General features: G+C 47.1%; 4 protein-coding genes and 1 long non-coding RNA gene across 6 annotated transcripts in view; 1 reads left to right on the top strand and 4 right to left on the bottom strand.

Moving 5' to 3' along the window:
• Positions 1-75,527: 75,527 nt before the first annotated feature.
• On the bottom strand, positions 75,528-477,982 carry LOC126522689 (metabotropic glutamate receptor 5-like). Its single transcript, XM_050171464.3, has 14 exons — positions 476,646-477,982; positions 351,761-351,845; positions 213,764-213,983; positions 210,939-211,131; positions 208,363-208,671; positions 194,442-194,631; positions 131,025-131,271; positions 120,246-120,478; positions 117,917-118,160; positions 111,273-111,447; positions 105,263-105,389; positions 101,540-101,861; positions 99,955-100,587; positions 75,528-88,179 (listed from the first exon to the last, which is right to left on the bottom strand). The coding sequence occupies exons 3-14, from the start codon at positions 213,820-213,822 to the stop codon at positions 87,171-87,173; spliced, it is 3,741 nt and encodes a 1,246-aa protein (XP_050027421.2). The 5' UTR covers positions 213,823-213,983; positions 351,761-351,845; positions 476,646-477,982; the 3' UTR covers positions 75,528-87,170.
• Positions 477,983-509,226: 31,244 nt separating this feature from the next.
• Positions 509,227-510,326, bottom strand: LOC126522692 (putative acid phosphatase 5). The gene has a single exon (XM_050171467.2). The coding sequence runs from the start codon at positions 510,287-510,289 to the stop codon at positions 509,324-509,326; it is 966 nt and encodes a 321-aa protein (XP_050027424.1). The 5' UTR covers positions 510,290-510,326; the 3' UTR covers positions 509,227-509,323.
• Positions 510,327-517,858: 7,532 nt separating this feature from the next.
• LOC126522694 (uncharacterized) lies at positions 517,859-542,472 on the bottom strand. 2 transcript variants are annotated; one of them, XM_050171469.3, is made up of 8 exons: positions 541,315-542,472; positions 539,644-539,775; positions 537,829-538,067; positions 534,647-534,765; positions 533,951-534,095; positions 527,045-527,212; positions 519,377-519,493; positions 517,859-518,408 (listed from the first exon to the last, which is right to left on the bottom strand). In XM_050171469.3, exons 1-8 carry the CDS (start codon positions 541,475-541,477, stop codon positions 518,217-518,219), a joined length of 1,275 nt encoding a protein of 424 aa, XP_050027426.2. In that variant the 5' UTR covers positions 541,478-542,472; the 3' UTR covers positions 517,859-518,216. The 2 variants fall into 2 exon arrangements, with proteins under 2 accessions (XP_050027426.2, XP_054922509.1); XM_055066534.2 differs by having other exon boundaries at positions 539,640-539,775; positions 541,315-541,400.
• Positions 522,597-524,394, top strand: LOC126522691 (uncharacterized). Its single transcript, XM_050171466.3, has one exon. It carries the CDS (start codon positions 522,845-522,847, stop codon positions 524,021-524,023), a length of 1,179 nt encoding a protein of 392 aa, XP_050027423.1. The 5' UTR covers positions 522,597-522,844; the 3' UTR covers positions 524,024-524,394.
• Positions 542,473-572,804: 30,332 nt separating the features above from the next.
• Positions 572,805-576,716, bottom strand: part of LOC126522693 (uncharacterized) — a 4,306-nt gene continuing 394 nt past the window's right edge. The window contains exons 1-2 of the long non-coding RNA XR_011895249.1: positions 575,061-576,716; positions 572,805-573,025 (exon numbers count right to left, since the gene is read on the bottom strand). The exon at positions 575,061-576,716 is cut by the window's right edge and continues 394 nt beyond it. This is a non-coding gene — a long non-coding RNA (uncharacterized lncRNA). The remainder of the gene's footprint in view (positions 573,026-575,060) is intronic.

The following is a 576,716-nucleotide window of genomic DNA, read 5'->3' on the forward strand; positions in this document are numbered from 1 at the left end:
CGACTCCCATAAAGTGAATATATGTAGGAGGGGCTCTGCTACACCAGGTCTTAAGAACGTTCTCGTCTCGACGCCGCGATTCGTCCGTTGAGCGCGATTAAAGTGTAAGCCCGGCGCATGCCTCACATTTCAATCTCTCTCCTCAATTTCGTGCTCCACCGCTCCGGATTGCTCCGCTCGTCGGGCTCGATCTTTGGACGATGAAATTTAACCCTCTAAAGGAGCGAGAAAATGAAACGGGAATATTGCGCCTGAGCGTCTCACATCAAACAAGACGGTCTGGATAACTACAAAGAAAAAAAAAACAATAACAAAATCTGTATCATTTGTGCGCTTCTGTCTTTTGCGTGCTCCTCGCAAAGCGGAGGGCACGACGTGAATCCGCGAGCCTGGCACTCGAAGGGATGACAGAAAGGAAACCGGAAGCTCTTAGTGTTCACGTAAATCAGCACACCGACTCGTGCATGCTGCTTAGCTGAGGAGACAGTTGTGTTTCGGATATGCAGTTACAGTTTCGAGTGCATTCTCGTATTAAAAATAAGGGCGACAGTGGGTGGGTCTATACAGCGCTCCGATGCGAAACGCGGTAGCATGATGGTAAACGATCGCTGGCTCCTTCTAGTTTCTTATCTTGCACGCGAGGCTACAAACAACTTAGCTGCGTGGTGGTTAGCGAGTGCTTCTACATTGAGGTAGAAGCGTGCCGAAGGCAACATGGAGGTCCTGACGCGTGGCATTCGCGTGTTTTGCGTGATTCGTGTTATTTTTTGTTGTTGATTTTGTCATTTAGAAACAGAGAAATATGATTCTGAAACGCAAATAAGAGTCTAGAAGTCGATTTAAAGCAAAGAACATGAGCATTAGTCTGACTACAACAGATTAGTAATTACAACAGTAATTAGGATTACAGCAGTAAAGGACAACAGGAACAAAGGTATTATCTATATTGTCGTTTCTCTTGTGCGTAAACGAATAGGCCTTAACCGTTATGCTGAGGCTACATCTATTCCTTTTATTTTCATTACAGTAGAAAGAAATAAAAAATTGACGAACTATCGCCCTCATAATAAGTTCATATGCAATACAGAAGCGCTATTTTTTCGAAGTATTTGTATATTTTCCCACTTATCCTATATTTACATTTGCCTCTGCGCTTGGAGGCTTACTACAGCAGTGTTTGTAGTTCATTCGGTAAAGATTCCCGCTTTTTATATTTTCTTTTTTTAAGCTTGACAAACATAAGCGATAATATATATAAATTCAAGTCGGTTTCGGCGATATGCATTATTAGGTCTCGAGGGTCGGGCCCATGGAGCTCCGAAACTGGTGGCCTCGTGGGATGAAAGCCTATACTGTTTGCATGTAGCGTTGCAAACGGTGGGCCTATTGAGGACATATGTAGCGCTATAGTGCCTTATTTCGTCTCTAAGGAAGTTCTTAATGCGTAACAAATTCCAACTTGTCAAATTAAAGTTCCCAAAAGAGCGACGAGGGGAAGATGGCGGACGGCTGCCAGAGGCAGAAGCTCATATCTAGCCGAACAGCTATAGTATATGAGCAGGCGTTAGCGAAAGCGAGAATTGACGCTACCATGAAGCATACAAGAAAAAAAAAGCGAAAACATCGTATCAATGCACATACAGTAAGCGTTAGTAAAATCATTTCCCCGCACAGAGAGAAGCCGCGTGAGTAGCTGGCATGAAAAACGGACAAGCGCACTCGTCTCGGTCCGGCTGTCGCCCCCGGGAGACATGTTCGAGCCGGGGGTGCCGTCCTTATCAGCGCCGTCCATGCCCATTATATTTGAGCGAGGGAACGACGAAATGAACAGAAGAAGCGCACACTCTTCACGTGCAATCTTACTGTCCCTGAACATTGGCTATAACGGGACGTCGACCACAAAGAACAGCGCTTGATGTGGTCATGGCAGCGTATTAAGGTGGCTGTTATTTCCGTACACGGACGGCTCCGTTCACACAGGTCTGACAGTCGTCCACCCGACCATATCCCCGTCCTCTCATGGCCAGCAGGCTTGGTCGGTCAGTAGAGGTCAGGACCAGGCCTGTCCTCTGCTAGTTCCAAGACACCTTACAATAGGTAGGTTCCTGAGGCTGAATTCACTGAAGCTTTTTGTTACTACCAAGTGCTCTTTGTGACTTGCTGGCCGTCTTCTAATAGTATGCCCAGAACCATGACTAGCTTGGAGTTTGCTCTTGCGGAAAATTATTCTAGCGTAAGACTATTTTCGTACGTGTGTGTGCGTGAAAACGGGCTCCGCTTCGTACGGTGCACCATGGTAGTTTGTTTTGCTTCTCTTTGCCATGCTCTTTTCGAAAGCCTTGCTTCAAAAGCTGCCTTTTAATTACTAACTATTTCGCTGCAGCTCACTTAAAAATTGCACTAAGCACGTGGCAACCATGGATACCTTCGTCAGTGGTCGAACAAGCAATGTCGCTGGAGCCAATATTTCAACAAGGGCACTTGCCTTCTTGAAGGCAGTCCCCTTGTCCCATAGAGTTTCATATCAGTTTACCTAGAGGGAAATCTGGCGCTGCGATCGTTCAACCATCATGGGAATGATGGCAAGTACAGGCTTCGGATTGGCATTCTGTTGACTGGCGAACTAGTCTACAAGTATTTTTTGGGCAGTTTTGGCTTCGCTCCAAGCGCAAGTGCTCTAACCGCAATTGCTATAACCTATCGCAATTGCTATACCCTATAATTGCGAATCTCTCCTCTTGTACTTTGTGTTTTTTTACTCGTGTTTTCTTTCAACTATGTACAAACTGACCCGGATTTCAATCCTTCTGCTATAACCTGCAGTGGGACAGTGCAACGCAAAGATCTCTGCCTTTGTTATGTTGCTCGAAGTGTCGATAGCGCGCTGGGCCAGCGACTGGGATGATGTTTGTGTCGCGGTGTCGTGTCGAAGCCCTGACGAGAAAGCGACGGCATCGTAAACGTTGAGAAAACATGTTTTGAGCGTTTGGACCTTGGTTTTTTAAGTGTGTTAGGTTGGCGCTGTAGCGTTACGTGCTTTATGAAACTTCAGAATAGGAAAAAGAAGGCACTACTGATACAAGACATATACAGTTGTACTTCTATTGGCTTGACAATCAAATTTTATTGAGCACTTCATTATGCATTGCTCGTGTATGTGCTCATTGAAATACGTGTTTTAGGACTTTGAGAACACAAACTTACTTGTGGTAGGAAAGGTTGCTGCTTCCTGGCTGTAGTCTAGTGTCGCGAAATAGGTAAGTGCAAAGCCGCGCCCTAGCGCTTCGGAAGCGGTAGATAATATAAAATATAATGAAGCGCAGGAGGCCACAAGCGTCCTAGCTAGCACTGCCGCTGATGTGCTTAAAAGTACTTGAAGACATTCAGCAATCGTGACAGTCGACGCAGCCTTTCGAAAGAGCGAGAGAGTTCGCAAGTGCCTGTCGTCTGCGAGAAAAGTCTCGCGTTTGCAGCAAGCAGGCGTCGTAGCACACGATACTTGTAGCATTCCGCTCAAGGGCGCAACACTTTCTCACAATACAACATTTTTATTTCCATAAATACTTGATGAGTATTGTTATATAAGTATATGCACGGTTGTTATTGCTGTTGCAAAAATAAATAAATAATTATTCTCTGGCGTTAAATCGGGAACAGAATCGCAGAAGAATGAATACCCTGGTGTGTCCTGGTGATAAACCATAGTAAACCATTGCTTTCATGTCAAAGTCATACAAAGTTTATGTAGCGTGTTGTACATTATATAACATACTTCAGAAATAAAATTAGATTTTACGCGATGTTTGAGTATAGCTTTGTTTACTGCGCCACAAGCAAACGCCCCTAGTCTAACGATCGAAGTCGATCCGAAGCCTGTACTTCCCATCATTCCCATATAGGTTGAGGCAACCTTCATGAGAGCCCCCGTAGACACTAGCGCCACATTCCCCTCTAGGGTATTTATTTAGAAACTCTACGCCTTGTCCTTATCGTTTTGACAAGTCCCCTTATATGAACGTCGGCTCGCAAATACATTCCTTGTTCAACCGATGATGACCACTTCAAGCCTCCATTTTCCTGTGAACGTCTGACTTGCTTGAACCTGGATGACAGGTCGACTGGTGGACCTGCGAACTCTTAGATCTCACTGAACCACGGCTGTCATACTTGAAAGATTATATCAATATTAGATGAGACAAGAGTCCGCGAATTTCTTCTAGCCATACAAATGTAATCTTAAGTAAGGATGACGTGATCGTGTAAATAAGAGGCTAAACTCACTCGTGAAAATCTCCTGAAATGTTCGAGGGCTAGCAGTACTGCAGGTAAGGTCAGAATATGGCCCATCTCAGTTTGCATAAGAAAGCATTTGGTGCGCAAAGCCAGAAGACTGCAGACATGACAATATTTTAACCGGCTAATTCGCAAACGAGGAAGAAACTCCTTCCAGAGGAAGAGAAGAAAAAAAGCCTCGCAGCTGTTGCAAACACAGGGGTCTTCACTACAGCACAAATGACTTCATATGTAAAGCTTCAGGTGGCTTTCGTTTCTCTTCTTGAAATTCAACAAGTTGAAGGATGTTGCTCGCCAACAAGTAGGAACGAGACGAGCGACGAACAAGAAGACAATGCATGCTGCCTCTTCGTGCTACCATTGCACTTCAGAGTACCAAGAAAGCTGCCAGACAGACGTACACTTTAACCACGCCTAATTGTTCGTGTGCACTCTTGTACGCGAGAGTCCTTCAAAAATTACGAGACCTGCATGCCACTAGCACTGCTGCATCAATTGTACATTCGTTTGTGGCGCGGCATGGTTCCTTTAATATTTATTTCGAATTCGAAACACGAAGGCAAGGAGACCATTAACACTGTGTTGCCGTCTAGTTCTGTTCCCACATAATGCCTCGTTGAATTATACTCAGCCATTCTGGGGCACGATTTCTACTATTTATCATGTCAGTTTTCTATTATGTATTCCTCTGCCAGACATCATTACGTTGTTTTATTCCCGAAGCACCATCTCTCGAGAAGAGATCGGACAAAAAGCGACATATCTAGCGTAACTAGCACGCCGGCCGCGTCGTGAGAGGCCCAGAGCTTTCAGAATTATTTGGAACCGGTGACGACAAAAAACATAGGCTGTGCAGCGCAAAAGGAGAAAGAAATTTCGTTTCGCGCTATGAAAATAAAAGACAAAGAAAAACGTAAAAAGAAAATGTTGAACATCAACAAGCGACCATTAACAGGAACGTGAAGATTCGATGGAATCCGGGCCAAACCCGCCGTTGCGGGAATGGGTCGTTATCAATTTCGGTAATGACTGTCTCGGGCGGCAGCGAAAATGCGCCGCCACGGGGCGCTGACGAACGCGGAGAATCCCCGCCGTTATCCCCTCGCAAATCTGCTCCCTAGAAAGCGCGCTCTCCCCAACTTCCTCCCCAACTCTTCGCCCCCTCCCGTACCAGCTATTTCTTTCCAAGAGCGGCCATGGTAACATGCCGAACTCGCAGAACCTCGAAAATCTCTCGCTAACAATGCGTCGCGGTGCTTGTTTCGACGGGGCGCCCGAACTAATCATTTCGACTGATGCGGCCGAGGAAAGCAATCCGAGGTGCAGTGGAGGTCCGCGGGGAGGAACTGGTGCGGTCGTGAAAAAGGAGATTATTTCGCCACACGTGTCAACTGTAAGTTTCTGGGATGATTGCATGATCGTGCGAGAGGGCGCCATTTGTCGCCTGCAACGCCGACAGGCAGGATTGAGAGCAACCGTTGGCGTTTTGTGCTTCTGCACTTTGTGCCCCTAGGGACGGCTCGTTAACTGCTTTTTTTTCAATCCTCCACGCATGCTTGGTTTTCCGAACAGCGTCGTCTGTATTCAGTGTGCTGCCTGCTGCTTAGTGCAGTTGTGCCGCAGTGTATCTTCCTTTTTTGTAACAGCTTTCTGAGCGACATAACCCGAGTGTTGCTTGAGGGAACAATTTAGTAAAACTTGATTGCACGTTCCCGGAGCTCTGAGTGCACAGTATCGTTCCTGTGTTTTTTTTTTTTTTTTTTTTTGAGACCGCTTGGGGACGACTACAAAGTGTCTGCTTGGCAGAACGTGGTTTGAGTATCTTGCGGTTCGTATGAGTTCCAGGCCATCGTGATGTATCCTTAAATGAAACGGCAGACGCACTTGCGCGGATGTCTCTTGGTGGACCAGCCATGTCCGTTATGGCTACTTCGGTTTCTGTCACTGCGGCTAGGTTTATGAAATTTTCTCTCTTCCAAGGTTCTACAAAACTGTATATTCAAACTTCGGAATTTCATCATTTGTACTTTTCATAAGGGCAATAAATGCTGTCTCACATGTAAATTAGAAATCTCCCTCACAGAATTGCGATGCCGCACCCCCCCCCCCCCCCCCCCATTAAATCTTTATCTATACAGGTGTGGTCTGGCACCGTCCCCTCTGTGTCCTACTTGCCAGGAACCCGAAAACATCGATCACTTTCTAATAGCATGCTGTCGATTTAGAAATCAGAGGAAGAAATTAGAATTTTCATTCCAGAAATTGGGTATTTCTTTAACTACTCAAAATGTCCTCTCCTTCGGGGCTTCTTCATTGTGCTTTAGCCACAGGAACATCTGGGTGGCCATTTGGGACTATCTTTGTGACACAAGAAGACTACCATGTGAATTCTCGAAATCAATAATTGGATTTCGAAATTATTCTAATACCACCCAAAAGAAACACAAAATTGAGTGTTTATATATAATTACAAACAATTTTATGTCTGTATCTGCCACGTAAATCCATTTCTTAATTAACATGAACCTTATACTTTTCCCTGATTTACTTTTCCGCTTAGGCTTTTCTCACTCCCCTTCCCTTTAACCTTTACCCGTCGGCTTCTTGGCCAATCCCCCGTAGTGGGCAAGCGCCACAATTGAGGAGCAAGCAAGCAAGCAAGCAAGCAAGCATCTTTTACCTTGTTAGACTGATCATCCGCCCTCTATACTATAGTTTACTATTTATTTATTTATCTATTTAATTATTTATTTATTTATTTATTTATTTATTTATTTATTTATTTATTTATTCATTTATTCATTCATTCATTCATTCATTCATTCATTTAGTTATCTATTTATCTCTTATAGTATTTTTACTCATGGTTCTCTTGTGACTGCTTTTGCCCCTCGCAAAAAAAAAAATAATAATTTCTAGGCTCCAACGTTTAAATTGTCAATTCCCTTGTTTTTGTATACCTAATTTAACCACCCGATACATGGCCAATCCGCCACTGTGGGTAATCGCCAGAACCACTCATGAGAACAACATCACCTGCCTTTTTTCTTTTGTGTGGAATTGTACTTCTACCTCTGAGCTGTTGCTTCTTTGGCCGTCGGCGATGGATGTGGACCACCTCGGAAGTGTGCCAAATTTGGCTACGTCAGCGGTGGCCACGTCAGGAAAACGGACCGGCCCTGACATCGACTCTGACAGCGAGAACACCCGTATCTACTCACGGAGCAGCGAGGAGCCCCCTGACGACCACTTCGTACTTGTTGTGAGCCGGAAGGCTAAGACACTAACACCAGGACCTCTTCGTACTCGAGCACAGTGAACGAAAGGCCGCAACGGGGGCATGTGACCAACACCACCCTTTTCGTTCCTGTTGTGCCCAAAGGGGACGTGAGACGCGCTTAATAGGCAAACTGTTTCGATGCTACTGGAGGGATTGGCGCCCAATGAAGCACACTTAAGAACGTCCTGGCGATTTGCGTCGCCATTGTGGCCGTGCTTATAACCCTGCGGAACGTCACCGACCTGTACGGAATGAAGGTCCGTTCCCACATCCCGCTAGGCTTTGACGTCGTCACCGGTGTCATTCACCATGTAGACGCTGTCATTCCCAGCACCGACTTAGAAGTTATTGTCAATCCAGTCAGTGAAGCCGCTGTCATCGCGAGTGTTACCCACTTAGGCAACTCACGTTGTTTGAAGATAGTGGACAAGGACGACTCTCTACCTTCGTATGTAAAGGTGGGCCACTTTCGACATCCTGTGCGACATTTCATACCAAAGCCGCTACAAGGCTTCAACTGCACGAAGCTGGGTCACGTGAGAAGCGTGCGCGAGGATGCAGCAGTGTGTTTTCATTGCGTTGAAACCCACACCGCGGATGATTGTAGGGCCACTATTACTGACTGTTCGAATTGTCATGAATCCAACGAAGCTTTGTCAAAGGGCTGCCAAAACATTATAAAGGAGCTGGCTGTTTTAAAACAAATAGGCGAGAGGTCATTCGTTTCATCGGGAGGCTCTGAAAACAATCAGAAAGCGACGATATCGCCGCCCATGTTCTTTAAAGAAAGTCAATGCCTCTATGGCTTCCGTCGCATGCTCTGCTACTTTACCTCACTTGCCGCCCTGACCGGACGCGGCTGATATGAATTAGAATGCTGAGAAAAGCACGGCTGCGACGGATGCAGCTTCGCCAATGTTGTCAAGGCTACAGCCACCTGCAAACTCGCAGTGCGCGTCGGCAACCTTGAACTCAACCTCCTGCCGATAAACTGCCTGACGAGGAAAAACACGTGACCGTAATGCTCCGTTCACTGATAAACGCCATTTGCGTGCCCCTCGGCATGCTGAAAACACCGTCAGCTAAGAGTGCTCTACAGAGATTGGACGCTCTAAATCCTGTGCTTGCAAGTCTTGAGTAGACACCATGGCTCGCCCAATGCTGCCATTTCGCACCGAGGTCAGACAAGCTTCGATTTTACAGTGGGATGCCAGAGGCTTGAGGCCGCGAATCTTATCCTTCCGTCAATATACTTTCACAAATCTGATCCCCATAATCAATATTTTCGCGCCTAACGCACTTACTTCGATCAAACGGTGAGGGCGCGAACCATTTCTTTCTTCGACGTGCGGGGAGGGCAACAAAGTTGTCGTTTACACCCGCACGAGTTTTACGCATGCCCCCCACGCAGTACAACCACACGATAACAATCAATATGTTTGTCTACGTGTAAGAAAGAACCAAACGTCAGTCGCACTCATTGGTGTCAACATATCCCCGTCAGGACGATTTGAACGCGATAGACTGCTGGACATATCATTACAGGCCAGTCGTGCTTGCGAGATAACGGGAGATTTCAACACGTATTGCTTACTGTGGGGCAGCTCAGCAATCAATTCTAGAGGCAGGTTGACCTCGCTACCTTTCCTTCTTTCCTTTTTCTCCTCTCTTTTGCAAACGCCTATAACAATCAAAATAAATACCGTTGAGTTTGGCTTGTGTTCGTGCCTTTAGCAAGATACATCAACTGACTTAATTCAAGTAAGGGCCTCGTTGTGCGGTACGCCAGTGAAAATGAGTTTTCTAGGAGAAAATGAACAATTCCGACGATAGTGCGTTTTGTGTTGCTGACTTTTATGTACTCTGGATGAGATTCCTGTGCTCGTCGAAACCATTGTGTGCTTTTTTTGGTTCAGAAGCTGGTCGATTAAGTTGGGCAACCATTGATTAGAGTGCTCCAATTTGTTTTTGTTTTTTGCAACTAAAGCAACAATCAATTAAACAAAATATTATATAACTTCATGCAACGTCGACCACCACAGTTTTGTATTCGTACTTGCAATGTATAGTCTTCTATGTTTTGCGGAGCATTCATGCTCAATAAAGCTTGCTTGAAGTATCATGCTCGAAGAGCGCTTTCGTTTTCCAATGAATCAGTAGGCCATAGCGCACACGCACACGCACACACGAACGCGCGCGCATGCATTTTTTGGAGTATCGCAACGGCTGCGGGATACTCCTGACTAGTCAGCTTCTCCGATATATTAACTTTGCATGCAATTACCATAACCGCTAAAAGCGAATAGAAAAAGCGCACAGGGAGATCACGAAACTTAAATAGCCCCGAGGAATAGTCGATTTTAAGAGACTAAACAAATGTGCGTCATACCATCCCCTCTTCGTTTATTCATGTGTTTTGCTGCTTGTACAATGCTTTGCGTTACTTGCATGTAACAAGCTGCTGTGGTAGTTTGTTACGTCGATCGACGTAATAGACATACACTTGCTCTTAAAGAGGGTTCCTAACTGTTCCCACTTCATAAAGCGCAACATACTCACTCCTTGAACTGCGGTAGATTTACTCGCCATGTAAATATTTTGCAGAGCAAAGCGGACATACTTATTGAGACCCCCAGCCTTTGGAAATGAGTGCAGGTTAAGACTTCATGGGCCCGGTAAGAATGGGTGCTCAGCGCAAACACTTGCCATGGGTAAGAAGTGCGTCGGTGCTATCAAGTATCCGCTCGCCAGTTATCGAAGTGCCGCAACATCATGGGTGTATTTTTTGCATTCGTCAATTCGTCCTCGAGCTCTTGATGTGTTTACTGCCATTCAATAGTTCCACAAAAGACTCCTCTGCCCCATCGTGCAATGCTTTCGAACTGCTCGATACTATTCCGATCGGTGTAATCGATCCCAATTAAGGAAATGCACGACTAATGTAGCATCCCTTTTTCTGTGTTGACAGTGGCCGCGCGTTTACTTAATTGAAAAAGATGAAGCAGCCCGCCAAGTAGCGTGTTGGGATTAATTCCTTTGATCTGCTTAATGAAGGTAATTTCTTCCGCTTTGTCCAAACCAGCTTTAGCGATACTCTAAACAGTCTTCTATTAATATACTTTAGTAATCCCGTATACTTTTTTTCTTTTCCTGGCGCTATCGCTTCACTTGCGACACTTCCCTCTTTACTTCCGCCTTCTTCATTAAAAGCAATCGGGTTGAATGCCCTGTTCTTTCGTAATATCGCTTTTTGTTTGTTTGTAAGCTTTTGCTATTCGCTATCCCAAGGCCCTTTCTACCGTGACCGTCTTCATTCTAAAATAATCTTCAAAAGGCTGTTGTTGTTGGTTTGTTTTCAATTAATAACGCGTGCACGAGATTGCATTTTCGCTTCGCAGCGTTTTATTGCTCGAGCTCCTGCTTGAATTTCTTTATCGTATCGTCAGCTTATTTTAAGTTTCCTCCAGCTGTTTCCTTCACTGTGCCTCTAACAACTTCTATACACAGTATATTCCAGCTATTATTTCACATCTGCCACAATAGTATTTATTGTGCTCACGACGAGCATTGTTAATGTCTTCCAAATTTAATCATATTGAGTTACTACAAACATAACTCTCTTTGATACTTCTTTTTTGTTTCTTTTTTGTTACGGAGCAGGAGCCATTTTTTGATTCTGGGGTTTGAAACGCGGAGTATCAAAAAAGAAAAAAAAAAGATAAATGCACAAACACCATCAACGGTGATTGTCAATGTAAGGGAATAGCAGAAACAAACAAATGAATAAATGAACGGAAGAATGAATAAATGAACGGACGAACGAATGAATGAACGGACGAACGAATGAATGACCGGACGAATGAACGAATGAATTATTGAATCAATTAATGAACAAACGAATGAACGAACAAACGAAAGCTCACGTGCAGAAGGCTCGCGCTAGACAGTCCCTGCGGCTGCAGCGCACTACAGACGAGGACACAAGGACGTGTAAACTCGCACCACGACTAATAACCAACAGGTCTTGACTTGATAGCACCCATTAGCTGATGCCGAAATCAGCCAACGAACCAATTCATCAAACAACCTAATTAAATTCTGGGGGTTTACGTGCTAAAATAACGATCTGATTAGGAGACGCGCAGTTTAGTGCAAAGCTCCGGATACTTTTTGACGGCCTTGGGGTCGTACACCCAAATCTAAGTACACGAGCGTGTTAGCATTTTTCCCTTGTCGAAATGCACCCACCGCCACCAAGATCAAACTCCTGATGCGGCGCTACACAGCGTAATGCCAGAGCAGCTAAGCCACCGCGCCGGGCCAAACAGCTCGTGATGAAACAGAAGATGAGAAAGTTGGAAATACAACAAGATCAGACAGACAGACAGACAGACAGACAGACAGACAGACAGACAGACAGACAGACAGACAGACAGACAGACAGACAGACAGACAGACAGACAGACAGACAGACGGAATGTGTGTGTGTGTGTGTGTGTGTGTGTGTGTGTGTGTGTGTGTGTGTGTGTGTGTGTGTGTGTGTGTGTGTGTGTGTGTGTGTGTGTGTGTGTGTGCGTGTGTGTGTGTGTGTGTGTGTGTGTGTGCGCGCGTGTGTGTGTTTGTGTGTTTGTGTGTTTGTGTGTGTGCGCGTGTGTGCGTGTGTGTGTGTGTGCGTGCGTGCGTGCGTGTGTGTGTGTGTGTGTGTGTGTGTACTTTCCGCATGACCTAAAGGATAACATTCCCCACTTGAAATCAGATTTACAACATAAACAAACATATATTTCGTAGCCGAATCTCACTTTAACAAAAAAAGACTATAAAAGTTCGAGATACGAGGAACCTATCCCAACAATCTTCCCCTCCTTTTAATTCCTTATTGACACGACATAAGGAAATGCTGGCGCACGAACACGGTGCCGGCTGCTCCTTGCTGCCCTCTTGCTATAGGCCACAATGGAACCACTTCCTAAAGCTATAGCCTCGCCTCATGTTCGCAGAGTAATATTCACCTTAGCATCATCATCGATCTGATAATCAGCAGAACAGTTAAGTGAAGGTGAATGGGAATAAAGGTGAACGAAGCGTGGGCGGCGGATGCACTTTGATGCTTCCGCTTCCCCTGCATCTCCGATCAAAGCAGCATATTCGAGGTTCGGGCTGCCAGTACTACGTCCTTGCGCATATTTGTATCCATGACTCGTCAATCACACAAGAAAATCCTTCACTTCAGTAGAGATTCTTTGCTTCGGCTGCATGGATATCCAAATTCTCATCCTACTCTACACATAAGGCCGCGAGAAACGCGATCGAAGTCAAGCAAACCAAAAAAACCTACAGAGTAACCATTACGGCCTACCAGTACCGCCGCTAAAGCAGAAAGCCATCGCACATATTTTAACGACGACGCAAAGCTCTGCGCTCTTACGAGAGAGCCGGCCGTGAAAAGCGCATCACACTGGCGGCGTCGGTGCTCGCTCACATTGATGCATCGTGGGAGAGCTGCTGGCACCGAATAAAATCGGTTTGAGACACACAGGGTGCTCCCACGTAGAGTTTCGTGCCCGTAAAGGCATAGAGCACTCGGCTCGTAAAATAATAAACATGAAGTTGCGGCATTCTGTCGGTGCGCTCATTTGCCATGCCGCCCTTACAACGTTTCTTTTTCTGTGTGCCGCATAGAAACACATTAACTAGTGTGCCCGTTAGTATGTGACCTCTCAGCCGTGAGCCCGGAAGCTTCGTCGTTCTAAGCTAACCTATACTGCAAGTTACCCCGCATCAAACAAACATCTTTTGCTGTTTGATTCAGGGCGGTAGAGCGTGAAAGATTGTGTGAGGCAGCAACTAAGCTTTACTACGAGGCTAAGCCGGCACTTATAAGCATGATGGCACATTATCATCACCGCTACAGCCTTATTATTCTGAAACATCTTCAGTGTCATGTCGTACGTAGTTTCAGCGCTGCCAGGATCCTCTGGAACGACCACTGTAAGATGGCACAAGTGATTACGTATGCTTATTATTCAGACAGCGCTGCTTGCGTCTTGTCACCTAACGCAAGGATCACCTGCGTGCAGCGTTGTAACGTACCGAGTAAGTTCCAAGCTTAAAACGAAGCTGCGAGCTCAGCTAAGCTGGTTGCGACAGTTTTCTGCGGAGTAACTGAGAGGGACATAGTCTGGCCGTCATCCCCATCGCGTTTTCCGTGAAATGGCAAGGGTCTCAAGAATGTGACCTTTAAAATATAAGATGCTGTCTCACTTCGATATGTCATCTCAGAAAGAAAATAGAACTTGCCAGCAATCAGACGCACCGCCGCCCTGAATGCAAGACGATTTACGGCTGAATATCTGTTCGGGAGAGAGAAAGCAAGGAGAGAAGAAAGAGAGAGATCAACCGGACGACATTTTCCCCCCAAATCTTCATTTCAGCAGCTCGAAAGGGCGCACAATGCCTGGAGCTGATGACTCATGACACATTAGCATCACGCACGGCCAATGGATACAAGATTTTTGGTAGCGCACGTTCCTATAGTCTCGACGATAGTATCGATGTTTACCAGCAGAAAGTGGGGGCGCGGATGGTACTGTTGGCCATGCGCTCGGATGTGTTGCACAAGCGTCAGCTTCGTGTATGCTAGCAGTGCTGCTTATCATCAGCCACTGCGAAGTGTGTGAGCTTGGTAATTATTTGCCTGTATTGTCACAAACTCGTACATCCGTATTTCATTTAGTGTTGCGAATGTAAAGGACGCGTTGGTACCTGTAGATGGTGCCGGCTAATCCTCGTCGCAGGGCAAGAAATGAATAAATAGGAGCACAAAATTAACTTAAAGCACTTGGACAATGTTAATTCCGTCCCCTCCCCTCCCCCTCCTCCACCACCATGAAATTCCCCACCGGGTTCTTAGGGCATTCCAAATAAAATGTTGAAAAGGAGTTTAAGCTTTGTACGTGCTGCAGTATTTTATGAAAATGCTTTCGCCCACCGAGGAAATCTCGGCTAAAAATATTAGATAAGATAAAATACAAACAGTATAGCGTACAGTTGCGCTATTGCTGCAGACTTCGAAAGTATACGAAAGGCTGTTTAGCTCCTGTAAGCTACTGAACGTCACCCTCTCCTCCTCGACTTCTCGGTCAAACTATGAACAGGGACAGTTTCATCTCGGTGCATGACACCGGCAGCTGTTGCAAGCTTGAGTGGTTTTCTGACGTTCGGGCACCAGCGCACTGAAGCGTGAACAACTTCAGAGTGACAGGGTCAGCCACGGCCAGAGTTTGCGTCACTGTGTAAAACTCTACAAGAAGAACTTCTGTGAAACTTTATTTATGTTCAGGCAACACATTCACGAATGCCACCTGCGCGGAGGCAAGCGCATAGCAGTGGCTTTCGACACGGTGACGTAGACCGGGAGACTTGCAGCTCCTAACGTTTCAAAGGCTTTGCTTGCTATGCACGATATCCACGTCCGACCGAGCGAGGGAAGTGTGTAGAAACCACAGAAGCACTGCGTAATTAAATCAGCCTCTCGTTCCAATAAGCTTCGGTATCTTGCGGCGTTTTACGACTTTCGTGCTTTACAGCAGTCACTAGGAGAGTCAGATTGCAGCGAAACACAAGTAAAACGCGAGCAAATGTTAAATGGAACAGTCAGCCAGTTAGCCAAGCATTTAGAGCAAGCATTTCCCAACGAGTTGTGCGATGCGCCGGATTTCCGTGAAAATGAGGCGCCTTGCGTACTGCCTTCAATTTCGCGCTCCCAAAGGTGTACAAAATAAAATCTTTGCATCTAGTTTTTGTTACTTAATCACTGCATCAGCGATTGTCACGTGGCTATACTGCCTTCCACCACCGGAAGAGGTAATTTGTGTGTGCGCGTTTTCTTTTTTTTCTTTGGTTATTTCTTGTTTTCTTTTTCATTTATTTATTTATTGTACCTTTTCATTATTACCTGTTTCTTCGTCTCTGTTCGTCGGAGGAAATCAAAGCAAATCTTGACTTCGTTTCCGTAATGTTTAGCTATTTTGTTAATTATTTCATTTTCCTTAGGGTATGCAAATATTTGAAACTTTCGAATAACGAATCGAATAGTGTCCTTTTTGATTCGAAAATCGAATCACATGGTCAATATCCGTAAGTACGAAAATTTTTCGAATAATTATTGAATAGTTCTAAACGTCAGCTGAGTCTAAATAAATACAAAATGGGAGCGAAAGTACGGTAAATTTCATGCCTGTGGGCATAGTGTAGACAGAAGAAAACATGGGAGCTCATCTAGTAAAGCAGCCTAAGTTGCTCAGGGAGCCATACTTTGCCGACTGTATGCAGCAATCATTCTCACTCTCTGAAATGTTTTGTGCATGCGAAGGTGCTTGTTAGTTCCCGATCCTCCGTTTTTACTTTTAATAAACCACGCTTCATAACGTGCTATCTAATGACAGAAAGTTGTTAATGTTAAGAGTATTAGGATAAGAACATAGTTATATATTAATTGTGAAAGGCATTCCATTCGATTCTGGAAATATCCAGTTCATATTCAAGTTCTTATCAAAAATCACTGTCCTCCAACCTCTCGTTTTTCTTGTTCTTTTTGTCCACTAATATTATGGTATAGCTGGCCGCTCAGGTGGACAAACTGCACTTCTTTGAAGGTCGGCAATTACAGAAGCCAGTGAAGTTCTGACTGACCCAATATTCACTGAATATATGATGCCCTGTGATCAATAATCACTCGAAATCGAACAGCAGTCCCCCAAATCATAAATCCAAGTGCGGAGTAATGGGAGGCACTGCTGGCTAGCGACCACTGCGAGTAACAAATTGGTCTCGTGCATCGAGCACGCAGGGCAGCTGAGGCAGTTGGAGCCTTGGACGAAAGGCGCCGCCCATGCTAAAGATCCTGCTGAGACCAATAAACGTCTTTGATGATAATGATGATGACGACGATGATGATGATGATGATGATGACGACGACGACGACGACGACGACGATGATGATGATGATCCCCGGGATAAAGAAAGAACCAAGGAAGAAAGGCATGTGTGCTCGAGAGATAAGTTGCTATTTGGCTACCGTGGACTGAGGTCGAAAGCCGTCGCATTAGAGATGTAAGAGTGAGAGCGGAAGGAACGACGCTGTGAATGTAAGTACGGTCACAAACAGCACCACCCTAAGCATGAATCAATCACCTTTTTCTGCTTTATGTTTAGTTCAATAAAAAATATTGTGATTTGTAAGAAGGTGCTTGCCAATATGTTCCAAAGGTGAGTGCCTGTTCAGGAGCCAACTTGGCAGTGAAAAAAAACAAACAGCAACGACAATGGCGGAGCCGGTTCGCGATAGATTTGTGCTCCTGCTTAGGGCGTATGTTCTGATAGAGACACGCGGAACATCATAATGTGTTGAACGAAGGACATTCTCCACCGCCCTGGTTTCCTGCTACAACTACAAAAATGAAATAAAGGCAAGACGCAGCATTCGCTCTGCCACAATGCTCTTTAATTTCCGCACACAAATTCCAGGACGCGAGTCACCATATGCACATATCCAAACAAAGAGAGGAAGAAAGAGCAAGGACCCATCGAAGAGGAAACTTTGTACATAAAAAAAAGGAAAGGCGGGTGGAAGCAATGATGTCTTCTCCGGTCGCAAATATATAGGCGAGAGGAGAGTAAGAGTAGGATTAGATAGCCACGCGCACGCCGGCAAAGGCGTCGCAAGCATCGTTTGCGCTCCATAATCAGCCACCGGATCAGGTCACAGAGGCAGCCGCCGGTGGCCAGGCGACCACTGGGGGTGGGACGGTAGAAGGCGATGTTATCGAACGTACAACGCTACCCACCCGCCATACACCTCCTCGACATCCATCGTCGGCTGTGTCTGTGCTCCACGATTGGCTCCGTGTAGCTGGCTCGCAAAGAACAACTCATCAAAGAAGAACTCGCCAAAGAGTCCCAGTGAGGAGGCTGAGAAGGACTAAGAGGAAGTCTTTCTATAATAGCCAAGTAATCTAGACCGAGCTTCCTCGGGCGTAAACAGTGACGTGGAGAGGACCGACAGGCCAGCCATCGGATACTCCCAACTTCTGCCCACGGCCAATACACGATGCACGCCAACGCGCAAACAGCGTGAATATGGAGCAGGGAGGAGGATGGAGATAGGTAATTTATAACTGCTGATACGGAATGTCGGTATGTGTGCACGAAGAGTACCTATTCTGCGGTGAAAGTGCTGATTGGATGCGATCACCTTTCACAGCGTCGACTATATGGATTTCAGCACACTCAACGCGTGACGACCGCGAAACGGGCGAAACGTGCGAAACGTGCGAGGGCAATTGGAAATAGTGCGAGCTGCTCCTAGGAGTTTGAACGTTTCAACGATATTCAATAATAGTACGAGTGATATAGGCGTTAGTTTACATAGAGCAGCCCTATAGTCTACACGTGTGGTGATGTTCAATTAGGATTGACATTACAAACTGGAATCTATTCGACAAAATTCTGTCAAGAAATGTCATAGTCAACATTGCATAACGTTATGGGCCTGTAGCACTCAGCATGGTGTGATTTTTCTTCGTCAGTACTTTTTGTAATCAAAATCGTGTGACTTCTTGTGAACGACTGGGAAAGGCTTTCGCTCTCGAAGCCCTCGGTGAAAATTCTCATTAGAATGGGGCAAAGATGATACTTAAATGCTTTATAAAATTCTCCTGAAGTTCTGTCTGGACTGATCTTTGAGTAAAGGCACTTGAACTGTGGCAAATTGAACCTCTTGCACAGTAAGAGGTCTGCTTTAAGCAGAGAATTCTTCGTCTCTTAATTTGATAAGAGAGACGAAATCGTTTCGAAGCTCAGCTTCGCCGGTATGTTGATTAGCGCTAAACTGTGCTCTGTAGTAATTCTCTAATTGTAGCATAACATCATCCGTAGTTGTTACCAATGTGCCATTAAAGTATATTTCCGAAATTTTTTTTCGACTGTGTGGCGATGCTCATCAAACAACGCCTGACAGGTTGGTTTTGCTCAATTTAATTAACAGCCGTTGCGCGAGCGAATACGGGCACCTCTGTAGCTTTCTGCGTCGCGTTTTGGGGCTGACCCATAACGCTGTCAATTTCTTCAATTTATGAACCGGGCGCATCGCACTTCAGCTCATAAAGGCCTTTGAGACTATTCACCGACATCTTTTCTTCGTTCTTTCTCAAAAATGGCCTTACAGAGCCTAGTGATGTAGCGGCAAGGGGTGCGACTGTGCTCACTTCTTGCTTAAATAGCTCCCACGCTGCAAATAAAAGCAAACAAGAAGCAAAACGAGTCGTCAAAGCAATGCGCACGCTGATACAGAGTTCCTTATCACTGATGAGTGTGGAGTTGAGCTTCGAAAGTGCCCAATTCGGCCGGAATTTAACATGGCGATTTTCACCGAGTCAGGCTATAACTCTACAATGGTCTGAAAATGATGCTGGTTGGGTAGAACAAGATATTGCACGGGATAGAAGTGTTAAAGAAACATCACTATATCGAGACATGCATGAGAGTTTGTTTGAACGTGAGTGTACGAACAATTTGCCTAGTCTGAGGCGCGAATATGAACGAGTCCAGTCATTTCAGTTCCGAAATAACACGTCACCGCTCCTGCCCTGTAACTTCTGGGCGTTTCACGCTCGTTGAATTTACAAACGCAATTAGTCTCCCAGCAGCACAGTGTTTCTATCACGTTTCAACGAGGAAGCGCTACTTTCAAAGAAATGAACTCTATTAGTTACGTCATTAAAGACATTAACGTTTACCAAACGTAATGGAACACCATACAACAAAACATCAAAGCGTCTAAACCACCCTTCGGTGTCAACATGATATGATAAGGCGAATTATGGAAGGTCACTTTTAAAATATAACAAACAACCCGCCGAGAGACCAACGGAATGTGACACAAAGATGTTATAGTCAGACTCAGAAAGCTACATAACTCTTTCAATCCCTTGATCACTCTCGATCTTTGTCTCCTGAACGACGACAAAGTCGAAACGTCTGTTGGAAAGCAGTCGGCCAAGTAGTACCTGTTTCCACCGGGAATTAACCCCTCGTAAATTTAAGGTCGCAAATGTCAGTTTCTTAGGCGCCATGACTACTACACGCCACTTTATATCACTATTACATGGAGTCTGTTGCAACGCAATTGTATCTCTATTGAAACATTCTACCGGAGGAATTATTAAAATACTTGGCCAGTCATGAGCTCTTGAATATCAAGGGTATGGCTGCTCATACGAGTGTGTGGCATTGCAAGAACACGTGCAGATATTGTTTTCATGCCACAACACGCTTGAAAGTGCAAAGCAACGCAGCGATGTGAAGGGAAGCAGGATTGAACAGAACTAGTGAATCTAGTGAATCTAGATTATCTTGCAAAAAACAAGGAAGAAGAGAGAAAGAACACGTGAAGCTATATACATACGACTATTACCTTGACCTATACATGTGCCGCACTTCAAGAGTATATACACAGAAAGGAGAAAACCAAATTAACTTCTTGCGTGGAGAATAAGATTACTGAGAGATGTTAGTTAACTGCACTTTCCCTCTCCCTAATCTGCAGTATAGTCAGACCTTGCTGAGTTGCCTTATCATGCCGCGTAATAACTTCGTCCTGTGTTCATTTTTCTGTACAAGAAATCACTCTGGCACTGGGTAATACTTGCCTTTCCAGAATTAGCGAAAAAGAGCCGCGAGGGAAAGTGTTCAAGAGCATACACACACACACATACGCGCTTGCGCAGTACCCAAGCTTACTTCTTTACCTCTCGCTCGGCCTCGTTCAACCGAGGGCTCTCTCTCCGTTATCACGCTTCTGAGCTCGCGAAGTGGTACGCGTGCGGCTGCATATCAAATTATAACTGGTACAGCTTGCACGCTACACCATTTTTTCCTTGTCTTGTTTTTTAGTCACGCTCCTCTTCCTTGAAGAAAAATGTACATGTTTCCTCCGGGAGTGAGCAGCAAGTTTTCAAAACAAGCCTCCATCAGTTCCTAATTTTATACCGCTATTCCGGGTGAGTGGACTTGAAGGCTTGAGAAACAACTCTTGCATGCGATTACATCGCTTGCACTTTCTGCCGTGCGGTAATCTTTCCTTTCTTCTTTTCTTTTCTTTAGAAGGCCCGCCTTAAAGATATCGTTATGCGTTGTCTCAAAACAAAGCAAGTTTCTTGTAGAAACTGGAGTTGGTAACCTTCATATCAAGAGTGCTGTTCATGCAGAGCCACGAATTAGTAATTCGCAGTAACTCGTGTTACGTACGGTTGAAAAGAAAATTTCTTTGCTGGTGGAAGACCAGCGGAGCTGTTTAGCACACGAGACAGAAGCGACACAGAATTTTGAACAAAGGTACGAACTCATGTACCGTGATTTTTATATACATTATATAAACATACATATTATATGTACATAATTTGCAAGGGGGCGGTGGAAGAGGGGGTTGCCCTGGTTTTGTGCAAGGCTGAGATTTTCAACTGTACTTAAGCTACCCTAACGTATATACACAAACCCCGTAAGGAAAGTTGGTGTAAAGACTTTATTGCATCACTAACTGTCACTTAGTATCAACTGTCAGAATGACTTCGTGGTCGCTATATACACTGATTAATATACTCGCAGATGCAAGCACAGTCTTTGATAATGTCGAATCGATGCACGTACGCCGATGGCTGGTCGGTTGGGCCGGATTGGTGTAGCATTGCAAGCGATATGTCTGCAACACGAAATGCATAAACCACTACACCTTTTCGGTCCTGACACAACCACATTGAAATTGCCCACAACAACCACAGGGGTAGCCTCATCGCAACTAGCCCATGCAAAGTGAGTGGCCATGAACCTTACGGGGTTATGAGTCATTGCAATTTTTGCTTGCCTAGGGGGGTATGAGCCATTGATGATGATAGTTTTTGTTGACGGAGAACAAAAGGGCACGGAACCCTAGTCATATACAGCTTCGTTGTAATAATACCTTGATTACGATACGTGCCAAAGGTACAGTCGTAACGTTCCATCAGCGAAACCGGTACGAAGGCGTTTAGGCTACACAGTTATTGACCTCATTAACTCACTTATCAACCTTATTAACATAATTAACATAAAATTAACATAAACAAATTAACATAACGACAAATTAACATAAAAAGCGCTGCTGCGATATTTGAAAGCGACCGGATTGAGTCAGCGTCTGTGATCCGGACTGAGTGACCGACTGATATCTCCAGTGGACTTTCTCTTCTTTTAATCTTTCCGTCCCCCTTTCCCTTTCCCCAGTGTAGGGTAGCCAACCGGGCTCAGTCCTGGTTAACCTCCCTACCTTTGATTTATCATTTTTTCTCTCTCTTATTAACATAATTCATTCCCAGACCGGAATAGACCACAATAGATACATTTCACAGCCATATCACATATCAAACGAACATATTCGAACAGATTATCACATTATTATTGAGAATATTATGAAACAGTTCAGAGAATATAATTGCGGAACAAACCCTTTCAAAAGTACTACCTTTCCCAAGACCATTTCTGAACGGAATCGACTGCCTGCCACAGTCAACATAATTGATAATGAAGCTTTTGCAGCTGCTCTTTAAATTAAGTTTTCAGAGTTCTGACTTCGACTGCGGCTGATGTTTTTCTTGAAATGTGTGTAGGGATAACTATGTACATTTGTATAGTGTCTTTGTATAGTTCTATGATGCCATTTTTGCGGTGTCAAATGACTTAGGCGCATCTTTGATTTGTTATATTGGGAATGTGCATTACTAATGTGATGTATTGTATTTGTTCCTCTCTTTTTTGTACAAAGTGTTTATTACGTAGTGCTCTAGTTTGTTTCACTTTGATTTATGTGACACCCCCTCCCCTTTAATGTCGAAATGGTGCTTTGGGTAAGAGACTAAATGAATAAATAAATACAAATTATCGCTTTGCCTGCATGGTGCAACATGTCGATACCTCATGGAAGTTATTATTTCGCGCTTTCTTGCGTCCTGCGAACGAGATGACTGAGAAAACAAATGTTCGGAGACAGGCTTCACATCTGAGCAGCTTCACGCACTCTCCGGACCGCAATTAAACCGGCTGGAAACAAGGAAAATGTTGCAAATCGTAGAGTAATTACCCTACGGTAGGGTATTTTTGGCACTTTCACAGCTTAATTGGGCCTTCTTCGTTTATCGCCTCTCATCGTTCACAAAAAAGTGCTGAAAATCGGTAAGATGAAAATTGGGGCACAAAGTTTCCGAATTCATAACTCTGCACTTGAATAGATATAGTTCTGCAAACTATATCTGCTAGAGCATCCGAAGAGGGCAAACGTGATGTATCAATTTTCAGCTTACGTGAGTTTATTACACTGTTTACGAGGGTATTGCAAAAGTCTTCCTCGCACAGCAGTTGCCAGAGTAGTTCCGAGAGGTGTACAGACGTATAATGTGTTCCCTTTAGATGAGTGAATAGGCACTGTTTAGATGTATTGATAGTCAGTTACAGAGCTGTAAACTTGATGCTTCGTTTATTTTTTCTAGCGAAACTTCTACTGCCTCACTCGCGTCGGCGTCGCTGTTGGTGTTGCCGTACGAAAAAAACCTCAGCCCAGCGAAAATAATTGCTTGTCGGACTGCGGATGCGAACCACCAATCTTTGGGTGGCGAGATCACCGTGCTAGCCGATTCAGCAACTGTCGGGGTTTTTTTCTTCTTTATTGCCTCCCTTTGACAAAGCACAGCAATACACAAAACGAAATTACAGGACAATGATCACATGTTATTGACATAATTAGCTTGGCAGGGGCTGGCTATACGTCACATTAATTTATTTTATATTCATCAAAGACTCCACGCTTGACAGCCAGTCGGGAGTATCGCCGGCGGCTTTCACAATTTCATCAGACGCGCCCTTTAAAGCGGGGTTTGCATGCAGAAGTAGACGCCGCGCAAGGCGCGAGCCAATCACAGGCGTCCCCTCCTTCCGGAGGAGGGAAAGAGTGAGATCGCGTGTTCGCTGGCCTCGCGCCCGCCGTTTCCCACCAGTTCAGGTCTGGCAGTCAGATGGGGAGGTCACGTTTGGTTCAATCTGCCGAAAAGCAGGCTGCGTTGAAGAAACGGCCGCGCGTCGTCCGCTTGGCCGAAGAACAGGCTGCGTTTGATGAACGCCGCCGGGAACACGCTCGAGAAAGGGTTCGTCGTCCACGTGCCGACCTCGCCGTCAGGGAGCGCGAAGCCGAGGCATTATGACAGCGAAGAGCCACGGATCCCGAGCTTCGCTTGCACCCCTCTTCACAGTAGTGGAAGAGCGGTCACTTTTTTTTATTTTATTTTTATTTTGAAACTCAAAAATATTTGGGAAAAAACTGGTGGGACTAATAAAGAAACCGTTCTATAGTCGGTAGATATTAACTTTTCTAAATGCAACAAATCTTAAAGAATTATTTGCAGTGGGTCGTTAGCATACTGGTTACTTCGTTCTCATGTATATACATAGGAGCTTTCAGGTAAAACCTTCTCTTGACCTACTATGGAAGCCGCCTCACAAGCTCAAAAGAAGCCAAACAAGCATGTTGCATCGGATTTGCCTTGATGTCATATTCACCAACCGTTATAGACATTTGATAGGTTGCAGTGATACTAGCCCAAACTGTAAATACTGGAAGGTACCGGAAACACTTGATCATATATTTTACGTGTGTCCCGCGTACGCGCAAGAACGACAGCAAGGGGTCTCTTCCATTGCAAACGTCGATAAGAGGCCGCTCTCAGACGATTTCTTTAGGTCCTTGGCCTAATGCAAACTGTGCAGCCCTGATAACAAGTGCCGCTATAGCTTTTCTCTAAGCCACTGGTCTGGACGCACGGCTTTAGAGATGCCTCAACGCTGTGAACTTGGATATACGCATCTCTTCCTCATATCATCATTGATCAGCCATTTTCCCCCCGTACCTTTTCCCCAGAGTAGCAGGACAGAGCAAGTTATAGCTTAGGCCGACCTCTGTGCGTTTCTGTAAATAAATCTACCTTTCTATCATGGAAACTGAAGTGCAAGACCTCCGGGTTAGATCGCTACAAGTACCTTTATCAGACAGCTGTCATTGAGCTTCACAAAGGACTGCCGTTCTCTGAACAGCTTTTTTAAATGCAGCACCTGTTTGGTTAGTACAGTGACCATAACGAAACTGCCCATATTTCTAAAGCATAATGCTCTAGTGTTGCATAATCTAGGGAGAACTGAACAAGAGTGGAAAACTCTAGCTTCCTAAGTACTAGGGCGACGAGAAAGCTGAAGCTAACCACATCATCTTGGGCGAAAATCGGACACAAAAAGACGAAATTATTGAAGAAGAAAGTTGTCAAATCTGTCCACGTTCACCCAACTTGTAGTAATACATTTACCGGACTTCCAACGCTTCCAGGCAAGAACCCTCGCCAGCATGAGTGATGTCAGAACACGAAAACCGGGATAAACTGAAGCTAAAGACGGGATCGTCATCCTTTTATATCAGCTTTCGCGGTGATTGGTTGTAACTCTCATTATGATCGCTGATCGAATATAAAAGAACATTATAGGCCTTCGAAAGAAAATGTTAAACTTTTTTGCTTGAGTTTTAGGAATTAGTTACCGGGCAATTAGGATTTCGTGGTATATTCGTTACGGTCATGCAAGAAAGTGAACAATTTTCAAAATAGACACTTATCAGGCCACTATCAATCCACTTCGTTACCATATTCAAAAAGTGATTACGTGTATTATTGCAATTCCCAGAAGATTAACTCAGAAAGTTTTCAAGATTTTACGACTCTAGTCTCCTTGCTGGTGGAAGTAAAAGCCAATGCACATTCTGAAATGTGATTTATAGGCATAAAACACTTGGCAAGCGTTGTGCCCCTTCCGGCAGCAGTTGCCAGCCTGCTCCTCGCTTTCCTTTTCCTGTTAATTGTATATATGTGTTCAAAGCAAATAATAATAATGATGAATATGCATGTGACGTAATTCAAAAAAGTTTTAGTTGTTAAAAGTTGGATTTTCAACAGTTTAACGGTTGCAGTTATTTGTTCCAACAAAGTGTGAATTATCATTATCAGTCCTGTTGTTTTGTACTATGTAGTTAAGTGATTGAGTGAGAAGTTGGGGCGTAGGGTAAAACGTAGACTCAAGGGGAAGGCCCCGTAGGGTAACTTATAGAGCATTTTTCAGCCGCTGCGTAGGGTTGTTTAAAAACAAAGGTTGGCAACACTGCTCAAGACGTTTTCAGAAGCCAAGATCTTTGGACTATGACCATGTGCATCGCTTGAGCAGGACGTAGTTGCACTTGACAGATCTCTGTGACCGTTTGTAGACATTAACAGGGCTGAAAGTTGGGCAAGTTGGCTTGCGCTCATTTTGAAAACGACCGCGACTTGAACGCTTACGGATGAAAGGGACACAAGGACTAGCGTTATTACTGCTGCTGTGCCCCTTCAAGTGCACGCACAACTATGTTTTCTCTCTACCCTTCTCTTTTTCTACTATTTATTACCATACCCCCGTGCAGGGTAGCAAGCTGAACGAGTGTCTGATTACTCTCCTTGCTTAATTCCTTGCTTCTCGCTCTCTCTCTTCAAATCGTTTACAGGGAACAACCATGATGCTCCATACTGCATTGATTAGTGCATCGAAACGTACTAAGTACATCGCGAGTTTGCACTAAAATCCTTGAATTATGCAAGTGGAGATTCACAGGTCCCACGCAACATAGTCCTTTCTTTTTCGCTACAGCCGCCGCCTATGCTGTTCCTCTTTTGCTTCTCATGCTACTTTATCAATCGTTTAAGACCGTTTTTGCAGTGCGCCGAAAAACAGAGATGGTGCCCGGGAGCCACTATTGGTTTTGGCCGACCACGGTTCGCTGTTGTAGCGTAGTTGGCTAGAGCGTGAAGTTCTTAGTCCAGGAATCCCACGTATGATATCCTTACGCCGCGCCTTCTTCGAACATTATATTTCAGTTTGTCATCATCATGGCGTGATAGGCATTTCTGGTTGCAGGCAACTAACTGTTGGACAGATTTGTTGCGTTAATAGCCATTTCCAAGGTAGCTATTCAAAGCAACTTCATATACGTATATACGATATGAAAATGTAAGCTTAAATCTGTAGTTGGCCCTGAACGAAGAGAACAGAGCAGATTCTTCTGCAGAAGTGTCCTGCAGATAAGAAAAAAAAGTAATGTGGAAATGCATATATTTCCAGTGCTCGCTCCTTGAATGTCAACAGCGCGTTTGCCGTGGTATAGAAGTTACATAAACAGGGATAAAGTGCCTCAGAAAGGCTCGCCTACGTTCCGATACCTACCGCAACGTAGGCCAGCATTTCTGAGGAACTTTATCCCTGTTTATTTAACTTGTACACAACGGTGCGCTTCTCCATCTGTCGGCCCCTTCTTCACTTTGAATGGTATGTTCCTTATCATATTGGCAAAGCACTACCCAGGATCTTCAATAGAACTTTACCGTTGACTGCCCTATTGCGCGATGTTGACAGTCTCTCGTAGACACACTTTGCATAACGCCTATCATTGTCGTCATTAAGAGAGGCTCTTGAATATCTCGTTCTTCTCTTTTCCCTAACGTGAGTAAGGCCCCCTTGGAACAAACGGCCAAGTGAATTTAGCACATGACAGACTAACAGCGAAGAAAAAAAAAGGTCATCAGAAAAAAAAAATGTCAGTACGCTCACGCGGCCCCTTTAATCAGGCATGAACGTTGAGTCTGTACCACTCTATCATCGCGTCTTCCTGACATCGCCGCTCGAGCATTTTCGTCTATCTTCAAAGTATCTCCACTCACTTCATGCGTCCGTCCCGCTATGATCCTGCTCGCTACTGACACTCTGAGTACCCGTCACGCCCCGTCACAAATGCCAAGCCCCAACATCCGCTAAAACAACAAACTACCCACTCACTCCTTACCCCTCTTGGGGATGCTTCAGCGACGACAGGAGTTTGCTCGCATCGACAACTTTGAACAGCGGGTCCTCGTGCAGAGGCTCTCTAATTAACAGGCTACGCGGTGCTCTGGTAACGCTGCTCGCTATAGAGCGTGTGTGATGGCCAGTCGAGTTATGGCCATTAATTAGCGAGTTTAAGCCGGCGTAACTGCTTTCAATCAATTAATCTTTTAGCGAACCTTGGTGTATAGTGACAGCAGCTGCAGCATGCTTCGCGCTTTCGCGACCCTGCCCTCCGCTCGAAAACAGCGGCCTCGCGAAAGCTTGAATCGCCAGCGCCTCCTGAAAGGTCGGCACCGAGTAGCTTTAACTTTTTTTTCTTTTGCTTACTGAAACATTCCATTTATATCACTGGCACATTTGATTATCTAGTGTGCCTGTGTATAGTGTCCCTCCCACACGCACTCAGTGTTAACTCTCTCCCTTTTTTCCTCTTTCTATTCCTCTTTCCCCCACCCCCAGTGTAGGGTAGCAAACCGGGTGCTCTTCTTGTTGACCTCCCTACCTTTCCTGCCCTTGCTTTCTCTCTCTCTCACACAAGCTCAGCAGCGTCGTCTTTAGTATCTTCTCCTTTCATCAAAATACAGACTTTCCTCAACAAATGCATGTTCAAGTGTGCGCAGTCTGGTTCTCTTTATTAATATGAAAATTAGCCATCAAGAACCCGCGGTCTTTCGTCACAAGCACGTAGGAGCCGCACATGCAGAAGCAACTAAACGATTAAACCTTTCATAGGCAGTTAAAAAAAAATATTTCTCCAATTGGCGTTGTTCAGATTATCGTCGTCCTGTCTTGCGCCTAGTTACATTTCTACTTACGAATAAAAACTCCCACAACATGGTGTTTTATTATTGTACATATGATGTTGTGAGCTTTGCCAGTTTGTCAAGAACAGTTCGAATGTTCGAAGTCTGTCAGCGCCAACAGCTGAAGCTCTACCCTTGCGCACGGGTGACAGCCGGAGGCAGTCCGTCTAACACTTAATCGTCTTCTTTACTAGACTTTGCTTTTCTGTATCTTCTTGCATAAGGTAAAATTTTAATCTTGGTTGATTTCAGTGATTCAATCATTCATTGATTAATCAATTGATTAATTAATTCATTGATTCATTGATTCAATATTTCATTGATTCATTGATTCATTATTTCATTTAGTCATTGATTCATTATTTCATTTAGTCATTGATTCATTATTTGATTCGCTGATTGATTGATTGATTGATTGATTGATTGATTGATTGATTGATTGATTGATTGATTGATTGATTGATTGATTGATTGATTGATTGATTGATTGATTGATTGATTGATTGATTGATTGATTGATTGATTGATTGATTGATTGAGCATTCGTTGACTTGTCAATCCGGTTATCGAAAATATTGACAACGCTCTGACTAGAGACATGCTAATATTTCGTTAAATTGGTCAACATTTGTAACACACCACTGCTACTTGCGTAAGCACCTACTCTGACAGTACTGACTCAGGAATTTTTTTTTCTTTTTTTTGTGAAAGCAGCTAATGAGTCATAGTACAACGGCCGGGCGTTGTCGTCAAAACCGCCTTACATGCTTCCCTCTACAGCAATACGTTGTTTAGAAACAACCACGCATTGAACGTGGCCGCGGTCAGCCGTGTGTTGTATTGAATCTGCGAAAAATCGAAGAGGCCGATCGAAAATAATGTATGGTGGGAACCCGCAGGTTCTCCCTGTCAGGCAGTGTGTGTGTATGCGCGTTTCGTAAAATTTATGTCAGGCTCCAGAATCAAGCATCGCAATATTGTCCTTGTAAGGGGAATGAATCAAATATACGATAGAGGACAAAGAGAATCAAACAGGGTCCATGAACAATCTTTTTTTTCTCTGTTTCTTATACACTTAAGTTAGCACTCGCATGGATTCGACAAATCTAGCCAAGTACTGCAAGAATATTCAGCAATAAAAATGAAGGGACCAAGGGCAAAGATCGTTTTGAAAACATGCCGAACGAGTCCATCGTTTTCCTTATTTCTTTTCTTGTTTCTTGTGAATTTTCTGATTTATCTTTCACCACCTTCTTCCCCCTCTGTCTGCTTCATTTTTTGCAGTTAATGAAGACACCCTGTCGATGTCGGAAGAACAATCAGCCAACAGCAGCAGCAGGCGCAGACAAAGGTGTGCACCTCCTCTGCTTCTCGACAGCCCGAAACACGAAAATGCAAGGCAGTTACTGAGGCCAGACTTACTGTTATTAGAGGTGGATCCTCGATCCATTTACTATGAAAATACACAAAAAATAAAAATAAAATGCATTGGCATTCTATTTACTTTCTTTAAGGAAACGCTGCTTTTTTTCTTTTAATTTTTGCACTGAAGTACAAGAGTTACTGCAACACCAGCGCACTTCGTCGGGAAAATTTGAAAAGTAATATCTGGAAAGTGGCGCAGTCCTGACAATTCGTTCGAAGTGGATATGCCTTGCAAAGTCGCTAGATACAATTCGTAGAGGAAATTAGGTGCCGTTAGTTAATTAGGAAGTCGATTAATGTAATTACGTTAATTATTTATTTAAACATTTTGATTTCTCATGGAAGCAATGGCGGCTTCACCAAGTAGATTAGATCAAGCGTTAGAATTGTGATATCTGCCGCAGGAAATTTTTTAAAATTTGGTGCAGCTGAAAAAACACCCTGTATATTGTTAAGTAGTGATGTGCTATGTTATGTAATAATGGGTACCTGCGTTTGTTTACTCACCTATATAGCTTTGAGCTTCCGTGCATATTCAGGGAAGATTACAGGTGCTTTATTTATTGAACTCGGCATGTTTATAGAAATTTGTGCGTGTTTATGTACCATATTATGTGGCTTCCTTCCTGGACTTACGGGTAGGACTTTGTATGTGTTCCTGCATTTCGCTGTATTACGTTTTTCTCGTTACTTGTAGCAATTTTAGTTGCCGTGTGACGGGGATCAGCCGGTGCCACGCCAGAAAGCCAATCTATCCTTCCAAAAAATTAAATCAATAAAGAAAAAAGCAAAAGAAAAGAAAACATAGAGGTTGTATATTGTAGCGATAAAACTAACTACGCTTTGAAGCACTTCGATACACGTACACTTGTCACACAAAATCAATAATATGGCGGGTGACTGCACTTTCGATTTAACTTTTCACCGCGAGATGAGCGATTCCAACAGCATTGCGGTAAAAAGTGTCCAAATTGCGAGTTCACCTGTTCAACGCACCGCTTGCAAAACTGGGAACATATACATCATTAGCATGTACCTTGTTTAAGTATGTTCCAAGGGGGTGCGAGTTGCATCATATGACACCGGCTTTCCGTCCACCCACATAGTCCACAGTGGAGTTCCATAAATGCATAAGTAATGGCTCAAATCAATCTGCACGTACACATATCTGTGCCTAAGCAACATGGTTAGAAAAGCGCGGAAGGATGACTTCACCAAGCCACCGCTGGAATTTCTGCATAAGGAGGAGCATCCACGTTTTCATTTAAATAAAAAGCTTCGCCGCATGGCAAGCTTCAAACAAAAAAGCACAGGAAATAAAACTAAGAGGATGTGTCGTCGTCGTCTCTTCACGCTTTCCTGACGATGAAGCTATACTAACTCTCACAGTTCGGCACTTCGTTTGAGCAACACGTCACATATTCAAAGAGCACTATATTTCCATTAGCATTGACAAAAGTCACAAGGTTCAGGCACAGACGCATAGAGAAAGGTAGCTTCAAAGGAGCAGACTCGCACTAACGAGATATCTCATTGGGCCACATAATCGTAGATAGACGACTAATATGATAGGGCAGGCATGTTATCGGTCACGGATGCACGGGTGTATTAGACAGACATGTAATGACAGAAAGAGACAGAAATGTCGAATTTGGCTTTCATCGCTTTCAAAGCAACCAAATTTAGTGAAAGTCACATGCTCGCCGAGAAAGCGAAAAACCAGCCTAGCGGCGTCATTTGCTGCGATGCGAGTAATAAAGGACGAAGTATACTTCACTAATGGGGAGCTTTAGAAATGGCGTACCTAAGCAGCTCTGCGCACCCAAACACCCAAACTTTTTTGTACGCCTTTCGCGTTCTCTTGAAAGAGAAAAAAAAAGCATTATTGATTTAATGCCGGGGTTCTACAGGCGAAAACTTGTGGTCTGATTATGAAGCACATACCAGGGCCGGTATTTTGTAGCGATGCCTTTTCCGGTTCTATGCTTTTTCAGGCTTTTAGCGCTTGGCCAGTGGTCAGAGCGACGGTCTGCCCACATTATCAACGGGATCAGGCGGCCGTGTGTGGTGGATGATAAGAATAGCATAGAATAAGGCATAAGGCATCGCTACAAAATAGCGGCCCAGAGGACACATCCGATTAATTTGGCCCGCATTGAAATGCAGCCGCGGCCGCGATCGAGCTCATGACTTCAAATTTAGCCGCACGACGCAGTCACTTGGATACCACGGCAATATCTTTCAAAAAAAGAGAGAAACCGTTTCTTTCCTGTTTTTATTAGAGAAAAGTGAGGTAACGCTAAAGAGCGTTAAGCCTGACGTGGCTTAATGCACGTTTCTACTTTGTACGTTCTTTTGTATGCCTGGCCGATAGGGTCCCCTTACTTTGGCTCGCGTATTTATAAAGCTTTCTGATGAGCAAGGCATCAGGGGGCGACCAGCTGAGCTCACATGCCTATGGTGAATAAGCGCTGAAGTCACTGAGGTTACAAATAACTTAAGGTAGGGCACAACAGCCCCCTAATATAGTTAACACAAATGGAACGGGAGGATTTTGGGCACGAGAATGTGAAGTTGCGGCTCTTATTCCATGCACCTGTGCACTCGACTGTACCGGCAAGTGGTAAAAGCAAACGGCGAATTGATTTTACTTAGATCATCTTGCAGTTTATTCGGGTTGGATGTCGCTTTATACAATATGCATGAAACCGGCACTGTTTATAAGACATCGAAGCTGGGCTTTCAGTATCAATTTCTTCAGGTGCTATGTCACCTCCATCGCTTACTTTAAGTACGAATAAGCCTCTAAGTGCCCATAATTTGTTATATTAACCAAAGAGAAAAGAAAAAAAAAAACGCTAAAGAAAGGCGTACACAAAGTCTACTACTGGTCTGCCCACATGTCTCGCAATCAAAATAAGCTCATAAAATAAGCTTATATATTTAACCTAACCTAACCTGGAAGCTGCTTAAGCGAAGGTTCTATTCTGCAATAAATCGTCAGATATCTGGCGGCTTCAAGACATGTGGCACAGCTGCGAGCGCACTTAACAGCGTTCACGCACCGTCCCCAGATGGTGACACTATCTGAGGCCGGTCAACAGCTCCTCTCTTTCTTTTTTTTTCTTGAGCACCAGCAAACGAAAAGTAGAGCCTTAGCCTTGGTTGTTGTTGTTTCTCTCTCTCTCTCTCTCTCTCTCTCTTTCTCTCAGGACGAGAAGCGGCGAACGGAAGAGGTTGACCGCTGCGCTTCACACCTCGCCTAGCCGATAGCCCGCAGGCGCTGGACGTTTTTCAGCTTGATATATCGCATATGGAGGGCGCCCACCACAGGCGTTTCCTGCACGCACAGCTAAGAATCAGAGCGTCCCTTCACGGCGAAGCAGACAGAAAAAAAAAGTGTACTTGCAATGTCTGCGTATTGCCGAGGTGTCTGCTTTGCTTACAATTCGATTCGCACGACGCACGTCACAGAGCTGCTATTCTTGCCGAAGTACGAAACGGTAAGTAAAGGGTTACGTCCTAGGTGATAAAAAACGTGAACGCGAAAGAACATCCGGAAGACAAGACCAGACGGCGCCGGGAAAGAGAGGCTTATTTACTGGTTTTTGCGACAGCAGGGATCGAGCGCAATTTAAGCAGACGACGAACAGAACCACGGAAGCAGGAAAAGAAACGGACCGCGTAATAAAAGAGTATTCTTGAAAAGAAAGTTTTTTTTTAAGTAAAGGAAGAGCCGCAAGAAATCTACAGCGACGCTCGTGAGAATTGCAAAACCAGTCGCTCATCGTTCCGTGTTTACGAGCTTCGATTCCCCCCTTCAGCTTCACGCTTTTTTGTGTGCTTCGTTTTACGTAGCATATATTTGGTTGTTTCCTACTTTTGCCTCATTACTGAGACCTATCGACGTGGCGACCGTATCGGCTGCTGTCGCTTTTCAGGGTTATTCCAGCCGCAAACAAGGAAGGAATTCGCACATCTGCATGAGCGATTGCGAGAAGCATGCGACGAACAGGACGGTCTTGATTTCCCTCGACGACCCGCCCTGTATAGCTAAACAACTTTCAACCTGCGCCACAAGAAGAGGCACAGGAGTGTTGCTTGTTGCAGGCGGATCTAGCCTTGTAAAAGTTGCTGCCAGTTGCTTCGAATGAGCGCGACCTATCGAGCGCGGTATGATCTGAAGCCCGCCACAGTACTTCTGATAACAACACCCGGTAAAACTAATCCTCTTCACTGCACGGTGTTTTCTTTTTAGAGACAAAAAAAAATTTACATGTAGCTACCACTGCAAATATACGGAGGCCTACACACAGGCGCCTCATGGCTGAAAATCTCACTTTTTTTGCCGTTTCCTTCAAGGTTCGATTGGAAAGCCTCGCCTTACTATCATATATATATTCAGCTTTTTGTTTTCTTGCGCACGGTCTCTTGTGCACTTCACCTTTACACTCGGCCACGCTGCAAGTTTCCGGTGCTGCTTGTAACATGGTACGCACTAAATGGGTATATCGATTTGATTACGTTGGCTCTGATGGTTTTAGGGGTGCTCGGGTGATGAACACCAGTCACCAAGGCTGGACACGTCTTCGTCGTTGAGGCTATGAGGAAGTGAGTCGTTGTCGTTGAGCCGTTCAAGGCACAAATAGCCTCTCTAGGAGGGTGGCATTGGCTGCTGCGCTCCGGCAGAGGCGTTTGGAGCCGCCTACTTGCCCAAACAGCGGATGGAATAGCTGACATCACACAGGACACTAAGGGCGCTAGGCCATGTCCTTGTGCTACCGCAAGAGAATGCTTCTTCACGTGTCTGATTCCTTGTTCCCTGATCGAGAACGCTTTGAGTATCGAACGTCGATGCACACGGCAGGAGCATCGGTGGCTCCTAGCCTCGCATAACGCTACTACAGAAAGCCCCAAAACGTTGCTGCGATTTTGGAACGCTACCGGATTGAGTCACCGTCTGTGATCCGGACTGAGTGACCGAATGATATCCCCAGTAGACTTTCTCATCTTCTTTTCTTTCCATCCTCTTTTTCCTTTCCCCAATGTAGGGTAGCCAACCGGGCTCAGTCCTGGTTAACCTCCCTACCTTTCATTTATCATTTGCTCTCTCTCTCCCTAGTGAGCACTGAAAAATGTCGAGCGCAAGTTTGTTGGGTTAGATTCAATCCGACGGCCCTTCAGCAGACGCGTGAAGCACTGGCTTCGCGGGCCTAGCGCCGTCGACACTGCCCGCTGGCATTGTCGGCACTGCCTTCCACTGGCGAGAGAAAGAAAACGTGGAGACTCACATGCCACTGAGTCGTCTGTCAGAAAGTGGACGAAAAAACGATTCTACGGGCAGGCCTTCGATAAATGTAACCTCATTCGCGTTGTTCGCCTTGGCTTCTTCCAGGGAGACTTCCCTCAATGTGTGGCTGCGCCTTTGACCAACAACTGCGCAGACATGCGAGAATAGAGAATAGTTAGGGAAGCTTATCATTGCTATAGGGTCTACGGAGAGGTCGGGTTTTTCGCTAAGAGAGGAGCCGACGCCTCAGTGCGGCCAAGCGATGGTAAAACTAGGGGCCGCATCACTAGTTACCGTGGTTAGGAAGCGGTCTCGCTCTCTGGCAGTGAAGGTGAGGTGTCAGATAACGATGCAAAGTACAGGATCCACAGCGGAAACAAGAGCCCGCTGATGATGTCGATGGCGGGGCTGTCTTCGAACCTGTCTGTCCTGTTGCTGCAGGGCACAGCTGCAGCGTTTGGACGATGATCCTCACGAGTTCCATCCGAGGAACAGTACTGGTCGGACTGGCCGCAGACAGAGGAGAGCCGGCCGAAAGCAGCTATCAGAGATGCACATCATTCAAGCCGGCACCGCTGCTTGACACCTTCGTACTTATCCCATGCCTCGGCTGCACCGCGAAGTCGGTTTGCTGCAACCAGCCATCTTTTGCTGCCTGGTTAAACGTGGCGATCACCCAATACATTTATCGCCCGTATCCAAAGGTCAGCATTATCCGCGAAACCGCGAAACTCGAGTAGGTCCATGACAACGGACTGCGGGAAGCCGTCAATTGACTGCGGGAACCACATGGCCTCTTCCAGGCTGACTGCCCAGCCACCCAAACCGCCACAGGCGGTGTCCACGGACACTACAGTGCTCGTGGTACTTACGGCTGCTGGGTCTACCACGAAGGAAGCGTGGACAGCATCCCTTGGTGGCTTGGAAGTCTAAGTGGTGTCTGGTGGGACATCCGTACCAAGGGAAGCGCGTACAGCGTTCCCAGGCATGATGGGCCCAAGACGGAGGGGCCGAAGTGCTGCCTCGGAGGGGTATGAAAGCGCGGCGCAACCGATGGCCGATGTGAAGGTGCATGTCATGTCATTGAGCTGTTTTCTTACCATGACGATGGCCCGAGCAAGATCACCGATGTTGTCCCGCCTGGAGTCGTCGTGGAGGTCTACACGCGGTACCCGGTACTTGCGGTAATCATAGGGTAGCGGGGTCGATGACCAAGGAAGGTGGATGGCGTTCCTTGGCAGGACTGCCGCAACGACGAGGACCCACGACGACTCACGGCTGCCGCCCTACGGTTGTGCCTTCGACGACTGCGTCATTGCAATGGTGAGGAGCACACGAGAGGGCGACGCTCCGGTGGCGGTGGTGTTTCGCTGCACAAATGGCACATACCCATCGTGGGGGATTCCTTTCTCCAAGCATTGGGCAGTTTGGAGAAAATGTATGACAAATGTTTAGAAAAAGAATACTAGGGAAAGACGAATTCTACTCGGTGTTCGAAGAGGCACAGTCATCATGCTAAAGTGAACCGGAGAACAGGTAAATAATTATTATAATTTACCGCTTTAAGAAGGCAGCCGATTAGTTCCCAAGAATGAAGTCTTTCGTCGCTGTGCAAACATTCTGTTGGCTGTACCCTGACGTGAAAGATCCGAACGAAAGCAAAACAGGGACGTTCATGCTGAGGCCAAGTTTCTTTATGGGGACCTCGAGCAGCCATATTACTGCGGAAGATCGTAGGCGTGCATGGAAAAACTGGTCAATTGATTGCGTTTATCAGCACTGTATACACAAAGGAGATGCCGCCAAATCAGCTCTGTGTGTATAGAAATTTAGTGGCGGGAAGCAACTTGGCAGCCTAGTTAGTGTAATCCCTAATCTGCATGTTGGGCAGAATTTACAGCTCCAGGGGAATAGTAGGTGGTGGTAGCCAGAATCCGAGGTCATGTTAGATTTATATTACTGGTTCATCGTTATTAATCTCTTAAGCCTAGCAGCAGTGGCATAGGGGGTTGTGGGTGCGGCAGAAACTAAAGGGCCACCGAAGGAGCCTTTGTTAAAGAGTCGGCATATTCTTTCAAAGGCAAACCTTTGTGCCCAGGCACCGAAATTAAATGAACGAAGCGCAAATCAGAACGAACCAAGAGATATAATGCTTGCAAAAGTATGGAGTCACTACATGTTGTAAGCGATGAACATAGGTAGTGAGTCGGTGACAGTATAGCTACTGATGAATGAGAGGGGTTCAATCTGCACAGTGCTAAAACTACAGCTAAGAATTGTGCCAGATAGATAGCAGTAAAGTAAGTGTCTAATCGAATAGCACCAGCCTATCGAACGAGAAAAAATTGCTATTCATGCCTTTTATTGCTCTGTGAGGCATCTATCGCTAATATAGAGTTGGTTTGAATATGACTCAAATGATCCTCTAGGAAGTCATTAAGAATTCGTGAATATAAAAATTTTGCACTATTTGGGTAGATGTTATGGCAAATAATTTTTAGAGAGACGTTAGTAAAATTTGCTGGAGTTATCTTACAGAGCTTAGCATTCAAAGGTTCGAGTAGGACCTGCGCAAGAATCACCTGTGGAGTATGGAAACAGGGCCAATGGACATTAAAAAATAAAGTGGATGATGATAAAGGGGGTGAGATAATGTTGCAATTTCCCGTAATGAGGCAATGTCATCTGCAGAATCAAAGAACGCAATGTCATCTGCGTAAACATGTGTGCTTACGTCAGGATGACAAAGGATATCACTAAGTAATACACTGAAAAACAGTGGAGAAAAAATGGCACCCTTGAGGCACACCCCGCGTCTGTCTAAACCTTCTAGAGGCGACACCATTCCTAACGCAAAAGAAGTCTCTCCTCCGCCTTCTTTACTTCTCCCGCGTCTTCCTTTGTCCCTCCGTTCCATTTCCTTTCGCATGCTGCCTTGTGCACTTGACCTTTAGAAATATATATATATATATTCAATGAAATATTTACTCTGTGCTGTAGAGATTTTCTTAGTTCAAAGACAATAGAAATCACAGTTTTCAACGAACGTCACCGAGCTTCCCATCTCGTTCAAATGCAAATTGGCTCAGCCTACAAAAAGGCAAGAATTCAGACAAAGACAGGAATTTATCTGGCTTTTCTCGGTTTCAGTATCACTTTCGGGTAAAACCACCTTGACACTCGCTGTGACCATAATGAATTTAAATAAGACATGGGCCGATGGAATTCCTATGTTGGATAAGTGTCTTATACAAATTAGATTATGGCTCGTGGCGGGAGACGCAGCTGGGTATTCAGACGAAACTGTTTCGGGCTATGTACAAAGTAAATTAGGCATGACTCACTACGTCGTTTTTCCGTGCTGTTGTTCGGTTCAGTTTTTAATATTTCCTACATCACTTCTCCCTGACTTGCGAACATAATGCTGAACCGGTGAACGTATGCAATATTGCTTAGAAAACGTTTATTCACACTATGTACGAAAAAAAAAAAAAGAACGTAAGTAGGGAGCTAGTTCTACTTCAAATCTGCGACGGTATGACTTCATTTCCTTTGTTGGATTCAACTTCATTGCCTAATGCCAAAACGCCATTAAAATACATGCTCCTTTTTATTAAAATAAATGCTGAAATTACACATTGCCTACGCGTTGCAACAAGAAGGAAGATAACTATTTGTAGTCTTTCTTGAAAGGAAAAAGGAAGGAATGCGATATCCATCTTGACCGAGCTGGCCCATCAGCTTACTATTTATATCGTGCTACGATTTGCACTGATAATCACTGTCTTTTATTTTGTGAAATACTTAATTGGAGTTTCTTATTCTACTGAAATGTGAGTCAAAAATAAATGTTCAATTATGTTTCCCGAGTTCGGTTGCAAAAGCGTATCTACAGCAAGTTCTTCGCGATATTTTCTGGAATTTGATATGTTTTATTTTGTATTGTCTGATATTTATCTCAAACTTTCTTTTTTACATTCCTTGCATTTCAAGTATCTTCTACTTGATGCGAGACAACGTATTCATTCATCTGTCTTTCTATTCATTTACCTGTCAATCAAATCTACCCATCCGTCTATCTTTATTCCTATCAAGCTGCTTGCCCTTGCATTTGTCGAGCTATTCGTTTTGTCTACCTCCACCTTGTCTATCAATCTTCTTATCTGTCTGCTCATCCGTCAGTCTGTCTATTCATCATTCATAGTCACTCAGTGGCACCTAACGCGTTGCCCCTAGGCTGCCCTGACTTGGTTGAATACGAGATTGCGTGTTCCCGCTCCTAAATTTCAGAACTGTAGAATAAACCAACAAGCAATGCACGGACCAAAAACAAGCCATCAGGATAGAGAGTGCTGTGCAACATCGGGAAAGCTCAAAGAAAGATCCTGAAGAGGTTCGTTGCCTTTCCGCTTTTGCAGTAGGCTAAAGCTCTCGCTGCCTCGATTATTTATTTATTATTTTTTACTGGCCTGCTTAAGCTTCTCCCCTCACGTCGTCAGTCAAGGATCACAGTTCATGGCACACTGTGGTCCTTTCTCAGAGGCAACCTTTCAGCAGCGAAGGGAAGGAAGGGATAAAAGCCAGACGCAACTTCATCACTATTAACGTGCAAAGCGCCGCTGTCACGCGTATATGCGCGCGACTCTGGTGGTCTATACGTAGTCCTACGATCAGGCACCTGCTGAGCGACTTCCCAGGGCTCGCGACATCACATGAAGAAGCATGGGCGACGTGCGATTATACTTTACTGGACGCCTGGGCTACGTCAAATCCTCCCTCAGTTCTGTAGGATTTCGTGCACGCATGACCGGGCATGCACAGGGTGTTTTTTTTTTCTTTGATAATTTCGACCCTCATCGCTTAACCCCCTTTCCTGCGTAGGCCGCTGAGCCATCATCATTATTAAACTATTTCCTTTCTCTCTCTCTCTCCCGGAGATTTCTAGAATTCCTAGACATATTACTTGGATCAGTGTTCCGTGAGACATAGAAAAAAAACGCGAGTTGCGCTGCGCCTGTCGTCCACCGAAGCATTCACGGTTTGCGCACGCAGTTCTAGAGTGTTATTAGCGTGGACAAAGGAAAAAGAGAGAAAAACAATACCTGGAGTTTCTATCCACGGCTTGCGAAAGAATGTACAGGCGACAGCCTTGCGCGTGTGTGAGCCTTTTATTCATCAGGGCTGCAAAACTCATTAAAATTGTATCATTGTTTGACGTTAATGGCCGACCCCACTTTGCTATTTTTCACAGGCGTGTCTTCTATAGCATCCATTTACTAGCTTATGCTCTTTACACTTTTCTTTAGGTTTCCTCCCATTTGACGATTCGACACTGCGTTCTACTAAACTTCGCTGACACGTTACCTACGCCATCAAGACTTTTTTTTCTTGCTGATGTTGTTGTTTTTGTTGCTTTTTCTTGCAAGACGACCAAGTCCCGCCTCGGCGTGCCAGTGTGTAGCCCGCTCTGCGGTGGTCTCGGGAGGAAGAATGTGCAGCCGAGACTTGCAAAAAGTGCAAGGTGTCGTTGTGTGTGCTAATACTCAACCCTCGCATTTCCTCCAAGCCCGCTCCAGTCCGCGAATCGTGCCCGACATGTACGTATATTGCTGCTGACTTGCAGGTGCCTGCAGAGTAGCCGGTTTCGGAGACTGCCTGCGGGCACTACACACCTGCGGCAAGTTTTCTTTGTTTTGTCCACTTCCTTTCACCTTGAACTTACTATTTCTACAGTTAGATGAAGCCTGACTATTTCACCTGTGCTTTCTCTGACTTCAACTCTTATTTCATCGTATGGTTGTGATCGCCAAAAAAAAAAAAAAAAAAAAACTTACAGATGGCTTGACACCGCCAACCATGGAGTATCGTGCGAAAGCACATTTTCTTAGACCAAGTGAGACATTTTCTTGCACCAAGTTAGGCATTGCTACGCCGTTGTTTGACCGGTGGCTAATCAAATCCTCTGCAGCGCCGATGTCTTTGTTCAAAGGTTCCTTTGCTGCACACATCATACGCATAGTCATACACACTGGATTGTATATGGCCTACATGGTTACTCGGTGGACACAAGAGGAGGAACATTGCATAACTTGCACAAAGACCGTTTTGTGGTGTCATGGCGTACTGGCCAGTGTTTTATAGCATCCTTCTCACTTGCACGAATGGTATGCGAGGGGAAATTATGCGCTGCTCTATACAGTAGACCGCAGGGAGGTGGGCAGGCTTGGACAGATATTTATACGTGTTGCTCACAGAGCACAAAGGCACCTTAATTTGGGCCGAGCTGAGAATTACACGCTCTACACACCTTAAGCGAATTCTTCAACGTCGCGAAAGGACAAAGCCAAAGTCGCGTACGGGGGCGCCGTCACGCAGTCCAAGTGCTCCTTGTGCAACAGTTGTGTCACGCACAGAACACGCAAAGCTCAACGGCTTGTCGATGAAGTTCCGTTTGACGATGGCCGCCGCAGCCGTTGCCAATGGGAGACGTTCTTCGGCCGCAGCTTCTTGGACTTGTCGCTTTTCATCTGTTTCGGTAGCGCGCTTGGCACGCTTGTGCAATCTGTCGTTCTCCAATCGCTTCGGTCGTTCTTAGGCAGTTTCGTTGGCACGTTTCAACGCCGCGAATCGCGTTCATGTTGTTGCCTCAAGAAATGAATTTGTTGCTGCAGTCGCAGTCGCTTGCATTTACCTTCTTCGTCGTTCGGCTCCCGCAGCCTCTGCCGCTGAGCTCGTCGTTGTTCGCTGCACATTGTGCGATGAATCTCTTTTTTAGACATTTTCGACGACCATTTGAATTCACTTTCCATATTTATTTCACATATTCGCCCGAATGCGTAGTGTGAAAATAAGAAGAACGAGAGGCTGTGCACGCGAAACGCACGTGAAGAAACTCGCGTAAGAAGAGGCTTTACACTAGAGATGTAAAATTTCATGAAATTTTGAGGGCCGTGAAGAAAACTGGTTTCTTTCACGTTTTTTTTTTTTTTTCAGGAGAATATGAAGAATTGAAGAAAGACGATTACGCACATAGCTATTAAAAACTCGACGTATTTACGTCTCTAACACTGAAAAGAATATAATTGTTACATTATTGCATCACAAAAGTCCCAGCAGAGCTTCCGGGTTCAACATCTAGGCAGGATTTCAAGTCGAGGCATTGATTTCACGTCAAAGCTTCAAGACCGACATTAGTGTCAATCTGAGTGATTCATTTCCGGTTGACGCGTCAGCGCTTCGCTGTGCAGTGGACAAAGGCTTGCGGACATTAAGGTTAGAGTACACGCACACAAATTTTTGCACATGATCCCACGTGCTAACTCGGACCAGTTTCTTTCACATGTCGCAGAAGAAGGGGGAATCTGCAGTACGCGACAGGCGTGGGGCCTCAAGGGTTAGTTGATGCAACATCCTTGCCCCCACGTGGATGTATCCAGCTGATTCGCAGACTCCCAAACTCCTTCTTTTGACCAAACATTTAGAAACGTAGAAAGGAGTCGCAACACAAAAGAGGAATTCTGCGGGGAAGCTCTCCTTTCCTTTTTTTTATATTATTCTGGTTAACAAAAAAGGAAAAAAAAGACCTGGTTACAATTTCTTTTTCCAACCGCTTACATCTCTACTTCACACAGAGAGACGCACAATCGAGGTTGGTAGGCGAGTAGTGCTTTCGAGCCGCCGTGGTTGCTCAGTGGCTATGTTGTTGGGCTGCTGAGCACGAGGTCGGGGAATCGAATCCCGGCCACGGCGGCCGCATTTCGATGGGGGCGAAATGCGAAAACACCCGTGTACTTAGATTTGGTGCACGTTAAAGAACCCCAGGTGCTCGAAATTTCCGGAGTCGTCCACTACGGCGTGCCTCATAATCAGAAAGTGGTTTTGGCACGTAAAACCCCATAATTTAAGAAAAATGTAGCGCTTTCGCACTAAATAAACACACAGATGCAACCAGCACTGAGCAAAGATACTCTTCAATTGTATCATGATAAGATACGTGGTACACAGGCAACAAACGTTTGAAATGCAGATAAGATACTGCCGCTATAATTGCATCCGTTTCGATACTTTTCATTTGTATCTTAAGTTACCGCGATGTATTCTCAATTTCTTTTATTATAGATCTATGTAATGTAGCAGCAAACGGGTATGCAGAAAAATGTTTGCTTGGATCTTCCTTAAGTCAGACCAACTTCGTTTCGTCTGAATGAAATGTCTGTTAGTATCGCAACAATTTTGTCTTTCTTTCTAAGGTAAAATAGTTTCATTCCAAAACAATGTGTGAAAGCCACTAGACACAAGGCAATCCCATTCTCGCATGCTTCAGACATTATAACAAAGCACCACGAAAAAGAAACTTCGATAACGACAATATAGCGGCATCAGAATTTGCGCGAAAGACGTCGCACGCATTGGGGTATGCAGCACAATACGGTGGCTACGAACAAGTGTCACAGCACCGACGCAACTAAAAACAAGAAATCAAGAAAACGAAAGGTTGGTTGAACGCAGACGTTCGCGCACTTGTTGTCAAGATGGCGCGACCACCGTCACGTGACTCTGCTTACCCAATAGGGACGCGCGGACTTCATCACCTGGTCTCGCTGGAGAGCTGTGGCGGAAAGATCGAAGAATGTCGCTGCGTTTAATTTTATTAAGGTGGCTTAGCGACAGCAGTCTCAGCTGGAGAAGCGGAGTTTAGCCAGACGTTTGTAGTTTCGCACAGTCATGTTACGATAGCCCCCCCCCCCCCCCCCCACTCTCCCCCCACACGCTATCTTGTATCTTGAGATACACGATACGTCCTTTCATGTATCGGAAATAGAGATACTTATACACGTCTTGCCAGATGTACCATGATACAGACGCAAGATGGACAAAGAGTATCTAAGATGGTGGCTAAGATACGTCTATCTTTGAGGCTGTTTCAGCACTGGATGCAACACAATGTTGGAATTGCAATGAAGCGAAACTTGTTTGAGTTAACGAGGTACAAGCAGTATCGGACGACAGTAGTTTACCCTCGTCGCTTGTAGCTGTTAGCTGTCTGCGTCGGAAGGAAGTAGACGATGAGTAATGCTTGTCGAGACAATACTGTTGATCAGAGGCGTACGCATATATAAGTGTGGCACAATCTAGGGGGGATGCACCTTAGGGGTTCCTTTTCGCTAATATGAAAGCAAATTGGATGGAATTTATGCACAATATATAGTTTGTTCTCGTATTTTCCAATATAATTTTAGTTTTTCAACAAAACAGTCATCCGCACCACATAACTGACAAGAAGGCGCTACTGATAACAATGCAGTAATGATAACAACGATAACAATGGAGATCACAGGGAGAGCCCTTCGTCCTGCAGTGGACATAGAACAGGTTGATGATGATGAGGATGGTGATGATGACGACGACGACGGCGACGACGATGATGATGATGATGATAACAATGCGAAGTAGGTAGCGCTTCCTGCATGCGGTTAAGGCTCCATAACAGACCTAGGAGTGTTATACCATAAACTGTGTTGACCCGTATAAATCACAAACGAATCATTACAAATGAGCAAAAAAAATTTTTTACAGCGAAACTGTTAGCCACTGGTTGGTCCGCATTTTTCGTGAGCGCGTACGTCAGTAATAATGTGGGCCGATCCCGGAGGCAGTGCAGGGCCAGGAGCAGTGGCTCGTACCCCCGTGAGGCGGAGGCTTCAAGCACTCAGCAAAGTGAAGTGTACAGTCCACACGTTATTTGGAATCACCCATACAACACACAGAAGCAGCATGCGTTTCAATAAATAACAAGCACAAAACAATCATCCGAACCACATAATTGATGGCAAGACGCTACTGATAACAGTGCGAAGCAGATAGCGCTTCCCGCATGCGTTTCCCGGTAAAGATAACTGTTGCTCAACCTGCCGCGCCGACGTCGCAAAAGCTTTACCCGTTCGCGGGAAGACAGTTACAAGATTCATAAGAACCATTTTCTGCAAAACCACTAATGCTTTGCATTACGTAGATGACAAGTGCAGCTGAGCCCCTTACTTTTTTTCTCTGACAGAATAAAATGTGCAGTTTCACCCCAAAGCGAAGCACTGAAAACAAGCGCAAGATTTATCATTGCGCTGGAGGCGTCTGAGAAAAAGTCATAACAAATCTTATAACTGCACTGACGCTTTCCAGAGAGAGAGAGAGAGAGAGAGAGAGAGAGGGGGGGATTTGTTGAGAAAACGCGGAGCTGGCATAAGGTGTTATATCAGCCTCCTAGCCTGCTGTTCTCTGTTTAGAGGAAAGGTGAGAAAATTTGGAGGACGCTTAAGCTTCGCTTTTAAGAACGGAACGCGAAAGCGTTCAAAGACCTCTTACAGCTTTCCTTGCTTCCCGGCAGCTGTAGTGATGTACCGTAACGTTAACCGCGAAACGCTGGCTGCGAACTCTATGCACGAAGGCAAGCTTTCTCGTAGAAACGCGGCCTCTTGCATCGGTCTATCTCCTGTTATTGTTCCCACTTTTAATATTTCAGTCTGAGAAGAGCTAACATAAAGGATATGAGCTGCCGGTGTTTTTTCTTCCATCGCTTTTGTTTGTGGGCTGCCGTTCTCGAAATTCCAAGGAATATCTTTGTAAAGAATGAAAGACAAAGTGTGAGCCACATTGGTGGTAGAGGAATGGTGGGGTATGCGTAGTTCGAAATTTGGTTTGAATTTCGCTGTACAGCATAGTTAACATTAGCTAGTACAAACTGAAGTGTTGGGTAACAAGTCTTAAGCGCTCCTACATTTACTGTACGGCCGTGTCATTTTATCGCCACATAAAACAGGTATATACTGATGTAGACGTTGTCGAAAACCGTGTTGTAGATACTACGTCAGCCTTACTGTTTGCTCCAGTTCCCCCGGCGCACGTTCCAATAATGTGTCGTGGGATGTGATAACGGCGTTATTTCTGCCTGGCCACCTACGTGACTTCATGTTGCGTCTAGGGTGGCAAGTGCTTCCAACTCGTGACCGGCGTGAATGAGGAGGAGAGACACGAGGAACCCTGCGAGGCTTATTATGAAATAGCCCATCGGTATCGCTTGAGGCGTCGTGCGCTCCCACCACCAGCCAAGCAACTCGACAAAACGCAAGCCGTCGCGTTTCGGCGACTTCAGACAAATACATACCCACACCCAAAATACATTAACAAAATCACAGGGAGCAGGGAAAGCGACAAATGTAGGCTCTGTTCAGAAACAGGAACACTCACACACATAATGTGGGAATGCACCTCGCTCCCGTTCTCTCATCCCCCCGTCAGCAGCGAGACTGACTGGACAGCCTGGCTCAGTTCCGGGGACGTCGACCGGCAACTTGAACTGGTGGACTGGGCGGAAAAGGCCAAGCAGGCCCAGGGCCTTACTTGAGCCCTAACCCTCAGCCACGTCCCTCTTTACCCTTCCCCCTTTCAATAAAGTTTATCACCACCAAAGCGGTGCGGCGTTGCCCCCTTAACGAATCCAATAAACATGCGCTGCTTCAATGCGTCGCTGTCAGGATATTTTGGAGGGCCGTGCATGCTGGTTTCCACGGCCTTGGAGTTAACCACTTCATTACATCTGGTCGCAGCTCACGTGGCCACTTCGCGCGAATTTTAATTGCTGCGGGGGCGATTTGTCTGTGGCGTAACCGGTGCGAGGCAGTTGCCGTGGGGCATCGTCGCCGCGCTCTGTTTCCACTTCTGGCGAGGCTCTACATTGAGCTACACTTGTTTCTGTCAGAGGAGTTGTTTTTCCTTGAAGAAGAAGAGTTCCTTCGACAGTGGTCATATGCTGTTTCCTGTCGGTGGCTGATGAACGCGTATGGCTTAATTTTCGACCAGCCTGGTTCTTGTAGCCAGGCCATCAGAAGTATTCATTTAATGCACATAGAATGTAGGTGCCCGTGATTTCTCTGTGTTTGCTCTCGTGTATATACAAAAAGGATCATGTATACATCTTATGCACGCCACTTCAAAATTGCGTAAGGTGTCTCTGTCACATCATCATCGTACATAACCATTGTGTGCACTGTATATATGGAACATCATTCTATACACGTGACATTTAGTTTATGTGTAACTGTGCCTTTCCGTGGGTCTATGTGATTATATGTTGGTGAGTGAGGACTCGGACACTACTTTGAAAACGAGCCGTGTATACAATACTTCGTTTTTTTATATGTTATCGTCCTGGTGGAATTGTGCCGTGATTGTGACTCGGTGTTCGTATCGTCTCTTGTCGAAATAAACTTTTTCTAAACACACGGTATACCAGTACACAGCCCAAAGCTGTGTAAGATGTTGGCTGGTTATTCGTCGTGGACCTGCCCGGCTATTTCAAAGAGCATACATCGCCACAGTGTCCAAGAGAATGGTGGCATACAAAATGGAAACAGCCTACCGACATGGCTGAAATGGCTCTGATTGCGTGGTACTCATCTGCGTGCGTTAGGTTGGTTCGCGTTGGATTTTTGCGGATGGCATGTATAGAATTTGATGTTAGGTTCAGGTAATAATACTCATTTCAGCTGGTATCTATATACATTCATTCGATAATTGATTCGTATTTCGCAAGACGGTCGTTAACCCTATGGTAGGCAGAAGCTTAGAGAAAGGCGAAAGAAAAGCGAGAGGCGGGGAAGTTAACCAGAAGAAAGAATCGGGCTTGATTGAGTATGCTAGGACATGAAAAACAGGGAGGTCGCAAGATGAGAATGTACAGGGATGGTCAAAAGTTCCCAGGCCACAGCGTGTTCGATAACGTTCACTCTCTAGCAAGTTGCGGATCTCCTGGAGTAATTTTAGCACTCGGAAGCTGTGGGTAGTGAGCAACAGTGTCCCTTACGCTCTTCACAAAAACCTTGGGGCTTTTGTAATCCGATACATGACACGCCACATGGGCACGAAGTCAACGTATTCGCGCAAGCGGTGGCTTGGAAACTTCTGACCACTCCTGTACATAGAGCAGAACAATCGTAGATAATATATCATCTTTTGGTTTCTTGATAACTAATTAGGTTGTCCGCGTAAAAAGGGTGTAACATTGCAATTAAAATATGATAATGACGAAAGCACACTCAAGCGCACACGAGAAATTCGTATCTACCGTAATAGTGTTGCAGTAGCACCAAACCAAGCCGAGTGTCCTTTCTTTCTTTTTATCAAATTTATATCACCACTAACCCGAAAAAAAATTCTCATGTAGCATAATGTTGGTGAGGCTAAATGAAATCAGCGTTTTCATGCTGCAGTTAAGATAGGTGTTACGCCTTCTAGTTGCTGGGTATCTTTAAAGCCTGCATGGAAGAGTGTTAACATCTACTCGACAGCCAGGATTCGTGCAATGTCCCACGCTCACGGACCGTGAGTACTGCCGAGGTCATTAATCTGACTGATTATTCGATGATGACCGAAGTCTCGTACTTCAAGGGACGCTCCGTTTCGTCCGCACAATGTAGGTGCAGATTTTACGAAGTATACGCTCTCACATTACGAAGGCGTAACATTTCAGCATCAGACTCATTTCGTTGCGCGCAATATACGCTGCATCCACATAATGTATACATAATTATGCCCCATAGTCAGAGACTGAAGAGAGCGCCTTCTATGACATCTCCCAGAAAGATTTATTCGACTGGGTGTCACTGGATCGTAAAGCAAAGAATAACAAAGCTTGAGTGCTAAGTAACAAACCAGGAATTGCTATTCGCCTCGTGTTCTTTTAGATTTATTTAATTACTATGATTCGAAAATATCACGTTTTACTTTTGTGTCCACGCGTGCCTGCTTGACGCTCGCGATTCTATTACTTTTTAACGGGAATTGGATGAGACCGTCCACTCAAGACATCGAGCTACAAGCTGTAGCTCATGTTCGATTTTCACTTTACAGATATTGTGCTGATATGGCCACGTCTTATCTTTAAAAGATAATTTGGAGTTGTGATATATGGAAAACTTTCTTTTAAGCAAAGAAATTTTGTAGGCGCTTACACTTCTTTACGAAGAAACGAACGCTTCACCTTCGAGAAGCAAGTAAACAAGACAAGACAGAAGAAGAACGACAGATACGGGGGAAGCGTGAAAACAAAGTTATATAATAAAGAACAGCGACACGCGTTTGCGGCATCAAATGATTTACCTCTCGAAGTCTCTCTCTTCACGCCGTAATGCCCATCATCAAGGGAAACGTTTTCCACCAAGAAAAAAGAAAAGAAAACTCTGCGTTACACCGAAAAGCACTCAGGGATGCTTATCTGACGTTCGAGCAGCTCGCTTCGTTAGCTCCTAGCCCCACTTGCTTCAGACAGAAACAGGCGCAATACGTGAAAAAAAGAAAAGGAAAAGAAGAAGAAAGAAATGAAGCACTCAGTGAACACACCCACTGCCTTGGAAACAATAGCCGTGCCAGTTGAGCGTTCTCTAGCAAATCCGAAGCCCACGAATTAGGAAAACAAAGCAAAAGTCAATGAAGGTTGGTCTGTATAAAGTCTAAGAAAGTGTGTGTTGGCGAAAGAGGGAACTGAAAGGAAACAAAAATGAAAGATGCCGGAGCCAAGCGTAAAGCTACATCCTGTAGGAAAAGAAGTCTTCGGGGCAGCGACAATGTCACGAGCAACGGGACGTGCAAGAACACGCAGCCTCTTGTCTTCCCCTCTCTCTCTCTCTCTCTCTCTCTCGCAAGGGCGAGGCTGCTCAGCAACAAGTCTTGCCGCGTCTTAAGCTAGCGCACAGAGATGTCGAAAGCTCCCGTGAATGGGTTCGTGTTCCAGGGACCTTTTCCACTCTGCGAAGCTCGTTATTTACAGTAACTCGTAACTCACCAACCCCCTTTCAAAGAAGATAACTTAAAGGAAAAAAAAAACGCAGTCGCTTTTTTTATCACGTTCATCGTGTATAGGAGATAAATAGTACTAACTTGTAGTTGTGAGTGCTAGACAACAGCACTATAGAAATATTATGTTCAAGGAATTGCCAAGAAATATAGGCAGCAGAAAATAAAAACTAACGTGGGAAGAAAAGAGAGAGAGCAAATGATAAATGAAAGGTAGGGAGGTTAACCAGGACTGAGCCCGGTTGGCTACCCTACACTGGGGAAAGGGAAACGGGGACGGAAAGATTAAAGAAAGAAGAGAAAGTCCACCGGGGATATCGTTCAGTCACTCAGTCCGGATCACAGACGCTGACTCAACCCTGTATCTTTCAAATATCGCAGCAGCGCTTTTGTGGCATTTTGTATCTGCGATATGCGAGGCCATGGTCCCAAGATCTTGTTCAAGGTGAACGGTTTTCTATCTAACTGGTTGAGAGCTGTGCAGAGTTCTTGTCTTTCATTTTCAAATGATGGGCAGTAGCACAGTAGATGGTCTATAGTTTCTTCGACACCGCAGGCATTGCACTCGGCGCTATCAGGCATTCCAATTAAAAACGTATATGCATTCGTGAATGCGACGCCCAAGCGTAAGCGGCACAGCATTGTTTCCTCATTACGCGGAAGCCCTGGTAACAGCCGCAGTTGCATAGATGGATCGAGGGAATGCAATCGATGTTGAGTGAAATCAGGTGTGTGCCACTTCTCCAATGTCATACGGTGCGCTAGCTTGCCTAAGTGTTGGGCTGCGTCAGTCCGCGATAAAGGTATAGAAACAAGGGTTGCTCCTTCATGTGCTTTCTTAGCAGCTTCGTCAGCGACGTCGTTGCCGGAGATACCGCAATGGCCAGGCAGCCACTGAAACACGACGTCGTGTCCTTTCGCTATGATACCATGGTGCATTTCTCGTATCTCCGACACTAGTTGTTCACAGGACCCGCGACGAAGAGATGACAGAAGACATTGTAAGGCCGCCTTTGAATCACAGAATATTGCCCACCGATTAGCCGGTTGGTTGTTAATATAATCTACGGCACCTCGGAGGGCAACAAGCTCCGAACCGGTCGATGTTGTCAAGTGAGAAATCTTGTATCGGATGCTTAGTGATCGTGATGGTATAACCACTGCCCCGGTGGAGCTGGTCTGGGTGGAAGAGCCATCCGTATATATGTGGACGCGGTCAAAGTAGAAAGTGTGCAAACAATCCAGAGCTGCTTGCTTCAAGGCCAAGGTAGGCAGGTCGGTCTTCTTTCTTATCCCTGGAACCGTAAGACGCACTTGAGGTTGTTTTAAACACCACAAAGCTGAGGTTGAACGTGCTGATGGTGTGAAGCCCGATGGTAGGGAGGCACGATGCTTGCTGACCTCGTTGGAGAAGGATGCCTGTGGTCGTCGTTCTGGCAGACAGGCAAGAAAGCTTGATTGAATCCGTGAAATATGACGAACATGGGCCCTAAGCGAGTCGGTGCTGATGTAAGTCGTGATTGGATGGTCTTGAGCCATTATAATGGTTCCTGCTGTTGAGGTGCTCCGCGGAAGGCCTAGGCAAACACGTAGTGCCTGTGCTTGCACGCTCTGAAGTTCTCGAAGATTTGACTTGCATGTTTTAGCAAGCACGGGAGAACTATAGCGTAGAAATCCGATAAAGAGTGCTCGATATAACTGTAGCATGGAGCCCACTGACGATCCCCATGTTTTGCCGGCGATGAACTTGAAGATGTGAACAATAGATGTGAGCCTCTTCTTCAAGTGGGCAACCTGAGGGCTCCAGGAGAGGTCCCGGTCAACAATGACACCCAAAAACCGATGATTTTTCTTGTAGCAGATAGGCTGGCCATTGATGTACACTGGATAACCAGACATCGCTTTTCGCGTAAAAGCGACTAACGCACATTTTTCTGTTGAGATGGTAAGCCCTTGTGTCCGAAGATAGTCAGATGCCTGTGTTGCTACTTGCTGTAGCCTTGCGCGAACCTGCAGGCGAGTGACCGCTGATGTCCAGATGCAGATGTCGTCGGCGTATATTGAAACACTCACTGTTTCCGGTAGGGATTCAGCCAGCCCAAGAAGTGCGAGGTTGAAAAGAACAGGGCTTAGAACACCGCCTTGGGGAACGCCTCGGCATGTGTAGTGGTCGGTAGTCGGACCATCTTCCGTACGCACGAACAAGGACCTTTGTGTCAAGTAGTTTCTGATCCATCGATATACTCGCCCTCCTAGTTCAACTGTCAGAAGTGCGTCTAGAATGGTTTGATGGGAAACATTGTCGTAGGCGCCTTTCACGTCAAGAAAGAGTGCTGCTGATAATCGCTTCCGAGATTTTTGTTGTTCTACAGATGATACCAGATCGATGACACTATCAATCGATGAACGGCCTCGTCGAAATCCCGCCAGTGAGTCAGGGTAAATTTTGTTGTGTTCAAGGTACCATTCGAGACGCATGAGGACCATACGTTCCATGAGTTTCCCGACGCAGCTGGCAAGTGCTATCGGCCGATACGATGCCAGTTCGAGCGGTGACTTTCCAGTTTTTAGTAGCGGTACCAGGCGGCTTCGTTTCCATTCCTGTGGGACGACACCATCTCGCCATGAGCTGTTAAAAAGGCTGAGGAGTTCTCTTCGTGCTTCTTGACCTAGGTGGCGCAAAGCACTATATGTTATCCCATCGGGCCCTGGTGAAGATGAACACCTACAGAGCGCCATAGCAGCTTCTAACTCTTCCATAGAGAATGGAACGTCCATACTTTTATCTCGTGGACCGGGGATGTCACCTAAAGTCATGTCAAAGACTAAATTTGTGCCGCCGGCGACTTTCGCACAAAAATCCTCCGCAACTTCTATCTCGCGGCGGTTTTCATAGAGAGCAAGGGCGTTGAAAGGGCGTCGTTGCTGGGGGCTTGAGCTAAGACCCCGTAGGGTACGCCACACACGGGATAATGGCTTGCGGGGGTCCAGTGACTCGCAAAAGCATTTCCATCTTTGATCCGCTAGCTTATCCATTCGCCGCTTTATCTTCTTTTGCATGCGCCGAGCTTCTCTGAGGTCAAGAATTGACTTCGTGCGCCTGTACCTCCTTTCAGCTCGGCGACGTAGTGCACGAAGCCTTTCCAACTCAATGTCATTCTCTGTACGCTTTGATGAATGTGTGAAGCAACGCGTGCAATCTTGCATTGCGTCAGCAATTATTTCTTCTAATTTGCGTGCAATACGTTTCTTGCATGTGTCTTCTACACGAGCTTGAAAGACTGACCAGTCGATTTGGCGAGATACAACCGGTAATGCGGCGTCTAATCCATCGATTCTCACATAGGTCGGAATGTGATCACTTCCATGGGTTTCAATATCGGTGAACCACTGCACGCTCGAAGTCAGGCAACGTGACACAAAAGTCAAGTCAAGGCAGCTGCTGTACGTTGTTCCTCGCAGAAATGTCGGGCTTCCGTCGTTTAGAAGACATAGGTTGTTGCCAGATGCAAAAGATATTAGTGACCTGCCCCTCGAGTTTATCCTGGAGCTTCCCCATATATGGTGGTGAGCGTTGAAATCCCCTGTTATTATCCAAGGACCGGGAGTAGCAGTCATGATATCTTCTAGTCTTTTGCTATCAAACTGACTGGTTGGGGATAGGTAGACGCCAATAAGAGTAAAAGACAGCCTCTTCTTTTTCACAGTAACACAGACATATTGGTTACCGTCGTGTGGCGCTACGGGTTGGGAAAAATACGTAAGGTCTTTGCGGATGTAAACCAAAACCTTACTACTTCGGACACACGTGGTTGAAACAAAAGGTTCATACCCTGATAGTCTTATGGAGGCTGATAAGTTCGGTTCACAGATAACCAGTATAGGGGAGTGGTTGTCAAACACGAACTGCCGCAACTCCGAAATACGTGACCTCAAGCCTCTCGCATTCCATTGGAATATGGAGGCACTTCTGACATAATCCCGGAACGATCGCTGTTGTTGTCGATGAGCCGTGGTTCCGCTGTAGAAGCCCTCAAGCACTGGACTTCTGAAGGCTCTCAAGAACCGGATTGATGGCATCCAGCACTTGCAACGCACTTCGAGCTGTTGGTGTCTGTAGCTTGTCCAGGAGAACACGAATAGCACTCATCAGACAGCTTATCATGACAACAACTTGTTGATCCTGGTCTGACAATTTATCAGGCACAGATGAGGTATCCCTTGCTGTAGAGCTCTGATTTCGCTCAGTAGGGGCATGTAGCCGCGGGAGTGCAGGCCAAGCGCCAGCAGCCGTGCTGTTCGATGCACCTGTGTCCTTTGAGCTGACTGCGTTTGGCCGGGGCGGAAGAGCGGGTGGTAATGTCCGCGGCTGGCGTTCTGCAGAGGCTTTGGAGGTTCTTGATCGACGTCGGCGACGTGATCGTCGTCGCTTAATAGATGCTGCTGCTTCTCGGTGAGACGAGTGGTCTCTAACCATTTTTTTCAATATTGCCATTTCCTTTCGTATCAAAGGGCATTCCTTCGAGGATGCATCGTGAGGGCCGCTACAGTTTGTGCACTTCAGCACATTGGCCTTGCACGTGTTAGTGGTGTGGGGCCCAGTGCAGCGAGAACAGACGGTAGTGTTCTTGCACACACTACTCACGTGTCCAAACTTCATGCATTTCCAACACTGCAGCGGTTTTGGTATAAATGGGCGAACTGCGTGTCGAAAGTGGCCCACTTTTACATGCGATGGGAGGGATTCGCCCTTAAATATGATCTTCACACACCGTGACGTGCCGAGGCGAAACGCGTTTGTGATGACGGTGTTTTCGGTAGCCGGCTTGATTAAGATCGACAGATCGGAGTCGACAATGGTCTCGTCAACATCGTAAATTACGCCAGTACTGACTTGTTTGCCCAGCGGAATATGAGGGCGGACTTTCATCCCGTCAAGTTCCGTGACATTGCGCAAAGAATCCAACGCAGCTGCGTGTTCTACGTCAATCGCAAGGACGTTCTTACGGGTGTTCACTCTGATGTCTTTGATTTCATTCGGAACTAGCGCCTCTAGATGTGAAGACACGGCTTGCCTGTTGAGGCGTCTCAGGTTGTCAGTGGCGAGAACTGGCGCGAACAGGATGGTGAGCTCCTCGGTATTGCGCGAAGATCTCACGGTGGACTCACTCGAATTCGATGATGCGCTGAGAAATCTTCGCTTTGCTTTACGACTCCGCACCAGCTCGAAGGTGTCGTCACAAGAATCTTCACCGCTGACATAGTACTGCATCGTGTCGTCGCTGTCAGTGTCGCTCTCGGTGCCGTTGCGCTTCCTGGAGGCAGCCGTCGCGGACACTGCCGAGTCCGGCGGACGCGCGTGAGAAGAAAGTACTGAAAGCACGTAAGACAGAAAAATGTGTTTTTCAAGTAGGCTAGAACAAAAAAGTGAAAGGAAACGCCTAGAACGGAGAAGAAAATGGGGGGGGGGGGGGGGGTGTAACACGGACTGTGGGAATGGATGTTATGCGAAGCAATTTACCGATAGCCGGCTACTGAGCATCGTTTTGGATTACGCAAAGCGTTACTAAGTGGACCAACGTGTTTGTGTAAATCGAACAGCCAGTATGCGTCTGACGCGAGTGTGTGCGTTACGACAGCAGCAATACTATGGACGATGACGCCAATGCCACGCTTTCTTCTCCGGCCTTTCGATGGGTTCTTACGGCATGTCGATTGTTGGGTTCTACGTAGGTACCGGGCGAACGTAAGCGAAATAAATGTGGATTGTACGTGACGTCATCAGCAACTACGCGTTATAAAACATTTACAGTGATCGCTCCGCACACCGCGCACTACGCCATTGAACCATTGAACGGCTTCTGAATTGACAGCAAGGAGACTTCAGCCACCGCGCACTGCTACAGCAACGTTCCGCCGAAAGCCCGGTAATCGTTTAGTACTATTTCTTTTAAACGTGGAACAGCAGAGGCAAAGACTTGCGCTTTCGTGAACTGCGACAGAGACTTGAAGGTGTTGACTGAGACTGCGTGCAAGCTTCATCCGCCTCAGCTACACACAAGCAGTGCCGGTCTATGCGACCATTCGCCATGCACACTTTTCCGCAATGTGAGCACAAGCTCAGCCCCACCAGCGCTGGACAGCCGACTGCCGGCAATGACCGGCAACCGACTCCAGACAATCATTGCGAAAACAACACCGCCTGCAGCAACAAGACAGGGCAGCCACCTGACGGGATGGCAGCGGGTCATAAAACACTGTGCGCTTGCCACTGTGATCCCCACTACGGGGAGGTCAGCGGGCAGCCCCATTAGCACAGATTTTTGGCAGGATCCGGGCCCTTACTGGCGCGCTCTCTCGGTGTGTACCCACAAGACGGGGCCTGACGGGACCACATGCAGGCCTCGAAAGGTGTGTTTGTGTTTCTATCGGCCGGCAGCGGCTCCTTTGTCCACCGCAGGCCGACGGTTACCTCAGCTAATCGGGATCTCGGTCTCGGCGGTTACACGCATTCATCAGTCGTCTCGATGTCGTGAGACAGCGCCGTGTGATCGTGAGCCCATCCATGCCTCGCCTCGTTTCTCTATTTTCTCTGCTGCACGGGGTGCGTGATGGCAGGCGTTGGCCGAAGGATAGGCAGCCGATATAGACTGGTTTCTTTGTTCTGTGTTTGTCTCTACTGTGGTACGCCGTTAGTGGCCAGCGGCGATCACGTGACCATGTTGTATAGCAATTAGATTCCGATTCGACTGGATTATTAAACTTGTGTTGTATCGGGACCCAGCCTAATAAATGTCCTGTTTTCTGTCCCGAGAGCTTCGCCCAGGGTCTCCCTTGCTCTGTGCGCGGTCTCGCCTTCTCCTAGCTGGGACCGGCTGGCCGCGCCGGCCCAGTGCGCATCGGCACGCGAAGCAGCCGGATCAGGCACGGACGTCGCAAGCTGTGTGCATGGAGGCTCCTAGCGCTCGAATTCGCGGTGGTCGTTCGGCGCGTGCCGTGAGCGGGGTATGAGACACAAGCTTTGGACAAGGTCTCGCGTGTTATCTATCCACTCACTGCTCACCGTTGTAGCTGAAATAGCAGCTGTCTTAACAGTGACCACAGCCACCGTGGCCATTAAACAGGTGAGCAAGCGCAAACCTCACACGCTCAATGACGGGCGCTGGCACGTGAGCAAATACCGAGGTGCCCACGGGCTCTGTGGTGCTTTAAAAGTTATATACAATCGTACGTACACATGACATGGCTATGTCATGAGGTCTCAAAGATGGTCTCGAAGACGGCCTTTGGCAAGAGAGGAGTATGCGCGCGATCGTTGTCCAGAAGTTGTAGCATTGGGCTGTTGAGTGGGAGTGAAAATCTTTGTTATAAGAGCGGGCGCACGGGCCAACGTAGGTAAATGGATCAATATGTGACCTGGTGGTCCGCAGCTTTCACGAATTCCCGGTGAGAGCTGATAACAGCCCGGGCGTTCAGGTGTGCTGGGTGGTAGATCGAGACGTTAAGAGAATGGTCATGCGCAAGTTCATGTATCCGACACAGTACCACAATCCCCGGACATTCGCATATCAGCTGCTGTGCTCGAAGACGGAGTTTCAATTCCACAGTCGTTCATGCTTCTCTTTGTATTACAGAGGTCTGAAGCGGAGCGAAACCGCAAATACCATACTTACCTACCCAACTACTTCAACGTGCCTGAAATGAGGCAACGAATGCTTCGCATTAAAACGGAGAAAGGAGGCAGCACAAACGAAGTACCAGATAACGAAATGGCAAATTTCGCCGACAACAAGACTATACGGCGCAAACTAAATATATCGGTCGTTCCGGAATGCAGTCCACCCCGTGAATTGCTGTAATCTAACGTGTGTTCTGCTGGGACGGCACGAAAGATTACAGAAAGGAAGCCACGTCGTACTCCTCACGTGATTCGATTATGCTAATTTCGACGGCCCTGTAAAGAGGCGCTGTGCTTGGTGGGAACCTAATACGACCAAGGCACGCGCGTCCCAGCGACCTGCGAGTATGTTAACGTTTGTTGACGCAGCGGGATTAATTTACTTTCGCTTTTGCCGAACTTACTTTGTCTCCCCACACATGCGGGCGTGCTCTACGCACCACACACGCACGCACAGAAGGTGCACTCACGCAATACACACACACATAAACAAGCACACAGACTACACACACTCACGCATGAGCACGCACGCACACTTCACCGAACAACGTTTTCCCTGTGTACGATCTTTCTGTGTACTCTGTTCACCCTTCTCCCTCTTTTCCTCTCAGCTAAACTCAAAAGAAACATGTATTTGATTTGGAACTGCGTGTGGTATTAACGAAGTTCCTATCAACTTCTGCATCCCTCCCTTCTTACCCACAACGTGTATGAATAGATTATGTTACGCTAGGATAAATAGAAGCGTTTCAAATAAGTAAAGCGCACTGAGCTCAAACTTTCTGGAGGTGTTTTGTAATAATGTCCTGTGGAAGTGCAATACTGCCCCTTCAGGAAAACTGGTTACATGGAACAACACAACTTATACGGCAACTCACAATGTACCTAATAAAGTAATAATTGTCGCCACAAATCGCACCTTATAAAAAAAATATTTCCATTTTTATTTTATATAAAATCTTTAGGACGCGTGTTTTAAATAACACGAATGTAGATACGAGTAATGAGGCTATATGTCAGCTAAGCAGCCGTCCACAAAAGCTACTCCAAAACACATTGGAGTCTATTTGTACCCATTTGTACGGGCATGAGACAGCTGTAGAAAAAGACATGGTACCTGGATGGTTAAGGTATTTCGTGGAAAACTTCGTGCAAAGCTTCACAGAAGTTGCCTCACGCTTTTTGCCTAATGAATATGACCTCCACATTGACATCTTCCAGTTATACTATTATAATATGGGCCTTAAAATACCGAATAAAAAATTATGCGTGGTTCCGCTATCGCAAACACCAGAGATCAGTGGAGCTGGGGGAAGGCCAGCAAAGTAGTGCCAAACAGCACACTTCGTTAACTTATGCTGGGCTTCCCTCAGCTCCGCTGGTGCCTGGTTTTTGCGATAGCAGAGTCTTGCATAATTTTCGCGATAGCAGAGCCTTGCATAAGAAAGGGGCTACATTAATAGTGTTCAGAAACTTGGACATTTAGAGTGCATGTCCTTTTGTCAGGGCGATGCCAGATGTCCGGTTCTTCCAAATGAGAAACTGTAATTTACATTTACCTCCAGACAGTAAATTGGTGCGTAGCACGACCCCTACTTGGCTGCGTGGCCTGTTGTCTAGACGGTGTGCCACCACGACTTACATGTGCGACGCGTATGGAACTAGCGCAGCCTTTGTGTACACGCTACCCTCGAAACACTGTGGAGTCTGCCACGCATTCACTCAACTTCACTTCGGGAATAATGGCAACGGGTGGCATTTGCGGTACAAGTGCTGGTTGCTGTGATTGCTGCGGCAGCAATAAGGTTTTATCCTGTTTACGCCGCGCGTCATAAAAAGCCATTCTTAGCTCGCCTCTGTTTACAAGCCATCTCTTTCGCCTCCAGCTCTCTCTTATCTTTGCCGCATTAGAGCAAATTGTTCTGCGCAAACAAATCTAATAGTTACCGCCCCCACTCCCGCCTATCTTGTTATGTATACGTCATCGTGCCATCACCGTAAAAAGAAATATTGCATTCATTTGTTCATTCACGTGCTTTGCGGGAAGTTCTTCGGCCGCGCCGGCAAATGCACACCTAAAAAGCACCATTGGTTTGCGTGCTCGAGCAATAAAAGCAGAGATCGCGAGGACAGAGCAAAAACGAGCAAACTAACATGAAAGCAATTTAACGATCCCCGTACACCCCCGGGGTGCATTAACGTGAGCATCTTCACATGGCCGTGGTAGGAAGTGCAGGAAAGGGCACGAGGAGAGGAAGAGATATGTACAGAACTAAGGCGTCCGAAGCAGTGTTCGGAAGCAAATCCACAGGGTCAGACACCGCGAATGCTAGAGGCTGTAGCCATCAAGCTAAGTTCCCTGGTGGCGTATTGATGGGAATTCTTCCCTTTGCGCTGGGGGTCATAAAATGCGAATTCCTGGTCGGTGAGACTGGAATAAAGAAGCCCCATTTATTGCATGTGTGCACTTGATTCTTGATCTTTATTCGTGCTCTCCACTTCGAGCTCTTGCTTTATTCTTTTTTAATCATTTTTGTAACCGTTTACTTGCAGTCTCCCGTGCGCTGAGAAAGTATTTCGCGAGCTTGGGGTCCATCAAGAAGGTTCATGGTAGTAATATCGAACCTTTGACGCTTCAGCCCAATTTCTCCCGCTTTCCTTTCAGTTTTTCTTTTCTTTTCATTCTTGCTTTTTCTTCTCATTGGCAATTTCGAACTTACCAAGTTTTTTAGATAGTTACTTTCGTTCTGCAACTCGACGCTTGCTTCCTGAGAACCTCTGCTACCATGGAACTTCTTCTCTTGAAAACTGTCTTTGTGTGCGCACTCAGGAGACTTACGTTTTATGCGAGCACATGGTATTAAGATTGTACAAGAGCTCCGCACTTGAGTCTATCAGCAGTATTTATTCGGCACTTGGCCACTTTAATCGACTGACGCATTAAATATAAGACGGGCGCAAATAGATTTGTTGTGCTTCTAAATGAACGAAGCTTACGGTTAGTATATTCCGCAATAGCCCTTTATTCGGAAACCTACATTTGCATATATTGAAGGTGGTAGCTTTGCACTATAATGTGGGACTGAGAAAATTTTGGGCGGTGGGCCTTCTTGCATCGCTAAAAAAATCAGTCTCTTGTGCCATGCATCTGAAATTACACTTTATTCATCACGCTCACTGTGTCTCCTATGCAAGCTTATAAGGTTGTGAAACTTTGTATTGGTCTCGTTTTCGTGATGTTTTTTATGCAACTTATTTCATAGTTATTTAGCGTATGGTTTCCCTGTAGCAGCATACATCTCTTTATGGTACGTGTGTTATCTATACATTTAAATTTGTTTAGCAAAATTAAGTACTCTTCTTCTGGCCAAAATTCTGTTATGTTCTGTGATACATGAACTGCTGTGGAGATATTGATAGAGTGTATAAGCGCGACTGAACGAGGACGTAGAAAGAAACAGATATTGAGGGGAGGAGTACCTCGGCTGCCCCATGTCTTTATATTATGCAACAAAAATAAAGAAAATGCTAATGCTATGATATATAGATCAATAAGAATTGAATGGAAGAAAGATAATAGAATCGCAAGGGAGAGTTCACTGACGTTTATCCATGCCACTTTCTGAGTAATATATACGCTTTGAACGCCTTATACATAAATGCAAGGGTCCTTCACACTAAATGGATGGTAGGTTGAAACACAAGCCTCATTTACAGTTCCGTCCGCAGTACAGAGCTCGATGCGTTACTTCGAGTATATTTTACAAGCACCACTTATCGTAAAGGCGTTTCTAACTATGTGTCCACTAAAAGAATATTGTAAAAATATATTTGCCTTTTGCTGTGCATGAGTTGCTGGCCATGGTCCCAGTAAATTTTACAGTTGTAAAGGGGCGCCCGTCCAAACTAATGTCGAAACTCCAAGTTGTCATCTGCCTTTGTTCAAATGACATATGGGGCTAGAGTCATAGTCAGATCACTCAGGTCGTCCCCTTTCACATCAGTACCATGACGGTCATAAAGCCTGCTGGAAATAAATTTTAAACTAAATTTTAGTCATGTTATAGTGGGAGAACTCCGGAATAATTTTGACCACCTGGGATTCTTTAACGAGTACCTAAATCTAGCGTACACTGGCGTTTCTGCGTTTCGCCCCATCGGAACGCGGCCACCGCGGCCCAAGTCCAACCCACGACCTCGATATCAGCAGAGCTGCGCCAGAACTACTGGACTACTGAGGCGCATATACTAACGCATTTTAATATCATCATCATCATCATCATCATCATAATCATGGTTTCGCCCACTGCAGGGCAAAGACCTCTCCCATACTTCTCCTACTACCCCGGTCATGTACTAATTGTGGCCATGTTGTCCCTGCAAACTTCTTAATCTCATCCGCCCCCCTAACTTTCTGCCGCCCCCTGCTACGCTTCCCTTCCCTTGGAATCCAGTCCGTAACCCTTAATGACCATCGGTTATCGTCCCTTCTCATTACATGTCCTGCCCATGCCCATTTCTTTTTCTTGATTTTAACTATAAGATGTCATTAACTCGCGTTTGTTCCGTTTGTTCCCTCACCCAATCTGCTCTTTTCTTATCCGTTAACGTTACACCCATCATTCTTCTTTCCATAGCTCGTTGCGTCGTCCTCAATTTGAGTAGAACCCTTTTCGTAAGCCTCCAGGTTTCTGCCCCGTACGAGAGTACGGGTAAGACACAGCTGTTATAACTTTCCTCTTGAGGGATAATGGCAACCTGCTGTTCATGATCTGAGAATGCCTGCCAAACGCACCCCAGCCCGTTCTTATTCTTCTGATTATTTCAGTCTGATGATCCGGATTCTAATATAGAGGTAGAGAAAGAGAGAGAAAGCAAGGAAAGGCAGGGAGGTGAGCCATGACGAGCGTCCGGATTGCTACCTTACAGCGGGGGTAAGGGAAAGGGGAAATAGGAATGCGCACGAGCACTATAAGCGGTCTCTCCAAACCGGTACACTTCCAGTGCTGTACTAGTGCCCGAATGGCCTTTTGTGTGCCAGTGACGAATGTAGACCCGGTCGGAGTCTCCTTGACTCAGAGAACGGTCTCGGAATGCTGCCGCCGTAGATGTAGTCATGTGTCACTTTGAATTTAACTGTAACCTGCTTAGCTGGAACGACGAAAGCGGCAGTTGTGCTGCGAGGTCAAACCATCGGTATAGCATACAGGGTGTCCTAGCTAACGTTAGCTAGTGTTGAAAAATATGTCAATGCCACGTAGCTGGACAGAACCAAGGTAATGATGTTTGCGGTCGCTTGGAAATACTCAGGGTTCTTTTTTTTCATTCCGCGTAATTGGATAATTAGTCTAATTTATCATAGCCTCAAATATTATAACTAGATGGAAAGTGTAAATAAAAAATTGTAGAGCAACATGAAAAACTCCCGATACAGATTTCTGCTGCACAATACGTTCTACGTAAAAGTGTTTTTCCGAGCGTGAAAGAAGCCGGCAAATGCACGCAAAATTGCCGCGCGGCTGGCCGCTCGAGGCACTTTGCGTGTACTCACGGCGAGCGGCATTCACGAGCGAAAGCGCTTGAGAAGACGACCCACTATAGTGTTCCAATTCTTCTCTACACACTTTGTATATATATGCGGTCATAATATGTCTGGTACAGAAATAGCAGCGTCAGTTGCTTCAGAGCTGGCGACGGATGACTGGCCTTTGTGATTCCGGGAAAAGCAAGTTTCAATTGACGCTGTCGCAGGCACCACAGATGCGAGGAAGGCTTCGCCGCCGGTCTATAACATGACGGTATGCACTCTTGATTAGCTCCAATCACTCGAGAAATCACTCGAGAAACGTAATGAGATATGCAGATGCAAGAGAGCGAGAGAGAGAGAGAGAGAAGTCAAAAAAGGAAAAACAGGGAGGTTAACCAGGCTGCAGATGCAACACACCTGTTGGGATCTATGTGAAGTAAAGCTTTAGTGGCGCGGTTATTTTAATGCTTTACAACAGCGATGCATAGTTTTTGTTTACTTCCATCCTATGTAATGTGTATTTTCATGCAAATATCCTGTTTACTATATCAGTATTATGAAATTATTGTATTATTTTAGGTCACCTCTTCTAAAAGAACCCACTGTTTGGCGTCTCGGCAATCCATACTTGAAGTTACAGCGCGGAAACTACGCCAGACGTAAAAGAATACGCGAGGGACAGCGCTTAACTGTCAGCAGAGAACTACGTCACTTCCTTTGTCATAGTTGCGCATATGTATACCCAACCTAGAGGGTTGGTTTAGAAAAGGCGCACGTGCACGAGCGCATACAAATGGGCTAAATAATAAAAATCAAAGTCCGTGAAAAATACTGAGATATTCCATTACCAGAGGCTTCTTCGCTTTAGATATCTCTCTGAGATAACATTTTAGAGCGCAGCTCTTATTCGCCCGTTCCTGCGTTGTGCGTCGGTGTGCCTTGGCGCGCCTCGTAACCCTGCGAACGAGCACAGCGAAGGATGAAAGAGCGAACGCGGAGAGCAGCGGGTGATGAAAGGCGGCGATAGTGAAGAGAGCGCTAGGAGGAAAACGGAGCAGGAGGGTGCAGCGGAGCCATGATGCGGAAAGCGGAGGAGGGTATGACGAAAGCGTGAGAAGAAAAGCGTAGGGCCGCGCAAGACCGGCTCTGCGGTCTAAGCCTAAAAATGTGATGACATACCAACTCGCCCAAACTGCCACACTTTTTACAGCTCTGCTGCGCCAGAGTAGCTCGCGTCCGACATAAAAAGAAAGCGCTGCATGAGCGGAGGTCTGTGTGCGGCGGCTGCTGTGAAACGCACCCATGCGTCACCCACGCGCTTCCTCTCGCCATTTCCCGAATAGCGAAGCATTCGCGCCACTCTTCGGTCTTGTTTGCAACGTGTCGCACGAGACAGATTGTCCGCACCAGCCAATATATTGCGAAATGAAAACAGGTATAGAGCTGCGCTCAAATTTTGTATCTGGGAGTATCGTAATCGTCGGTGAATCTTTTTACATACAGGTTTTATGCAGAAACTTAGGTTTCTTCCCTTCATCTCCTTTCTTTTCTTCCCTTAAACCCCTTCCCCTTTGTAGGGTAGCAGAGCTTAGGTTAGGTTAGGTTAGGTTAGGTTAGGTTAGGTTAGGTTAGGTTAGGTTAGGTTAGGTTAGGCGTGTGGTTGACCTCCCTATTCGTGCTTCCTTATTTCGCTCTCCCTCCTTCGGTTTATGTTACGGAAACTAAAGTGCGCTTTGTTGCATTACTATGTCGTTCAGTCATGAAAGGGTTATATATCCTCGTTCGCACACACATATAACCTTTGTGTATACATCCGTAAATATATCCGCCGAGATACTTATACTGACAAAGCAGCATACAACAGCCTCGCCGAAGCCGGCAGAATAAGGAAAGCAGGCTTCACATTAATTAAGAAAGTTGTCTTTACTCAGCAGCATGGACAGATGATGTCCGGCGCTTGTTGTGTCTGTCCATCTTGTCTCTCCTGCCGTCGTGCTGAATCCACTATTCACTCTCAAGGAGCTTCCTTTGATGTTGCCCTAGAACTTTTTGGGCAATGATGGCAAAATGTTCCTAAATCTTCAGTTAGATCACCACAGATTTATCTTAGCGTGCAAGCTTCGTATAAGTTACGTTGCTGTTGATAGTGTACGAGACATCGTACATTTCGTTTATTCAACTGTCTTTGTCTTTGCTAAGCTATTAGAGCAAGCATCCGATTGATCTTTAGCAGAAGCTTCTCGCGTGAATGTTCACATGCAACATTTCCCCCTGCATGTTTCTCTCTTTTTAGTGACAATGTAATAGTCCGAAATAAAAACTTCATAAATCTGCAATAAACAATTTCTAACTTAATCAGCGACTCTTTTCGAGGCCCCTCAGGTGAGTGCGGCTGGCTGAAGCCCATCACTGCCCCAGTGATGTTCAATAGGGCACGTTTTTCTTTTTGTGCCTTGGCAATTGCTCCTATCTACAACGGGCGATTAATATGTTCTTTCTCCTGCAAAACTACGCATGTAACTGTACCAATCGTTCAAGAAATAAGGAGTATCTCGCCCCATATTTGTCCTACTGCATCTCCATCAGGTAAATAAAGAAAAATAATAATTAAAAAGACGCGGGCGACTGGCTCAGCAGCAGGGTTTCGAACATGATTTTAATAATACGTGAAATCTTAGATTAAAATATACAATTTCATTGAGATAGCTAGCAACGGTGCGCACAGTTGCCAGTGGCGCTTTCAAAAAAGCCTTACAGAGATTAGAACAATCTTAATCAGGTGTAAGAAGTTAATTTGGGCAATGCCTAAGTAGTTTTTGCAGTGATCGCTTTCCAAGTTCGCGTCGTGCATTGTAAACTTAAAAACTATGTTTAGTCTTTCTTGCGGGTACAGCCCTCATATTAAAAAAAAAAAGAACAACGCACGATGACCGAACAAAGGAAGGAGAGAGGTGCTCACTCACAACCAGTCGGTGTTACCGCGCACTTAGTCGCGTAAAAGGTATAATCGCAAGTGAAAAAACAGCAGAGACCACCCTATAATAAGGCACACAGATCGTTTCAATACGTCAATACCGCAGCCACCGAGTCTCGTCTTTGTCATCAATGTATTCGCGAAGCTGAAATCACCGTCGATGTTAGTCGCCATGGTAAGGACTCTAGGTTTGCTTAGCGCCTACACAGCAGCGGTCGTCCGCATGGCGGTGCGACAGAGGGCGCATCGATCAGTGAACGACGAACGCGTCCGCCTAATCGCTGTCCTAATGCACTCTGGTGGATCAGCCGGCCCTACAATACGCAACAGAAGAGGCGGCGCCTGGCAACAGTAAGCGCCGCAAAGCAAGCGCTGCGATGTGCGCGTGCCCGTAATAAGCCCTTTCTAGAATTAGCGGGAAAATGAAATAAAAGAGAGAGAGAGAGAGAGACAGAGAGAGAGAGGAAATGTGTCAGGGCTATGGCAACGCCAGCGCTCCTGCTCTCCCCAGCAGCAGGCGGCTAGTAGCGGTAGCAAGGAAAATGCAGAAGCAGGGAAAATTGGGTGAGTGTAGACATAGTGCTCAGCGATTGTAACGGCGATACTGGGAGCACGGGTGACTGGTGACGCAAGCTGATGCAATCTGTTATATACGATGAAAGCGAGGACCTTTTGTTACGATAGACTGTGACCGAATTTGACGCCACGGCGCTCAACCAGAGCACATCGGTAGCTCAAAAGGCACCTGCCACCACACGCAGTCCGGTATCGCGTGTCAATCGCCGATCACTGCACATCGATAGTGAAGCAACATCGGGGCCTATTATTATTATTATTATTATTATTATTATTATTATTATTATTATTTGTTTTCAACACACATACACATATACACAGTTTACGGGAAAGGGAAAGCGACGAGCGGGCTGGCAACTGCCACCGGAAGGGGCACAACGCCTGCCTACTCTTCTGAAGGGAGGTGAGAAAGCACCCAGGAAAAGATACACGTGAGCGCCGGCTTGCAAAGGCGCCAGCGAGTGTGCGTTTGAACAATTTCTGCTTTCCCTGCGCTGTCACGACAGAACTTTCGCAAGCTTTCCTAATCCACCTGTTCCCTTCGCCCCCTGTTACCGGTTGCCTCGGGAAATGCCCCTGTAACAGCGCTCTTCGCCTTTGTAGGCATCCTGGTTCACACACGAGCACTGTTGAAGGTGAAAGCACCAATTATTCATTTAATTAATTATTCATCAATCTGAATCTTGTAAAGCAACAATGGGTCTTTGAGGCATGGCGTTGTAGACGCGGCTCCGCGTCAGTTCTGACCACTTGAGGTTCCTTAACGCGCACCTTAATCTAAATACATGAGCGTTTTTTGTTGTTGTTTTTTTGCATTTTGCACCCACTGGAACGCTCCGCCGCGGCAAAGAATAGAATGGAGGAATATGTGCTCATCAGTAAAACTCAGTTGACTCGTACAGCAGCATTGCCTTTCTTTTGTATATATTCGGCCTCCTTTAATTCCTATGCGGAGTTACTGGCGCACACGGATCATTTTAGCTCGGAAAACAACCAACGCGTGTTATTGCAACGATATTGGCTACATAAAGTCACTCAGTTGTTATAGAAAGCATTCTAATTACGACAAATACAAAAGAAAAACGAGGTAAACGTGTCCGCTGCGTTTAGAGGCGTGATCTGCTCGAACTGTGTGTGCGTGTGTGTTTTTGCAAGCATGCATGCAGATCCGTCATGAACATGCACACGTATTCCTTTTTATCAACCTTCTCAAACAATTCCGAACGCTGTCAAACTTTGTTGGGCAACTTTGTCGCGCCCCGACACTTACTTCACCAGAGGCGTATAACCATAGATTTCATTGCGATTAGTAATGTTAGCCTAATGTTAGCATATATATATATAAACGAGAAGAAAGGGGGTTAGCAGAGGGGCCCAATTTTTATTAGTCATATCGTAAGAAGCCAACAAACACTGACACCAAGGTCAACATATGGGAAATTACTTGTGCTTAGTAAATGAAATAATGAAACGATAAATTAATGGAAATTAAGTGGATGAACAAACAACTTGCCGCAGGTGGGAACCGAACCCACAACCTTCGCATTTCGCATGCGATGCTCTACCAATTGAGCTACCGCGGCGCTGTTTCCCCATCCACTTTCTTGGGTATTTATGTGTCCTAGTAGAACCCTGGGAGTACTAGCCAGCGCCACCACTCACAGACCTTGGCGGCGGACGTGGAACGTCCTCTTTGCTGCAGGCGTCACAAGAACGTAATCTTTTTGGGTGAAGGCAACTGGTCAGTAAACTCACATATGCTACCTGAAGGCAACAATATAGCCGGATTCGAGACCCTCGTAATGTAATAAACGAGAAGAAAGGGGGTTAGCAGAGGGGCCCGATTCTTATTAGTCATATCATAAGAAGCCAACCAACATTGACACCAAGGACAACATAGGGGAAATTACTTGTGCTTAGTAAATGAAATAAAGAAACGATAGATTAATGGAAATTAAAGTGGACGAAAAAACAACTCCGTTGTTTGGGTTCGGTTCCCACCTACGGCAAGTTGTTCTTTCATCCACTGTAATTTCCATTAATTTATCGTTTCTGTATTTCAGTTACGAAGCACAAGTAATTTCCCCAATGGTGTCCTTGGTGTCAGTGTTTGTTGGCTTTTTATGATATGACTATATATATATATATATATATATATATATATATATATATATATATATATATATATATATATATATATATATATATATATATGCACATCCAACGCATATCTTGAAATCTATGTGACGCGAAGTTTTGGTGAAGTGGTAAATCAGATGGCATAAATTTGTCTATTTCATTACTGCGTCTTTGGCATGAAGGAAAATGGCACTCGCCCATGGGGTCTCGCACACCCATGCCACTGACCCTTTTCGCGGCGATCCCGCGGGTGCTGCCACGTTTAATCACGTCGTGACACGCCCATTGCTTGCCTCAACTGCTTCCGTTACCTCCATGTTTACAATGAATGTTTATAAGTGCTGTGCCGCTTACGTTTGGGCGTCGCATTCACCAATGCGTATGCATTGTTGATTGGAATGGCTGATAGCGCCGAGTGCAATGCCTGCGGTGTCGAGGAAACCATAGAACACCTACTGTGCTACTGCCCATCTTATGAAAAAGAAAGGCAAGACCTCTGCACAGCTCTCAATCAGCTAGATGGAAAGCCGTTCACCTTGAACAAGATCTTGGGACCATGGCCTCGCATGTCACAGCTACAAAAGGCCACAAAAGCGCTGCTGCGATATTTGAAAGCGACCGGATTCAGTCAGCGTCTGTGATCCGGACTGAGTGACCGACTGATATCTCCAGTGGACTTTCTCTTTTTTTTTAATCTTTCCGTCCCCCTTTCCCTTTCCCCAGTGTAGGGTAGCCAACCGGGCTCAGTCCTGGTTAACCTCCCTACCTTTCATTTATCATTTTCTCTCTCTCTCTCTCTACAACACCCGTGCGGCTCAGGAAATCTCTGTTTCGGGAGATATCATAGACGGTGACCGGGTGGACGACACGAAGCTTTGGCCACAGCTTCAGAAATCATGCAAAAGCGCTTTCGGAGTTGATTAAGCTATGTCCGAACGGTGCGACCACCGCGTATATATGGTGCTTGTTCTAAAAGTGGGGCTAAATATGTATTCCAAGCTATCCAAACTTTCCGGTCAGGAACTGAATCAACATCAGTGTTGTTCTGCTCTTCGTTGTTTGTCAGATATTTTGAAGCAGCGGCTTGTCACGTATCTGACTCAGGAAAGTTTCTCGGCGCGGTCACTATCTGATTATTTTCTGTCTAATAGCGCGCGGGGCTGTGTGCAGTTCCGATAGATTTGTTTCTGTTGCGCACAAGGCTTGAAACGTAGCTGTTTTGCGCATTGCAATATTTTGTAGAGAATATGTATTATCGCTAGTGACTCGCCTACTCTTGTGGACCGTCACGAAACATTCAGCTTCGACCATTCGTGCGATATCGGTGTAGTCCGTCATTTACTGTGCGTATACAATGCGCACATTGTCAAGTGTGCGCCCATTCACTTATCCTTGACGCTTTGGCGATAGAGTGGGCGTAAGTTCCCGTGACAGTTGGAGTACATATGTGTACATACTGTGCGCGAAACTTACTAGGGCAGGAACCGACGCTACTCCTTCTGTCATTGTTTAACGAGCGGTACTCGTGCACTCTTGCCGACGTTCCGGGACTGAAGCCCTTTCTTGAAGGTTGGCACTACAACATCGGCGGTTGGGCAAATTTCTGTATCCTCGAGGAAACTCGTACATCTCGAAATGCACGTAACACGTACGAATGCCTGCAGCAGCAGTCCGCGAACTTGGCCACACGAATTCATTCCATTCCTTAATGTGTAGTCATCGTTTTCGCAGTAATCTACTGCACACGTCTTCAATCCACAAAATTCAAACCAGTACAACTGTAGCACAGCGACTGCGCCTCAGCACAGTCGCTGATGCCACGTGTGGCGCGCCGCCGAAAGCGCCATCTCGTTTCTCAAGAACAAACCGCTCCACGAAAAGGGTCAATACGTAACGTGATAAACACGCATGTCGTCTCACAAAACCACTTGGCACGTTGGAACAACACGCGCGATTGTGGCCTAATTCTGAGAGGATCGGGCTACTGTGCTGGGGGACCAAGGTTCGATGCCACTATCGAACATTGGCGTGCTGGGGACAGTTAGGATATGCCGCCTAAGATAATCGTAACAGCTGCCGTGCTTGATGAACGGACGCCCCCCTTCCCCCCTATATGTGCAATTGGTAACGAAGCACGAAAATTTTCAGAATGACCACAACAAATTGTAAATAAAGGCAGCTTCAGTAATGCGATGTGTTTCTACACTGCTCGAACGCTGATCGCATTAACGGCAACAGTCGTCGTGAGACTCCGCCTGCTGGAATGATGCCCAATCTGAATGAGCTCCAGTCCCATTTCTTCAAAACTTCACGCAACAAATCCCGTCACAGCGTATTTGCTTTCCTCAGAAAACTAACCAGGAAACCTATCAGGCCTGAGCGTCTTTGTTGTCACATCTGCGTCAGTGGCTTCCTTCAATAGCTGATTAGCTAACGTCATCTAAAAGAACTTAAGGCAACGCGTAGCATTCGGTATTCTTTAATACCGAAGTAATCTTCTTTAGCGTAGCAATAGATACGTTTAGTTCAAACGTGATGTGGTGCCGGTGTATTGTAGCAAGAGGCGGGTTTATCCTAGGGATGGACACAAAACATGGAGTGCATAATATTCGAATTGAAGTGGCTGATAATCAAGCGCCATGCACGTTGACTGCTGATTGTTGAGTGCCCAGACTGCTGGCTTCAGTCCTAATTCGGTCGTGTTACTTGCTAAATGGTAAAATCAGCCATCGCTTAGTCTCATAACACGCGAGGAGAAAGTATAAGCGATTTTCTGTCGTTATTATGAGATCAATTGTTCGTTATTACGCTGCTAGGCCTAGAGGTTTGACATTGAGGCGAGAAAGTATCGATTTCCACGTAACAGATGGTGCCACAGCACTGAACAGTGTTGATCAACGTAAACACAAGACAGGCACCTTGCACAGGACATGTGTCCTGTTTCATTGTTCTCGTGCTTATTTTTTTTTCTTTTCGCTACGATTTGGCAGCTTCGTTTGAGCTAACTCCCACAAGAAAACGTTTTGTTATATTTTAGAACTGCTACAGCGCAACATACAAAGGAAGACACAAGCCGAGCCGGCTTGATAAAGGAACAGAGGCAATACCAACTCGCCCAATCCTCAACCCTAGCGTTATATTTAAGTCAGACCTACAGTATAAAAGACATCACCCTTCACAACATTAGATCTGTACGCAGGACTGAGACATTGTGCTATTACACACTACGCGTGCTTTTCATTGCCTGATTTATATTCTGGTTCAGAGATACGGGAATTGCCTTGTTTGCCAATAATTTGTTGAGTATGTGTTCGTAAGTCAGAATTTTAAGAGAACCTTGAACCTGAAATACGTCATTGTCACAAAAAACAAAAGTGAGAAAACGCACAAGAACTTGAAGTTCGTTGGGAGCATTGTACGAGACAGAGTTGTACCCTAATAGTGGTGAAACTGCATCTAGCAGACCACAAACGGACAGTGCGAGGATCAGGGCTCAGAAACAAATGCTTTGATTGGCGGAGTGTCCTCCTTACCTTGCTATCTTCTGATGTTTCCGCTGACGCCTTCTTTCGATGATGGCCACATTTTGTGAACGAAAGCCGTCTGCCGCTGTCCGTGAACTCAGAATCCGTGCAAGATGAGGAGAGTCCTCATTACCGCATTCACCAACACTCACGACGTCGACCTGATCGCTGAGAGCCGAACTAGGTGATGCATTGTAAAGCGAAGCAAGTCAGTCTACCATTGAAGACACAACACCGTGCTTACAAAGACAATGTGTTGCGCGTGACTTTTGGGCAAAGCAGTTAAAAAATTCAAACTTGGTACGACTAAACGAACTTGTTCAGTTGTTTCAGAGCCATTAAACCTGACCTCACTTGTTTTTGACGATCGCCGAATGGAGGGCGAGCACTCACACGTTCCCCTGCCTTTCTCAGCATGTAAACGTTGTCGAGTTCGCCGTGGACGTTGCACATATGCAGTAACACCTCACGTAGCCAGCAAAGAGTAAAAATATAATCGCTGTTTGCCGCAGATGTGAGAACAAGCAGGAAACACAAAGTTGCCGCTATGCAGCACCTTTCGTGAATGCTGGATCGTTCCCATTCTGGGGTGGGTGGATCATGAAATCGTAATAGCAGCCGAGCGCTCAATCTTGCGTCTGCCCTCGAGTGGTCAAGCGCTGAAGCTTAGAAAAGCGCACTTCTTCCCTACAACGCTATCGGGGGTTCCTAAAGATGAGAAGGAAATTTTTGAACGGGCGGAGCTTTACGATTGGAAGACAGCGCATTTATCACACTTGAAGCGCGAGGTTCGTTCTGGCTTTGTTTTCGATACATCGTTACCGTTGGAGCTGCGTGCGACAGTAAATAAAAAAAAAAGTTAGGAACTACGTGCAAGCAACCAACATTTTTGCAGCTTCTGGCGTGAATGCGATACGCCAAACTTCAAGGCAATTATTCGTAGTGACGCTCTACAGTAGCACGTCCATTGCATTCCGGAGCGCCGACTCAGAGCCCTTGTGCAAAAGAGGCTTCGTTTGTAAAAGAAAGCGAGTCGCACTTTTGCTTCCTATTGTTTGCAATGTATGCACATGGTTAAAAAATTAACTGAGCTCAACATTCTTCGTTCCAAGCAAGAGCGTGGCTTTCAGAGACGCCCTAGATGAGACTCCCGGTTAATTTTGATGATGTTTGGTAAAAATAAAACAAGGTACATATCGCATGCGATTATTTCATTTCTTCTTGATTAGCCCGCACACTTGTTTTGTTCTTCCTTACCTTGTTTTTATTTTATTTTCTTAACAATTAGTACAGGGCAGCCGGCCTCTCTGTGGCCTAACTTTCAATATTTCGGAGCTAGTAAACAGAACCTCAGGTTCTTCAAAATGCTCGGTCCACGGAAATGAGAAACTTCTTTTCATCCGGAGCTTCCGTTCTCAAACAGAATACGCATGGCCATCATAACGTTCAGACGAACTTGAGGCTGTGGGGGGCAAAGTCGCAAGAAAATTAAATTCAATGCTCCGAACATTTTTGCGGGTCGGCTGTAGCATAGGTCGGCCGTCTTGTGACGTGGCCGTGAAAAGAGGCAGACAGACACGAGGTGGTTTTCGGTCGTACAAACAAACGTTCCCGTTTCCGCCTTTATTGTGGTCTGTAAGATGCGCACAGAAACGACAATCACATTTCGAAGGACATCGGGGGCAAAATGTGGGTGGGGTGGGTCGGGGGGCGGGGGTGGGGAGACGGGAGACAAGAGAGATTTCAAACTTTTGTTCCACGGGGGGTACCGACGACAACAGCCAACAGTCTTCTTCCTTTTCGACTACATGTGTATGTACACGCCAAGCACAACGGGGATTTTAACACCTAGGTCGAGTATATTGCAGCTCGGAGACAAACACTTGGTGAAGCGCGGCCCCGTTAAACGAAAGGGGCCGCTCGAATAAATGTCGAGCGCTCCGGTTGTCAGGAGCCTCGAACTGCCGAAAAAAAAAAAACACACACTCATGCGCGCGACAGGTACAACGTCGTTACGACTTTCCCTTTTACCAAGAGACTGCGAGTGGTTACGAAGAGATGAGATGAACGGTTGTGACAATGATGCCGCAAAGTGCGCACTGAAGAGAATGACCAAACCAATCCAGACTGGTAGGCCACTGTTTCAAAAATCCTGTCCGCATTTTTGCCACCGCCGAAAGTACGTTGTTTACAAACTCGTGGGGACGAAGTCAACACCAATCTTCACTTTGGATTTCGCTCCCAAATCACAACAATCATATCGTCTCGTTGATATCGCTGTTTTAACAATTTTATTGTATGAGTCTTCTCGTTTTGCATTTCTTTTTCTTTTGTTTTTTAGAAAAAGCAAAGTGTTCCTGCTTGAGATTTTGTTTATGTTAGAAGAGAATCCCAGCTTTTTCAATAAATATTATAATTGAGCGGTTGACTTATATTTAACAGACAGGCGGCAGGGTACCAAAACCTGTAACGTAACGGGTAGCTACTACCGGAAATTCGCACTGGTATCTCTAGCAATTGTATTGTTTCATGCACTTTCGGGCATACCAAGCTTAGGTTTACGGTTATGATAACCTATATGTAGTATAAGTAAGCACCGTCTACCAGTCCGTATTGAATACTTCTCTTCAGTGCCCACCTAAAGTGACAAAAGTTTGCGATTCAGGCTTGTCACGGATTAGGTTTTCTAGAGCGACGACCCCGCAGTACAGGACGTGCACGTGCAGTACAGCACCAAATCTCAAAGTTATTCTACGCAGTGCAAACATTTAAATACAAAAAAACACAGCTTTTTAAAAGCTCAAGTATTCGCTGAGCAAAGCATTGCACCGAGGAGGGAAAAATCTCCAAGCATGAAAACGCTCGTTGCTACGAAAAAAAAAGGAAGGGATCATTTCGTCCTGCGTTGCATTCGTACCACGATAACATTCACTAGCGCGCACTGCTACTGAGCTCCCTAAAACCAAATAACAACGCGCTCACGAGGGCGATGCTCAATTACGCCTAGATTTTATTGGGTGCAAGGTTTCCGGTAGCCGCTTATTTCGCCGCTTTAATCGCGTTGTTCTTCCCGTAAATCGGAGGTATCATCAGTACGTCTGTTTTCCGTCTATACCTCTAGCAGAAACAACGTATTCATGCTCAGATTTCTTTTTTTTTTTTGGCTGAAGGTGTATTTGCTGTGTGGTCATCATGACGTGGTTAGCGTCGGATCTGCTGCGGACGAGACTAACTGCCCAGCGCCGTGTCTGACACGTTTCGAAACATGGATTTGATCCTATTCCTTCACAGCACTAAATGTGACAACCAGTTCGCAGTGTTCACAGACAAAGCCGCCAGCTCCAACGAAAGTGATTTCTCACCCGTTAGTAAAAGGGGTAATGTCGCTATAGAGTATATGTAAAGCGTGGTTTACTGCTCTTGCACATATCTATGCAATACATCTGGAATATTTGGCGCTTAGTTTGAAAATTTCTTGTGAAACCCTCACACAGTTTTCGAAGTACAGAGGCGGGCGCGTACGTCAAACTTTCATTACTGGGAAGATGGGCAGATCACAAAGGCACACTAGGGGCCTATAACATGCAGCAATCGGAATGGCGTTGTAAGCTCAGCCCTGAACTGATGTAACGCTTCGAGTTGGTTCCAGTCCACACGCTACACAAAAGTCACTAGGGAATCGTCATTTAAGGGACACAGGTTACATACACATACATTTTGTGCTACGGAAAAGAAGCAAGTAAATGCAATCCGCAGATAACTAATGCGAGTGTGTTACCGGTTAGCTCTAAGAGCAACGTACTGTGAAAGTAGCCTGTTCATAAGAGCGAGGCATGTTTAGTGCTCGTTCGCAAAACGGGCCACACTTGGCCAGCACCCATGCGAGCAGGCAAATTGTGCGCATTTCGTATATTGTTTTTCTCATCTGTCTGTCATCTGAGGCAGTAATGCACCTCTAAACTCGCCTTGAAGTAGAGTACCCTGGGTAGAGGGCATAACGCGTGAATGTTGCACACGGTTCGTCTAGGCATCGTGTGTTAATATAATGCGCAAGATTTCGAGTGGAGGCGTTCGCCGATGTAACATAGTGGTAAGCTTCTAAGCCCTGCTTGTCGGCGGCAGCTCGTACATTGTATTGCGTGTTGCGTGAGGGCGGTGTCTGGCACAAAAAATCCGCCCACTATACTGCCGGTGCATCCATGTTCAAAATATTCCATAAAGGCAAAATTTCGTGGTTTATTTTCTTCACTGCCGTGTTCATGGAGCATAAATTGCAGGTTTCTACCAGCACATATCAACTGAGCGTTGTATTTGGCAATGCGGGACCAAAGAAAAAAGACACTTACAATTATCTTGATTCAAAACGCAGTGGCACAGCGTAAAACATGGCAGGGCCCTGTGTTCTGCTCAGACTGTGGTGGCCGGTGCCACTGCTCAGAGCATCTACATTATTCATCCGCAATCGGCGCGGGCTAATGAAACGTCTGCATTCTGATTTTAATCCTCCCAATTTATTCTGAACGAAACAAGGAAATACCGAACCGAAACAGCATTAAACAAAATGAACACAAATCGCTACATCTGAGCGAGATATCGGCACCAGCGAGTCAGTGTTTTATGCCGTGGAAGAACCATTTATGCGTGGTTCCGTGATTTAGGCAACGTTCGGTATTAAATCGCATCGTTTACGCAACATTTACTCAAACTACCACGGAAATTTTGAAATGCATTGCTCGACTTGGTTCCTCCTTCTGTAGACCTCCTTGCGGACTCGACTTTGTACCCTTTCCAGGTGCGTCTTTGGACTGCGGTATATGTGTCGGGTTTGCTTGGCGGGAAAGAGCGCGCGCATGCGATACGGGAACAATACACGAACTCTCTTCCATCTGCCACCCAAAGCAAGATAGAAAGCGAAAAAGGAAGCACGACTAGCTCGAGATCGACACGCGATGTGAAAGATACCAGAGTTCTTCTGCAACTTGACAATTTCGGGAAGTTGTCTGCCGTGATGTTGGTTCTTTCCGCTCTTTTATTATTATTTTCTTCCTACAGCGTACGATTACTGGCGCTTGCTTACCTGACGTTGACAGTCGCGGCTACGTGCTGCGAATCTTGGCAACAAGCGTCTCTAACGGCAGCCCCTTATCTACACTTTTTTTTCGCCATCAACTTCTGCGCGAGATTAGCGGCAGAAACAACAGCAGCTATATCGTTTATGGGAATGAAATAAGGCTTGGAAAAGCGCGACGAACTGAGAAACATTGACAACACCGAACACGCTTCCCTAACTTCTAAAAACGTTCACATCATAGACAAGAGTGTTTGTGCGGCTACCGATTGCCTCATAACCGAGACCCGAGGTAAGGTTCCGAATGAAATGCCCAATCGCAACTGCTAGGCGAGAATTTATGGTTGACCAGGTGCGTTCACGGAGTAATAAGCGCCAATTATGAAATCAAAATCGGCAGAGGCCTACGGAACTCGCGCCGTTCTAAATGTCAAACGTGTGCGAAATGTTTCAAACACGCGGTTGTGTTTTGCACCCACCAGGAACAAAAAATATTTTTTTTTAAATGCCGGGAATTCATGAGCACCTGCGATTTGAGAAGGACGCAATCGAAGCCAATAAAATCGAATATAAAAGAATAGGCGTAACATGCCAACAATATCGTAGCAATCATTATTTCATAGTAGACGACACAATTTGTGGCGGAAGCTTTATCGGAGAAAATCGTTTTCGTTAGGCGTGCTTGTTCATATCCACCACTGTCGATGCCTCAAATCACTGTGTACTTCAGTTGCCGCTCAATTTTCTCCGAACTCCGTGCATTCGCAATCCGTAGAACCTATTGCCAATGCACAGATTTGTGTGGCCTCAGCGCAAGGAAGCGCGCCGACATAAAAGAAAAATTATGATTTCGGGGGATGAAGGGGGAGGGGGGGGGTGTAAGGCAGGGTAGAAGAGACGATTAGCGAGCTGTAGAATGTGGTTGCGCCCGTTTGTGCTTTCTTCTTTGCCTTCGTTTTCGTCCGACATGCGAGACGAAATGCACCTATATAGATAGACCTACAGACCCTAAACCCCAGAAACATAAGAGTAGAAACACTAAGGCGTGCGATTACATACGGATGATGTCGATGACGTGCAAGTAAGAAAAGGATGGCGTGCACACGCGTGGGAGCGAGTTACCATTCCGCGCATGTTTCGTGATGAGTTGGGCTTAGTGTCGCCATTTTTTTTCCATTTTTTTGCACACCCTGCAGCACCACAAGAAGCAATCGTATACGTTACGAATCGCCTCGCGCTTGCTGGGGCATACCACGTTTCCGAGAGTGGGATCGGGTCTTGGAAACTACGCGCACTACACAGTATGACGAGACATTGCGTACGATGACTGCCTTTTTTTAATGTTTGTTTCTTTCGCACACATACACATATAAGATGGTAAAAGCATCTGCGAAGCAAACTCGGGGAGCTCAACGCGTGACGCAAGCAGCCACGTATATTTACATGTGAGGCATCGGGCAGAGGAGGGTACCATTCGTGTTTTCTGCGGTAAGTCCACTGTACACTATATAGCATATGCGTATAGACGTCATCGGGGAACTGTGAAAACAGTTGCCAGTGAACTTTCGCCAGTTGTATATCACTCGGAGCTACCCAGATGTTGACTGTACAGTCGCAGCAGTCGGTGCGGAATTGAGAATAAGCAGTGAATCGGGGCATTTCTCGAAAAAGAAGTCGGCACAGATACAGGCAAAGTACACACAGCACCGATAGTTTACGACGTACCGAAAAGTGCTTATGTGTTGGCAGTACCGTGGATCTGATCTAAGATACTGCAAAGTTAGGATTGATGCGACTATAGATAGCGCAAAATGTGCAGTTAACAAAAAGAAAATGGGAACTGAAGCCAATTTACAAGAAACCAAGTAGTTGCGCGCTAACGCAGGTAGGTTGGGAACTAGCTGCAAACAAGCCAGCGAAGGCTAAAAGTTATTATGGTATTACAAAACCACTTGCGAATTCAATTGCTGAAAGTTTTTTCAAAACAATGCTAGTTCTACTCGGCCGTCAAAGTTACTCGTTTGTCATTGCTTCACTACTGTAGTCTCATCCACGATACAGAAGAAAAACAAGTTTGTAGAAAGAAACACTGCCGTTCTCCTCGAAGGAAAGATTTCAGTATGGGCTCTACTAGATTCGCGCATAACGAAGTGGTTGTAACTCACACTTCATAGTACGATTTCCATTTAGATGGGGTATGTACGTACGTGAATAGCTACCGTTGTATAGGATTGCAGAAAATAACTGCTATTAAACTCAACTGCAAATAGAAAACGTTAGAAGTTAGATTTGTCATCACCGCCGAATCTCAGTGACATGATCACGAAACCTGGATGAGCAAACAGCTGAAGACCGCAATACCAAACATCCCTAATGTTACTACACGAAATTACGCGGTTTCGTGCTAAATTCACAATGCAAGCCCTTCCTAGCAATATCTACATTCTTGCTATTTTCTACAGTTGATTTCGCTGGCGTTTGAAGCAAGAAAAATAAATCATTACTGTCTTGGTAATACCCTCTCACGCACACACAGACACACGCGCATTCGAAAAGGATGACACTGTTTCACGATGAGTGGACAGATGGAGACAGCTACGACTAAGGCTCTGCGGAAAGAATACGGAGAGCTTATTTCCGCGGATAGCTTACGGAAGCGCCAGACTTGGCATGCCAGCAACGGTCTGTTGGCAGCATTTGGAATCAGTTCGGTACGCCCGAAAAGTGCTAAGCCTTACAACTATAAGAGCAATGGCTGAAATTTTCATATAATGCGACGAGGACAGGTAACAACACCAGCAAATACTCGCGAGCCGTACTCTTTGTGTGAGGGATCAGCAAAAAACAATATTGTATTCGGCAACATGGCCCAGTCATCACATAGGCCGGAAATGTAAACACTAACGTGACAAAAGTCTGCCATCGGCGCCATAACTTTGTTGAACACAGAAGGGTGCAAAAGACGGATACCTTGGTGGTTTTTAACATACAGCCTCGAATTGCAACAGCGCGGTAAACAGGAATAGTTTGTGCGGTGACCTTTTTTTTTTTTTAATTAGTGATACAGGCACGCCAGATAGAGTATAGAGAACACACTTCACGACAGTTTAACCGCTGAAAACAACTGGTTATTTATTTAACTTTTCATTTTTTTATTTTTTTGACGGGAAGCAATAGAGGACTTAGACGCACGCGAATCCGAACGACGGCTTCTAACGACGTCTAACGTAGTAGCCGAACTTGTAAACGCGCATACGTCTCAGAGAAGAGGGCCGGCGATTCTACCACTCTCATATTTCAGGGCAAGGATTTAAGTGAAATGCGGGATTGGAGCCGTGCGACGAGAAATTTCCTCATAATCTCACACATGAGTGCACTAATAATTGAGATTTATTTAATCAAAATTTGAGATTGAGGGCCCGCAAAATTTCCGCCGTCCTTCTATCTCCGGAAATTCCTGAGAATACGCCTTCTGCTCCGTTCGTGTTGGTTCCGCTGGTTGAAGAAACGCCTCGAATTGAAAAGACCGGTGCATTGAAGCCACGGCCAGCTGAAGCTGTGTTAAACTACGCAGATGTTGACCTCTTATTTAAACCTGTACAGTTCAAGCCTCGAACATTCAATTTATAGAAATGTGCAGTCCGCAGAAAATGCACGACGGCTGCGAAAAATGTCCATGTGTCCCGGCACATTCTGACAATCGCGTATAACAATAGCCAGTGATGTCAACTTAGAGCCAGCATCAACTTCAGCTTGATGTGATTTCCGCAGGCTAGCATAGAAATCCGCCTACCGCTGAGTGGCTAAGGAGTTACTTGGACAAAAAAATTGGATCCCAGTGCTTGCCTGAGTTGTAAATGTAATGGTTTGTCCAGCATGGACATAACGGGAAATAGAAGCATCCTGATTGCCTTGAATTATAAATTATTCCGAAGTTCCACTGCGCAAGTGCCACAGTCGGCAACAGAACTGCAGCAATGTACCACCGGAATATCCGACATTATGGTTCCGGCGCGGTATTTAACAGAAGCATCGCTTACGACGGAAGTTGTACCAGGCAACTGCAAGACTGCTACCGCGTTCACTCGTAAGCTCCGCCTGTCTGTCGACACCCGAGTGGTGACCACTGATAGCAGCACCTGCACACTGCTATCTGCTTTATTTTTATTTATTTGGTTTTAATGCGAAGGTTAATGCCTCAGGGTATACAGGGGTATGGGATGCGGGCTAATAAGGATGAATAAATGAATGAAAAGAGATTTGCGGATTTAATAAAGCCCAGGAGGGATCGATAACGTGGTCCCTGCATCCAAGCCATGTAGTGGCTAGGATTATGCGTCGAAAGTCCTGCTGCTGCGAGGTGCCGGAGCCTCGTCGCTTTCAACGCAGGGCAAACCCACTGCGGGTGGTGGATGTCGGCTTCAGATCTGTTTCATCAGATGTCTGCTGGGTAGGACTAGTTACAAGATTTTGATCGACGTTCACTCAGCGGCGTAATATGCTGTCAAATTATTAAAATATGGGAAACTCGTAGAGAAGTAGCAAACCTATCACAGTCATCGGTTAAACGAAACACTTCGTCCCTTTGTTGGAAAATTTCAAGGAATGCAAAGCATCTGATTCTGATTCATCGCCTGGTCTGCAAGTTTGAAGAGGATCCACAGACATTGGAATATCCCGCAGGCTTCCTCCAGTAAACGATAGCACAACCGCATTTATTTACATTGTCGTACAGAGAACTATGTCTTCCTCTGTTCGTGCATATAGTGCTATTTAATGAGATGCCACTTAAAGGCAGTAGTTTCGCCGTTTTGTGCATCGGGAAAATAAATTCAGTTCTGCATTGCTCAATCGTGAGTTTCTTTAGTACACTGTGGTGCAGAGAACCGATTGATTTTGATTTGTTATTTCAAATCATATTAATAAGCATTGGTGGGGACAGTAACCTACACTGTTTCACGTAAGGATTTTTCCCTAGTGTTCCTTCAACCAGCAGCTGCGGCTGCTTCAACGGAAAACAGAACATTCGTGGCACTTTTGCTGGGCTTTCGCACTTTTCTGTGTAGATATATGGAGCTGGCGGCTGGTGCACATTTGTTGTGACGCCTTTAAAAAAGCTATCCGGTTGACCAGAAATTTTTCTGAACCTTGTAATCCCGAGCAGTCAAAAGCAAGATTTCAGACTTACGGTACTTCTCATTTGTCAGGTACGACGATGGTTGCCATGTAATAGCAATCACTGTAAAGAACATAGTTGGTTATAACATTCCAATAGCAACGCCAACACCAAACGACAGAATATCATGATGAAGACTGCGGCATTCGGCAATTCTGACAACTCCAGCCACGTGAAGAAATACCATTGTGAGTGAATTATCCGGCGGATGAAGATTTCTCCCCGTAACAATGTATTTGATTAGTTGTCTCTGGAAACGTATGGAGAAACCATTACTGACTTAACGTACGTTAAATCAACAATACATTTAATCCTTTCTTTGGGGTCGTCGCTCATGAGGTTGGTTAAAAATGACTTGATAGTTCGTATTATGCCGAAGTAAGCTGCTGAATACATGGAAATCGACATGAGGGAACGTGTAATTAAACGAAGTGCACAAAATGAGCCATGTAATAGAAAATAAACTGAATGAATAGCACAGCCTAGATTTCCCAGGCTTAAGAATGTTATTCAATGATCATTTTACGCAGTCCTCTTCTGTGTATCACGGACTCGACACATCATTTGGTAACTGGCACACCATGACGGTTAATTCTTTAACATCGCGTGTAGACGAACACGTAATAGGTAGTTCACCATTTCTATCCTTAAACACCTGAAAACTTAACACAAGCAAGACCTCTAACACAAGTTCAAAACAGCGCAACGAAACATTTGGCACAAGATCCAGCACATTGTTGAGTCACGTTTCAGGGTGTGATCTGAAAACGAATACGACACCAAATGATTTCTCGCCAGGATGTCGTGAAACACGTAACCATCTACTATATACAGATAGTGGTGACCGTTTCTTTTTTTAAATAGCTATGTACAAAACATATATACAATCCTTCTCTCAGCCAACACTTTGACATCAACTTCACAAGTTTGCACATATCTTTTTTGGCATTCAGTGTCCATGCAAAACGAAAGCCCTTGCCGGCCGTTAAGACATACTTTTTTTATATAAATGCATTAAGGGTAGCTCGTCATTAGTACAAGTGCTACGGGTAACGTTTCATTGGGTGTATTCCTCACTTACGGCAAGCAAAAAAAGAGAAAAGCGGGAAAAGCCGCTGCCTGCGAACTGTGACTAGGTTTTCATCAATTGCCACAATATGTATGTCATGAGCAGTTTAATTTATTTGTGGTATTTGCCCAAAGAAATTCTTCGCTCTGCCTACAAGTGACTTGCGTGTACTTTCCCAACAGGCGCATCTTGCAACAGAGTTAGACTAGAGGAATTTTCTTGAGGAAAATATTCAAACTCATAGTTGCACGGTTTCCTCCGATTCTAGGGCAGTTTCACCACAGGTCTTCCTTCCACCACTGTCCATCTGAGCCTTAATTGCTGAGCTTCATTACCGTGATGGACTAAGAATGTCATAATTTTGCACTCGTCACAATCATATCAGAGATTTCTAGAGTCACACATAGATAAGACACAGATGACCTTAATGGTTCTACTGAGCCTAGACAATAAAAGCCTTCTAATAGTCTACCTCCGGTCGGCGGCTGTCGGACGATGATGCTTTTAATTTATCTTTAATTTACTCTTAGTGTTTTTATGCATTTTTAATAATTCACTATCCAAGACATCAAGTACACAAAGTAGTGCCCGCTTGTAAGTTTAATGTATATTACGCAGTTTCCGAATTCCTTGCCCTACGTAATCTCCGTATGAGCATCGGTATATACTTAAGTCATAGCTACATTACTGAAGGACATTTGCAGCATGTGTCTGAACGAATAGTGACACTTCAGGAACACTCTTCAACGATCTCTGTCTGAGGATAATAACCACCAGTAAAACAGTGTCATTAACACTGCAAATAGTGTTCACGCATGAAATATGCCCTTGAAAACGTCACAACAACAACAGCAGCATCAGCCGCTTCAGTAAGAACACTCCACCGCACAGCAATACGGCGGGCACACAGGACGAGTACCTGTTCCGCCCATGTGCTGCCTCACTGACGAACGATCATGCACACGAACACACATTGCTTGGCCCAAAAAAGAACTTGAGCTGTGTAACGAACACGCCACTTGGTGAACACTGGGATCAAAAGATTAAACACACCCCGCAAAGATGCTCTCAAAAAAACTGCTTGTCCAACGAACTCGTGATGACTTGCCAGCAACGAAATTAACTTTCCGTGACCGGGCACACTAAGCTCTCAACAAATCAGTATAGAAGATCCTGACGGCGTCCTCTTGTACTATTACAATCAACTGACCGCAAACGAGAGCTGTATTACAGCTTTTGTGGAACTAGACTAGGGTCTACGAGCCGCGACCACCAGTGCAAACTAGAGCGAAGCGCCAAAGAACAGATCGCTTCATACCTCATAGTATACAACCCTTGCTCATTTAACTGGTACCCGAAAAAGAAGGCGCCAAGGAGCCGTACGTTCACTCTCATTCGTTGGTATAACAACACAAAGAAAAGGAACATGAAAACGACTAGCACTACGGAAGGTGTATTTATCTTCGCCAAGCGACGGACATTTAGGCCTCGTCATTTGGCATACTGTATTACTGACATATTGAGCACCACTCGAGTCGCTTCTAACGGCGACAGGGGTGTTTTGGTTTAAATATACATATACGTATAGCAACAGGGAAAGAAAACATGTAGGCAAGCACGGTAACACGGAACGGAAGATATTGTCAAAGAAGGTTGCTTCGATTTGCGTACATACAAGTGTCAACACTCACAAACACACACAAATAACAGATACACAAACATGTAATTTGAACATTGAAGGGTAGAAAATATTCAATAGCCGGCTATGAAGCAAAAACACTACAGAAAGCGTACTCTTCTGCTGCGAGAGATATGAATAGGTATCTTTTTGCAATGCCAGTATGTAATGCCTAACTTTTTTGTTTGATCTTTATATTTGTCCCTAGTCATGTTGGAGTCAAACCTTAAATTCAAGCATGGACAGCCAATCTATAGAAATTTTCGAACAATCCTCTAATTATAACACTAATGCCCACAGTAATGACTAATGTCGTATATAGCTAACTTACAGACGAGGAAAACAAACCTTCATTACCGCTTTATGTAGACTATACGGCCTAGCAGCAGCTTCTTTGTGGACAACAGCTACTCCTTTATTGAGCACCTTAATCGGGATAGACTGGAAAGGTACCGTAAACGTGGGCGCTTATTTGAAGGCTTGAAGCTCGCAATAAGAAAAACGTAAAGGTACTGATATCTCGAGTAAATTATTTTTATACTGTTATTTTGATTTTGAACTATTCTGTTACAATTCTGGACAGCATACTCAGAAATAAATACGGAAGTTTGAATAAACGACAATAAATAAGCATGATAGGTGAAAGTCTAGCTGTAAAAAATTAAGAGCAGTGGAACATCAAGCAATATAAAGCGCAGTTTTTGCCGCTTCCGTCCCTTGCAGGCAATGATGTATTCTATGTCATGCCAACTACGTATCAACAAATGTCAAGCAACTTTGGGAATGTCTTAAATACTGAGAAGCTGCTTTGTCGCTGGTATTATTCCTATTGACAGAAATAAAAACAAGTGATGCACATTGTTTCTTCGCGTATGAGGACACGGTAGAAGGAATGTATGGTAAAATGAAGGAAAACGCTCAGAACGACAAAAAAAAAGGGTAGACCTCCCGTGTCGACTCTGGAAGGAGCGAACATCACTGGCGTTACAAGGAGTGCGCTAAACAAAAGAAGTTGAAACCGCTCGAGTTTCACAGCTCGTCTGTGCATGATGGGTTTGTATCGGGGTTATGAGAACTCCGCATACTAGACTACGTGATAAAACAGGATGGCTAAATGGTGGCATCTTCTCGGTCAGAGACGACGTTGAGTAAATAAAGAAAAAACGATGCAAACATTTTGCACCACACACGGACAAGGCTCCCTATGCGCCGTTCACGGCTGCTCGCCTATACTAATGCGCGAACCCACGGATGACCTCGATAGGCTGTGTGGTTGACGCTGCCAGAGGCCACATCTGTGAGAGTGCGGGGAAAGGTTCTAGGATGTCACCAGGGCTTTCACAAGGAACAGGAAGACAGGCGTGGGAGCCGTGGAAAAACGACTCTGTGACCGGCTCAACTATCACGCGGTTCCCTTTGGCTGGAACGCTCCTGCTGCGCCACACACACACACACACACACACATGAACACACACACACAAAGAATACCAACATAAGGGCAGTGGTAGCAGAGCCACCTGTCGTCCGCTGCCGTAGCGATTCGCACGTTTGCCAGGAGAGGTGCAGCTCCGAAACTGCGGACTTCGCGGGGAAAAACTCCGGATCGAGGCCCCGCACGCTGCTTGAGAAAGCTGGCCACGAGAGAGTAGAAAGTTTCGCCACAGGACGAAGGAGCCCGGGCCACGTTGACAGAAACGAAGTAGAAAGCAAAACACACCGACCTCGGCACAGCACTCGACACTGCCTTGAGATGGCTACCGTAGCGACAGCAGTAAGGGCATTGAACGGGACGAGGGGCTCACTTGCCGAAGCGTTCTTGGTCTGAGCATCCTGACGATGGGCCGGCCCAGTACACGGGCTGCTGACCGGTCCCTTGAGCATTGCCGTTGTACGACCTGAGCAGTAGTTGGGCCGACACCTCGGCCCACGGGGACGACGAAGTGGACTCGACGGCAGTCACGTCTTCGCCGTTACTTGCGCTTCTGCCCCCGCTGCTCCCGCGGCGGGGCGTTATCACTGGAGACGCGGGAGTCTGGCGCACGCGCACCGCGTCAGGGCTGCCGAGGCTGATGATGATGTTCTTGTAGACGGCGGCGTCCTCGCTGCCACTGCTGGCACTCTCCTCTACGATGGAGGAAGCACCTTCCAGCAGAGACTCGTCGCTCTTGAACGCCGAAGCCGCCGACGAAGCGCCACCGCCGGAACCACTGCGGCCGTACCTGACCGAACCGCCGGGCAGGTGTTGAAGGTGGTGGTGATACTCCTGCTGCTGCTGCGAGCTGCCGCCGCGAAACACGACGTCCAGCACCTCGTCGTCGCTGACGGAGGGCACGTGGCGGCACAGTTTCCGGTGCCGCAGACCGGGGGCCACGTCGTCCTCGTCGTCGGGCGACAGCGTCGACATGAGCGTCTCGGAGCGCGCGATGCGCCTGCGGAGGCAAGGCATCCACATCTCGACCAGGTCGTCGGTCGTCTGGCAGGAGATCTCCCGCTTGGAGGCCGAGGCGGCGCCGAACGCGGCGGCCGCCTGCTGCTGCTGCACCAGCCTCCGGCGCTCGTGCGCGCCGGGAGGCGAGTCGGAGGAGGTGCGCTGCGCGGGCACCTTGGGCGACGTCCCGAAGAGCGGCTCGACCGAGTGGCGCAGGTGGGTGCGCCGGTCGAGCGCCTCGGCGGCGCGCACCGCGCGGATGTGCTGCGCGACGCTGGCCGCGATGCGGTCTTGCTTGCTGGCCCGGAACCGTTCCAGCAGGTTGAGGCTCTTGGAGCGCGTCGGCGGCGGCTTGATCACGGTCTCAGCGGTGTGGTTCCTGCATTCCGAGAGAGACACGCCAGAATCGGGGAGTGTCACCTGGCTAGAAGTAGCGGGCGCAGTTGGTCGGAAGTAATGACTACGTTGTTTGCCACTGCCAGGCTGACTACAAGCTGTTTAAGGGAGTTTCTGTGGTACGCCGTGAGTTTCAAGACCTTGGAGAATGAGAACTTTGAGTACTCACAATTTAGAGACGTGAACTGTCACGAGTGTCACAGGAGCTGCATCAAACAGCCGAAATACATATATGGTGAAGGAGCGGAGGAGCAGGTATACCTTTGAGAAAGGCTATACATGGTGATTGTAAAGGTACGACGGGGTACAAGGGGACATCTCCTGCAGCGAACAGTGCAAATGACTCGCTCACGGCGGACGCGGCAGAACGAGAGGCTATTAGCAGTTGGCGTTTCTGAGATGGTTTCTCGCATACCTGGCACGCAATATGGCATTTTGTGCCATTACTAAAATTTGGAAGCGCAGTGGCAGAAATGGGCAAGAGCGCGCGCTACACCTTGAAACGCTAAAGGATTCCCAATAAACTCCTAATAACAACAAGTTAGCTCGCTAAAAAAATATTTGTGCGCTGTTGTTACGTACACGATTCGCCCCATCAGCGTTGCCGGCGATATATATCAAGTGTCACACCTATCAATGCTTGTGCATATTTGACGCAATGTCCTCTCAGCTGACTTCAGGCGCATTTGACGTATCTCTAATCTGGATATCTTGTAACCAGGGTCCTCACCGACCGTTATTTCACAGAAGTGGTTTAAGAAAAGTTTTATAGAAGTGGACATGGAAATGCTACTAAATGATACCTATCCATGCCCAGAACACGTACCCACAGCCGGCAAGTAAGAATATAATCAAATTAGCCGTAAAGCAGGTGGAATGTGAGTGCCTGTCACGCGTTTGCCCTCTGCCTTGCCGCCCCCAAGTGCCATCAACTCCACTTGGCGCGAAGTGCCCGAGATCGGGACGAAGGTAACTTGGGTCAGAGAATCGGGGAGAGCGGAGAGCCTCCGGCCTCGCGAGTGCACGTCCCGAGCCCTTGACGTGTGTTTTGAAGAAGCCGCAAGTAATCGGGCCTAATAGGCCCTGTGCCTTGCGGTAGCGTGAAAGAGCAACAAAAAAACAGAGGTGAGGGCGGCATTCCAGAGTGCCAAACACTCAAGAAAGAAAAGGTCAACCAAGTGTGCGCGCTAAACAAGACAAGGTCGAGGTGATTGTGCGTGAAATACGATGCGAATAAGACATGAAAATGACACAGAATAATGAGATAAGACCAACATTTAACAATGAAATCATTTCAACGACCATGTATGTCGACCTTGGTTTCCTTAGCGTCGACGACAGCTTAGTTTATATATATATATATATATATGTCGAACTCGGACAAGAAATCCCGGCGCACGATAATGGGCCAAGCTGCGACACTGAGGCACACGACGGCAACCGGCAAACGAGACCATTAATTATGTGCAACTTTTTCTCATACACAAAGAAACTCAAAGCACGTGACACGAAAAGGGCCACGCAAATCCGGTTGTTTCGCAACGGACCATTAAGCTTCGGCCCGGATCGATGCCATCCAGCAAGCTAGAAGAGGGACGAGAGAAAAAGGAGATGCACGAGGTACACGAGAGGGGACGTCCGTGTTTGGGGCGTGAACACAAGTCGGGGACGTGTTGCAGACGCACGAAGTTGTGAAGGCGAAGCTGCAACCATCGCGTGCCGGGGCCGAATGCAGTGTGGAGAGAGAGAGAGAGAGAGAGGGCGAAAAAAAAGAGTAGAAACAGTGCGGTAAAGCTATCGATACTGTTGCCCCTCGCCACTGGAGCCCAGAAGTAAGTTCAACGCGGGTGAAATGGTTCATTATGGAAGACAAGGACGAAGGATGACGTCAAGGACACAGTGTGTGTTCGGCGTCGGGCGCATCTGTGTCTCGGCTGAGCTACGAAAAATTCCACTGTAGTATACGCTGTCTGACAAATTTTGGATGTACCGTTTTTGTTTCGCTGATCATTGTTCCCGGGTTTCGGCTCGCCGTTTATTCTTACCCTCTCGCGCTCACCTGCGCGAGGTTTCTGATTGGATCAGCTGGCAGGGCGAACTGGCGCTTAGTTCAATCTTTGGATCAGGTCGAATTCTTCTGCAGCTACGAAGCTGTTCTTGCTCGTGTAACCGGCATCAGTTTATTTCGGTTGCTTCGTGGCTATATCCTGGTAATAAAACCGCCCTTGATCTTTTGCAGCCAAACAAAGTGCTCTATATGTTCTTGACATAACAATTGTTACAGCGCAAACACATGCAACTCAGAAAGAAGTTTTAATGAAGTACCTATATGTTCTACTTCAGCGTGCTGCAGTATTCGCGAATTTTATGTAAATAAATAAAAACCAAGATGTTATGTGCACAGCAATCATGCAAACGTTGTACAAATCAAACCGCAGTTTCCTTTCAAGACTCGTCGGTAATATTTCTCCGCGTATACTGGCGGCTGAATTCGTAAGCCCTAAGAAAAAGGAAAATGGGCGCCTGCGTTAGCGCCACTTTTCTAGCGTCGGCAGAAGCATGTACTATTGTGGACATCAGAAACGATATAGCTTTAATGGGAGAGTTCGAACTGGGGTGCCTTACAATCCGAAAATTTAACTTATTGATTTCACATCAGGCTGCAAATACTTTTTTTTTTTTTTGCGGTAAAGAAGATGAAGTGCCTGTAGACAGCGCCGGCTACACCGGCGCTGTCTACAGGTCAACAAATTTGTCTCACAAATTTGCCACGTGACTGGGCACTCGAGGCACTTTGCGTGTATTCGCGGGCTTTTTTCGCGCTCTCAAAAACACTTTTAACGTGATAGCGCTAAGGGTCCCGCGTTGCAGAAAATTCTGCGTCGGCGTCCCGCGTCCAGCGTCGACCTTCCTTATACAAAAAATCGTTCTAAAACCACGCATACCCAACCACGCAGACTCTCCGTGTAGCGCGGAGACGTTACTGAACTAAGTGAATTCCTTAAAGTAAGAGGCGTCAGAAAAATCGCAAAAAACAACCTAAGCACAACGTACCAACATGAGAGCGTGGGATTGTAATTTCCATATACGAGAAAACATAATTCTGTTAAGCGGAAACTCAAACACCCAAACCCCTTTCCAGCGTTTCTACTTTTCATAGAGAGGCGCGACCGGTTCCTCGCAACACCTCCAGATGGCGCGCGCCTCCGCACGTCCGCGATCTACGCAAGAGGGGACGTTTCTACCAGAAAGCTCGCCTTCGTACCCAGCGCTCGCCGACAGCGTTTCCCAGTAAAGATTAAGGTTACATAAGCTGCAGTTGTCGGGAAGCGTGAGAAGACGTCAAAAATATTCGAATGCTGCCGCGTTCCACTCTTAAAGGCGAAGCTTAAGCGTCCTCCAAATTTTTATGTAGCACATATTGAGCAACACCTATCGCATCCTTCTGCCCCTCCCCCAGCACAGGGTAGCCAACCGGAGATAATCTCTGATTAACCTTTCTTTCTCTTTGCCTTTCTCTCTCTCTCTCTCTCTGTGTCTCTCTTTATCGGGAGTCTTTCATGTTGCCCTACAATTTTCTCGTTTACACTTTTGATGTAATTATAATATTTGAGAAGTTGATTAATTATGAATGCGCTTTGGAGAGCATGCAAGGTCAAGCCCTACGCACGTGTTTAGGGTTGCCTCGGTGCACATCAACAGCCGCAACAATTGCTGTCGCTGGGAACCATATGATCCAGACACACGTAGCTGTCGACTCTCTCAGAGCGCACATTCGCCATCTGTCAAGGATCCCCGACCATCATTTGGCTTCCCTACCAGCCGAGAGACCTCAAGCGACCTTTTCACGAGTGATTAACGCTCATAAAGAGTGCATACCGTCATATTTTACACTGGCGACGAAGCCTTCAACTCCCCTGTGGTGCCTACGACAGCCTCAAGTGAATTTTGCTATTCCTGGAGTTACAAAAAAGTCCGATCATCCATCGCCAGCTCTGAAGCAACTTACGCTCCTATTACTCCACCAGACGTATCAGGACCACATACATATATATACCGATGGTTCGACCTCCCGTACCAGCTCAACTGCCGCATTCGTCGTTCTAGCCAAGAAGGTTACAGCTAAATTCAAATTGTCGCATACAACTACATCTACATCGGCAGAGCTTGCAGCTCCCCATGCCGCTATGATGTACGTCAGCGAAGAGCCAACAGAGAAATGGGTCGTATTTTGTGACTAAGGCAGCCCTTCACAGCATCAAGTCTGCATTACGTCACAGAACTTACGAGCACATGACATCTGACATCAGGGAAGCGCACCACCATGCTCTGGAAAGAGGGCACACCATCATATTTCAATGGATTCCTGCTCACTGTGGCATCGTCGGCAACAACCTAGCTGACAAGGCTGCCCTGTCTGCCCACGAAGATACCCAGACGCGTTCAAAATACCTTTGGCGAGGTCGCACGCTGCCAGGGAACTTCGCCTACATGCACGCAAAAAGTCGCAAGATCTCTGGAGTTCAAGTTCCTACAATTGCCGATTATATAAACTGGACCCCACGCTACAGCTACAACTGCCATCTAGCCTTTCCCGCGGTGAAGGAACCTTGCTGTACCGCTTGTGGCTGGGAGTAGCGTTCACGAACTCATACTTTTATCGTTTGGGAATGGCCGAGAGCCCGATGTGCGATTCCTGTGGGTGCGAGGAGACCATCGAGCACTTATTGTGTACCTGCCCCCGCTACGACGTACAATGCCTCTCTCTGCGGGAAACTTTACATCGACTGGACTTAAGACCGTTCAATGAGTCAAAGATACTCGGACCGTGGCCCCACCCGTCACTGGCACGAAAAGCGAATCGTGCATTAGTGCAGTACTTGAAGTGCACCGGCTTACGAGGCCGTTTATAGTGTCCCTGTGCATAGTGTCCCGCCCACACGCACTCAGTGCTCACTTTCTACCCTTTTCCCCTTTCTATTCCCCTTTTCCCCACCCCCAGTGTAGGGTAGCAAACCGGATGCTCTTCTGGTTGACCTCCCTGCCTTTCCTATCCTTGCTTTTTTTCTCTCTTTTTTGATTAATTAAGCTTAATTATGTAATTGGGTGGAATGCAAAAAATAATGTTAGTATCTCCAAGCGACGGCAAACAATATTACATCGGTTCTGTCCAGTTAAGTGGTATTTCCATATTACTAAATTTCTGTGCAAGATAGTTGGGACATCCTGTATATAGGCGTACCTTTGATAAAAAGAAATTAGGGGGAAGGGGAGGAGGGGGAGAGGCAGAACCATGGTACGCGAAAAAAGAAATAACATCAATGAATTGCGGGTCACTGCATATAAGACGCCCAAGCGGTATCAATATACATAATAGGTGCTCAAGCAAAAAAAAAAAGTGTATATCTGACATGTTAGTGTTACACTGACGGAACTAATGGACGAACATAAGGAACAAAACGCGGACGTATGTGGCGGAAACTACCAACTTGTTTAATACAGTTAAATAACATGTAGTGATATTTAGTAAATAATGATTGTTCCGCTATATTCTTACACACAGCCTGACGTCTGTACAACTAACGCTTCCTCAACGAAGGATCCCATACGTCCTGGTCGACTTCGTATATACTGCATTTACTGCGAACGCCTCTACAGGGAAAACCACTTCAAATAAGCTACCTCTACAACGAATAAATTTGCGGTTTTATAAAGACGGGGTGGTTGCTTTACAATGAACGCACGTACAGCGGCGCCACGGCTGTCCTCCGCAGCTGTGAAATCTATCAATGAAGTCTAGAATGCTTCCTTTAGTGATTTTTCTGTACGCGTGTTCCGTCTCTCTCTCGGGCGAGTTTAACAGTAACAAAAGAATAAAAGAAAAGAAAACTGAACCGCTCATTGAAGCAAAGAAGATACTACTTTTCATGCTTGCCAATTTTGTCAGATTGGTTCCGCCGAAAGTTCCCGACACAAGTAAGCCATAATGTAAATGCGCGAGTTAGGAGTAAATCAGCAGCTTTGCAGGGAGGGAAAGCACGTAACTTCGTAGTGAGAACCACGGTAGCAATCGGTGCCAATTTTGTCAACGTGCTGTTACCAGAGAAAACTCACCTAAAGAAATACAGCCTGATAATTTTGTATAAACATATCGACAATGATCAGACACGCTTCGAAACACTAGTCTGACTTGTTCCCTCCTTTTCGGCGGGCCTTGAACGGACGCTAAACAAAAAATTAAGTTGCGCTGTGGTAGCAAATTCGCAGTTCATAAAATTTAAACAAAAGATGTCGCTGTTAGCATTGGAGGATACTTTATAAGTCAGTAAAGACGCAAGATCTAAAGACTGGTGGCGACGCCACTTCGAAGTTGCCGCACCAGTTCGTCGTGATGTCAATGACTTCGACGACGCCTGCTCGGGTCTCGTTCATTGATTATCGGTAAGGATGGACTACATTGTGTTCTGAAAGATCGAAAGGTTGAACGTGGCCGCTCTCCGAAACGTTTACTCAATTACAATCGCCTAAAATACGCGTCGATACTTTAAAATTCGTGGCGCCACGTTGAAGTACCAACGCTGGGATTTCGGCATGAAATTAAATAAAGAAACAATCCCTAACCTTCGTTTCTCTCTTCTAATAACAAATCCATGCGCGGGCTTGAGTGAGCGTCTATAATGCTGCTGAGCAGCCTTTGCTGAGCGTGTAGTGTTTGCCCTTTCCCCTCTTCCTCTTTCAATCGTCTTTCCCAATCGCGATGAAGCCCTAACTAACGACTCTGCATCCCGTGTCGGATAGCAAACCGAACGCTGGTTTGTGTGACCTCCAGAATACTCTTCGTTTTTTTTTTTTTTCTGTTTATCTAAACACATACACACGCACGCACACATACAACCGTATGCCTTGTCCACTATTATTATAGAGAGAGAGAGCAAATGATAAAGGAAAGGTAGGGAGGTTAACCAGGACTGAGCCCGGTTGGCTACCCTACACTGGGGAAAGGGGAAAGGGGACGGAAAGATTAAAAGAAGAAAAGAAAGTCTACTGGGTATATCGTTCGGTCACTCAGTTCGGATCACAGACGCTGACTCAATCCAGTTGCCTTCAAATATCGCAGCAGAGCTTTTGTGGCCTTTTGTGGCCTTTTGTGGCTGCGATATGCGAGGCCATGGTCCCAAGATCTTCTTCAAGGTGAACGGTGTTCTATCTAGCTGAATGAGAGCTGTGCAGAGGTCATGCCTTTCGTTTTGAAAAGATGGGCAGTAGCACAGTAGATGCTCTATAGTTTCCTCGGCACCGCAGGCATTACAGTCGGCGCTATCAGTCATTCCAATCAAAAACGTATATGCATTGGTGAATGCGACGCCCAAGCGTAAGCGGCACAGCACTGTTTCTTCATTTCGTAGAAGCCCTGGTAACAGCCGCAGTTGCATAGAGGGGTCGAGGGAACGCAATCGTTCTTGGGTGAATTCAGGTGTGTGCCACTTCTCTAATGTCATACGGTGTGCTACCTTGCTTAGGTGTTGGGCTGCGTCGGTCCGCGATAAAGGTACAGAAAGAAAGGTTGCTCCTTCGTGTGCTTTCCTAGCAGCTTCGTCAGCGAGGTCGTTGCCGGAGATACCGCAATGGCCAGGCAGCCACTGAAACACGACGTCGTGTCCTTTCGCTATCATACGATGGTGCATTTCTCGTATCTCCGACACTAGTTGTTCACACGACCCGGGACGAAGAGATGACAGAAGACATTGTAAGGCCGCCTTCGAATCGCAGAATATTGCCCACCGATTAGCGGGTTGGTTGTTAATGTAATCAACGGCACCTCGGAGGGCAACAAGCTCCGATCCGGTCGATGTTGTCATATGAGAAATCTTGTATTGGATGCTTAGTGAACGGGATGGTATAACCACTGCGCTGGTGGAGCTGGTCTGAGTGGAAGAGCCATCCGTATATATATGTACTCGATCAAAGTAGAAAGTGTGCAAACAATCCAGAGCTGCCTGCTTCAAGGCCAAGGTAGGCAGGTCGGTCTTCTTTCTTATCCCTGGAATCGTAAGACGCACTTGAGGTTGTTTTAAACACCACAAAGCTGAGGTTGAACGTGCAGAGGGTGTGAAACCCGATGGTAAGGAGGCACGATGGATGCTGACCTTGTTGGAGAAGGACGCCTGTGGTCGTCGTTCTGGCAGGCAGGCAAGAGAGCTTGATTGCATGCGTGAAACATGACGAACATGGGCCCAAAGCGTGTCGATGCTGATGTAAGTCGCGATCGGATGGTCTCGAGCCATTATGATGGTTCCTGCTGTTGAGGCGCTCCGCGGAAGTCCTAGGCAAACACGTAGTGCCTTTGCTTGCACGCTCTGTAGTTCTCGAAGATTTGACTTGCATGTTTTAGCAAGCACGGGAGAACTGTAACGTAGCAATCCGATGAAAAGTGCTCGATATAACTGTAGCATGGAGCCCACTGAGGCTCCCCATGTTTTCCCGGCGATAAACTTGAAGACATGAACAATAGATGTGAACTTCTTCTTCAAGTGGGCAACATGAGGGCTCCAAGAGAGGTCCCGGTCCACAATGACACCCAAAAACCGATGATTTCTCTTGTAGAAGATAGGCTGGCCATTAATGCACACTGGATAATGAGACATTGGTTTTCGTGTGAAAGCGACTAACGCACATTTTTCTGTTGAGATGGTAAGGCCCTGTGTGTGAAGATAGTGAGATGCCTGTGTTGCTGCTTTCTGCAGCCTTGCGCGAACCTGCAGACGAGTGACCGCTAATGACCAGATGCAGATGTCGTCGGCGTAGATTGAGACACTCACTGTTTCCGGTAGGGATTCGGCCAGCCCAAGAAGTGCGAGGTTGAAAAGAATAGGGCTTAGAACCCCACCTTGGGGAACTCCTCGGCATGTGTAGTGGTCGGTAGTCGGACCATCTTCCGTACGTACGAACATGGACCTTTGTGTCAAGTAGTTTCTGATCCATCGATATACTCGCCCTCCTAGTTCAATTGTCAAAAGTGCGTCTAGAATGGGTTGATGGGAAACGTTGTCGTAAGCACTACCGTATTATGTTCACCCGCCGTGGTTGCTCAGTGGCTATGGTGTTGGGCTGCTGAGCACGAGGTCGCGGGATCGAATCCCGGCCACGGCGGCCGCATTTCGATGGGGGCGAAATGCGAAAACACCCGTGTGCTTAGATTTAGGTGCACGTTAAAGAACCCCAGGTGGTCAAAATTTCCGGAGTCCTCCACTACGGCGTGCCTCATAATCAGAAAGTGGTTTTGGCACGTAAAACCCAAAATATTATTATTACCGTATTATGTTCCAGCATGTGTTAGCCTACGAGCCCAAACATCTACGAGCGCAAAGTCATCTCTCACCAAAACTTCGCCATGCCCTCTATGACCCTTCGTTTGTACTGTCCCCTCTTACCTCCGCCCCCTCCTTCTTTTTTTTTTGTAATCTTGATTATTCATTTTGAACTCTTCTGCGTCCCTGCTGCTTCGACGGCATCTTCGTGCGGGTCGTGGCGAAGGAACTAGAAATGCGGTGAAGCGAACGCTGAGAACGCGGGACAATCTTTTTCTTTTTTTCGCTCGGAAGGAAGGTAGATGGAAAAGATGGTAAAACAGCTTCTATGCCTCGCTCCTCGCGCAGCTTGTTGCATGCGCGACTGCATTTGAAAGGCAAGCACAGAAGCATAGATATGAGGCACGCATGCATACTTCAGCAGCATCGCAGTGACAGCTGCAGGTGACGTTGTTCCGGGAGATAGAGAAAAAATATATACACATATATGTTCCCCTCAAAAACCGAGACGATGCGGCGGCGTATTAGGACTTGCTGTTGGCTGCTGCCTTCCCATCTCATTTTTTTCCCCTCGTATTTACAACCTCATTCCCCGTGTTCCGCTGCAAGCGCCCTGTAGGCATACACGAATGTGGCCGCACCAGCGGGCTTATGAAGAGCGGCTTAGAAAACCCTAAACAAACCAGCTTCGGGTCAAAAAGCAGCATAGTGAGCTTATCATGCATGCGTATTGGACGTCGTACCCGAGTTGTTTGCCGCCGACATGCACGCTTAAGGCACCCCTCCCCACCCACCCACCCCCTTTCTCCCTCACTCCCTCCTTTCCTCTTTTCCTCCTTTGCCTCTGTGCTGATAGTTGTGCATGATTTCGTATACGTGGAGCACGAAAAAAAAGAAACTAAAAGAAAGACAGAGAGACGAAGACACTGTCTCTCTCTCTCTCTTTTCTTTCATTTAGGCTTTTTGATGCGCTACGTATACGTAGTGAAGATGTACCAACTCGCCCCCAAAACGCCGCACTTATGTTTTGCTGTTTGCTATCCTGCGTTTTGTTTTGCAAACTGCGTGGTAACTAAAGGCTCAGCGCCCGGTAAGACCTTCTGTTGTAGTAAACGGGAGCATTTTGTCTATCTTTCACAATTTCCTTCTTTGTATTTTGGTCAGAGTTCAGGAAGTTTACTCGCAGGATTCCAACGAAAGACCCGCTCCTGTGCACACGCGTCTTAAGAGACTCTTTTATGTTGCTTCGTAGGAAAAAAATAATCACTCTACAACAAGGGAATCATTCGACCTCCCACTTCTATAGAACCTATAAAATGCGAAAATTAGTGTATTAGTGCTTCGCACGATCTCGGTGTCAGTTACAAATGCAATCGCCCACAAAATTCTTTGATAGGACTCGGATTTGTCACGACGGCCAGGCATATCCATAGTACACATGATAATCGCCGTATGAAGTCGGCGAACCTAAGTGCCCGGATGGGAAACAAATATTTTAGGAAGACTTTTGGCTCTAAGGCCACCAGCAATATCTCCACAGCTTTCTGAAGGGTAATTAGCACAGATATTTTTTTTAATCTATCGTCTCTAAAGGTTTAACAAAGCTGGTTACTGTTCTTCACATTTCGGTAAAACATCGTATTTCTGGATGTATCGCCGAAATAGTGTCTATGCGGCGCGCGCACGCGTATCTTTTTGTATTCCGTATCTGCACAGATATGTCTACGATTACCTGCATTTGGATATCTGTGTTACTCAAAAGTTAAAGCATATGTTTGTGCTTTAGAGATGGTCCGACTCGCGACTTGTTTCATGTGGGATTCATAAGAACCCCCGTTTGCATTTTCCAAGAGCTTTCCAGGGATACTTTATCTTGTGCAGTGCTTTGATGCACAATGAAGAATAACCATGGACAAATGCTCTACAGGTACCAGTATGTGCTTAAACAGAGGTTATAAAAATGGCAGCAAGAGCGCATATGCCACGACGCATGTGCACAACACACGTTCAGGACAATTAAGTGGGTACTTATTTACGGTCAGTCACTCCGCTGTGGTACCTCACTTTCAGTGTGTCTTAATTGGCTAAGCTGGTGGCAACAGATGTTTTGAAAGAACTGCGCGGCACATATGCCCTGTGAGAGTTGTCTTCCTTGACAGGAAGGCCGCTGCAGTGAGCCGCAGTTCGGTAGGTTGTGAACGTTACGTCACACAAACGTGGATGCATATCCGACAGTGGTTACTATGGAGCACTGCCGCTGTCAGCTCACGCGCTTCTCTCCGCTCTTCTGGCCGCGCCGTGCACATCAACGACGCAGCCTGCTCCGTCTACATAAAGGGCTCTTGGCTTTTCGACTATCCAGCTGAGCTAAGGAGCACATTCTTCTCAGTGCACACCAAAACTCCGTGACCAACCAAGCACATTAAATGGACTAAACTGGCGGTGCTTACCTGGGAGACTCCATGGAGAACTCTGACGTCGAATGCGACGAGTTCCTGGACACGGCCGAGGCACCGGCGGCCGTGGCCGCGGCCATGTTCGAGTTCATGTATCCGATGTGGCAGCGCACGTCCTTGGACGTGGTGAAGGCGCTGCGGTTGTTCTTGTCCGGCCGGAACAGGATGATGTAGACGCGCGGCATGAATAGAAGCACCAGGGCCACCTCGGCCGAGAAGCTGATGCAGAGGCAGAGCGTGATCACCTTGTGCTTGCTGCCGAAGTAGATGGGCACGAACGCGGCCCAGATCACCAGAGTCGTGTACATTGTGAAGCCAATGAACTTGGCCTCGTTGAAGTTCTCCGGCACGTTGCGCGTCTTCACGGCGTACACCGTGCACATCGCGATGAGGAAGAAGTCGAAGCCCAGAGGCGCGATGATGCCCAGCGTGGTGGTGTTGCAGATGAGCTTGACGCGGTCCAGCGCCGGGTACGCGAACATGCTGTCGGGGGGCTCGAGCACCACCATGGCGCCGATGATGGCCGCCTCGACGGAGATGAGCAGCCACGTGATCACCACTTGGGCGGTGGCGCTCATGAATCGAGGCTTCTTGGTGATGATCTTCTTCTTGGAACCGGCCAGGATCCTGCAAATCGGCAGTAGCGCTGTACTTTGGGGGTCGTAGCACTATGCGCTCACGCTAGCATTCACAGACGCAATGTCGCGCGGCCAAAATATTAAGTGCGCTGACCCTGCTTCGAAAAGAAACGTGAACGTTTACGTTCCGCGACCTTGTTAAGATGGTCAAAGTTTTCGACAATATCAGTGATTGGTGAGCGTAAATATCTTGCCTCGGGAGAGTAAATATCTCGCAAGACGTCAATGCAATGATAAAGTTAAGGAGTATAGATATTATCGTTAACTCACATAAGATCGCGGCCGTTGGCCTTTACAAGCCAGCTTTTCTTGACACATAATAAAGCTTACCAGGCATTTCAGTGTGGTGCGCGCTAAGAAAGCAGAACAAAACCTGTTCGGCTATTTGGAATCACAGAGCTTAAGCTTGGAGAAACGAAGCTTGGCTTTTTGTAGTTTTAGCTTTTGTGCAGCCACAATGTGTTTTCGTGTCAGCGACAGCTAGCGCTGATCCCGTGACCAGGCTTGTGACCTTTTATAATGTGCTATTTAGAACAAAAGTTTGGGCACGACGTCTGCTACGAAAAACAATTAGGCAGCCTCGCAACCTAGCTCCACAGCTCAGAGCTTAGAGATAGAGCGTGTGCTTTCGTGCAGGTTGAATTTGGTCTTTCTTTCATTTTATAGTATTTCTTTTGATTCGGTGGACTTACCGCAAGGCAACTGCCGTGCCACGTTCCGACCGACACGACTGCAATATTTAATTCCTAATCACGGCATCAGTTATTCACAAAATTCTGTCTCCAACGGTACTTACTCCATTCGTCGCCAGCAGGAATGCGTATAGATAATTGCTCTTGCGCGGGCCTCTAATCCAGAAATCCAGAGTCGGACGTTCAAAGTTGACGAACTCGAGACACGAAGGCACCGAAAGAACAGCAAGGAGTCGCGAGACAACGTACCTGGCGATCCGGTTCGTCTTGGTGACGAGCGCCGCGTAGATCATGGCAAAGCTGAGGCCGGGCAGCACGCGCGTGATGAAGCAGGTGAGCGCGCTGGGCTTGGCCAGCAGAGCGAACGTGGTCCCGTGGCACAGGAACATGCCGACCAGTATGATGTAGGACAGCTCGCGCGTGGAGCTCTTCACCACGGGCGTGTCGTTGTGGCGGATGAAGATGATCATGGCGGCCAGCGTGGCCATCAGGCCCAGGCAGGCTATGCTCATGGCTGCCAGTGATTGGCTGTCAGTCCAGTGGATGTACTCCTCCGGGATGCGCACGCAACCTTAACAACAACGACAAAAAATTAAACGACTAAGATAGTTAAAAGAGAGAAAGAAAGTTTTGTATTCCCTATATATGTATGACATTATGCAGCTAAGTGCAATGCTATAACATGTGTATACAAATCTCTGAAAGTAAATTGCGATGCTATACATGTAATATTATTCTGTTCTGCAGAACAGAATAATATGCGGATAATGAATACCTTTTTCCGCAAGCGGGTTAGTCGAAAGTGGACGTGGAGGAGCCCGAATGGTGAGACTAGAAATGAAATCGACTTCATACTCTGCGCGAACCCTGGCATCATTCAAGATGTAGACGTGCTCGGCAAGGTACGCTGCAGTGACCACAGGATGGTAAGAACTCGAATTAGCCTAGACTTGAGGAGGGAACGAAAGAAACTGGTACACAAGAAGCCAATCAATGAGTTAGCGGTAAGAGGGAAACTAGAGGAATTCCGGATCAAACTACAGAACAGGTATTCGGCTTTAACTCAGGAAGAGGACCTTAGTGTTGAAGCAATGAACGACAATCTCATGGGCATCATTAAGGAGTGCGCAATAGAAGTCGGTGGTAACGCCGTTAGACAGAAAACCAGTAAGCTATCGCAGGAGACGAAAGATCTGATCAAGAAACGCCAATGTATGAAAGCCTCTAATCCTACAGCTAGAATAGAACTGGCAGAACTTTCTAAGTTAATCAACAAGCGTAAGACAGCGGACATCAGGAACTATAATATGGATAGAATTGAACAGGCTCTCAGGAACGGAGGAAGCCTAAAAACAGTGAAGAAGAAACTAGGAATAGGCAAGAATCAGATGTGTGTGTTAAGAGACAAAGCCGGCAATATCGTTACTAATATGGATGAGATAGTTCAAGTGGCTGAGGAGTTCTATAGAGATTTATACAGTACCAGTGGCACCCACGACGATAGTGGAAGAGAGAATAGCCTAGAGGAATTCGAAATCCCACAGGTAACGCCAGAAGAAGTAAAGAAAGCCTTAGGAGCTATGCAAAGGGGGAAGGCAGCCGGGGAGGATCAGGTAACAGCAGATGTGTTGAAGGATGGTGGTCAGATTGTTCTAGAGAAACTGGCCACCCTGTATACGCAATGCCTCATAACCTCGAGCGTACCGGAATCTTGGAAGAACGCTAACATAATCCTAATCCATAAGAAAGGGGACGCCAAAGACTTGAAAAATTATAGACCGATCAGCTTACTGTCCGTTGCCTACAAAGTATTTACTAAGATAATCGCAAATAGAATCAGGAACACCTTAGACTTCTGTCAACCAAAGGACCAGGCAGGATTCCGTAAAGGCTACTCAACAATAGACCATATTCACACCATCAATCAAGTGATAGAGAAATGTGCAGAATATAACCAACCCTTATATATAGCTTTCATTGATTACGAGAAAGCGTTTGATTCAGTCGAAAGCTCAGCAGTCATGGAGGCATTACGGAATCAGGGTGTAGATAAGCCATATGTAAAAATACTGGAAGATATCTATAGCGGCTCCACAGCCACCGTAGTCCTCCACAAAGAAAGCAACAAAATCCCTATAAAGAAAGGCGTCAGACAGGGAGATGCGATATCTCCAATGCTATTCACAGCATGTTTACAGGAGGTATTCAGAGGCCTGGAGTGGGAAGAATTGGGGATAAAAGTTGATGGAGAATACCTTAGCAACTTGCGATTCGCTGATGATATTGCCTTGCTTAGTAACTCAGGAGACCAATTGCAATGCATGCTCACTGACCTGGAGAGGCAAAGCAGAAGGGTGGGTCTGAAAATTAATCTGCAGAAAACTAAAGTATTGTTTAACAGTCTCGGAAGAGAACAGCAGTTTACGATAGGTAGCGAAGCACTGGAAGTGGTAAGGGAATACATCTACTTAGGGCAGGTAGTGACCACGGATCCGGATCATGAGACTGAAATAACCAGAAGAATAAGAATGGGTTGGGGTGCGTTTGGCAGGCATTCTCAAATCATGAACAGCAGGTTGCCACTATCCCTCAAAAGGAAAGTGTACAACAGCTGTGTGTTACCAGTACTCACATATGGGGCAGAAACCTGGAGGCTTACGAAAAGGGTTCTGCTGAAATTGAGGACGACGCAACGAGCCATGGAAAGAAGAATGATAGGTGTAACGTTAAGGGATAAGAAAAGAGCAGATTGGGTGAGGCAACAAACGCGGGTAAACGACATCTTAGTTGAAATCAAGAAAAAGAAATGGGCATGGGCCGGACATGTAATGAGGAGGGAAGATAACCGATGGTCACTAAGAGTTACGGACTGGATTCCAAGGGAAGGGAAGCGTAGCAGGGGGCGGCAGAAAGTTAGGTGGGCGGATGACATTAAGACGTTTGCAGGGACAACATGGCCACAATTAGTACATGACCGGGGTAGTTAGAGAAGTATGGGAGAGGCCTTTGCCCTGCAGTGGGCGTAACTAGGCTGATGATGATGATGATGATGACATGTAATGCCTCGTAAAGAATGACACAAAGCTTCACAATTCGCGGTGCGAGATGAGCACCCTGCTACGCTCGAGTCACGTTCGAGACAATGAAGAAAACGGGAAAAAATGGCAAATAGAAACGTTCGTGAGGATATGCCGCCTCAAAGCTGAATGGCAGTTTCTCGTGTCAACGCTAACAACGCAACCATTACTCCTATCGTTTGTCGTGTAGTACGGAAACATGGTGAAGTCGATACTTTGAAATTGCAAACATTTTGGTTCGCCAGTACTTGAGGCCGGCTTTCAACAGATGCAGTTTAATGCTGTTTGGAAGGAGCCGAAACAAGGGTGCTGCTCCGAACAAAATTGTGCAATTTCAACGCTTATGCTGGAATCTATGTGAAGCGAAACATTAAGAAGTGGTTAATTAAATGCAACACAACCAACCGTGATGCGTACAATTGCGTTTATCTTTTACCTATTCAACGTATAATCTCATGTAATGTTTATGCCGAAGAAAGACCAAAGGGTAACGCTCGAACATGCAGATCTAACGCACGACAACGAAGAAAGGTAGCTGTCTGTGTTTTTGCCAGCGCTTCTCAACGCTCACAGATGATGCCGAGACTGCTCTTTATTTAATTTTTTAAACGTGTAACATAGTAACATCTTGGCTTCTTCCTTGAAATCTGTTCTTTACAAATGTTCTCATTCCTCAAACCTTGATAAATGTCGGAACAACTGCGTCAAGAGCCACCTAAACAATGTATTTTTATTATATTTTGACAGAGCGACTATAGATACACCTCTCTCATTGCTCTGAGTGCTAAACATTAAAAAAATTAAAACAATGTGTTCTTCGCCTGTCAAACTTCTCTGTTCTGTTCCGATCTGCACATATTACGTAGTTCTTATGGAAGTTGCAACGAAGCCTCACCCGTGAGGTTCTCATTGGGCCACCAACCCCTCTCGCAGTCCAAGCAGGTGTAATCGTCTTTGACGTACTGATTCTCTTTGCAGGCCACGCAGTTCCAACAACACTTCATCGTTTCCGAGTGGATGCTCTGAAAGAGTAAAGCGAGGAGGTCATACTGTATTTACGCGTACGCCTCTCGAGGGCAACATAGTTCTACTTTTAATTTGCCTTCCGGCTCAACACTTACGTCGCAATAATTCCCTGACCACCTTCAACTCAACTCAGTTGAAGTTTACCTGCGTTTCGAGGATCATATAGGGTTATAAACATACCTTGAGGGCCCGTTCATGAAGCATAGTTGTGGAAAGCACTTTCATTGTTACTAAAGAAAACAAAACAATGTACCTCATTGGAAGTACAATATCAAGAAGGCATCGCACATTACGCGACAAGAACTGCAGCATCAAAACAATGTTGCGCAAAAGACGCATTAAAAGTATAAATCCAAAACACTTTGTAACTAGAGCACAATATAGGGAAACAACTTCCGAGACCCAACGGAATAAAAACAATAATAAGATTTGCCATGTCATTTAAAACAAGCCTATGTGGCGATTTTTATTATTATTTTATTATTATTCTTGCACGATATTCTTACACACAGCCTGACGTCTGTAGAACGAATTCTTCTACAACGAAATTGCTCGCAGAACGACGGATCCCGTATGTCCTGGCCGACTTCGTATGTTTCGCATTTATTGTGAACGCCTCTGCAGCCAAAATCACCGCAACGAAAGTGCCTGTACAACGAAGAAATTCGCGGTTCCATAAATACTGGGTCGTTGCTTTACAATGAACGCACGTACAGCGATGCTACAGCAGTCCTCCGCAGCTGCCACTCAGCTGCACTGCGCACTATCGACGCGCTCGACGAGCGTAGCGAGAGCGAGTGTTCTAGTACTGCTGCGCGCGTCTCTACGAATCGCTCAACTCGTACGCCATTTGCTGCAACAAAGCAGCCGGGCTTCCCGGCAGACGAATACGTCGCAATTGATAACGACATGACGATCTGTTCGAAACTGACGACGACAACGTCTTCGAAGCCAAGAATTACGGGAAAGAGGGGAAGGTTCATCAAGGCAACAGTGTTGAACAGGCTGCAGAAGATCCGAGAACTTTGACGGCAATGGAGGCATTCGACGCTCTGCAGCTGTACCTGCGTCGTTCCCAAGTTTGTAGCCTGAGGGTGACAAGAAATTCTGTGACATAAGGTTGGCACCATTCACACGGTCCGTCAGATAATGTGTGCAGAAGACAATTAGCTACGTCTTTCGCTACGTACTCTTGCATTTACGGTAAGTAAACGTTTTATTTTGTTAAACGTGCTTAGCTAGCTCTACTGCGAGTGGTACGGTGCGCAATACTTACAAAGAATTTACTTGTATAACGAAGAATTTTGAAGTTTCTAAGCGCTTTGTTATAAAGGCGTTTGACTCTACCAGCGTATAAACTGCGACTTCAGGGGCAATAAACTTACTGTGGTTACGTGGTTAAAAAAAAAAAAGGTAAGCTGAAATTTTCACAGGCAATATTTCTAGCTTGAAAGTGGCACGGTGAACTAGTGCGAACGAGCATCAGTTATACAGAAGCAGCGAACTTAGGGAGTGGTAAACGCGTTATTTCATATTGGAATTAATTAAAAGGTCAGAAATGTTTATTACGCATATAGATCGTAGAGAAGAGACGCGTGACGTCTAGTGTGAAGTCACGTGACTCCCGTCACTTCCTAGACGGCGCTCGTCAGCCGCCACGTTCTCGTCTGATGTGCATCGTCTTGTCGTGTAGTTTGTTGTATTTCCTGTTAGCGTTCTTCTGCCGCCAGTTGCAAACCAGCACGTACCACTTTACGGTGGTAAATTCCAGGACAAGTGATACAGCATTAACAAAGTACAATTCTCGCATTTTCGAAGTGCATTGAGTGCATATTAAAAAAAAAAACCAGCTGGTCAAAATCCGGAGTCCTCCATTACGGCTTGACCCATAATCATGTCGTGGTTTGGGCACGTAAAACCCCAGAATTTAGTTATACTTTATTCTTGCACTTTCGGAGCGCGCTGGTCTTCCTCGACTACCTCCTTAGTGATACTCTTGCTAACAGTCGTCTCCGAATGTGTACTTATTAGCGAGTGATCTGTAACGTTATACCCGATGTCCTACGCCAGCCAGTTTGAGCTAAGCTGCTTATCCAAGCGACAAGGTGCGCTGTACAAGTCTCTGTGAGCCGGGTGCACTTTTTAAAAACATCTGTATTCTATTTTGAGACTTGTAAAACTCGAAATACTTACCCCCGTTGTTAGCAAAACGCGTTAAGTTGAAGCTACGATTTGACTTTAATAAGTCCGGCACAAGGTAACGCCTGACGCGAACGTCCCGAGGGAAACGCAATGAGCATATTGGGCACGATCCCGTCTGGCTTGATAATGTGCCTGACTTGGCCAAGTCAAGTCGAGGCTTCAAGTTAAGGCGCATCTTTCAATACAGGAAACATGTAGCAGGAAAATGAAAACACTCTCGGTATCTTTAAGCAACGGGAAAATGACCTTCATCAAAAAGAACAACACGCGTTGTTGTATTATCTTTTAGATTAGACTTTGCCAGGAACTATTCTATACTTGGTTAGAAAAGGTGTGCTTTATTTTCGTTCCTGTTGCAGTCTCTACGGAAAAAAAATCTATTCTCTTTTTATTATTAAAAGTATGTATTTTTCTTTTCATTTACTTGCCTGTTTCAAGAATGTACCGTTTTTCTTGCCAAGCTGGAACGTGTTCACTGTGTGCGGCTACTATTATTTTATCAAAGAAAGGCTGAAATTTTTTTTTTTTTTATAAGCCCGCCGTCTTCGGTTGACCACACTCGAGTCAACGTCCAGAAAATCTCTAAATCCGGACTTCCCATCTCTTAGCCACTCACAGGAAACGAGCGAAGCAGTCAGACGTCGGTAATTCTAAAAAAAAATATTAAGAAAAAGACAAAGCTTCCGTCAAAAACTGGCGCCACAGTACGGGTAGCACAGGACGAGGTCATTCGGCAGATTTGACCCGACTTCTTTCTTATCTATAATTACTTCTTGAAGCGATTACTTTTTTTACAGAGACGCGTTCAGCAGACAAGAGTGGGCATCGAAAAAAGAAAGAAAGAAAAAGAAATAGACGAAAAATATCTTCCAAAAGTCGCCTCCTTCCACATCATTAACGAACCGACCCACACGTGGCAGGATTTTCATCTCGAGCACGGAATAAAGCCCGAGGGGTCCTCGCCATGATGCGAGTGTTAGCTAGCCTGGCCTGTCTCTTTTGCATGTTTTTAGTACGACGTTGATCCAAAAGAAAAGAAGCAACAAAGAAAGAAAGACCTCTGTGGCGTAGAGCGTGCGTGTTAGAATAACTGCACACACAAAGTAAGGCGAGGTGAGCTTCTCAAAAGCTCCAGGCGTATTTAGGCGTGAGGCGGTAGCGCTGCCGTGACGCGCTCCGGTATTTTTAGGAGCACGCCCACCGGACATAAGTACAAGCTTGTGCCGCCTAAGTTGTAGGACGGTGCAAAACGCGGTAATCTTAGCGTACTGGTGTGGATGTATCAGTGCAGTGTATCAGTTATAGAGCAGGCAAGTTAGCTGTAAGCGTTTGCATAGAGTGTGTCAAATAACGTGAACGAAGCTCTCACAACGCCCAGGATTTCCTCTGCAACGCATATAGGAACACAGTACGGCTCACAAAGCACTGAACTCTCCCTGTTATGGCATGTGTTTCAGCCTGTCTCCGTATACGTGCGCGCGTGTGTCTGCACGTGTGTTCCCGATGGCTGCAGCAGCGCCATCCTGTGTAATGTAGACGCGTTTCAACGCGGTAAAGTTAAGGCCGCCCGTGTAGCAGGCATTCCGGCGTCGGCGTCCCGCATCGGCGTCTAGCATCGAACGACACCTCGACAAAATAATTTCCGACCAAATTCCGAACGACGCATACCCAACCACTTCTCTACCACCAAAGTTGCTCATACCTTGTTTTTCACTCTTTACAAAGCTATTTCTCGGAATTATGAGAACGGCAGACCAAAAGCAAATCTAATGAAACAAAAACAAAAAAAAACACCGACAGCGCACGTTCTTTATGTTAGCTCTTCTCAGACTGAAATATTAAAAGTGCGAAACACTAATAGGAGATCGACCCACGCAAGAGGCCGTGTTTCTACCAGACAGCTCGCCTTTGTGCATAGCGTTCGCAGCCAGCGTTTCCCGGTAAACGTTACGGTTGCATAAGCTGCATTTGCCTGGAATCATGAAAAGCAGTAAGGGGTCTTTGAACGCTATTGCGTTCCTCTCTGAAAGACGAAGCTTAAGTGTCGCCCAAATTTTTTATCGAAAGCGCTGCCTTTGTAGAGCCGTTGCGTAAATCACAGCAGCTCACACTCCGAGAAAAAATAAATACGAAGTAAGGGTTAAGGCGGCGTTTCATGCACATTAATGCAAGTATAACATAAGGTCATGAAAAAAAAAACGGTAGCGTGAACTTAAAAGTATGGACCGAAGCTTTGCACACAGGAAAGTTTCACTTCTACTAAGAGTAAAACAAACTTCTTTTGAAGATGCTGAAAAGTGGGTGTGCAAAAGGATTGGTGCGATCAGCTGGGTTGCTTTGTGTTAGCTGAATTGAGAGACTAGCAAATAGAAAAAAAAAGAAAAAGGCGAAGAAGCAAATCTTGTACGAGAAAGCAAAAGAAAAAAAGCATATAATTAGCAGCAGTCTTGCGCTGACGACACACCATGGCCCCGAGGCCCGTCTGCCATTTGTGCACCATCTTTGAAACGCAGCTTAAGAAATGGTTTAACGAGGTCGTTAATAGCGAATTCCCGCGCACAAGAGCGGTCATCGACAAACACTTCACGCTGGAGATGAACAAAAACAAATTACAAACAGTGCCTGACGAAAGTGCCCTGAAGTAAGTGCCACTTTTGAAAATGACCCGTTCTGGTATGCTGTTCAGAAAAGATCGTTAAGAGCACCTGTCCGAAAGCACGCGATTTACGCGGTTCCGTGTCCCTGCTGATCGGTACGCAGTTGGAGAGATTAGCATCTTCTCAGGGTCATTTGAAAACGGTATGCATAGGGACATCTTGAAGGGGCATAGCAACGTTCTGACCAAATTCGTTCGCCCTTATTGCGTCTCGAAATAATGCGAGCCTCGTGATGTCGCTGTGTCTGAATGAAAGCTGACTGCTCGTGCGGAACACTCTAAAGCTCAACTGTCGAGGGGGGGAAATGGGGTGTCTGCAATGGCTACAGGGGGGTATACACAGAGGTGACATGGCAGACACTGCAGCTATTTTGCGAACAAAAGCAACATCGAAATGAGAACGCGGTGTCTCTCAATGTGCAGATTTCTGGAGAAGCTGACAGAATAAAAACGGCCACCATCGCAGGGATCGAACCCGCGACCTCGAGATCCGCAGCGCAACGTCGCAGACACTAGGTTACCGCGGTTCGTAGAAAGAAGTGTTAGGTATTCACGTTGTTTTCCCAAGACACAGCGGCTATTTCGACGTTTGGTGATACGCCTGAGTGACATGGCAAGAAACGCACAGACGAGCGTTATAAAGATTCTCAGGCTCAGATTAAGCCTGAACCTGAGCAGGCTCAGGTTTAACTAACACCATCACTACCACCATCACATCGAGGAACATGAAAGGGGCGTTTAGGTCACCTTCGCTCGGCGCCAAGGTTTCGGTAACCAGACCCGTATTCGTCAGAGAACGTGATTCCTTTGTCAGATGTTCCCTCTATCAGGAAAAAAAAAAGTTAACAGACGCCGTCAACCTCAAGTACCATCGCTGCAGAAGGCCTGTGGCTGAGAGCGAGGCCATTATACGAATATGAATAGCCGTCGGTCATATGAGGTGACGAGGTGGGCTTGTCTTACCGTCCTTTCGACTAAAGAAAAAGAAAAGCAGCGCCGGGTTCGTGACAGATTGACGTACCTTGACCTTTCCCTTCTCGCAGGGTAGCGAGCATATGGAGACTGGCGGCGTCTTTCGCTGTGCTTGGTGCCACTGCACCTCGCCAGTCATGGTGAGCTCACCGTTGACCCACGAACCAACCTGCACGTAGTCGTAGTGGTGCTCACCCAGCTGCTGGTAGTTCATTAGGTCGTACCTGCATAAACGAACGCGGAACGGGAACCAGTTGCATGCGCTGAAACGACAGCCCAAAGGAAGGATCGTTTTATCGCATATCCATAATTAGCATGCTACTTGCACCTTGCACTGTCCGCGTAGATGCATGTACAAGCATGGGTACAGTTTGAAAACGTGTGCAGATTATTACCTAGGTAAGATCTCGATGTAAAAAATCAGGCAGAGCCCATCTCAAGAGCACTGTCGACGCTAATGCGATTAGCATTGACGCAATGTAGCGACACTCCGTATTGCTGAATACGTGTACCTTTATTCAGAATCTGTGGTGGTCATTCTGAGCGATGGCTAACTCTAATACAGAAGCAAGAAGAGGTTCTGGATTAGCTTTGTTTGCATTCGTCTGCAGTACTGCGTAATTATTACGCGTAGCGTAAGGACAACCCTCATTGATAAAAAAAGAAAAAGGAAAATCAAGTTACTACAGTTCCCTTATAGACAAGGTTGCTGTAACAGGAGATTGCTAGAAAAAGAAATTCCTACAAAAAAAATAGAAACAGAAAAACTATGAAAAGGAAAGCGAACGCGACGCGGAAGGCAAGGACGAAAACACAAAGTTAATCATGAATTAAAGACTGACAACATTTGCGGTGGTGAAAGCATCAAAAGCGGTGTTTAGCCTTCATGAAAACGTCCACAGCAGCCGGCACTAACTGCGCCGCGAAAGAGACGCGGGAAGCCGAAGAGTTAAACGGTTTGAAATCAGCGCTATTCTCCAGCTGGCGGTAGCAACCGAAAAGCTTGAAACAGCTCCGAAGTCGTTCGAAGGACGCGCGTAAAACCGCCGCCGGCTGTGGTTCTGTCTCTGACTCCACACTTGGCGTCGACGATTGAGGCAAAAATATTTCTGAAGCGGGCGAGTTTACTTCTGCCTTGGGGAAAGCATCTTCAGTGCAGATTATTTTTTTCTTTCTTTTTCTTTTTTTTTTTTTTGCGAACCATCCGTGACGATTATGCCGCCGGCGTTTCATTACCAGCAAGCGGCAGCCGGGCGAAATTTTTGCGGAAGCCGAATCGACTCACGCCCGCTCCAGTGAGCGTGCTTTCGAGGAAGCGAATGCGCGACATTTGGTTCCTCCGTGCTGTCGCGTTCACTTTCGGTAAAAGAAAAGTACACCGCTTCCTCGGAAACTTTCTTCTTTCGCTAGCAGCATAACGGCTGGTTAGTGATAAACTACAGCGTCCTTGCTGCCCGAATAACTTCGTATTCGCCGGTGATAAACAATGAAACAAGAGGCGTGCAGAATGACTTAGGTTTCGTTATAGCTAGGATAGAGGAGCACATGAAGTGCCAAATACTGATGTGCCCAGAAATTGCTTAACCATAGAAAGTAAAAACGGTACGTTGGTTTCTGTACTTGAAATTCATGAGCTATAAGCGGAGGGCTAGATTCGATACTGCATTCTCAGATATCTCGCGCACCATTTAACGATCCTCATGGTAGCACTGGTACAAAAGTGGAGGCTTTCTTCCTTTATAATAGCCTGAGGTTCGACTAGTCTCTGCTTCCCTTTATTGCTTGGCGAACGTTGATATTGAAGGAAAGCTTGCGTAACACGACCTGTCGTGGTAATGAAGTGGTGGTAGCATAGTGCTAGCATACTGAGGTCGCAGGTTCGACTCCCTGAAGCGGCTGCTGCATTTCTATGAGGGCCCCGGTGCGAAGTGAAAACCCTCGTGCACCGCGCTTTTGGTGCATGGTAAACGACACGCGAATCGAACGAAATGGTTCAAAGACATCCGTGCATTAAGCGTTCTCCTGCAGCCCAAGTGATGCTTTGGGACGGTAAACTCTTTGAATCAGTGACCTTCTCAATAGCTCGCCAGATGCCCGTAGTTGTACTCATAGGCACAACATGGTATGTTTCGAAAGAAAGAGCTGTGCACAAACCGCAAAGAATTCAGAGTTTTCTATCGCAAATGCTTTCGATTCATCCGAGCGTGTCTCAGTTGCATCGAAAGGGATACGATCGAACGCCTAAAATTTTGTGCCGCTCACAACTTGTGCATTCCACACTGGATTCCTCAGCACTAATAAGTGATTCTTGCAGTGTGAAAATTTCAAAGAATGACAGCTTTTGCCAACCTTCTTATTCTTTTCAACGAATATCGTCATTAACTGCGGCAATGGACGAAAACTAAGATGTTGTATTAGGAACAACGATAACGCGAGCGCCCGTTCAGAGATCTTCTCGCGCTCTTTCTGTTTCCGGCATGCGCTTTCGTGACCCAACGCGAGCAGAGGAGTTAACACTCTAGCAATTACATTGAGAACGCCACCGACTGTTGCGAACTGGTGAGGCAGACAGAACAAAAGAATGCAGCAGTTGCCGAAGCGTTGTTCAAGATAACGGTCAGCGAATATCCGATTGCATCGAAGTGGACAAGAAAAGAACAGATCTTCTTTTTTCATCCGCGCTTCTCGACGCATTTGCTCGCCACAAGTGCTTGAAGTTGAAGTCTGCGCTCGTATTGTGTACTTCCTCTCGTCCTTCGTCCGCGTTGCGCTGCCCACCCATAGGAACATGTTGCAACGAAAAGAGGTCAACATTGTTACCTGTATAGAGACTCTCGACCTTTGGCTTCGCCTCTGGTTTCTTTATAACGGAAGAAGTCAACTTACGGGCTAGCAGGGACACAGACCGAGTGAAGACACTGAAGAAAGACTACACTTGTAGAAAAAAGTCAGGCGACTCTGCGGTTTTCACTTTCGTTTTCTCTTGAGCAACAAGCGTGCCGTTAGATACCCGGACAAAATAGCACACGGTGCAAAAGAAACAAGGTTCGAGAAACCGACTGCCACAAAGACACATCAAGGACAGGTGCACGAAGCGTAAATAGGTAGCGAGAAGCCAGCGAAAAACAATAGGCGGGCGCACAATGCTGGTATATGCGTTTGTGTGTGCTCTCGGCTCAGGAAATGGCGCGTCTGGAGGTAACGACACGGTGCCGTAATTAGTCACGGACGGCGGACAAGCACAGAATGGGTTTGACGTGCGGCAAAGTGGCCACCATTCTGGCTTACTCCTCGAGAACTTTCTCTTACTGCGTCTGAGACAGAGTTTCGGATTCGCTTCTTTGTTTCCGCCATCTTGCTGACATTCCTGGCTCAGCGAGCCACCTTTGGCGCGTCGTTACACTGCACTTGAGATAACCGCGAAGGCTGGACTGCCTTGTAGCTAGACACTAAAGCTAGGTATGATGTCGGGCGTGGCACTTTCCTTTTCTTGTCCTTTTTTTTCTTGAACCTTCCTGGCAGTATTTTAATGACATGAACATTTTGTTAGCAGAATAAAAATTAGATTTCGTAACCCAGGTTCCCTTTATTTCTTACTCTTACGCCCGAAGCACTGAAGTCGCGCCGTCAGCGCGTGGCGTACCAGATATCGCTAATTAGGGATCTTTTTTTTATTATTATTACCATATGATATTTACAAGATGTAGTCGCTTTTAATTGTCGCCGGCTACTCCTTTTCACATAGGGATTTTAAAAAAGAATAAATCGTAATAAATGTAATGAAATCATAACAACCCAAATTCCAGTCACATAAGTACACGAATGCCACACTACAACCTAAAGCTTAAAGTCAACTCCAAGTTATTATTATTATTATTATTATTATTATTATTATTATTATTGTTGTTATTGTTGTTGTTGTTGTTGTTGTTGTTGTTGTTGTTGTTGTTGTTGTTGTTGTTGTTGTTGTTGTTGTTGTTGTTGTTGTTGTTGTTGTTGTTGTTGTTGTTGTTGTTGTTGTTAGTTAGTTAGTTACGCATACATACAAGTATACAAAGGAAACAGGGAGGGAGCAAGCTGACAACTGCCACCGAGAGGGGCACAAACCCTGCCTACTCTTTTCGGAGTAGGGAATGGAAAGAGGACAAGAAGATAGGAAACAAAGAAATGGGAAAGAAAATAAGAAATAAACAAGTGGTATGAAAACACAAACTCAAGTCAGGTAAGTAAACTAATGCCACACTAAAACTGAAAGTCAACTAAGGTACAGAGCAACAGCAAGTAAACTATGCATAACTTACCCGAAATAATGTTTTTTTTTTGTTATATAATGCGTCATTTTATATTTCCAATGACTAGCTTCGCTCTATAAAAGGTAACACAGTATGAGCAGACAAAGCAATTCAGTGGAACCACCTTTCCGCTGACATAGCACATGCTGGTGACAAAAAACGTTTTTTGCCCGATGCACCAGCCAGCATTGTATACTAACGTGTTACTTGAACGTCATCATTTTTATTATTACTACCTTGATTTTGTTGTGCTTGTTGTTGTTTGCATTTTGTACACATTGTCCTCTATAATGCATCTGGCCCTTAGCGTGAAATAAATAAATTAATTAAAGCAAATTATAACGTATGACGTCAGAGAGAACTTGAAGGTTACCGTCCGTGTTGGTCATTTTTTTTTTCTTTTCCGCCTTTATGTCTAGTATATATTCAAGCACTCCATGCCGTACATTCTAAAATGTTTCAAGCATAAACAAGGTGTAACAGCAAACTTTCAGATCTACTGCCACGTCAGGAGAAGTGACAGAAAGAAATAGGAACTTTGCCCTGTTTCCGCTCTTTCAAACTTATTGACTCCACGCTAATCGCATCATCTCAGCGGTTTTCTTAGTACATTGGCGTGTTTGCTTTGACACGCGCCTATTTTGCACAGCGTTTTAAACCACGAATCCTTTCGGTGCATCGGAAAAACATCTGAATTTTTTCACGAAGGAGATTTGCATGTGCTTTACGCTAGATTAACATTTCCGGTGGCTAGAATGCGCACAACAATGGAACACACTTTTGTAAGCAACAACTTCACATCTCTATCCCGATGCTGATACATTGATCGAGCATGTTTTAGTTGCTTCACAATGCGCACTTACCTAGTAGGGCTCCCAACAAGTGGTCTGCCAGCAAAATCAATTTGGTGCCACGTTGAATGAATGAAAGTTACTTGACTGGATAGTTATGCGCCTTGTGCTCAACGCGCTGTTGTTGTTGTTGTTGTTGTTGTTGTTGTTGTTGTTGTTGTTGTTGTTGTTGTTGTTGTTGCTGTTGTTGTTGTTGTTGTTGTTGTTGTTGTTGTTGTTGTTGTTGTTGTTGTTGTTGTTGTTGTTGTCTCTTTGTGTTTCTTTTTTCAAGCTCTGCTGTTGTGCATCAAGTTTTATTCACCGTTAAGATGATGTCTCTATATGTCCACCTAAATTCGGTTCCTCAATTGTATACTATTATACGTGACACACGTTCTATGTACTCACGTTGCGGAGAAGTGATTCTTACCTCATTTGAATACACCCAGGAAAAGATCCAATAACAACGAAACATGGCAAAACAACATTTTAGATTAATACGCCACTACCTATTTTCCTTGCAGAAGTTACATAAAGACAAAAGATATTCGTTGAATAATTGAATATTCGACTCTCTTTAGCGAAGCCCTGTGCTTGCTTCTCCACGTTAAGGCTTAGCTAGACACACCGCTACACTTTCACGTGGTGCCTGTAGCTTCTTTACGCATGTGCATTTCTTCAATGAAAGTTTCAGTTCAACTACTAAATCCGTGTTTGTTTGTTTGTTTGTTTGCTTGCTTGCTTGCTTGTTTGTTTGTATTCTTGTTTCTTTTTTTTTACTTTTTTTCGCCAGTCCCGTCCGCTGGCACTGCCTTTACAAGATGTTGAACGCCGTCTCACCCAATGAATTACCTTGTTGTCTTTCAAGTTTGCTACTCAACTGGCATGTCTGTGTTGTAAGAAAGCACGCTTTATATATATATATATATATATATATATATATATATATATATATATATATATATATATATATATATATATATATATATATATATATATAAAGGTATTACTGAAATCATGACTTTGATGGAAAGCCGTCTGGTCAGGAGGAGACATTGTAAGTAGTTAAAAGTTGGACGCCGACCAGACAACAAAAGAAGAAATAAAACACGCTTCGAATGCAGCACAGAAACTTTCGTTCAAAATCTTATTCACAATCAGGTAGTGAACAAGGCTCCCGTACGGGAGCCGAAACGTTTTTATTTCTCTATTTTCAACGATCGGGAGGTCCAACTTTCAACTACATAGTACTGAATATTATAAGTACTTGTTTATTTAGATATAGAAGAATATTATTGCAGATGAGAATATTTGTTCTTATTCACCGATTCCTATGTATCATATCCAATCACAGATGTGGGATTTGTGAGATTAGAGTTGTTTACGTAGACAGTTCTTTATTTAGAAAAAGAAAGTACTTGGTATTGGTGTTTCCAAGTTTTAAACTTCAAGATTAACTGTTTTCTACAGCGCGAGGCCCACTTGATCTCCCATAAGTACTTTTAATATAGCATATGTTCTTTTTTTTTTTTTTTGAAAGCATCGAGATGATATTTCACAGCTTCGCTCACCGCCCTGGCGGGTCTCCGTTCTCGTGGAAGAAGACTGTCTCGTTGTTCCAAGCGAACGTGGCGTTCATGAGGTACTGCAAAAAGACGGAGCCATTGACGGGCACCATGGCTGGACACACGCCGGAGGTGTTGGGACAGAGGTCGCGATGCATGTTGTGAAGGCCGTATGCCATGGTGTAGATGGATTTCTTGACGAACTCCACTTTCGTGTCCTGTTTGTGACCTTCCCGGAGGTCTTCCTTGCCTGGAACGTGGGACAAAGCGAGGATTACAATGTCGAGGTGGGGCGAAATAAACAAATCAGTCCACTGAGGTGAAACTTTGAACGAGTAGGTTGGCGTTTAATATGAAAGCAGCGCAAGGGAGAACACGACGCAATCATAAACATAATGAAAAGTGGTTGCTGGTTAAAAAAAAGAAAACGCACGTGGAAACGGCTACGTCTTTCTCACTTTCCTAACGTGCGAGTCACTAATAAAAGCCGACTTGAAAAGCGATTATGTGCATGTGAATTGAAAGCTACTTGACCGATCGACACCAAAGTGTGTCCATAAAGAAACGACTGTCGGCGCTATAAAAAAATTAGATAAGGTTTACCTCAGGGCAGCATACGCGGTCCACTTCTGTTTATTATTTTCATAAATCATATCGTAAGAATACATACCTCAGCACAATACGTAATTTATGCAGACGATAGGAATTTATATTTTTTTTTTCAGAAACGAATGCTGATAACATCATAGCATCTGCAAATGACACATTAAACAGACTACACGCTTGGACAGTAAATAACACACTATTTATCAATTGTGACAAAAAAAAAAGCTGTTCGTTTCAGGGTCAAATCTACATCATGCAAAATACTTAATTCCCTAAGTTTAAATAATGTCAGAATAGAATTTTCCTCGCCTGCAAAGATAATGGGTGTTGTGTTTCACTAGTACATGTGCTGGGAAAACCGCACATATTACATAAGAAATAAACTTACCAAAACGGTAGGTATCCTGCGAAATGTCAGAGCATACTGCCAGAACAGCAAAAGATTGTTATATAACGCTCTATTCTCTCCTCGTCTGCGTTACTGTCATCTAGTCTGGGTTACCGGTACCAATAAATTGTTGCACAACTTAATCATATTGCAAAAAAATGCAATGCGTTGCATTGCAGGTTTGTTGTACAATGTGCACACGTCCGAATCATTTCCCAAATTTAACGTTTTAAAAATCAGAACCATATACAAATATCACCTTCTGACAGCTTTTAGGACCAAATTAAGTCCAAACGGCCACCACGCTCGCACTTTAGCAAATTTAACTCTTAATCACTCCTCACGCTTAACAAGGCATACCAATTATTGGTATATCCCCCGGCAGCGAACTAATTATAGACTGCAAGTATTACGGTATTGACTTAAGTAGGTTTGAACAAACAGATGAAACTTTACGCGCGTTATAAGAAAATTCTATTTTAGCCATGATATCATTATTGTTTTTGTACTTTGTGACGGGAAAATTATTTTGAATTGTTCTGTGTGAGCGTGGTTCCGTAGCTGCTTTTGTAAGCAGTGGGTGGCGGAGCTAGTCAAGCTTCTATAATGCAGTTTTTTTTTCGCTATCCTCACCATTTAGGTACATTTCTGATATGTACTGATGTGTAAATATATTGCAGTAAAGCAATCTCAATCCAAATCTCCATGTCTCCAGCTCGCAGAAGGCTGTTCTCGGTTATCTGCCGAGATAAAGATTTCAGCGTGTTCGTGATAATTCTGCGTGCATGCAACGCATCACTGGAAAACACCAAATACTGAGTCATGTCTGCTCCTAATGCATTTTTTAAATGCGGAACACAGTTACTGACAGTTAGAAATGCTCCGTTATTAATGTCTGTCCAGGCATTTCAGCAGACAAGCCGTCTGTCGAGTGTTCGCCGCTGTGTGCAAGCAGCTGGTTATGTCTACTGTTTCAATGGCCGGCTACTGATACAACATACAACACTGAGAACCAGAAATCGCGTTTGCATTAGGTTGCGCATTCGGATCCCGCCGCTAGCTACCCCGTGGTGAGGTCACCGGAGCTGTCATCTCGCGCCGTAACGTCTGTGCCGAGAGGAGAGGGGGTTACGCCGTGATTAACTCAGCGCCATGTTTATCCCCGCACTTCAAAAATATGAGAACACTCGGGCGTAGCAATTGCCGACACGCATCCGAAAAGACAAGCCCGCCTGTAGCTACGGTCATCGTTTTCTTCCTCCTCCTCCTCCTCCTCCTCCTCCTCATCGTCACAGCTATACAGAGAAAAGCGTCTCCCAGAGGATAGGGACAAGCACTAACCGGTGCAGGTGCGGTTGTAGCGAGCCGAGCCCGGACCGACGCCTAGGGAGCAGTTGAAGCGCACTTCCCAGAATTCCTTAAACCACGGGTTCCGCACGTTGCTGAACGGGTTCAGGCCGAAGTAGTAGCGGTCGAAGTCGTGATCGTAGTTGGCGTGGAAGCGGATGGACAGGCTCCCGACGGACGCCTTCTCTTGGTTCTTCACCACGTCCTGGCGGTCGGACCAGCCATCGCTGCGGAATGGCAAGCCAAGATAAGGGTGACCAGCAAAAACCATGCACGCACATTCTCGCATCGTCAGAAAAAGAGAGAGAGAAGGAAGGAAGTCCTTTTTTTTTTCTCTCCTAATAAATGAAGTACACTTTCGCAGAAAGCGCAGAATTATGCATAGTTTTACAGACTTACACCTTACAACAACGTCCAAAATTCTCAACTTGGAAAAAAAGGAACTGTGAACACTTTAATAGTGCAAGTATGCCCACAGCACACAAGAAAAATGATTGCTTACTTCTGCTCAGGCAAACAGTCATTGAAAAGCGACACTTTTGCTAGCCTATTTATGTGCTTAACTGCTAAGGATGTTCAGTATTAAGTATCTTGAGCACTACCATGATTTCCAGGTGGGCTTGCACAAATGCCTACATACTGAACCTGAATGACTCAGGTATCTACACAGAAACTGACAATGTACAAGCAACCGTTTACCCACCCTAAGTTGTGCAATTACTCTGTGATATAGGAAAAGCTCGAACATCATACCCGTGATTTATTATTTTTTTTCGCGACACATTTTTATCTCCAGGAGGTTTATTGCATCGTATACTTTTTTTTAGCAGCTTTAGGCGACAAACAGCATTGGCGAACTTTGCTTGCTCGTACAAAGCCAACGTCTTGCTACTAATGAAGCAATCTTTCGCGCGTCGTATTTCGTGTATTATCTGAGAACCGATGACTGGCCTCGTTAATAGACCTTGAAAGAGTCAGGAGAGCACGTTGTTGGGCGAGTCGGTCGTACATACTTAAGGAAGGGAACTGCGCTAAAAAAGACACGGACGAGTAATGCGCCCGTCCATGTCATTACTCGACCGTGTCTTTTTTAGCGCAGTTCCCTTCCTTAAGCTTGAAAGAGTCAAGCGATTCAAACCCTTTCAGTCTTAAATGATGGCTGAAATCTATATATATATATATATATATATATATATATATATCGAACTCGGACAAGATATATATTAACATGGCGCAAAATTTGCAGTAAGAATTGGGGGCATGTGGCAGGAATAGTAAAGTCGCATCTTGCCACCTTCAACAATTACAATAATTAATTGATTACATACTGATATATTGATATATCGGTGTTGTGCTTTATTATGAAAAAAGTTTAAATATTTAAATATTTGTTACAAGTACACGCGCCAACTATTATCGGGTTGAAGGCCTTCTGACGCAAGAAAGAACACGGGTTTCTCTCGTCAGACTTCTCGTTCGTCAGACCTTGGCGTATTCTGTAAGAGTCCACCTAGTGGACACGTCCATTTCGTCTGCTGCTGAAGTGCTAAATGGCTGAGCCACCTGGTTGCTGCGGACGCGAAGCCCAGCCCAGCCAATCAGAACTTCAACAGCAGACGAAATGGACGTGTCCACGAGGTGGACTCTTACAGAATACGGACTCTTACACCATACAAATACACACTGTCACCAAATTCCTACAAGTGCATCAGTTTCAGCGAATGGCTTTTGCTGAAAATGCCGGTGCACAGAATGTAGTCGAGGCGTTATAAGAGATGTGCAAGACCCAACTGTCTGAAAAACATTCTTAAAAAAGTAAAAGAAACGCTTACTCATAGACAACAGTATGCTAACTTAGGCTGTATAGTACACGATGAAATTAAGTGAAATAATAGTGCCAGAGACAGGGCAGACAGAAGGAAACGGACGAAGCGCTGAAGCGCTAGTCGTATAGCCCTGCACGAGTGCAAACCTCCAAACACAAAAACTCGTCGCAAATCCCCCTCAATTCGCGGACAATACCAACCAAACCAGACGTGCACAAGTATAGAGAAAACATGAAAGCATGGCGACAGGAATGGCGAACCAGCTCGACATAAGATACATACAAAAGCGAATAGCCGTCGGCTCCTCTCATCATTTATGGCCGTCGACACGTGTCCAGTAGTGGCTCTGTTAGCGTTGTGAATTATTTTGGGGAAACTAGTCTTCCAGCGTTACGTTTGTTTCGTATTAGACGGCGCTTCTGCAAACGTTCCCAGCTATCAAATACGCGACAGGTACAGGAGACATTTCCTGTACAGCTGCCGCCAGGCGCGTTAAAATGAAAGGTTTTGGCATCGTGACTACTGTGATGACAACGCACATGCATGTAGTACATTCGAAGCACGTAATAGAAAGCCCCGGAAGCGGCACGATTGTGAGGCAAAGCAATCGAAAACAACAGCACGCGATTGGACGTCACGTGATACCTAGCTGCACAACTGTAGTGGAGCACGCATGTTGAAGCATGGCAGAGAAAGACGAGTGATCTCGGAAGTTATGAATGGTCAAAAGAGTGGCTGTTCCTCCGGTGATTGTTAGCAAGGGCGCTGAACGCCCTGTGTGTGCATGTGCGTGTGTGCGTGTGTGTGCATGTGCATGTTACGACTGAAAGCCAACGTAAGAACGAAATCTGACAAACTAGCGCGTGACTTTGTTTGTCGGCGTGCTTACTTGCTTGCTTCTCCCAAGGCGGCTGCATTTCGATGGGGGCGAAGTGCAAAAACGTTCGTGGTACTTAGATTTAAGAGCACGCTATATTGAATATGCACCTAAATCTAAGTAGATGAGCGTGACAAATAGCACCTCAGAAGGTAAAATTTATTCCCTGGTCTCTCAATACGGCGTCTTAATAATATCGCGGTTTTGGCCCGTGAGACCCTAGAATCTAATCTCTAATCTTTGCTTGCTTGCTTGCTTGTTTGCTTATTCGTTTACCGTCACTTCTTTGTGTGGTGCTCTTTGCCCGGAAATTCCGAGCCAGGCCGAAGACCTTCGGACCCCTTATGACATCTGCCCACACATGCTCACGCGGAAAATAATGCGCGCACGCACGCACGCACGCACGCACGCACGCACGCACACACACACACACACACACACACACACACACACACACACACGCACGCACGCACGCACGCACGCACACACGCACACACGCACAAATTATCGCGACATAGAAAAGGAAACGGACGAATAGGGAGGAAACAGAAGCTCAAAAGAAAGAAAGGAACAAAGAAAGAGAGTAGGACGCCATTTTGTGGAGGCGGTATGAAGGCAAAGAGGGAAAGGGAAACGTTCTATCAAATCTACCACGTAAGAACCACGGAACACAGAGGAGGAGGAGGAGGAGGAGGAGGAGGAGGAGGAGGAGGAGGAGGAGGAGGAGGAGGAGGAGACGAGTTATTGGAAATCTCGGCTATCTGGCACATATTGAAAATCTAGACCTGATCCGCGCGCACATCTCACCCTTCGGAAAAAACACGCGCTCTCCTTGGCGCACGCGAGGTGCGCAGAGTTCGCAAGGAGCGCTATGCCGCCGACCAACCTGTACGACTGCACAGAGGAGGCCCGTCGATTTATTTGCGTTTCGTTGGCTTGGCACCTTGACGCCGAAGAGAAAAATCCCTCTCGACAGATGTGCGGGTTGCGAGGGAGAGGACTTTTTTCAGTTTCGAGAAAGATCAGACGATCACAGAGCGCAGACGCAACCAGCATACGCCAGGGCGAAAGCAATCAAAGAGGAGTACAGTAAAAAACAAGGACATAAAATAGGAAGCCCAAAAAGAAACAAAAAGTGGTTTCAGTAGAAGCAAGACTAGGTATCCCCCAGCTAGATCCCCTAATTTATCGTTGTGCCTCGAAAAAGAACAATGGAATAAATGTGACTCCCTGAAAGTCCGCATACTTCTCTATATTCGACGCACGGAATAAATGTATGGCTATATAGAGTAGTCCATACCGGCTGCCTGTGTTGCACGATAGCTTTCGTTTTTTTTTTCGTTTTTTTTAGGTTATTTCATTTCGGCTTTGGTATGCCTCTGTTGTTTGTTTGGGAAATAAATATCGAATGGCTTGGTTCGATAAATGTCAATAAATATTAAATTAGATGCAATTAAATGCGTGAGAGGGTACCAATGACAACATCCCCGTTGACGTCTTTTTCTGTATGTAAGCCCAGGCGTTCTCTATAACGAAAAAAAAAAACGGCCGTGGCTTAGCTTGGTTAAGCCTGGTGATTGCGAAGCAATGGTGTGGTATTCTCGGATCAGCTGGTAGTATGGCTGGTGGTAGTCTTGGGTTATGCTAGTGTTACGGCTTACAGTGAATCATCTAAGAGGAAGTCATCCGTCGAATCCGTGTATGCCATAACTCATAATTTCTTCCTTTGCTTCTGCTGTTTCCACAGAGGAGGTTGCACGTTTTCGCCGAGCTGCATACTGGGCACGCCGCTTAGAAAGTCGTTCTTCTCGTTCTTCTTCCGTCTCCGTAGCTCGCTGATGCTTCCTCTTTGCATTCTGCCGAGCTGCCTTGTTCGTAGGCACCATCGTAACATCTGGCTGTATGACTGCCTTGGCGAGAGGAGCGGAGCTGTTTTATACAGCTGGTGTGGCGTCACTCTGACCGTAGCGCCCCTGGTGAGAGGAGCGGGAGTTAGGCCGCCGTTGGTGGCTACCGCCTCGTCTCGCAATGGCGTGAGATGGGGCCCCGTTTTTACACAGCTGGTGTGACGTCACACCGACCGTAGCGCCCCTGGTGAGAGGAGCGGGAGTTAGGCCGCCGTTGGTGGCTACCGCCTCGCCTCGCGACGGCGTGAGATGGGGCCCCGTTTTTACACAGCTGGTGTGACGTCACTTTAGGTCACGTGGTGTGACGTCACGCAGCGAGGTCACGCTAAAGTTCAATGGTGCCTACCACCGCCTCGCCACGGAACGGGCTGAAGTGCGACCTAAAGTAGTATTGCTTCGCAATAAAAAATACCGCACGTTCGTGTATGGCGCGTGACTTACTGTGTCAGGTTACGCTAACTCCCAAGGCTAATTGATGGTCACTTATGAAGTTTGTGAATTGAGTTACTCTCAATTGCCTGACCGCAAATGTTCAGAATAGGAGCTATGGTGACCGTACTTGTCGATTGCAACGAGAATGGTTCTAATAAAACAGTCCGATTCTTGTTCTTCTACAACTGGACGAAAGTGAATGCTCGTTACAAACCAACCCAGCTTGTCGAAGTTATGCGTTGCCTGGCACCACGTAGGCCCTCGTAAGAAAGCTTCACCATGTGGAGGTCAAAGCCAATCAATATCAATTATTTGTTCTCGAACAGCCCAAACTGCGAATGCTGCCACGTGCCTGAGACACTGCGGGATATATATCACTTGCGACTCGTCTATAACTACTTGCGAAAGCCGCAGACGCCGACACTAGCAAGTGTTGGAAGGCAAACGCTATAAGAAGTTGCTTTTCCGGGCCCCTTGCATAACACCACAGCAGACTTTGCAGAACACTGGAACAAACTCAAGACTTTAGAGAAACCACGGCGTTACGCGGTTTATCGTATATACGCATCCCTCCTTTCTGTCTTCATGGTCATCTTTAATCATTCGTTTTTGTCTCCTTTACTCCTTCCCTGTGCAGAGTAGCTGGTCAGAACATGCTAGCTCAGGTCGACCTCTCTTTGTTTACTATATCAAGTTTTCTCTCTCTCTCTCTCCCTCTCTCTCTCTCTCTTATTAGACAAGTGCTCTTTTCGCGAGCATAAGTAATTTTGGCTCGTCCGCACGTAATCAGCTGCAAGATAACTTTCGCTGCGCACTTTACTCGAGTGGTTGTCATCCTCGCCTCTGAGTGCAAGCACTCCAACCCTGCTTAATTGAAGAGAACCTACCCTGCGAAGTTTGGATTATTAAAAAATGAAACCGTTACTGTACCAAGAACTCCCATTTCATTCTTTCATTTTGTTGTCTTCGACGCCAACGCTAACCTTAACCATCGCGCGCAAGATACATTTTATATATCTTTCCTTCTGCTTTTTGTTTTCAGGACTGTCTGCAATTTTGATAGGTCCATGAAACTTTTAGTACAGATTTAATACAGGTAATACAGTAATACAGATACTGGAATATTGATCCACACTGGCTTTTAGGTCGTACTGCATTGATACTGCACCGAAGCAAGCATAGAGCGGGATAAACACGCTGCCATGCCTATGAGCAGGTTGCAACTTTCCACGCTACAAGGATGATGTGCTTCTTTTATCGGTCATTTTTCGTCGTGCTTATTTTCTTATCAATTTTAATCTGTCTCCTCGCTACAATTTACAGAGACGATCACACGGAAGCGTGATAGCGCACGTTGATCAAAGACCTTTAATAGATAAAATAATTTTATAATGCCGACATCACAAGCCATCGCAGCGGAGGGCGACGAGGGCACTGTTGCAGTGTTTCAGGACAACAAACTTGGACAAGCGGCTGTATCCTGAAGTGATCTTTATAGTGCTACAAGTGCTACTGTGCCGAGCGGTGTTAGTGACCGACTGTGATTGTGTATCTGTGCTTCCTTTATTTCTCCCTACCTACTTTCCTATCCCCAGCGTAGGGTTGCAAGCCAGATATTCGCCTCTGATTAACCTCCCTGCCTTTCCCCTTTCTTCTATCTTTTTAATCTGTCACCGAACAAGCGACGCTTTGTTCCTTCATCCAGTACGTTTATATAACAATTTCACGCATAAGAATGACAAGCCCAAAGTCGCGTTTCGTGCGTTGGTATAGCAACGCACGAAACGCGCCTGCCATTCCCGGATGTTGAACGTATATTAGCGAAGGCAGCCAGCCGGTCAATAGGAGACAATGCTTACGAACGAAAAAAACAGTCTCAGTAGCTCCGAGTCAGTGACTGCGTTGACATTTCTGACTATGGCAGTAACAGTAAATGTGCCAAGTTGCTTGCCATATGTTCATCTTTCTTCTATCGTCATCGTTACCCATCATGCGCCTCTTTCTTCCCTCTTTCTTTCCCTCTTCCCCTTCCCCCAATGCCGAGTAGCTGGCTAGAGGAATATACCTCAGGCCGACCTCCCCCATTTCGTATCATTAAACTTCTCTCTCTCTCTCTCTCTCTACCAGAGCTAGCAGCTCGTCAGAGCGGTTAGTAAACTCTAGTTTATTAATGAGGCATTTCCAGTGCCCCACTAGAGGAAAAAGAAAACATATCTTAGCACAAGGGCGTTGTGAGTTCACTCGACAACGCCGTAACCACCGATGAATTTTACTGAACAGTGAATCAACTTGGCTGTGAAGGTTGAGCACCGGTGCGGTGCCCCATTGGTGGATATTAGGGTGACTCGCGAGTGGGGACACATTCCTACATAGGTGGGGGCGAGAACCCAGTAAAGCTTTCGCCTCTTGCTTTACCTAGCGGCACAGAAACGTCTCCTTGTTATCTGAGCATTCGTAGTGGTCGAGGCTCACAGAGTGATGCAAATATATTGTATTATATCTGAAAGAGGAGGAAAGACAACTTGCGAACTTGCTCACAATCGTGCACCAACAATATTTTTTTTGCTTTATTTGGTTACGCAAACTACATGATCTGAAAATACGTAATAACGCATTTAATACCATTGTCTGTGGAATTGTACAGAAGCAGGACGTCGGTTACCTAACACATAGATAAACAATCGAATCGTCTATCGTTGGAGAGCCTACTTCTATTTGCACACCAAGGCAAGGTTGTGCCCGGAAACATAAAAATACGACGTTTTCTACGGTTTTAGCGATCGCGAGAATACCCCGACATGGTAACTGCTATCGAGTTGTCTTCATGCGAGATTTCTCCAAGAGCGGCGACGCACTGCCACGTTGCAAGCTCGCTCATTCATTCATTCATTCATTCATTCATTCATTCATTCATTCATTCATTCATTCATTCATTCATTCATTCATTCATTCATTCATTCATTCATCTCAGAACTAAGGTAATGGAATCATGGTGTCAACGTCCTGCGCTTGGTTTACCTTCCTAACAAAATAAATAAATAAATAAACAGGGCAGAAGTCATCGCAGGACGGTTGTCAAAATCAATCCATAGATTCCCAGCAGACCTGCTCAGATACAGTGACTGTGTGCCAATACTCGCCGTAGACGGCAAATGGAAACAGCAGCGATCTTAAGACTAGTTCCAGTTCTCTCTAAGACGCCAAAGTAGACAGCTTCGCGACGATAGCATCGTCATCAAAAACGATGCAGGCTACTTTAGCGTCAAAACAAAATGGTGGCTGAGCCGGACACTTCGAAACTCGACGGGAAGGTCGTCTGCGCACAAGGAAACGTAGACACTGTTTCCTAAGCCCTTTATGTAAGTCACATCGTGTTTTCCATAGGTTCGCAGGCGCAAATACTTAAAATACAAAAATAATGAGTGCTTTTCTCAACTTTTTCTTGTCGCCACGATGTGGCGCCACGTGACACAAGCGTCTTCCATGCGTCTTCCAGACGGAACGAAACGCGCTCCATTGCATGACCTCGAAGCTGTCTGGGCTGTCTGATTAGCTGTCTTAAGTAGGCTGCCTCCCATGCTGGCCAGAATTGGAACTCACCTAGTATGCGCTGCTGAGGGCACTTTTCCGTTAGCCGTCGCGTTAGCCGTCGCGTTAGCCGTCGCGTTAGCCGTCGCGTTAGCCGTCGCGCAGCTTCGCTGCGATCTAGGAGGCCGCGGGTTACTTCTATTGGTTAAGCGGAAGCTTTAGTTCGGGCCAAACTCCGACGCCGCCTATTCAAATACGTGTAAAACGCAGAAATGTTTTTCGGAGATAACTCCGGAGCCAAGTTTAATGAAATTTGCAGCATTTGAGAGAAAAAGTTAAATTCTAGTCACAGTTGAAAGGTTTTCGATTAATGGGCTGAACTTTTCTTTCCCAAAACTGGAAATTCGTAAGTGCGAAAAAAACATAGAACGACAAAGTTTACAAAGCCGCAACTCTGCACGAAGAACACATATCACAGTTCTGTTAATTGCATCCGTCGGGACATCCAATGTGGAAAATCTTGATATAATAATTTAGATCTTACTTGAATTTCTTATAACGGTTACAAAAATTTTGCAAAAGGGCTACTCACATATTTATGGTATACTTGAAAGCCGTGTACAATACATCAAATTGGTCCGCTTTCGAAGTACTATTGACAGAATTGACAGAATTACGATATTATTTCTCATTATTTTTCAGAAATTTCATAGTTTCTTTTTCTGAAAGTTTGCGATATTCAGCAATTTTTATAAAAAAAGGTCGAACGGCCTAAATAAAAAAATTCGCTACTAACACTCACTAGATTTTAACCTTTTCTTTTAAATGCCGCAGACCTCATCAAATTTGGTGCGGCGGTTGCCGAGAAAAACAGTTTCTCCATTCCCATGTATTTAGATAGCAGCCACCGAGCTAATGCTTTCTCTTAATGCTATTAAACGTGTGGGTTCTGCGCTGTTGCACAGCTCCAGAGATCGGCCCGCGTTACAAGCCACATTAATATCTTTGCGAGGACGCACATAGCCAAGTGGCAACAGGATCAGCTGACAGGGTCAGGTGATCCTGTTGCCGGTGGCCGTCACCGTTTACACCGTTTCCCGAATATTCCCAGCTTTGATTACATTGTATCCGGGATCGTGCCAGTCTACTCGGCCATACAGCCGACCGCGCAAAGTGCGGTGACGACCGAGGGAAGAGCGATTGCCCAGTGGCAGTGCGTGGAAAAATCAGAAAGTCTCCACGCGAAAGGTCACGTTGAGAGGCTGAAGCTATTGCATAAAGTGAACAGCGAAAGCTCGGACAAAAATAAAAAGAAGAAATGGCCGCGCATACCACGGCCGTGCTCGGAGCTCCGAATATAAACGACAACACCGAGAGTGATTCGTGACGTCACCGTCGGACGCGGTTTTCAAGGCGATGTTGTCACAAATAATTGATGACCTGCAGCAAGTGCTGTTTCGGGCAAACGCGTCTGTGGCGAGAACAGATGCACAGATCGTATATGCTACAGACGGTCTCTTGGCTACGCTCTTTGTAGCTTTGGTCCTTCTCGGCCAAGGCGGATATGCCGTGAAGCGTGCACGTGCGCGTTACGCAAAAACAGCAAACTGTGCAGCAGCTATCATCATCATCATCATCATCATCATTTCTAAAGTATCTTCATCTTAGTGCCCTGGCTCTGTCGTTCTCCCAGACCCTTTCAACAACATGGAATGAGCAGGCCGAGTCACACCACTCAGGCCATTAAAGTTTCTCCTCTCTGAATTTACCTGTAATCGGCTTCGCTGGAGCGACGAAAGTGTGCCGGTTCGGGAGAGACCGCTTGTAGTGCTTTTGTGCATCCTCCCGCGTGCGCTCAGCACACACTCTATTCCTCTTTCCCTCCTTCTATTCCCCATTTCCCTTACCCGTAGTGTAAGGTAGCAAACCGGATGCTCGTCTGTAGCATAACTGCGAGTCGGCCTAGTTGGAACAGATTCATCTTAAAAGTTTTTGCGCGCAACCAAACAGGGACGAAGAAGAGCAGCAACACAAGGACGAGCGCTTTCTAACAACTGGTTTTATTTTTGAGGAACCACCTGCTTAAATACCCACAGGTCTGCACGTCTCTAGTTGTCCTCCCTGACTTTCTCGCGTTCTCTCTCTTTCTATCTCTCTCTCTCTGAAGCCGGGCACGTGAGCACGGGAGTGGTTCTGTACTCACCTGCCGAAGAAGATGTACTTCCCGGCGACCCTCAGCCTGGCGGTGGCGTTGATGAGCGCCTGCACGGTGAATCCTTCGCAGAAGCAGACCACCACGCGGGCAGTGCCGAACTTGTCGATACTGCGCACTACTGAATCGTAGTCCTCGTCGTCCGCATCCGTCGGTATGGCGTGCGAGTTGGCCACGCAAATTCCGGCGTCCTTGGCACGACTGGTGAACTCGTCGATGCCGTTGTAGCCGTAGTTGCCTGCGCGAAACCAAAGGGAACAGAGAAAAAATATTAAATTATGGGGTTTTACGTGCCAAAAGCACCTTCTGATTATGAGACACGCCGTAGTGGAGGACTCCGGAAATTTCGACCACCTGGGGTTCTTTAACGTGCACCTAAATCTAAGCACACGGGTGTTTTCGCATTTCGCCCCCATCGAAATGCGGCCGCCGTGGCCGGGATTCGATCCCGCGAACAGCCCAACAGCAGCTCAGCAGCCCAACACCATAGCCACTGAGCAACCGCGGCGGGTAAAGGGAACAGAGAGTCACGGTCGGTGCCCAGGCATACTTCGGTCACGAATTTATGACTGTGTGTTCCTAAGTATTCGACGTTTCCATATTTTTCTTTTCTGAAAACACGGCGCAACCTTCGCAGGCAAGAAAAATGTTCAACTTGTGGCACGAATATTTCGGTTCACGTCGTCATAATTAAAAAAAATTGAATTGATTACGGATACTGACCTCTTGTAGACTATGCGTTACATCATGGAAAGAAGTGAAATACTTGTTACAAGTAAGGGTGCTGGTTACTGTTATGTTGAGGGCTTCTGATATAAAAAACAACACAAATTAAAAGCAGCGATAATGAGCAACTTGTCCAACTTGTCAAACATGGTAGTGCACCTCTTAAAATAGCGTTGCTTTGCATTACACCACTTAGGGAAACGTATATAGCATTGACTGCGGACAGTCGAATGGTCCCTTTACTTTCGGCGCTGCGTTAAAGATCTTTATCTTGTCAACAGTAATCAGATTACTTAAAGGTAAGTTACGTCTCCATATGGAGACACAGGGACTGAAACGACCATAAGTACCGTGGGTGGTTGTAAAAGAGCGCAAAAGAATGAATAAACCTGTAAAAAATTATGCACAACGAACGCAACGTTGCCATCTAACGTCTAACCGAAGTGAAGATTTTGTGCTTTGCTTAGGTGTCTTTTTTTTCTGAAGGTAACGAAAGGTAACACTGAAGGTCGTTGAGGCCGCGTCCATTGAAGACGCAAATAACTGAGCTCGATTGAATCGCAGAAACCATGAGCTGGTCCATTCATTCATTCATTCATTCATTCATTCATTCATTCATTCATTCATTCATTCATTCATTCATTCGTTCGTTCGTTCCGCGATCAAGAACAACGTTTCAAGGTCTAGATATCAGACAGCAGCAGCACGCCAAATGGGTGATTTATAGGCTAATATGCAGCTAAAAGCAGAAGTATTCGGCACGGAGCGCCGTTAGAAACACGGCTACATCGACACACGCAGTTTCTGCATATTTCAGCACCCCTATCGCTGTACTGAAGCTGCAAGACTGGAAAATCAAGAAAAAAGATATTCAGTAGGAACGCTGCTCACCGCCAATTACATTTTCTTACAATACAGATAAAACACAAGTGGTAATATTTTCTTAGCCTCCCTTGCCCATTTTGGAGTGCTGTTGCTGACTGCTATGTCCTCGCTGAGAATTAAAATAAAATTTCACGCCTTAACAAGGACGCATATGCAATCGTGTCTTAGTTCATTCGAAGTGAGTTATGCTGAACCAAAATTCTACAGCTCCAGCGGGACGAAGCCGGCTGCGGTTGGGAGGCCACATTTAGTGACGCTTCCTTCGTGGTGTCCGAAGCTTTGTGCTGACGCTGTGGCGTGGGAGTGTATTAATGCGATTAGCCATTCTTACCCTACTTCTGTCAAGGCGTCTTCAGCAATACGGTGCATCGCTACGTTGTTTGAATGTCAATCGCATTGATATCGACAGTCATAGTAAGAAGGTCCTTGGCGAAAGTTTTATACGATTAGAATTTTTTTTTAGCTTATTTCGCCCGCTTTCGCGTTCTATTGCAGTCTTCTGTCTAGCCCTTGCCACGACGCTCTCGCTCGTGAAAAAAAAAAAAAAAAATACACGCCCGTCTGATAAAAGTGAGAACGCGCGCTCTTCTAGCTGACGATCAAAATTAAAGCTTTTACCTGCCAGTCCTCTCAAGAGTGCGTGTGCAACGATTCCTGTCCAGCGAATAAGGAGCGAGTATTTCTGTCCAGCGATAGGTTTCTCTTGTATTGATGATCCGCTTCGGGCAGGAGAAAGGCAAAACTATTAATGTGCTGTCATCCGGCCAGATAGATCGCACGGAGCCCCAGTAATACGTTATCGCAAGCACGATGACACGCGGTGACGTTCATGCATATGAGAGGAGCGCAGGACATAGGACGTTTTTGTAGGCTGCTTAATTAAACAATAAACTTGTGTTTTAAGCTCGGCGATAGCTTTTAATGAATTTCTTTTCTTATAGGAAGCCTTTTTATAGAATTTTAGGCGCTACTTCGACCACGAAGTGGTCGATGTAGCGTCTCTTAATACGGGACAGATGCCGAATACCACACCTAATACAAAGTGTTGTTCTGGATGTTGGCACATGAAGTATGCTTCTCGTAATATATCCCGCTATGAACAATTTTGAGACTGCACGTTCTTGTTGATTTATGTGGTGACGAAGAGCCACGTAAATTTTTAGTTGTATTACGAGGATGAGGCATTTTAGTTATTCACATAATTTCGACAATTTCCAATTTCGCTTCCGTATACTCATTGGGTTCGTATATTAAGCGAATTCTTAAAATAAACGAAAAGCAAAGAAAAAGAAATTCATGAGCCATTCCACACTGTAAAGGTGGATGACCAACGAAGCTGTTTAGCACACGACAAAGAGGTGACAAAGAATTTTGAACAAAGGTGCGAACACATTTATTGTCTTGGTCGGGGCTCGTCGTGACGAAAGGTACGCACACGTATTTGTTTATATACATTCGCGTGGACTACTATACAGGGTGTCCCAGCTAATTTTGCCAAAGTTTAAAAATATGCGAATTCCACGTAGCTGGACAGAACCAAGGTAATGTTGTTTGTCGTCGCTTGGAGATACTCAAATTATTGTTAATTCTGCCTAATTAGTCTTAATTATTTAATCAACTTCTCAAGTATTATAATTAGTTGAAAAGTGACAATTATTAAATTGTGGGGTTTTACGTGTCAAAACCACTACCTGATTATGAGGCACGCCGTAGTGGAGGACTCCGGTAATTTCGACCACCTGGGGTTCTTTAACGTGCACCTAAATTTAAGTACACCAATGTTTTCGCATTTCGCCCCCATCGAGATGAGACCGCCGGGGCCTTGATTCGATCCCGCGACCTTGTTCTGAGCAGCCCAACACCGCAGCCACTGAGTGAGCAACCACGGCGGGTGAAAAGTGACAATGAGAAAATTGTAGAGCGACGTGAAAAACTCCCGATACAGCTTTCTGTATCGGGAGTATGCCTCTATCTCATCTTTATATTCCGTCTTTCCCACCCCTAAGAGTAGGGTAGCCAACCAGACGCATTTCTGGTTAACATCCCTACCTTCTCTCTTTCTTTCCCCCGCTTCCTCCTCCTCCTCCTCCTTCAGTCGAACGTGTTGTTACTTCCTATTGTCTTTTCCCAACGAAGGTCATGGGTTCGGGTGCCTTAATTAACTATATCTTAATCACTCTGCCTTAATCCAAACCAAAGGCAGTGGTTTCGACTCTCGACCTTCACGATGTCGATTGGAATCCAACTTGGAGATATCGCCGGTTCGCCCATATCTCCATGTTGGGTCGTGGGTTCGGCTCCCACTAAAGGTCGAGTGTTCGACTCCCACCAATGGTCGTGGGTACGACTCTCGACCTTTACGATGTCAATTAGAACCCAACTTGGAGGCATGTCGGGTTCGCCCATATCACCAAATGCTCCTACCAAACGTCGATGGCTCGACTTTCATAAATCGTCGTGGGTTCAAGTGCCTTAACTAACTATATCGTAATTAACTGTGCCTGAATTAACATTGTCCTTGTTCGCCTCTGCTTCACGCTTACTCATAAAGAACTTGATGGCCTAATTCACCCTAATTAACACCAAAGGTCGTGGGTTGGACTCCCACCAAAGGTCAAGTGTTCGACTGCCTGTGAATTTTGGTACCATGAATTCTGGTGCCACAACGCCGGACACTGGATTTTTCGGCCCACGAGCCATCTATAGACTTTCGCCTTAATAAAGCCCACAAGCGCCAGCCGCACAGAGAGTCGCGCAACAGCGAAACCCCATCGCTCGGTATATCGTGTACGTATGTAGTACAGCTCACCGCTGCGCATCTTGCGGAGGCGCTCGATGACACACACGGCTGTGATTTGTGGGCCGACCGGCGAGGAGGAAGATGTGGAAGCGACAGTCGCGGTCGCTAAAGTGGAACGAAGGGAAAAGCGTTCGGCCACGGTTTATCTCTGCGCACTATACCCACTTTCGCTTTTTTTTTTTTTTTTCGTCGAGTTTATACGGCGAGGGGCCCGGGCTGTCGACGACGCTCGGTTTTCGTAGCTTCGCGCGTCGCTAACCCAACCCTCGCACTCTTCACTTCCATCAGTAACGGCGGTTGGCTCCGGGCCAGAAAAGACAGCCACCGTCGGTCCATTAAACGATCCCCTTCTTTTCTTTCTGATATTATTTAGCAGCTTTTCGGCGGAGGTGTGTGCGTGTGTGTGTGTGTGCGTGTGTGTGTTGTCTTGGTAGTGATGTGGTCATCGCTTTGTTATTTCTTTGTTGGTACTCGCGTCGCCGCGCCTTTTGCAGTCTGCTACCATCGTGGCAGGCTTGATAGTTCGCTTGCTTTCCGCCAACCCACGAGGCAGCCGTTCAGTGAGCCAGCGTTGGAGGACACGTACTAACGGTATCACGACGACAAAAAAAATCAATAAATAATAAATAAATAAATGAAAAACGTAGAGAGTGTGTTAAGCCTTTTGGGAACGGACACGTTTAGAGGCACAAGGATGCGCTTTGCGAGACGTGACACAGCCATTCTTCTAGTTGGCTGTCTTGACGGAAGTTCCTACACATAAAGCAGAGGACTTTCGTTTCAGAAGTGCAGCGTGGTGGGATGAACGTGGTATGCGCCACCTATAAGTATAGATATCTCGCGAAATGGAGAATATCCTTACCTGGGCCCTTGCCCCGACGAGTTGTTCGAGCCTTCATTTATAAAAGCGGCGCCTGAGCGCATCTGGGGACGCCGCTTTTAGGGTAGACACGTAGGCTCGTGGGTAAAACCCCTTAAACTTCGTGATGTAGCGACACTCTCCTCCTCCGCCTTCACTTCTCCTCGTTTCTCCTCTCCTTCATGCTCCCTCCTCGACCGTGGCGCCGCCTACACTGCTCGAGCGCAGCAACGGCGCTAACATGCGCTCCTCGCCACTCCGTAGACGCTTCTCGGGCAAAAATGGCGCTGATGCACGGCGCGAGGGCCCACGTGATGCTATTAGGCCAATAGCGACGCGGCGTCGGCCTCCACCAGAGCGCGCGAGTAGAGGCGGCATTCTTCGAAGCGTGGCACTACTTTACGAAGTTTAAGGGGCTTTACTCGTGGGCAACAAACAGCGCCATCTGTTTTGCCCTCTGCCTTCTTCCTGTCATTTCTGTGCTGTAGAGTGAGTTACGGTCGCTCTAGATATTCGTGCTCTGCTCCGATATCGTTGTCGTCCACCCACTGTTTTTGTTTGAAGCATCCTTAACTTTTGCCCAGAACGGCTATTTCTATAGTACTTTGCGCTAACCATACGTGTTTGTGTTAGCGTGCATGTGTCTGACAATGGCAGCTGCCACGTCTGTGTTTTAAACTGCTTAGTATAAGAGGTTGGAGCTCGTTTTGTTTTCGTTATTTTGTTTTTGTCCAATCCGTCGCGCAGCTTATGGACGCAAATTCTTTCCAACTCGCTCACCTGTCAACGTTCTTAATGAAAATAAAGAAAAGGAAATTCACAGAGACACATAAGACTGCTTAGGTGTGTGAATTCGAAAGCATTATACCATTTGCAGACCTCGTAACCTCATGAACGCGCTCATTTTATACCCCCGTGACGCGGCGCCACCTCCTCCCCGTGGGCTGTGCTGTCACGTGCCCAGTCACACGTTTAGTCAGCCTGATAGCTGCGACGTGACGTGTGCAATGACGCACCCACTAGGCACACCTTTAGTGAGGCAGAACCGTGAGCCCGCCGTGGAAATGGTTGTGAAGGTACGTGACGTGTACAAGACTGTGATGAAGCTGTGGTGTGTCAATGCTTGATACTTTAACCCATACAAAACGAGTGTGAGCTATGATCACAAACTCTTCTGAGGCTTGTAGACAAGCTGGAAATAAAGAAAAAGAAACCCGCCGTGGCGTGAGGGCAGCAAGCTCGTCTTGCACCCCGTATCGAGGCCTGGGTTCGATTCCCACCCAGACCAAGAATGTACCAAGTTTTCTTTTCAAAGCCAGCAATTTATTTTATTTTCAGGAAGTTCCCTCAAAAATTCGCTCGTAGTATTATTACTCTTTGCGCCGTCGGTCATTTTTGGTACAATCTTTCGGTCACGCCGACCAGGACACTTTCGCTCAATGGGGCGTATAATGCTCTCGCATTTAAAAAAAATTCACTAATAACGTACGCACAACGCCGGAAGCACAAGTATCATTCTATGCTAAGGATATACTGGACTGTTCAACTGATATGTGATCAAGTTCGTCTACGTGAACTTCGCGGCAATTTCAAAGTACAGGCGATTGGTTAATCAGATCAAAGATTAGAAAAGAGGACCTGTAATGAGCTTACTTTCTTAATAAAGCACTTGAGCGTTCAACGAAATCCAAATGAAATTCAAATGAAAGGCAAGACCTCTGCACAGCTCTCAATCAGCTAGATAGAAAGCCGTTCACCTTGAACAAGATCTTGGGACCATGGCCTCGCATATCGCAGCAACAAAAGGCCACAAAAGCACTGCTGCGATATTTGGAAGCTACCGGATTGTGTCAGCATCTGTGATCCGGACTGAGTGACCGACTGATATCCCCAGTGGACTTTCTCTTCTTATAATCTCTCCGTCCCCCTTTCCCATTCCCAGTGTAGGGTAGCCAACCGGGCTCAGTCCTGGTTAACCTCCCTACCTTTCGTTTATCATTTTCTCTCTCTTGAGCATTCAAGCAGATGCAAAAAAAAAAGAAAGAAAGAAAGTGCACTAGAAGAAGAAACGCCAAAGGAGAGGAGGCAACAAGCTAACCCCAATTACCGCATTTTCTTCCCCTGGATAAAAAATTCGAAGGTTCGAGAAAAGTGAAGGAGCCTGGATGAGTAAACGACTAGCCTGGGGCAGAGAACGAAAGGAAAGATTGTAAAATACAGAGCGAGGGCGGCCACCATTTCCGAAAAGAATGCAGCCCAGCTGTCCCGGAGCAACAAAAGGACTTGGCGAGTCCGACTGGACCTCTTTACTTTGGACACGCCCAATAGCAGAGTCGGTGGTAGTGGCGGCGTCGCTGAAGTCCTTCTTCTACAGACCCGCAGCACACAGGGATAATGGAGTTCGGAAGAGAAGGGCTTCAAGAATGGCACGTCGGGAAAAAGAAGAGGAATGATTGTAAGCACGGCGCACAGAAAGAATGAGGCGAGACAAGGAGGCAGGCCATAGAAAAGCCGGGCCACAAAGTTGAAGTTCGCGACGACGACAATGACTGCGTATGACACTCGCCAAGCAACAAGATCAAAATGAAGCGGTAGAAAGGAAAAATAAAAACGAGAGTGTGGAGAATCTCGAAGGCGTTAGGGGCGCACGTCTAACGTTCGTCACACCACAGTGGCCTCTTTTTTTTTTCGTGTGTGTGTGAGTCAGCATTTTCCATCTTAAACGAGAATCGGTTGCCGAAAAAGAGTGCCGGACGGCTGTTAGATTCTCTCTCTCTCTCTCTCGTTTCTTAATAACAAATATAGAACAGAATGCCAACCCACTGAAACACAACAAGCCGCACTTCCGTTTTTGGTTGGTCCAAGGCTTCTTCCGCATCGGCAAAACGAAGCGAACGCGTCAGCGCCGTTAACGGAAATGCGCATACTGCGAATTCGGTCGCCGCTGCCATCTAGCGGCTTTATCCCGCGCACGACAAATGAGCTCCGGGAATCCCGCGCATTTTTCTTTTTCTTCGCGCGAATAGAAATGTCGCCGGAAGAAAGGCCGCCTTGTTGACATAGCGGAAATAAAGACCGCGGGGAATCGCCGCGTCCTTGCACTACGTATATGCGGCGTCTTGTGTTTGTTCTGTGCGCCCGAATCTTCACGCAATATCGCCCATAAAGAAGGGAGAGACAGTGCCGCCGTCGCCGCGCTTGCGTCCCTTGCAGGATCAAGGACGGCAGCGCGCTCGAACGGCGCCTTCGCGAAAATACCGGCCCCGTCCTACGCCGCCAATAAAGGTTTTATTACGAGACCAATCCGACGACAGCCTCGAGCTCGAAGAACCATAAGTCCATGTAGAGCTAAGTGCGCGTTGGAGAAACGAGTGATAAGCCGTATTCTTACTCCTGGCGTCCAAAAAGAAGAAACGAAATAAGAAAAAAGAAAACTTTATATACAGCTTTATAGCTTCGCGCTGCTAAAGAGATGAGGCGGTTGACGGAGGAGAATGCGCTGCGTAAACAATCAGCCGCATCGAGCATGGTGTTGATGTGTTACGGCTATCGATCGAGCTCGTGAATGCTGCAATGTGGAAGTAAGTGATACGCATGGAGCTAGCTAGTGGGCGCGTTCGGGGAGGTGATTACGTGGCGGACGTGATAGCTCGCGTAAAACGAGCTTGCCGATTCATTCGCCGTCCTTGCCGTCATTGAAAGGGGAAATGCTGGGCGTGCATGTTTTTCTTCACTGTCTGTAGCCAGTGCATACAGGATACGCACGAGGCAAGGCTAAGACGTCGCCATCTCGCACGTTTTCGAATGCTCGAAAAGATGCACACGCATCCATGTAAGAGTTAACGCTGAGGGAAAGGCATTGCTGGGCAAGGGTACACGTTGTTCGCATGTTTCAGGAAAGTTCAGGAAATGATAGTTTTCAAGGAATTCCCGTGGGAAATATCTTTAGTCGAACAGTGGCTGGCTCAAACCCACAATAACTTGCTTTGGAAACATGAGTTTAACGTATTTTTATGACCATCAACGACTAGATCACCTAGTTACAGCATGATTAGCGCGTCGAGATCGACGTTTCACGAGTGACCATGATTTGTTGAATAGGGCATTGGCCGCAGCTCCTCAGTGTCGTCGACGTGTTATCCTTAAAATCTGGAAATCTGAAACTATAGCATAGGGAGAGGGGTGTGGGTGGTGCGAGAGCAGGCACGCTCACAAAACATTTCGTACCGTTCTCTCTTTCGTAAGAACAAGCATCAGCCATCTGTGATCGAAAACACAGTGCTAACGAAAGCGGCGGGACAGTGACAAACGGTTCTTACGAACATTAGGCTTCCTAACTTCGTTCCCTGCCTTCTCCATTTTCAGTGTTCTGTTGATGTGGTAGCCTGTGTTTAATCACTAACCTTGGGTAGCCAGTGACACTGGTTATAGTGCGGCATGAATGCCACCCCGACAACTACAGCATCATTGCAATAACGGTCTTCACTGTGTCGTGCCTGCCAACATATCTGTAAGGTAAAGACTTCACTGCGATTACTTCGTGGTTTCGAATTGGTTACATAGAAATCCAGCCCCTTTAGCTCATGGGAAGGTTACAGCAGTTAACAGCAGTTATGTGCTCCCTCTCTCTCTCCTCCCATCTTTCATCCCCCCCCCCATCCCGCTCCCATGTGTAGGGTAGCAAACCGGTTAGGCTAAACTGGTTAACCTCCCTGCCTTCCTTCTCCACTCTTTCCTTCCTTCCTTACAGCAGTTAACATGACAGACTCTTTCAGACAACGTTTCAGACAAGGCGTATAGCCGCAGAATACTAGGTCCCAAAAAGCCCTATGACAAGAGAATGTATCTTTAGATGGTCATGGATTGTGCACCTACAGTTGTCTAGGGCGAAAATGCTTGCAATCCTTGTATTGGCCATGTTTTATCCCATGCAACTATTCATCGTCTTTTACGATATTTATCAATGCTCAGCGTAAAGTGCTCTGCAATGAGCAAACTCGCTAATGTGGAGGACCTGTACGAATCATAGCACGTTATAAACAAGAAAAAAGCACGTGTTCCAAAAAGACCACTTTTTTTTTCATTCTCTTTTTTAAACACACTACTACATTGAAGCAGATATCTTAACGAGTCTTAATGAACGATCGAAGAGCTTGTCCAGCTAAACTGAAAAAAAGAAAAAAAGGAGTTATCATAGCCTTAAGCCCTACCCCGGGACCCGTTATTTCATTGTAGCAAAAAGTACAACAAAATAATTCAAATCGATGATGCACTTCTTACGTTGCACCACGCACACTGGGGTTTGGTGACGGCGCATCACGGCCAAATAATCACCTGCCCGGCCGTCTTCACAAGCAGGCAAAGAAAAGTAATAAAAAGAAATAAAGCGAAACAGAATACAAAAGCTGTTGCGAGTGCCAAATAACGTGTTTGCAAAGTAATTCGCGACAAACCAAGAAACGCGCGAAGAAGAGCGAGCCCCACCCGACATGTGTCGAGTGCCAAGCACACGTCGCGAAGAGGTCGGCAGGAGACAAAGAAAAAACAGTAACGCCGAATGCGAGATAAACATCGTGCCAACACACTCCGAGTAGCTTTCTTTCGCGAACAGTTTTCATTGCAGTCAGAGTGTGAAGAAGGGGAAAAAAAGGGGCGGCAGCATCTTGTGGGAACCGGAGGATTTCGACGCCTCTGGTCGTGACCCGAGTACAAAGCGGGTGCGAAAACAGAATCTGCCGAGATGACGGAGACGACGTCCCCGCCGCCAGCCAAACAGAAACGGCAGCACTTGGTGTGCGTTTCGATGTGAGTGCTTCGGCGGCTGCGGGGGTGGGAAGATGTGCAGACGCGCCGTGTCAGGCTGAGAAGCCCTTGCTTCTTGCGGTGAAGCGGGCAAAGGTATGTGCTACAAGCAAGGAATAACGTGATAAGAAAAAAAAAAGAAGAGAAAATGAATGGGGTAGGAACGAAATGGAACGTTAAGAGACGGCGCCTGCGATGCGCAGCCAAGAGAAAACGCGCGAAGGAGTAAGATCGCTGCCGAAGAATCAGCTTTGGAGAATGAGAAAAGGCGTCGTACGGCCATACGGAACTATTTTCTGACGCGCACACTGGTAAACCGAGGAGCGTAGTGGCTTTTTGCGGCAGAAGGAGGGCGCGATGGGAGAGAAAAAGGAAACCGGGAAAAACGAGACATAAGAAGGAAAGGTGAACCGAATGTCGACGTCGCACCGACATCTCGAACGCTGTTCCTCGGAAAAAGCACAGGAAGAGCAGAAGAGGCGAAAAAAAAAATGCCTAATGGGCGTCGCAACAAAAGGGCTGAGGCAGAAAGTGAGGGGGAAAAGGGGGCGGTGGGGAGGGGACAAAGGATGTATCGCATTTCATTTGCTCGAATCGAAATCGGAATCGCAGGAGGTCTTGCACTTGGCCCTGAAGCGAGGCAGAAATAACCGATCAGGCGATGCGGAGACACGTGTTTCGAACACTTCTCTTTCGATGTACATCAGAACGAATCGAGACTGGCAACAGATATCGCTTTCGGTCCCAGGAATGTGAAAGAGAAGAGAGCTTAACTGCACGTCATCTGCTTGACGGGAACAGCACTTGCATGTGGGGCGCTTTAACACGTGGCTTTGGTATAAGGTTACGACTGTTTGGGATTGCTCACACACAGAACGGATACGCACTGTTTGAAGCACCTGGTTGCAGATGCATTTAACACACAATTCCGCGTCGCTAGCACAAAAGGCCCCGCCGCCCTTTCTGGTAGTGACACTCCAGTGGCGTGAACCCAAAGCTAACTCGGGCTTACGGTCGCGACTTTTATAGCGTCAATATTTATTGCTTTCCTGTAAGAGACGCTTCTAGAACTCTGAAACACTCATATAACAAGTGTGTGCCCTGGCCTTACTTTTTGTTATCTAGTATCCATGTATATCGGCTTATACCGGCTTAACCAGTCAAAGCACCGACACGACGATCGTCACTTAAAACTTTTCACTTTGTAAGCGATGAGAGAAAATATCGCCTTTCTAGGTGATACGAAGTTTTGTCGACGAGTTTTACCGACAGCCTGGTTGCCGCTTACCTGCGTGCGCAGAGTAGGAGTGGAAAGCGGATGGGAAAGGCTTTACCCGGTAGCGCGTATATTGCTGTCAGAAACACTTCACCGCGCCGCCCCGTAACGCGACGTTTGCGCCTCGTGGCAAGCACAGGTGGCCACAGTAACGCAGCAATTCCGAAAAGGCAGCCCAGCTTATAGCGAACTAAACCGGCTCAGGAAGTAAGCACCGGCCTCTGTCGCAGAAAGTGGCCTGGCATTGTTCAAATTGAAGCCGCGGCCTGGCTCGCACGCCGAGCTTTCCGAAACCTGCCCGCGGTTGCTTCACCGAATAAAGCGCCCCGCGGAAACTCGAAGTAACGGTCGAAAAAACAGCGAAAGCTTGTTTTAACAGATTCCTGCGCGTGAACGCGGGACACAAAGAAAGAGGGAAGAAAAGAAGTATACAGCCAGAAAGACAATATTTTGTTTTGATTTACAATAAGCCGTTACCGTGGAGCGGTCGGATAAACTGAGTGAGCGCTACAGGTGTGTAAAATTCTAGGAGAGTAAAACGAATTGTATTTCACGTATATACTTCACGATAACCGCACATATATATATATATATATATATATATATATATTGTGAACGAGAGAAGAAAGGAAACTGAGGAGCTCGATTTTTCAATCATGGCGATATAATGCCGAGAGACAATGAAGCCAAGGAAAGCATCTGGGAAATTAGCTGTGGTTGAAATGGAAATGTATAAAGTAATAAAGAAAAGGGAAGCGACAATAGACGAAAAGATAACTTGTCGCCGGTGGGAGCCAAAACTACAACTACCGCATCACGTGGGCGTTGCACTAACAATTGTGCTACGGCAACGGCTATCAAACCGTCCACTAAGCTGGGTGTTTATGTTTACTTGCCCTGGGAGTGTTAGTCAATGACACTCAGGGCCATGGTGGACGCATGCGGAACAAGGCAATAAAAACACCAAGGACAATATAGCGGAAAACACTTCTAATTACTGATTGTATTAAGGGAATCATAAGTAATGGAAATGCAAATGGATGAAGAAAGAATTCATTTTCTTGTGACCAGTTGTTTTTAAAGAAAGAACAGCTGGCCACAGGTGGGGAACGATCCCACGTCCTCGCAATACGCGTGCGCTGCTCTTACCAATGAGCCATCGTGGCTCCGTTTTCCCATCCACTTTCCGGGACATTTATGTTTTACTACTAGAACTAGCCCTGGGAGCACTATATATATATATATATATATATATATATATATATATATATATATATATATATATATATATATGATTCATTGCACTCGATAAACCCTCCCCAATTTCATCGCGCCGATACAAGCACGCTCAAAAGTTTACTAGAGTTTAGTTCCGCGATAAAGTCGAATATCGACGCAGTTCTAGTTTGCAGCCATGAAAATTGCACAACAATGTGTTATCGCGTACGGTATAGTACACGTAGCACATTTGTAATTCAGGCTACATGTTCACGCTTATTATATATTCTACTTTTTCTCGTATCCCGTAAGCTTTCGACCCCGCCTGTATACGGATCTCTTGTCTTTGTGATGATGTGACAGATAAACTGTAGTCTTGTTTCGTTGCGCTATCATTTGCGTCGGGAACGTTGTGCCTCGTTGCATTTTTGCGTTGCCTATGATGGCTTCTCGGAATTGACTCCCATCACAGCTGCGGAGAGTTGGTGATGCGGGAACAGGTTACGTCTGATTAGATGAATGTTGTCGCAGAAAAAGAAAGAAAGCAATAGAGAGAGAAAGAAAGAGAGCAAGAAGGAAACCATGAACTTGGCTGCTAAAGTCGTAAGTGCTTACGGCAACGCCCTTAGGCCTAACGGACTTTTACGTATATGTTGTGAGCTGAGGGGTCGTGGAGTAATGTTACGATAAATTTGCAAGTGCAGAGGGCGAAAACACGCACACAAAAAAAAACAGGAAAAGTACCAGCATAAGAAAACTGCATTGCAATACACCGCGGTATTCTCTAAGCTTCGTGCGAAATGCACCGTTTGTGGGGACATGTTAGCATGCCTTTTCAGCAACGCAACGACGTTCGCTAACGGGCGTCATAAGCGGGGAGCTTCGTTCAACTGCAAATCAGACATGTCTAAATCAAACCAAACACAATCAAATCACCTTACTAGCAGGAAAGAGACGAGAAAGTTTCGTAAGACGCTGCTAAGAGCATACAATGATCATTCTCCTTCGAAGATTATACCCTGTCGCATCCGTCACGTGGTGGCCAAATAGACTGCACGAAAAAACAAACTGAAAACGCGTTTATGCTGGGGGCGGGGTGGCAACTCAGGAACACTTGCAGGCACGAAAAGGAGTGCGGAATACTCGGTATCACGCGAGAACTCAATCGGCCAACCGTATTTTATGCCGCAGATAAAGTTGTGGGCAAAGTGAGAGGACATTCATTTTCCTTGTCATGCTCTGGAGTTCGTAATAAAACTTAAATGAAAAGTAAAAATAAGAAGATTTAAAAAATAAAGAAAGGAACTCCCCAGGATGTTCGAGTGTTCCAATCTTGCCGCGAGTATTCAAGGCTCAGGCGGAAGATCATTTGCTCTCACATAATACAGGTAAACAAGTATTGGCATTGGACAGATATACGTTGTTTCTACCCAGCAAGGGAAAAATGAAAAAAAAAACATACACGCACAGAAAATGCCCACCTCCCAGCAATGCTCACACATCGTCAACCCTCCTGAACTTCACCCGAGAACGATACAGCTGATTCCGCAAAGCGTGCGAAAATCTCAGTGCGAGGCAGGCAGGCAGGTAGGCAGGCAAGCACGATTGCGTGACCATCGCCGCTTCGCCGCCTCCGTCTCATCTTGCCCTTAGGCAAGAGAGAGAGAGAGAGAAACTCCGGCAGCTCGGTGCTTGTAACTTTGGGCTGCAGTGTTCCGACACGCCGGCGAGGTAGGAGCGTCGAAAAGAAGCTAGCGCGCCAGAAGGCGAGCGCGAAAACAAATCACGGTGCGAGAACAGCGAGTGGCGAGAACAAAAGAGCACTGCGGGAACGGTGTTCTCTCAGCGGCACGCAGTATAGTCTTCACTCTCCGGAACAAGAGCGGACCCCCGGAGGGCACAGCACTGAATCAGCAACAGCAGTATAGTAGCATGGGACAAAAGAAGAGGGCGAAATCGCGGGCAGCGGCCAAGCGCAGAACCAGGCGCCGCAAACAAAGAGAAATGGAAATGTGCTTCATGGGAGAGTGGCGACGGTGGCGGCCGTAGTGCGAAAGAAACTAAAGGTAAAGAAGGGGAAGTACAAAGAAAAAAAGAGCAGCGAGGAGAAGAGAGCCACCGCTGTTTGGTCCGGGGTCATTTCGGCCGGGGGCGTGCTTTTCGGGACGGTATAGGAGACGCGAATCGCTTGCTGTTCCTATAGCCGAGCGGCACGTGAGACGGTAGCTGCCCTGCTTCCCTTCCTTTTCATCGGGAATGACCCGTGCACGGTTTATGACCCTGTATCTAGTGCCGTAGCGTATCTTTTTGCTTGTGTGTGTGTGTTCCTTTCCAGGTGCACGGAGGTGTTGGGGGAATCGTAGCCCAAAGGTAGTAGGCCAGCGGAAACGCTGCAGGTGTGTTCTTTGGGTGACAAATGCGTTACTGAGGCAGTCAAAGAACAATGGAAGCAACGATTCGAGCTCAGAATGCGTAGAACGTCGTTTATCTTGGGAGCAAATATGTCGCAGGCATCGACGATTCCTTGATCGCTCGGCACAAGAGAAGTTTGCTGCAAATGTTGAAACTTTTGGGAAGAATAAAAAGAGGAGTTGGGGAGCACGTAGGCCTTCGACATGGAGTTCGAGCAGTTTGGTACTCAGTGCCTGGTTTTATGGACTTAGGCGTCTTCTTTGTTTACGACCCACTCGTGGTGAATTCTGCTTCTCGAAACGCTTCAGCTTTCACTGCTTCCTATCCTTTGTGGTTCTCTATGCAAAGGCGCAAATAACGAAACTTTTAAGAAGTCCTAAAATTGTGGGCCAGAGAGACGTGTCGTATGCAGACAGCGCGCCACTGATATAACGACAACGAGTCACGCGATTTCCTTTTGATACGAACGAATTTGAAAAAGTTGAGTGTTCCTGAAGTAAACTAAGAAGATATCGTTAAACGTTTTGTAACATATGTCTAGGCATTTTGCGAAAATCTTTCTGAAGAACTAAGCAAGTTCTGTAGAAATTTTCAAGGTGTGGGTTTCAGTCATGCTGTCACGTTTTCGCGAAACGAGATGCAGTTTATGAGAGAGAGCGAGAGAGAGAGAGGGGGGGGGGACGAATAAAATAAAGGCAGGGAGGTTAGCTAAGACTAAGCCCAGTTGGCCACCCTGCGCTAGGCAAAAGATAAACGGGAGGATAACATGAATAGAAGTCAAGTGCTCATGTCGCCGACGCAGTGGAAATTCCGAGCGCTGCATCACAGACAGTCGCTCAGTGCGCTTGCTTTCAGCAATCGCAGCAGTGCTTTTGTGGCCTTTGACAGCTGTGATATGCGAGGCCATACTCCTAAGGTATTGTCTAACGAGAAAACTCCTCCGTTTAGTTGGTTCAGAGCGATGCCGAGGGCAAGCCTCTCGCTATATGAAGGATGGGCAGGGGTACAGAATGTGTTCTACAGTTACTTCGCCACCGCGGTGTATGTGTCATCCTATATAGAAGATCACTGGATGAACTGGCCAGCTTTGCCTGGGCACAAATTGCAATTTCTTCAATAATTGTATACGTATGCGGTATCTGAGATTCAGTAAAGAGTACAGGACCGAGGAGAACTAACGTGGTTGTCTTTCTGTCCGACGTCTATAGGCAGCCTTTCCAATTTTTTATTCGCTTGTGTTGGTTTAGCTCATACCAGCCGAATAGAAAAGTTGGTCGATTGAAGCGCAGAATTGCAGCCAAACATTTTGTTATCCAGGTGGCATCTAACAAATAAAATAAAATAAAAACAACGTCGCTCAGAACATAGAGCTGCGCTCTCAAGTGTACCTAATTTCAGTTTCAGAGCAGCCAAATGCCAACGTTCCATGTCTTGTCGTAAGAAAGACGCTACTTCTCGCATCTGGTGCTCCCAAGGTGATCAACCGCACTGACTACACGGTGTCTGGTGAAGCAGCGCATACGTCTAGTGCAGGCGCCTGGCCTGCACTCTCGGAATTAAATCCTCCAGCAGAACAAAGACCGACGGTGGAATTGAAGACACACGCACGCACACGAACCTAATAATTACGTCAAACTCTTGCCTTTGCTTCGTGTTGTTGATAAGTTTAACTTCGCCCTGCCATCTGCTAGCCGCCTGGTTGGCTCAGATGGTAGAGCGGATTCCCCGGAAAGGCAGTAGTCCCGGGTTCGAGTCCCGGACCAGGACGCATTTTCCTTCAACTGCGAGGCCTTTTCTTTCGAGGAACCCGTTTGGTTTCCCTTTGTAGCAATTGCTACGATTGGGTGGATGTCTCATGTTCCCTTTATTAAATTACAAAGTAGCGCACGAACCAATCCACTTTATACGAACCCGATTGGATAAACGAATCAACGACTACGCCCAAGCATTAAGGCATCTCTTATCCCCACGGCGTTTGCATTTCTGTTCAAACGGTGACTAGTGGAGTAAGACTGGCCAATCGAATTATGTCGGCAAATGTTAGCTATACCATGTTAGCGCGAAGGAACGCGTTTCCAACATAGTTCTTGTACGTCAATTGAACTAACTCAGAGCACGCATGCGTGCTAGCTCGTCTTGAGGTCTCCATGGCACAGTCCGGCGTTTCTAACAAGCACACGTACCCTTAAAAGAGATGAAGATTTTCTCTGTAGGCTCGTGCCGCATCGTCGCTCACCGAAAAGCGTAAATGTGCGGATATTACGACACCGTCGTCAGGCTCCTCGCTTATTTTAATATCGCGCACAATGAGTTCTGAAGGCGGTACATACGAGAGACATGCACTTCAAAAGAACCATTTTTTCTTTAGTACCCGCCCACCGTATTTCAGTGGGGACGAACTGCAAAAGGATTCGGTTACCGCGGATCGCATTCAGCAGGTTAAAGAAATGTATTTAGTGTATCTTTGTAGAGTGTCTTTAGGTTCTGCTGTGTTTTACGTGGTCTCTGTTGTAAACTGTCTTTAGTCACATACAACATTCAAATAAAACACACTATAATGTAAACTCGGCATGCATAGGTACCTATGTGAGCCGACTTTACATTAGTGTGCTTTTCATGACTTCTCTTGCGAGTGGGGCTCTCTCTCTCTGTCTTTCTTTTTTTTTTTGCATTTACGCGAGATGAGTTTAAATTCTAGTGTGTTTTCGTTGTCTCTGTTCTGAGCTGAGTTGCCGGTCTGAACTTTGATTAAGGCCGACTTCTCAGTTTTTCTATCATAATAAATCTCTCTCTTTCTTTCTCTCTCTTGTTCTGAGCTGTCTTTAGTACATTTATGTCACTTGACTTTAAATCTGTATTCATTCGGTTCTTGTTGCCTTTCTTTTGTTCAGTGCTGGTTTGTTATATCATATTTAGTACATATTCCTTCTATGCTGAAGAGGAATAACGGGTGCTGCTAAAAGGGGCCAATACCTCCTAAATAGTATGAGATAAACGAAACCCGAAATTAATTTCTATGCTTCCCCTGTACGCATCTCGCTGTCTGTTTGTTCCTTTGAAACATTTAGCCCATGAATCGATAACTTTTAAAACGTTTTTGGCATATATATACTTAGGTAACTTTGTTCACTAGCGACATCTGTCCTGAAAACACTTCTCTGCGCTCCCGTTTCTTCCACCCACTCTGTGAGTGCGTCAAAAAAAAAGTACCGAACGATTTAGCGAACTCGTTTTCCGCAATATAATTCATGACGCGGGCAACTCCAAAGTGTTGCAGCTCGCACCTAACTCCTCCCGTTTTCTTTGTGCGAATAAACCAGCTCGCGGACAGAGCGTAATTTCACGAATCGATCTCTCCGAAAACTATTCTGCCCCGACGCGATGCGCCACGCCGCAAGATTTGAAAGTTCCAGAAAACGTGCGACGGGGAACGAATTGTTACGTTACTTGCCGTTCTTTCCGGCAAACTGAGAATATTGAGCTCGCACAATAGCGCGTTGAGAGAGAGAGAGAGAGAGAGAGAATTATGAGAGAACTAGTAAATTGCGGCAAAGTTGTTACGAAGTCGCTGCGCCACCAGCCAGGCGCTTGGAACTGAGAATCCCTTTCTTTTTCTTTTTTTTTTCCCCGCGTAGCGATATATTCTGGAACCCGTCGCAATTACGCGTCTCCGCATTCGACGGCGCTCTTGTCTCCTCCGTATCTCTCCACTATACGCGTCGCTGCGCGTCCGCAAAGCTTACGAATCTTCTTTCCGTGGAGTCGAGGCAACGCAGCACGACGAATTCGGCCCACGCCGTGCGACCCAAGAGGTTGCGCGAGGAAAGAAACAAACAATTTATACATATGTGCACGAAGACTCCAAGCACGGCGAGAAGGAAACGCTAGCTCGAGGACGTGTTTACGCAAGAGGACCCGCGAACTTTTTTTTGTTGTACTTAGAAGAGAAAACGAAAAGGCGTCGTAAAAGGAATTCTCCATTAAATTTTCACGCGAGACTTGATTCGAAGTCGCCTCGGCCGAGACGCGTTAGAGATGCCTGGCGGCGGCGGCAGCGGCAGCTCACTGCATGCTCCCGAACTTTGGGAGATTAAAGCCGTCCGTATTCGAGAAACGTGATGTATATAGCACAGCTCGCCGGGCGTGCTTCGATTTGGCGCTCACGCGTTTCAGCTTGGTTTCGAAGGCGCGCAATGCGGCGGCGGAATGGGACGAACCGATCAAGTCGAATTGTAAAGAGATACAAAGAGGTACAGTTGGCGATCACTATCGCGCTCCTCGCTCTCTTGTTTCTTGTTCACGAGTTCCCGTCTTCCCTGCCACGGGGTCGGTTCGCGCTAGTCGCACACGAAATTACTCGGGCGGGGTCGTAAAGTTTGGCCGATGCAATCTCGAACTCCTCCCTTCTTTCGCCGCTTCTTCTTCTTCTTCAACCCACTTTCTCCGCATCTAGCTCTGTTCTATGAACTTCGTTTTAGTTCGTCCTTATAGCACGGACTGCTGCAATGAGAACGCTGGCTGATTCCGCGCCAATAACATTAAAATTCGACCATTTGTTCGCTAATTGTTAGCGCGGAACGAAATGAAGCTGCAGAATTGCCGACGCTGAAAGGGGAGTGAGAAGAACTCGACTTTTTTTTTTTTTTTTTTTTTTGGTAGCAGGGAAATTGTCATCTATCCGAACTTAGTTTCATGCTAAATTCGAGTGGATTCACCTTCACGAATCTTCCTCCACCGCGCGAGTTTCCGCAACACAACTTTGCCTTTATATTTTTCTTATTTCTTTTATTTTTCTTTTATGAGTCCGCAGCCTGCGTGTCCTCAATTTACAAATAGATTGCGTCGACGTTGACGCGTAAGCACTTGCAATAGACGGGCTTGCAAAACCTGCAAGACAGCTTCCCTGCAATCCGAACATTTCATCCAAAGTGGCGGTGCGAGCCGCCCTCGCTGCGAATGTTGGGTGCAGTGTAGCGCCTGCAAAGCCCGCGTTTCGCTTCGAGAGACGCATGCATACTGGGGCTCGATCCTTTCCTATCCCTCCCTCCGTTGATGCTTTCGCGCCCTTTGGAATCCATTATTGCTGCTTGAATGGTGCTGCCGCGAGCTGCCGCGACCCGTATGCATGGGCGATCCGAAATTGCTGGTAGCTTTAAGCGTGCTGTCTTCCCACAAGCCTAAGTTTTCGAGGCCGCGTAAGAGCTTCGGAAACGTGGTGCAGCTGGAATGGTAAAGTGAGTGGCAGGGCGAGGTGTTCGCTAAGCTTTGCCGAAACTCCTTATCACACCAGCATTGTGACAACGAGTGCTCGCGGTGATTGAGTGAGGTCTGTTCATTTTTGTCTTAGCGCGCGTGATATCACGCTTCTTTAGGTAGTATTGAAATGTTTATGCAATTTTATACCGTCCGTAAATATACGAACCTTGTTTCGTGTAGTTGTCTAATACTTTCCTATCGCTATCAATGCATGGTATTTCGTGCAAAACTATGACTTCTCTCTCCGCTTAAGCTCCTTCCCTTTGCGTACGATAGCCAACAAGACGCCCGTCTAGACTACGGCCATCCTCTCTCTATTTAACGTAATGTTGCCTTTAGGAGGGAGATCACGAATAAACAGGCCAGAGGAATAGTTATTAAAGCAAAGCTGTATATGGCTAGCCGATTCGTCCGTCCGTTCGGTCGGTCGCCTGTACGCCGGAAACTCCTCCGGCGCAACTTCATGTGCAAGCGCGAAAATAAAGAAAAGAGGCGCGCCATTAACCAACACCTAGTTAGAACAAGGCCAGTTGACTTCGATCCATGACGTCACGCTACCTGGCCCGAAATTTCCATTGACGAGGCTAGCGTGACAAAAGTGGTGACGTCAAAATCCCTGTTGCCTACTCGGGAGCATCCTCATTAGATTCTATGGCAATCGGGTCAGATAACATGACGTCCTGGATCGGAGCGAAAAGGCTTTGCGCTATCTAGGTGGTGTTGGATTAGCTGCGCCAGTAGTGACGTTGACGTTCTCTGTAGCAGCCGAGTGCGCGCGTAGCAGCTTCTCTCCGGCTCCAAAATAGGTAGGGGACGTGTCAAACCTACACCTTAGGAGCAGGCAGCTTTCGATCAGCAACGCCGCGAGCAGATCCGGGAACGAACTCGTCTAGGCCGTGCCGATGCTGCAGCCCGAGCACAAGAACAGGCTCGTGTAGCCGAGCGCAAGCAGAAACTGCGTACCGAGGACCCGGCAACTTACAAAGACGTCCTTTAACGAACCGTCGAGATTAACCCAGTGATAAAAAACGGGACCGCACGTTCCAGCTTCGCTGGTTAACCATCTGTGCGGAGTGCTTGGGCTGTGATTTTTTGCTAAGTTATCTGACAAAATGACAAGTCTTCCACTGCTAACTTTGTACCGCCATGTAAGATTTGGTTCTAATTCTTATAATGACTTTCTGAAACGAGTGACAGCCTACAGCCTTCACTCGCACGGTTTCCTATGATCATACGGTGACTCTTGACTTCACTTTTCTTTAATAATGTTTTTAGCTAGATAATGAGCATGCGCTCCGAGCATCCGTTGAAAGGCCGCGCTGTGTTCGCTTATGTTCTTCATTTCTCGCCTGGCGAACGTTCTTTAAAGGCTTTTTATCGTCAACGAAGTCAAAGTCATTCTGTAGGTCAAATGCAGCGCTCTCTGGCAGCGTAGAAGCGCCACAGCGGAGTGCAGACGGAACCAGAGTCGGCGTATTCTGACATGAACGTGACAGCTTTCAATGCAACGAAACTTGAACCTGGTAAACGCTTTAATCAGGGCATAAACAAAAGAAATGACATGGTGAAATCTTCGTTTGCTAAGAAAGAAAGAAAGAAAGAAAGAAAGAAAGAAAAAGAAATTTGAGAGGTTGGCATTCCTTCGAGGGAGACGCCGTGCGCTCCATTTCAAAGAAAAAAAAAATAGAGAACGTTCAACCGGCAGGAAATAGGCATTCAGTACAAGGAACATACAGAAAACTAACTCCCTAGGGACTAAAAGCATGCTTATTTGCACACAGTTGTATGCACATATACGTATACTACATGAAAACGAAATGTCTATATCTACGTATGCACAAATAATAACAAAGAAATTGGCAATACTGGGGCGGCGTATGATTTGGAGTCGTGAGGGGAGTGTGCGAGGCGGCAGGTGGGTGGGCGGGAGTGGGGAGCAAGCGAGTATCTACCGGAATAAATTTTGTGTCCATCCAAAACCGCGGAGCCGTACCGCGGCGTATGCCATACTACTGGGGAGCGGAGAAGTCGAAAAGCGTAGAGGCAGCATTTTTTTACTCTCCCCCCCACCCCCCTTTTCTGTCCCTCGCTTCCACCATGGCTCATCCTTTAGCGTCCGCATCGCGCGCTTTCCTTTCTCATGTTATTCAAACTTCGGTAAGTTTATTTATTTTATGTTTCACGAACACAGAACTCTTTTTGCTTGCTTTCGAGAAAGGACAGCCGCGGTCGACCGGCAATCTAAAAGCAAGTTCGGGCACAGCTGCCATGACGCCGTTCGCCCTCTCCCTACAACCGCGTCACCGACGAAGGCTTGCGTAGGCTGCGTGGAACTGCCTTTCAGATCGAGAGCGAGTAAGTCCCGCGGCGAGCTCGGCTCCCAGGTTTTCCCTGAAAGATGCTTTCCGTAGTGGTAGAAGAGAGCGATCCTTGCCTACAGGGACCGCCGCTTACTAGTAAATGTGTCCGTTGGCAGAACGCAATCGTTAGAAAACGACGCTGATCCTCTACAGAGAACATAAACTAATCTTATATACAAACTAGACTCAGAATGAAAAAGAAGAAAACTGACAGCAGCCACGATGAGCATGTATCTCAGCTACCACACTTTTGATTGATTAGAAGTCAGCATTGCGGCATTAAGTCGTTATGCGCTGGTTTTGCATTTCTTCGCTCCTCTGCAGTCATGCTTATATTGGGCAGCGTGTGCAATTGGCCCACTTGTAAGTACTGGTGCATGCGCAAAGATTAGTGATTGCCAGTGTGTTGACTTATGACGAAATACACATCCGCCACGGGCCGTGACCGCCGCTCATACGGATGCACGGACTGCACGGATGTCGAAACATCAGAATGCCCCCTCATCTATCTAGTCTTCGTTACGCAGCAACGAATTGCACGGCGGCTTGACGCAAACGAAATACATTTACCCGGGCGCATCTCGCTGTGCGTGTCCTGCCCTCGAATGCGAATTTCGCCCTTTGATCGTAGCTGAGTGTCTCGGGAAATGCGTGCCACAAAGTTAAAGGCAAAAGTGCGACTGCTGCGCACAGAACACAGTATTCCGCGACAGCTGATATTTCACAAACTGCAAAGTGGTTTCGCCATAGTCTCCATGATAATTCGGAGAGAAAGGTAGAAACCATACTCGGTAATGAAAAACTGCCCGCAATTGGAATTGCGGCTTTCTTGGTAGTTTTGTCCCTAGTAGAGAGAGAGAGAGAGGGAGGGAGGGAGGGAGGGAGGGAGGGAGGGAGCAAATGATAAATGAAAGGTAGGGAGGTGAACCAGGACTGAGCCCGGTTGGCTACCCTACACTGTGATAAGGTAAAAAGGGGAGGGAAAGATTAAAAGAAGAAGAGAAAGTCTCCCGGGGATATCGATCGGTCACTCAGGACGGTGCGCAGACGGCGACTCAATCCGTAACTCTCAAATATTTCAGCAACGCTTTCGTGGCCTTTTGTAGCTGCGATATGCGACCCCATGGTCCCAAGATCTTCCTCAAGGTGAACGGTTTTCCATCTAACTGATTTAGAGCTATGCAGAGGTCATGTGTTTCACCTTCAAAAGCTGGACAGTAACGCAGTAGATGTTCTATAGTCTCCTCGACACCGCAGGCATTGCACTCGGCGCTATCAGCCATTCCATTGTCCCTTGTAGAAAAGCTCGTTGTAGAAAGACGCTGCAGAGAACGATGTAGTATATTAGCTAGAAGTGGCACGGAGTCCGTGGTAGGTTTGAAGGGACGCAAAGGATGTGCTAGACGGCCGAAATATAAGAAAAAGATATTGTGCCAGAATTAAAAAATGAAAGAAAAAGAAAAGGACTGGATGCGGATGGCATTCTGGAGCTGCGTGGCGCGACCTCTTCTTTCCCTCCGCAAGAACTCACGAGAATGAGACGGGAGAAATTCAATAGCGGCCCGCTCGGAATGATTCATGGCAAGCCGCCGAGAAAATTACGGTAATTCATCTTTGCGACCTCACGTCTTCTTCTGCCCAGACGACTGGCTCTTCGTTGCTTTCCTTTTTTCTTCTTTTTTGTATTTTTGTTCTTTCCTTCTCCTCCTGCAAGGGCACTGTCCCTTGCAGCTCGCCACACTGGCACCATGCCGAAGGTACAATCATCTCTTGCCTCGTTTTCTTTTTTTCCTGCGCCTCCCTATTACATTCTCTTTCCACGTAATGTTCGCTCCTTTCTTTCCCAATTCCTTCCTTTATGGACATTGCCCCGACGTGTACTCTAGAGATCTCAATGCTAAACTCGTTCCCTTTTCCCGAACGCTCTCTTGTTGCTCTCAGCACTGTTCACTTCAACTATCATTCCACATTCCTCATCTTCCCGTACAATTCTTTTTTTTTCGCCTTCATATCCCTTATTTCCTCGGAGAATAACTTTTCCCTGGACGTTCTCACTACTACTTGACCACACTTAAGTTTGGCCTCTCTTCACGCGCAATCTTATGCCGATATTTTCCGCTTTCCTTCCTACTATGGTGCTCCTTTCTCGTCCCTTTTCTTCCCTATCTTTCGTTCGGATCTTGCCTCCGCCCTCTCTTTTTCCTAGCATGGTTAAGCGTGATCGGGGAAGTTCACAGTCTCTACTACTACACGGTGACTCGTGGCGGAGGGTTTTCTTCGTATAACGTATTTTCCACGCGAAGCTTTCTCTCTGTAACAGTTTCAACTAGGACACGGTTAATCAAATCGAAAATGGCGATGTGGCCCAGCAGCAGTGTCCCAGTCTTCAGAGACAACGACGGGCTGTATGCTCGCCGAGAACGTGGCCTTCAGCCGTGCCGCGATGCCTCCCCTTGCGTTTTAGTCGGAGCCACCACCGCCACTATCGTTGGTGGTCCACATTGTCATATGCGTCCTGCTTCCTTCTCCCATTCTTCCTTCCCGTCGCGTTAAGTACCTGCTAGTGCCTGGCGGCACGACTATCTCCGCGTCCGCTACCGTCTCTTTCGTTGACTGATTATTTGTTTGTTGCTCGGTGACTGGCAAATTCGAAATCTCCGTGGCACCTTCATCACAGTTTTGAACGACTGAACCTTGAGGTAGGGAGTCGTGATGCCGAAGGGAAAGCGTGCAAAATATGATAGCAAGTAGAACGGATTAGATTGCCACAAGTCGTGTCGTCATTTTCGTTCTACTTATGTCCGAGTTTGCACGCTTGCCTTTTCGTGCCATTAATTCACCAGATCATGACATCTGTACATGACGAAGGTAAACCGCAGGAAAATGAATGAATGAGTTGATTAATTAATCACTCTTGCAAAGGATAGCATATATTGTCTACTTGTGCAGTAGAATCCCACAAGAAGGCTGAGCGCTAAACCAAAAGGTCCAAGAGCTTCTGGAATAGGCAGAGTAATTTGCTGCGCAACAGCGTTCTAATTCTGAACGGGCTCAGTCCCATCTCTATACACTTGCGGGCTGGTTCCGCTGATCCCGCACTGGCATTGGCAGTGATCACTGGCGCCGATTCTGCAGTCCATCTCGTACCTATCAGGGAATGTCGTCTTCTCAAGGAAGTTGTGTCAAGAAGTAAGTAAGCGTGTTCAAGAGAAGCGACTCTCTTCGATGCACCGGTTATAAATGATATAATATGTGCAAGGTTTAACGAAGCTGTTCTAGTAAAGCTGCCTCTCAATAAAAAAAACGGGAGTCACAAAGAGAGAAATCTGTGGCGCCTGGGAAACCGTACAACCACATCATGCCTCACTCGACCAACCGCTGCTGTTATTTGTTGCACCGTTTGCAAATACTGTAAGCACATGGCTGCACTCATTCGGTTTGCGGTGTTCTGTTGCCGCTCCTTCAATACATTACTCTTCTTGCACCTTTAAAATCATTGTGAAATTTCAATTAATACGCCAATATACGAAGCGTCAACTTAACTATGCACAAGTTACAACCGTAAAGCTTGGAAGCTGTGAAGTGTTCGCCATAAGGAGGAAAATTGAACACATTGAGCAGATATTTACCCGCGGAAGTAAGTTAAAATTCCAATTCTGCTGTTTCGCGCACTAACACCACGATCTGATGACGAGGCACGCCGTAGTGAGGTACTCAGGATTAATCTTGACCACCTGGGGTTCTTTAATATGCACACAATGCACGGTACACCGGCGTTTTTGCATTTCTCCCCCATCGAACACACGGAGATAAGGACCTAAAGAACAACAAAGAGCAACAGGACACAGTGCAGTAATTTGCAAGTACGCCTCGGTCCTTACTTTTGTCGAGGCAACTCTGTTTTTTCTATTTTTTTCTCAGAATAGGGTTAGGGACAGAGAATCGATACAGCCATGCTCGAATATGTGACCGCGGAAGCTCTGTCAAAATAACTCTTGTGGCACGTTTCCAGATAATGCAAAACACCTAATTCAGTGGTGTGTGTGTGTGTGTGTGTGTGTGTTTCTTGTCTTCAACTTTGCTCAATTAGACGGTGCAATCCAACTTAGGCCAATATACCGCTCGATGACGGAATACCCCTCATTTTCAAACTGAAGAAGCTTGAACACCTGTAAGAAAATCAACAAGTAAAGTTGAGGCGCATCATCAATCTCCACCTGTTTAACCATGAAATACGTACCGCTCTCGCGCCTGCCTCAAGGCGGACATACCGTACTCTCTTCCAGAAGCCTGCAGCCTTCTAAACGAGCCCACTTCAAGCTTGTACCGATGGAACGAACAAGGAGGTTTCAGCGAGTGCGTCGCCTAGACTGTCTACGAATAAACTCCTATATCATCTTCGAGCAACTCCGGCGTCTCACCGAGACAGTGTGCTTTCAGCCAATTTAAATCCATGGCATATTCATGAGTATATACGGACGCGTAAGTAAAGAGGGACCTGAACGCGGGAACCATGCAGCTTAACGTGCTCGTTTCATGGAGCAGCTCGCTTCATCGCCAATAAGACGCTTCTCTCGTACGGTTGGAGGATGCGCACCGCAGAATCCTTGAGACCAGCTTCAAACCATATCGGTTTTGTAGAGAGCTCCTATATGAGCCGTCTATGTTGCGTTTGGTGCGTTTTCACCGCATCGCAGCAAGCAGGAAGCGTCTCATATAGGCATTACACTATGGAGAGAGAATCCACATCTTTCCTGCCGTACTCACAGTAGCTTTTAAGGAAGCGCAAACGCAAAGTGCGCCAAGATGCGGAAATTAAAAAAAAAAAAAAAAACGCCGTCACCACAACTTCGAACTCCGCGAGCGAGCTTGCTTCGGAACCGAAATACCGGGAGAGAAATAACGTTTCCTACGGTGACGGCACGTACAATTTTCGCCAAAAGCTCGGTTCGCGACGGAGCAGGTGTGGAGCAATGGAGCTTACTGAGCTCTCGGCAGAAGGTGCAAAGACAACAAACTCGACGAGAAATCGTTCGCTCGAAGGCAAAGCTCTGTGGAACGCGTGGCGGACTATACACCTTCCGAAACTTCTTCGAAGTGCGCCGGCAACACCGTAGCATCCAGCTGTGTTTTCTTACGCCCTTCCCTCACCTTGTTCGCATTTGTCGCGCAGCCCATAAAGAAAGGAAAGGACCCGGGAATTATACAGTCAAGTAGGGAGTGAGTTTTGACATACAGGAAACGAAACTTTCACACAATGTCGAGCTCAGAAAATGATACTTCTGGAACGAACCTGCCAAGCAAGCATCAGTGACTCCGTTCAACGTTCTTTTCGAAGAGATGCGTGTTAAATGTCAGAGAGAAGCCTGCGAAAAAAAAATCTTTCAAGCGAAACGCGACCTCTCCTCAGGTATCGCCGTCATCGCCCCACATTTCACGCCCCACCTCACTACTCCTGAGTATGTGAAACGGGAGGGAGGTAATAAAGCGATGGGCACGAACAGACTTGATCTTCTTGTGTGTCTGTAGGTACGTCGAACGCGTACGTAGGTGATGTGTCAAAGCCACCGTCGCCCTTGGCCGCGTTCTCGAGCGAACACTGAAGGCTCAAGGGCTCCCGTGAAACTCTTGGTGTCGTGTGTGCGAACCCGCACCGCGAAATGTGTACACACTTGCTCCCCCCCCCCCGTCCCCCCGTCCTCATTTCACCGAGTTTCGCCGCCAGCTTGGGTCTCCTACAAAAAGTGGAGAAAAATGAAGAAGCGAAAGGCACTATAGGAAAAGAATCGAACGCCGGTGAATGTCGGCGTTGAGGAAGGGCTTATCTCTTCTTCCAGCTTCCTGAAGTTTCATCTGGCAGAGATCTGCTTGCCCGGAGGGCATCCCCAGCGCCGGCATCTGTTGTCAGTCGAAGTTTGCGCGTCAAAATTGAGCGCGGAAGAAGAAAATGAAAGCATGGTAGAAATTTGTGCATGGTACAAAGATCAAAGTCCCCGAGCCAATCGAAACGTGGCGTCGTTGAACGTCTACGGCTAAAGCAGGAATTTGAACATAAAATAAAGGTGGAAAAGAAGTTTAGGTGTAGTATAGCCAACGTAAGCTATAGATATTCTTGTTTGTAAACAACAGCGCCGCGCCGTCTCAAGTGGGCGGCTGCATGGGTTGAAGCAGACTACAATTCGCTCCTTCCGCTGAATTCACTTAGTTATTGGTGGCAATATTTTGCTGTTTAGAGCTTCCTTGGTTCATGAAGAAGGCTTTCTGTATTCTTAGGGGACTCATTTATAGGAAGAACGCGAGAGAAACACTAGGTAGCAAGAAACCGCGCACCACGGATTTCCCCGGCAGATGCCGGCGGAACTTCGGCATTTTGATGGCAATGCGGTGGCGTAAAGTACATTTCCCACCTATTTATCTGTTTTCTTCTTCCTCTCTTTATTGCCACCGCAATGTTCTTTCTCTCACATGCTGGCAAATTCTCTTTTATCACCTGTCTTCCATCCTGCGTACCGCTCTTCCGACCTTCTTCTCCTCCCGTTCTAAAATTGGGGCGTCGCGGGCTACAGTCTTTTCAGTGTCTTAGGTCACTAATATCCACTTGGTTTGCAGCAAGCTTCGTTTCGTATTATTCTAAATCAGATTAAACCGGAGATTGTTCCAGCGCTAAGCCTAAAGCTGTCAAATAATTCGAAGTCATCACGGACATGTTACACGTGAGTATAGTGATCTTTGACGAGAACAGCAGTGCGGGTTTGTTGTTTTGTGTCTGTGCTTTTGCTTGCGTTACTTGAATACCTTGGTGTTCCTTGCGTGGCGCACGCTTAAACAAAAGTTGTCATAACGTGAGAAAAGGAACGCACTGGGTATGTGCCAATGACTAAAGCTTGCGCATCTTGAAGACGTGTTCGGCATTTGCGAAAAGTACAGCTGTTGCGCCGCTGTTTAACAGTTCAGGGTTTATTCGACACGTTATCGTTCACTGTCTGGGTAACCGAAAACAGTGCCTCAATGTTTACCGAGACAACGCGTTTCCTTCCATCCCGTCACCCGCCTCTCTCCAGGTTGCAGCAGGCATTGCGGCCATACGTGCTGGCCGGTGTCGTCGACACTGGTCTCCGACTCTCCCCGTACGCTATACGCGCGAGCGCGCTAGTCCATCGATCCGCCGTGCACGTGTCGTAGCGGAAGGAGCTCGCCACCTGCGCTTCGCGCGCTTTAATAAAGGAGCGGGGGCCTTCGCACCCCGCCCTATCGCACGGCTGCTGTCTTCACCCGCTTATCCCGTTACTGCAGGCGCTAGAAGAGAAGGCGGCGTTTTCGTTACCTCTTTTGCCTTCGACGTGCCTCGCCCGCAGTGAATAAGCGGGTGTGAAAACAGACTTCGCGATTGACAAGGCGGGAAACCGTGCGCGACTGCGTAGGTTTCGGTAAGGATTACATCGAAGTGAAAAACCGAGCGACAACCGTTATTTGGCTATGCATTAAACAGCTGTCGCGTTCACTGCTTGCCGGTTGCAGTTCATTCAATTTGGTTTAGCTGATAGGAACATTTGTTGCCACATTATTGGACGGCGACGTGGGGGCTTTCGAACTGAAGTAAGCAGTCGTTCATTGGGATATACGCCAGTAAGACGCTGGTGCATACGACTACGACTAGACTGATCCAAATGTGGAAGAGAAAGAAACGCGCGCCCGTACACAGGGCACGAACAGGAATACTCGGGGAATTTAAAAGGCTTTTATTTTTTGGCAATTACGAACGCGCATATAGGGCGGCCAGATGCCTAGCGTCATCCTATTGTAAATTATGAACTATTTCCGCCAGTGGTTAAACGTGCGATCGCCAATTTTATTCAGGTGAGGTGAACTTACTAGTCCGCGAACTGCCAGTACCTGCGCTATTGAACTTTTCGCATCATTGTGGGTTCTAGGGCGCGCTATAATGCGTGCACAATTTGATAACTAACCAATGCTACTGGAAGTTCTTACTGAATTCGTGTCTCGGCTCATTCGTCCGAATATGGCAAGCCCGCAGAGCGTTTCGGGGCAGTGGTAGATTTCAAGGCTGGCTTCGTAGCATACTTGAATTTCGCGTCTTACGAGCTTTTACCGGGGACGAGGCTTTTCTCTGAAATCTCGTATTTCTGGAAGCACTGCTTGAGGAGCATCAGTTACACCGTGCAAGAAAGGGATGGCTCGAGGACCGCCTCCTACCACATCCCAAGCTGTTTGATCCCGCCGCCGACGACTTTGAGACGCCACAACGCGTACGATACGAAACCTGAAAACTAGCTTCTTTTTTTTTTTCGTGGAAGAGATCTCATCATCTCAAGGCTTAAAGGAATGGCTGTCTTCCGATATGGCAGGTTGCGAAGGTGGCGAGAAGAGAGGACACTAACTGGAACATTGGATGTTCACTGCGAATCCAAACAGTTAGTGCGACGCGACAAGCTTTTCCACTTAAGAAATGAGTAAACTGGGGACAGGCGGAGAAAGAACTTTCAAGACGCACTTCCAGCGTTGTGTTGCTTGAACATAGCAGAGTGCGAGGATGATTTTCATTTCTTGCCGAGGTGCGTGCGGCCGTTCAGAAAAAGCGTGCCACCTAATCATACCGAGCTCCACTACATTAGTGCTTCTAACTTTCTTCGCTGGTTTAAGCCACCCACATCATATACTATTGCGCGTGTCTACGCGTATGTACTTTTTTTTTATTATTTCCAATACCCTATTCTTTTCAAAAGTAGTTCAATAACTCCACTACTCATATTTACCAACTACTAGTTAGTGACGTTCGCTCTGCTGGTTGCCCGCAAGTCAAGGGCGGCGTACTTTCCGTCTTACTTCTAGGATTCTTATTTAGTGTGTGCAGTGAAGCGCCCCACCAGCTATACCGCATCACGGCCTACACACGTGGGATCCCTTCGGCGACGATGACCGTGCCGGGCAAACAGCGCACGCTTCTGACAAGCCCTGAGGAACGGGGACACTGCGTTGACACGTGTGCCGAGCAAACAGACTCGCTCTGCTTGAGCAGAGATACACCGCGGTCGCCGTCACAGCCAGACTTAATGTGACAGGCCTCAAGCAAAGGATCATCGCCTCTTGGCTACGAGCCTCTCTGCGGAAGCATCGATAACGGATGGCCGGCTTTACAAGTGATCCCGTGCCAGACGTCGCTGGACTGGCTCGGTCAGCTAATGGAGTGCGGAGAATCGAATGACTTTTTGATCAAATGGAGAGAGAGAAATAAAGGAAGGAAAGGCAGGGACGTCCACCAAATGCCCGGTCTGTTTGCTACTCTAGCCGCGGGAAAGAAGGTTAAGAGATGAAAAAAATGATGAAAAGTAGAAAATACACCGAAGGTGACCTTTTGTTCGGAGGTGCAAATGGAATCTACGGCCGCTCACTGAAGTAACTAGGTCCTGAAGTCGACGTAAGCTATAGACCGTTTTTTCGTAGGCGCCGCCATATTGTGAACGCAGTGGCGCCGCCTATGAGCAGCGCCATACTGGCTTGGGTGAAAGCGCTCTTTTGCATGGCAGGTATACGCTCGGCGGTAGGTTCCGGCGTTTGTTTTCGCGGTCGTGCGGTCTGTTTAGTATGACGTGCGTCTTCTACGTGGTAAACGGTTCTGTGAAACGTGCTGAAGTGGTTTAAGGCGTCATGACCGGAATTTCTGCTGGCGTTGAGGTGGACGGAACACGCAGCGCGATGTGTGCGCGCATATTTGAGCCTACAATCAGCCTCGGAGATCAATTGTGTATTTCTGAATGTTCCAATCACTAATGGGACCTTGTTGCGGTATTATCCTCTATTTCTAAGCTGCGGTTTATGAGCCATGAAACATACGCGACGATCGTAGCAGCGTGGGTACCGTTCTGGTACGATAGGAGCTGTGCTGTTATACTTTGACAAGCGTTCAAACTGTTCGCTGCAGGTTACATTGCGTGACTACTTGGTTACATGGATGAGGTTTCCACCATGAATAAAATAGTTTTGGCTAGTAATAGCAGCATACCTCAGTCTGAATTAAGCTTGTCCAGCAAAGCGACTATTTACGAACTGCGCGAGCGTCCTAAGCAGTAGTAGGTGCTGGATTACAGATATCTTTGTTCTATATAGCGCATGGTTCAAGCATACGGCATCAGCGGCTATATATTTATAAACGTTGTGCGGCATTAGCCAGTTTTCTCTTGCTTTTTAGAGAAAGAGGATGATAACCGATTTTTTTTTTTTCGGTTGTGTTCGTTCAGTTCTCTACTACGCACTCACACGTATTACGGAAAATTTTCGCTCAAAAATAGCCATCGCATATTTTTTATGCGAACTCTCTCATACATTATGGCTGTATACAGGCCAAAAAAGGCAATGCCGAAGCCCACAGCTTATATATATATATATATATATATATATATATATATATATATATATATATATATATATATATATATATATATATATATATATATCGTGCTGGCTCACCAACCGCAGTGATCGCTGTGTTGAGCAGCGCCATGGGCCTCATGCAGCAAGGCTAGCGTAGACATATAGTAATTTCAAGCATACTAGACGTGAAATGCGTGAGAACGATGCCAGTGTATCACAAATATTTGATAAAGCCTGCCGCTCAGATGGTTTGTGGTTTCCTTAGGTTGGCCGTGCACGAGCGTGCGCCCTTATGTTTTATGTTTTACTCCCTACGCCAATCGATCAGACAGTGAGCTGATTTACCATTTAATGCTGGTAATACAGAGGCGCCGGTTTTCTTTGTTGAATTAAAATCGATATAAGCAAAATAGTAAACAAACACGCACCGCGACTGATTATGCGCGTACACCGCGGCTGATTATGCGCGTCACATTTTTGCGCCCCCAAGACATATTTCTGCCTACAGTATGGTTGCTGACGCACCGAAAGGCTTCCTTGACGACCTTATATGAACGAACACGGCGTAAAGTTCACAAAGTAAGATCTAAAACATCTCGAAATCGTTCCGCAGCACGCGACAGCAATACTTTCAAGCAGCGCCGCGCCGGACCGCCCAAGCCAGAGAGGAGGAAAAACTCTCCGCCCGCCCTATCCTCCTCGCCCGATGAAACGGTCTATATAGCTCTCACCTGATTCCTTGGTAGGCGGCTGGTGGTCGGTGGGGGTTGAACTTTCTCCACAAATACAAAGGCATCGACGCAACGAGCGCGCGGCCTCTCGCAGCCGAGTTGCTTTGTGCGTTTGTCGCTGAACTAAGAGTGTTATAGCTTTCAGAAGCACGGTGCCGTTGAGCGAGGGCTCTGGAGTGCCTAAAGGTTATATGAGTAATCGACTTACGTATATGTGTAGCCACCCATACTTCCACTACATATGCGTTGGTTAACGCCTCTGTTCTCTGCGGAGTCACGCGCAACGAAACAGTAAATGCTGCCCTGAACAGCCTCGCTGCAACTAATGTACGCCTTCAAAAGCCTCATTATACCACGAATAGCTATCCGCGAGCGTTCGGCAGTTCACTTGAATTGACAATCAAAATCAATGATTTCTGCCCATTATTTAATGCGTTAGCTTAAGATTGTGAAATTGGCGTCCTTGTGTGTGTGTGCGTGTTTTCTAGGGTTTAATTATGATATATATATATATATATATATATATATATATATATATATATGTGAATTGCAATGGAATGACTCGCATGTTTTATGTACCTAGCTGCACTGCCTTTGCGGCCCCAGGCTTGTTTGAGCAGCACCGCGTACATGAACCTTAGAACAGTACTGGTAGTGATTTGTGCGCGACGAGCATTCCTCAGGGTCTACCTCAGGAACACTGACCTTGGCTAAACACTATAGTTAATTGACGCTCTATGAGCTTGCGTGTGTTGTGCGCATGTGTTCTAATACAGGAATACTGCACCATTTGCCGCACCACCCGCGTTACCTGCTTGAAGTAGCATGCTGGGCAAGCACCTTCAGTATCCACCAACAATTTCTCTCTTTCTCTCCCTCCCTCTCTATTTACGTGCGCGCCGCAATATAGCTCCAATCTTTCTTTTTTTTTTTGCGCTGGCTGTTAACCATCTTAATTGTATTTGTGGTACGCGCTGTGCGCCTGGCTTGGCTTTCAATTTGTCATGTAAACAGCACCCGACTCATTCACCGTGCAACACCTTTCTATTTTCAGTTCTTTGCGTCCAATTCACCTGTCGAGCTACTGCTACCTGATGTATGCGTTCCTGCGTGTGGACATTGTCAGACATTGTCGTGACACATTGTCATGAGGTGGCGCTTTGCGTGCCACCTCATGCCCGCAAGGGTAGTCGCGCGACGTCGCGTTCACATGCGGACAAAGTCAAACTCAAATTAAAAATTAATTGATATTCTACATTACACGCGCACTATCCAACCAAATAGATGTGGAAACTGCACAAACATGGCTTATCTTGCGAGCCAGGTAGCACCACCGCGAACTACAGTCTTGTGTTTCGGACACGCTGTTCAGCTGTCCTCAAGTTCAGGCGTGCGAAGAATACGACACGAGAAGGTGAGACAGAGTGCGTTGAAATTCCTTGAGTTATACATTGTCATCAGTGCATTCTCACATATTAGGCGCCTTAATTGTATACTGTCCAGATAAACCTATAACATTAGTGTTTCGGACAAAGCTGAACTCGAGGCATCGAAAGAAACGTATTCCGTGAAATGAAGGTATCGATTATATACCATCCACTAAAAATAAACAAGAAATGGACACTGTAAACATTCACGCATCGACGTCGCATCTTTCCTTCCATCCCAGAAAATAAAGCACCGGCCTATGTTTACAGTACGTGACAGGACTCCTTCCTTCCTGGACGCGCGAAATGTAGTCTCGTCGCTCCGATGAACGCAACGGGCACAAACAAATCGAACGGGCGCCCAGACGACCTCGCGGGCATAATGACGAGACGTGACCAATGGAAGGTGCCGCTTGCATATGAGACCATCTACGGATACACAGCGACGAAATTTGGTCAAGGTGCTGTTATCTCAGGGTTCACTGGGGAACAGATCTTAGGTTCACCACTGTGGAACGGAGACGCTGGGACGACGATGTTTTCCAAGTAAACACATGTACAAAGAACGAGTTCGTCCAAATGAAGCAGTCTATCGCACGCGAGCGAATGAAACCGAAAGAAAGAAAGCAATGCGTGCGGTGAACAAAACGAAACAACGAAGCAGGGCTGTTCAGGGTACCTCATTTTGCAAACAATTTCGAACGGCGACACCATGCGACGGCTAGCCGCATGTGCCCGGGCACGGCCATAATTCGGCATTCTCCGCACGCGCCACGCTGGGACGGAAGCGAGGCACACGCAATCCCAGGGGATGCTACTACTCAGACCGGGCCACCGCTTCCGCTGCCGCCGTCGCCTATGGTGTCGTCTTTTCTTTTCGCGCGCTGTAGTGCAATACGCGATGTTCCCGAAAATGTGTTCCAGCCGGTTCGGCGGGATGCCTTTCCCAGAGACACGCTCAGTAGCGTAGATACGCGCTTCATACCATGCCATCCCGCGACACGATGCGATTTTCGAACGCTGGGACGAGCCCTCGCACGCCCGTCTTCCATGCACGCATTTCCAACACTCGCTATAACAGAGCGAAGTCCTGTGTTTTAACGCGATAGCGTTAAGGGCCCCCGCGTCGCATAAAAATCCTGTGTCGGCGTCTTGCGTCGGGCGTCGATTGGCGAAAGACCATTCCGATCCACAGTCACGCAAGCCCTCCACGTGGCGCAGAGGAGTTACTTGTCTAATCGAATTCCTCAAAGTAAGCTGCGTCAGAAAAATCGTAAAGTACAACCTAAACAGAACCTATAGACATGATAGCATAGGAGTGTTTTTTTTTTTTTTTTAGTATACCAGAAAACATAATTCTGTTACGCGGAAACTCAAACTCAAACTCCGGCGTTTCTACTAAACCACAATAGAGATCAGTGGTCTCTATCATTCATAGAGCGGCACGCCGCGCTCGGTTAGTGGCAACAACGCCATCCAGATGGCGCTCACGTCCGCGAATCCGCGGCCGCCACAAGAGGCCACGTTTCTACCAGAAAGCTTGCCCGCTCGCCTTCGTGCATAGCGTTCGTCGCCAGTGTCTGCCGGTAAACAATACGGTTGCATAAGCTACACTTTCGGGGAAGCGTGAGAAGCAGTCAGGAGTCTTTGAATGCTATCGCGTTCCACTCTCAATGGCTAAGCTTAAGCGTCCTCCAAATTTTTGTTAATGTAGCGTAAACTAGTTGGCATTATGAAAGGTGCATACCGAACGCATGTTGTTTGTAGGACTGAAAATTGTAGAGAGAAATAGAGACAGGGAGAGAGAGGATCTATAGAAAGGCAGGGAAGCTTCCTCTTTTGAGGGGACAACACGGCACTGCCGGCTACACTACTATTGCAGCTTTCAAAGTTCATTAAACGCGTAGGTGCTGCACTTCCGACGGTCAAAGAAAGTCAAAGAAAGATGACAAGACAGCTTGGCGGCGCTACTGTCACTGCGACGGCTTCCCGTATGTCACAGTCACATCGCCATTGATCGACGCTTCCCGCGACAATATGTGGTTACGCAAAGTCTGTCAAATCATTTGAAGCCTAAAGCATTTGTCAGATGAAGGCACCGAATTGCGAGTTAAACGTACTCCAAACTCAGTGTATTCCTTTGCCTCTAAAGCGTGCTTTGGTGCATAATTTGTGTGGTTGCAAAGAAGCAAACTTTACAGACGAACGGTTGAACGTTATTGGTGCGAAGGGATCGGAGTATCTTAAAATTGGGAATGCTTTTAGGCGAAAAAAAATTAGTACAACGTCATATGAAAGCTATACAGCAAAATATTCACGGCCAAAGAATCACCATCTCGCATGTTTTCTACATTTCGCGTGCAGGAAAAACAACACATATGAAAGGTATATAATGCACCAAGATTTAAAACTGCAAATGCCACTTAGTTGGACAGGACCAAGATAATGTTGTTTGCCGTCGCTTGCAGATACGCAGATTACTTTCTTACATACCGCCTAAATACATAATTGGTTTAAATTAATTAATGAACTTCTCGGATATCATAATTAGATTAAATGTGCCAATGAGAAAATTGTAAAGCAACATGAAAAACTCCCGATAAATCTCTCTCTTGCCCAGTACGTGCTACATAAAAGTGTTTTTTTTTTCAAGCGTGAAATAAACCCACGAAAAAGCACGTATTGGGCAACAGAAAGCTGTATCGGGATTTTTTCATGCTGCTCTATAATTCTCTCATTTACAATTTTCATCTAATTATATATTTCTTTCATTATATTAGTTAGGACTAAATATGTAATTAGATGGAATGCAAAAGATATTCTGTGTATCTCCAAGTGACGGCAAACAACATTACCTTGGTTCTGTCCAGCTACGTAGCATGCGCATATGTTTAAATCGTGGTGCATGATATTTGGGACACCCTGTATATCACTTGGAAATTGCGCATGTAATTTGTATCCAAGGATGTTGCTTGTACTCCAATTAAACTCCATGGTTTTATATTTTACCAGCGTAGAGTGCTAAGAGCACACCTTCGTGTAAGCGCTAACTGCAGAAAGACTTCAATATTCAACAAAAACCTACTGCCGCCTCTAATTTGGAAATGTTTACAATGGAGGAACACACCAACGGAGAAGGCAAGAGAGATTCGCCAACGGTCCATAAATGATCAGACTTTTCTCTACCAGTAAATTTTTATGTCATTCTCAACCTAGAGAAATGAAGCATTCATCAAGCATGCCAGGAAGCAAACAGATATTAAATCGTTCATCCTCACAACATATTCCCCGGTACACTTAGCGTAAAACAACACGAAGTTTATGGCTGCCCAAGTCTGACGTTGATTTCTTATTGTTATTGTAATGTTACTTCAACCAGGGAAGTTGGAATGCCTTTAAATTCATTTAGCTACGCTCCTTCTTTAAAGTAGGAAGAAAATATAACTTCTAAAAAGAAGTTAAGTGACCTCAAGTTTAATAACTTGTGCTGTAACGCGAAAAAAGAGAAAGAAATTAGCTGGCATTCAATTCAATATAAGAAATAAGGAATAAGGAATTCAAGTAAGAAATTAAACCTTTATCTACGACACAAGCAAATCTTTTCTCAATTTACTACAAAATGCGCTGCTATTGCAATGCTATATTTGAGGGAACGCCGACGGACACGTAAACAAAAAACCCCAATCGCATGCTATTCCCTTCCTACTTCTAATAATCTTGCCATTACATTTTCTTACTGTATCAATAACAGCAAATTTTGTTCTTCGATATCATGGCATCTAATCTCTGCGAAACCATTCCTGGCCTTTGTTTTTTTTTTCTACAACCGTACCGAACATAACCTAAGCCTAAGCACAGACAGTGACAGTCTTGTGAGACGGGACGACGGTGGTTAGAGCGGCCGCTGACTTAACGCGCAAAGTCGGAGACCTAGAGTCAAGAGAAGCGGGCCTGAGCGAAAACCTTGTTAGGTCGGTGCTGCATCCGCGGCACACCGTTTCTTGTTGCGATTGTCTAGTCTTTTCTTTTGCCGTTGTTGTTGTTCAAGTAGTCTCTGTATGGATCATTCAGTGCTCGCTAAAGGAGAGGGACCTATTTCCATGTAAACTGTAGCTCAAGCACGCCACCGTGGCCCATCCCGCGTGATGCGAGTTCACCTCGTGTACCAACTCCGGCGTCCCGCACCACCTGTCTTCCTTTGGTTCTCTCGCCCCTTTGCCTCTTTCACACAACTTCCCTCGGCCGGGCGAGACAAGTGCGAATGGAGAGCAGCGTGCATAGTTCTAGCGCATAGCCTCCATTCCTGTTCCGAAAAGGGGGGGGGGGGACCTCTATCTTCTACACACTGATCTATATTCCATCTACTCCCATTTCCTACGCGCAATCCTCTGCACTGTATTTATTCACCTCCATTCCTTTCATCGCCCTCACTACATTGCGATTGCTCCACCCACTCTCTCCCTTGTCATCCAATTTTATTTTTTCGTAAACTAAAATTTACTTCCCTCGTTCTTTTTTTTTTTCTCTGCCCCTCTCTCTATCTCGTGCTCTCCTACTGTCACCAGTCGAGCCGCTGTGCTTGCCGCATTCCGCGTTGAACCGGAAGCCCGAACACGCGCTTCCGCTCAGGGGCCCGGAAACCGCCGCTCGGAAAACTAATTTCCCCATGGTAATGGCCGCCGGCTCCGCCGCGACGACTACGACTATACGAGAGCGCCTCGGCCCCACTCCGCCGCGTCACGCGCCCGTCGCGTAGTTCGTCGCATCGACCCTTCCCTTTCCTTGAGCTGCGCGCAGCCTGCCATAGCACCATCTCTTTGTCCCCGGCCCAACTCCTCCCTTAGCACTTCCAAGTCAGGCTTCACCCACGTGATGGTGTCGAAAGCTGGCTCAGCCTCAAATTTTTTTTGTCGCTTGTATAGTCTGCCTTGCGCAACGCATTATGCTTCTATTCTGCGCTCTCGCACTTCGTCTTGCTCAAGACCATCCACATGCTTAGCTGATCCATTTGAGGACAGATGAGATTGAGAATAAACGCATAATTAAAATTACAACTCGCACTTGGATCCTTATCAGTTCTTGCCCCGTGTCTAAGCATAAACGGCACAAATCTCTGACGGGCGGCTGCGTTGCTATAGAGCTGTGCACAGCGATAGCAGGGTAGTCCGGACATGCTTTCCGAGCATGCTACTGTGTGAATAAATATACCAAAACAAGAAGCACCGTCGAGTTAGGTTACTAGTGAAGAAGTAGTGTGACTGTACTACAAACGAGTTGTGCTTGCACCCGTCTTGGTAGGAATAATATTGCCGTAGGTATGCGTTTCGTGTTACACCATGGATACAGCGGGCTTACTACCTTGCACGACTGCCAGAAAGCGCTGCTTCTGAAAAGACAGTGTTTTAAGAACGGTACAGGCGAATTAGTAGCCCGCGCAGGGCACTACCAGCAGCTTTAGTACGGGTAGCTTCATTCCGTGAATGCTCAAACTGACCGCATAAATGAACAGGTCACATCATTCATAACCTGTCGAAGATGTCTCGGTCGCATCGTTCCATTCCCATGTTCCTCAAAACGGGAAGCGTAAAACTTAAAGGCAACTGCACTAACAAGAAATCGCCCGCTTTTATTCCGATAGCAATTATATGGACGTTGGAAGAGGATTCGTGCCGTCGGCGCCGCCTCCGTTGTCGTGCTGTGCTGCTATCGACGGCGGGTGCGCGTCCCGCTCGCGGATAGGGTCAGCAGAGACGCGGAGAGTGTTTGGCTCCTGATGATGATGACAAAATGTATTTATTAAGGGATGGCCCGCCTAAAAAAACATGAAGCGAAGTCGACGCACAACCAATGCTACTGCGCTCAATCGCCTCGGCGGCATAGCCAGCGCAGCGTTCCGCCTTTCGCCGCCGGCATGAGCTTTGTGCGTAGGCGCACTATAAGCCCACTGTCGTTCCTGCCGAGATGCTGTGTGCATGCACTCGTCTGAGCCAAACGGGCACTAAAACGCCGAGCTAACGCTGTCTAACGTTTTGCTGGCCGCTGAATAACGCCAACGGTTCACCCTCGGTCTCATCTCGCGCGCCATTACGGTGCGGCAACTGCAAAGCCACTGGCGGTACTCCTCATCATGCCAGCGTTGTGAGGCGCCTGGTAGCTTCCAGGGCGCTGTTTCTTCTGACCATGTGGAGTTGCCTGCCTTGCATGCTTCGTCGCGCCAGCCTGGCGCACCCATGCAAGTTCGAACACTGTGAGTAGACTTTTAGGTGCAATGCTAGACCTGGCTATAGATGTCAATGCTTGGCCCTTCAGGCAAAACTGCCAAATTGTTCATTAATTTAGGTAATTTCTGGGGTTTTGCGTGCCAAACCAACGATCGGATTATGAGACACGCCGTAGTGAAGGACTCCGGAATAAGTTTGGCCACTTGGGGATCTGCCAAATTGTTTCTGTGAAGAAGGGACACACAAGTCTTGAGTAGAATTTAATGCACTTGTCCAGAGAAGCAAGTGCGAGAAATTCATTTTACAGGGCAAGCGGTGTGTAGAGGCGAAGGGACCTTAGGGAATGTTGAGGAGAGCACTAAGCATCTGGCACATCATTATTTCAGCAATACACTCGTGGTTCGCGTGTTTAGGTTGGCTATCTTGTGATGAAACTCAGTGCCTAATCAAGCACATTCCATGTGTAAAATCTACATGCGGCCCGATACCTGCATCAAGGCTTTTTTCCGCTCATAATGAAGTTGCGCTGGTAGTGTTTGTATATTCATTCACCAGATGTAGCACGGTATAAAAATAACAGCTCGCCCAACAACAACTTTTCTTAGGCTGACGTTTAGTAAACTGGGCGTGGGCCAGAGGAAACAGTGTCGTGTGCCGAAGAAAACATAATCCACATGATGAGATCGGTGATGAGATCGCATGAGTAATGGTCGTAAGGTTGCAAGTAAGGCATTGAACAGCCTCGATACATGCAGTGACAAAGTATACTTGAAGGCTGCCCGTAAGCACAGCTGAAGCAACCTTGTTGCGTCGGTTAACCCATGGGCCAATATAACATCTATATTACCAATAATGTAACATTTATATTGCGGCAATGAAATAAAAATAATTATATTGTCATAATCGTTACGTGGAGGAGATGGAATCGGTACCTTCGGCCAGTTTCAATGAAAAGCCACAAAAACAACCAACCTCTTCTTCTTACCTTCGATCAAAAAGAAAATAGAGTTGTAGGCGAGATCAACACCTCTAGCCTGAGCCGAATAGAAAACACAGAGCTGGATAAACAGCAAAGTATAACATACCGACGTCCAAATGGCAGCAGAAATAAAGGCATGCAAAGCAACGGGTTGGCAGTCGTTTCTCGGGTAAAGCAATTAGAAGAGCGGAGCCTCATGGCGTCTGATTCTCAAGGGGGTGTTTAATTCAAGTAGTTGTGTCACTCGAAGCGGCATCGGAACCCTGGAGCTAATTAAAACTGTTCTCCGTTAGCCTGCAGGCGTCTGGGCGTAGCAGTAGGAGCAGCAAGAAGACAGATATAAAGAAGAAGCAAAAGGGCTCAGTTCCGCTGACGAGGACGACGACTTTGCGTTCTTGACGTCGATAGCGGCTGGGTGAGAGGAGGACGCTACTGCACCGAGACAGTTAGGAGAAAGCAAAGAAAGAAAGCAAAGAAAGCAAGCTTTGCGGAGACAGAAATCGTCTATACAGAGGCAAACTTTGCACTTTCGTCAGCAGAGACGGCCAAGCTTTAGAACCAATATCAAACTTTGTGGATGAGAAAACGATTGAAAATGAAGACAAAAATCCAGACTGGTGAGACGTAAAGAACGTCGGCGACAACCATGGCTGACGTCGTTGAGAGTAACCAAACCAAAGAAATCACGCGGGAAAAAAAAGTCAATGCCAACAGATGAGTTATACGAGGCCGTTTCATTTACGCCAACTTTTTTTTGTAACACACATGACATTACAATACTTCGGGATGCCCGCACAAATCCTGGTTGCTGCTGCATCATATTCATCGCGGCCCTTCCCTGTCAGTTACGTTTCAGATTGTAACTGTATATTCGTTAATTAATATTTATATAGGTAAAAAAATAGATCAATATCAAGAAATCCGGCAACAGATCGATGCGTCAGTCCACCATCAGTGGCTTTACATAATAAGGGGTTCACGCTTTTGAGCCATGCCAACTTTATATCCTTGTCTGGCTTTTACTGCTGGTTTATTATGCGCCTTATGACCGAAGATCGTGAATAAATTGGTTACTAGACATAACTTTTTCTGGAATATGTTCCTGGTATGATATATATATATATACATACATATATATATATATATATATATATATATATATATATATATATATATATATATATATATATATATATATATATATATATATATATAGTAGATAGATAGATAGATAGATAGATAGATAGATAGATAGATAGATAGATAGATAGATAGATAGATAGATAGATAGATAGATAGATAGATAGATAGATAGATAGATAGATAGATAGATAGATAGATAGATATTCCATCCCTTAAGCTAGTTTATTTTCCAAAAAGAATTTCAGGCGATAAAACAAGGGAAAAACAAGAGATAGAGAGAGAAAATGATAAACGAAAGGCAGGGAGGTTAAGCAGGACTGAGGGCGGTTATCTCTAACACTGATGGTCACTGAATCCGGATCACAAACGGTTGCTCGATCCGGCAGCTTTCAAAAATCGCAGCAGCGCTTTTGTGGCCTTTTCTACAAACAAAATCTCCGTGCGGTAAGTGATGGGCAAAATAAGCGATTAATAAAAAAAGCACTGCGCATGTGGATCAAAATGAAACATAGCCGAGATCGTCATAATGAGGACTGTAATTAACGCGGCAGAACAAAAACAGGCATCCAATGGTGGACATGAAAAATGAAATGAAGGGATTGCAGGATATTTGCCAAGAGAGATAGGAAATATACGAGAGAAAGAGCTTTCAGTTAATTTCTCAAGTACAGAGCCATACGAAAAGAACACACGCGGGAAACGATCATGAAGATTGCGCAAGAATGGAGAATGCCATTAAATCTGAGTGAACTAAACAGTTCGCTAAGGCTGAGGAAATGTTTCCTTCTTGAGCAAATAGAAGTTTTGGCAATTACGCGCAACTACAACGATGTTTCTTAAGAAATAAGAGGGCGTGTAATGAAAAATGGCCTCACAATCACCGCGACTCGTAAGAGCAAGTGGTCGTTTTGAAGAATCCGAGACGAGCAATTAAGCTGTACTCCCACTTGCACGAAGATATATGTATATACGTATATAGAGCGAAAGGTGCATTCAATATTAGCGGCATGAAATATAGTGTCATGTAAGCGCTTTCTTCTACACCCTTGCTGTATTTGAGGTAATTGATTTCAGTCTGGAAGCCAGCCGGAATCATTCCGCCGATACCCTTTGAAGGTGTCCAGCTTCAAACTTTCACCGCCAGCGAAGCACGACCAATCTTACTTAGTGACAGAGCGTCAAAATGTTTCGAAATAAAGAATGTAAAAAGACGATATGGAACTAAGATATGACTCCATGTATTACGTCCGTCGTTGTCTCTATATGAAGAATCCCCGCATTTGAAAATCGTACTTTGTGGGGCTTCAAAAATGAAGCGAATGAGATGGTTTCCATATAGGAAAGTGAGTTACAAATAAAAAAAGAGCGAAATCAGCAGAAGGCTTTTTTTTTAAATACTGCGACGTAAATAAAAAAATATACTTCGCTTCGTTTCTTTTTTTATGGCGTCCCTGCAAATGTTTGACTGCCTAACAAGAGCGGAGAAAACCCTTTCGACAAATTTAGCCACAGGTGTTAACGTGACGTAAGAAGTGGCGTAAGATACGCATAGGACGAACATCCATTGTCGCCTGTGACGATACTTCGAGAATGACTAGCGTGTTCATGAGCAAATGGACTTAAAGATACATTTCATTGCCCTGAGATACTCCTTTATTACCAAGGACATGTGCTGCAAATACAACTAGGCATGTTTTTGCGCACATTGAGTCATGTTTATTGGGTTGTTTTAAGGTTTCAATCATGATGAAAAGCGGGCTATTCTCGAAGACAGTGTATAAGCAGCCGTCGTGTAGTTCACGTGGGTCGCGTTGTGGGGAGTTCCGTGTCTTTCCGAGTCTCGCTGTGCTTATGTGCCGAAAAACGCGTCGGAGACGAACTGTTTTATAGCATTAAATTAAACGCTTCACATAGATTTCAAAACGTGGGTCTGGATTACCTTAATTTTTAATAGTATCATTTCATGTTGTTTCATTCATTTCTTGAATGAATTTGATGTTGTTGTTTTAAGTTAGGGGTTTTACGTGCCAAAACCACTTTCTGATTATGAGGCACGCCGTAGTGGAGGACTCCGGGAATTTCGACCACCTGGGGTTCTTTAACGTACACCTAAATCTAAGTACACGGGTGTTTTCGCATTTCGCCCTCATCAAAATGCGGCCGCCGTGGGCGGTATTCGATCCCGCAACCTCGTGCTCAGCAGCCCAACACCACAGCCACTGAGCAACCACGGCGGCGGTTAATGTTGTTGTTTTCCTGTAAGTTAAACAGGGCTGCCAGAAGCGTATTGTTTCAGACATCTCTAGATGGGCCCCATTTAAGCCTTCCGGCTTACGTAAAGGTTTCGTCCACAGCTACTCACGAAGAATTATCCGCTCGCAAAACACCATTCGACTGAGGTGAGCGCATTTAACGTGCGGGAGCAAGATAACAAAGGCGTTATTGGGCACAATTAATAAAAAGTTGACAGTCACTGTAGCATACGCTAGACGATGAAGGCAAAAACCTGGACGCTCACGAGACATTAATTAAATTACTTGACATTCTCATTCGAACGCATTATTACTTCCTATCACTTGTTTTCTCGCACCAAAGGTCGTGGGTTCGAGTGCCTTAAAGCTATATGATAATTAACTGTACATTAAATTTCTTCGCCCTAATTAACACGAAAAGGTACTGCGTTCAACTCCCGCCAGGGGTCATTCGTTCGACCATCAATGGTGGCACCATAAATTTTGGTGCCATTTAATTTTGGTCCCACCATAAGCCGTGGGTTCGATTGCCATGTTTAACTCTGCCTTAATTAATGCGAAAGGTCGAGGGTTCGACTCACACCAAAAGTGAGGGGTCCGACTCCCTATGAATTTCGGTGCCATGGATTTTGGTGCCGTTATCGGACTTTTTGGTGCCATAATCAGATTTTTTTACCAATGAGCCGTCTAATGGCTTTCGCCTTTATGAAGTGTCCAGAACGTTGCGTGTCATGAACGCTACGTGCCACGAACGGTACGTGCCACGAAAGTTATGTGTCACGAACGTTATGTGTCACGAACGCTATGTGTCACGAACGCTACGTGTCACGAACGCTACGTGTCACGAACGCTGCGTGTCACGAACGCTACGTGGCAGAGGCCGATGGTGCATTCCCTTGAAGTGTTCATTAATGCGTAAATTATTATCCGATTGCACTTAACTTTAGTGGCAGGTGAATATACGGAACTTCCCAATAACGGATCGAATAGGGTCCTATTCGATTCGGCCTTCGAATGAAATAGTCACTATTAGTAAATTCGAATGTTTTTCGAATACTTCTCGAATATTTCAAAACGTCCACTGCGCCCAATTAAACATAAAGCTGGGGCAAAACTACGGTCATTTTTCAACCCCGTAGGCATAGTACGGACATAAAACATGATAGCGTGCGTAGTGGAGCAGGCTACGTTGCTTACGTAGCCATACCTTACAGGCTGCACAGCGATGCTTCGCACACTCTGAAAAGACCTGTGCAGGAACTATACGTGCTTGTTCCTAATGCTTCGATTTTTTTTTTTTTTTGCTTTTAATAAACGACGCTTCATAACGTACTATGTACTGTCAGAAACCTAACTTTATAAATACTAGGATGTGAACATCGATTGATATTACGACCGCGTTCATCTGCGCTTCTTTTCAATTTCTCTTTTACCCATAACAATATTATTTGTTATAACGGCTGTTCGTTATTCGAAAGCTATTCGACAAATATTCGATATTCGATTCATATTCGATTCGGTCTCGAAAATCCCTATTCGCACTTCCCTAATTACCTTTCGAGAAGGTTACCCAGTGAAGTGCAATGAAATCAGGAGGGATGCCACACATGATGCCTCCCTCTACCTAAAAGCCAGCAGCCGCGAAGAACGACATCATGGACAACTTGATGGAAATCAAACTATGCTTCGAATCATCTCTATGGATGGATGGATGTAAAACTTTAATGAAGGTCCTGAGGTACGTGACTCAGCGCGCTGCGGGCCGCTCGCACGTTGGGACAGTCAAGTCATGCCCGACCGGGGGCCCTCTGGACAGCCCATAGTGGCGCCCCGGCATCGGGGCTCATCTGTATCAGTTTTTTCTTTTTTCCTTCTTAATTTTTAGTTAAACAGACCGTCTTCCTCCAGTGAACCCTTGACAGTCTGAGCGTGTGTGGAATCGTACAGAAACAAAAGAAAGAAACGAGACGCTTCCTTCGTGAACGATGCCAAATGGCTGAACATGAATTGTGGAAAACGCACAGAGGACACAAAGCAGGTAATCACAGAAATGCGTTGAACGCCGATTGAAACAGTTCTGACTCAACGAGAAGGACGTCACACTGACGGTGAAGGACACGATGCGCTCCAACGGGTTCACCGGTGAATGGAACACGCCCGTTCGGAAGGACAAGATTAGGAGCTTGCGGACACAAAGTTTCAAAAAACTACGGAACGAGTGTCGAATTAACTTTAATGCACGCCGCCGGAAGTACGGAGCTCCAAGCGCTGCAGCTTCGTAAAAGGAAGCAAAAGGCATACGCGACCTGTCGCGTCACCACGGTCGACGCAGGCCCCGGCATCAAAGACCCTCGGGGATCGACGTCCATCACCTGAAAGCCGGTGCGCCAGTGTGCGCGCGGTCATTGAAGCAACGACGTCCGCGCATCGTCGCAAACCCAGAATTACCCTGGGGATACCACCGCGAACTCGCGCTCGGTGGAGGACGAGAAAGATTCCCCCAGGTGGAACGAAGGCAGCGGGAACACAGAAAGAGGAAGTGGAGGGAGAGCTTTACAGGGATGCTCGAACGAAAGATAAGAGCAACGAGGAGACGAAGGGAGAGGGTGTGAAAGCTAGGTTTCTTTTGTTTTTGGGGGGTGGGGAGTGGGGTGAGAGTGCAAGAGAGGAGAAGGACAGTTATGGGTAAGGCTCGCACAGAAAGAAGACGAAAAGCAGGTGCGTACTACTCACGCACTACCTGCGTAAGTACAACGTACGCATTATCTCTATTTTCACTGCGTCGTATTATGGGGAACAACGAATCAAATCCTCTCCTCTCCCTAGTTCCCTTTCCTGCTAAGGCCTGCTCGGTGGCAGCGGTGATGCACGCTCTGCGAGAGCTGCTGTCATGGCTAGGGAGATTATTATCCCCGTTTCCTCGGATAAAATGTGCGCTCGGACCACCGAGCACGTGTGGGCGTGTAATGCGGCGAGCAATATTATAGAAAGAAAGAAAAAACAAAAGAAGGACGCGTCTCAAGGGGATGTGAAAGTCGCAAGAATAAAAGTGAGCGAAAAATAATAAGCGTGAGTGCGTTGATTATGAATAGAAATGAACCTCCTCTCGTCGAAGCACTTTTTAAGACATTGCTGGCGCGAAAAAGAAAGAAAAAGAAAGGTGCAGTCTGAGAGATGAAAGAGAGAAGAGGCGGTGCGATGGGTTGAATGAGGAAGAACCGATTAGAATACCGAACTACGAGAAATGCCGCCAAGAAAACGAGAGAGGAGCGACAATCATATTCAGGAATTATGACAAATTTGGGCCACGCATACATAAAAGGTGGTAATCAGAACCCGCGTTCCACGACTTGGCTTAATTTTCTCGCCGGCAGTCCCCGCGAAGTGCTAATTGAATTTTTTTTCTCTCGAGATCTTATTAGTCGCGGTTTGCGCTTACTAGAGGGAACGTCTTCGTCGCCCTGTACGCCTTAGTCCATCGTATATGGGCCTAGGCCTGGTGACGATGAGCGTGAATTTTCAACATGGGCATGCGGCGTCAAGATTCCACGCGAAGTAAGAGAGCTAGAATGAATTCTGTCTCACAGCTCGCAATATAGCGCTCACGCCTCTGGAATGACGTTCGACGTGTTTATCCTGTGATTTTAATCGTGTACATTAGAGCGCTACAGGGTCTCCTGTCAGTGCTTCGTAAGCTGTCTTGCCCTGAACTGAACAACTAAACACGCGGCAAATAACAGGAAGGCGTCAGTTAGGCGTCATTCATTTATCGCACTCGTCAAGATCAAGTACTCAGCAGTCAGAACTCAGCGGTCATCCAACTTCAGCAAGATAAAAGTACAGTAAAGCTTTGTTATCGGGCTTTATTTCGTTAGACGTGGTTTTTCGATAAAATCGAAGACCTTCTGAAACAGTCATACTCAGGCGGAACGCGCACTCCAAACGCACGGGAGCCTTTTAGAACGTATACTGAAACGCATTCGCACGTGATAGTGTAGACATGTAAGCGGAGAAATTCTGATGACATCCATGAGCAGCTACTTAGCCTGTAGGCTATCGTACAATTGTCCCGAACAGGCAGTCGCCGCGTGATGGAGCTGCCAGCACTGAGCCCTCAGAATTCCTGAAATCCATAGAAAGAAACGCAACGCGCCCAATGTTGCCCCATGCGCTCCTGTGCGGATTTGCCGCTGCAAACTTCGTACTAAGCCGAGTCTGGCACCACTGCACTTCGAATTATCAGGTCTAAAATAGATGCAAGTTTTTTAACGGAGGGGAGAAATATATTCAGGCAAAACTCCAGAGAGAGAGAGAGAGGGAGTAATATAGGAAGGCAGGGATGTCAACCAGTCGATAGTCTGGTTGGCTACCCTACGCTGGGCGAAGGGAGAAGGGGAAGCGAGAGAAGGGAGAGAGAAGGTGTAGATACGTGTATGGACAGCCCTTGAGTTAAAGCCGCTCGCGTAAACCAGAAGTTCTGAGAAAGGACAAAAGTGCCTTCATTGCCTTCTGAGCCGATGGTCTGTCGGGACGGTGCTTTAGTAATGTCTGTTCACTTAGAGGACGATCATCTAATTTCCCCCAATGTGTTGGACAAAGATTGTCTTTGTGCTTGAAATTGAGGACAATGGCACAATAAGTGTTCAATGTGCTGCGTGCTTCTTTAACGTTGGCATGCGGCGTGCAGATTCCGTGCAAGATAAGAGAGCTAGAATGAATTCTGTCGCACAGCTCGCTATCTAGCACTCACGCCTCTCGAATGACGTTCGACGTGTTTATCCTGTGATTTTAATCGTGTACATCAGAGCGCTACAGGGTCTGCTGTCAGCGTTTCGTAAGCTGTCTTGCCCTGAACTTCCCTGAAAGCAATTAAGTTTGTGCGTAAGCTGGCGTGCCGAGTAAATCGAACGTTCCGATCGTTGTTAGAAAATATTCTGTCTGGGAGTTTTTACACACCTTGAATATACCAAGAAACTGGTAATATTGATTACTGTCAATTCAAGTGGCGCTGTATAAGTGAGTATTATTGTACAAGGTTATTATTGTTCGATTTGAAAACATAGTACAATTGTCAAACAGGAACAGAGGAAAGAAGCAGGCTAGCAACTGCCACTTGAAGGGGCACAATGCCTTCAGGAACGATTGATTGATTGATTGATTGATTGATTGATTGATTGATTGATTGATTGATTGATTGATTGATTGATTGACTGATTTATTTATTTATTTATTTATTTATTTATTTATTTATTTATTTGTATTATTTATTGCCGCAAGCCTTCAGGAAGGAGATGATAGATACATATAAATTGAAGTTTAAGAAAAACAGAAGAAAGAAGGAAAGAGGAAGATGACAACTCACAAAGACAAAAGTAAAGCAATTCCCAAGAAGACACTGCGGCAGCTTGAACAGGAGCAAATATCTGCAAATCGCATTATTTACAAGAGTATATATAGAAAACAATAGGTACATCGTAAGGTTTCAGACAACAACTCGACGTAGGGGGCACGCAATGCCGCAACGTCGGCTACCTAAACCAAACCAAAACCGCCGTCTTCTGTCGCATACGCACATGGCCAGCGCGAACAGCAGCGGGATGGTGCCTAGACAGGGCTTAGCGCGTCATCGTCGTGTGCGCACCGTCAAACTCCAGGTGACATCGACCATCACTTGTTATACAGCCCTGAATTGGACGAAGAACGCAACACGCGACACTACAATAGCTCGGTGCGCAAGCGCTAGCGACATTTTGTTCCCGCGAGTACACTGAGCATTTAGGAGGAAAGTGTTCAGGCTCCCCCTCATGTTCTTCCTCAATAGGGAGCTCGAGCGCGAATGACGAGCCGTGTGTGCGAGCTACCAAAGCGAAGTGGAAGGGGCGGCGCGCGGCATGTCACGTCCCGGTTCAACTCCGTCCCCTCCGTTAGCCTTGCCTGCATGTGTCGCGACGGGTCTTCAGACTCTTCCGCATTTGGTAACTCAGGCAGAGCAATGGCGGCCCTTAGCCCTTGCAAATGGCATTTGCAAGGGCTAAGTTCACCTACAGTTAGGTACGAGAGTAGTCGCAAGAAAGTTGTTATTACTATTACTAATTAAGAATTTGAATTTGTTTCGAAAAATTTACCCCTTCTTCAGAAATACTTCGAGAGCTAAATGAAAGAAATTGCCTTCCCTTGTTTTAATTATCTGTTGGCTTTATAAGTTCGATATTAAAAAAGATCGAGCCACTCGATTCCTCTTATCCTTCTCGCCCATTCTTCCTATGAGTGGCACTTGCCGAAGGGCGCTTCCCGTCAACCGCAGACGCCGAAGGGGATAGGAGAGGGTAGGCAGGGGGGCAGGGGGGGGGGGGGGGGGCAGGGGAGGCTGCATCCTTGCCATAGCTGGAAGACATACGGGGCCGGCAGACCCGACCGCCGCCGTCTTGTATCAGGCAGGTCGCGTCACACTGGCCGCCGAGGCAAGCACAATGCCAACACACGCACCAACGCGAAAGGCCCGGCCATAGCAGCGCACAGCCCGGCATGTGGTGCCGAGACCCGGAAGGCACCCGATTCCCCCCGAAGGAGTGTGTTAATGCCTCCGCGGTTCGACCCGACGACTGCTGTTGCTTTGTCCCCCGGAACCCTGTCCCTTTCACGCCACCATTGCTCCTTCTTTTCTTTTTTTTTTTTCTTTCCGATTCGTGTTTCTTTTCGCGTTTTGTTGCGACTGCTCCGATGGAGTCGGTGAAGCGAGTGAGCACGTCGGCCAGGCGTAACAGGCCACCGCGCCGAAGAAAAGCAAACAGCTATGATGTAGGACGGAGACACATCCTCGTAGAAGGAAACAAAAGAGAGCGAAGAAGAGCGGGAGAAGAAAAGGAAAGAAACGAAGGGGCGTGGGCGTGATTTCGGATGCATTAGCCTTCGATCTCTGCCCACTGCTCCGCCCCCTCTGGTATGTTCGGCCCTCCGGTGCGTGCTTTTCAGACTTTGCCTCTCTAAAAATTTCTCTCGGCACATGAGTTAGAAAAAAAAATACTTCTAACAGGAAATAAGAACTGCATCGAGCACGTGGCAGGAAAATCAGGGCTGTAAATAATTTACTCAGGCTCAAAAATTATATAGAAGGAGCCAAATGAAAGAAAGCATGGCACTTACACAGAAAGAAGCATCCCGCATGCTTCCCTGAGTTACAGGAAGATGGAAAACCTTTGATCACATAGCTAAATAAGAAAATGACTAAATTAGCCGGACACGCTTGTAGATAAACATGTTGCACTCTCAGAACTGCAAGCGAAGGACAGCCGAAATGAGGAAACACGCAGACATTCAAGCTCGGCCATTGTATGATTTGGTGTGGTCAGGTGCAATCATCATTGGTAGCAGTATAATCACCATCCCAACATTCATCATCATATTTAGGTTCACTGCATGAGAGATGCCTTTAACCGACATGTCTAGTCAGCCCTGACTCGCAAAAACAAATTTCATCATTTTCTTGAAGATATTAGAAGTTGGATAACTATGCTAGAATTATAATATCGTCTCTACACCCAACTTTAAGTTATCCTTACATATCACCTATTCTGATAGTTGAATATCACACCAAACTATTAAAGTACCCATTTTAAGGCAAAGGCTAGTCTTCCAGCAGTACAAGTGCAATGGAAAGCAATCGTAACAAACTACTACAAGCAGTTACGGTGGTTTACCTACGTACCAAAAATAACGGGGAGTAAAATCTCCCGCAGCCGTCGTAAGCTAAACTCCACCGAGCAATTCTGCGGAGGAAGAGGGGCGCGTGACCGTCTTAGCACTAACAAGAAGAAATTTCCTTCGCAAGGCAAGTTGCTCGGCGGCACGGAAGGCGACTGCACGTTGGCAATACTGAACGATGGTGGCAATGCCACTCGGAGCAAAAGAACCGACACGACGCTGCTACAGCGACACAAAAGAATGCGCTGTCACGTGTGTCTGAAAGAAGAAGAACGAAGCACGTTGGGGAATAGCCTCCCCTCGTTCTCGTTAAAAAAGGGAAAAAGGCTACGCCTGGACCACCCCATTGTCCCGAGGCCCAGCACGGCCGCTCTGGGAAGAAAACGGGAGACTAACGTGAGTGCAGGTTTACGTTACGTATCGCCTGCCCGCTCCAGGACCTAGTTGTGCTTCTATAGTGTTCGTTTCCAAGCGGGACTGCTGTCCAAATAGGGAGAATCGGGAAGCAATGCGGACACCAGTCGTGGCAAAGCAAGAAGCGTCCGTAAACGTACGGGGAATCGACCCCGACAATCGAAGTACGAAAGACAACGGCCAAGCACTTCGCGCATTTAAGACTACAGAGGAAATCGAAACTAGGAAAGACAAAGCGCAAGCGCTTAGTGGACGAAATGAGTAAGCACAAAGGAAGCTGAAACGAAACAATAGCGCGATGCAGCGATAGATGCGCAAAGAACGTGCTTCCTTCTAACAACTAAGTGCCAAAGAAAAGTTGGTTCCACCCTGTCTATACAGTAAGAAGAGGGCCGCCAAAGCCCGCCTGAGGGACGTTAATTACTGAAGTTACTGTTTCATTCTTCTTTTTTTGTTCAGTATAGAAGCAATCTACGATACCATTGCAATGAATGGTTTGCAGTAAAGGAATGCTAGAGGAGGAGATACTTTCTTTGAACGCTATTTGAGTTTCAAACGCACTTGAACCCATCGCTTAGGACAATGGCCGCCACTGTCGAATGGAATAGTTAACGAGCTGGACCGAATAAATGGGAACAGCTCTTGAGAAACGAGCTTTCCCTGCCCAAATCCTCCGTCACCATTAAAGCATTTCAATTATCAATTCACTTGCATGGTTCTGTCAAGGACGCTAGAAACGCCTACCTATACTTCAAATCACCGAGAAAAAAGAAATAATTTCTTACTTTTGTATATGGCTTTGAAATTTTCTTCGTTTGCCCGCATAATTATTACAATGAAAAGCTACATGTACATGATTTTGTTGCTAACTCTTTTCTGTTGTTTTTTCCACTGCTTACATTTGACACCCTACAACCGCAAACACACTCAACAACGCTTTGCACTGTATAAACGGCGGACAAAAAGTTTTTACTAATAGTAAGAAACTAGGAACATCAATTTTATATGGCGCCATACAAAAACGTCTCATAAATTGCCCGATTATTTATTTGAAACCTTGAAACGTGCAGAACGGCTACCCGACAGCTCGAATAAGTCAGACGTCTCACTAAAGTTATACTGCTCATCGTCATATCGATGTGGATAACCTAGCGAGAAAGTCACTATAGTTAACAAGATTTAAGTAACCGTAAAGCTAAGTTCACCTTTATTTTTTTTATTTATTTTCTGGGGGAGGGGGGTTCCAGCAGAACGTTCTGTTGGAAACCAATTCCGCTCTAAAGACATGTCGAACAGATCATTAGTGAACTATCTAATTGCACCGAAGCTGCTTTTCTAGTCTACGCGCAATGTTTAGATCTGTAACTGTATTAGAAAATTAGAAAAGTACTGTATTAGAAAAGGTTTTCCTTTTCACATTAAGACTGTTAACTGGACATTGCAGGAGATAACTGATAGTCATAGTTGAAATAATAAGGAAAACTTCCAGGAACAATTAAACCATAAAGAACAATAAATTCTGACCAAGTCACCATCATCATCGTTATTATTATTATCACCATTATCATCAGTCAGCGGCCTTTCGCGAAAAAGAAATGGACTGGTCTGGGCTGCAGCATGGCGACTTTGTCCAAGAAAACGTTGCTGCCCACGCTGCTTCACATACATAGGTAATGATTGAGCACCGGATAGGCCAAACGTGAATGGCTCGGAAAAAGAAAAAACGTGTGGCGAGAGTTACAGCAGGGAGCAGCACGCGACAGAGTCGAATCCCTGCTTTGCGAAGCTCGCGAGGACTGCAACATGTAAGCCATGTTCGCAGATCCATCACATCTAAAGAGACGAGAAAGGATGAAATTGATTAGAAAAAAAAAAGTTTACTAGTGAATTAATCTTACTTTTTCCTTTATGTGAATGCTACCCACGCGAACACTAGCGTTAAAGCAGGTCAGTATATACGTTACGACATCCTTTAGTACCTGGTTCCCAATAACCTCAGGGAGCTCACAAAGCGCGTCCAACTTTGATAACCGCATCCACGACTTCGCTATGCTTAGGTACCGGCATCCTTAGAAGTATTGTAACATTAGTTGCCCATTTATTCCCTGAAAGCGGCCTTCACGGCGTCTTGGCGTGCAACGTCTTTCATTTCGGTCAACTTGGGGGGGGGGGGGGGGGGGGAGGCGGTCGCTTGTTAAGACCACATGTAACGTTACAGCGCTCTGTCCTGCGCTTCCCTCCTTGAGATCCTGCATCGCCCTATTAAAAAATTTGCTGTGTGAAAAGATGTACAGTCGAACGCTCCTACACCGAAGTACTTAGGACCTCCGAAATCATTCCTTATACAGGAAATTTCGTTGTAAAGGTCGCACACCATAGAGTTCACAATAAAACCCGGACTGAATAATTCCTACGTTATACAGGGAATTTCGTTATAAAGGCGTCGGTGTCATAAGTAGCGCGACTGAACCAACCAGCCGAAATGAACACGCTGCTAACGTTACGTGTATGTAACGAAATGTAGCGTAAACATGTGATACTAATATCGTTTATATCTTTCAAATCGTACGTACTACCCACGCGCCTTGCTTTGGTATCGTTGTACAGAGGAAAGAAGCCATTACTCCATCGTGCACAGATTGTATCGTTGTCACGCTATGCGTAAAACTAACGAAGCCAAATTTAGCGTCTGGCTCGGCGTTCAGAGAGGCGTGGTTCGGCAGTATGTCTGCCGACCTGAGAGGGAGTGGTCGCATTTAAGAGAGCTCGCTCTCGCATAGAAAGTGTAATCCATCAAAGTCAAACCTGTGCTCATCAAGAGTTATAAGGCCTACAAGTGTGCAGTTTGTTGGAGTAATTTGACGGCTACAACGGCTATGGTGCCCCCACGTTCGACTGCTATAGTGTCCGGAAATGACGTGAAGACAATCGGGCAGCGAGACAGTGGGACAGCCGGCTCTCTACGAAGACGGCAGGCGTACCACGAATATGAAGCAATCACGATTGTTAGATTATACCGTAACGACCTCCACTAGCTGTATCATAAGTTAAGAATGAATATTTTGTATAATACGCAAATAAATCCCACTTGTCTACTTGGTTACGTCATTTCTGTACCTTAGTGTCTGTACGCTCTAGGCAGCATGTACTAAAAGACGTCTCACGTATCCCACTACGGCTGCGTCTCCGACACAGCCCACCCGATTTTTTATTTATTTTTTTGCCAAGAAGGATATAAAGGGTTAAGGCAGCTACGCAAGCTTCTGTCAGCGCCTACAATGATGACGATGATGATTTATTGGCACCCCCTTTGAAACGGGCGGTGACAAATATCCGCCTAGCCTGTTTGAGTTAATCAGACATGCTATAGATGCTTTTTGTATACATATCCTTCATCTTTTTTTCCCTCCCTCAGAACCTCCCTATCTACATTGTACCGCTATACCTATGGCTGTAACGGATGCTCTCGTATTGATCTCTTCCTCTTTTGCGCCGGTGCTCTAAACGTCTCTCGCTTATTTCAGCTGCTGACGTTTGATGCTACCGTTCACTTTAAATTCAAGTACTTCTGAAAAGTCCGCGTTATCTATGGGTATCACTGCAGGGTGAAAACCTTCGTATTCCATTAGCATGTGCTGAGTAGTCTCTGGATTTTCGCTGCTGTAGACGCGTGCCTCATATTGTTGCCCCGGTTTACGTTACCAGTTTACGTTGCCGCGGCATAGCTGACATGACTTCTCGCGGCGCCTAATCAAACTAGACTTTTCTTTTTCTTTTCCTTGTTCTCTTTTTTTTTTTTGTCGTAATGTGGGATTGGTGTGCTCGTTTACGTTTCTAGAAATTTCTAAAGCCGACGCAGCCTCGGCGGGGTACGTCCGCGACCCTGCATAACTAAAGAAGAAGTTCGCGATGATTGATTGCTATGTTTGTTTCCACAGTGCCGACCAAGCGCATCTCAGTGGCGGTAAGTACGCAGCTCTTGGTTAATCGCGTCTGGTCGACTTTGAGGAGGAAGTCTTTAATCACTCAACGCTTGCCGGCCAACTTTGCGCTGTTGATTGCCCTCTTGTCAAGCGGCTGAATGATCGATGTTCTGTTTAATAAAAGAAAAAAAACGTGCATTACATCAGCGTTTCCCAACTCGACACCGGCTGTGTGACATCGGCAGTAGTTTCTACCATGCTTTTATAGCTTCCTGTTTTTGGTGGCGTGATTCCTGATGAAAGACAAACAGACGCCTGAAGGTTCGCTGCGTATAGCAAGAACAGTTTTCTTTCTTTATTTGGTTTATTTAGTTTGAAAGAATATGCATAGCTGGCTTTTGTCGATGGCCAGTCCTTTTGTCGAGACGCTAGTCCTTTCGGCTCGAATTTAGTAACACGTACCGGCAGCGGTTAGTCCCTTTTTTCTCCGCCAGACCGGAACGGCTTAAAGCCGAACGAATTTCGCAGGGAGGATGTTTGTACGTCCGATAAGACTACTATCCTTACTTCGTATAGCTGTCCGCTAATTTGCTATTGCAATCCATGCTTCGGTCTTCGGGCGAAACTGCGACTTTCTTTCTTTTTTCCTGGGAGCAAGTGGCAGGATATTCCAGTAGCGTGCCTTACGCAGTGCTGGCACGTATTTAGGGCACAATCAGTCGATGGCATTTTCTATCACGCAGGGAGACCACAGAACTCGGAATATTCATTCGCAAACTCGCACGCGTACAAAAACCCTCACCTGCGCTGCCATGCAGTGTGGGGCACCACAGTTCTGCCAGTCTACTCGTTGCCGCGAAGGTAGCGTCGCTGCTAAACGTGAACATTACTTAGATAGTAATAAGTATAGAATAAACTGCAAACGCCCAGATAAAATAAAGACTGGGATGTTAATCAGTAAGTAGGGTGAACGCAATAACAGCCGATTTACTTACAGTAATCTGCGGGCAAGTACTGAGCATCCAGCCTTGGTACTATGGCCTGGCCTTAAAGCATCGTGACGTACGGTTTCCCACTAGCTTCTGTGCCAATTTAAAATTACAATCTCTTCAGGGAAGGCGGAGGTGGCGGAGGAGGCTGCCTTAGCGCTGGCAATAGCCTCCACGGAAGCTAACATCGTAGTAAGCGACTCCAAGACAGCCATCAAGAACTATGCAAAAGGAAGAATCTCGCCGGAAGCGCTGAGAATCTTAAACTGCTTTCGTAAAGATCGCGACATTCACATTATATGGGCACCCGCACACTCCTCCCTTCCGGGGAACGACACAGCGCACATCCTGGCTCGAGAACTGACGGGCCGAGCAGGCGACACGCAACAAATACTGGGAACGGAGAGAGACCGGATGACCAGCTTTAACAAGATCACCAAACACTATAAATGGGGAAGGGCCCATTTCCCCCCGGCCCACTCCTCGCTGAGTAGACGGCAAGTGACGGCATAGCGCCTCTTACAAACAAATACATATCCGAACCCGGTGGCCTACCACCGCTACTACCCGGATCTTTACACAGATAGATGTAGATTCTGTCAAGAAAGGGCAGACCTACAACATATGGTTTGGGATTGTCCTCGAGCAACCACACAGAATAAGATAAAGAAGACCAGAGAGCAATTGGAGACCACGTTGCTCAGCTGTGCACCGGAAGACCAACTCAAGGCAATCCAACAGGTCGAAGATGCCGCCAGGGCCCAAGTGCTCGAGGCCCTCATCTAGGCAGAGAGGCCTAGGTCTCAAATCTCCTGTGCACAAATAAAGTTTATTCCTCCTCCTTATCCTCCTCTACTTAAACAGCGTATAGAATTTTCGGCTCGATCACTATAAATCATGGTCTTTTCACATGCATCAAAATCTTATGACACGCTCTGGGCGGTTGTCGGTCTCTTTGTAACATTTAGTGCCCTTGTATACAGTGGTTGGTGTCACATTAAGTGTGAGGCAAAGTAACGACGGACATCGTTTAATGCAGGCAACACAATCTTCACATAACTTTAGGTAAAACAAAAAAAAAACTTAATGTTGAGATAATTCTCGAATAAGAAGAAGCTGAAAACACCCTTTTGCTTCATGTGGCTCTGAAGCAATTACCAAGGGAAGTTACTACACAGCGGGTTCGGCAGTCTTTTGATTTTACAGACGCCATCAGAGCGCGTTTCATTAAAGAGCTTAGAGAAAATGGCTTGTTTTGCATATTCACATTTTGGACGTTGTCAAAACGCCTGGAGCCAAGAGAGTTCGGAGATAAATTGTGAGGGGGAGTAAAAAAAAAAAGAAACTTCGCGCCATGTTTACGTTAAGACGCAGAGGACTGCGTGAGCAAAGAACATTATTTGTGCCCTGGGGTTGCGAATACAAATCGCGAAAAGGAAGATAAAATTAAAGCGCACACTCTTAAAAACATTAGCGCAAAAATGGTAAGAGATAGCTGGATTCGTTACGACAGACTGAGCCAGCTCGATGTGAAATTTCCAAGCCGTGCGAAACGCGAAGATTAAAATGAAAAAAAAAACTTAATAATCTACAGCGTTTTGTGTTACGTGATATATCATGTCAACTGTTATCCACTGGGAACCAACTTCAACGAATTGTTCTCCTTCGTGGAGCTTTTTCGGCTGTGTAATTGAAACAAAACACGAGCTGCGCCAGGAGTAGAACTTTGTTGCCGGTTCTCTATGCGAATGGGATAGCGCAACCTTGAGAAATGACTGCAGGCAAAGAAGGAATAGCCGCATACCACTGAGGCCATATCTTTAGTGTATGTTGGTATTTTGTCTTTGTGTGAATGCTCAGCACAGCGCTCGCTCTATTTATTTTCATTTTTTTCAAGCCAGAAGCAATTTCTATGGTTTAGATAGGTGGTATGAAATGGAGCTCTTATACATGTCAAGCTCACAAAACCAGAAATTGCATTTGCCGCACAAGTGCACACGCAATGCACGTAACTACGCAGGGACGATAACTCCAGTTAGCCCGCTACTGCGGCAACCGAATCGTAGTACCTTTATTAAAGGACGCAGGCCAAGTCCATCCTATGCCTGGAAATATCTCTATCTAATAACCCCATCATATATACCGCCATCCTCTACTGCGTCATTCTTTCTTCCATGGTACATATTTTGTTAATATGATCAATCCACCATTATTTGCTAGAGGCATTACGCCACATGTGCGACTCTACTTCTTGCTGTTAATACAGATTAAAATATGTGTTGTGCTCAAGCTTTCCTCGCCCGTCTTTGTATCTCTAAACATTACCCTGGCCGTACACCCTTCGGTGGTTTGTTGCAGGATTCTTAGCTTCCTTTAAAAAAAGAGGGGGCGATATTGTTTTTCCTTAAAGGCAGAGAAGTCGGCCTAAGCTACGAGCAGCTTTATCTAGCATGCTACTTTGAACTGGAGAAGGGGCAAGGTAAAGAAAAGGAAAGATGAGTGGTGATGGGAGGAGGGGGGGGGGGGGCGAAGTGGAGAAACAATCTACAGTCGAGAGCGAAAGTCTAGAGACCGCGGCATCAGCAAGAAAAAAAAAGCATTTCGCTCGAAAGGCGAAGCATCGATTGCGATAGCAAATTAGTGGACAGTTATATGAAGTAAGGATAGTAGTTTCGCCGTCCGTATAAACTTGTAAACATAAGCATACTAACTAAATAGCATGGTGTCACGCGTGCACAAGAAAACAGGAACACACCGCACTCGATGACCGCGGAAACTCGTTGCCAAAACACTGCGGTGAGGAAACGCAGCAGTAGCAGTGAGCGAATTGATCTTCGTACTGCCACCCGCATCAACGCGAACGAAGTCGCGAGAACACAGCGTAGCGCGGATTCTGTACCCGCCGCAGATGGCTTTCAATATACAGCGGCCCGCACGGGAGCGCGCAGCCGCCTGGGCCGCCCGTAGTAAAGCTCGCCCCCCTCCCTACCCGCCCCCCGAAGCCCAGCGCGCGATGGAAGGCGGCGCGCTTCCTCCCCGCTTTCGTCCGTTGCGTGCGCGAGATCGAGTCGCGATCGCCGCCTCACCCTCGCATACTTTCGCTCGCACACACAGCATACGACGAGCGGCGACGATTTTATCGTCCTTCGACTTTGTGCGGAACTTCACGGCGGCGCTGACGCAGAAATTAGCCTGGGATCTCGTATAATTGCTATTGCAATAAAATTTAACGGCACCTATGGTCCCCAGAATTTTGCTCTCGATTGTACATGCATACGTTTCAGCATCGACGAAGCCGCGTACCTAGTACAGTGTCCCGTAAAAAAACCTAGAGCTGCCCTCATGATTACGGTTGATCTGTCTGCGTCAGGCAGGTGCCCAAGCAAAGTCATCAAACATTGGCCCGCTGTCGACGTGCACGATCGAAGAGACCAGCGTCAGCCATTCTCGCACGTTGGCAGAATCAGCGCAACGCAAGTGTGCATTGCTTTCCAGGTTGTACCGTTTCTTTCCATGCGTCGAGGTTACTAGTGGAATCTAGTAGGAATCGCGCATTTGCTTCGTTATACAGTGTATGTAGGACAAGAAATGCGCGTTTCTTTCATGAGTCCAGGGCTCGAAGAGAGAAATTCGGCGAAAACTGACCTTCTGTGTTGACGGTCGAGATGTACGTCCAATTGTACATGAGCAGCGTGTCGACCATCATCTGCGACTGGTACTGGTCGGAAGGCACCACGCGCAGGAAGTACTTGAAGAATTGCTTGCTGCTCAGCTGCCGCGACGTGGCCGAGTAGCCGATCTGCGGGATGTTGAACAGCTGCAGCAGGTTCTGAACCTGCAACGAGAGAAAAGAGTCATTTCTAATGTTGTTTTTTTCGTTTTAGAATGGCGTACAAGATGGGTTAATGTTAAGAATGTATTGTTGGTTCGCATCATCATGTGGAAATGTGTGGAGTCAAGAGCGTCGTCCTTTAAATCTAGCTGCCATAGCTACCACAATGAAACAAATGCTGTTGTTGAGAAGTTATCTTGAAAGCCTTCTGTATGCGTGCCGGCAACACTTCGTGTTTCTAGAACTCATTATAACCCAGCAGGGAAGGTTCACGTTTTCTTGCATTTTTTCTAGTACTGGCTTGCGACAAGTGTGGTAAAGTAACCCAGATACGAAAGATCCAGTCTAAACCCAACAATAGCCGCAATCCAGTACTACCACCAAATGCTCAGTGACAATATGATCCACATTAAAACAGGCGACAAGCTAAATCCGTAAAAAAAAGGGAGACACGCAGAAATCAGAAGGGTGCAGATAGTGGTGTGTCAATGAAACACAGAGAGCACATCAATCTAAATGTACCATGGTCATGCAAAAGCTTAAGGTGCAGTGTACTAGGGCCGAGATGTTGTAGCGACGCTTTCTTCCGATGCCTTTTTCGAGCTATTCTTGAGGGCGACGCTCCGCCCGCGTTATCAATGGGATAAGCATTTTATGAACTGTGGACGATAAAAGTGGCATAGAATCGAGCGGAAGGCATCGCCACAATATCGTTGCCCAAATCTTTTAACCTGTCTCACAGGCGTAATGAACTCCTGGCGAGAGAAGTTCCATCATTAGGAGAGAAAGGAAAACGGTGCTAAAGTTAGCGGCCTTCACACGTCACCAATGCGTAGAGCACCCAGGACAGAGGGTGGAGAATCAGGCATCCAGACTGGCATCTTCATTATCAAGCTCGCCAGAGTGTATGGTGACAAAGACGCTTTGACAACTTCCTCTCTCCCCTCCTCGATATTTCAATATATAATATCAGCGTAACACCTTATCAATTTTGTTTACAAATGAAATATATAAATAACAATATACAGTGAACTCTCAGTTGTACGAACGTCGGTTTATCGAATATTTCAGAATAACGAACTTTTTAAAAATCCCCGGCAGTTTTCTTATAGATTCTATGCAAAAATGTTTCACTTGAACGAATTTCGGAAGTCAATATTTCAGTTTAACGAACTCGCTCAGAGGACCAAGGCTTATTTTTACGATCAGTTACTTACTCAGTTACCTGATCGTAACTTATCAGTTACGATCAGATACTTCGTTTGAAGATTATGCACAGTGTGACAGTGCACTGATTACCTGTGCTGGACAGACGGATCTGGAGATTGTTTCCAGTGTTCATCCTGAAGAAGAAGAAGAGCGCGACGAAGAAGAGGCAACTGCCGAGCCAGTTTCAAGCCCTATAACTCTAGCTGAGGTTGTAGGGTACATTGGAAAGTTGAAAGACTTTGTGTCTCAACAGCAAGCTGTGCCAGAAGAAGTGTACAAGAACATTGACTCTTTGGGCAGTTTGTTACTTCCTGTGCTTTAAAAGTACAAGTGCAGAAGAAGATTACAGATTTTTTTTCTGAGTGAGAAAGGCAGCATTATAACTGTTATGAACCTTGTACTTGTTGATATGTACAAATTCCATTTCACACATTTCTAACACTATGTATGCCATTTCTTTTGCTCCATGAATTGCACTTCAAATTTTTGACTCTGTATGCCATGTCTTATGTTGGTCTAGTGAAAATTCAGTTTAGTGAACTTTCAGTTAAGTGAACTATTTCCTTCGGTCCCTTGAAGTTCACTCAAGTGAGAGTTCACTGTATATATATATATAACGACGATGAAGTTGGTCGGTGAGCTTCGCTTGTTCAAGGCGATGACATTCTTTGATGATGGCGTCGATAGTGGAGACGTTCCCGAAAACAAGCAAATTGAGAGCGTCGGCGGCGATGCCTTTTAAGACATGTGACACTTTATCTGCTTCGGACATAGCATCGTCAGCTTTGCGGCATAGAACCAAGACGTCGAGGATGTAAGAAACGTACGGCTCCGTAGATGACTGAACACGAGACGCAAGAGCCTTTCTCGCGGCAGCCTTGCGCCCAATGGGGCCGCCGAACAGTTCCCGTAGCTTCTCTATGAAACTGTCCCAACTGGTTCTCTCGTCGTTATGCGTTTGGTGCCACACGCGTGGGGTGCCGCCGAGATAAAAGATGACATTGGCGAGCATAATCGTTGGGTCCCACCTGTTGTTAGCACTGGCGTGTTCATAGAGCTTGATCCAGTCGTCAAAATCCTGTCCCTCCAGGCCAGAGAACACACTTGGGTCGCGATGTGGGGCGAGCGTGACGATTGGAGCAGTGGGACAAGCCGAAGCCGTTGCAGAGGTGGGCACGTCACCGGGAGGCATGATGACAAGCTCGGTGTGCCGAGCACTTCGGAGTTCCGTAGTGAGGACGGGGATGGCGGACCTCCACCAGAATGTTGCGTGTGGAAAGACACAGACAGAAGAGGCTATTTACATGCTATTTACACTGGAGCCAAACAGCCAGGCCGACACTCGCTCGCGCCAAGCGCACCGACCAACTTTATCGTCGTTCTCGCGGCGGCTCGTCTCTTGAGCATCGCTCGATGATGTCGTAATAACATATATATATATATATATATATATATATATATATATATATATATATATATATATATATATATATATATATATATATATATATATATATATATATATATATATATATATATATATATATATATGTTTCCCTCTTTCTCTGAAGAAAAAAAGAAACAATACAAAAATGTTGCCGTGTCCTTCCCAGCGCTGTCCGGGTGTGAGCCACCCACTCAGAAAATACTTCCGGAGCCATTGCATACAATGGCTGCGCACCAGCGCTTCCTTCTCCGCTCGTTTACTCAACAGAGGCCAGACAGTCCTCAGACGATTCCCTATTTAAGGTTGAAGACTGGGCATGTTGGTATAGCATATTAGAGGTTCGATTGCGCTACATTCTGACGGGACACGCAGAAGAGAAACACACATCACAAAGCGCTGCGGTGTGTGTTTCTCTTCTGTGTGTCCCGTCAAAATGTTGCGTAAACTAACCTATAGTTCCCTATTTAAGGTCACGCAGATCCCACAAACTTTAAAACAATCGGTCTAAGCGACGCTGTGGTGGGCCTGCGTGAAGAAACGGCGTCTCTTCACAGGACACGCGCAATGGAATGCTACGACGAAAACTCCCCGCAACCGTCAGCTTAGGTGGCGGGAAAATGCGACACAGAGCCACCACAGACCGCAGCATGCCAGGCATCTTAAACCTTCAAGGAACAACAAAGGTCTCGCGTGACAGTCCGTGCGCCTACGGCTGGTCTTGCGTTTAAAACGCGAGACTCGCGCTCCTGAGACTCGCGCTCCTGAGTCTGATACTCTATCTGTGTAGTTCCTCGCAGCGCACGGAAGTGGCAGGATTCCTCAGCCAAATGAAGGGCGAAAGCTACTCGAGATGTGCACCTCCTCGACGCGTTGTCCATTCGGCGATTAGCTGACGTTTTCTCGCCACCTGGCCTCTCTGCTACGTTTGCAAACCTGTCGGCACGGTGTTTTACGTTCGCGGGCCTCTGGGAGGAGCGTGGTTCTCGTGACAAGTTCGTTCGTACAAGCGTTCTTCCGGCGTTCTTTTCAGATCGCATCAAACACAATGAGCGCTAGGAACCTCGCCTGTTTCGAAAAAACGCTCTATCTTTCATTTGTAGCGCTCGGGATATTTAGTCGTCACCATTTTAACGCGACAGCGTTAAGAACCCGGTGTCGCAGAAAATCCGGCAACGGTGTCGGCGGCGGTGGTACGCCGTTGTCCGTATGAGAAAATTCATCCCTAACCTCGCATCTTGATCTACGCCAGCCCTCAGCGTGGTGCATAAGCGTTACTGAACTAATTGACTTTCTGGGAGGGAAATGCGAGAAAAAATTCGTAAGATACGACTTACACACAACCTACAGATGTGATAGCGCCGGGTTGTGATTTGAATATACGATGAAATATAATTCTGTCACGCGCAAACTCTTAACACAAACTCCTTTTCTAGCTGCCATTTAAAGACTGTCTTAGTAGAAGCGGCGCGCCCCTCTCGGTTCCTTGCAAACAAAAAAAAAATGAACCAGAAAGTTCACCTTCCTACATAGCATTCGCCGTCATCGTTTCCAGGAAGACATTACAGTTACATACGCTGCAGTTGCCGGAAAACGTGAGAAGCAGTCAGTGATCTCTGAATGCTTCTTGAGCGTCTTCCAAATGTTTCCCAAACGGTGGTGCGCTAACCCACTTCATCACTGATACCATGATATACCCGATACCTAAACCCACAGCGATTGCCCTACCTCTCCGTTTTACCATGGTAGACATGCCGAGAGATCAACTTCTTTAGCATACCGTCATCGTATGCCGTACTAGAGTGCAGTGTTGTATCAACGAAACTGTGAAGAACCTTCCATTTAGAGCTTTCGGCATCGCCAGCGCATCACGTGTACTAATGCTGTGGCGCCATCTGCTAGGTGGAAATAACACTTTTTTTTTTTCGCTCGGCGACTTCTTTGTAGGCGTGAGTGACACTAGGCTACGGCTCATTTTATCATTCATTCCTTGTTCTCTTCGCAATGAATAAGTGAGACGCACTAGTCTAGATCAAAGTGGGTGGGCGCAGCCATCTTGTTGCGCAGTCATGGTTAGCGGTGGTAGCCGGCTAGCCGCCGCAATAATTCGCGGTGTACGAGGCGATTCGTAGAGAATCTAACGTATCGCGGTAACACGCCACGCAAAGCTAAAACGAAGGACCCTGCTAAAGCTCTCCGCCACGGAAAAAGGAAAAAAAAAAACTTGGAGGACGCTTAAGCTTCGCCTTCAAAAGTGGAAATAGCGTTATCGACCCCCGTTCGCACCGCCCACTCATTCGCTCAGCATGCCCTTGAGTCCCACAAAGACGAAACGTGCGCCTGAGCAAGCGGAACGAACCGACGAACTCAGTGTCTCGGAGGGAGAAACGATCTACGCGAGCCAAACATCGTGATCGGCACGGACAGCCGGGCCGCGACGCGCCATGAAGGCGGACACGATCATGGGGCTGACGTCTCGATGGGATCATCCTCTATCTCGCTTGGGAGCACCACGCAGACGCATGACTCCTCGCCAGCAGCACGGCACACATCGCAGGGGACGCTTTCCCACCAGACGTGCTACGGCGCAGCGGTCACGTCAGAGGCGTCCCGCATCGGACGCCGCACCTAGGAATCGCGGTATGAGCGGAAAGAGGAGCCGCGTCACCTAAACACGAGGGTTCAAGTGACGCACGCTGGAAGTTGGAAGGGGAGAGAGCGAGAAAACGTATTAAACGCAAGGGTATTGGGGCATCCTTGAACCGGTCCCCACACGGCCCAATGCGGTCCAACGAGACGAAGGGGAGAAGCGGGCGAGTGGCGCGCCACCTGTCGGGGCAGTGCCGTACATTGCGAGGAGGGGTCTTCTGTGTTTGCCGCAAGATAGCTCTGCGTGTGCGCCAAGCGCAGAAGAAATGTAGCTGAAACGTACATCACTACGCGTTTAACTGCGACTTCTGTAATTTACATGCTCATAATTACCGATATACACCGCAGTATAACTTTCTACGGCTCGTTTCTAAGGCAACATCGCATTCACTAGAGGCGCTTTTGTCCCGCTTTGAAGTATCGAACTCATGGCTTAGTGGTAGCGTCTCCGTCTCACACTCCGGAGATTCCGGTTCGATTCCCACCCAGCCCATCATGCAAGTTGTTTTTATTTATGAATTGCCTTCCGTCATTTTTCGCTCATGGCCAACGCTCACGGCTTTTCTGCGACACGAGCTCTTTAACGCTGTCGCGTTAAAAGTGCCGAAAAGGTCTACATGCTTTAAAGCTCAAAGTCAACGGCGTCTACGCTACCGGCGCGCGACTAGGTATAGAATTGATCAAAAGTTCTGCTTGATCGCTTTCTCGTTGCGTACTTTTGTAAGCATACCATGTGAGATAACTACTGTGCTTGTGCTAGCTCAATGTGACACTTCTATCTCAACAGACTCTCGCACTCAGCATAAAAAGGCATCGCAAACGAATTTTAAGAAGAAAACTGTCAAGAGCGCGCGGCGTTTATAGCAGCAGAACTGGTAACACATTCTGAGCACAGCGCAATTCGTATTTGAGGGCTCTCTGAATGGTACCGACGAGGTAATGGTACCTTCAAGGCCCGCCGGAGCACAGGTACGTTAGGCTCACGCCGAGATATATGCATGGTTGGGCTTGAAATCATGCAGAAAAAAATCGATTACAGCGAAAGCTTTACTGGCCGCAAACTTGCGATATCGCCGTGGCCGTGCTCCGAGAATGCACATGACGTCACATCGCGTTCCTCGTCGTTGCGTTCGCTTTCGCTCGCTTCGCCAGCTGCGTCGCATGCCTGATAACATGCCAGAGGATTGAAAAGGAGCGCTCGCGTGCGCCGCAACCACAGTTGTGGCGGCAGTATGAACGCCGACAATTCTGATAAGCGGGAGGAGGCCTGGAATCGACATCAGAACGAGATGAAGAGGAAACGAATCGCCCAGGAAACAGACGAACAGCGCGCCGAACGACTGCTATGTCTAGCTATGCTTGTCTGCTATCTAGCTATGCTTGTCTAGCTATGTTGCGGCGTTACGCCGCAACATAGCTAGACAACCAGACTAACCTGGACTTGCAATCAAGATTAACCAAGGCTAACTAGCCATGCTATGCTTTGCTAGGCTAACCGGCTTTCCCTACGTATATCCTGGCATAGCGGAGCTAAGCCACTGCCAAATTTTTTTCTAATTGGGCTTCTGCGCCACCTGCCCGAAATACGACCAATGCTAAAGAAGTTTGGTTGCTGATGAAAACGGGGGCAGGAAATAATTATCTGCTCGATTGACAGTGCTTTAGAAAAGGGAATTCAGGATGCTGTGAGATATAGTACACGCTATGTGAACCAAACAGAACCCAATGGGAATTAGACAGACGAGAACATGAACGGGCATCGGTACCAATAAGAATCTAGATCCAAGTCGCTTCTTACACGTACATCAAAACAAGAAAAAATAATCCCGTAAAAATCATTCCTGATGATTATGGAACTCAGCGACAGCGTTTACTGGAATCCCGCTGTAGTAGCATGGTATTTTGTTTTTGTTTTTGTGTATAATGTCAAAGCGAGACACTGCAGTTCCAGAAGGCCATCTCTGACTTCTATTATCATCGCCAAATTATTTCTGTCATAGTTTTCTTCCCTCATCAGTGCTTTCATATCGCGATAACGCTCACGGCTACGCCGCAGAAGACCTTGCTTTTCTTCCCTCACGGACACTGTATTTCTTTCTTGTCAGGATTCATGCACTCCTGTAGGTGCGAGGAGACCATCGAACACCTGTGTGCGTATCTGTCTTCGCTACGAGGTGCTCTCCGCCCGGACAACCTTGAACCGGCTGCGCACGATACCATATTCCGAAACAAAGATACTCGAACCGTGGTCCCATTCGTCACTGGCGCAAAAAGGCTATCCGTACACTAGTGCAGTTCTTGGAGTGCAACGGCCTGCTGAGAGGCCGTTTATAGTCCTGCTGCGCCTCCAAATTTGCCCATGTCGGGTTCATTCTCTCTCTCTCGGTTTCTATTTTTTTACCCCCAGTGAAGGGTAGCAAACCGGATGCTCGTCTGGTTTGCCTCCCTGCTTTTCCAATCCTTGCTTTCCCTCTCTTTCTCTCTCTCCTTCACCCACAACACTTGGTACTGCCACTCCCTTGCTTTGTCAAGAAAGAAACTGCGGAGTTGCCCTCCTCTGCGCCTCTCTTGATGCCCACACTATACTCCGCCCCTCCCGCCCCCCGAACGATATATAGAAACTAATCTCGAAAGCCAAGCTTTACCGTAATGTGACGGCAGAAGTGACAAGGCAACGTCATAGTCGCCATGTCTGACAATAACTCACCGCGAAATGCGGAAACGAAGGCCCAACTTCGCATAATTTTTTCACCACGCACATACCAGTGCCGCATGTTACCCAGAAAGATGTGGGGGACGAAATTTTATCTTGATGCTAGATTTGAAAAAAAAAATTAAATTATGGGGTTTAACGTGCCAAAACCACTTTCTGATTATGAGGCACGCCGTAGTGGAGGACTCCGGAAATTTCGACCACCTGGGGATCTTTAACGTGCACCTAAATCTAAGTACACGGGTGTTTTCGCATTTCGCCCCCATCGAAATGCGGCCGCCGTGGCCGGGATTCGATCCCGCGACCTCGTGCTCAGCAGCCCAACACCATAGCCACTGAGCAACCACGGCGGGTTGCTAGATTTGAGTAGGAACATAGTAGCGGTAAGACGTTTACTTATTTGTTTTTTTATGGTGTGCAAGAAAGACGCACAGGTCTCCGTAGTGGAGACAGGAAGAGCAAACAACTGTTATCGTGACAAGTTGTAGGCTCAGTGGAGCCCTGGAATAGGGGCCTACCCTTGCCGGAAGAGACTCCAAGTCGCCGGCGCCCAAGAAGACGACGGAGACCTCGAGACGCTAAATCCTTGAAGGAACCAAATAAAGTTTCTTTCTCTCTCTCTCTCTCTCTCTCTCTTATTCGCCGTTCACCGCTTGGAAAGTTAATGGAAAGTTAATGTATGCTGCACAAATTAGGGAAAACAGATGCTGAAATTTCGCTTACCGTCAATCCTAGCGAACTGTACGAAGAACATACGCCAGATGCGATACATAAATCATTCAGAGATTTACGTAGATTATTTCTGTAAACCGAACAAAAGTGTACGTAGCAATATGGCTGGTTTTCCTGTTCTGTGTCATGTGTATAGACACCAGTGTTTTCCTATCACGCATAGTTAGTTTTGGTGTAATGCGCATTGTCCTAGCGTTTCTTCCTTCCTTTCTTTTTTCTTTCCTTTCTTTTCTCTTTTTTTTGTTTTTTTTTATATTTTCTCTGTCTCACGCATATTTGTGTACGCCAGGTAATTCAGGTTTCCCAGCCTTATATTGTTTGCCTTCGTTATTTATGTGACACTTTTTTTTATGTGCCCATTTCTGTCCGTGAGCAGCTGCGTCCTGCAAATTCACTGTGTGTATTTTTACATGCCGCGCTTTCCACTGTATGCCTTGTAGTGGGCACGGCAGCGCGTCAAGCCTTTCCAGGCCTTTCTGTCCGTGTCCCTAAGCATCTCAGTATGTTTGAACAAACTGATTTGATTTGTAAGACCAATGCTTGCAAGCTTACTTTTGCAAACATGGCCACGTCCATTGATTCTACCTTCCAAGAACTTGGAGCAGATAGAGTTCCTGTTTCCTTTGCTGTTTCTATTTCTCTTTTTTTCTTTCCTTTTTACGCATCCTAAGTGTGACGACAGTGCCTCCGCTTCATCATGGCATCACGCGCAATTTGTGCCCCAGCTAACACGGACCGTGTTTAAAGACAAAGAAAACTCGATGCCTTCTGTTTGGATGGAACCAAACGTACCAGTGTGTTGTTAACAATATCCGGGAGAAGCCATCGCAGCGCTTCCTGCTCTTAATAACAGCGCAATTAACAGCAATTATTAACGAAAGCGTTTGTTATAATTTTGCCGCCACAGGGTCCACGCATGGTTTTTAGGGCACATTTTGAAAGCATATCCCTTTCTGTTGTTTGCGAAGCACTACCGTTTGCTCTGCCCTTTTCTCCGCGCCTAATTGAAAGTCGCTGGGGCGTGCAAGAGGCGGGCCGCGGCACATTTCTGATGGTTTCGCAGGCTTTGTTTTTTTAAGCAAGGAAAAAGGAGTTACGCAGACAGTAACGCGTCGGGAACAACTGAAAGTGAGGTTTGCAAATGTGCCCTGAAAGCCTTGCATTGTCATCGTGGCCGTATAATTAACAACTGATGCGTGTGGGCTAAATAATCAGCACTAACTACTACTCCGTTAATAAACACAATGAAGCGCACAAAAGATAACGTACAGTGGTTTTAGAGTTACACAGCGTCGAACTTACAGCGCCTTTATTTATGTATTTCACGGTCCCTCGCTACGCTGGGCTTCATCCTTTGCGCACTCTTACTAAGTTCCCAAAGTGTACAACCTTCCCCAGGGCCGGAATAACTCAACAATTTTATTCCAATGATATTTTACCTCGCTCTTCGCCAGCATTAACAGCGACGCTTCGCGCCCGCGTCACCGCAGGATCGGTAGGTCTTGAAGGTTTCGCGATAAGGAGGAAATAGACTCGAGCGAAATGAATCCGCACATGACACTGACCCTGGAGCGCTATAACGTAAGGCTATTCGCAACGTTTCTATTTCATTTCTGCAATTAGCCCTCCACGAGTGGTCAAAATTTTTTCAGGCCAACCCCACTTCGCTTTTCTGTCACGTCAGGAAAACCGCCAAAATTCCTCATCTGATACGACGCCCACACACTGATTATGCGTGATTAGACCAAACAAAAGAAAAATAATTATGACCGATTCTACGCCTTTTTTTTTTTTTTTGCCATCACTGCAGCCTTCAACTGGGGGTCAATACTTCTGGGGCTCCGCGGACTTCGCCTGTCTGTCACGCGACGTCAGAAAAACGCGAAAACTCACCACGTGAAAGTGGCCTCTACGCATTAAAGATGCGTTAATAAGCCGAACAAAACCGGCGTTTCTTCTCTTCTTTTTTCTTCACTATAGCCAGAGACTGCTTCGTTCCGAAAGTAATACAAAATGGCTGCCCACCGATCGTTCTGACACTAGCTACTCGCAGCTGCCGGAGTACGTTTACCTAGGTACGTACTCCCTCAAAGACACAAGACGCTGATTGTAGATCCTGAACACTTGTTCCCTCGCCAGGCTAGTGAACATTATCTTTGTCTTTAGTATATCAATCTTTAACCTCACTCTTACACTTTCTTTTTAAAGGTCCTCAATCATTTGTTGTAATTCGTCCCCAGTTTCTGAACAGGACAATATCTTCTGTAAACCGAAGGTTGCCTAGATATTCGTCGTCGATCCTCACTTCTAAGCCTTCTCAGTCTAATAGCTCGAACTTTTTTTCTAAGGACGCACTGAATAGCATTGGAAGATTGTGTCTCCTTTCCTGACGCCTTTTTTGATAAGTAATTTTTAACTTTCCTTGTTGAGAACCAAGGTAGCTGTGAAATCCTTGTAGATTTTCCCAAGATATTCACGTATGCTGCCCGTACTCCTTGATTACGCAATGCCTCTATGACTGCTGGTATCTCGACTCAGTGAAATGACTTTTTATAATCTATGAAAGCCATATATAAAGGTTGATTGTACTCCGCAGACTTCTCAATTACCTGATTGAACACATGGATGTGATTCATTGTAGAATATTCGTTCCTGAAACCAGCCTGTCCTCTCGGTTGACTGAAGTCAACCCTTTCTCTATTGCAAATTATCTTGGTGAATATGTTATACAATATTGAAAGCAAGAAAATGGAACAATAAGTCTTCAAGTGTACCAGAGAGCTGGAAGAATGCCAACATTATACTAATCCATAAGAGGGGAAAAGTTAAAGAATTAAAGTCATGAGGCATCGCGTATAAAGGGCCGCAAGCTTTTCAAGCATGATATATCTTCCATGTTTGATTAACTCGACTGTTAATCCATGTTCTTCTGCCGCTTTTCCACGGGTCATGTCTTTAAGGCCCTTCACATTTCATCGCTAGTTATCGAAGGAAAGCTTCTGTATCCCTTTCATCACTACTTCGAATGAAGGTAGTCTGCCTGCTCTGGTTATTGCACAGGTCAGTATAAAATTCTGCTGCTTTTACTATATCATTGAAATTGCTGATGACCTTACCCTGCTTATCTTTCAGTGCGTACATATTGCCTTATCCTATGCCAAGTTTTCTCTTCACTGATTGCATGCTGCGGACATCTTTTACTACTTCCCCAATCTTTCCCAAGTTATAATTTCGAATACCCCTTACTTCCTGCTTGCAGATCAGTTTTGACAGTTCAGCGATTTCTATCTGATCTCTTGAGTTCGACACTTCTATATTTATCGTTTCTTTATTCGGTCCTTTGTTACTTGGGATGGCTTACCTACTGGTTGCCTTGGTGCCTTTACCTCCCATTTCAATTTCTGCTTCTGAAATCAGCCTTGTTACGGTTTCATTCATTACAGCTATGTCATTTTCATCTTCCTGTTCTAAAGCTGCATATTCGTTTGCAAACAGCAGCCTGAATCCGTCTGCTTTTGCCCTTACTGCGCCTAGGTTGGCCTCTTTCTTCTTCACTAGTTTTCCTCTTTCTCTCTTCAAATTGAGAGAAATCCTAGACCTCACTAACCTATGGTCACTGCCCTTTACCCCGTAGCTAACACTTCTACTTCCTGCACTATGCTCGGATCGGCAGAGAGTGTGAAATTTATTTCATTTCTAGTTTCTCCGCTAGGGCTTTCTCAGGTCAACTTCCTGTTATTCCATTTTCTAAAGAAGGTGTTCATTATTCGGAGTCTGTTTATTTGCGCGTATTCTACCAACATTTCTTGTCTAGTGTTCCTAGAATCGATGCCGCAGTTGCCAACTGCTTGCTCCCCAGCCTGCTTTTTCACCGCTTTCGCATTGAAATCGCTCATGACTACAGTATACTGAGTTTGCACATTTCTCATTGCTAATTCAACATATTCATGCACCTGTCCTATTTATTAATCGTCATGAGTGGAAGTTGGAGCGTAGGCTTGTGCTACCTTTATTCTATATCTTAGCTTTATTACGACTCCTACCCTTTCAGTATTGCAGTGGAATTCATCATTGTTGCCCGCTGTGTCCTTATGAAGTAGAAATCCTACCCCGTATTATCTCTTCTTTAGAATATCTCTGTAGCAGAGGACGTGGCCGTTAGTCAGCACTGCAAAAACTTTATCAGTTCTCCTAATCTCACTAAGGCCAATAATACCCGAGGGAATCCCTGATAATTCCCCAAAAAGCCCTGCTAAGCTAGTCGCAATCGAGAGGGTTCGCGTGTTGAACGTTTGTACTTTCAGTTTCCAGCAGCGGTATGTCCGAATCAAAGATTCTTAGCACCCTCTGCCACGTCGCAGGTCTGACTGCCGCCTTGGTAAGGCGCTCCGCAGCCACTGGTGACAGAGGGCCCTACGTTAGTAGCAAAAGTCACGAGGGGGGTAGTGGCTGAATACTGCACCAGGGAGGCCAATTCCTGTTCTGGTGAGCGGGCGTCTTTTGTTGAAGCTTAATGGGCCTTCCTAATTTGGTCGCACGCGGACTAGTATTGCCCCACTGGCTCTCGACAACTTTTTTGCCGTTGATAGGCGTCACTCCAAGCCTCAAAATCTAGTGAGCTTGAGGATGATTCAAACTTACGACCTTCAGATAAGAAGCCCGGTGTTCTACCTCTGCTTTGCACCCCCGCCTACTACACTGTAATAGGTGGTGGCGCACTCGGACACAGGCGACTACGCACTCACTCACACGCAAACATCCAAGAAAGGACCCCTCTTTCACACAAGCGCTCGCGTGAAACAGGAGTCCTTTCTTGGGCGTTGCTTTGTGTGTTAGTGCGTGCACGTATGGGAATGCGTTTTCTTGCGTTCTGGAGTTGTTGCCGAAATGGATTACCGACTAGCCCAGATACAAGTTCTTCCGGGTCTACCACTTCAATGGCCCAGAACGGGCCTCGTTCTTGTGATCATCCGTGCTTGAAACCCACCTGTATGGTGACGGCCGACGACCCGGGCCCAATGACGCCCACCAGGTTCTTGACGCGTCTCGCCGGTCCCTTGGGACAGGCGGGGGGCAACTCGGTGAGGTTCTGCCCGCTGACTCCGCTCGTCTCCTGGGCGCTGATAGCGTCCCGGATGAACTCGATGCTCTGCTCGAGGGCCGTGGGTGAATACCAGCACGAGTCCCTGATCTCGATGCCCAGTGTCACGTTGGGCAGCAGCGCATCATTGCGGTTGATGTCGTCGATAGTGTGCAGAGAGGCTTCCACGCGCTGGATGCCGTAGTGCTCGCGGACCTGTGCGAATGATGAGCGCGTTGCCATCGCAACGAGTGAGGCAGAGACTCATGGTCCGTAACCACACCATGCCCGCTACGAGCTCAAGCGCTAAATACGAGTATATGTGACTTTAGGGTGTGCAAAAGCGTAAGAAAGTTCAGTTTACATCAATGGGCCGTAGCTTCGCAACCTACAGCTCGTTGACCATCAGCTCTACACCATTCACCTTATATATATATATATATATATATATATATATTCAGCGAACAGCTAACAGTGGTATTGCGAAAATGAGTTACTTGTGGATTGATAAACAGACATCCCACGTTCATGATAACTCTTCATGTCTGAGCACGCTATTGCAATCATTTAAGTACAACAGGTCATACACAATATATTTGTATATAAACTTGAGTTGATTCTATGAAGTCGTCTCGTTATCTGTCGTGTTATGTGGTTATACGCGGCGACGTTAGGCTTCTACAGCCTGCGAAACTGTCGACTTCAGTGCGTGTTTTCGTGGTCTTTTGTGTACTTTCGCGTATTTACGGTAGTGTGTCTGTCTTCAGAATGTCATTGTACTCTCTTCTGTGCCTACCATTGCTTGTGTGCAGAACTTGACGAACGTTCATGCTCTAAGGCTGTATTCAGCGTTTTTAAATGATTTCTGGATTCTTACTTTTTCTTTGCCCCGCAACGAGGAGCCTGCCCGACTAAAAGCGCCAACATCTCTTTTAATTTCGAAACAATATTCAAAACTACCAAGTTTCTAAGCTTAGTGCGCTCTACAGTACATTCAGCTTGCCACTGACACGTTTAGGCTAAGCGAAGCTTTGCGTATGTCAACAGTTGCGGAAAACTCGAGGGCTAAGCGTTACAGCCATGATATCGTATTGACTGACGCGCTCCATGCATTGTAAGAGAACGAACACGATAATCAATTTGCGCTACGTATGCCTAAATACTAGGTGTCTGCTACGTAGCATTGCTAGTTGTAATTTGGCTCGTAAATAAGGCGTAACTACTTAAAGATCCAGATTGACCCGCATCATCAACTTCATTTTTTTTTTACACAGACTGCAGTTGTGTGTAGTTTGAAAACACTACTGCTGAAGATGGATGACACGCTTATTTGTCTTTTATCAAGACCAAATCACGCATTGCATCAGAAAGGTGATGCTATAAAAGTGAGAGCAAAAATGGGTTTTGCTATAACGACTTTCTCGCTCCTCTTGTTGTCTTCACTGTTAAACCATAACCAGGCAGTATCTCGCACTGAATCCTAACAGCAATTCTGTAGTTAAGAGTTTGCTGAGAGACTTAATCTTTAGAACGAGTCGCGAAGAACGTACATTGGGTTGTGCAGGACGCGCAACAGAACTGCGCTGATGTTCCTTGGATTTCTAAACATTATTCACGTTTACTATCCCTAATATTTAACGTAACCTTAGTGGAACTCAAGGATTTGAACACTGCCGGTCACAGGGATAATGTCATTCATACCTATACGAAACAACTTACTCTTTCCTGTTTTTAACCAGCAGTGCAACGTGCAAGGAGGCTTACCCCCTTTTTAATGTTTCGGTCGCACCAATGGAAGAAGCATGTTCGGATGTAATACTCCAAGAAATTACTGTTTTCCCAATGCATACAGGACACAACGATAGGTTCGTGTGAAACTTTGAATGTCTGATAGGTTGCGACAGCCAACTGTAGCAACCGCATTTACTTACAATGCGCAACACGCCCACAGAACTTCTCCCAAGGTCTTACTCAGTAAAGTCAGTGCCCAGAACTTGGTTCCTATCAATGCATTCGAGGTATCCTTTTTTTCCTGATGTGATCCATTCTGCAGATTAAGTTACAGCATAAAAAAGAATGAGGATATAAGTAGTTGAAACAACGGGGTATTCTTGCGCCAACCAAGGGGCTAAAGCCACAACCACCGCGTCCTTTCCTTGGCACCCCGTATATTTGCGCGTCACCACGCGACACAGCACTGCACGACGGGAAGCAACGGTGTAAATTGAGAAACTGAAAGGAGCTCAATTCCTGACACACATCAAGTTACACTTCGCCATTATCTTCTATTATAACCTCTCTCCTCTGTCCGCATTTGCCTTGTTCGACACAACAGGCCCTCCTTCCTAAAGCTAGGCAGGCTTCGTGCCCCTTTCGACGGCAGTTGCCAGCCCTCTCCTGCCCTGTTACCCACTACGTGCATTGAGAGCGCGTTTTCGTATCAAATAACAATAAAAACAAGAGGCCGATAGACAGGCAGGTACCTCTCCGCAGGTGCGCGTCTGCGCGTTCTTGGCGTCCGGTGACTGGTGCACGGGGAAGAGGGCGCCAATGATGAAGTCTCCCGGGATGCTGCCGGTCTGCCGCTGGGAGCTGAGCGGTACGGCGCCCTGTGCCCCGTACCGCTCGGCCGCCATCTCCAGAAGCAGCAGCAGCACGCAGACCTGCAGCAGCCACCTGCGAGTGCATGCAAATGGCAATCGATCAGCGCTCCGGCTATCAGTGCTGCTCGGGCAGGAATGAGAACGCATTTCTTAATTCACAAACAGTTCCCATAGCACGCCAGATCTGAGGGCATATCCTGGAGGTCAATGTACAGTTTGTTAGTTGGCTCTCAGTAGAGTAGAGACCTGCGCTTGTTGGTGCATTCTTTAGCGAAAGAACAACACATGGCGCACCAGGAGAACGGGGACGTGTAGAGACAGTGGCGACATCCACAGCACTTACGAGGTTAGTTAGCTGACCGACGCGCCACCAAGTTAGTTACAGAACGAAAATCTGTTTCCGTGCGTCGTCGTTAGTCGTTACCAAATAATTGCCCATACCCTGCTAAAAGGTGCTTGAAATGGCAAATACATCTGAAAGAATCGTACCGAATAGCAAAACTCCTTACTTAATTTTGCTGTGCGTTTCAAGAAACGCTTCCGCTTCCTTCTTACAAGGCTCGGCGAGTTGGGGCACAGCTTTGGTGACTTGTGCGAGGAAGGAGAGATAAGACAGAAACGATGTTGCGTCGAATGACACTGTCTCCAATTGCGCCCTGAACCTTACTTAGCCTGATTGTCTTTTTTTCTTTTTTAACTCTTTTCCACCACAACCTCAAAGACGGTAGTAGAAGAACTAGCCGAAAAGATCTGCGTAAGCTTCCTTAAATAACGTAAAAAAAAACACAGAATCACGCGTCTCTGACATGAAACCATGCCAAAACTTCTTAAGATGCACATCGAGTCACTATGCCTTCAGGAAAGATGAGAACAGCGCGACATCGTCCATGGTACCTCATGCGCCGCGTAGCAACGTGGCCTCGCGGTCCTTTCAGCTTCACACACTCGCATACGCGCGATGTTTGCAAATTCCACTCACGGTCAAAGTGACCGCACATCCGACGCGCTCGACATATCCGATATGAAAAGTTGCCAGCACCAGGTGGACCTCGTTATAGAGGGCAGAGTGTTTAAGCGCCCCCACCCCGCACGTGACCTTCAGCCAGCTGACGTTGCTGGTACCATGAAGGTCACAGCGGTCGGCCTGCGTGTCTAATGGATCCCGCGATGTATCAACGCATTTCAATGGCGCGTTGGCTGGCATCCCTTTGTTGTTTTCTCTTTTGTTTTTTGTCCAAAGCTGAGCACTCTTGTGCCGAGCGAGTGGCTTTATTTGTTCAATGGCCAGGCTAGCACTAGTCAGAATGGCCTAAGAAAACGGAAACGAGGAAGTCAAGGCTGGCGTTTCCACGCTCGTCTAAGTGCGTATTACACTAAAGTAGTCCAGCCTATAAGAACAAGAATTACCGGCTCAGTGTTTTCAGGTATTTCTCGTTAGGATAGATAGTGAAACACTGCTGCATGGATTACAGGTACGAACAGACGCACGTATACGACAACAAGGAGACAGACAGGACGAGCACCTTCTGTTTGTCCTCTCTCGTACTGTGCTGTCCGCTCGGTCTGCCTCTCATTGCCTGACGCTCTTTGGCCTTCCCTGGAACTTGCGTCATAAAACCCTATTAATCATCATCATCGGTCTGCCTGTCGTTATATCTCTACGTGCGAGCCCGCACGTGTCGTTCGTCTGAGAGCTCACGGCTAACTGCAATAGAACCGTACAGCGTAAAATGTTATTTACAGGATGTGACGATCCAAAGCTCACGCACCGACCAGCATGTACGACGCCACTCGGAGACGCCACGATAGTACGAAGCTTCCTGCACAAGCCGGCCTCGTGCCTTTGGCGCACTTCCGGTTTCCTGGGTTGTGGCGCTAAGATTAGCGTCGCCAGAGGCAATGTTACGGTAGTACTTCCTGACGGTGGTTTACACGTGCGTGTGGGAAGAATCCGCGATGTTACACATCATTAACTGAGCTTCTGAATTTGATTCATGTGAACATCACGTCCCAATGGCTGATGATTCTGGCCGATGAATTCTGGCCGATTATAAGATAGCGTTTGACGTTATGAAGAAACAGTTGCCGTGACGATGGCCAAACGCGGACGACACTTACGAAAGAGACGTTCTGGGACGAAAACAAAGTTCTTACGGTTCAGCTCTTCAGGTGCCAACGAATCGTAGTGTTGGACGTGTGATTAGAGACGCCAATGGCGAACAGCTCTTCCGAACGAAAAGCTGTGTGAATTCGGCCCGAGGTGCCAGTTGACACTTTTTGCCGCCGTATACCTAATCCTTTTATTCATGCTATCGTAAAGCTCTCAATTCTCGGGGTGCTGCCTGTCGCTTCTTTTCACTTTTGCTGGACTCTGTTCTCTACATATTGGCTGGCTGTTCTCCGTTAAGCTCAGATCGCTCGCCCCTCGTTGGTATACATCCGGTGACAGGCATCGGACTACCCCACTATCCCGGAAAAGAAACGTGTACATTCAGTCAACTAACCTGCCATACTGTTTCAACGCACACAACTTACGAGGAATGCCATGACACGTAGGTAATCGAGCGAGTGCGCAAAAGTATATGGGCGCCTTACTATAAACTAACCTTACTAAACGAACGAAACAATCGTGCAGTACAGTACGGGGCCGAGCGAGCGAGGGAGCGCGGGGCTCCGTGCGCGCATGCGCGCGCGCGCGTGCGCACCTAGCCGGCGTCGTGCGCCGGAGCGTTGCCGGTGCTCGGCGGCTAGTGCACGGGCACATGTGTTCGGCGGCGGCAGTTCCCGGCGGCCTGGGTCAGGGCGCCCCGCGTAGTCGCCGGCGTCGGCGCTCGCGCGCCGGGCCGCCGCACCGGCTCGAGCCGGCGGTCCCTCCACCGCCAGAGGGCATCGGGGTGGTGGTGATGGAGCCACGAACACCGCCGCCTGCAATGACAATGACAACGACGCTTATTTTCGCACCAGTACAGTGTAATGACACGAAGGAGCGTGCGGAAAAAGCTGTCACTTCGACAGCTTGACAAAGCCGCAGGCCCCCGCATTGGCGATTACAGCAACAGCAAACAATCAGTTTATAACTTATGAAAAATCGTACAGAAAGATAAGCATAGACAAAACAAAATTGCGTAGCAGAATGCAATCGTACAGGCATACATGAAGTATAAACATGTGTTCCTACACAGACAAATGCAATCTTCTATAGAGATGCAAAAGAGAAAAAAAAGGAAAGAAAAACAAGGAAAAGAAAGCCTGGGTGTACATTACTATGCAAACATTCTTCTTCTAGATGCAGATCAAGAACGAACAGAGCAAACATACTGTTCATGTCACGCAGAATGCAAGAAAAGCGTTACGTGTATGCCACAGAAAAACCTAAAGAAAACCGGAAGCCGACAAGGAGACGGAGGTCTGAAGTGATCACCATGGTAATCGAACAAGAAATGTCGCGGGAGCCAACGTTTCGACGACGGGGCTCACGGTCGTCAAGGGAGTAAATCTCCTCGCCGAAACGTTGGCTTCGGCGCCATTCACTGTTCGACCACTTGTGGTAACCGAAGAACCTGGCCACAGATGTCAAAAGCCCACTCAACGCCGGGCGCCTCAGAATCATTAATCAAAAGACTAGCGCAAATAACAGGGACACAGACAGAGAAGACGACAGGACAAGCGCTAAACATCAACTGAGGTTTTACTGCGAGAGAAGGTACATATACACATTTCGGTGGTGCATGCGCACACAGGGTTACAACAGTACAGGCACAATCTAATCAAAATGTGGCAAACTATTATGTAAGTACATTTTTTTTTTCATTTCTGGACAAGGCAAGTGATGTCGTGCTGACACAGTTATCACCCTCCCTGTCAATGTGATATGCCTCACAAATTTCATGCCCCCACCTGGCAAGGGGTCGCCCCAGAATCGGCGACCCCTTGCCAAAGATCATGTTTCTCAAAAATATTGGGTCACACAATTTCAAAGTTTTCAATTTCAAATTTCAATTTATAAACCTTCAAAGTTAAACTAACGCTTATTTTAAGGGGCCCTGAACCACCTCTCGGGCTTGGCGATTCACACCTGCTCAAACTCGGCTCCCTCGACTTACTGACAGCCTCACTCAAACTTACTCAAACCCACGGCCACTCGGACTCACTTGACTACCCCATGCTCAAACCCCTTATAGACTAGTCCGGGCTCACTCACACACCAACTCACGGGACGATCTCGGTCTGAGTAAGTCGACCCATCAGTCAGTTCGCCGACCTACGGCATGCAGTAAGGCTAACGAGCCACAGTAAAGCAATTTGTATTTGTAAAGTACTGTTTTAGGATGCTATTTTCATTGATGCGGCAGTAAAGGAATGACTATACTAGCGAAGAAAACAATGGCCATACTTCCATTTCTCGAATTTCGCGCGGACACCTCAACGCCGGTGGTGACGTAACGGGTTTCAGATCAGTTTGTCGCATTTGGGCTGTTTCGGCGCAACAAATGTTTTTAGAATTCGTTAAGTCGAGTAAGAGTAAACGCGGTCAGAATCCGTGACGTCATGGCGGTGAGTTGTGGGAGCCTCAGTAGAGCGTAGCCACGCGTCTTCCCTACGGCTGTGAGCTCCCTCTGGCTTACTAAGCCTACTGTTCAGGTATGAGCGGTAGCTTCGCTATTTGAAAGCATAATTCACTAACGCGGCCTAATATGACGCTCTAGTGCCACTCTACGTACGCTGGGCCCATGATCGCGGATATATTGTCACTGCGACATCCGGCCAGCATCCCGTATACCACGTTTCACACTTGCGCCACCGTGGAAGCTTCGTTACAAGGCGCTGCTGCTCTGGCCCCACGATATTGCGCTCGTACGCTGCTCCGAATTGGTGTAGGCGACTCTGGGATGCTATGGAGCGTGCGATACAGGGACACGTGTATTCGCACGCTGTCGCTTCCGATGATATGCCGACGCCGCCTCCATATAGCTTCCTCTCGAGCGCCCGACAGATTACTCCGAGACAAAGCGTATAGAAATGTTCAAGCACCCCTCCCGCCCTTGAGGTCTGTACAAATTAGGTAAATAAATTATTAATGAATGAACTTTATAAAATATTTATTTAGTCGTTTCGATATATTACCCCATAAATGAGGAATGACGCGATCTAGAAGGCTGGCAGTCTGTAAGTTGTAAACGAGACCCAGGTGACCCTTATAGCGCTCGTCGATCGCTTTAACACTAAAGGCATTTTGCAACAGAACTGCCACCAACGTCCTGTACAAGCCTGTCAGGGAAGATGCGTAATCGATGATGTATCGACATATTACCGTACAATAAACATCCCCTTATAGTAACGGTTAGCGTAACCTATTTCCAGCAGAATATAAGCGTGTTATATGCAAACGATCTTAGGCAACGATAAGCGCAAACAGGCTTCCTTTCACGCCGCTGCTAGTGTTCCATCATAAACTGTAGACAACAACTTTTACATATCTGGCCAGAAACGCCAATAAGTAGAACCAAAATGACTACGCGTGTTCTGCTCTTGTACTTTTCTTCCTTTCCTTCTTGTTTTTTTTTCTATCTTTTCTTTCTATCTTTCTATCTTATCTTTCTTTCTTTTTCCACTTTTTTTTTTCTTTGTTTTCTGGCTGCAACCGTTCGCTCAATAGTTGGCTGCAACCAATGGCTGCAACCGTTCGCTGCAATAGTTCGCTCCGGCGACACAAAAGAGAACTTGATGAAAAGTTTTGTGCCTCTTAGGAGTAGCGTTTTTAGTCGAACAGTAACATCGTCGCGCGATGAAACAATAAACATTTCAAAAAATCAAATAAAATATACGCAGAGGCATAAAGAAACGGGTGAGTAACGACGTTTTCGTATAGGCTTCACTGCACCCGACGAGGTTAAGCAAGCGACACGCATTTTGTGCGCGAATGAAAATGCCAGCCAGCCGGGCGAGCCTTTGTCCTTCGAGCTTTCCCGTTCCTGTAAAACGGGACAACAATGCGGCTAGAACATTTAGGAAACGCAGCCATGCTCGCATAGTTTTCGATTCGTCGTTAGCCACCAAAAAAACCGAAGCCTTCGTTCGCCCTTCGCCTCTCCGCCCTCGCCACGAGAACTGCCTTTGAGCGGCCATTCGGATGCATCGGATCGCCATTCAGGACGGGCTCAAACGAAACGTTTTCTCTTTCAACGATTCTTCGATCCTCCATTTATGAAAGCCTCCCGCTTGATCGTTCTTTGCTGTTGCGTCGATTTCGATCATGCGAGCAGAGTCTGTGGAAACACGCAGCGTCGTGGCCAACAATGCGCCTAGCGCACACGCACACACGCGCACACAATCGCACGCACAGATACACAAGGTCACATACACGCCAATGTATTATGGAATCTAACAGATACGAACACACACGCAAGCGAGCAGTGAATTACGCGTTCACATACCCAAACCCGCATCATACAGTCGGCCCACTCTGTGGGGCTGGTGCATCGTGTATTATGTCGTTATTTACCGGCACTCAGCGCAAAAAACCCAAAGGGAACCACGTCGCCGTCGATTCATTGCGCAAGGCCGCCGCAAACACGATGACATTTCTCGTTCGTCCGATTGTTTTTATCGATGGCGCAAGTGGGCCTTAAGCCTCTGTCGCGATAGCAATCGGCTAAAAGCATACGCCTCCACCCCCACCCCCCCCCCCCAACCATACAAACCCGCAAACGCACTAACGTACCCCCGCCTCCGTAACCTAACCCCCCCTCCCCTCCCGCCCCCCGAACCGAGAAACATGGCGTATGTTTGTGCTGCTGTTCGTGAGTTTGTTCGGAAAGGATTGAGCTTGCACAAGGATTTGCCCCCACCCATACCAAGTTTCAGGTCGACTGAAGCCAGTTGTCGCTTGATTTGCTTGCCGATTGCCGTTAGGCAGCATGCGCTGACGTTTTTTTTTTTTTTCGAGGTAATAAGAGAATAGAACGGACAGTATGTCCGGTACATAGTGGCAATGTTTTAACAAGAAGCACGAAGCAAGCCTGCACCCTTTCGCTGAACTCCATCATTTTAGTATGTTATCCGGAAGCGCTAGAGAATTTACACAAGCACGGCGAAATGACTGCCTTTTTTTTTCCTTTTTCTTTTTGTAATTCAGTCATGTTGACAGAAACGTGGTGAAATAGAATAGAACTCGCCAAATGCGTAAAATTATAGTAAAATAACAAAAACAATGTTTCAGGGCTACGTAAAGGTTCCTTGATACCAATTGCAATGGCCCTTGTTTTGCCCGAAACACATGGAGTAGTACAAAGCACGTAGTCATGCTAGTCCAATGCAGTCCAAGTCTCTATATATATCGCTACTTCAGTGTTCTATAAGCTTGTGCTCGAAACGGTAAACTTCATGGCAACGTGAGGTAATGGAGGCACATTATAATCTAGCAACTTGCGTAGACACTGAACATCCCATTCAACATCGAAACACTGAACATCAATTCTTGATTGTATGTTAGGCTAAGCATGCATTCTGGCAATTTTGTTTCCACTGATATTTGGTCTGGTTTCCGTGCGCAAATGTATTTGCGGACGCTGACACTTTCCTTTAAAAAGGTGAACCAGTCCGGTATGAATAACCTTCGTTGGCGAGTGACGCTCTTTTTGTCCTGTCATCTCTTCACACCGTCTCACATTCTATATACAGTATAACGAGAATTCAGCAAGGCGAGAAAGATTTGCAAAGCGCGGTTGCTCACCAGTGTTCAATCATAGGCGCGCGTAGTTAAGGAGAAAGCTTTGGCGAAACACTCGATGTAAGCCACCTTCCATCGCTCGTATTACTTGAATATCTCTCCTACATGTATTTGACCTCCGTGTAGCCTTTCGATGGAGGTACTGGATGTAACCGGGACAATTTAAAGAATTTAGCGTCCGATGATCATTCTTAAAAGCCACACGGCTTTCGCTCATTACGAGGTGAATAGCTGAAAGTGATTATTCACCACTTGACGCTGGTCGTTCTTTGTTTTTTTTTTCTTTACTCAAAAATTTATGGTATGAAGAGGCAAGCCTAAAGTCAGGATTCAAGCTGGTTGGTAAGACAGAGAACTGAAAGAGCACCGTAATAACCGGGATATACGAGTGCGAAACGAACAGCGCTCTACGCCTGTTTGCCTCCCACCTGTCCCCGTCTTTTGCGCTGTACCCTTAAAAGGCAAGCCTAAATGACGAAGGTCACAAAAGCCGCATGCCAAAAACACCTGCGACTCGACTGCAGGCTTGCGATTTTGTAGAACTACCTACTGCTGTGGCCTGCATTATAAAAATGCATGGGCGTAAAAATTCAGTGCGACCAGCACCTTCCGACGCATACATCCCACGAGATGCGACGAGGCAGCGAGTCCACGTGCACATTAATAAACCCGGTCGATCGGCTTTAATCGGTCCCTTGAGAGTCTCGCGCAGGAAATGAACACATTAGGAAAGGCTATCCGAACGTGTTATCTATTCGAGAACGCAAGTGTTACGAGACGGAGGTTTATTGCTGTTCTGTTCTTGTAGAAGTTTACTTTCGAGACATTGACTAAGAGAACTTGTACAGTACAAGACCCTGGCACTCAACGATGCGGTTTCAGTGCTAACATTTAAAATATGCACGCAAGAACCAAACTGTATAGTACACGCTACCAACATGTACAACACTGTAGAAGCCAATCTTCTGTAATGTTTTGACCAATCGTAACACGCTCGCTCAGCTTTATGCGTCATCACGCTTATAAGTACCGAGGTTTCTTTCTCTTCGAAGATGTCAGAACTGTTCTCCACGGTAGCCTATAAGCCAGGTTAACGGACAGCTAATCACGGAAAGAAGATTTTGGTACGTCTGTGTACAAGTGCGTGATAATGTCCATTGCACCTGTGAGTGCCTGTATTTGAGCTTTCCTTTTTTAGAGCAAAGCTGTTAATGGCTAGGGTTCCGTCCATTTTTTTTCGTTTCCGTCAACAAATGTATGTGAGCAAAAAACTATCACCATCAGCGATGGCTCGTTTCACTGTTCGAGCGTTCGTCGTCGTCGTCTTCTTCCACATAGGCTCCATTGCCGCTCATCATGCCAGCGTTCCCATACTGCCCCTACCTCAGCGAAGGCGCTGACGGAACTGGCCCACTGCCAGTCGGAGCGGTGATTTCGGTCTCAAATTCTTTGCCTCAATATATCGCAAAATAAAAACGCGAATGTATATAACGAACGTATAACACGAATGAACGCGGATGAATAAAAATAAATGCGTGAGCGTACCTTTCGTCACAATGACCCCCGACCAAGACAATAAATGCGTTCGTACCTTTCTTCCATATTCTGTGTCTCCCCTTTGTCGTGTGCTGCACAGCTTCGCTGGTCATCCATCTTCACAGAGTGTAATGGCTCGTGATTGACTTTTTATTGTCCTGCTATGTTTCCTAGTATTTGTCCATTTTTTTCGTCTTACATCAAAGCGCCATATCATTCACCTCCATACCTCCCTTTCTTAACTTTCTCCCTTCCTTCCTTCAGTCTATCATCACAGTTGTAGTGTGGTAGGCATCATCGCGCATATAAGGTCAATATTTCCTTGCTTAAAAGCCAGTTGCAACGGAATGCCACTTTCCCTAAATTAGTAATACATAAGCAGTACAGTATACCACTGAAGCACTCTTGACAAGAACTGCACGGCTAGTAATTGCTTCATTTTCTTATTAGAAGAAGTTTAGTAGCACCTATGCAGACGACGCGCGCATTTGTTGGTTAGCGGATATGACCTATGTGTTAGCACGTCGCCTCTGAGATTAGTTCTCTTTTTTTTTTTTTCCGGTGCGTCGTTAGCAGCTGCGGGCACCACCGAATCTCGGAGGTCATGCCGAAGAGCCGCGCGTTGTGTCACGCGCACGCGCCGCTTTGGGCGAGTTGTAATGACGGCGCTTCTTTTCTTTTCCCTGTTTTTTTTTCCTTTTTCAGTTTCCGTATGAAAGCCGTCTATATTTTCGAGCTTTTTGTGACACATCCACTTGTATTTGATACGTAAGGTATTGCACGGAGACTGTTTTATACTTACACTATCTGAAACTAAGATTCTAACGCGGTCCAAATTATCGCTGTAGTTGTCCTTTAACTTGAACTCAGTCCTTCTCTCGTTTTAGTGTAGACCAACACAACGCTCTTCACAGTCAACACGGGAGAGAGCGCTTTACTCGATGACGGCACGGCAGTAGCGACGACAGAACAGATATGACAGCGACAAACGGCACGACGAGTGCACGATGACGGCGACGATGACGACACGATGACAACAGAATGACGAAACAGTGACGGCACGATTGCGGCGCAATTGGTCCACGTGTCGTGGACCTGGAAAAGCTCATGGGTGTGTAGAGAGATGTACATAAATTTTCAGTTTCCTTCTTATAAGCATAGGTCCAAATTCATAAAGCTTTTCGTTCGTAACTGTTGTTTGCCATTGGCCAGCCGCCTTCGCAAATAATATGTTCGGCATCGGGTTTGTCTGGAATTTTCTCTTACGAAAAATTCTATTGCAAGAGCTTTTTATCAATACAGGTCACGGGCCCGTATTCCCAAAGCATTTTCTTGTTCGTAAATGCTGTTTACTATTGGGCGGCCGCTTTTGTTGTTAGTTTTATGTCCGACGTCGCGAATGACTCGAGTCTGCTCTTTTCCTTTAAATGCGGGTAATGACGATCATATCGGCGACAGATGTGATAAAATCTAGATAAAGCGCCTTTACTAGCTACTATAGTGCTGCAATTATGTGTGGCGGTGAATGCTGTTTACGGTCATTAGTGCTATCGCGCTCAATATGAGCTACAACGCGAGAGCGCGTTGAAAAGCGCTCGCACGTTGTAGCTCATACTGAGCTCGACAGCACTTGTGATGAAACGTGCGCAGGCCAAATAAAATTGTAAAACGCAGAGGGCGTATTCATATTACCCCAGAACTGTTCGTAAAAGCAGATGCCGCCCATTCACGATGTCAGACATATCATTACGGAGGGCGGTCGGCCAATGGTAAATAACACTTAAGAAGGAAAAACTTTGTGAATTCCGCCTCAGATTCCCACATTTCGGGGCCCACAGGGATCGGTTGCTCACAGTGACGGCACATATTGAAATCATGGTTCCCAATCGGCAGCCTTATGGGTATAGAAACGTCTTACTCTGTATCTCAATATATGAAGTGGTGATTACACGGTTCATTTCCAATCACGTTCCCTTCCTCCCAAGCGGGTTTGGGAGGAAGGAACCACACAATCATTTGCCCGCCTTAAGCTGTACCCAACGCCCGCATCAGTAAACTCTGAATAAATTCTTATTGTGCAAACCGAGCTGCGCTCTTTATGGCACGAATCTAAAAGTTTCTTTATAGTTTCCACTGGCCCATCTGAATTGCAAGTATTCCGAATTAGAAGTACGCCGAATTACAAGTACTCCGAATTACAAGTACGCCGAATTATAGGCGCATCAACACGGAACAGCCGCCGCAGTGCTGCTGCTGTTCGGGTCGCCATCTTGGCCACCGTTGGCCTACGTGTAAATATATTGTAAATAGCCTTGTGCATCAGCTACGCTTAACAATATTATCAGGCGTACATTGTCCCTACAACGTGACAATATTTTTATAGCTATATCAGTGGACGCTGCATTATGGCGCCAGAATTTTTGTGTCGATAAACGGTGATGCGGTGTCAAGACTGTTCCTTTTTTTTTTTTGCTTTTTCTTCCATTCCCATCTGGTATTCATGTACCTGGGGCCCTATAACGTAAAACTATTCCACTATGTTTTTAGTCCAATCTCCTGACGTCAAATTTGCATAATCAACGACGCAAGCATCGGGCTGTGACCTGCAGGGTTGTCTGAACAAACCAATCAAATGCTCTCCTTGTTTATAGGAGGTCCCTTTGGTTTGCTTTAAAAACGAATAACATTTCCTATAGTGAGCGGCCTGCCTTATCTAATTGGCTGACAAGAGGTGAGGATCACGCTCAAGTGGAGCAGGATATCGTGGGGCCGAGCCAGTGCACTGAAAATCGATAACCAGATGGGGAGGGTGGTGCCGGCGTCTGCGATTGGTCCGTTTTCCTTTGCTTAGCTTGCGGTGGCTGGTCAAAAATCGCGGTGGCATGCAACCGAAGGTTAAGAATGCCGCTGAGACGGATCCTCAGCAAAGAATAGCCGGCAGATCGAGGTCGCAAACGTGCCGAAGGTGCTTGAAAACGTTACACGGCCACGCAAAAAGGTTTATTGTACGCAAATAAATACATGCTCTCCGGCAGGTGCGAGTAGCCAGTGTCTGAGCGAACGACGGCAGCCATCTTTTACTGCTTTCGGAACGGGGCAGCCTGCAACTATTCTGAAAAAAATTCCGTTTTGTTCGGTATATTAATGCATATTTAACGCGTACACGTCACTTTGACGCGGTGAACTTTCGCAGTTTTGTGACGTCGTGTGACAGGCAGGTGAAGTGGGTGCAGCCCGAAAACTTTTGACCAATAGCCGTGGGCTAATGGCTAAAAGGCGTCGAATCAGAAAAAAAAATATATATTTTTTTGTTTTTGTTCAGTCCAACGATGCATAATCAGTGCGTACGCGTCCTATCAGATTGGGAGCTAACGCGGTTTTCGTGACGTCGTGTGACGGACAGGCGAAGGGGGCGTGGTTCAAAAAAGTTCTTGACCAATCATGGAGGGCTGATAGGAGCATCGGAATAGAAAAGTATGGAACAGCTTTACGTTATAGCGCCTTGTTTTTACTGTAGACATTCAGATCCACCATCACGCCGCAGCCATTAGTCGAGAATTTTCGTGTAGCCCCATTGTATACATAAACAGCGACTGGGCACCAAGCAAGGCGTGAAAGTATAACTTAGCGCTCAAACAGCATTTAGAGTTATAAATTAACGATCGCCACTTGCACCTCAAGAACCGCTTCAAGCCTGTAACGTCCAGTCTTAATCATTCGCAGCATGCCGTCAAAGCGTGCTGAAAGCGAGCTCTAATCTTTACCGTTCATAACGAACAGTTCGAGCTAATAACGCCTGGCACAGTGCGTGGGCATGCGTTCCTTATCTCTTACCCGTCGCCCACGCGGTAAATGGAGGCCGTGGAAATCGCGCGGAAATTGCACGACAAACCGGAGCTTTACGACGGCGAACCGCATAAACTCGGCCGTTCTCCGCGTTACACACTAACGTGCGCGACCAGTGAAGAAGCAAACGAAACAGCCGCCCCCTCTGGGGAGGATCGACGGCGAGCGTTGTACGAAAGATCGTTTCGGAGGTAATGTTTCCGCAAGTATAAAACGTGCATTCAGCGCCAGAAGCAGTGCTCGCTATACGTTGCAGTATGCCATTTGCTGGATTAGTACGTATATATAACTACGGGCATCACTGCAGGCACGGTGCGCATTGAAAACGCTGTTACGAGGCCGTGGAGCAGCAGCCCTACACACGTACAGCTTCGCGTTGGCTTCGTGCCTCCATCGCGTGTGGGGAAATGAAAGCACGCGCGCAGCAATCGTTCGGGAAAGCCGCAACGATGTAGCGAGGGTGGAGGGGGGGGGGGGGGGGGGCGCTCTATACGCGAACGTGAGGGCCCCGCACGGGGAGAGACGTGCGGCAACCCTAATGCCGGAGGACGCGTAATCGGTGGCTGCCGCTTCGACTCGTGGGTGCCCGCTGCCGGAATGAGCCTTTGCTCTCTCGGACGTAAAGCAATGATTGTTTTAGCGGGCATGCAACGCGAAAGACCAACACCACGTGGAAAGACAGAGAGAGAAAGAGAAGCGCTAAAGGTGGCGCCATGTCCCACAGAGCGATGTGCAAGGTCCTCTGGTGAATTTAGGAGCAACGCAGGTTGGCAGTTTTGTGGTGTTCCCTTGACCCCTCTTCCCCCCCCCCCCCCCCCCCCCCGCACACACACATATTTCATGTACCCGCGTGTGTGTGTGTTTTATGTGTACCTTAACTCCATTCACTTATCCTCGGTTCCGCGCCGTTTATGCATTCGTACAGAAGCCTGCTCATTCCGAGTACCAACTTCATCGGTATTATAATGCGAGCCTTGCCTATATATAGGACTTGAATTGGCTTTAATTTGTCTTGCGTGTAATAAACGGAATTCATTACGCAGTATAAGCAAAAGAAGTAAAGAGCGCAGATTAAGCTTCAGATTCAAAGGACGGCCATAATTCGTTAAAAGTAATGGGATCGTATTGCATACTAAGCTGCAGATTCAAAGGACGGCCATACTTCGTTCAAAGTAGCGTGATCGTATTACGCACCTCAAGAAAAAAACAGCTCATGGTATTAGGGCGCTCATTAAAGCTAGATCCTTCTTCCCACAAGTCACTTTCATCACGCCTTTTTTTCCATCCATACGTAGTCATATAACATACGGCATTGCTGCGTGGACAAATACGTATGAAACTAACCTCTCGTCAGTTAAACACATCCAGAATCAAGCCTTTCACATCATTCATGGTCAATATTATATTTCTAACGTCAGTTCACGTCTACGCACTAGTAGCACTTTACTTATTCGCAAATGAATCAGATTCTTGCTATTTTGTTCCTCAAGCTACCACGAGAGGGTTTACATCATGAGTTTATTAATGTCGATATGCTTGAGAATAATGCTTGCACCAGATTTGCGCATAATAACAATGTTCTTCTACCCAAACTGAGCAGTAATATGGGAAAAATGACATCTGCCTTTTCAACCGTCAGTTTTCGGAATGCATTTCCAGTAACATTGAGAATGGTGCCCATTATTTTATGTATTCAAAAGTGCGCTTAAATATCTTTTTCTAGATAGCTAACATTTCATTGCCTTTTAACCTTATTTTTGTTGTTGTTTCAGTTATCTCTCCTAAGAGATTGTGTCTTTATTTTATTGAAATGAAAATAAAAGAAAGAGACGTGGTCACCTTATAATGGTGTGTATTAATTTATTTGACTTTGTCTCCTAACAAATCTTTCCTGTTTGCGCGTTTTTATTCCTGAGAATACTTATATGCACCTTTGTCTATACATATTAATGAGTTGTATAATTATTTACGCTCCCCACCCCCTATTCTTGCCGTATTTCATTTCCCCTTACCCTTCCCCCCGTGCAGGGCTCAAAACGAGAATCTTCTCCGGTCAACTTCCCTGCCGTTTTCACACGGTTTATCTCTCTCTCTCTCTCTCTCTCTCTCTCTCTCTCTCTATATATATATATATATATATATATATATATATATATATATATATATATATATATATATATATATATTATTCTTTTCAGTGATACATTTTCTTTTTACCATTTTATTGTTTGATTATGCCTTGTAAAGTTATATTGTCTAGATCGCTCTTTTAATTGTGTATTTACGCATTAGTCTGCGCTTTCTTTATTGTTTTTGTTGTTTTATTTGCTGCTTGTATATTTTTTTCGATACATTACTAGACAACCAAGAGCCCCGTCCCAGTTGTTGACTATGGGACCCTTCTCTATGTGATTTTTATCATTCCTTGTTACCTTTATGTGAACATAATAAATATTCTTCTTCTTCACGCGCCGTGCCTAAGGTTGCCGCCGCCGAGCTGCTGCTGCTGCTGCTGCTGCTGCTGCTGCTGCTGCTGCTGCTGCTGCTGCTGCTGCTGCTGCTGCTGCTGCTGCTGCTGCTGCTGCTGCTGCTCCTACTGCGGTCGTCCGATTTGTTGCAGCTTCGTTACCTCACGCTCTTCCATGGAATTCACTCCATCGTGTAAAGACCCAAGCGTAACTTCCTGCATTTGCACAATGCTGCCAAACGCTTTCTTTAAGCTTCTCTTGTAGGGACGCTGAAGAGAGAAACAGCAAATAAGTTTGGATCGACTAAGTACGTTGTTGTTGTTGTTGTTTTACTCTTTTTTTCCTTATTACCGCGATAAGCAGTTAATTGCGAGAATAACGAAGAATAGCCAAACTTCCCCGTCTTGAATTTCTCACCGATACCACATTGCTGGTTCGTCATGAATGTGGCTGTTTGCGCACAAGACGAGGACAAAGTTTGGGCACGTCCTGCCGACATGCCCGAACTGTCGCCTTATACTGGTACGTCATTCTGACGTCAGCAATGTTGAACCTAGTTTCTCGTATTGGAGGCCGTCGGGGCGCAATAAACATTCTCAAAACTCGCTAAGTTCCGTCTTTGGCTTTTGCTTGGACACAATGTAGCCCGTCTTTACCGATAAAATTACCGACCTCACGTGGTTATAGCTACAACGTCAGGGCCAGTTCACGCGAAAGCTGCACCACGACGTCGCCAACCGTGCTCTGCTTTAGCGTGTCTTCTTGCTTATCTAACCTCCTCTGACGCTAAGACTGGCTTCTTTTCTTTCTTTTTCTTGGCATACTGCAGAGCGCAATTTACCAACCGCTCAAACCCACTTTTCTCTCTAGTGTCTTTTTAGAGCCTCACCGTCTGTATAGTCTATGAGGCCTGAGCTGCAAGGGCAGAGTTTCGTCCCCACTCTGTAGTCACAGCTGCCGGCTGTTACCCGAGCCAGAGCAGTCACTAGACGAGCCCCGGAGAAGAGCGGCACGCAAGCGGCGGGGGGAAGGGGGGGGGACAGAAGTTCCCCCAACGAAGCAGCCGAATGCTGCAGCTGCCGAGATGCGCTGCTGCGGCGTGGGAATGACAGCACGTGCGCGGCCGGCAAGTCGGCGCGCCGCAAAGCGCCTCGGAACGCGAGAAATCATCTTACAGCACGGAGCCACTCCGTTCAGAAATCAGCTTCCTCGCTCGAGCTCCCAGGCGCGAGTCGCATACCGTTAGCGCACGTTCACGGCGGCGTAGGCGCCCTCTGTAGCTGAAGTACGTGCGCGTATTGACGCTAACTCCCCCCCCACCCCCCCCCCACAAAAAAAAAGAGGAAGCGACTGGCAATGTGCCACTGCCGCGGCGATGCTGAAAATGTTAAGCTCTGAATTCATAGAGCTTTCGTTCGTAAAAGCTGTTGCCTTTGACCGGCTGTCTTTGTTAAGAATATGTCCCACACCGCGGTTGCTTGGGAGCTACTTGTACGACTTTTTCAAGCGCAAGAACCTTTCCTTGTGTGTGTCTTTGGGAACGCAGGTGCAGAACGGCTCGGTACGGAACTGTTTCATGAAGGACTATACATGTTTCCGAAATATAACAGACTATATGCTTCCGACGTGTTTCCAGCTCCGTTTCTGAAACGCACACGTGCGCATGCGTAAGTTTAGATGGAAGAGCTGTCCAAGACAGACGACGCACCAACAGGACCATTGAACTACACTGATACTCTACCACATTACAGAGGTAGCAGGAGACGCTTTCCGCCAGCACACCATTGCCTTAACCGAGCAGATGCGGTCGCGTGGCGACGGCTACGACCTGACTCATTCCCGTGTCTCTTTTACCTTCACCTCTTCCGCTCCACACCATATCCCTCATACTCTCCTATAGTGTGGGGCAAGAGAGAGAGAGCAAATGATAAAGGAAAGGTAGGGAGGTTAACAAGGACTGAGCCAGGATGGCTACCCTACACTGGGGAAAGGGAAAAGGGGACGGAAACATTAAAAGAAGAAGCGGAAGTCTACTGGGGATATCGTTCGGTCACTCAGTCCGGATCACAGACGCTGTCTCAATCCAGCTGCTTTCAAATATCGTAGCAGTGCTATTGTGGCGTTTTGTAGCTGCGATATGCGAGGCTATGGTCCCAAGATCTTGTTCAAGGTGAACAGTGTTCTACCTAGCTGACTGAGAGCTGTGCAGAGGTCATGTCTTCCATTTTCAAAAGATAGGCAGTAGCACAGTAGATGTTCTTTAGTTTCCTCGACACTGGAGACATTGCCGTCGGAGCTATCAGCCATTCCAATCAAAAACGCATACGCAATGGTGAATGCGACGCCCAAGCGTAAGCGGCACAGCATTGTTTCCTCATTTCGCGGAAGCCCTGTGGGGCAAAGCCCACAATATATAACAGTGCACCTGGGAATGCCCACACCCTCCTGGTTACTCACCAATTCATTCGCATTAACCTTCATCCTGGGAGACTGCGCTGACCAGCTTAGACCCGCAAGAGCAGCGACGGCTGATCAAGCGGGCCCACGGAGTGGCGCGAGCCAATGGGGCTCTGAACTAAGGGCTCTACTCTACGAGGAAGTCGTCCCACCTCATTAACAATAAACGTCTCTCTCTCTCTCCCTCTCTCTCTCTCTGTCTCTCTAGATGCTAGTTTGCACAACCAAGTTCATTATAAAGATCGCACCAGTGTCAAAATACGGAGGCGGTATTCTCGAGCGACCACTGTCGGGTGTGCGGTCGCTTGCGCGAGATCTTGCGCGACTCGCCGCTGGACACGTCAAAGCATAAAGCCGACAGCATTCCTGGCACTGTGCGAGAATAGCAGGGGAAGACAGCACGGGAAATCTCGCGAACGTGATCGCACATCCGAGTTCATCGTAAAGACCATAGCAGTGTCAGGACACCGGCGCAGTGTTCTTGGGCGATCACTTCCAGGGATGCGGTCACTTTCGTGAGCTTCCGCCCAATTCGGTACCGGACACGGCCGACAGTAACTTTAACACTGTGCAAACCCTGCTATTTTCACACTGTACCAGGAATACTGTCGGCCCTATACTTCGACTCGTCCTGTTCCTAGTGAAGCGAAATCTCACCAGTGATCATACCCCCGCAAGTAATCACTCAAGAATGCAGCCTCATATTCCACCCGTAAGCCACAGAAAGTTGCGCCTCACTTTCACGGCAGCACGCCTAATAATTACGGAAAAGCGTCCTGCCAGAGCCACTACACATGGCGTGCCTACTATACAGAACTTATCGGGCTGGATACGAAAGCGCACCAAATCACTGCAGCTCGCTGAGCGCACACGGGGAAGTAAAAAAGCCGGTTGCAGCAGCCAGTGGGTTTAAACCACCATTTAGGGAGGTGACCATCGTCAGTGAGGCGGCCTCCATAAATCAAGACGACGACCAACCCCGCGGGATGCAACAGCCGTCGCAGAGATCTGGCTATGCGAACGCCGCAATGCTTAGATCAAAACGAGGCACTACAAATCCTCGTGGTTGTTCTCGTCGGTCGCAGCGCAGCAACGTGACGCACGTGGTATTATGTCCGCACGCGCACGTGTTAGGTCGGAGAGCCATGGGGCGCAGCGTAAAACCGTGCATTCACGTAAACGCAGTGTCCGGGCAGAAAATGCACATGCCGCGCGGAATCCATCCCACGCCTGCGCAAGGGTGCGTACGGGCTGCGAAAAGTCGTCATGCCAACGACTCCGATGAAGCATACATGTAGCTGCATGCGGTTGGTACGCATGTAGCGCGAAAAACTCTATGAGCGGTCGCATAGCTTGAAGGCCTGTGTTTGCCAGTGCAAGAGCCTCACAGCGTAATGCTATTACATACTCCATTCTGTATGCTTAAAGGTTTCGCTGCGCATCTATTATATGCCTTTTCTGTGCCATTAATTTCTAAGCAGTTACACCCCACGCGCTAAAGCATCAACCACGGCGATAAAGAGCGGCATATCTCCGAAACAAGCTCTCCCATCCTATACGACCTCTCTCTCTCTCTCTCTCTCTCTCTCTCTCTCTCTCTCTCTCTCTCTCTGTGTGTGTGTGTGTGTGTGTGTGTGTGTGTGCGTGTGCGTGTGCGTGCGTGTGCGTGCGTGTGCGTGCGTGTGCGTGCGCGTGCGTGCGCGTGCGTGCGTGTGTGTGTGTGTGTGTGTTTTCATACTTGTGACGCATCTGCATTAGCATCTTTTGTAGTAACTGCACGCTTTCATGATATGAACGTAGAACAAAGTTCGCAAGACATGAACAGCCAGTGAATGCATCGCAAATGAATGCGGCAAAGCCAACTTGCATCTTACATGTTTCATTCATTACGTACAGCCCACCGTGCCCGTTAACCACGATTTGTACCGCGCTGGCTTCCGCCTCAAAACTCCTGCCACAGCCGGACAGTTCAAACTCCCATTGCATGCGCGCAAAAACCTGTTAAAATCTAACAATATACTTCTGTCCTCGACGCTTAATGACCACGCAACACCTCAACTGAAAGTTGTACCGAACTTTGGCAACCCCGACGCCTGTTTAACTGCACCAAAGTTCAGCTCCCCGTTTACGCCTCGTCTGCAAAGCACCTGCTCCCTCGGCACGCTCGGAAGGCGCACGGAATAACTGGCGGCGGATGCGGAGGTCGTATTCTAGCCACACTTCACGCTTCAAAGTGCGCGCATGAAGGCGCGCTCGGGCGTCCGCACAACCACGCTGCTCACGTCGGCTGCCTGCCTTCATTAGCATCATTTGCAAGACAACGCGGAGTCGGATCACTTTGCATGGAACGGCCGTCTACCCAGCAACCTATATACGGATGCCGAATTCATAAAGCTTTCCGATCGCAACAACTCTTTGTCGATTGGCCGGTAACGCTCGCTCATAGTACGTTCGATGCTGCCAATGGCATGGCGCCAAATTGTCCTCTGAGAATATTGGCCCAGACGCGGGGGCAAGCCAGAATGTTCAATTAAGAGCGTCCGGCGAAGGCACCGAGTTAAACAGGCTGAGTTTCTCCAGAAAAAAAAAAAAACTGCCATTCACCTAAATCTAGCTACACATTCTACCAGAGGCGCCATTTCGGCAACCTCTGAAAGGATAATTCGTAGTTCGTGATACGCGCCTCAGCGATTGCTCTACGGCATCCGCATGCGCCAAAATTCCCAACTGACGAAAAATGCCGTCCTGGCACCGCACTTTCTAAGAAGGATGTTTCTGTAGCTCTGATAATTTATTATCATCCGCGTGAACGTCAAGCACTCGATACCGACATTAGCCGAGACGCGGTTTCGGACGAGCCAGTGACAAAAAAAGTGCAAGAGAAACGGAAAAACTGAGAAGAAAATTAAATTGTCGGGTTTTACGTGCCAAAACCCCTTTCTGGTGATGAGGCACGCCGTAGTGGGGAACTCCGGAAATTTCGATCACCTGGAGTTCTTTAACGTGCACCCAAACAAGCACACGGGTGTTTCCGCATTTTGCCCCCACCGAAGTGCGGCCGCCGTGGCCGGGATTCGATCCCGCGACCTCGTGCTCAGCAGCCCAACACCATAGCCACTGAGCAACCATGGCGGGTGGAAAAACTAAAAGAATTGTTACAATCTAATGCCACTGGTCAAGTAATTTACCGCAGCCAACACGCATGTTTGAGTTGTATTCGACCTCTAAAAGTCCAATAAGCGCACGTGTCCTACTCTCTTCATAATTCTGTGCAGAGGCTTGCGACGACGTTGTCCCGTATATACACACAACGCTTCTTCGCTTACAAGAGAGAAATAACGCGGCATTTCATGTCGCCTACATTGAGCTGCACGGAATTTGGAATTTAGGTTCTGCGACGGTGGATGGATCGCCTTTATACGCAGGCATTACATCATCTGGCGCGGCGCGGCCCAGGATAACCGCCACACCCGCCAAACTGCTGGCTTACACTTGTACGCCGCGGAACCATCTCTCCGCCTCCAATAAATACTCGCGCTATTTCGCCAGTCTGCCTTCAGTACGGCAACTTCTTCAATCACCATTAGCGCTCCGTTGCGCGCGTTCGTGAAAGGACGGTGCACGTGAGCTGCGAATTAACCAATCAGCGATGCTGAAACGGAAGAAAAAAAAAAAAAAAAAAGCGCAGGAAAATGCGCTTTTTCTTTATTTTATTCTTTTCACGTTTCGTACCGTTTCTTCGCTATCCACGGCAGCGGGAATTTCATGGCACCACCGCAAGGTGAGAATTTAATTTTTAACCCGAAACTGTGCTCGGCCGGGCTCCAGCGAAAACCTGCCCCCTCTAGGTACGTGACGCAATCATCATCACGCAAATCAGCTAGACCGTGATACTTTGCCGTTTCGCATGTGCCTACCTATTGGTTAGGAAATAGGCATAGAAAGGTTAGACAGGTTTGCCTTCTTTAAATAAATTGCCCTCTTGATGACGTATACTTATTGCAATTAGGATATTTAGGTATCGGTTGTTTTCTGACTGAGCAATTCCGTATAAAACAAGGCCGGCATCCTGTACACCTATAAGGGTGCTAAAGATGGTAGCGCTTGGAAGTGTCTTTGGCTGCCTAACTGACTCGGCGTCTACAAGTGACGGCGTCCCTGGCGCTTTTCCGACGCCGATGTGAAAATGGCAGCCAGGCCATCAAAAGTATTTATTGAATGCATAGAATGTAGGTGCCCGTGATTTCTGTGTATGCGTGCTCTCGTATACATGATCATTTTTGTATATACACATCTCATAGCATGACTTCAAAATTATGTAAAGTGTCTCTATCACATAATCATTGTACACAACCATCGTGTACACTGTATATATTGAACATCATTTTATACATGTGTCAATTAGCTTATGTGTAACTGTACCTTTACGTGGATCTATGTGGCTCTATGTTAGTGAGTGAGGACTCGGGCACTACATTGAAAACATGCCGTGGGTACAATGCTTCTATTTTGTATATGTTATCGTCCTGGTGGAATTGTGCCGTGATTGTGACTCGGTGTTCGTATCGTCTCTCGTTGAAATAAACATTTTCTAAACAAAATGGCGGCTCACGTCTTTCTCGCGCCTCTACTCACCTTTGAAGACGTGTAAGAACGCGCGCGCGATACCGCCGGAGCTTTTGACTTTTGACTTCTGACTTTTGACTTTTGACTTTTGACTTGTGACTTTTGCGATGCATCAAGCCTTAAACATAAACAGCTAGTGCGTGGGATTACATGTTCTATAGCATGAAAGTAATGCCATTTGTACGCATTGCGGTTAGTTTATTATATAGCGTTTTATTATTCCCTTCGCTGAGGCTTCGTTTCAAATCAATTTCAAAATGTGCGTTGGATATGCAAATTTTTACATTTTATTTTATCAACTAGCTGTGATTGCACTAGACTAGACTAAATTAGACGCTGCACCACATTTGTCGAAATTGCTTGCGCATGTGTCTAAAACAGGCGCTACTGCTGACGCCAGTTCAAGTTTCGCCTATATCCTGCCTATCCCCTAGAGCTTGCATTCAGAGGTAGACGCAGGTTATCCGCAGCGCCGCCTCTTGGTTCAATGGCGCACAATAGATGCAAGGCAAGCCGTGTCAGCGAGTCCTTAGCAAGTTGACGCATATGCATGCTACAACTCCAAAGTAGAAGCCATTCGGAAATCCCTAAGGTACACGGCACGGGCGGGCAGGACATCCTATTAATATCATTGACAACTACAGATCTACAACTGTCATTTGCAATGGCAACTAACGTTAATTTGGCATGAAGCAAAAAAGGAATGGAAGACATCGCCGACCTTCTTTTATCTTGCTGTTTGTTGTTAATAACTACCTAAGTGACGTCAAAGAACACATAAAAAAATGCAGTTCCCCAGCGTGCTCCAAGCGGCCAAGGAATGCTTGTGACAGCGCACACCTAACGTCCGAGCTTCCTGTGAGGCTTCCCTGTGAGGTCATGTCTCGTGGAAATAAAGTGAAAGAGAGAGAAATATGAACTTCCCACCGAAGAATCAACCTCACTCCGCCATACAAACGATATCTGTTTCCTTTGACTTTAACAGAGCCTACACAGCAGTTTATTTTTCTGGAATTTCTTCACGCGGTCAGGGAACAGCAACAACATTATAGTCACTAAAAAAGGGGCATACATTCTCCGGGCTTTAGCTGTAGCAAATGCGGGACGCGGGTAAAAACGAAACAATGCTATCAAGATGCGAATAAATTTACAAAAAAAAGCGACAGCGGCATAGTTTATTCTCTTAAGTGACCAATCGGCGCTTAGTACTGCGGCAGCACTCCCGTTGATGAAGAACCAAACGGAAGAAGCAAGGATATTAACAGAGCGGCGCTGGGGGCGAATTCCCTCCGGGTACCCGAACTAAGCACCCTGACAGCCGAGACGGATGGAAGTGGCTGCTGCCTTTTCCTTTTCAGATGAAGGGAAAGAATGGGGGGGGGGGTAGAGAGAGAAAGGGAACGCCAGTCAGTGAAGGAGATCCTAAACAAAGAAGTATCAGGGAACAGGAACAAAGCACTTTCCGGCTGAGACAAAATCCTGGCCAAATGTACGACCTAGGAAGATAGCAAGAAGGGTGGCTCAGCTAAACCTACGTTTCCCTAGCGACTACACTTCCGCTCCTTTTCAGGTTCTCTGCGAGTGCAGAATAACCGAAAAGACAGCGCACCAAACGATGGAACGAGAAATATTACGCATAGCAAGGCAGCAGTGTTGGTCAGAAAGTAAGCGAGGGTGGCCGATGTTCTAGCTGACATTAAGACGGAAAAAATAGGGGTTGCGGAAGCTCGTGCGTAGGGCAGATAACAGGTGACCTGCTAGATTCGCACAATGGGCGCCAAAGGAAGGGAAGCACAGTCGAGAACGGCAGAGAACTCAAGGGAGTGGGATGAAATTACGAAATTTGCAAGCACAGCTGGCAAATTCAGCTGGCACAAGACGGGAGTAACTGGAGATCTGTGGAAGAGGCCTTTGTCCTGCGGTGGCCACAGAATAGGCTCATAATGACACAAGCGGTTGAGTACGAGCGAGGTGTTTTCCCTAACAAAAAACAAACCTGCACACGCATATTTGTAGCATCGTCCTGAAAGTTTTAATCCGCGCCACTTGCGGCCAGTGCTGGCAGGTGCGTAAAACCATATCCTGAATGTGAACGGGAAAATATAGAACGGGTCTGCGGCCATCGCCGTAGGTCTTGTGGTAGAGCATCGTGAACGTGATGTAGAGGTTGTAGCTTCAACTGCTGCCGGTGGAAAGGTTGCCTTTTATTCACTTCCGTTTTATTCATTCAGAATAATAAAGTGACTCCTCAAGTTTCGCCCTCATCCTTGGTCATTTCGGTAGCCTAATATTTTTTACTAGTTGTCCACTTCATCAATGCATTCCTTGGTTCCATGGCCTGCTAGTTGCTGTCATTATCAATCTCCGCAGGGTTAGACTGCTTCAACAAGGGTCCCAAAAAAGAAAAAGAAAAGTTACAGTTTCCCTCGAAAGTTGAAGCATCGATTGCGATAGCCAATTAGTGGACAGCTAGCTATACGAAGCAAGGATAGTAGATTTATCGGTCGAATAAACTTCAGAACATAGGCATACTAAATAAATTAAAAACATGGTGTCCGGCGCACGCGCAAGCTAACATGAACACATCTCGCTGGATGACCACGGAAGCTCGCTGTCAAAACGCTGGAGTGAGGAAGCGCGGCAGCAGCAGCGAGTGAATTGGCCTTCGTGCTGCGTCTCGCATCAACGTGAACTAAGCCGCAAGAACACAGCGCGCAGCGGACTCTGTCCCCATCGCAGACGGCTTTCAACATGTATACACAGCGGTCCGGGCGAGCGCGCGCGGCCGCCCGGAGTAGAACGCTCCTACACTCCTCTCGGATCCTTGTGCGCGACGTAATACGGCGCGCCTCTTCCCCGCTTTCCTCGTTTGCGTGCGCGAGATTCAGCCGCGATCGCCGGCTCACCCTCGCAAGCTTTCACTCGCGAATACAGCATACGGCGCGCGGCGACGATTTTATCACCCTTAGACATTCTACGGAACCTCGAGGCGACGGTGACGACATAAAAGCGTCTGGAGTGCGCATATAACTGCTATCCAAATGATACATGGCTTGATAGTAGCATGCCTTCAGTTTACAGGACCGCAATAATGCTGTACTTCTATTGGGATGTTGTTCCTTTTGGCGCTTCGTCAATGCGCGAGTGGCGTTCTGCCCACGTTATCAGCGGAATCCGCCGGTCGTGAACGCTGCATGATAATAAAGAAATAGAATACAGTGAAAGGAATCGTTACATGGTGCCGTCCCAGGGTGTTCCCAGCATGCTCCAGCTCAGTTACCGGGAAGAAATAGGAATGTGCGTTATAAGCGTAAATAAAGATATTAATAAAATGGACATATTTAATGTCGCAATCAAGAAGCACTCGCAAGCGGGAATAAAAGCACAAATTGCTAAAGAAAAACACGAAACAACAAAATTTCTAGGACGCTTAAGCTTCGCCTTTTAGAGTGGAACGCGATAGCATTCAAATATCCCTGACTGTGTGTTACGCTTCTCGGCAACCGCAGATTTCTTACGGATGCGCGGAGACGAGTGACATTTGGATGGTGTTGTTGCAAGGAACTGAGCGGACCACGCCCCTCTATGAATGGTGGAAACGTTGCAAAAAAGGTTTTGTGTTTGAGTTTCCGCGTAACAGAATTATATTTTCTAGTATATTCAAATTACAATCCGACGCTATCGCGTCAGTAGGTTGTGTTTAGGTCGTACTTTACGATTTTTCGGCCGCATTTTACTTTGAGGAATTATATTAGCGCAGTAACGCCTCTGTGCCACGCGGAGGCCCTGCGTGATTGTGGTTCGGAATGATTTTTCGTGAAACGACGTCAGACGCAAGAGGCCGACACCGAATTTCTTTACGACACGGAGCCCTTAACGCTCCCGCGTTAAAACCTGTGCTGCGACAATATATTTTTTTCCCTTCGTATTTAGGTGTGAACATGCGAGCAAATGCAAACTCCGACGGAGCTGTGGTGTCAGCCACGCAAAGAACGAGTTGCTTAGTAGAACGTCAACAGCATAGACGCGGAAGTTCGTGCGCCTACAAATATTGCTCTACGCTGAATTCCCTTCCTTGCAATATTTATGAAAAAGGAAACTAATCGGGATGCAAATGAAACAGCTCGATGCATCCCGCCATCAGGTTAAACGAGAGATACGTTTAAAGCGTCATTACATGCCGGGAACACGCACCCTCCAAGTATACAGTAAGGATGTTGATCGCTAACCGGCGGGTGTTAGTTATGCAGGCGACACAACCATACGACTGCGGTTTTTGTGCGCCACCTTTAGTTCCGTAGCCGTTCCCCCTAGGCGTCACGTCTAAAGTAATAACATGCGCCATCGACCGCCCTCAGCGTGCCCTAACAACATCGCACTCTACAGCGCGCAACAGCCAGATTAGTACTCTATAGTTAATTTCCCGATTCCCCTCTACACCTTCTTTCAGTTTGACAAAATAACGGACACAGGTCCAGCACAGAGGTAGTCTCGTTGGCTGAGCTAAGGATTCTAAATCAACGTCGCTCATAATGACGCCTCCGATAGCGCAAACACTGTGCTAGGCCGAGAGATGTTTTTTTTTTTTTCCATAACGAAGTTATGCGCCACATTCCCTCCGCTTTCCGAGAAATCATCGACCGGCGCCCACCGTGCCGGTCGGCTTTACCTCCTGCGCGGCTGGCTTTTCCGAAGTCGCTTCCCACGCCACCAGCGGCGCACGCAATCTGATTTGTCTGCCGCAATCACGCATTAGCGCGACCAGCGGTAACGCGATTTCTCGCTCGCTCGAGCGCTGCACCACGCCACTAATGGTATGATGCTCGCACGGTAGAGCGGAGCCGTTGAATTTGCGAGCCAGTTACGTGCTCTAATACGAGGCACGTTTCTCTATACGCTCGCTGCGAAGCGATACGTGGATGAGACTTTTGCCTGCTACTACGTCCGCACCACGGCGAGTGGAAAAGCCCCAGACATCGATAATAACAGGAACAGAGTTCTTAAAATGAAGCGTTCTTTGCCTACTTCCCCCTGGCTTGGCGCGTTGTGTGTCTCGCCGAGTAAAGGTGTAATTGTAAACTGTGTCTATCTCTGAGATGGTGTACTCAAAACACGGTCTTATCTTGTCCTGTCTCCCAAACACTCGCGCATAACTGCTGTTGGCCAGGGAGCAGACGGTTTCCTGGATGTTTAGAATTAAAACAAAACTATATTTGAATAGTATAGCATGGGACTAAAAAAATGTGACTTAGAAGTTTAATAATGATAGTGTTAAAAAATTTGATAAAATAAATTGACATAAAGAAATGAAATAATAGAAATAATTGATAATTTTCGAAAACTGAGCCTATCTCGGTGACTGTGTCCTCGTCGTCGTCGTCATCGTCGTCATCATTGTCGTCGTTGTCGTCGTTGTTATTGTAATGGTGGTGGTGGTGGTGGTGGTGGTGGTGGTTACACCTTCCTATATCTAATATAGGAAGGGCCTGTCGGCCTAGACAACTGGAAAACGGGGTTAATCTAAGGCCTGTAAGCCAGTGGCTCTGGAATCAGAGGCAATGACTTGGCGGGTCAATCCTGACACAAGTTCGCGATATGTATCCTCGCAAGGGTCCCAGCGTGGCTTGTAACGCGAGTCGATACTGGCGGCCGCGTAATCAGAGGCGTGGGTGCCGCTATCCTGTTAACGTCGTCACATTACAGTCGCTGAGGTATAGCGTGTGGACTTCGCTTTCTCTCTCTCTCTCTCTCTCTCTCTCTCTCTCTCTCCGGAGTTTGGCATCGGTGTATTGCCGAGCAGGCCTAGCGATGGGTTTACACAGCGTGCGCGCGGAGAAGGAGAGCACGAAGGACAGCTGCGATATCAGCGCAGAGTAGCTTAAACAGGAAGCAGTAGCTTGCATAGCGATGATGGTTTATGTCCCACAAATGGTGTTCAGTGTGACCCCAAAAGTGCTATCGCCAACATCTCTATTAGGAGGAGTAATCGGCCGTGTCTTTGCAAGGTCTTTAATAGCGTTAAACGTCAATGGCTGTTACGTTTGGTGTTCCTCAGTACATTACACCCCTATATTCAATTCTACCGGCACCGCGACACCAACTGCGTCTCAATGTCGAGAATGTAATGACAGCCGTCGATGTGCTTGCCGTCCACCTATTCTAACAGCTCGTGTGAGCCGCATTACTTCATCTCTTGGGTAAAATATGCTTAGGTAACGCTCAAGGTAACGTTACCTAAGGTAACGTTCAAGGAACGTTAGGTAACGTTTAAATTCACTTGTTGTGCGTCTTAGTTGATCGTAGAAGGGTACAAGGAACCATAAAGGTTGAATCGAACCACAAGGTAGAAGTATGCAGAACCATCGTTAAAATATTTCTGTTGTTCACTTCTTCAGCTTTGATGTCGTTTATCTTTGCCGCGTCCCTCTTACCCCGAACTTTCAAGACGTCCAAATCTTCATATCATTTCAATTTGTGATGTCAAGATCGTGCATAAGTTGTAACTAATAGTCACGCTGTCAATTCACAGACGAAGAAATTAGCGGGCGTGAGTTATTCCGAGGTTGTTCTTGTTTAACTTCACAACCATAGACTCTTGAGAATTGAGGAACGTCGACAGTAGTGTAAACAATATCATGAACTGGCGGATCCTCGGACTAATAATTAGCATCTTGTCCGCTGTCAATTCCCACTGCTCACCCGCTACACTGGTCACAGACAGAGTAAATTTAAGTTAATGTAAGCACACATCTCAATGCGTTATCCGCAATGTAACCAGTGCCTACGCCTATGTTAGCATCCGCTTTGAAGCCTTTAAAATAACTAGACGTCGAGTTCACAGAGTTCTCAGTTTGTAAGTGCTGCTTGCCATTATCCCATCGGCTTCGCTAATATGCCTAACATCACGATTGGGTAACACTGACATTTACGAACAGTTCCGGCGCAAGAACTTTTCTTGTGTGTGTGTGAACACCGGCCGAGGTTTGCTTCTCCCTCCCGTTAACAAAACTAAGGTCCGGAGGTCGCCCCCCCTTTGCCACCCCACGGTAGTTCACCGTATAGAAACGTTCCGCCCGGAGTTCAAAATTTACACACCTTTTGCACCATACTAAGGAAATACGCTGGAATTGATACAGAAATGTCATTTCCGATACAGGGGCTCGAAAGAAATATGGGGAGTCATTGAAATATGTAGAAGAACATTCTAACACCGCAGCACTTACACTTAGTGTACTTCGCTACAACGCAAAGCCCCCGCGGGGAGTCAGAGAGCCTCAGTACTGCGTGTGAAGCAACGGAGGATGGCACTGTGCACAGCCGATCGGTGATACCGTGTACCTTTACATCGAGTGGTCTTGGTATCGCATGCGCGCGTTCCAACTATATTTTGTTATCGTATAGGACTGGGGATATGGGGGCTAAAAAGTTCCGAGCCTCTGGTAATTGGCCTAGGAATGTGTCGGCCCAAGGCTGATAAATTCATTACAGCCTCTTTCCTTTGTGACCACCGCTGGCGTCCAAGAAAGCGAAAACGCGCTATATCGACATTCATGTCGCCATGCGCTGTGTGCCGAACTTGTGCTATGTTGAATTTAGCCGAACGCATTGCACCGCCGCACCGAAGGGCAACCGAATATGCATGTGGCAGCACTCTAGCACGTTCAGTACTACATAAATGTTGTCGGCCGGGGGCGTCATTGGACACTTACATCACTACCATAAGTTTTCTTCTTCTTTTTTTTTTTTTTTTAACATTGGCACGTCACTGCAGTGACGGTACTATATAACACCGCTCTTCCGTACACGTGACTGCTGGCTATCAGGAAAAGCCCGTGCTTCGCTGCCACGTTCAGGCCCAGAAGGTTACATTTGCGTTGCTGAAGTGCTTATATGTCTACATGCCTACGTAATGGTTTTGTCAGTTTTCTGACTCATGGGCAACGGCGTGCAATGGTAGAGTCCTTCAGTGTATGCACCGTCCTACAATGAGGTGACAGAATTGACCGCGTGAAAGGTGCATGAGGGTGACAGAGTAGAACTAAAGTTTGTCGCTGCTTTTCATTAAAGGGTTCTCTCTCTCTCTTCTCTCTCTCTCTCTAATGGTTTTGTGAACGCTTCCTGGCGGCAGGATGCCGTGCGCGGTTTCCTTCGTTTCGTGCTCTCACATTCTCAGTCTATCTCCTTCCCCTTCCCCCCGTGCAACGTAGCCAGCCGTAACTATACCTCCACTTAACCGTCCTGCCTTTCCAAAAACATTCTTTTTCTTTTTCTCTACGTCAAATGTAAGCAATTAGAACATGTAGACATTGATTTGGTCATTGCCTTTTCTTTTTCATTACATGCATACTACAGGGCCAAGTTGCGCTCACTCCGGATAATGTAGCTAGAGAACGTGATAATAATGGTAATATTGGCATTAAAAATGCGTTCAGAGAAGTAAATAACGATCGCTAACATAAGCTCTGCCATAGCAATGTCGTTGTGAAGCTCCTCTTTTCTTGTTACGTGTTTGACGCATTACACAGAAGGGCTGGCTGCGACAAATCAGCGTGCTCGATCAATGGCCCCTTACCTTGCCTTTTCGCGGTCCTCATATACATCACTTTTCGGGCATCGAACGAACCGAACAAAAATGAGAGCAAACGGTCGCCCGACGTTGCGTATAAGATGGATTTCCCGCTCAGATTCCAACACTGAGCGATTGCCTGGCCTGACGCGCATTACACTGAAAGGAAACCTGATGGCCTTCTCACCGTCGTTTACTTTTGTCGTTTGGAATCCATTTCTTTTTCATATTCTTTCTGGACCGCATTCAGCGACGCTTATACTTCATGTTCGCCGTGACAAGCCATTAAATTTCATCGCCACAGTAGAAACCAAAAACAATAGAAATGTCAACGCGTTCGTCGGGATCATGAATGGGAATAGCATGCTCAGAGACGTGATATATGGAGCGTTTCACGCAACTTGAACCAAGGGTTTTAAAAAAAAAAATTGATTAGCGACAGCTGGGTGAAACGAACGACATACGGTTTGCCGTCGTGTGGTGCTCTCCAAAATATTCTATTATATTCCGCTTAATTAGTTAATTACCTTAGATCAATTATTCCATTTTTCTTAATAGTCACTTTAGGGCCAATTAAGTACGTTTCGTTACGTTGTAGAGGCGATACGGCAACGACCGATCTAATTTTTTGTGGCAACGTACATGCCGCGTGGTCATTCCTTTCGGTGTTTATAAAGACATCCCGCGAAATAAGAAATAAAGCCGTGTGACTGCACTGATTCGCTATCGTATTGCAACGCTCTCAACCAGGCTTCGAGCGAAAGAACGACAGCTGCTACGCTTGAGACACGTTAATGATAATGAAAAGTTATTATTAGTACTTGCCGTACTTGCCGTACTGCCGTATTAGTACTTGCCAATTTATTTGTATTTTTCGTAATGCTATGTGACGTTCTGGAGGTGGCTTCTTTCGGCATCGCTCAATCGAGAGCTGAATTTCCAGAATCTCTGATATGTAAGAGCAGTTTGTTCTTCTCTATTTTTCTCTGTCTATCTCCCTGGTCCCATCCCTCCGTGCCCGGTAGCCAACCAAAACTATACATTTAGTTGCCCACTCTGCTTTTTATATGCACCCTTTCCCTCTCCTCTGTCTGTCTCTCTATTTCTTTCTCTGGTCGCCAAACGTTCACCTACACGGTACAAACAGCCTATTCAGCCCGCACTTGAATACACATGCGACATATCGATGCGCCCCCCCCCCCCCCCCCCCCCTAGATACACCTGGTAAAAACGCACTGTTCCGTACGGAATCGAGTCATCAGCATTCTGTTCTCGACATACACGTAGTGTATGTTAGTGTATCTTATCGAAAGTAAGATTTCACTACTCGTTCTCGTCGCCATTTTATCACTGCTTACCATTATTGCACAAATTCTCACAGCGTGTTCCAAACCAAGCGCCATAGATTATACCACCATCACGTACATACACAGCTTCGCGCCAGTCTATCATTAAAAGTACTGGCGCATCCAAATACCTGTATTGTGACATACTTGCGTTCCTTATTTTTCATTCGCAGAGGTTTACACTGAAACGGGCTTCCCTATGATATTATTGCCTCATCTCACCTACAGAAGTAACTACAAGCCATATCAATGTTTCAAACAAATGGACGTGTTAATCTGCAGGATAACAACGTGACAGTGTGCTCGAGCCGATATTTGGCAGTGTGTTGTACATGTGACGCGTCAAGGAAGCTATCCATCACATCCACGACACTGAATAAGCCGTTGTCTCTGAAGACAGTCGTCCACGCGACACACGATCCACTCGTACGTTACGGTCGACTTAGCGTACTTATGCCGTTCAAGTCGTTTTCTTTTCTTTTTCGCGCGTCTTCAGTGATCATGCTAGCCCTCCACACATATTATCACCAGATTCGACTCTTAGCAAGCTGTGAATGATGAGAAGGGAAGAAAATATGGCGATAAGAATTCTCTCTCTCACACACATACACAAACACAAACACTATATATATATATATAATCACGAACCGACCACGAACAGTCATTCGGATGATAAACAAGCCTTTGGCTCACTCCGACAGACATTGAGACACTTGCCAATCATAACAGCCGATCAAGCTAACTACACGGCAGTTATCAAGCATACAAGCCGTCGGGCAATCACGAAAGCCGTTCATATCTTACGGAAGCCGCTGATCTATTGCGGCTGTCACCTGTCTGTTTATAAGACACTGTCCATTCACGAGAGTCATTGTCACGATAGATAAACCACTGGCCAATACCGGGAGCTCTTCAAGTGATATGCAACCAGCTGCATAATGACTCACGCTGTTTATGAGTTACGAACTATTACTAAAAACAGCAGCTACGCATGTGAGAGCTACAGTTTGATCACAATCCCTTTCTGGACAAGTCAATCCTGCTCCTGATTCACTATCGCAAACTCAAGCGTCTGCATAGTTTACAGTGCTGCATGCAGATGAGCCACAATTACATTCAGTGGCCCATCGCGGTGCATTTCTAGCACACCGCACACATTTACATGTGGCGTAGTACCGCGAGCTTCACCTATAAAAAACTGTAATTTCCAAAGGTTGCTCCATCTTTTCTAAGGCGTTTACTGAAGAACGAACATGCATTACGAGCTTGTGCTTGTTTCACTTAGTCATACGGGAAATACGCCTACCCTTTAAAATTTGTTAGGAAGCATGCGAAAAGAGCACACAAAACAACAAGAAATAAACAACATGCTGAACGTACAAAAAGAAGAACAGAAAAAGGCGGCTCACAAAAACTTATGTGCTCAGAATCACTTCTTTCAGGCTCTTGTGCGCCATTTCACAGCTGTCGCTTCGAACGGGATATTTTTTTCCCTCCATAAACATGCTCCATAAGCCGAGCCATCCGATCTCACCGCATTTCGTCTTTTGAACTTTTATTCTCGGGTGAACATATTTGCTTTGTTCGTATGTTTGTTTTTGAAAACGCTTTTTCCATTTGTCATTGCATTTCACTTAAATCTCGCTTGATTTTTTTTTTTTTATTTTAGCGACGGGCGCAAGAGAACTGAGCCCCACTTTTTTTTAAAGTCATTTCCCCTCTCCTCCGCGAATACCATTTCTCATGTAGATGCTTGCATCTCCTGTTACAAATAGTGTCAGTTGGAACAGCAGCTGTTTCAGTGAAAACTAGCTAAGATCGAATTCTGTCAGACAAAATTCTTGGAAAACCTTGCGAAATATCACTGCGACGCATTTCACCTACTGCTGCAGGCAGGCTCACCACATCTCGCTCAAAGGAAGAAATAGCAGCCTCGCTTATACTTTCTTTTTCTTTTTTCAGTCGAGCCGGAAATGACAGCAAGAAAATCCCCAGGCTTCAGCGATTCATCTGGCTCTGAATTGATTCACAGCGACAGCCGCAGCAAGCTCTCATAGCGCCACACTCTGCATCTGCTCAAGTAAAACTTCACGAGGCGGCGCAACGTCGTTGTCTTCGCCCACTGCACAGACAGTTCATTGTACAGTATCGCCATGTTGTGGTCTCCGAAATACACGCACAAACGACGACGCTCTCGAGAGTCCTGCGTGGCAGTCCCTGCACGAATTACCGAACGCTATAGCATGTCGCAATTGATACTCTTTGGTCCACGCGTACGGCTTCAAACCACACACTGTCGCTAGGGGAGGGGGGGGGGGGGGGAGGGCAGGAATTCCGGGACCCGGAAGTGGTGGGTCATACATAAGTAAGGATGAAGCTGGCGGTGGCGACGTGACCTGACGTCACGACAAGGACGATGACGCAGCGGTGACCGCGTAGCGGAAAGTACGAACGAACGTGTCAAAGAATGAACTCGACAAACCTGATTCCGACCATCCGACTGATGTCGTAGTAAAACAACGTTCGACAAAGGAGGCACATTACGGTAGTAATAGTAGAAGAAAGGCAGCGGGAGGGACGGAAAGGAGACAACCCCGAAATAACTAAGGCGGGAAACGACGTAATATCAAACTAATACCCGCACTACAAAGGAACGGACCAGCAGAGTGTACGTTGGCGCAGAGAGATGTGCCGAGAGAGCAAATTTACAGCAAAACAAAACAAAATTAAATTTACAAAAATAAAATAAAGAAGTAGGCCGACCCAACCCGCCGACGTCGAGCGAGGAGTCCCAGGGGAAAGGGCTCGAGCTGGAAGCGCGACCCTTATCAGTTGTGCCCATACGCCGTATATTTGAACGAGCGGACGATGAAGCGAGTAGAGGGAAGTACGAGAGGAAGTATAGAAAAAGAAAAGGCGGAGCTACGAGGGTGAAACAGCACACTTCCGTTTACCGCTCGCAGCCTGCGGGCACTCGAACGTTCGGCAATCACTCGACATCGACCACGGCGTCCACGCACAAGCGGTGGGCGTAACGTCACGGCTACGGTCTCATTCATGCTGCCGCATCGTCAGCGCACGCCTCTATACAAGAGCGTTGACGCTGGCTCAAAAGAATGAAGGAGGCATTCTCTCTGCACCACAACTGTATCGCAGGTGTGCTGTTGCCCGTTCTTTGACAAACAGGGTCGGTCGCCCGGTCGGCCTGTTTCCAAGCGACCAGTGCCACGGAGTGCGTGCAAGAAGGACAGAACAAAGCGCAACACTCCATCGATACACGATCGTGTGCCCCAACCGGCCGCGGATGGGCCGAGCACCCCGACCCATGCGCCGACGCGCACCGCTGCCCCGGGCACGCACACACCGACAGCGATCGTCGTCCGCATTGATTTCGCTTCGCTCCTTCCTCCACGCGCAAACCGAGTGGGGACACCTTCGGAGCCGGCGAATCGCATCGGTGCGCCGGAAAAGCGGACTGCACGTGGTGGCGTCGGTGGCTTGCTGCAAGGGGGTGGCGTGGATGCGAGCGAGGGCGTCGGAAGGGTTCGATCACTGGCGGGCACGTGCATTACGCTTTGCCTCTCCCTCCTCTGCCATCTTCATCTCTCGTTATGTCACTTTCTCGAACGGCCTAGCTTAAAGAACTACTCCTGTTCTCTGTTTTACTTTCACCGCAGTTGCGAGCCCGACCTGAAATGAACTGCGATGTTCGATCTAGCAGTGTGTGCATACGGGGCGACGTGTGTTTTGTCACCCTAGAACTCAGTGGCATCATCTCTGATCCGATATTCCAACCGGTAGGCGTATGGAAACACGTGATCTGCGCGTGGAGCCACAGCTTAACAGATCGCACTCCACAAAGGCATATCGCGCGAAATTAGTAACTACTTCCCGAAGTGCAGCAATAATAAGCCAGTGTCAAAAAGTAGCTGAGCTATAGGTTTCCTTTCGGGCTAAAGCTTTGCAAGCTCGACTCGCAAGCAAGTGCAGAAAGAGGCTGATGCTGTATTAAGAGCATTGCTTTTTTCCCGCTGAGGTGCTTTTACAGGCAGTTTTACAGGTGGGGCGGAATGCGATGAACGGCGCCCGCGCTATTTATCGCGTGCGCACCGCCACGGTGCTCCTGTTCTTATCTCTGTACATGCGTGTTGCCCTTCCCTGCATTCACGGAGCTTTATATATACAGGAACAGCGACTCGCCTGGCTTACAATGTATTTGGAGCGGCCAAATAATGTCTCAGCGCTAGAACGCGCCCTATATTCCATCGTGTTCCTTGCCTCCGTTCAACTCCTCTCTTCTTCGTGGCTTTCCAGGGCAACTTGGACTGCCACGTCGGTGTTTGCATTGAGTCTGCAATAACGCTTTCATCGCTTAGAAGGTGTTGGTTTCATTCTTTCTCGTTTAATGAGCGCTCTCAACATAAATAGTGATGAGATACCCCGACGTAGCAATAACACTTTACTGGAACACTAATCTGTGACTAATCTGTGAACTAATAGTGACTTCGCCAATTTGTGTACGTGCACAAATTCGCGTAGTCATCCCGCACGCATACATTAAGCGGCACACTACAGTCGTACGTCGTTTTGCCGTTCGTCTTTGGTGTATTATACATACCTGCTCGTATTTACCATGTATGTACCTGTATCTACTTGATATTGTCACGTGGTGGTGACGTTCAAGAACACAGTAGCAATGCTGTGAAGAACAAAACTAACTTTTATTGGGCGAACCTGTGCCCACAAAAACAGGCTACACTTATAGCACAACGATAGCGGCGAACACTGTCGGCGATCGTCGAAAATCTGATCAGCGGGTCAAGCGCGTCGGCTTTTATACAGCAGTCATCGAATGTTCCAGACTAATCGTTGGGACCCGCATGCCTTCTACAAAGTTCTACACAATTCGCGTCAAGCGATGAAATCAGATAACGCGAGGTTCGGCGACAACAGACAGCCGGGTAGAAGCATCGATAACTTTCCAGAAACGTCGGATACATGCAGGGGCGTCCCGCGCTGTGCGATTACAGATTGTTAAGCGGCGAAACGCGGTCGCCCGATAAAGATAAGTACACGTGTCAATACCCCCCTCTTAAAAAGCATCGACCCGATGCTGCAAACAAACGAAAGTATTAAACAAAAGCACTCGTAGCAAAGAAAAGAACAAAAATGAAGTTCGTCAGCGTCCGTAAAAGGGTTTAAGGCGCACCACGTGGACCACTTCAGATCGTGCGCGGCGCCGCTGTGAATGCGAAATGCCGTCTGGCACGACCTCATAGTCCAGAGCGCCAATACGACGGATGACCTTGTAGGGTCCGAAATAGCGTCGGAGTAGCTTCTCACTGAGTCCTCGTCGGCGTATGTTAGTATCAATATGTGTCAATATGTTAGTATGCCCTTCTTTGGCATGGTAGACCATGTGGTGAGGGCGTACTTTCATTTTTCTTTGCAGCACTGAGTCCCGCCTTCCCCCTTCCCGCACCCCCGCTGACGCCTAGCCTCTTCATTTTCATCTTCCCAATTCGTCTTTTCGCGAAAATCCCATCCCAAACACGCGCCTATACACTACACACGCACACACGGACGGACGCCTTCAAATACATGAGAACGCTTGCGCTCACACACACACAAACACGTACACAGACACGCAAGCACAAACGCACGCGCGCGAGCGGTTCCTTTGGTTGTCACCGATAGATGACCTACTAGGAGAGGGGGGACCTCGATGAAAAGAGAAGTAATATTAGAAAGGCACGGAGGTTAACCACAATGTAGTTATGGCTGGGTCACCACGCACTTGGGCAGGAAGTAATTGAACAGAAAGAGCAACGAGAGAAGCACAACAGACGAAAGAGCACGCGCAATCCGGAACAGACGTAGCCTTCTCGAAGTCCTACAGTGCAGCGCAGTATACCTCAACAACTGGTACAACGCACGCGCAGCATTCCGTGCGCACTTCCGTTGGAAGCTCTGACTCAAAGCCCTTTGACCCGTCACTGTACGGCATGTCGAGTTTGTCAACGTTGCACCGCACTATAGGTTGCCCGTCTCCACCATAGCGTGGCTTGGCAAATCAGCTCGTCAACGCGGCAGCGAACGCTTGCTGTGCCCGCTTTCCTGATACGACAACAGGACAGGACCCTCCTATACCTATATCCCAATTTCACATTCACCTTCGCTCGCTGCAACACGCTTATGACTCTTCCGCTACACAGGCGCCGACCCGTGCGTCGTAAACAATGCCAGCGAAGAAAAGAGGAAGGAAACCAAGGAGTCTGTCGCGAAAGGGAAGTGACTCGGAGCGGGCGGGGGGGGGGGGGGGGGGGGGGGGGTCAAAGTCATTACGAAGAGGTGTACCGGATCATCGAAATAGAGAACGGTGCAAGAAACCGTTTGCGACACGAATGTGTGGGGTTGGCGTGCCTCGGGGATAGGCGCGATAGGGTGTATTGGATATGATATGCCGCGGTGCAACATCGGAGTTGCCAAACGACTTTCTTTGTGGTGGCTTCCGCTATAAACGTTGAAGCCACGACCGTTACAAAGATGGGCGTCAAAGGCGACGGTAATAATCACTTATTTCTGACGTAAGCGCGAACGGAGGGCCTTCTCGTTGTGGCGCCCACCGGGACCTTTCCTCTCGCTCCCCTCTCTCTCTCTCGCTCTCTCTCTCTCTGTCTCGCTCACTTTTATTCACGCGTTTCTATTATTTTTTTTTCTTTCCGTTCTGAAAGCATTCTCGGTAGTTTCCTTAGTGCTCGTTACACGTACAACCATCCGGAGACACCTGCGAAGGCAGGAAACGCATATGTATTGTTAAGAGAGAATATTATTATCACCCAACTTTGGTGTAAAGAAATTGCAATAGCTCGAAAACAGCGGAATCAAACTTCCACGCTGGATATGAAAGAGTAAAACGTCGACATATACGTTGTCCTCGGGCAAAGCTTAAAAATAAAATTATGAGCAACGGTAAAAGGCCTCAAGCGATGTTCAATTTAACCATTTGAAAAGCGTAAGACTACACAAAACATAAAAGCGCTAGTGGTAGCGGTACAAAGCCATGCTGGACGAACAAGAACGATTTTACGAAAAGTGGGACACTACTTCTGATGCTAAAATTCAAATAGGTTCATCGAATAAAAACAAGACACAGCGCGCCTTTGTAACGAATTTCCTCGCTAATACGACCATTATAATAAGTTCGGACTATATAGTGCCTTAGCACAGTTCCTAACAGATACCGTTCTGTACAATGTACGGCATTCTAGAACAAAGCACAGCGTTCGCAACCGCCACGAATGTACCTTTGCAAAAGCCCAAATTTACCTGAGACATTCTGTAAGATGTTTTACCGCACAGGCACTTCCTCGCATATCCGTTAATCGATAACGCGAAAACTTCGTCACGTCTTACTTTACCTTGCATCATTAGAGTTCCTCATAATCAGGAAGTACCATCTCTACTGACGAGCTCGCAGAAAACAAACTGGAAAGTAAAACACGTAAGCTCTGAAGACACCGATCGTTACCGCACGATATATAGGACAGAGTTTTCAGAATACCTGGAACGTGCAAAGGACCATAACGCGAGATCTACACGTACAGAGCGGTCCATTACGGCCAACCAAGATAAAATAAGGAAGACAATAACGCACCGTTATCAACGCGATTTCAACGATCCAGACTCCGGCGCCGCACCGGCGTTGTAAGCTCGGGTCATTATCAATTTCGGTAATGACTCTTTCGGGTGGATGCGATGACGCGTGGCAACCGGGGGCAGCCAACGAAACAGATCTGGGCCGTTATCCCCTCTCGAGAAGTTCCATAATCACTCCCTAACTACGGAACCTCCTTCTGCGTATAATGATTTAGGATTAGCCTTTACAGTTTGAAGTAAAGTTATTACGGGGCCGACTTATATATGTGTATATACATACTGCCGGCCGCGTTATGTCTAATACCACAATAGGCGAGCATCTGCTCTTACGAAGAGTTCTAGCGTAAGAACGCTTTTGTGAATGCGGACTTTGAATCTAATGTGTTCCCGGAAAGCGTCGCGAACACGGATGTCGCAATTCCGGTAAGCTTGAATTTCTCGGATTTCGAAACCTCGTACTATGGCTATGAATTACGGAGCCGGTCTCACAGTACTGCGAGGGCCGATCGTTCCAAATCGCGAGTAGAGAGCCAGTCTGGCTTTCACGGAAGTGATTATTTCGCACGCAATGCGGGCATTTCGTTCCCGGTTTGATTAAACGTCGGGAGAATGCTATTTTGCCGCATCTTAATTAAAGAGACAGAATTAAGAAAGCGCGACTTGGGCGAATACAACTCATGAAATTAACGCTATATACGGAAAAAAATATAACTTCGCAGCGCCTGTGCTGTCCAGTTGTTGCGATGTGCTTTCTTGGAACTTCCCGGCTTGAATCGCATATATCATTTCTGGCATATGATAAATAAGTGGCGCTTACAAACAAATGGTGCTCGGAATGTCGTAGTATAGGCTGTCAGGGCGATAGGCGGGTGCCGACATCACCATGATTTTATCGCGCTTGTTCTTTATGACGTCGCACACTACGAAAAAGTCAGCTTTAGGATAGCTAATTTGTTGTTATAGGAATTAACTTTTTGCGGCGTAATCTAATACTATATGGCAAGCAATTTGGCAGTATTATAATAATTATATTAATGACAGTAACTACAACAGTGCATGCAGACTGCATGCACTGTGGTAATCGGTATGCGCGAAGCTTCTCTAAATCCTTCCATCACACTCCCAATACCGAGACGCTGTTGGTGTCCCGGTGCAGCTAGGATTGGAAGTACAGGTGTGCCACTGCGTAATGGGCTAACGATTGACGTTCAACGCATCTACAAGCCTCGCATGCAAAGCCATGATCAATCGCAGCTTTTAATATAGACGTTGGTATACCAATGTACTTTGGGATCGAACAGAACTATACGACCACTCTTCGTGGCATACGCACAAGCCTAGCGCAACTACGCAAGCGCTTCTTGTTCAAACCCATCCACGCTAACGTCACTGCTGCTGTTCGTGCTACACCCTTCTCCGCGCCCCAGCAAAGCGAGAGACCCCCTCGCTACGTCTACTCGCCTTACTGAAGAAAGAAGCAAGGAAGCTAGGTCCACAGACTGCACCTGAGTGACTAATGCGATAACGTTAACGGGGTTGGGGCAATGCTCGCCTTTGATTGCGCAGCCTCCGGATCTATGCGCGTTACGAAGAGCGTTAAAACTCTTACGAGGACAAATATCGCGCACTCGGCCCATCAAGGCGCCGCCTTTGGTTAGACTGTTTCCAGGATCAGGCCTGCTTACACCGTCTACGGCGGGATTGGCCCATCTTCACGGTAACGCTGGCTATGGGTTAGGCTCACTGCACTCTGCAAGGCACACGAAACGCCTGCCCGAGGGAAGGTCTAGACCAAAGCGAGTTACGGTTTAAAAGACATACTGCAAGATTTTTTTGACACGATGCTAACCTAATCAGCACCATGATTTGGACGCGACACTTCGAAACTTGGGTTTCGCTCTTCAAATGGTCCCTCGAGTAAGCAGGCTTTTTCGCAGTTTTAAATGGAAAATGCGATCATTGTAATCACTGCTTATACGTCGTGACGCTGTCAGTCACTCCTTAATGAGCGACGGGACAGGGCAAGGTACTTCCCCTCGACAAAGAGAGTAAATCTTATCACGTTCTCAAATTACGAAGTTAATGAAGAAAAAAAAAAGGTTCGTTACGTGATTAAGGGAAAGTCTCGGGACTGATTTTTATCGTTTCTTGAAACTGACAAAAGAAAACTGATGAAAAATAACTTCGTAACGTACGCGGCGTATAGTCCGGCGCAGGAACGGGTCACCTGTTGCACACGGTGCCGTTTTCTTTTTTTTTTTTTTTTACGCTTTGCTATAATCTTATTAGCGCCCATTAGTGGGCAGTGCGGAAGAGAGAGCTTCTTTTAAAAAAGAAACAATCTCGCTGGGCGATCCGCAAGGTTCCGGCTGCGTCGGCGCAGTTTCGTGTTTCGACGCTAAGAAAACGGTGCGGCCCCATACAGCCTCGAGCAACTGCTTCAACGCGCTTTCGGATGCTGCAACGGGAAACTACTGTTTTTCAAGCTCGCCGTGTACTCGTGTTATGAAAAGCGCTTTCCGCGTATATGAATGAAAGGAGGTTGGGGCGCGGTTGTTTACTTTGAGGTTTCTGAAGCGAGCTGGATTAACGCCTTCTAATGGATATTTGAGCAAACACACGAGTTAAGAGTCACTAGCTTTTTCTTTTTTCCATTTTTTTTTCGTCGGAGACACCATGTACGCCGTGTCAGTGATGATAAGCTCACTCGGCGGGCTCATACGGTGGTTGCAATGTGGGCTTGTTGGTAATGCATCTTCAAGGGGAGTACGGTAGGGCGATTCAAAGACGGGACAAAAGAAGACACAAAGGGACACACACAGCGCTGTGTGCGTCCCTTTGTGTCTTCTTTTTTCCCGTCTTTGAATCGCGCTACCGAACTCCCCTTGATCATACGGTGGCTTTAGGCGCTTATAAGGAAGCGGGTTCGGTTTCTCTGTGCATTCGGTCAATGGCGGTAGCTTTCCAATGGGGGTATACATTGCAAAACCGCTAGTGTATTTCTATTTACGTGCAGTTTGATGAACCCAACGAGAGTATATTTAACCCACAACCTTCCACAATGATATCTGCCACGTGCAATTTCTTTTGGCCCGCTAAACGCCCTCACTCAATACTAAGCAGATTCCTCGGTGCACTGTCTGGCGATCGAGCACATGTGAAGCCGATTATGAAAGGTACATTTCAAAAACTTTGCTTAGAGTCTATTATACAGCGGGTCACTAGGTTGTATAGAATGTATGGAGAAAGAGGAAAGGGAAAGAAAGTAGGGAAGTCAAACAGACGCACGACCGTTTTCCTACTACCCTCCGCAGGGGAAGGAGGTTAACAGACGAACCGCCTTCCATGTAAGGTGTATAATGCATAAGATTTAGTTGCTTAACCTCATGTGTCATATAAAAATGGCTTAGGTTACTGTTAACAAGCAAAGTACGCTCGAGGCGCATCGGGAGCTTTCAGTGAAAAGCCTCCCAAATATACTTTGACATGCTATGTGCTTGCCGAACTCTGTTAGAACCGACGGTGAGCATCACTCTGTACCACTGGGGTCGTTTGCAGAGCGCGGCGGTAATAAAAAAATCACCAGTATTTAGACAAATTCTTCGCTCCGGAAGTGCTGCCAAAATGTCTTCCCCGATCAAATATGCAATATACCTCCCACCCGCTCTGAACATTAGCAGCTACTTTCTAGCCGAAAATTCGAGCTCCTCGTAACTTTGGTGAGCCTCGCGACTTACACATGAAAGAAGCTCGCAGAAAGAAGATCAAGCCTTGAAGCGAATAACGCGGCTCGAACAAGTCATTTCGTTGGAGCGAAAGTTTCGGCAAAAGCACTTTGTCTATGGTCCCCTTGTCGAAACGGTCGCTCCGGCGACTTCCTTTGTTGCACCACTGCCGTTCGCCAACGCGCGAGGGCTTCACAAGCCCCGCCAATCAACACTTCATTTATCCTACCGTGTTATCTTGTTCCCTCTCATGTTTCCGTCTCCGCGGGTGCACATTGCCTCTTATCACGTCTCCGTTAATCATTGCGTCAGAATGCTCAAGACGAGCGTGCACCAACTACTAGGCAAGCCAATGATGTTCGTGAGCACTTCAAGAAATGACCGAGCGCCTAAAACACGACCAGGTGTGGTTTCAGAAGCTGATAAGCTTAGAAACGACCTCAGTCGTTGCCCTTTCAGATAGTGCAACGCTATTTAGGGCAAGTGGAAAGGCTCGGCTTTGACACGAGAAAGTTCGGAATCGCACGCGCACAGGCAAGTGGTATCGCAGCCAAGCGGGTTTGCGCTTAACGGTATTAACTAAATTGAGAGCGCTCCCTTCAGACTTCGGGAAAGTTATGTTGCGAGTCTGCGTGCACTTCCATTGGCCATCTGTACCGGAAAATTGCGAGCCCAAAAATTAAGGCTGTCACGGTTTGCTTCTTGCACGAGAGTCTTGTTGCAGGGAGCGCCCGTGCGTGTAAGCGCGCGACCTCGCGTGCGTTCATGCGTGAAGTAGTGCACGACTTTGCTGGTTGTTGTTTTTTTTTTGCCTCTATAGCGATATATTTTTTTTTCGTGCAGTCTGCCGCTTGCTGTCGGTTGACGTCTCTCGTGCGGTATTGCTTTAGCTTGTGTCAAGCGCTAGCTGAGTCAGCTACTCTCCCACAGGTCGAGTGGAATACCAAAGTAGGTAAGTGTGTAAACAATGCCAACACTTCGCCGAAGACTGGAAGTGTGCTGCCGTTATTACGCAATATGCGGATTGCACTGGCACACCTTTGTTGCCGAGGGCTCTCGCTTCCCATTCTTCTCCGTTCTTATGATGTGCGACTACGCTGTGCATCTTCGTATGTGCGTCTATCTGCCCACGTTGCGAAGATTGTGGAATCGTTCCCCACTTGCGGCAAGTTTCTTTTTTCATCCACTTTCATTTCCATTAATTTAACGTTTCTTTATTTCATTTATTAAGCACAAGTAGTTTCCCCTATGTTCTCCTTGGTATCAGTGTTTGTTGGCTTCTTATGATATATATGCCCACGTTATAGTACCTGTAGGTGTACTATGGCTATAGACAGGTAGCAGTCACTACCTGTCTTAGGGCAGGTAGTGACTGCTGATCCGGATCATGAGGGTGAAATAATTAGAAGAATAAGAATGGGCTGGGGTGCGTTTGGCAGGCATTCTGAGATCATGAACAGCAGGTTGCCATTATCCCTCAAGAGAAAAGTGTATAACAGCTGTGTCTTACCAGTACTCACGTACGGGGCAGAAACCTGGAGGCTTACGAAAAGGGCTCTACTTAAATTGAGGACCACGCAACGAGCTATGAAAAGAAGAATGATAGGTGTAACATTAAGGGATAAGAAAAGAGCAGATTGGGTGAGGGAACAAACGCGCGTTAATGACATCTTAGTTGAAATCAAGAAAAAGAAATGGGCATGGGCAGGACATGTAATGAGGAGGGAAGATAACCGATGGTCATTAAGGGTTACGGACTGGATTCCGAGGGAAGGGAAGCGCAGCAGGGGGCGACAGAAAGTTAGGTGGGCAGATGAGATTAGGAAGTTTGGAGGGTCAACATGGCCACAATTAGTACATGACCGGGGCAGTTGGAAAAGTATGGGAGAGGCCTTTGCCCTGCAGTGGGCGTAACCAGGCTGATGATGATGATGATGATGATGATGATGATGATGATGATTATGATGATGATGATGATGATGTATACTATCTTCGTACCGAGCTACCAGACATTGGATAGCCAGCCACTCCCACAACCAAAAACATCAGGACAGTGTTCGTAACGAACACGTGCGCTAAACGCGACCGAAAGGCTAGCTCGCTTCCTGCTGTCTACAGGCCTGGGAGAGAGACTCTGACATGTGCCACCTCAGAACTTTGGGCGTCGATTTTCGTTTCGGAATACTACGTACATATCTATCTCCGCTCCCATCTCTTTAAATGTCTTCTAACTTTCTCTCCTCTGTGAGGGTAGCAAACCAAACTTTTTTTCTCGTTAACATCTATACTTCTATCTCTCTCTATCTCCCTCACTTTGTTTTCCTTTCCAAGACTTTCTCTATCTCGTCCTCCTTATCACTTGTTCATTTGTGTATTCAAACTACAATAAGATGATATTTAGCCACCTTAAAATAGCACCGGCTATTGTATTCAGGAAGCAGTAAGTGGTTTAAAAGATTATCTAGCACAAAAAGTGTCACAAATGTTAAACGAACTAGCAGAAAAGGGGTGCTCCAGAGGCAGTTTCCAGCTTTCCTTCGACAATTTTAATAACACTTCATTTCTTACTTAATTTGAATAATAAGAACAGTGCGTAGAAATTGCGTTAGGTTATTGCGACTTTCTTTATATATTAATAAAATAATCGGTGTCATTTGTATATTTCTTTCAGCAGGCCTAACATCACCACGTATGGTATATATCTAAGAAAAACCAATACCCGGCGCCACTCATGGCGCCGACTTCTCCTACCCGCTCATGCAATAAAAAAAAAGCCCATTAAAGCCGAACCGAATTGAGTTCTTTCCATTCTCAGCACACATACACAGACAGATGACGGGCACACGAACACTGCAATAGTTGCTACAAGAAGAGACAGCAGCAGCACCTCAACATTCGTCACTTTCGAGGGCGGAACCAAATGTACCACGGCAACAGCCAAGGACAGCCAAGACGTTGGAGTTCCCGCTTCGCAAGCAGCCTGGGCGGCACACTTGAGCTGGTGGTCTGTCTAACTTCGCCACTCCAAAGTTTGCCTCACTCACTCGTGAATACTGCACGAATGTGCTATATAGCCTCCAGTAAACATTCCACAGCGCGGTTCCCTTATATAGGGACGCGACTAGGGCGAAGTCACCGTGATGTACGGGCACATAAAGCAGCGAGGAACACGAGGAGTCGGAGCGGACCGGACGAGGGTGGGAAGGAAGACGCCACTCGGACTCGTGACGGCCGCCTCCTCCGCCGTGAAATAAATTCATCGCGCACACTTCAACGAAAGAGCGAGGCAACCCGTTCCTCCCGGGATATTCGCGACGCACGGACGCGAGCAACGGACCCGACGGCGGCGGCGCCCGCTCAGATTGATGCGTCCGCCGAGAGATGCCGGCGCCGAGCGGAATCGGTCAAAGACACGCGAAGTGGCCCGCACCCACGCCAACAAGCACGCCTTGTTTCCAACGGCGAGAGAGCCCTCTTGTGAAATATTGAGCAGCGCGAAAGTCGTGGTTGCGCGCGCTATAGCCCCTAGTGTCATTGGCAATTCTTCTCAGGGAAGCACCTCCACTTCCTAATGCCTCCGCTCCTATGTACGACACGCACAAGGATACGCAACCCCGCACGCACGCATGTACGCACGCACGCACATGCACACGCGCCCTGACACACACACACACACACACACACACACACACACACACACACACACACACACACACACACACACACACACACACACACACACACACACACACACACACACACACACACACACACACACACACACACACACACACACACACACACACACACACACACACACACACACACACACACACACACACACACACACACACACACACACACACACACACACACACACACACACACACACACACACACACACACACACACACACACACACACACACACACACACACACACACACACACACACACACACACACACACACACACACACACACACACACACACACACACACACACACACACACACACACACACACACACACACACACACACACACACACACACACACACACACACACACACACACACACACACACACACACACACACACACACACACACACACACACACACACACACACACACACACACACACACACACACACACACACACACACACACACACACACACACACACACACACACACACACACACACACACACACACACACACGCACACGCACACGCACACACACACACACACACACACACGCGCGCGCGCATGAGCAAAGGCCACGGGGCCAACAACAAGTTCTTTAACATGGCAGGTGGTTGTACTGGAATATATGCGGCAGCTTAGATGCATATGAGAGTAACTGCACGAAAGACCACTGCAGTATAACACGAGTGTCTAGTGGAATGCGTCTTCGTTCATTTCTCGCTGTCTACTTTAGCATTTGCAATTCGCGCGAAAGCAACGCGTTCAGTAATTTACTCCCTTAGTGATAATGGCCTGTTCACTACACTGAAGCCCAATGCTTCGTAAGAGGCAACCAGAAAGTTAACAGGATAAAAAGGAATCCGAAAGAACCAGCTTGATGTTTTCACCAGCGCAGTTTAACGGCCATGGCATTTGTTGTGGGGTATAAGAAGCTTAAAAATTTAGAGCTCCACTGGGTTTACATGTCACCGTAAATGGCAATAACCGCGAACACGGTAAATACCGTTTACTATATATATATCCCGCCTCAACAACTCAATGCAGCAAAACGAACTCTATGTCAGAACCGTGTCAACCAATCAGCAACGAGCGCCGGCGACGTGTCTCTGAGAAATGAGGGCTGTTCGTCCATTGTGCGCCGCTGATCGTTCCGTACATCGTCCAATCACTTCGCGCCACCCACAAGGTAATGAACGCCGGATAATATAGGAGGAGCCCTTCATTTTTTTGTTTCTCTCTTCCATTTGGCTGACGTGACCCACAACTTCCGCTGAACAACACAGAGCTGGGAAAATAGGGTACACGAAGAAGCAACGTGTCGGTTAGTTGAGATATATCTGGACCTTTCACAACCAGTTATCCCGTCTATGCTACCATCACCACTAAAAGCAACGCAAGTGCTTTCGCCTGCTTCCCCACGAAGAGATTAAAATATATTTTGCACTTTGATGGGAGACCATTATCAGAGCAAAGTATTTTGGAATGCCGACCTCATAAGAAATCGTACCACAGGACCCCGAAGGCACTCGTACATGTTTTGAAGGACAACTGACCTGCAAAAACGGCTGTAACCTAAGCTGGTGTTCATTGTGCTGCACGTGATGCTATAATGTGATTGTGTGCGGTGATCATTACTTCCTCTGATCGGGTGCATTTGCTATCTCTTTGTCTTTCTCTATGTTTCTCTGTTTCTACTCCTTCTTCCCACAGTGTAGGGTAGTAAACCGGATCTTCCGTTTTGGTCAACCTCCCTGCCTCTCTCTTTTGTTTCGTTCTTCTGTCTCCATTTGTGCTAGTGTCACAATCATGTTGACGCTGGCACGACGAAAACTTATTTGCTCCCGCGCGTGCCAACCTATCTGAAGTCATGTATTCCGAAAGAGAAGGCCTCATAAATGTGTTTGCTTGACGCTTGCTGTGCACAGTGTACGCGTTAATGGCTAGGCGCGAGTCATCGGGCAGACATGATAAAACAAAGGCATGGAAAAAAAAAGCGATGCCACGTCAGCCCAGTAACAAAAGAGACGATTCCGTTAATGTACAGATCAAACCATGGAGACGACCGACGGTGCAGACCCCGACCGCAAATACGGACGGAGATGGAGAACACGAGAAACATTAGAAGACCAATACACTACACTACAGTAGCAAGGGACATCATTTGGGCGCCATAATCGACCATAAGATCAGAGCGGCTGCCTCCAGTTTCCAATGGCCTGTTAGTGATGAAGGGGGAAGGGGAAAAAGGAGACAGGAACTATCGCAATAGCCCTTCCATCTCCCTCCTCCTCCCCCTCCCGAACATATCTGGCCGGCAACATCGGCTGCACGCTGTTGCAGGCTGCAAGCACCCTGCCCGCCAGCAACCCAACGCTGGGCCAACGCCGGCGCCGCAACAGGAAGCAGAGCCAAAACAAACGAGAATCGCATTCCCGACGCGCAGGCGCAGCTAGGGCACGAGGCAGCGCAAGAGGAAAGAAGAGCCCGCTCTATAACGGACAAGTAATCTGGACCGACGGGCCTGCGCCGCAAACATTGACGAAGACGGGGAGGGCCCGCAGCCCGAGCGCTCCCGGCCTTGCCCCTGCGGTGCGCAGCCATGGGCAGGCTGGCCGACGTGCAATCGGTGAGCAAGGAAGGCAGGCGGGGTCCTCAATAACTGCTATTACATGACCGCTTCTCTGTACGCGGAGCCTGCGGCACAGACTCCGACGAGGGGGCCAGTGTAGAGGGCGGCTGGAAACACTCGGTTTCTTTCTTCTTTTCTTGTCCCCGTTAGTCTTGTTTTTTTTTTATTCGCTTGCAGTCAGCATCGGCATTGGCTTGGTTGTACGCCCGTCCTTACTTTCCCTTGTTGACTGGCGTACGCAATCTGTGCGATACGCAATATTCGTTCGCATGTCAGTCATTCAGTTTGGGGATGGGCAGACCAACCCTGCGAAATTTCGCTATTAGATAGAAGATCAACATCCTAAACTTGCACGCCTAGTGACGCAGAAAATCTGGTGGCGGCGTCGGCGTCGGCGGAGTTGCCCGTGAGCGAAAATTTCCGTGTATATTTAGGTATATGTATATGTCACGCACTGCTATATGACATGCCGTATATGCAGGTTATATTGCCACGCCATTCTATCACGGAAGTTGCTGATACCTTGTCATACATTCTTGACAAAGTCATTACTCGGAATTTTGAGAATGACAGCACACAAACAAACATAACGAAACAAAACACCGGCAGCGCATGTCTTTTATGTTAAATCTTCTAAGACTTAAAAATTAAAAGTGCAAAATAACAACAGAAACCAGAAAATTACGTAATTTTTATGGCGAAGCTGTGCACAACCTTCAGGATCGGCCCACGCAGGAGGCCGCGTTTCTACCAAAAAGCTCGCCTTCGTGCATAGCCTTCGCCGCCAGCGTTTCCCGGTAAACATGAGGGTTACATAAGCTGCAGCTACTGGGATGCGTGAGAAGCAGTCAGGGATATTTGAATGCTATCACGTTCCACTCCTAAAGGCAAAGCTTAAACGCCTTCGTTTTTGTTCTTCGCTAGTCCTGACATTGTTCTGCGTGCGCTGATGTGCTTATAATTTTTGTGTGTTGTTGTGCCACCCTGCGTGCCTTCATCGAGGCAACGGGCGCTTCCCCACTTTACCCACCCCCCCCCCCCTCGTTCTTCTGAAATGGTTGCCCTTGTAACAGCCTGTAAAGTTCGTCGAAACTGCCATCTCCTTTCCGTGGGTCGAACTAAGGAGTTCAGGGGCACAGAGCACCTCGACGAATCCCCTGACAGCCTTCAAAATTCCACAGAACAGTTGTCTCCTTGCCGTGGAGACCGGTGGTATGCAGCCTGGACTTCTTCCGTGATGAAAAAGGAAGGCGACGTGGTAGACGTCAACGCCCGTCTCGCCTCGTTCTTGCCAAAGGGACTTAAGGCAGAACCGGCCCCCATTGGTCACCACCAGAGGCCCCGGCGGTCTGGTGCGCTCTTCGGCACCAGACTTCTATGCTATTACCTTCTATCTGTACATATTGCATAAAGCTTTTCGTTTCCGTTTCATCTTCTCCAAGGGTCCGTTTCTCGTCCTCCACCCCGAAGTCACAACAGTATGCAAGGTTAGACTTCCTTGTGCTGCGCCTGTTTCATGCGCACGAGCTGTGCTTAGGCTGTAGAACCCAGTTTTCACTTGAAGTAACACGCTACTCATGAACTGCTCGAGTTTTTTTGTGTTTTTTAAAGCAAAGCTTTCTTTGACCATCTTTGTGTTTGTGCAGAGAAAACGCGCTTTTACCACATCAAACATGAGGAAGTGGTGACATTTGTCCATGTAGAACACGTAGTTGATTCTTGGCATGTAACAGTGTCATTTGAACATAAAACGGTTCTTTTTTGCTTTCGTAACATAACAGGACAATGAAAAAGAGCCGACATGAAAAGCGATTATATCACTGCCTTGACTTCAGGTCTCGAGAGGCAAGTAGTATGTCGGGCAAACAGCCAGGCTAACATCTCCACCATATCAATGAAGCTTGTATCTCTCGCGAGAGAGAGAGAGAGATAAGCAATAACAAACAGAAACACTGTCAATCAAGCGCCATCTCGGAAGCGTCCGAAATGTAGGAGGGCTATAACTAAAGTCTGCTCAGCTTCAGTCCCACAAGCCTGCAAGCAAAATTCTCGGCCTTAAGAAAACTCTGAAATATCAGAAAGAATCGGTTAAGACTTGTCAGAGTAAATACGGTAAAGAAACCACGCCTGCTGCCGCGCATCTCCGGATTCACACCTGCCACGTGGACTTCGCCATGGTTCTTTTTCTTTTTTTTTGCAGCGTTCGCTCACAGTTTCTTAATCTGAGAAAGGTGCCACCGCCGCCGCATCCCCTTTCGTTTCACTCTAGGTGCCAATTCCCGCCTCGTCTTTGCTTCAACCGTGCCCCGCAGCAATATCTATCTAAAGTTCTCGCTTCCCGCGATAACACGTCTCTGCGAAAAGGCGCCGAGAAACGCTTCTGTTACGTATCTATTTGTGTCACTTTTTTCTCGGGTCTCAAACGGAAGGTGCTGTCAAGAAAGTCCCTTTGCGTAGTCGTCCATCTTTTCTACTTTTTCACGTTCTTTCCATTCCTATTTACTCGAACTTCTCACTAACCTGACGTACGGCTCAGTTTTCCTCGCTTCTTTCTCAACTTTTGTTGCCTAATCTGTAAAGCTTAATTTTGCATGCGAAGGCGCACACCTGTCTCCCTTATTTCATTTTTTTTTTCGAGGGGGGGGGGAGAACCAAACTTGCTCCGCTCTCATATTTTGAATCTCCAATTTGTTACTGTTGATTACCTCCCACTTCTTCCTTTTACTTCGCGTTGCTTCTGAGATACTGTTTATTTTACTTATAAAAACATCGTATGGTGCATAGCCCACAATCGAGCCATTTTAAGAGAGAAAAGATATTGATGAAGGAAAGACAAACATTCGTTCTTCTTTTTGCTCTCAAAATCATAAACCGATGGTGATTTGCAATATTAAATCTCGTGCTTTCGTACTCTTTCTCACTGTCTCCCTTACGAACTAATTCTCTCGCATTTTTTTTTTCGCTAGCTAGCTCGGTCGCTGATTCACTGGTTTGATGACGTACTACTCGGTAACTCCTTAATTAAAGGAGCCATACGTCCAGTATTAAAATCTCAGTGTGATCACATGGGTTTATGTGGACTTACACTAGCTTTTACACAAGATCACATATGACCTTATGGAACTTTGGATATGGGACATACAGAGCACAATTTTTGAAGACGATGTCTACCTTGGCGAGTTACCCCCCCTTTTCCGTTTCAGGTATGACAGTTTCTAGCCTTTTTCATGGGGCCGTTCCTGTGGCAATGTGCAGTCTGAAAATGAGGGCCAATCTCGAAGGTAGTGCAGGCTAAAAAATGTGGCCCGTTCCTGTGGGTATCTGTAATCTAAATATGTGGGCCGGTTTCGAAGATGGTTCACTAAAAAAAAGAAATTTAAGTATGACGTTCTTCCTGCTTCCCTCATGCGAAGAGTGACGCTACTCAGAAAGTTGTACGATGATTCTTGTATTTAATGCACGTATGTTTGTAATGTGTGGTATGTATGTGTAATCCACGCTATTGATATGTGTGTATACTATATTTTATGATATGCTACCTTACCGTTGAGCAATGTATGGGTGACAGAACTTTAGTCAGGCAGACAATGTTCTGCCTTTAGCTTTGCCATCCAAGACCTTCACTGTGTCTAAATCAATGCTGAATAAATAAATAAATAAATAAATAAATAAATAAATAAATAAATAAATAAATAAATAAATAAATAAATAAATAAATAGAGGGCCGTGCCCAGTGACTCCGCCCCATACTCACCCCGAACACGGACAGGAAGACATTGTCTTTCATCTACTTTAACTGCAGGTTGAATCGCATTCCACCTTCTTTTTTTTCTTCTGTTTCTGTAAAAGTGAATTGCTGGTCCCGTTTGCTTACAGAATGTTTCATCCAGACGCCTAACCATCCTCGCTCGCGCTTCCATACACTGAGGCTCGCGCATTGCTCCTGCATCCTTGCCTCCTTCGATCGTTGTACTCTCAGTGGACTCAGTTTCACTCGGGCAAAGATTTGTGTCTTGCCTATAGCAGCAGTTTTGGTTTCGCCTTCGCGCTGTAGCTATCATTACGAGCGTTAGCAGCGTCCCTATTCTCGTCGCCTAAAAACCTGTGCCTCCTAAACGAACAGCACGCATTCGGCGGCCTGCCGGGTCCCTTCTTGCGTTTCGTCGAGCCGGCTACGAGACACCACACAAAGTTCAACCTCCTTGCTGCTACGTTGAAAATGCGCCTAGATAACGAAAGAAGACAGACGCCGAGTACGAGGCGTGCGTTATTTCTTCTGAAGTGGTGCCGAGCTAAGTGTCCTCCGTTCGCCGCGTTCTCCTTATTACTCGCCCCCTTTTATTGCCATAAAAGCAACGGCCGCTGCCCCCTGTGTTGATCTTATCCCAGGAGCGCCGCGGCCGGTGCCGGCACCTCTCACACGGATGCGCTAGCGCCTCTGTTATTTCATTCTCTCGACGCCTTTACCGCTGAGGTGCTCATCACGGCTTCTATTCGTGTCTCTTTGTTTAAGCTTTCTGGGTTGTTGTTTTTTTCCCCCTTCTTTCCTTGTTTTTCCTCACTCAGATGCCGGGATGAGACGATCTGCCGAGAGCCCAACAATAAATTTCGCCTTTCGTCCCCACGTTCTCTCGGCCTGCCTCCCCCCCCCCCCGCCCCTCCCCACTCCTCTAGGTTGCTTGTCCCGCTTTTACCTCTTCCTGGGAAGGACACAGATTGCGTCCTTAGCGGCTGCGCCCCAACTTATTTTGCTGATTCTCTGCGGTAGCGGCGGTTTGCCGAGGGCTGTAGGCGCTTTTTTTCCCGTTAGGCCAAAGTGAAAATTATGATATTTCATGGGCTCAACGCGGACGCAGCAGTACTACGAAAGGAGAAAGCAGAGCAGATGAGACAACGAGGCAAGGGAAGGAGAAGGGAGACAGAAAAGAAGGAGGGAGAGATAGATAGATAGATAGATAGATAGATAGATAGATAGATAGATAGATAGATAGATAGATAGATAGATAGATAGATAGATAGATAGATAGATAGATAGATAGATAGATAGATAGATAGATAGATAGATAGATAGATAGATAGATAGATAGATAGATAGATAGATAGATAGATAGATAGATAGATAGATAGATAGATAGATAGATAGATAGATAGATAGATAGATAGATAGATAGATAGATAGATAGATAGATAGATAGATAGATAGATAGCGTTCCATGAGGCAAGAAAAGCATTCAGCGTGGGGGGGGAAGGGGCAAATCCGCGAAATCGCTACGAGAAGTGCTAAAATCGGCGCAGCTAGAACGACATGGACACGCTAAACAACGCAGAACGTCTTCCGTTTAGGCCCTGCGTTGGCAAACCTATATACACTGGGTGAGAAGGCAAGGGAGAAGGAGAGAAAGAAATTCTTCCATCTAGACGGAAAGCTTGCCCGTGATTTGACCTTGCGGCAACGGCGTTCACCTAGTGTGACGTAGCCATCAATTGAATACAAATTATTTAACGCGTGTTAAAAATAAATGTCTGAGGTCTTAACGTGCCGAACTCCCAATATGATTATGAGGCACGCCGTATTGCGGGACTGCCGGAAAAAATCGGGCCCCTCGGTTAACCCCCTTCTTCTCATCTATACTATAACAGGCTATACGCGATAACCTTTGTCGTTCTTAAGTCCGAATTTTTCAGGTATAACACCTAGCGTCCCATGTCACGTTTCAGCTAGCGCAGTATAGGTGCCTCGAATCCACGATTTCGAACTGATCAGTTGTGTAAGGCCACTGAGCCGCTGGCATAATGAACGCAAGCGTAGCAACAACAGGGATAGATAGTGCTGAAAAAAAAAAAACGAGCGCATGAAAAGAACACCCTATCCATGTGCTGTGACGGTGTATATATATATATATATATATATATATATATATATATATATATATATATATATATATATATATATATATATATATATATATATATATATATATAGTATCCAAGGTATAATTTAAATCGTTTACCTGCGCCATCCGCTCTCAGTTTATCTCCTTTCACCGTCTCCTCGCGTAAAACTTTATCGAACTCCTTCTCCGCCTTGCTCGTATTCTCTATTAGCTATTTTCTTATTGCCGTCCCTGTATAGCACGATACGGCCGAGATTTCACGCCGATCGGAGGCGGCGGTGAAAGGCTATTTCACGGCTTGTTCAAACTGCAGCGTTGAATCCACTCTCACCCGCCGGCTATATTCACTGCCCCCACGCACCAAGGTGGTAAAGCAAAAGCGAGAGAGAGGGGGGCGAGGGGAGGGGGGCGGGGGATTGCAGCGGAAGTTCAAGAATTTTCCATTAGCCGCTCGAGGAAGGGTCAGAGAGGCACGTCCGCGGCGGAAAACCCTTCCGGAGCTTATCGCAACTCGCTTGAACGCAGCTAATTACGCACCATCTTTTACGCCGCCCACTAAATACTATCAGGAATGTTTGGAAGGGCGCGACTACGGCTATAGAAATTTTTTTTACAGCCCACGAGCGTTCTTAATCTCTGGTGAAAACACACTTTTGTATCGCGAAGAAATAAAGCAACGAAAAAAGCTCTCTTTAAGATCCCCTAGCGCTCACTCGTTAAAATTCGAATGAGAATAAGGCGCCCATGCGTTTTCTGGGTTTTATGGCGCTGCCAAAACCCGAACGACCGAGCACTTCTGCATATCTCTCCAGGGTTTTGAAATAAGTATATATATGCACGGGGGTGTAACGCGGTGGCGGTTATGCATTTCGCGGACGCACGATATTTACCTTGATGCGTATACATACTTAAAGGGTGCGAAGCAAATGAGGTGATACTGAAAGTTAACTCTAAAGCTTTTCACGCCAAGATAACTGCGACTAACGTGCCCCAATATTAGCATGAGAAGCGTATACTAAGTTCGAAAGGTTTCCTTTTACAAAGTTAGAAGATATTGATCGCCCCCACCTTGGTCTTACATGTGCGTTGCATCTATAACTGAAAAACTCGCGTGCCTGAAGAAAATTAAGAAGGTAATAAATAGTATTAACAGAATAACAGACATTGCATATCTCCTACCCCCCCCCCCCCCCCCACATACACACACACTCTTTCTTTTTCTGTCTCCGCTCTCCACCCCGCTACCCCTTTCTTTATTCTTTTTTTTTTTCGTTGCGCACAGGATACAAATGACGATGTTACTAATCAGGCAATATTGTTCTCTTTCACAATGCCTTTCTTCAAGCCAGAATACTCGCAGTTTCCCGTCTTGTGCGACCCCGAAGCGCGAACTTGAATCTGCATATTAAATTAGAGTTGTTACGGCCTCGGCGGTTCACCTTATCAATATCTGTTAACATTATTTTTTTTTTTTTACGTTACTTGCCTTAGGCCTCAAAGGGCTGTGCAACCTTCTACGTAACGCTTCCTGCGCAAGACGCCCTATGAGTTTTAGGAACGAACAGCTCTTGTGCATGCGGAGCTATTCAGGCACTGTTTTTGCAGCGCAGCAATTTCGTGTTCCCTATACCTCTACTGACTTCGTTATACTTTCTCTAAGTGAAACCGCGCAATATGGTGGATGCATCAGACACGGCGCCGAGTAATCGCGGTTGCTATATGAAATACTTGGGAATATACTCAAACGTTTTCTTTCTGTCTTTCTTTCTTTGTTTCGCTTAAACATTTATTAAGGCCATGATAATGAAACTGGTATGCAAGGAACAATATGCTGACAATAATGTTGTTGTTGTTGTTGTTGTTGTTGTTGTTGTTGTTGTTGTTGTTGTTGTTGTTGTTGTTGTTGTTGTTGTTGTTGTTGTTGTTGTTGTTGTTGTTGTTGTTGTTGTTGTTGTTGTGACAGTATGGGAAGCCTGGCTTTCGAACCCGCTATCTCAAAATCACACACACACATATAAAACTACGCGAAGAACCAGTACAAATAGAAAAATAGAAGAAGAAATAATCAAAAGCTTTCACAATCTTTTATATAGAGAGTAAAGTAAAAACTCCACATGCACTCTACAAATATACAGAGAACTTGGCATATACTTTCAAATCAATACAAATCACGCGCTAATGCAGAGTCAGCGTACGACCTCTGACAAGCGCGAGTATACCTTTACTGACTTTAATGAGGAGCAAAGTATGTTAACCTGGCTGGTTAAGTGAGGAATGATACGACCCTCTCCGCAATCAAGCAGACACCCACAAACAAATTAAAGCTGTCAACAAAGTTCCCACTAAAGTCCCGTAGGTTTTTCACGAAAACCCGAAGCGGTGCTCATTGAACGCAACGCGGAGTCGCTGCTTCTCCATCGCGCCTATATGTACAATGTCTCACAGCACGAGGATCGAGTAGTGGGGAAATGCAAAGCGGCCCTCACAGGTTATCCGTTCGTAGCGGCTGCAGTCAGAAACACACCGCAAGTGGCCGACAACATCCCCCACACACATACACCAAGAAAGACCACGTTGTTCAGATGAAGCAAGTTAAAGATTATCTGAGGAACAAACATGTCCTTACAAATCAGCCCAACATTTAGCAATCTAATTGGAGTTGCGCTAATTAATCAATAATGTTTTTGCGACTGGCCTTCAGTAAAGCAGCACGTGATTGACAGCGAGCACCTGCCACTACGGCTCGATTGCATTCAACTCGTTGCAGGTTTGCAATGTTACCTCGCGAAACGTGGCGCGGTGTGGCGACGGCTGCACTGCACTTCCACATTGGTGCAAAAAAAAATAATAATAAATAAAGCGAGCACTTCGCAAAATACAGCTATACACTGCTATTCTTTCTTCCCGTCCCTTCTGTCATACCAAAGAACGCTCAAGCGCAGTATAAAGGACATGCACAAAGCAAGTAGGCACTCACGAGCAGAGCGCGCAACAAGTTTCCACTTCCTATACGTCCGTGTCGTCTACATTCCGTTTGAACGTTCTTCAGTGCGTCTTACCAACAAGGTCGACCCCACACGCTAGTGTCGCAATGCGTGCTTGTTGGTATGCCATCTCGGAATACTAGTGCATGCCGCAAGAGAGACCGGAACACGATAAAAGCGCAGGAACACAGATGTGGCGATGCGCTCTTGTCGCGTTCTGCTCTCGCTGGCAGCATACACTAGTATTCCGAGATGGCATACCAACAAGCACGCATTGCGATACTAGCATGGGGGGTCGACCTTGTTGATAAGACGCATTGAAGAACGTTCAAACGGAGTGTAGACGACAAGGACGTATAGGAAGTGAACACTTACTCGCTGCACACGGCTCCGTGTGTGTTTGTGTGTGGGCTCGCGTGCTCTTCTTCTGTCCTCATCTTGTTTGTGCTACACTGGCATTCTACGCTAGTCCCTTCTGTATGACTACGTTGTTCATTTTGTACTGTCTCGTATACACAGTGTGACGCAAACAGGAATGGGTGGCCTGTGATCCATGGTCGCTTTCATAGCGCTCACGCTCCAACGATGTTCTCTTAAACGAAGTTATATGCAGCACATGCAAAGGCTTTATTGGTCCACAGCCATCACCTCCCCCTTCTTCTTTCTCTTTTTTGAACATCTTGCCAAGCTGGTGCAACAGTTAATTTAAACACTCATCATTACCGTATTCTTGCGTGAACTGGATAAAAGGAAAATAAGAAGAAATATGTACTGTTGTTGCGAAGTTGGGTAGTGCGTAAACTTCAGGAGGTATGCAGGTACGAGGTTAAATACTGGTTTGGATATGTCCTCTCTTCTTATACATGTGCACCGCCCGCAGAGGTGCAATGGCTATGTCGTTGCGTTGCTACGCATAAGCTTGCGGGTTCGATTCATAGCCACCACTGCGTTTCGATGGGTACGGAATGCAAAAGAAAAGCGCGTGCCACGTGTTATGTGTGCACGTCATAGAACCTCAGGTTATCAAACTAAAATCAGAACCCTCCCGGTCAAATCAAGCGAACTTTATCTTCCTCGAACTCTACTATTTCAGTTTATCCTCGACAGGGTGACATGATAACGAACCTTTCTTGTTGCGTATGGTGAATGACTGGATGTCTTCATGGCGAAATTTACCATTATTAGGTGTTCATTGTACAACCGTATTCCATTGAGTTATTTACAGCATGCCATCACCATCACCGTAGTCGAAGGACTCGTGTGCGAACACTTGACATGGAATCTTTCATGCCATTGCTCTTGCTTCTATCGATGTTCATAAACACCTGCAGTCGGTTATCATGGGACCCGATAATGCTGAAACTAGGACAGAGTGGTGGGCCAGTTGGTAAACGGACAGCTATATTGTAGTTCTTCCGACCCATTGTTCTTGCCCGATTGCGCTGTCTGCAAGTAGCCATCAAACCTTTGAGGTTGTCGTACGTTTTACGACTAGAAGACTTCACCCCAGCATCGGCTTGAGTGGTGTAGGCGGACCTTCGAGCCGATAAATGAGAACTGTTGTAGGTTCGGCGAAAAGGTGGTCAATGATAAGAAATGTAACGCCAGCAACCGATGAAAATGGCAGCTTTCCCTCGCGCAGAATGAAGCTCCGTCTCCCGTCCGCCATAAAAAGACATCTCTGGACACTTTTATTGTAAGTACGTTTTCTGCCACACAACCTTTTGGTTTTGTTCGCGTCTTTATTTTTTGAAGGGGTCACTACGCCCATTATCCGGCGCTTCTATAATACACCCTGTGCTACCATTTATCTGGGACTCATTGAACTGATGAGTAGCAATTATTTTTCTTTCTTCTGTGATACCATATTCTCCCCTGAAATAAGTTAATCAGATATCCTAGTTATCCATATTGAAGCTTCTTTAACTAGGCATTGACTCGTGTGTCTGTGATTTTAAAGGCAATATCTACAATCGTCATGTAGATAACATCCCTCAGTGGTTCCAAAAAGGCGGTTGGGATATATATTAGGCGAACAGTGAAAAACAGTACGATCAAGGACTTAATGTCATTTCTCATTTAAAGAAACGTTTACACAGCCACAACGACGATGACATATACTAAATTTCTACCTCTGTGCTTAAAAATGAAACAGCCTTTACCATCTCATTAGGTAGCTGCCCGAGGCAGTAGCCCGCTGGTAAACTCTCCCTATGTCACTAAAGGGGCCGCTGTTTCCCTATATTGTTCTTTAATGGTGCGGCCGGGAACAAGACCAGACGTGTTTTCTCGGAAGCGTATCGGATTCCGCTCCCCGAATCAGATCGCTACATCGATAATATTGACTGAGTTGCATCGTTTGTTTCACCATATCGAATCCATTTTTGATGGCGAGAGATCACGTTCAACCCCAAACGACAGAAACATAACTGCCATTTGCATGTACTTTCCCCATTCCTTACTTTTGTTGAAGTGACATGGAGATCCTCTGGGACAAATATAGTGACGAATCTGTTTTTGATGACATCCCGACAGCGAAGGGCTAAAGGTATTGTTTTTTCCCGCAGTGTGGGGTTGTTGCTCGAGGTCATTATCCACAAATCAAGCTACAGCTTCGAAGTCATTATATAGAGATATAGCATGCATCAGCCGCTGGTCAATACTTTCTCAAACACTTATTGATTTGCGGCCGACCAAATATGTTCGAATTCTGTGCACAGGTATTGCTCAAAAGAAAAGTGGTTATACAAAAGTGATCTAGCGTCACGAAAGCTGTGTGTTATAGGATACCCTTCCTCGGCCTCCAGAGCGATGTGCGTGTGTGTTTTTATTCGCGGTCAAATACCACTACTATAGTCTGTGATGTCCCGGTTTTGTGTTATTGCGGAGCACAAAGCTTATAAGGACACGAACTTAATTGAGAAGTAAAGCGCACATGCAATTTCGTAACAGGGCACACGTAAGCGCACGCAGGTCGCTCACTGTGCTTACAAACACATTCTGCGTACTTTACGTTCACCTAAATGACTCGAAAAAAAAAAAAATACCAGCGCGCAAACTCAACGCGCGCGGACAAATCTGAAAAATGTTGGGCAGGGAATACCAGTGTAACTATAGTGTATTCTCGGCAGGTATAGCGTTGTTAGTGAAATATCGCGCACTCCCCTTGTTCTCGCGGTATTTCGAGAGCTGACAGCGGCTGCGGCAGTTCGGAAGGCGAGCAATATGCGAACGAAGCGGCATTCCAAAGGTAAATGCATTTTCCGAGCCACTCGAGACGTTCAATTTAACCGGCTTATCCCGTTCATAACGCGGACGGAGCACCGCTATAAACATTGTCGAAGCGCGACAAGGAATGGCACTGGAATAGGGAGAGATAGATACAAGTTTTAATGATAAGTCGGACATGCTAGCCTGACGTGCTACTCCAGGTGCCGGGTGATAATTATGATACCCATGAACACACGAAAAGCATATACAGTAGATATGTTTACAAAGTTTTGTTAAGGCTTGGGGACCTCAGAAACACAAGCAGCACTTTCGTTGCGCGTAATGCGCAGGGGGTGCTTTGCCACGGGCCGAGAATGTATCGCAGTTCCAAGCTCCAGTCCCGTTGCAGGTGCAACGCCGCCTTCAAAGACTGTCTCTCTCTGACGATTATAGCGGCAAGCAGTCGCACAGAACACGTTACAGGTCTTCGGGAGCCTTAAACCGTGAGCACATTGGCGTGACCGTCAGCTGAATTTCGCACGTGAAGCAGTTCGTGTATAGCTACGGTACATAATCCCCGCCAAAAAGCCCTTCAGGACAAGCAATTTCTTGTAGCGCAATATGTCCATTTCCGTGTGCTTTGACTTTGGTCTTCGGTACTTCGGTCACCGAATACTGTCATCGCACAGCGATGACAGTATTCGGTGACAGTACGGTACATAATCCCCGCCAAAAAGCCCTTCAGGACAAGCAATTTCTTGTAGCGCAATATATCCATTTCCGTGTGCTTTGACTTCGGTCTTCGGTACTTCGGTCACTGTCACCGAATACTGTCATCGCACAGCGATGACAGTATTCGGTGACAGTGACCGATTGTGATTGTGTGTCTATGCCCCTTCCTTTCCTTATCTCTACTTTGTTACCACTTTACCTCCCCCTCCCCTGTCTCCCCAGCGTAGGGTAGCCAACCGGATCTTTTTCTCTGGTTAACCTCCCTGCCTTTCCCCTTTCCTCTCTCTCTCTCTCTCTCTCTCTTGTAGCGCAATAGATACGCTAGCCTTTATTTATTTATTTAATGCACCGTGCGTCTCGCAACCACCGCGCCGCGCCCACTAGCTTACTCAAAACTCCTATACTTTGTGTACCGTAAAATCCTTTCTCGAGTCTTCTTTCTCTCTTCAGAATAATCGTGTCTGCGCCGAACTTAACTGTGTCTGACAAGTTACGTCGCGAACAAAAAAAAAAAACACTGCTCCTCGGAAGCGCCGCCGCAAGTGTCAGAATGACAGCGCTCGTTCACGCCTTGTCAACAATTAACCTCGCTTTGGGGCGTTCCTGCCTCATCGCATCTTTCTAGCCTGCGCCAGCACGCGCAGTCCCGCCCACTCCCTTGTAAAGTGAGTCTCTTATCTTGATCCCCCTTATCGTGGCGTATACGTATAGGACTGCCTGCGACCGACGCACTGGGCACCCGCCTCGCCCGACAAACACCCGAGGAGTAGTCCCCCATACCCCTGCCAGCTGCATGCGACGACAACATCTCCTTCCTTCCCTCCAAGCCCACACGCTCAAGAGCGCTTCTGGGGGCGATACAGCGAAGACACACGAGTGGGCGCTCGCCTCGACAGCTTCGAAGCGCGTGCGCTCGGGCAGATAATCCGTAATTAACAGACTATATGCAACGCCGCGAGAAAAAAAAAAGCGCTGCACGCCGAGCACCTCGCACGGGCTTGCCTGAGAGCCGCGAAGCTCCCGCAATTAATTACCGAAGTTTAATCCGATGTAATTGTTTTCCGTCGATCCGTCATTCGCCGCTCTCGCTGCGCGGCAGTATGTAGTATACTGGCGCAACGTATTCCACCGCCCTGCCTTTCTTCCTCTTTTTGCTCTCCCTTAGCCTTCCGCGACCCGCTCGCCCAATCTATAACGTCCAAATCCGCCGTAAACGCAGACAGTGTGCAGTGGTCATCTTCGTTGCACCCTGTAAAGCGCTTATTAATCTTGATCGCGCCATTGTTTCTTCCGGAACGACGTTATAGCGCCGTCCCAAATCCTTTCTTCTGCTGAAGCCCGCCGCACGCCTTGTCTCGGTAATCACGTCGCTCAAGTGTCGTCACGCCTTGCACCTTTTATCGCGGTAGCTATTATGCGCAGCTGCACGCGCACCGTCTCTGTCGGTCCTCTCCACTTGATTATTCCGTATATCAAGGTACCACCGCAAAAAAAAAAAAAGAAAAGAAAGAAAGAAAGAAAGAAAAGATGATAGAATATTACTTCAGTTTATTCGCGCATTTGTGCCTTCCGTGCGTGGATTCCGCGCTAGTGTTCCGTTTCAAATTGTCGAAATAGCGGTCCTCGACTCAAGCGAGTCTCCTGGTCCCTCATCTTCGGCGTCCGTAGGACGTAACTCCGGATTTCATGTGCGCTGATCATGGCGGCCTTGTGTTTTTTCGTGTTTTTTGTTTTTAAATATTCAGTATTAAAGTGACAGTGAAAAAAGCGTATTGCGTTTGATTGATTGATTGATTGATTGATTGATTGATTGATTGATTGATTGATTGATTGATTGATTGATTGATTGATTGATTGATTGATTGATTGATTGATTGATTGATTGCGGAAAGCCGCGCCTCTCTTTAAGTGAATAGTTTCCTGCGCTAAAGCGCTAGCCATCGACGCGAAAACCTTCCACCAACGCTGCAACACGTTACGCTCGAAGGAAACACGCGTTCAACGAAGACACGGGAAGGCGTGCGTTGCATCGATCACGACGTAAATCGAAGCGCTCGGTCGACCTGAAACTTTGGCGCAAACACGGAGCCTCGCTCCAACCTCCTGCAGCCTCTGCGTGTGTACACATGAGCGTTGTATAGGCTTTTAAGTCAGGCTCGATGTTTCGTGAGAGAGAGAGAGAGAGAGAGAGACCACGGCGACATGGTCTTCGTAAGGGAAATCGAACTGGATGAGGGCCAGGGGGCATACAGTATGTAAAGTGAGTGACGTCGATAGACAACACGCATCCTTACTCTCTTATGGAAGTTTAGAGCTTTCTAGAGGAAAAAGAGAAAGTACGACTTCTTCAAAGCATGGCACGCGCGTGAGTTGCTGCGAGAGAGGAAATGCAGCAATAGTAAAGCTAATAAACAGTAAATATTGGAGCGCGGGCGGCCGGGGAAGGGTTGCAAGGTAAGTACGTCGATTTACTGCGGCCTCCTTTTTTTTATTTCCTTTTCATATACATTGTTGGTGAGTAAACAAACAGTGCCCGCTTGTTTACTCGCCTCCTCCTCGCACCAGACATCGTTGCACGTTGACAGGCACACAAGCAGGAGAGAACTAACCAAGAAAACGACGACAGTAACAGCCTGGTGCCTGAGCCTGCGCTTTGCTATACTCCTCGAGCAAGACACAACAGCGAGACCGAGCACGCGCTACCTGCATTAGGATTGCCCGCCATTCCATAGCCACGGCTGCCGAATAAAGAAGAAAGGAAGGGGGTTCTCCTTCCTCTCCTACCTTTTTTTTTTTTTTTAGATCCAGGCCGTGTCATAGCAACTGCGAGGAGCACGCTGCGACGGTAACAGCACTGCACGAGTGGAATCACCACGAAAGTATGTATACAGACCCGGGAACGTCTTCCGGTCCTCTACGAATTCGCGAAAGAGACGGGAATTCTACGATAACTAAACACTTCCATGGGAATCCCATACGAATGATTTCGCATCGCATGGCCGGTTCCTCTCTCTCCCTCCCCCCACCCCTTTCCTCCTCCCACGCTTCGAATGGCCGCGTATATCTTTCTTTGACTAGTTCGCCCGTTTTCGTGGTCGATTGTCAGACTTTCACCGCCGATGTACAAAGGCGCCGATGTGAAAGGCGTGCGCGTTCTTGCGCACCCGAGTTGAGGGGCGGGTTAATTGGCGAACGCAGACTATTGTAGGTCTTCGAGCCACACACTTGCAGTCTACGTACACTATACAGCTACAGAAGTGTTCGTTAACGGCTCCGCTGCCGGTGGAATACCCCAAGGAAACAACGAACGCTATACCTAAGTGTACGCCGTCAAGTTCGCCAGCACTTGAAGAATGTGAATGGCTCGCTGGAGCGCTCGGCTGCTCACTCACATCCACAATGCTCGCCAATGGTTTATGTGCATTTTTATTAAATAATTTTGTTTATCTTTATACTCACGCCACCCCCTTACCGCAGTTGAGCTTACGAGTCATCCTGACAAATAAATGGCCTGATAATGCATTCAGTCATCCATTAACGCTTTCATTAAGCTCCAGCAGTGGTTTAGCACTGCGCGTTCTACAAGGTGTGTCGATTTTTCTTCTTGTTTTTTTTTTTCTTACTACAACCGAGGACACGCAGGGACGCAGGGAATATGGCGTATATAGCACGCCGCAGAACATTGCGGACTTAAGCCCGAACCGATAAAGTATCGCCTAGACTTGTGCCGCTTGTGAATCTACGCACCCCCCGTTGTGGCTTAGTGGCTGCGGCGTTGAGGTGCTGGACCGGAGGGCGTGGGATCAAATACCGGCCGCGGCGGCCGCATTTCGATGGAGGTGAAATGCAAAAAGCAACCACGTACCGTGCATTGGGTGCAAGTTAAAGAACCCCAGGTGGTCAGAATTAATCCGGAGTCCTCCAAAACGGCATGCCTCATAATCATACCGTCGTTTTGGCACGCCAAACCCCAGAATTTACTGAGAACGAACGCAATCTTTCTTTCTTTCTTTCAGCTGCCGGCTCGCGGCCTTATCAAACGAATTCAGACACTTCGATAGGCGCCAAGAGAATTGCGAAAGTGGTTGGTTATATTGTAGTTATGGCAGAGCAAAACGAGATAGGGAATGGTCGTTTTACTATCGCGTGGGGTAGCTGCGCATGCAAAGAGAAGGAGCTTTAGAATGTTGTAACAGCCTCTGATATTCTGCTTCCTGCAGTAAAATTTATTTGATCTTCAAGAGCGCTGACGCCTAGAAAGTCACACTGCATTATTGGCTCAGGATAACGAGTAAGAGGAACTTTATTTTCCCTTGACCGCCAACAGAGGCAGATACTCAAGGTAAGCCAGGAGTCCTTACCTAATAAGCCACGTATATTGGGGAGGGTACTTCCGGTAGTGACTGATCATATGTGCGTGTATGTTCCGAAATTTATTTCGAGCTTCGTGCGAACAGTTTCACCCAGGTTTGTTGTTTGTAAAAACGAAAATAATTCCAAAGAAATAAAGATTGAAGGAAGATGAACAACAACTACGCAAACAGAAAGAGAAAAGGGAAGACTGTTTGAGCTCTGGTTTGTTATTCTGCGCTGGGGGAGAGGGAAGTGGGAACAAGAGAAAAAAAAGGACGGTGGAATGCCGGCGCACACACAACAGCAACAACGAGAACAGCAACAAATATGCTACAGCATGGCGCGCAGGCAAGGAAGGTTTAGCGGCATTACCGCGAAAGCCACCGACGGCAACATTCAGCTGGAGGCCTCACCCCCTCCCTCCACTCCCTGCATCACCATACACCCATCTTCCTGCCCGTACCATTTAAATGTATATGAAAGAAAAGATCAATCCACGGGCCGTATACTGCCCTCTATACGCCGAGAAGTCGCGAACGGAAGGGCTTGACCCCTGCGCTTGACACCTCGAGAAGCGGATAGAGCCCGCATGGCGGCCGGGAGGGGTTTTCCATCGTGATATATCGGCACGGCCGACGTCCAAGCTTGAGCTTTTCTTTTTCTTTTTAATACGCACACTATAGCAAGGATCAGAGCGTCCTCTTCAATGTGCGCGAGGCTTAGCAAGCCTCTCCCCTCCCAGTGCGTCGATATCGATAGAGAAGCGGCTGCGTGCACTTTCTAGAGAGCTGCTTATATATTTCCTCTCGTATACATATGCCCCGCACCTGAGAGGTACCGTCTTTGCTGCAACTCCAAACGACAAAACCCAACGACGAAAAGGGAACAAAAATGAAGAAAATAAGAAAGAAGGTGGGAAATAAAATTGGATAGAAGGCGAGGAAGAAGGGACCAGACGGCGCCGGAAATGACGCTCATCTTCCGGTTCGCACGCGGGAAAAGCCGGGCGCGATTTAAGGAGACGACCGCCAGAGCGGCGGAAGTAAGAAATCCGACGGTTTAAAAGAACGCAGGAATATACACGAGACAAAACAAAAATGTAAAACAAGTGCAGCGCTATATAGTTTGCAAAAGCAATGTGCGCCGGCGTATAGTGTCTCGTGAAAGAGCAGCGGTCATGTGGCTATATAGCCGGATGCCCAAGTCGTTCCGTATACCACACGCCGATTCTTATCTGTGGTTTTACGTGTATACGGGAACGCGTTTTGTTCAAGGCGAAAGTGTTTTCTTTTTTTTCGCCTTTCTTTAACTGAGTCAACTCATTGATATTCTGCTCGCTATCGTGCCTCCGCGAAGTGCTGTCGCGTTCTTGCCGCAGATTGACAAACGCAGGACTTTTCGCGCGACCGGTTGAGGGCTGTGCAGGCACGAAAGGAAGTGAGACGCTCTTGATTTCCCTTGACAACCTCGCACTACGTTGAGAAACAACCTTCTGTATATGCTAAGTATGTCAGGCGCGGCTGGTTCAAATACGCTTCGTTTACAATCCCCCCCCCCCTTTTCTGCATTTGCATATTCTCTAAACATGTAATTATATATATTTCTTAGTCTTGCTAAGACTCTTTCTAGCACATTCTGGAGTGGTACGCAGCAACCAAATCTCTCGGCGGGACAACCTTGAACCTAAGTGAATGCACAGGGTCGTTCAGTATCTCCAAAGGATGGTGAAACATGCGACAATTTCCACGGCGGTGTGGTTGACTTCACTTTCAATCTCGGCTTCATTCCCCACAGCTACCGCAATTCAATCAGTCATTCGACGGCGCTTTTTCTTTCCTCATATTAAATCCAATTAAACGTTCTTGTTCGGGCAACAGGCAAGGTGTTCTTCAAGGCACAGCCGTTTCAGTCCTTAATACATATTTTTCAATTCGAGAGCGCAGGGAGAGAGAGAAAGAGAATAAAAGAGGTATGCATGACGGTTCGTCCGTAGCTGCTTTAGATGAGGGACTGAAACGAACGCGGTTGATGTCTCTGAAATTGGTTACAGCAACTCTATACACGCATAGTGCACGAAGGGGAGCCATAACCGAAAGGGGCAATTAGGAGGAACGAATACATAATAGAAGGAATGAGTGTTATTTCAAGCTAGTATTCCATATTCATACGAGCGAACGATATAGTCCGAACAGCAAGAACATGAACGTATAGTCCCCGAACGCAAACACTTAATAGTAACCTGGACATGTGCATTCGTATTTAAGCTTTGCTACAGCAGAAACATACGAAAGAACGTGCAACATGCACTTTGTTTCATTCATGCACGGTCATCGTAGTCAACTTAGTCATGTGCGCAACTTGTCAAGACCGACACACTTCAAAGCAACCGTGGCGCACACACCGCACGTGCAAATCCCACCCACGCTTCAAAGCGCTCCCCTCGCAAAAGTGTCGGACAGAGCGACCGTAACTCGCGAGCAGTCCGCGAGGCCACCGCTTGTCAACATTGCCCCAGGCATCGCCGCCTGTCGCTGACGTCAGGCCTTCCAGCGACGACAACCTGTGACGACCACAGCGAGGCATGAACGTTCGCATGCGCGTGCGCAAAGAAAGATCAACGTTTAGGAGAAGAGACACTTGGGCACGTTGGTAAGGCTTCATTTTAAGAAAAGCGCGAGTAAACACAGATAGGAAAGACGACGACCATCCTGCCCCGTCGTTTTCATTCCTGTCCGTGTTTATTCGAGCAGTTTTTAATATGAAAAATGAACGACTGCGCCCGGAGCATCGACTGCTCTGCGGGGCGCATGCCGCCTTCAAGTGCTGCATGCAGCCGCAGCCGCAGCAGCAGCAGCAGCAGAAAGCGTCGTGCTTCGCGGAAACGTATCGCGTTTAGCCGCCCCTACTTCCGCAACTGCCAACGGATAGCGAGGCATGCGTGTGGCCTTCGTCTCATATTCGCGACCCCATTCTGCTTACTGAGAAGCGCTGCACGTGGTACGACGCTAAATGAGTCGTGTTTTGACTGGCTGAGATTCGTGTTTTGAGTGGCTGAGATAGGCAACAAGAGCGACCACATCATGCACCACTTAACACGCGTACTCCAGGCCTCCTATAACGAAACTACAACGCTAAATTTTGATCATTCTGCTCGTTAAACTTACACTAAATACTGAGGCAGGGAAGCGTGCGTCGAAAGTAGCACAACCTTCAACGGCTCCACTAAAAGCAGTTTCTATACTCGGTCGCGAAACAAGTTTAACAGTACGCATGCAAGCAGAACAAGTTTGGGCCATATATCTATCTCAAGCAGCGGGAGCTTGATGTGTGTCAGTTGGTGTAACATACTTGAAGAATAACAGTGCGAAAGAGACGAGGACCGTGAGAAGACAGGTACGACGGATGGTCGCCGACTTCCAACTAAGTTTTAATTGAAGAAACGAGGTTTACATACACGAAAGAATAATTGCACCACCGTGACGTCATCAACTCTCTATCGCACCAGAAAGGCCATCTTTCTGTCGGCAAGTGCCACTGACAGGCAGCTAATTATGCACGTGCCATCGGCCCTCGCAAATGTAAAAGGCTACTACTATTTCCTTTTATTGGCGCTGAGCCGTGCTGCCTCAAGGGCTGCAGAAGATAGTGCCATCCTTTTCCTTCTTCTTAAAGAACCACTTTTCTGTCTCTCCCTTTTAAGTCCCTCTCCTGAACGTGCCAGAAACTTGGTGTGCTTAAGGTATGGACGGCATTTGCAACGCTTACAATGTTCAGCCAAATGTCCACCCGCATTGTTATTTACGACCCAGTTGTGTTCCTCTGCTCACTCTTCCAGGGAGCTTCATTAATATTTGAAAACTCCCTCGCAGTAAATTTCTTCGAAAAGATTCCAGAGTGAAACGGATTTTCAAGAACTGGCTTCACGGTAAACACTCGATAAGACATTATTTCATTAACCAATAAAGGAAACTGAAAAAAAAAGAAACGAGCGCATAGTGGTGGAGGCTGGGCTGAGTGAATACTGCTCAGCGCCCCAGACAGGGAACACACTATAGATAATATATGACCACTGCCCAGCTCCTATTTGTTTCCGTCAAACTAGAGTTCCAGCCGACAACTGTTTTAACAAACCAGCGAACAATACGCTTAGGTAGACGCTTAGCTCAAACACTAATGCTACGACGATCACACTTGAAATGTATGATGGGCAAGACTGGCTGCAACGCATGGGTAAACTATGAGAGCGCGAAAAATTATCTTCAAATCACACTTTGGAGGCGTTACCGGGCGCCGAATTTCCACATTTATAAGCAGCTAGTGTATCACGCGTAACAAACCCTCACGCGTATTCCACGCGCGCAATAAAGTTGTACAATATAACGCTTGCTAAGCGTCACGCGGTCTAGCGTGAATACATCTATAATCCACCGACCACCATTCGCATGCACACCATGAACAAATATGATTGCTGTACATACGCGAAAGTATAATGGGAAATCGCCGACTCGTATTAACGGTCGCCTTCGATCACTTTTGCCGAGCATGCGTTCTTTCCCTCGGTCGTTACGGACAGACGCACGGCAGCACACCTCTTCATCGGGAATCAATCACACTCCCACGGGTGGCTCATTCCGAACACCGCAGCGAGAAAACGGGCCCCGCGTTCTGTCCAAGCGTGAAATCACGCGAAAGCGACCGCCGCGCAAACAGGCCGCCAACCCGTTGCCGCCGCCTTCCTTATACACCACACTTCCAGTTTCTCCCTCTCTCTATTTCTCTCTCTCTCTCAATTCTTCCGGCAGCGCACGGAGGCTCGAAACGCGCATTCATTCTTCTCCGGCGAAGCGCGCGCGCGTGCCTCAGGCAGTGCGTGGATTTACCCTGCGTAATGGGACGTGGAAATGAAGTGGTCGCAGTTGTAGAAAGAGGAATCGAAAGGAAATGTACGTGCGCAGCGAGACAAGAGGAGGCTGCCGTGCGCTTCGGCGGAATACCCAATCGCCGGCGGCAAGGGGGTCCGCTGCGGCAAACTCGGGCTCCTTTGACGGCGTCGCTTCAGGCGTGACGCCGCCGCGCAGCAAATTATCCGCGAAAGGCGCCAAATCACTCCGCTCTTCCATTGTCGACACACTGCCACCCCCGCGACTCTTGTGTTTCTGCTTCACATTTACTTTGGCTCCCTGCCACTCACTATAGCTCGCCCTTTCGGCCCTCTATACTTCGAAAGAGTGAGGTGATATTATGTGAGGACTATGCATGGCACGTTTTCCCCCTTTTGCTCTCGGTGCGCACACGATGAGTGAGAGCTGGGCGGCAGTTTCGGCCTGCCACATTGTGAAAAACAGACCCGCAGGAGGGACGAAAACAGAGAGCGGAAGAAGTACAGGGGGACTACGCGCTGAACTATAGCGACTGAAAGTTTATTCGAAGCACGAGATGCTAGCCTCGGCGGAACAGAGGCAACGGCAATACAATGCGCTCCTTCTACAGAGTGTCCCACAAAAATTACCTTAGGGAACACCGGCGCTGTTACTAAAGACACTTAATTTCGGTTTATTACTTGCAAAAATCCCGATCTGGTTGTGAGGCACGGCGTGGTCGAGAGTTCGGATTCATTTCACCCACCTGCGGGTAACTTAACGCGCACCCAAAGCGCAGCAGACGAGCACTTCTGCATTCCGCTCCCACCGAAATGTGGCCGCCGTGGCCAGGATGGAACCTGTGGCCTCAAGCTAAGCAGTGCAACAGCATAGTGACCAGCACATGGCGCTGCTATTGTTCCGCTGCCGTTGGAATGATAGTAGGTAAATGGATTTGTGTTATCTTCGTGCTTGAGGCTTCAAATGTTCCTGTGCCGTTGTTTATTGCGCTGTATATTTAGATACTTCGAAGAAATAGTTAAACGCAGGAAGGCCGTACGTTTCTGTAGAAAAGCACAAATCAATGTATATAATTGCGTTTATAACGCAATGTATTGTTGAAACTGACGAATTTGCAAAGTCACGAAGCCATTTGAAGCCAGAATAACTAAGTTTAGGCAAATCAATTCCCGCCATTCCTGTGCTTCCTTCCTGAAGACACACAGTGCCAGAGTTCCCTCTGGTAATTTTTGCAGGAAACTCCGCTGCGGTTATTTACAGCTGTTTGTTTCGGAGTCAATAAGTATGCTTTAGAAAACATCTCGTGCCGTTGCACGTGATGCCTTTGTACGTGCAAAGGTTCCCCGGAGTCCAGCACATATCGGAGTCGACTCAGAACTGAAAGCTTTAGGTCAGTGATCTGAAAGAACATCCGCGTTGAATGCCTTGTTCGCGTTATTAAGGCTCCTGCGGTCTACGGGGCTTAACGATAGGCTTTGAGAACGCCGCCCCCTACCTCTCTATAGTGTACGCGCTTTGTTAGTGCTCGTCTCACTTTATCTCTATCTCCCCTTCCACTCTCTTTCTCTTTTCATCCCCCTTAACCCTTCGCCCCGTGCAGGGTAGTCAACCGCAACCACCTCTGGTTAACCTCCCTGCCTTTCTCTGTATCTCTCTCTCTCGGAGTCGCCCATGTTTCGTGAATCCAAAATAAACTTTAAGAATAGCCATAGGTATTCCTTTTTTTTACTTAGATTGCTAGAAGGAACACTGGAGCTAGTGTCTGCAGAAGCTGCAAATACGACGACGACGACGACAATGATGATGATGATGATGAAGATCGTAGTGATGGCGGCGATGGTTGCGGTGATCAGGATGGTAATGATGAAACAACGCCGCAAGAGTGTCTGAAGCCACACGCACGAAGATTTGACAAATTCGTATACCAGCCCTCGTTCCAGCAGTATAGTTGAACAATAGCAGCGCGATAGTTGCCCCTAGTAATTACAGTAGTGAACTCTATGGAAGTAGCACATTGTGTTGTCGTTTATGTTGCGCGAACGTGTCGTACAAGTCGCACCGACAGCCGGACAATGCGTACTATTGGTTACTTCGAAGCAGCACGAATATGATGTTCTTCCTATCGCTGTGTTAACGCTTCATTGGTTCTAAGTGTTGCAAACTACTGCAGCGGAATAAGAAAAAGTTCGGCGGCTTGTTACACTCCTGTAACACGTAAAGGCGAAAGTCTGCTGCACACGTGGTGGTGTGTTAAGTTATGCGATCGGAGCGATCAGACTTCTTGCGAGACATAACGAGCGGCACTGTGAAGCAGACGTATAGACGAGAAAACCATGGCCAGGCGGCGCTACTGCGCCTCCTGACAGCGCCCCCAATGTGGAAACGTGATGCAGCGCGGTCGTGCCGTGGCGCGGTCTCCGCTTTGTTTACACCGGTTCGCCTGCGCGTTTCTTCGCTGCTCGTTCTCACGGCGCTCAGTTTTCGACGGCGGCAGATCGCCTGCTTGCGCAACAGCGACGCAGAGATTGCAATGCGGTTTCAAGAAGGCTGCCGACGCGGACAGATTTTTTCGTGGCGGCAACCTCACGAAAGGGGAGCGTCTGCTTCCGCACGTGTACGGCGTTCAACGAATCGTGGACGGTGATGTGACAGTGAAAGCCAAGGGCGTGTCACAGGTGTCCAAGATCGTATACGACGTCGATTTAGAGGTATACACCAAGTTCAGAAGTTTAGCCACTTTATTTCTATATGATGCAGGCACAAAGCGGTCATGCATACTTTCAGAGATGTGGAGGGACGGTGACGATTGCCGTTAGTTTCCTCGGTAGCTGAGTGCGCGCACACGGCTGCTCTCATTTTGTGCTTCCGCCCTTTGCTGCTAAATTTCTTGGCTAGAGCATTAGTAAATTACACGTTTGTGTTCGTTCTGATTTGCGCGGAGCTGTCAGCGAACAACGGCAAGCGTTATCGATGCCTTCGCTTCGCAAAGCCTGCTTGTTTTTGTAAATTCGCATGCTTTTGGATGGCTCCCAGGGAGTGTCATCAGCACTGCGAGCACAGAAAGAACACATGTATTAGGCACAAATGAGCATGGAACGTTACTAACGAGAAAGACCATCTTCCCACCTTCAACAACGTGGCCTAGCCTATAGCTCATTATACCCTCTCAGGCTTAGGTTCAGGCAAATCACAAATTGAGCTGTTTTTGGCAAACTGTACATGCCTTTAATACATGGTGATTCGGAGATGCTAGTGCCTGTAATTTGTGATGCCTATTTCTTGCCCCAATAACGTCACTGCGTGGCAGGAAGTGAACTGCATTATAAAGCTAACGCAGTAATGTGGGAAGTTGGGCGAGTTGGTGATTAATCATCATACCGTGTTGGTGAAGCAGCGCAATGACCAGTACAAATAGGAGAGACACAAGCACAGCGAGTGTCTTGTATTCATGTGTGTGTCTGCCTTGTCCTGGTCAATACGCTGCTTCACCAGTACACTAAAGCAGTTTCCTTCCCAGGATACACGAAATCCTAGAACACAACAGCCAAAACACACATCTGCTCAAAATTAACAATTTAAATACTATATAGGCGCATATTGCTTTGAATCATGCTGCAATAAATATTTAGTGTATATCACGCCTTATTCAATGCAGATGTTGGAGTCATTGCAACTCATCGCATTAATCAGCAAGGTGCCTTTTCACTGCTAATGAGGATTGGCTCGTACAGACTGCTCCGTGAAATGAACCCAGACCACGTTAACAGGCGATTACCTTAGGACCAACAGCACGAGCGCAAGCATTAGAGATACATGCCTCACCAAAGCAAATCTTGCCCCAATCTTGCCTCGTCGAGCGAACAGCTAAAGTAAGCTTGCACCGATGGCCGGCTACTACAGGAAACGAAGGTTTTTGGCAGGAAGAGTGAATCAGCAAGAATGTGCAAGGTGGTAATTACCCTAAAGCAAGCTTGGATATTGTGAACTTAGAAAGCATGGCCAAACAACAAACATAACGCGCACGTCTCGATCGGCTGCTTTCCGATCTGCCGCTTACCGACGCACGCGACGACCGCGGCTTGCATTAAATGCTGTCTGCTATCAGACAAAAGTAGCGCGCGTCCCCTTTCGTTACCTGCACAACTAGTAAATTAAGTTGCAGCGTTTGGAAAATGGAAATAATTCTCTAAAGCTCGTCCATGCCGATTGCGAGTGAAGGCACAGTAGAATCGAATAAATTCGGGGGTTTTAACTGCCAAAACCATGCAAAACCACTAAATCATTATGAGGCACGCTGTAATGGTTAGTCTCAGGAATACTTATTACCTCCGGGGGTTCTTTAACGTGCACAAAAATCAAAGCACGCGGTAACAAGGGCGTTCTTGCACTTCGCCCCTATCGAAATGCGGCCGCTGTGGCCGGGAATCGAGCTCGCGTCGTCAAGCTCAGCGTCGCAACACGCATGCATTTACCGCTAACAAGCAGCGGATGTCAACACAATTCAACAACGCGGCATGACTAAACAAACGGTTGGGCGCTAAAAACAGGCATATCACTATTCCGTTTCATCGAGCAGCCGCGATATTGCACGCGAATACGAAAGTATGGTGCTTACTTGACTCGGCGCACTGCAATTATCCATGCTTGTCGTCTGACCTTCTCGTACCACTTCCCCGGAAATCTGTAGAATTTCACGGGCGGCGTTCGACCTTTCGTGTTTTCGAGGCTGTTATGGCAATCAAGAATACAGCAGTATTGCGTGCCACCTTTCCTGGCTGATGAGGTCGCACTCGCCATCGCAAAAACAACGCGCCCGAGCCAGCACGAGCGCTCCCGCCGAACAGATCACGGGCGCGCGCTCGCGCAGCGACGACCCTCGAAACTTCCATCGGTCCGCTAGGGGAGCATTCGGCGCTGGTGCCGCGCGGGCAAACTTTAGGTTGCCTCGTCTATGGCGCTGTAGGTCGACGTCCTCAACGACACATGCGAGAACCTAATGGACTTCCTGAAGGTTCTTTCATTATCTCTTCCGTCCGCTCTCTCTCTCTCTGCCCCTTTCTTTCTCTCTTTCGTTTGTTCTTTCTTTCATTCTTTCTTGCTTTGTCCTTTCTTTCCTTGCTTTTTCGCTAGTTCTTTCTTTTCTTCGTCTTTTACCTTATTTAGTTTCTTCCTTCGTATTCAGATATTGTGTATTTGCTTGCTTAAGGGAGTGTGAGCCATCTCTGATGATTATATTTTTTGCTCACTCGTACAAAGACCCACTTACTACTTTTCACGAGATCACCTCACACTATAGGGAAGGCAGGAGGTTTTTTCCTCCCCCCCCCCCCATCAGAAGCTCAACCGAGCTCAGGCAGTCACATTAAGAATGATTCAAACTAAATCTTATCCCACACCTTTTGTGCTTAACAAAATTGACCGGGATTTTCCCGCGGAATGTAAAAGTTGTGAACACACTCCATGTCTATTTGATCATATGTTCTGGCTGTGCCCCAACCAAAGGGCTTCGGATCTCAACAGTGAAGAGGACTGGAGTCGGCGCATATCCAGCGAAGTCCTCCAAGATCAACTCCTGGCCGTCCGGAGAGCTCACGACATCGGGAAAGCCTTTGGCCTACCGGTGCCTACGTGGGCGGAGCCACCGACTTAGCCTGGGGGCTTGTGCCCTCGGACCCTAGTTTCTCTGGACTAAAATAAAGTTCTTGCCATGCCATGCCACTGGACTAGACGCCGCTTTCTTCGTGTATGAGTCATTGCAACGAGCTACTTAAGGCTTTCGCCTTAACAATCAGATATGTTTACCTCCTAAACCGCAGAAGTGCACATGCTCGTAGCGAAATGCGCTCAAAGGACTACACCGGTAAGTAGCCGCACGTATCTGGTTAAGATGCATCGCAACGCTTTTGCCTTTGTAGTCGCCTGCTTGGCCATCTCAACATACCGTGGCGTGGTTAACCATAAATGGTAACCTGAATTTATTGGTCACGCGGATGTCCACGGAACTAATCGACGCCATCCGCGCACGTATGTGGTCCGTTATTCGCACGCGCGGCACAATATATGCAATCATGACAAAATCATGCAACCTAGCGGCATATCCTTACGTTGCCATTATACAGCAATCATACAAAGACATAGACCTGCACGCAGCAGCCCTGATTCGCCTTGTATGTACACTTCCTGACTTGTGCGTTCCCGCTGGTTCCTCCCTTCCCTGTGAAATGCAATTGCATGCGCAAACCACATTGCATCGATTTTTGGCATGCACGCACTATCCTGGATTTCACATTGCGTTTTACTCACGCTATCCTCGCCACATACCAAGAGGCAAGTACCACACCGTGCCATTTTTCGTTTACCGAGCTTACTTTCTGGAACGAGAGACAACACGAGAGAACGGTCACGGCACTCGACTAGTGTTAATAAAAAAAAAAGGCAGAGTAGTTCAAGCAGAAGCTGGAGCGCCATAGTACAGCGGACCTATCGCAGGGGCTGCTATGCATCCCGCCGGGAAAGTCCCGTGAAAAAGAGGTATTTCAATTTTCGCCGCCGTTGACAGACCGTGTGTCATGGCCTACACAGGAAAAATCCTCGATAAGTTATTCCTTCTTGCAGTCCAATGCATTGCACGGGCTCAGGAAAGGTGCTTCAAGAAGATGCGTCACATCAGCGTCATCGAGTGTACGCAGCAGAAAATAAAAGTTACCCGACGCTGGACGGCCACTGCGTCTTCTTTAGCACATCCACACACGTCCGCTGGTCTACATTAGCGTTGGTTCGACGCATTCAGTAAGGAAAGCAATACCCGTTTATCGCCGGTCTACCCCGCAAGGCCAGTAATCTCATTCGATTTCGAGCTAAATGTTGAACATGGCACAGAAATACTGCCTCATATACTACGAAGAGGCCCATCTCGTCCCTTTTCTTTCTTTATTTACTCATGGTTGTTTTCATTTTCTTGTTTTCGTTCACAGAAGCACGTTTACATCTCGTGAAAACAAGTTTTAGCCTGGCACAATGAATCTATTACCGCTTATTTTAAGCTCCCCAACGTACAGGGCACTAAGGGAATTACAAGGGGTGAAATTATAATATATTGTGTGAAACTTTTTTTCAAGCTGATGTTTAAGTAACAGGGGCTGCGCTATTTCCAATGTTTTGTTTCTCCTAACTGTCCTGCCTCTCTTTTCTTTTTCTTGCTGAAAGAAATAGAAACCATCCGTACAAAGGTAGCAACTTTAAAACCTCCGTATCCACAACAAGCGTTCTCTTTCTTTTCCTCTCTCCTATCATGGTTATTTGCAACAAAGGTCAACCTGAGATGTCCACTTCAGTCTCGAGTTATTTCTGAATTAAGTGCTCCGCTCAGTCTTGGTGGGCATGCGTCAACGACACTACAAGTTTAATTACAGCAGTCAAACTTGGAGGATGAAAACTAAGATGTGCGCTGAAAAATCCCGTGCCGGAAAATACAAACTCCTTTGGTGCCCGTTAAGTACTCCTACGACTTCATTTTCCCGTGACGCAAGACTAAAACGACATAGTTATTCTCTTCACCTCCGCAAGCACGCATACCATTAAACGCGCTCATTCGATTACATAATTGGCTTCGGTAAAACTAGCTACCAGCATCCTTGCGAAAAAAGGGAAAGTGACCGGGCGTCATTCACCCTCCTTTCTCACCGATTACGTCATCCGGTGCTCGTCGAGGTCAAGGTAAGCCGGAACAACCTGAGGCCAATGTCGGGGCGCTTCACGGGCTTCACGTCAACGCCGTCGTCAAGGAAGTCAGTCCCGGTGTACTCAATGTCAACGGCGAAATGATGGATGGAGCAGGTAATAAAGATGATAGAAAGAAAAAGAAAAGAAGGGCAATGGCACGCACACACACAAACACACACAGAAGTTCGTCGGTGGTTTCGACAGCCGCAAAGCGAAAACAAAATACACCCGTCGAAACTAAATACAAGAGGATGCCGCGCGCAGCAGAAACGACCGCAGAACGAGCCAGACGACTCCGTGCACGCGCATGCGCTGCCTTGCAGACGGAGACTTTGCAGCAGATGACACAAGACGATACGCGCACCACGTTTCGCAATCGCTGCGAATAAAAACACAAGAAGCACGTGCACAGGCACACACGCTTGCAGCAAGGAACACGTAGCCTAACGCGAACTGAAGGCGCGGGGACTCGGCGGCGTGGTCGGGGCGCCGGCGCTGCTCCGCTGCCCGGCGGCGGGCTGGGGTCGTCGCGTGTCGACGTCGTTCGTTCGCTGCACAGTGGCGATGTCGCGCGATGCCTCACAAAAGCCGGAAAAGCGCGCTGCCAGCGGCGAAAGATCTTGCTGCGCTAGGCGTCACGTAACGACTGCTGCAGTTTGGGTTTTTCTTTTTCGCCTGTCGTTACGCTCCCCGGACCTCTCACCGCAGCTCGCATCTTCCGTGAGCGGTTTCGCTATTTAAATGCCACGACGTTCGATGCGTTCGACAACTAGCGGGACGATGCAGTGGGCGAAACCGGCGTGGTGCTGCGAAGCCCGTGGGCAGGCAGAGACTCTTCTCTCCTTCTCTTCTCAGAAAAGCGATCATTCATAGCCTGGTGGTATAGTTTGCGGCGCCCATGAGCTTGCCAATGTTGCGATGAGGCTCTTGACGAATCGCAATTGCCGAAGCGCAGCAGAGTCCGCGCCCATCGCGTCGCAGCGGCGCTATAGCGCGTGGGTCGCCGGACGCGTAACAAACACGGGATGTGACTGCGCTCCCCTCCCTTCTGTCCTCGACAGCTCGGGCGAGAAGGACCGAGGGTGAAGGAACTTCGCACGACGGGCGAATCGGCACGGGCCAGGGCCGGCAGTGGAAGCCGCACGCCAGCGCCGAGATACTATATGTTTCCTCCGGGCTTCCTTGCCCGTTGAGAGAAAAAAAGAAAAAAAAAGAACAGCATACCGCTGATTCTTTTTCCAGTGCTCGCATACGACAAGAGGCCTGAAGCGTCCTTGCTCGTCTTCCCCGACGAGGCATATGTGTGGCATCGCACCAGAGACGTGGAAAAACACGAGCTCGAGCGCGCAGCTCACGAGCTCGTGCAACGTTGAGACGGATGAGGCCGCCAGCCGCGCAACCATTTCTTCTGCCGCGGAAAGACTCGTTCGTGGCACAAATGACGGGGTTGGGGGGGGGGCGAGGGGTAACTCGAGAAACAGCCGGGGCCCTCACGTGGGCGTCAGCTGTGGCTCCCAGATAAACAAGTGAATGCATGCCCGCGGCGTTGAAAGAACAAACAACACCCTTCTGAAAGTTAAACGGCAGAACGGTTGGCAACCGCGAAGGTCGCCGCGGAGATTCCGGCGTCTCGCTCGTCACGTGACGCAAGGCGCGCGTGACCTGCTGGCGCTATCGCACGCATACGAGAGCGAGACACGCTCGTGTGATGTAAGGACGCGAGTTTGCGCGGCGCCCGCTAAATCCGTGTGGCACTGCGGAAGCTGGAGCTGTAGCATCAGCAAGTCGGGTTCCGCGTGGGTAAATCAGGCCGTCCAGTAAGAGGTCATCGTGAATGGCCGGCGCAATGCCCGTCGCGAACGGTCGGCAGGTGAGCTACGATCAATAGCCCATCTCCTATTACAATGCCACTAATAGTTTATCGGTGGTGTTAGAAGTCGCCAAGCGATATGTGCATGGCGGCTGTGAGATACGACGCAGAGGAAGGCTCGAAATTGTTTTCGAACGTCATGGTCTACTATAGTACTGACAAAAAAGCCACCTACAACCCCATTTCAATGCGACTGGTAGTCAAACCCGGGACCACGTTCTAAGTGTCAACAATCTATAGCCACTGCGTCAATGTTTCAAGATATATCGTCATGACGGCGATGAGTGCATTACGCAAACAAAGGGCAACAAAGCAATAAGGTAATGAAGGTACCTTCTTCTTTTTGTTTTAGTTTTTTCTGTAGTTTGTTTGCTTAGTGCGCTAATCGCCATCACGGCTGAATTGTTCCAACTAGCCCAAAATCACCCATCTGTTACAGGGTATACCTTCATCTTCGTTAAAGTCGTTGTTAAATGTGCATGTTTTCATGTCTTCTATGTCTGAAAATGTTGAAATGACATGCGACACATCAACAACATGAAAGAAGGTGAATCTAGGAGTTCGCTTTTTGTTTGTCGCAGCCACATGAAGAAAACAGACAATAAAGCCAAAGAAGGCATATTGAATATTTAGCTGTGGTATTAAATTTAAATGCAGAAATAACACTGAAAACGGAAATGAAAATGGACAGAAATACAACTTGCTGGTCATGTGTAACCTCTCGACGCGAAAAAAAGAATATCCTTCGCATAGGTACGGTAATCTGGGCAACCAATACGTTAAAAACAGCGCAGATCAATAAGCAAGTCCTCAGCACCAGGAGTCTGTCTGCTGGCTGTCCTTAATGATTGTTCATCTCCAATGCCCATTGTCATACTCATACGGCCGATTCGGGGCTCGCAGCAGGCTCCGTTGCTTACAATGCACGCTGTCAATTTCCAACACTGCACCGTACAAACTCCTTTAGTCGGTGACGACCTAAGAATTACAAACAAGTTCCACCCACAAAAACTCACTGCACATGCCCTACACCTCTGATAGGAAGCCGAGTCAGCTGGAGTCCGCTCGCAGCTTAAAGACGTCGAAACGCTAGTGTAAATGCTGGGCTAATTGGCAAAGAAAAACTCATTGTTTCAAGTTAAAATATTATCATATAGATGAGCCGTGATATCAGGATCACCCATACAATTTGCCCTAGACATTCATGTTTCATCCTGAAAACAGTGACTCAAAGACAAATCTCCAGGGAAAAGAAACTGCTGTTTCAAACACGCATTACCGCTTGACCCCAGGGAAATAATCGAACCTTATTCGTTCCATATACCTTGTGCATAATTGTGAGTGAACGTCTATTAGGTTCGGCCTTCTTTCAGGGCTGAAGGATCGGTACACTGCATTTTTGGGATGCAGCTTGTTTGTAAAATTTAGGTTGTCAGCGACTATGGATTACCTCCAACGTGGGACGGATAAAAAGGGACGCGAGAAAGAAAACACGGATTGCTGGCTAAGAAAAAAAAAACGCCATGATCTCGCCGCTTCTTTTTATAACGTATACACAGATAGGTTTTACTTTAAAATAATTGATAATTACGTTTCGAAGTAAACATTTGGTGCTGGCTGTCGCCGAGCATGCCAGTCATCGCTGCCAGTAAAACGGCTGCAAAAGTTATCGCAGCAGCCATCGTAGTAAAAATAACAGTAAAAAGATTGGATCGTAATTTAGCGCTAAATGCGAGAGAAATGCGTCAGGCGTTACGTCGCGCCTCTTTGAGGCCCCAGATCCATCATTCGAACGGCGTCCGCCACATTGCAAAGTGTTGTTCAGGAGCTCACTCGACATACGTCCTGCCTCGTCGACGGACGAAGATATGCATACATGTACAGAGGTACACTCTCTTCTAAGCTCTCCGATCCCCCCCTCTACCTCTACCACGTGACCGGCTTCCCACGCTTCACACACATACACTTTTCTTTTCACTTTGATGATCATAACGCTAATGCATTAAAAGGGGAATCAATTAGAACATAGCAACATCTGGAAGTGTTTTCTATATATCAGATCATCTTACATTAATGCATACCAACAAATCAACGTTTCTAGATGTTGCCTCAAAAGCGTTACGAAGATTGCAGAGCGAAACGCGCGACACAAAGCAGCGAATAACAACAGCACAGGCGCTGTTTCAATTCTAAGCGCTGTGTGGTAGCTTTCGCTCTGCTATATTCAATATATAAGTGTACCTCCACTTATCAATCCTTGGTTAACTTCCCTACCTCTCCCTCTTCGTTTCTCTCTGTCTCTCTCTCTCTCTCTCTCTCTCTCTCTCTCTCTCTCGCTATACCGTGTCTGATGCTACAACGGTATGCCGGGACCAGTTATATAAATAATCATTGTCATTATACGAGGAACGTAAAATTTACCACCCAGAATTGTCATCATTTCATGCACTGTGGATACCTCACATGTACTCGGTGGTAAAACTGTTCATTTTACCCCCACAAAAGTGTCGTCTGCAGGTCTGTGGAAATCTGGGTCTTGTTACAATGCTAAGAAAATTTGCACTTTATATACAGCTCATTATCAAACCATGGTATGGCGTTGGTACTTTGAAATACGGCATCTTTAGCAGCGCTCGATTTTTTTGATTAACCTATGCCGCACCTTCGGAGTAGCGAAACATTCGAGAACTTAATATTGATGAGCGTGTTATGTCCTTTGATCCCGCTTAACTATGACGTCGCATGGTTCACCTTTTACCTCGTGATGTTGTTCCTTATTTAAACGTTCTTCTTCTTTTTTAAGTTCACATTTTTATTTTAATAATTGGTAAGCCTTATTGCTCCCATATTCAAGGTCTATCATGATTGCGTTGTTACGCGCTGAAGCTTTGTGTCGGCAAATAAGTGACATGCAGGAACAGGGTAAGCTTGCTTGATTGTAGGTATTTTATCCGATGTACAATAGCAACTTAGAAATGGACCGTAGCATCTACTTGCCAGCTGCTCTCTGGAAATTTATCAGCACGTACTAATCATTTTTACGTTGTATTAATTCCCACCACAAGAGTTGATGTGCTCAAAAGCTTTTTTTGTCTCGAACAGTTACTGAGTTGAACGAGCTCAATTCACAAATGTTTGTAGGTTTCCGACCAGCGGAATCTTCTACAGCAACGACTTGAACTTCTTTTTACATAAGTATGCTATTATGTTATTTTACTGTAATATTTCATTCTGCATGACAGGCTTTTTATAGAAGAGAAGGCTCGGGTACCATAGCCTCGCGCACCTGTTCGTGCTAAGTCACAAAAGCGCTGCTGCTTTTTTTTTTTTTTAGCTTCAAATTCAAACAATAACATCGCGACTTCTTGAACGAGGTAAAAAACCGAAGAACAGACAAGGACATGCGCTGCGTATTCGTTCAAGAAGCCGCGGTTATACTGTGAATCAGGCTGAACCAATTAGCCCAATTTTGGACGTCATCTTGACACGTGCCAGCCTATATGATGGCATGTAATGAACTGCATGAATAATAAATGCTTAATTGCGAGTGTGTCCACGCGTAGTGTGAATTTCTCTCCTTCTCATGTTTCAAATGCCTTTCCCCAAACCCCAGTGCAGGACAGCCAACCGGACCCAGCCTCGCTGACCTCCCTTCTTTTACCTTACCATTTCTTTCTATATATCTACTTTACAGAACGTTCTTTCCCTGCCTCTGGGACAGCCGACAGGACTTAAGAAGTTATACACAAACAGCGAGAGAGAGAGAGAGAGAGAGAGAAGTTGAATGATACGAAATGCAGAGAGGTCGGCCTGCGGTATATTCCTCTAGCCAGCTACTCGGCGTTGGGGGAAGGGGAAGTAGGAAAGAAAGAGGGAAGAAAGAGGCACATGATGAGTGACGATGACGAGAGAAGGAAAATGTAAAACATATGGCAAGCAATTTGGCATGCTCAAAGCCTACAGTCCAGGCCCGTACTTTTTAAAAAGTTCAGTAACGCCTGGATGGCCTTGAAACTCAATTGAGCGTCTAGCCAAGGGCCTAAAATAACGTCTTCCGACAACGGTGGGCTATATTCATTCATTCACAAAACTTTATTAGTGTCCTGAAGGCCGGTCTTTTCAGACCGAGGTGGGCCGCGTCCACGTCGGCACCGCCAGGCCGAGCCTTATGGCGTCATCGTGGACCCTCTGGACAGCCCGTAGTTGATCTTGATATGAAGAGCTTGATATCATCTTGTGCCAGTAAAGCCATTCTTCTTCGGGGTCGGCGAGAGTCACGGGACAGCCCGCCAGCATGTGTCTGATGTCAATGATGCCATCGCACACGTTACATTCTTTCCTCATTTCTCTTTCGGGGTGAATTTTATTTATGAAATACGGAGTGGAGTACGTCCCGGTTTTCAGTAAACGTAGCGTGAATGCCTTAGCCCTATTCAATTTTACGTGTGGCAGTGGGAATTGCCTACGCCCCAAGTAGTAATATTTAGTGATGTCGTTGTAAGTTAGTAAGTGATCTTTATGCTCCCCGGAATGGTAGTGGGCATCGGTTCGGTTTTGACCGACCCGGCAAGCAAGTCCTCGTGCCAGGTCGTTCGTCACCTCGTTGAGGTTGGGCCGAGTCTCGTCCACTTGTCCCATATGTGCAGAAAACCATCGGATTTCAGTTTTGATAGTTTCGATCTTGTCGATAATTTTAGCCGCAGTCCCAGCTACATAGCCTTTGTCAAAGCTCTTAATTGCTGCTTTGGAATCACTATAGATGAAAGACCATTTACGGTTCCTGATGGCTAGAGCAATCGCGGCTTGTTCCGCCACCGTGGAATCCTTAGTGAAGATGGTGACGGCGTACCGTACCTCGCCCCGGCTGTCGACCACCACGGCGGTGTAGGCCTCTTTGCCTTTGACCCAGGCAGCGTCTACAAGGGCCGCCTGTTTTCCTACCTGTTCAATTTCTTTCAACAAAGCTTTCGCTCTCGCTTTTCTCCTGCTAACATTGTGTTCCGGGTGCACATTTCTCGGGAGGGGGGTGGTTCTGATCGCGTCTCTAAGGTTCGCGCTCAATTCTACCTCAGATTCCTTCGGGTTCATCGATCTATTGGGGTCTGTCCCTATCGCTTTCAGTATAAGCGTGCCCGCTCGCATTTTCATCAGTCTTTTCTGCTGCGCCATCTGTTGCGCTTCCGCCATCTCTTCTATCGTATTGTGCACGCCTAGGTTCATGAGCTTCACGTTCGAGGTGCTGATGGGTACACCTAGGGTAGCCTTGACTAACTTTCTGACCATAGTGTTGAGCTTGTTCAGCACGGCCTGCGACCATTTAAATAGACCTGCCACGTAGGTGAAGTGACAGAGAGCGAAGGCGTGCACTAGCCTTAGAGCGCTGTCCTCACACAGGCCTCTGTGTCTGTTGCTGATTCTCCTTAGTAACCTGATGACTTGGTCCGTCTTGTTTGAAATGTCTTGAATGGCATTGAGGTTGGTACCTCCCGCTGCTATGTGGAAGCCTAAAACTCTAATCTTTTCCACCTGCTTGATCGCGGATCCGTCGTGACAGCGTAAGATAATTTCGGCTTCCTCCCCGGGAACGTAGCTCCTGGTTCTTCGACGCCTGCGCCGATGTTTTAGGACCAAAAGCTCCGACTTTGCCGCCGAACAGTTCAGTCCCATCTCGCCTAGCGTGCTTTCCACGGCGTGTATGCTCTCCTGCAGTCTGGTCTCCGTTTGGCCTACGTTACCGTTCGGCGCTCCATATGGTTGTCATCGGCGTATATTGCAAAGTGTATACATTCTACACTCTCCAGTTTCCTCGCGACTCTGGTCATTGCTAGATTAAATAACATGGGCGAAAGTACAAACAAATATTTGAATAATCAAGCAGCAAGCGTTTGCAGTCTGCACCACTTCATCTCCCAGTTAAACCAGCCCGCTCAACAGAGAGCCTCTTTCACCGGTTCCCTGAATTTATACCGCGCTGCACCGCTTCTTGCGAAACACCCTGTACGGGAGCACGAGATGTGTACATCTTGAGCGCACGTGAATGGGGAGACCAGTTTGTTGGCTTCCTTTCGGTGGCGAAGGACGTCGCCATCCTGTTGTGGCCGGAGAGGAGCCCTCGAGCTGCATATTATGAGCGCCACTTGAGGGAATTGAGAGCGACTGGAGCAAGAGGAGCAATTGACAGCGACGACGGCGACCCAGCGGCGGCGAAAGATGAGGCCGCAAGGCGCCGTGGCCGAAACCCACGCATCACTTTTCTTCCGGAGCGACTGGATGCTCGTGGGACGGCGCGGCGGCGGCGAATGCCCAGTCGCATGTTCTCTGCGTGCTCTGCCCATTCTCGGTTATGGCATCATCCCGTGCTTGCTTGCGGCTGTCGGTGCAACAGTTGGACGTGCTGCTCTTTTGTTCGTTCGACTTCCTCTTCCTTTTTCTTTTTTTTTCTTGTTCCGTAGCTGCGCGTGACGTAAGGTTGTGCAAGCCTGCCGCAAGAAGCTACGAACGATACACAGCAGACAATCACGTAACTGCATGTGCATCCCTCTTGCAATCCCCGATCGACATGTTAGCCACGAGGTTTGAGACCACGTTTGCCAAACAGGAACCTTGTGCCGCGATTGTTTGTCGGTTCGATTGATTGATTGATTGATTGATTGATTGATTGATTGATTGATTGATTGATTGATTGATTGATTGATTGATTGATTGATTGATTGATTGATTGATTGATTAAATTATTGATTGATTGTCTGGCATCCCAAAATAACACTAACCTTATGAGGGAAGACGTGGTGGAGGGCTTCGGATTACGTTCTATCACCTGGGACTCCTTAACGTGTACCCAAAGCACTGCATACGAGAGTTTTATTGAATTTCACTTCAGTCCCAGACGCGGCCCGCGCTCGAAACCACGACATCATGCGCAACAACAAAGCGCCATAGCAACTGAGTTACCACGTCGGCCGCCGTGATCGTTAAATTAGAGTGGGAATCCTAAATGGTTCATAAACTTTTAAATGATTTCAGGAGCATTTGTTGAGAAAGCACGTTGTGAAGTTTTTACTTTTCTTAGAGATACAAAAGCCTTTCTCATGAGAGCACGTCCCACGCTCTTTTAACTGAAAACGATGCCACTTCAATACGTCAGAGCAGCACTGCATGATCAGGTATCTCTCAAGCTCACTGCGTACAGTGAAATGCGGACATCTTTAATAGGGCGAAATCAAGGGTGTTGCGGGCGGATGCGAAAAAAAGGCGTCATGATGAACCGTGCCGCATTTAACTAGGCGTGTTTTGTTTGTCACCAGTTAGAGCTTATGCACATACCTTTTTGCGGATTCTTTCTCCACGCGAAGCTAGCAGCAATTGCTTCGCTCAAGGTGCCTTGCGTACACGCATCATGCTCTGCGTCCATCAAAAACGGCTGCTTGTGTTGTGTGGTTTCCTTGTGAAGTTTGTGTAAGCTAACACTTCTCTTGTATTCGTAGCTCACTTATTCAAGCGCCAGAAGTGTCGAGAAGTCTGATGGTGTGGTTAGATTACTGCCACCTTGCATTGATTTTAGATTGTGCGGTACAGAGCGAGGCAGGGACAAGGGACGCAAGAAAAACGAGGACAAGCGCTGCCAACAAGTGCGTCCCTTGTATCTGCCTAACGCTGTACCACACAATATAAAATGGAAGACCAACTAGCCCAAACCATCGCCCTTTAACTTGCATTGATGCTTCGTCCATGATGGTGGTGGTGTTGCAGCAGGCGGGGTTAGCCTGGCATACATAAACCATACCGTCAGCGCGTTCTTTCTTTCTTTCTTTCTTTCTTTCTATCTATCTATCTATCTATCTATCTATCTATCTATCTATCTATCTATCTATCTATCTATCTATCTATCTATCTATCTATCTATCTATCTATCTATCTATCTATCTATCTATCTATCTATCTATGTATCTGAGATCTCGAGCTTGAGCTTGCTTTAGTTCAGCATAACTGCGATATCAAATGAGCAACCCCACCGAACAGCAACGCTGCATCACCGGCATACATCACAGTAATCTGCAGCTTCTCCTCGCCTTGAGTGACTGTCCGACGTGGAATTGGACCGCCTCGTTGACGCAGCGCATAACGTTAGTGGGGCCGTGCCTGGCCATGGCTTGCTTGCAGCCATCCGTGCTTGCAGCCCACACCAGTGGACATTAAAGTTTCGTCTCTCTTCGTATCCTCTCAAAACATTTCACGGTGAAAAAAAGCTACGTCGACCAAATCGCCCCGGGGGCATGCAAGAGTTGTTCGCTTTTCAACGGAACATCAGCTTTGCACGAATGTCTGAGCATCGATCTCGTTTGCAAAGAAAGCTACACGGCGCAACGTGGAGCGAGATCGACGTTGTGCAGACGCAAGGGCGAGCGCGCGACGGGGCAATGGCTGGCGTCCCGACGCCGCCCCTTGTACACGGTATCTGACTAGTTGTGTGCACCACAAGGAGACCCTTGAGCAGCACAGAAGCACCCGTCTAGAAGCTATATCCATGAAGATTTAACTTGCCGGCTTCATTAGCGTCACGGATAGTGCTGAGCCCGTATGCGCGAGACAGCCTCCTGAAGTAGTCCGTGCCTCAATGTTGCCGTGAAAAATAAACACACCGCATGGAGGGCATTTCCGACACATTGCCGGCGTGGCATTCCACCCACACCGGCGCCTCTCTTTCCTACTGTATCTCTTTCGTGTGCTATTTGCCAATCAACTTTCAATGGTAATCACGCCGGTCACATATCGAATGCGAAATGCATTAGAGCGTGGTCATCACATAGCATAAAATGTACGCGCCGACGGCGGCCGGCGACGGCAGATCAAATATAAGTCGTAAGTAACCGCGCTGAGTACCGTTACAATTAAAACGGATACCAGCATAACGGTGCCGTAATCAGTTACTGAAGAGACACTGAATAGGGATTTCTTGGCTCCTAAAGCTTGTGTACCATTGTCTGTCCACCTTCGCTGATAATATGTTTATGTATACAATATCTGTATGCCCCTCTGTCCACCTGTTTAGCTTCCATATTGGTAGGTGATGACAGCGTATGCAGTTACTCCGGTTTTGACCGTATTATACGGCGTACTGTGCTAAAACCATTACATTTTTTGACGAGCCCACATCAATACTAAATATACAAGGATCACGCAACCAGAAGTCGCGTATAATGCACAGCGCTTCGTGTGCGTCCGATGGACAAAGATGCCTCTCGACTGAACGAGCGGCGCGGGTCCTACTTGCATCCTTACTGCAGCGAACTAGTGCTAGTGGTTCGCCGCGCATCTTTCCGCTACCGCCGAGGGCGTTCAATTAGGGCTGCCCGGGGGCATCAGCTCCCAGACCAAATGGCGTCTCTCTGATGGAAATCGACAGGAGGACGAGCATTAGCGGAGAACCGGGAGGCAAGCTAACGGCCGCAATATACTCAGCTGGGAGCAGTGTTGCAGACGCTTTCCAAAGCGCTGGGCGAATACTTTGCGGCGTATGGTTTCTTTCTTGCGACGTCCTGAAAATCACACGCGCACACGCACGCACGCACGCGTACTTGCGTGCGTAAGTGACACGGGCGCGTTCTTTTCAAAAATGGACGTCAGGGGCGTGTCGGGGAGGGAGGAGGGGATGGGGGGAGGGGGGGGCTTGCCACTCTGTCATCCACGGTGACCAAGACAACCCCTTGCTCCGGAAAATATCCTATGATTTTGCCTGGATTTCTTTTCACGCGGCGGAAACCGTTCGCCATCTCTGTCCGCAACATGGGGGCAACATCAAGTTACAGACTTTATCCCACTGCACTAACTTCAGAAATGTGTTTCCACTTCCAGCCAGAGACCTCCTGATGTGCGGCCCAAACCCTGCACTTGCCGCGTGCTGAGATGAACAAACGCAAGCATGTCTAATTCCCTCTACACTCTAAATCTGCGCTGTCCTCTTCCCTCAGCATAAATAAGTAATAATAATAAATTCTGTGGTTTCATGCGCCAAATCCACGATCTGCTCATGAAGCACGCTGTAGTGGGCACTGCGGATTAATTTTGACCACCTGTGGTTCATTAACGTTTTATTCCCCAACCAAAAAGCATTGTTGCGGTGCAAGGATGTGTTGTCACGTGGTCACATTTCAATTTTGTTATTTTTTCTTCTTTTGCGCTGTAGCACCTTTCGTAGTGCATTACATGCATAATGCGAATGTTGTGGGTTCGGTCCCTACCGACAGCAAGTTACTTTTTCGTCCACTTTCATTTTGACTTCTTTTTTTCATTATTGTCTACATTTCAATTTCAACGACAGCTGATTTCCTTGGCTCCATTGCCTGTTGACTTTAAAATATATCTCGTGATACTACACACACACACGCACGCAATACATACATACATACATACATACATACATACATACATACATACATACATACATACATACATACATACATACATACATACACACATACATACATACATACATACATACATACATACATACATACATACATACATACATACATACATACATACATACATACATACATACATACATACATACATACATACATACACGGTGCGGTGTGTTTGTGTACATGTGCGTGAGAGAAAGCAGATGGTGTAATAAATTAGAGATAATTACGCAATCGACTGTTATCTGGTGCCCCTCTATTTCTCTGTATTTCGCTCGAGTGCTTTCGCATTCTCTCAAGATTCAATCACACAGAAAAAAGAAACGAGGTTTCAGTCTTAAGATAGAAAAGTTGTTGTTCGGCACGTTTGTGCAGCATCGAAGTAAGGGCTAATACCTGGATTTCAGTGGCCGTGTATAGCCGGAAGTTAACGCAGTTGCTTCAAAGTCAGCAACTATAGTTCACTTTTAAACCTATAAAGTGAAGCAGGTCGCAAACAATTCAGACATAAACACAAGGTACAAGAGGAAATTTATTCTAGAATTTCTAAAACCACTATTTGTCTTTCTTTCTTTTCTTCTTTCTTCCTTCCTTTTTTTTTTTTTTTTTTTTTGACCACAACTCACTGGAGCCTTTCGGCAACATATTGTTTAGCAAATCGGTTAACTCGTTGTAAGCTGAATAGTAAATTATGTCCTGAATAATTACAGAGCTTTTCCGTGACTGCAGGCAGTTCAATATTAATTAGTTAGAAAGCTTCGTGATTAAAAAAATTAATATCTCACGTAGCGCATTGCTTTTCTTTTTTTAATCTCAGTTGCGAACAAACCACGCAGGGCCAATCCGCGTACAGCGTAGCGGGTCTGAGGCCGCTGGCGATCGCATAGTTCGCGGCTGTTTGCTGGGCGCCGTGTTTGCGGATGCACCGGATTTTCCCTGGGACAAAGGTTCGCGCATGCGCACTGCGACACCCTGACATGGACGAGCAACCATAACATCCTGAAGCTCTCAGCTCGACAAATCGTTGCAAGCACGAAACGCGATCCTCAAACAAATTCAGCCGTCGGTACATACGTCACTGCGCCTGGCGAGCAATGTCACGGGAGCACGTGGCAATCTGCTCTCGCAATCGCTTTTCCTTTTATATATATATATATATATATATATATATATATATATATATATATATATATATATATATATATATATATATTCTGCACGACTATTGTGATCTGCGCATTGAACGTTGGGTCACGGGATGCAGGCCTTTAGCTACTCATGTTACGAGGAGGCGCACTCGGATCCCGGCACTGCGCCGCCAATGATTCCCACGCTAGCAATGCATTTTTTTAACATTGTGACGGCCAATGTAAGCGCGTCACTTATGCAGCGCTGAGCTTCTTACATAAAAAATTGTCATTCAAGCACGGAAAACATAGCGCATAACTCATACTAGCGTTTTTTGATACGCTGGAGCAATTTTTCCAGTTCGTGCTCAAAATAATATCAGCGAATAATCTCTAATTAGACATTTACTACAATAATTAGGTTATTATTGAGATAAAATGTTTCGTTTCCTTTCTGATTTCTCTCTCTCTCTCTCTCTCTCTCTTTCTTTCTTATGTAGAAATGTGGAATAAGGTTAATACCTCGTAAGTCCATCGGAATTGCAACTAGCTGTGCTTACGCATTAGGGGAACTGGCCGTGCACCTGCTAAGTGTTTGCAAAAAAAGAAGAGAAAGAAAGAAAAAGAAAACGTTGCAGAGCAGTTAACAATAAAATGCAAATGTTCTCGTAGAGGTACAACTGACGCCCCTGTTACCGCCGAGCTCGAAGTAGAGCAGTTGCGAATACACGCTCGAGATCTACGAGAACCCAGAAAAGGAGACACGCGAAAAACGAATATATGTGCAAATGCGGAAGAAAAAAATGAACGCGAACGCGACCGTTTTGACGGGACGAAAATCTGTACACGAACTTTACAACTGCTGTCTCTACGTCATTTTTCTTTATTCTTTGCGTGAATACTGCAGAGCCTTCCAGTCACTTTTCTCTCTTCTTCTAGCGCGAAAGTTTTGCATCGTTTATTGCATGCATGTAAGATGAGACAGCAAAAGTAGCGCGCGCCGTATGTATGCAAACGCCAGCAGTTCCTTTGAAAAGGTATTTAAAAAAATTCTCTGAAACACTTGCCTAAGCGGGATAGTGTGAACCACTTCGAATATTCTTTATTGTGTTCGCCGCTTGTTCGCGGTATGTATAATATCATACATTGTCGCGTTCCCTATCTGGAGTTGCATTCAAGAGAGACACTTACTCCCTCTTCGAGAGGACGATATTTTTCGCTTGTACCTGGGACAGACGCTGCAAAGAGTGTTTCCCTATGGTCATTGTTATGGGCATCGCCACCACAATTTCTATCTCACTATGCTCAGAAGAATTCTCATAATGACATTATTATCGGTACAGCTATATATGATGTCTTCCGTAAGAAAATGGGGTGTCGAGTCTCGCTATCCGCGTCTGCTCCAAGAGCTTCGTAGAAATGTGCTTAATCACCACCATACAACAAATTTGTTAATTAATTATTCAGCATCAGTTAGTTCGGATTCAAGAAAAATTCAGTTACCTGAAGCGCTCAGAATAAAGCAACCTAATTGAACACGACAATCATCGAAGCCTGAAATCTGAGCAGCCGATCCGAGCAAACAAATCCGATCCGGGCGTACCGACACAGATTGAAGGCTGAAGGAAAATTTGTTGAATGCCAGAAAAAAAAAAAAAATCAGGAACGCAAGAAACACATTCACTCTTTTACTTACTGTAATAAATGGATCATTCGAAGTTCGCGCGATTCTTCTGGTTGAGAAAGAACAATAAACGCAGCCTCCTTTCTACCTCGTCTATATGCAAATCTTATCGCACAGCAATAAGAAGGAAATCGCGCCGGACCCTCTCAATTTAAGTGCTGTCTCCAGCAAAACCGACTTAATACGAACTACATCTTTAAAAAAAAAAAGCAGAATATGTAGGCGACTATACGAGAAGTCCTGAGCCGGATAAGAGCCTTACACAAATTAGATTACGCGCGGTAGCCTGAAACGCAGCTCAGGAGAAATGGGACAATACAACTGCCAACATTCTCGCGAAACTGTTACCGAGCCGCGTATAGCGTGAATCCCTGCGGCTCGCGGCCAGATGTATTCTTTCTTGCTGCGTGCTTCTTCTTCAGAGCTCCAACACGGGAGTTTCCTTCGATGTAAAGAGCCCCGGTGTGGAGCTTTGATTCCGACACGAACCATCTGTAAAGACGGGAGTGCGATCCCGGTATGTATAAGGAAGGAAGGAAAGCAACTTTATTCGAGGTCCTGCAGGCCACGAGAGCTTTGGGCTCTCGTTGAGTGGGCGTCTCCCACGACGGAACCGGGAGGCTGAGTTTCCTGGCGGCGTCGTGGACCTGCTGGACGGCCCAGAGTTGGGGAGCGAGTTCTTCGCTCCGGATTGCCTCTTCAAACTTGCGCTTGTCCTGTTCGCAGTTTACGTGAGCTTGCGAGCACGGCCAGAGTAAATGATAGACGTTAAGGGATGTATTGCAATTGGTGCAATAAGACTTGTCGTAGAGCTCAGGCATGTAATGGTGTAGTCTGTTTTGCGTGGGGTATGTGTCTGTTTGTAGCATTCTGAATGTACGGCTTGAGCTCGAGTGAGCGTGCGGTGTGGCGCGCTATACTCTCTACGTTGTAGGTAGTAGCCTATAGAGATGTGACGTAGTTTACTGCAGCATTAACTTTTGGAGTTTCACGTGTCATAACGATGATCTGATTATGAGGCACGTCGTTACTGGCGGACTCCGGATCGATTTTGACCACCTGGCATTCTTTAAAGCCCACCCAATACACGAGCCTTTCTACACCGAAGCTGAATATGGCTAGGGTTCCGTGTGCTTTTGTTCTCCGTGAATAAAAACTATCATCATCAATGGCTCATACGCCCGTAAGCATGCAAACACTGTAATCGCTCGCAGCCCCGTAAGGCAGAGGCTATAAGCACTCAGCAACAGGAAGCGAACGGTGCTTACATTCTTTGGAATCACGCATACAACGTACAGAACAGCATGTCGAAAACTCATAATCAATGTCTTATGCCCCCGTAAGCAAACAAAAAACGCAATGCCTCAGAGCCCTCTTAAGGCAGAGGCTACAAGCATTCCGCAAAGTGCAGCGGAAAGTGCATACATTCTTTGTTTTGTTTTGAAAACATATATACACTTGCCGGGAAAGGGAAAGCGAGGAGCAGGCTGGCAACTGCCACCGGAAGGCGCACAACACTTGCCTACTTTTCGTAAAGGGGGGGACAGAAATATAGAAAATCGCGCATACAACAAACAGAACAGCATACGTTTCAATAAAGAACAAGCTAAAACAATAAAGAAAAATATCCGAACCACACAATTGATTATAAGGCGCTCGTGATAGCAATGCGAAGCACGTAGCGCTGCCCGCAAACATTTGCCGATAAAGACTACTGTCGCGCAAGCTGCCACGGAGACGCCATCTTTCGACGTGGGTTGTGACGTCACAAGCCTTTCGTATATAAATAACCAGCCTAGCAACTGATTTCAATGTCGTTGCAATACCGCTATGGGCGGCGGTGTGCTGTCAAAATTGCGGTTACTCCCGTTCCTATCACTACTTTAACATAGCACTACTACCACTACTCTTAGGTCATAAAGCATTGTACACCACCCTCAGTAGTTGTAGCAATAGTTTCAACAGTCTCGCTTGTCATTCCACCTACACAAGTGGAATGGCTCATTTGTTCTTGTATTAGTTTTTTGTATTTTTGTATTAGGGAGGTTAGCCAATGTAAGACTGGCTGCAACTACCCAGTGCTTGGGCAAGGGGATAAAGGGAATTAAAATCGACAAAGAATGCTGCTGTGAACATAATTTTGAGCAGAATTATTGTGTCGAAGAAGAAGAGTAGCCGGCGCCGCCTGTCTCAGCTCCCTAAATGCAGGTAACAAAATAACGTCTCGACTTCTTCCAACGAACATGAAAATGTTGACGTTTACATTGGGCAGCTTATCGAAGATTACTGTATTCTCTGCAGCAAACGGAAGTGTCAGATAAGTTTTCTACAGTAAGCTAACGCTAAAGAGGTCGACTTCGGCGCCAACTGTTTTCAATTCTGGCTTCTCGGCATAGAGGTAAAGTGATAGCAAGGAAAACACAAATTAGAGAACAAAACAACATACAGAGATGACGTCTGACAGCAACACTCTTCTTGCAATCTTGTTTTCTTTGTTTTCAACTTTTCTACTTGTCTCGGGATATTGACGAGGCATCTCTACGGTTTGCAATGCAGACGTCGTCCACAGTTAACAAGTGAGCTCTGAGCGCTAACAAGCGAACGTTAGAACAGACGGCGGGACTAACTGCAGTCGGTGCCAAGCCGTGGAAAAAGCTTCCAGTATTAACAAGCGACCCTGCGCTGCTGGTCTTAAAAATGAAGGTGACTTCGCCGCCAGCGTTAGCTTCGACGCTTAATTGTCTGCACAGTATGTACCGCGTGTTTCATGTAACACAAGCGAGACCAACGGCGTATCGGTTGTGGTCGTCTTGAATTACTGCCATTGTTCCTTGAAGCGTGGTTAGTTAGATAATTGGACACGTTTAATTATTCGAAATTTTAAATATTCTTCTCAGGGCATAAGTCACATTGGAGAAGTTGTATAGCATGCTCCAAAATGCCCGATAAAGTTGTTTCCACCTCGTTATCACTTAGGTGAGTATTTATTCCCCGCTCTGAAGGAAGCCCGCAAAATATTAAAAGCGGATGTCGGATGTGACTGCGGGCTTGCGCATCTTAATTGCAGCGCTCTCAATCGTGTCTCTAAAGAAGGAATCCTGCGTACCGGTTGAAAGCTGATGAGTCTGTCCGCACACCTGTTTAGCGCCGTCCAATATCTTATCATTTAAGATCCTCGCCGATTTCATCCCTCACAATGAGCGCCGCTGAGGTACGCTGGACTCCGTGGCCGATCACTTTCCTCTTTGTTGGTGGGTAAGCGGGTTTCGTTCTTGAGAAGCACGAGTGAGAGTGCCGTAATCTAGACGAATAAGCGCGCAGATACGCCATGAATATATATATATATTCGCGGGCTTTTTTCAGAGCTCGATAACGGTACAGGAAGGCACGATAACGATAACGGCACGCAAATAACATTATCGGGTATTTTTGAGCACGCGCTCTCCAACTTCTCAAGTGCAACTTATGCATTAAGACGAATGTTTAATTTTTCTTTATTAATTAACCATAACAAAACAACCACTTGCACTTCAGTACACATTCTGAGCAACTCAAGACGATTACGAAGCCATGTGCCATGGGTCTCGCTTGTCTGAGATGTACCACCCTACGCTAAGGCTTTGCCTCTATACTTACGCGAAACACCTGGTATGTGTAGTAACATAGCTCAGAGGTAAATTTCAATAACATGCAGCATAGAAAGCAAAAAAGTCGAAACAGTGACTCATCGTGCTGGAGGAAATGAACTCCCCTCAGGCTGACGAACCCCGAAAAAATGTACGCACAGGCAATTGAAGCGCTTCATGAAATGCGCTGCATGACTGGAAATACATTGCATGCCTAATAGCTCGGCTGTCGCTATATGTACATACTCCCGTTCCGCGATCGCAATCGTGATCACGACAGGTGTATAGTTGTATCGACTCACGTACAAGCAGGTGCAGTGAAAGTAGCTGCCCGCAAGTCATTCTAAAACTTTCTCGTTGAAGTCGACCAGATTCTAAATACTCGACAAGTGTTACCAAAATTATTCGTACAGTGACGCCGTACCTCGAACACGTAACTGGAAAGCTCCAACAAACCGAAGAACCGCGCTGTTTCCTCCTTTTGTTTTCTTTTCATCTACTTTTATACATCATTTATCTTTCACCAGGCATACTGAATATTAATCACTACCGAAAGCAGAGTGACTCTATACGATGTCCCTGCAGTAAATGACAAATGCACGACACTCTACAACTCTAAGCCGAGACGCTGAAATATTACCTAATAAGCAACTCCGGCGCCGCACATAAGCCACAGAATGCCGAGGCGTTCCTCTCTCTCTCTCTCTCTCTCTCTCTCTCTCTCTCTCTCTATATATATATATATATATATATATATATATATATATATATGTAGTAGAATCGCAACGAAGAATGCACGTGGTGACCGCCTCTCTTCTTTTCTTTTCTTCTTCTCGCGTTCTCTCTAGTAGAGCGCTATGTCAGGCGTCCTCCGGCGCTATATACAGTCCTTGATGAGTGGGCTTAACGGCCTCTTCTACGCCAACGTCACGCACGTCGTGTCGTCAGCGACAACGACAGCACACCACGGCGACGCCGCGCACTCCGCCTTTCGTGATTTCAAGGATTCTGCGGCAGATTACCTGCGACGAGGCTTTGACGCGCAAGGAAGAGCAACGACGGCCCCGTATCGACCGTCGCACAGACGACGGGTACGTGCTCGAAGCGAAGAATCTAGCCAGCGGTGCTTACAGCCTTGTATACAGCAAAGAAAAAAAGTGAGGCGACAGACGCGTCGTGACAAAGACCGCCAGAGAGCGAGGCAGCGAATGCATTCCTTAAATACAAGCGGCGAGGCGGTCTAGCGTAATAACAATTACCCCCCCCCCCTCCCCAAAAAGAAAGACAAATGAGATCGAAAGAGCACATAAAGGCGACGTACGTCGCAGTTTTCTTCAGCTCTCCTAAGCACTGCGTTTGGCAGTTCAATTCAAGAAAAATACCGGCAGCCTCTACGTTCGGGGAGTTTCGTAAGAACACCGCTATTACTGTTGCAGACGGAGGTGGGGACGCTGGGGTCGAAGGGAGGGGAGGGGGGGCGACGGAAAGTGAGAACTGCCTTAGCGAGGTGGATGGTGCGAGCTTAAACCATACAGTTTCCTATAAATATGGTTAGGGGACACTCTGGCCCTAGTTACCACACGCGCGATGCAAGTACGGTGGTTCAGCTACAACTCCGGGAATCTTGGGTGGGAGACAGATTTTTTTGTTTTCGAAGCTTCGTCATTTTGGCTTCAAACGGCATTGTGACTTCGAAAAGAAAATTCACAATTTTTCGGCAAAGTATCGCGTCATAAACGCGACGATTTGAAAGAATTCGTACTTACTATGCATCTGGCAAAAAAAGAAGAAACATTTTGCTCTCGTGCGCTGAGAAAGAAATATGATTTGTTGGAATTTCAGAAAGTTAAAGCGTACTATAATAACTACCTGCGCAAGAACGTCTGAAGCCACAAGGACGAAACCGAGACAAATTCATAAGCTACACGTTTAATTCCTTTGCCAGCTAAGCGATCGCAAGGACAGTGTCACTTTTGTAGCGAATGGTACGGTTGAAACGATGACGACGGCGTTCACGCACTGTCCACGCCAGCCAAACGGTTCCTTCGCATTCAGGCGTTTATTCCTAGCATAGCAAAAAAAAAAAATTTTAATGTAGCCGGCCCATAGGTATAAAAGCAAGGCATAGCAAGACAGCCGCACGCAGTCAACTCGAAATTGAATTGGCCGCCTCGCCTTTTCCGGTCAGTTTTACTTGTCGACCCCACGCACACGTCGGTGCGCCACGCGCCCTGAGCTTGACACCGGCGCTCCGGCGCCACCCGCACTGGTTTGTGACAGAGAAGAAACGGCTTCGATAGGTGCAGAGCTACGTCTCGACCTTCTTGATGTGTTACCAGAGTCTGGCGCCACTTACCAAGCCATGTGCTTTTTCGTATTTTGGTGTACAGAGTGAGAAAAAGAATGGATAGGAAAATTGTGAATGGTAGGTGAAGGGAAGCGTAGGCGGACGGGAAAAGGAGGCGAGGGGGGGGGGGGGGAGGTTAGAGAAATCATGACGCGGACGTGTTCACGCAGAAAAAAAGCCGGCTTGTTTAATGTCGTGCGCAGAGTGACTCAGTAGCCTGGAACTCCCTCGGGAAACGCGTGGAGAATCCGTAGGTGGGCTGCGACGTGGACAAACGGACGACGCGAGCTTTGCCTTTCCCACTCGACTTCAGTGCGCACGGAGAAGTCTACTGCGTTTTACGTTTGTCGGTGCTTTTTTTTTCTTTTTTTTCTTTCTTTTTTTCTTGTACTTGTATTGCCCGACCGTGTTTCATCTTCTTTCCTCGCAGTAGGCTTTCCAGCCGGTTTCACGCGAGCAGTAAGCAAACTGATTTTCGCGGTTAGAAGAATCTTATCTCGGTGGGTCGATGGACACTGCGGCGTCCGCACGGGGAAACAGGGCGACAAACCGAATGAAAAAATAAAGAAAAAAGAAGAAGGAAAAAAAAGGAGGCTAAGGAAAGGAACCGAATAAACTGATGTAAAAATTCTGTGGAGATAAAAAAAACTAAGATGGACACAAGAAACTGCAGCTCGTAAGCTGAATTGAGTGTTAGAAGAACGAAGACAAATAGGCTGTACGTCACCAACACCGGCGCGAGTGGAAGGCCAAATATACCTACGCGCGCGTGCAGTTCGTGCCCATCTAACCATATATCTCAGGGCCTGCCGTGTCGTATTGATGTGTCCCTACATTATAGCCGCTCTTAGAAGCATCCGCTGTCGAGCTTCAAGAATAAGTAGTCCGCATGCTTCAAAAGATACATGTACCGCAACACTGTAGAACAACAAATTACAATTGTACATCCTTCAAGCGGTCTGTCTGTAGGCAAGACATTTCTATCGAATTCAAAGAGGCCACAGTTGCGAATTCTAAATACATTCACTCATTGGGTAATTTACTTTCTTTTACGCGCCGAAGCAACATCTAGGCTAGGGAACATGTCGCGGTGTAGAGCTGCGGATCAAGCCAACACAATCCTGGGTTGGTACAACGCATATTGCATTTATTTTCCTCTTCGCGCTTCGTCAGTCGCCCGAGCTGTGCTCCGCCCGCTTTTATCACCAGGTTTGGCCGGTGATGTCTAAAACATGGCGGTCATGACGTGTCTCCGGCTGCCCAATAACTGACTGCGCGTGCATCGCCCGCAAATGCGTAGCCTTAGATATCTGGGTTTTTTTTTTTTTTTTTAGCTCAGAGGCCACTACCGCTGGAACGTTGATTTGTGCACCACGTAAAAGAAAGGTATAGAGTCAAGCGAAATAGATCGCTGCATTATAGCGGCCCTGATCACGTGATGTTAACGTGCGTTGAAAGTCGCAGGAGCGGAGCGTTTCGCAGCCTGTCCGTACATCAATATATGGCTTCAGGTGGACGGGAATCCAACCCAAGAACGTGGGCGCAGTGGCATACCGCATAGTATCTAAGCCAGTAAAGCGGTTTTATAGAGAAAATGCAAAGCCGCGAATCGGCACGTTGGTCTGCCTCATCCCTTCTTATCCTTGTACCCAACCTTCTCCCCTAGTGTAGGGTTGCAAAACTGAATTTTCTTGTTCTAGTTAACATCCCTGCATTTCTTCTTTTTACTTTAGCATCCCTCCCTGTCCTCAGAGAATAGATACTTCCTACTATATAAACAAAGCCGCAGTTTCACTCGATAGGCAAAGCATTGATTGCGATAGCAAATTAGCAGGCAGCTATACAAAGTAAGTACAGTAGTTTTATGGCCCACGCAAACTTGTAAAACATTCGCTTAGTAATTAAATTTACAACCATGGTGTCACGCGCGCACAAGCAAAGGTGAACCCATCTCACTCGATGGTCGCGTATACCCGCTTTCAAAACGCGTGAGAAAGCGTGGCAGCAGCAGTGAGCGAATTCACCTCCGTGTTTCCTCTCGCTTCGACACGAACTAATCGGTGAGAACACAGCGCACACGAAGCTTTCTGCACTCAGCACACTCTGTCCTCATCGCACATCGCTTTCAAGATAGGGTCCGCGCGGCCGCTCCACACGCAGCTGCCGCAGGTGTAAAATGCCCCCTCCCCCCCCCCCCTGGCGTCTTGCGCGCGACGTAAGACGGCGCGCTTCTGCCCCGCTTTCCTCCCTTGCACGCACGACATTGGGTCACCATCGTCGGTTCAAACTCGCACGCTTGCACTCGGACATACAGAATACGGCGCGTGGTGACGATGTTATCGACCTTGCACTTTATACGCAACATCACGGCGACGGCCACGGCAGAAATGTGGCAAAAGTGTCAGTATTATTGCGATGGCAATAAAAACGAGCGAAAGAGATTCATTTTCACGTTTTAGTCTTCTCCAGCGAAAACAGCTGGATATTGTTTACTCATTTCATGGCAAGCGCAAGCCAGCACTTGACGCCACCTTAAAGACAACATGCTCTAGAGCGAAGATACGACCAATAGCGGCTTGGGTGCATCGGATGAAGCAGTTTAACCTCGTCGGCAGCGAACACTGGCTACCGACAGCCGCGCGGCCAGCGTCACAATGAAAGCAAACGAATCGAACGAGGACGAAGGCACGCCTCTCCATCCAGATACCGCAGCTCCTCACGATTCGCGTACCGCCGTCGCACACTATTTCACTGGCCTACTTGCCGTGGAGAGAGCTGCCCTCTGTTACTGAATCGCCCGCATAGGGAGGCGTGGGTGTCGGCTTAAGGAAGACGAGTGGCCTACCTTATCCTTTGGGACTGACTCTCGCCGCACATCACGCAGCCTCTCATGGAATTTTGCTCTGCTCTTTTCTCTTATCCCATATTTAGGTTGAGGAATGCGACAGTGAAAAAAAAAGAAGTATTTGTGAAAAAAGATACGTAAATTGAGAATAAAGAAAGCCGTATCACGCTGGCATGTCGGGATCAAGAGCTGCATCGGCCCGAAATAAGCCAGTCAGGTCGAAGGCAATGCGGGAGGGAGCAGGACAGGGCAATGAGGACAGCGAAGGAACCTTACGCTTTTGTGCAAAGTTGATCCGGCGAGGAGTCGTTGTCCGCTGTCCAATATACCGCATAGACCCGCGCGGTGCCTGCGTTCGCACAATAGGTGCATCTCTAACATCATGGTACATTCGACTGGACGCTTTGCTGTGCCCTGGAACGCTCTCGCGGTGCAGTTTACACTCGGCTGGTGGAAATAGAGCGCTCGGAATACATTCGACTGGTTCATTCAGAGTGGGCGGAGACGCACTCACCTGCCAGCTCGAAGGGCAACAGAAATACGACTGAATTTGGATTACGTGACTCCTTCGCTTGCTCTCGAGGCAGCTGCACGTTCTGCTCGAGCATTCGTTCTCTGGATTCAGTCTGCAGAAGGTTCCGCATCGCTGCAAACGAATTCGGTGCGCGGTATGACCCAGCCGTGTGTACCATAGAGCCGTACTTTACCGTAGTACAGGCCGACACTCTGTGGGGAGCACGCGCGCCCATCTTCCCCCGCGCCGTCGCGTCGAGAGCCGGCATAGACGGGGGAGAGGCGCACTATGCCCTCTCCCGATTCTCCCTCGCTCTCGCGACGCGCACGCGCCCTTCCTCCGCGACTCGCGGGCAGGCAGCTGACGGGCGAGGAGGACATTCCCCTCGCCCAGCTAAAAAGGGACAAAACAGCGCGACCGGGGAGACCCTCTCTCTCTTGGGACGCGACCCCTTGGACTGCCGGACTGGAGTACCTGCTGCTACCCGTGAGTGACCACGTTGCCTGACTATCCCGGGCAACGAGGCGAGACTATTTATTACTATTACGGAGAGGACGTCCCTCTGCGAGTGTTCGCGATTGCTAATAGCAATAAACGTTGTTACCGTTGACACCGCTGGTTGCCTTATTCGTCCGAACCCGGCGTAGCCGCGATTTCCGCGCTACGGGTTGGGAGTACCACGAAGCGACTGCGTGGGGCTAGATCCGGAGCTCGCCTTCAGCCCTAGCCGCACGCAGAGTGGAACCCCCACATTTGGCGCTACCAACGTGGATCGAATTCGGCAACACGGCGAGTCTTCTGGTGTGTGTTGGCGCTAGGACTACCCACGTTTCAGCGAACAATGGCGGCTGGCTTGTCTGACCTCTCAGATTTATTCATGCTGTCAAATGTAGCGACGCAAAGTCAGCAGCCTATTGCTAACGCGGCGGCAGCTGCTGAACAAACCAGCAGCTTTGGTTTTGAGTGTTTCACGCGGAACAGTCAGGCTGGCGCAAATGCCACGTGGGCCGAGGTTAACCCCAATACGAGGCGTACCCCGTCGGGCCCCTCGCCGCATCGCGACGCGGACACAGAGGCACACATGCCACTAAATAACTCAACCCCGACGGCGGAGGCATCCGGCCCTTTGGGCGAGAGTTTACCGTCTAGCGAGGCAATGCTGCAAAATGCGTTGCAAATCATGCAGAGCTTAGCCGGCGCCCTGCAAGGCACAATGCAGGCTTCGTCGCAGAGCGAGCGACCACGAATTAAGGTAGACATGCCTACCTACAGTGGGTACCACGATCGCACGAGCGCGAGTGAGTACCTCGACCGTCTACTGTATTACCAGCAGGCAACCGGGCTTTCAGACGCCGAACTAGTCGCGCGCGTGATCCCGGTTTCACTGACCGACCAGGCGGCTCGATGGTTCCGACTGACCGGACACCGATGCCGCACAGTAGAGGAGTTCCGCGCGAACTTCCGCGAAGAATTTCTTCCGGCCAATTACGAGTGGCGTTTGAGGAGAGAGCTGGAGCTTCGTACCCAGCATCCGGACGAGTCCCTGCTGGAATATGTGCGAGCGATGGACGAACTGTATCGTCTCGCGAACCCCCTCGCCACCGATGAAGAGAAAGTTGAGCGCGTCACACGGCAGGCGCACCCCACTTTCGCGGCCTATTTCAGAGGGCGCCAATTTAGAGACCTAGACGAACTCGCCGCCGAGGCGAAGCGCATCCAGGGAGACATTCTCGCGGCGCGAGCATACCGCCCGCCTCCACCCGCGGCGCTGTCACTCGAGCCTCGCTGCGCGTGGAACGGCGGCGCGATCACTTCCCACTCGTCTAGAGTCGACGCGTCGGCATCGTTCGCGGAGCCGCAGGTCCAGCGTAGTTGGGAGTTATCAGACCGCGCTTTGGACCCGTACGCCTACGCGCTGAGAACAGCACCGACTAATGCCGCACTCAGCGCGCCGCGACAGGAACGAGAGGCCGATACGAGACGGGAGGAGCGGCACACGCCGAACGCAATTCAAGGAAACTACGGCGGGCCGGAGTGGAGCGACGGCCGCCCAGGCCACCGAGGCTTCAGCGGCCGCTGCTACCAGTGCGGCCGACCAGGGCACATCGCCCGTGACTGCGGCCGCACGCCGGGCCGAGGCCGAGCACGTGGCTCGGGAAACGGGCGAGGCCGCCGGTGATCCACCTTGGGTCCCGTGCGGCGATGTCGAACATAGCCGGTGGCATCGAATTACTTGCGCCTTCGGCTTGTCGCGTAGGAGGAGTTGCGGACTCGCAGGCGCCGTTCATCGAGCTAACGATAGCCCGAAAGAAATTCGCTGCATTATTGGATACCGGAGCAAGCGCTTCATTATTTGGTGACGAGGTGTTGCATCATCTCCGCGAGAACAACATCCGCTTGAGAGATAATGGCACCACCTTCCGACTTGCTTCCGGCACAGCGCAATCTAGCGGTGCAGCTAGGCTAGTGATCCGTTGGGAGAAACGCGTGAGGCGACAACGCCTCGTACATCTCCCGGGTTTATCAGTGCCTGTTATTTTGGGTCGAGACTTTCTCGTCAAGTCGGGCATTGTAATAGACATCGGCAACGGAGGTTACCGGGAGAACGGAACGGGTGCTTTAAAGCTTTTCGCAAAAGCGCCCGTGGCAGCGGAGACACGCCAGTCTCCGGGCGCGGCGCGAGCGGGCCACACCCGGCCACAGCCAAGCGAGCGAACAGTAATCGGCGCAGGCGAGGAGAGCGACACGGTGGCACAACAGTGCGCCACTGTTCTGCGAGGAGTTACGCACCCGCTTTTGTCAGAGGGCAATATGCCGGAGAGAGAACGGGCACGACTGTCGTCGCTGTTGTACGAATACGACGCGATTTTCACTGACCGTCCGGGCCGCACTACGCTAGTCAGACACAGGATATACACGGGTGACGCGGCACCATGGAAATGTAATCCTCGGCCGATTAGCTTGACTAAGCGGAAAGCACTTGATAGCGCCTTAGACGAACTCATCGACACAGGCGTGGTGGAAAGGTCGAACAGCCCATGGGGCTTCCCGGTAGTTCTAGTCCCGAAGAAGGACGATACCTATCGCCTTTGTGTAGACTACCGCAGGCTGAATGAGGTTACGAAGAAGGATGCGTACCCTCTACCCTCCATTTCCTCTTTAGTGTCAAACCTAGGCGGGGCGAAGTACTTTACGACGCTCGATGCTAGTCGTGGATACTTTCAGGTCGAAATGGACGAGCGTGACAAAGAGAAAACGGCTTTCACTTGTCACCGGGGGCTCTTTCAATTTAAGAGAATGTCTTTTGGTTTGGTCGGAGCTCCCGCTACATATCAAAGGTTGATGGACCGAGTGCTAGGAGACGCGAAGTGGCAACATGCCCTCGCATATCTGGACGACATAGTGGTTTATTCGAAAACATTCGAGGAGCACTTGCGCCACTTGAGAGACGTCCTAGACAGGCTGAGGTCCGCGGGTATCACGTTGAACCCGAACAAAGCTCAGATAGCTGCGAGTAGAATAGCGCTGTTGGGATTCACGCTGGACAACGGCCGCATCCTGCCGAGTGAGGATAAGCTCGAGGCTATACTGAGGTACCCGTCGCCGAAAGATATCGGCGAACTAAGGCGCTTTCTGGGGTTGGTTAACTTTTATCGCCAATTCATTCCAGACTGCGCGGCAGTGCAAGCGCCTTTGACGAAGCTCTTGAGGAAAGACGAACGGTGGACTTGGGGCCAAGAGCAGGAGGCGGCACTGCGTGGCCTCACGAAGGTGCTCGCTGACACGGCCGAATTGCAGCTGCCCGATTTGAATAGGGAGTTTGTGATTCAAACAGACGCAAGCGACCTAGGCTTAGGGGCGATTTTGCTTCAGGAGCACGGAGGCACTCACCGACCGGTTGCGTTCGCGAGTCGTTCGTTGACGCCGGCCGAAAGGAACTATTCGGTGACAGAGAAGGAGTGCCTCGCGATAGTTTTCGCTCTGCGAAAGTTCGACTATTACGTCGATGGAGTGGCATTCAAGATTGAGACTGACCACATGGCTCTCACTTGGTTGAGGCGCTTGAGCGAGCCGAGTGGCCGCCTGGCGCGTTGGGCACTGCTGCTGCAGCGTTACGACTTCACCGTGCGCTACCGCAAAGGAAAAAGCAATGCCGCAGCTGACGCACTTTCGCGAGCGCCAGTCCGAGGCGATGGAGAGGCCCAAGTAAGGGACGCGGAACAACCGTCGATCCTGGGCGAGAGCGTGAACCACGTAGATGTTGTCGGTTCCGCAGGAGTCGTCTTCAGCAGAGAGGAGCTGTTCGAGGCTCAGCAGAAGGACCCGTTTTGTCAAAAAGTGCTCGACGAGCTCCGGGAGCAGGGTGGCGCGGCCGCCGCACACATGGAGGCAGCTGGTATTGCTGTCGGTGCTAAGCGCTCGGGATCAGCTGGTAATGCTGTGAGTGCGCTGGATTCTTATCTGCTGAATTCCGACGGCCTCCTGCTGAGGTATATTCCCACCGAGGACGACACAAGTGAGCCGTTTAAGGTGGTGATACCGCGCGCGTTGCGAGGAGCACTGCTACGCTACTTTCACGACTCGTGTATCGCTGGGCACGCGAGCGGCCCCAAGACTTACGTTAAGTTGTGTCGCCTCGCTACCTGGCCAGGCATGAAACGGGACGTGATGCGCTACGCCCGCTCATGTCATGTGTGCCAAAGCGTGAAGCCCCGAGGTGGACGACCGCCCGGCCTCATGCAGCCTATCGACAGCCAGACTCCCTGGCAAATCGCGGCGTGTGACGTCATGGGACCGTATCCCACCACACCGAGCAGGAACAAATTCTTGCTTGTAGTCACAGATCACTTCAGTAAATGGGTCGAACTTTTCCCCTTGCGAAAACTGACGGCACGAGTGATCATGGATAAGTTGATAGAGGTTTTCACTAGATTTGGCTTTCCGGAGCAGTTGATAACGGACAATGCGTCCTACTTCACCGCGAAGGTTTTCGTCGACTCGTGCGCTGCACTTGGCATTAAGCACAAGAAAACGACAACTTACCATGCTCAGTCGAACCCCACTGAACGGGTCAATCGCAACATTAAGCACATGCTTGTCGCGTTCTCTGAGAGACATAAGGACTGGGATACCTACCTTCCAGAGATCGGGTTTGCATTGCGATCGACAGTGAACCGCTCGACTGGGTACGCGCCTTCTTCTCTCAACCTGGGGAGAGAGCTGCCGAATCCGATGGATAGAGTTCTCGCGGATCGCAGCGGAATGTCGGTCGCGCCGGCAGCACGAGCTGAATACGCGACGCACCTACGTGACAAGCTGACGGAAGCTTTACACAAAGCACGCCGTAATCTTCGCACTGCTAGGGCGCAACAGAAGGCGCAGTACGACCGCTCGCATCGGAACGTCCGCTACGAAGTGGGCGATCTGGTGCTTCGACGCCAGCACGTTCTCAGCGATTCTAGCAAACAGTTCGCTGCCTCGCTGGCGCCGAAGTGGACCGGGCCGTATCAAGTGCGAGAGAAGGTTTCCTCGCTTGTTTACCGGCTCGAGAGCATGAAAGGGAAGCCGATCGGCGGGCCGGTACACGTATGCGACCTGAAACGCTACGTGCCGCGTGATGAGCAGTGGGATGAAGATCAGACCCTCCCTCAACCGCGGTCGGTGAGTGAGAGCAGCCAGAATCGAACGGCGAGCCCACAGCCGCGCTACAACTTGCGTAGCAGGCGGAAGTGATCCGACGGCTATATTTGCGTAGCCCGATGACTGCGAGGGCTATTCGTAAGTCCGGGCCGTGCTGGCACCTCGTTAGTTCCTGCCGGGAAGCGAACGTCTAGCGACAGCAGAGCGCAGAGTATTGACGACGAGCCGTCGTTCCAGTCTTCAAGCAACCACACAGACTACGACGGGGATGTGGCGTGAACGATTCAACGTGTTTGCATGCGGTGTGTGCATTGACTAAAGACTTGCGAGGGCCAGTGCGGTGTGCTGTGAGCCGATGATGCGGACGACCATTCCCTTTGTAACGGGCGTTGACGGTGTTCACGGATCCGGCCAGTCATGCTGCTTAACACAATTTCGTTCCGTGCAGTGGACTTATCCAATTTTCTGAAGCAGGAAACAAGACACGGCCGTGCGAACTGCCTGCAGTACTCGCGGGTACAACTGACGCACCGGCAGCGCTACGCTGGCCTTGCAGCCGCATGAACCACTACCCGGCGCCCAGCAAGCGACCGCCCGGCTTGTGCAGCCGACACCTGGGGCGCGGCACGGAGAGTCGCCTTCGAGCCGGGACTACGATCCGCCTCGCAAGCCCGAGCAGTGCCGCTGACTGGACACCTTCGAGTCGGCATCAAGTATCTGCCACCTGAGGGCTACAGCAACGCAAGCCCGACGCTCAAAGCCGGCGTGTGCAACGCTGCCTTGATCGTCAACCTTGGCGGGAACTTTAGCAAACGGGCGCCCGAACCCTTCGGGCGTACCTAGGTGCCAGCATCAACGTACGGGGGGCTTCTTAAGGGGAGGAGGATGTGGGGAGCACGCGCGCCCATCTTCCCCCGCGCCGTCGCGTCGAGAGCCGGCATAGACGGGGGAGAGGCGCACTATGCCCTCTCCCGATTCTCCCTCGCTCTCGCGACGCGCACGCGCCCTTCCTCCGCGACTCGCGGGCAGGCAGCTGACGGGCGAGGAGGACATTCCCCTCGCCCAGCTAAAAAGGGACAAAACAGCGCGACCGGGGAGACCCTCTCTCTCTTGGGACGCGACCCCTTGGACTGCCGGACTGGAGTACCTGCTGCTACCCGTGAGTGACCACGTTGCCTGACTATCCCGGGCAACGAGGCGAGACTATTTATTACTATTACGGAGAGGACGTCCCTCTGCGAGTGTTCGCGATTGCTAATAGCAATAAACGTTGTTACCGTTGACACCGCTGGTTGCCTTATTCGTCCGAACCCGGCGTAGCCGCGATTTCCGCGCTACGGGTTGGGAGTACCACGAAGCGACTGCGTGGGGCTAGATCCGGAGCTCGCCTTCAGCCCTAGCCGCACGCAGAGTGGAACCCCCACAACTCTGATAGCAAAAGCCAAAAAAAAAAAAGCCTAACATCCTGTCATTCAAGAAGCATGCACGCTTCATCCATGTGGAGGTGTAGCGATAGCTACCCGTCGCTGCGTTTCGCATCTGCCATTTTTATTTACCAGATCCTACATACGTTAGCGGTTCTTTCGCTTGATGAAGGTAAATAGCCCAACATTGGTGAGAAAAGCTTCAGTTGCGGAGCAATAAAACATGTACTTTTATTCCTGCAATGGCAGGACTTGGCAGAAAAGAAAACTTATCTGCTGGTATGCGAGTGAAAAGGTCACTGCTGTCACCATTCATTCCACTTTAAGCCGAGAGCATCACTTTTTACGTCACCCGTTTCTTCTTCCTTTTGATTTATGCTTTCATACGTCTTCTGCAGCGATAGTAGATAAGCGCATAGCTTTTGCTGCGGCTGTCGCAGTTATCGCCGCCATGTTTGTTATCATTGTAATCCCTTCGCATAATTTTTGAAATCAAAATCCAGACATTCTTTCTCTGTACGTCTCCTCTCTTAGACAATGTCATAGGGATGGTCGGGGAAGTATTCTAGGACGATCACTTTCGGCGATACTATCACTTTCGCGTGACGCAGTGCAGGGCACGTTGTACGATTCGAGCGGTTTTGCTCAACCGGCCAACAAGCGTGCGCTGAAAGTGACATCTCTGAAAGTGAGCGTCCCAGAATACGTCCCTTGCTCAGCCAGTGATGACTTTTGAATTGTTTCAAGTCGGTTTCCTTGCGACGCGCTGATCTGTATGCTGCTTGAGTAGGTGGGCTAAGACTGGCTGTGTAAACGTGTGCGGACTTCTACATCGACAAGGAAGTGAGGCGACTCCATCGCGGCAGTCTTGGGGTTGCTGTGAGAGATTTTAGCACCTGATATTGGCGTGTCCCGCTTTCACTGAGCAGCGCACGTCGTTAGGGGGGGGCTATCGTCTCCTTGGCTTGCGGTGCACGACACTCGGCGAATGTTTGTACCCCAGTGGTTGTGCGTCTCGACGCGATCAGACTTATCGCGCTCTCCTTACTTTTCTAGAAGTAACCAACTTAGGCTCACGTTTGTAGCTTATTTTAGTTTTATCTTTCAGACGACAAGACCTCAGACATTATTTCTTCTGCATATATACACATCTTAACATTCTTGATTAGCGTAACCTGCAGTGACCTGCCCTACTGTGCGTGAACTGTACTGTGTGTGCAATGCTTTATCCTTTCAGATTTGTCGTCTTGATCTTTGTCTTCTCTTTCCTCCACTTCTTCCCATCTTCAATTTCTTTGTTTCTGTCTCCTTCTTTCTGAAGAGTCGGCAGGCGCTGTGCCCCTTCCGGTGGCAGTTGCCAGCCTGCGCCTCGCTTTACCTTTCCGGTCAATGGTCTATACATGTTTTCCAACCAAATAGTAATAATAATAATAATAATAATAATAATAATAATAATAACAGCCCATTGTTATGTGCTTTTCTAATGGTTATTTTCTTCTCATTTCGTTTCAGTTTTTTTCTTTAAAATTTCGCTTGTCTCATCATCATCATCTTCATATTTACGTCCACTGCAGGATGAAGGCCTCTCCCTGTTCTACGCCAACCGATTCCACCTTGCGCCTGCAAATTTCCTAATTTCATCACACCTACCTAGCCTTCTGCCGTCATCGAGTGCGCTTTCCTGCCCTTATAAACAGAACTAAAGGTGTTTTCCACAGTGGGCATACACCCTTTATAGAGGGAAACCCAAGCAGCCTAAATCAAATTTGTTTTCGTCGCCCCCGTGTGCTTTGTTTGTTTTACAAACTTTTCCTCTTTCTTTGCAAGGGCAGCCAGTCGGCCATTGGTACGCACCACTGCACGAGAAGAAAGACGATGAAGCGATGAAGAAAGCGATGAGGTCTTTCAATCACTACTTCCCCACCACGTGAATCGTAAACGAATAAACGAATGCCACAAACGAAGACATTTGCCCTTTACGAAATAGATGGCGCCACTTCCACAGCAATCTTAATCTTGTGCCACGTAGGTTAAATTTATAGTAAACTGCACGCCTCTGCAAACATGTCCCGCTTACTCGGTGGAATCTATCATGAGAAGCCAATAAACTATGTTGAATCTATGTGGCACACGTAATAGCGGAGACAGGAAGCTCCACTGAAGAAGGAGCCATTTGTTACGCACAGGTTCCTCTTAGTAAGTTGAGCTTTCTTTCAGAATTGTTTCACTTGATTAGAGGAATTTATTTTGATACAAGATTACGACTCCAGGATTTCGCTCGCTCTCTGAGAGCCCTCGGGTAAAACGCACGCAACGCAGGCTTCTGGAGCGACAGTGTCTCCCCGCAGCGGCACACGCTCCAGAACTTGCACGAGCGAAAACAGAACGACAATTCCAACAGAGGTCAGATTACAACGCAACTCACGTATTCCTTCGCTCACGTCCCTTAAGTGCCAGTAACGATGGTAAGAGTCACGTCAACGCGGCCGCCAAACGATGAGCGCGCGCGTATGTCTTTCTCGAAACAAAGCCCCACGGACGGTTCGCAGCACTGAACTCTTTGGCACGAAGAAGAAGAAAAAAGAAGGAAATGAATGCGCGGCGCTGCACCAAAGAAGAGAGGAGCGATAGTCTTCCATGGTGGCGAATCCATGCGGAACAATGCGTCGCATTCAACGCAACAGCATTCGAGGGCAAAAAGCCATTGCCGCTGAGAAAACAGACCAGGAACGATCCTGGAGCAAGAACACACAGGAGCAAGAACACACAGGGAAACGCAAAAGAAGGCGAAGCGCAGCGCCGGCAGTGGAAGAATACGAGCAGCCGCATCTTTTATTTAGGAAAGTCGAAAGGCGTTCGCGTCTAAGCGTCGGCGAAGATCATCCATCACCCTGAAGAGTGATGGTCTTAGGACGCACGAAACCACGTACACATATATATGATAGACGGAACAGACTGCTACTGCTGCTGCTGCTTCAACCAGCGTGTCAGCCGCGTCGTCCATGCGTATACGGCCTTTCGCTCTAAATAAAAGAATCTGCGGCGTAGAACACAGCGCCTATTCTTTATCGCAAAGTAAATATTGAATGTCCCGGTCTGCAAATTTCAAAACTGGCGGTGGGTTTCGGCGTGGACCTCCGCTCGGATGCACGAAAACGCGATAAGTTGTTCGCAGTTTTACTTTAGAGTGGGCTCCGTCTTCGTCAGCTTGACGCGGACGTGTGCGCCAGAATGAGAAAAACGTTACCGCGCTGGCGTTCACCTTAACCGGCCGCCCCGTTGTCGCTCCATCACGCGACTGGGCCAAGCAAGATACGTTACGTAGTAATTTGGTGCGTTTTCAGTAACCTCAAAGGGGCGGGTAAATAGGAATAGCAATAGAGGTTAACAAAGAAGCTTGACAATGGGCATCACGCAAACAGTGATGGAGCGGAAGAAGATAACCGTGATGTCCAGCTAAAGGAAGGAGGCAGTATAGTTAAGGCAGTAAAAAGGTGTAACTGACATGACAGTAGATATTATGAAGCGGAGTTGGTCAGGACATGTGACGCGTAGTGTTCTGTTGGTGGTCTGTTACAGTAACGTAATGCGCAACAAGGGAACATAAACTCAGTATACAACGGCATGAGATTTGGTGTTGCGAGGAGATCAGGAGAGTTGCATGCATTGGACGAAGTAGGATGGCGCAAGACAGGGATAAATGAATATCGGTGGGAGTGAGCCTTCGTTCTGAAGCGAGCCTATGCAATATAGGCTAATGATGATAAAATAGAGACAATAAGTCAACTACGACTTGTTGGCTATTCTCTGGAACTTGGGCGAAGATGATTCTCTGGACTACGTGCCCATAGATTTTACCGTTCTCCAGTTCTTACCGATTACCGGCAAGTGAGGCAAGGCTACAGATCCGCCTGCAACCAGCAACAGCTTCCTGATCTCCGTCTAGCACATTTCTACAATATAAAAAAAAAGGTATTTTGAGCAGAGAGACTGAAGCTCCAAAGTTCCTTATTTGAGCGTCTCTGCGTCAAACCGGAGCGCCAATTTCGTCATTGTGATGTAACAAATTTCAGGCTATTTTGGCACGTTCAAGTCCCTTTCCTGCTTGATAATTCAACAAAAATGCCAATCCTGAGCGTTTGCTTAATTTCAAACGCAATTTTCTACTTTTTCTTCTGCGTGTTGTTCTCCATAAACAATAACGTGCCCTCAAATGGACGCTTCGGACATGTCGCTGTTGTCACGAGCAACTGGTGCGGAAATTTTAAAGTTGCCTCGGCCCTCTCTTTATCAGTTGTCCCTGCTCTTGTAGCTTCGGCAATCTCCCCTTACAGAAAGGGCAGTCCATCTGCAATTAGAGAAGCCTAGCCTAGCTATATAGTACAACTGATTGTGTCTGCTAGTATCTCTTAAAGAACAGTGCATTCTATCAGTGCTCCATAAGCACTTCTAATGTTTTACACATATTTTCTTTTTAAGGTAAGGATTTTTTCCTAAGCATGTCGCAGAATTAGTTTAGCAAAGCTGTCGAATTTTCAGCTATTTCTTGCAAAGCCATGTTTTACTGGTATTTCCGCCTCAAATATATAAAAAAGAAAGGAAAAAAAGGAATGGCGCCACCGCTGAAAACGTGGTTTTCAGGTATACCTTTTCGCAAGCACACCGGTACATGAACTGGTCCCCGCCAACCGCCGGCAGCAGGCTGACGAATCTACCTCCCTCATCCATTCCGGCCGAGCGTCCTAGACACAAGGCCACGGGCGTGTGTGTGTGTGTGTGTGTGTGTGTGTGTACACACACACACGCACCCGCACACACACAAACACACGCACGCACGAACGCAGAACACACGCACAAGCACGTACACACTCACGCACACACGCACACACGCACACACGCACGCAGAACTCACGCACGCAGAACTCACGCACACGCACGCACACGCATGCACACGCAGGCACACACACACACGCACACACGTACCAGACACAAATGCGCGCGCGTGCGCATACACACGCACACACGCCCACACGCACGCACACAACACACACACACACACAAAAGATCACTTACACTAGTAATGTTCGGAAGAGCGGATTCCGGCCAATCGTGGCGCTCGACATATCAATAGCGAAAGTAGCTGGCCAATGGCGAACATACTTTCCGAATGTCAAGCTTTGTGAATTCGATCCATGCTTTATTTCTTTCTGTACGCCGTGTGCCCGTGAAGTCCTTATATGTGATTCCTCGGCCCTCAGAACGCTTTCATCTCCTTTTCTAAATACCTCCTTACGTAATCGCCACGCACGCATTGTTTCATAAAGAACCCATTTCCAAAAACGACCACTCTTTGCTTGTCTTTCTTTTTTTTTTTTCTTCTTCTTGCCCGTACTCACTAGAAACGTCCGTAACTAAAATCTTCCACTTTGTTTCATAAGCACATTCTTCCCGCTTAATATTAAGTTGCGAGAAGTACTACGTGGCGTCAGCAATAACATTCAAGCTATACTTAAAGCTCACAGGCTTTGAGCTTCCCAATAAATTTGTTAAGAAGGCTGGCTCTGCGAACGTATGCCACACATTATATATTTTAGAAAATTACGCGCCTTGGTTTCTACTCTAAAGGGCACATATAATATCGTGCTGAAAGCCCTATTTCCGGCATAAGCAAACATTATAATCCACTTTATGTGAAAGAAACTCTGCCCTAACATTGCTAATCAGTCTCGTTGAAACTTCCTTAAAGCCTTATTCCACTTGAGAAATTAGGATCCTTCCAAAGATTCTACAAGCCACGCAAAAAGAAAGACAAAAAACGCTCGATTCATTCTACACAGATTTGTAAAAACAGCATGAAATAAAAAAAAATTGAGTGCCACACCAGGAGCAGCATAAACGATTTCAGTACCGTACATCGCTAGCTGAGCAACTTCATCTTTTTTCTCATCCTTTGCTCCGTAGAGTTTCCTAGATTGATTACTAGAGGGGGAAGGCCGGCGCTAGCGTCTACGGAAGCTGTATGTATGGCGGTGGAAATGATTCGGATTTGCTGAAGCTTCGTTTTTCTCGCATCAAGCGACTTCGCTACTTTGCAAATTGTTCATATTCAACAAAAAGTATAGTGTTACAAATGCTACAATTTGCAGTGATTATGCATGTTCGTGGAATATATCAATGTGAGTACCATTCTTATGGTACTTAACGCAGGTCAGTCAGTCAGTCAGTCAGTCAGTCAGTCAGTCAGTCAGTCAGTCAGTCAGTCAGTCGGGCTCGTTCGTTCGTTCGTTCGTTCGTTCGTTCGTTCGTTCGTTCGTTCGTTCGTTCGTTCGTTCGTTCGTTCGTTCGTTCGTTCGTTCGTTCGTTCGTTCGTTCGTTCGTTCGTTCGTTCGTTCGTTCGTTCGTTCGTTCGTTCGTTCGTTCGTTCGTTCGTTCGTTCGTTCGTTCGTTCGTTCGTTCGTTCGTTCGTTCGTTCGTTCGTTCGTTCGTTCGTTCGTTCGTTCGTTCGTTCGTTCGTTCGTTCGTTCGTTCGTTCGTTCGTTCGTTCGTTCGTTCGTTCGTTCGTTCGTTCGTTCGTTCGTTCGTTCGTTCGTTCGTTCGTTCGTTCGTTCGTTCGTTCGTTCGTTCGTTCGTTCGTTCGTTCGTTCGTTCGTTCGTTCGTTCGTTCGTTCGTTCGTTCGTTCGTTCGTTCGTTCGTTCGTTCGTTCGTTCGTTCGTTCGTTCGTTCGTTCGTTCGTTCGTTCGTTCGTTCGTTCGTTCGTTCGTTCGTTCGTTCGTTCGTTCGTTCGTTCGTTCGTTCGTTCGTTCGTTCGTTCGTTCGTTCGTTCGTTCGTTCGTTCGTTCGTTCGTTCGTTCGTTCGTTCGTTCGTTCGTTCGTTCGTTCGTTCGTTCGTTCGTTCGTTCGTTCGTTCGTTCGTTCGTTCGTTCGTTCGTTCGTTCGTTCGTTCGTTCGTTCGTTCGTTCGTTCGTTCGTTCGTTCGTTCGTTCGTTCGTTCGTTCGTTCGTTCGTTCGTTCGTTCGTTCGTTCGTTCGTTCGTTCGTTCGTTCGTTCGTTCGTTCGTTCGTTCGTTCGTTCGTTCGTTCGTTCGTTCGTTCGTTCGTTCGTTCGTTCGTTCGTTCGTTCGTTCGTTCGTTCGTTCGTTCGTTCGTTCGTTCGTTCGTTCGTTCGTTCGTTCGTTCGTTCGTTCGTTCGTTCGTTCGTTCGTTCGTTCGTTCGTTCGTTCGTTCGTTCGTTCGTTCGTTCGTTCGTTCGTTCGTTCGTTCGTTCGTTCGTTCGTTCGTTCGTTCGTTCGTTCGTTCGTTCGTTCGTTCGTTCGTTCGTTCGTTCGTTCGTTCGTTCGTTCGTTCGTTCGTTCGTTCGTTCGTTCGTTCGTTCGTTCGTTCGTTCGTTCGTTCGTTCGTTCGTTCGTTCGTTCGTTCGTTCGTTCGTTCGTTCGTTCGTTCGTTCGTTCGTTCGTTCGTTCGTTCGTTCGTTCGTTCGTTCGTTCGTTCGTTCGTTCGTTCGTTCGTTCGTTCGTTCGTTCGTTCGTTCGTTCGTTCGTTCGTTCGTTCGTTCGTTCGTTCGTTCGTTCGTTCGTTCGTTCGTTCGTTCGTTCGTTCGTTCGTTCGTTCGTTCGTTCGTTCGTTCGTTCGTTCGTTCGTTCGTTCGTTCGTTCGTTCGTTCGTTCGTTCGTTCGTTCGTTCGTTCGTTCGTTCGTTCGTTCGTTCGTTCGTTCGTTTGTTTGTTTGTTTGTTTGTTTGTTTGTTTGTTTGTTTGTTTGTTTGCTTGCTTGTTTGCTTGCTTGCTTGCTTGCTTGCTTGCTTGCTTGCTTGCTTGCTTGCTTGCTTGCTTGCTTGTTTCACTTTTCTAACGAACTGGACTCGTTTGAAAAGCATTACTAATCCCTTTCCTGTGCAGTCATACTCTTGGGCCGGCAGCTAGCAACGTCCTGTGCTTTCGAAAGTCAGAGCGCTAAACGATTCTTCAAGCAGTGCGTTCTCGAAGCACACGACACATCATTAATAAGCGCAGTTATATCTCGCCCAACACCGAACAGCACTCTTCTTTATTGTTTCGCGCACAGTGCATGCGTGCCGTTTCCCATCCTGCCAGTTAACTAGGAACCACAACTACACAACATAACATTTCGCTTATCATTTATTAACGTGTGAGGGTAAGAAGCGTGGCAGCTCGTTCCCAGTTTGCCCGTGCGCGCCTTTCTTTAAAAGCAGAATCGTGCGCACGCACTGAGGTAGTATTCCTGCGTCGCAGTGTGGAATCATTATTCTTACTTCCGAGAGCCTTAATGAGCGAAGGTTTCGAAAGACTCATCGCCGGGAGCCACAAACAAGTTGGTGCGCGCACAAACCCTGGGAACGGTCTGCCGGGAAGTCGCAGAGCGTTTGGGTGGTTCACAGTGAATTGCAGCTGCCTCGACGGTCTCTGAGCAGAGCTTTCAACAGCGCTTGTATGCTGTATACGTCGGGGCACCGTTCCGTAACTATATTGCCCTGAATACGTAACATGCGTGCGCAAGCGAATGGCAGAATTAATAAGAAACGTAAAGTAGACCCCCTTGTAAAGTTTGGGAGTCGTGCTAGTACTTTATTTCATTATATATTGTCGCGCATGTTCGTGCACTCGGATTTTGTGTAACACACAACAAAAAGCCAAGATGAGATGGCCTTTTCTATGCGTTGCTCTGAGAGATATTTCCCTGCGTGTGCGCGCCGGAAAGGTTAAAGGATAGAAGGGGTCGGACATCAGAGAGAGAAAGATTTCACGCTGGAACAGTTTCTCATAAGAGTTACTCATACACGCGGCTTCGACCTGCAGGCACGCCGAATACCAACCTGCTGTAGGATCAATCGACCAGCACCACTGTTACTAAAGCCATAGCATGGCACCAACCGGTACAGTATTACAGTTGGCGGCTACGACGAGCTCTCCAGTTAAAAAACATTAATGCGAAGCTTTCTTTGACTCGTTCCAGATGCTTTTTTGCAGGTAGGTTCCGTCCTCGCCTCGTTCCGGACGTCTTATATAGAACGAACTTCGTCGTTTAATCTAACGTCCGACTTTGGCATAGCAGCTCGGTACTCTAACCTTAAAGCCACGATTGCACGCATACACTTCTCGCCTTCTAAAGCCGACTAACTCATTCAGACATTCGGGCGCGTTCGTCACGCGCTGGTTCCTCGCGCTCTTATCTCGTGAGAGTTCGCCCCTTTGCGAACCTGTCTTAGACTGCACTGCCTTCGGGATCGGCCCGCATACCCCATTCCCTTCCTCGTAGAAGAGCTGCGCAGGAGCTAGGTAACATTGTACCGCCTTCGTGATCGGTTCAGGCTGACCATGTTCTAACGTTTCGCGCCGGTGTGCAAATACGATCTTCATTTGAACGTAGACCACAAAGACGTGTAGATAGGTGCTTACGATTGTGTAACACAAAGTCGCTAATGACGTCACTACCCGTGTTTCTCTCGTGTGCGCTCGCCCGGTACCTGTGTAGGACCCGAAGTCGGCACGTGATAAGTATGACTTCGAACACGCGTAGTAGAAATTATACCGTCACCGTCGCACGGTCATCGTCAACTTTGTCTTCCTGCTGTCATCAAACACATGCTCCCATCAGGCACATAGCGGCACGTAAACCTTACACAAACACGTTGGCCGACTTGTTAATGCATTGCATAACCCCCAACAATGCTGGTTAGCCGGCGAAATACTTCGTATAACATCGATTCCCACGGTGCGTGGGATCTGCCCAATTTTTTTTCTCTGCTGTAGCATCGGCGGAACGGCAGAGAAGTAAAACTATCAATTTACGATAAGTGGGTCCATAGTTCAAATTTTCACAGCACCACTGCGAATTTCTTTACTTCCTTATTAACTTCTCAGCAACAATTTTGGATTCCTGCCGCGGTCATCGACGGAAATCAAAACGACTAGGGTATAGTGAAGCCATAGCAGTCGCCGCTCCAAAATATGTTTGATTTTCACTCAAGAGTGGTGCAAAATGTGTCAGCGCGGCGTTTAGAAGATGGGCACGCACGACTGAAATCCTTCCTTGTAATGTAACCGCCTTGTCATGTAACCCAGGATGGTCAAAACGTCCAGGACTATAGCATAAGTGAGTTTCTTAACCGCGTATCAAGTACTATGGTATTTATACGGTTTAGCTAGATGCGATACAATCATTGGCGCATTGTAATCATCCTACTCGCTTCCTTCAATCCTGCACCGCACCCCCATTGACTCCGTTGTCTGCGTCTTACATTTATGTGCGGTGCTGTGCAAAAATGGTCTTCGACTACGCTTGCCACATGCACTTAATTTTTAAATCCACAACTTTACGTTATTAGTGTTATTGGTTATCAAAGTTTCGAAGCACCGTACTCCTGAATCCAGCTAACTCCCTCTCTCTCTTTGTGTGTGCATTGTTTCTCTATCTCTCTCTGTCCCCTTACCTCTTCTCCATTGCAGTGTGGCAAACTGGACATCTATCTCCCGGTTACCTTCCCTGCGTATCACATCTCATCTCTCTCTCTCTCTCTCTCTCTCTCTCTCTCTCTATATATATATATATATATATATATATATATATATATATATATATATATATATATATATATATATATATATATCCCGCTAGATTGCAACTACCTCCAGGTGTGCTGAACGTGCTCAGAACGAGCAAAGATTCTGCGCTTAACTACCATAATTCCTCAAGCAAATATACCTGCCACTATTTTTCTCTTCTTACAGCAACGACCGTTTTCAGCAGCACAGATTTAGAATCTGAATGTTTGGCTCGAACATATATATATATATATATATATATATATATATATATATATATATATATAGAGAGAGAGAGAGAGAGAGAGATGCGCGTGCATGTTGGGAGTGATGATGCTGACCCCCTGCATTGTAAACACCGAAAGCGGTTGCACCCGCTGGGAAGAAAAAAAAAGTGCCTAATAAACAGAGCGGCAATGTCGAAGCGAAAGTGGGCCACCCTGCAGCATCTGCGCCGAAGCAACCCGGGAGCGCGAGCACCAAAATGTTTACCTTTAGGGGCGGGGGTTGCGTTCAGAGCCGGCCATCGCAGGAGAGCGCGCGCGATTTCTCAATGTCGCCGTCAGCAACAGCACGAACCAATCACTGCCGCAGACCAGATTGCGAAAGCGAGAGGACGGCATCCGACTCACACACACAATAAAAAAAAATGGAGGGGGGGTGTTAGACAGCGCTATAGTGTCAGGGGGTCGTTCGATTTCTTTTCATGACGGTTCTAGAGGTGGGGGAGGAATGGATTTCGGTTACATAGCTGCGCTCAACTCGACAGCTGCTCGGCATCTCACATCGCGAACTGGGTGCAGGAAGTACGGCACAGACGTGTTGACTGTTCCAAATAGCCGAATGCGCGCGGCAAATTGTCAAGAAAGAAAGACGTGTCATCCAGGAAAGATGCAGCAAGGTTCATCTTATAATGGCGCTGAATTCGTCGACATCGAAAGGACAAACACGAGAAGGACGGCAGAGCACGATGTCATCCCAGTCGTGTGCCCTTTCGTGAGCTTTAGTTGTATTTAGCGCTTTACAAGATGAACGAAAAACAACCAGCCCAATTTTTTCGCTACGTGTGCAGAAATACGCAACCGATGCCAAGAGAAAGAGGGGGATGGACAACTCTGTTGGAAGAAAGACGATGACATTTCTGCCGACGGGTATTTAACCGCCTATATGACACTTCGTGTGGGTAAGATAATGGGAAACGGAAAGACCCTAAAGGAGAGAGTGCGGAACGTCGAATGAAAAGAAACAGAAAAACAACGATAATGAACGGACACAGAAGATGGACATGGTATTTACATAAGGAGCAGCATTACAGGGGAGTTTTTGTTATTGCTTTTTCAGCGAATAGGAATCAATAGCGAAATTCATCCAACGAACTGCCCGAACCTACATGCAAGAACGACCCTGTAATCGGCACAAAATCATCAAAATAAAGAAAGATAGTAGGAGCTACGCGCACTGAACCTAGTAATACGGAACATATCGCACAGCTGTGATAATGCGTTCACTTTGTCATCGACAGGAGTTATTTGCATGGTAGGGCGTGGTTCTTTGGTGACTTGACAACGCGGTGTCATGGCAAATGATAGCAATAGCACGCAACGGGGTCACCCAGGATGCCTATTTTCAGCTTGCAGCTTTACCTCGGCACCATGACAGTAATGCATTGTCCCATTTATTTATTTATTTATTTATTTATTTATTTATTTATTTATTTATTTATTTATTTATTTATCATTGCTCAGATTCTACGCACAGTGTGGATCTATGTTATCCGAAGCACTTTGCAGTTACCCGGCTATCCAGCATTGTTCGGGGTTCCGCAAAGCGATACCATATAGACCATCGTGTTCCTGTAAATTGAGTAGTTGTGTGCCTGAGGGTCGCGAGCGTACGTGTGTGACGACTGCGGCACGAAAACAACCAAGTTGTAGACAATCGCACGATGACAATGGCATGATTCCTAGGCCGGCCGTCTGACGCGAGCCTACGGCATGGGGATTGTTGGATCTGCATAGATATAGTGGACGAGCGTAAGCTGGAGAAACACTGACTGTGACGTCATCAGCGATTATGTCTTATACTGTCGGCTATCATTAAAACGGCGATGGCATTTGAAATCCGGAGAACAAATGTTAAGACACTCGATTGACTTGGGCGATCATAAAGTATGTGCGTCGCACAGTTTCTGCGTAGCGAAATCCGCCACGAGGGAGGTACTGGACAAAGTGGATCGGTCCAGGAGAGGGCGCAATCTGACACGGCGCCTCAAATCGTGAGCGGTGACAAGGAAAGAAGATGACAAAGCGGCATGGGACGTACGCGCTGAGTGTTTCAAGGAGCCGACTGGCTTTGGAACGAGAGAAACGCACGCGCGATCGTGTACTAATACAATAAAGCAAAAAAAAAAAAAAACACGATCGTGGCCTAACGTTTAGAGCAGCCGGCTGCTGTGCGCGACGGCATAAGTCGGATTCCCACATCGGTCACGCACAGTATTCTGTTTTGCTCTTGTGAGGTGAGACTGGACCCTACCTGCCTATACCTACCGCAAAGGTGCCAAGGATGAGGCAAATTATTAACAAAACCATCAACTGCATATTTAAAAATGCTCAACGGAAGGATCTACTTCCTGCAATCGCAGCTGCATTCGCATGTTCTCCACGTTGCGCTTCTGTCTCTGCATTGACTTCTCAGCGTGTTAACTTACTATCCTCTATGGTAGTGACTAAGAAAAAAAAAATTGAGCCCCATGTCCTTCTTCACGCTAGCTGTCCTCCGTAAGCGCACTAGCGCAACCTTCTCCCCTCCCAGCCCTTCAGCCGCTGTTCTGTTTCTGTCCTCGCTGCCAATTTTCATCCATTCTTATAAGTACTGCTTTCCCAATCAGGTTTGTTGAACCACGCATGTGAGAAGGCGGCCAGACTCCTCACACGTTCCCCGGGAAGGTTATGCAATGCTACTGACGTCAGCACTATCCATGCACGCGTGTCATTGTTGTTTCATGATTACCATATCTCAGCGTCACCCGTACGGGGAGCTCGCTAGGGGAAGAACCGTATGGCCACCTCGTACGATACCGCAGCTACCTCGCACAACGTGCGCAGCAAAGGTGGTAATGAAATTAGCAGTTCACGTAATGCTGAAGAAGCCATGCGAACGGCCTGCAGTCGCGAAAGTCTCCGCTAACACGTGAGCGCTCGGTTGACGAGGGATCTATCTATCATGAAGCTTCGCCCGAGGCGAAGCTTCAAGCGGCGCCAGAGTTTTGCCACACCAAGCGACTACGAGATGGCACCGATAAGTGCGAACACAGGACTGGGTAAGAAGCTCTACACTGCGCTTCTGATTCGTCGATTATTGTGCAACCGACAACTATGCAGCCCTCGAGGGATATGGTTCTCGGCGGTAGTATAGTTGTCGATGGTTGTCCGCGGTGGTCGAAATCGAGTACTGCCGCAAGTGGCACGCCTCCGGAAACTTCGAGCTATGTCATTGTCCTCCTCCTCCAGGCACCTCCCCTTCTCTCCCAGCTGTTTACTATTATAACCCAAAACGCTGACGAAATGATCCCCATAATGTTACATCAATAAAAGGGCTTTGGTGCATGCGCCTAGCCGCCTCATAGTACCAAGTGTTTCGACACGGCTGCGTGCAATGATCGTTACACATGTATGTCGCGCACCTATAGAAACTAGCTAAACATCACAGGTTAGGCAGGTTGCCCTCAATCTGCTCTCGCAGGTTCCTTCCAATACGTTGTTCAAGATAAAGGACACGTGATCATGTGTATACCCTCTGACAACGATCGCTGTTTCTAAGAAGGTTGACCCCCAAGTGGAGAAGGAAAAGGCGTCAGATGAAGAGAAGACGACTTTGTGTGCCACTCTTACAATATTGTAAAACGTCGGTACAGTTCTTGCCAAACGAAGAAAGATCTCCAAAATTCACAGATGCGTTGCAAGGCACAGCTTATAATTAACGCGTGAAATATACATATGTGGAGAATATTATTGGCGTACATTACGACAATGTACAACAAAGGGTTACAGGAAGACGAAGATATGACAGTTGCTGCTCCAACAAATGGACAAGTTACCTTGTCGAAACTCGTTTCGACCGCTATTGATATTAGAGCTGTAACCCTTTACGCCGTGAGGTCACAAATCTTTGTAGAATGTACTTGAGTCTAGTCCTTCGTTTACCGTAAAGAAGGGCTACATCACACTCTAACAGAAAGAAACACCCAATGTAGCCAGTATAGAGAATTGCACTTGCACCAAAGCGGCTGAAACGCAAGAAAATACATTGAAATTCATGACGTCATGCACACTGAAGTACTGGTACTAAAGTTGCGGCACAAATATAAATAAATGTGGACGCTCAGCCTTAATTTTATGAAAAATAAGGAAGCTTTTCTTCCGCAAGACGAACGCAAATAAGAAACTTACTAGAACACGTTACCAATCGAAAAGTAGCATAGGGTTGTTCTTCAGTGGCGCTTTAATATAACCGTCGCAGTCACGTTAGCTTTATATTAAACGGCGAAAAAACAACAGAACCTCCCTAACGAAAATCTTGCAACTATGTGTCATTCCTCTGTTCCTTAATTATTATTTATAAGCACCTTTCACCAACGTGTAAAGCTAACTTTATAAACACAGATAAGTTATTTTAATTGCGTAAAGCGTCAATTATCAGCCCGTGCACAGTGTCATCCTATACCCAACTACACTAACCTGTAATCACCAGCCAGCGGCGGAACCATTCCGAATAGAACGATTTTACATAATTAAGAGCCATTACTGCAGCACGTCGTTGTTGACATGTAACTCAACGTTTTGCCCGATCCAATTATCGCCCCCCTCCCTCCTTTTTTCACGCGTAGATGTGAGTTAACGAGGTGTTTAATGTCCCGTTGACTTTATAGCCAAAGTCCCCACCGTCTGCGCGCGACATGCAAAACCATTAGGGACACGTAAAAAACGCGCGTCCATACAGAATACACGTTTTCGAGTTTCATCTCACCCACCGCTGCCATTTCTGTCTGTGTGAGCGTGTTCTTTTCTCTTCTTATTTTCTTTCCAAAGTGATAAGGACCAACGCTGACGAGCGTCCATTCGAGCTTATATAGGGTGCGCACTCTATATGATGTTTCTGAGCGCTGAGTTCCAAGCCGTGCGCGGGTCAGCCTGGTCGCTTATTGAATTACAAGCAGACGCGCGCGTTGCCAAGGGAAACATCATCCGCGCCGCTTCGTTAATTGAAGGACACACATCACAAGTGATGACAGCACGCGGGTGCGAAGCGCGGGCTCGGCTATAACCGACGCTGCAGCGGAGGACTATCGGGTCGCCGAAGTGGGGAACGGGAACGATGCGCTTGAGGTGCATTCATGTCTGCACGTGCGCTCTGTGTATGTTTGTGCGTGGGTGCGTCTGTCTGAAAGAGAGAGGAAGAGACAAGGCGCCATCTGTGCAGTACTTATAGCAGCAAACAAACAGGGTAACTTTTAACGTGGTATATAGCCGATATGAACACGGCACCTTAAATACTTTAACGTTTACGAAAGGTACTTATATCATCTTAAAAGCGAAAGCTTTTGTTTGCGAACCTCACCGGGTTTCGTGACCGTGGGAGCTGCGGCATGGCCGTTGTTCCCTTACCGAATAGGCCAACCAATCACAGCGGAGTACGCTCGCCGCGAATGTCACTGGGTTCCTTGCAACACCACCAGATGGCGCTTGCCTCACCGCATTCGCGGCAGCGGCGGCGCCGGCCGTGCGGGGGACAGACAAACAAAGAACCAGAAAGATGGCCTTTGTGGGTACCCGGCTGCACGGTAATGAGGAAGTAAACGCTTCTCGCGGACAGAATGCGTTCTAATTGCGCTACGTACGTAGGCGCATAGTGCCTATTAAACCACGATGCATTCGAGGCGTCCATCGGACTCGCCATAAGTCCGCAAGTGCATTCAACAAAAGGCTCGGTACAATTTGTGTGCGTTCGCGCTTGTGTGCGTGCGTGCATGCGTGTGCTCGTGCTTCGAATCTTTATGCACTCACACAAACCTTCGCTGTATATTGATTCGACCTCGTTGGATGTGCTGCATTTCTGATTGGTTGAAATGAACGTTATTCTTAGCAATACGATACCTCCAACACGAAGGTAAATACATACTTCCCTGGACCCGCGGAATTTGTCGTACTCTTCAATTTTATCGGTACACTAAATGTGTGTAAACATTTGTAAGTAGCAGTGGTAATACAAAAACTATAATTATCACGTTATATACTATAAGAAAACGGTAAGAATTTGGGGGAAAGATATTCATAGCTGATAAGAAAAAAAATATATGGCACTTGGACTTCAATAACGTAATATGTTTGAAATAACTGTTTTTTTTTTTTTTTTTCAAAATAATCCTAATTATTTCTCATTAGGGTGATGTGAAGCCGAAAGTCAGCCCTGCGGTTCAAAATTTACCGAAGTTAAAAATTTGAAAATGTGGCGTCTATTTTCCTATTAGAGAATGTGTAGTAAGACCTCTGGCACTGAAGCTTAGTCTATATTTCCGCTGCAAAATTTTATAACATCTGAGCTACATTCAGACCAAACGAAACATTCCCAGAATATCCAAGCCCGCGCCAACCTTGCCGACCGACAAACATGCGAAAAATGTGTTCCTTTAATAAAATTTTACGTGCTTTCAGCTTAGACGCGGCACGTGCAACGAAAACTGCCGAGGCAAACCACGCCGGCCCGAAACTAACTCGTGGTGGAATTCCAGACGCGAGGCGAGGCGCGACGTACAAGAACGAACATGCGCCGCCGTGGTCGCAGTAATACTGCGGTCCACGATGCCTGCATGAGGAAAGGAATAGTGCAGAGAGGATGAAAGAAGGGGTTAGCAAGAGGGTGCCGTCTTTTCTTTGACCAGGGACTCGGAGCGTGAAGCTCGCGTCTTCCTTGTGTAGCAACAGCGGCCGCGCTACACCCTTCCCACCCCTCCTGCCCATCCCCCGTCCCGCCTCTACAGCTTCTTCCGCTGCTCCATAAATCGGTCTTGATTGCATTAAGGCGCCAGTCCAAGCCACGCGCCTCTCTGCGCCCCGACAAACGACTCGGCCGTCGGCTCCGAGGGCGACGTCGCGTCGGATGAGATGACGACGACAGCGGAGGAGTGAGAGAGAAGTATCCTCCTCGCCCTCCATCTATCTCGCCTAAACGCTAGCTGGGTCATACGGCGGTAGGCGGGCCCGCCTGTGGTATAATCTGGAGCTTTGCGGGCTCTTCGCTCGAGTCTGTACAAGGCCTTTGTGACTTTTTACACCGACAAAGGCTGCTGAGGGCGTCATCATCAACATCATCAACAACTTATTTTACGACCACCGCAGGACGAAGGCATCTACCACCGTTCTACAGTCACTCCAGCCTTGCGCGAGCTCACTCTACATATTTGCGGACTTCCCGAATTTTCCAATTTCAACACATCACCTAGAGAGAGAGAGAGAGAGAGAGAGAGCTTAGTATTATCTGGAGAGGTCAGCCTAGGGACAGATCTAGCATGCCCCAACGTACTTTTCTGCAGTCACCGCGTACGCTTCCCTTCTCTTGGCATCCATTCTGTTACTCGAATAGAAAACCAGTTATCCGCTCTACACATAACATGGCCAACTGCCCAATTTTATTTCGTGAACTGGAATATAAGCTAACGCTGGTCAGCTCTCAACATCTCTGGCTTCATGTCTACCAACGTTACGCCTACCATTTTGCGCTACTTGGCTCGTTGCGCCGTTCTTAGCTCCTCGATGGCATACTTCATCCACATTTAACGGTGTCTGACGTCGTTGTCGTCGTCGTAATCATCATCACCACGACCACCATCATGACCATCATAATTTTTATTATTCAAATATATTGGCAAAAGGAAGTTGACCGGGAGAAAGAGTGGTTCTTCCCAAAATTCCACCCATAATCCGTTCTGCGGTTGTTGTTATCACGCCGACGTACCACATCGTCGTGGTGCCGACGTGGTCTCGTTGTTGCGGTGCTGGCGTAGTCGACGTCACCATGCCGCATTCGCACCGCCATCGCCGCTGTTGTTTTTCTCGGACAGTTATCTTGTTCCTGGCACCCTCGATCGGTATCGTCGTCACCGTCCTTTTAACCGCTGTCGAAGCGTCAGCTACAAGACTTTTTTTACCCTTACGACGCTTCTTTCTATGACCATCCATAATGCCCTCGTATTTCAACAGCGTTGATTTTCGTGGTTTTCCACATTCCCTGCGCTCAGATGGTCACGCCCCGCAGCTCACCACCGACATTTTCGTGATCACCGATTGTATACAGAACGGCGATGCAAACAAAGCAGCGCCACACATTAATTTTCTCTCTCTCTCTCTCTCTCTCTCCACTGATGATTTGATGATGAACTGCAACGCGATTTCGCGCGGGACCGGATAAGCTGTGTCCATTACAGTCCGTGGCCGCTGCAAAGGAAAGAAACCAGCTCCAAGATATTTCTGCACTGTGCGAATTTCTAGCGGGCACGCATGTCTTTTCAATTAAGGCAAGCCCTACCTTCCTGTAGTGACGCGCCCTCGGCCACTGGTCCCTTGGTGAAACTACTATTAAGAAAGATTATTTATTTATTTATTTATTTTTATTTGCTTGTTTCTTCATTCATTCATTGGTGTGGATTAATCACCCAAAGCAACGCAGAGGCTCCGGATTAAACTACGAGGGGTCCTCCGACATGCAACCGAACCATGGTAAACATGTTCTTTTCTTCCTATTGCGATAGCAATTTTATGGGCACTCGAAGTTATTTCGTGCCGTGGACGCCGGCGCCGCCGTGCTGTCTCCGTATCGGTTATACCGGCCCGGCACGCGGTTGAAAGGTTAGGAGGTTTCCGCGGACACGCGAGAGGGTGCGCAATGCGCTTGCCTGCTAAAACGACGGGCCCTCGCGCTCACCTCCATAGGCTCGGCAGCATTCGGACTTCTGCTGCTGGCATGAGCGTTGTGCGCTTGACCTGACCTGACCTAACGCTAACCTAACCTAACCTGGACACGGTAACGTCCCTGCTGAACAACCGTGTGCATACCGCACCGTGGCGCATGCATGTGGTCTGAGAGGAACGGACCACATAGTTTCATACAATGATTACCAGAGGGAGCTTTGGTGCTATAGTGTCTAAGGGGAGCTGCAAGCTGGGTGCTTCAGGCATGAGCGTTGTGCGCTTGACCTAGGCTAACCTAACGCTTACCTAACCTAACCTAACCTAACCTGAACACGATAACGTTCCTGCTGTACAACTGTGTGCGTACCGCGCTGTGGCGCGTGCATGTGGTCCGAGAGTGACGGACCATAGAGTTTCATACAACGATTACTAGAGAGAGCTCTGGTGCTATAGTGTCTAAGGGGAGCTGCAAGCTGGGTGGGTGCTTCAGCCAGCACGGGAATGGCGGTTAGTACATGGATTTGCCTAAACTTCGTCCTTTCGGCTTGAAACGGCTTCGCGTCGTTGTAAACTTATCGTTTTAGACAAAGCGCTGTGTAACAAATGATTCAATAAACGCCATTAAAATTGCCCGACGGCAGGATTCGACCACGGGACGTCTAACATATACAGAAACCCAATGTTGAAACCGTTCCGCGCCATCAATGCACGCATCGGCAAACGGCGTAGAACACACTCATGAATTTCTCGCGGGCAAGAGAGCGCGCGGAGACGCTTGGCGTGTTTAGATTTGGCCACTTCTGCGGGCAAAGCCGCTTCAATTAGTAGCTATAATTCGCGTTCATAGGGTCTTCTGCATTTACGCAAGCGTAGAGTTTCTCACTACATTACCTAGAGGAAAATATGGCGCTGCTGCGCTGTGGTATGCATGGGAATGATGGTATATTGTGACTTCGGATTGGCATCGTTCTCGGAGAGACAGGACACTTTGAAGACGCGCTTGGCAAGTACCGTTCCGTCTGTCACAATGATTCATTTTCTACTAAAACAGCACGTGAAAAGCGGTATTAGCTTTATTATTACGCGAAAACATGTTTTGTTTAACTATGAGAACTTGTTATTGTGTGTACGACTACATGTTACGTAAAAAGTATCAGCGGGCCGCTAAAGTTGGATGACAGACGACAAGGTTCGCGCTCGCTTTGAAACAGTTGGTCGTCTGTTCTTGCTTTTCTTCGCTTGGTGAGGCATTGTAGGTGAGTAAAGATGTAATGTGCGTGAATGGAAACATTTTATGAAGATTTTACTTTGAGAACGTTTTATTTGTGTAGCCATATCCACGTTTTAGACGAAGTCTCTTACAACACCAGCCAACACGAGCCTCGCAGACACATATACCGTCATTCCCATGACGGCACGGCGCCCCCTTAAGAAACTCCCATAGACGGTGGCGCCAGATTTCCCTCTAGGTGTCATAGTGAGAAACTCTATGTACGCAAGTATAGAATGATTTGAAATTTATGACAATGAATGCGGATATAGCGTAAGAAACAAAGCCGCAATAACGCTCGAAGCCACAAGCACGAAGATCAGACAAATCCGCGCACAAACCATCATTGCCATTGGTGGCTGAACGATCGCAGCGCCATAGTTCTCCCCAGTAATTAATGTAGGAAACGCTATGGAACGGGTGGCACACTCCGCACTAGAAACGCTGACAGTTTTCCGTCTGTCTCATCTCGTGCGACTGAGGTGCGACGCCTGCATCGTCGGTGATAGCTTTGCTCATCACACCAGCGTTCTGGGACGCCTGATAGCTGCCAGGGAACTGTCTCTGCGGCGCATCAGAAGTTGCCTCGGGTGCTGTTTCGCCGCCAACATGTCGCCCCCGCGTATTGTTAGAACACCATCTAAAGCGCTTCAGCACAATACTAAACCTTGCTATCGCTATAACTGCTTTGCCCTCTGGGCGAAACTGTCCATCTTATTTTCTTGTTCTCCCCTCGGAATGTGACCGTCGCGGTCGGGAATCGAACCCGAAACACTGCACAGCAGCAGAAGAACACACAGGTTGTGCACATACGATGTACATGTTGGAATCTATGTGAGGCGATACTTTCGTGAAGTGGTTAACTAAATGTTTTACAACTAACGTCGATGCGCACAATTGTGTTTACTTTCACACTATACGCAAGTGTAACCCCATACAATGTTTATCCACTATATAGAGATGACAAGTTTAATCTCACACATTTTTTTTTTTACATTTATGCACTACACCGCTCTCAAGCTGGGCCCAAATGCAAATTACGAATCAGGCGGATGAACAGCCTGAGACGTTTACACGTCGTTGTCACGCTGAAGAAGGCGTGGCATGCTTCTCTTTGAGGGAAAGATGGCTACGACAGGTATATGCACAGAGAAGTTCGACGCATATCTACCTTTATTTAAGGATTGTGCACCTATTCTTTCATAATGGCACATGCCCTCTCTGGAGAGGATTGGCCAAAAACGGGTCCGCACCGAGCAACATTTACCAAATCGCTAAATCAAAGAAAATCAAGTGAATAAAAGAACACGTTGAATATGATTAGCTATTCCATTAAGACATTCGGTGTGCTTTAGAGACACCTATGAGCCATCATTATGTGTTCATCTTTTATGTAGTAACTTGTTCTATAATTACTCAGAAGAGAGAGGCGCTTACTGGCATTACTTTGTCGACCGGTCCATTTTGCTAGTACTTGCATTTGGCGAGCAAGTAAGCTTCGTATAGATAATTACAAATTTATCCGCCGAGATATCGACCGATCCAGCAGCAGCCAGCAGCAGCAGCAACCACACAGAACCCGCGAAAGTAGGCAAAGACAGCTTGGCTTTAAGAACTGAGCCAACACGGCAGTTATCGGAGCTATACCTTTATCGTTTGTATCACACTTTACTCAATAAATGCTCTGTGCATTGGGCAGACATTAGGCGAGTCCTGTTGATAGCACGGAGCTGGAAAACACATTTCTCGAAGGCGTAAATCGGCAGCCAAATGACTGTCATTGTGGTAACCGCACGCGTTCTCGTGACCATTTCTGACTTCAACGAAGATGATAAGGAAGCGTTAACTGATTGCTTTCTTCGGCCCAGCTGTGTTCGTAGGTTTCGTGCGATTAAATCTACAATTGACGAAGTCAGAAGTATTTAGGGTGAAGTGGTTGTACACTTTATTTTTTATTTTATTTTTTTATTTTTTGCTTGTACATTTTCGTACGCATGAAACAACTCATCTGCAATGCTTTACTTCGTCGTGGACGTTTTTACACGACATTACTTAACGGCAGTAGTCAGACCTGCGCAGATTTCGAAGAAAAGTTCAAAGGGGTTGTCCCGCTGTCTCAAAGCGCATAAACAGAGCAAAACATTAGTTTCAATCAGCGGAGACTCACAAAGCGAATAGAATATATAGAATAGAATTTATTGAAAGGAAAGACAGAGAGGTCGACCTGAGCTAGTGCGCTCTAGTCTGCTACTCTGCAGTGGGGAAGAAGGAAGAGGAGGGAAAGTACTGGGATGCTCACAAAGCGAGTGAAGCGTGCAAGTATGCTTGTTATTCGACGCAGTGTACGCTGGTAAAAATGCTCAAAGCATTTTCTCTTGAACGTAACTTCTGCTATACTCTTGACTGCCAATTCTCATGTACAGCAACTCCGTACACATGAATTCTCGAAAAGAAGATAGATCATTACCGGGAAGAATTCGCCCCTTTTTTAACCGTTATCAACAGAATGCGCAAACGTGCAACACACTTGAAGTTTGTACCTAAAAAAAGAAGAAAGAAGGCTCGGGTCGTTTTATAAATTTATCTTCAGTCCAGAGAGAGGGGTTTAGCGTCGCTTGTAGTTTTCGAATACCAAAAAGGAAGAAATTTCACCCGTGTATACTAGCGGCGAGTCAAAATTGAAAAACGAGCCGTAAAAGATTAAGCTGGATTGATCGCTCTCACATCCAGATAATGCCGCGCACTTTCCCCTCGCATTAAATACTATACGGAGAAATTGTAAAGAAAGAAAAGGGCAACAACGAGAGGTGCGGGCTTAATCAGAATAAACGAACTTAAACGACTGTACTGGGCAGCCGCTGGGGCACAAGTGGGTACGGACTCCTCCTCTCTTTGCGCGGGGGAGGGGACAATTGCGGAGAGGGAGGGAGGGAGGGAGAAAGGGTGGGTGGACGGGGAGGCGGGATCTCTCATCGTCCTCAGCCTCTCCGTCCCCCAGCTTGTCCCGCGCAGCCCGCCACGCCAAATGAAGATGAAGCACGTTGGGCCAAACAATGCACGGCGCACACGATCGCCACCGCCGTCGTCGGTGAGTGCTGTGTAGTTTGTACGAGGAGGAGGAGGAGGAGGGTGCGGGCGCGGATGGTTCCGCGAAGGAACTTTCTTTCGCAGAAGCACGGCAGGCTGTGTACGAGCAGCGACGCGTTGTGGCGGGGGAACAAAATAAACGAAGCTGACAGACGATAACTGCGAGCTGGGTATATCTATGTGTGTGCTGCGCACTCACTCAGTCCCGCTATACCACGTAGTACCGTGCAGTGCACTTCGACGCATCGTCGCCAGCCAGCCCGCGCATTCGAAGAAGGATGGGGAGCGCGTTCAAACATCACAGTACTCCACTGAGCAGTCGGGACGCGCGACCTCTTCTGAAGAAAAGTCGGTGCCTTCCATTCTCTCGGGGAAACGTCGGCCCGGCGGCAGTTCCGCAAATTCAATAGCGCTTGTGACTTCCCGTCAGACGAAAAAGGAGCCATTTACACGCTGCTGCCCCTTTGAAGGGTCACTTCTCCACGCGCTTATATACTTAAGTCTGTTCCTTAATACCGAACAGCGGGACCCATCCGCGTTCAATGTTTGTCCTCCATTGCTGCTTAGGCATGCGACAAGACCGTACTGCCTAATTCATGTAATCTGCTACTCTCTCGCATGACGCGAAGATCTGTTGCGTAATTTCGTGGTCATCGGTTCAGTGGTGGTTCTTCAGCCCACGACTTCCCTTTTCGTATGAAACGAAACGGAGAAGAAAGTGCTTAGAAAAAGGCACGCGGGACCTTGTAGCGACAATCAGCAGTCTTGCACCAAACGACGCACTGAACCACCGAAAAAAATTAAGTCGCTCACGCCCGAATTGTCTACTATGTCTCAGTATATTAATAAACGTACATATAGTCAAGTCCTACCAGCAGAGTCGAGCCGTCTGGTGCGACCCAAACAGCGATCATCACGTCGTTATAGTCTCTTCTACTGCTATATGTCCGCGAGCTGTTCGGCCTACGCCAATTCTGATCAAAACCTGCATCACTTCGTTGGCACCTTGACGGGAGTCCTGCGCTTCCGTGTTGCGTACATCGACGACTTGTTCATTTTCAGTCGTGATCCAGATGAACATCTTCAGCGCCTTCGCCTGTTGTTCAATCGTCTCGCCTGATTGTGAAACATTATCCTTGTCAATAGGCACCGCTCGTACGCTCCTACGTCAGGCACTCCCGCCTACTTTGAGCGCTGACATTACCAACACTGCACGGAACATACGAGATTGAACGTACAGCGAAACGCCTTCTCCGCATGAAGCGAATGGTACAACAACCCACGCAGGGAGTTGCAGAATCTCGAGAAATGGGCTCGCCGACGCGGCATGCTCAAAATGGAGGGCACAATTTAATTACCCTCCCCCCTCTCCTTCTTTTTCTTCCCGTCATGGTACTTATACTCTGCCCTGCCATCTTCGTTGTTGAAGGGTCACTTGTTTCTTAATCGCTGTCGCGGCTACCACCCAGTCCTTTAGTTTGTTTCCCACCCAGCGAAAGTACATGTATACCGGGAAGAAGCGTGGGCATTAAGGATGGGAGACAACGACATGTTCTGGGAAATGTCTGCACACAGTTGTCAGTATTGGTCAAGCCTCACCAAGTTGTTCCGACATCTGCTGTGAAAAGGCTCCACGACATAGAGAACAGAGCGCCTGTTGTTATTTTCCTCAGAGACTTTTTTTCCCCGTTACTCGTTGGTTTTCATCGCAGGCTTTCGTGGAACTTTTGTGAATAGCAAGGCCGTGTTGGAAAGGGCAATTTTCCAGATAGCTGACTTAGACAGTCGCTTAATTGTTCTTTTTTTCTCTGCCGGTTTCATTTCGAGGTCTCAGAAACATTAAACGGCCTCCCACTTCCTCTCGCTCTGTCTTGCTCCCTAGTTCATTTTATCTTTCTTGTTCCTTCATATCGTCTATAATGTTCTCACAATTAAACACTGCATCTATTAATAATATGTAGACACGCTTCGCCTACGAAAAAACGTTCATTGTGCACTGAAGCAAAGCTTCCATATGTTTTCTTCTGCAGGCCGATCACGGGGCTTACGAAAAGATTACCCGAGCGAATGAAATAGAAACTCTAGCTATCACCTCTAAGTTTGTTTTTCTAAAAGCCGCAACTATAGGCATATGTATGTTCATACAGTCGTACCGTAGCTTTACACATTCCTACACAGCGGCACATTACATTTCGTTTTTTTTTTTCAGCAGCACATATACTGTCCTGCTGTACGCTTGTGTGGACTGAACTGCATCGCCAAGTGGCATATATATATATATACTAATAGCAATGTAATGGCACATTATCAATTCATTCAGAAACGGAGCATTGTCATGTGCGTACTATAAACAGTGTACAACGTAGATGGCTCATAATGTACGTATATAGAGCTGTGGAATTGCCTGTGCGTATCTCTCCCATTTATATCGTCTGCATTATACGCCTTGAAGAAGACAAGTCCACTTGTCGAAACGTTGGCTCCTACTTTCATCTTGTTCTCGTTTTGCTCATCTTCATTATACATTTATTACATAACGCGGTCACTTTACTTTAAATGCGTAAGTTAAGCTACACAGCCGGCACCCACGGTAGCGTCCACCTCAACCCTTTTAAATGAGTCCTTCTCAATATATAAGAGGGACGTCACAATTGATTCCCTCAACTTTCTTACAGTCTGATTTGCTCTCTATCATGGCAAACGCGCGACAACAAAACGCCAGAACGATTCTTCTAAAACTGTTCTTCGTATAATAGTGTTCTGTATGCGTCTGTGTGTGACTTTGTGTGCCTTTGTGTGCTGCCTTTGTGTGCCTTTGTGTGTGAGTATTTCATGCATCACCCACTAGAGATACAGCCGCGTGTGACTGGGACAAAAGCCAGAGGAAAAAAACGACTTCACGAGATACAAAAGTAAGCAAACACCTTCGAAAGACGTGAGGTCACGACACCGTCTTGCATCATGTCCGGGACAACTTTCTTTATTTCACGTCGTCTTTTCGGATTATTTTTGTTTATTACTTTGCTTTCTGTTCTAGGTGAAAAGCGTGAAGCCGGATCGGCTCGTAACGACCCAGAAGTGTAAATGATATCCAAGCGTAAAAAAACAAAAACAAGAAAAGCAATACGTCTTTCTATGGCTCAGTATTGATCCTCTCTTTATATTTTTTTCGTTATCTCGCTTCCGACTTTTCCACCTCATCAAAACTTGGCGCCAGGACTTTGCAACGTTTGCCGAAAGGAAATCGTTTCTGGACCACTTTCACAACGCTGGGTGCGCAAGCGAGCTTTGAAATATCATTTAAAGGGCCAAACATTTATCACTTTCTTGCATTTATATATTTATATTATATTATCTTTAAATTGCCAATTCGCTCTCTGGAAGGCGCTCTTTAAAGCTTACACGATTTCGTGGCTTCCCAGATCAAACACACGCGCTCGCACACAAGAAAATAAAGAAGAAGAAAGAAACTAGGCGAAATGTGAAATCATCTGATGAAACAAAGTATACAAAACGATGAATTCGGATGGATACACAGTACACGCCATAGTGTTACTATGTTGAGTGGCTTTGAAATTTCACGCGAGAAGGAGCTTTCTTGGGGCCGATCAGAAGCAACGCAGCTTGATGTTTCATTGTTGAGGTAATACAGACCAATTCATATCGAAAAGCGGCGTTTCCCAACATGTAGTGCGAGGAAAAGCTGCGTTTCAAACATTGCAAATCCAGCGCTCCGCGCATCACTGAATCACAAGGCGAGACTGAAGACGGCCTATTGTAGCAAGAAGCCTGATATAGCTTGTAGCCGCAACGTCGCACGGGTGGAGCAATGATTTCATTTACAAAACGAGCACAAACGAATGATATGACGAGGGCAAAGCAATGGCGAATACACGACACGAGATCGCTGCATTGTGTCCACTTCGTTCAAATCGTAACCGTCTGCTCGGATGATTACGTCGCGCTAACAAATAGAGCGACAACTAAGAGTTATCCTGACGAAACAGCCCACGCGATCACCTTCCCTGTTCACTTTCGCCATCACTCGACGGACAATAAAGGCTCAGTCACACCGGCGACTTTAAGAGGTCGCGCGACCATTTTAAATGCCAAGGATTGGGAGGCTGCTCTGCTCAGCTCGGACCCAGACCAACAACATTGGGTCGTCCAGCGGGCTGAGGAGGCTGCCATGGCTTATGGGCTCCTGGCCGCTTAATGACCTTTTGATCCTTGTTGCCAATAAAGTTTTACGCACCCACGCGACCATTTGCGACTGGCGTCTAAAGAAGCGACTGAACGCGACCGATGCTCACACCGGCAAGCCCGGGCGAGCGCGACCTCCAAGTCGCAATCTCGGCGATTATCGTTCTCAGCGAGAACTCTAGGGATCTACGCAGTTCCCGCGCACTTCGCTGCTTTCGCGTTCAGGCAACAGCCATGGATTTTGATTCGAGTGAAGCGGAAGACGTCGTCACTGTGCTGACGTGCTGTGCCGTGCGTATAGTGTCAGCTGTGGCAGCGCGGAAGATTCCGAAGAAAAAGCGACGCTACAGTGCGCGCGCCCGTGCCCCTGTTGGCGATAAGTGGCCGGCCACACAAAGCCGCCTCCTGCTCGAACTGCGCGCGCGTGACGAGGAGTAATATCGAGAGTACGTTGTAATTCCTATACTTCGCGTTGCGTGAAAATCGGTGCATATATACCTTTGTGCTTTCTTTTGCTGCTGTTTAGTTTCCTGCGAATGCGACCGCGTACATTCGACACGTTGCTGGGACTGCTGCGCTCCAGCATTACGAGGCAAGACACCAATTACATTCCTGTAGTCTGCAATGGTGGCGTGCAATATGTATTCGGTGTGACGCAGGAGGACGCCGGTAGAAAACGCATGCTAACATAACTTTGGGCGCGCCGCTGATTGGTTTAGCAGTTGTGCTATACCACGGCCGCGCGACTGAAAAATCGAGCAGCGAGCGACTGATCCAGAATGGTCGCTTTTCGAGAAAAGGGACCATTTGCGACATTAGCGACTGGTCGCCTTTGCGACCATCTTGGTCGCGCGACCACTGTCAGTCACCGGTATAAGCTTTAACTAAATGTAAAGCCGGCTGTCGGGTATAGTGCGTGACGCCACCCCTCAGAGCTCAAGTGTCACGTGTCGTCTGCAACCCCTTTCACCATAAGCTTGCACTGGAGGACACGCTGGAGCGCTTGACCAAATTACCAAAAGGAGATGCACTAAAAGTTCACGGTACTCACTTGACAGCTGTCAGGTTGCTTGGAGGTTTAACCATAGCGGCGAATGGCTTGGAAGCGGCTTCTCGGAGTCATCGATGTCCACTACCTGCGCGAGATAACCGAAGCAACATTGTGATCACCAACTGTTTTCAGAAACCCAGCTGGATAAAGCATCCATACCAGAGCATGTGCATGTTTCATGCGAGTGTTGGCTATGCTGTGTTCGTTCTTCTGGAAAACTACGCCTGAATTGTGGGTAAATTGCTTACTAAGACATTCAATGCTCCAATAGCTAGGTAAAAAACATACATAACCCGTGTTCCATTAAGCGCATGTCCGGTTCATTCATTCATTCATTCATTCATTCATTCATTCATTCATTCATTCATTCATTATTTACCCCATATTTTACAAGATACGAAAGCATTACTTTCGTATCAATTTTCTCTATCATCGACGGTTACTATATCGATATGCGTTCTTGATATATTGAAAACAACGTAATGACGAAACAAATGATACGATACGAAAGCATTCTTTCGTATCGTACTTCGTACATTGCGCATCCAACGGTTGCTACGGTTGGCTGCGCAGTGTCAGCGCAGTTCGTATCGCTCCATCCTATGCCCCCGCTCTTACCCCCCCCCCCCCTTCTCGCATACACACACACACGCGCATTTGGTTGTGTCATTTAATGCTTTTTTTTTCTTTGCAGTTGACCTTTCCCTCACTTTTTCATCCACTGCTGAAGTAATTGTAGCTGAGCATGCGCGTAAAAGGTCCTCGCTAGTAAAACAATTCGTAAAAACAAGTCAGTCAGTCATGTCATCGAAAATTTTATTAGTGAAGTTCGCGGGCCAATGGACAAACAGGGCTTACGAACGATGAGCTTCAAAAAAGCGGTCCCCTATTCTTCGTCTTGCAATTTTCTCTATCATCGACGGTTACTATATCGATATACGTTCTTGATATATTGAAAACAACGTAATGACGAAACAAATGAACCTTCGGACTTATTTCGTGAAGATTTAAGCATTGCCAAATTTAGGACATGATCTATCGCGGCGCGAACAAGCCTTTTCCCCACTAAGAACAGGTGCGAAACTGGAGGCGTTTCGGTGCTGCGTTCGGATAGCACTGCACCCAGGGGAGAAGCGGCGAGCTTCCCCTCCAAGCGCGTTGTGTTTACCTGAAACGTCTGCCTGTAAAGCGGCACAAAAAATAAGCCCGAGCAAGAAGCGCTTAACGGCTGGAAATAAGTACAACATTGAACGTTTCGCCCTATATATATATATATATATATATATATATATATATATATATATATATATATTTGAAAAGACGCAGCAGAGACGACTTGATCGTAAACCAGGCGCCGCGCAATGCCGCACGGCGCCCACGTACACGCAGGGCTCGTGGAAAACCAGAGATAGGCCTAAAAAGATAAATTTAAAAAGCAAGACGAGCGCACGAACGTAAGCGCAAGTTTACACGACACACAAAGACATATATAACAAACACACACGTATTAAAGGCTGCCGGCCCTTTTTTACGATACAGCCCTCGTCGACCGTATGCCTTTTTCTTCCAGTTACACGTATAGGTCACACCGTGTGTGTGAGTGTACCTTGTGACCCCCACCCCTTGTGTATTTTTTTTTACTGACGTAACATTCGTCGTGGTCGTCATTGCAGTTAGTTTCATCCGCTTATATTACTTATGTTACTTTTCGCTTTATTATTATGTCTTGCAGGTCTCCCACCTCTTCCTCCGTACCGCGAGTTGCACTTTCGCTTCTATTCGCCGGACTCGGCGCCCAACTCGCGTGTGGGATCGAGGGTCCGTCAATAAACTTTGGTTTTACGAGTTTTACAAGCGGCCCGCCGTGAGACTAGCGCCGGAGATATTTTATGTTAATAAATAAGGCGGCCGTGAGAGAAACGAAGTTGGGGGGGGGGGGGGCGGAGGGGGAGTAGGGAGGATAGGGGAGAAGAGCGAGAGATGGCTTTCGGGAAAGCCATGAGGCACTCCCTCGCAGAGGTCGAAGATCCTGTTTCGTCATCTGCCGCTTCTCCCCCATTAAATGCGACACGAAGCGATAAAAGAAACCGAAGAAGACGCTCCCACCGGTCAGCCGGCGAAGGTCAGAAATCCCTGCTGCCAGGCTTGCTTTTCCCTCTTCCTCGCCATCCACTTTCGTTCCCTTGGGAGTGCAGCACCCCACGGGCCCTGCCTGCTTAGAACCATACAGCGTTGCGGAAGCTGAAGTAAGCGTCCGCCAATAGGGGCAGCCTAATCATCGAACCGAATATGACGTAAAGAAGGGTTCCCAGTAGGCTGTGCCCTGTGCTGTACTGCTGCCTTGGCGATGATGACTGGCTTTTCGTGCACGCGGGCCGGCCGGCCAATCGGGAACAGTTTTATTTTTTTTTCGGTGTCCTCGTTGAAAGGATTTTCTGATTCTGTTTCCGACATTCGTCGATGCGGGCTCTAGACCTCGCGAGTGCTGCGCGTATTTAGTGAGGGAGCGAGTACGGAACTTCGGCTTTGCGAGCTCCCAACCCCCGACCTGGCTCCCCCCCCCCCTTTCCTTCCCTCTCATATAACACCGGAGTGAGCGCTTTACGACGCCGATGCCGGACCGCGGCTGAGCCAGAAACTCTTGGCTGGCAGTTGGTAGAGAAGGGGAAGGGGGTTTACACAGCGAACGCGAAGTAACAACCCCCCTGCCCCTCCCAGCGTTCCTTCTCCACCACCGATAACTTCATGGGCCGCGTCTGGTCGTTCGATATCGTTCGCATTCCCTGTCGATGGAAAAGCGGAAAAGTCTGCGGAGTGTTGGTGCGGCCGCGATATACTTGCGGGCCGCTCTCTTCGTAACATAGGAGAAAGCGGCACGAGTATAAAACAAAAGAAAAACAAAAATGAATCCAATGTTCCAGTAAGCAACTAGCGTCGACATCGATCAGTGTATTGCATCCGCCGCTGCCGCCACCACGTGTATACCGCGAGTTTGAGCGGTAAGTGTCCGAGTCTGCCTGCGCGAGGTTATAAACCAGCGAGCTTTGAAAGAATAACGCAGAGCAGTAAAGATGAAGACGTGAGCGGCAACGTAAGACACAAAGCTGTGCCTACGTTCCCTAAACGAAAGTTCTTACAGTTCTATTCATAATAGAAGATACCACAAATAATGTTGACGTAGTACTACGGCGTATAGGCGGCCAACCAAATGCGGAGTCCTCGCGAGTGATAAGCTTCGCCAATTCAGCTCATGAAGCGATGACTATCGATGAAACAGCAGATGGCAAACATTCGTAGAATCGGCGGTCCAAAAGCTATCCGAGCATCATCGTACGCAGGTCCCACATAGATCTTTTGTAGGGCTAACGTGGTCCTATGTAAAATCAATCTCCCCCCCCCCCCTCCTCCCTCTTACCCTCTGTTAAAACCACTTTGACTGATTTCCTTGCTGCTAGAGTACCGTGCCATATGGCTAGCCTAATAGTAAGTGTCGTTGTACAAGCACTTACGGATGCCGTGAGAGAGAGAGAGAGAGAGAGAGAGAGAGAGAGAAGGAGCACGGACCTACTGTCATTGTTGGTCACGATCTCCAGACACACTAAATCCATGCTTCGCGAAACGAGCATGTCCAATCACAAAGAACGGTTTTTTTTATTGTGATAGCAATTATGTGGACATTCCAGGTGCATTTTTGTCGCCGGTGTTAACGCAGACGTCGCTGTGATGTTCTGTATAAAGTACAAGGGCGATAATACCGTCGCCGCGCGCCGTATGCTGGATGTGCGAGTGAAATCGAGCGAGAGGAGCCGACCATCGCGGCTCAATCTGGCGCGCGAGGGTGGAAAGCTGAGAGGAAACGCGATGACTTCCGTCGCGTGAAAAGCCGTGTGTGTGTGTTTGGGGGGGGGGGGAGGGGGGAGGGAGAATAGTAGCGTGGTGGGGCAGCGTAGTTCTCCGGCAGCAACTGTGTATTTCGCGACCACGTGCAAAGGGAACCGACAATCGCACCTCAATCTCGCGCGCGTAACGGGAGAAGGCGGGGAGGCAGCGGGGGCAGGGTAGGTAGAGGAGGCACGTTCTGCTTTGGGGGGTACTGGCGGCCGCGCATGCCCGCCCTGGCCGCAGCATATTGAAAGCGATCTGCAGATGGTTCATACCATAGTGCGTGCTGTGTTCTCGCCGCTCAGTTTGCGTTGAGGTGATAGACAGCACGAAGGACACTTCGCTCGCTGCTGCTGCCGCGCTTCCTCGTGCCAGCGTTTTGACAGCGAGTTTTCGCCGTCATCGAGTGCGATGTGTTCATGTTTGCCTGTGCGCGCTGACACTATGCTTGTTAATATAGTTAGTAAGCGAATGTTGCCAAGTTTATATGGTCGATAAAACTACTATCCTTACATCGTGTAGATGTCTACTAGTTTGCTATCCCAATCGGTGATCCGCCTTTCGGGCGAAACTGCGACTTTTTGAAATAATTATACGTCCACTTCGGATAGAGCTCACGCACCTCACAAACGACTTTTTACTAACGAAAGATAACAACCACCATGCGAGAAATGGCACAAAGGGTTAACGCTGGTACTCATATTAATTACATATCAGCATATCGCAACAAAAAGCCGGAAATGCTTTCATGAATTACACAGATAGGTAAATAATTTTACTCCCCACTTAAGATTTGAGATAATGCACTTGTAGAGCTGAGGGAAGACCTGAGTTTTCTATACAAAACTGGATATTTGAGTAAACTTTCGAGCGATGCAGCTTTTGCTGCTTTTAATATAGACATTTAATAGTTTGTGGCTGGCGCAGCACAGCCTAAGTTGCCTTTGCATGATTAAATTTGATTTAACTAACGTTAACGGGATCATTATCGAACAAAATGCCGCAAATTGTCAGTGACACTGCTCTTACAACACACATTTGTTCGTCATTCTGTTGTGCGTACATGTATACTAGTACATCTACGCCATACGTAAAACACTGTAACATTTCATCTTCTCCAAGCCAGTCCGACAGTTGCTTGACACATGTTACCAGTGGCTTGACCGTTTGTGTGACGGCGAGGACTTTTGGGAAAGGGAGACAGAGATGTATGACACGTGGGAAGATAGATGGACAGGCTGCGGCCTGCAGAACGAGGCTCGGCATATGACATGCTGAGTGAGAAACGCAGCAGACGAAGTACAAAAGGATGGATGCAGAAAGAAAGGAGACTCTGTGCAGCTGAACAAGGAAGCAGAAGAAGGGTGAAAAAGTAGGAAGATGTGTCGCGCAGTTCCATCATCCCGCAACGAAATGAAAACAGTGAAATATCAGGTCGTAAGAGTAAGATCAGAAGATTACCAACGAGCAAAATGGAACTATCTCTGACGCTGTAAGTCATGCAGTACGCGAAATAAGTAAAGAGGAACATACGACCAATAGAGAATACAACAAAGTAGGGCATACAAGCTACAGAGCATACATCGGCCCTTTGGTCTATGTTAACCTTTAGCTGCCGTACGTATACTTTGGTCAATGTCGCTTGACATGAAGAACGAAATTCATACTTGTGAGTCTGCAATAGTTCATTGGTGACACACCCGCCTAGACATAGTAGTTCTTAGTGTTTATGTCAGGCGAGGTTAGTTTAGCTTACGTTACGTTATGCTAGAGCAGGCGATGCTTGGTTAGGTTAGGTTAGGCTGTCCATCCAGCCGAAGCTCAGGTGGTTAATTGACGGGGTCGATACCCGCGCGAAGAAAGCTCGTTTTATTGGCTAGGCAAGTGTCGTGGAACATATTAAAATCGCCAGAAAGATGCGACAGGAAAGAGAAAGACAGAACAGCAAGGAAATGTAGATCGACTAACAAGACATGGGTCCTGTTGGATCCTACCCTGCACCTTGGACAAAAAAAAAAAAGAAAATGGACGTATATGAAGCCCTGAATTTACACATGACGGAGGTTACTGATGCGAAAGCGTCCAACGGCTCAGTGAGTGCAAATTCAGCGTGCGGTGTCTGTAGCAGCGACGCGGCACCTACATCCCCATTGGCTGCAATTTCATGGCACCAGCGCACCTCGAAGGAGCAGAGCGGGTGAAAAGTTAAACCTGCCGCAGCAGTAGCGTGCCAGATGTTGTGTGAAGGGAGAGGGCATCACCGCGACGCCAAATCACCCTCGCTCTCGCTCTCCGAAGCCTGTGTTCTGTTTCGGCTCTCAACGGTGGCAAGTTGCCTTTTCTTCCACTGTCATTTCCATTTTTCGCATTATTTCTAGGTTTCAATGAAAGCTAACACTGTTAATTTCCTCCATACTTTCCGTGGCTTTCTTTGGCCAGTTGGCTTCGTGGAGTTGACACTAACAAAAAAAAATCGAGTCCATCCAGCCAGTGCTCCTTGTTCTCCTTGCTTATCATAAGGCGACAAGGGGACCTGCTGCCACATAATCTGCCAATTGGGTTTGGCTTAGCATTTTTCACAGCGTCCCTTTAATGGAACAATGTCATCGATGTAGTCTTAGGAGTGTTCTTGCAACGTTAAGCTTATTCTGCATCAGTTTTCATTCGGTTGTGGCGCTGGATTGATCTCTTCTTTCTTTCTTTTTCAAAAGTCCGCAACACTGGAACCGTATACACTGAAATCAAGACGCCCGCTGTGAATCGACAGCGTTTCGAATCGTCCGGTGCTTAGCTGGTAGATGTTAAAGCACGTTAGAGCCGTTAGCGCTGAGCTGAAAGAAAAAAAAAGAGTGACCCGAATGGCAGGCTAGCGAGCGTTTCATAACATTCGTTGTATTAGTCTCACTGAGACGACGCCCACTCCTGCAGCTAAACGTAGAAGGGCCGTTCATTAGCAAAGCGTCGAGAAGTCCTTACATAACGATACCGAGTTTTGTATGCGCTATTCGAGAGGCCAGACAATGCGGACGTGTCTCACGTGACCGCGCAGACCCTTCTAAAATAGAGCAAGCCAGGCGAACACCGCGAAGCCGAGACCAATTTGCTGACTCGACACTTTTATTCAGCAGACGTGTAACCCGACACCGTGTGACCCAGGCTTTAAAAGAAGAGAGGAAAATGGTCGAAGACCGGAGACGGGGACGACTCGAAGACGCCGTCTCGCGTTACATAATCCTCGCAACGTTCGCATTGCGCCACTCTCGCAAGGTTACAAATTGCAGATCGCTTTGGGGCGGAATCGTTTCCACCGGTGAGCGACGGCCGTGCAGTACACCCCGCCCCTTTCTAATCAGAAGCGCAACCAACTCTGGCAGTGGAGTCAGTGGAAATAGCGGGAACCGTATTAGGTTGCAGGTCTATTCATTTTTCTTTTATTTCTTTTTTTCCCATTTCTTTAAAACATGCCTCGCCATTGAATGATCCGACCCAGCGTCTCGTCAAGGTCGTCTCTAATTAAAAGACGATTGCTGCTGAGCAGAATACGGAGAAAAAGTATATATGCGTAGTTCCTGGCAGCGCCTAAAGCGAGATTCCCATCGAAGCCCCGGGATTCTCGAGCCATCCTTATATATGAACCCTGAGAGGTAGGATCATTTTATTTGTTCATTCGTTTGTCTCTGCACGCGAGTGTGTCCCAATTTCAGTAAGCATGGGCAATCTGTTCGTTCCTCCACTTACCTGACGCTGAGTTCAAGATCCAGAACTTAGAATTATTGAGAAGAGCGATAGAGAGTGAAGGTGAGAGAGAAAAAGAAAGAAAGAAAGAAAGAAAGAAAGAAAGAAAGAAAGAAAGAAAGAAAAGAAAGGAAAAGATACTACAGCGCACGCACCCGAAACGCCTAGGAGCTTAACAAGTTCGCAACTGCGCAGGTATAGGTGTCCGAGAGAAAACTAATCGAAGCTGCACACGGCGCAAATACCTTGAAGTTTCTTGAAGTTCGAAAACATGGATGTATATGTAGCTGGAATTTGGCGGCTGCACGTGTTTGCCGCCTATTTTGTCTTTGCCCTGATCTTTGGTGATATATATGTGCATACCGTTAACTGCAGCGGTCTCACAAGGATGTTTGCGGAACAGTGGAGAGCGAAAGGACAGTCTCGAGGAAGAGATTAGCGAAGAAGTTAGGGAAGAGAATACAAGAACAGTGTCCTAAGCCGGAGCGTATATACAACAACGCAAAAAAAAAAAGGCGCACTGCCAAAGTTTTCTTACAGTAGCACACAAACCAGAGAACAAGGTGAATGGGTGGGAAGAGGGGGAAGAGGCACGATAGGAAACGCGACAGACCCTATACCGTGTTGGAGTCGGCAAGCCGGACACGGTGACGGGGAACGCTAATTAATGCGAGACACTCTTGACTTTCGCAGAGAGGCCGCCGAGGGGAACACGGGAATCCCGCACGCCTACCCTCCTCACCGCACCCGCGCTTTCCCTTCGAAGTGCGCCGGAGCGGTGTGGGACGGCGGGAGGAATTAAGATTCGCTAATAAGGTCGGCGGCGCGACGCGTAGAGCGCTTACTTCTCGGACCTGCCCGCCGCACAGCAGCCACGCGCACCGCACTATCCCGTGGACTCGAGGTAATTTGGGACGAGCTCGCCCGCACTGGCCGGCCCGGTCCGCCGTATATACACACTCCGCGGCCCCCACCCCACCGCCACCGCCACCTCACACAAAGTCCCTTATTCCGCCGAGCCACCGTGGCTGTAATCTTTCGCCGCGACAGCAAGGCTGCCGCGCCGCTGTGCCACACTCGACGACCTCTGCGAGGACGACGGCGATGGCTAGCCGATATTGGACGAGAGCCGTGTCCCGCCGAGGAGTTTCCTATTAATGAGCGCCGCGCGTTCGCCTCCGCGGTGATTGCGTCCGCCGCGCTGGCCTCTCGGCAAACGCTCTCCCCTCCAATGCGCTCGCCGAACTTGCACGCGCTAATAGACTGCCGCGCGACCGTCGCACAGACGCACTCTCTCTCTCTCTCTTTCTCTGTGATTCCGAAGGAAAAGGGCTCCCGAAATGAAGCCGCGGCCTCCTGGTTTCGATGCAACCGGCGCACTGCCGCTCAATTAGAGAGTCGCGTCGCGGGTGGACTGTTTCCCGCCGGACAGCATTTTCTCGGCGGTTCGGGAAACGCCGAGTATATGTTCGCATAGCGATAAAAAAAAAGCCAGCAGGAAGTCCGGCCCACCCGATGGACTGCGGGTTCGGCGGAATGCAGCAGGAAGACACGCGAAGTAATCAGGATTTGTCGGGTGTGTGAGAGGAGAGGGGAGAGGAAAAAGCGAGCGATAAAACTGCGGCGGCGTTCAGGGCATGCCACATTTACAAAATCACGTATCCTGTCCACGTGGCGCGCGTGCCATGTGTGTGACAGTGCGCGCATACATCATGCGCGCATATGCGTGTGAAGCGTTCGCGCCTGTATGTGCGTTCACTGTGCGTTATTGCGTGCGTTTCAGCGCGTATGAATGTGTGAGAGGGAGTGTGCGCGTGAGCATGCACACGTGTGTTTGGATGCGCGTGCGTAAATGTGTGAGCGAGGGAGAGGCGGGCTATGGAGCTGTTCTATTCTGCGCTATATTTCAATTTCCTTCATTTTTGCCTCCACTACAGCGCCTTCAGCCTTACATGCCGCCACGCAAACGTGTGAAGAAGCACATCCAAGGAGCATGGCGTAAATACATCGGGCACAGAAGAAAATAATACCTGGAGAAGCCGCGTAAATCGCGAACCCTTGTGGATAAGTATTTCAAGAGAGTGATCTCATGCTTCCTGGAATGTGCGTGCGACTTCAACAGAAGCTGGCTTGAGCTATGTTTTAAGCAAACTTAAACGAAAGCCGCAAAAAAGATGGTCACTTGAATATATACGAAGCCTGAGTGGCCTTTGAAACCGACCTTTCGGTAGAAAAAGATTAGAGCTTCGTCATAAGGGCGAAGCAGCGAATGCATAGCAACGTGTTAGATGATTAAGCGAAGGCTCGTACCTGTAGTGGCCGTATGAACTGAAACAAACGCAAGTTGACTAAGTGAAAACGAGGTTTTTTGCTAAGGGTCCTTTGTTTGAACCCTGCCATCGGATAATTTCATTTGTTTATTAATTACAGACAAACAAATGAAATTGTCCGATGGGAAGATTTCCTAGAGATTTTACCGCCACTTTTCCGTATCTGGCACGTTTCAACTCTCTTTCCTGGCCGATCCCGGAGGTAGTGCATAGTCTCGCGAATAGAATTACATCATTTTCGGGTTTGAGCCCTGTTATTGCTTCGTACATCAATAATTCAAGCCAGCGAAGATTTAAGATAAAATGCATGCACTGTCGATGTGTTGCTTGATGGCATTTGCTTGTGGCATGTCATTCTCAAAATTCTGAGGAATGATTTTGTCAAGAGTGTAAGACCGCGTAAGAGCAATTTTAGTGATAGAATGGTTTGGCTATATAACCCGCATATACCGCACGCCATGTCGCATGGCATAGTATATAGCATGCACATACGTAAGTATATACGGAACCTCACAGCGACGGCGGCGGCAAAAATTCGCTTGCAGTGTCCACATAATTGCTATCGCAATAAAATGGGGAGAAACGTAGGCGAGCTATGACGCCAGGTATACCTAAGAACGTTATCTCAAGAGATATACCATTAAAAAATTCTCCTTAGAGAACAAGAACTTAAATTCAAAAATTTAAAGAACAATACACGCTACGCGTGATGCAAGCATTCCTCACCAGTCGAATAACATACGGCAAGCCCTACCTCGCGCTGAAGAATGCAGAGGTAGAAAAAACGCACTCAAACACGCAAAGCCACCAAAATCGCCCTGGGCCTACCATCCTCGGCTTCGAATACGAGACTTCTCAAGATGGGCGTACACAACACCTGGCAAGAACTACCTGAAGCTCATAAAGCCAGTCAATTAGAACGACTGAAGCTCACGCCCACCGGAAGACCAGTGCTGCAACGGCTGAGCTACGGTGAAACCTTTATAGTCACCACCGACCGAAGAGGAGGAAGTCCTCCAAACATCCGCGAATCCCTGTGCACAGCACCAATTCCACGCAACATGCGCCCCACGCACCACAAGGAAAGAAGACAAGCCCGAGTGGATGCCTTACGGCGAAGACTAAGGCAAGTTCTGGACACCTGAGACACGGACGCAGCCAAATACCCACAAAGAAACGCTTACGCCCTGAGCGTTATAGATTCGTAGGGCAGAGATCTAGCGCCTGCCACAGTCCGCGCACAAAACGCTAAGACTTCAGAAGAGGCGGCGATCGTCCTAGCAACTACCACGTGCATGAACGCAGCTGTCGTCTTTTCCTATTCTGGGGCAGCTGTCAGGAACTACGCTGAGGGTCGCGTGTCGGCAGAAGCACTAAATATATTGAAGCGCCGAAGCCCGCCGATCCCCTACACCTGCGCGACATGGGTTTCCGGGCACGAGGGACTGGAGGGGAACGAAGCGGCACACACCGAGGCCCGAGGCCCGACCTGCCGGGCCAACCCTTCCTACTCTCGAGGTGCCCGGCCTGCGTCAACGGGGATAGAGACCGTGCTCATCATCTACTCAGCGATCCTTCAACATCGCAGGCTAGAACGCAGGGTGTACCCATTATTTCACCCAAAGCTCAACAAAGAAGAAAGTACTACACTCAGAAGACTACAGAATAACACTTACACCCACGGAATACTCATACACAGACTCTACCACTGCCACGATACCACTGCCCAATTTGCGGCGTACCGGACACCTTGGCGCACCTGATCCCCGAATGCCCATGGCATCTAGATACAGACGCATCGCCTTCACCGAAAGACTGTAACGCCCGACAAGAAAGCGAAGACCTCATCGAAACGTGGGAGGCCAAGCTCGTCTCCGAGGACCTGCAACAACAACGACGCCTCATCGCCAGGGCCAAGGAGGCAGCGAAGGCAAGAGGGTTCCGAGAGTGAGGAGAACTCCCACGTAGAGTACAACCGGGGTTTACACAGGGATACCGTTTCGAAAACAAACGTTTATTCCTCCTCCTCCATTCCACCCCGTGAAAGTAAATGTACAGCAAAGCTGTTACTGACGTTAGACAAGTACGACCGACTTTAGACGACATTAGACAAGCAGCACCACCAAAAGCGACGTATAAGTCATCCGCCCAGGTACGTGTGCCGAAATGCAGCATACACCCTCATTTTCCCAGGCCCTCCGCCAAGCGCAGGTTGAACTACTACTCGAATTGAACTACTCGAATTTCTCAAATTGCGTCGGAAAATTCGTAAACTACGACTAACACACAAGCTGCAGACGCGATAGCTTCGGAGGACTGTAATTCGAATATACGAGAATAACGGCATCGTCCCGTCACGATATCACCTGATGACGTAATCTGATGAAGCCATCGCGTAAAACGTGACGTCACGCGATGACGTCCTTGTCAAGTGATGATGTCACCTGATGACGTCGTGCGATACCTCTTGGTGAAGCCGCACACTGTGTGCGCTTCCTGCTTCTCTGTGCGGTCTCCGGGATCGGCCCACATTTTTGTGTGAGCGAGAGCCGCGTATGCGGGCACGAGAAGAAGGAAAGAGAAAAGTAGAAGGCAGGGAGGTTAACCAGAATAACGTCCGGTTGGCTACCCTACACCGGGGGAATGGGAAAGGAGAAAACAAAGATCACAGGGAGAGAGAGGAGGGAAGGAAAGAAGGAAATTGCGGCAAGTTCGCTGACGCGTGTGGTTTTACAGAAATTGCATTAATAGTCACAGTTGGTCGCACAAACCCGTCGTCCTTAAGAAACACAAAAGCGCCTTCACCGCTTTATGGGCCGACGGGCGATGGGGGCGGTGTTCCAGCAGCACCTGCACAGAAAGCGGCCGATTGTCCAGTTTTTGGAAAGCTTTGGCAAGTTCTTGTCTCAACCACCCAACTACAGGGGCTACACACCTTGGTCGTAAGACGTAGATGTATGACTGAAATTGGCGCATGTCTAAGTGTCGGTAACTTAAGCTTGTATTGAGCGTTATAGTTACTTTCGTAATTTCACTGCGAAGGCTGCTTTCGCCCCTTATGTGCGCGTCTACGATTCGTCGACCTGCAGAGGTAGCTGTGGGGTGGAGCAATAGTTATACACACATACACCTCAATTTAAGCGCACACGCTAAGCTTACATCACCAAAATAGGAAAAAAATACGTTCTTTATCTACCCTTACTGAGTGTTACAGAAATTGCTGCATCGCACTTGTGCATCTAAAACCACTGGTAAAAGACGAAGAATGATCAATGAGGTTACAAAAAAAAGCTCTTCAGAATGTTTGCAAGTTAGTGAGATAGAAAAGAAAGTCTACGGCAAAATGTTTATTGGTTAATACTGAGCTAGTTTTTTGCATTTCCTGAATAAGATTCACGAAAAAGAGTGGACAGAAGAGCAAGAGGACAGATGGTTGCAAATTGTTCATGTTCGGTTTGGTAGTCTGTACAGAGGTAGGATAAGGAGTGGTGCGACTGTTACTGGAATAGTTTTAGGAATAGCACAAAAGAGACTGAAGAAAGTGTCGGCCTATAGAATAAGAGCAGGTGTTATTATTCGGGTCGTATTTGAGTTGGAATTAGCGACCTCCACAGGGTAACGACAAATGGCACTTTTCCCACCGCTCTTCATCTTTTGAAACCCAATGAACGACTGAGCGTACTGCGAGTTAGCGAAGGCAAGCTGGTTTCGGGGTGGCAGGGAAAACATTTTAAATACACACAGATGCGTGCATTTACGGGTGGTAGGACGAGCGACGCAACAGTTTTGAAGTTGGTGCTTCCTTCATTTGAAGCCACGTGACTTCAGGAAGAAGGAGCTGTAAGTAACACGATGCGTGTGCTTACACCTCCTTCTTGTACCACACGCAGGTCCCCTATAGCTGCACCGCTATGCAGCGATGTTTACCTTCGAAAAACTCAGTTTCGACGCATAATCTCTGTCGTGGGAAATTTCATTGCTAACCAGCTGCATTGACCCCGGCAGCAAGTGCTTGTTGGACAGTACTGAGGAAACGCAGTTTTCTTTGATCTTTCTTTTTCCGTAGAAGTTGTGTGTTTTGCCAGCTGCTTTGTTTGCTCAAGAATAGGCAGGCGCTGTGCCGTTTCCGGTGGCAGCCGGCAGTCTGCACCTTGCTTTCTTTTTATCCCTTTTATGTGTGCGTATGTATGTTTTCAAATAATAATAATAATAATAATAATAATAATAATAATAATTATTATTATTATTATTATTATTATTATTATTATTATTATTATTATTATTATTATTATTATTATTATTATTATTATTATTATTATTCGAAGTCCTTCCTAATACGGTTTTAGACGTAGTCTAAGTTCAATTGACCTACTTCAAGAATGTAACGATTTCTACGTAAAGTATGGATTAAAATAGTATTGTGCTTGCGGTTTTCTTAGATTTGACGAGAGGTATTGAAATTCGAAATTATTTTCCAATTATCTTTCAAACCGTTTGCACGTTGTCTCTCTCTCTCTTTCTCTCTCTCTCTCTCTCTCTCTCTCTCTCTATATATATATATATATATATATATATATATATATATATATATATATATATATATATATATATATATATATATATATATATATATATATATATATATATATATATATATATATATATAGTGATATTACATCAATTAGATATATGGTATACCTCAAGGGTCGGTTCTGGGACCTCTTTTATTTAACGTTTACGTGAATGATATAGCCAACATACACCTGAATGATGCAATAATGCTGATGACACTGCACTACTTATATGACACGAATCGTATTCAGAGACCGTAAAACTACTTCAAAAGCACGCAATAGGTGTGGTTGATTGGTTAAATGCTAACCAAACATATTTAAACAAAGAAAAAACTACCTTGATATGTTTTAGAAATCCTCATAAGACTGTTAAACTAGATCTGTCCTATTCAATTACATGGTTCTGAGTGTTTTTGATGCTCTTACATGTCTCTACCATTATCCCCTTCTGTTAAGTATCTTGGACTTCATTTTGACGACTATATGTTGTGGGACGTTCACAATTAATACGTAAGAAAATGTTTAAGAACGGTAGCCGTACAGTTATACCTGCTTGAATTTAATATCCCTCTTAAGTTGCGAAGGTTAGCTTTTAGTGCTCTGGGCCAGTCTGTGCTCAGATATGGTATTTCGGTTTCTGGTTCCTCAGCACAAACGAAAGTAGACCGACTGGATAAGCTATTAGATAGGATATCTGCGAGCATATTGTATGCACTGCTTGTGATTGCTCAGACAATAACGGAAAGAAATAATATTTGCAGGTGTCGAAACCTTTTCGGATCTGTTTTTACAAGTGATACTTCTGCGCAATATTTTCTAATAATCGTCACAAAATATTATAGAGTACACCTAAAATGCTAAGAAAACACACCTTTATAAGTTACCGCGCATATATACGAACTACGGTGAAAGGTGTCGAGAATATTACGCTCCTTTTTCTTTTAACCAGTTGCCCAAAGAAATAATTGGACAACATTCCCAAAACAAAGCCAAACAACAAATCAAAGCGTGGCTGCTTTCCTCCTAGAATATTTGTTAGTTATTGTTTTTTTACTAAAGTGTTTCTATCATTACTTTCACTCTTGTCTTGTAAACAATGAAGAGATTGTGTTCATTTTATGTATGTTATTTTTTCTATGTTTTCGCCGTTTCCCGCAGAAATAACGGAACAGCATTCAAGCGAAGAATCAAACTGATTGTTTTCTTTATCCGTCATTAACCCCAGTAAAACATTTATGCACAGTATTCTTTTGAAGCTGATTGCTATACGTATGATACATGTATTTCTACCTTGTAAGCAGCGAGCTAACGCCTCCTGTCGGCCATGACCCACCTACAAGCTAATTGCGCATGTGCAGGCACGAAATGTGTAATATGTTGCGTGCTGCTGGAATAAAGATGTATGTATGTATGTATGTATGTATGTATGTATGTATGTATGTATGTATGTATGTATGTATGTATGTATGTATGTATGTATGTATGTATGTATGTATGTATGTATGTATGTATGTCCAGCATACGCTGCACAACGCACCATCCTGCGCAGCGATACCGCCGACTCAGCCTCCATGCAAACGGTGAAGCCAACCACCTGCACCTCGATCCACCAACAACTGTCATCCCTACCCTCCAAAAAACTTAACACCCTTTGGGAGCGTATCTTGTCTCCAGACGTTATTCATTCTCATCATTTGTCCTGCGCGCGTTTCTTTTCTTTAGCCCACTGCGCTCGCTATTTACCCGTCAAGAACGTCATGTCATGCTGAAACGCGCACGCCATTCATGACCTTAAAGAATCAGGCCCGCGGCGTTAAAGAAAGCAAAGGCGTACAATATAGATGACTATAATTATTTGAGTCATAGTTATAGCCAAAAAAATTAGTGCTCATGGGTGTTCCTGGATTTCAGTGGGCTGGCTTTCCGTCTCTGACAACCACGATACAACTACAATCGCCTGTGGACTCCGGAGTACTCCGACAACAGCCATGCACACCGACAAGGTAATCAGGTCACAACCCATCCTTGGCATCGCCATGCGGCGGACTTGCCTCACTTCCGCTATGCCTAGCGTACCTCCCAATATTCATCTTGCTGCGACATATTTCCTTCCTCTTCCCCGTACTTGGGGTGTTGAGCTGTGCTCCCTACAGGGCTGCATAATCTCAACCATCTGCCTTGAATTTGACGATTCATTCATTTCTACTGACGCACATTCAACCTAATCTCATACTTTGGCGTAGCCGTAAAAAATTACGAAGAGGAAGACCATTGATCCCAATTTGAAAAGTAACAGTTGCACCAAGCCTCCATGCGAAGCCCTTCGCAATGTCGTTTCATGTACAGAGAGAGAACTTGAGGACATACTCTCGACAGGGGTCGCACAAGTCTGTTCTTCAAGCTTTTCTTCTGATACAGAAAACAAACAATAAACATGACAACGCGGAAAAGTGCGCATTCATCTCCGAAGCCGCCTTTACACTACCGGAATCTATTGCACGGTAGCTAAGCGGAACTATCTCTGCTTAACTTCCATGCCTTTCTATGTATCCTTTTTCTCTGTTATATCGATTGATGCGCTAGCACACGTTCTTCTTCTTCTCTATTAAATCTAAAATACGGAAAGTTTGGCCACATATAGGGCCTTCTATGTAGAAATCATTAGTTGGAAAACCAACAAAAACAAATGATAATTAAATTACAAAACACTGCCAGAAGTCCATAACATAATGTCAAAAACTAACAGAGCAAGTATGTGTATACCGAGCAAAGCAAAAAAAATTGTTATAAGACTACAAGAATAAAAGAATCGTGGAGAGGTAATGTGAACATAAAGGAATATATGATTTCACATGAAGCAATGTTCGGAAGAAATTTTCCAAATGTCTATGAGCATAGAGGCTTCAGATCTACGGACTCTGTTTGTTGGGGCACGCCCACTGCGCAAGCACTTTTCTTCTAGAGACAAAGGGCCCCTACCAGGGGAGTTCAGACAACTGCGAAATATCTCTTGCAAAACATAGCATACATTCGAGCCGCCACTCTCTAGGGAAAGTGGGCGCCAAACTTCGAGCGCACTTGTAAGCGGGATGGCAGGATCTGATCGGCGGCCCCACTCTACAGCCGGTGCCGCCTCCACCGTCTCTGGTATGCCGCGCATACCGAAGACAGGTCTGAGAGCATCCCGTTGCTAGGGCAACGGCCGCCGGCAACGTTCGCTCGCAGTTCTTTGGAATCCTTTTCTTGTCAGTACCTCGCGCGCCTCTCTGTGCGTGCGTGTGCGTGTGCGCGTGTGCGCGCACACATAAACCGACCAGCCCAGTTCAGCACGCACACACACACACATCGGTCCTGAGCACAGGGTACGGGGGAAAGCTCCCCAGAAAATTTTCAAAACGCATTCGGAGCCTTTGTGAAGCTTCTTCGAGCAGTCAAGTTTTAGAATTGTGAAAGTAAGCAAACAGCTCAACAATTCTGCTTGAAACATTGAACGTGTGAAAGAGAATCAAACATTCCCACTTAGAACCAACGATTTAAAGTATCTTCAAAGGTTCGGAATTCTTCATATGAGAGCGCTAACTACAAATGGTCGTGCGTTCGACACCGCCGCTGCCTGCGCAAGAGCTGCCGCTCGGTGCAGGCAGCTGTGAGGACGGTGCAGAGATTGAGAAATGGCTCGAGAGAAATTGGCGGTGCCACCACGACGGGGCCACAATACTTCGCGCTGAAAACTCGGAGGCCTCAGCAAGTGCCTAGTATGTGCACCTTCTTAGTCGAAGGTACAGATCATTATCGTGCACGCGTAGCGGCGAGCACGTGCGTCAGCGGCCCCATATGCAACAGAAACGTAAACTTCCGGCCGCAAGTCCTCTTTGAAAAGACTGCGAATGAAAGAGTCGAAGTTTTACGCGAAGAACTATGAGCTGTCTTTGTTTTCATTGCGCCAGCATAGTAAAGAGTGCGCGATGCTCGTTTAAAGCAAATGTCTTTGGCACCCATTGTTGAGCCTTTATCTCCTCATCTCTCTATCTGTCACACACACACACACACACACACACACACACACACACACACACACACACACACACACACACACACACATATATATATATATATATATATATATATATATATATATATATATATATATATATATATAATCGGCAATAATTTCACAATTCGCACCATGGATTTCAGGCAATGAAACTACGAAGAGGAGAACGAGACGCGAATAATCATCTCTGAACACCGACAAACCTCGACAACATCCAGCGGACCAATCGACTCGATGCAAAGCAGTGACGTCTGTAGTCCCAGCCACACTAATGGCCGTCCTGCTCGAGACGCAAGAGGCAAAGACAAAAAAAAGAATGCTGGCAATGGGGAAAAATAAATAATAATAAGTACGGCCGGCTCGAGTACATATCAAAGCAGCACTCGGTTCCCTGGGGCACCTACCGAGCCCCACGCCGGCGCACACTCGCACAAATGAGGAGGAACCCGGGTCCAAACGAAATTCGTCCGCCGTCGTGCCGGCCGCGCCAAGACTCATCTGTGGATGTGGGGGGGCTGACTCGACTGCCTACGCGCACCCCGGAGACGGCGCGCAGGCCTCCCTCCCTGGTCCTCCTCATACTCGCAGCCGTCCCGCACTTCTCTTACTTTTACCGACCTGCCATTTTCCTTCTCCAGGACCGGCGACGGCAAAGACAGGCACAGTCCGCTAACGTCGTAATGAAAAGACGTTGGCTCCGCGAATGCCTTATGCCTCCCGGGTGCCCCCCCCCCGTGCCCTGCGAATGAATTGGGAGAAATGGGGAGAAGCCGAAGGGACCAAGGGCGCGCGGCGCGCGCGCGAGAGCCAGAATGTGCGCCCAATGCGAACCGGTCGGTCCCTGGAGTAGCTCGGAATGCCGAATGCCGAGCTCAGACGAGGGCAGTGCCAAGGAGAGGTGGCCGGAGCAAAGGCGTTGGGCAATTCCAGATGCACTGCGGTGGTGCGCACTTATGCGGGACTCGGGCCGTGCCTTACGCACGGCTTCCGACTTCAGCAACGCGACGCCTACACTGCAAGACATCCGGCGACTTCTTGCGAAGCCCTCGGGTGGTTCTGCGCTAGCTGTCGCACGTAGAGTGAGAAGGCTGACGATACGAAAACCACACTGCGTTACGCAGCTCCTTTCCCATTATCGCTTGGAATAAGCCATTCGATCCTTGTCCAATGCCCCATAATGAATATCGTCAATAGTTTTCCATGACCAAAGCCATGACGGCGGTAAAGACAACGACGATGACAACAACAACTACAACAACAACAACAACAGCAACTACTACTACTACTACTACTACTACTACTACTACTACTACTACTACTACAACTACTACTAGTACTACTACAACTACTACTACTACAACAACTGATATTTATAATTAACTATTCCCATTTTTCTTAATTTCCGTCTTGTATGTTTCTCGCACGTACCTAATTCATGGCCTGTGGACGTGCGTCAAAATCAGTCAGGATAAAAACAAAGAACAACACCAACAAGTGGTATACCCGTTGATGCTATGGTTTAACAGTTCAACGAAGTAATATTTTTAACCACTGATCATTTAACAGTGGTGCGTTTTTCTTTTTTTGCCACCGAATGCGTCACGTGATTCATGACTACGTCTACGCGGCTATAAAATGTGTTCCTTCAGACTAAATCGTTTATTTTAGTCCGTTGAGATATACTTTAACACCAGAACGTTTCGCGCCAAGTGTTCCGATATTCTTGGCAAATTTAAGGAAAATGACACCAGCCCTGTCCCGTTTTCGGACACCTTATTTATTGAGGCGCTCATTAGGTGCAGTCAACAGCCGATGAGCACGATTGGGACGAACATATACCCCAGGATTACCATGACCTGTCCCAAGTATGCTGATAACTTGAAGCTAACGTAACTTAATTGAGAAAAGTGTATAGTAAGACTTCTCAACAAAGCAGAGGGACACTCTTTCTTGCTTTGCCTCAGCGAGTCGCGATGTTCGTGGCACCAAACTGCAATTATCAGCTACGTCCTAGCGAAACTATTAAAGTTACGCTTCCGCTGACTTTCACTGGTTTGGCCTGGCTGCCTATTGAGTCAGTCGCTATCTCAGCGGATACATTTGTGGATACATATAAAAAATTTACATCAAAGCACCTGTCAAGTTGCTTATACAACCCCTGTATGCTGACCTAATAGACACACCTCTGTTCTGCGTACCAAAAATAACTTCACACACATAAAACCTGAAAAATATAGAGTCGGTTCAGATTTCTCAAAACCACACCAATCTGTTAACGGAATCGTGAATTATATTTGTGAGAATTTAGTTTGTTTTCTTTTATCTAGACACTAGGTATGCGCTGCCGGGTATGCGCACGTTGTTGGCCTATCCTGAAGAATTGTTATATGTCCCGCCGTGGCACAAGAGCTACAGAATCCCTAAGCGTTGCTTCATACCTGTCATCACCATTATTTTCTCGACAAGCATCGCATATGCATCGCCTTCGTCCTTGTGACATCGCTGCGTATGCGTCTCACACTGTGCACCCACCTGAATTGTAGTTTGCGCTTGGGCATAGCTTGCGAACGATGTGGTGCATAAAAAATAAAAATTGCATTACAGTAAAGCTGCGACCCTTGGGGTGGATAAACAAACACTCTGTGAGATTATACGCTGCATAGAATGAAAGTGAACAAAATTGTACACCTAGCCGCTAGTCGTAAGGCGTTTAATTAACCGCTTTACTACATCTTCGCTTCACAATAGATTGCAACATGTGCGGTGAGTCTTCATTTTTTTTTTTGCTCATAGAGGAGGCAAACGTTTTTCATCTCCCTGCAGATGTCACCATGTGTAGTGCTGACGAGTAGCTAAGAGACCCGACAAGGGCTCATTTTTAAGTCTTGTTAATGTATCCAAGAGAACGCACTGTAAAGAGAGCATTTACTGACAGCATACGCAATTGTCTCACTTCAGCTGCATGCTTTAAAGCTAGGGTAGTAGGCCATGCATCGCAGTCTATGGGCTCACAACTCTGCGCGCATATTTGACTCTTTATTACACAGCTTCTAAAAATGTTTGATCGATAATACCAGACAGTTGACAAGTACGCAACACTGTCCATGTATAAGATGGCCAATAAACATCGTGTAGACGCATAATGAATGTATATATAATGATGTGAGTCAATACATACGAAGTGTTTACCACATAGGCTAAAGAAGAACGCCAAACGTAGGTGTCCTGTTCCTTAAAAGAACGCTGGAGATCTTTACGCGATATCTAAAAAGTTAGCCGAGCTTAACCGAGCGTTTTGTCAACCCACGCGACGACACGCGACACTCACGCCACGACAAGAGTTCAAAAGTCACCGATAAAAGCTCTCCGTTATCGCAGTGCAAAGTCGTCAGAAAGGCACGGACTCTGCTTGCCTGTAACTTTTACGACATCTCGAGTCACAGTTTGCGCTACATCAAATTTCAAACTGCACACTTGTGCTCCGTACGTGTACAACGTGCCAAACACAGGAAAAAAATGAGACTGCGTCTTATCTGTAGCCAGCCGTCGCAGTTTGTCATGGCGCGGTATTAAGGAGTTTGCATAAATATATAGCACGTTGCAAAACACCGTTGAAATATATTTGAATCGAGCTCTACACGCAGCTCTGGTTCTCGCCTCGTAAATATATACGAAATTTCACGGTTTACTTATTTTATTGCATGGTTTCTTAAAAAACAAAGCAGCTTTGGTTTCTCGAGAACAACGATTATGTGTTTGCCATGGCGATATGCGATAAGGCATCGGCGCCTGCCCGCTTACGCAATATGTCATTGAACGTCTCGCCGAGCACTTTCATTTATCCAACATATTGCATATTCTGTTGATTCAGGCTGAGCAAGAATAGTGGGCGAGAAATGGTCGCTGTATGAAGGAAAATCGCGGGGAGTTCTTTCATTGCGCGAGTTTGCGTGGCAGAGAACACAGTGGATTAAGCAAACACTTAAAAAAAGTTGTCAAATGAGGCATGCAAGGGCGCCGCATGCGCAATCTGCAAGCGCGCTCTGGGGAGTGTGTGTTTCAACGCGTCCTGTCGCGGTCCGCCCCCTTAAGCCTATATTCCGACCAAATCCGTCCCCTTGTATTAGATTTTACGCACCATGTACGTTTGCCCGTTCTATCTGGCGCAGAATTTACGAATGAACTCGCCTTTCTTTTTCTTTTTTTCATAGAAGCTTCGCTGCAGGTCTCCCCTATATGACGCTCGTTTTTTGAAATCGTCTGGAAGAGCGGGCAATTTCGGCTCCATCTTCGCGATGCAGAATCTCGAGAGCGTAAAGGAACACGTATTTGGTTATTTTTACAGCAGTAGATGTTTCTGCCTCGATGCAACGCAGATCGCTGAAGTCAACGCACTCGCGCACATATAGGCCATAGTGTACGCCTTGTTTCGACTAGTTGGTCATCCTGTACCGCTTACAGATTACATCGCGACGTCTTGGAATGACCATTAAGCAGGGGAGAGAGAGGGGGGATATAAGGAAGTCGGGGATGCTAACCAGTCAAGAGAGCGGCTGGCTACCCTACGCTGGGAGAAGGGAGAAGGGGAAGAGAGAGAAGAGGGAGATAGAGAGAGGGAGTATAGAGACGTGTACGGACAGTCATTGAGCGAAAGCCGCTCGTACAAGCCAGAAGTTCTGAGAAAGCACAAAAGTGCCTTCACTGCCTTCTGAGCCGATGATCGGTAGGGACGGTGTTCTAGTACTGTCTTTTCACTCAGAGGACGATCATCTAGTTTCCTGAATGTGTTGGACATAGATTGTCTTTGTGCTTCAAATTGAAGGCAGTGGCACGATAAATGGCCAATGTTCTCCTCGAATCCGCGAACACCACATGCAGGACTATCAGCCTTTCCAATTAGTGCTGGATAAGATTTCGTGAAGGCAACCCCCATCCGCCACCGACACAGAAGCGACGCTTCGCGTCGGTGCAGTCCGGCCGGAGGTCTGAGTTGCAGTGAAGGGTTTAGTCTGTGCAGTCTGGTGCGCCTTGTATTTGCGCTATACCACTCTACTAAGGAGAGTGTGCGCACTATAACGCAAAGCTTTCGCGCAGTGTTGGTCCTTCAGAGAGGAATGGGGACGCAGCGCTCTTCTTTGTTTGACATCCGAGCTGCCTTATCTGCGTCATCATTTCCAATGATACCGTAATGGCCTGGTATCCATTGAAAAGAGATATCACGGCCTTTTTCTCTCAAGTGATGGACAATTTTCACGAGGTCTCGCTTTCGTTTACCTTGATTCAGAAACTAAACAATGTCGCTCTTTTTCTACAATTACTGTATCTGTAACTGCCCTACTAAGACGTTTTCATGTGCGGTACACCTCTATAAAGGGAAAATATTGCCTACGACTCCTGAGAAGAAAGACAAGCCGTCGCGCCTTTTACAGAAATTTTCTCCGCCAAAACGACCGCACGCGCAAACGCAACTAAATCCATGACGTCGCCGAGACGTCACAAGCACCGCCGTCGAAGCGAGAAATTCGAAATGTAATGTTTACGCTGCATTTCTTGCGAAAATACCGGAAATTACTGTGCCACATGAATGCAGCCCGACTATTCAAATTCTGCACACGCCTAAACCGACTTTCAACATTCTTTTTCAGGCCACTTTCAGTTCAGGCGATTTAAGTGAATAAAGTTCGTGCACGAATCACAAAAATATTTTTCACGTTTGAACGTAGATGTCGCCGTGATCTCTCTCTCTCTCTCTCTGCAATTCTTTCTAAGCGCGACTTTATTCGCAGAACAGTAGGCAAGTCTAGTTAGAAAAGAGCGCAGCCATTGCGAAATTCGCGAGACGAGTTCGTTACCGCGCCGTAGCCGCGGTTGAGCCCGGCGCGGTCGATCGTTTAATCGAAAATTAGGGCCGCGCCGTCGGAAAGCCGCTGATGATAACGGGCCCAGAGTGAGGGGAGAATCAGAACGTTTAACGAATGCCTTTTTGCTGCTGCTGCTGCTGCCGCTGCTGCTGCTGCTTCTTCTATACAGTCGTGCTAATTCTCCGCGCTGCAATTCTCGGCCTCGCTGAGCAGAAGAAGCGGGCTCAAGTTCTTTGTTTTGTTCGTCCCCGTTTCCTTGTTTTTTCACATTTTGTTCTCTGTCTCTTAAAGATTCTTTTGAAATCTGCGCGCGCGTTTCATTTGGAATTTCAGCCTCCTAAAGGGAAAGATTTGTAACAAAAGAAGCCATTTTTTCTGCGGCTGTCTCTGATTCGAGCCTTTGCCTCTCCCCCCGCCCCCTCTCCCTGTTTCGTGTTTTTTTTTCTTTGTTTATGAGTGGGTTGGCTTGTTTCTTTCTTGTTTTCCAGAGTTTGAAATGATATGGCGACGTGCGCTCTCGTTTTCATTTCTTTAAACGGCACGTGTGCTGGTTATTGTTGGTCGCATCAAGTCCAAACAGGATGATTCTGCTCGGAAAGTAATTAAAACCGTTATGAAAAAATTCAAAATCGCAAGTCGGGGGTTGAAAGCCGCATTTGAAGGACGATTACATAGAACAAATGCAGCTTTTCTCGCATTCCTAAAAACTGTCCTTACGAAAACTGCAAGAGAGAAGAACTTCTTACGTTTCTTTATTCTACAAATAACGCGTCCCTCTGTGAAGTGACAGAGCATATATGTTATTAGGCGGCTTCATTAGCAGTAACCTTGATTGGACTAAATATATCGCTCTTATAACAAGCAGTTAATGCATACCGCAAACGGTACTTTCTTCGAAGAGTACTTAAACTCTCTACATCTCAAGTACATCTGTTAGCACACAAGTCAGTGGTAGTACCGACACTTGATTATGGCACGAGGAAGCGCCGACCACTTGAATGCATGGGTGTTTTCGTAGATGGGTATAAAGCTGAGGTGATTGTGGAATCTGAATGATGTGCAAGGTGCGATTTCAAGCGGTAAAGAAGATTTTCTAGCCGCATGAGCGTACTTGTGAAGTAATGGTAAGAGCGCAAAGTCACAAAACAAAAATTAAATTATGGGGTTTTACGTGCCAAAACCACTTTCTGATTATGAGGCACGCCGTAGTGGAGGACTCCGGAAATTTCGACCACCTGGGGTCCTTTAACGTGCACCTAAATCTAAGTACACGGGTGTTTTCGCATTTCGCCACCATCGAAATGCGGCCGCCGGGGCCCGGATTCGATCCCGCGACCTCGTGCGCAGCAGCCCAACACCATAGCCACTGAGCAACCACGGCGGGTGAGTGCAAAGTCACGTCGAGTGCTTAAGGGCGGAAGTGAAATATCAAGTTTTATTTGTGAGATGTTTGAATTGTACGTGTAGTCACGTGACATAAACCTAGCGGCCCTGTTTTGAATTAATTCTAATAATTCCATTAAGTAGTTATGATAGGGTGATCAGATTGGAGCGGCAAAATCGAGCTGCGGGCGAACAAACATCTGATTAGCCAGCTTGCGGATGTTTGAGGGTGAATTACATAGAGAGAGAGAAAGAGGCAAGAAATGGGATAGGCAGGGAGGTTAATCAGATGGGAAGATTCGTTTTCCTACCCTACACTGGGGAGAGAGGGGAGGGGGCGGTAAAGTGATAGCAAAGCAGAGATAAAGAAAGAAAGGAGCATAGACATACAATCACAGTCGGTTACTATCACCACATACTGTCACGGCTTCGGTGAAAGTGCCCGAGTGATTTTGAAGCATTAGCACATGTAGTAGTAACGTGATGCGTCTAGGAAAGGCTTGTAGGGACCCAAGAACGGAAATAGGAAATAGTAGCGACCTAAGAACGCTACCTTATGGTACGCCGGAGGTGACATGGAAAAGGGGCGAGGAAAGACTGCTGACGATTGTAAATCCTAGGCGACTGGAAAGTTCCGCAGAAAAATTACTGTAAGTTAATCTAATCTTAGTGCAGTTAACTTTGAAATAAGCCGGCAATGGGCTACGCGATCAAATGCCTTAGAAATGTCCAGGAAGATTCTATCAATTTGGACATTAAGGTCCATGTCAAAATGCAGTTCAGTTATCAATTCTAAACGCTGCGTCCCTCACATTACAAACCCTTCCTGAACACGTGCTGATTGGGGAAAAAAAAAGGTTGTTGATTCCAGATGGCTGTATATGTGATATTCAATTATATGTGAGAGCATATTACAACAAATGCATGTCAGAGAAATTGGCTGGTAGTTATATGGTGAATATCTGTCGCCGTTTTTGAGTATGGGAACTACTTTCGCAGTCTTCCAATCTGACGGGAGCTCTCCTATAATTAGTGACTGTCTGAGGAGTTAATATAAAGTTTTGCTATAAGTCACAACAGTATTCTTTAGTATTTTGGGATTGATCTCATCGACGCCACAAGAATTAGATAACTTAAGATTGTTGCAAGCGATATAATGCCGTCGTTAGTTATGTTGACGGGCCTCATGTGCTGATAGTCCAAGTCAGAAACATCAGGTAGGGTGGAGCAATCTTTTGTAGTAAAGATAGATAAAAAATATGTGTTGAAGCATGAAGGACACTCATTGTCTGGAAGGGGCACGTGGTCGTTATCATGCAAAGAAATGTTATTAGTGGGACTATGGACTACGCTTATGCGGGACCCATACATACACAAAAATACTGATAAATTCGAAAAAGTGCAAAAATACATGTTAGTCTCGTTTTCAATAGTTTCGGTCGTGCATCAATAACTGTACTGTCGTCGAAAGCCAATCTACGAGCCCTAAGCCAGATAAACCACTGCTCCCGCCTGAAGTTTATGTGACAATTAAATTGCTCCATAACATCAGCAGGACAAGGTTATTTCGTTTCTCATCTGCATATGCCAGCAGGTAACGCCTTGATCTTACAATAACACCATTTATTAGATGAAATTAATGTTTTAAAGATTCCTTGAGTGGAGTAAGCTAACTAATAATTCAGCGCTGGCTGCGAGAATAACATACATTGCATCTACTTTAGTCTAACTACATTGCATATTTTCTTATCTTATCATGCTTGCGTACAACCTGTATTGTTTAATTGTTTATGCAAAGTTTGTCTACTATCGTATTTTTTTGTAAACCGCCTTGCTAAAATCTCCAGAGAGCAAGGTTCGCAGTATTAAAAGATGTCGCAGTTTCGCCCGAAAGGCGAAGCGCCGACGCGATAGCAGTTTGCTAGACAAAAAAATTATGTGGTTTTACGTGCCAAAACCACTTTCTGATTATGAGGCACGCCTTAGTGGAGGACTCGGGAAATTTCGATCACCTGGGGTTCTTTAACGTGCACCTAAATCTAAGTACACCGGTGTTTTCGCATTTCGCCTCCATCGAAATGCGGCCGCCGTGGCCGGGGCTCGATCCCGCGACCTCGTGCTCAGCAGCCCAACACCATAGCCACTGAGCAACCACGGCGGGTAATTTGCTAGACAGTTATACGAAGTAAGTATAGTAGTTTTATCGGTCGTATAGACTTGTAAACATTCACTTAACTAAATTAACAAGCATGGTGCCATGCGGGAGCAAGCAAACGTGAACACATCTCCCTCGATGACCGCGGACGCTCGCTGTCAAAACGCTGGCGTGAATAAGAGCGGCAGCTGCAGTGAGTGAATTGACCTTCGTGCTGCCTCTCGCTTCAACGCGAACTAAGCGGCGAGAACACTGCGCACACGAAACCACAAGCCCTAAGCGCGCCTAGACTCTGTAACCACCGCAGGGCGCTTTGAAGATATATGGCCCGCACGGCCGTGCTCAGCCGGGCCATACGCAGCCGCCGCCGGAGTAGAACGCCCACTGCTCCCTTCCGTGCGATGGAAGACGGCGCGATTCCACCCCGCCTTCCTCCTATGCGAGCGCAAGATCGAGCCAGCATCCTTCTCGGCTCACCTTTGCACAATTTCCCTCGGAGCCACAGCATACGGCGCCCGACCACACAAGTTATCGCACTTGGACTTTATACGAACGTCACGGCGACGACGGAAATGCACTCGGAGTGTCCATTTAATTGTTGTTACAATAACAAATAATAAATAGTAAACAAATAAGCACGCATCATTTTTTTTCTACAGAGCTTGTTCTACACGTTTATGTTTTTTCTTTAATCTTTAATTTACTGCGAAATATTTGTTTCGTGTCTTTCTGATGCGTTCATATTCGCATCTTCATCCTGCCGTAATATACAGCTCTCCCCTCTTGCCTTGCCATGCAGTTTTTTTTTTTTTTTTTGCTCTAGAATTTTCTCACTGCCTTACCACAGGCCTCTTGATAGTCGTGCACTGTAGTAGGAGTTCTCTATTGCGTTATTCTGTAGACTTTTCGCTAGGTGGTCTGCAAGATGGATGTTGTATTTCCCAGTACCTTGCCACATGTCTGTAACTTTGTTACGTGCTGTTGTAATTTCTGGCGCGCTGTGTTCAATTCTTTTCTTTTGGGTCATATTTTTACTAGGGCAACAAACGACGAAACATTCCGGACTGGAGTTGTCTACGTGTACCAATGGTGTTTTTACCCCACTGTCAACACTTATATGTATGCACCATGAAACTTTGCAGCAGCTAGTTGCATAGTGCCGAAGAACAAAAACGAATAAGTTCCTCTCAAATAAAGCGCAAGTAGTTCTATTCCACATGAAATGCCACCTGACCTAAATGTCTGCTTAGTATAAGAGAGCGTTTCAAATAGAAGTTCACGTGTGGGCTTTCAATTTCTCTAGTGATTTCCTTTTAACAGCATGTGTCATTGTACAGTACTCAATGTAATTATGTGCGTATACGACGTCTTCTGAAAGACATTGATGATTATGTTTAGTCGCAAATTTATGGAGCCCAGGGTACCACCGCATTTCTTTCCTGCTTTCGCAAAGAAAGAACTGTGCTCAATATCAGTCCATGGATTGAACTGGAAGCCGTCGTGCATAATTTTCAATGCACTAAAAATGATGTCGTTAATGTTTTTTTATTTGTTGTCGCACACTTTATTTTATTACCTTTCGCGTAATCATCTGCTCGATTAGGATTTGCATATGTGATATTTATGTCCGACATTTCTTGCCTGTTTCGAAAACGGCCTCTCTGCTTTGCGTTTATTCTGGACGGGACCAGTGAGGAACCGAAACTATACACTGTCAGGCACCGAAGCCCGTAATCCTAAGCGCAGACTCGCGACCCGTAACCTAAGTATTGGCCCATAAAGCACAAAATTATTTTGTGCCGAAGGCAACGGCCCCGCGGTGGTGGTAAACGCAGAAGACAACGACGGGAGGGGGAGGGGGTGCTTGCTATTAAGATATAGTTCTGATTGACTTGTTAGGCGTTGTGCCGCAAAGCTACGTTAAGTCCATCTAGGCAAACACTCTCACTATATTTTAAACCTAGATATTTATAGACCTGTACTGTACATTCTGCCATGACAAGCTGCGAGTCCTCGCGTATGTGCACCCTCCTTTTCAGGAATAAAGAAGGTAAGACACGTAGAACAACGACAAGTGTTAAGGCGAATCCCAGAGCACGACACATGAACACACGGCGCAACGATCTCGGCCATAAGCACAAAGCCAAAGCGCAGCTAGATTCACACTTCCAGCGGCGAAATGTTTACAGCGCGCGAAAGTCGCTGTACCTTCACGCAACAGGGCCCATCGTGAGGCCCATGCTTCTCCTCAAGCGAAAAGCCGGAATTACAGCGGAAGGCGCTGAGGAATGCCTCACCGCCGTCAGAAGAGTTCGGTTCATTTACTCCTACTGCATTTTCCGTTATGAAACAAAAAGTAAGAGAGAAGGGATGCCCGCAGAGAACGAAGAAAATAACCAGTAACTAAAACCCCACTCGCAGCCCTCCCTGAACCTTGGAAACCATAGTGAAACCAGTCGGGCGTTTCCAGAGATCCGGACGCTCGCTAACGGCCGAGACAAAGCGAAACAAACAAGAAATACGCCGTTAAATAAACTCAATCGAAAGTGCCTTTCCACGCAGAAGGTATGGAAGAAGGGAAAGTGAGGATAAAAGTACCCAACAAAAGCCTCGACGACTGCGGCGTGCCTACGCGACGAACGCCCCCGCCAGGAAGAGAGAGAGCGTCGCACAGAGAGAACGTTGTGGGAAGAGCGCGACGAGCGATGCAAAAGACGCGGTGGGAGCCGCCTCCACTGTTTTCTCTCATATTCTCATTTCCATCTTCCTCATTTTTATTCCCACTTTGTTTTGCTTTCTGTTTATTTTTTCTTCACGCGGCGGGTGGCCTGCAACAAGTCGTTCCGAAGCCGCTGAAGCCACGCCGTTTCGGCGAAGCGATGTGGAAAGCCCATTCAACTGTCTACGTGCTTCCCGCCCTCAGGCGTGCTGCCTATATGCACTACCTCTTCTCTTCCCGAACAAACAGCGTCGCTCTTTCTCATACCACGCTCGACACCGCGCAGAAGGGGAAACGGCAAAGCTGCGTGGATGCACGATAAGGGAGCGCGGGGAAAAGAACGGTTGGGGGATTGAGGATAAGGGAATACAACTGCGGCGATAGAAAGGAAGCGTGGCCGGAGAATACAAAACTATGGGTGTAGGAAAGGGGGAAAGAGCGAGGGAGCGCAAGAGGATTGCTTTGAGAGAACAGGGATGCGAAAGGGTGTCGGCTAATGGGGAAGCGCGGTTAGGGAAAATGGGATGGGCAACGCGGAGTAAAAGGGAACGGGGCGCTGCTACGGAAGGAGCGAAAAGCTGGTTCCAAAATGCGCCGACGGGAGAGAGCCGCGTTAACGTGGGAAAGGCAACGGCCACACGCGACGCGCAGGAAGACATCCCACGCCGAGCGCCCCCCGAGTGATTCGATTACGCCGGTCCGCTGCTCGCCGAAAAAGGTGCCGCTCGCTCGTTCGCTCGCCATAGCGCGGTCCCGACGCAAGCGCGTGTGCTTCAGCGAACCGAGAAATTTGAGGCCTCGTCATTGCCGTTTCGGCGTCGCGCCTCGCGGCATGCAGCTCTCGTTTAGCCGCGTTTACGTGAATGCGATGGCACGTAACGCGTCGTGTTCGCTTAGCGCATCGTGCGAGTGCGGCGTCCGCGGTATCGTTATAGTGTCTCCGCCATGGAGCAACAACTGGGAACACGGTAGCGCTAATCTGGTTACTTTTAAATGCATGAAAATTCCCGTGCCTACCCAATGAGAAATTTGTCCGTCACCCAAGACAATTATAGGCTCATACCCCCTTAAACAACGGCTCATGCTCCGAAAGCGAAAAAAAAAAAATGCTATGGCTCATACCCACGTAAGGCAGACGGTATACAGGCGCTCAGCAAAATAAAGCGAACAGTGCGTACATTCATTGAATTCACACATACAGCACACAGGACAGCATACGTTTCAACAAAAAACAAGCTCAATATAAGCATCCGAGCCATCAATAAAGCATTGCATACCCCCCTCCCCTGAGCAAATGTAGTCGTGGTTCTGTAACAGCTTCGCTAAATTAATCTTAATTAATCTTAATTACCACCAAAAGCCATGGGTTTGACACCCCCGAAAGGTCGAGGGTTCGAGTGCCTTAATTAACTCTATCTTAGTCAACTGGGGTTAATTAACTGCACCTCAACTAACGCCAATGGTCATGGGCTCGAGCACAGCAGCGAACTCTATCTTAATTAAATCTGCCTTATCATGTTCGCTGTCCAACCTGATAAGCGTTGATAAGGGTTTATACTGGCCGAATCAGGTTCCATAAGATTCATAATGACCACGGGCTGCGTGGAGAGGAACAAGTGGCGCATGCTTACGTATACTTAGACAACTACCAGAGGAGTGCCTGCGTGATTGATTTTCTTTGGGCAAATGGGGAAGGGCGTTCAGAGCTCCAGCAATAGCGCGCCGTACAATAAGATAACAACCGTAGCAACTGGCGCGCTTGGCAGCGCCCCAGGTTCATATTTGCCTGCTGCAACACCCCCACTGCCACTGCCTATATGGGGGAAAAGTGTGCTAGCCAAGCTGTCTCGATTTCCTTCTCTGCACAAAGATTCAGTACGCTAGCCGTTTGCATGAACCCCACGTAGTCCACTTGGGCCTCTCGAAACACCTCCGTCTGGCGCACTAAGGAGATCCACCCTCCTAGCACATTATCTCCGTTTACATTAATGTGGTGCTCTGTACAAGGACAACGAAAGGCGCTACAGTTGCATTCATTAAAGCACGTGTCCCTACATAGCGACATCTATGACGCGCCGCTGTCGCATCTCCCAGCACGCCACCTGAACGCGATACACCACCGTTTTCATGTAATACATGAAAACAGTGATGCTACGAATGCACGTAATCTTTCGCGAGTGCATACACGTCTCATTCGTGAGGTAAATGAGACTGAATGCAAGACATCTCTCTTTTCCTTTTCTAATGCGGTGTGACACGCCAGCCATGTTCGCGAATTCACTTTAGAACCGAATTGTACCATTCTGTCTACAAGCGCCTGGCACCATAAGCTGACGTCCCTTTTTAGCACTTGCTTGTCGTCTCAATTTACATGCATCTGGCGATACAAAAACATGATGCACGGCGCTACTTTCCATCCGTCAGTCAGTCCGCCTGCCTGTGTTTGCTGTTCGTTCGTTTGCCGAAAAAGCACCATGCCTGAATATAAAGAGGCAAATTGAGAGAAATCAAGAGAGAAAGGAGTGATTTCATTTTCTGGTGTTCTTATGCGCTCGCAGTTTTATTTTTCTTTAGCGTTTTCGTTCCGTTTATCTTGGAAGAAGCGAGTGTAAGCCCGCAAAAAAACACTCCGCTCATCCTGCAGCCAATCGCACCCGTTCCCGGTTCTAACATTGACCCGAATACGGGGTAAAGAAAAAAATCAAATCTCCAGGCTTTCTGAAAGCCACTGCTTTACGCATGATACTGTGGCACCGTGAAACATGAGTAATTCATCCTCCGAGCAAAGCGGCTACTAAGCATAGGATTTGCTCTTGCACCATATAACATCACTGAGGTAAACGGACGTAAGTATACAGTCTAGTTTGCAGCAACGGCTCAGAAATCGACGTCATATTTGCGTTATACGGCACTGTAAGCGAATTTTCGCGCTTATGTTTATTTTATTCCCATCGCATTAGACCAGCTGCCTGGATTGCCTTTGGGCAGGTTTCGCGGTAATTCAGAATGACAGCTTTCTTCAACACTTACTCAAAAGTCACAATATCAAAACTATATTAAAAAGAGGCCAAAGTGGAAATTCAGATCAGCTGTACGAGTAAATTGTAATACTAGAACACCAAAAAATCCAGCCTTGTCATGGGATACTTTGTAAGCCAGAAAAGATGCAAAAAAAAAAGGACGACGGGTGACCTCCCGGTCGCCTTAAGGTTGCCACAACAGCACCTCGCGACGTCATGGATTTTGACAGCGTCTTCTAAGGCGTAGCTATTTCTTTATTGGTAAAGATGGACTTTATTGTAGTCTAAAGGAGCCAAAGAGTGAATTTTCCAAGTTTCGAGAACATGTGCCGCCACCACAACGACCTAAATACGAGAAATTACGCTGAAATGGCTGATGTCGCTCTGTCGTACCGGTGTTGATGTTCGGGTGCGAAATACAAAAAGAAAAAAAAAAAGAAAAATAAGTTTGGCCATCGCCATCTCTTCTACTCAACAACCTCTTACCACGAAGATAGCAAATACTGAGTTTTGAAAGGATACTTAATCACTCCGAACGGGTTTGATATCTATCGCTTGCGTCCCTTCCTTCGCCTTTTGTATTGATATGTCGGTGCAGGAAGGCGTGAGCGTTGCGGAAAGCAGACGTGCCTTCATTCCTTAAACGACACCCAACTTGGCGGAGCATGTGCACAGCGCGGCCCGCCGGAAACCCGCTGCAAAGATTTTTTTTTTTTTTTTGGGGGGGGGGGGGGGGCAATGCTGACATCTCACAAACGGAACGTCAATCTTAGTTGAAGAATTCTTACGGGAAACGCACAGTCAGCAGCCCACTTGGCGCAACGTTGGCAACAGCAACCTTAAACTAACTCATCAAGCATAAAAATAGATAGATAGATAGATAGATAGATAGATAGATAGATAGATAGATAGATAGATAGATAGATAGATAGATAGATAGATAGATAGATAGATAGATAGATAGATAGATAGATAGATAGATAGATAGATAGATAGATAGATAGATAGATAGATAGATAGATAGATAGATAGATAGATAGATAGATAGATAGATAGATAGATAAAAGGCAGAAGAAGCAGGACACCAATCAGGCGCGCGTCTGTTTGGTTTGTGACATTTCCCAGGGATAATGGAGCTAAGAAACAAATTGCGAAAGACAAGCGAGAGAACGCTGATTGCGTGCGCATCCGCAATCGAACACTGTACGGTTGGCTCTTTCAGCAGGAAGTTGCGTTCGCAAAGGCGACAGTTGTCCGTGGAAAAAGTTTATCGCGAAAAATCTTTCTGTACCACCCAGTAAAGACAACGTCGAAATCATACTTCTTTCACGCTTTGGTTAGCTTGCGCATTACCTTCAGCAAATATTGAAAAAAAAAGAACAAAAGATGGCCGCAATAAAGCGCTGACTTCCAAAATTTTAGTCCGAAGCTACTGTCATCCAATATAACACCCTGGTTCGGAGCGCCATAAGACGATAGTAAATTTAATGTAACCGCCATTCCAGAACTAGCAAACACAGGGGCAAAAAATTTTAAAAGGCAGTTTCTGCCATGGGACGCAGCCTAAGCCATTAAATCTTCAAAGACACCGGCAGTGGGGTTTTATCAATCATGCAAAGGCGGCCTTCGCAACTCAGAATGGTAGAGGAAACAACGTTAAACCATGATTTTATTGTTCGTCTATTTGCAGTCACCCTTGGAGGCAATAAAATGCCTGTTTTATTGGCTGCAACGGCAGTTTCTGGCGTCGGTGGCACACAAAACGCACCGGCCCCGTAAATGGCCCCTTGTACCAATACTGAAGGTCATGAACAACCAGAATCACTGGTACAGATTGAGTGTCCTTCGCCGTATTCAGCGTGTCGCGCAGTTGGACGGATTTGAATTGATTTGAATTGGATAAGTACTGAAAGGGAGTTTATATGAGAATATTGATGCCATAGTCTTCAGAATACTGCAAATATGCTAAAAACAGGATATACACTCAATTTCTACCAAAACTATTTCATTAACCTGCCACCTCGAGGCGGTTAGTATATTCTCTTCGGTTCAGATCAAAGCCAGGGGGCGAACCAGTACGAGCCTATTGTTCCAAGCTTATTGGTTCACAAGAGATGACGTCACTGCTTAATGTTTCTCGCCTTTTACGGCTGAACATTGATAGGTAAAGTGTTCGGGAAGCGATAGCGTCAGACGAGGTATATTCACTCGGCGCCAGGCTCAGCTGAAATGAGCCCTCCAGCGTGATGGGGACGCGTAGCTTATACTTACATTTGACGGTTTGTTTTCAATGAAAATTTTGTGAAGCCACCTGTATCCTTTCCGGTCAACATTGCTGTCTTCCTGTTTCGTAACTTTACGCCTATCGTTTATTTCTTTCTCCATCGCTCGTTGCACGGTCTTATGCTCCTTGTGAAGCATTCTTGTTATCCTTTAAGTATAACAACGCATATTGCAGACTTTTTTTTTGCGTGTAGAGCTTGTTCGAGGAGCAAACCTGGAGAAGCATATGTTACACGAAACTCAAGCTGGAGAAATTAAGTCCGGAGGGCACACTAGCGTTCTCCTCTCCAGTTCGCTTTTAAATGCGTAAGCGTTTTTATCGTTACCCAAAGAGGAAACTGTCCGTCCGTCCTTTCTTCGCATAATACGATCACTTTCAAGATAGAGCCAACTAGCTGTGGAAGAAGATGACGAACGCGCGAGCAGTGGCACGAAAATTTGGGGGTGAGCCACCTCGAAATTTGGGGTTGGGCCAACTTGAAACTGGGGGTGGGCCAACTTGACATTTGTGGGTGGGCCAAAGTGAAATTAGGGGTCGGCCAAGGTGAAATTTGGGTGTGCCCCTAATTAAGATTTTGGGGTAGCGCAGTCCAATCGAACGCTCTTGAGCGTCCTTCGAGTTACGAACACCTCGCGGCAAGCGAGCGCGTTGATACGTTTGGCTAGTTTTCGTTGGGCCTTACCGAGGCGCACTGGGAACGCAGACGAGAGCTTGTGCGGACAAGGAACGAGCACACAACATAGGCTTGCGAGAGCGACAGCGAGGCCGACATGGCATTGCGGTGATGCCCTCTCCGCTCACGCAACGCCTCACGAGCTTTTGCGGCAGCTGGCGTTCGCTTTCGACCGCTCGTCGTGGCGTGGTCATCCCAGGCGTTCCGGCTCAATTGGTACAATTGCACTGAAGGGATTGGATGCGGCGACAAAATCCGACAATTGTCTTTTAAAGCCTGAGCATTCTCCGCCACCTAAAAGGTCGTGGGTAGACGCGCATAAGTTAGGAAAGGCAAGTAAGAAATACTTAGCAAAAACCAAGTGACAGCCGAGCCAAACAATGTTACCCTTTAGAAGATAATTCTCAGAATTCCTGCAGTCTCTCCTTTTTTTTTTTTCGTACCCCATTACTCTAACCAAGTCAACGCACAGCTACCCCACGAAGATATCTAGACAAGCCTCAAAACTTTCACCGAATTTCGAGAGCAATAGGTCTGTATTGTTACGTTTCGCCTACAACGCGCGGTAATGCCGGCGCGGATGCAACGGACGCCGGGGCTTCGTTCAAAGCGGCGGACATTTTGGGCCGTTCGACGCCGCCGCAACGCCTCCCCGCCAAGCGTGTCCAGGCGTGTTTCAGTGCCACGTGTCTTCGTGCGTGCGTGTGTGTGTGTGTGCCCACGCTTGTCAAAGCGCGGCAGCCGGGGAGCGGAGCTCCCCAAGTGAGGTGCCAGGAGGTCTGTCTGTCGGCGGGTTGGCGATGCGTCACTACACTCGGCTCAACATGTCTCTCGGCTCGACCGTGCGCGCCGTCGCGTGGGCTCATGCTCCGCCGTCGCGTGGGCTCATCCCGTGACCTTCCTTCTGGCCCGCGACGCCGAGAGTATAAGAGCAGCTGCCCCCGGACGCCAGGAGAGAGGCTCCGATTTCTTCTGTTGAGTTACGTGCTCTCCCGTCTCTCCACTTCGGTCGACCTGACCGGCCGCTCTTTTGCTATGTTAGAATAAACAAGTTGTTCTGTTACCAGTCTTCTCTTGCTTTGCCGGGACCTTCGGATGCTTCCAGTGCCCCAGGCCGCCAGGCCAACGCTACCCTTGGGGCTTGCGACCCATTCGCAATAACGGGCGTCAGCACCGAGACCCCAACAGCTGGTAGCAGCGGTGGGATCGCGACAACGGAGGCCAGCAGCGAAGAGATGCGGTTGAATGTATGCTGAGCAGCACAACGACCATCCGGGAGCAGTGCAACGAGCCCTGTGTGATGACTGGTTGCCTGCAGCGGAACGACTGCGCTGAATTCTTGGCTGCGAGGTTTGGTGAGTGCGGGACTTTCTTCTTCTGAGTTTTGCCAGGCTTTTGTTAGTGTCAGAAACAGAGCTGGTAATTGTGGTTGTCGTTGCTGCCGGGTTAGTTTGCGGCAAGACAATAGTAGGCAGTAGAGAAAGCAGCATTCAGAGCAGCCATGGATTTGAAGTCGTTGCGCAAACCGATATTGCTGGAGCTTGCAAGAGAGTTGGGTCTGGATGTCTCAGACAAACTCAGAAAACCAGAACTGCTAAGGGCTATTCTTGAGTTAGAAGCTGAGGATGACGAGCTGTCGGAATGCCTTGAGACCATTGAGGAGAGGGAGCGTGAACTTAAAGAGCAAAAAGAGAAACAGGAGCGTGAACTTAAAGAACAAAAAGAGAAAGAAAAAGAAGAGCGCGACCGTCAACACGCTTTGGAAATGAAGCGTCTCGAGTTAGAGATGGAACGCGCTCGTAATGGAAGTCAGGCACACGGTGCAGGAGAACGAGTATTGTTCAAAATGACTGACCTGATGCGGCCGTTTAAGCTTGGAGAGGACATTGGTTTGTTCCTGGTTAACTTTGAGCGAACGTGCGAGAAGCAGGGGTTCTCTCGGGAAACGTGGCCACAGCGCTTGCTCACTTTGCTACCCGGCGAGGCGGCCGACGTAGTCGCTCGCTTGGAGAGAGAGGAGGCAGAGGATTTCGACAAAGTGAAATCGAGTCTGCTAAAAAAGTACCGGCTGTCAGCGGAGGCGTTCCGTCGGAAGTTTCGGGAAAATGAGAAAGGCAAAAGTGAGTCATATACAGAGTTTGCGTACAGGCTTATGTCAAACATGCAGGAGTGGCTCAAAGAAGAGAAAGCGTTTGGTGACCACGAGAAAGTTCTGCAGTGTTTCGGGCTAGAACAGTTTTATAGTCGGTTACCTGAGAACGTGCGGTACTGGGTCTTGGATAGGCCAGACGTTAGTACGGTGGCTAGAGCCGCTGAGTTAGCCGAGGAGTTTGTGACGCGTCGGGCTCGCGGAGCTAAGGACGGTCAAAAGGGTGAATTTGGCTCCAAGTTTGAGAGGCCGAAGTTCACACCCATGAGAGCAAAGGGGGATACACGTAGTTCGGATGCAAGTGAAAGCAGTCCGACCGAACGTACGGAGACGGCGGCAACCGAAGCCGAACGCAGAAAGCGGTTCGAGACGAGGCAAGCGCGCGTTTGTTATACGTGCCAGAAGCCGGGTCACTTTTCGGCGCAGTGTCCAGAAACAAAAACAAAAGTCGTGTTTTTGTCTTTATGCAGCACTGACGAGAACATGAAGCTTCTCGAGCCTTACATGCGAGACCTCCTCGTGAACGGGAAAGAGTGCCGAGTGCTTCGCGATTCCGCAGCTACAATGGATGTAGTTCACCCCTCTTACGTAGAACCCGATATGTTCACGGGCGAGTGCGCATGGATCAAGCAAGCAGTGGAAGCTCATATCGTGTGTCTGCCGGTAGCAAAAGTGCTTATTGAAGGACCTTTCGGAGCACTTGAGACGGAGGCCGCAGTGTCATCTATGCTGCCCCCCCAGTACCCGTACCTATTTTCGAACAGGTCCGATCACCTCCTGCGCGAGAAGGGGCTTTTGTTTGGTGAGGCTAGCGTTCAGGCCTTAACCAGATCGAAGGTTCGGGAGCTCGCTGCAAAGGCGGTAGTTGCGGGACCGACGTTGTTGAACGATGAGAAAGGGTCAGAGGCGCAGCAAGCTGGTATTCAGAGCACGCCCGAACGGAATAAAATTGAGCCTGTAGCGTTAAAGGCACCAGATACTGGAGAGGAAAATCCCGACACGGGAAAGTTAGAAGAGCTGTCTCCAGATTTGCTCATCGCGCCTACGTCAGACGGACTAAACAGGTTGCTAAAAGTCAGCCGGTCGGCTTTGATAGCCGAGCAAAAGAAGGATGGCAGCCTAGAAAACATACGCTGCATTGTCAAGGAAGGTATCGCCAAGAAAAATGCTCGCTTTGTGGAAAGAGGTGGGGTCCTGTACCGGAAGTATCTAGACCGCAGAGGAGTGGAGTTCGATCAGCTGATCGTGCCTCAATGCTATCGTCAGGATCTGTTGCGCTTGTCGCATGGGGGTTCGTGGTCCGGACACCTAGGAGTTAAGAAAACTAAGGACCGTCTCTTGCAAGAGTACTATTGGCCAGGGTGTTTTCGGGACGCAGACCACTTTGTGAAGACATGCGACACCTGTCAGCGGGTGGGCAAGCCAGGGGACAAATCGAGGGCGCCGTTGAAGTTGGTACCTATCATTACGGAGCCTTTTAGACGGCTCGTTATTGATACAGTGGGACCTCTGCCGGTAACAGCCACGGGGTACCGACACATTTTGACTGTGATCTGCCCAGCGACAAAGTTCCCTGAAGCAGTGCCGCTTAAAGAACTCAGCTCAGTTGAGATAGTCAATGCACTACTGTCCATATTTGCGCGAGTTGGTTTTCCTGCAGAAATCCAGTCAGATCAGGGTACAGTGTTTACTAGCGCTTTGACGACAGCCTTTCTCGAAAGGTGCGGGGTAAGGCTGTTACACAGCTCAGTGCACCACCCCCAGTCGAATTCCGTTGAGAAGCTCCACTCCGTCATGAAGCGCGTGTTGAGAGCATTGTGTTTTGAACATCAAACTGACTGGGAGCTGTGTCTGCCTGGAGTGATGTTTGCATTAAGGACCGCGCCGCATGCGGCTACGGGGTTTTCGCCAGCTGAGCTGGTGTACGGTCGCTCGCTGCGATCTCCGCTTCGCATGCTTCGAGAATCATGGGAAGGCAGGGGCGACGACCTAGTCGTGGTAGAGTACGTGCTTAAGCTCCTCGAACGCTTAAGAAGGGCACAGGAGTTGTCAGGTGAAGCAATGGCAAAGGCCCAGCAGAGGGCCAAGGTTTATTATGATCGGACAGCCAGGGCCCGTCGTTTTGAGGTGGGCGATGAGGTCATGATATTGCGCACATCGCTAAAGAACAAACTCGACGTGCAGTGGGAGGGCCCAGCACGGATTGTTCAAAAACTGTCGGACGTTAACTACGTGGTGAGTCTGCCAGGAAAGCGGAAAGCACAGCAAGTTTACCACTGTAATCTGCTCAAACCCTATAAGCAACGGGAAGCAGTGGTGTGCATGATGGTAAACGTTCCCGAAGAGCTTCCGGTCGAGCTTCCGGGACTAGGCTCAGTGACGAACAGGAAAGACACCGATCAAGTCATTAGTGACTTAATAAGTAAAGCATCGCTGTCGCCTGAGCAGAAAACCGAACTACACCAGCTCTTACAAGAGTTTCAAGGTCTGTTCTCTGAGAGGCCTGGTAGGACTTCTGTCCTTACTCATGACATAGAACTTACCTCCCCAGAGCCAGTACGATCCAAGGCGTACCGGGTGTCACCCCGCCAGAGCGATATTATGGAGGCTGAGGTAAAGAAAATGCTACAGCTCGGTGTTATTGAGGCGGGTGAGAGTGATTATACCTCCCCTTTGATTTTAGTTGAGGTACCGGGCAAGGAACCTCGTCCTTGCGTCGACTACCGCAGGCTTAATTCCATCACTAAGGATCAAATTTATCCGATCCCTAACATCGAGGAGCGCCTTGAGAGAGTGAGTAGCGCTCAGTTTATTTCCACCCTAGATCTTGTCAGGGGTTATTGGCAGGTTCCACTTACAGAAGAGGCTAGTAGGTATGCGGCATTCATTTCACCAATGGGGACTTTCCGTCCTAAAGTTTTGAGTTTTGGTTTGAAGAACGCGCCATACTGCTTTTCAAGCCTCATGGATAAAGTGTTGCGGGGACAGCAAGAATTCGCTTTACCGTATCTAGACGACGTAGCGATATTCTCCGCATCCTGGCCTGAGCATATGGCGCACTTGGGGGCAGTGCTAACCCGCCTGCGCGATGCGGGCTTGACAGTCAAGGCTCCCAAGTGCCAGTTAGCACAGGCCGAGGTTGTCTACCTCGGACACGTGATTGGTCGGGGTCGTCGCCGCCCCTCTGAAATAAAGGTGGCCGCTGTGCGAGACTTCCCGCAACCGCGCACGAAGACCGATATTCGGTCGTTCTTAGGTGTCGCCGGCTACTATCAGAGGTACATCCCCAGGTACTCTGATATCGCGTCTCCCCTAACGGATGCTCTAAGAAAGACAGAGCCGCAAACAGTCGTCTGGGATGAGACAAAGGAAAGAGCTTTTAGCGCCCTAAAGAGCGCCCTAACAAGCCAGCCTGTGCTACGATCGCCCGACTACTCAAAAGGGTTCGTTGTTCAGTGTGATGCTAGTGAGCGAGGCATGGGCGTTGTACTGTGCCAACGGGAAAATGGAGAAGTAGAACACCCCGTCCTGTATGCTAGTCGTAAGCTGACGAGTCGTGAGCAGGCGTATAGCGCCACCGAGAAAGAGTGTGCGTGTATCGTGTGGGCCGTTCAGAAATTGTCATGTTACCTAGCTGGCTCGAGGTTTATCATTGAGACGGATCACTGCCCTCTCCAATGGCTGCAGACCATCTCTCCCAAAAATGGCCGCCTCCTGCGCTGGAGCCTCGCTTTGCAACAATATTCCTTTGAGGTGCGTTACAAAAAGGGGAGTCTCAACGGTAACGCCGATGGCTTAAGTCGAAGCCCCTAACATGGGAATCAGCCTCAAAATTGCTTGTTACTGATGTTTTTCTTCCTGAGGCAGGATTTTTAACCTATTGCTTTCGTGTAGTGTTTCAAAGTGATGATGTGCTTTCTAGGGCAATTTTCCGATTTGTGGACGCGTTCTGAGTGCTGCTAAACTACTGTAAGGAACTAGGCAGCAGTATAAAACGGGAAAGAGCCTGGCAGGGCTTAGTGAGGGTTGTGCCGTGCTTGCTGACTGAGCGGTTGACTTTCGGCGTAGTTCTAACGCTTGCCGGAAACGAGAACAAAAATGTCAACTCTCCCGAAGTCACTTTGCAGTGTCCTGTGTGCACCTGAACGTGAGAACGAGGGCTTCTCTGTGCGCTGCGCTCAAGAAACGCCAAAGGACGCCCGACTTCGGTTATGAGCATCATCGAGCGACATCCCTCCGGACAGCGGATGCAGTCCCCTGACCATCGGGATCTCCTTCCCCCGGCGGGGCGGTCTGTTACGTTTCGCCTACAACGCGCAGTAATGCCGGCGCGGATGCAACGGACGCCGGGGCTTCGTTCAAAGCGGCGGACATTTTGGGCCGTTCGACGCCGCCGCAACGCCTCCCCGCCAAGCGTGTCCAGGCGTGTTTCAGTGCCACGTGTCTTCGTGCGTGCGTGTGTGTGTGTGTGCCCACGCTTGTCAAAGCGCGGCAGCCGGGGAGCGGAGCTCCCCAAGTGAGGTGCCAGGAGGTCTGTCCGTCGGCGGGTTGGCGATGCGTCACTACACTCGGCTCAACATGTCTCTCGGCTCGACCGTGCGCGCCGTCGCGTGGGCTCATGCTCCGCCGTCGCGTGGGCTCATCCCGTGACCTTCCTTCTGGCCCGCGACGCCGAGAGTATAAGAGCAGCTGCCCCCGGACGCCAGGAGAGAGGCTCCGATTTCTTCTGTTGAGTTACGTGCTCTCCCGTCTCTCCACTTCGGTCGACCTGACCGGCCGCTCTTTTGCTATGTTAGAATAAACAAGTTGTTCTGTTACCAGTCTTCTCTTGCTTTGCCGGGACCTTCGGATGCTTCCAGTGCCCCAGGCCGCCAGGCCAACGCTACCCTTGGGGCTTGCGACCCATTCGCAATAACGGGCGTCAGCACCGAGACCCCAACAGTATAGACCTACTGAAGGGACAGAAGGCTCTCTATAGGTTGGTGCGTTACATGTATTGCCGTTGAAATGGCGGGATACGTCGAACCCAGGGCCGAATGATTATAACTACTGTTCCCAGTAATTGGCTTAAAAAGATCGAATAATCACCAGAGTTTGACGGTTTTCTTGTCAAAGTTAACAAGCTCAGTCAAACAAGTCAGCCGCTCACGCCGTTGAGGGCTGAGCATCCAAAGTGTAAGAAACTCTTCCTGGAAGACGCTTTCCGGGGCATACTTTTGCGGAATCCAAATAAAATTTCTGCCATCAATCCGCATGCTGCAGACAGCACCCTCCCCCCTTTCCCCCACACACAAAAAGGAATGAAGCCGAAGTGGCACGCGGATCAACGCATTCAATTTTCTAAACAAACGTACTTTGTAAAGAGACAGGATACAACGCAGTGTTGACCGAGGCCCACGACGAAGAGGGATCCTCTGCCTTGTCCACACACTCACGTTCGCTGCTCGATCACGTTCGTCGTTCACACAACGCGCTCGCATGCGGGCACGTGAAACAAATCGAACACGTGAAACGAAAAGTACGCAAACGGGCACGGCATACCGTGTTTCAGAATTGATCAAAACTCTACACCACGCTTCCCCTTCTTTTTTTTTTTTCTGTCGTCAGGCGTATCGTTATGCTCCTCTGAAATAAGCAGAACGGCAAGACGAAGAAGTAAAAAGGAGGACGCCATCTCTAAGTACACACGAGCATCTGGGGCACCTGCACGGTCATGCCGTAGAGTGAGTGGGCATACAGCAAACATTCTTCCCGCACGCGGAATTGACCGTTAGAACTAGAGAGCATTTGAGGTCTTCGCGAGAAGGCTCGCAACGTTTTATTTTTAGCGACTAGCACCAGCGTGGAAGCAAAGGTTTGAGAGAGGAGTCTCTGGTGACCCTGCCTGTGTGTGCGTGTGTAACTTGAGGAATGTGGGTTAACAATATGGGCCGCAGAGTGTGCTACAAAACAAAAGCCGAGGAGAAAGCAAGTCGGACGGACTTGTTCGTCGAAAAGGCGTTGAAACATTGCTTAGGGGGGATGGGGGGGGGGGGGGGGGGTTGAGAAACAGGGCCGAGTTCGTTTATTTTGTTCTGCTGCCAGAGAAGAACAAAAGAGATATAAAACAAAACTATGGGAGAAGGGAGTGGAGTTGGGGAGGGGTCTTGGTCCACGTGGCATAGAGCAGCTAAAACCACGTGCCTGATACCGGCTTGTCCACGGCTCGGTGAAGGATACACAACAAGATGCGCACTGGCTGCCGTCTGGGCCATTTTTTTCCTGGAAGCCAAGGTTCGAGTGGCATGTGGCCGCCAGTGCTTCTGGTTTCTTCCTTGGTGATGTTGATGCTGATTTCTTTTCAGCAGTATTCTTCTTCATTTCCTTGTTCTTCTTGTGCTCCTTCTTCTTCTCTTCCTTCTTTTTCTTCGTCTTCTCTATTTGAAGAAAGCCGCATGGTAAAAAAAATTGCCATGTTATAACTTAATTTTTTTCTTTTATTCTTCTTTATTTAATTTATTGCTTTGACTGCTGGTTTCGTTACCCCGATCAGTTTCTTGCTACAGAGAGAAGAAACTCCGCCGACCAACGGGGACAGCAGTTCGTCGGGGCTAGCATACGTTCAGAAGCTTTTGGAAACAGCAATATCTACGTAAGAAGACTAGGACTCGTCCTGACGGCGAGGAACAAGTCATCTCCGTTGTGGCGCGTTTTGTAGAGACGCTTACCGCAAATCATACACCCACACCTGACGATTTCTCTCGCGTAGTAAGCACTGGGTCCGACGCTTCATCTACCCTTAGATTATTTGTTTCTCAAGAATACTAGGCTGACGTCATTTAATGCTATGTTACTTAGAACTATGTTTGTGTTCAGATCTAGCTTACGCTTATACGATGTACATCGGAGCTCGGCACCATGCATGCGTGCCATGATGTCAAGCCCTATCTTGAATGGGGTTTCCGGGTCTCCTTCAAGCTCCCGACTGCAGCTGCCAGCCCACTAAACCTTTCCAAGAATGTCTCGTAAAAATAAATAAGTTCGGCGGCATGATACACTCCTGCAACACGTGAAGGCGAACGCCTGCTGCCCACTCGATAACGTGCCGTTTCGCATCGTCACGTTGCTGCTTTCGCAGTTCGGCTTCTTCGGTTTGTTTTCGGCGCTAAGCTGCGGCTTCGCGCGCTCGTATATTGTCGTCAACACCCGGGCCAACGACGGGCCTCGCTGCCAGTGCGGCCTTGCTGCCGCACTGGTCACACGCAGCACTATCCTCCCTTTTGATGCGTAAAGCAAAAGATTTTGTGAAAGCGACGACAAGCCACAGTCAGTAAAGTACCGTTGTCTGCTCCGAAAGCGGCCGATTAGTCCAGGGATAGTCCAGGTGGCGGACGAAGTCGAAGAGAAGGATCCAGTCGATGCAGATTTGCGTGCTGGAAGCTAGACGTGTTCCAAAACGATTGTGTGGCATTATTTGCAAGCATTCGAAGTTTCGCTGCTGCAGTGGTTCCTGCACGCCATCTTCATGAGCAGATCGAGCAGCTTCATCGGCATGTTCGTTGCCTATTACTCTACAGCGGCTAGGGAGTCACCTAGGGAGTCACCTAGTCACCTACAGCGGCTAGGGAGCTATACCTATGGACGCAAAATGAGGTGTCCAGGCCTCTTTTTTTTTTAGAAAGAACAGGAAAGCACACGCAGGACCAGGGAAGATGTCGTGCCTACGTTGTCTCTTTGGAGCTTATGAAACAAAGCGCTGGACGAAGAGAAAACACGCGCGTTCTTAGCGTCCTTTCTACAACCTGCTCATTACGCATCACCAACTACCACCATAAATGCTTCAATCGAGGCAAAAGCGATCATTTCCGGAAACAATCACGGATAAATATGGACCAACGATCTGGGGCTTAACTTCTGACAGGGACCATACTTCTGATCGTACCCGAGAAGGCTTTTCGCACAAGACCAAGGTTGATGCAACCGTTGGTGAACGATTGAATGCACCTCTTTAACACAATTCGTAGAATGTTATCTTTCATTCGCTCGTCCGCTCCGTCTGCACTTTCTCGAACACGAAGTTCACTGAACTTGAGTCGGGCTCCAATTCACTATCCAATAAACTGCGCGCGAAAGAGTCGGCGTCTAAAAGCCCGAGCTCACAATTAAATCGGCCGGCAAATCTGTCACCCGCCCGCCCGCTTTTCTTCTGTCTGGTCCCCTAATGGCATCGGGCTAAGTGTATAAACATCGATCCCCTTCGAAATTTATGACTCGCGAACCTGCATTCGGCGGAACCGATCGAAAATGGAGCTCTCTGGCCACTTCTTAGTTCGCGAACGACGCCGTGAGTGCCACGTCCGCTCTCGCCTTCTTCGATCTAATTTTGGGCGCGTAGTTAAGAAGCCATTTGGCACCCTGCCTAACGACTGGGAGAAAGCCTTTCCGCGCGCGAAACAATTGCCACCGCGCGCGCCGCACAATGCACAGAAAGCGAACGCTATTTACCTAACCTTCCGTGAAACAATGGCGTATTCGAGAGAAGGGAGCACAGCACACCCGTTTATTGATCTCGTGGGCGAATTGAATCAAACAGGTCGGTCACCTTATGATCCGGGCTCCTTCAAGAGTGTCGATAATGTCTGACTCCACTTAGAAGCCGATGAAGACCTTTGAAGATCAATTTCTTGTGAAGCATTTTGTAAATGCCCGTCTGTGTACATTACCTTTTTTTTTTCTACTACTTCAGTGCAAGTGCTTAGTTATTGTCGTATGTCGCATCATTTTTGTTAGTAATGTGGCTCGATTAACTTTTATGAATGTATTCTAGCTGTTATGTGTTACTGTGCTTCTCATGCTATCTTTTAGTTATCTGTGCACAAATTTCTGCCAGTTAAAATTAGGATCTGTAGGTGCGCGTTGCTGCGCATACAGTCACTGTTTTCTTAAGGCACGTGAATATGTACCGCCCTTACATTGTTTTGTCTCGTGAGCGTAGACTAAGAAGAGTGTCGATGCTTAATTATTTTCACATACTGCCGACCCCTAAAACCAAGAAGTTAAGAAGAGGAAGTGATAAAATGTCGACCTATGCGAACTACTATCACTGTATCCCGTAATCCTGGTACCGCCACAAAAAGAGCAATATTTGCACGTAACATACATTCAATCATCATAAAGTACAATTAAGATCATCGGAAAGACCACAGCATCTGGTCCCGTCCACCCGCCCCTTCATCCCTTCAGAATGCGCGTTCTGTTCCGAGGACAGTCAGTGCTCTTTGTATATTGCATAAAAAGTTGTTCTCTCTCTCTCTCTCTGTCTCTCTTTCTCTCTCTCTCTCGAAAATGACCATTATAGTAAAGCGAGAATACACGCAGCTCTCAACACGTCCAATTCTTGTTACCCGGGACCACAGTGCAACTCTTCACGGGCCACTTTACTGAGAAGGCTTCATTCAGCAAATCGGTGCATTTACTTTTTAGTGGATCTTGCCTCTAAGCATCATTGGACCGCAAATTTATTCTTGCCAAGTGCACATGACTGGACCGATCGCTTTATTTCACTCCCGTAACCTGCCGACTCGTTATATACACCTTTTCGTTTTCCTGCTGAGCGCGTGACATACTGATCAAGCTTCGCTAAAGTCCTCTGCCAGCACTCTGGTCGCTTTTCTCGCAAGCGCTGTCACTGACGGACAAGTCAGCTATAGATAAGAAAACATTACCACTAAGGCTGTTAAGCGGGCACCGCTTTCTTCCGCTAAGGCTTAGCGCCGTAAGAGCGCGAAAGTGCTGACTCGTCGTCTGGAGCTTCTTGTAGATCACGGGTGCAGATAAAAGTGTTGGTTAAAAGAGAGAGAGATAAAAAAAGAAGAAGGAAGAGGAAAAGAAAGGAAGCTCCAAGAAAACAGTAATGCGGGCAGTGTCCGATGAGCCAATTCCCTTCAGGAGGCGCCTTATCACCGCGAGAAGTGCCGGCCGAGCCACATTGGCCGAGCACCGGAAGTCGTCAGACAACCGGAAGGACCACCATCTCCCGTTTGTCTCACGGTGCACGTCCCAAGAGACAGAAATAGACCGACGCAGGAGAAAAGACGGTGTATAGTAAGCGAAAATAACACAGCTAGGCATAGCGCAGAAAACGAGAACGTTGTGTCGATTCAGCGCTGAGCCACGGGGAAAGTGGCGGCTAAGGTGAGGCTGAGAAGCAAGGCCGGAAACGAATTGCTAGGAGACCGGACAGAAAATGGAACGAGGAGAAAGAAAAGTACCGTGATTCGGGAACCCACAAACGGACGAGACATTGCAGAAACGAGAGGAAACGTAACCCTCCATTTAACTGCGGAAAAAAAAAAGAGGGTGCTCCTTGAACAGCTACGAAGATCTGTGTGCTGCCTTTCTGCGTTATGTTGGCAATGGTGGTACCGCGCCGCAGTTGAATACACCTAACCACGTCGCTGCGTAATGGACGACAATGAGTGTATTTCGACATCGCCGAAACGTTTGGCGTAGGAGTGCAGACGAAAAATATACTTTTGAGAAACACACCGTATAGAAAATTTTGTACTCCACGTACCACTCCTTCTGTTCTCCGCACGCAAAGCTCGAGCAGTGGACACAACCAGCCACTGACAGTAATGCCACGCATAGATTCAATTGATTTTTTGTTTAATGTACTTAAACTACTGATTTCCACAACAGTGTTACTTCTGATCGAAGATTGAGCGATGTAGCTTCTTAGTACCGTGAGCTAAAATTGATGCGTATGTAATTTATTTGCCCGCTTCGTATCTGCAATACGAACTAAATATAAAATAAAGAAGATGCTGCGATACACTACTTAGTGGGTGTACGACGTTGTACCCACATGCTACACCACTTGTCAAATGAATCCTGTGAATTCACTGGTTACTGCAGTATTTGTTGCACTGATTTGAGTATTCTCATGCTATTTTGTTTTCCTTCCTCGCTCTTTCATTCTGATGTGTTTTTTATAGGTAACTTGGGTTCTGTGTCTATTTTTATTTTGCCACTGCACTAATTTGATGTTCCGTAATTTTTAATGTGCGTTCATGCCTGTGTGTATATCTGCGCGGTTCCGCTGTCTGTCGGGCTCTGCCACTCAAGCCCAATGAGGCTTTGGCAGGCCGGATGTTTGTACATTTTTTTAATACTTGGCGCAATACTTGCGCAATACTTGGCGCAATACTTGGCGCAATAAAGAAAGGTCACCGTTTAGTGAACCGTCAGTGACCTGTTGATTACCTCCACACGGTGACACCGTTTGAATCGCAATGATTAATACACGAGGAAACCCTCTATGAAGCGGATAGTGTTTATTATGGCGCAGCGTAGTTGAAGACATGTCGCTTTTTTTTTTTTAAACATAGAAGGAACGGTGCAGCTGACGTCGCCCATGATCTCAACGTCTTCTTCGTACATATCAAAGAAAGAATCGGTTCACCGCTTGTCTCAGAAACGAAAGAGCCCGAATTCCATGTCGGCTTACGTGTCCTTATTAATTCATGGTGCCACTTCTGTTGCAACTATCTCTGTTACGCGTGGAAACACAAACATAAATAAAGCGAGAATGCTTCCAGTATGCAAGCTACACGCCAGGTGAACCAAGTGTAATCACTTAAGTCGGCTTCACCACCCAAAGAGTCGAACTAAAGTGGGTTGCACCGTCCAAAATGTCTTGTAGTGGAGAAGCCAGCCTGGCGAGCTCTGATAGTTAGGAAAACATGCACGCACGCATGGACAGATTCTCAAAAGCGCTTCGCAACTAGCGTACACAAAGGTGCTGACAGTAAAAAAAAAAAGAACAAAAAAAATTACCGACGATTACGTTACTTCCTAATGCGAAATTTGAGCGCAGCAAATAAGCTGTTTCCCCTTTTCGATAGATTGAGGCAAAGAAATCGAGCAACACATGTATGCGCTATCACAGAATTTTTTTTTTATTTTTCACACGTATTCCTTTAACAAAGACTCCACTAACAGTTCTTGACAGTCATGAAGGAAGCTTTGTGGTCGGAGAAATAGACTGATATATGTTCGACTTGGTACACCAATGCTTGATTCTCAAAGACGAGATCTATACAAGTGCCTCGCGAGGTTGTCACAGCCGTGGGACGCGTTACGAGCGAGAGGAACGGGATGTTCTCCCGCATAAATGTTAGGAAATTGCTGTTTGTCTTTATGTCAACATTAAAGTCCCATCAGTCGTCTCGCTCATGGCTCAGAAAGAACTGGCAGATAATTTCGCAGTGGCGAACGGCAGCGGCAATTTCGGCTCGGGCGGTGCACATATACAGATCCGCCGCCACCGATCTGGCTCTCTGATTGCCACCGCACAGGGCGAACGGCAGCGGCAATTTCGGCTCGGGCGGTGCACATATACAGATCCGCCGCCACCGATCTGGCTCTCTGATTGCCACCGCACAGGGGTTGCATTGGAGGAGGAGCGAAGAAAGGAATTAAGTTCGAGCCGGCGCTTTGACAACCGGAGACTCGCAGGAAGAGGGGGGAGGGGGGCGGCGTGTACACCCAGCGGCAAACGTTGGGGGCAGAAGCGCGCGCAGCAAGCGGACAACACGATAAAGGGAGGAGGGAAGAGATAGCAGCGACTGACTGATGCCGCTGACGCCGATAGTGAGTCAACCCCAGCTGCGGAGTTGGTTTCAGGGACAACGCCGCCGATGCCGACACAAACAATAAGATACCCTCGCTTCCGCAGCGCTAAGAACCAGGTCTAGCCGTGGGAAGGTGGTCACGTATTCGTCGACGTGCCGGGGCCTACGTGAAATAACCGGCGCGTCGGCAACTGAAGAGCACCCTATCCGCCACACAAGAACAGGGGGGGGGGGGACCCTTTCCTCCTCTTTCTGCATGGCGGCGACGGTGTTCTATGCAGTCACGTTATCTTGACTCTCTAGCGGCGTCAGCGGCATCCAGCGGTATCAGTCGGTCGCTGCTAGCGCTGGGGGGATGAAAGGGGGGCGGAGCTGGTTACGAGGCCGACGACAACGCCGACGACGACGCGAAACCCAGGAACGGACGCCAAAGAGCTGCGCTCTAAAATATGCGATATGCAAGCATGCGTCCATGCCCCTACGACTTCAAACGGTATTCTATAGGTTTGCGCACCACACGTCTAACGCCCGGAAACGCTTCCACCCACCTCCTTTCCACACCTCCCTTCCCCACCTGCGCAACATAAGTGTGCCGAACATATATCGATGTCTTTTTGGCATATGCCACGCGTTACCAGTATTCACCCGCCCGTTACTACCGGCACATTTTGGTCCAACTTGTAGTTCCCGAGCAACCATGTTTCCAGGGAAAAAACAGTGACGCCAGCAACAACAGACAAGCCAATTTCGTCGACAGGTGAGAATGCTTTATTGACATGACGTCTCTCGGTCAGCAAAGAAAATGTGCGCACATCGTGATTTACTCCCAGATGGAACACATTAATTACATTAAAACATATACATACAAACATATACATACGTATGTACAAGGGGACCTCTCTCCACACTATCAATAAAAGGGGGTGATATGACGCGTCAGGCAGACATTCGTGGACAAAGAAAGAAAGAAAGAAAGAAAGAAAGAAAGAAAGAAAGAAAGAACACCGTGCTGACCTTCATATTATGCCTCACCTATAATCAACGGTGATCAAATGACAACTGAATGTTCCCTTAAGAATGGATCATATTTTATATGGGCAGAAAGAGAGAAACTGGGGACGATGAAAATTTCTTGCCGCGCACAATAATTCTTCGCTGGCGGCGCTGTGGCATCTAAGATACCCTTCAGCAATAAAGGATCCCTAGTGATGCGTATTGCACGACTACCGTACGCAGAACACCGTGCTCATCGCTACTGTGTGTCGTTGCGAGGTACACGAGCGTGGATTAAGAGGTACGCACAAGAATGTGAAGATAGGTCATCGCTTGCTGCTTCTTTACGATGCCTTGCGGTATTTTTCTTTAGGCGGGCCGTACTTGCACAATAGTAAAAAAAAAAGGATGAATGAATGGAACCTCGAACGCTTTAATTATTACGCATACTTGAGCCAAGATCTTGCGACAGTTTCCCACTTTCATAATTGAAACCCATCCATCCGGGCATAGGCATTCGCCCTTCGACGTCAAAGTCTCGACGAATTCTCTTTTGAGCGTTGAAGCGAGCGACAAAGCCTCGGTGCAAGTGCTAATCCAAGTGAAGCTTGGCGCGCATTCTTATTTCCCGTCGACGCAAGCTGTTGCGGGCGATTACTTATGCGAAAATAAAAGATCCTGAAATGTCGATGGCAGTATCGTTAGCGCTAGTGTGCAGGCGTCTGGCGAGGCTATCCGTTGGCGCATGGAGTTCCTGGCGTACTGCCGAGGGGGTATATGTGCCGAACAGAGGCATGATTAACGACGCTGGAAACGAACGGAGGTGGAAACGGGTCTCCGTATTCGCGGTTTCGCCCGCTGTACTTCGAAGCCAAGGAAGGAAGGAAGGACCACGGAATCGTCGTGTATAATTAATTGTCGACCTCGTCACTCCGGCACGTCAAGAGTTGTGCTTTATTTTTAACTTAATGTTGACCTGCGAATTAGAATATTAGTTCGTGAAATGCATACGTCCTAGTCAGGAGAGCTCGCTCTAGTCGTCAGCGGTCGGGTTAGTTGATTCCGTTCTATAAAAACAGTAAGCGCGTCGCGGTTTGAGTTAGGCGAAGTCATGCCGAAAGTTTCGTTCATAATTCAATTTCTTAAGTGTGTTTCTTTTCTCACTGACATCAAGGTGAACTCGACAAGAAATTTGCTTGTTTTAAGTCAACTTTAGCCCCGCTATACTTCAACCGTTCGTTCATAAAGTGAACATGTATCATCCAGGAGAGGGCGCTCTAGTCGTCACACGACAGTCGATCAGCCATCCCAGGTCAATTGTTTCGCCTCTACTAAAATACACGGCAAGCCACATTCTGGGGAGAGCGAGATAGTTCCGGAACTTTCGTTCCAACTCTAATTTGCTAAACAGTTTTGTCTTCGCAACGTCATAAAGACAGATTCGTTCGGTAATTCACACCGTTCTGCTACGACGCAGACAGTGCAGTACTGTACAGCTACCGTGTCGTCTGCTCCCTTTCTTTGCTCTACTAGTTCCCGTACCTTCTGCACTACAAGACAACAGCGTCGGCCACAGTGACAAATACCAACATTTCAACTAACGCACCCTAGCACCAACGATTTCAGGTTAGGACTGCAAGCAGGCCGAATCCGACTAACGGAGTAAACTAACAACTTACCGCAGTCGCCGAAAGCGTACAAAAGACACGTAGAAAGGGGGGTCTTATAAGAAACATGTCATCCAGCCTCGGGTCGTTTTCAACTTTAAGAAGGTGGGGGAGGGATGGGGGGAGGAAAGAAAAGCCTTCTCAGTCTCTAAGCAAGACAAGTCGAAGTCGCAACATAACGCTGCTTCTTATTTACTTTTTGTTCTTTTTCTCGCGAGCATCATCGGCGCGAGTTTTCCGTTCCGTTACCCCAGGGGAATGGGCGCTCCGAGAGTCGGGAGTTGAAATGCTCGCGGAGTCGACCGTAAGTGAACAGCGAGAAGACAGCGAGTAAGATGAAGTGAGCGGTGAACTGAGAACACTAACGAAAACAACGGCGTTCCGTGCGAGAACCCCGACGGATGCCTTAAGTAAAAAAAAAAAAAAAAAAACACGAATTGCAACCCAGAAAGGGAAACGACACGGTAGCGCCACGAAGTAAAAAAAAGAAAACTAAACCAGAAAAAAAAAAAGAAGAAATGAAATGATAAGAGCCAAGCGCGTAAGACGCGGGGGATATAAGGTGGAACAAAAGTCAGCCTCAAACGAAGACTTTTTTTTTTTTGTTTCCTCTGCCACGAGTGTCAGAAGTCGGATCGGCGTGCGCGATCGTATGTGTCCCCTCCCTCTCTTCGTTTCCTTTCTTTCTTCTCCTCCTTGCGTTCCCCGCGTTCATCTTTTCTTCCGCTTTCCGAGGCGATACTATACGACCGCCGTCGCCTCGCTATCTCGGTATTCGAACTTTCCTGGGGAACAGCGAGGGAACATCCATCATGCTTTTCGCGATCGAGATCCCCGAGGGTGCCCCGGGTGCTTCCAAGAGCGCTAGGACTTCAGAGCTTCGACGGAGGGGCCGGGCGGAGAAGAATCAGACGCCGAATTCTCCGTACCTTCTTAAGTTTATTTCATTCGAGTTGAAGAAAGGCACACGACGGAGGTTGTTTAATGGGACGAACTGGTGTGAACCCATAGGAAGCCTTTGTTATATGTATTTCCTTTTTATCTCCCTCTCTCTCCCTCTGTTTCTCTATTTTTGTGTCCCGTTAAGAGCAAATAAATTGTTCTCGATGTCTCGCGGTATTTAGCTTTCGCTTTTCGCTAAAAGACTTTCGAAAGAAATGGCCTCGGACTTTCATCCAGTGACCATAGGCTTTGGGTCACTGAAATGGAGTATATATATATATACGGGGCACATGCGACACGTTCATAGGTGAAGCTTTTGCTAAGAACGCAAGAAATGGCATTTGCTTTGCAGGAAAGCCAAAGGAGCTTTGGAAGACAACCTGACCTGTCCCCAGTTTCAGTCGAACTTGTTCATCTATCGGAGTAGGTCAATAAATTTGAGCGATCGAAGCAGCTTCCTATTCAGCAAATACACTTGGCGCTGTATGCCCACGGAAAGATAGACGAATGAAAATAACAGCACCGTGGGATGTCCTGGAAAGGGAAACCACGCTGCATGTGCGAACGCTCCAACAAACGAAAGACTTAAGGTTCAAGGTACCGACTGAAATTCACAAGTTCGTTCGTACTTTAAAGAGGCTCCCAAGAAAACGCTTTCGCCAATACTAGTTATAGCGGACATGTTAGCAAATGCTGCCAGCCGACTTCAAACCGGTGTTAGCCCTTTTTTGCATACTGTAAACTACCGTGGACATATTTTAGCGATTTTTGGAGCAAGTTCAGTGCTTCCCAGAAGCTCTTGTGCATAGTGACAACTTCAGGGGACAACATCCTTTCTAACCCTATCTCCCAACTCCAGTGTAGGGTAGCAAACCGGAGACTAACATCTGGTTAACCTCCCTACCTTCCATCTTCATCTCTCTCTCTCTCTCTCAGTGGACAAAAGAAGCTTTCGCCTTTTTTAGCCAACTCTGCTTCAAAGATTGCGTCCTGTTTGCGCCAGCGGGTGGGTTACGCGCGTCGCAATACTTTGACTTACAACACTCGTGACAGTGCGTTTTCGTGCATATAATTTTCTGCACGCTATAGAAGAGGCCTTCGGAGGCAAGACCTGTAGATATCATGGCAGAGTGAAGCCAAGTTCTTTCTGCGGAAGACATTTTCTAAAACGTCCACTGTAGTAGACAGCATGCACGACAGGAACAACAAAACGTGCGTGGGAGCATTTCCCGCGCAGCGTAGTCCTGGCTCCTCTCACTTTTGCCTCACGTTTTCATGCAGTAACACTTTGCGCATCACATTATCCAGCGAGCTGTTATGAAGAAACAGTTGAATGAGTTGCCCGCCGCTCCTTCCGCAGCATTGATGAAGGCCACCTGCCCAAGAAAGTTTAATTGCCATCGCGTGCGTCATTGAAACGTGAGTCGTTTCTCCATTCTAAAATAATGCACTGCACAAATATGTAAAATCTCGGTCGGCAAGTGCAAAGCGAAGTATAATTGCGCAAAATGCTGTATATCGCAGGTGTAGCCCGAGGAGGGAGGGTGGGGGGGAGCACACTGGGCACGTGTACCCCTCTCCTACCCACCCCCGAATTTCTGCGAATCAGGATATGTGGCATAAAATCAACGTGCGACAACACTTGCCTGTCCAGTCACCCGCTCGCCCAAGAGTAAATCGCTGGCGACATCACTGCAAGGTATTCTTTGCGCATTACCGGGAAAACTTACTTTTTTTTTTCATATTCGATAACGCAGGGTAACGTGCGCCCCATGTATACTTTTGCTTTTGAAGTACGTTTGTTGATGTGGTGGCAGAAAGTTTGCCTGTTGGACCAAAAGAAAGCTGTCGGCGCGCAAACTCACCGGAGATGGTGTGCGCGTTGTCCACGCTAGTGGACGTTCTGTACATTGTGAAATAAGCGCTTGAAAGCACAGAAAACCATTTTCTTGACGTGAATTGATAGAGAAGTAAAAGAAACTACAGTTTGCATGTGTCATATATATTCTTTTTTCGTGCCACGAAGGTTTAGGAATTGAAATCACTGTGAATTCGGCCACGCTTCTATAGAAGTTTCTTATCAGTTGGACGAAAGCTAAGATCTTAGGAAGCCAGTGCCACTGTAACGTGTTCACACAGTCAGCGGCATAAGTTAGATAACCAAAGTCCGCCAACCAAGCTTTTGCCCTGTGTGTCTCGGTTGCGCGGCCACATTCGCGAAGATTTCGTTTCCAATAGCTACTGGTGTATACCCGGCCTCCTTCGCCAACATTTGGAGATGTGGGAATATTCGATTTTTCGAATACGAATAAAATAGTCACTTCTATTAATTCGTGTTCCTCAAAGTAGAAATGGTCGAACATTCGTTTTTGTTCGAACGTAAGGTATAACAACACTCATAAGACTTTTCGAGGGAGAGGGACCGACTTAACTGAAGACTACTTTGTCGCAGGATAACTACGGTTGTTGAGTCGACGCAGCAGTTCCTGGACGAATGCACTGGACAGATAAATTCTGCTCGCGGTCTCTGCTTGTCATCCAAGAAGAAGGCCTCGCTTTTACGCAGCTTACATACAAATTAGATGTCTTCCTTGCAGCAGCACAATTTATGATTTGGCCAGTCACGTTCATCACGTTTACGTAACTTTAACACATTGTGTGGTGCTGTATATAACAGTTCTATCCTACGACGAAACCAACACTCTGCGTACATCTGCTGACGTGCTGTCTCGTTGTTTTATTACTGTCGTTGTAATGTTGCGCCACGTAACTGTAAGCAGCCGTTTCTTATTTACAAGTTTCTCAGACGCCCAGTTGTCAACGGCCCCGTTACATGAGTCTATCAGATAATAACAAGAGGCTTTATCTTTTTACCAAGCGAATTCCACACAAACTACATATTTTGGTTTTGTTTAAAAACTACTAAATATTCGATATTCAACTCGACACTCGAAAGTAGATTGTCTCGAATATTCGTGTTTGATTCAATTCTCAAATTTAACTATTCGAAAACTTTTCCTAATAGACAACACGTCCGACATCACGACAGGCTCACATACGCTCTTACGAACATAGTTATAGCGTAAGAACAATTTTGTGAATACGTGCCGTGATCTCCATTGTCCACATCTTTTTGTGATTGTTATGTGTCCAGTCTAAACGGCGCGCCTTCGATGTTACCAGACGGGTCCATATTCAGCGGGTGTGAAAAAAAATTTAAAACGACAGCAGACTTCGACTTCGCAGAAACACAGCTCAGTTTCCAGCGAAGCTGTTTCTTTCGAGCAGTTGCAATAAGAGCTTCAATTGCTCGGAATTAACTCACATATTGGATAACGTTCCCCGTATATGACTGCCCCGTTCGAAACCTTGCCACCATACACCGCTTTCCAGCGCTTGTTAAGGAATTTATACAAAGGCACTACATACACACTTCACCAGAACATTAGCCAAACAGACCCCCAGCTCCCCCCTCCCCATATTAGCTGAATTTGACTTCAATGGCAGTTGTAGTTATGCCAGCGCAGCAGTATAAAACTTGCGGCAATCGCAAAACACGTAATCACACTGCGTTGCACTTGCATATGCCACGTATTTGAAAAAGTTCATTTAAGCCTCCCACTTGGAACTTTGCCGACACCTCACCTACTATGTATACCTGGCGCTTATTGTCACCAAACATAAAGACGCTGCCTCGATCATGATAGTTCGCCGAGAACACCACGTGAACCCCATATCATGCATGGAAAAACATTAAAAAAATAACTTTCAACAATTGTTTGAATACTTGTTTGTAACGCTCGTAATTAAGCCACAAACGTAAATATTTAGCGACACATTTCACTTAAGATGCCCTTCATTGATTCCAAATATAATGTTTCTGTTGCGCAGACTCCTCTCAGGACACCGGGTAACGCTGCTGATTACGACAGTTTGACGCTTTTTAACACCTTATAAACAATTTTTTTAAGAAGGCTCTATTTGATCCACATGCGTTCAACTTTGCACACAAGCTCGCCGTACCGCTCTACCAGAAGGTCGCTGAATTTAATTTTTGTGGCACTCGTAGTTACGCCTGGACAGCGGGATAAATTTTATGCCGCTCGTAAAAACACGCTCGTAATGCCCAGAAACACTTGCGTGCGTAATTTACTGCGAAGGTCGTAGTGTGCGTACACGCTTTGAATTTCGCCTACGCGTTACTCGTCACTAGCTCCTTACCTTCGCCAAATATGAACCAGCTGATCTATTTCACCGACGACAGCTGAGAAACAAATTACAAGCCTCGTATCAGACACACAAACAAAGAGGGGAAAGGAAAACTCGTATTTCAACTCGTATTTCCAACGCTTATATTGAAGCCAGGAAAGCGAAAGTTTAGCCACACATTGCACTCAAGGTTCCCCTTATCTTCAATGTATCTTAAGTTTCCATCTCGTGCAGTTGATTTAGGAGTCGGGAAACATTGAAAATAACGGCGGTATGACACTCTGGAACGCTTGAATAAGTAACATTGTACAAATGCTGTAATTAAAAAAAAACAGATTAGACATTTGTCGCTCGACACTCACAACATGCTTCCTTCTTCAACGAAATATAAACACTTTGCATCTCATTGCCCGCTGAGGAGACCGGAAAAGAACAGCTACATGCCTTGTATAACGCATAAGGAATTGTAGAAGGCGAGTATTCAGCAATTATCTTCAAAACACATAATCAACGTACACATTTCGCAATTTCGATGCACGTCGCCCAAAGTGTGGCCCCATTTGCCGGAAATATGAAATCTGCACTTTTACTGGTCCGGCCAGGGAAGCGGAGAAACCCTTCAAGCGTTTCATATAACGCCTCTAAATGTATCAAAAACGAAGGCTTAGCAATTTTCATGTAACCTTCAATTGATTAAACAGCTTCAAGATTTTTTACATATTGCCTCCTAACAGTGCCCACATTTTGTCAAAATATAAGCTTAGTGAGTGACCTAGTTTTCTTCTTTCTTATTGTTTGCTGGCAAACCTTACAAACAGGCCCATGACGTTTTTAAGTGCATCTAGTCGCATTAACGGGTTCACTGTAGAGCTTTATTACGCAACAACTGCTTGTGAAGGCCCAGCCGATCACGACGCTGGAGATTTTACTTTCTAAACCGGTCGGTCTGCGGCAAACAGAGCTTTTACGCGTGAAAAGATCTTCTTGAATTTTTCCCCAAAGCAGTAAGGGGAATTCATAATGTACGCAATTTTGCTGTTCCCTGTCCCCGACGATAGAAATTAGAGCTTAACTAAGTGAATCGCTTTTGTCTTTTACGACGCAGCAGCCGTCACGTCTATAATAATCAAGCAAAATATTAAAATCTATATTCGGGCGAGTTGCGAGCTATAAGGGCTAGAGGTGAAGGCCCATTTATAAAAGAAATTAATTGCTTCCACAGCCTCCGCTACGAAGACAAGTGTCGTAATGTCATCTAATGAAGAAAGCGCGGAGAGGGATAAATACTTATAGCCGGAATTAAAGACGCTTAGCCGCAAGGTCTATTAACGGCTCCTCCTGCTCAGGCTCATCTCAACTCGGCTAGCGTATGACAGCACTCATTAGTATGAATTATGGCCGTCGCGAATGACACTGCATTAAAAAATGATTAATGAAAGCAGGCAATCAGTTTAGCCATCGATTGCGCCATTTTGTTCCACAACTTCATTTTTTCTTCTTCTTCTTCCGAAATAAACATAATCTGCTTCTACTACTACAGCTGAAACGGCAGAATTTTCTCCATCTCATCAGAGATGGAGAAAATTTTAATCGGGGGAAATGCGGGGAGGTTGGTTAGTCTATGCTGTTACTCTGCGCAGAAGAGCAGGGAAAGGGAATTATAAAAAAAAACGTAAGGTAAAAGAAATGCGCCTGATGATCATGAGAATACAGCGACCTACGTACAAGTGATATGCACGTAGTACATGTCATGCATGTTCCAGGAAAGCTGTCCTATATAGCCTCAATTTCAGGCTGTTCTCGTTCGAAAAAAAAAATTCCCAGGAGCTCTTTCATTGTGCGCAGTGTGCATAAACAACCGACCTCTTTTTGGAGCGGGAGTTCCTGTAGGCGCTCCGAAGGGTGCTCTTCAAACTCCTCATCAAACAACTTCGAACTGGGTGTGGCAGAGGAAAGAAGTTTTGTTTCGCGCGGGAGGGAAACGAGCTTGACCGGAAGGCGAGGAGGCCAGGAGAAATAGGTAGGCAGCGTCGGGACGCTCCGTCGCACAGGAAAACTAAAGTTGACACTTTTAAAGAAATATCAGTTCCACATTGTAGCTAAAGTGCTAAGAGAATTACCGGAACAACTAGTCGGCGAACTCGCGGAACGGACGATTAGCGTTCGAATTTGTGCGGCGGCTCGGCGCTATAGTCTCATGTGTCGCACAAGGCCGCAGTGTCCGCTGTCGCCGGCTGTGCGCGTCGGGTTTTGCGAGAATTCCGCGAAGAAAGATGTGGCAGTGCCTGACGAGGACTCGAACTCGGGACCTACAGATCGCCCGTCGAAGGTTCTACAACACAACCACCCGTTTTCCTTCCTTTTCTTTCTTTTTAATAACCACTCCGCTGCTGATACCGCAAAATATTGCTGCGCAAAGCTCCGTCTGGCCGCTTTAGCGCTTGCTAAAATACTTGGCAGACGCGACACACTACCGCCTATTCACAAACCAGCGCCGAGATGTAAGAACTTTGATAAAGCCAGCGATATAGGAAGCTAAATAGCCAATAAGGAAGGATAGGATAGGAAGGTGAAGAGGAAGCCGCGTCTCTCCACTTTACGACGCGGGAAGCACCATTAGACGAAAGAAAGACGACTCAAACTAGAGTCAGCAGTGAATAAGATTTCTGTTTACTCCAAAGGAGATTGCTCGCGCGCTCATCTGCGAACGTTTACTCTCGCCGAAACCGCACGAGATAATGCGAGACATGAGGCGCATAACACTGCGCCAGCTGTCGCATCACCGCTTCGCACACTATGGGCGAAACTGCAACTTTTTTTTTTAACGCCAACGTCTGCAATCTCACTTTTCAGAAATCAATCCCACACACTGTGCGCCGAGAGTATAGCTTCGCCACGTACACGGTATGGGAAGCCTTCGTGCTAAGCCCAGAGTCACGGCGAGCTGCCAGCCGGCCAACCTTCAGCGCATACGGAGCGTGCTCCTCTCAGAGGACGCGTAAGCCTCGCGTCCGAGCGCTGGGGATGGGAGACAGCCAGAATGTGGCCCCGCGACCACGACTCGGCCGCGGCATCCGCCGACATAGAGCCAGGGGCGACGATTAATCTCGCGACGTCGACAGCGGTTCTGACCATGCTCCCCGGTCAGCACCCACTGCCCCCGTTCGAGCAGGAGATGGGGAGCCACCAGGGTCTGGAGGGGGTGCGGGGAGGGGAGGGGGGAATGGTAGGCCACCATCTTTCTAACCTCCCCCACAACCCCCACCTCCCCATCCCCGTGCGTATAGGGATCTGTAGGAACCCAAGGCGGGCCTTCAAAACCAAAGCCGTGTCCGAGGTTATCGAGCGAACTCTTCTTCCTTTCGTGGACGTCATTTCATACTTCCTTCTTCTTGTTCCTCTTCTTCTTGTTGGCGCTCTTGTCGTTCGCCTTCCCTCGCTGCCAGACTGGCTCTGCCGCTGACGCCTCCCTGCACTGCGCTCCTTCCTTTGGTATTAAGCGCCGACTCCTCCCCGGGATTCAATGTTCAAAGGAGATGAGCAAAAATCGATGGCGGCCTACTGTCCAAAAGAATAAGGAAGGCGGTTGTTGTGAAAGACGTGACGATGACTTTTATTTAGTTTTCAGCGTTCTTTGATCGCGTCCAAGGGGGTTCACGAGCAAAAGTTCTTCCAGTGTCGAAATCCGGGGAGAGGAAAAGACGGGCCCCAACAGCGAAATTAAGACGCAAGCACTTGTGCGCTGCCTGCTGAGACCATAGGCGTTCTTTTCCTTGCCTTTGTGCCTTTCTTGTTGGCTTGTCTTCGTCTATATCTACATAAGTCCTTACAACAGCGACAGTATTTTGCGGACAAACCGGTTGCTTCAAAAGAAAGCGTAGCGTGGCAATGTACACTGTAGAAAAAGGCTCAGGAGAGCAAACCTTCTCTCTGTTCCTTTTTTTCTCCTTTCTTTTTTCTTTCTTTTTTAATGTTGCCCCGCGCCACAGATACGATTGCACGCTGCTTTTCTTCGCGTGTTCACCGCGTTGAACAATAATTTTCGGCAAGTAGCATTCTTTAATTCGCCGCCCAGTATTACCATCGCGTTCCGATAGAATTGATGCCAGCTGGATTTGCCGCCATTTAAAGCAGAGCCGATTAAAGCAGAGCCGTCGTCAAGTTAAAGATCGCACGTTGTCAGGACCATTTGTTCGTGCTGTAGAATAAAGATCGATGAGCGCAATTACGTTCTAGCCGAAGTCCCCGTCTTCTGATACTTGCGCATTCATCTTCATTGCCTATCTTCGTGACGGCTTCCCCTGCACAGCGTTTCTTTTAATGCAAGAGCTCACTGGGTGTCGCTACAATGGCCGCTGGACCGTTAATACTCCAGTGGTAATGGCGAGGTCCCGAAAGTGAAGCCGGACCACCGCCATCATACGTAGGCACGGCAAAAATAAAGAATTTCGCATATGTATGCCAATATGACCGACTGATAAATCAAAGACAGTGAAGCTGTCACGTGATAATTGACAGGGGGCGTGGCACTGTGCCAAAAGTGCTGTCGCTGGTAGACGCCGATGCGTCTGGCACTATATTGTAACGCAAGGAATCTCGCGAAAGTGAATGTGCCCCCGAAAGTAATCATCTGAGGAATACCGACTCTGACGTTTGAGCCGTGTCTATAGCTCACACACTAAAGCACTAAAAGACAGCGGGCGTATATTTGTGCGATGACAGAGAGAGAGAGAGATATTGGAGGAAACATTGTGCCGATCTGTGATTGAAGCTCGCGGACCTCTTAAATCAGTGACAGGCTAAGCCCACCGAATAAGCCGCTAGCGCGCGCGATTGACAGCATGCGCTGTAGAGGAACTACAGTGTCGGGTTCAGAACAGACACAATGGACGGCGATAATGAAGCCATTGTCTACTAACAAGTCATTGCGCCGTAGATGCGGCTGTGTTGGCACTGGCACGGTCGAGTGTCCACCGCTCTGAGCTTCGAAAGAATGCGATTACATGCCTACATAACATGTCCCTCGTGAACGAAGACACGCTGCTTAGCACGACATCGAAGAATAGGCGCGCTGATTCGAACTCTTTCACTGGGAGCGGGCACAAAGTGATGATGACTACAGGGGAAATATTGTGTGTACAACGAGCGAGACAGATTCTGCAAGCATAGTCATTATCATAGTCATCATTATAATCATTATCAGTAGTAGCAGCAGCAGCGTTACCATTATTAAACACAGTGTGTTACAAAGAGCTCTCACAGACGTATCCTATTACCTCCTGCGTCAAAGTTTCTAATTTCGTCACTCCACGTAATTATTAGCGACTCTCCACTGTGTTGGTGCATCGGCTCTCATTCTGTCGCTCTAATAGATTACCGGATATCCTGCGACCTGCCTAACTGCATGCACTTGTTTCCGTCAATCTCAGCTAAAAAATGATCTACACTCGCGTTTACTTTTTATACCTAATACTGTTTTGATGTATACAATAGCATTTCGGTGCTGATTTATTTTTCATAGATTTCAGGCGTAGATCTTAACTTACTTTTCAAACCTGGAAAAAACCTGAGGTATTTTAAGTTGTGGCAAACAACAGTAATCAGATGCGTTTTTTTTTCTTGTTTCTTTAAGGATAAGTGTAAGGTGCCGTTTATCATGCGGCAGTGAAGTCCTTCAGAAGACTTCATTCTCATGATGATACTTGTACTTGTGAGTGTAGGTCGGTGATTAAATAATCACACCCCTCTCCGACGATTGTGAGTGGTCTAACATGTTCGCGGTATGCTGCGGGTCTGTCGCCGAAAACCCGCAAGACGCGATCTGTGAAAAAGATGGAGGAAGCCGCCGATTTTAGCGAAGAACTGCGGAATGTAGTCTTACCAAAGGCCTGACAGGCTATGCTCTATAGACGTAAATACTGAAGCATACGATGACACACTCTGTCAACACACGCACACGCGTGCGCGTATGCATGCACAATCACCAACACACAACCAGACACAAACACGAACGCGCATACACACGAAAGAAACACACACATCCAACGTAAGCGCGCACATGCAGGAACATGCACCTAAATCCGTCTACAAACTCTTGTTAAACGTCTGCTGGCAGCTTGCGGCCTCAAAAGCTACTTGGAAGTTCCTTGGCTACACGCACGTGCTGCACCGTGTACATGGACTTAGAGCAGCACGGTTAGTACTTCCAGCGCAACGAAGTCAAATTTAAAATTTATCATACGAACTTGCTCCGCTGCTTTGTGTTATACAATTCTAGATCAAATAAAGAGCAAGAAAGAAAAATGAGGAGATAAATGTAAAACAAAAAAAAAAGCAAGAACGAAACGGCGCTTTGGCGGTTACGTAAGTGATACCGCCAAGCTCTTCCTCCAACTACGCTACGGTGGCTCCTTTGACTGTCGCATTCAGCGGGCCGAAATGCGCGCTACTTTTTGACCCCAGCTTGCGCAATGGGAAAAGTAATTACGCGGACACAAATGGAACAGGGGGCTGTGAATGTTCAGGGGCAGTGAAAAGCTTACAAAAGAAGATCAAGATACGTGGCAAGGGATGGGGGAAAGAGGGGGGGGGGAGGATCGCGACGCTTTCGTCGCTATAATGTCAAAAAGTGCCTGCTTTATTTCGCGTTGTTTTCTACCCTTCCACTCCCACCCCCCCTTCCCCTCTGCTGTTGAACATTTGGCAAAAAGGTCGCGATGTCGCGAGTATAGTGTATATTATACACATAAAAGAAAGTGGCTCGGCCATCAATGGCGCCACCACAGTACACGTTGCGTGCGCCGCTCGTGGTTCCAAGGCCAGAGAGCGGCCCACCCGTCCGAATGGGACCTTTTGACGGCGGGTGCATAAACGGAAGTCGAAACGGACGGCCGTGGCCGCGCCACTCGACGCGGTGAATAGCTTTTGATGCCCGGGTCGCGTCGAATTGAAAAGAAGAGCCTTGATTGAGACGGATGCTCGGCGCCCGCGGAGATTGCACGCAGCCGTGTGAGGCGGCGGCGGCAAAGTTGTGAATCACGCGACAAAGCAGGCATGGGACGCGCGAGCGTAAACAGAAGCCGGAAACGAAAACAGAGACGGGTGGGAAACGGTGAAAAAAAGATAGCTTGCAAGAAAAAAAAAAGACACGCACGTTTTCGCGTAGAAAGAACGCCAAAATAAAGAGCAACGTCTCGCCTGGCGTAGATTTTCTTCGTAAACTTGCCAGATGAACTGGTGCTACGAGAGGAATGATGTGATTTGCACGTAGACGCGCCTAACTTTCGCGTTTGTGGCTTCAAAGCTTCGTGTAACGCAATTTATTACGCTTGATCCTTCTCAATTTCCAAGCAATCGTAGTTCTGTAAACATAGCAAGACAACGAGTATGTGCCAATATACGTAATCATTGCGAATTTGTGTACTTGTTACGCACTATATTGCTGTAAATGACTGCAGTTTATAAAGTCACAAAGTTGGTTAGAGCCAGAAGGACCATGTTTGGCCAAATCAATGCACTGCCCATCATTCACATGTTGGCTGTAATTTCCTATATACATTTCCTAAACGTGTGCCGGTATACGTTCATCTCGCGCTTCGCCAGTAAGGCCATACCTTTGCTGTCATCATCAACGCGTACACTAGCTCCATTTTCAGCCCCACGCACTACAGGGTATTCGCGGCGAAGTCTGTTCGCCTCGTTTTCGCGAGAATGATCTGAACGGTCCACCCGGCGTCGATGGCAAGCTGCAGCTTGCGCTGCCGCTTGTCCTGCTCTCTGCACAGCGGTCTGCGGAGCCCGATGTTGCTTGGTTGCAGCCGCGCGCGTAACACTACGATTCGCTCCTCTAGCAGAGGTTCGTACTTTGCGAGGAGGCGCCATAACGTGAACCGAAGAGTAAACACAGGTATCCAGACTACGTGGCGTACGCATCACATCCCTTGACCCGTGGCACGGTACGTTGCTGCTGATTACGATGATAATGATGGTTTATTGGCATCCCCTTCGAAATGGGATGGTGACAAATAGCCATCTAGCCTGCTTGAGCTAGCCAGGTCCAGCAACGCGCAGCATGCAAATGCTGTATGCAACTGTTATATATCGGGGCACCTGGCGGAAGATAACGGGAGTGCAATGCAAAGTTTGTACGTATCGACGCTACGCGGAGCGCATGTCACATCGCGTGTCAAATGGCACGACACGATGCTAATGATGATGATGATTATTATTAATGGCATTTTCATTGGAACGGGACGGTGAAAAACAGTCACCTAGCCTGCTTGAATTAATCACGTATGTCCATACGTGTTTTACATTGCATGATCGTTTATACATCACCATAATCTTCTTTTTCTTCCCCAAGACTTCCCTATCTCCCTTCCACCACCACCTATGCGACTGCTACATCAAGTGCCTCCTGGTGTAATAATATGCAACTGCAATGCAAATGGCGCACATATAGACGCTACACGGCGCGCATCTCACATCGCAAGGTAAGTGGCACGATACGATGATAATGATGATAACTATTTATTGGCATCCCCTTTGAAACGCGTTGGTGGCATAGTCATTTGGGCAGCTCGATTTAATCAGGTACACAATGTATATTTTTTTCTAGCTTTCTTGTATATACATATCCTTAAGCTTCTTCTTTTGTTTCTTCAAACCTCCTTTAACTGCCTTGTACCGCAACCTGTGCACCTGCTATATGGTATTCTACCTCGCGTAATAATATGTAACTGCAATGCAATATGTGCACATTTCGACGCTATGCGGCGTGCATGGGACATTGTGTGCCTCCTCGCGTGCTAGGAGTCGTTTACGGGGCTTTTCTCCGCGGCATGGTGGCAAGCGCTGGCATGGCTCCGTGAGTGGTGAGGCACGCAACAAGCACACTTCGGCTGTCACGGCAGGTTCGAAAGATTCTTCAGAGTCAGCAACTCATTCAATAAGGTAATCCAGTCTGGTAGATCCGGAAGAGACCTACAAGCATCTCTGATGAGCACCACACTCTCAATAAAAATTTTCGCGCACAAGACGTGTATTGACATCAGCGAGCCGGACTTGCATCCTTGTTTTCCACAAGCTGTGGAGGCCCAGGAGCATGATTACATCGAAAGGAATGCCTTCCCTCGTGAAAGGTTGTGTTTGAATGTCAAAACAGGCAATAAAGCAAAATTTTAAAAAGCTGGCGTGGCTCAGTGGTAGAGTAACTGACTGCCGCGCAGCGGGCCCGGGTTCCCCAACCCCGGCGGGAACTGGGTATCCTTTTTTCTCATTCGCGGCGATAGCTGCTGCGGACACCATCGCCAATCGAAACGGCTGTTGGAAAGAGCCCATAACAGCTTGCGCCGTAAAAACTCTTCTATAACTCTCTTGCCTTCGCAAGCGGCAGTACGTTTTATGTATCTAAACTGGAGTGGTCAAATTTAGCGCCGCTTCATTCCATCTTTCTTTTTTTTTTTCATTCTTTGCCCCTTCATTCATTCATTGGTCTGTACAACACCGCGCTGTCCTGGTCATGAGAATCGACCACGCGACAGTTGAGTACAAAGAGTGAGAAATGAAGTAGCTGGTACAAAAAAAAAAAAAGAAAAGCGGCCTCCCATGGGGGCACGTTCGCGATAAATCCAGTCCTTCCAATCTACGCGAATTAAAAAAAAATGCGTAAATGCACAAATAAATAAATAGAAAGACAGACAGACAGAGCGAGAGAGAGAGAGAGAGAGAGAGAAAGAACTCGCCACTCGTTCTTCGCAAAATTGGTCCGGCGCGCGTCCGCGTCGTGCCGCGCTTCCGAGAGCTTGACAGGCGGACGAGAAGCTTATGTCAAATAACTGTCAATCTTCTGTGCTCGCCGCTAAGCAGTCGCTCATCTTCTTGCTTTCCCGCGCGAACACATGCCCCCAAGACAGGCGCGGCTAAGCTTTCGGCAGCGAATCCATGCGACGTTACCTGGGGCTTTCTTTTTTTTTTTTTCTTGTTTTCTTTTTGTCTGCGCTTCACATCAGCCGAACCATACGTGTTTACATTCGCACTTTTAACCATGCACACGGTGTCCTAACTATCATGCACCAAGATTTAAATATGCAAACGCAACGTATACCTGGACAGAGCCACGCATAATGTTTGCCGTCGCTTGGAGATGCTCAGAGTATTTTCTTGTATTCCGCCTACATAGAAAATTAGTATTAATTAATCAATTTCTAAAATATTACAATTAGATGCAAAGCGTCAATAAGAAAATTGCAGAGCAACATGAAAACCTCTCAATACAGCTCTGTGTTGCTCAATACGCGCTACACAAAAGTTCTTTTTTTTTTTTTCGAGCGTGAAAGAAGCTCGAGAATACACGCAAAATTGCCGCGCGACTGGCCGCTCGAGGCACTTTCGTCAACTTAGGTAAGCAGGCAACATTCAACGTCCCGAACCTTGTGGACTGCGACTGACATCGTAATAAGTGCGCCGGATTAGTTTTCGCAACATTGGGGTTCCTCGTGTTTGCGCCTAAATGTAAGCGCACTTCGCGTGCTTTTTTCACTCTACCTGTACTCCGCATGAGAATGTGGTTTAGGGGCTTCGTATACTCAGCAGCAAAACGCCGCAGTCACTGCTCCATGGTGCTAATTGCGCTGAACTAGCGCTTAGCTGGCGGGAATGCTTGCCAGGAGTGTTGATTCTGGGACGCCTTACGCTGGTTGGTCATGCTCTTCAGATTTGTCGATCGCCTGTAAAACGAGGTGAAATTAAACACGTTAGTCGTGCACCTTCTTTTTTTGTTTTGTAAACCTTATTGTGTCAACGGAAATCAAATGTTCTCCTGGTTACCTCCTAAATGGCCCTACCGAATATGTTTATCTTGTTGCGTGCGGGCTGATGGACCAAAACACGCAATCTTTTGAACCTGCTCGCTTCACATTTCTTGTCGATTATGGCTCCTGCATCTGCTATTGCAGTTGAATATTTGTTTTGCTTTTTTTTACGGAAACCATTTTTCAATCAATTGTCACTGTTACAGATTTGTCAGTCGACGCAAGCCGCGCGTACTGCATCAGAAAGTTATCAAATGCTATCAGGGATTCGGTAGTGAAAGAGTCCTCTCTAAACAGATTAATCACGCTACGCGAATGCTGTTGTATGTTCTAGAACATAGACTACACCGCTTCTTTCCTCTTTTTTGTTTCTTTTTTACAGCGTAAGCCGTTATGGGCTCATTCCAACAGCCGTTTCGGGTGGCGATGGTGTTCGCCGCCGCCGCCGCCGCCGGTGTCCGATGTCCGGTGTCCGTAGCAGCTATCGCCGGTAATGAAAAAAAAAAAAGGCCCACTGCAGTTCCCGCCGCGATCGAACCTTGGCCCGCTGCGTGGGTGTCAGTTACTCCACCGCTGAGGCATGCCAGCGCTCGCTAGCATGCAGCGGGAAAATGCCCTATAAACGCGTCCTAGCGCGCGAGGAGACACGCGGTGTCACAAGCGCGCTGCGTAGCGTAGATACGTGCACGCTTTGCATAGCACTTGCATACTATTACACCAGGTACAACGCCATGCAGCAGACACACATGTAGCGGTACAAGGCAGTTAAAGAAGGTTCGAGGAAGAAAAAGAAATTTAAGGAGATGTATGCAAGAATGCTAGAAAAAATATACATCGTGTACCTATGTCACCGCCGCGTTTGAAGGGGGATGACGATAACTTATCATCATCATCATCATCATCATCATCTTCGTCAGCAGCAGCATCAGCAGCAGCAGCATGGTATCTCGTTACTTACAGTGTGAGATTCACGCCGCGTAGCGTCTATACGTGTGCCCTTTGCATTGCAGTTGCATATTACTGCACCAGGTGGCACGCCAAGCAGCAGCTGTATAAAAAAACATTTACGTGCCAAAACCACTTTCTGATTATGAGGCACGCCGTAGTGGGGACTCCGGAAATTTTGACTACCTGGGGTTCTTTAATGTGCACCTAAATCTAAGTACACAGGTGTTTTCGCATTTCGCCCCTATCGAAATGCGGCCGCCGTCGCCGGGATTTGATCCCGCGACCTCGTGCTCAGCAGCCTAACACCAGCTGTATTGGTAGCAGTGCAAGGCAGATATAGAAGTTTTGAGGAAGGAAAAGAAGATTGCAGAGATGTATAAATATTGATGAAATTAAAAACATGTGTGGCATATCTGATTAATTCAAGCAGACTAGGTGACTTTTTCACCGTCCGGTTTCAAAGGAGATGCCATGAAATTATCATCATTACCATCGTAATGTTCCATTTGACATGCGCGCCGCGTAGCGTCAATACCTACAAACATCGCATTGCAGTTCGGTTATATTCCGCAAGGTGTCCCGACATGTAGCAGTTGCATATAGCAGTCGCATGCTGTACGTAGCTGACCCTGGATGTAGAAGGCTAGGCTACTATTTGTCATCATCCCGGTTCGAACTGGATGTCATCATTATCATCACCATCATCAACAGCGACGTACCGTGCCACGGGTCAAGGGGTGTCACATCTGCACCAGATAGTCTGTATACCTGTGTTTACTCTTCGGTACACGTCATGGCGTCTCCTCGCAAGGGGCGAACCTAAAGAAGCGATTGGTAGAGCTACACGCTTGGCATAAGCAACCAGGCAACATCGGGCTCAGCAGACCACTGTGCAGAGAGCAGGACAATCCGGAGCTCGCCGTCGACTGCGGACAGGTCAGATCGTTCTCGTGAAAAAGACGCAAAGATACTTCGCCGCGAAGACCCTGCAGTACGTGGTGCCGAAAATGGAGCTCCTATGTAGCCGCTTCTCCAGCTTACGCTGTGACTGTGCTGCGTGTGCCACGCAGGCCTGTGACTTTTTTTGTGTGTGTGCTCTTAGTCTCGCTTGTTTTTCTTGGCACAAGTTCGCCCAATAAAGTGTTACATTCTCAAACTCACGCTCTCTGGCAGTTTCTGATTCTCGCCCGTCACTACACGACGTGACAGTACACATGGTATATGCCGATCGCATCATGTCCGAGACAAAAAGCGAGTTAAAACGAAGAGAGGGACTAACGCTACAAGAGCAACAGCCTCAACAGGAGCAGACCATACAAATACGTCGTTCTCACTCTATCCCCTCTTACTTCCCCAAAGCAAAACAAACTCACTGAGCAAAGCGCGACAAGTAAAGCGCGAGATGCTCCGCCAAACGCCCACGCGCATACTTTAAATTTCCATATATTAGCCTAAAAGGGGCGCCGTCGGATCCGTTCTTTGATACGCGAAGAACGTCTGCCCCCTTCTTTGTCACGCACTGAAGCGGGCTCACGAGGATATCAAAGCCAAGAGAAACGACTTCGAGTAGAAGTCAAAAAGGACAGACAGAGAGAGAGAGAGAGCAAGAAAATAATATCTCCTGTCATCGTCGTACATGCGTGAGCCTGATAAGATGGAGAGAAAAGTTGTGTCGTCGAACGTATAGCGCGGAAGCGAGGAGTATGAATCATTAATTTATGCCCGAATCCGAGCCGATCGTGGGGAAAAGGCGCGCAGTGTAAGAGCCAAGCTGAAGGCTTTGTTCGGCTTCGGGAACGTGGACAAGTGACTCTCTCCGTGACGATGCCTCGGCTCGCCTGAAGCAGAGCAGCTGTTGCCGACCCCGCCGCTTCGACGAACAATGGCAATTTCCAGGGCGTTGAGACAATAGGTCCGGAGGGGCCTGTTAATGAGGCGAGAGCCTATAGGAATCGGCCTGTGGAAACAGCCGCGAGCGCTTCGCCACGCTCGAGTGGAGAATTTATAACCCGTGAAGGAGCTTGAACATGGAGATGGGAAGCGTGGAAGACGTAGGTTTCATCCCTAGTGGGATTTTCTTTTCTCTTCTTCATTTTTTTTATATAAGTACCACGTTACTGAACTATCCCTTATATAATTTTTGGCCCCTCTGTACGTTTCCCCTCAGGCGTTCTGGAAGTCTGCGGATGAGATAAGAAAACGGGCGTGCCACTTGTGTTATCTTTAAAATGTGAAAGAGCCCTGAGCCTGTCTTCGTGTGCGTCGTTGCGTGTGTGCGTAGTTTGCCCTTGTGCAGTGGTATCTTACTACGCCAAGCTACGCTGCAGAATTTCCGACCGAAACTGGAAACTTTCTAGCCAAGTTTATGGTTATAAATTTTGGTATTTTAAAACGCTTGAAAGATGCGCGCCTTTGATTCTCCTTCCTAACCCCCTTCCCTGTTTAGGAAAAATAGAAATATAGCTGGACCACCGTGGAAAATTATAGAGGTGCATGTCACTGAGGCCAGTTTAAGCTCACCTCGATTTTGTGTCGAGACCGGCGTTCCAGTAACAATTTCCAATACTGGCTCTCTAATAATTTATTTAGTTATTTATTTATTTATTTATTTATTTATTTATTTATTTATTTATTTATTTTCAGGGAGTTATTAGCTCAAGGTAGAGTTTGCTAGATGCAGGTAGCATACAGACAAGGGTTCCAAAGTGAAATACTGCAAGGGGACCCTTTAATATTATAGCTACAACAAAAATCCAACGCAGAAGGAGCTAACGAAAAAGACTAATGCATATAAGCACACGCAAAAATGATTTATTGCCTGAATAATTCTCAAGTTCAATGCAGCACAAGGGCAATGAAAGATGACGTTGTACAAGACTTCTGATGAACTTTGACCACTTAGGTACATGAGCCTCATCATCATCATCATCATCAGCCTGGTTACGCCCACTGCAGGGCAAAGCCCTCTCCCATATTTCTCCAACTACCCCGATCATGTACTAATTGACATGAGGTGCAGTGGTGGCGTAGAGGTAGAACACCCGCCTCGCGAACGAGAGGTCCGTGGTTCGAATCCAGGTGCCGCGCAATTTTCCACCGGATTAAAGAAAAATCCGCGTGTTGATAAAATTGCATAAACAGGCCTGGAGTGTGGCCTGATCCCGGTGACCAGAACCGATAACGCACTCCCTCACCAGAGCAGGATTGGGCACCCTAGTGTAGTACTTGGCCACAACCTCCAACATGAGCCTTCATTTTTCCACAAAGTCCCAGCGGCTGCTGCAGGTCGCGGTACGATCCCTCTGCGTCGGACGCAATTCATGATAACCTCAACGCGTACACGCCCAAATACTTATATTTAGGAGACGTCAAACAATTCCATGTGCTCCAAATTGCAGCCCAGGCATAGCTTTGGGATTGTTAATAGCTGCCAAACCTCACTTACCACAGATTGACATGCAATACACTCTTTTCTGCGATATAATATATGTTTATATATATATATATTGAATTCAGAACGCTTTGTCAGCCAGTGCCTCTGACTCCTTCACAGCGATATAGGGTGTCCCACGTAACTTCAATCAAACATTAAAGATATGCAAATACCACGTAGCTGGACGGCACCTGGGTAATGCTGCTTGCCGTCGCTTGGCGATACTCAGCATATTCCACCCAATTACAGAATTTGTCTTAATTAATTGACCAACTTCTGAAATATCATAATTAGATGAAAAGTGTCAACGAAAAAATTGTATAGCAACATGAAAAACTCCCGATACAGCTTTCTGTTGCGCTCAATACGTGCTACATAAAGGTGTTTTCCCAAGCGTGAAAGAAGCTCGCGAATACATGAAAAATTGCCGCGCGACTGGCCGCTCAAGGCACTTAATATTTGCCTTTGATGTCCCTTTAATAGCGTGACAACCGAGGAGACGAACCGCTTGCAACGGGGCTCTTGAATTCTCGCGACACAGGGTTGGGCCAGCCTTAACTTTCAGATCTTGTCAGAAGCCCTAATGTAAGACAAAATGTTAATGGAAGACATCACTTCTCCCTAAACAAGCGTTGTACTTCATCACTCGCTTTTCCAAACATTTGGCAGTCACCTCACCGTTCAACAGTGGTCGACAATAACCTCATTCAAGCAAACAGTAAGAAGGCACGTAATCAGAAGATGTGGCATCAAAACATGTCTATAGATTTCACTCGGCCCTGGTGGAAACGACGCACAACATATAATAAAGGCAGCTCGCAATAGGGGGTCGTCTTCCTCTCTTTTGACAACAAGCCATGAGACACTGAACACACAATTCAAGAAATCGAGCGAGAAAAAAATAACACTCGGCAGTACAGCAAAACTCGCACCGCACACAACAGGCCAAGTGCGAGAAGATTGGAGCGAATGCAGAGCTATGCAAGGGTGAGAAAACAAGAAAAGCGCAACTCGGCGAGGGCAGGGCAGCGACGAGCGGGCAAGAAAATCTCATCTTTTAGGAGAGCAGCGCTCGCATCGCAAATCGACAAGAAGCGAACAGGAATTGCCGCTGGCTGCCGGCTCTTCTCTCCAGTTGCGCCCGAACTGCACGAACGACGCGCCGAATGTGACAGCCATGGCAACAGAGACTGACAAAGGCGGAGGCGACGGCCTGCTCTGACAGCGCAAAAAAAAAAAAAAGAAAGAAAAAGCGGCCTATGCGGCATAGGCGCGCGCGCCGCGCTTCGAGCTCCCACTGTTGCACTCTAAGCGCTGCATTCTCGCAAGTTTCGTGCAGCGTTGCGAAAGGCAGGGACAGGAGGGAGTGTTGGCTGAAGGATGGGGAGGGAATTCCCTGATCGTCGTTCCGAACACCATGTTGCAACTGCACCCGCGTTAAGCTGGGCCAACACTTTAAGCTGGGCCAACGCTGGTCCAGCGATGCCCAATAATGGATCATTGCTGACCAATATTGCGTGGACGTTGGACCAGCAAAATCTGTGCTTCCTGTTCTGTTAGAATTGCTGCACGGTACACCTTCAGCGGTAAGTAGCACAAGAGGCAGATGTTTTAACGAACATGAAGGGAGAAAAGATCATCCGGAAAAGCGTTTCTCTAGCTTACCTAACCGGAACCGCCTAGTTAGCTTAGGGGCTATGGCGTAGCGCCGCGGCGGCCTCACTTCGATGGGACGGCAATGAAAAAAAAAAAAAGCTCGATTTAGGTGTACGTTAAAGAGCCCCAGATGGTTCTCTTTGGTCTTGCATTACCAGAGGTAACAGCGAGTGAAAGGGTCCGTTATGAAACTGATTGGCCTCTGTGCGTCTTCTCGCTTCTCAAGATGCTTCCGATGCAGCATTGCCGTTTAAGCGAGTCATGCAAGGGGACGCCTCTGCTCTGACATCTTGTGAAGAAAAGCCGAGTATTGCACTTTCGTTACTTTCAATACTCTCAGAGCACTCGGTCCTAATTTGTCACAAAGAAGAAAGCGACTGGAGCCGCCCTGGTCATCCGAGTCTACGGAATGCCATAAAATGATTACTGACATAACCTCCAAGCGCAGCGCATCTGTAGCACACGCCAAGTCATCGGAGCTCGAGTAGCAAGATAAATTGAATGTACACCACCTGCAAGTATTCACTGATGACTATGTTGGCGTAGATGGAGAGGCTAGAGCTTCCGATTTCGTGATATTGACTTCGTGAGGATCGTGAGGATCATGGACTGCCAGACTTGGGCGCGTTGTTTCTACGAGCGGTAAACGAAAGTATTGCAACTGAAGCGTTCCTCGAGGAAACTTAAATCTTGCCCAGTAGTAAAACTGGTAGTAATAGCATCGGACTGCAAGCCAGCACTCCAGCTACTGCAGCGAGGACTTCCGCAGGATATTTGCCTACGGGGGTCTTTACGCAGCCTCAAGCAGCTATGCAATTTAGGATTTCATCTGGGCTTTCGTCACTGGCTTCCACTGCGCTTCTGCGTATCTGTAAATGAAGCTGCAGACAGTCTTCTGCACTAAACTCTAACGTACAGACCGACGGTCAGAGTATATTTCAGAACACCCAACGATGCTCGAAGGAAGTCTCAGTAAATCGAGTGAATTATATTCACTTCTCGTTGTTCCCACTGTACCAGCCTTGCGTGACTAAGGGACTTATATGATTAGAAACTTTCCTACTACATTGTCCACAGAGTCAGCGTGAACGCCAGCGTGGGTACAGAAAATAGGACTGCCGCCCTCGCCAACGTAGTTCTGCCACGCACATGGTGATATGAAACATCACATGGTAGAATGCCTAAGACTCGTGGAATAATGCAAGACACTCCTTCGCAAACCGCAACATAGAGTAGTTCCATGCGCTACAATGGAGGACTCAATCTTATCCGTGGAGACGCTGTATGATCGAGAGCGAGGTATTTTTGCCTCCTTCTAGGGTTTCTTAAACATACTGATCTGTCCAGTGTGTGCTGACGTTTAGCAAGTGATGCTGAACGCTGCCAATTCCTTGATCTGGTAAATATCCTCGTTGGGCGTGGAGTGAACTTGGTGTAATCGTGGAGTTGTGAGTCCGCTCTTCATAATCACCTTGATTTAAATGGCGTGCCCCCCTCCGCTTCTATAGTATACGCTCTGGCGGAGCAGTAGCAAGCGTGCCTTTGCAAGGCTAGATGCACCCGTAACTAGCAGCGTCCTCTTCTTCCGTTAAGATACGAACATCGACGCCAATGCAGTGTTTATCAGAGTTTAGACTATGCGGAAGACGAAGGGCCATTATTATGAAGGTGTTAAACGTCAAGTAGATATAGTTGGGGTCAACCAACGTCTCAGCAGAGCACTCGCCGAAAGAGACTGTTCTACTAAGGTCTAGACGGATTCGCAAGTGCTTGATTGATTGATTGATTGATTGATTGATTGATTAATTGATTGATTGATTGATTGATTGATTGATTGATTGATTGATTGATTGATTGATTGATTGATTGATTGATTGATTGATTGATTGATTGATTGATTGATTGATTGTAAGTAGTCGGGGAACTCATCTTCCTATATTGGAATAGGCCTGAGCCAGTGTAATGTAACCACCCTTTTGCTTAATTCTGTTTCTGTCCTGTCATTCACTGCTAACGTCCAGCCAGCCGTGGTGGTAATGCTAGCGGAGCTGCGCCGCTCGGAGTTATACTGACGAAGCGAAAAAAAGGCAAAGAATTGGTGTAGAATCCTTACATTACCCAACCCAGGGTATTATCTTATTCTGACTCTCTTCTGTTCCGCCCGACAACCCGAAAAGAATTCCTCTCTCTGGCAAAACGTCGTTACTCAACGTCTTCGACAGGCCACGTGCGGGAAAAAACTGAGAGAGGGATCAACGACCAGAATATCTCCCGACATCCGAGTCAGCTTTGGCGCAGTTGCAACGACGACGATTATTTATCTCGTCGGTATACGGCGCGACAAGGAAACGCGATGAAGCGCGTCATCAGAGACAAAAAAGAAGACCAGTGTTCGACATCGCGATAATTTCCAAAGCTATAAGAGGGACTCGGCTGTAAGTAAAGCCTCTGCCCCGGTGCCGCTCTTACTCGCCGCTTCACCGCGGTGGGCTTAGCGCTCTCCCGCGAGACCGGCTGATGGAACAGCGCGCCCTCTTGCGACATCCGCGGAGCACTGACGTAGAGAGAAGGATTTCGTAACGACGCTTGCATTTCTCGCCGACTCTCCTTGTTTCGCTTACTTACTTTATTGTCGCACGGGCCTCGTGCGTTCAGCACACTGCACGTGGCGTCCTCTCTGTTAAAGGTACCCGTATTTCCTTTCTTCCTCTTCTTCCACTTCTTCTTTTAGTTCACGCCCCGGGAATTCTAGCAATCCTGATGCCGAATGTCGCTTCACATATAGCTTTTTTTTCCAAAAGGCATTCCACCCACCCGACGCTGCCGTACAGTTCTTCTCGCTTTCCGCAAAATCCGCGGCTGTCCGTCCTCTCTTGAAGCCCTGCATGCGGCGGACGGCTCGTTTGCATACGATTTCCAGTCCGCCCGAAAACAATCTATCCAATGACCCGATCATGCAGATTTCGGCGCGAGGCGCATTCATTTTGCCTTCCTTAAGCTAAAAGAAGAAACGGGGCCGCGAAGCCGCGGTCTGAAGAAAAGCTACAAGTCGCTCGAAAATGGAGTGTTTCTCCCGCGGATTTCATTCCTCTCCGCTTCTCGTTTTTTTTTCTCCTTTCTTTTCTTTTTTTTTTTTTTCAAGGGAAACCACCGAGAATGCGCGTTCCGAATCTCGAATATTACACGACGCCGCAAATGCCTCGCGCCATCCATATTGCTTACGTGTTCAGAAACTTTCTTTTCCTTTTTCTTTATTTTTTTGTCACCAGTGATATGTTTATTATAGTCGTGCTACGCAAATGAGACTGACAGTCCGCGTATATGCGGAGACAGTGCCGCCATGTTGAAAAACTACATAGGTGCAATGCGGTCGTCACGGACAAAAAAAAAAGAACAGAAAGAAAAAAAAGAGAGAGAAAACTCAAAATCGTCGGAAAGGGCCCCATGACGCAGAAGATTGTACAACGTTTATGCAGCCAAGCCAAGCCGTGTAGCCTGCTCGCTCGCAGACGGCGCAATCTTTCACCTGAGCCACGAAAACAAGCCAAAACCATTTGCCAACAAGCCTTGAGGCGCAACGATTTAGTGCGAACAGAAAACTAATGTACATAAAGAACGGTAGAAAACAAATGTGTCGGAGAAGCCTTCGGTGGGTGGAGCCCTGATATTGGCTTCTGAGAGATTGTTGGTTGTGGCAAGACTTTGTAACCATTTAGGACGACGAAGACGAAAAAAAATGTAACCATTTAGGACGACGAAGAGGAAAAAAGTAAAACATAGTGAGGTTGTGGAAGATGGCGACGAAGGGGAAAATAATAGAAAAAAATACAGGGATATTGCGGAAGATGGGAATGGAAGGGAAGACGCGGGATCTGGTAAGCGGGAAAACTGGGGGAGAATGAGAGGGAGAGAGGAGCAGTCGTATTATTTCCCCAGCGGACTGCGCGCCCGCCGCGTTCGCAGACATCGCCGCTCGTTTCTCAACGCCAAAGCAAATCTAGCCGGGGAGACCAAGACAGGCGAGCTCGCCAGTGACTCGGGAACAAATGAGGGAATAAACTACGGACAACCGGACGCCGCGGACAACAACCAAAGACGCACGCATTCGCGAGACAAGACGCGATAACCAGCAAGTTGCGTGCATATACGCAAGGACGGAACTAAGAGAAACAAAAAAAGAAATGACGAAGCGAATACGGAAACAAACGATTTGACGTTAAAGTAAAACGACAAATACGGAAAGCCACGACGGCTGGTCTTCTTTCGGAGGCAAAGTGAAATTAATACACGGTGACGCGATAAACCGATTCTCCATCTGTGAGCGGAGCCGGAGTGAGCAACTAAACCTAAAGAAGAAAAAAAAACAAATTCCGCCCTCCTTCCTTCCTGTGAAAGTGGATGTACGGAGAAGCTGTTCCTGACGTTGGACAGACACAACCAACGTTAGACAAGTATCGCCATCCTAGCTGACGTTAGACGACGTTAAACAAGCACTAACACCACAAGTGACGTAGGACGTCACGCGCTCGAGCACGCGTGCGGAACTGCAGCATAAATGCTCATTCTCCTAGACCCACCACCAAGCAGAAGTGCCTTATTGAACTAATTAAGTTTTTCAAGAAAAGTGCGCGCGAAATTTCGTAAAGTACGACTTACACACAAGCTACAGACATGATAGCTTCGGCCTGTAATTCGAATATGCGAGAAAACGTAATTCTGTTACGCAGAAACACAAAGGCAAAGCCCTTTTCCAGCTGGAGATTCAGGGCTGTCGGAGCGGGCGCGGCCACTAGGTGGCAGTACTGTTCTTGGACGGTGTTTTGGCAGTGCCTTGCAATTTGAGGCCCGAGCCGATTGCCCAAGAAGAAACAGAAACAAACATTCGGAACTAGATGAGACATGTGTATGCTACAGCAGGGATCCGGAGACCACTCAGCACCTCCCAGTGGAATGCGAAGGTATTCATCCAGTGAGAACTTGTAGGTAACGTGCACCTTCGGGGAAGCACTTGGGTTTGAAGCGGACGGAGGCGTCAACCGGTCAGCAGTCGAGATAAGCAAGAGGTGTCTAGGGCATTGGTGGACGGAAAGCAAGGAAGAGATTAGTATGACCGGATCTCTTACAGTCATAGCTAGCGGTGCAAGGTAGATTTTGAAGGGGAAAAAAAGAGTAAAGAGATGTGTACAAAAATGCTAGCTAAACATGTAAGCTACCTGATTAAATCAAGCACACTAGGTGACTATTTCTCAAAGCCCCGTTTCAAAGCGGATGCCATTAAATCATGATCATCGTTATCATCAGGGTTTGCCATAATGTCTATTACGCTCGGAGCACACGCTGTGCGACAGATGCAAAGGGCAGAGCGTTCACGCATCAACGACAGATACACTGTGTGCACACGTATACGTCACGCGCGCATGCACGGGTGCGGAAGCGCAGCATACATCCTCATTCTCCTAGGCCCTTCGCCAAGCGCCTTATTGAACTAATGGAACCTTCCAAAGGAAGTTGCGTCAGAGAATTCGTAAATTACGACTTACGCACAAGCTGCAGACATGGTAGCTTCGAATTGTAGTTCGAATATACGAGAAACCACCATTTTGCTACGCGGAAACAGGTTTAAAATCGAAACGCTCGCGTCTCCTACTGCAAGCCGAACTCCGCTGCAGTGTGACAACCAGCTATGACCGCTGGATACATGACAACAGATTCCACAAAACACTGCTTCAATTCATACACAACACAGGCCTCACAGCACACATATAATACATATATACGCATCAAGAATTATGCCTTAAGGGCAAGTCTTTATCGCAATAAAAAAAAACTCAAAAACAAAGCCCTTTTCTAGCTGCCGTTTGAGGTCTGTCCGAATGTCCTCGGTCGCTAAGTAGCGGTACTGTTTTTGGGTGAGCGAGAGTGCACGAAAAATCCCGACCAAATAGAGGTTTACAGCTTCGCTATAAAATAAAAAAGACAGGGAGAAGACTATCGCGTTTGCGAATGAAAGTAGCATAAAGAAACGTTTTCCAGTAGCGCGAGCGAAAGATAACGTAGGCGTGGCATGCCGTTCAAAGAGCGATAAGGGGAGGAGGTGGTAAAAGTGACTGAAAAGGGAGATAGGGAAAGCCGACGCGTGGCTAACGAATGAGCAAACAAATCTAGGCTGCAGCAGTGAATCCGAGGCAGACACTCCAATCTCCCGCGAATGGGATGAACGCGCTAAGGGGACGTGGCATATAGTGTGAGAAGACTAAAAGACGATACAGAAGCATGACGTTATACAAAACGAAACAAGAAATAAGGTCTGTTGGGGAAAATAACGAGCCGGTGTCAGAAGAAAAAAAAGGAGAAGGACGATATAACTGGCTGGTTTTCCCATTAAAGCACGAAAATTGGCGATAGTCATTTCCTCGGTGGGTATCACGCAGCTTGTCCTAACGGTGAAGCCCAATTCCCCTCCACAATTCTTGGTCTTTCTTGTTTCTTTTCCTTTTTAATTCGGTTCAACCTAACGGGCTGTAGAATCACGACACGTAGCGGATCAAAGGGAAGTGGGACGTCGCGAGACGAAATGACAAAAAGCGAAAGAACGCAGCCAAGGCAAACTGAGTACAAGGAACACCGCGACGAGAGGAAAAGCTCGCAAAGAAGGCAATAAAAAAAACGTAGGTCGCAATCTACTGAGCCGGATTTGTTGCGTCGCGCCAAACGAAACAAGAGGCGGGAGTCAAAGAGACGGAGTGGTAGGGGAAGCGTCGCTTCCGCTGAAGAGGAGTAATTAGTTGGGGATAATTAAGATTGAGTTTCTAACCAGAGGCACCAGGGGAATGAGTCGCGAGCCGGGAAAAGTGGGGCCGTGTGGAAGAAAGGACCGAGAGAGCGGACACTACAGAAAGAAAGATGCCGCTTGGTCTCGGGGTTGGCAGTCTAACGCTGCCACTGGACATTGAACGAGATGGAAGCAGTTTTCCTTGCGGCATGTGTTCCCCGTTCTGGCCCTAGCTCGCCGGATCTGCAACCGCGGCAAAGGACCAACTTGCCCGTCGAGAACACTGCTAGTATGCTGTCGCCCACATGGTGAAAGCAACAAATCGTCAACAAGTTCACGAGGCCGCTTGTCGCATTACCACCAGCCGCTGCTGCTCGCTTTGTTGTCGCTTTCGCTAAGTTTTGGATCCCCATCCACTATTCCGCTTCCTTCTCTCTATTCCAACTGTCATTCCTCCATGTTTTGGGTTGTAGCTAGCAGACGACGCATCGCTCCACCATCCTCTCCCTCCGCCTCTCTTCCCTACCTCATTACGGCTTCCTCTTCCTCGTTCGGCTTCGTTATCTGCGTTCCCTCGTTGCCTCTCGGCACTCTCGTTCATGTTGGCCACCACATGACAGACCACGTGCACCTCTGACCCCTGCCGTCTGCATCTACTTCTGTTCAGCCCTCATCTGTCCCCCGCTTTAACTGCGTTGCGATCGCAGAATCAACTCGCAGTTTGCCTCGCCCGCGCGCGCTCGCGCCGGTCTCGATTTCATTAGGATTCCCCGCAGGGCGCCTCGTGGCTTGTCTAGTTCTTTCTTTTCCTACCGCTGTCCCGGGAGTGTTTCTCTCTCTCTCTCTCTCTCTCTCTCTCTCCTCTTTAAACAGCAACCCCCTGCGCCCCCCCCCCCCCCCCCCGTTTGTGTGCCCCTGCTCTTTCTTCGTGTTGTTTGCCAGCATGGTTCGACGGTCGTTCCCATACCAGTTTGTACGGAGAGAGAGCAGGGAGGGGGGGGTTCAGACAGAGAGAGGGTGTGCGTGTGTCACCAAGTTCCCGCCTTTGTTCAAACAGAGCGCCGCCCAGCGGTTCGTTTGCCGTAACAAGCTTGCAGCCGCCGGCGCTCCGGGGTATGTTACGTATTTGCACAGCGTTGTCGGTGGCGTCGCGGCGGAAAAGCAATGCAAATTCGTGCAGGGCGCCGGAAGGTCGCGGGCTAACGCCTGGCGTCAAGACTGCGCGGTTGTGCACACACTCGCCAGAAGTCTTGTTCCACGCCTGCCCAAACATTTTATCGCTTCTATACGGCATTCTCCAGTTCGGTTTTCTGGAGCAACGAGCGTCGAAACTTTTCTGCGGGCCAATACTTCGCCAACAACACTTTCTCACTACATGCCGTTAAATATGTACACGAGAAGGAGTTTACGACAACGAGAACTTCGTAGGCGCTAGTTATTACATTACTCAATAGTGAATGCGTGCAGTCCTACAAACGTATGCCCGACAGTGGAAAAGGAAAAAAGAAGCACGCCACGCACACAATAATTAGAGATGATTAGCCAGGTAAAGTTCCTTTGCGACCCCTGTCGGGCACCTTCTGTGTGATTGTGCTCGTTTCAGTGCCCAAAGAAAGGTTCTCAGCACCATGCTTGACAAGGTTCACAAACGCCCCCTTACGGAAAACTGAGTTCTTGGACCCTGCCCCAGCTGACATCTGCGTGCGTGCGTGTGTGTGTGCGCGTGTGCGTCTCTGTGTGTGTGTGTGTGTTGAAATGGTTGAAATACTATATTCGCCGTCAAATGCGTTCACTGTATTTGTACGGGCATGTACTATGTATGTATATATATATATATATATATATATATATATATATATATATATATATATATGTATATATATATACACATTCTTTTCTTCTCATCTTTCCAGCCCTTTCCTCATCCCCCGGTGTTATATAGCCAACTGGACAGTTGATTTGGTAGGCCTATCTGCCCTCCATCAGTTATTTATCATTTCCCTCTCTGTTTTCTTTGTAACCATACACACATACGGACATGTGGTCACAATCTTTAAGAACCTTAATGTGGCTCCTCCGAAAAGAAAGGAGCGTAGGGGCTTTCGTTCAGAAGTTTCAGCTGTTTTTGCGGCGTACATCGGCGTACGCTGGTGAAAGCACCTTTAAAGGGGCCTGCTGAGTAGGCTCCTGTGGATGCGAGGAGCCTATAGTACAGTGCGCCTCACGCTCCTCTAGAGTGGTCGAGCGGACGGCTGCAGAGTGCATGCGCAAGCGTCCTTACCAGCTACTTAGGTGTACGTTCCTGGATTCGAGATCTACTGGTTACGAGAGCATGAATTGCAAACATGCGGCGTTACAATTCGTAACCTTATTTCTGCGTGGACCACTACTTTCGTTTGTTTCTTTTTTTTTTTTTTTTTTACGAGCGATGGCTACCAAATCGGCAGCTTGACCACTCCAGGCAAATATATTTACCTCGCTCATGAAGCGGAAGGTTAGTCCGCTCATCGAAGGCCCAGGAGAGCACAAGTTTGCGTTTGCGAAATCGGACACAGTGCCAGATGATGTTCAATGGCTTCATCTCAAACCATACATTCCACAAGCAGGATTGTCCGGGCTGTGCCGATTCGAAACCTGTTGCTTGACTGCCCAGCGCAACGCACAGATTACCTTTGCCCAGTCGGTGTTTTTTATAATGTACCTGAATTTAAACAACAAACGAGCTCCGCAGTGGTCATCACCTCGCACTGGACAACATGACTGACGAAACAGGACCCGACATGGCGGGGCCCACATCAACGCCCACAACCCCGACGGTTGTACGCTGGCTCAGCCGCGGGATATAGGAACATTCTGCGGCACCGAACCCCTCGACGTGGAAGACTGGAACACCACTTATGAGCGTGTAAGTGCCCACAACAAATGGGATCCGAGGATTATGTTCACTAACTTGGTCTTCTACCTACAAGGCACGGCGAAGGTGTGGTATGACAACCACGAGGAAGAGTTTAACAACTGGGACACGTGCAAACAGAAGCTCAGGGACTTGCCGGCCGTCCCGCTGGACGAAAGAGCACCGCTAAGAAAGTACTAGACCCGCGACCAGACGTCCACAGAATCATACATCTCTTACATCCAGGACGTGAAGGCCCTGTGCCGTAATGCCGACAGCAATATGGCTGAGTCAAAGAAGCTTGAGCATGTACTGAAGGGGATCGCTGACGATGCTTTCAACCTTGTTATGTGCCCAAATTGTGAAACGGTACAGGACATCATAAAAGAGTGTCAACGCTTTGAGCAGGCCAAGAGCAGCCGCATTGCAACGCCGTTCGCACGTCTGCCGATTACAGCTGTGACAGCCTCTTGTGACGAGAGGCTAGGAGTGCAGCGGTGACCATCATCATCAGATGATCTGACGCGGATAGTGCGGCGAGATCTTGAAAGCCATGGCACCTGCAGCCCTTTTTTCCCGCTCCAGTGAGCCGAACTTGCCTACAGCACCATTTGTGCAGGCAATAGTCTGCGAAGAACTCGCTAATCTTGGAATTCATTCTGTGTGTGCCGTTGCAGCGTCACAGCTCTCTCATGCTCCAGGTCCATGGACTGGTCCGCGGTATCCTGCGGCTACTGAAATCCAGCCGCAGTCAGAAAAAGCGTCAATGATAAAACTGTAAAGCAACATCAAAACTCCCAATGCAGCTTTCTGTTGCTCAATACGTGCTGCATAAAGGTCTGTGTTTTTTGTTTGTTTGCTTTTTATTTCAGGCGTGAAAGAAGCCCACGAATACATGAAAAATTGCCGCGCGACTGGCCGCTTGAGGCATTCTGGGTCCATTCGCCGGCTTCTCTCCTGCTTGGAAAAACACTTTTATGAAGCAGGTATTGAGCAGCAGAATGCTGTATCGGAAGTTTTTCACGTTGCTCTAAAAGTTTCCCATTGACACTTCTAATTTAATTATAATATTTGACAGGGCGATTAACTAATTAAGACTAAATGTGTAATTAAGTGGAGTGTAGAAATAATCTGAGCATCTCCAAGCGACGGCAAACAGCATTACCTTGGTTCTGTCCAGCTACGTGGCATTAGAATATTTTGATGTTTGGTTCAAGTTACATGGAACACCCGGTATACCCTTCCAGCTGCCTACGCTTTTTCTATAATGCAACATCGCCAAATCCAACGAGAGCGCTTACTTTGCAAAAGCCCGTTAAGAAAAAATCAATGCGACGAAATTTTAGACAAACACTTGTTTGCAGCGCCAGCAATTCATTCTCTTCATTCTTGCCAGTGGCCTCGGCGTATAGGATAACAAGCATATTGTTCCTAAAAATAGCCTGGAGATGAAACTTCAGTGATAATGATCGCGTAACTGCGTCTACACTAATATCTAGGGCAGTGCATCACCTTTTCTCTTTATTTCTTTTCATCTTCCTTTCTTTCTTTCTTTCTTTCTTTCTTTCTTTCTTTCTTTCTTTCTTTCTACGCGCTTCGACCCGACGTCGCCCCGCGCTTCGTTCAGGGCGCGTTGACTCGTTTGGGGAAGCCAGGCGGCCGAGAGGAAGAGAAGAGAGTTAATTTGTCCATGATTTCAAAATCGATACGAACTATTCTCAAGACTGCTTAGCCAGGCTTCGCTCGACGTTGTTACGTGCGCGCTGCGCAGATGGGAACACCGCACTCGATACCGCGCAGATTGCAGAAGATTAGACCGCAGATAAAGGCAGAAAACACGGACCGGGTATCGGAAGACGTTTTCTGTCACATCTTTAGCAGATGTTGGTGCCTTTAAGCGGCGACGGCTATTCCTTTTTACACCGACCGGATGCATGTTAAAAATGAAATGTCAAGCAGGCACTGAACGAAATAACATGCAGCCTGAACGAAAATGTCAGATTTAATGTTATAGGTGATGTAAATACGCTAAAGACAGCTTACGGCGGAGGTCACATAAGATACACCGTAACATAAAGCTCAAGAACCTACAGAAAACACGAGGTCAGATAACAGAAATGTACGTTTAAAGCTGACAGGTGTGCACATTATGCAAGGTATCAACTATAAAACCAACAGACAATGAAACCAAGGAAAGCATCGGGGAAATTAGCTGTAGTTGAAATTGAAATGTAGAAAATAATAAAGAAAGTGAAATGAAAGTGGATGAAAAGATAAATAAATAAACCATTGCATGCTATCTAATGACATCAAGCCTGCCATATTCGGGACCCTCGCAATTTGGCAGCCTTGATGTCATTAGGTAGCATGCGAGTGTTTGTTAGCTGCGTGTCCGCTCTCCTAAGATCACGTGTTACGTGACGCCATCGGGTAAAAAAAATTATGTTCCACATCCGCCCACCTTGGCTCTGCGTGACGCTGGCTAACACTATTAGATCTAGATCTAGGAAACATAAATACCCAAGGTAGTGGACGGTTTGACAGCCGTCGCCGCAGCACAATTGGTAGTGCAACGCATCCGTAATGCGGAATTTCTGTGTTCAGCTCCCACCGACAACACGTTATCTTGTCGTCCACTTTCATTTCAAGTTCTTTATTATTTTCTACATTTCAATTTCAGCTACAGCTAACCTCCCCCAATGCTTTCCTTGACTTCATTGTTGGTTGGCTTTATATGGTCACGATTACCAAAAATGGAGCCCCTTGGCTCCACTTCTTCTCTCGCAAGGCATGCAACGTATGCAAATCATTTCTCATAGAGATTCGAAACGCGTGCATTTCTGTATAGAGAAAATTGAGGGAAATGAGACATAGTTTCCGAGTGTATACAGTCACCGTCAAGCTTAACCTGAACAATGAATGTCCATATCTGGCGGCTTAAAGAAGCACGGCCGTAAAGAGCAACTATCGAAACGAAATAACACGTTTTAGTTGGCCCTATCTTGCTCCTGGTACATTTGTCTGTGACAGCACGCATAACCTTTACCAATGGTTTCTCTTCCCTTCCTGTAGTGACGGGTAGCGAGAAAGAGATACTCTCTGGCTACCCTCTCTGATTTGCCTTTCCTTCTCCCCCATGTCTTGCCCAAACGTCATCTCCAGAAGGACGTTGCCATCTTGCTGCACGCTTCCAGCGAACGCTAGAGCTGTGACAGGAAAACGCCTTGCAATCGGAACATTGCGCCCCCTAGCAACAAATAAAGTTTTCTTCATCATTTTGTTCTACCTTATTGATCCTCTTCTACTTCCCGCTGTTTCGCTCGCAAAATTGAAATAGACTATCTCGCACTATATTGTTTATTGCACTAATACCTGTGAAAACATTCACAGGCGTGAGCATTATCTGAGCACACGACAGATGGACCTCGCCTGACCCTTACTTACGCGTCCTGTTCACTGCGCTGTCTTTTTTTTTTTCTGCTTAATTCATGCACAAACCAGCCCCAAATGCGCACGATTCACGCGCAATATGGGCGTTCACGGTGCACGCCTCAGAGTGCGCACGCTGAAATTCAAAGCACATAAACTCGGGTGCTAACGACGTACAAGGAATTCGCGCAGTAAGCGACACGAGGAGCGCCGAGCAAACGTCGCGTCGTTCCGCGACCCGAGTCCCCAATTATGTATACTCAGCGGAGATAGGCGCTTGTTAGCGGCAGCGGCAACGCGCTGGCACGCGCGAACGCTAGCTGAAGCCTTACGCTAGCCGCGGAAAAAGCACCACCTGCCGGCGCCGGCGCAACTCTGAAAATAACGTCGTCTCGGCGTCGGCAACGTCCTACAGTGAAGCCCAGCCGGCTGCCGCCTCCACCGCCACTTTGCGCCGAGGCAAGGCGGCCGCCCGGGGAGAAACGAAAATAGAACCTTCAAGAGCGTCGTGCCTGTTCGCCCGGCGCGACGCTAAACCCCGAACGCGAGCGCACTAGACGACGCGCGGACGGTCCCGATGCGAAGGTGGATTAAAAATGAACCGCGCTTAAAATTAGCAGCACCTCCTGCCACACAGCGCGACCGCGACCCTTTCGCTCGCTCCAAATGACGTCGTCGATGGTGACATTGGCACAGTCCGCGCTTTGCGGAAGAGGAGAAGCCGCGTCGCCAGATATGCGATGAGAGGCAATGTTTTCTTTTTCTTTTTTTTTTTTTTAGCATTCAAGCCTCCGTATACAGCGCTTGTCATCTTATGATGAGTGACCCAAGTCAAGGAAGTGGGGCCAGTCGGGATTTTCCGAGCGTTCTCTTTTTCGACTTTGCCTAATGTGTTTTGAGAAGCATTCATTCATTCATTCATTCATTCATTCATTCATTCATTCATTCATTTATTCATTCATTCATTCATTTATTCATTCCCTTCAGGGAATGAGCGGCTACTCAAGATGACGCGCGCAGATCGGGCCGCCAATATTCAATATTTGTACCATTTTGATCGTGCGACGTTCTCTGATGTCAACTAGCTCTGAATAATTTATTTTACAGTGCAGCATGGAACTTGTCTTGCTTACTCGCCAAAACTGTTCTCACAAAGAAATGTTCCAGCTGATTGAAGAACAATGACATTGTTCTAAAGAACATTGGAGGACTATTAATTTACTAGCCATGAGGATGAGGGAAATCGGGTGTAACTATCATTACTGTGATTCATGAGTACTCTCTATATGTACAAGCAATATGCAGTTGGGCCACTTAATATCCGTACAAACTATTGAGGGCGCTGTAGATGGTAAACGTAGAATCGTTTTACTTTAGTCGGTGCTTAAGGGCCTTTTCGTCTTGCTGTCAGCGTAACCTGACTGTCCCTGTCGGCAATCTCGCCAGCACGCCGTTGCGATCACGTAGGTAGAAAACCATGGTACGGCGCAAAGCGAAACGCCAGAATGGACGCCTTGTCAAAGGAAACTTGTACAACGTAGTTTTCGTTATACGAACGAGGCACGTTTCCGGTGCGTTTCGCTTTGGTCCGCCTGTGCTTTGAGACGACGCATTCGATGCCCATGCTAATGATGGCTGCTAGGAAAGTCAGGCGCGTGCGACATGTTTGACATGTCTGGAATCTTTCGTACAGTCAAAACTTGGCTTAGAACTGAAAAGCGGGAACAAACATTCGGTAATTTTCACGAACGAAACATGTGAAGTTGAGAGTAAATAAAATGCCGGTCAATCCTCTAGATGGATAAACATGCGTGCGTTTTCCTTTTTCTGCATTTACACTTCTCGTTCAACATGAGGGCTCCCACGAACGTTTCCTTTCCTTTGGATTAGTGTTGACTTTCCCTGCATTCGCAGTGTGTTTTGTTGGATCACATACGTTTCCGCGCTGAATCCGCGCAAAATATGGCGCGAACAGGCATTTCGTGCTTCATGTGTACCGCTCACACGCCATCTTTCCTTTCTACCACCAAAGAGCATCACTTTACCATCTTCGCCAACAGCAGGCGGGAAAACGACAATCACTGTAGCAGAAGAAAAAAATCGCCGCTGTAGTCAAGTGCATCAAATATGACAGCTCGAACCAACACGCCACCACACCCAAGACAGGACCCGCGTCAACGTAAGTGAATACGTGACGGGCGCCAGTTTCACAGAGCTTATGCGAAGGCTGGCTCTTGTTTTACCGTGCTTATCGTCGTCGTCATCTTCTTCGTCATCGGGGTTTTTGGCAGCAGAAAGTCGCCAGAAAAGAAAACTTTGTTCGACTCAGCCATGGAGCCAAGGCCGGATCCGCTACGTGTGGGTCGCATTGCCCTAGCCAGCGTTGTCGTCGTCGGGCCTTGCTACACTGCCTTACAAAAGTAGTTTTATAAAGATTAGCTCCATCTTCTGTTGCCTTTTACGGCGTAATATGTTATGTTATTTTATATTATGTTATTTTATGTTAATATGTTATGGGCTCATTCCAACAGCCGTTTCGGCTGGCGATGGTGTCCACCATCACCGCCCGCGCCGGTGTCTTTACAGCTATCGCCGGCAATGAGATTAAAAAAAAATAGATCCATTTCCCAGTCTCCCAGATCCATGTCTCAGTAAGAAAGAACAGGTTATATGGAGAAAGCTGCCAAACCTATACACATGACAACCTGCACATTCTCCATAAAATTCATCCCGAAAGATACACGGACACATGCCCATGGTGCGGGGCCACGTCAACCTTAGACCACATCTCATGGGCATGCACGGCATATACACAAAAGACAAACACAGAAATTGCAGAGCATACACAATGGAAGGGGGCGCTGTCCCGTTCACAGGACGAGGTCCAAAGGGCCATCATCCGACAAGCAAGACGGCGCGCCGAAACCAGTGGGGCCCTTGTCTAGGGACTCCTCCCATTGAGCACTTTATTCTTCAATAAAGTTGTTCTTCTTCCAATTCCCGCCGGGATCGCACCCGGGACCGCAGCGTGTGAGTTCGCTACACCACCACTGAGCCACCCCAGATATTTTTTTATTACACGGGAGCAAACTATCCAGTGGTTTTCAGCGGTACGGATGAACAAGACGTCAATGACTGGTTGTCTACCTACGAACGGGTGAGCTTGCACAATCGATGGGACGATACCGCCAAGTTAAATCCCGTCATCTTCTACCTTGCGGGAGTGGCTCACCTGTGGTTTAAAAATCACGAAGCCGACTTTCAGTCCTGGACCGCGTTCAAGAGCAGTTTCGCTGCAGTTTTCGGTCGCCCCGACGTCCACAAGTTGCGCGCCGAGCAGAGGTTACGAGAGCGAGCGAAACAACCCGGTGAAACATTCACCTCTTATATCGAAGAGGTTCTCGACCTATGCAAACGTGTGGATGCTTCTATGCCCGAAAATGACAAATTGAAGCACATTTGAAGGGCGTCGCCGATGACATTTTTCAAATGTTGATCGCCAAGAGTCCGCGCACCATAGCAGAGCTCATAAACTTATGCCAAAGCTACGACGAGTTGAGGAGGCAGCGCGAGTTGACCAGGCGCCCTTCGGTGGCTGACGAGGCCCTCTCTTCCATGACCGTCTTCCCTGGTCGCTCCCCCCTGCTCACACAAATCCAAGCTTTCGTGCGGGAGGAAGTTGCACGTCAGCTTTCTCTAACACCCTTCGCTGAGCTAACCCAACAGCAGCCGCTGCCGCAACAGCCTCCTACACAGCTCGCCCCCATGCTCCGGCGGGTTATTGAAGACCAAGTTGCTGAGGCTCTACCAATGCAGCATCAGTAGTACCCTGTCGCCGCGCCACTTACTTATGCATCCGTCGCCGCGCAGCCTCCTCGTCAACCACTCGTTGCGCTACATCCTCGGCCGCTACCACCCGTTCATCATCCCGTTCATCGACCTGCTCCTGCCTTTGCTAATCTTTGGCGCACGCAAGACAACAGACCCATATGTTATGCCTGCGGTATTCCCGGCCATGTTGCACGAAAAAGACAAAGCGCTGCAGAAATTTCAGGCGACTGAAAACACATTCAAAAGTCAGGCGAACACGTGCAAACGTCCAATAAAGGCATCCAGTCCGGCGCTGTTTCTTGTGCTGTATACACTACGAACGTAAGCAACAGCGTCCTGAAAATACAAACGACCGAGTGCTTCACGGTGGTTCGGCGTGCCTGTCACACATTCTACTCCGCCAAAGGCTATGTAGGCAAGCACCATGAACATGTCATATGGTGGGTCACAGGAACTTTTAAAAGGTGGGAAACGAATTGTGTATGGTGTGATATCTAGATCATTTTTAAGTGTTCTTTGGAGAATGTTCCAGAAGAACACGGCATCCCCACAATCTACAAAACAGCGATCAGTCGTTTCAGCATGTGGACACAAGCGGCAGTTAGTCGACCACGGCACGAAAAAGCCCGTTTTTTCTAGCCAGGTTTTGACAGGAATGGTTGTCGAATGTAACTTAAAGAAAAAAGTTTTGATCCCTGCAGGAATGATTATTCGACGTACGTCTAGGTAATGGCATTCCAAATAAGGCGCACGATAATGGGGAGCACGAAACAATGTGTCTATGAGTGCAGCGGAAATTTCTTTGCGGGAGGCAGTGAAAATATAATCCATAATAAAGCAAGCCTTAAGAAAGTGAAACCTTCGACAACCTCCTTCAAGAAGCCTCAAGGAGCCCGTGGGGCATCTCTGACAGACGACGACACAACTATTTCTGGAAGGTAATTGATCAATCGAAGTTGTAACATCTCTCCTAGAAATGGACTTTTTACATCACGAAAGAAGAATAAAAGGCAGACAAGTTGCCTAACAAAAAGGTGAACTAGGCCCAGATGCCCACTCTCAAGAGCAAACAAAAAAAAGAGGTTATCACGTCTCATGGCCTCAACACGTGAGCGCCATACGTAGGTAGCAAACACACGATGGAAAGTTCGCAACCTCAGCCGCGAGCAGTGTAATAGCTGCAGGACGTACATAAGTCGAGCTGCTAGGAACAGATTGCAAGCTTCAGCTCTGCTAAATACGGACAACTGCTGTCCCTGCCAGTTGCTAACCTTACATTGTACTTCTGCAACTACCATTTACTGGTGTGGATTACTATTGCGAACTTGAGAGAGGGATGCACCTAAGTACTTAAAGTCTTGCCTGCAATGAATAGCTGCGAAGTGGGTTGGCCTCGTACACCATAGACAAAACCAAAACCATGAACTCTTCTCTAAATTTACTGCTGCATCAAAGCTGAGCAAAACTGTTGCGTTATGGCAAGCGTATTTTCTACACTTTTCTTGTCGGCACAAATGAAGGCTATGTCATTTCCATAGACAAGTACGCGCATCTCATTTGATTACAATTTGAACCCGTGAAAGGCATGATCCTTCAGAATTCGTGCGCAAAGCGGTTCTAAGTACAAAGCGAATAATAGAGGGGACAAGGGACAACCTTGCCTTACCGATGCAGTCAGGTAGATATATTTAGATAGACAGCCATTAACTCTCAGCCTTGTTGTGCCATTAGCATAATAGATAGTGATGCATTTAAAAAGAGACCCTACGTTTATGTGCTCTAACACACGAAACAAGGAGTAGCGATTAACGCTATCAAATGTTTTTTCCAAATCAACCTTAACTATTGCGACCTGACCCGCATTTTCTGCTACACACTCTAGCACAGACCGTGAAACGTGGATATTTATCTGGATTGATCTTCCTCTAATGCCACATGTTTGTTGGTCACCCACCACTGACTGAATTATGTTTTGAAGGCGACTAGCTGATATCTTCGCAAATATATTATAATCCACGTTGCAATGTCATATGGGGCGATATCCTTCGACTTTCTGTAATTTAGTTGAATCACTGCTTTTTGGGATAAGTACTGTGTGCCCTTGATAGAGCGTGGCGGGTAGGTATCCAATCCGGTAAGCTTCTTCGTACACTTTAAGAAGAAAGGGAGCTAATATAGAGCAAAAGGGCTGATAAAATACCGCACTCAAGCCATCAGGCCCAGGAGTTTTGCCTTTAGCTAGTGAAGCAATGGTTGCTTCAACTTCTGTGATGCATATGTCTCTTATCAACATCACCATATTCTTCTTGACTGAGCTGTGGCAGCAACGAAACAAATGTTTTTGTTACAGCTTCACTACCATTAACTTTATGACACAGAAAAATATATTCATATTGATCCGTGAAAGCGTTTATTATTCTAGCCTGGTCATTAACGATCGCTCCGGCATACTATCTCGAGCACTTGCTTCGACAGAGCTTGCCGACGTTCATCACCAAGCGAACGACTACAAGGCTGCTGCTGCAAATAGCGACGAGTATGCGCTCGGACTAGTGCACCTCTGTATCTCTCAGTGTTCATTGTCTGCATTTGTGCCCTAACGCCGTAAATGTCGTCAATGTACATATTCCTAGGGATGAGTAGCGCAACCCGGACGAAGGTCCTTCGTCCGGGTTGCGCCGCCCATCCCTAGGAATATGTTCAGTCACCAAATCGCCCATCTTGTTGTGTCTTCAATGTACTTGCCAGGTCGTTGGACATCTGTTCTTGTCCTTCGTTCCGTAAGCTTTACTTTTTGCTGACGGTCGTCAACTCTATGGCAGAGTCTCTTCTGCAAAAGTAAAGCTTGGAGCACGAAGGGCAAGAGCAGAGGTTCAACGACCGAAGGTGAGACCGGAGGTTATACCCTGCGTGCACAAGGTGTCACACAACCTAAAAAAGGTTGCTAACCATCACGGTATTCCTCTGGATTTTTCTGCGTCCAACAAGCTTTCGAAGCTGTGCTCTCGAGTTTGCTGTGAGAGCAGGCGGGGCTGCCGCACGAGGCACGAGAAGCCCTTTGCCAAGTGCTCCAGAGGGGTTGTGTATGTGCGATTCTATTGCACCCTTGTGAGCACCTGTACAAAGAACAAACCGAGGGCTGCGTGAATGGCCTTTTAAGGGAACATGCGCAAAAAATAAAGAAAAAGGTGGATAAGTGCGCACATATGGTTGCTCATGTTACCGCATGTGGGTGTGACGCAGATTTTCTGAGACTACTATTTTGGGCAGGAGCGGAAACGCCTCTTCTAGGCTTGCACTTGAGGCCTTCTTTTTCAAGAAGAATAGAGATAGGTGCATAAGTGCGCCTTCTATCTCATTTCTAGATGCCGAGTTTGACTTCTTGCGCCACCGCCTTTGATGCGCATGTGCCTGTTCTTTTTTTGCTTGGTATGCGCATGCGTGACAAGAGGATATATATGTATGATTCTATCCTTCCATTAAACAGTTGTGAGTGGCGTTTGTCTTTCTCCACCTTTCTTGTCTCTGTGGTTTTTATCGCGCTAAGTTACCACTTCAGTTATGGCGAAGATAGACGGGTGCCTGATTAATCGGCACAGGCGACAGCATCATTGAGGTCACGTGAGACCCTCGCCTCACGGATCGACGTGAGTCAACGCCGTGTATGTCAACAGATATCATGCGCGCGTGATGTGACTCTTGATTTCGCCGTATGATCAGTGTTATCCAGTTATCCCTAGTTAAGTAGGCGCGCCTACTGTATTGTCTTGAACGTCCCAAATTATTTGCCGATAAAGGTTTGTAATCAGAGTGAGCATATAAGGTTTGCGATGAGACAGACAGCAGAGTCACATAAGAAAGCTATCGCCGACAACCACAGTCATTTACGATTGTTTCTGCTACACTTTTTCTCGGGGGACAATATTGTGTACCGAAACTAGAGCCCACCCATGAAAACCGTGCAGCCGCAAAGAGGAGCTCTATTCAATTCATGAGACAATTTCATCAACATCAAGTCTGCCGCCGGTAATTTTTTGAAGTCTTATTTGCACGATTTATATTTTCGAATGTGGGTGCGGACGCGGTTGGAATTGTGGGCAAAGCCGTCTACTCCCGCTTGCTACACAAAATCTAACACCATTAAAGCTTATATAACTCTGGCCTGTTCTAGCTGAGTAGTGCTGTAAGTGTCCTTTCTTTATTTATCTATGCAGCTGATTGTATTACTGGCCCAGTGATACTAGTACGTTTCAGTAAAAGTGTCCATGTTACAGAAGTGATTTATATCGAATTTACTTTGCTTTTGTTTTTGACCAATGAAAGTAAGTCGGTTTCAGCAAATTATTAAAAATTAGATTATGGGGTTTTACGTGCCAAAACCACTTTCTCATTATGAGGCACGCCGTAGTGGAGGACTCCGGAAATGTCGACCACATGGGGTTCGTTAACGTGCACCTAAATCTAAGTACACGGATGTTTTCGCATTTCGCCCCCGTAGAAACGCGGCCTCCGTGGCCGGGATTCGATCCCGCGACCTCGTGTTCAGCAGCCCAACACCACAGCCACTGAGCAACCAAGGCTGGTTCCAGTGAATTCTAAACTGTTGTATAGTATAACAGTTGGTGTTGTTCTCCATTTTGTGTGTACAATGCATCTGTCTGAATGACGTGTGACCTACGGGCTGAAGGCGTTTGTCAAGCTGCTGAAAGCAGCCTTTTGCTCGGCCTCCGCTCTTTGTGTTGTTTAAACTGTACCGCAAACAGAAATAAACTTGTATTTTAATTGAGGCAAGATGGCTCCCGCTCTCGTCTTATGCACCGGACGGCGTTGTAAAGTTTTTAAAAGCCATATAAATATTTCAAGTGCCGTTTGGACATTTTCTGGAAGTGAGAGCGCATCGAAGCACCTTCCTCGCATAGGGATAAGAGCCACTGTGTTTCAGAAACCAAGGTTTGACCCCTCCCCCGCTCTTCCGGTTTTCTGAACATTCCCGCTTTCGGGACTCCCTCTCTGCTCCGAGAACACTGCGAAGTTTCGGGACAATAAACCTTGCAATTAAATCTCTAAACTTTTGACCTCGATGACAGTTTCAGCGACCGTCAATCTCCCTGCAATCCCTCCTCCTTAAAATTCCAAACGAATTAATATACGGCGAAATCCTAAAGCTATAGACAAGGCGCGTATTCACAAAGCTCTTCCTATGCTGCAGAGCTGTTCCGGAGAACAGTTTTTAAAAACTCTAGACAACGAGCCTATTATAGAAGTATCTTAGCCTACCGTTCCACTGTAAGAGTTACCAATGCCGCCTGCTCAGTTGGGAGAAAGGGTAACGTTAATGGTAGAATGGTAACACGATTCTAAATTAAATTATGGCGTATTACGCGCCAAAACCCCTTTCTGATGATGAGGCACGCCGTAGTGGAGGACTCCGCAAATTTGGACCGCCTGGGGTTCTTTGGCGTGCACCTAAATCTAAGTACACGGGTGCTTTCGCATTTCACCCCCGTCGAAATGCGGCCGCCGTGGCCGGGATTCAATCCCGCGACCTCATGCTTAGCAGCCCAACACCATATCCACTAAGCAACCACGGCGGGTGGTAACGCGATCCTAAAATATTTTATTAGCAAAGGTGGCGTGCCACTGATAAAAAAAAATGTACGAACAAAATGTATTGTGATTATCGTCACCGTCGCTGAACGAACCTGCTTAAAAGACGCTTCAAATGTGTATAGAACACTACAAAAACAGATCCAGACACACTCTACGCTTGCGAAAGCATTTTGGTTTCAACCGGTATGCCTCTGCAATAAAGAAAATTGAACAATGTTCATCTGCACGAACGAAGCTTAGTGTCTGTACTCACGGTAACATCCCCCGGCACTTCGTATACGTGGCAAGATAAATCATTTACGCGAGAGAAAAGCATATGTCAAAGACTAGCTGCTCCTGCTTCTAATACGTACTACTACAGGAGGGGTTAATACCAAGAAAAGGAGTAATCGTCGACGCGTCGCAATCGTTCTGAATCAAGGAGACTTTCTGCTTTCACCACCTGACAAAACTAGGAAGGCGCAACAGTCCGAGGAGGAGAGGAAATCGTCCGGTGTACGACAATTCTTACGGGTATTGCTTGACGTCGAACATTTATTATCTTCCCCCTATCTATGCCCTTCGACGTACTTCCTTTCATTATTAATATTATGATTTCATAAATCTTCTTTTTTAATGTTCGTCTCGGGTATCTCTCTCTTTCCCTCGCGATTCCACTAACTCGTCTCCTCCAAATTTACCGTCCCTCTCTCCCTCGCTTGACGCGAGAAATAGAGCGAGAGAATTAAGTTCCTCGGGGGAACAAGATAAATGGCGGGAGAAACACGATAGCTCCTGTCTCTCTTTTGTCGGCCGCACGGTGGCGCGCCGTCCTCGCTTCTCGGGCTTGGGAGAGAACACTCGTCATAAATTATGTAGCGGCGGCGTCGCGACACACGACGAAACCTTGTTAAAGCGGCGCCCACCTCGGCTCGCATCGCGCGCTCTGGAACGGGCCGGGCAGTAACGTCCTTCGTGATTCGTTTGCGACGATGTTTGCTCGTCTTCGTCGTGCGTATAGACGGGAGACCGTATAAGTCGCCGCGCCTGGAAGCCAGCAGTCTTTAAGTCGCAGTATTTCTTTAACCTGATGTTATATGGGAGGAGGTGGGGTGATGAAATTAAGAAATTCGCTTTCGCTAGTTGGAATTGGTTGGCGCAGGACAGGGATAAATGGAGATCGCAGGGAGAGGCCTTCATCCTGCTAACTGCTATGTTGTTGTTGTTGTTTCATGGGGGGGGGGGGGGGGGGGGGGGATCACGATCGTGATCGTTGCAAGGAGCGCTTGCGCTCCTACGCAATAGCACGCTGGTGTCCAGTCAGGTCTGAAGCTGGACACCTATGCTTTGAGACGAGCGGTCAGTTAGCTAGAAGCGAAATCGTAGCATTTGATGCTAAAACAATTTTTTTTTTCTTTCGCTTGCTAGGTCGCGCGTTATGGCGTTGCTGATGGCAAGAGGAGTTTCAGAGCTGTCTTTCCATTTTTTTTTTTACGCTGACATTACAGTCACTGAGGGACTACGGTGGGCGTACACATGGATGAAAGTATACTTGCGGGCGAACACGTATACAATAAAGTCGCCGTTTCGCCCGTCCGCTTACATCCAGGAGGAGGTTAACGATAGTCTCATCGTCCACCGGTCAACTACCGCGAAGCTTGCCAGCATACGCCCATCGATCGCGATAGCAAATTAAAAAAAAAATTAAATTATGGGGTTTTACGTGCCAAAACCACTTTCTGATTATGAGGCACGCCGTAGTGGAGGACTCCGGAAATTTTGACCACCTGGGGTTCTTTAACGTGCACCTAAATCTAAGTACACGGGTGTTTTCGCATTTCGCCCCCATCGAAATGCGGCCGCCGTGGCCGGGATTCGATCCCGCGACCTCGTGCTCAGCAGCCTAACACCATAGCCACTGAGCAACCACGGCGGGTATCGCGATAGCAAATTAGTGGACAGCTATGCTAAGTTACGATAGTAGTTTTATCGGCCGTATAAAGTTGTAAACATAGAGAGATGAAATAACTTAACAAGTATGGTGCCACGCGCGCACAAACAAACATGAGCACATCTCACTCGATTACCGCGGAAACTCGCTGTCCCAATGCTGGTGCGAGTGCGCGCGGCAGCAGCAGCGAGCGAATTGACCTTCGTGCAGCCGCTCGCGTCAACGAGAACTAAGCGAAAACACAACGCGCGGTGGATTCTGTACGCCTCTCAGATGGCTTTCAAACTACAGCGGCCGCACGGGTGGTCCCTAGAAAAACGCCACCCCCCGCCTCTCCACCTCAACTCTAACCTTCTCCCGAAGCCTTGCGCGTGACGGAAGACGGCGCGCTTTCTCCCCTTCGTGCGCGAGATTGAGCTGCGATTCGGTGGCTCACCCTCGCATGCTTTCACTGGCACATACAGCATACGGCGCCCGGCGGAGATTTTAGCGCCATTGGACTTTATACGGAACCTCTAAGCGACAGGAACGGCATAAATACGCTTGCAGTGTCCATATATTTGTTCTCGCAATAAAAGGTAGCGAAAAAGAGAGGGCACGAAGTAGGGCAGCTCCCGAAAGCGAAGACATTACAGCACCTTTTGAGAACAAAACGACTAACGCAGGAAGTGACCAAACGGACATCTTGCTGCGGTGGTTAGTTTGGATGTAGGAAGGCCCTATAGCAAAATGAAGCCAGATAAACTACTTGGACTCGTTTTCCTTCTATGTGGTCTTCCTAATAAATGCCGGTATGTCTTATAGCGAATGTTTCCTTGCGTAATTGAATTTGGCCGCTCCAGCACTTCTCTGCCATGTCTGTAATCAAGAAGATTGGGCGTAGCGCTTTCTTGTTTTTATTCTGGGCTGGCCATCTCGCCGCTCGCTTTATGTCTTATTTAAGAGCCATGGTGATGCTACTTAGCCCCGTTCCATGAATTTCACAGCGTTAAAAAATACTTGTCGCGTTTAATGAAGTATCTCGTAAGCCCAGAAGATAAAGAAAAGATACAGCTAAAGCAATATACTCCGAGTCTGCGTGTAGCCTAAGAAAACACGTCTGTACGCTGCAAAAGAAAGAAAGAAAACGAAGAAACAGATTAACGCAGAACGTAAAGCCAGAAAGCAATATTGTCGCGTGTCTTGGCAAACACAAACTTCGCTCGCGTTTTAGCGTCCGGTATTTATGAAGCCACCACCCCACGCTGTTTTCTTCTAGCATCTCTCAGGTGGCGCTTTGTAACCATTCGGCCGAGCAAAGGAAGCGACAATTTTTTTTTTTTTTTTTCATTTTGGTTGTGCCCTTTCGCTCGCTTCTAGCAACCTAGGGTCTAATAGCACGAAACCTTGTCAAGGCGTCGGGGGTCTCCTTTGCTTGGCAGAGCTAGGTCGGATTCAAGCGCAATTTTGGTTGCTCTCACCCCCCCCCCCCCCCCATTTAGCCCTTCTTCCTTTTTTTTTATTACTCTCTTCTCGTTTTCTTCACATGGCCGTTTCATTGCGAGGCTAGGCGTGAAAGCTGCACAACGCAACCAGCAATCAAGCTCGGGACGGTGTTTCACGAATCCCGAGCGCGCGAAGAAGACGACGGCGACAGCGAAACGACCGGCCGACCCCCCCTGCAAACTCGTTTTGTGTACACGTCGAACAAGACCATGCAAGAAGAGCCCCGCGGAGAAGCTCTCCGGGCTCACACCGGGACGGCGATAAAGCCGAGGCATAAAACTGCACCTTCATTCGGGCCGAATTCCGTGCAGTGGCCAGCTGCTTAGGAGGAGGACGCAGCTCGCCAAGTGAGGATTCCCAGCGGTTATCGCTGCTTATTAATCGACTGGACGAACGGTGTCATCACTTCGATCATCAGCGGGTACCCAGTCCCCAAGGGTGTCGTATATATAACGATGATGCCGACCAAGTATGTCAGGATATTATTATACTCTCTCTCTCTCTCTCTCTCGATATATATATATATATATATGTGTGTGTGTGTGTGTGTGTGTGTGTGTGTGTGTGTGTGTGTGTGTGTGTGTGTGTGTGTGTGTGTGTGTGTGTGTGTGTGTTGGGTTCGCGGACGTATTGCGTTTGTATGTAGCGTGCATGCAGTCACAATACCGTGCCTTGTACAATGTGTAATGTATATGGCGCAATGTAGTTCATTGTATTATTGTCGTTTCCTTTCTCCTTATCCCTGTGAGGAGTAGCAGGCTAGAGACATGCTCTTCGGACCGAAATTTCCTTTTTTTCTTTCCATGAAAACATCTATCTATCTATCTATCTATCTATCTATCTATCTATCTATCTATCTATCTATCTATCTATCTATCTATCTATCTATCTATCTATCTATCTATCTATCTATCTGTCTGTATGTCTGTCTGTCTGTCTAAAGGTTCATTTAAGCCACACTGTGGAACAGTACAAAAAAAAAAGACCTAGTATTCTGGAAAGGGGGCGACTACGCTGCGTTAAAGATGAAAAGCTAAGGTTAAAATATTATGAAAAATTCTTGAACGGGAAAAAAAAAAAAAAATACTACGCAGGACTTCCGTTCGACTACATCGAAAACAATCGTTGCCTAGGCGCCGACTGAGCGTTCCCCGTCAATATTATATAATTCACCATAAAGGTCCAAGTTCTATGAATGGATTTTTTTGCAACTTTAACATTTTTAGCTCGGAAAATTACGTAACCTTGATATTCGACACCTGAATGCCCTCAATCGAAATGATCACCCAGGGAAAAATACTGAAGTACTATTTATTCCTCGTCGACGCACTCAATTTGCTGCCGGACGCCACGGCACCGCCTGTCCGCTGACGCTTTGAGCGAAACGAAGATTGGAAGAAATACCTTTCTAGAGAAATTCGCGTGGGGGCGACCGCGCGCAAAAATCTCGCGCAGAATCTCGCAGCGCATAACGCAGGCGCAAAACCTCCACATTTCGGTATAAAAAAAAAACTGCATCTCGTTTAAGAGGCGACTTGCTTTGAAACTCCTACACTGTCGGTATTTCGGTTCGTGTTGTGAGCAGATTAGCCAACAAACCGTTTCTCAGGTTCAGTTAAATCGTGCTGCTGCGTGGTATTAGCGAGTCACCGGTGGGAACGTGGCTCCCGCCGTCCCTTGCACAGAAAAGAGGAACAAGCGACATAGTCGTGCCTGCATCTCTGCTGCCTTCCCGCTCCCGTTCTCCCAGGCACAGAAATAGCCCCCTGGCGTCACAAGGGGGCCGAATGGCAGTTAGGCCTAGGGAGTCGTCGTCGTGTTCGTCGTCGTCGACGACGTCGCCGCTTTTGTTGTTGTCGTTGCTGCTGCTGCTGCTGTCGTCATTGCCGCCGGCCTGGGTTGGGCTGTCGTAGCCGTAAAAGTTGTCACGCAGGCGAGGCGGAGCCCAATCTAATCAGGCGTTTACACCAATGGCTGGCCACTCCGCCACTGTCGCTCCGACCTTGGAGCGATTTCGCGAATACGACGACGGGGGCCGGGGCGTGTGTCTTCTCTCTCGAAGTGTCCCACCGGGTTATGGGTAACGAGCGTGCAAGCCACCCGGGCTAGCGACATGACAGGAAAGGATGCAACAGTTGGCGGTTGTGCGAGTTCGCCGAATGAAGCTGCAGTGCGCCTCCCCCTTCCCCTTCGTCTCCGCGAGGTCGCGCTTCAACTCAATACCAGGCTCACAAAGCTGTAGCAGAATTCTTCTAAACCGCACGAGGTTTGGCTCTCGTTGGTTACGCTCGTACTCCACATGTGATATGACATGATGTGGTGCGCATTCGTCGCCTCTTCTCCTGTCATATTTCCTTCCGGATATTTTTCGCCCGTTTTAATTTTTTTTTTCCCGTTCGAGAAAGCAGGGGGGGAGGAAGGGAGCATTTTGTATTTTTTTCCCTAGTTCGCAATTGATATCCCGCGTCTCGTTCTCTCTGTGTTGTGCTTGTACAAGTTTTGCAAGAATTTATATGATCGGTAAGAATAAATATTACAATTCCCCCAAACCCAACATCTATCTCCTCCTTCCCCGTCACGTCTTAGATAAAACTCTTTCATTTTATAAAGTAATCACTGAGAAAGCGTTAGCCTATGAAAGGTTGTGGCACTTGCTTTAATTAAATGGCGCCAGCGTAACGTAAACGCTGCCCGTGCTTACGTTAATTTTCTCGTTATTCAATTACGTCGTGAAACAGTGTGCACATGAAGCGCGTATTAGAAAAGACCGCATCACTTTATCTCACCGTAAAAGCCAGTCGATGCGATGACGTTCAAATAATCAGACTGCTCGTTTATGCGCGCCCGTGTATCCTAATTACTTTGACAGTAGATACACCGAAAGAAATTGAAGATAGCTCTTTCATCGCAGTCGCGCAGATTTAATTCAAAACACTAAAAGAGAAACAGCCTGGGTCACCGCGCGTCTGCCTTTTCGTCCTTTTGTGGGTACAAAAAAAGACATTGCGTCGAAAAATTATGCACTAAAAGTGGAGATGTTAGACCGGCAAATCGTGTTTGCCAATTGAAAAACCACGGCGATGATGGGTCTTGGGTATGTCGCAGAACAATATACTTAGTATAAAGGCATACCGGCAGATTGAAATAAACAGGAAATTATAGAACCTAATTTTTTTTACATATTTGTTTAGAAGTGTAGCATGTTCCGGCGCCACTTACTGTATTTTTAAAGGCAAACGCCTTAGGTGTCTATGTCGGCGGTGAGCTTTGCGAAGCTGTGCCACGACGAACGGCGCAAAGAGTAAAAACACGTCAAAAAAATGCTCGGATTGGCGTCATATTTCTCAGGGAGGTTCCTGCAAACAAAGTAAACTAGAGGCTTTGAAAAGAAAAGTGGCAAATTTGGGGCTGGATGGGAATCGAGCCCGGGCATCCGAAGTGCAAGACCTGCACGCTTCCCCGAAGCAACGGCTGCCCCACGGTTCTGGCTTACTAAGGGTGCGCCTAGAGCTCACGTGATTGTACACGTCACGTCGCAGGCATCTCGCTGACTAGTGTGTGCGTGACTGGGCGGCGCACGTGACGGTGCAGAGGAGGTGGCGCCACTCCACGTCACGTCACGTCACGTCACGTCACGTCACGTCACGTCACGTCACGTCACGTCACGTCACGTCACGTCACGAGTGTATAAAACGAGTGCGTTGATGACGTTCCGAGGCCTGCAAACGGTAAATTGCTTTCGCATTCGCACACGTAAGCGAACTTAAGTGTCTGCCGACTTTTAGGTTTAGTATTTGCTGTCGCGCCAGGTGTTATTGCGCAGAAAAGCGGGCGCGCTCGCTCTCTGCGCACTGACGTCACAGTCGGAGCGGCGGAGGCGGCTGTCGGCGGCGAGCGATGGAGGAGCGTGCTTGCGGCTAGGGAAGACGACCACGCAAGTACGCGACTGCGGGAGAAGCGCGTGCCGCTGCGCCTTTACGTGACGAGGACGCCTTAATGCCACACGTGTGTTTCCCATTGCGTCTCGTTACGTCTTGCAAGAAGTCTTGACCCGATTGTATAACTTGATGTATCACCAAGTGTGGAGCAGGCTTTCGCCTACTTGTTTTACAAGAGCGTAACACTCGCCGAACTTTTCCATGTAGTTATTGTTATTTTCTTTTCGCAGGGCTTTGTCCGTTGCCTTTTCGCCCTAAATATTAATGTTCTTGCCTAATCACATCACTGCTTTCTTTTATAAGGAAGAAGATTGGCACTGGTGCCTCCCTGTGGAACGGGGAATAGGAAAAGGAAGTATAACCTCCGTAATGACGCTACCATCACGACGGTAAGCTGTACCGTGACTGATCCTGCCATCTCCCAACTGTACGCGCGCGCGGTTTATCTGTGCCCCAGCATCGCGCGGTAACGGTAAGGGTAACAATAGCACGCGCTAATTCAAGCCGAACACGCGCGGATGTTTAGCAATGCAGTAAGGGTAAAGTCAAGCGCCAATGCCAAGACACCAGAGCCAAGGCGGTAGCGCTATGTTGAAACAAAGCATAAGATCGGTTCCCACAGTGCGTGGGATGTGCATATTTTTTTTTTATTTCACAATATAGCGTAAACAGTCGAGGAACTTCTTAGCAAGAAAATTTTCTACTGAAATCGAAATTATACCAGCACGCTTTGTTTACGTAAATTCCGTGTGGCATATATATATATATATATATATATATATATACGTCGCGCCCATGTTATGTAGACAAGGTGCACATCACCCCATACGGCCCCGGCTTTGAATGCCACAGAGAAAACAAGTGTGCACGGCCGCGGTCCGACCCGCTTGCACGGGACAAATACTCACAGCTATATAACAACCGATAGCTTATGTACCTTCTAAACAGTGCAGAGAACAAGCCCTCTATTTGTAAGGATTCACACTAGTTGATCCGCGCACGTTGATACGGGAGACCCATCGCGTCGTCACTGTTCCGCAGGTTCCCCGTTTTTTATCGCAAACGCGCTTGCATTTCCCTGGAAAAAGCTCACGAAACACAAATTTCCATTACTTCGTCTTTACCTCGCTTTCTTGGAGTGGTTGCGGCAACGCTGCAACACATGACAGCGAATCCCATCATTTATTCGACGCGCATGTGCGGCACTACGCGCGCGTTCCTTCTCGCTACGGTGTGCACCAAGATGGCGCACTGCCCGGTCGCCGCCATTCGTGCATGCACCCTCCTGCTTGAGGATACATGGCTTCCGAAGCGCTGACATGGCATTGGGAAGGCGCGGTTGAAGCCGCATCGCCATGAGCCTCAATAACTTGGAACGGCGTTCCCTGACAGTGGCCTGATCCTCAGCAAAGATGTTCACAAAAATTCTTGTTGAAAACGTCTCCCAGGTCCGCTGTTTCTAGACAAGTTCCTAGGTAAGTGTCTAGAAAACTTATCTAGTGAGTCTTACATGTAGCTCGTCAAGTGCGATCCTAGTGGAAAAAAAATGATTTCGTGTGGACTTGATTTCAGGTGTGCTCTGCAACTACCATGATAGCATAGATGGAAAAATTATGGGTAAACTTTATGCATGCTGATTACCTGGTCTGAAATCAATAGCTAAAGATTCGTTCAAGAAATTCGCTAAAACTGTAAGTTTAAAGTACCCGGAAAGTAGCCAGGCTTCGATCGTAATGAAACACTAGCTCGCCAGGCATCTGATAACTGACTGCAATACCGAGCACTCTTGTTTAGTGAACATTAACACGTTGCACCGGGAACTGGGCGTGCGTCTCTCTGAGTGTAGCCGACAAGCGTCCTCATTTATATGCGAAAGTCCTTGACTAATTATTAGTAAGTTTGTCCTCTTGAGAATTCCAACTCTTCGTAAAAGAACGCTTTCTCTATAACAGCGTAATAACAGCGTGAAATCGACAATGATGTTATTTGTGTACTTGTTATGAGTGTCTATAGGTGGCCTAAATATTCATGGTGTGGAGAAAAACAATCCTGTGAATTCTGCAGCACGTCTTATATATATATATATATATATATATATATAGGCTGGCCGGCCTATGTAAACCGTGGCTAAGGCGGCTACCTCGTCGCGCCAGCTCCCACAAATTGATGACCCGGACAACCGAGCCCAGCCTACCCACACCATCATTTCTCGAAATAACATCTGGCCCATCCGATCTCCTACCTTGAGCTCACTCGCCACTCCTGAACAACACTTTGCAATGCGGGGAAGGTGATTTAAACTATGGATCCGGAACTTAGCTCGAAGAGATCGGCGTAATGCTATTGCATTTCTCTCGCATTTAACGCTAAATCGCCACTGATTTCTTCCTACGTAAATTGAGTGAGAATGTCGACATCGCAACACCTTCTTTCGATATCCATTAGCGGCAATCGTTTCAACTTCACAGTTTCAGGCATATTTTCCTCGCATACAAAGACTTTAGCATAAAGGACTAAAGGACACGAAGGCATTCTAAAGATTTTCACCACGTTTACGCTTAAGTTGTCCGAAACGCTAATTAGAACTGCAGACGATACTTGCAGACTACCCAGAGCAAGAAAGAAAGCTTTTCACGGTAACATATGTTGTCGGACCGTATTTCACTTGGCTCCATTGGCGGTAGTGCACATGGTGCAACCGTGTTGTGGTCGTGTACGCATAGTGTGCACTTCATAATGCTGCTTTCGGATTTCAATCATGCTTCGCAGTAGGAACCCTGAAGCGGCGCGACTACCGCCTCCAAAGCTGGAGAAGGAGATGGCCTGACGTGCAGTTAGCGCGAGAATAGAACACTCTCGCGCGCTCGACCTCAATGTGCTACCGCGATTACTAAATGTTTTTCACCACCACCATGGCTGGCCGGCCTAAGTACACCGTGAATACGGCGGCTACCTCTTCACGCCACCTGCCACAAGCTTTCCGTCTTCAAACATTCTGTTCGTTATACGCTGTAGTGTAGACGCTCACTGTCACAGCCCCTGATCTATGCGTACATAGTATTTGGCGGCCCTCTGTAACGCTTACGAGAGTACTCAGTTATTCACTATGATTGTCTCGACTTCTTAGGTAACAAGCATCGTTGTCACAAATCTGCGTCTGATACTCGCGGGATTATTTCACCCGAGCAAGTAAAGGAACAGTATGAACAAAAACATGCAAGCTCGTTGTCAAAAGAAATCATGAGCCGTTCCACTCCGTGAAGGTGGTTGACCAGCGAAGCTGTTTGGCACACGACACAGAGGTGACACATAATTTTGAACAAGGTACGAACTCATTTATTGTCTTGATGGGTGATCATCGTGATGAAAGGTACGCACACTCATTTATTGTCTTAATCGGTGGTCATTATTTCACTCGCAACTGCAATCACATTCTTTGATAATGTCAAATCGATGCCCGTACGCCGCTGGGTGGTCGGTTGGGACGGACCGGTATGACATCGCAAGAGATATGTCTGCAACACGGAACGCGTAAACGGCTCCCTTTTCGGTACCGACACATCCACATTGAAATCAGCGACAACGACAACAGGGGTAGTGTCATCGCAGCTAATTCACGCTAACTAGCCATAAACCTTACGGGAATACGAGTCATTGCATATTTTGCTTGGTTACGGGGGTATGAGTCATTGATGAGGACAGTTTTCGACATGCCGTTCTGTATGTTGTATGCGTGATTAGAAAGAATTTAAGCACTGTTCACTTCACTTTTCTGAGTGCTTGTAGCCGTACGGGGCTATGACCCATTGCATTTTTTGCTTGCTTAGAGGAGCATGAATGCTTATGGTGGTATGAGCCATTTATGATGATGTGGTCTTCTGGTGGTGGTTCAAAATCTTGGGCATCCATTGCGCACACAAGAGCCGATAACCGAGATGTTCATGAATCATGGTGTGACCTGAACCGTGACTGATGTTCACACGCCCTGCCACTTCATCGATGCTTATCCTCCGTTATTGCTTAATCGGCCTTTGCAATTGGGTTGGGGGGGGGAGGGATTTCACGGTGGCTTTGGCCCGGTCTTGAATCGTCTTTGCAACTTTTCTTTGAACCGTTTGCTCCAACGCTTCACAGTGGCCAATGAAATGCAATGTTCAACGTACACGGCAGCCATATGGCGACTAATTTCTTTTTGGGAAGCATCTTCATCTGTCAAAAACCTCATGACACCACGCAGTTCAACTTTTGGAGTGTCCATTATGTCACGCAACCATGTTCAACCCAGTGTATGAGAGCATTAAAGCACCTTGATCATCACACCTGCGTGTCACTTTTGTAAATGAGAGATGCCTCTGTGCCACTCGCATGCCCTGCAGATAATGAACCAAACCATTATTGCGCAGGGTGGGTTGGCTCCCTTTCATTTGACTCGCCTTCGTACATTAGAAATGCGAAGATACAATGGGATATACAAATGCGAAGATACAGCTTGATAAAGGGCAAAAAAGTGTCACTCGAAACAAATTTCACTACACATATACACAAAACCTCGCACCAAGATATTTAAATATACGTATAAGTCTCCAATAAATTTACGTATATAAGAAAAAGTCCCTATATATGATGCGTCAAACAAGAACAAGACAAATAAACATGTTGCCAACCACAGATTCACAGATCACAGCCCCGCCTCCCTCCACTCCCCCTGATGTATCGCGCGCGACGGAAGGCGGCGCACTTCCTCCCCGCTTTTCTCCCTTGCGCACGCAAGACTCTGCAACCATCGTCGGCTCACCCTTGCCGCCCCCCCCCCCCTTACGCTTTCACTCGCACATGCAGCACGCGGCGCGCGGTCACGATGTTATCGCCCTTGGACTTTATACGGAACATGAGGGTGACGGTGACAGCAATAATTCGCTTGGAGTGTCCATATAATTGCTATCGCAATAATATAATAAGGGTATCCGGCAGCTGAAGCATCCCGCGGCCCATTACTTTCTGCAAAAGAACACCGAACTTTCACCGTGCGACAATTCGCTGCAGCGCTACAATGTCTATTTCTTTTGTGGGGCGGGGGACACCGAAATGAAATAACGGAAAGGAAAGCATGTTGGCTACAATCCAATGCCTGCTTGGTCCACCTAGTATGGCTACCGAAGGAATATCGAAGAAAATGTGAGACGCTTGGTCCTCAAAGAACCATACGCATACTTCTCGGTATTCTACACCGGCGAGACAAAATTTTCCGGAGAGGTTGCGCACAAGCGAATGCGTTGCAATCCATCGAGTCCCCGCAGTGATGGCGGCGAGCGACCATGCTTTGTTTATTTTTCTCATCTGCTAGCCAGAAAGTGTCCGAAACTCTGCCAGGCGAAAATACACTAGAGAAAAACTAACGTGCATCGAAATGCGCCGCGCGGTCGTCAATGCAGCACGAGAAAAATGCATGCGCTCGGGCTGGTTCAGCAGCCGCGGGTAGCGAGAAAAAAAAAGAAGAGCCTCAATGTGTCCTTGCGAATAAAAGTCCAAATAGACAAATGAATAAGAACGTAGTTACATTTGCTTGCTTTAGTGTCTTGACATGGATGCTTTGGCGCAGGTGAAAAAAAATATTTATATTCTTTTCTGTGACATGACGGTACAAATGAGCCACCACAACGCTTCGTCGCATCGGACCTCGCTGCGTGCTTTGTCAAGTTGTCTGATAGTGCGGTGATTTGGCGTGTCTTGTTGTATGGTCCGATGTACGACTTTAGAAAAGACAATGCACCTTTGGCGTCAAATGTTTATAACATTAAACCCACAATGTTCCAGAATTGCAAATCTAAAGCACGACTTTGGAAATGTCAATGCACATTTCGCATAAAAAGTTTAATAGAACTTTATACCCATAAAGTGTCAGAATTGAAATCCCAGCGCTCCCTAGGATCCGCGGCCTCAGCGAGATGCCTCGACGAGCCCGCCCGCCGCGCCTTTGGATGTGCTCGGATGGAGCTCCTTGCATTACGGTATGTGACTCCCAATGCATGTGCGTTGCCGCGAAATCCAGCCCGATTTCGCAATTTTCGCGTTAGAATGTTTTTTCGCGCTTGAAAAGGACATTCTAGACAAAATCGAGCATTATTTCCGGCGTTGGGGGTTGTTTTGGTCAGCGGCGCATGACAGCACAAAAACATTTCGGGGGGGGGGGGGGGGGGGGGGGCTGAAGAAGCCCCACACTGGCTACGCCCCTGAACCTACCCCTCGACAGGGCCATCCAAAGTATAGGAATGGGAAGACAGATCGACCAGGTTCAGCGGCATCACCAACCATTACAGGATGCAAAGATGCACTTATCCTTCACCCCATCCACAACTCACTAGATCGCAAGCTGTCCAGGGGCGACAACTACAAACCAAATCCTACAAGAGGCCGATACTAATGCATGCTATTTATCCAGAAATATACGCAACGGGATAGATGCAAAGTGTGTGGCACCAGAGCCACGCTACAACACGTGCTATGGGAATGCCAGGAACTAATACAGGACAATGCGAGCGCAGCTTTCATCGACAGCCTCCGCGCGCGATGGCAGGCCGCGCTGCTCAGCTCGAACCTGGCAGACCGACTCTGGGCAGTACAGCGGGCCAGGAAGCCGCCCAGCGCTGCAGGGAATTGGCGGCCCCGCGTGCAGCAACTGCGCCGATTTGGAGACGCTCGACCACTTGCTACTTCACTGCCCTGCCTTCGACGTGGAACGCACGGACTTGTGTTCAGTCTATCGGCGACTGGGACTGACTTGCGATACGGCGACCGCGCTGCTATTCCCTGCAGCCCACTCGTCCATCGTGAAGCACGCTCTTTCGACACTGCTAGACTACTGCAATGCGACGCACTTGAGAGCGCGGCTCTGAGCCCCGCACTCACATTTTTGTTTTTCCCCTTGCCACGTTCGTCCTGTCATTCTCTCCTTCATCTTTTTCTTCCCATTCCCCCCTTCCCCGTGCAGTGCTGTTGAGGTGTCCTCCTGTGAGAGACAGTTACGGCGCTGCACTCATCTCTTCCGTCTCCTTTTCTAAAATCACTTCACACACACACACACGCCGCCCAGAGGCGAGAACTCTTGGCCGTAACCTCGGCGGGTGCCCCAGCCCACTAACTCGCCGGACACGAATCGTTCTGATTCGAAATAAAGTTTTCTCACTCACTCACTAGCCATATGGAGCTTCGCTGTAAAAATAGCATTCTTTATGGTCAAGTAATACTGCCTACAAATACTAAAATAAGTGAGTGCAGCCGTATTATCTGGTGAAAATGATATTGTATGTTGCATTTAATTTCTCTTTCGAAGCTGTAAGCTACGTTTGTCAATTTTTCGCTAGTATGAAACTGTATGCTGTCTTCATTCTGGGACAAGATGACAGCGTAAGAACAGCATAAACGTAAACTCAAATTGTCCTTTTAAGGCAACGACGATTTATAAGAAACGTGTCTTTCAAACAACTTGGTAGTGAATAAAACGCACAAGAAAAAGAACCTTGACTTAGGACATGCCCAACTGTTACTCTTCTCGTTGTTACCCCTCCTACATTCACTGCCAACAGGAGGCTGGCAGTAGTGACCAAATAAATATAACAAAAAATAAACAAGTTGCTTTTGTTTCAGTCTACGGCGTATGTGACGTTAATCAGTTGCGCTCATTTTTCGAATCTGACAATTTTGGCTATTGATATATGTGGTGTTTGCCATATTACGACGTGTTTCTTTCACCTTAGCGATAACCTGCTACGCGTGATGTATATTCCGACGCTTTTGACGTGGAAGAGAGCCGCTGACGACATTTCTTGATGCCAACATCTTCTTAATGAATCACGTTAATAAAGAAAAAGACAAGGAACAATGCCACTCTAAAATTATCTACTTGTATACATGCTTATCTGTACACCTGCATGCGCGCGTTTATGTGTTTGCTGTTTTGTTTGCGCGTTTGTACGCCTGCGCTTGTGCGAAGGGGGCGCGCAGTTCGTTTCTAAAGAGGAGCGCGCTGTGCTGCCTGAATGTGCGGATTAAAAAGTAGGCAATAGCTCCACGTTATCGCTAAGTGCAAAACCTCGTCCACGTCCCAGTAATGCCTCGACGAGAGACGCCTCGCTGCGATTGTATGCGCGGCTGACGAGCTCTTCAGGTCTGTTTTAGACGATCAGTTTCTTTTTCTTTTCTTCTTTTTTTTTCTTTTTTCATTGGGCAACCTTTCTTGAAACATACTAAGTGATTGCCTTCATTTTCTCTGGACCGGCTGAAAGACAGCAAAGCGCATGTTCTCTACATTTTGTCGCGGACGCAAAATGAGCCTACATGCATTTTATGTCAAAAGTAGAACCGGGAATGACGTCAGTGCATTCACTTTCTTTCTCATCGTGGTAAGGAGCTCTCAATTTTGCAAGCAAGAAACATAAAAACGATGCGCGAAGCCTGACATGCCTGAAGATAAATATGGCACATAGTACGACTCAAAGTCTTTGTCGCTACATATTGTGCGACTATGTGCCTGCGATTGCGATGGTGTTGCAAAAGCGTGTATGTATGTATCCTTACGCAAAGGATATATGAATAGCCTTTTGTTCTGACTGGAGTGTTTCTTTTGTGCAAGTAGTTTCCACTTCGTCGAGCGCTTCAGTTCGTGTATGTATATAGACGCCCCATAAGTCTAGAATAAAGCGGATAGCTTCATGCTTGATATTTCTTCGGATTTATGCAAAAGATTTTTTTTCTTTGTGCTTATAAAATTGTCTTCAAATTTGGTCGTACGACACAGACATTGGCGCCTTCGAGGCATTCTATGCATGAAACCAGCATGTTTATTAAAAATAAACGGAAAACGATAGACGGTACGAAGACCGTGATTGTTGTCTGTGAGATTGTGTAAATCGTTCTACGGCTGCGTTTGCTCAGCAGCGTGGAACGCATCGTGTTTATCACTTAATCGGGTTTTTCTTTTCAGCCAAATCAAAGCGTTTCTCTATGTGCAAGGTGGTCAACGGAGGAATCTGTTGATTACGAAGAGTTCGTTGTCTACAAAATTTATTTTTGCTGCGGTACTTCTGCATCGGCCAAACTGTTTGTCAATGAGCGATTAAATGAGATCGCAACGACGTACGTAATCAATTGCAGTCATCCGGGAACCGTGCTGCGCACTGCGCTAGATACGGTCACACAACATTATTTGACCAGGCTCGAGTGAAATAAACACAATACAGCGAGAAATAAATGAGGCATGCAGCATGTTGTTGTAGCGCTACATTTGGCGCATGTATCAGCACTCCATCTATTGCGCAAAGGGACTAGGAAACCTCATGGAGTTTCATACAATTAGTACTAGAGTGAACTCTGGCGCTAGTACCTACAGCAGCTGCAATGGGGGCAGTTGACCCAGCATAGGAATTATGGGAAGTACATGGATTTGCTTAAACATCATCCTTCTGGCTTCAAACGGCTTCTTGACTTTGTAAACTTGTCATGTTCAAGAATGTTCCCTCTAGAATAATGTAGGAAACTCTATAAGAATATATATATATATATATATATATATATATATATATATATATATATATATATATATATATATATAATGAGTCCTAATTAATCAACTCAAATGTTATAATTAGACGAAAAGTGTCAATGAGCTGTACGATTTGCTCATTGACACTTTTCGTCTAATTATAAAATTTGAGTTGATTAATTAAGACTCATTATGTAAATAGGCAGAATGCAAAAAAAATAATCTGAGTATCTCCAAGCGACGACAACCAACATTACCTTATATATATATATATATATATATATATATATATATATATATATATATATATATATATATATATATATGCAAATGCCACGTCACTAAACAGAACAAAGGTAATGTTGGTTGTCGCCGCTTGGAGATACTCAGATTATCTTTTTGCATTCCGCCTGTTTACATAATGAGTCTTAATTAATAATCAACTCAAATTTTATAATTAGACGAAAAGTGTCAATGAGAAAATGCTACAGCAACACGAAAAAGTCCCGATACATCTTTCCGTTGCTCAATACGTGCTACATAAAAGTGCTTTTCCGAGCGCGAAAGAAGCCCGCGAATGCACGCAAAATTGCCGCGCGACTGGCCGCTCGAGACACGTTGCGTGTGTTCGCGGGCTCATTTCACGCTCGGCAAGGCACCGCTGCGGGTGTTCCTTGCCTTCATGTGGGATAAACAGAGAAAAGTGGTGAAATCTATTGAAATAGAACAGGTACTACTTTCTGTGTACCTGAGGCTCGTGACAAGAAGACGAAAGCGCATTGAAAGGATGTTGCCCGCGCGTGCGAACAATAGTTTTTTTATTTTCGCGCATACAACAGAACTGAACACGTGCCTACGTTACTGCGGGAATCTACTTACTACAAATGTAGCGACTTCTAAGAAGTGCCTCCCTGTAAAAGCGTAGAAACGAAATTCCTTACGCCCATTTAGTTTCTCTCCAGTTCGTTTTATATTAATCGACGAACTATAGCAACTGGCAGGTGACCTTGTATGGCGACGACCTACAGAGATCCGAACTCGCAAAGCTTGTCGTTCGTTGGCCCGTCGGATTCGCTAATGTAATGTCCGACATCAAGATTGGCTGCACCTACCCTTACAAACAGCTTTAGCGTAACATCTTCGAGAATTGGGTCCTTGATTCAAACGGGATTAAGGAAATTAAATTGATGTAGTCAAGAGAGAGAGAGAGATAATGTCTTTAGACGGGAGCGCAGAAACGTCGGCCTGAGCTTGTTCAATCCATCCCCATCCTGCTGCTCTTCCCTAGCGGAGGGTGAGAGGCAGCATGAGAGAGAGAGTGAATACGTACGTAGGAACACGTGACACAGCGACCCTCCCAAAGCTGCTTGTCCAATCCTTTGGCATGCAACGATTCGAACAAGGTTATCCTTGCCTCACATACAGTTCTATCTCCAGACCGATGGATGGATAAACGGATGAACTGGCGTTATTATGGATCCAGGGCCTACAACAGCGCCCTCTGGCAGTGGTTGCCTACCGATGCTTTCTAAGATTAGAGATAGTGCCAGTTGCCTATTGCGTACGCTGTTATTTTTGTTCCTCAAATGTGGAGTGTGCCGATGGAACGACCAAGAATTTGTCAGTTTGAGGGATTATAAACACTGGAAAAAGGAAGTGCGGGGAGGGTGCTGAAAATACTAACACTTGAAAATATAAAGAATGAATGCTAATAAAGCGGCTGCCATGTTACTGCGCAATCAGACTTGCTAAATGAATATTAACAAGTCGTTATTAAAACGAAATATCGCCGGCGTTGACCACTTCAGACAAAGAAGAAAAGGGATGCTACAAAGCATCTTGCACCCCTACAAAGGGTGCAAAGATGCTACATTCTGCGGAATTACAAACGCCTTGCAGTGCTAGCTATCGGTGGCGACTACGCGGCTGGCGGTGTGTTACCGTTACGGTCGAAGTCAAGGACAGAGTACTAGATCGCTGATTAAGACTTCTTTTAAGTTTAGCCTTTTTCTACATACAAGGTTTTGACTGAGGACGTCGAATTATTAGTGATAGCGATGTAAAACGAGGTGCGTTCTCGCGCACTCGACTGCCTAGCGTCGAATTACAAGCGCCCTTCGCACAGTTTTCGGTAGTTTACATTATATATACGGGTGATTTGATAAATTTCACTCTTAATGAGGGCACTAATCAAGTTTAATCTATCAACGTCACTAACAGCCGTATTTTCATGAATGTAATTTACTGAGAAATTAAGACCTCTTTGCTGATTCCAAGCTACCTAATAACACTCAGGTGTATGTAGGCTCTAAGGATATAAAGCTAGCAGTACTACCTCTGTAACGAGTATTCAGCGCTAAATCTACACGGACGAAAAGAAAGGAAACAAGACGAGCGCTTAGTACCTGTCACAATTTCGTATAGAACAAGGCCGAACGTCAACCCATGTCTAGTAGAACCACTTGGTTGTTACCCAAAGTACCACAAAACGATCCTTTTCTCGTTTCTTTCGAACTCACGGAGCAGGGGTGGGGAGGAGGGTGCTTTAGGCTCAGAACGACCGATTTAATCTAGGCCACAACCTTGTAGCGCTCGACGTGGCTTCCAGTGCAGGTTGGAAGCCGGCCCAACTCGTAGAAGATATCGTAATAATAGCAAAAATGAACCGGCTGCCCCGCCATGCATGTCGGTCGCACGTGCGTTGCCTGTAAAGCTGGCTTTTTTGCATTAAGCAACAAATTGCGGGAAAGCTACCGACCTCGCTGGCGCGGGGAGAAGGCCAATAGTCGCTTTACTCAGCTGGTGTCTCGTCCTAATTACGCGACCGTCGCCGGGGTCACACTATAGTGTGAGCATAAATATTTCTGCTTCGCCTGTTGCTGTCATGCGAAGCTGCACTTCCATGCAGCAACTCGCTTAGATTTGCTTCACGGCGTACTTTATGGAGTTCGAAAGGAGGTAGTCAATATAAATAAGTTAAGGGCAATTTCTAAGATTCATTAATTGTACAAACAAACAAATTAAATGACCCTTGGTGACGTGACAGCTAGGAGAGAAGTCAGCGGTGGATGCCTCCGAATTCATTTGCAACATCTCTGACGCTATTCAGAACACAGGTACAAATAAAATGTCAAGTTATGTTGAAGCGGCGCAATGGCACGATGACAAAAAATACACAACTGAGCTAGCGATTAATTGCCAACTAAACTGTATTGGAAAAAGGACTAGTCATTTATTATCACGTCAAAATAAAACAAAGAAAGACACACGGTTTGAAAGGAATGCGCGCAGATGACACAACAAGTAAAAGCGATTGTCCCGAAATGACATCTCTTCTTTAGATAGGCTAAGTGACACCGTGCTCTTACCTTTACTTTTACATTATTACTTACTCTTACCTTTAGCTTTTCCTACACAGTACGCCTCTACAATCTCTCTTTATTTTTTGGGTCTCACTTTATCGGGAACCTGCTGCCACTAACCACTGTAGTTACATGAGCATTTACTACTACTAGTGGCTGAGCGATTACCGCAGATATTTTACATTGTTCTTGCGCTGTCTTACTCTGTCATTGAAACACTGCCTATATATATATATATATATATATATATATATATATATTATATATACGTCATAAGTGCACGTGGTGATTTTAGTTTCGTTATTAGTAGGAGGTTCTACCTTCACTATGACTCAACTCGCCCAACTCAGGTTGTTGCTACAACAAATAGGACATCAACGTCAAGTCCTATGATGCATTAGAGCTTCAGATCGGAGACACACGAACTCGCATTACACTGGAGAAGAAAAGCTGCGCCTGGTGTGAGATGTTATCTAATTTCACCATTGAGGGCGGTCATGAAATCAATTTAATAGGCCGGATCACATCTTCGAGAGTGGTTAGTCGCTACTACTGATTTCATTCAAATACTTGTCTCTCATTCGTAGCGGCCGCCAGTCAAAAAGTATGTTCTGCGTCTCCTAATCGCTATATTTCGCATGCCGCAAGTGGACATTTGCAATGCGTATCGAACCATTGAATGAGATTACAAATGCGCTGAGTGAATTGGCAGCTACATTCATGTACAATTTCCTATCGAAAACACACATATTCCCGTCTCACATAGCGTCAACACGGTTATCCGCCAGAACCGCTTTTCGCAAAGGCCTAGTTCACATTTTGGCTTTTTGTTTTTCGCACGTAGAAGTAGAATTTCGGAGAACAATTCTCTCAGCATAAACTCCGAGGTAACTCAAAGGAGTGCGGAAGCGATATTACAGCTTGCGCCTGCCCTTAAGCAAGAGGAGCGCTTCGGAACATTATGCAGGCCTCTGTTCATAGTACGTTGACGGGTGCCGTCCGACTTACGGAAGCCTTGCTCAGCGATCGATTTCCGTTTAAACCATGGTAAATCTTTACGGTTTTCTAGTGCAGTGGCGTGTAGTCGGTCAAGAGTGCACGCAGCACGTGGTGGATACTATAAACATTCTCAGACGGCGATGATTATTGCAAGCAAGGTGGCAGGATGAGAGTAATAAGGAAAAAAAGTAACTCCGTTAGTTTTAAGTGCTATCGCTGCAGGTAATGAAATGCTGAAGTGAAATTATGCCTAAGGCTCGTCGGCGTGACATCGAGCATGAAAAACATCGTAATCATGTTTGCTTTCTCTACACAATCGCCAGTGTTCCATGGTTACACGTATGCCTGGATTCAGGGTATGCATTCTGTTTCTTCATCATCTCGCCAAACGTACAGATACAAAAAAGGGGGGAGGGGGGGGGGGTGAACGGCGAATGGCCCCACTTCTCCTTCTCCTACCTTTAGCTCTATACATTCCCATGTTTCGTCCCGTCAGTAGCATTCCACTGCAGCCTTCGGCTTATAAAATTATTTTATGACATCGGGTAAACGTCTCTTAATGCCCTCATCAAACGTACCTGAGAGAGAGCCTTGTTCGATGCCCCAATCTACACAACGCAAGCAATACCGAAAACAGTCGAACATATTCAGATAAAGAAGTGTCATTTTCCAAGAAAAAACATTTTACTAGTGCACGCCGGATCATACAGATAGAGTTTTCGCTTGCACTGTACCGTCAGTGTATACTATTATCATAGAACTGGCCTTTCTCTCTCTCCTACCTTCTTTCTTTTTACTAAACCAGATTATCATAAAGCAAACCGCGCAACATATTACGTCAATGAAACCTCCCTTTTGAGCGTTCTGCTATAGTGGATGGCTGCCGGGGCGCATCGCAAAAACCGTCGTATTAATGGCCAGTCCAAACTTCTCTGAAAGGAGGTGCGCGAGCTGGGCCCTCCATTCAGACGGTATTTGGCGCGTCCAAGGGCCGCATTCTGTTGAGTGCAACACCAACGAGACTTTTAAAAGGCGTCATCCTCCATCTGCTATACTGTTCAGTGAATGTTGATTTCTTTTTCCCGTCGTCAGAATTATCCTGAGTTTCTTTGAAAGCGCCATTGGCAGCTGTCAAAGGTCGTGGCACTCGGTCATTATGTGCACCGTATCGTCATCGGGAATGCAGTAGGCGGTGAAAAATTACCACGGCCGCGTGACCGCTCTAAGAAAGTTTCGCGGTAAACTGGACTTAACGCTTATACTTTGGAACCGTGTCCTTGCATTTTTTTTTCTATAATGTGGAAGGGCAGATGCAATAGAACGCCCTACTTCCAGCAGATAACTCTAGCTACGGATGATACGAAAGAGGTGTAAACTTTCTAGATAAATGCAAGAAAACACTCGTGCCGAGCGAGATGAATTAAGCAAATAAAGGCAGAAATCGTCTGCTGCCGTTATTATGGAAAGTCCGGATCGCGTAATTTTCAGCGCAAGCGGGCCTGAGATAGGTAAATATTTGAAAACAATACTCGCTTACAGCTACACTTACCACTAGGCGAAAATTATCGTCATTTAAGTGGTCGCAAGTCCCTCACGTCGTGCTAAAAGAACAGCGTACGTTTGATTGCTTCCAGTAAAGCAAACTCCGTTCCGTGTTAACCTAACTGCACGCGAATTGCCCGCGATGCTAAGCTTGTGAAGTCACAGCTACCACGAAGACCCTTCACCTGTGTGAAAGTATTGTAAGCATACATCTATCGAACAGCCAGTAAAGTCTGATCACGTGAAGAACGGGTCTAATTTATAAAATGCAAAAAGGATTCGCCTGCGCTCCAGCTTCAACGTTCCAGATAGACTACCTCTCTGTTATGCACATGGTGCCAAAAAATTGGCGATGCCGAACTTATCGTTCGGTCCTGCCGGCGCCTCAGCGTCTAAAAGACGGCTTCGACAATGTGCAAGAAGTAGTGGCTTTCCACACGTGTGCATGGAGCGGATAGGGTTCCTCGAAGGAACCGAGGATGATGCGAAAGGAGGGCATGCGCCTTCTACTGGCATACCTGCGCGACGTCAAACTGATGGACACGTGGTAACCCGTTTCTGAATAGCGCCAGTAGACGATCGGGCAGAGCGAATTGCCAGCCCAGAGCGCCAAGCTAGCCCTACCTGTAACAAACGTCTTCGCCAATCAGCCAGTAGTCCATTTTCATCTTTCAGCTCTGCTTGTGTTCGGAAGTCAATGCAGTACGCGTGCAGTGTTACGCGGATTGGTGCGACCAATAACGATGAAGCTTGGCGTTTTGCATTAGAAGCGCGTCTCCGATTTCTTTCGTAAGATTCTTTGTAGAGTCGCCTTTACGGCGGGACTGGGAGGTATGAGCACTCAGCCGTCGTCGTACGACGCGTTCACACCGCGAGGTATGTCCTATTTCGCAAGTAAAACATAGCTGCGTCATTATTCAGTGCGCATTCCTCTCGTTATGTTATTGCCATCGAAGTGTGCCAAAGATTTAATTATACCGCAACAATAAATCGCACGGAAATGATGGTATGTCGGATAACAGAACAGCATTTATGCAGACCGCCTGGTATGCCTTCGTACCGTCATTTCAGTTTGCCTCAAAGGGCTATCTACATCAACGATACGTTTATCTTTTATGGATCTTACATGTTACTGCGTATTCTAGTTGCTATCATCAATTCCCCCGATACGAATGTCGCAGTAGTAATCTTGCTACCAACGTGGAAAATATTACCGAGATGCTATGTGAAAACCCTAAGGTGGTGTCCGGCGGTAACGTGCTACATATAAAAGCGCGACAGTGAAGATTTCGTCACTATAGCGAGAGACGAGTAACTGCATGATCAGTTAATCTGTGTATTTGACTTGAAGCTTACATTTAGAGCATGTGGGAAATTTCGCGCTTATTCACTATCCTCCAATAATTTAATTGTGCGTGACAAGCCGTACATGGGGATTTACGTGGGTTCATTTACGTTACCGCGTAGTTTGAACAAAATTTATTAAACCGTCTTAATTCGCCACAGATATAATTTGTACGGTTTTAAGCATACGCACTAGAGTACGCAATTTTTTTTTATTTCAGTGTTTGCTCACTCTGTGAAGAACTATCTCACTAGTATGGAAGCGCCCAGGCTCACTTAGCTTTATAACCAAAGCATACAGACTAATCTTAGATCAATATATATCTACGTTCACCTGAGGCTTATTTTCCCCATAACATGGAAAAACGTTTACTTTCTATTGCGTTGCACGCAAATTAAGTGTTTTCTATAGGCGAGGAGGAATCTGTACTCGTTCTCGTCCAACAAAGCCCATTGTATAAATTTTCGATGACACAGCAGGAAAAGAGATTCAAGTAGCACTCGATATTCTTCCCGCTTACGATCCTCTCACTTAATGTTGTTTAGACTTTCAGTTCTTGCGCATACCAAAAAGTCAGAATACACATTACTGACCTGAATTTTTTTTTTCATTAATTCGCTTTGAGCTTTTTTGTTTATTACGCTGCAATATAAAATTACGGATTTCTTTAATTGAATGCTCGACTGCACTCGGCCGAATAATTCTGCACATATACCGACATAGTCTATAACAAGCACATGATGCTTTCGAAGGACGTAATTTAAGGCGGATAACAAGTATTTCAAAGTAAATTAGGTTAAATCGTGTGGTTTCACGTCCCGAAGCGGCTACGAGGGACGCAGTAGCGGTGGAGGGCCCGGCTTACTTATGTCACCTGGCGTTCTCTAGACATGCGCAAAAAGCACGGCACACGCGCGTTCTTGCATTCCGATGGGGCCGCGGACACGAATCGAACCCGTCACCTCGCGCTCAGCAACGCACAGCCATAGCTACTGAGTGGCCACGGCAAAACATTGAAGAACTAACTGTGACGAAGACCTATGGTTGAGTATAGTAAACTCCAATTAACCAAGAGAAGCTCCTAAGGAAGGGTGGAACACAGGCTTCCCCTCTGTACGGGACAGTACCGCTTTTTCTCATTCACTTCTTTTATTGCGGAGGTGAGGGGAGGGAGAGAAGGGGGAGGGACAGGGGATGTTTATTTCCAGCTGTTTAATATACGAAATAAAGCTAACTTGGGCCGGTTGGTACATGTTGAAGTTAGAGTGGCAGCGCATGCGACAAAACGTATATGGAGCACATATAACTTTTGTTATTCTTGTCCTATGGGCTGTTATTCTTTGTCTATTATATATATATATATATATATATATATATATATATATATATAGACTTATAGACTTCCACTAATACTCTCAATATTGCAGGTTGCGAGAGCCTGTTCCTATGAAGTTCACTATCGTAAGCAGTGCTTTGTGATACGGGTTCTGACCTGCAATACGCGCCCTTTTTTTTCTTGCATAATTTTCGCACAGTTGTAACTCGAGAACGTGTAAATTCAGAACTAAAGCAGAGCAACCACGCAAGCGATGTTCACACAACTTTATCTCGTCCATCGCGATTGCTTTACACCGCTGTGGATGATATGTCTGCCCAACTGCCTATGCTTCGGTGGCGTGTCATGCTTCGCTGATAAAAACTTGTCCAACGCCGACGTAGCGCCCTTAATCCACCCCCCCCCCCCTCCTGTCACTGCGTTCGACCACCGCGAGGGAGACGCCCAGGCACTGGGAGAAACGAGACCACGGCTGAAAACAGTTGTTTCACGCTTTCCTGCCTGCACAACAAGCACCCTCCCTCCTTTTTCGATGCGACAGAAGGCTTACATGGTTTCAACCATCACGTCCCCGAGGAAAGGCAGAGAGCTCATCCATTTCCGCCTGTATATTTGGTTCATGCCTAGCGCGATTATTTTTATTTCCTCTCCTTTTCTTTTCATTTTCCAAAACACGGTTTTCAATGGGAAAGCCTGCCTCGCTAGATTACCACAGCTGGAGCCGACAGACTAACTTGAAGCCAAGAAGACACCAATGAACTTGCGCGCAGAACCGCACCTTACCTGCCAGCAGGCTGCTCGCAAGCGATAATCCCTCGGTCTTCTTATCACCGTCGTCGCTCGCGTGCGCGACCAAAGCCAGGAAAGGAAGTTAAGTCACTCGCAACCCGGAGCACGGGCAGGCGATGGCACCATCGCAGGTGGTGGCGGCCGTGAGCAACTATCACAAGGCTCCCGTGTCGGGGCAACACATGGTCCAGTGAGCGAGGTAGCCGGTCGTCGCAAGTCGGTAGCACGGCACTCCGGGCGTTCGTGTCTCGCACAGTGCGTGCGGATGCTGCTTAGGATCGGCCAATTTCTTTTTTCTTTCTTTTCTTTTGCCTTAAAAATGCACTCTCTCACCGCTGGCCACGATAGTGACCACTCGTACTCGACCGGTTGGCGCGTGCCGGTCACACGCACAAGGAAAAACCGAGTCTCGCGGCGCTCGCCACAGCGGGAGAGGAGGTTGAGAAGAGAGCCAGAGGGGCCGGCGACGACGGTGCGCCGCCGATGATGTGAAGCCCGGGCCTCCGCGATCTCTGCCCGCTCGCGGCTTGAAACAACGCGGCGGCGAAAAGGGAAGCCGGATTGGAAGAGGGTGCGGCCGACGCCAACGCCGCCGCGCGAGGCAAGGACGCGAACGCGTCCGAGCGGTGACGCGCCTTCGCAGGTGGCTCCACGCGGCGGGAGGCGGAGGAAGCAGAGGGTGGCGGATGGCGACCTCGTAAAACACATTTGGTCTCACGCGATATCCGGTGTAGAGCAGTCGTTTGGGTGTTTCCATCCACCTCTTGCTCTTTGTGCCAGTGCGTTTACCATGAAAACGCGCGTTTGGCGGGGGAAGATGAAGAATCTATGATCCCGCGCCAAATTGAAGCCAGGTCTTTTTTTTTTTTTTCCTGTGACTGAAGCATCCGGGTGCGAGCCGAGCCGTCGGATCGAGCACAAAGAGAATTTATCGAAAAAAACGCACACAGGTTGTCAGATATCACTGTCTGCACTTGCACGCCCTGGGAACACGCGTGATGCCTCCTCGACTTCCTGTGCTTTAAAAAAGAAAAAAAAAGAAACGCGGAGCAAGAACATGGCGTCACTGACTTTCGCATCATACATACGCGATATATATTTACATTATATATATTTTGCCCCGTCTCGACAGCTGCGCGCATCAAGGGGGCCCTTGCACGTTATCAATTATTAGAGTACCTCGTACCTATTTCTGCAATTTCGTGTACACTCTGACACGTTGCATAAGCTCAACAAACTTCGAGTTTCCACTTAGATACCTCCAAAGTGGTTGCAGCCTGTCTATAATGCCATGAAGAAATGCGTCATCGATGGTGGACCGGACCTCCGTCTCCCACCACGGGAGCCCAATGCTCTAACCATTAGGTCAAGATAACAGGCACGCTTCCCTTGTTTCAAAGTCGTTCTTTGAGCCGCTCGGCAGGTGCGTCACATGCCAGTTTCTAGCGTTCTTCTCTCGTGAAAGCAAGCGCTTTGAGGCGCCCTGTGAGGCTGCTCTGACTTCGCGATCGGCCCGCATTTTTCGCCAGTCGAATACCTACAAAGTGTGTGAGGTCCGCCTATAACAATTTCGCATTAAAAGTTCATTCCAACAAATGAAGATATGCGAATTTTACTAAGGAAAAACCAGAGAGAAACGAAGAGAGAAAGGCAGGGACGTTAACTAAGGACGTTCCTAGTTGGTTACCCTCCAAATGAGGAGGGTAAAGGAAGGAAGAATAGACAATAAATAAAGAGGACGTTCACTGGCGCACTAAAAACGGCACAGGTGACCGTAACTTGAAAAAAATCGTGCACAGTACTTGTCGGAGTTAAAACAAACGATTGATGCTTAACTGGGTCTAGTTTAAAGGCTCATTCACACCGGCGATTCTGCCGAGGTCGTGCGACTAAGTTGGTGGCAAGGCGGCCGGTCGCAAACGGTTGCTTTGGTCGGAAAGCGATTGCTTCGAGTCAGTCGCGTGAGTGCTGGATTCTTCAGTCACGTGACCGTAATGGTAAACCTACTGAACCAATCAGCGGTGCCAGAGCATGAAGTCTGCCTAATTTACGCGGCGACGACGGCGCGAGCAGGAGTGATCACTACGAATCGCGAGGCATTTAGGCGCGGCAACAGGCCGGTCGCACCTGTCCACGTGAACATCGGTCACCTAGAGTTACTCTTCGATCGGTCGCGCGTTCTCTGTCAATCGCTGATGTGAATGGGCCTTAAAAGGCAATATCGACATTTGGGGATATCGACAAACTGAGACGTATCCTTCACTCAATTACCCTCTCCCCAACAAGGCTGAATTCACGGATGTGTTCCTGCTCTACCAAGGGTGCAAGCGCGAACGCGCTTGTTTACTTGGAAGAAAGCTTTATTTCCACAAATTCTACTGGTGGGACTGACCGTGTGAACTATACGTAGGAAATATGAGCGTTCAAGTATATATATAGCAGGCAAGAGAGAGAGAGAGAGAGAGAAAATGATAAATGAAAGGTAGGGAGGTTAACCAGGACTGAGCCCGGTTGGCTACCCTACACTGGGGAGAGGGAAAGGGGGACGGAAAGATTAAAAGAAAAGAGAAAGTCCACTGGAGATATCAGTCGGTCACTCAGTCCGGATCACAGACGTTGACTCAATCCGGTCGCTTTCAAATATCGCAGCAGCGCTTTTGTGGCCTTTTGTAGCTGTGATATGCGAGGCCATGATCCCAAGATCTTGTTCAAGGTGAACGGCTTTCCATCTAGCTGATTGAGAGCTGTGCAGAGGTCTTGCCTTTCATTTTCATAAGATGGGCAGTAGCACAGTAGGTGTTCTATGGTTTCCTCGACACCGCAGGCATTGCACTCGGCGCTATCAGCCATTCCAATCAGAAATGCATAAGCATTTGTGAATGCGACGCCCAAACGTAAGCGGCACAGCACTGTTTCCTCATTTCGCGGAAGACCTGGTAACAGCAGGCAAAATGAGCATTACAAAAAGGATGTACACATGGTCGTACGTTTCTGCAGCTAAAGTAAAAAAGAAACGGCGGTAACGGTACGTGAACAATGGATCGCGCTTCTTGAATCCACTGCGTGGCTGGCACCACGTGCGGGGCGAATTGCTCTTTCTTCCCCTGCTACACAAAGAAATGAGCAAAATGAATGTCTTACTGTTACCAGAAAACGTAGTTACCACTCATTCTTTCTCTTTTTTTCAATTACTCCATGTCCTTCTTTCTTCTCTTTTCCCTCGCTTCATTTTTCACTTGCGTGTAATTAGACGATGCAAGCATGACTGCACGCCCGCGCACACGCACACACACACACAGAGAGAGAGAGAGAGAGAGAGAGAAAAAATGTTGTTTAATGTTAAAATACGGAAGCTTCGAAATTTTAGTCCCATTAGTTTATGATGTTGGGCAATTTTACGTGGCAGTGTCAGAGAAAAATTATCTTCCTCTGCGTTCAACGCCCAGCAGTTATGAAGTTAAAGGGAAAAAAAGGAAAATTTCAATAGATAACACTCATTGCACGACAGATGTTTTATTAACAGACCATTGCTCGCCCACTTTTTATTGTTAAGGGGTGTGTGCAAAATAGCCGCTGGGAAAATTCGCACTGAACGTTTGTCAAATCTCACGTGGTCTTCAAGAGTTTTAGCAGTCAACAAGAACATTTATCCTGTTCATTCCATGTTCTTTTTTTTTTTTTCAAGCAAGTTATCTTGCAAGTTATCTCCAGCTAGCGGACATCATTCCTTTCAAATTTATTGATAAAGGCAAAGCCTTTTCGATGTTCTAACAAAGTAGTATGTCGCAACCCTGCAACAGCCTACGGGGCAGGCCGGACTTGCAGCAGATCAGCGCGAGTGTGTTGCGTAATCAGCTACTTTCTTTTTTTCTTTTTTTCACGAAGTCTTTATCACCCGTGCGATGCAGTACGTTGCAGCCTATTCGCAACTGGGTCAGTCCGTTATATTGCTGCATGTTCGTTTGCCTAACTTCGTAACTGTCGAACATCAAGCTTGAGCCCGTAATCTGCGTGTTACGCACCTAAATGGTTACCATTGTTCTATGAACAGATAGTTCTTTTTCACAAACAATGCATCGCGCTATGGAGTTTTCCTTTTTTTTTTAGAAACGCCTAAACGGAAGTAAACGTAGACTAGGGTCTCAAGGTTTAAAGGCTTAGACCCACCAGGAAGTTGAAAGAATATGGCCTTGGTGCCGCTTGCATAACTGCCAACCTGCGAAATTAACAATTCGTAAAATCCCGCGGTGGAAGAGGGTGCCATGAAAAAGAGTAAACACTTGCTGCTTGCCCTGAGCGCACGTCTATTGTGGGATACACAGTACGTACTCGAGCAACGAGGATATGACTTTAGACGCAGTACACCGAGCAGCTGCGCACTTGAACAGCAAATTTCAGACAAGAAACGAACCCGCTTCTTAAGATTAGGGCGACATTTTACTGTGACTTAGATGTTGCCAATTTCACGTGTTTCGTGAACGTGTTTGTATAATGCATGCTTGAAGCAAGTTGCTACAAACTCTTTACCAAGCGGAAGAATGGCAGAGGAAGGCACGGGGACCAACGAGCGAACTATTTTATTGCGAACCAAATTACTTTTTCGTAAAGCTTGACGCAACTTTCGTAAAATCGTAAGACGGGTTCAAATTCGTGAACATTACGAAAAATTCGGGAAGGTTCGCAGGTAAGCGCGTGTCACCACTCAGTTTTAAAGACGATGCGCACGTAATCACCATCGTCATAATCATCATGAAAACAGCATAATGGGTTTGCACCAATGTTCAAAGTGCGTCTAACTTAAGGAGCAGTGCACGTCATTGCTGATGCATTTGCAAAATGCGCAACGTAATTTCCCGCCGTGCTAGCAGACGAAGAAATGGTAAAGGTTCCATACAAGATAGCATCATCATCATTAGCTTATTCTTTTCTCCGCTTCAGGACGAAGGCCTCTCCCAGCGATCTCCAACTACCCCTGGTTTGCGCTAGCTGATTCCAATTTTTTCTGAAGATTCCATAGTTTCTCTACACCACACAATTGTCTGCTGTCCTCGACTGGGCAAGCCGTCCTTTGTTACCCATCCTGTAACCCTAACAGACAACCGGTTATCTGCCCTACGCATTACAGTACCTGCCCAGCTCCATTTTATTGCGAAGCAATACTACTTTAGGTCGCACTTCAGCCCGTTCCGTGGCGAGGCGGTGGTAGGCACCATTGACCTTTAGCGTGACCTCGCTGCGTGACGTCACACCACGTGACCTAGAGTGACGTCACACCAGCTGTGTAAAAACGGGGCCCCATCTCACGCCGTCGCGAGGCGAGGCGGTAGCCACCAACGGCGGCCTAACTCCCGCTCCTCTCACCAGGGGCGCTACGGTCGGTGTGACATCACACCAGCTGTGTAAAAACGGGGCCCCATCTCACGCCGTCGCGAGGCGAGACGGTAGCCACCAAAGGCGGCCTAACTCCCGCTCCTCTCAGGCATTACTGAGTATATTTACTCAATTACTACCAGCTGATCCGAGAATAACACACTATTGCTTCGCAATCACTAGGCTTAACCAAGCTAAGCCATGGCCGTTTTTTCATCATAATGTTAACTAATATGTCGGCTACTCTGTTTCCTCTCTTATTCACACCGCTGTGTTCCTGTATTTTAACTTTACGCCTAACATTTTATTGCGATAGCAAGGATAGGGACACTCGAAGCGATTTTTCACCATCACCACCCACGTCAGCATCACAGTCACCGTAAGGCTCCGAATAAAGTACAAGTGCGGTAAGAATATATCGCACCCTGCGACGCCGTATGCTGCAGGAGCGAGGGAAATCGTGCGAGGGTGAGACGAAGAGGATGGTGCCTTGATGCACGCCGTCTTCCCGCTCGCCTACTCTTGTGCGTGAAAGGAGTGGGGAGGAGAGAGGCGAGCAGTGGGGAGAGAGGTGGGGAGGAAGCAGGTGAGCGCGCGTCTCTTCTTCTAACCCGGCCGTTGCTGCGCGCGGCACGGTTAAGCGCAGCCCCACGCGCCTTATCTTAGAGGTAATATGCGGCGGGTCAAAAGAGTAGGAAAACCGAGATGGCTGTTGGCTCCGCATTCGCTGTGTACTCACACGCCTATAGGGCAATATATTGTAGGACAGCGTTCTCTGAATCTGCCAAAAGTAAGAGCTATTTGGGAGTAATGCATTCCTTCTACCAACGGTCTTATTAACACACTTTGCATTAACTATTTCCTCTCTCAAAATTCGAATCACAATAGAAAGTAACCTGCTTTTCAATTTAATATTGAGGTTAATGCTGGAACAGAGTAGAAGTCGATAACACTAGATTGAGTGGAGTCGATCTGCTGTTCTTTGACCCCCTGGCGTTCTTAAAAAGGGCAATAAAGGAAACTATTATGTCGGGCTATATTAGGTCTGTGTAGCAAGGAAATCGTCTATCGTAGCGAGAACGGAGCTTCAGTAAGCGAGGAAATGACGAAAATAAAAGAACAATTCACCACGAATACGATACTCCCTGATGCGAAATTTGAGCGCAGCTCTACACGTGTTTTCATTTCGCGATATATTGGCTGGCGTGGACAATCTGTCTCGTGCGGCACGTTGCAAATGAAGCGAGGTGCGGCGCGACTGCTTCACTGATCCGGAGATCGCGAGAGGGAGCGTGTGGGTGACGCGTGGGCGCTATTCACAGCAGCCTCCGCCGACAGACCTCCCAGACGACGTGCGCTGCTCCGGCGCCTTCTCGTAGACATCGTCGCCGCACTACGCTCTTCTCCTCACACTTTAACCATACCTTCCTCTGCTTTCTACCGAACGGTTCCACTGCACCCTCCTCTCCGCTTTCCTCCTCACGTCTTTCATACCCCGCCGCACTCCGCGTTCGCTTTCATCCTTCGCTGTGCTCGTTCGCTCGGTTACCCCGCCGCCGCCGTTCACCGCAGAAACGAACGGCTGCGCTCTTAAAATCGGAGTGGCGCCACTTGTGTACTGTGATACATATCATGTGACGCCAGCACCGGCCTATTCCCTGTGTGTGGCACAGAGGGAGGTCACGTGGAGATTACGTCAACGTGTCCGTTCTGGCGCGGGCGATTCAAATTGAGGAGCAGCAAGCAGCGGGATCTTTGGCGACCATTATCTACTCAGCAAAGGGACCTATTGGCACATAGAAAACGATGATAAAGTTTTAAAGGAATAATCTATCAGTCTAGTTATTTACTTCAATGTCCCCTTTAGGCGCACCTAAATCTGTGTTCCGGCGCACCTAAATTCTGTGCGCTTAATTTGTAACGTAAGTTACAGCATTTTATTTTTATGTTCTTGCTTCCTTCTTCACTTCTTCGCCCTCTACCTCGTACGTTTCGGCGCGTTTCCTTTCCCCATCTCCGCTTTGTCGTTTCTACATCCGAGGGTACGCCACACGCGGATACTGCACCGCGTATTGCAAGCTTCAAATCTTATACAACGTTTTGATTTCTTTTAAGTCGTTCTTTGAGGCTATATTGCGTTTTGTACTTACCCTCAAACACTTATTCGGGGGAAGGAATTACATTAATTTACTGTGAGTTAATGCGTAAAGGCACATTAATGTACGGCCCGCCATGGTGGCATAGCGGCTATGACGTTAAGCTGCCAAGCCCTGGGCAGCGGGATCGAATCCCGGCTGCGGCGGTCGCATTTCTATGAGATCGAAATGCAGGAACGCTGGTGTTCACTGAATCGGGTGCACGTTAAATAACTGCAGGGGGTCGAAATCAATCCGGAGATCAATTCACTACGGCGTGCCTCATTATGATATCGTGGCCCTGGCACATAACGCCCCGGAATTTAATTTTTAATTAACGTACGTGCATCAATACAAAACACAGTATATATTAGAAAGATTACAAGTATCAATGCGGTGCAGAGATAACAAACCATAAAGCGTGTTTTTCTTGCGCGAAAATGTAGTACGAGGAACTATTTGTAACGTTGTTAAGACTTTAAAAATATGCTTAGAATTACTGGACACGCAAGCGCAAGTAGCGAATTACAAAGAAAGCGTTTAATTAGTTCTTTAAGAATTCACTACAATCTAAGAAATGAAAGGGATCAAGTCAACCACTCCAGGAATGGGAATGGTTCAACTCTTACAATTCCGAGTAGTTAAAAGGAGTCGAGTTACGGGGATTTCCGTTCTCTGTAATAGAGTGGGAATGCATTGGAGGGCCCGATTGCGCAACTGTGGTCTCTATCGCCGTAAATAAAAATCATTTTGTGCATGTGTTACGAGTTTGCCAAGATAATAGTGATATATTTTTATGCAGAAGTTACGCTGCAAATGGGATACTTTCCCGGTGACTAGCATTGAATGAAGATATTTTGTGCACAAGAGCACGCAAAAGAAAAAAAAAAGAATATACCGTAATTTTGCTGAACTCGAGCTGAAGCAAGGGACAACCTCCAGGTAGCGCTAATGTCCACTTCGACCAATAATATTGTTTTGCTTAGGATGTGAACTACCTTGACATCTTATCCAAGCACGATCACCATTACTGGCGCCGAGACCGCCCAAACTCCCACAGCATCAAGATGATCTGATCTGAGAATGACAGAGCCGCAGTGGCGTATATATATTCGCGAAGAAACAAAAGAAAGAGTTACTATGACAACATTTCACTCATGCCACAGCGCCAGAGCCCTAGATCATTATTGCACTCCTTTTGATTTCCTTTTCTTGCGCTTTATTGTTGGGAGCTACAAATAGGACGCCCCGAAGAAGTGTAGTAACTCTAGAGTCAAAGAATGGGCGACTAGACGTTAGACACACACGAAAGGACATATTAAGCGACGTAAAAGGTTCGGGTTTCGGTTCTGAAATATGATATGACGAAATGGCCAATTGCTTGCCATTCGTAAACGTCACGACAGCGAAAGCAAAAAGTCACCGTGTTGTTGCTGAGCGTAATGCGAGCGCCCTCCCTGCCGGTTCTTTTGCCTGAAACGACTGAGGCACGTGGGTGTGCAGGAAAACGACGTTTCGAGTTGTGGCCTTTTGTGCGACCCCCCAGAATGCTCTTTAATTTTGCTTCTGCATGCGAGGTCGGTACCATGGGAATAAACCATGTCACAGAATATGAGGAAGTCGTAGGAACAAAGACAGAAAGTGTGTTCTTGTGTTTTCAACCACCGAAGGTCTTGCTTGTTGTAAAGCATGCTCCGCGGCTGTGGGAGGCAGACTAGAGCTACCGCTAGATATATGCCGGTGAAATAAGCACTAGGACTGCTCCCAGCCAAGCACTCGGTCATTAGTAAACCGCAGCGCTTAGAAAGGGCCGTTCCTCCCCAACTGAGGGCGTCCCCACCTAATAGGTGTTTTGGGATGCCACGTGGCAAACTGCCGCATTAACAGGAGCCTATAACCACCTTTTATAGCGTTTTGTTGTGCCCACGATGTTCGACGGGATTCGCAGCACGCAGGCTTCTTCCTCGGGACAGTTCACGCCAAAATAAATCTGAGCGTCGGGCCGGGAGACACCTGTGAACATTTGGATAACTGGGGAGGTATTCTGTAGGAGTCCTCTTAGTGGACTGTCCATTTCGGCCGCTGCTGATTGGCTGGGGCCGCTTGCCTCCTCCTCGCTCATACAGCTGCATCCAATCAGCAGAGGCCAAAATGAACAGTCCACTAGGTGGACTCTTACAGATTACCTCGCCCCCCCCCCCCCCTAGTTCCTAACCGAGGACAGCATGCTTTTGAACCCACGTCGTCCCGCAGCCGAGGCGGACGCTCAACCACGATGTCGCGGTAATTCTGTTTGACCAGAGGTAGCGCCGGTTGGCTGCCATACCAGAGACGGACGTGACGAGGCTATACGGTGACAATGAAAAAAAATATATTAACGAAGCGGAGAAGGCTTGCAGCGTGGCCGAAATTCGGAGGTTACGCGCAGCGTCATCAGTCTGTCGTGCAGCACCGAGTGACTGGCAAGTGAAACAGTGTAGTCACAACGAGCAAATCCCAGATCTTGTCTAACCACAAACCCCGAACTTTTCTAGTTGGCGGTGGACAATTGCCTGGTCTGTCTAGGACGGTGTACATCACATGTCCAGTATAGCAGGAATGTCTTTCTTGTTGTTCGGAAGTTAATTTCATGCTTAGGAAAAAGATAGATAGAAAGAGATAAACGTAAATGAACTAAGTAACATAAAACGGAACGTGCCACGGGTGGAAGGGAACATTAGAAGGTCAGCACGTCGCCTCTTACAGCAAGTCACCCGCGGCTTCACTCCACAGGTTCACCACGTGGCCGTATGACATCTGCTGCCATTGGCTATAATACCAAGGTAAAACATGCGGTTTGTAAGTTATTTGTTGCCGCCTCTCGTCCAGTAGCCGAGGCCTCCGTCCGGAACAGAATAGTCCTTGTTCAGCCTGTCGGCCGTTCCTACACAGTAAGCCGCATTAGAAGCAGACAAGTAGCGTCATTGAAATGTTTCTGAAGCAAAAGATATTGGGGCAGAAACAATCCTTGATGATTATCTATGTCATGCGAAGTGTTCCCGAAAGGTATCGGCGAGGCAAATGTGCGGGCAAATTTAAGTGCTTCCTTTGATGCTTTTTTAGCCCCATGAATGCTACCCATAACAGATAGTCGAAGACTTTGCTCGCTGAAGTACGAGGCATAATAGCACGTGGATGGATTGACCCCTCTGTTGAGTGAGTGAGTGAGTGAGTGAGTGAGTGAGTGAGTGAGTGAGTGAGTGAGTGAGTGAGTGAGTGAGTGAGTGAGTGAGTGAGTGAGTGAGTGAGTGAGTGAGTGAGTGAGTGAGTGAGTGAGTGAGTGAGTGAGTGAGTGAGTGAGTGAGTGAGTGAGTGAGTGAGTGAGTGAGTGAGTGAGTGAGTGAAAAAACTTTAATCCAGGTCCGGCGACACCGCGGCGCCGAGTAGTGGGCCACTTGGTTATGCTTTCTACGCCGATATGACATCACCCTCTGGGTGACCACCGGCAATCTTGGTGACATGGAGACCGCTCTACAGGCAGGTGTGGACGCGGTAGCAGCTCACGCCCGGGCCATCGGTTTGAGCTGCTCCCCGACCAAATCGGAGCTTTTGCTCCTTCGGCCTGGGCGGATGGCCCCCCTGTCGCCTTCTCCACACACCGTCTGCCTTGACGGCACACCCATTCCTCTCGTCTCTACCCTCCGCATCCTCGGACTCTTTCTTCAGTCCAATGGCAAGCACACCACCATCATCACTCGACTCACAAACACTGTACACCACACTGTCCGCCTCATACGCCGCATTGCAAACCGCCACGACGGCATGCGCGAACACGACCTCCGCCGCCTGGTCCAGGCCTTTGTTCTCAGCCGCTACATTTATTCTCTTCCGTATCTCTACCTTTCTCGTACCGAGGAAGACAAAGTCAACAGCCTCATTCGCCACGCATATAAGTCAGCCCTGTCCCTTCCCGCATCTACGTCGATGGCTCGGTTACTGTCGATGGGCGTCCACAACTCCCTGACGGAGCTGACGGAGGCCCATCGCACGGCCCAGCTCCTCCGTCTCTCCCGCACCCGCCCGGGTCGCGCACTTCTCTCCACCCTTAATCTCTCCCCTCTTATTCCTCTTCCCACATCACTGCCCATCCCTTCCCATGTCTTCCCCCTCCTAACCGTTAATCCCCTCCCTAAAAATATGCATCCCGAACACCACCCCTCCCGTAGAGCAGCACGAGCCTCCGCGCTCTGGCGTCAGTACGAACGGCAGGCCGCCGTGGCTTACGTAGATGCTGCCCCGTACCGCCGCTACCCAGCACATGCCCTTGCCGTCACTGACAATTCTCTCCGACTCACTCTTACTGCCTCAGTCTACACTTCTACCTCTGTCGAGGCCGAGGAGGCAGCTATTGCCCTTGCCATCACGCAAACCTCCGCGAAGTACATCTTCAGCGACTCCAAACCTGCGGTCTACAACTACGCGGTTGGACGGGTGGCACACCCGGCCATCGGAATCTTGGGTTCCGATACCGTTCCCTCTCGCCCCATCCAAATCATCTGGGTGCCCGCTCACGCGGCCCATCCTGGTAACGAGGCGGCCAATTCCATCGCTCGAGATTCGACTGACCGAGCTAGCCCGTCCCCGCCGGGAATGGATACGCGCGACGCGCTCCTCACGTACCGCGATATCACGCAGCACTATCGCCTCTCTCGTCTCACCTTCCCCCCTCCGCACCAATCCCTTTCCCAGCCCCACCAACACTTATGGCGCCACCTTCAGGCCCATACCTATCTTACTCCCGCACGTCTTGCCCTCTTCCACCCCGGGACGCACTCGCCGGCTTGCCGCTTATGTGACGGCTCCCGCGCCGATTACGTTCACGTTTTATTCTCCTGTCCGGCACACTTGCCCCCTGCCTCTTGGCGCCTAAGCAATCCGCAGCAGTGGGAGGCTGCTTTGTCCAGCACCGAGCCGGATATCCAACTCCGGCTGGTGAACTGGGCGGAGGACGTCGTGACTAGGCATGGCCTGGACGCCACAACCGGCAGCCTGGAGGCCGCCCACAACGCTGCTTTTTAATTTTTTAATTTGTTTTTACTTTTGGCCTTCTCATCAATAAAAGTTTTTCACCACCACCACCACTTGGTTCGTGGTGTTTAGGGCGACGACAAACATTTCCTCCTTTTAACGGGGGAACCAGTGGTCTACCGGGTTCGATCTCTTGCCGCTTCGTTCGAAAGAGCCCCCGGGCAAGTATAATTCTTTCGCGTTCCATCGCATAGAACTTCCAAGAACGAGAGAATGACGAAGAAGCGTGAAGACCATAGAATGAAGACGCTGACCGGAGTGGCAACGGTGGCATAGCGACGATGGACGATGGTGTGACGAAAGAAATGACGGAGTTGGAATGACGAAGACGCCATGATGACAAGATATGACGACGACTCTGTGACGACGACGGCGCGTCGGCGATGACATGACGACAATGGGCTGACGTCAGTGCAGTCGCTATGGCAAAAGGACGATGATGGAAGGACTACGACGGCATGACGGCGACCTTGTGATGACGACCGTACGCCGACGATGTCCGGTACCGACGAATCGGGCCGTCTGAATAATTTTTACTATATCCAGCTTTGTTTGCACTTTATCCGGAACCAGATAGTCGGGCTGCCATAATTGGCACTATATAGACATATTTGGACTTCACTATCTACGGGATCGGCTCACAACGCCGTCGACTCCTCGATCGTGACCTTGCTCTCCGCATGGCTCTTCACCTTTAAGCATTTCTATGCTGAAGCATTTTAAGTATTTTGAGCATTTATATGCACTTCTTAAATGCTTCGTAAGACACCGTCTCATCAGCGCCAATGCGGATCACTAAAATCTCATAAAAAGTGTTAAGGTTACGAGTGCAAATACACATGTATAACGTAACTATATGCACAACTGCGGTATGCACAGGGTACATATAACAGTCGGCCAAGACACGCTGACGCTAATGGCAACCCTTAATCTTACCTTTTTCTAGAAAAAAAAAGAATTATGCTTAAGCTACAATCTGTACTCTTTCTAAATTTTCTGTTAGCCATGGTACAAGCAATTCTTGCCTTACTGATGTTATTTTGATATTTTCCTTTGTTATTCGCCTCCTTGAGTGTGTGAACGAGAGAAAGTGACAGACAGTTTCCCGACACGATGATGTCGTCTTATCTTCAAAATGTACCTCGAGAACCCTATCAGCCAAAACTGCAACATCTGAGGGTCATTATTGATTACCGGTAGCCTGGCGTTCCCATATCCGTGACGTCATAAGCCGCAGAAACCAGCTACCGTGGCTTTCAGCACAACGAAAAGAACTCTGTGGCCCGCTGCCATTATCAGAGTCTATGGGTTATGGCGTAACTCCTGCGAACAAGAAAGACGCAATTAAAGGTTGCGCAAGTAGACCTTTGGGCTATTGCTTTTAGCTCGCACTGTCTGTGAAGAGTGTGGAAATTGAAGCGAAAAAACTGTTCCTGCATGTGGAGGTTCCCCATATTTGCTACAAAAAGTAACATAACTGTCAAAGCCTTCATCCCTGTTGCCATCTCATCCCTTTCAAGAGAAACCATGCAAATCCAACGCACTGTTAGAAACCGGTGAAAAGCGAGGCTTTCACGTCCACTCCAGTACTGCGGCTGACCGAGAGCCGACGCAACATGCCAATGAATGCGCGTCTACTGCATCCACTCCGCCGCCTGAACCTGATGAGGTCATTGCTGGCGCCAGTCGAGTTGGTACCTCTCACCCAATCTCCCTCCTCAGCGCCAACTCTCTCCCCTTCCCACCGCCTGTAGCCTCTTCTCTACAGTCCAACCACCACTCCCAACTAGAGAATCTAAACCCGTCGGACGCCACGAAGAAACCTCCGCTTTAAAGGTACCCTCTACAGTAACCAAGTCCAACGACCAACCGCAGCATCCGAACTGGTTTGACTCCACAAAGAAAAAAAAAAGGGAATGAGAAAACTAGACAAATCGGGAAAACAAACGATTTTCGCATGCAAATAAGTCCGGCGGTAGCGCTAGACACGAGAGCTCGCCGAACTGCGCCCATCAGGGCCACTTTACGACTTGCACGAGACTTTCGGACGGTCTCCCCTCTACTCCGCGGTCGCTTTTCGCCGCTCCACTACACACAACAATGCGGAGGGCGAGCTGGAAGGAAGGGAGCGTCTCGTCGACGTCGCAGTGAATAGCGGCCATGCCCCGGCCAGGCGGCGTCGACGAACCCGGCCGGACGGCCGACCAAGAACGCCAAAACGTGCCACCCGCTTTAACCGTTTTGCAAGCCTCGACGGTCGAACCCTTTCTCGCGGCGACAGCGTAAGTACACAAAACTGCGCATCTCTCTCTCTCTCTCTCTCTCTCTCTCTCTCTCTCGGACTTCTTGTTCGTTTCTTCGCGCTAACGATGCGCGCGGCGACCTCCATTGTTTCGAGTCATTGCGCGGAGGTTGCCCCGAGAGATTTATAGGCGGGCGCCGGCAGCGGGCGCGCTACAGCCCGGACGCCTGGTGTGTACGCCGTCCCACACGCGCGGGCCGTTCTGTGCAGCGCGTCTGTGCGTTTCTATTCAGCCACCGCCGACAGCGGCAGCAGTGAGGGACACCGGCTCGGCGGCGACTTGGCTGTCGTAAATCATGGCGCCAATGCGAGGGGCTTCTAGTACTATGCTCTACCACCCCCTGCCCGCCATGCGCGCGCCCTATAAGCCCACACCGCACTCACAGACAAACACTTCACGTCGCCCTGTATAAAGCCGTGTAGGACTGCATCGCTATATATATATATATATATAAAGCTACGTGCGGAGCTCCTCCACACCTCGCGCTGCAAGATTACCCTGCAGCAGACCTGAGTGAACGGAGCAAATGGCCCTGCGCCGCATTTACCGTGCACAAAAAAAGTCGACCTTGCTTATTATAAAGAGGGGCCGGTAAGCTCACGTCGGCTCAAAAAGACTCTTTTTGCTTGCAAGAGATATTTACGGTGCGACAACGTCGTGCCGCTCTCAGCTGACGACGGCTGTTCCTCTAAGTCGCTTCGCAGGTTAGAGTACAGGTGCTGCATGCATGAACTGGTCGTTTAGTGACGTGAGAGCTTCGGCCGATGACGTACGAGTGCCTGACTTTGTGACCGAAGGTCGCGTGGGCCGGTGCGCGGAGGGAGACACGTACGCGTGGATACTCGTAAACAAACCCGCCAGCGTTGTATTCTGTAGCAGATGCCTACAAATCGTTCTGGCCCTCGTGGTGGTAAACATAGTGGCTTTGTTACCAGAAAAACACTTCCGGTAGCACGTCTGTGGCTGTCGACACTTCAAAGGTCGAGATGCGTGCTGCACTGCCCCTAATGTTAATTACGTTTCTCTTGTTAAAGAAAAGTAGAAAACACGCTTTATGCCCATAACTATTGTAGTGTTATCTTCTGTTTTCCCCTTCTCTTTCTTCCTCGTCTGCCTTCCCCCAGCGTAGGGTAGCTAACCAGACTCTTGACTGGTCAACATCCCTGCCTTCCTTATATCCCTCTCTCTCTTCCTCTCTTTTTTTGTTCTTCCGGCGAAAGTGATGAACTGCTAGTACGAATGAAGAATACTGGCATCAGCCAAGTTGGCACGACGCTGTGATGACAACGTGGTCAAGACTTACACTTGTTTGACGACTATTTACGACAAACGTTTGGACAGTGAGAAATAACATAGCCTGGAACACACACGGCATGCATAACCGAAGCCTTTAGTCAGAAAGCCACGTTAAGAGGGTTCATTTGGTGCTGCGAACCTTTCCGAGAGGCTCATGACTTTCTTCGCTACTCGCTTGAACATTTCGCAACCAATTCTCGTTGCCGCAAGTAAGCCACAGCCATCCGCAACTGGCAGGCCCATGCTTTTCTCTGTGTTTCATTTTACTGGTAATTGCAAGTTATACTTAGTGTCAGCGCTGATTCATAAGGGCTCTGACATGTGTCGTACGGGCTCCCAAGATCTGCGCTCAGATGGCATTTTACTTGCGATAGGAAGATATACGTAGCGTCTGCAGTGACTTGTGTCATCTTGTATGAAGCCATATGTCATATGTCTAAATAGGCAAAAGATAAAGAACTAAAGGTTGTAATAGATGCAACTGTGCACACCACTATCCCGCAGGCAGCACTTTTGTCATTCGCAGAGTGCATGGTAAATGGCACCACAATTCTGTGCCACCGCATCTAATGAGACGTCCGAGACTCTTTGTATCTGCCCCCTTACTTGCACAAGTTCGTCAACATGCCTCTGAAGCGGCGATTGATGAACAAGATCCCGTCCTTTAGCGATACAATCTTGAAGATAGACCTCAACTTTTTATAGCAAACCCTTTCAGGTGGAACCAATTCTCCAGCTCAATAAAATATTAAAATGATGGTTAATGACTTTCCAATACCCTTTTCAGCTACTCGGGTTGTATATATATATGCACTTTGGTGTCGCCAAAACCGAAGTATGCATGTGACCACCTGAACGAGCAGTATAAATATGCTGAGACATACTAGACCTGAATTGAGATATAGATTTCTGTAACGTGCTTATGGCTCCAGACAGTCGTATGCTGGGAGTATGGACACCGCACTACAAAGCTGGTCAGAGGAAACTGGTCGAGTTTGTCGAAATGTGTTCATATCATCCCCAGAAAATTTGATGTTGATATTATAAAACAGTTCATAAGGTCTTGAAAATATGGGATACGTGAAAAACTGGAACTAAGCTTTCCCACACTCTTAGGTTGCCCTACACAACATGACAGACCTCCAACTTACGCTACTGTTGAGCCGAGAGTATAAGCTTGTAAACTGCCACGAAGCAGTAAGGAAGAGATGGCGGCAAGGATATCGGCATCAGCTCATGCACTTCGGTTTTATTTCAGGGCAACGTCCGTCATCTTGTGTGTGCGAAACAAAATGTGCTGGTGAATAGAACTTGTGCAATTCGCATATCTCCCAGAAAAGAACGAAACATTTCACGTAGTGTTACGTACTACCACGTAGTGCTACGTACAACACCAAGTGCTACGTACCACACGTAGTGCTACGTAATACGTACGTTTGGTTTTAGCAGTTTTATACATGTAGTGCTGCGTGCCACACGTAGTGTTACGTATCATCAAAGTAGTGCTGCCTACTGTACGTAGTGTTATATCCACGTTGTGCTATACACTTGTTGTGCTATACACATGTAGTGCTACGTACTACACGTGATGCTATACGTACAAGTAGTGTTATACCAACGTAGTGCTATACATACTATACGTAGTGTTACGTACTACCCACACAGTGCTACGCACCAAACGTAGTTCTGGTACTACGTACCTTCGGTATTAGTGCTAAGCACTAAAACCGAACGTGGCTTATCCTTACCGATGGGTTCCTACTGTGTATTCTATTCTTCGACGTTGTCTTTAGTCTTTGAGGTCTGTCATATCTTAATTTTTCATTTCTCTTTCCCTGCCTTGTTCCCAGCTTGCACTTCTATGCTTCTCTGCCATCCTTCCGGAAGAGTAAGCAGGCGTTGTGCCTATCCCGGCGGCAGTTGCGTGCCTGTTCTTTGCTTTCTTCTTCTATCTGTTAATTGTCTATACGCTTCCAAACCGAATAATGACGTCGCCACAGTAGACTCAGCAAGATTGTCTAGTTCGACGGTGGCAGCATGGCTGACAAATTTTACTCCTGACACCTATTACTGGAGCGGCTCTGAAATTAGCAGATACAACTAGGAAGCAGTGGCAGCTGAGAGAAACGCACAGAAATCAAATTATCTGCGAGTAGAGCAAATTGCACTGTCGTTAATGAATCGAGAGGGTCACAAATCACTTACATAAACACAAAACAGATGTCGACCACAACGCAACAAGTTTTAAAAAAAATACGAATAATGAACTACGAGTGTAAATGTGTCTTTTTACAGCGTCGTTTCAACTCAACTGGTAGAGTGCTGCCTGGCCATAAATAAAGAGAAACCTTTTGTCAGCAAAATTTCGAGTGGGGCTTCAGCTGCAGACTGCTATCAACAGACTATCACGCTAAAAAGGAACTTCCCAAATTGCTTACTTAAATTTCACTTACTAGTAAGTGGAAGCTCTACCCTAAGATCTTAAGTTGTGCGCCCGAGCGACACACAGCATTTTATTTTTTGCTCATTTTGCTTTTCTGGTTTACCATGGCGTTAAGCGGCAATTATTCTCCCACCACAACCGAATTCTGCTTCTGCTTACATGTCTGTCGCATCAGCATAGACAGAAAAAGCAATGGCACCACCTTACAATAATTTGTTGTTTATTATTTTGTGAGGAAAGCTGGGAAAAGTAGACTACCGAAAAAAACGTTGATACCAGCTTCTCAGTAAAAGACCCGTCAGCGAGAGTAAAATTTGAAAATGAAGAAAATAAAACCTGAGTTGACACCACCGCGCGACTACATGTTACATAAAGCCTTAAGTAATTCGCGAAAACGATTAGACAGCTTCCACAGCTTCGGATTTCACATAATAGCGAGGACCACTAAATTTAAAGGACCTCAAAGCGCAGCACTAAATCACTTAAATTAAAGCACTTTTTCAAAATATTTTCTGTTTCATTTGGTGGATAAATGTCGGTTATTACTGGAGAAAATGACGGTCAATTTTTTTTTTTTTTTTTATGTGGAGCCGTAACCTCAGCACCGATGACATCGGTGTGACGTCACAAATTTCAAGGCGTTTTCTTGTACCTGGACCATTTGGTTCAGAAAACAAAGAAAGCTGTACCGTCGCACAGGCGTCATCGGCACCGTGACTTGAACCCGAAATTCAAGAAAGGAATATCTATACATTAGGTACAATTACTATGGCGCGAGAAAACGAGGACACCGAATCACGCATCGACAGACGATCATCAACTACGAGCTAATTTCACTCCTGGAAGGAGACGAACATTTACATCACAATCATTATCAATAACAGCACCAGCGAAACAACAGATACATTACAACATGGCCGGCTAGTGGCCTCGAGAGAACAGCTTTCAGGGGAGTCAAATACTTGTTTATAAGGATGGACGCGCGCTCCGAATACTAGCGACAATTTTGCGCTGTGACTCGCCTTCGTTGTTATCGTTCGCCTGTATTTTTTCTTTCACATTCGTATGTGTGAGTGTTCGCGCATTCTAAAATGTTCTTATTACTACCGTTTTTATTCATTCACATTAAAACAAATTTATTATTATTATTATTATTATTATTATTATTATTATTATTATTATTATTATTATTATTATTATTATTATTATTATTATTATTATTATTATTATTATACTTTGCACGGAACTAAATGGAAGTAGTTGGAGGCATACTGCTTCCAACCTCTCCAGTCAGTCCCCAGTTAAGCCTACCTATTACAACACGCGAACTAACCACTTGCCGCGAAAGAAAACATACAGCTCTCGGCAATGCACGCCTTATAGCGTGAGCGAACGCCCTACCAAAAATTTCGCAGGCCTGCGCGCGGAACACGCAGCACAGCCACAGCGTGAGCAGGAGGAGCGACTCCACGGGAGCTCCATTTTCGGCAGCACGCACTAGAGAGTCTTCGCGGCGAAGTCTCTTCGCGTCGTTGTCACGAGAACGAACTTAACTGTCCGCCTGACGTCTACGGCTAGCTGTGGCTTGTGCTGATCTCTGCACAGTGGTCTGCCGAGCCCGACGTTGCCTGGTTGCAACCGCGCGCGTATAGCTCTACGATTAGCTTCTTCAGCAGCGGTTCGTCCCTCGCGAGGAGGCGGCATGACGTGTACCGAAGAGTAGACACAGGTATGGAGACCACGCGGCGCACATGTCACATCCCTCGACCCGTGGCACGGTACGATGCTGCTGTTGACAATGATGATGATGATGATGATGATGATTTATTGGCATCCCCTTTGAAACGAGCCGGTGACAAGAAGTTACCTAGCCTGCTTGATTTAATCATGTATACGATATACGTTTTTCATTATAGCATTCTTGTACACATCTAAGTCTTCTTCTTCTTCCTCAACCCTTCTCCATCTACTTTGCACTGCTACCTATGCAACTGCTGCGTGGCGTGGCACCTGGTGTAATATTATGCAACTTCAATTCGAAGTGCGCATGTATCGACGCTTGAGCACTGCACGGGCTCGGCCCGACTCGGGAGCCTCGGACCCGAAGTGCGGGCCGGGCCGTCCGAAGCGCCTTTCGGCGGGCCCGGGCCAGGCTCGGGCTTAAAGCAACAGCCCCGGGCCAGACTCGGGCCCTCTCATTAAAGGGCCTAATTTGTGCCTTCGAGCACACACGAACATTGCATAGTCCAAGGCATTCTGTGCCAAGCCGGAGTGACACGTACGTGCAAAAAGCTGGCTCTTAGTATACCTTAGCAAGGAAAACAGAAAAATTGATGAATTATTAATTTCTTTCTTTTCCACAAAAATGAACATTACTTCCGTGCAAAAAAAAAGATCACACAAGAAACAGCTTTTCAAGCCACTTCCCGATTACCGCTTTTATGATTGCACTATTACAACTCTCGATACTATTATAATATTTTAGCGCTAACACAACGGGTGCCTCTTTTTACTTGTACGTTTATGTTATGGTGCATGGTCGTCAATTCACCTGTTCGTATATATATGCATATATATTCGCATGCTAAATTACTTTATTTGACGAAATCGTATGGTCAAGGTAAATGCATGCGCACGAGCGAAAAAAACAGCACAGGCAATGGACCAGATCAGATCCAAATATTGTATATATATATATATATATATATGATGTTGAGGCACATGCGGGCCTGGCTAAGCTTAGTACTGAACGCGCGGGGTCGGGCCGAGGCTCAGTAACACGGGCCAGGGTCGGCGTGCCCGGGCTTGGAAACGCCCGGGCTGGTCTTGGGCTTCAAAAAAGTAGGCTCGTGCCGGGCCCAGACCGGTAAATCAGGCCCATGCGGTGCTCTAACCGACGCTACGTGGCGCACATCTCACATCGTATATCTCCTCGCGTGCTAGGACGCGTGTATAGGGCATGTTTCCGCTACAAGCTAGCAAGCGCAGGCGTGGCCGACTGGTAGCGTAGCTGACACCCACACAGCGGGCCCGGGTTCAATCCCAGCGGGAAGTGGGTATTTTCTTCTCTCATCACCGGCGATAGCGGCGGCGGCGGCGGAAGCGAGGTCCAATATCGTCAACCGAAATGGCTATTGGAATGAGCCCATAACAGCTTATCCCGCAAAACAACACTCCTTAATGAAGTGGAGGCAGCGGAGGTGTACTGACACATGTCGATGCCAACGTCGATCCACGTGTCGATGTTAGTATGCATGCTGTACTGATTATAATCGCTCTATACTCATCTCCTTAAAGGAATAAAATCAGCTGGAAGTTGACGGCTGTACTGTCAATGTGTGTTTCATGGTGTCCGGGTTGTTCTTTTATTTTCGTTTTTTAGCGCCATAATGGCTATACCAGTGTGCAGTATACAGCAGGCAAAAGGCTCTGTCATTCGCATTCGAAATTTAGAATGGGAATCGCACAGGCCCGTGATGACTGGTATTCGGAAGTCTCGTACCTTTGTTTCTCTTCGTTTATACGGGGAGCATCGAGGGAGAGAGATCGTTGCAGGTGAGGACTGTTCCGAATTATTCTTCTGCAGCAGAGCCGATAAAACATAACAGAAAGCAGTTGTTCCTAATTTACAAGCTCCTCAGTTGAACGGACGGGCTGTTGCCAACGGCATTTCCTGCATGCATATACCAATGTAAACAAGCCCCATTTTTTTTTTTTTTTCACCAACCGAACTACACACGAACTTCACATTTCTCTTTGTTTAGTAATGAGAAAGTATTTGATATTTGAAAGTAGTTTTTAACGAATATCGTATTCGATTCGAAAATTTCACTGTTCGAAAACCCTCGCTATTGTCACAAGATCGCGAGCTAGAATGATTAGGTAAGGCGAATGTGAGGTTTCAGGTGAGAGACGTGAGCGGCTTCTGCAGTGCGGCTGTGGTGTTCAGTAGCTGAGCTGCCATCAGTGACGAGACAGTTAATGGCCGATGTTCTTTGCAAAACTGTGCATGGGCCGAGACATTGTCACATAGTAGTGACGGCGACGAAAGCAGCAAAACTGGGAATGACGAAACTAGCGTTTTATTGGGCGAACTTGTGCCCTCAAAAAACAGGCCACACTCAAAGAACGGCGACAGCGGCGAACACAGTCGGCGATCGTCGAAAATCATCTGTCGGTCAAGCGCGTCGGCTTTTATACACGAGCCATCGAAGGTTCCAGAGTAATCGGTGGTGCCCGCGTGCATTCCCGAAAGTTGTACAACGCAATTTGCGTCGCACATGCAATGAGATTACACAAGCTTCGGTGACGACAGAACCACCGATAACATTCGCGAAACTTCCGATACGCGAGGGCGCGTCCGGCGCAGAGCGATAACATTCGTTAGACGGTGAAAAGCGCTCTCCCGTACAGGATAAAAAAGTCCACGTGTCACTATATACAACCTTCACCTCCCCCCCCCCCCCCCCCCCATTAATACTCAAATATTTGCCGATAAAGAAACTTTGAAAGAAACCGTCATGAGGTCTAAACCATTGTCGCGTTTATCGTTATGGTTTGTTTGTTCGGGTTTTTTTATGCGTCACTTTAAGTTACGTCCGAGTGTTTTTTATCCTCAACTATATAGCACGTCCTTTTGAACGGACACGTAACAGAAGGAATGCGCCGGACGGAACTTTCGTCGTGAGCGGTCCGAGAAGAACCGCGGTTGAAAGGCGGCCCCGGGGCACGTTCGCGTCACCACACGTTCAACTGCAGCCAGCGCTCAAATGAACGCACGTCCTACACTTTCGAAAGTTTTTTTTTTTTTTCGTTGAACGCCGGGAGCGTGAAAGACCCGTCTCGAAAAGTAATTTCCACCCCAAGACGAGCTACGAAAAGTCCGGCGGCGTTCGGCATTTCCAAAGGGGACGGGGCGCTTATTATTTGCGACGGCTTTCCGCGAGGCCACTTGTGTGCTCGGCAAGCACGTCTGGGTTTGCTGGGCGTTCGTTTTCCAGTGAGAAAGAAACAAAGAAAAAAAGAATGAGCGTTTCCATTATCGAAACACAGCACATGCTGCGCCGCAGTGCGGTGTTCTTATCGGACGTTCATTATGCGCGTGGTAACTGTCGCTAACGACAAGGTACAGTGTTGAAGGGAGAGGAACAAAAAGCAAATACGCTTATTGTTTGTTGCTGTTTTTCTCGGTATAGTGAAACGGCTGTGGCGTTCGTCCCGAAGACAAAACTTATCGAGAGTATCCAGCTGTGCTAATGAGCGGCGCTGTAAGATTAACCAAGGACGCAAGTTTAACGATTGTAACCTTACCATATGCGCGGATAAGTCTCAGATAATACTGCAAAGAGAGATAGAGAGAAGCTGTAAAGGAACAGTAGAGAGGTCAACTAGGCTGAGCTCGGTTGGCTACCCAGAGCAAGGAGATATGTTCACAGCACGCACAGACACACACGCAGTGAAGCGTTCGTCGCTCCGTTCATCGCAAGCGGCAATATAGGCTGGCGCATCTCAAGGAACCCAACCGAGCTTTTGCGGGCTTTGCCCAACGCAGGTGCACGAGGCCACAGCCCTATGAGATGTTCTCTTGTAAAAGGCGCGCCACCCACTTGCCCTAAAGCTTTCCGAAGGGCGATAGTATCTTATATTTGTACCACTGGCAGTCCCATAGCACGAGTTTCAAGGTTTCTCCTATACGCCACACGTATAGCATTGGGAGTGTACTGAAAGTTTCGAGGTTGCGTGTCTGTGTCGTACTGGTTTTACCGGTACCATACAACGCTCCGTTTATATGGCGAGCAGTACTGACTTCGGCATGTGCCGTCGTAGCGGTCGCCGGACGCCCTCTTCTTCCTTCTCGCCACTCGAAATTCGCAGTTTGCTCTTAGCCTTCGTTCACCTCACAGTCACCGCCATTTTCGTGAAGGGCCGTCAGCGGCGCTGACGCACCACTGCGGCCCACTTGTGATGGATTCGGTTTCCTGACACGTTGACTAGGCGCAAGCGCTCCCGCCTATTGAAATTTAGGTGCACGTTAAAGAGAGACCTACATGGTCAAAAACAATCGCGTTGCCAAAACGTGTCTGCTAAGGAACTCTGTGTCTAATTTTGATTTATTTATTTATTTATTTATTTATTTATTTATTGATTGAATGATTGATCGATCGATCGATCGATTGATTGATTGATTGATTGATTGATTGATTGATTGATTGATTGATTGATTGATTGATTGATTGATTGATTGATTGATTGATTGATTGAGTGATTGATTTTTTCTTTATTTTTTCTAACATAAAGCTTGCACATACTGAGTTGACCAAAAGCCCTACGCTGTTTGGGTCCATAAAAATATTTTTTTTTCTACATTGCCAATTTGGACAGGGCAAACAACATTGAACAAAATAAGATATGCCCTCGTCAAATATTAAATCGAACATAAAATCAATCAATATAACTTTAACCAAATATAAAATCTAATATACAATATACAAAATAATTTTGAGAAGAAAGAATGAAAAGCAATGTACGTGCAAAAATACAAATGAGTTACACACTTCACAAATATTTGATTACGTCAGGGAGTTGTTAATTTTACGACGTAGTGTTGTTACCGCGTTGTAGACCGTTGTAGACCGTTGCAGACCGTGTTACACATCGCAGGCACACAGATATGTACGTATAATGTTTGTTAGGCAGTTGTCGTAGCACCAGTCGTTCAGCTTATGGTTCGTGTATTCTCAATGCCGCCACCATTTAGCAGAATACGAACAAACTCAAGGTCATTCACAATCTTTAGTTACATTCTTTTATTTTTCATTATTTTGTCTTATTTTCATTTCACCGCTCCCTCTAATTTCGGCCGCATGAATCCTAGACTAACCTGCACCTCGACTCACAAAAATAGTTTCAGGTCTAATGAGGAACTTCATTTCGGTCCCATTAAGAGCTCTGCAAACGATTCAAGTGATTATGAGTTATGTTTTGCTGATGCGTATTTCAGCCTCAAGGCACGGTCATCCCACCCTCATCTGCATAGCTCGCATTGCAAGTTCCATCGTAGCGTTGTATCAAGGGTCTCGATTTCGTATATCATATAACCGTATCCCCACGAGAGCCCAGGCCTGCCTCAAATTAGTGAACTGGCTCAAGCAAAATACAAATAAAAACGACAGAAGTATAAGTTTCAGGACGCCAGACAAATCTATTATAACCAAACTTGCTCGTGACTAGGAGACGACACAAAGTAAGTTTTTTCTCTGTCTCTCTCTTTCTCTCTCTCTCTCTCTCTACTTGCGGTCGTCAACCACTTCAAACACTTAAGTGTCCGCCTAAGGTTTTTCGAGAACGCCTCAAATATGGCTCAGGTCATGATGGCATGCGCTACGAGCAAGGGGCCTTCGGCTCTATTATGGAGGAGCAGACCTGACTAATTGGATTAGTCATTAGGAGAAGACCCTTGAATTATTCCCCAGCTAATTACGATACCCGTGAATGGAACCCACTCGACGAAAGAGAGCGCCTTCGATGAAGAAAAACTCTTCTCTCATATTGCGCTTATCAGTTATCTTTAGACCGACACAGTGGAAACGCAAGTTTTATGTCAGTGTCTGTTGTCGTACAAAGTGCTCACTGTACCACTGTTATCATTGCATGTTCTCGCGCCTTTCTTTTGCCTTGTTGTTTATCCAGGATTCAGCAGTTGAAATTGGAACTGAATACATGCCTCGTTGTGAAGACTCTTTCGCGAAGGACCGTGTAACTCTAAAGAATATCGCCGGAAGGGCTTGAATACTTTACAAATTATTCTACTAAGTGGCCAGATCACTGCATGGTAGCTGCGTGCGCGTTCATCAACACAGATCGTTCAGTAAGCAGATCTAGCCGATGTGTTTCACGGCGTTGCGTTGGCAAGGCGGACACCGGACGTTTACAAAATTTTAGTGTCGGTTCAAATAAAACAGCTGGAAGTCGGCGCCTGTGTAGGTCTTCCGTGTTCCTATATGTCCCATTTATTCGCTCTGCGAGAGCTCAGTTTTCAAGAGCAATGGTGTAAGTTGTCGTAACTCGTCAGTTTAAACACAGGTGCGCGCCACTAAGTCTCTCTCTCTCTCTCTTCCTTCTTTCTCTCTTCTAGTTCTTATATCCCATCCCCCAGTGCAGCATAGTCAAGATTTCGTTTCATTTCATTTATTTACCTTAAAGATGGCAGCCAAGGAGGAATACCTTTTTTGAGAGTAGCAAAGCGGACGTGCTACTGGTTAACCTCTTCGCCTTTTCCTGTGTTCTTTCTCTCTCTCTCTCTTCGCAAATAAACCTGGCAACAACGCAGAGTGTCTATATTTTATGGTATCTTCGCTGGCGTACGTATCATAATATTTCCTTACACCGGGCACAAAAAGCGGCAATGTATGTTTTTGTGCTCGAAGTTAACGCGTCAGGTCGAACTTCCTTTCACCTCCCTGAGGAGTTCTAGTGGCACACGAACATGAGACATGTTTTCGCTGGAGCCAACCTTAAGGCACTTAAACGTCTTGAAGAAAAGGAATACAAACGCGATATGTGCGACATAGGAGAGGGAGTGGGCGCGATCTCTACACAGTAAGCTCAAGACAGCCCTAATTCACGTGGCTCAATCTTTCTCAACATAGATGCGTCTATCACCAGCGCGAAAAAGAAAAGAGAAGAGAGATAGAAAGAACTCAAGGAGGGTGGATTGTTGGCGGCACTTGCATTCAATGAAGCAAGAGGAAAAACTGGCGCGAGAAAGCCCAGAGGGACGCGGTTCAGCCGCCTCATACTCTCGACAAACCAAAGGCCTCCCTGTAGCGTATGAGCCACAAAAGCCGCGTTAGGAAACCGTGGCGTCTCGCCGCCTGCCAACGATGGCACGCCACTTCTCCTCCTGAAACGCCCGTGCTCTCCCATCGAACTCTCATTCTTCCCACGCACTATATATGCCGCCCATGCAGCGCTTCCCCTTGTTTTCCCTTCGGCATCGCAGCGAGTTTCTTCGGGGAAAACAACGTCCTCGACCCAACTCGCCTCAAAACTTCTGGCAGCGGCGGCCACGCGGTCGCGTCCCAGACGCGCTGCCATCATTACTATATCTTTCTCTCTCTATCTCTCTCAATCTACTACCCACCCACGCAACTATATCCAAAGAGAGGGAGGGGGGGGGGGGGGGGCGGTCGAAGCGTGCTCCGGAATACATGCAATCCTATCTATCGAGTCCCGTGATCCCCGCTCGCCGGCGTCGTATAATTAGATTAGGGAGGCCGGCGTTACTGGTCTGCGCACAACCGCTTTCGAAGGAAGGAGAGCGACGCTGCCGCCCTGCGCGGGGCATCTTCGAAGAGAGCCCCCATCGCGGGAACTTGAACCGGCCGTCGAAGCGGCTGGCCAACGGGCACCTCGCGCTGCCCGCGAGAGCTCCGACGCGTCTGCGGAGCACATCGCGCGGGCTCCGATAACGACGTCCGGTGGTTGAGACGCTGGCGTGCTACTGTGGAGCTGGGGAAGGGATTAAAGGGCCTTCCGAGTTGCGCGGCTTAGTCGCGGCGGCAGCCGACACTGTACAAGGTAATGAGGGGCACTGCCGGTGAAAACACGAAGACGAAGGGGTTATATCCCGTCATGGACACGGTGCGGGAAGCACTTAGAACTCCGAGCTTGCGCTCGTCGCGTCATTTCAGTTTCAGTCGGTGACCGTAGTCGTAATGCAACGCTCGGCTATCAGAACCGTGCTCAACCGGATTAGTCGGTGCATGGATGGCTAAGACGAGTTCGGACAGCTCAAGTGAAACTCGGGATGAAGGAGCGGATAGTTCTTTCTTTTTTTTTTTTTGCGATGTCTTTGTCTTTCTCTCTTTTGTCACGTGTTTCGGCTCAGCTGTTCAAACTCGTCTTAGCTTGGCTGTGGCAGCACATCATTTAGAGTGGTAGCTGTTATGGCCTTGGTAGTGTCCTTCAGTTTCGCTCACTTAAGGGGCACTAAATAACAATATATCAAATCAGTCTAAACTGGCAGATTGCCTCTTCATAACTTTCTGCATTTCTTCGGCGGAAGGAGAAGGCCTTTCAGAATGAGAAAAGAAGCTCAAGCTTGTTTATTTTAAAATATTTCGCAAATGCAACCGTGCACACATGGTCGTAGGGACGGCACCAACTTCGCAGTTTTGCTGATTTCGTTTTCTTTCGACAAAATAAATCTAGCACACAAGAGCAGCCGGTTTCGGTTTTCGTTTATTTTAGACTGCGATGCGATCCTTAGCTAACAATAAACAGCTGACTATCATCGGTCGAATAGCGTCAAAATCTATAACGCCACGGACAGGTGAGGTGGGGATCTTCAATTTGGTGAGGCTTACCGCCCCTTCTATTTTTATTTAGTTTTCTTATTCGTGCTTGAAAACCAAACATCCGCTCAACAGTAGGACTAACCTGCTAGTAACTTTAGAAATGTGTCAATCTCACTTAACCACTGACCTTCAGTGCCTTTTGAAGTCTGGTCATCCGAATTTGCCTTTTCTCTTGCAGTTAAGTCGACGTTCAGTGCTCAAAACATAGCACTGAAGTGATCACAGAGAAGAAAACAATGCAGCAGATCCAACGAGTTGGAATCTGCATACAGCGAAGCTTTGCGCGAGTGCATAGAGAGACGAAACACGAATACACGTATGCGCGCACGCACACAAGCGCAGGCGCGGCCGCACACAACATATAACGAGCCCTTTGTTAAGCGGAGTTGCTGATTTTTACAGAGTACGACGGACGCCTTGAACGTATCATGGTTTCAGAGGCAGCGTGCGCGTGTGTACGTAGCGCAATTCGAATCCATTCTATCCGCAAGAGGCGTTTACTTCCTGGTTATCGTGCAACCGCGGATGCGAGAAGCCGAGCTTTCTGGTTCTTCTTTTTTTCTTTCTCTCGCACGGCCAGTGCCGCGGATGGGCGGATGGATGTTATGAGCGTCCCTTTTGGAACGGGGCGGTGGGTTGCGCCACCAAGCTCTTGCTATTATACTGCCTAGTGTCCTACCTAGGTTAAACAATAAAAAAGAAAAAGAAAACACTATGAACTACCACACCCAAATTTTCTGATCCCCTAGTCCGAACTGTGCTTTTGTACGTCACCAATCCTCCAATCGCCTCTTACTAATGCCTATTGCGGACACGTTTCTTTCCCCCTGCTCTTGCTGAACCCAAGGGCTTCAAGGAGGCCAGTGGTGCCTAAATCGACCGCTGGGTAGACGTCTTCACATTCTAATAAAACATGCTCCATAGTTTCTCTAGCTAGCGGATGCGAGGAGACCAGCGCCATCTGGCGGTGGTTCAAGGAACCCAGCGACGTGCGCGGCGCGCGTACTGCGCTGTGATTGGTTGACCTCTTCGGCAAGAGAACAGCCAGGCCGCAGCATACGCGGTCACGAAACCCGGCGATGTTCGCAAACTTAAAAATTATGCAGATCCAACGCACGTGTCGGAATCAAGGTGAAGCGAAGCGAATAATTAATGGCTTTGCAAGTTTTCATCTTCTGCACAGCGTTTTGCATCATAAAGACTACGTGCCTGCCCGGCGAGACGCAGAGACCACCACGCGGCCCACGTGACCGCGGATTACACGGTTTCCGAGACGCGCGAACTCTACTCGGAAAGAAGGAAGCAGGCTGAGCAAAACTTCCACATGCCGGTAAAGCACGAATAGGGAATTTAGCTTTAATAAAGAATTTATGCGCTTAAAGGCGCGTATTTGTTGCAGCGGTGACATTTAGGTACTGTTTGTCGTTTCACTGTGTAAGTCGGTATAGAAGAAAGCCGCCCACCGGCACATCTGTAAGTCTAGTACAAATGAAGCTATAGCAGTGTAAATTTATTTGCACCCTTAAGAGTATTTTTTGTCTATAACTCACGCCTTTACACCCTGCGTGTAAAGGTGTGAGTTATAGACCTCTTTGCACCCTTAAGGGCCCGTAAGAGTGTAAACGGGTTTGTAGTTTACGTACGAGCCGATTTGTTATTTGAATGCAGTCCTCTTTGTACATAAGCCTTTGGACATGGCAGCTGCAGCAGCGCGCAGCGACCATGGTCAGCCAATACCGGGAGGGTTTAAGAATCTTCGCTTTAAGGACCGTAAAGTATCATACAAAGGGCCTCGCCAAATCCGCAAGCGCCTCTATCGTGGGTCCTAGTTAGCGTTAGCCAAGCTGTTAAACTAAAAAAGAAATGAAAGCTATTGAAAGACATGGTGCAAGATACAGTTTAGGACCTACTGTATTCGGTTGTCAAGATGTTTGAAGACAGAACACAGTATGTTTTAAGATCGTATTTTGTATCGTACTTTTATATTTTTTTCCCTTTTTCTTTTTTTTTTTTTTCGTTGAAGAACTTGGATAACGTCAGCTGGGACACCTTAGAGTATATATCTCTGCGCTCTCGAAAATGCAGTAACCGTGCCGTCCAGAGTCATTCATCCGCATCACTGCAGGCTGGAACGCCTTTCTCGGCTCGGACTTCCGCGACGTCGAAGGCGCGTTGTTGCATTCCATATGCCGCTGCCGCAATAATCGGGCACTGCAGCAGACTTTGGGCCGCATACGCGAGCTTAACAAGTACTTCCGGTGGCACGCCGCATTCTGCGAAAGCTTGAAGGTTTCCCATTGTGCACCCCGCATCCGACTTTTGATAGATGCCGATGACGCAAACTCAGTCCCTCCGAGAAAAAACGAGAGTCTGCGAGTGGCGGAATATGCAAATCAGTCGCAAGAGTTCCCGAGAAAAAGAAAGGGAGGAATTGCGAGCGGAAAGGAGGCCTCTTCCCTTCGGCTCGCCGTTTACGCCTTCTTCGCATGACAAACGCCTGCAGCAGATGAATTATATGACTTTCCACTCGCGTTTTAAAAAAAAATCATTGTTTTTTCCGAACGTAGGGGCTGAAAAACGATGCGGCTGCAGTCGCGGAAGAATAAATTGCTACAGAGAGTTCAAAGACCCCGAAAGAAGTATCGATTGAAATCACGAAATTGTGTTTAGAGTGCAGTAAGACAAACTATCGAGTGCGCTGGAAAGAGTGACTTTACGCAGACACCGCAACAATGTTACTTCACGTTAGAACCTGCACTTTGTTTCCGCACAGAACCACTTACTTCCCATTGCATATCGATGTCGGCAATATTTTTTGCTTTAGTCAACGCAATGCATCGTCAATCACGTGCTTTACAGCATGTGCGCGCGACACTAAGCCGGCGCCGGCAAGCAGGACGCATATTAGGATTAGTTAGTTAGTTAGTTAGTTAGTTAGTTAGTTAGTTAGTTAGTTAGTTAGTTAGTTAGTTAGTTAGTTAGTTAGTTAGTTAGTTAGTTAGTTAGTTAGTTAGTTAGTTAGTTAGTTAGTTAGTTAGTTAGTTAGTTAGTTAGTTAGTTAGTTAGTTAGTTAGTTAGTTAGAAAAGCGCCTGTCGGCATCGAAATATTATTCTCGGCTTAATGACTCGGAAATATGCTTCAAGTATATAAGCCCGCAAAGAGGACTATAGAAGTGTACTTCTTCACAAAAGGACGCTCATTGCGAAGGACCCTCTTTTCAATAATGCGTCTCTAAGGAGATACGCACACTACACATGGACAGAAGTTTGAGAAATACAAAGAATGTTTAGTCATAACCGCCACGTCCGTGCGCACGTTGTAGTACGTTAACTGTCGCGTGCGACTGCTTGCGCGTGTGCGCATTCACGAGTGTACATTCGCGCATGCGGTGACGTGCATTTACTTTCTTTTCGTGCTCGATTATTTTCTTATATTTACGGGTGCTTGGCATAAATTGCCGAGCTGCCCTTAATAATACTGTTAATAGAAAGTCAGCACTCTGTCCAGTCCCTTCTTTGTCTTGTACGCTTTGCAAGAGAGCAATACATGTAGCACCGTTGAATATGAAAGTGCCTGTAATGTTTATTCTCAATTACCTGCATTGTCATGGAGGCATAATTGCAGGAGGCCCAGCATAAGTAGCGCGACTGGCACAAAGTGTACACAATTCAAATTGTGTCGGCTTGACACCTTACCCGCTTAAGTCTTTAGGATGGCGCGAAGGAAGTCGAGGAACTCTTTCAACTCGCATGGGTTCTTCAATTTATCCATCGCCACCAACTTCGGGTCCTCCTCAGGCCCCGTGGAAAGAACCTGCACGCGCTTCACTTTCGAGCTGTCCTCGAACACCTCGAAAACGACGCTGGCGCAGAAACGAGGGTGGTCGTCGTAAGAGTCGTTGAGCAGCTTGAGCGTCGAGTAGACGCTCGAGTCCGACATGGAGAAGGCGTGCATCCTGTCGGGACGCTGGACTCCCTTCTCAAACTTCTGCGAGAGCGTCTCCTCGACTCGGCCGAGCACGTTGGCGGCGTACCAGAGCTCGTTGCCCGAAAGCACCAAGCCGAACATCTTGCGATCCGCAGCGATCAGGTCGTTCCAAATGGGCTCCGCCCAGGCGGGGATCGGGTTTCCGATGGACACGTACGTCATCAGGCTGTCCATGACCAGAAACTTCTCCCTCTTCTGGCGCGTAGGCGCCCCCGCCTTCTCCGCGATGAAAGCGAGAAGCTGTCCCATGGACAGGAAGTCGCCTCGACCGGGCGCTTGCAGCACTGCGTCGATGTTCTCGATCACGCTCGCCTGAAACAGCAGGTCATAGCGCGTCGGATCGACCTCGGGCGGCGTCGCTGTGGGAACGGCAAGGCCCGTTAGGGTCTCGACCAGGCTCTCGCGACACCGTTGTAAGCGTATGTGGGTCGCCAGCAGTTGATCGGGCTCGTCGGCCTCCAAGAATCCCTTGTATCGGGCCCGCAAGAGCTGGCCCAGTTTGAAGGCCTGCTCGTGGCCTGCCTTGGTGAGTTGGCCGTGACCTTCGGGGACGTTCTTTGGTAGGTTCTTGCAACACATGATGGGCGTCCTCTGGCCGTGCCGGCTTATGACGAAAACGTACAGAAGGTTGTCGGGCGCTTGCACACCTCTGGGTGCGGCGGAAGTGCGGACGTCCATCCTGGTCTCGCCAGATTTCAGGGGACAAGGAGAGCGAAATTTCTTAGTCTTCTTCCTCTCCTATCGTTTCTCTTTGTGCGAATAACAATCTAGAAAACCAGAAAGCGCGTTCAGAAGCTCACGCGCAGTGATTATCTTCGTCCTTTTCGCTCAACACTTGTTTTAAAGTACGAAATAAATAAACATTTTATCAAGAGAGAGAGAGAGAGAGAGTTGAATTTAACGACAAGACGACTCAGTCGCCTATACAAAGGTGATGGTCAGCGATGAAGATCACAGAGGCAGAGATTCCTTCCTCTTTTCTTGGGACCGCCGACAAGCTATTCTGCCAATACGTATTCAAGGGCATCAAGAAATTTTGGAAGAAAATGTGAAAAAGAATTATGCTAGGGGGTCAAAACCTCTCTCGAGTTTTACACATTATAATTTATTATTTAAAGGGAAGTTGAAAGGTTTTCCAGAAGAAATGAGTGAAGAGCAGTACGCCGTGGTTTTCAACCTTCTGAATTCGAATATCGCATCGAAATTGAGTGAAAGAAAGCGCAAACATATTTTATTTCGACGAAAAGTGCAGCAGCAGACACGCCCAGCTCGCGCGCCTCGTTTCCGCCTGTGATTGGTCGAGCGCCTCGTGACGTCACTAATGCTGTTCGTCCGGACCGATTGCTGCCGCTACACACGAAGCACAGTGCAAAGTAGTTTGGTGGTGTTTTGCTGAGACGGCCATGGAAATTTTCGAGAGCTTGCGTTTCCCTGAGGAGTTCGGCTTTAAGTCCAAACTCTACGAGAGCGATTTTGCGCGCGACGGTGACGGGCGACGGCTTCGAGCGACAAAACGGGCCGCCGCTTGAACAAGTCGCTCGGTGTTGTCGCTCGATCGCTCGTTTCTAGAAATCTAGAACTCGTCGCTCGTCGCCCGGAAATGCTATGAGCGACTAGCCAATTGTGCGAAGCCGAAACTGGATGTACATAACTCAAATACTGCTGTTTGTCGCACGGAACGAGCAAACTATTGAATTTTACACGTGCAAGAATCAGAACCTAGTGCAAGACCTTCAGAAATATTTTATGCTCCTTCTTGAGTAAAATACATCAACTTAAATTGATAAAGCATGCGTCACGCTAGTTTCGGCGCGTATATTGCTGCCCTCATTCCGGGAAGTCGTCGCTCAAAGACGTCGCTCGCGTGGAGTTCGGCTTGCAGACGACGAGTGAACGCGACAGCCATCGCCTCGCTTGTAGCGCTGTCGCCGTCGCGTGCAAGATCACTTGTAAGGAGTTTATACTTGTACATACTACACGTACGTACATACTTGTATATACTACATGTACGAGCCGATTGCGAAAAGCCGGCCTCTCCAAGAAGCAAAAAATGCTGGTGCAAGCACTACTTTCCACGCGAACGAAGGCGAAGTGTTAGCATCTCCTTGTGTTGGAAATGTTCTTTGGCGAGTATGTTTTTTGCTGAGCTGCATTCAGCGTTCCAGTGAGTACGTTTCCGGGCAAACAACTGTAGTGTTATGTTCCTGCATGCCTCCTCGTAGAACGTAAGCGGTGATGCGATCTTCAGCATTTGTGCGCTGCCCCAAAGCTGTCGGCAACCTACACAGATGGTTTAAACGCGGGAAAAGTTTACCGGCTGTTGTAGCACGTGTAGTATAGAACCTTCATCAGCGCGCCATCCGCATGCTACTCGTAACCGGCGAATTCCGTCGGCTACGTGAGATGGTCGGTTTCTTATGTGTGCGAGAGAAGGGGGAGTGCAGCGTCTTGGCGTGAGCAGGCTTTCCAACACATGCAAACTTTACGCTTGCTCTTCGTTATGGTAGCTGCATGCAGGCTGTTTCACAACACACGTGCGAAAATAAAATTCGCGGCGCTTGGCGATGAAACCTGCGTCAAGGGCGGGCGATAAACATGCACCTTCCGTTCAGCGTGCTAACTATTTTTTTAGGAGAACCCAAAGCACGCATTATTAATAAACTCCGGTAGTAATCGTCACGGAAGTGGTTAGAGCACAACACTTGTTCTTGAGCGCTTCAAGCTATTTCGCTTCACAGCAGCCTCCCACTTAGCTGAAAGCTTCTTGTCTTGCAGGAACTAATGGAACATCGGAACACCGTCGCGGCCGCTGGTGTTCGTGCAAGCGTAGGCTGCACAGAACGCCGGCATGATCGGCCTAGAAGTTGAATTGATGCTGCGCACGTCAACTACCACACCTATATACACACAAATAAAGGAATGTAGGGTCGAGCGAAGCAGACTAGGACGCCACGCACGCAGAAATAAGCCCGGTCAGGCACGGTCGCTGAGGCTGCGAAGGAGTGGAACACCAGTGTTGACGTCACTACGCCGCTGTTTCCGGTCTCCGCTCGCATCGTCAGCGTCAGCAGCAGCGCGCGGCGCTCGACGGGGGGCGGAGCTACAGCGCAATTTTAACCGATGATTGCGTCGCTCCTAAGTGAAAAATCCCCCCCCAAAATTTTACCTTCATGGTTTATAAGGTTCCCGCATCCGTATATGAGCGTCTTATTGAATTCGACAGACTCTTCAGCTTCCCTTTAAGGATGCTGGATGTTTTGCGATACCTTGGGGTCGTGTACTGTCACGTCCGTTCGATCGGTGCGTTTTGATCCAGCGACAGTGGTGCTGTGACAGTGAGGTTGGTAAGGAACGAGGCTTATTCAAACAATGTTTATAAATCTTATTGGGTGATTGTACGGTTCAGTAATACCCAGAAGCGTAAGGAATGCACAAAAAAACAACGAAAAAGAATCCTATACACCACTAGCTGTCGGCAAGAAAGAGCTGATCTACAATATAACTTCATTATGCCGGTGACAATACGTAGGACAACCAGGCGGGTGTCGAAACGACAGTACCAGAGAACATGCAGCATCTTTAAAAACCACAACCACCAAGCATCTAGCTTTTTCAACAACGCAATCACGATTTCAACCATACCATTTCACGACAATCAGGCTTTAAATGAAAAATTCGAGCACACCCAAGTTCTTCTTATGAGTGGCGAATGCGAGAGCCCAATTGAACGCCGCTGAGCGGTCCTTACCCCCGTATTCATAAATGCGCCTTAACCTGAAGCACTTGCTTGACTTGATTGAAATGACTTCTGTCGTGATCGCGCCTAAGAAAGCGCAATGAGCGTCTTCAGCACGTTCGTGCCAGGCGTCATATAAATCAAGTCAAGGACGCGCTTCAAGTTAAGATGCATTTATGAATACGGAGGTTAGAGTTATGAAGTCCTCGCGGGCAAACGAGCTCGTTGAGACGCTTGAACAACGCCTCCTGCACTTCGATCCTTGACGTCATGCTACCTTGCCCGACTGCCATATAATCTAATGGGGACGCTCACGAGTAAGTCGCGGTGATTTTGGCGTCACCACTTTCGTCACGCCGGGCTTGGCCATAGAAATTTCGGTCAAATTAGCATGACGTCATAAGGCAGGGTGCACAGACCTGCTATATAGCAGACGTCGGCTTGGCGCGTTTTGAATTAGCCTTACCGCGGCGCAGTTAGATACAGGCGAGAGCTTGCGCGGACAAGGAACGCACGGTTAACACAGGCTTCTGAAATCGAGGGCGAGGGTGACGTGGCGTCGCGGCGATGCCCTCTCCCATCACGCAATACCTGGCGCGCTATCGCCCAAGGTGTTTCTTGCGCCCGCGCTGCTACATTGAGGCTCGCTCGTGGCATGGCGTCACAGCCAATGGGAATTTGGGTGCCGTTTTTCGCTAGTCCAGAGGACAGACGCAGGCTTTTTCGTTCAATGGGCCATCTGACGCGCTCGCATCAAGAAAGTAAAGACGTGCTGAAGCCCGACATCTTAGAAGCCGTATAGACGGAAGCTGGCAATCATTAATTTGTGTATCGCCAATTCTACCAACACAAAAATAAGAAGGCTACCTGCGCAAAACCAACCGACCAGCCTACGACCGGGCTATCAGCCCTACAAGAAAAAATGAGACGGAATTAGTTGTTCCGTGCTATATTAAGTGCCAAAACTAATATTAAACGATCAGCTGATACTCCAGCGGTATGCTCTGTGTTCTCTTCCCTGCGGTCCGTGTCAGCGTGACTTTTTTTTTCTTTTTTTTTTACTGGATGGTACCCATTCTTGCAATGTGTATTCAACGAACTCAGGGCTGACGCCATTCTAACCCCTCAGTGTATGATTTTTTTTTTTCTTGTGAAAAAATTCGGCTAGCCTTTGTTTTGTACAAATATGCCTAAAAACCATGTTTTTAAGGAAACGCTTAGTTGCAATTTTATGTGCCAAAATGGTCCCGTATCAGGAGTGACGTGCAAACACTATCAGGAGCGACGTGCAAACGGAGCTACGCGACTACAAAAGCGCTACGACCAAGCCGCAGACGTAGCCTACGTGGACACAGCGGAATGCCCCAACCAGAACGCCATGACGGTCGCCGTAGCCGCAGTAGCGCCTCGCCGCGACCACATCAATCACCCCTCAACCCGAAGGAGAAGAAACGGCCATCACTTTAGCCTACGCCTCTACCAATGCACACTGCATCATCAGCGATTCCAAAACGGCCCTTCGCAACTACACAAAAGGACTGATAGCACCCCAAGCACAGAAGATCCTTTCCGGCACACCTCCCTCAAGGCAACGCCGTGTCCAGATTATCTGGGCCCCTGGTCACTCGGGTCTGGCTGCAAACGAAGCCGCCCACGCTGCCGCTCGAGCTCTCGCACACCGGGCGCATCATCCTTATCCTGCGTCTTCCGATCCTGACGCGCCCTCTGTTCTGCATCGCATTCACGAGCGGGACCGAAAGGTCGCGTTCAGAGAAATCCTCCTCCACTACCGTAGAGAGCGGTTACCCCTACCCTCCAGCACACAAAACACTCAATAAATCTCAATCCACCACTTGGCGACTACTTCAGACGCGAACATTCCCAAACCCCGTGCCTCATTTACCTCATTTACCCGATGCATACTCCCCACTCTGCAAAGCGAGCGACGCCCACGCTGACCTCGAGCACATTATCTGGGCACGCCCCAAAGCCTCACTTTCCAACACCCACTGCACTAACACTACAAGCTACATAACTACGGCCGAGCACTGGGACACCTTGTTCCTCAGCTTGAACCCAGAAGGGCAGCTCTGGGCCATCGGGATGGCCGAAGACGCCGCCAGAAAGCAAGGACTGGCCGCCATCTGAGGAAGGGGTTGGACTGGGTGGGTTAGTCTCCCAAACCTCGCCACGTCTCGGCGCCATCAAGGACACAATAAAGTTTTATCTCTCTCTCATAATCAGATCGTGCTTTCGGTACGTAAAACTCCAGAATTATCAATTCTGTAACGTTCATAACGCGGTACTCCCCCTATTTTCATTTCACGAACAGCATGCAGGGGACGTATTCTGCGGCGATCACTTCGGCAATATTATCGCCTTCGCGTGAAGTAGAACTCTACCAGCCAATCAGCTCATCGAATTTTGTTCAACCGGTCAATCATCGCGCGCCTGACGGCCGAGGCGATATTATCGCCGAAAGTGACCGTCGCAGAATACGCCCCCTGAGAAGAAAGTCTACTCAAGATCTATGGCGATTATTGCTAAGGCAGAAGACAAGCACATGAAGATTAGAAGAAAAGGCATTTAAGTGCATTGTCGGTGCGTGCCTTGTACACAGACATGTTAGCAAAACTTCTATGTACAATCACGTTCAACACGAGCTGCAACGCAGTGACTGTGGTTGAAGAACCAGCCAAGAGAGCACGGCCGCGCCGACATACGCAAAATGGGAGAACTAAACAACGTTCCAATTACTGATAATTAGTAAACTAGTTTTTTAACCCCTTTTTTAACCCCTTCACCCACCGACACCGTGTTGCAGCTCGCATTGAACGCGACATTAATGCATGTCCTGTCAAGATCCGCGGCGTCAAGACGTCGGAACGCCACGAGAAAGTAATGACGACGTCAAACGAGAGTCAAATATCACCGCCAAAGTAACCTATCCGCAAGACCGGCTTACGATCTGGCCCCGTCAGCGTTTCCCAGCAACTATCCCAAGCCGAACAACAGTAGACAGGCTGCTGATGCCAAGTTCGGTGCCGAGCGCCAATCTCCGGCTTCACTAGTGCCGGCAACACAAACTATGGCCTTCGGGAAGTATTAAGCGCTGTTTCATATTCTCTGACTAACAAGGTACACAAGATAACAAATAAACGGCACGCACAGAAGATGACACATAACGTACGACTTACGTTTGCAGAAGACCTCCGCGGGTTTCGTTTGTAGAGTCAAACAGAGTCAAACATATAAAGGCGGGTGCACAGTGCTATATGGATTGCGCAATCCCGGCATTCTCTAAGCACGAGTGCGACAGCATGCATATGTACCTACAATCTCAAGCGATCTAGAGGCCATGATAAGCGCGCGACGCGATGGCAGGCACTGTTCCACGTTGGTGCGGCACGCAGTATAAAGGTTCCATTGCATCTTTGTTCAGACAACCAGACACCCAGTTGCCTAGGGTACTGGCGTAAAGGCACCGTGCCGGTAATTCAAACCCACCTTTCCCCATTTACACAGAGCTCAACGCCAAGCTAAAAATTAAATTAAGAGGCTTAACGCCCCACAATGGCACATTGGGTTATGAGAGGCGCCTTATAGTAGGGACAGAGGTAAGAAAAAATACTTGGCGACAAGATAGTAGACATAAACAGGTTCAAGGTAAAAGTAAAATACTAATCATTCACATCAGAAAACGTGGTGAAAAGGGAAAGTAATAGCTTGCAATGGGGGGGGGGGGCTTTGGACTAAAAAAAGGAAAACGATTGTGAAACAGACGCCACAGATGCACACATGATGCCTACGGATCTATACATGACTGAATCAGCAACAAATTCGGGGTGAAGTAACCTACGGGTCATTACTAAATATATTTGTCGTTAATAAATATATTTTCCTCGTATTCTCTCATTTCCTCGCAGTATGCGGCGTAAAAGGAAAGCGCCCGTTAAGAGCGTGATGAGAAACAAACGTTTCGAACTTGCATCCCGGTCGCACCAAAAGTCAACAAAGCACATGAAATAAGACGGCCACTCAAAGAACGATCGTACTCAACCTCGCGCTACATTGTCTTGATAATTGGCTTCTCTAAGCGTGCAATCAGCCTCCACGGCAAGAGATCAAGGCCGGTATTCTGTAACGCTCCATTTCATTTTCCAGAATTCTTTTCACAACATGGGTCGCACCGGGTGGCGACGAGCTGCCAGCCACAGCGGCGGTGAGCCGTCATGCAAGCCAACGAAGAGCGGCAAAATTCTGGGAAGTTAGATGAAACAGTTAAAATACACGGCCACGAAAGAAACGTTGAAATCAAACAACTGTAGCCACCTCGTACAAAGAAAGCGACGCTGAGAAGAATGAGAGCGGTAAAACTGAAATGAAACAATTTCTGGCCAGTAAAATAGTACGTACTCACCTGAGTATATGGAACACCTGGTGGTCCAAATTTCCGCTACGGCGTGCCTCACAACCAGATCGTGGTTCTGGCACGATTTATTTTTTAAACAGACCAATATTATCAAGCGTAACCTGTATGGTCTCTAAAGATGGGCTGTCGAAATTTGTTTTATAAGGCCAGAAATGTACCCAGAACTAAAGCGCGCAAGTATACAAGCATAAATATACTGATCTCATTTAGAGTACAGTTAGAACGACAATTAAAAGATGCTTTTTCTTTTTGGGGGGCAGCTAATGTTTAAAACATGGCGGATATTACGACATGTCCGGAATTTTCAGCTCGCATAAGCATGGCCTTCGAGATTAATTTCAGTTGCACTGCGGGAATCGTCGCTAAGGGCCGGTGCTGTGTGGACAAAATGTACACCGCGTAAGTTTATTTCGCGAGCAGCTAACGCACACTGCGTGCTAGCTGTACGTAATTCTTTTCAATGAGGCAGGTTCCGTGAGGTCCGCAAATTTGTAGAGTCTAACGGGCTTCCTCGGAGTGCCATTGTGGCATTCACCGTCCCAGTCGTCCATTTCGACATCGTATAACGCCCAGAAGCCGGCTCTGCCCGAAGCTTGCGCGTCTTTCAGGTGTCGAAACACACGCTGAATCTGAAAAAAATCGGTGAGATTCGGTTTAGAAAAGTATTCATTGCTAAAGAATTCCAATGTGCACTAACCAGCCAGAAAGGGATCCAACACATTTCTGCAATCTTCGTTAATACATTGATATCTAACCTTTCATTTTACGCAAGAACTAACGCGAAAAGCCGTGTGTCGCACAAAATAAGGACTGGGCCTCCTTCTTACCTACCACACAGTTCGAAAACAAATAAATTCGAGCGTTACACAGACATAAGAAGCCCAGGATCAACCTCGCCTTTTTTCTATAACGTCCAGCAACCGGCTCCTTACTCTCTGTCGACTAACAGCGCTGTCCAAAAATTAGTTCTGCGATAAATATTTGGCTAGACGTTGTACTAGAAACATATGCATCTTCATAAGGGAAGCAGCTAAAATTAAATGGCGTCAATTCAGTAAGCTATACCAGAATGCATGACTGCAACACGACAAAGAAAAGAAGGCGAATCGCCCATTATTGCGCTTTTAAACAGTATTCGCGCGCTCTAGACGATGTAGTTTTTTAACCGCAGACTATGTTTTACCCATGGCTACAAGGGATCCAGGGACGCCACTCCAGATTAAAGCACGGTAGACCGGAGTTCTCAGTAGGCGCCAACTCACTCACACATAGTAATAAACATTAACAATTGTGACATCAAAACAGATAAGCACGGCTTCCGCCAGTAGGTAAGGCGGGCAATCCTGTTTCCTTTGTTCCCTTATCCACCAGAAGAAGTGTAACGCATTCCGAACCTTGTGGTCAGCATCGGAAAGTTATATAGAGAGAGATACATAAAATAAATGAGAAAGGCAGGAAGGTTAACCGGAAGATAGATGTCCAGTTTGCTACCCTGCGCTGGGGAAGGGGAAGAAACGTTATAGTAATGTTGCTGAGATACCACGCCGGAAATTCAACAATAATTCAACAACTAATTAAACTATAGAGTTCAACTCACTTTGAAAGAAATGGATTCCGGCGTCTCATACGAGCGCCACGTGGATTTATCTAAGTCGTAGTCGTAGGCAATCCCAACTTCGCCGCCTTTGCCGATGGTGAAGTTTGTCTTGCAGACCTGTCAGAAAAAAAAGAAAGTTGAATGAGGTGCCACAAATACTTTTTCCGATACCTCAAGCATGTAGGTTCAGCCTGACAACACGGCAAAAGCGACAACTGTTTCGGCAGTGTCTAACAATCTTGTTCTATGTCTACTTGTCCAACAGAACTTCTTTCCTGTCATGTTACGGACACACATGACACCATACATTGCAACGTGGAAAGGATTAAACCTGGCTAAGCTGGTAACTATGAATACAGTGCGTATAATTGTAAGTCGAATATGCGCCGCGAACTAATTGATAAGTCGTGTCACAATAACAACCTTACGATAAAATAAACTATACAGAGCTGGTGGGCTGAAACGACACTTGCAGCGTAATTTTCACGTTGGTCACAGGCTAAATGTCCTCATTTAGCCTGTGACAACGGACTACCTACCAAGGATCACGCTAAAAGCCATAGTGAAGTATATAGTCCGTTCCCGTACATCATGCTGTGCAGCTTCAACTGCTGCGTGGTCAACCAAGCAAGCACACTATGTTTAAGTAGACAGGTGGCATAAGTGTACGTATATTCAAGTGAGTTAATTACCCGCGAACTGATACTCGCCGTGGTGGCATTTGTGTTGCGCCACTAAGCCCGAGGGCGTGGGATCAAATTCCTGCCGCGGCGGCTACATTTCGATTGGGGCGAAATGCAAAAATACGCGTGCACAGTACATAGGGCAGACGCTAAAGAAATCCCGACGTTGTCAGAATTACTTCGCAGTGCCCCCCTCTAACGTGCCTCATAATCATATCGTGGTTTTTGGCACGTAATACCGCAGAATTTCATTTGTAATTCTACCTTGAACTGATGTATTGCATGAAGGTTCGGCCTGCATGAGAAGAAAGGAAAAGAAAAAAACTATGCCGGAACTTAGTACCACTAACTATTTAATGGCATCTACGGGCAATCGTTTTCTAGCACTCTAGAATGCTCCCCAAATGCCAATCTTGTTCGCGTGGTCAAAAAAGAGCGATGCGGCTACATTCCGATCGTTTTTCCGGATCGTCTGGCTCAAGATAAGAGCGTTGAGAGGCGCACCCAGTTTTGCCGTCCGAGCAGCCGAGAAATCTGGTGGCTCTCCAGTCACGTGACCCTGCCCCTTTCCGTTGTTGCGCTGGCGAAGAGTGACTCTCGCAACATTCGTGGCATCGGCTGCGGCGCCGGCCCGGTTACCGAAAGCTCCCCTCAACTCTCACTTCCTTCCCTCTCACTGCTCCGCCTGTTCGGTTGGCACAAGATATCGCTTGCTTGGATTCAGAGCACCTATGGTACGCTCGAATTCGGAGGATCACAGCGACCATCCGAAGATACCATAAGTATACTTAGATTGTGTTTATTGTGACGTCTCGGCCACTGCGCACGCGTGCGTCGCAGGCGACCTTGCGCACTCTCATTTGTCACAGTGGCACCATAGCTCTTTATTTCTTGCAAACTTGCGATTCCGCACACGCCGTGACACGCTCGCGTACGCTCGAAACGCATCCAGTTTTCTGTTAGATACCTCCAGAGAGGATGAAGTCCGCCTATCTACGGGGCGATCGTTTTTCATTTTCCCGGCAATATTAAAAATCGCCTATGACGGACAGCAAAATTCTTGTCCTTGAGCCAGGTTATTGGAAAAGGCGGGCATAGCACAATAAATTGTAACACACATTCAACTAATTAACAAAGTTTCACTAATTAACTTCTGAACTAATTACTTTACGGTGCATATTGCAAATTACGAATTGTAGCCGGTGAGCTTGCAAGACGTATCAACTTGGAATGAATGTCCAGGGTGACACCAGTTTCGAGATATTACTTCTAAAACTGTGGGACAGAATACATGGGCGCTCCAGTTCTTTCGTGCTTCAATGCATAAAATAGCGTTTTGTAAAAGAAAAGTAAGTGCAACAACAGTGAATTTTTTACGGTAGGTTCGACGGCGGGTATCTCCAAACTCGTGCCCTTCTGGAAATTAGTTACAAGTTGGGACGCCTTGCAATCTCACCGGCTACAATTCGTGAATCGCAAATTTGTGCCGTAAAGTAATTAAGAAGTTATTAGTGATATGTTTTTCAGTAATTGAATATGTGTTTCGATTTGTCGTGCAAGTAATGCCCGCCTCTCTGAATATTCCAGCTCGAGGACTAGAATTACGTTACCTGCAACAGGCAATTTTTAAAAATTACGGGAAACTTAGAAATGATCACCCCATATAATGATATAAAGAATATCTGGACCAATGGTGGCATAACCACTAGGCCACGGTCACACGTCTCTCGTGCCGAAGACACTCTCTGAAACGTCTGGTGCGTGCGCCACGTGACAGTTTCTCGCTTTCTTCCCTTGTGACAGCTAGAGCTTTGAGACGCTGTGTTAGACTACAGTGCCTTCGATATTTCCTCGTATTCTGATAGATACCGACTACAATGTCTTTGGGACTGACCCATATTTTATGTTAGATAGCTCTCAAGCGGGCAAAGTTCGGCTAAAATTCAATCGTTTTAAAGCCCGTGCACCAAAAGTGCATGTCATCTGTGATCGCGCGAAGCGTTACGCGGAGTGAACGTGCCAAATCGATCTAAAAGGCTTGCGGTAACATAACGCGATCCTTGCAGGGCCCGCAAGCTGCCCCACTCCCAAGTTCCTTCGGTCGCATCTCCTCCTTTCTTGCCCCATCTCAAGCCAAACAGTGGCGCTAACAAAAAGTGCGATCAATTATTGTGAAGTTATATTTGCTAAAGACAGCACAACGGCCTAAAACAAGTCAGAGTCAAATTTGACGCATCTTCAGCCGCTTTCCCACGACGATATGCGGGATACCAGATCGCGCGCGTACATTTCGCGCTGTCAGGCGCATCGCAGTATACCGATAACAATAAAACATTGGGTTGAAGCGCGATCGATCTTTCACGTTCTGTCTGCTTTCACTCTCTCAGTTCTATGGGTTCCCACGTATCTTGAATGAAGTGGTTATCCTAAACCAGGGCAGAAATGAAACGCGGCGCATGTCAACCGAGCTGTGTCTTGTCGTTATCGGACCAGTATCCGCTTATCAAGCAAGCTCTCACCGACGGCAGGGTGAGGAGCGAAAAAATTAAAACTGTCCTTGAAAAAGTATTTTGTGGCGCTGCAGCTCTAGGGCGCAGAAAGCACGACAACGTGACACTTATTTCCGAGAAGCGTATGTAGGCAACCTGAAAACGAAGACGAACTTCGCATCGAGTTATCCTCAGCAGGAAGACCCTAGCCAACTTGCTGCAAAGCGTGATCAACCTTTGTCGACATCCACTTCCTGAGTACGACTGGACAGCTGCTTTCCGCAAGCGACACACCAATGGCCGAGGTGCCTACAACTGCGTTACGCGGTGCTGGAGCACCGGTCCACAAGAAAGCATGCCCCGCGGAGGAACCAACGTCCAATCTAAAGGAAATCGACGGACGTCGCCAGCTCGGCACCAAGGTCACAAGGGAAGACTCGAAGAAGAAGAAACAAAGTGCGTCAGTTAGACCACGCCAAGTACACCATCCAGTGGCGCGAAGGCCAGCCGGAACCAACCACGGCCATTCTTCGAGAGTGGTCGTGGACAGACCGCTCAACGGCGGCTCGGCAAGAAGGCGGCCCGGTGACCAAGGCTTCTCGGCGTTCTTGGAACAATGCAAGCGCCTGCTCGTGACGGCGTCGTACCGAGGCTCGGTGAAGAACCCTCTGGACGCGCTGGGCGTCGTCTTCCTGTCGTTCCTGGCCGCCAGGTTCCCGCTGGAGCGGTATTTCCTCAGGCGCCAGAAGTCGTCACGCGCGGGGGTCGGCAGCGCTGCGACTGGCTCTCGGAAACTCAGGGCCATCGAAGACCACTCGCCCATGTCCGACGCCGTCCTCTTGAGCGTCGACAAGGAGACTCGCAAGGCGCGCTGCACCACGGTCCAGATAGGACAAGGACGCCAAGCGCCAGCGACGAAGGCCGGTGAGCCCGGCGCCAAGGCCTCTGACAGCGGCGGCGTCAGCAAGCACCGCCAACAGCCCGAGCACAAGGGCAAGCCTGTCGAAGAGCTCGTGCCGGTGCTGACGCTGCCCCAAGCTGCGGACGTGTTCCAGCATATGGCAGGCTTCCTGGGACCCGCCATATTGCAGCAGGCCGGTAAGGGAACCAGTTGCCTCCCGGGGTCGGCGGACCGCCAACAGCGATGCCCCCGGTTCGGCCGCGGCTTCCTGGCCATTCGACACAGCAAGTCCGTGTTCCAGACGGAAGAGTGGAAGCCACGCGGCCGCAGCTTGTACAGGCCGCTGACGAACGACATGATGATCAACGCGCTCAGCGTGGACCAACTAAGCTTCGAGAGCGGCCAGTTCTTCTTGGCCGATGGGACGGGCAACTATGCCGGAGCTAAGAGCGGCCACGCCATCCACTTCTGGAGGTACAACAACGTTGAGAAAAGGCTCTTCGTGTCCCAGTCTGTGTTCTTTTTAAACGAGGAAGACTACACTGGAGTCCTAGAACAACTAGAGTACATTTAAGCCCGGCGAACGCCGCTTGCTCGAAGTTGTTATCGCAGGCACTTCGAAGTGTGTTTACACTTGTAGCGACTGTTCAGCGAATGGACAAGTAGCGTTCTTGATGGCGTGTTTCTTTTGCGGTGTGTATCTTTAGCGCCATGCGCCTTCCTCCACCGCATTTTATTGCTTTTGAAAGATGAGAACCAAAGAGCACTTCTGCTGATAGTCTAGGCACGGCTGACTTCTCGTCAGACGTGCATATTTGCAAAGAAATCTTGCAAGCTCGAAATGGAAGGAAGGCGTAGTTTCGCGCATGACTTTCTTTTTTTGTTTTCGCGCTATGTAATTGGCTGTCTAAATTAAATTGTAATAAAATAAACACTTGCCCAATATTTTGTTATGCGATCTCATTTGTCGCTTAGAACACGGCATGGGTTCTCCTCAGTGACGACTAGGAGCGATAAACACTTTCCTTCGTAATAAACGTCTTTCGACTTAGTATCTTGCGGTTCATATACCACTTCTTCAAGAGTATCAGCTCAGTAGGTCACTTAATGACCCTTTGTATTTTTTGTGTGTGAAAGAGGAGGCCCATAATGACAGCAGTCCATATTGTCACTTTCTGCGTGGTTCAATGGCATGACGTGGTTTGTGCATTCGAAAAATATGCGGGCCATAAATATGACACCGTGTACAAATTGTAGGGAGGTTTAGAATATAGGTCTAGAGCTCAGGGTGCCCCAACAAGTGGCCGCTTTGCGTTCGCGGTCTTCGCCACCCGGAAGGTGCTTTAGGATAGGGTTCCCAGCTTGCGTTAGCGTCACACTATTGCAGAGTCCTTCCTGCACGCGGAAGGAAAATGAAAACGTATATGCCGGAGAAAAAAAACATGAAACAATGCCATCCCTAATATTTTACAGTATGAAAAGTGTGCCTGAGCGCTTATTATTTTCAATGAACAGGCATTAACACTTTTTTGAGACGATCGCGGCGACGTTGAGACGACGCAAAGCAGGTTTGAGGCGCTTGGGACACAAAGTTATCATTCAAATTCAGCGTTACGGGCGTACGAAAACCTAAACCCAAAGATGCTGTTTGCGCTAGATGCATGCGCTGTGGCGAGACGCTAATCGTTCGGGGCCCCCTGACTTTGAGGGTCTCTATCCTAAAACAGCCTAGTATCACGACTGCCTTTCTTTAAATATAACGTCGGTGAAACGTCTCGCCTTTATCTGACACACCCAATGGCAGCTTGACGAAAGTTACGAATGCCGTTGCCATATAACCCAAATGACATGAATTCTGGGGTGTTACGTGCCAAAACCGCGATTCGATTATGAGGCACGCCGTAGGGAGACTCCGGATTAATTTGGACCACCGGAGGATCTTTAACGTGCCCCGAACGCACTGGACAGGGGCGTTTTTTTTTTCTTCCGTCTTTTTCTTTCTGCTAGTTATTTTTCTTTTGCATCTCGCCCCTATGGAAATGCTGCCGACGCGGCCGGAATTCAATTTCGCGACCTCGAGCTTAGGGGCGCAAGAACATAGCCGCTAAGCCACCACGACGGGTAAACCCAAACGACACATATAAGCTGCCATCTAAACGGTTAGGCATGTACGGGGTGTCTTAAAAGTAACTGCAGTAGAAACGGTGGCCTTAAACTTGATGTTTTACTTACAGCAGTGCAGTGATCCCTACAGGAGATGCTGAAAATGCCCATTACCGGCTTGAAGACACGTCAGCACACGGCGCTGTGTATTGTTACACTCGGTGCAGGGTTACTGGGGTTATCTGTGCAATGCGCTGATTAATGGCTACCTGTAACTCCTGCAGTGTGCGAAGATTTTCCTTGTACAGCTCTCATTCGAGTGCACCTAACAGACGTTATAAGGCCGACTACAGGCCTTGCGCTATCGTACGTGAAACTGCGATGTCATTCACAATCATCATCATGTGTCATTTTCTCAATATAGATTTACTTCTTTGACACCCAGCACTTTCGCACGCATCATAATACGAAGTAAGCATACAATTGCACGCCAACGCAATCACCCATAATGTTCACCAGTGGCATACTGAGACCTAAATTTTATTTAGATCTGCTTGTATACGGCAGCGCTCTGGAAGCTGTGAATGGGACAGCATGGCACCCTCGACGTCACTGTCGATACTCCCTGTAAAGCGTTTGTTTGATGCCACAGCCGGCGTCCGACTGGATGAAAAAAAAAATGATGGGATTTTACGTGCCAAAACAACTTTCTGATTATGAGGCACGCCGTAGTGGGGGACTCCGAAAATTGGGACCACCAGGGGTTCTTTAACGTGCACCTAAATCTAAGTACACGGGTGTATTCGCTCCCATCGAAATGCGGCCGCCGTGGCCGGGATTCGATCCCGCGATCTCGTGCTCAGCAGGCCAACACCATGCCCACTGAGCAACCACGGCGGGTTTGCATAGAAAAGGCGTGCTAGCAGACAGATCGGAACTTGCATACCCGCCGTGGTTGCTCAGTGGCTATGGTGTTGGGCTGCTGAGCACGAGGTCGCGGGATCAAATCCCAGCCACGGTGGCCGCATTCCGATGGGGGCGAAATGCGAAAACACGCGTGTACTTAGATTTGGGTGCACGTTAAAGAACCGCAGGTGGTCGAAATTTCCGGAGTCCTCCACTACGGCGTGCCTCATAATCAGAAAGTGGTTTTGGCGCGTAATACGCCATAATTTAATTTAGAACTTGCATCCATGGGCCAATAGACGGCTTTTACCCTGGTGGCGTCACGTGCATGACCCTGTTGACGTCACGACGTGTGAAGAAGGGGATGAAAAAGCCCGGAGAGGAGCACGCGTTAGTTTATTATTATTATCTAGTTTACTGCTCTCGTAAGATAGCGCTTAAGTTTCGGCCCGTACTTGACAATTCGTTTTGTGGTTGCATAAGAAACTGCGTGGCAATTCTGAGCTCGCGTCCGTGAAGGAACGCATGCGCAATTCAAGCTGAAACCCACAATCGAGGTATAGTTGAATAACTGCTTTCCGCTGACCTCTGCGAACGGCACCAGCTCTCGGGAGTCGCAGGTCATGTTACTAAGGGTGGGCAGGTTCTGGATGCTCCGCGCTGCCACCACATACTTCCAGACACCCATCGTTGCCGACACGAACAAGCGGGCCTTGGAGTCCTTGAGAGCCAGGACAACGTCAACGGCGTGTTGCTGGAGAGTGAGAAAGAGATAAGAAAGCAATAGGAGGAAAGGCAGGAAGGTCAACCAGAAAGGCGTCTGGTTTGCTACCGTACACTGAGGGTAAGGGACAGGCGCAAAAGAAAGAGGGAGCAAGTAGCACTGAATATACGCGGGCGATGAACGAGAGGATCAAAAACGTTTACTCAAGCCGGTGCACTTCATTAACTGCACGGGAAAGTCCAGTGAAAGGTTACGCGGCAATGCGCGTAATCTACACGGGGTACTTGTCGCGATGCGGTCGGTCGGCGTCAAACCAGCTATAGCTGTCTCACGCTTGTCCAGTATCCTGTTGTGCCCATTCAGGCAATGATCGACGAGGTTTAAAAAGTATGTCTACCTGGAGGCCTGTGTTAAACATAATTTCGCCAGCAAGTTCTTTGTTTCGAGAGACGTATGAGACGGAAATTGGGCAGCCTTTATGGAACCTTTGCGTTCATATTTAGACAACCTAAAACAAGGCCTGTAAGAGACAGCAGCTTCTCAATCGCAAATGACAGATTCTCTGAGACGAAACGACATCCAGAAGAGCTACAGGTTCACCGGAAGTGTTTTCTCTGTGTTTGCGCGTGAGTGCCTAGCACGACTGAAGCACAATGTAAAAGCCCTCCAAATAGGTCATCGACTCCCGCAACCAGCAGCACGAAATTCTTCACATTTTGTTATTATCAAATTGTCTACATCATGTTTAAAAACAGCGCAAACACGTACACCGGAAAATAGAAGAGAGGATGGGACACACACGGCGCTGACTTACAACTGCGTTTATTGGAAAAAAAATACAATGGTTTTTTGAAGCCTCACATCAAACGTGCACGCATGCTCGATGTGAATGTTTTGGGAATGACAAGTGCTTTTATTCTCCGCACTGAATGTTTTGGGAGTGACAAGTGCTTTTATTCTCATCGAGCAAGCGCGCACGCTTGATGTAAGGCTTGAAAAAGCCATCGTGTTTTTTTTTTTTCCAATAAGCGCAGTTGCAAGTCAGCACCGTGTGTGTTCCATCCTCTATTCTGTTGTCTGGTGTACGTCGTTGCGCTGTTTTTGATGACTATGGAAAACCACCAACTCACCCAATCTGTCGTGCTTCTTCAGTTCATATCTACCTCAATTGTTCAAATCTTTTTCCGCTGTCTGAGAGCAAAAGTGATGCTTCTTTTTCTATGGCCCTATGACTGTTGGTCCAATGGCATCCGTGGGAAGTCCGCTTCAAGCTTCAAAATACCTGAGGCTTCCTAACTTTCTCACAGAAGCCTCTGCCTAGTCAACTATGCCCGCCCGTCGTCGTGATGATGTCTAGCTCCCATGATCGGCTATCCGCAGTCTTACCTCTCGCAAAGCTGATGATGTCATAACCCGCAAAATTTGACTTTATCACCATGACGCTTTGCGATTTGATGTAGGCATTGTTGTATCAACAAGCTCCATAATGTTGACTGCGACTTCAAGCCTGTTCCTGTAACTCACTGGTCCGCGCTGTGTGTACACAGTTCAGCTGCTTGACGGTACACGTTTCTAAAGCTATTTTGAAACTAAATTAACATATTAGGCCGAGTTATACAGATATATTACTCGTCTAGAAAGGTTATCATCGCTTTCTGTGTATCGATATATGACTTTGTTACGTAAAATTGACACCGAAAGTCCCGTTGCTGCACCTAAAGTTGAGTAGCCAGCGCCAAAATAGACGAGATGGCGTAATCCTCACGTAACCTCCGTATCTGCCGCCTTTATTGCAATAACAATTATATGGACACTCCACGCGAACTTTTATTGGCACCGTAAGGTTTAGCATATATTTAAGTATATGTACGCTATATGTTTATGCATGCCATATATGCAAGGTAGATAACTAGGGACAAAGCAGTTCAAAAGAAGACACGGACGAAGAAGAGAGTACTGGGGGCGAGGACATACTGTGGCTTCGCCATGCGGAGTCATCCGTGTGACGTGCAAAGTTGTATTGCTCCGCCAGCCCTCTCCTACTCAGCCCGCAACCATTTTCGCATCGTCTATTTTTTTTTTACTGTATTTCACTTCGACGAAATCAGTAAAATACTGATATGGAATCGTCACTGCCTGTACAATATGTTAAATAACTGTTTCGAAAAAATAAACTTCCTTATAAAGCCTTAGACGTCGTCGCCCCGACGGCCGGCGTCGACTGCTATGGCGACCGACATGGAAACTACGGAAGCCGAGTCCGCTTCCTTGTAAAAGGTGAGAAACCATTGTGTCGAATTAAAACTAAGCATCAAATGGGCTTTAGCGTGTGCTTGCGGTAAAGAAGCGTATTTTTGCTGCAAGAAAGGCGCACAAAGTGCGCGTCATGTAATTTCATTCATTGTAGGTTCCCATCTACAAACGGGCCGAGGTTGACACGACAACGACATGGCATTCACAAATTTATATTCCTGTTTAGCACGCATGCCCCCACGGAGCAGGACGCAAGTGGTTTCTCCGTTTTGTGGGAAGCAACCCAACATGCTTTGAGTAGCACGCAGCCGCGACCTTTCTCGCATGATGTGAGGCGTGCGTACACACGAGGGCCATATGCACGTGCGCGCGTCATTCAGAGAGTTTAGCTTTGTTGTTTTTCTAACAGCCAGTCCCTTTGTGACGTTGTAGCTAGATAACAATTTACAGTTTCGCCAGTGTGACGGCGAGCACATGTGTGTCTGCAGCACGACTTCAACACTTATCTGTTGCTTCTCATTGCGCGAATCTTATACGGTTACCACGCGGCGCATTTTTCGACAGATCGGGATCGAATTTTTCAACGATTGACTACCTTCCGCAGCTTGCACAAAGGGGCCAATCGCGATCAAGAAATATGGTCCCGATCGGACTCGCTCGCTCGCGATCGAAAAATGCACCGTGTGACACATGGTCGTATTACTTTGTGCAATTGAGTGCACTAGCATACTGCCGCTCTGTTTCTTCCGGATTCGGAGACGCTCCGTATAGGCGGACGATCCAAAGGGTGCATGCACCGGTAAATTCCTCGCCGGCACGGCTCCGGGCGAAAGGCAGCGCCTTTCCCACCCTGCCGCGAAAGAAAACAAATGTTACGCTGGCGGTTTGCGGGCCAACAAACAGCGCTCGGCGATTGAAACGCGATGCTAGGAGCACGTGACTGCCGGCACTTCTTGCACCAGCTGTTGGCGGTGGAGACACCGAGCTAGCTGATGCATCTCTGTATAGCATGAAAGCGAGAGTCCTTTGTGAGGCATTGCGACTGCATTCGGCGCCGCGTCGATCAGCTACAGCTCACCAGCGGCACAAAAAGCACCGGCCGCCACGCGATCCAAGCATTTCGTATCACTCGCCGAACACTGTACATACGTGAGCAATCGTCTCATGGCGTCCGCTGCTCACCGAACATTTGCGCCCCTAGACCGCACACAAAGTCTTCTCCGCGGAAGTGCTTGCTGCAAACACGTGCGCAGGAGCTCGGTTGCACTCGCCGGGGTTGCTTAGGGGCTATGGTGTTGGGCTGTTAAGCTCAATGTCGCGGCATCGAACCCCGGCCACGGCGGCCGCATTTCGATGGGGGACGAAATGCGAAAACACCCGTGTACTCCGATTTAGTCGCAGGTTAAAGAACCCCTGGTGATCCAAATAATTCCAGCGGCGTGCCTCATATTCAAGTCATGATTTTGGTACGAAAAAAACCCCATCATTTAATTTTAGCTCGGTTCCTTACCCACTCGAAGCTTTATTAGCCATGCAACGCGCAGTTTCTTCTCTTTGGTGTAAAAGTGAAAGCTCACGCCCTGCTCCTTCGCGTATACGTAGCGCACCGCGGCACGGAGCAATAAAGCACCATGCCGCCGACAACTTTGAGCGCAGTTCCCCAGCTTGCGTAGTGTCTAGGTGTCCGCGCACATGAAGTGAGCGCAAAACAGTGTGTTTGGAAGTGTTCCAAGGGGAAAGCACTAGGAAATCGTGGTTAAAGACGCGTTCCAACCGTCCGCTTCCCTTTTTCGGAGTAAGGTGGGATCACCTGATCCAAATTTGCACGTCAAATAGAGTGCCTCGATGTCCTCCTCGCCCGCACCTCCGTTTAGTTTATCGTTCACACATAAATACATTTAGGTCCAGCTTTTATTCCAGAGCTACTGACTATGTCAATTTTTACCTGGTAAGGTGCATTCCCTTCCCCTTCAGGATTTCATTGCTGCAGTTGATTCCACGCCGTCATGTTCTGGTACCTAGTGTGTTTGTAACATTCGTGTTGATGTTCGTTTTCTGTGAATCTGTGACTTTATGTGCTCGTTCTCTCTCGTAATCGAGAGTAGACGTAAGCATGAAATGGTTACCGCCAAGGCACCACGCCATACTGTGCACTGGTCCATATGGACGCAACAGTTTCCTGTCACAGACAGAACCTCACTGCCAGTATCGTCTCGGTCAAACGGCCATTTGCAGTGCGCCGGACGCTACCGGCGCTGCCGGCACGCCAGACGCGCCACGGACTTCACGGGCAGCTGGCCTTGAAAAGAACAGCGGCAACTCTGCCTCAGTGCCAAAAGACGACACGCAAGTGCATAGTACCCTGCATCTGCCTTTTGGACGAGGCCCCCCCTAGTGGTAATGGCAAATAAAGCTTCAGCGTACTACACGTTACGGCTTCAGTGATATTGTGAGCGAACATTTGGAAGAACTCGGAAGCAATATTATTGTAACTTGCTTGAAAAGTAACTAGCGCATATAATGCGATCTTGACTAGTTGCCCGGATGATCTCGTTTTGCTCTCGCAACTTGCGCGGATGTTCTCGCTTGAGTGCCCGGATAACTGCTCTGGCCTTTGGCTCAAGGTCACTCGAAGGTCGCCGACAACGGGAGCTAAAAGCATTTCATGCTTAAAAACTTTTAGCTGTAAGTCAGCGCTGGTCCACTACGTTGGGCGCGAAACCCACTACTGGAGATGCGTGCGTTGCAATCGTATTGACGTTAGCGCACCTCGATGTCGTCCTCGCCCGCCCGTGGGCTCCGTAACGTCAAGACGATTGCAGCGCCCGCACCTCCAGTGGTGAGCCGCGCGCCCAACGTAGTGGACGAGCACTGACTTACAGCTAAAAGTTTTTTGATGAGTGAACGATGAACTAAGTTGCCCAAATCGGAGTCCTGCAAGGCAGATGCTATGATATTCAAACGCCAAAACCACCCGCCGTAGTTGCTTAGTGGCTATGGTAATGTCGCGGGATCGAATCCCGGCCACGGCGGCCGCATTTCAATGGGGGCAACATGCGAAAACACCCGTGTACTCAGATTTAGGTGCACGTTAAAGAATCGCAGCTGGTACAAACTTCCGGAGTCTCCCACTACGGCGTGCCTCATAATCAGATTGTCATTTTGGCGCGTAAAACCCAATAATTTCATTTTCTTTTTTCAACCGCCAAAAGTTGCTCAAATCAGGTTTTACGTTCTTGACTGAACTATTTCTCAGAATTTAAGAGAATGGTAACTCACAAACAAATGGCATAAACACAGCATTCATAGCGCATGCTCTTTAACCTAAATCTTCTCCGACTGTTAAACATTAAAAGTACAATACAATATCTGCGCTAAATACCTGAAAGTGGTGTAATTTTCTGGCGCCGGTCTTTACGGGCAGCGTAGTGGCGCCTGTGCGATGCCATAACATTCCCTACGAGGCGCGTTAAATATTTTAAGCGTGACAGATATTTCGGCGCACCCGCGTATATTAGAGCAGCGTCCGAGAAGTCCAAGCGCAACGCCTTGCTACCACTGCTTCACCCTTCGAGCGAAACTGCCAATTTCTAGTGAATGCTTCAGTGCTGATTTCACCTGAGAGGTCCCACAGCGCGAAATAGGTGGTGCCTCTTTGATTTTTCATTTACGTCACTTTCTGGCTCACAGAAGGTTTCTCCTTGGTACGAATGACTGATTATTTATTGCAGAAACCTAATATTTAGACCTAGCTCAACTTAATATTTTCCTTATATGTCCCTTTAAGTCATCCTCAGTGACCCTACGGTTCATTACCATAATACGTTTCAGCGGAACTCATGTAAGATGACTTTCTAAGTCATGCAAGAGCCGTCACACATCCGACATGCTTTATTCAACTTTTATTACAGCCTATTGAGCGAAGCGTGACGGTACATCCGTATGGCTTCGTCGCTCTCGCAGCCCGACACACTGCGTCTCTCTGGCGTCACACTACAAACGCGAGCAGCTCATGCACGTTGATATTATGACAACACGGCGGCGGCGGCGCTCATTTATTAGTTGTGCCCACGACAGCGATGAGGGGACGATTCGTGCTGAACTACGAGACGTATGTAAACGCTTTCAACGGCGTCATGCCATGCGATCGACGTCAACCACCATGCTATGCGAGTGCCATCAGGCCATCTGTGCGTCGCGGTGTGACTCGTAAGAAGAATCGCGACGACTGCTCGTGTCGAGGCCTTCCGTTGGATGTCTCTGCTTTCGCACGTATTCCGCGCCCCTTCTCAGTTGTTGGCGTTTACCATTCTCCTTACTCGCTTACCATTCTGTAGGCCAAAGTTCGATTCCATGTAGGAGGATAAACTTTCGTAATTTTTTTTTTATTTTTGCGCAGCCATCGTAACGAGGCGAGATAGAACAAAGTTGGGCAGGGTAACCAAAGAACACTCTCCAATTAAAATTGGATGAGAAGCGCCGGTGCGTGTAGTGCAAAAAGAGGTGGCTACTCACTGTGGACAGGAGGTTCTTGTTTCCAAGGTCGTCGTCGAGCCAACCGGACGCGGCGGTGACTAGGCAATGGCGCAGGCCCTCGGTCTCCTGCAGCACGTCCCGGTCGGCTGGGAGGTGGCTCACCACAACCAGGAGATCCACGTGCCTGAACAGAGGGGAAGAACCCGCGAGAATTTACTGTTACCAGAGCTAGTAACTTTCTTCAATGGACTAGTTCGAATATTGAGGAAAGGTTAGACTATATAGAAAGGATAGAAAGGAGAGGATCCATACACTAAGGGATAGACTAAAACATACAACCTAAAAAATGTTTTCCCCAAATTGCGTATATACAGGGAATCGACTGAAAATAAACAAGCTCCTTCAGGACTTTCGGCTATAGGCAGTCTCAGGCAGAAGGAATAGCTGCAGGCCTGAGAAGAGCGCGCAAAAAAAAAAGCAGGCACAAATTAGAGCGGCAAAAAACAGTCGATGTGGGCTAGACATTACCATAGATTACGTGTATTCACCGTAAGAAGCTGAAAAATTTTCAGTTCCGATAAACACCGACGAAGTACACCAAACCGTTAAAAAGGCCGAAAACATCGAACACAATCTATTACAAACCAGGTGTGGCATAGCGTGCACTCATGTCATGGTCAACCCCTGTACAGCCACATCAACTTGCATCAAGACGACACACATCCCTTTGCTCACTCGACAACGCTGCTAGCCAGTTCAAACGCGGCGTCGCGGGCTCCCAGGCCGTGACTCGAGTCCACCACGACCAGGCCCAGAAAGAAGAGTAGCGGCGATCGCAGCATCTTGCGGAAGTCCTGCGCAGCGGATTAGTATGGGCTACTGAGCGATGGAGTGCATAACTCCTTACCACAATGCGTCTATCCTTATATATAAATATATCACCTTATCTAATTGGCATTCGTGTGTCTTTTATTTAAAAACACAGCCTTAAGAATGACGTTTTTGTCTAATTGCGTCCCATTAAAAATTTTCATTAGAGAAAAAGTACTACAGTGTCTAATCTCATTTTATTGAAAAACGTCTCTAGAAATTGTATAAAATTGACTTCAGAAAAAGAAAAAAGATCAGTTATTAATTTTTTTAATTATAATGAAAGCTGTCTTGTAACTTCATTTCTAAAAATATTACACTGAAAACTGCCTGTGTAAAAATGAAAAAGTATCATCATTTTCTAAAGAAACTGTATTTAACAGGGTCCTTAGAAAGAGTAAGTTGAACTTCTAAATAAATTATCTAGAAAACAATCTTTAGAAAAGTAAAGTAGGATTTCCTGTAACATCGTAGGAAGAAGCGTTACTAGTCTGCAAATGCAAACAGGATGTGAATAAAGTTAATAAAAAGTGGGTAAAACTAAGTGGTAAAGAAAGCTAAGGAAAGGTAATGGGCATTTTGTAAGGGAATCCACATAGGTAAGCTCAACTTCGTACAGACTCGTCGTTTTGTATGCATAACGTATGTATACCGCATACCAACATGACATGAATAACCGCACTATTCGTCTATTCGCGGTCCATGCACTTAAGCGGGTTGGTTGCATCAACTTACTGCAGAACATAAAAACAGTCCGTTTCTTCAGGCTTTCTCAGAGGCTTCTATACCGATTTGCACTTTAGTGATTGCTCGCGCACAGCTGCCTTTGCTGGTAGCTATAAACGTAGCTACAGCACAGGGAATTACTGTACATATATAAATGGCAACTAACAACACAATGTGGATACTTCGTGCGTGTGCAGGACGTCAGCGCCCTCATTGTTCGTCTTGGTCGAATGTGTGGTACTTTATTACTTATTTTCCGCTGAAGAAATAAAGATGTTTGTAAACACAATGTCCTCGGGCTACACCTGAGCGACTATACAATGCGACAACATTACCAGTATCGTCCCGCGCCGTTTACTGCACAGCCTCCGGGATCGGCCAGTCAATCTTAGAAGAGTAGAATTTTGGGCCAGTTCGTGATTCATATTTGACCATGGTGAAGCGCAACAGACGGGATCAAAGGTAGGTCGGACAGAGAGGACAAGCGCTACTAACAACTGTAAATGTTTATTGGATTTTTTTTTCTACAGCAGGACTATGCGCGCATGCGCCCGGGTCGCTACACCGCGCGCACAATCACATCAAGAAACGTGATAATCGGGATGCATGCGCGCACCGTCGGCTGCGCCGCAATTGGTGTAAGAGGCATAAAAGAAACAAGAGATGTGAATGAAGCAGCTTAGCTGTAACTACCCACGAATCGTGCCTTTTTGTTTAAATGCGCAACCGAAGCCACACTAACGCACATGTCGGATCCAGAATTTTCTATTTACGCCTCGGCCAAAAGCTCACGTTCTAATTTAACTTTTTCTACGGCCGACAACCTCCGCATTCTTCAACCTTGGATAGCAACCACAACTTTTGCAATTCGAAGCAAGATTCGAGCCTTCTCCTGATTTCCAACGCCTGAAGTGCTTTCGCAGCCTGCCGTTCAGGCACTGCATGCTTATCCCAACTAAACACGATCGCAGCTTAAAAGATTTCTGTACATGACATAAGCAGCACATGGGACATACTGATACATATGTTTCGTCGTACAATATTGCCTAACTTGCCTTCCCGTGACGCGTTTGCACAGATGTGCCTGTGAATTAGGACCAATCCACCAAAGCCTTCGATTACACTGCCTCCGTGATCGGCACGCTTTATTTTGCGTTGAAACCAACAACGAAGACCGGTGAATGTACTGTAGAATGCTACTGTATTAAACGTATTGTGGCGGAGACAATGCTCGTTATTCGCTCGTCATGGTGGGAGAACACACAACCAACCGTGGTATTATTGCATTAAATGGTCTTGTTAGCAAATAGCTGGCAGGAAGCAGCCGAAGAGGCACGTGTTAACCATAACGCGCGCTAACCATATAGAATTTATTCTAAAGTACGTAATGTAGCTGAGATTGTGACCTAAGCAGTAATGGTAGTTCGGAGGCGATTCAACACGTGCCACTACTGGCTTGCGACGTCATGAGCACACTCGGCGCCTGTTGCCCGAACAGAAAAACTATAGAGCATAAGAAAAGCTTGAAAATTAAAAAAAGGACGTTCCAGAAGGGGCTCGGGGATTCCAGTCCCACGCTGTCCACCGCAATTGACCGTGACAATTTTTGCCATCCTAAAGAGAAATCACGCGAAAGCTGAAATCTTTGATGTAGCTAGCCCTGTAGCTTTTTTAAAAAGTCAAGTCAATATTACTGAATATTTATTGGTAAAGCTGAGAGCCCGAAAATCAAGATTGAATGATAGGCTTATTCGCACGCGAGAGAAGTGGTACCGCATTGGATACTCCATGGCTCCATGAGCTACGGCCGGGCTCAGAAGATATGGGAGTTCTCCTGGTAAGCACGCCATCACGGCCTCGTGTGATGCGATCTGATGAGGTCGGAATGCAAAAGCGTTCGTTTACTTAGATTTAGGTGCACGGCAAGGGATCGTAGGCGAATAAAAACTAATTCGCAGCCCTCAATGCACCACGTTGTCCTTACAGGCACAAGTGTTAGTTTGGTGCGTTGAACCTAATGAATCAATTAGGAGTACTTCGGCGGGGGCTGGTTGGTATGGCTTGACTTTATAGTGTAAGTTGCGCTACTCTGTAGTGACCCACAAAGAGACATTCACACGCAAGCACAAGGTGTGTAAAATGTCGGGAAGAACAAGGTCTCTGTCCGTTTCGCGTATACGTGTCCACCCCTTTGTGTGTTCGTAAAAGCAACGCGACCACAGTCATAGTCAATCAACCATAGTCAAGCATCATAGTCAACCACCATAGTCAATCAGTCGAGTTGTCAGTCACTCAATTTATCAATACTTATCGGGGCGCACCTCACTGAGTAGCGCCAGGTGAGTCTTGCTGTCGGACGCGTAGCGTAGCGTGTGGTAGTAGAGGGCGCAGCCAAACCCACCGATGCCACGGTCTGCGTACACTTCCAGCGCCCAGGTGGCGTTGGCGACGCGTTCCCCATTGGCTGCCATCTCGTCCCATGCGTGCTTGGCGATGGAGAGCAGCGGCACGGTGCGCCTGAACTTCCCTGCCTCGACCATGAACGCATCGAAAGCTTCCCCTGTGCGCGCGAGAAATTCAAGCGCCCAGTGCCGTTCAATTGGGCACCTTCGCAAACCACCAAACTAACATCACTAAAAATAACCGAGGCGCTAACGTCCTCGTGTGTTGCTAGTATTGCAGAGAAGCCATCAACTGAACGGTGAGGAGTAGAGTAGGGCAGAAAAAAATATGTACGCCCTAGTTGGAGAAAAAAATAACTGAGCTTCTTCGCGTTAAATAAATGTAACCTTAAGTTCAAAACCAAACCTGACGCTAAAGACGTGCAAACAATGTAGTGAACTGATCAGTACCTGTGCACGTGGGGCTTGGCGGGGACAAAACGTTTTTGTTCTATACCTAGGTCGACAAGGTTTTCCCTTCTGACGGCACGGATATTTGCTTTAGCTTAGTCCTTCTGGCTTTTTATGTCAGCCTTCCAAGTTTTAGGCATTAGCTGCATTTAGCTGCATTCGACTGTTTGGAACAATTAACAAAAACTGTTTCGCCACAACTTTACCGCATTCAACTGTTTCGAAAAAAAAAATACATTCGTGTAATTTCTCAACCACGCCATCCGAAGTTATTGAAAAATTATGATTCTCCATTGCGATATACAAGCAAAAAAGGTCACAGTTTCGCGCGACGAGCGACGCATTGATTGCGATAGCAAATCATGAGACACCTATACGAAGTAAGGTTATTCGTTTTATCAGCTGCATAAACTGCCGCAGATATTAGCTTGCTAACTAAATTAACATGCACGTTGTCACACGAGAGAAGGTACACATCTCACACGATGGCCGCGGGCACTGGCTGTCACAACGCTGGCGTGATGAAGAGCGGCAGCAGTGGCGAGCGAAATGACCTTCGTGCAGCCTCTGACGCTTCAACGCGAACTACAGGCGCGCGAGAACGCAGTGCACACAAAGTCATCAGCTATATCCGGTCGGCTAGCCTTCGAAATCAGCGCAGAGTGCCTCCTAGATGGGACCCACGTCAGGCGGCGCACCTGGAGTAGAAGAGGAAATGCGCACTAACCTACGCCCCCCACCCCGGTGGTGTTGCGAGACAACACCACCGCATCAAGCCACCATCCTTCTTGGCTCACCCTCGCAAGCTTTCGATCGCACCTACAGCCTACGGCGCGCGGCCGCCATGTGGACTTTATGCGGAAAATTACGGCGAGGCCGACGACGACGACGACGACGGGAATTATCCTGGAGTGTCCTAATTGATATGGAAATACAATTTTAGTAGGAAGCTTTATGAGCTCTGATATGAGAACTTGGGCGCATCGGTTTCGCATATTCAAGCGTAAGCACCGAAATACTGCGTGCCGTTTATTCCAGCGCCCGCCCGTTGCATTTGGCGTAAATTTGTGTTTCGTCCTTCCTAGCACTGCAACAAATAATTATGAACCATATAATGCCCGTAACCAACCCGCCCAGCTTTCAGCGATAGCGGCAATGTTGTCTCTGTGCCGTCGTCCTCTCGTGCCTTCTGCCTGGTGATAAATTGCTCGGCTAGTGCACGGCTGTCGTGGAGGTGGCTCCTCAGCAAGCTAGAAGCAACGTGAGCGGTGCACGCACACCTACCGTTGTTCGGAGACGTGAAGTCTTTTGACTGTTTCGCTGGCACCACGCTGTGAAAGGCGATGTACTTGCAGACGCCGTCGGCGGGAAGAACAAGCCCGGTCTTTTGTCCGCCCGAGAAAACGCAGAGTAGGCCTATCGATGACATGGAACAGAGCAAGATTCGGTGTAGGTGTATAGTTTGCACAGTCTCAAAATGTTAAATAAAAGCCACAGTAGGCATGCAAACAGTGCCTACTAATGCATATGTATTATTTGGCCAGGAAGTTACAACGGGGTTGTTTGGGTGCGCTAATATCGCAACGACCTAAGTTACCAGAAGTTCTTTCATTGGACTTATAATTAGATATTCCGCAAAATATTTAATAGTTGAAGGCAACCGTTATCCGAGGCAAGCCCATTTACTCAAATTGTCATACCTAGAACATACCTTAAGATATTGGCTATCAAAATTTCAGTTCGAACTTAACCTCGTTAGCAATATCACATGAAGAACAGCCAAATTTTCAGTCAAAATGCCCTAACAACTCGGCATTCATGTGGAATAGAGGAGTGTTCCATGAAGTGAAACGTCCAACAGGAAAGGTGCATGTTACAAAATTAATTACAGGGCCCTTTATCACGACGTCTTTCGGATACCAGGTTCTGCCTCGCCGTTGTCAAACCTTGAGACGTACTTTTGCTAACATAGAGGTGAACGAATAACAACTTTTTCGAAAACGAAACGAATACTAAGTAACAAATATCGAATCGAATAATGAATAATCGAATGAAGACGGTATCTACAGAAGGAATATAAAGGGTGTTTCAGCGAACACTTTCAATATATTTTTTTTAGATTGCCTGTGGCAGATAGCACAGTTCTAGTCCATGAACTACAGGGGTATACTGTAAGTGTCCACCTTGTCGACAAGTCCGTTTTTTCTGCTGCTGAAGTGCTGATTGGCTGGTAGCGCCTGTCTCCTTCTGACGTGTACCCCAGCCCAGCCAATCAGAATTTCAGCAGCAGAGGAAATGGACATGTCCACTAGGTGGACACTTGAAGAATACCCCCTCCCCGCTGGTCTACTCAAAAGAGGTGGACATTACGTGCAAAAAAAAATAATAAAGCGCACAATGAACTAACTGTGTTTCTGAATAATTACCGTATGGCACATATTTAAATTTGTACATTCTATCGGGTGACTGCAAGGCATATCCATTTGAAGATAATTGTGTGGATGACACCATTTATGAAATATGCGCTGTCAAACTTGCAGAAAATACACTGTCGTTACACTTACTTTCTTAGCAAAACGTTGATTTATGTATTCAAACGCAAAAGTAACTGGACCGCCAATGTATTTCTCCGCAAAGTTCGGGAACCAATATCTCGATCTCGATACTGGTGTCATCCTGAAAATTTCTTCCAAGTGGAACCGCCTTGCGAACTCCCCGGCTACAAGTCGTAAATTGCAATATGTGCCATAATATAATTAGTTAAAAACATAGTTGGTGAACTCTTGTTAATTAGTCGATTGCGCATTTCAATTTCTTGTTACAATTTCTTGTTACTTACAATCAATTTCTTGATTTCTTGTTACATGCTTGAACAATATTCTCACCCTCTCACACTAAAGCAAACTTATGTGCACATAAATTGTACAAAAGTCGGCATGTAATGCATAGTCGTACGGTCATTGTGTCGACTCAAATCGGCAGCAGTCGACGAATATTCTTCATCAACGCCAGCCGCCTTCGTTGTGGTTGTCACAGCCGCCGATGACGACACGCTCGTGTGCTTCCTGGCCCCCGTTGACCTTCCAGGTGTGGTGACTGCATGGCGCAGCGTCGGCATCGTGAGATTCTAGCAGTGTAACGATACTTTTCTTTCCATTCTATGTTTATCATTAAGCCTCAGCTCGCTCTTCATCGAGTAGCACGCCGAGCTGGCCGCTCTTACGCAGCGATGTAATTAAAACATTTTGTTACTCGTTACGCAAGCTAGTCTCTGCCCGGGGCCCTCTATGCCGCTGTTCAAACTCCTGACCGCTGGGCCAACGCTATCCACTAGGAACTCGAAAGCCCCTTTGCAACTATGGCGGCTTTCTTGTCATCCGTCGAGTATAGTGACCGATCCCAGCGATAACCGCGGCGAGGTGGTGCTCGTACCAGTGACCAAGGAGAAAATTTGAATACAAAAGTTATTTGGTCCCAGGCTCCTCGTTTTTTGCGTTCAATTTATCTCTCGGTCAAAATAGTGCGCGGAACAGCGCACAGACCAATCACTCAAATATTTATTTGGCATTGCGGGTACACATGTGAAATTATTTGCAAACAAATGGCAAAGAACTCGCAACCAAACCTAGCCTAACCCAATCCAACCCCACCCCAACCTAACCTAACCTAACCTAATCTCCACCGGTCGGTCTACCCAAGCATCAAGTTTAATTCGACGAAAATTGCAGATTGCGTCGAAAATATCAAAGAGGAAGAGAGGACGGTGAATTTTGTACAAAGCCCGCCACAAGCAAAGTAATTTAATGACACACCGTTCATACCATGTTCTCCCGTCAACTTGATCGGTTATGCTAGGATTCTACCGTCATGTATTTCAACGTCCATAAGTTTATTCTTCATCCTGTGTTTGTAAGACACCAAAAATATCCCACAAAGGTAATGGTAGAAAAGGCGACATATTCCAGTAAAAGCAACAGGGAATGTATATACTTTACATCAAACAGGAACATACTTCACTATCCTTGCGAAACTGACCACAAAAGGCGATATCCGAGAAGTCCAACTAGGCGTAAATTATTCGCAACGCATTTGACATAGAATTTAGATTGTAAGCTGTCGTGAACAGGCGACCTTGAAACGTGAAACCCGGTGAGGGTGGCTATATTGGCTTGTTGGTATGGCCTCTTCCACTTTGTTGTAGCACAGGCAGAACGACCGGACATACAGAAGACACACAAGACAACACGATGCGCTAGTGTTGTCTTGTGTGCCTTTCATTGTGCCCAGTCGTTCGGCCTGCGCTACAACAAAGTAAAAGATGAAAACCGAGTCGTAATGGCGCTCTGCTGGTGAGTGCAAGGTGGCGGGTTCGATTTTCAACTGCGGCGGCCGGATTTCTATGTGCGCGCAATGCACAAACGTTTGGGCACCATGCTCTGCCCCGAATGCGCGTTGAAAAATCCTGGATGAGATCAACACTTACCAAGAGCACCCCGCTATGGCGTTTCTCATCAGGGGCGCTAAAGCAAAATATCAAGTCGAGCTAGGTTGAAAGATTAGTCTTCTGTAATGAGGAATTCGTTATTCGTAGCGAGAACAGAGCTTTTCTTTAAGTGAGAAAATTACAAAGTTCGAAAATCGGAGTAGCGTCACCTGTTGTGGACTACGGGTACCTCTCGTGTGACGTCAGCAATGGCTTAGTCAGAGAAAGCAGCGAACACGGAGGACGGAAAGAACTAGGAGACGACATCGCGCAACTCGATTGAAGCCAAAACGTATCGTCCCAACACGTGATCGCCCCGCCAGAGCGCGCGGCAGGTTTTACTGCTCCCGCTCTGCAGGCAGAGGTAGGATGGCTAGCAGAGCTACGGCAGTGTTGCCGAACAAGTGCGCATCGATTAAAAACTACCGAAAACCAAGTGTCATCGACCAATACGCCGGGTCTCACAGCACACACGTTGGGCCTATACTGCGAAGGGAAAAGCAAGTAGAATGGATTCACGGAGGTGTCGCTCGCCAAGGCTGTCTGCATTTACGTAATGCTCTCTCCTTGTTTATACTGTAACTCTATCGCGGCATAGAGGGAAGTCACGTGGAAGCGTTTTGGAGCGGGTAATTAATAGAGGAGCAGCAGCGGGACCTTCGGCGGCAATTTTCAAATGAAATCAAATCTTCATTCGACATCGTGTGTACAATGTCAGGAGCACGGACAAAAAGCAATAATAGAAATAACTTGGCTGGGCCTGTGCACCCTACAACAGATGCGCATATTCGCATAAAATGCAACAAAGGCATATACTGACACACAGAAAACTATGACACATTTCTAGATTAATAATCCAACTCAGCTTCATATCTTCTTGTATTAAGGTGAACATTAACACGCGGAGCTCTCGCCTACAGCTTCTTTTGTAAGTTATGAGCTTCAGTGGCACCGTCAAAGGGACACCAAAACAAAACACGAAATCAGTTTAGATGAATGACGTGATCTTTCAAAATTATATTGTATAGGTTGATTATTGGAAGACAAAATTAAGGTCAAAGTTCGCGATTACCGGAATTTCGCGCGATAACACCAGTGCCGATTAGTCCCTGATGGCATCGTGGATTTCAATTTACTTTTTTTGTACTTGGGCCGCTGTATGACGCAGCAAAAATTAACAAACTACATAATTAGTATCTGGCTATTTTAGAATGCAACGTAGTTCCGCTTTACCGATAATAAGTTAACTAGGCCGGAGCAGACGCCGTCAAAGGCCCTGACATCATGGTGAGCTAGTGCGGGAACTTCAAGGCAGCGTCACCATACACGTTTTTCGTGTTTGTGCCTTTTCTGGCTTATCTCACAGCGCGGTAAAAGCGGCTTATTGGGCATTGTAGTAGGGTAATTTACTACTAGAGCTCAAATATATTTTTACCATTACTGTAACTTTAAACACAATTGATCAATCACTTACTAAGATTAGCAGCGAAAAGGCTACGATCCGGTTCTCTCACCGTCAGCAGACGAGTACTCATCAGTTATTGTTTCGGCGGTTCCGCTGATTTTATTGTCGTCCGGCCGCAACGTCGGTCCTACGGGAATCTGTGGCGCTGGCGCCTGCGGCTTCGACACGTTGACGATGATTTGTTCGCGGTAAACCCCTGCGCAAGAAGAGATGGGAGGTTGCGGCAGAAGAGAATTCGTTAGAGAGAAGCGCCCTCTATGAAGCAGATGTAATGACGGCGGCGGTGGGAACTGTGAAAACAGCGCAGTTAGAGCAAGGATCACGTGTCGACAACTGATACGAGGTCATCTAAAAGCTGTACGTCCTTATTTCTCACGAGCTTGCCCTTTCTACAACCATTTCAGGAAACTAGTTCAAGTGATAGGTTTCGAACTAAGCTCGAAAATTCCTCGGCGGCTAATTTTATACATAAAACAGTGGTAAATAAATAGCGTCGCAAGAGCCAACGTTTCAAGGAAGGACTTCGTCAGGAAAGCATTGGATTTTCTTAGCCGCGGTTTTGTACCATAGCTCACTCTCCTAAACCCTACGCACTTCGAGTTCCGCTAGCATACTCTGCGCACCAGCTTAATCGTGCGCAGAGCACGGAGACTTTACGTCAACATGTCTTTATCTACGGTGGTGCACCTTTTAAAGGCATATAGTGCAATGCGGTTATTTTCCGACTGTATCAGCTCTACCTAGTCACATACCGTTAATTTTACCTATACTAGGACTATCGCTTCTTGTGGACGTCGCCGAAGCCGCCTTCCAGACACCATTGTTTCTTGCGAACCCTGCTTAGTCCAAGTGAACTCGCTCCATATCCCAAAGTTCGCCGTACGGCGGCTTTGCCTCAACATGTCCTTATCTACGGTGGTGCACCCTTTACAGTGATATTTTGAAATGTGGTTACATTCATATTATATCGGCGCTCCTTACTCCCGTACCGTTAATTTTACCTATACTAAGACTATCGCTTTTTGTGGACGTCGCCGAAGCCACCTTCCCGACACCACTGCTTTTGCGAACCCCGCTTAGTCAAAGAGAACTCGCTCCAATTCCCAAAGTAGCCGTACGGTGGCTTTGCCTCAACATGTTTACATGTGCGGCGGTGCACCCTTTACAGGAATATAGTGCAATGTGGTTATTTTTTTACTACATCGGTACTACTTACTCCCGTACCTTTACATTAAGTATATTAAGACTATCCCTTCTTGTAGACGTCACCGAAGCCGCCTTCCAGACATCATTGCTTCTTGCGAACCCTGCTTAGTCCAAACAAACTCGCTCCATTTCCCAAAGCTTGCCGTACGGCAGCTTTGCCTCAACATGTCTACATGTGCGGCGGTGCACCCTTTACAGGAATATAGTGCAATGTGGTTATTTTTTTACTATATCCGCGCTGCTTACACCCGTACCGTTATCTTAAGTATACTAAGACTATCCACTCTTGTAGACGTCACCGAAATCGCCTTCCAGACATCATTTCTTCTTGCGAACCCTGTTCAGTCCAAACAAACTCGCTCCATTTCCCAAAGCTTGCCATATGGTGGCTTTGCCTCAACATGTCTATATCTACGGTGGTGCACCCTTTACAGTGATAGTTTGAAATGTGGTTACATTCATATTATATCGGCGCTCCTTACTCCCATACCGTTAATTTTACCTATACTAAGACTATTGCTTTTTGTGGACGTCGCCGAAGTCACCTTCCCGACACCATTACTTTTGGGAACCCCGCTTAGTCAAAAAGAACTCGCTCCAATTCCCAAAGTGGCCATACAGCGGCTTTGCCTCAAGGTGTCTATATGTACGGCAGTGCGCCCTTTGCAGGAATATAGCGCAATCTGTTTTTTTGTTTTTTCGACTATATGAGCACTACTTACTCCTGCACCGTTAATTTTAACTACACTAAGACTATCACTTCTTGTGAACGTAACCGAAGCCGCCTTCCAGACTCCATTGCTTCTGGCGAACCCTGCTTAATAAAAGCTAACTCGCTCCATTTCCCAAAGTTTGCCGTATGGCGGCTTTGCCTCAACATGTCTATATGCACGGCGATGCACCCTTCACAGGGATTAGTGCAGTGTGGTTGTTTTCCGACTACATCGGCGCTACTTAATCCCGTACCGTTAATTTTAGCTATACCAAGACTATCGCTTCTTGTCTCGCTGAGATCTACATTTTGATAGCTTTTGCGACTCACTGCGACGCTTTGGAGACGCGAAACGGCTGTGTTTTGTTCTCAAAGTGATTACAAGATTTCCAGATTCCAGCTACGCCAAACCCTTGTGAAGTCAACTAAGACCTTGTCTTCAAAAAACAGTAAAGAGCCACTCAAAGGAATAGAATGCCATTAACCGGAAAAATTGATCTCGTGACAATGACGTCAATGTCGATGGTGATGATAATAGTGGCAACGACACAAAAGCTCACACGTTGAAGATTCATAATTCTGGAATGGCTGGGAACAAGTAGCGTTTTCTTTCACGGCGATTCCTTTTTCTTTAAAACAACGTTATAGCAGTTACCGTGGTGACGATTCCTGCAACAGCACTATGAAAACTGGATCAAGTATCCATACCAGCTATCGCTGTAAAATTTTTCAATGCGCAATTTTTTTTGCACGATAACACATTTCTGTTATGGTGGCGGTGGAAGGATTACCAGCTTTGAGATTCTGCTGCTAAGCGCGAGATCGTAGTATTGACTCCCGGCGGAGGCGACGGTTCTATTATGATGTAGGTCGAGTGCAAATACTTTCGAGTATCCAGGTTTGTATACACTTTCAAAAGACCTAAATGAAAAGAACTAACGCTGGCCACTCGACTATATGATGTCCCTCACTGTCCAGGTGCTACTTTTGGATGTTAAACACCAGTGTATCGGCTCAATGCACTTTCAATCACATGTCAACCTTACGTTGCTCGTTGGCTCCCTACAAGGCTGTACCCTACCCATTCTCCACGTTCTTGAACTTTTCTGGCCCAATGATTCCTGTTGCAATCATAATTTTGTTGAATATCTGGCATCGAGAAAAACAACCAGAACCGTTTACATAAATGCGAGTGTTATACGTGATAATTACATAATTTACCGACTTTGTCCCGCAGATGAGCATGGCTCTCTCTGAGATGTCCATGTGTCACATCAGCATGAAGTTTATTTTTGGAGCCTGATGTCTACTGCATATAACTTGCCTTGGGTGGCACGAAAGCGGTCTTCAAATAATACGTGGCCAATATTATGGCTGTCAATTAAGAAGTCTGAAGAATCACAGGCTGCTCACAACCCATGCGTTTTTGGCAGTTCGTGAGAAGAACCTACGATTAATTTCCGAAATATCCAATGGGAAGTTTCGCTTTATATTTTTCTGGCTTTGGTCATTCAGATGCACGTCATATAAATTTTTCATTTCATCTAAAAAATTCAGACCAGAAAGGGGTAAACGGGGAAAGCGCTAGCAAGCGCAGTCTCGAAATTGTAAGTGTTTAAGCGAGCTGTCAAATAGATTTCCGATTCCTTACAATCAGATTTTACTATTTCGCGCCCAGTTTGATTTTCAGGAAGGTACCGTACAAGCTAGTGTTTTATTTATTTATTTATTTATTTATTTATTTATTTATTTATTTATTTATTTATTTATTGTAGCGTATACTTCAAGAAATACTTTGTTGTCCGTCAGATCTGAGCCGACATAACCCATCTGTATACGTTACTAGGTGAAATGCAGACCAATAAGTGTTCAGCATACTTACTGTATTTTTCTGCATAATGTGAGAAATTAGGACAATTTTAGGCACTGCTATATCCTCCAGCGCTGATTTATTTTATTTGTATGAAAATAGTAGAAGTGGATGAAAACTTCGGCAAGTCAGGGAGAAGGCAGTCTAACATGAATCCGCAAGTCCTCCCGTTGATTCAACAGTAGCTGCTCTCAGTCATTGCTCTGACATCATAGAATATATTCTTTCATCTTATTACTTTGGTGTGACCACAACGGTGTCATTTATTTGTCTAAAAAGGTTGCGTCTGTTAGACCCCTTCTAATTTCTGGAAACTTGCGTTAATGTGGCCAGCAGTTCCAAATTTTGCAAAATTATTACACTTGTAGAATTTTATATACCACCTTGTTCATAATCTAAAACTTTATGGGCACCTTGCGCTTACAATAACTAGCATTCCTTATTGTGCAATAAATTATTAAAATTAACTTAACTGTTAAGGTAACTGAAATGTGCATGACGGAGAGGTGGACGGGCAGAGTGCCATTGGAGCCGATTTGCAACAACAAACCTTCATATTTGTGGTTGAAGATACTGAGTGATGCTGCTTTCACAAAGTATAATTATGGACATCGACCACCCGCTAGTTATTTAAAAAAACACCGGCACTATGTGACTAGTTGTGGCAGTTTTCACATGAAATATAGTTGTCAACAATACCAAACTAGCACTGCATCACGACGATTTTTTTAACTTTCGCGAGAAGTAAAAGATGTCTTCGTGATGCAGTGCTGGCGTGACGCTTTCGACTGACCATTTATTGCTTCGCACGAAAGCCCTCGACCCCCAAAACTCCACAAAATACACTGAGAGGCTTCAGAGTGCCCTAAATGATTTACCATGATAGCTTTTCTAAGAATCCATTTACGCTTTGTTTCCCAGGAATCTGTGTGTGTGTTATGACGTCAAGACGCAGAAGCTGTTCACGTGTTAGCGGAACATGACGCGACGTCCCGGCACTCGCTCCGGCTCGCTCAGTCGTCTGCTATGCTTTGCACCGAGCAAGCCGGAGCAAGTTCCCAATCGTCGCCATGTTCCGCTCTCACGTGACCAGCTTCTGCGTCATGACGTCACAATACATGCAGTTCCTGGGAAACTAAACGGAAACAAATTAGTAAACTAGTTAGGGCGCTTTGAAGCCTGTCAGTGTTCTTTCAGCTTTGAGGTCGAGGACCTTCATTTAAAGCAAGAAATGAAAAGCCGAAAATTCCTGCCAGTTCTCCTCAATACACGATTAAGTTGGCCTTTCGGTTACCACACGAAGCCGCGTTCTCACTAACACTGCGCTGTTAATAAAGCGGTACGGCCGACCGCAAGAGATTTCAAATCTTTCTTTTCTCGCAGGAAGTGCGCCCACATTAAAATATAAAGGCGAATCTACAATTTTTTTTTTCGCAAGTCACTTAACGGCGACACTCATTGTCAGGCTGCGTAGGAAGCTTCTGCCGACAAATAAGCGCTGTGTAAGCATAGAGAATTACTGAGTCACCTGGATAGTTCTGTCCCTCAGATATATTTCGTATACGCAAGAAATTAGGGCAAGTGACGGGACACTTCCACCGATTAACATTATTATTTTGCTTACTTTGTACGCTTAAGTGTACTACAATGCGCCGTAGCATCTTTTCCTTGCATGTTCGGAATAATTGTGAATAGTGCTTTCACATTAGAGTCAATTTCATTCCCTTTAAGGAATTTCGGTCGCTGTTTTATGAAACAACCGCGTATACCGAGAGGCTCAATAAAGGAACACGTGACAATCATGTAAAGAAAATGCTAAGGATAGAGAAGACTAATTTGGTTTTTAATAAAAGTTGATGTAATCGGGACTCATTGAGCACAATGAATATTTTTAAGCTTTAGTTTCTTGGCGACGATCCCATCCTTGAAGCAATGTACCGTTGGTCCGAAAGGGTGCTGACGACGGCATAAAGAAATTAAGCGCCGGTCCCATGTAAAGGAATTATAGGTGATGGGGTGAGCGGTGAGAGGAACGAGAGAAAATTGGCTCCTGAAGCTACAAGTCAACAAAATTACAGAGTGCTTTAAAAAAGTTGACGCCGTCTTTCAAAATCATTATCACTGTTATCTAACAGTTCTTTTCTTTCTTTAACATGTTCTTTTCGCCTATTCTCTCCATGGCCAGAGTGTCTATCGGTTTTAAATGCTTGTTATTGGGCAGCGTATTGACACAGTGGCTTGCGAAAAACATTTCCCGGCCGGACGTGTTGCCGTCGTGACCTTTAGTACAAAAAGCTTAATTTTAGTGCCTAACGCTTTCGGAAGTTTCGCAAAACTTTCTTTTTTTTTTCGTTAGAAGACAGACTCACCTGGTTTGGTGTTAGTGAAGAAGAACAACGCAAAAAAGCCAATTATCAGAAGAACAAAGGCTATGAAGATCAACCAGAGCCACCTATACCTGCGCAAAGTACATACTTGATCAGTTATGCTAACTAGAACGCCAGAATACTATTGCCAGGGTACTAGCTATAGTAAACGTTTACTTTCAAAAACAATTGCGACTTGTATGGACACAAAACCGTGTGATGACTCTACGCTCACACATCTGCTTTGTTGGTGCCGCGGCCAGGGTGACCATACGAAGTCGTAAAAACAAGAAGATACTCAGTTCTTTAAAAAAAATGAAATTAAGTGGCGTAACATGAACAAACATAACGCGAAACGAGCAGAATATTTGAACCATAAAATCTTTTGTAAATAATGCCAAAATTCAGCGCGGCAGAGCACACAAATTTCAGAAAGAAAACACGGTAGGTTTATTGCCCACTTCAGCGCTGAATCTCTTACGTGAATTCTTGCCAATAACTAGTCCCCATCTCACTCTTCTTGTCGGTTTAGAATCATCACTAGTCTGAATAAAAAATGCACATTCTAAATAATATTTTTCATTTGTAGCTCGCTATTTGACTAGATTTGCAACGTTTAAATGGCCCATTTGCATTTTTTTTTTCGAACTGTATTATCCTTGAAAGAGGTTCCGAGGTACCACTGACAGCTCTCTTCACCGCCTTAGCAATGGACTTGTGGAAAAGCTCACTTTCGCACCTTTCCGCGTATCGGTGCTAATCAGCCCCTCCCCCGCTTCTGCTGCTACACCCACACACAAAACCAACATATGGTTCCCTGACAAACACGATATACTTTTACAGCGAAACTGTGCGCTATAAAATGTTACATACGCGTTTTCACAGTGTTCTGGTAGAAATTCCGGATGATTCGCCGAATACAGTGCTCAGAGATTGAAACGCGATACTCAGACAGCATGACGGCCGGCGCTTTTTGCGCCACCGGTGATGGCCCGGTGATCGCTGTAGAGGCCGAATGCAGTTACGATGCATCAAAAAGATTCTCCCTTTCATGTGACTCAAAAATGCATCATCTCTGTGTCACGAGCGCCCACCGGTGGCGCAAGAAAGTACCGGCCGCCATGTTGTCCCAGTATCACGTTTTAATCGCTGAGCACTGTATATATCTTTAGGGAAAGGAGCGAGGGTGCGGGGGGCACGGGCACGCTAGGGTTGATGTGCGGGCAAATTTTGAACTGCACAGATTATTTGGGGGCTTAAAAAATTTTTAGGCATTCCATTAGCAATTAGGACCAAAGGTTGCAGCCATTTAGGGTCATTTTTATCGTTGATGTGCACCGAAAATTTGAAGTGTGTAAGTTAAATGGTAACTTTGAACATAATTACTTAAACCTGATTTCCTTGCTCTTTAGAGGCGCAGCGGGCAGCTTGTTTTCGCCGCGTCCACAGAGAACTGAACGTGGCATCAATATTTCATTTGTGTAGAGAGGGTGTGCGGTAAGGGATGCTGTGGGTGCTGCACGATCGAAGTATAAACTGCGTAGGTTAATCACAGCGTTCGTGAAAGATCACTCGCACAAGTTACCCGCAGCGTTAAAACCACATTTGACTAATCGCGTATGAAGCTTGCCCAATGTACCGAAAGAGCTAAACGTGCCACAAAGTTAACATCAGGGGGAATGACTTGCAACAAATGCCTTGAGCAGGTGTTAAAAAGCGCTATGTGGCGGTTATCGGCAATGTTTACCAGTGTCCTGGAAGAATTTTACCTCACGTCGATTTCACATTCGGAGGAAAAAGGGACCCGCCGTGATGGCTTGAAGGCAATAAGTCGTTGTGCTGCTAAGCACAAAGACGCGGGATCGAATTCCGGCCGCGGCGGTGACATTTCGATGGAGGCGAAATAAAAGAAACTGCACTGTCCACATTGTCCAAGCAGTCTACTTACCAAACCACCGCGGTAAAGGAACAGTTTCACATAAAAAAAAAATTATCGGCATAATGAACACGTACACATACTTTTCTGACTGCGAATGTAAAAATAAAATGAAGATTAATAATGCAATAAGAATATATTTATCCATGCACAATATTTGCACACACGAGCGTTGCCCTAATATGTAAACTCTTTAAGTAAACTACAGCTTGAAGAGTTTCAAGCGGCAGTGAAATACTGAATTCTGCAATCCAATATGTGTAGATCAAGACTCGCGTTCGTAATTATTGCGAACGGAGAAACTTTACATCGTCACTTGATGGAGAGAAAAAAATACGGCAGAACCCAACTCACGACGACTCTCGCGGTAATAGGCTTAGCATTGAATCGCTGTCACCGTCGAAACTAGTTGTGTGTGAGGCGCGTACTGCAGCGGGACTCCTCTTTCGCGCTCACCTAGCGGCGCCGCCGCGAAGCTTGCGCGCGGTCTCCGAGATGCACGGCGCGCCGGTTCGTGCGAACACCGAGAAACGCGTCATGCGGCAGCCGGGCTCCTGTCTCGCGCTTCTTTCCGGACACGCTGCGCCATCTAGTGGCGCTGCTGAGAAGTCCGCGCGTGGCTTTCGAAACGAGAACCGCGGAACGCTGGCACGTGCAAACGCTGAAAATTGTGCGCTCCCTTGCAGTGGACCCTGTGGCACATACTCAGTGACACAAGTTGGCGAGACGTTCATTGAAGAGCGGCACATATCCAGTGCATTCATGGCGCAGCTTGCGAAAGCGTTGGCGTGAAAGGCGTTCACTGAAAAGCGGCCTGTGCTCAGTGCACTTATGGCTCCGCCTCCTAAAGCTTCGAGTTGCTGTGCTTCGGGAAACCGTGTGACGCGAGTTCGATTTTGCTTAGCATCGGACAAACTTAAAGGATCTTCTTTTTTGTCATTCTAGAGCGGCAAACACGAAATGGCACACAACCAGTGAAGCATCAAAGAGGTTCATTGAAGAGCGGAATATACCCAGTCCCGCATCTGCTGTGACCCATGTCAGCGTGAAAGAGGTTTGCTGAAGAGCAGCACATGTGTACACATTGCCACATACTCAGTGACTCGGATTGATCCGACGGTTGGTTTCGAACCCTGTTCCCGCAGCACAGCCAGCCCCGATGCTCTATGGCCATACTACACAGTGACCTAGAAGTACATGTTGCTGGGCTAGTCGGTTCATATTGCTGAGTAGACCATAAATGTGACCGCTCGGCGCAAACAAGCAAGGCCGGAAAGGAACAAAGGGAGCGCCGTCCTTCCTTGTTTGCGCCAAGCGATCATATTTATGGTCTACTCAAATGTGACCCAGATTGGCGGGAAAACGGTTAGATACATTCAAACATACTTACCCCCCGGAAAGTGCGTCAAGTACCCTGAGAATGCTAACGCATTCAAAACGCCCGTTTTCCGCGCATTGGGTGCAGGTTGATTCCCAGGTCGTCAAAATTTATCCGGAGATCCCCACTACGGCGTGCCTTATATATAGATCGTGGTTTTGGCACATAAAACCCCAGAATTAAAAATCGTGGAAATCGTGGAAATGTGTGGCGAAAATTTTAATATTTCTGGCTTAATTATGAACTTTGTAAATAATTACCGAATACTCGTTATCTCGCTATTTTCATGCGTCATAGCAGGCGTCCGTGTTGTCTTCGGTGAAGTAAACGAGGTGCCTTAATTTTTTATATTCAGTAGAAACATGGCGTACGTTATGAGATATGTGTAGGCAAAGTTTTAAGTATGTGGAATTACGGGCTTTCTAGTAAATTACTTACGCAAGCGCCCCGGAGCGCTATAAGTGTGCTTTGCGAACCGCGTAAATTTTACCCTGCTGTCCTAGTATAACTATAATGGCCACCGAGATCAATTTAGGTGTTAATGGGAAGGAGGTTATGGCTGATGTACATGCGAACTTATAATAATGGTAACAAGAACAAGAAGAATATGAACTTGATTTTGCCTTAAAATGTATACATCATATTCGTGGGTCGGCGCCGATCGAGTCAAAGGGGGAACTTGTCGGGCCGTACCCGGCAGTCATCGGTAAAAGGCGCACATCCATGTACAGCGTTATACAGGTGGTTTGCGCACTTCAGAAAACTAAGGTATCTAATTCGCGCATTGAAGACAGGGAAAATAGAGAAACGGGTAGCAAGCTGAAAGTTCTTGGAGTGTGGATGAATGGTGACTTGTGCACAATAGCCCTTAAGCAACTGCTCCGAGGTAATTGGAGGTAATGAATACCGTATAGATATTTTGTGCATTTGCTGATGAATAGAGCGCCGCGTGATTCAGAAAAAGATCGCGAAACACAGAAGAAAGTAGCAAGGTTACCCCAAATGTTCTACTTACTTTTCTGTATAGGTACAGATAGAGATGAAAAGTAAAGTATAATTTATAAAATAAGGCACCAAATTCTTTCTCTAGTTTTCATGTTAGCATCTATTAGAAGAAGAGAACAGCGTTTAGTTATGTGAGAACGGTGCTACGCTATATGGAGAAATACGTGTTTTACAAGAAGCGGCTTAACGCAACGGAAACCAGTGTACGCTTCGCTCTCTCTCCACCGGCCACGTGACGTCTGCTATCAAATCGCACCCTCTTATGGTATGATTCGACTGGTTTCTAACACACTCCAAGTCGGTTTGCAGCGAGGCGGAGCCCTTTAAGATACTGACCACAGAAAGCTGGCATAGCCGAGCGGGCTAGCTGCTCATAGCAATCGCAGTAGTAGTCACCTGACAGAGTTTCTGTCGGATCTCGGTTGCGCTCCCAACTCGAAGGCAAGAGCGCCTCAGATCTTTCTGAGATGGAGGGTGACACTCTTAATGAACCATGCGGATGTGCTCCCAGCGCTCCATTTCGATAAACTGAATATACACCGCACTGTGAGAGCGCTCTAGAACGCTCGAAAGCGACCAGTCAAGTGTAGCTTTAAACTCGTTCCACATAAGTTCAACCAAGTGGAGCATTCTTGCAATTACGTTTAACTTGGTTCATGGAACCTGTGTGGAACAAGATTAAGATGTTTCGTTCACTTTAGTGAAACTTGTGCGGAACGATATTCAGATTGACATGCGCGTATGCCAGTGGCAAGAAGCTCCGCCGAAGGAAGAACCTGCAATTAAGAATGTTCGTCCGACATAGGTTTTACTTAGCAGAGACAATTTTGCAAATACGTTCGACTTGATTAGAGCAACATATGTGGAACGAGACTAAAAGGTGTAGCTGAGTGCACTATATAACACAACAACTTCGACGTGTTAATACGAGTTGACTACCACTATGTACCTCAAAAGAACTTGTGCAACAGGACAACAAAGGTCAAATATATGGTCAGCAGAAAACGGTTGAAGTGACATTAAAGAGGAACACTAAATCAGTTTAGACTAATAATCATGAAAACTATACTTTCGTTCATTTTGGTGTAAGAGGTTGATAGCTAGAACAAAAAACTAATATCGCACTTCATTTTTCTTTGATTTCGCGCCGGAACCCTAGCGCCGGTATGTTAGCGTGACGTCATGTACGTCGAAGCATCTTCCCGTGTTCAGGCTGTTGCTGAGCGCTAAAAGTTATCGAAAACCACTACGGCGTCTCCACCGCTGCGAGAGTATACAGAGAGTATATAGTCTCTTTGGATTATCTTTGGAGTATCATTCAAGTCTCTTTGGATTGCCCTGCGTGACTCATCGTATAGATAAGCCAAGTATTGCTCTCTCGACTAAGACGCACCTCACCTTCTAAGTAGAAGTGCTGCTTCCAGACGCAACTCTTCATAAGGCACTTTAGAAATTATCATACTCCAGCCGATTGTTTATTTGATTGACTCATTAATTAATTCCTGACGCCTACTGCTTCGACAATTTCGCGACCTAAAAGAGTATAGCCCCTTTATCTTTGCTCCACTCTCTTTATTACTCCCTCAAATGTCCTTCCAGAAACACCTAGTAATATAAATGTGCGTATCGAGGACGTACGTACTACTCACCGACGTCGTAGTGAAAATCATTATGCCCGTGGTGGTGCGCCTTGCGCCCGCGTTGCACGTAGATTGGCCACAGGTGAGGAATCGGTGCGTCTGCAAGTGCGCCGATGGTATTCCAAGTTCTCCAGTATTCAATCTTCACAGTATTCTTCTGCGTCCCGCGTTATTTCCCAAAAATACGTGCCGATTAGCGCTGCAATTCGCACGTTGTTTCTTGCCAGTTCAATGCGGGTGCAAAACGAGCGCAGCCTCACTGAATGGCTGAGACGGACTCCCAGCCATGCCGGAATTGCGGGAAAGGAAAGAGCAGTAATTTCGGGGCATGTAGCACAAAAGAGATTCTAAGTTTTTCTGATAGTTTTCTGCCCCATCAAGACAAACAAACGCTACTTGGAGAAACTCGGCAACGAAAGTTTAGCAAACTTAACGGTAAACACAAAATAAACACAAGGTCCACCTAGTCAGGCCAACAACACAGCGCTATATATATATATATATATATATATATATATATATATATATATATATATATATATATATATATATATAGGATCGTGCCGGCTGTGCATAGGACACATGCATGTCACCCATAATTTTCCGCTTTTGAGTGTGGTCCAACAGGCATGCACTTGAATTCGCGTGCAGCTACAAAAGCATATGTGATATCAAACCAATGAAAAGCAGTCTGTGGCGCTTCCATCGTATACCTCTTTGCGCTATAGTATATAGTTGCACGCAACCAAATGTGTCCGAAGCATTGCTGCACCAATCACACTAGCTGACATAATAGTTCTATGGTTCAGCGGACACGATGGAACGATCGCCCTCCTCAGAAATTTTGACTTTGACAAGTTCAGTGAAATGGCTTGGTTTGACGCTTGTAAGTAGAGCGGATAAATTTTGCGCGGCGAGATGTGATAACGGTTGCAAATGTGTAATGAATGTGCAATCATGGGGCGCCAGCTGCCCAATACGTCGCACACTGTCGCTCACTTTGCAAGATACGGCGCTACCGACATTTTCATTTCATTTACTGTATAGCCTTAAGGGCCCCAATGCATTTGCTCCGTTATCGTCTCACGCCAGTGAAGGAACGCAAGTCCCCGGCAGAACTTTTGCTGGGATATCCAATAAGGGCAAAACTCGACAGCATCATGCCGGCCGACGAGGCAGCAAACGCAGAGCCGTGTACTCAACGTCAGGAGTGATGGCAAGTTGGACAGCGTGTGTGGGATTAGAACGTCCCGGCCCCGTAAAAAATAGATACCTGGTTATCGTGTGTGATAAACGAGGAAAGCGCATGGTCACAGTAGACACGGCTCAAGGAATGGAACGTTTCCCGAGTGCGACGTCGGAACGCTTCGGCCACGGAATCGCGTGACACCAACAGAATTCCTGTCGCATGTTGGACTCGCTTCACGAGATACACCCAGGCATGGTGGCCATGAAGAACATGGCCACATCCCTGTTCTGGTTTCCAGGTGTGGATGGTGAAATTGAGCGATCGGCACGTGCATGTCCTTCTTGTGTACAAGCTGCGGCGATGCTTCCGTCGCAAACTCCTGTTCCATGGCCCACAACAGGAGAAAAATGTGGCCGGTTACACGCCGATTATGCCGGTCCCATCGAAGGACACATGATATTGGTGGTCCTGGATTCAGAAACAAAGTGGTGGATAGAAGCACTTCCAATGAAATCGACGACAGCAGAAACGACAGTGGAGATCCTCAAGGCTATGTTTGCGAGGTTCGGCCTACCTCGCACGTTTGTGACAGATAATGGACCTCAGTTCACAGGTTTCGACTTCCGTAATTTCCTTGCTCAGAACCAAGCACAACACGTGACTACCGCGCCCTATCATCCGCAATCATATGGTTTAGCGGAGAGGACCGCGAGAACCCTGAAAGAGCTTTGAAGAAAAATTCAGTGCCCTTCCACTCTGTAAAGAAGGATGACCAACAAAGCTGTGTACGTGGGCCCCTTAAGGGCAAACTGCACCTCCGCCGCGGGTAGGCCCGGCATTGTATTACCTTCGGGATCGGCGCACGTATGGGGAGTGCTTAACGCCTGCTTCACCTCCGCCGCGGGTCGGCCCGGCATTGCACTATCTTCGGAATTTTGTGTCTACACACGGACATTATCCTGGGGGAACGAGCCCTTAACAGCTTGCTATAAAAACGAAGGAATCCAGCTACAAGCACGGAATGCAAGATTTTTGATCCGTTATCGTAGCACGCCAGGGAAGGAAGGCAAGTCCCCGGCAGAACTTTTGCTGAGATATCCAATAAGGACAAAGCTCAACTGCATCATGTAGGCCGCCGAGGCAGCAAACACAGAGCCGTGTACCGAACGTCAGGAGCGATTGCAAGTTTGCCAGCGTGTGAGACGCAAAAAAATGAATGCCTGGTATCGTACGCGATAAACAAGGAACGCACATGGTCACACTGGATATGGCTCAAGGAACGGAACGGCGGCATCTTGACCAAGTGCGACGTCGGGACGCTTCGACCACAGAATCGCGCGACACCGACAGGGTAACGCCCCGTCCAGGACGGTCGGACAGAAGTACAGGATACACTCCGACACCGTCAACGGAACTTTTGCGTCGCTCAACGAGACAGCGCCGTCCTCCAGAGCGTTCTTATTTGGGGGGAGGGGGGGGGGGGGAGAGAATGTGTGGTATCATCATCACCAGCAAGCAGACCTCGCTCGACTCGTGACGCTCGTGCTGTGAGCGACCCTGGGCTTGAGCAAATTCCGAGCTAACGTGTAATAAAGGGACGTTCCACAAATGTATGACTGACTGATGTCATGCGTCGCAGAACGAAGGCATTACATAAGGCGGGGGAAAATACAGGATGGTACAACTCTGCTCGTAAAGGAAATACACGGGATGAAAAAAAGGCTTTTTTTTTTTTTTGTACAAACCACATTTCAACTTCCTCGGGCGCTCTATTCTAACATATATAGAGAGAGATTGCGACGCTAACAGTGCTATTTACGCAATAAGATTATCATATTATAATTGTAATAATTGGAGAAATCCATACCTTTCATGGCTTCTCGCTAGATGCGCTTCTTCTTTTACCTCTTTCAGCGCCTCGAGAACCTACAGCACAGTGTACTGTACCAACGGTGCCGCTCTGACTTTTTTTCAGCATAGAAACTATATATATATACAACTTACAAATGAACCATTTTCTATTGGGCAAAGCGAGCTCGAGCACATGGTTAGTTAAAATGTACAAAGCCACGACCGCAAGTGGCATCATTACCTGTAGTTTTCCATCTTTCGCACCACTTTGCGCGATGCAGTCGTGCGATGTCTTCTAAAAAGCTCAAGCATAACCGGAGACGGTGAGACTAAAGATACGCATTTACGTATGTACAGTATACTATATCTGCCCTAGTGGAACATCGGTCCAGTGGATGGTATATCCAGCAACGGTAATCGGGCGGCGGCTATGGCATGCTTGCTCAAAACAGTCAGAGGTGTCAAATTTGGACAGTTATAGGCGTCACCTCTGGGCCGATCCCAGATACTGTGTAATCAAAACTGGACCGATCCCTGTACTGAAAATGAGCTTTGTCTGCGACCGCAGGGTATGGCGTGTCGGCTGTCTTACGGAGTAAACTGTCTCACAGATTAAGCTGCGAGACAGTTTACGCAATTCATTCACACTAGGCCAACACGACTCCGATTTTGGCCCGCTGACTGCCGGCGACAGCGTTTTTATGCGTTGCATATTGCAATCACTCAGTTCAGCCCTTGGGCGCGGCCGCGTAGCCACCATTGAGGGTATGAGCCATTGTTCATTGCTGCGCGTCTCATATGTGGGTCTATTCTCTTTTAAGTTCGCTATGTTTGTTATTAAGTTGCTTCTATTTTTATGCGTTGCATATTGCAATCACTCAGTTCAGCCCTTGGGCGCGGCCGGGCAGCAACCATTGACTTTTAGCGCAACCACGTGACGTGACGTCACGACAGCCGGAGGAAAAGCTGGGCCCCAACTCGCGCAATATGCAACGCATTCTTGGCTTAACCAAGCTAAGCCTGGCCATTTTTTCCCTTCGCGTCGGCGCCTCTGTCGCACTGTACCAACGCCGACAATCTACCGATGGTCGGCGGAGAGCTCGGCGTCGGTACAGTGTGGCAGAGGCGCCGACACGAAGGAAAAAAAACGCTGTCGCCGACAGTCGGCAGACAAAAATCGGTGTCGTGTTGGCCTAATGTGAATGAGCCTGTAGGCTGCCGTTCCTGGGTAGAGCGTCGGCGTCGGCGTAACCGCGTGAACGCGCGTGTGACTGCTCGCGCGTTCGTCGTCATCGTCTACCGCAGCTGGCTCGTTGGCGCTCCTCGGAGTAACCGCGCGAACGTGCTCGTGCCACTGCTCGCGCGTTCGTCGCCATCGTCTTCCACAGCTGGGCACGAGCAGTAGCAGATGGTGCTCAATAGCTCGGCATTGGAGGATCAGCGAAAGCTGATCGCCAGAGCCGTATGTGCTGCTCCCGCCGTTGGGGCCTTGGACTGAAAGCCCCACCCATAACGGGGATCCACCCCTCTCTGTGCCCTATCAAAAAAAAAGACGGTAGACACTTTGTCGACTAAAGTGTGAAACGGCGGAAGCCTGACACCATTGCCAATGGCGATTTGTTGCGTCGGAAACACCACGGAGGCACATAACTCGTACACTGTTATGTGAATCTTTGTTTGTTTATTAGACACCTGCAACGTCGTTCTGGACGAAGTGTCTGTTAAAGTAGTTTGTGGCCGCCTGGAACTGTTGCAGCGCCGTTTAGGGATCAGGAGGAGACGCGTCTTCCATGGCGGTGTCGGGGTGTAGTTGGCCATCCTCATCCTCCACTTCGCTCGATTCACTTGTACTTGCTCGGTTTGCCGCGGCAAAATGGCGGTCACGGCGCTTCCGAGCTTCATTTGCCTTGGTACCCGGAGATGCAGCGAGTCGCTTCAAACGCATTGCCTATCTTGCGTTGGCCCGTCGCGTCCCTGGACTCTGTGGTGTCGGACGGACCTCACCGCCCTGATGCATGCATGCGACGTATACGCTCAGCCTCTCTTGAGCGCCGCTTGCGTTCAGCGGCTGCCGCACGTCGCGTGTTGGGAGACACTGGTTTGGCGAGACGAGGCATATCCTTCCCACACGATACCGCAAAGTAAACTGCCGCCACCGCAACCGCCACATCACAACCAAGCAGACGGTCGCCACGCGCGCCTCGCGACAGTGACGTCAGGCCACACAGTGCTCAATCGGGAGGCCACCTCAAGCGCCTGACGGCAGTGACGTCAGGGCGCACCGTCGCACACACGGCCGCCACGCGTGCCGATGTCCTGAGTCATCTCGCGCGGCGCCGAACCACCCCGACACCCGCACTTGACAGTGACGTCACGCATGCGAGCCAATCAGGAGGCGCACACCTGCGCCTAGCGACAATGACGTCACGACACAGAGGAGACCAATCAGGAGGCCGGAAAGCTGTGACAGTTTCTGCTAACGGCAGATGACCTTGACAATGAGCCATTAAAGGCTTCCGTCGTATTACCACCAATTTTTCTATTGCTTTACTGAAGAAAGTCAAAATGCAAATGGATCTATATTTAGTCATTATTGAGAGGCCACCATTTTTTTTAAACAGCAGTAATCTATCCTCGTTTTAGCTCGTTTGGGAAAATGTCTGATTTGAATATACTATTCATTAAAACAAAGAACATCTGATATCAGATGAGCAATCATTTTTATATGGTAAGGCTGCATGTCATCAAGCCCCATGCCTGTGGTTTTCAAAATTCATATGAGAGGAAGTACCTTGCGAGGTGTTGGCAACATGAAAAATTAATGAGGAAGACGAGTAACGGAAGCCTTGAATTCGTGCAATCCGTTCACAGAATGATTGAAGAAACCACTGAAGGCATCAGTTATTTCTTTCGGATGACCATAAACCCTATCTTCATGCCCGATTAGTTATATCGTGATCAACCTTGACTTTTCTGTTTAAGAAGTCATTCACAATTTTCCATTTTTACTAGTATCTGATCTACATTCAGTCAGTCAGTCAAGAACTTTATTGAAGTCCTGAGGAGTTTCAATCCGTTGGAGATCCCACGCGGGGAACTCCTCTGGCAGAAACATTCAGTAATTCTCTTTTTATAATACTGGCGTTCGGCTTCCCTCAATTTAGCATTGAGAGCAGAGCAGATGTTTTTGTACCTGCAAAGCAGGTGGACATTAAAAGGTTGCTTTTTCATTTTTTTTCATAAAGGTTTTCCCACATACGCATCACCTTAAATAATTCAATATTCAACCAGGGTCTTTGAGAGGAAGTTATTATTTATTTATTGCATTTCCATCAGTGAGAGTTCAAATCAAAGTGTGTGCAACAAAGATAGGATTTTCGAGAATGTCTCCTGTGAATCAGTAATATCAGTTACCAAGGGTCAATTGATAGCTGTGATAGCATCAATGAATCTATTTCTATCTAAAACAAGTTTAGTGAAAGCAGAAATGCTGCGAACACAAGGTAGAGAATCGAAATACAAAAATATAGGGTAATGATCCGTGGCATCCACACTCAAGGTACTTGCTTCGGGCTTAAGCAGCAAATTTTGTATTGCATGATCAATAAGCATACCTACGTTACTAGTACACCTTGTTGATTGGGTAATTAGGCACTCGTAACCAGAACTATGAAATAAACTAGAGTAGCTTGCAGAGGAAAGGCTGTTTTATCATGTAAGTTAATATTTATGTCACCCATGATGATAAATCTTTTTTTTTTATGTTTCCATGATTTTAGTGAGTGTGTCACAAAATTCAGTGGTGGATGAGCATGGGGAGTGATAAATAACTCCGAATACAAAGTTTTTGTTGTAAAAATTAAGAAGTGGTTGTCGAGTTCGAGCCATACATATATGCAATTGCAGACATTTATGTTTAGACTGCATCTACAATGTCAATGATATGTTGCACCTGTCGATACAAAGACAGCAATGCCACCATGATTGCTCTTTTGTCTGTGGCAGTACTCTGAACTATAATGTGGGAAACAAAAAAGATTGCGAACATCATCATCACAGCCAAGTCTCAGACACACAAATAATCATAATAGCAGTACGAAATGTCGAGAGTAGATTGTTTATGCTGTCAAAGTGCCTGCACCGGCTTCTAGCATTAAAATGAATTTGCGAGGGAAATCACTGCGACTTAAATTGGTTGAGACAGTCGACAGAAAAGTAGGATGCCATGTTTGGGGATCAAAAGAATTAGCATTATGAACTGTGCATGCAGCTAGGTAATTATTGCAAGGTCAGATACGTGAACAATGCAATGGACCCTGCTGTCCGTTGTCTTCAACACCTTAATTTAACAGTTATTGGTCCAAAGAAACTTCCAGTTCCTTGCCTCCTTTAACGCTAGAGTTCTCGAAACGAGCACCTTATTCTCTGTAGACAGATGGTCATTGACAAACACAGGAGGATCAAGCGTTGCGGAAATACCAATGTTACTGAGGTGAAGTCTTGCTTTCCGTGCCTTGCTGATGAATTCTGCTTTCTTTCTGCATGAGCAAAAGCGAGTGCTCAGGTTCTTTCGGCTTTCCGATTTTGTGGAAACCCACTGAACGTCAAGATCATTGGGCAAAACAGGGCACCCAATTTTTTTTCCAGTGGTTTGCATGATAGCTAAGCAGTCTTCACCTTGAGCGCATGGAATGCCCCTGATCTCGCATTGTTGATTCTCGAGTAGCGATCAGCTACTTTAGTCAGGAGATTTAGTCATTTCAGGCTCAAATTCGTTGCCTCAATATATTGCTAAATGAAAACACGTATAAAGTTGTGCTCAAATATCACTTTAGGGAGTATCCAGGGTGTCTACGAAGTTGTCCTTTCCAAAGGGCCAGAGTTTTCCAGGTTTTCCCTAAGTGCCTTTGCCAAATTCCCAGAGTGACCCAGAACTTTGTTTTATGTGAAGAACGGCTGACACCATGTCGCCCGATGCTGTCACTCTCTAGCAAGCGTGTTATGCCGTGGCTCTGAGATGAGAACAGTGCTGCTCCGGAGGTGCAGATTTCGTCATCCCAGTAGCTGTCATGCCAACGTTGTTGCCGTGCCATTGTCTTGTCATTGCTGTCACAAACACAATTGCTTGTCTTATAAGGACACTTTGTGCAATCTGGAAAGTGCGAAACCCCACAAGAGGCTCTAGATAGTTGCAAAATGCTCTGCAGAACACAGATTCCCCCACTAAGTGGGATCTGCTTTTTCTTTTTTTTTTTCTTCCATTTGGTTTGTTGCGGTAAATGACTCTCGAGAGCAGCGGAAGGAAGAGGGTAAGAGTGGGGTAGAGGGCTACTGTCATTTGTTCATCGCGTTGGTAACTGAGTCTGTGATACACATGTCCAATGCTAGTGCAGTGGCAGGAGGGGACAACGTAGAAAGGTGAGAATGCACTTTGGTGGAATTTTCAAGAACCTTTCATTTATTACAGCAGACACCAATGCAACATTCGCCTTCCTGGCACGAAGCAAACATTGCGAATGGTGGACACAGGACACGCAAGGTCACATGGTTTACCACACAAGAGGGGAGAATTGTGAGACTTGTCACATCCAATCTGCAGCAATGGCAGTATTTGCTTTGTGTCAAGAAAGAGTGTTGCATTTGTATCCGCTGTAGTAAATTAAAGGTTTTTTGAGAATGCCACCTAAGCGTGTTCTCACTTAAGAATTAGAAGAATGTCGTCACTCACACACCAACAATGCACGCCAAAACTACGCTGCACAGTGTGCTGAAGAAAAAGATCAACAGCAAATGTGGTCAAGACCTGTCATGAAGAGGCCGACCAGGAAGGCTGGACAAATGGTGCCAAAGAGTACTTTGACGTCAATGACTGTCTCAACCAAGAGTTGGATTAATATGGTCATTCATGCACCGAGAAAGAACATCAACACTATACTGCACAAATTCCAAAGAAAGAAAGCAAGATCTACAGTAACTGAGTGATGAACCCCCATCAACAGCAAGCTCAGCTATTCACTTGGATAATCTTCAATGATTTCTGCGAACATAAATAATTTCTGCTACATAAAACTTAATGCATTCTATAACACGAACACATAGTTAATCAAAGACACCACTATGCAACACAAACAACTGCAAGTTTAATGACAAATCGCTACATGACAGCACCCCGGACAGTATAAGAGCATACCATGTGACTTAATATGCTGCAACTAAGCCAGGTACCACCACCATTGAAAAAAATGAAAGCAGATTTCCCACAATATGAGAGAGAGTAAACCACAGTCAAAGTCACCACTATGACTTAACTTTGTACCCTCACCACTTTCCAATGTTCGCACTGGACTCGCTTCACACTCGCTGACCCAATAGTTTCAAGTAGTTAAGCACCTATAAGTTTAGCAGCCTTACTGGAAGCCTGGCACTCAGACAGGTCCCCTGTACTGTCATTCAATAGATTGGCAGCAGCACTGTATCAACTGTGGACATGTAGCTGCGTGCAGTGCAGTGAAGATGGAGTGTGAGGCAATGGCAGGCGACCGAGCCAAGTGGTGTCGGGGGACCAAACTTCGAAATTTTTTTTTTCTCACTGAAAGCAAAAAATACTCCAATTAAGTTTCATCAATAAAATTTTACTGTATTCATCTATCATATACATCATGTTGCATAATTTTGCATTGAGGGCTGAACACAAGGCTCAACTGATTTTTAATCAAGTTCAAAACCTTTTCTTGAAAACTTTGAATTTCCCAAGAAATTACTTTGAGTTCATTATTTGGATACTGGGTGACAATATCAACGTGTTATAAAATATAGGAAATTAATAAACAATTATATAAAAACTCTCCAATATCTTTCATATTGGACTTCCAGAAGCACAGCAAGAGCACTGCGCGTGGAGTTCCTCACTTATGATGGCATGAATCAAAGTGCGCAGGTCTGTAGCTGTAGGGAGATGGCCGTCATACGTATCTGTATGACCACAAAGGGACTGCAGTTCCTCAAAGCGCTGGCACATGGTGATGACATCGGGCACGGTGGTAGGGTTCTGTGTAACCAAGGCACTGAAGCCAACAGTGTTGATTCCCTTGATGATGTGGAGGATGCAGTAGCTTTCGGACATAGTGGAGTTTACATGCCTGCACAGGGCAAGGACATCTTCAATGTAGGACGTATGACTCCTCAGAAAATTGAACACACTGGTTGAACTTCTCTTTATAAATTTCAGTGTGAATAGCAGGAATGCCAAAAATAGCACGAAACTTCTGCATGAAAGTGGTGCAGTCAGGGAAGTCAGGCTCATGGTTCAATAACCAAGCTTTAGCGACACTGGAGAGGTAGAAAGGGACGTAGCTAAGTTTGTGAGAGTTGTCCCACCTATTGTAGTCGCTGACACAATCGTAGTTCTCGAGCCAATCTTTGGCACCTTCACCGCCTAAGCCAGCGAATACTTGGGGGTCCTGCTGACGGCCATTGATTGTCCACACAGAAGACTGGGCCGAGATGGCAGCATCAGTTGTACAGGGCGGGTCTTGACATTGCAGCAAATGGTGGAGTGATGCGATGACCCGAGCGGACCTACAGGGAGAGGTCTTGGGGAACGACAAGCAAACACCACTCCTTCTGAGAAACTTCTTTATTCTCAAAGATTCTGCGCCACGACAAAGTCGTCGCAGCTCGTGATGATTATGATATGTACAGATGAAGAAGATGAGATGCAAATATTGTGCTCACAATATATCCAATCCACCGTGGTGTGGTTTCTTAGTGGCTTCGGTGTTATGCTACTAAGCACAAGGTGGCGGGAGCAAATACAGGCTGCAGTGGCCGCATTTAGATGGTGGTGAAATGCAAAAATTCCTATGTATTATGCATTGGGTGCACATTGAATTTAATGTGTGGTGGCTAGTGCCGCAAGGGCCAGGTATAGCCAAAGAGCGCCATGCTAGTGTTAATGAGTTTGTAGTGGAGTGATGAGTTCTATGAAGTTGATGTGACGCAGCTGTAAAGGGGCCTAAATATAGTCGCTGTAAATTGCGTAAAATTTACATTTAATAAGATTATGGCAATGACTAATGACGTGTACTATGAGCATTAAAATGTATTGTGAAAGAATGATAAGATGTACAAAATATGTCAGATGCTAAAATTGACTAGAGCACTACTGCCGCATTAGAGCCCTTGAGACACAAGGGCTTGGAGGCATGTGCTATACAAAACAACTATCACAGCGGCATCCTCTGGAAATAGGATGCGCTATGAATTTAATGAACTTATAACATGTAGAACAACATAATTCAAGAAACCGAGGACTGCTTTGGTGTTAAAAAGCGGTTCTTTACCAAGAAACATAGCCGGGCGAAGAGGGTCACAACAGCGGTACGCGAGAGGAAAATGTTTCTCACAGCTTCGGCTTCCCAGCACTCCAGGAGGACGTGGAGGACGGTCAGCCTCTCACCACATCTACCACAGGTTGGAGGTTCATTTCCAGTAAATAGAAAATTATGGGTGCCAAATGCGTGTCCTATTCTGAGACGACAGAATAGGACATCTGTTTGCCGTGATTTCATTGCGGAGGGCCAGAAACCTAATTGTGGCTTTACTAAGCGTAGCTTATTTGTTTCTGCGTCCCACATGCGTTGCCAGTGGTTTCACAGTTTCTTTCATAAGAGAGGCTTCAGATCTGTGACAGGGACAGCAGCGGTAGGATTAACAGCATGCGATGCAATTGGCAAGGCCATCTGGTCCGCCAGAATGTTACCCTTGGTGCCCCTATGGCCAGGCAGCCAGCATATAATGACATGCTGGTTAGTTGGATATACTTTACACAAGATGGAATAGAGTTCAAAAGGTACGGGATTTTTGTGCTTACAGAGTGACATCAAGGCCTTCACGACACTTAGAGAGCCTGTATATATAACTGCTTTTTGGAGTTTTTATTTTGTTATATGCTTCATAGCCAACAGTAGTGCATAGGCCTCAGCCGTAAAGATACTTTTATCCGGATGCAGTACACCGGATTCCGAGAAGGATAGACCGATGCCTACATAAGACACTCCGGCATGTGACTTCGAAGCGTCTGTGCAGAACTCTGTGCAGGAGTGCTCGTACTGGAGTTCTAGGAAATGCATTTCGATTTCAAGCTCTGCAGCGTGCTTTGTAACTTATAGAAAGGATATGTCACATTCCACCACCTGCCACTCCCAAGGAGGTAACAGCTTGTTTGGATGCATTAATCGACGTTCGAGGAGTGGGACATGCATTTCACCACTAAGCTCCCTCACAAGCAGTGAGAAAGGCTGTTTTACAGAGAGACGATTACGGAAAAGTGTAGCACACGTCATATCGTTAACGGTATTAAAACATGGATGTTCATGATCAGAGTGTATTTCGAGAAAATATGTGAGGTTGATGTACGTTCCCTGAAAATGGAGTGACCACTCATTTGATTCTACGTATAAGCAAACATGTCACATGGTATTTTTTTGTATTCCGCAGACATCTGTAGCAAGCGGAAAAACACTAATGCCTAATAGATAGAAAGTTGGAAACTGTTTAATTGGACATTTTGCAAACTGCTCTGCAACTTTCTAATTAAAATTTTTTTCCTAGCTTCGTTGCTTCAGAAGTTGGTAAATTAATCTTAACTAATTATCTAATTAAGCAAACTACAAAAATAGCATGACAAATAGGTCGGTGGACCAACCTTTATGTAGGGCTACTGAAAAAGGTCGGTCCACATTGAAAAATTTTTGTTGTCATTTAAGCAATGTGTGTGTGCGTGTGGAGAGAGAGAGAGAGAGAGAGAGAGAGAAAGGGGGAATAGATGGCGTGCAGTTTGCGCCCCACTTGAGAAATAGTTGCACCTAACTACATTATCATCAGTATTTGCTTGTGCTCTCACTGACAGGCATAATGTGGAAAGAATACAACAAAGCTAAAATTTATTCATGGGAAAGATAAAAGTTCTATAACAACAGTTATGGAGATTTTATAGCTGAATTCACAGCAGTGTCTACATTGCTGTCATGTACATAGTAGCTACTGTGTGCTGTTGGACCATTCAGCCAGTATCTATCTGACAGCATATCAGTAGCTGACATGCTGACAAACAAAGCAGCTGGCGACCCAGCATGCTTACAAGGACAAGTGTGCTTATCTTGAGCATGCTTCCCAAGACCGAATGCAGTGACAACTTATAACACGAACAGGTCATTTTGTAAAATGAGTGGTTTTATTCAATGTCTCCTGCTTCATGCTGTAGAAGCAAAACAGGCATTCAGAAAAGCAAAAAAAAAAAAAGTTGTGGTGTAAATTAGTGCTTTCATTTATTTTCACTCCTGCTTCACGTTCCAGAAACAAAACAGGCACTTGCCAAAGCAAAGAAGAGTCAACTTGGCCTTTTCTGTTTAATGTGCATGCCTTGCTTACAATAAGAATAATGACATGTGCAACAATATCAAGTGTTCAATGGCACGCACTCTCTCTAGAAAAATGCATGTTCTGAAGCTAAAGTGGTCACTTGCTAAACTCTGGAAAAGCAACAGAGTCAAATTCATGATGTAGAAACATCTTGTAGAGTTTTTCCTTTACTTTTGTGCCCTGCTTGGCAGTCTTCAATATGTCTTTAACAGCGATGGTCAGATACTGCCCTTGAATTAGGTTGCCTGTAGCACAACCTAGCAAAGGAACCATCTGCAACATCTCAGCAAGCCATAAAAGCTATCAGCAGCAGCCCCTTTCCATAAACATGCTGTCCTTACCCCAGATGGCTGGGGGAAATGGTCTGGCAGTTCCCCAGCACTCCAGAAGCTGTGACAGCTGCCATTCGTCCATCACACACGTGAGGTGATCGACAACAGGGATGTGATCATCACCATAGAAGCTGAGACCTGGGCTAGGGATTAAGGCAACATCTAAGTTATTCTTTCCCTTTACCAGAGGGAATAACTCAAGCTAAAACGAAAGAAGAAGCAAGGGATGGTATACATCTACCGACAGAACAAGGTAAAGTGCTGTTGTTCTTAACTATTTGTTTATTTATTAATTTATTTATTTGTAGTACCCTCAGGGCTTACATGAAGCATTACAGAGAGGAGGGGCTAATAGATACAGATAACTATACAAAGAACAAAACACAATAATCAGATAACAGTGCATAGTCCAATGTGAAAATAACGAAAGTTAGAGCGACACAATTAGCATATCATAAAAATACAGGCGAAATATAATACAGACGGGTAATACAGATGAAATATAAGTGCATGGTATACATAGTGAAAGTTAGAGTTAGAAGATAAACATATATTGATAGAAGATCAATCATAATACAAAGTAAACTGTTTGTAGATTAGGTGGGTAATACAATAGAAATAAATTACAAACACTACTGGTCAGAAGAAAACAGCTACTCTACACGTGTCAATATAGTAAAGTCAAATTATACTAGATAACGCTAGTAAGCGCGTTACGGAAGTCATCGTGTTAATAATACAGACTAGTGGATCTGGTAGGCGATTCCATTCCTGGCATGCTTTTCGATGAAACGAGTCAGTATAGGTAGATGTTCTGTTGGATGGGATGTTCACTTTATGACGATGGTCCAAGTGTGCAGAAGAAGCTGGTTTGATATAGTGCGATTTGAGTGTAAGAATTGAATGGCATATTTTATGGAACAAAGGTAAGCGATTTTTCTTCATTTGGTAAGGGAATATATCTTGAGGGCAAATTTCCTGCTAACTATGCTTTTTGTGCGCTGGTAATTGTCGAGAATAAAATGAACAGAACAATTCTGTACAGCTTCTAAGGTGTTAATTAGTGTTAATTGATGAAGGTCCCACATAGATTATGCACATTCTAGATTAGGTCAAATGTAGGTGACATCTAGCTGTTGCTTTAGAGAAGAAGGTGCCAGCGGAAAATTGCGCTTAAGGTAGTCCAGCATGCGATTAACTTTGGATGTAATATGTTCAATATGTCGTTTCCATGAGAGATTATTTGTAACGTGCACTCCAAGGTACTTATAACATGACACAGATTCGAGTGAAATGTTGTCAACGTTGTAATTAGGAAAAGTTACTCGGTTAAGTCAGATTCTCATGAATTTACATTTTGAGGCGTTAAGATTCATGTCCCAGCGAGAGCACCAGGTTGTTACATTATCTAAATCTGATTGTAATGTAACCATGTCAGAATCATTAGTTATCTTCCGCTAAATTATGCAATCGTCGGCAAATAAACAAACAGAACTGGTGGTTTGATTAAGCAGGTCATTAATATCAATGAGGAAAAGTAAAGGCAGCAACAAAGAGCCTTGAGGTACAACCGATTCTACTTGTACCTCTGGTGAGTCACTGTCATTAATAGCTACATATTGAGTATGACTAGAAAGAAAGCTACACTGAACACCCACAAGTCATTCTCGTTGCCACAGAAAAAAGAAAAAAAAAAGTACATTTTCATAACTCGATTTGGCATACAATTTGTCTATACTGAAAATTGCCCAACACCTCCCCACTTTGATTTGAACGGACACCGAAGAGAAACATTATCTCAGATTGGTACATTAGAGTCCTGACATACACAGTCAGTCTCATCATACAGAACACCTATGTATCTGACGAACAACTGAAGTTAATGCCTGGTATTCGCAAATACATACCAAGCAATATGATCAAGAGCATTAGGCTGCTTATTCTATCAGCAAGAAAAGTTATGCCCTTGAACAAACACTATAAGGGGCACTGTGGTTTCTACAGAGAATGTGACAGTGGGTGTTGAAAGCCAAAAATTTTCTATCAAGGCCATATTTCACTACCTATTAATTATGAGCCCTTTTCTATTACTGATCTATGGTTGAGACATGCAATTACACCTTAAGTGGTCTTTATACCAGCAAAAGATAAGCTTATTTAGTACTCCCTTGCACTGGTGTTAAAATTCATGTGCTCGCTAAGTGTTCATCAAACCACATTTCCCCACAATGAGCATATGTGCTCTGTACTCATGATACATGCTTGCAGGAAGCTCCATTTTAAAAAGAAAGCTTTGTTGATATTTTTTGTGTTCTACAGAATGTGTGCCTTCTTGTGTCATGCAAAAATAAATATGTAGAGAGCCCTAACTCAAGCTACAGTAAACAGGTTAGCATGTGAAAGTCGTGAATGGAAATAGTTCTGCAACGCCAACATGGCTTACTAACAGCAAGTTCACGTACAACTCTAGAAGCCACACATTCTGTTCAAGGCTATTCAGTTTAAAACCTTGCTACATGTTGCCACATGAGTGCGTGTCAGAAGAGTTGTTGCCATGTCTAGGGTAGGGACAGCGTACATTCAACTTCAGTTCATTTCAGCAAACTGCCCTTTATTCTACTGCATAAGAGAGGCAGCTACATGTCGATGACACGTCCAAGAAATGTCACTTTTCTACAACCTAAACAAACGTTACAAACCCTCAGCCATTACTGCTTGCAGAGGTGCCTGCGCCTGCCTTCGGTACTTCCTGCTCACCCCGCTTTCGCTTGTAGTCACTGAGAGCTGCCTTGATAGCATCTTCAGCAAGCACTGAAACGACACAGCGAGCTTAAATAGTTGCACAATTTACCACCATACCATTCAGTACAACAGTGTCAGTTAGACAATAACAAGCAACACATGTAATTAGTGAAACTAATGACACTGTAGTTCATGGACCAATAACTTAGATGCCTATGAAAGCAGCAGTATGCAACAGGTAAAAAAAAAACATTACTGGGTGAACACAGTTGAGCATTATGGCAAGACATGTGCCATACATAAAAATGTATCTGTAGGCCTGTTATAATGCCAACCACCTGCAAATACTACAAATCTATATACCAGCACTATCAGACTTCCTGTGTGCACATCAAGTGCACTTTCAGGCTCTGCTGAAATACAGCAAGACTTTACCAATTCTAACCATTGCGCACAAACTAGCTTAGCACATTACCTTTTAAAGCATCAGTGCTTCCTTTCTACAGTACACATCTGTTAAATAAGGCTACTATATCTGCAATTTGCAGACAACTTTTAGCAGCAAGAACCAATGTGTACATATGACAGCACACAGTGCTAAATATGATCACTGTTTGTAAGATAAATATAATTTTTATCTGCACAGTTGTTAACAGAAAAAATTATATGCAGTAATATTTTATGCTTGCATCAGACCAAACCCTATGTAGAGAGAAATATTGTGGGCATAAAAACCCAGCAGCACCAGAAAACCTGGATTTAGCCATTCTGCTCACTTGACCATGAATCTGCCATTTTTTTTTTTTTTTTCGCTATGATTCTCGCACAGAAGTGATTATTGGCGCAGGAATAAGACACCATGTTTTCCAAAGTGTGCCGCTAGGATGTCGCAAAATTTTCAACATGCTCAAAAACTTCCCAGAGTGTTGCTTTTCACAAAAGGCATTGATATCATTTGATCACAAATGCTAAAATAAAGCCAAAATGCAGAAAGACAATTTCAATTTTCACTAGTTTTGAACTTAACGAAGTTGATGGCTTGATGACATAATATTACGAACAAAGAAATGTGAATGCGTGAGCAAGCGTGGCTGCTCTCACAAATTGAGCATGTGAAATTGTTCCTGTAATGCTCAAACAGTTTTACATCAAACAAAATTGGAACAGCTTGTTTGTCTTTATTTCTTCCTGCTTGATGCTTTACCAATCTCACTTGACTTCGAAAACCAGAAACCCAAACTACTTAGTGAAAAAACCTTGTTAGAAATTCCAGTGTGTGTTCAGGAATATTATCTTACAATACATACTTTGCAACAACTGAAAACTTAAATTCCAGAGCCTCTATAATCCATCTCACAATCTACTTCCAGTGCAGCGAAAGCTAAGGGGCATGCTAAGGCACCCCGTAGTCTGGAAAATAATTCTGTTCCATGCTTTAGCATTGGTTATACAGTAAAACCTCGTTAAACCGTACCCGCGTAAACAGTAGCTTCATTTTAAAAGTAGTGAAGTCAAGTCCTCGACTCAGCAGCCATTGAACATAATGTGTTTTGTATCCACATAAACCGTACCAGCTTATTGCGTACGCGTCGGTTAGCACGTAGTGTTTCCACTTTTCGTCGCGCAAACATGGCGGTGCAATCTGATTGCATGTGCAGCACGAATTGTGCAGAACTTTCAGGAAGACATACGGGCACCACCGATTACTCTAGAACCTTCGATGACTTGTGTATAAAAGTGGATGCGCTTGATCGGCAGATCAGATTTTCGCCGATCACCGACTGTGTTTGCCACTGTCACCATTCTTTGAGTGTAGCCTGTTTTTGAGGGAACAAGTTCGCCCAATAAAACGCTAGTTTCTTCATTCCCAGTATTGCTGCTTTCTTCACCGTCACTACTACGTGACAGTATGTTGATTGCATCAGAAGCTTACACTATTAGCACACTGGCTTCCCTGGTTAGCTGACATGGCCCGTAGCTTTTGTTACACAGCAAGTACAGTGTGCGACAGAATATAGTTCTTCAATATTTCATTCAACATAAATTCTTGTGTCACAACACTCATAAGTGGAGCATAGTAATAATGCATGAAATGTCTACTTACTTGAGCAGTGAAGCTTGACTGGAGGTAGGCTCAGCTCTTTAGCAATGTCTGTGTTCTTAATTTTCATAGCATCATTCACCTGAAACAAAGAGCAGCAACATGACATTCACGGTTGACATGGCTTACACCGCCTCAGAATTATTCTAGTTTATCACAAACTGAAACTGCTCACTAACATAAGCAGAAACTTGTATTAGTAACTCTCATTTGTTGAACCATAATGTAAGAATCAAAGCCAAATTTGTTTCACTTAAAAGATCCTGCTGCATGCCCAAGAAACTTTCTTAAGAAACACCAATTCAGTGGTGGGAATGGCCAAGAGCGTGTTGGAGCAGATTTTGTAGCAGAAAAATGGTGATTTAGAGCAAATTTTGTAGCAGTCAACAATGATGGCTCTTAATGGTTATCCGTCAGATATTATTCCTGTGCATCCAAATTTTTCACACTACTGGCACAAATGACGGTGAATATTCTCGAGAAAGATAATCCGCATACATGATCACTCATGAACAAGTTACAACAATCACAAGGCCACACTGAGTCAACCAACACATTTGAAAAGGGAAGTACTGTGCGTCCCGTGTGGCAAAGCACGACACACAAAGGCACACAAAACTCACAGCAATACAGTGCCATGATATACAGGATTACCATTTGACTGATTTTGTTGTAGGCCTACTGACGTCCAGCTAGTAAAATGGCCGTGCTACAAATGTGCTGCATAACGAGCACACAAAGAAAAGTGCGACATAGCAAATCAAATAATAACATGCAAGGGGGTAAGCTTCAGTTTGCCGTGTGGAACATGACACAGCCGCAGTGACAAATGCACAAAGTGCGCATTGTCCGTTGAGGAACACGTCTCCCAAGGCCAGACTACCGATAAGTATGAATGCGGGCCTCTTCCTCTCTACAATCACTCTCTCTCTCACACATCAAAAAGTGTAATGTGCTAAGCATGCACTACCAGGCCCGATAGAACATCCTCTTAAACTACGAACAACCAGTAAATATGGCGCATAGAGTTTCCAAATGGCTGACTGTGAACATGAGCGAGTGCACACTAGATTGGATTAGCTCAGTGACCCTTTACCTCATTTAGCTTTATGAATGGCAGGAGATGCAACGGCACTCTACACAAGGGTGGTGGCGACTGCCACATGACTTTCGCCACAACTTCACTTCACGGTGGCCTCCGATATTGCGCGGTGCAGCTCATCCTGGAGCAGCTTTGTAGCGTGGGTGTAGCAGCTTTAATGAAATGTAGCAGATTGGAGCAATTGTAACAGAATACCCACCACTGCCAATTTCACTGTCTCAATGCAGTGATTTTGTGCATCCGAGACATCACGGACTGCAACTGTGATGATCAGATAAGAATTTAATTCACGTTTCGTATTGAGCTGAGTGCTATGTAAAATCTACTCAAATCTACTTAAATTATCAAGGTTTCAGTATCTCCCACACAGTGGTAAACAGGTTGAAGCATAGGTGAGTACAGCAGCACCACTCGAAAGGTACTGTAACCATGGCAACTACATTATCAACGAGTTCAACAGGCTTGGCAATCATGGCACACCAACTTCGTCTATTTAACACAAATGCTCTGCTGCCATTGGGCAAATTGGGTAGTGCCATTATGAGCGTGATACAGTG

Source organism: Dermacentor andersoni, chromosome 6 (assembly GCF_023375885.2).
Source record: "Dermacentor andersoni chromosome 6, qqDerAnde1_hic_scaffold, whole genome shotgun sequence".
In the NCBI taxonomy this organism is placed as follows: Eukaryota; Metazoa; Arthropoda; class Arachnida; order Ixodida; family Ixodidae; genus Dermacentor; species Dermacentor andersoni.

Coding starts and splice junctions, on each gene's coding strand:
- LOC126522689 (XM_050171464.3), bottom strand. CDS start 213,822: ATGTGCCCGTGCACTAGCCGCCGAGCACCGGCAACGCTCCGGCGCACG. Junction 111,448..117,916: donor AACGGAGACCCGCCAGGGCG/GTGAGCGAAGCT, acceptor TCGTTTATGCAG/GTACGACCTAATGAACTACC. Junction 100,588..101,539: donor AAGACGAACCGGATCGCCAG/GTACGTTGTCTC, acceptor GCCGATTTGCAG/GATCCTGGCCGGTTCCAAGA.
- LOC126522692 (XM_050171467.2), bottom strand. CDS start 510,289: ATGGACGTCCGCACTTCCGCCGCACCCAGAGGTGTGCAAGCGCCCGAC.
- LOC126522691 (XM_050171466.3), top strand. CDS start 522,845: ATGGCCGAGGTGCCTACAACTGCGTTACGCGGTGCTGGAGCACCGGTC.
- LOC126522694 (XM_050171469.3), bottom strand. CDS start 541,477: ATGCCGACGCTGCGCCATGCAGTCACCACACCTGGAAGGTCAACGGGG. Junction 539,776..541,314: donor TTTGAGTCGACACAATGACC/GTACGACTATGC, acceptor TGTCATCGATAG/GCCTACTCTGCGTTTTCTCG. Junction 527,213..533,950: donor ACAAGAACCTCCTGTCCACA/GTGAGTAGCCAC, acceptor CTCACTCTCCAG/CAACACGCCGTTGACGTTGT.